At 40.3% G+C, this 576,716-nt stretch overlaps 6 protein-coding genes and 1 non-coding gene across 9 annotated transcripts in view; 3 read left to right on the top strand and 4 right to left on the bottom strand.

Moving 5' to 3' along the window:
* Positions 1–15,124: 15,124 nt before the first annotated feature.
* LOC144521101 (cadherin-4-like) lies at positions 15,125–277,802 on the bottom strand. Its single transcript, XM_078255406.1, has 17 exons — positions 277,184–277,802; positions 275,825–275,936; positions 158,740–158,763; positions 96,863–97,089; positions 87,016–87,213; positions 64,523–64,678; positions 57,863–58,007; positions 53,947–54,119; positions 50,188–50,325; positions 42,965–43,150; positions 38,376–38,632; positions 32,958–33,100; positions 27,080–27,319; positions 25,828–26,064; positions 21,882–22,021; positions 21,576–21,740; positions 15,125–19,323 (listed from the first exon to the last, which is right to left on the bottom strand). The coding sequence occupies exons 1-17, from the start codon at positions 277,238–277,240 to the stop codon at positions 19,117–19,119; spliced, it is 2,805 nt and encodes a 934-aa protein (XP_078111532.1). The 5' UTR covers positions 277,241–277,802; the 3' UTR covers positions 15,125–19,116.
* On the top strand, positions 32,435–32,626 carry LOC144521429 (U2 spliceosomal RNA). Its single transcript, XR_013502327.1, has one exon. It is a non-coding gene; the product is annotated as a U2 spliceosomal RNA (small nuclear RNA).
* Positions 277,803–511,340: 233,538 nt separating the features above from the next.
* kcnk15 (potassium channel, subfamily K, member 15) lies at positions 511,341–513,325 on the bottom strand. The gene is made up of 2 exons (XM_078254003.1): positions 512,877–513,325; positions 511,341–512,663 (listed from the first exon to the last, which is right to left on the bottom strand). The coding sequence occupies exons 1-2, from the start codon at positions 513,157–513,159 to the stop codon at positions 511,654–511,656; spliced, it is 1,293 nt and encodes a 430-aa protein (XP_078110129.1). The 5' UTR covers positions 513,160–513,325; the 3' UTR covers positions 511,341–511,653.
* Positions 513,326–526,116: 12,791 nt separating this feature from the next.
* On the top strand, positions 526,117–532,576 carry ogfr (opioid growth factor receptor). 2 transcript variants are annotated; one of them, XM_078255409.1, is made up of 7 exons: positions 526,117–526,218; positions 527,001–527,066; positions 527,149–527,230; positions 527,322–527,400; positions 528,556–528,622; positions 529,562–529,710; positions 529,802–532,499. In XM_078255409.1, exons 2-7 carry the CDS (start codon positions 527,022–527,024, stop codon positions 530,898–530,900), a joined length of 1,521 nt encoding a protein of 506 aa, XP_078111535.1. In that variant the 5' UTR covers positions 526,117–526,218; positions 527,001–527,021; the 3' UTR covers positions 530,901–532,499. The 2 variants fall into 2 exon arrangements, with proteins under 2 accessions (XP_078111535.1, XP_078111534.1); XM_078255408.1 differs by having other exon boundaries at positions 526,120–526,442; positions 529,802–532,576.
* Positions 532,577–533,686: 1,110 nt separating this feature from the next.
* On the top strand, positions 533,687–550,117 carry col9a3 (collagen, type IX, alpha 3). Its single transcript, XM_078255412.1, has 32 exons — positions 533,687–533,980; positions 534,834–534,902; positions 536,306–536,341; positions 536,970–537,041; positions 537,237–537,290; positions 539,232–539,267; positions 539,822–539,845; positions 540,059–540,112; positions 541,921–541,974; positions 542,140–542,181; positions 542,295–542,351; positions 542,519–542,572; positions 542,746–542,799; positions 542,968–543,021; positions 543,137–543,190; positions 543,324–543,377; positions 543,459–543,512; positions 543,600–543,653; positions 543,769–543,822; positions 543,924–543,968; positions 544,066–544,119; positions 544,252–544,305; positions 545,010–545,063; positions 545,220–545,291; positions 546,098–546,133; positions 546,399–546,443; positions 546,925–546,957; positions 547,618–547,764; positions 547,900–547,954; positions 548,056–548,238; positions 549,158–549,235; positions 549,717–550,117. Exons 1-32 carry the CDS (start codon positions 533,915–533,917, stop codon positions 549,899–549,901), a joined length of 2,037 nt encoding a protein of 678 aa, XP_078111538.1. The 5' UTR covers positions 533,687–533,914; the 3' UTR covers positions 549,902–550,117.
* Positions 550,118–550,555: 438 nt separating this feature from the next.
* On the bottom strand, positions 550,556–557,393 carry LOC144521106 (transcription factor-like 5 protein). Its single transcript, XM_078255413.1, has 6 exons — positions 554,449–557,393; positions 554,197–554,353; positions 553,933–554,092; positions 553,632–553,818; positions 552,171–552,312; positions 550,556–551,700 (listed from the first exon to the last, which is right to left on the bottom strand). The coding sequence occupies exons 1-6, from the start codon at positions 555,009–555,011 to the stop codon at positions 551,587–551,589; spliced, it is 1,323 nt and encodes a 440-aa protein (XP_078111539.1). The 5' UTR covers positions 555,012–557,393; the 3' UTR covers positions 550,556–551,586.
* A 73-nt stretch (positions 557,394–557,466) lies between these two features.
* Positions 557,467–576,716, bottom strand: part of LOC144521104 (uncharacterized) — a 34,251-nt gene continuing 15,001 nt past the window's right edge. For both annotated transcript variants that reach the window (XM_078255411.1, XM_078255410.1), the window contains 10 exons: positions 571,052–571,580; positions 569,371–569,530; positions 569,097–569,213; positions 568,871–568,972; positions 568,562–568,718; positions 567,835–568,456; positions 567,557–567,710; positions 567,366–567,455; positions 567,076–567,271; positions 557,467–566,036 (listed from right to left, as the gene is read on the bottom strand). In XM_078255411.1, the coding sequence (XP_078111537.1) occupies positions 557,956–566,036; positions 567,076–567,271; positions 567,366–567,455; positions 567,557–567,710; positions 567,835–568,456; positions 568,562–568,718; positions 568,871–568,972; positions 569,097–569,213; positions 569,371–569,530; positions 571,052–571,580 (10,208 nt within the window). In that variant the 3' untranslated portion in view covers positions 557,467–557,955. The remainder of the gene's footprint in view (positions 566,037–567,075; positions 567,272–567,365; positions 567,456–567,556; positions 567,711–567,834; positions 568,457–568,561; positions 568,719–568,870; positions 568,973–569,096; positions 569,214–569,370; positions 569,531–571,051; positions 571,581–576,716) is intronic.

Here is a 576,716-nt window from a genome sequence, read left to right on the forward strand (position 1 = left end):
TTCAGTAAAAATGACAGTGTCGTCGGCGTAAAGCTGGACATCAACATATAAACAGTATTCAGGTAAATCATTACTATATAATAATAATAATAATAAAATAGGCCCCAGTATGGATCCTTGGGGGACTCCTACTGGACAACCTATGTAAGCAGAACCAACACCGTCCCCCACAGTGCATTGTTCTCTGTGAGACAAGTATGAGTGAAACCAGTTAAAAGTTTGAGCAGAAAAATTGAAACGTGACAATTTAGATAGCAGCACCTTGTGATTAATGGTGTCGAAAGCTCTTTTTAAATCTAGGAATATGGCACCAACACATCCATTTTTATCTAGCTGACATTTGATTTTTTTCCATGAAAATGACCAATGCAGTCTCGGTTGAGTGGTGTGGCCAAAACCCAAACTGCATGGGATGTAAAGATGTTTGGCTATTGCTGAGGAATTCAATGATTTGTTTAGTAACCCATTTTTCAATAATTTTGGAAGTTAAAGGTAGAATGCTGATTGGTCTATAGTTATTCATGTCAGATTTGTCTCCGGCTTTGAATACTGGGGTGACTGAGACCAATTTCCATGCCTTAGGAACAATTTAATTTTTTAAAGATAAATTAACCAAGTGCATGATTGGGGGCACTAAAGCCTCCTTATGTGATTTTATAAAGCTAGTGTCGAGCCCATAAATATCCTTGGCTTTAGAGTTGTTCAAAGCCGTAATGATATCAATAACTTCTGGTTCTGTGATTTCTTGGATATAAAATTTGGGATGAGCATTGTCAGGTAGAGTAAGAACCTGCTGATCAGAACACTCAAAAGAAAATCTTCTATATTATAGTATGTTGAAAAAAGTCATAGTATAGTATGTCGAAAAAAGTCATAAAAAGTCATAGTATAGTATCTTGAAAAAGTCACAGTATAGTATGTCGATAAAAGTCATCATATATTATGTCAAAAAAAGTCAGGTTATGGTATGTCAAAAAAAGTCATAGCATAGTATGTTGAAAAAAGTCATAAAACGTCATAGTATAGTATGTCCGAAAAAGACATAGAATAGTAAGTCGAAAAAAGTCATAAAAGGTCATAGTATAGGATATCGAAAAAAGTCATAGTATAGTATATAAATCAAGTCAAGTATAGGATAGCTATGACTTTATATTGATTACAAGATCAACCCGTACTCTCAGGTCTTCCACTTCCATACACCTCACTCAACCCTCCGCCCGTTTGACCACCTTTGGGCTTAGAGCATTTAGTCGCTCAGCCCCCTGCATCTGGAACTCCCTTCCACCGTTTTTTTGTTTTGCTTTGTAAATATGCCCTGCACATTTTATGAACGATTGTTATATTGTAACTTAGTATATTGTTTTTTTCATGTAAGGTGACTTTGAGTGCTTTGAAAGGCGCCTATAAAGAAAAAAAAATTATTATTATTATTATTATATCAAAAATTTCATAGTATAGTATGTAGAAAAAAAGGTCATAGTATAGTATGTAGAAAAAAGTCATGGTATAGTATGTTAAAAAAGTTGTGTATAGTATGTTAAAAAAAAGTAATAGTATAGTATGTCGAAAAAAGCCATTGTATAGTATGTCAAAAAAACTCATGAAAAAGTCATAGTATAGTATGTTAAAAAAAATGATAAAAAAGTAGTTGTATAGTATGTCAAAAAAATTCATAGTATAGTATGCCGAAAAAAGCCAAAGTATAGTATATCGAAAAGAGTCAAGAAAAATTCATAGTATAGTATGTCGAAGAAAGTCATAAAAAGTCATAGAATAGTATGTCGAAAAAAAGTCATAATATAGTATGTCAAAAAAATAAATAAAAAAGTCATAGTATAGTATCTCAAAAAAAGTCATATTATAGTATGTCGAAAAAAGCCATAGTATAGAATGCCGAAAAAAAAGCCAGAGTAGAGTATGCCGACAAACGTCATAAAAAAAGTCATAGTATAGTATGTAAAAAAAAGTCATAGTATAGCATGTCGAAAATAGTTACAAAAAAGTTAGTATAGTACGTCGAAAAAAGTCATAGTATAGTATGTTAAAAAAGTCATAGTATAGTATGTGGAAAAAAGTCATAGGACAGTATGTTGAAAAAGCCATTGTATAGTATGTCAAAAAAATTATTAAAAAAGTCATAGTATAGTATGTCGACAAAAGTTATAAAAAAGTCATTGTATAGTATGACGAAAAAAGTCATAAAAGGTCATAGTATAGTAAAAAAATAAAAACACGTTAAAAAGTCATAGTATAGTGTGTAAAAAAAAGTCATTAAAAAGTCATAGTATAATGTCAAAATGAAGTCATAAAAAAGTCATGGTATAGAATGTCAAAAACACTCTTAGTACAGTATGTCGAAAAAGGTCATAATGTAGTATGTTAAAAAAGTCATAGTATAGTATGTCGAAAAAAGTCATAAAAAAGTCATAGTATAGAATGTCGAAAAAAGCCAAAGTATAGTATGTCGACAAAAGTAATAGTATAGTATGTTAAAAAAGTCGTAGTATAGTATGACGAAAAAAAATATGAAAAAGTCATAGTATAGTACGTCGAAAAAGTCATAGTATATAAACGTCATAAAATAGCAATGCTATAGTATTTCGAAAAAAATCGTAGTAGTATGTCAAAAAAGTCATAAAATAGTCATAGTATAGTATTTCATAAGAAGTCATAAAAAAGTCATATTATGGTATGTCGAAAAAGTCATAGTATAGAATGCCGAAAAAAACCAGAGTATAGTATGTCGAAAAAAGTCACAAAAAAGTCATATTATAGTATGTCGAAAAAAGTCATAGTATAGTATGTCGACAAAAGTAATAGTATAGTTTGTTCAAAAAGTCGTAGTATAGTATGACGAAAAAAATTAAAAAAAAAGTCATAGTATAGTACGTCGAAAACAGTCATAAAAAAGTCATAGTATAGAATGTCGAAAAAAGCTGAAGTATATTATGTCGACAAAAGTAATAGTATAGTATGTCAAAAAAAGTCGTAGTATAGTATGATGAAATTTTTTTTTAAAAAGTCATAGTATAGTACGTCGAAAAAAGTCATAGTATATAAACGTCATAAAATAATAATGTTATAGTATTTCGAAAAATTCATTGTATGTCAAAAAAGTCATAAAAAGCCATAGTATTGTATTTCGAAAAAAATTTAGTAGTATAGTATGCTGAAAAAAGCCAAAGTATAGTCTGTCGAAAAGAGTCAAGAAAGATTCATAGTATAGTATGTCGAAAAAAGTTATAAAAAAGTCATATTAAGGTATGTCGAAAAAGTCATACTATAGAATGCCGAAAAAAACCAGAGTATAGTATGTCGACAAAAGTCATGAAAAAGTCATTTTATAGTATGTCGAAAAAGTCATAGTATAGTATGTCAAAAAAGTCGTAGTGTAGTATTTTGAAAAAATTCATAAAATAGTCATATTATAATATGTCGAAAAAAGGCACAGTATAGAATGACGAAAAAAGCCAATGTATAGTATGTCGACAAAAGTAATAGTATAGTATGTTAAAAAAGTCGTAGTATAGTATGATGAAAAAAATATAAAAAATTCATAGTATAGTACGTCGAAAAAAGTCATAGTACATAAACGTCATAAAATAGTAATAGTATAGTATGTTGAAAAAATTCATAAAAAAGTCATATTATAGTAAGTCTAAAAAAGTCATAGTATAGTATGTCGAAAAAAGTCATAAAAAAGTCATATTATGGTATGTCGAAAAAGTCATAGTATAGAATGTCGAAAAAAGTCATAGCATAGTGTATAAAAAAAAAGTTATTAAAAAGTCATAGTATAATGTCAAAATGAAGTCATTAAAAAATCTTGTTATATAATGTCAAAAAAACTCATAGTATAGTATGTTTAAATAGGTCATATTATATTATGTTAAAAAAGTCATAGTATAGTATGTCAAAAAAAGTCATAGTATAGTATGTCGAAAAAAGTCATAGTATAGTATGTGGAAAAAAGTCATAGGACAGTATGTCAAAAAAAGCATTAACAAAGTCATAGTATAGTATGTGGAAAAAAGCCAGAGTATAGTATGTCGACAAAAGTCATGAAAAAGTCATTTTATAGTATGTTGAAAAAGTCATAGTATAGTATGTGGAAAAAAGTCATAATATATTATGTCGAAAAAAGCGTTAGTACAGTATGTGGAAAAAAGTCATAGGACAGTATGTTGAAAAAGCCATTGTATATTATGTCAAAAAAATTATTAAAAAAGTCATAGTATAGTATGTCGAAAAAAGTCATAAAAAAGTCATAGTATATTATGTCGAAAAAAGTCATAAAAAAGTCATAGTATCGTATGCCGACAAACGTCATAAAAAAGTAATAGTATAGTATTTCGAAAAAAGTCATAGTATAGTATGTCGAAAAAAGTCATAGTATATAAACGTTATAAAATAGTAATGTCATAGTATTTCGAAAAAAATCATAGTAGTATGTCAAAAAAGTTATAAAATAGTCATAGTATAGTATTTCGAAAAATGTCATAAAAAAGTCATATTATGGTATGTCGAAAAAGTCATAGTATAGAATGCCGAAAAAAACCAGATATAGTATGTCAACAAAAGTCATGAAAAAGTCATTTTATAGTATGTTGAAAAAGTCATAGTATATTATGTGGAAAAAAGTCATAATATATTATGTCGAAAAAAGCCTTAGTACAGTATGTGGAAAAAAGTCATAGGACAGTATGTTGAAAAAGCCATTGTATAGTATGTCAAAAAAATTATTTAAAAAGTCATAGTATAGTATGTCGAAAAAAGTCATAAAAGGTCATAGTATAATATATAAACAAAAACACGTTAAAAAGTCATAGTGTAGTATGTCTAAAAAAGTCATAGTATAGTATGTTAAAAAAAGTAATATTATAGTATTTCGAAAAAGTCATTGTATAGAATGCTGACAAACGTCATAAAAAAGTCATAGTATAGTATGTCGAAAAAAGTCATGGTATAGGATGTCGAAAAAAGGTCATAAAAAAGTCATAGTATAGTATGTAAAAAAGAAGTCATTAAAAAGTCATAGTATAATGTCAAAATAAAGTCATTAAAAAGTCATGGTATGGAATGTCAAAAAAACTCATAGTACAGTATGTCGAAAAAGGTCATAATATAGTATGTTAAAAAAGTCAAAGTGTAGTATGTTGAAAAAATTCATAAAATAGTCATATTATAATATGTCGAAAAAAGTCATAGTATAGAATGTCGAAAAAAGCCAAAGTATAGCATGTCGACAAAAGTAATAGTATAGTATGTTAAAAAAGTCGTAGTATAGTATGATGAAAAAATATATAAAAAAAGAAATAGTAAAGCACGTCGAAAAAAGTCATAGTATATAAACATCATAAAATAGTAATGTTATAGTATTTTAACAAAAATCATAGTAGTATGTCAAAAAAGTCATAAAAAAGTCATATTATGGTATGTCGAAAAAGTCATAGTATAGAAAGCCGAAAAAAACCAGAGTATAGTATGTCGACAAAAGTCATGAAAAAGTTATTTTATGGTATGTCAAAAAAGTCATAGTATAGTATGTCAACAAAGTGGTATAGTATGTCAAAAAAAGTCATGAAATAGTCATAGTATAGTATGTGGAAAAAAGTCATAATGTATTATGTCGAAGAAAGCCATAGTATAGTATGTGGAAAAAAGTCATAGGACAGTATGTTGAAAAAGCCATTGTATAGTATTTAAAAAAAATTATTAAAAAAGTCATAGTATAGAATGTCGAAAAAAAGTCATAGTATAGTTCGTCGAAAAAAGTCATAGAATATGAACGTCATAAAATAGTAATGTTATAGTATATTGAAAAAAATCGTAGTATGTCAAAAAAGTCATAAAAAAGTCATAGTATAGGATGTTGAAAAAAGTAATAAAAAAAAGTCATATTATGGTATGTCGAAAAAGTCATAGTATAGAATGCCGAAAAAAACCAGAGTATAGTATGTCGACAAAAGTTATAAAAAAGTCATTGTATAGTATGTCGAAAAAAGTCATAAAAAGTCATAGTATTGTATTTCGAAAAAAGTCATAGTATAGTATGCCGAAAAAATCCAAAGTATAGTCTGTCGAAAAGAGTCAAGAAAGATTCATAGTCTAGTATGTCGAAAAAAGTCATAAAAAAGTCATATTAAGGTACGTCGAAAAAGTCATAGTATAGAATGCCGAAAAAAACCAGAGTATAGTATGTCGACAAAAGTCATGAAAAAGTCATTTTATAGTATGTCGAAAAAGTCATAGTATAGTATTTCGACAAAAGTAATAGTATAGTATGGTAAAAAAGTCGTAGTATAGTATGACGAAAAAAGTCATGAAATAGTCATAGTATAGTATGTGTAAAAAAGTCATAATATATTATGTCGAAGAAAGCCATAGTATAGTATGTGGAAAAAAGTCATAGGACAGTATGTTGAAAAAGCCATTGTATAGTATTTCAAAAAAATTATTAAAAAAGTCATAGTCTAGGATATCGAAAAAAGTCATAAAAGGTCATAGTATAGTATATAAATAAAAACACGTTAAAAAGTCATAGTATAGTATGTCAATAAACGTTATAAAAAAGTAATAGTGTAGTATGTCGAAAAAAGTCATAGTATAGTATGCCGAAAAAAGCCAAAGTATAGTATGTCGAAAAGAGTCAAGAAAAATTCATAGTATAGTATTTCGAAAAAAGTCATGTTATAGTATGTCAAAAAAAGTAATATTATAGTATGTCGGAAAAAGTCATAGTTTAGAATGCCGAAAAAAGCCAGTGTATAGTATGCCGACAAACGTCATAAAAAAGTCATAGTATAGTATGTTGAAAAAAGTCATGGTATAGGATGTCGAAAAAAGGTCATAAAAAAGTCATAGTATAGTGTGTAAAAAAAGAAGTCATTAAAAAGTCATAGTATAATGTCAAAATGAAGTCATAAAGAAGTCATAGTATAGTATGTCGAAAAAAGTCATAGTATAGAATGTCGAAAAAATCCAAAGTATAGTATGTCGACAAAAGTAATAGTATAGTGAGTTAAAAAAGTTGTAGTATAGTATGACGAAAAAAATTAAAAAAAAAGTCATAGTATAGTACGTCGAAAACAGTCATAAAAAAGTCATAGTATAGTATGTTGAAAAAAGTCATAGTATATTATGTCCAAAAAAGTGATAGTATAGTATGTCAAAAAAAGTCATAGTCATAGTAAATGTCGAAAAAAAGTCATAGTATAGTATGTCGAAAAAAAGTCATAGTATAGTATGTTAAAAAAAGTCATAGTATAGTATGATGAAATAAAAAGTAATAAAAAAAGTCATAGTATAGTATGTCGAAAAAAAAGTCATAGTATATAAACGTCATAAAATAGTCATAGTATAGTATGTCGAAAAAAAAGTCATTGTATAGTCAAAAAAAAGTCATGAAAAAAGTCATAGTATAGTATGTCGAAAAAAAGTCATAGTATAGTATGTCGAAAAAAAAGTCATAGTATAGTACGTCGAAAACAGTCATAAAAAAGTCATAGTATAGTATGTTGAAAAAAGTCATAGTATATTATGTCGAAAAAAAAGTCATAGTATAGTATGTCGAAAAAAAAGTCATAAAAAAAAAGTCATAGTATAGTATGTCAAGAGAAAAAGATCATAGTATAGTATGTCGAAAAAAAGTCTATGAAAAAGTCATAGTATAGTATGTCGAAAAAAGTCATAGTATAGTATGTCGAAGAAAAAAGTCATAGTATAGTATGTCGAAAAAAGTCATAGTATAGTATGTCGAAAAAAAGTCATAGTATAGTATGTCAAAAAAATAGTAGTATGAAAAAAGTCATAGTATAGTATGTCGAAAAAAGTCATAAAAAGTCATAGTATAGTATATAAAAAAAAGTCACGTAAAAAAGTCATAGTATAGTATGTCGAAAAAAAGTCATAAAAAAGTCATAGTATAGTATGTCGAAAAAAAAGTCATAGTATAGTATGTCGAAAAAAGTCATAGTATAGTATGTTAAAAAGTCATAGTATAGTATGTTGAAAAAAAGTCATAAAAAAGTCATAGTATAGTATGTCGAAAAAAGTCATAGTATAGTATGTCGAAAAAAGTCATAGTATAGTATGTCGAAAAAAGTCATAGTATAGTATGTTAAAAAAGTCATAGTATAGTATGAAACATTTGTTTTTATTTAAAAAGTCATAGTATAGTATGTCGATAAAAAAGTCATAGTATAAACGTCATAAAATAGTAATGTTATATTATAGTAAAAAGTCATAAAAAGTCATGTTATGGTATGTCGAAAAAAAGTCATAGTATAGAATGTCGAAAAAAAAGCCATAGTATAGTATGTCGACAAAAAAGTCATGAAAAAAAGTCATAGTATAGTATGTCGAAAAAAAGTCATAGTATAGTATGTCGAAAAAAATAAAAAGTCATAGTACAGTATGTTGAAAAAGTCATAGTATAGTATGTCAAAAAAGTCATAAAAAAGTCATAGTATAGTATGTCGAAAAAAAGTCATAGTATAGTATGTCGAAAAAAAAGTCATGAGTATAGTATGTCGAAAAAATCAAAAGTCATATTATAGTATGTCGAAAAAAAGTCATAGTATAGTATGTCGAAAAAAAGTCATAGATAGTATGTGATAAAGTCATAAAAAAGTCATAGTATAGTATGTCGAAAAAAAGTCATAGTATAGTATGTCGAAAAAAGTCATAAAAAAGTCATAGTATAGTATGTCGAAAAAAAAGTCATAGTATAGTATGTCAAAAAAAAAGTCATAGTATAGTATGTCGAAAAAAAAGTCATAGTATAGTATGTCGAAAAAAAGTCATAAAAAAGTCATAGTATAGTATGTCGAAAAAAAGTCATAGTATAGTATGTCGAAAAAAGTCAAATAGTATAGTATGTCAAAAAAAGTCATAGTATAGTATGTCGAAAAAAAGTCATAGTATAGTATGTCGAAATAAAAGTCATAAAAAGTCATAGTATAGTATGTAAAAAAAAGTCATAAAAAGTCATAGTATAGTATGTCAAAATGAAAGTCATAAAAAGTCATAGTATAGTATGTCGAAAAAATGTCATAAAATAGTCATATTATAGTATGTCAGAAAAAAGTCATAGTATAGAATGTCGAAAAAAAGCCAGTAGTATAGTACGTCGAAAACAGTCATAAAAAAGTCATAGTATAGTATGTTGAAAAAAGTCATGGTATAGGATGTCGAAAAAAGGTCATAAAAAAGTCATAGTATAGTGTGTAAAAAAAGAAGTCATTAAAAAGTCATAGTATAATGTCAAAATGAAGTCATAAAGAAGTCATAGTATAGTATGTCGAAAAAAGTCATAGTATAGAATGTCGAAAAAATCCAAAGTATAGTATGTCGACAAAAGTAATAGTATAGTGAGTTAAAAAAGTTGTAGTATAGTATGACGAAAAAAATTAAAAAAAAAGTCATAGTATAGTACGTCGAAAACAGTCATAAAAAAGTCATAGTATAGTATGTTGAAAAAAGTCATAGTATATTATGTCCAAAAAAGTGATAGTATAGTATGTCAAAAAAAAGTCATAGTATAGAATGTCGAAAAAAGCTGAAGTATATTATGTCGACAAAAGTAATAGTATAGTATGTTAAAAAAGTCGTAGTATAGTATGATGAAATTTAAAAAAAAAAAAGTTATAGTATAGTACATCGAAAAAAGTCATAGTATATAAACGTCATAAAATAATAATGTTATAGTATTTCGAAAAATTCATTGTATGTCAAAAAAGTCATGAAAAAGTCATAGTATAGTATTTCGAAAAAAAGTCATAGTATAGCATGTCGAAAAAAAAGTCCACAGTATAGTATGTCGAAAAAAGTCATAAAAAAGTCATATTAAGGTACGTTGAAAAAGTCATAGTATCGAATGCCGAAAAAAACCAGAGTATAGTATGTCGACAAAAGTCATGAAAAAGTCATTTTATAGTATGTCGAAAAAGTCATAGTATAGTATGTCGACAAAAGTTTTGAAATAGTCATAGTATAGTATGTGGAAAAAAGTCATAATATATTATGTCGAAGAAAGCCATAGTATAGTATGTGGAAAAAAGTCATAGGACAGTATGTTGAAAAAGCCATTGTATAGTATTTCAAAAAAATTATTGAAAAAGTCATAGTCTAGGATATCGAAAAAAGTCATAAAAGGCCATAGTATAGTATATAAATAAAAACACGTTAAAAAGTCATAGTATAGTATGTCAAAATAAGTTATAAAAAAGTCATAGTGTAGTATGTCGAAAAAAGTCATAGTATAGTATGTAGAAAAAAGTCATAGTATAGTATGTTAAAAAAGTCGAAGTGTAGTATGTTGAAAAAATTCATAAAAGTCATATTATATGTCGAAAAAAGTCATAGTATAGAATGCCGAAAAAAGCCAAAGTATAGCATGTCGACAAAAGTATTAGTATATTATATTAAAAAAGTAGTAGTATAGTATGACACATTTTTTTTTTTTTAAAAGTCATAGTATAGTACGTCGATAAAAGTCATAGTATATAAACGTCATAAAATAGTAATGTTATATTATTTCGAAAAAAGTCATAAAAAAGTCATGTTATGGTATGTCGAAAAAGTCATAGAATAGAATGCCGAAAAAAACCAGAGTATAGTATGTCGACAAAAGCCATGAAAAAGTCATTGTATATCATGTGAAAAAAGTCATAGTATAGTATGTGGAAAAAAGTCATAGGACAGTATGTTGAAAAAGCCATTGTATAGTATGTAAAAAAAATTATTAAAAAAGTCATAGTATAGTATGTCGAAAAAAGTCATAGTATAGAATGTCGAAAAAAGCCAAAGTATAGTATGTCGACAAAAGTAATATTATAGTATGTCGAAAAAAGTCATAGTATAGAATGCTGAAAAAAGCCAGAGTATAGCATGCTGACAAACGTCATAAAAAAGTAATAGTATAGTATGTCGAAAAAAGTCATGGTATAGGATGTCGAAAAAAGGTCATAAAAAAGTCATAGTATAATGTGTCGAAAAAAGTCATGGTATATAAACGTCATAAAATAGTAATGTCATAGCATTTCGAAAAAAATCTTAGTAGTATGTCAAAAAAGTAATAAAATAGTCAAATTATAGTATGTCGAAAACAGTCATAGTATAGTATGTCGAAAAAAGTCAAATTATAGTATGTCAAAAAAAGTCATAGTATAGTATGTCGAAAAAAGTCATGGTATAGGATGTCGAATCAAGGTCATAAAAAAGTCATAGTATAGTGTGTAAAAAAAAAGTCATTAAAAAGTCATAGTATAATTTTAAAATGAAGTCATTAAAAAGTCGTAGTGTAATAAATTGAAAAAATTTATAAAATAGTCATATTATAATATGTCGAAAAAGTCATAGTATAGAATACCGAAAAAAACCAGAGTATAGTATGTCGACATAAGTCATGAAAAAGTCATTTTATAGTATGTTGAAAAAGTCATAGTATAGTATGTCAAAAAAGTATTAAAAAAGTCATAGTACAGTATGTTGAAAACAGTTATAAAAAAGTCATTGTATAGTATGTCGAAAAAAGTCATCGTATAGGATGTTGAAAAAAGGTCATAAAAAAGTCATAGTATAATGTGTAAAAATAAGTCATTAAAAAGTCATAGTATAATGTCAAAATGAAGTCATTAAAACGTCATGGTATAGAATGTCAAAAAAAGTCATAGTACAGTATGTCAAAAAAGGTCATAATATAGTATGTTAAAAAAGTCATAGTATAGTATGCCGAAAAAAGCCAAAGTATAGTTTGTTGAAAAGAGTCAAGAAAAATTCATAGTATAGTATGTCGGAAAAAGTCATATTATAGTATGTCAAAAAAAGTAATATTATAGCATGTCGAAAAAAGTCATAGTATAGAATGCCGAAAAAACTCATGGTATAGGATGTTGAAAAAAGGTCATAAAAAAGTCATAGTACAGTGTTTCGAAAAAAGTCATAAAAAAGTCATAGTATATTATGTCTAAAAAAGTCATAGTATAGTATGTCAAAAAAAGTCATAGTATAGAATGTCGAAAAAAGCCAAAGTATAGTATGTCGACAAAAGTAATAATATAGTATGTTAAAAAAAGTCATAGTATAGCATAAAAAAATAAATATAAAAAAGTCATAGTATAGTACATCAAAAAAAGTAATAGTATATAAACGGCATAAAATAGTAAAGTTATAGTATTTCGAAAAAAGTATTATGTCAAAAAGTCATAAAATAGTCATAGTATAGTATGTCAAAAAAGTCATAGGACAGTATGTTGAAAAAGCTATTGTATTGTATGTCAAAAAAGTATTAAAAAAGTCATAGTACAGTATGTCGAAAACAGTTATAAAAAAGTCATCAGTATGTCGAAGAAAGTCATAAAAGGTCATAATATAGTATATAAATAAAAGCACGTTAAAAAGTCATAGTATAGTATGTCTAAAAAAGTTATAAAAAAGTCATAGTGTAGTATGTCTAAAAAAGTAATTGTATAGTATGCCGAAAAAAGCCAAAGTATAGAATGTCGAACAGAGTCAAGAAAGATTCATAGTATAGAATGCTGAAAAAAGCCAGAGTATAGTATGTTGAAAAAAAGTCATAGTATAGTATGTTGAAAAATAGTCATAGTATAATATGTCATACAAGTCATGTTGGAAAAAGTCATATTATAGTATGTCAAAAAAAGTAATATTATAGTATGTCTAAAAAAGTCATAGTATAGAATGCCAAAAAAAGTCATGGTATAGGATGTCGAAAAAAGGTCATAAAAAAGTCATAGTATAGTGATACAAAAAAAGTCATAAACAAGTCATAGTATAGTATGTTGAAAAAAGTCATAGTATAGAATGTCGAAAAAAGCCAAAGTATAGTATGTCGACAACAGTAATAGCATAGTATGTTAAAAAAGTCGTAGTATACCATAAAAAAATAAATATAAAAAAGCCAACGTATAGTATGTCGACAACAGTAATAGTATAGTATGTTAAAATAGTCGTAGTATAGTATGACGAAAAAAAATATAAAAAAAGTCATAGTATAGTATGTCGAAAAAAGTAATAGTATATAAACGTCATAAAATAGTAATGTTATAGTATTTCGAAAAAAATCATAGTAGTATGTCAACAAAAGTCATGAAATAGTCATCGTATAGTATGTGGAAAAAAGTTATAATATATTATTTAAAAAAAAAGCCATAGTATAGTATGTGAAAAAAAAGTCATAATATATTATGTAGAAAAAAGCCATAGTATAGTATGTGGAAAAAAGTCATAGGACAGTATGTTGAAAAAAGTCATAAAAGGTCATAGCATAGTATATAAAAAAAACACGTTAAAAAGTCATAGTATAGTATGTTAAAAAAGTCGTAGTATAGTATTACGAAAAAATATATAAAAAAAGTCATAGTATAGTACGTCGAAAAAAGTCATAGTATATAAACGTCATAAAATAGTAATGTTATAGTATTTCGAAAAAAATCATAGTAGTATGTCAAAAAAGTCATAAAATAGTCATAGTATAGTATTTAGAAAAAAGTCATAGTATAGTATGTTGAAAAAAGTCATGGCATAGTATGTCGAAAAATTGGGATTAAAAAGTCATAGTATAGTTTGTTTAACATAGTGATAAAAAAAGTCAAAGTATAGTTAAGCCGAAAAAAGTGATAAAAAAGTCACAGCATAGTATTTAGAAAGAATTCATAACATTCATAGTATAGTATGTCGAAAAAAGTAAAAAAAAAAGTCAAAGTAATGCACGTCGAAAAAAGTAAAAAAAAGTCAGTTGAAAAAGGTGATTAACAAGTCATTGTATGTCATGTTAAAAAAAAGTGATAAAAATAGTATAGTATGTCGAAAAAAGTAAAAAAGAAGTTTATTCATAGTTCATAGTTTATAGTATGTCGAATAAGGTCATAAAAAAGTCAAGTATGTTAAAAAAAACTCAATAAAAAGTCATAGTATATTATGTCGAAAAAAGTGATAAAAAAAGTTGTGGTATAGTATGTCGGGAAAAAGACATAAAAACATTTTTCATGACAATGTCATAAAACGTCATAGTATTGCATATCATAACAATGTCATAAAACATGTCATAGTATTGCTTAACATAGAAATGTCATAAATCATGTCACTGTATTGTATGTCATAAAAATGTCATAAAACATGTCATTGTATAGTATGTCATAAAAATGATAAAAAAGGAAATGTGCATCTTTGTATTTTCACTTGGAGTTCTTCTGTCACAGCATTCCATCTGCTTCAGCTGGGAAAGACCTCATTATTCCACCTTGGAAGACGGCCCTGACATGCACAGTTGACAAATGAACAGCCTTACAGTAATTGTTTTGATCGTTTTAGCTTATGTTTGTTCATGGCTGGCACTAAAACTAATTTGGAATTCGAAACTCAATCATCCACATACTATACCAGCACAAACACAAGCAAATTATTCCAACATCATGAAAATGTTTCCTGGTTTTCATTATTGTGTCTTCTTATGCAGAACTAAATCACAATTTACATGTGAGGAAAATGTTCAATTATTCAATAAGTACACTGTCCAAAGGACATGCAATGTCAATAAAGGCATTTTTCTTAATGAGATGTATGCCACGCAGGATATATGCCGCTCTTTGAGTGCATATACCTTTGTACTGTAAATAGTATTTTGGTGTATTGTTTACTGTGAAAATACAAACTTGGAAAAATGGCTCATATGTGTTTCCTCACATGAGCACAGGTATGTATTTTCATCCTTTTCTCCTAAGAAGAAACAGTCTGGTTCTCAGCTGATGTGTTTTTACAGTAATCCTGTTAACATGCAGTTTGTATGTTCACTTTATAAAGGCAAGTGTTGCTCTATAGTGCCTTCCATACTCTATATACTGCATGGTTAAGGTGGGATTCAGACTAGGCAGAGCAACACACTGGACATTTGTTAGGACTACTGTATGATTAATTAAAATTAAAGTAATATTGTTTTTATTTTTAAGTAATGTTTTATCTTCTTTCTATAATGTATCAAAACTTCAACAACAATCTCAAAATAACCACTTTAAAAGTAACAAGGGGTTAGAAAAGCATGGCTTGCAGAAATCAGCGGGTGACAAAGAAAAGACAGGAGGCAGTGTTCTTATAAGGAGGGGACATTTTATTTATAACACATGGTGCTGACAGGGAGTCTCCAGCTAGGCATCTATATTACAAGGTTGATCTGCAAGGCTGCGCATTTACTGTACGGTATTTGGAAACCAAGATTGCAGTGGCACTATAAACACACGCTTGAAACAAGAGATTCTTTCCGTTTTTTTTGTTTTTTCTTCATTTTCTTACAAAATGGTACAAACAACAATACAAAATATTTGTGCTGTTGACAATTTACAAAAAAAGTCTTTTGACTCGATAACTGTGCAATACTTTTTTCAGGTTTTTTTCTCTCCTCTATTTGAAACTAAGTGAGTATGGTACAGCAGAATCCCTTCTGGACTGCAACCTCAGTCATGCTGGCTGCGACATATTTTAACATGTTGTATGGTTACTGTAATAGAACTCATCTGTCCATTATAAAAAGACACATGCAAAAAGCTCCAATTGTACAGGTACAGTTTGCCTAACTTGGTCTGTTTAGCTTCAAGCAAATACTACATTATGTACACTTGGACTTGAGCAGTATTGGGTATTGTATGAAACATTGTTGCCTGTCTGTCTTTGTAGTTCTGGCCATAGCAGAGGAAAAGTCTGACTTCTGCTGGAGCCTCCCGTCATGTGTGTCCATGGGAAGGCAGTGTCCCAAGAGAGACCAAGTGTCCTTTAACTAACACCAGTCAGAGAGGCAGAAGAGCCATTGTTGACACAGCCAGTGGACAGTGGTGGACTACAGCAGTTCAATAGTGCTTCCTTCATTCTATCATTTGCTAAATCCCCCCTTATTTAAGTAAGAGAACATCAATAAGACAAGTGGACAAGTAATTTTCAATCTTCCTTCATTTCCCCTCACTAATTGCATTTAAAAGGAGAGTTAAGACCGACTCCACTGATGATTTGCTGCCATATGTCAATGCAAGTCATTGATAACATTCAGTATTATAATGGCATTGTGTCAAGTATGTATGTATGTATAAAGGTCAGTTACCTTGTGTGAAGTGTGTGTATGTGTGGGCCTCCTGCTATGTTTGGCCCTGAACCCAGTCTGAACATCTGATTAGAGAACACAAGCATTTTCTGAAGCACGCCTTTATTCTGTGAACACTGCATGGCCTTCAGTAATGTTGGAGCTCTGCAGCTGAATTAGAACAGTGCTGGAAGGGCTCATACAGTATAATATAGAACACTCACATATATACAGTAAGGCCTAGAGGAGTGAGTGTGTGCTAGTATAGACTGTACAAGTTGGTTTGAAATGAAACCTTTTCACCACGATGAAGCTAAACTTGAACAGCGATGCAAGTATGGCTGTAAGCTCATATAGAATCATACAGATTCTCTTAAATGCACATGGCTTTTTGTGGTGAAATATACCTTGCCAAGTATTCATTAAAACAAAACTGGAGTGAAAGAAAATCCAAAGACCACACAGAAATTATGTTACCAAATGTATAAAAATGTTCTGTATATACAACATTTATAGGTCAGAAACAATAACAAATAGCAGAAAGTAACAGCTGTGTTTATTTTGTGAAGATATTCTGTAGGCTGAGGAGCAATCGGATAGATAAACAGCTTATCTAGCAGCAAGCTGTGGAAATGACTCAGTTTCTCATGTCTACTCTGTTTTCGCTCTAAGCTGACAGCCATCCTGAACATAGCCGCTGTCAGTTTCTACATAGCAAGGTGCAATATTCGCCCATTTATGTATTCATCCATATCAAGAGATTCCTACCCTGTTGACCTTATTAATTATACTATGACTTGTCTTCCCTTGTTTATAGTCAAATCAAACTTTCATCATTTTATTGTTTCATTGCATAAACATGACATTTTTCAATGTATATCTTGTCAGAAGTTAATTCTTTTCTATCCAGCCTGAAGTATAGTTACAATTTATATTACCCTTTGTGAAAACTAAAGATTGTTGTTATCTACAGCTTATCTCATAAAATTCATATGAACCATGAACAGGTGAGGAACAGTTGAAAAGCAGCCAGAAAAAAATGAGAGGTGGAGGATCTGAAGAACATTGTTGTCACTGAGATTTCCTTCAAGCATTCATCATATTCATTGTCAATTAATAGAAGATCTGTTCAATCCTCATCAAGCTGAAACTGGCTACAACCGAGGAGTGTTTCATTGGGCTCTCAGAAGATAAGGAATGATTAAACCTTTCTATTATTCACCCTTGTCCTTTTTTTAAAATGTTTTGCATATTTAAATAATTTAATAACAAGACTAAAGCTCTCTTTTCAGTTCTCTATATGCAGTTCTGGGGGTCTGAAATGTAATAAGAAAAGCCCATGAATTCAAAATGTTTGTCTTTTAAAGCGCTATTACTGAAGCTTTAGTTTTGCAAGTCTGCATTGATAAAGTACAGAACTTCACAAGAGACTTTCCCTTACTCTAACTTCTTTTCAAAACCTATTGAATTTGCGGCCAACCATTTCAGGAGAAAATTTCAGATGAATAAAATGCTGCCTGAAGAGAGACAGATTGTGAAGGCGCTAAATCCCTGGCTGAGGCTCAGTTCCCCTAGTTTCTGTGACAGGGACCAGCACCAAAGTTTGTATATTAAAAGTTTGCTGAAAAACAACAATGAATCAACAAAAGAAAAAAATATACAAAAGAGAGAAAGGGATCTCATAATGGGGCTTGTACAAGCTCACAACTTTGTATGTAATGCTGTCAGAGCTATTTAAAGTCATCTAGTATGTTCTTTCCCCTCGTGTTTGTACAGCTTATATAGTTTTCTTTGACACATTTACCACAAAATAACTGGTGCCATGTTAATTACCTTTGGGTGAAGGGATAAACATGCACACCTTAAATGATCTTAAAGGCAAAGTCTCCTTAATTAACCCTCATGCCTACTTCATATACAATAACACGTATGACTTTTCAATCTTCAAAATTTCGTAACACGCCTCATCAAGTTTTGTGCAAATACTGAGAGCTCAAAACAAACACAGCCACTATTGAAGCCACAAATAACAAAAACACGCAATGCATTTCATCTCTAAGACAGCCCCATCATGTTTTTTTTGTGATTTCAGTAATCACATTCAAGTTGGCTGTGATCTAGGAGCACGTATTCGCCTGACTTGAAAAGTTAATGATTTGTCCATAACTTACATACACACTGTAGGCCTATGTACAGTATGTCTACATAAAGCGCCCACGTAAGCCAGTCAATGCTCCTCTGAAACCGACACTGACATCTCCTGCAGCTACCACAGCCCTGCAGGACGGTAGAAATGACAAGGGGAGGTCTGAGTTAAAGGGTCAGGGGTCATATGGAGGCATGTAAGCCCAGAAAATGGCAACCAATCCTGAGTTAGCGGGAGTCGGCTAAAATACGCACCACTGAAGGCACTTTTTAAACAACAGTGCTTCTGTTCTAAGTAATTAAAGTTCAAGAAAGAATAAACCAGGGCCCTCTGTGTAGGAAGGACTTTCATATCTGTGTTCTTCTTTTCTTTTCCCCTCAAACAAAGCAAGCAGCTCAACCTAAAGCTTCTGCAGAGAGGCAGGCGGGGCTGACAGCGAGGGAAAAGTGAAAACCCTCAGGAATAGGGAACGGCTCGAATCAAAGGGGAGTGTGGACAAAAAAAAAGCTACACAAACTAAAGGAAAAACAAAACCTGACAACTAAAAACTAAAACCTACATCTAGCATAAAACCAAAAACAAAACAAAAAACAAGCGTTTAAAAATACAAACTATTTGAAGCCTGCAAATTCAGAGCTTCCGTTTCAGTCTTAGAGCAGGAGACGGTTGAGAAGAGCACCCGGAACTGACTCACAACACCGGTTCTCTGTGGTGGGTAATTTAATTGGTTGGTTGGTCAGTCAGTTGGTCAGTGTGAACATGTCATTGGTAACTTGTGTTCAATAAGGGTTTAATAGCCCCATGTGTTAGAGGGACAGAACATGGCAGGCCAGCTGACGGAACGAAGGTGTGTGGGTGTGTGTGTATGTTTGACTGGGCAGATTTAATCATCATCCCCTCCTCCGTACATGTCGGCCAGCTTCTTGAAGCGGGGGCCCCAGTCGTTGAGGTAGTCATAGTCCTGGTCCCCCGTGCTGGATGAGTTGAGGGAGCTGACGGAGCCGGCGGTAGAGCCACTGCCCTCATAGTCAAACACCAGCAGAGAGTCATACGGAGGAGCTGTGGGGTCATTGTCTGCTGCTCGCAGACCCTAAACAGGACAGAGAGGTAGAAAGGTAGTGGTAAGTAATCACATGCATGCAGTGGAGAATATACAGTGGGGCAAAAAAGTATTTAGTCAGCCACCAATTGTGCAAGTTCTCCCACTTAAAAAGATTAGAGAGGCCTGTAATTTTCACCATAGGTACACTTCAACTATGAGAGACAAAATGAGAAAAACAAATCCAGAAAATCACATTGTACAATTTTGTTTCTGGTGTCCTTTGAAAGCTCTTTGGTCTTGTTGTTTGAGGTTGTGGACAGGTGTCTTTTATACTGATAACAAGTTCAAACAGGTGCCATTAATGCAGGTAACGAGAGGACAGAGGAGCCTCTTAAAGAAGAAGTTACAGGTCTGTGAGAGCCAGAAATCTTGCTTGTTTGTAGGTGACCAAATACTTATTTTCCCGAGGAATTTGCAAATAAATTCATTAAAAATCCTACAATGTGATTTTCTGGATTTGTTTTTCTCATTTTGTCTCTCACAGTTGAAGTGTACCTATGATGAAAATTACAGGCCTCTCTCATCTTTTTAAGTGGGAGAACTTGCACAATTGGTGGCTGACTAAATACTTTTTTGCCCCACTGTATCTTTAAATAAAAAGGCAGGTTGATGAAAAAGCAACAAGATGTTTTAAGTCAACTCCAGTGATGTAGTAGTGCATTCACATAAGAGTCATCAAAAAAAGGAAAAATTGAAGCAGCAGGGGCTGAGATATCCTGACAAAAGTCCCCAGTATGGGTCAAGCTCTGAAAATACTCAGTCCTATATTTCCCATGATGCAACCAAAAGCATCTTTTCTTTATACTTAAACTCAGCTTCCCCACTTTGTAACCAACACTTTTTGTTACAAATTTGTAATCTACAAGCCCCTGATGACATCATCAGGGTTATTTTCTAGAGCCACAGAGGACGTACCTGCATTTACAGGCTGAGCAGTACTTTCCATGACTGTTAAACAGCCCTTTATGTGTAAATTGGTATTCATTGTAAAGAATAGAGAAGAATAGTGTTATATCATATGATATAATTGAACTATTAGCAGCATTTTGCTGCAGCTGGTCAAGATGGGTTTCACTTTTCTTTCCTTTGTATACTGGTAGGTGGTTTAATCTATAACAATGAATAATATTTTATAAACTGATATTTGTACTATCTCAGTATTCTACTTCTAGTAACTATAACTAAATGTAGTGGTGTAAAAAGTACGAAATTAGTAGATAGTAGAGGTATAAAGTACCATAAAGCAGAACGTGTACTTCAGAAATGTACTTTCTGCTCCTGGCACTTCATCAATTCTATCCTGTAACTGTATGCAGTTAAATAAAGGATACATGGCATTGTCCATGGAAAGCTATTGGAAATACATAATATTGTTAAGTATCTTTTCATTGTCTCAGTACTTGTACAATAGTTGTACAAAAGTTGAATCTAATCTAATAACAGCATATAGTTTTTGTCATCATACTAGAAGAATGTTGTAATGCAATAGTAAAGTATGTGGTAAAAGCTCAGTAGGCCTAAATTATTACAACCTTTATTTACTCAGGTTGTCTCAACATTGAGATCAGGATCTCTTTGACCTGAAGGTTTGGGCAGGTGAAGATAATTGACTTCATCCACTTCACTGAAACACAGAGAGATGCTACGGATAGAAACCTAAAAAGCCTCAACCCCCAGGGGTACAGTGCATGGCAGGAACACCATGTGTTTGCTGTGTTTGTGTATTACCAGACTGCTGGAGCGAGATCAGGTGAGTACGTGTGAGCGGGGGAGAGAGAGGGAGGGAGGGAGAAAGAGGGGGAGAGAGAGAGAGAGGGAGAGCGACAAGGCTGGATGGCTCAAAGCTGAACAGCTGCCAACACCTTTCGAGTGTGAACGTGTTGTCATGAGTCTGTCAATCAGCATTTTCTCGCATCAGTGTGCCAACACTAAAGTTGTGTGTGTGACGTGTAATGTGTGTGTGTGTGTGTGTGTGTGTGTGTGTGTGTGTGTGTGTGTGTGTGTGTGTGTGTGTGTGTGAATAGAGCAGGTTCAGTGAGAGCAGCTGTAAAGTAAAACAAAACTCTATGATGTTCCCATCTCCATACTGGAGTTAACATATTGAACAGCATTCAGAAATGAGTAATCACATTAAATGTCAGATCGATGGAAAGTGGAAGTGAGAGGCCAGCTTGCTGTTGGAGAAACAATCTAATGACGGTTGAGCTGTGTCTCCGTTTTGTGAGTGAGTGTGGATTCACCTCATGGATGAAGTCCCCGATGTCTCCAGGGTGGGGCACGACAGGCCTGATTGGGTACTGGGACTCAGGTATGATGGGACGTTCATCCACCCTGCGGACACCAGGCGGCTTGCTGATGATGTGCTCCAAGGAGTCAGGCTGCTGCAGCTGGCTTAGGTCGTAGTCCTGCACATTCACACGGGCATACACATGTAAGATGGCCCAGGAGGTCAACATAGAAAGCATGTGTGTGTGTGAGTGTGTGTGTGTGTGTGTGTGTGTGTGTGTGTGTGTGTGTGTGTGTGTGTGTGTCTCTGAGGATCTCACCTGGTCCTCCTCTCCTCCTCCCTCTTCATCGTATTTGAGGATGTTGTCTCTGACATCGTCTTCAGGGTCAATAAGCAGCTGCTTGGTGTGTCTCTCCTTCTCTCTGCGCTTGATCCACACCACAAACAATAGCACCATGCCTGCATCGACAGACACACACACACACACACACACACACACACACACACACACACACACACGCGAGAAACCTTTAGGGTACACTGCAAAAATCTGCATCAAAAAACAAAACAGACAATAAGAAAATACTTTACCCAGACTCACGGTGTTGTTTTCTTTTAAACCTGAACATGATCTTTCCCTAACTTAACTAAGTAGTTTTTATTCCTAAGGGACTCAGGAGGAGTTTTGGGACCTTTAGTCAAAATAGACCTGACCCTCCCTTCACCAGCAATACATTTTGGATGACCCTCCTAAATAATATGGAAAAAAGGGATGACTCTCCTCAACAATTTATTGATGCCTTCTGTACTGGTTTGCTCTTGGCAAAGACATACAGATAGCCACTGTTTTTTTTACAGCTATGACATACTTGACTAAACCTCTGCATTCTCATCTTACGCATCACACTCCTCTGTTATGGTGTGGTGGCCATTTCAGTAGATTTACTCACTAACATTGTTGTGGAAATACAATAAGCATGGAAACTAAATGCACACTTCCTGCATTACTTCAAATACTAAGTTACTCATCTAGTAAACTAGTATTCACATGAAATAAAACAATAAAACATTGAGACCATTCAGCAAAACCCACTGGGTAATTCGACACTGGTTGCTATGGACTCGTCACTAGGCTTCCTCAGACATTGTATATTTTAGCATATAGGTAAAGCTGCCAAAGGTGAACATTATCCAAAACCCCATTTCTCAGACGAGCGTCAATTTGGGAGCTTGCATGTTACCACTCCTTCCTTCTGAAATGAAAAGGCTGTCGTTATATTTCTATATATATCTATATATCTATATATATATCGATATATATATATATATATATATATATATATATATATATATATATAATATCACCGGACCGAAAGGATATTTGAGTCGGGTATGGCTGCAGCCTGGAGACCTCCCGTCTCATGCCATCCCGGCTTGGTGCAGTCCACAAGCTTTGACTTTTCAAAATAAAAGCTTGCGTCTGGTCCGTTATGTTTTCGTACGGTGTTTTGGATTTTTTTTAACTAAACAGTACAGCAATCATGCTAATGAATACAATTATTTTTTCATCAGATGTCTTAGTTACAACACGATGGAGCTAGCAAAGCAGTTTTGTGTTTATATGTGCGAGCGGGATTTATTCAGTTTGGGAAATCCCACGGTCTCTAAAGCTACAGTTAAAATTGTCTGGTTGACTAAATAGGGAGGGACCCATCTGCTAGCGATAGGGGCCGAGGCTGAGATAGCTACATGGAGCTACATGGATAAATATGCACCAAACAAGACACTTTGAAATGTTGCTGTTCAGAGATGTTCACAAGTCATTTTTTGGAAGCCCAAGTCGAGTCTCAAGTCTTTGAGCTCAAGTCCAAGTCAAGTCTCAAGTCTTTGAGGGGCAAGTTCAAGTCAAGTCTCAAGTCTCTGGCCATCTGATCTGTCCCTAACACTGTATTGTTAAATCTTATGAATTCAAAGCATGTCCTGTAGCTACCATCCAGACAGTACAGTATCAAAATCAGTTGTGGGATAACTTTATGGGGTCTACTTAACACATCCCTCTAGCCCTCTGACCTGGTGAAATATTAACCTAAAGCTGTCACATCATATGGATACAACTATAAAGATACAATGTGCCTGTTCCCAGCATTAGCACAACACTTTGCGATGGTTAGCTTGTTACCTGTGGTGATATATGCTAAATGTAACGTCTCTTTCACTCAAAAAAATCTAGTGTCGAAGTGGAAATCAAGAGAATAGTGGCAGCGCCACACCAGTTACAGAACAACATGCATCTCAGTATCAGTCCAAATTACGCACAATAAGCAGTTTGAACTCACTGATCTAATGCAATTTATTTATTTATTTTCACAGTTAGTTAGTATGCTACTGAGTCCACCTGAGTCCAGCGCGAGGGAGACCCGACTCAGAGGAGGAGAGGTTAGTGAGGCCAGCGTCTTCACGGCAGGTGACAGTGTGCACGGATCCGCTGCGCCACGCATGGATGAAATAATGAAATAGTAAATAGGACTACAGTAACAGAAATATGTGCAGAATTAAGACAGTCAAGACCGCCCAGTGTTTGGTGGACTGGGTACACCTTGTTCACTTAATAGCCTACAAATCATCCAAGGGATCATTTACGCATCACATGAGTTTGCCCATCCGGCACAGCGTTTGTTCCTGGGGAGATGGATCCGTGCATCCCGCCTCCTGTGCGCCATGGATGTCTGAGCCTCAGCAACTACTAACTATAAAGATACAATGTGCCTGTTCCCAGCATTAGCACAACACCTTGCAATGGTTAGCTTGTTACCTGTGACGATATATGCTAAATGTAACGTTTCACTTTCTTAGAGTGTGTGACTGACCTATTTGGGTGCGTTTTGAGATGCCTGATGAAGTTCGACGTTGTTGATCCGGCATCATTTATCTTGGTGCCACACACCTTGCATGTAGCTGTTGGCTTACTGCCTCTGTTTACCAAGTTATTGACAGTAAAACTAATGACAAAAGGCACAACTCCGGGAGGACTTGGTGTTGCCATCATCAATGTATTTTTATGTGTGAGTGCGCGCACATAAGGCATAACACATGCGTTACGTTGCACATTATGGCAAAGGGCAGGGGACATGCAGCTCATCATATGTTTCCCCAACGTATATGCGCCAATAAAAGAAAATAGAAATACATGAATACATTTAGATTTAAAAAGCAACAATTGCAAGAAAACATGTTGTTGACGAGTCTCGAAGCCCGAGTCTGAAGTCTTTTGGGTCGAGTCGCAAGTCAAGTCTGAAGTCTTTTGGGTCGAGTCCGAGTCAAGTCTGAAGTCAGCTGTTTGTGCGACTTAAGTGCGACTCGAGTCCGAGTCTCAGACTCGAGTCCCCATCTCTGTTGCTGTTCTCACAAATACAAAAGTTGGGTGACCCTCCCCCCTAGACTAAAAAACATTGGATGACCCTCCCCTCAACAAGGAATAAAAATACATGACTCTCCCCTATTTTCCTCCGGTGGTCCATTCCATAAATACCGAATGGTCCCTAAACCTAAGCAAACCTTAACCATAGCAGTGGCAGATCCAACTTTAACGTTACTGTATATGTAACGGTTTTATAACGACTTATTCCTCCTGTCTTCCCTTTCATTTTAGCATTGTTTTATTTATTAGTATAAAATAACTTCCTTGTGTGTTGTTTGTCTTCCTTGGGAGATAAATCTAAAAAAAACTCAATGGGATCTACTTGGTCAAATAAGCATCAAAATACATGTGAATCATTTCCAAAACTTGTATTGATGGTAGTAGTAATAATGAAAAGAATGGATCATTCACACAGAAGATAGCATCCAACATTTTACAATATGCTGGAGAAACCCTACAGCGGCGGTTGAATTTTTCTGTAAGACTTGTCTATATGTATGAACAATGCGACCCACAGCAACAAAGTAAGCCAGCGGCATGAATCACTAGCAGCAGATATTTACCCTACCAGGAAAAGACGACAGAAACCTTCTTGTCAAGAGATGCCGGAGAGGGTTCCAAAGGTCCAGACATTAATCCATTATACAAACTATTCTTCATGTTGTTGTATTGCAGCCTGGTGAATGTTAAATGACTGTGTCCTGAACTACACATTTTTTGGCAGAAAGGCAAATCCAAGCAGACAGCTTTAACTTTTTGATATATATTATATACAGTAACAGTCAAAAGTTTGACTGGGTCTGTATATATTAGGTGTGTGAATGCGATATGAACAGCTGATACTCACTGAGCAGAATGATGATGCAGATGAGGATGGAGATGATGGCTCCGGTTCCCAGGCCAGCAGCCGCAACGGCCCCGAGAGTGGTGCAGTCTCCGTGTTCATCGCAGGGACACACCTTGACTTTGATGACCGACCTGTTGGACAACGGAGGGTTCCCCGAGTCCGACACAATTACAGGGACCTCATACACCCCCGGCTCTAAATATATCTGGTACCGCAGCCCTAGACGGGCGTAATCACCTGTGTAGAGGGAAGAGGGAAGCGACAAGTTACCAGATGTAACTAATCATCAAATTGTTTTAATATAAAACTCTAAAATGACTTTTAGTTACTTTCTAGTCTCGCTGTGCCAGACCTTCCTCCACAGTGCTGCGGAGGTGGGTCTGGCTAGTCCACACAGCACTACGAGATGGGAGAAAAATGCGCTCTGGTTTATTGGGATTTCTTTAAACAAATCACAATCGTCACAGAGCCGCTGCAAAATAGCCTCGGGAAGGAACTTGTTTTGGTGGAACGTGTACGTTAAAAAGTTGTTTTAGTCGTGCAAGAGAAAACTCAGATTGGACAGATAGTCTATCTAGCTGTCTGGATTTACCCTGCAGAGATCTGAGGAGCAGTTAACCATAGTCCTCATGAATCAACCAGAGTTCAAAATTCCAACACAAAGAAAGCGTAAGGAAATGGACATCGGCGAAAAGACATGCATCCGGCGGAATTTCCTGCGGCACCAAGCAATCCTGGAAGTGTAACATCGTGGATATAGACTACTTTCTGACCAAAATCTTGAAAATTGCTTCTACATAGGGCCAGGCAATATGGTTAAAATCAATATCATTGTATTAATTAAAATGTTTTTTTTCATTATCAATATACATGATATGGCACAAATGTATACAAAATCACAGAAAAAAGTAAAATTGTTTTATATATATATGTATATAAAATTCAAAAGATTTTACTCACGTAAAACAAAAACTACACTTTTGTTGGTTTTAAATTACAATTTGTGTAACAACAATAACAACATTAGTATCACAGCAAAATTACAACAGTATTTTGTAAATTGATTTTGGTCAGTCAGCATATAAAAAAATTGATAAAGATTGGTAATATGTGGTTGGACTAATTCTACACTATGTTTTGCTACACATACATATACATACGTATGTATATGTATGTGTGTACAGTGGCACTGATCAGAAATTAATTTTCATATGTTCTCTAGTGCTGTTGTTCTACTCTGACACCTCCTCACCACTGATCCGAGAAATTGTCCAGTTGCGTCGGATGCTGGTGGGAAAGTTGGGCAGCTCAAAGACAAAGGGTCCAGCGTTGGGGTCTGTGTCAGCATCAGCGGCAGTGATGTTAACACCGTGGACGTTCTTGTTCACCCGCTCACAGATCTGAGACTCCCTGGGTATGAGCGCTGGAGGGTTGTCATTAATATCTATCAGATAAATCTGCAGCGTGCCTGTGCCACTGGCTGCAGGAGAGCCTGGGAGCAGAGAGACGGAAGAGAAAATTAGTATCATGACGAGAGGAAAAGATGACAAGAGAAGACGTGTGCAGTGAAAGGGACGATTGAGAAGGAAGAGAGACAGGAGTTGAAGGCTGACAAAGGGAAGGCAAATAATGGAAGAGAACAAAAAGAGAGATAAAAAAAGGAAAGAGAAGAGCTGAAAGGAACTCTGTCTATTCGCAATGCTGATGTTAGAGGTAGGGATGCTATAGTAGGACCTTGACAGAAATACTTTTGACAGTTGCGCTTTCCAGCTCCTCTTTTAGCCTCGGAGCCAAATTAAGACCATCAGAGTCGATCCAGAGGCAGACAGAGCCCATCCAATCACATATAGATGACTTAGGTACAATAATGATGACTGTAACACAATCAAACAAGTCCTTGTCTGTGTGTATTTACACAAAACTAGAAGAGCCATCTATGATTCTGCAGATAAACGCACATCTGTCTGCAATATTAACAATGGATTTCTGAAAGGTGAACAGGGCATTCTAACTGTGGTGCACATCTTGTATGCCCATGTGTTCATGTGTTAAGAGTATATCTGTATGCTCACATACAAAATTATTCTTTTGATATGATTTACTCAGCATGGAAGCAGTTGCTACTTTCCCACATTGCCAACTATAGCAGCCTATCACACAGTGTATTTTATTTATTATATTATTTAACAGAGATAATATACCTTCATTATTTTCATTATTCTGTGATTTTGTGAGTGTCAGATTAAGCCAATATACATATTTTGTCTGCTCTCTTCTGGGTAGTTTGAAGTAAGTGGAGCCACTGTGTTAATCCTGCAGTCTTCAATTGTAACTAAATGTGATCAATTGTCCTATGTGTGTAAATTACTTTAGGAGTCTGTTAAACACAGATTCTATACCACTGGATTGGCATTTTATATCCGCATACAATTTTAGCAACAATCGTATTGTACATACAGATGTTGCTAATTTGGCAGCTATTAAAGATGTGATATTCTCTTTGATGAATCCCCATAGACTTTACACCAATGTTGCTCAGTCCATGTTGTACGTTTGTGGAAATTATTATTGCAATTGGAGAAATTGGCTCTGATGCTACTGTGGGCAGCTACTGCAGGTGCTGCTTCACTACAATATTGTCAGCCTTGGATGTAATAACATGCACTGATGCACACACAAACACAGACAGACAGACAGACAGACAGACAAACACACACACACACACACACACACACACACACACACACACAGGTTTGTGGCACTATCTTTGTGGGGACCCGCCCCTTACCCTAACCTTAACCTAATTCTATCCCTAATCCTAAAACCAAGTCTTGCCCCTCAAACAGCCCTTTAACCTTGTGGGGTCCAGCATTTTGGCCTCACAAAGCTGTCGGGACCCCACAAGTATACTGGACTCCCGGTTTTTGGACCCCACGAATATAGTTAAACAAGCCCACACACACGCACACGCACACGCACACACACACACACACACACACACCTCATCTCATCTGCAGACACAATCCTGAAGCCTTTTGCATTGATTGAACAGAGCAACAGACCATCAGCAATTGGGAGTAAAGAATAGACACTTTAAAGAATCAGAGAATGAGGTAGTAGAATGCTTGAATGTGTACTGTATATGCGGTATGAAAATGTGGCACAGAGAAATCTGAGGAAAAAAAAAGAGCGCTTAACAGTATAAAGCTCAGAGCTGTTTATTGAGTGTGTCAGGGGGTGACTACCCTTAGCTGCCTCCAATTACGAGTCATTTCCCTGCCATGCTCCACTGGCTGAGCCATTGGATGGAATCAAGCGACCCCAGGGCCCATCTCCGGGATGAGATAAGGGTGATGTAATTTACAAAGATTTATGCAAAGCTGACAAATCTGCCAATTAAACCTGGCAACAGAGCAAGACATTTGCCACAAGAATAGTGAGACACAGTCAGGGACGGGCTGTAAGTGAGTCCATAGACAGTTTGAGTTCTGTCTGACTGGTAATACTATGATAAACATTGTAGATCACTAGATAAATTTAAACTGATTGAAGGCTTAACAAGTGATCAGTGATGGATGTGGCACTGGAGCTTTAGTACGACACAAACATAACTAAAAATGAGTCTACATATTTTTTAAAGCCTGTGTTTAGACCAGCCAGGTTAAAGGTTTAATAGTCTAGAGATGCCTCAAATAGACACGTTATAGATTTACTTATTTCTCCTAATAATAGACTATTCACATAAAAATAGCTACCAAGTTCTGTATAGCAGCAGCACTTTTAACCAGGTTAAATAATGTTACTTTTTTAAAATATTATCCAAAGGTTTAAATACATTTACAAGCTATTTAAAGCAACATTTTATTTGATTGTCAATATTTCAACATTATCCAACAATTATGTCAAAAGTGGTTTCTAGGACACATTATATGCATATACATACTTAATGTACAGTACAGTATTAAATGCCATGTATTAAACTTAAAACATGTTCATACTGAACCATACGTGTGGTTCATAAACACACACACACACACACACACACACACACACACACACACACACACACACACACACAGACGCTTTCCCATTCTGCAGCTTTGTTAATCCCAGCCATGTATGGGGGACATGTGGAAGCAGCTTGCCACAGCTGATAGAAGAATTATGTGGGTTTTAACCAGCTAAATAAATAATTATGTTTGTGTAAATTCCTCAAAAGGATTTGTATTAACTCCTTTTTTGATGGTGGCTTAGAGTTGTGAGGCATGGTGAAAAGACTTGTGGCAAGCTAACCACACGTTCTTCGAAGAGCACATGAACACATAAACAATACCACAGGTGTTGGAAAATGAAGACTATGTGTCAGAAGGGTCTGAGGCAGTCAGTTTGTGTCGGGGGCCAACATAAAAATACGGTAGTAGTAATACAAGTGTACTTCTCACCATGCTGTCACCACCTCTCCATGTCCTGTCCTACTATCCTTACTGTCTCTTAGTAGTTCTTACCATAATCCCTCTCACGTTATGATGGCTGGCACTCCAGCAACACCCACATAGTCAGACTGATGTACAGACAAACACAAACACACACACACACACACACACACACACACACACACACACACACACACACGCACACGCATCACTTTAACTCCTGGCTTCTCAGGTTTTGGACTTCCCACAGTTCCAATATCAGCCAAACACTGCAGTAACACAAGGCTCTAAACTGTGCACTTTACAGAGGTCAGGTAGAGGAAAAACGCCTTCTTCAAGGAAAATAGGAAATGTATTGAAATAAAAAGAAGCCCAGGAAATAACAGGGAAGGAAATTAGATGTTTGTGACGTTCAAACAACAGGAGCGAGTCAACTGCTAATCCTGTTGCCTCTTCCTTTCCCATCAGCACAGCAGATTACACTTCATGGTGTCTGACATTGTCAATCATCACCAAAATGAAAAAAAGGTACAGAAACACACATACGTATGCTGGCATCACTGCGTTTCAAATAAGAGCATTCTTCACACATGCTCATGCCTATAAATACACCAATGTTTCAAAGCCTGCTTAACTTAAGGTAAACACACCAGAGAGCTGCACGTCACCGATAAGGCAATTTGGGGAGGGGAAAAAAAAGCATTCCCTTTTTACTTGAGAAAAAGCACTCACTTCCACTTGAGAAAAAGGGAACTTATTTGTCTGCTGTGATTGAGTTTGTGCTCAGTTAAACTTGAGTTTTCAACTTTGTGGGAGAACAAATATATGTATGCCACATTGTGAGAGAGGGAAGCAGAGAAGGCAGTCATGGACAGAAGATAAGAAGGAGGAAAAGAGAGGATCAAGAGTGTGACCAGGTTGTGTGAATCCAGGATTTTCTCTAACTCTACCCCAGCTGCACTGCACTTGAGTGCCGCAACTTCCATGTCCTTATATTCCTCTAAATCCACACAAATTATTATAATTTTCATCAAACAATAAGCAACATTTCTGACATTTTTCACTCTTACATGTATTTACTATCAAGCTATCAACTCCAGCTCCACTGGCAACAACAGTGAGTGCCTTGCTCAAGGACACTTGACCATGTTTGAGGGGTTGCAATAATAATAATAATAACAAACAAGATTTACTTATCCCAACCACATGTCAGGGTTTTCTTTCAGGGTATAATTCATAATTTATGTTTTTTTAAACTAAACAATGAGGTACAACGATATATAAATTAGGTTTATTGTCCATGACTTTGAAAAAAGCATTTAAAAAAGTGACAAAAACATTTAAAAATGCCTATAAAAAAGCAACAAAAACTATGGGAAAAGTTCATGGTCGACTCGAAGACAACACAAGGGTTAAGGGAGGACCCCTAAACCACCGCCAAATACGTGCACCTAAGTCTTCCACAAACCTAGGGAAAACACTACATGTCTGCAGCTGGTTTTGGGGCTTCAACGGGTGACCTTCCAGAGTGCTTTCTAGGATGTTACTTACTCTGTCTTCTTATGTGCGTATTATTATACTATCATACCAGGCAATGGTCTAATCGAATCAGAATGTTTTTGAGGATTACAAAGAATTTGTCAGTCCAGTGATCCAGTACCATTTATTAAGAACCAGATTTTAAAAACTAAAACCTTAGACCAGAGAAGGTAGCTTGATAGTATATCCATAATCAAAATCAGTAATGGCTCAAATGTACAATGTGTTTATTATATAATGTGTTTTTTAGTAAATGCACTTACTATTATTACATCAACAGAGCTTTAAATTGACAACTGCCAACCTGCCAAATGCGGGTAAAAATTAACTTTGGCAGGTAACATTTTAAAGCTACTAGCCAGTTTGGCCTGTGACGATAAGGAAGATAACTCTGCGTCTGTTGTTATCAGCAGCTAAGAAACAGGACACAGAGGGAACATTGCCATTTGGCTGAACCTTGTCCAATTTTGAAAACCAAACAAGCTGTCTTTAACCAGCCTTAGGTGCTTCACCATGGAGCGCTTGGGCGGGGGGTGCTAAGTAGCAGCTATTGTTATGCCCAATTAAAAGTACTGGACCATGACAAGTGCGAACCGTCCGGGGAGGTTGCGTCGGACAGCAAACAGGTGGTGCTCATCGCTTCTCGGCCTTTTGGCTAAGATCAAGTGTAGTATCTGTTCTTATCAGTTTAATATCTGATATGTCCTCTATCAGGGGACAACGTATTAAATGGATTTTTAGCAATGGAAGTTGAAAAAGGGGCTTTGCTCCATTCACTCCACGCATCGACCTGGTATTGCAGCGCCGCCGGGAACGGTGCACCCTTCTTCTGTCTTGTGGAAAACCAAATAATGCACAATGAGCTGCCCGTCGTTCAATTTGATACTGGACCATAAAGAGACATGCGTCGCAGTGGCTGGTGGACTTCATGGCCCGGAGTTGTGGCAAGAACTGCTCGGTGTTTTTTTTATGTATGTTTAGTTTGGGAACGTTATCTTTATCCAACAACACTGCTTGTAGTATATATATATAAAAGCATGAGTGGGAATGAGGATATACATAGAAAGAATAAAGAATGGCACATGGGAAGCAGCAACCTTGATCACTCTGATATTAAATAAAAAATGCTCACTGATAAACATTAAAAGAGGCTCTTACCATTGTCTGTTGCCAGGAATGTGGCTTCATATATATTGTTTTTGACATATATAGACTCCCGGTCGAGCATTGCAGTGGTTACAATCTGACCATTGGTTCTGTTGATGGACAACCAGTCTGCAGGATCATTCAGCTTTGAATACCTAAAGACACACAAGTACAAATCGATGGAGAAGTTAGCACTAGCGTTTACCGTGTTTACAAGCAATTCAAAATGTTCTCTTGCGTCTGTGCATACAAAGATTGCCTGCACACACACTCACAAAATCACAAAGCCTGACCTTGCACAGTTTAATTCTTCATTGACTTCTCCTCCAGAGCCTGCAGCCTACAGTCAATTTCACCTAATTTTTCACTCCTGTGTACCAGGCATTGAAGTCAATTACCTTCCTAGTTAAGCACTGCTGCAACTGCCTGTATGTTGCTATGAATATTCCATGAAGTGTTTGCTTATGCTGGGGAGGGCTGAACTGCTTGTCAGGGTTATACACATGCATGTTTTAGTGTAGTGCTTGTATGTTTGCAAATGTCATGGTGTGTGTATGGAGAAGCTGTGCATAGGGTGGAGACAGGATGATAGGATCTTGGTGTTGATCGTCAAACAGGAAAGTGGATGAGCAGGTGGTGACATCCCCTGGGATATATGGCAGGGAAGGAACAGAGGATCATCTCCAGGATTGAATCCCAATCTCACTCTGATCTAACTGTTCTTGTGTCTCGGGCATTTGTCGCTTCCAGCTCGTTCCACACTTTCAATTCTATCAGATCTCTCTCAGCCCAAGCCGCCTCACCTCATCTTGCTGTGCTTTTGTATTCATACATTTTCTTATCCCTGTCTGTATCTTCTCATCCTCGTCTCATTCCCTCTGTGATGCAGAGTTCATCAACTGCCACCTCCTCGCTTGGCTGCAATCTCGCTTGTGTGTGTGAAACACTGTCTGTGGACATGTGACACCTTGGCCTCACACAACAAGGTTGATACATCAATTCGATTTAATTTAATGAATGTCTTTGTTTGAGCAATAAGGCCATGTTATATGACAAACACTTCTAGCTTTTAAATCCATTCAAATTGAAAATGGAATTGACCTTAACCTTGCTTTAATATTTATTCAATTGTAGTGTATTTATTGTCAGTCTATAGCCCACTTATTTATTTGTGTTCGGTTAAATACTGCAAGTGCATTTCTACTTACATGGAGGAGAGGGAAAGCTTGGAGGGGTAGGTGGTGGTAAGAAGGGGGTGGGGGGGGGGGGTTGTTGGACAGAGAGTATAATCTCTCTCCTGCAGTTAGGGAGGTGGGATTTTCCCAGCAGGCAGTGGGCATGATCCCAGGCGTAGCGCAGTGCGGGGAAGGGGATCACAGAGATGACATTCCCACACTCTAGACGGTTTCACACAGGCTAGCCAAGCCCACCGCCACTAACTGGCAGACTGTGAAATCACCACCAGGACTACAGTGAGTCCATCACAGTGGGAGGGTGGGATAAAAGAGTGAGTAATATGATCAGTAATGGATGGGAGGGGAAAAGAGACAGGGAGAGGTAACATTCAGAAGTAGCAGCATGGCTGTATGATCTGGTTTTAATATTCTCATTAGGACTGATTGATACTTACTGCTATTTTGTGTCTAACTGCATCTCTATTGGCTTTGCCATGCCAAACTGAGTCTCTCCATCTGGGCTGAGAGAACTTTTATTTTTATTTTTGTCTTTCCAGTGGAGGGCAGAAAAACGAGGGCCATTTTTACTGAGCAGACAGAAATTAAAGGGTATTTAAACATGGAAAAAAACATGCTATAAATGTATTAAATGAATAGTGTGAAATTTTGGGAAATACGCTTTCTTTTCAACTGTTAGATAAAAAGATTGATAGCACATTCATCTATATATGCTAAATATGAAGCTAGAGTCAGCAGATGATTAGCTTAGCATTAAGATGAGGAGCAGGGGGAAACAGCAGAGCATGGCTCTGTCCAAAGTTAAAATAAGATTCACTGATTAACATAACATACTGTATCTTGTGTGTCTTATCCGTTCACAAACAGCAGCCTGGAGTCCTGGAGTCTGCTAATGGCCTGGCAACCTCACAGTGACAAGTCACTGGTCTCGGCCAAGAAATAGCCCGGCACAAGTCCCCTAAAACCACAACTTGCTGTCCTTGCACTTCGGTTTGTGTACAAAAAAACAATAACAAAAAACTACATATAATGTGTTAATTAGCTTTACAGGTGTCAGCTTTCTTTAACCTCTTGACAGACCCAGGCTAGCTGTTTCCCCTTGCGTCTATTCTTTATGCTAAGCTAATTATTTGCTGGCTCCGGCTTCATATTTAGCATATAGACATGAGAGTGGTATCTATTTACTCATCTAACTTTCAGCAAAAAAAATGCATAACTGCATTTCCCACTATTTCTTTAAATATGAGCAACACAAGATTAATTCCATTTACCTCCGCTGTGTTGGGGTGGAAGCAAAAAAAAACATTTGGTGGGTATCGCAAAACCTGGAAATAAAACCAAAATTATCTGTATGGCTATAACACTATAACCACACTTTGGCCATTTGGATTAACCTACCCTTTAAAATAAATAACAGAGACAAATGGGGGAAACGGAGAATGTAGAATATAGTGTGTGAGAGCAAAAAAGTTTTTTTTCCTCCATAATGGGCTATAAAATACCACAGAACCTATTCTTTCCTGTGTGGCTGCATGCTCTCTGATGATAAAAGCCTAAACAAAAAGGTTTGTTCTGTCGACCGCCACACTTTAATTAAGTCTCCTAAACAGCCCTCAGTGCAGATGTAATAAACTTTATATGAAGCAAATAAAGCCCTGAATGAACAGTCTTTATAGCCAAGCTAATTTCCGACACACTGAATAGACAAGCCACTGCATTATTAGCTCTATTCTTAAGGTAAACTCCAGAAAAGTTAAGGTCAGCATGCAGTTGGCTTTCAGTCACTTTCACTTCACTTTTTCTGATAGCGCTCAGTAAACAATAGGGCTACTCTGGCCATTAGAATGATTGTAAAAACTGTTTTTTCTTTACAAATCCCAACTGTCCACAACATTATTGTGGACAATTGGCAGTCCCCATCTCTAACTTTTTAATGAAGTGCTCTGCCAGTTTTTTGTTTACTTGGAAAGGTAAACAGTCCTTGTTTACTCTAGTGCTTACTCTGGAATTAAAAATAATCTGGCTTGAATGTTATATTTTGCGTGAAAGTAATTATATCTTCCTGTGGCTTATTTTAAATGCTTTCCCGTGCTCCTCTACCTGAAGGTTTCTCTCATATGGTTCAGTTGGTTGGTGTGTGAGTATAGCTGGATGTATGATTAGGCCTGGCAGGCCAGTGATATTAGCAAGCAGCAGGGAGGGGTATGACATTTATTTTTCAAACCCCCGACCCTGAAGATGAAAAATACATGTCTCAAGCTTAGCCAAGGAGGTTTGGGTAATCATTTATGCCAGTGTCTCCAGTCCCATGTCTCGACCTTACTGGTCAGGTGTCTGACAGGTGATGCATGATGCCTCTGCTCCTGTTCACATTGCCTCCTCCCCAATCCCAACAGGACACTGTCAGTCTGTCCCTCCTTTGATAAGCACCTCTCAAATTCAAACCTTGACCTGGTGTCAGCTCACCATCCTCAGCTTCTTTCCGCCTCCCTCCACAATCCCTTAGGTCTTTTTTCACCTTACTTTCGACTTTTACGGCTCCCTCTAAATCTTCTACTTGTCTCTCCACCATCCATTTACAAAGACATACAGCTCTTTGTCATATGCAAAGACATAAGCCATACATTATGCATAACACAAACTGTGGTGTCATATCTAAATGTACCCCCCATGCAAAGATATGTCAGAGAACTATTGGATTGATGGGGTTTTGAGATATGCACACTGAGATCAGTTCTTTGTAATACAAGTATGAAAATGAAATTGTAATAGGGTGATGCGAACACTGTACAGGGCTTTAGCTGATTGGCAAGAATGAGCCTCTGAATTTCTTTTTCTTCAGAATAATGAGAATTCCAGAGACAGAGGGAACAGTTGTGATTAGTGCCCTTGCATAACTCTAGAGTAGATACCTTTTATGGGACTGGTGTAAAGCAGGGGGCTTGATAGTGATCCTATCCAGATGGATCCTAATGAAGGAGATGGTGGATTTGCCATGTCTGCAGTCCTGCTTCCTCGCATGGTCAGAGCAGGGGAAGGAGATTTGGTTTGTGTTTGTGTTAAGGAGATCGTGACAGATCACAGCGTGCTTGTAATAGGCTAACCTATTTCTAAGAAGTAAAGTACTGCAGTCTTGCAGGGGTCTTGGAAAAACAGGGAGGAAACCAAACAGGTCAAAGTAGAGAGAGAGAGAGAGAGAGAGAGAGCCCAGCTGGTGACTTTTGGTGTCTTCCTAAATTATAATGTACACCCAATTTACTCTCATTTGCTGGGAAATTTGTTTAGATCTTTTCCTCAGAGAAAATGGGAAGGAAGGGGCTGTTGGAGTGTAAGGGGTTGGAAGGAGGTGGTATTAATGCCACTGCCGTGTTATTAACTCAATTGCTGCACTATACTGTGCCAGTTATAAATTACACCAGTACACTCACTGTAATCTATAAGGACATTCTTCATGTGTCCATGAGTGGAAACACACATAAGCTAAAGCTTTCTCTTTGCAATATCAATACATAGCAAAGTGTACTTAATAGATTACCTCTAAGTTTGAAAGGCCATAATGCAGTCACTGCTACTGTCAAGTTGACAGCAGGACTGACGAAAGGCCTTCTGGTCATTTAAAGGTTGGTTTACATTTAAAATCCAGGGAGGCTTAGCGCAGAGAAAGAACACTGCAGGTGGACATAATGCTGTGTCAGGCATTTGGGCTCGAGCCAGCTGTTCTTTTTATTCTCTGCCCCTCCCTCCATCCTGTTCTCTTTCTCTCTCGCTGCTTGTGCATGTGCACCTGCATGTATGTGCTCATGAAATCTACAGAATGCACAGTCTTCTGATTACCCCAGAGGCTGTTGCTCCCTATTAACCTTACCCTCCTTACTAAGAGTTCTCCAGTGTCTCATAAACTTCGCACAGTAAGACTTTGAGAGATAGGTGATGCCAAAATATAGTCCCCTTATTGAACTTTGACCCCTAACTACTGACATGGAACCTATCCAAGATTCTTTTAAGCATGCTGTAAGTGCATATGGAGGGATTTCTGCCAGGCTTTAACTTACAATGCAGCTAGCCAGACTTCAATTAAGCATTACTTTCTTGGGTCTAGAGACTTTTCATATGTAATAGAACTTAATTAATATGATCTAAATGATTTAGCACCAGAATAAATTTAAACTAATTGCATGCTATTAAAATGTTAGAATTAGCCCATTCTGTAGTCAGATTTATTGTAGTAACTAAATACCTGATTGTCTGCTGCATCTGTAGTCGGTCGGGATCGGAGGCTGAGAAGGTGGTCAGGCTGGTGCCAGCAGGGACGCCCTCCTCAAAGCGGATGTGTTTTGGGTTCGTGGGGAAGTAAGGGGGTTCGTTGACATCCTGGACAGATATGGTGACCCCAGCTGTGGACTCGAGAGAGGACTGGATGCCACTGGCTAGGTGGGCCTGGTTGGACACCACCACCGTCAGCATGAAGGCACGGTTCATCTCAAAATCTACTGGCTGAAGTAAGGAAGGAAGATAATGACAGTGTGTGAGAAGAGAAAGTTTAACAGAATTCAAGCTGATTCGTTTTTGTAAACAGCCAATGCTGGATTTCAGCATTGGCTGGAAACAGCAAGAATACGAACAAGTTCATTTAACCTACTACTTAAATTTATAAGTGATTTTTTCTCATACAACAGGCTTAAAGTTTTTTGTCATACCTTGACAGTTTTGACTGCTGACTCTGCAGTCATCTTCAGAAGCGTCATGTGATGTTGCTGTGACGTCTACTGTGGGGGATCGTTGGACGGCGGGGAGGCACAGCGTCATTCCATCACACAGGTGGAATGACACAAACTAAATATATCACACCCACAGTAGACGTCACAGCAACATCACATGACACTTCTGAAGATGACTGCAGAGTCAGCAGTTAAAACTGTCAAGGTATGACAAAAAACTTCAAGCCTGTCGTATAAGAAAAAAATCACTTATAAATGGAAACAACAATGTTTCACCAATAACCTTTATATTTTAACACTACAATATGTACATTTGTAGCCTAGAAATCTAGACGCACCCTAGCAGCAGCCAGCGTCAGTCTAGCAACTACATCAATCTATCCTATTGTTAAACCAGCTACATTAAATCCAGTGCAATACTTATTTCAGGGATATACGTCTCCAAGACATTGTCTGTGTGTATGTTTATGTCATTTTCTGTTGTTATACATGTTTTCTTTGTTTTTCCTACTTGGAAGTTTATGTCATTTGAGGTAATGTTTCTTGTATGTCTGTTTGTTATTATTAATCTCATGTATGTTTGCATGTATGTGTATGTCCTCTTTTTTCTATACGAGCTACCCAGGGATGCACAAAAAATTTCAGCCTTGGCTGACAATAAAGTTGTATCGTATCGTATCGTAACTCTCCGTTGGCTTGCGAGCTGGAAAAAACAAACTCTGGTCAGGCCAATCACATCATGTATAGAGTTGGTGGGCGGGCTTAACATAAGGACAGCAGAGTTGCGACGGTTCCGCGTCAATTCCCTGCTACTTGAAAACAAAGAAGATGGCTGCTGCTGCTGCTGGCGAACAGCGGTCTTTCGAATCGCCTTTGGCCGCAACTCTGGAAGACTTAGAGTTAAGCACTGAAGTCATTCTTAAAAAAGGAAGATATGTTCGGAGTTTTACCGACCGGATACCGACAAAAGTTTAATCTATTAACTAGCGTTGCTCTGGTTGGCTATGAGTGCAGAGGGAATTTGAAAGACAACCGTTTATCCCGCCCCTCGGATTGAGCCCTGCCATGGTGAGTTCCCAGACCCAACATCTTGATGTGGGTCTGGCTTGTCAGTCGTAGTACATTTGTGCTTCTTTGTTAGAATTTCACTTGGTCAGTTTCACATATTTTGTTACAAGATTCTCCAAATGGAAAAAATCTGCATATACTATAATTATATTCCATCTCCTATTGAAGCCTCACAAAATATCACAGAATGAAAAACCACGTCTGTGACACAGTCTGAACAGAAATTGGACATTTAAACTTTATATCTTTAAATGGTTAGTTATCATTGTTCTGGACTGTATTTATCATGCCCTCCTGTGTATATCCTGTGTATTACTTTTTCAGTTTAAAATAGATTCATCTTTATGTCAAAATAAATATTCTTTACTTGAAGCTACAGTCTTAATTATTAATTTACAGGTAAAAAATAGAGCCTTTTCTCATCTTACAGTCAGTGATTATTACTAGTAGTAGTATTATCATTATTTTTTATGAGCAAACCATGTCAAGTATTGAAGCATATATTACGCTGAATATAATGTGAAAACTCCTGTCAACATTTTTCTTTTGTGGCTGGGGAATATGCGTTGAACCTTGTTGATGATAAAGGACATAATAAATGAACAGATGCCGTGTCTAGTGTTCCCCTGATGAATTGGACCCATATTGTCTCTAAACACACGCACACACACACACACACACACACACACACACACACACACACACACACACACACACACACACACACACAGAGAGAAGAAGCAGCAGGGCTTAGACTATTCATAGGGTACTGTCATGGCTCTGCCTTTTGAGTGTGTGTGTGTGTGTGTGTGTGTGTGTGTGTGTGTGTGTGTGTGTGTGTGTGTGTGTGTGTGTGTGTGTGTATACTACAGGGGTTTTTACCAGCTGAGCCAAAACCAGAGTGACAGTTCCGTGCTCTCCTAATGAAGACTACACGATCAGGTTCAAATGACAACAACAACAAGCAGGGAAATAAAAAAAGAGAACAAATACAGTGTTGGTAGGTCCTGCTGGCACATTTCTAAATAGGCGGGTGATGATTACTGCCGAAGGCTAGTGTCTGTGGTGTTTGATGGTGATGTTAATGATTTTGAGCACATCTGTATGTTGCATTGCCGGAGTGTTATCAGTGGACAGTGTGGCAGCACAGCTCTGCTGATATAAAAAAAAATCATTCTTAATCAGGCAGCATGGTTGACAAGGGCACTAGAGTGTGTGTTTGTGTGTGTGTTAGTTGGTGTTACAGTTTGTATGTGTTTGCAGTATGCACGTAGATACAAGTAAATACAAGCACATAAGTGTGTATTGGTGTCTGACCCCATTGGTGCACTGGGAAACCATTTACAGGCAAACCACGCTCAAGGCTCTTTGATCAACAGCCAGTGGTATTCAGAGCACAGGGGGGTCGAGAGTGTAGCTGTAGGCTGGCTAAAACACACATACACACTCAGACACACACCCTGAGGGAAGCCAGAGGGGTAAGAGGTCAACAACACGGCTTCCATCTTTTGCCCATGAGCCATCAAATCTTACATCTCCTCTGTATCGCTTCACTCGTTCCTCTCTTTCCCTCTTACTTAATTTGTACTGCCGGACTCTAACTTCCCACCCCCTCGTCTTCTCTGAGTCTGCAACTTCCAATCCTCGGAAATCTGTCCTTGTATCACTTCCCTCCTCCTCTCCACTTCCCTTGTCATCTTTCCTGTTTATCATAAGCTGTGATTTACATATTGTAATGACTCATTCGAACCAAGCGGCTGTGTTTGTGTATTTTCATGCATGCTTGTTTGTTTACTGGCTCTACATATGAGAATGTGTCATTAACTCCCCAGAGAGCAGCATAAATGTGTGACATGTTCTGGTTAAGAACTCAGCCCTTGTTTACTGAGGAGCCCAGGTCCCTTGTGAGAGATTGCCAAATAACTGGGTGTCAGTGTGATCCGATGTGTCTGTACTACCAGCCGCAGATGCCTTGGTAAAAATAGGAACGCCAAGGTAGCGCCTTCTTATGGCTTCTTGACTTTACCTATATTGAGTCTGATGTGAACCATTCCGGCTCCCTTTTCCCGGAGCAAGCTAAAGCCCCTCTGTTTACTTGTTGAGACGGTCTCTTTCTTGTTTCTTCCCAGGGGGTGTCCTGTCTCTTATTTTATGATTTCCTGATAACCTCCCACGGGTCTCTATAAAAGCTCAGTACCTGCGTGACTGCTGAATTTTACACCAGGGAGTGAGAGGAAGGGATTATAAAAGGCAGTCATCTAGAGATAATGAAGAGAAGCAAAATGCCAATGCTCATTGCTCAGGATGCTGTGGGAATTACGGGGTGATGTTATTGCTATTTTATAAACATTATTGTAGGATGTGAGATGTGATTTGGAGGAGTCAGATGCACGAGGAGAATACCTTTGGGTCCTCAGGGTCGCACGAATAAATAAGTTATTTCTACATGCGACATGATAAGCACATTTATAGTGAGCCACTCATGGATGAACACAGAAATCCAAATGCTAAAGGGCATTCCACAAGACACACATCTACACACTTTACACACAGAATATGAGCTGAATATCATACTACAGAGTTTTATTCTGTTGTCTATTACCTGTATTTTTTTCTGCAAATGGGTTAAAAACCTCTCGACAACCTCCATCTTAGAGGTTGAACACAAACACACCCGGTTGTTACAAGACATAGTTTTGTTGATGTAGTTTACCACAACAGCTAGAACATTATGAGTGTATAAAAACCATTGCCTTTGTAATTGAGAAATCAATACCTAATTTGCTACAGTGGCCAGCCAGTGTTTAAGTCTCTGTGTGAGTGTATGAGCTGTTTCTAAAGGGCGTAGCGGCCTCCAATCTCTCATTTGGACATAAGGGGGCATATGAAAGGCAAAAAACATGATGTCCATCATTTCCCCATTTAACCCTGTAGTCTATTATTATTGCTTGTGCTTAAATCTAGAGGGGATAGGACAGTCAGCACAGAAAAGGAGATGACAGTTTTAAGATGACCATGTTCTGATAGGCTGTCGTCTTACCTTCACCACAGTGACCATGCCATCGTTGGTGACAGGGTCAGTGCGGATAGTGAAGTGCCCAGATGGGTCTCCACTGATGATCCTGTAGATGGTGTTCCAGTTTGGCGAGTGCGGCTGGTCAGCATCTATCACCGTCAGATTAGCCACCACAAGATCCACTCGGTTCTCTGGGACCTCACCGGAAAACTGCAGAAAGTAAAACATTACTTTGTGATCTGTTGCTTCAGTATATCTTTATTGGGACTGTAGCTGAGGTCTTTTGGGATCCATTGAGCCGTTTGAATGTGGCAATGTCTACAAAAAAGTGCCTATCTCTCATTTCCATTTTTGTCTTTACAGAGCCAGTTCTCCTTTCAGGTTTTAAGGTAGAGTATGTTTAATGATCTCACTTTTACCACAGCTGAGTAGTAAACAAGCAGTAAAGCAGTTTAAAGTTTCACACCAGCAAACACATGCACACAGGGGTGTTGTTCCAGTTCCAGTGCTTTTTATGCATTCCCAGCACCCATCCTTAACAAGCAAAAATATTTTATTCATTTGAAAGCCAGAGTGACAAAGGAGAAAATAATGGATGAACAGAAAGGAGCCAGAAGTGGGCAGGGTTAAAATAGCTGTTTGAGTGTATATGACTGGCTTTTAGTTGTCCCCTTGCTGTACAAACACATGTGCATTGTCCTGATAAGCCTGATGAGGAGTGATCCACTGTCTGTCATATGTCTGTTATGGTGGGGATTGATCAAAGCTCTACAGGCTCAGGGGATGAAGCCCACAAAGACGAACCAACAATAGCAACGACTGCACCGCTACGCTGTAAAACACAATTCGACCGCAGCCCCACCTACACGGCCAACCCATCAACTCGTAACCAATGACGTGGAGTCAGAAGGTGAGCATGTTGCCGTGTCTTCACCTCATCTGGAGGCAACAGGCATGTAGCATCATACGGTTACTGTGTCACCATGGGTAACAGGCGTGGAAGAGCCACTGAGCCGCTTATGTGAGTGTAGGATATCAAAGAGCAAAGCCCCAGACCAAACACTCAAACAGACCATAATACCCTGCCTGGCAACCCTCGCATCACCCAGCAAACCGCCGACAGCAGCGGGCAGATTAGGGGGCTGCGTCTAGAGAGCTGTTCAGAGACTCAATGACATTCTTAAGACAACAGACAAGTCCGGGTGGTCCTGATGCACTGCCTGCATTGGATAAGTACGTTTGTGTCAGACTAAGTGTGTGTATGTGTGTGCTTAAACGGTTTATTACTGTGGTTTGGTTCAGGGACTCCCTGATGCCAATTCAATAAAATCAAACTTCAGAGATGGCTTTTGAGCTCCTAAGGGCCCTTGAGCATCTTCTTTCGCAGCAACAGCAGCAGCACAGTAACAAGTAAGGACAAGGGTTAACCAGACATGATGGAAGACTTTGATGGGTCCACCACAACTCTTATTATCAATACCCCAGTTTAAGATTTCTTCTCTCATTAGCTCTTTATAGGGTGGGTGGGGTTACTTGCGGCATCCAGAGCTTGAGTAATAAAAGTCTTGTTTATTTTTCCCATTGGAAATCTTACATGGCATGGCAGTTTTTTTTCATTCGCTACGCATAAAAGTATATCATCAGTACAATCACTTAGCTAATTAATTTTTAGACAGTTCACTGCAAGTAATGGCGAAACTTACAAGATGTGCAAATACCAACTTCAGGAGGCACAGGAAGTCAACTATGAGTCCTATAGAATTTAGCAGTAAATACCCTCCAATCACTGAAATTAAATCATCTGTGCTTTCAAAATGCAATGGCGAAGTGTTCAGAACATGCTTGAACTCTAATCTTTTGAATATCTGATCTGATTTAGATACTTTAGTATTAAATGCCGTTCAACATACAAAAATAAAGCAAATAAGGTTGTGGACTGCAGTGGATGTAAGCATTTAGGACAAAATAGCATTTCTCTGCTGAGTATTTAGGTTGCATTAAAGAGTTAAATGTTCAGTAGGTAACCCCTATAAAAAAAACGTGTTGTCATATTTGCTGAAACTGTCACTATATCCTGACAGTACAACATGAGAAAGATAATCTGTAGAAGGAAAAAAATGGCATTACTCTGCCTCCTCCTAGTGCTCCGTATGGCATTTGCAAGTTTCTAAAGATACTATGTCACCTAAAGATACTGTAAACAACCAATCATGTCATCTGGTCCTGAACTGCGATCAAACTGTCAAACTTGGCAGCGATTTGTAGTTTGACTCATTTGATCAAAGTTCACTAGCAGTCATGAACAGGGGCAGGGCTAAAAGGGGGGCAAGGGGTGGCACCCCATGGTGCCATCCCCCCACCAATCCATTGGGCTGGAGTGCTATCAATCTGACAATTGTGATTTCCATTGGATCAAAGCACTGCCTGTTCTGCCAATCTTCCTAGCCCTTGTCACATGACCAATTAATATTTCCATGATGACTATCCAAAATTCTGATACCATGGAACTAGCACTGGAATGTTTTTTTTTTTTAAAGGGAGACAGAGCCTAAAATGTGTAATGTATTCAGATATACAATTTTTTCAAAATGAAATCAAATTAAATTAATAATGAATATTATGTGTTTTATTTAGCAGAATTACATTCTGTTGTTCTATCCTATCCAATATTTCCTATATTTCTAAGCAGATTTTCAATGCTGTATTCTGATGAAATGCAAAATGAATTTTTTTCACAGATTATCTGTCTCATTCGCTACTGTCAGGATATAGCAACAGTTTTAGCAAATATGACAAAATGTTACCAACTGAACCCTTAACTTTCAAATAAGAATTTAAAGTGAATTTTCGTTTCTTCCTTCTGTGGTGTCTTTCAGCAGAAATTTACTTTGATCAGGTTTTTCTTTCTAAGATACTGTATACTGTCCCCAACTCCTGGACTAAAGGAAAGGAGGTGTAAACAATTTGATTGTGATTGGCACAGAGTGCAGTTGGCTTTCTCCCAGCACTTGACAAAACACCTCTTGCCAACACTCTCACCTTTCTGTCATTATTTTGGCAGTGAGAAAAGACTAAAGGAGGCAAAAAGAGGTGAGAGGAGAAGTGACAGGGAACTTCATCATAGGAACTTTGTGAGGATGGTAAAGGAAGTAGACCATGGGTGTAGGTCTCTCTACACGTAACTACAGAACAACCTATTCCATGTGAGATACAGTTGTCGTTGCAGTACTGTATGCGGAAACAAAAAAGAGATAAATAACTTTTTTAAATTTTATCTCATCTATCTGCATCACAGAAATAATGCAAAGGATGTACGCAACATCGAATAAGCACCCAAAGCCTTCACAACTGTACACATGCACCACCCTTTGCTGCCTTGAAAAATAGGGCAGCCTCTGATAGGCGTGATGAAATTTTAATAATCAAAGATTCCCCAAACTTTATATCAAACTTTATATTTCTGGGACACGTTGAAAGATCTATGGGGTTTATTGCAAATACTAAATATTTGCATAATGGCCCGCATTCTCAACAAAATGGCTTTTATGTTATCCCACCACTAAAATGGTTGATTTATGAAGGTATTGGGTAAAAGTGTTCTGCTCATCGTGGCTCCAAAACCTCCACTAAAGTTTGTCATCAATACCCATGATAGTATTAACTTCCCTCTGTGGCGATGATGGAAATGCACTTAAACATGGTGGAATACAGTTAGAGAATATCAATTTATTACTGGCCACTATCATCAATACGCCGCCATAGAGAATCCTAAATCAGAGGAGGATGCCGAGTCAGGAAAGGCCTTTGATTTACAACGAGGCATGCCTATGCTTTATCACTGCCGCTGTAGAAAATAGCTCCTGTGACCAAATAATCCTTCATTTTTTCTCCTCTCCCCATCATTCTCTCATCACCTTTTCCATTTTTTCATCTTGGACTTTACATGGTGGTCCACTCATCAACTCCTCCTACCTCTTTGTTCTCTTTTTGCTCACCATCTCCTTTGTGTGTATCTTTTTTCTTCCTTCTGCCCCCTCTCTGTACATTTCCTGCTGTGTGTGATGTAGCAGCTCTCTGATGATCTCTATAGCTGACACATGCTTACCGCCAGCGCTAACTCATTATCATAAGGGTCTTAATACCCCCCAGGGCAAATGCTAATGCTAACTCTTTTGCTACCACCTCAAAGAGCTGAGTCTGTACTGTAGTGCTGATACCGCCTCAGCCGCTTTGCCTGCAGTTGCAGAGCTAAGCACCTTATCTACCCAATAGGCCCGTGCTCTCATCACTGCTGATAGCAAAGTACACATACTGAATAATTCTGACACCTGAAGCCAAACTGACACCTCGAAAGAATTTTCATCATAACATGCAACTGGAATGCAGTCACACCAACTCCACTTTTGACCATCTTTACCTCTAAACAAATACATGTCTCTTCCACATCAAATAAAACTGTGACTCTGCGAATGTAATTAAAAACCATCCAAATAATAGCTCAGAATTATTTTTCACTTTCCATCAGCCGGTGAGAAATACCGCTGCCACCTCAGCCGTTCCACCTGCATATTTAAACATTTAACAGCACTGAGAGAAACGACTAGAGTAAAGTTAAATTAAGTCAAGAGAGAGTGGGATAAATTGAAGTAACTTATTCACTTATTATTACAGTAACTTAGTGATGATGTTGCTGAATTACGCTACATTGATACATTACATTCAGCACATTACTTTGGACTTTTCATTTTTACCTCGCTCTCAATAATGTTCTTCTGTAATGTAATCATCATTTTAAATATCACTATTACGACAACAACCATTAACGATTTGCTGTCTTTAGATTTCTTGCTGATGAAAGTCATATATAAAATAATATTGACTATTTGTTCCTTGTGTGTGTGTGTGTGTGTGTGTGTGTGTGTGTGCATGCTTTACAAAGTAAGTACCCTTTGCACTTCATAGCCCTCCTTCATTGTCCTTGTGTAAATCTCCCTTTGTAAGGACATAACAGTGTTGTAGTCATTTCCTTCCTCCTTTCCTTATTCCATCCCTCCCTCCTTTTTCATTCTCTTTTCCATATCCTCCTCTTTCCCTCTCTTCTTTAATATCTGTCACTGTCTAGCCTTTTCTATTTCTTTTACTCCAACATACAGTCATGTGAACAAATTAGGACACCCATGCTAAAGTTGACTAAAAAGAGGAATACAAAAATCATCTTTAGGAAAGTGATCTTAAAGCCTTAATTCAAAAAATGAGGAAAAATCCAATCTTTAAGGACACCAATTTTCTTTGTGAATGAATAATGTAGCGTAAATAAATAAATGTTCTTCCTTAAAATACAGGGGGCATAAGTAAGTACAGCCCTATGTTAAATTCCCATAGAGGCAGGCAAAGTTTTATTTTTAAAGGCCAGTTATTTCATGGATCCAGGATACTATGCATCCTGATAAAGTTCCCTTGGCCTTTGGAATTAAAATAGACCCACATCATCACATACCCTTCACCATACCTAGAGATTGGCATGGTTTTATTTCAGTTAGTCTAATAGCTGGTTTGATTTGCATTGAGAGATGATTTTATGGAAAGTACCCCATGCCAATCTCTAGGTATGGTGAAGGGTATGTGATGATGTGGGGCTATTTTAATTCCAAAGGCCAAGGGAACTTTATCAGGATGCATAGTATCCTCCATCCATCCATCTTCATCCGCTTATCCGGGGTCGGGTCGCGGGGGTAGCAGCTCCAGCAGGGGACCCCAAACTTCCCTTTCCCGGGCCACATTAACCAGCTCCGACTGGGGGATCCCGAGGCGTTCCCAGGCCAGGTTAGAGATATAATCCCTCCACCTAGTCCTGGGTCTCCCCCGAGGCCTCCTCCCAGCTGGACGTGCCTGGAACACCTCCCTAGGGAGGCGCCCAGGGGGCATCCTTACCAGATGCCCGAACCACCTCAACTGGCTCCTTTCGACGCAAAGGAGCAGCGGCTCTACTCCGAGCTCCTCACGGATAACTGAGCTTCTCACCCTATCTCTAAGGGAGACGCCAGCTACCCTCCTGAGGAAACCCATTTCGGCCGCTTGTACCCTGGATCTTGTTCTTTCGGTCATGACCCAGCCTTCATGACCATAGGTGAGGGTAGGAACAAAAACTGACCGGTAGATTGAGAGCTTTGCCTTCTGGCTCAGCTCTCTTTTCGTCTAACGGTGCGATAAATTGAATGTAATACCGCACCTGCTGTGCCGATTCTCCGACCAATCTCCCGCTCCATTGTCCCCTCACTCGCGAACAAGACCCCAAGGTACTTGAACTCCTTCACTTGGGGGTAAGGACTCATTCCCTACCTGGAGAAGGCACTCCATCGGTTTCCTGCTGAGAACCATGGCCTCCGATTTAGAGGTGCTGATCCTCATCCCAGCCGCTTCACACTCGGCTGCGAACCGATCCAGTGAGTGCTGAAGGTCACAGGCCGATGATGCCATCAGGACCACATCATCTGCAAAAAGCAGCGATGAGATCCCCAGCCCACCGAACTGCAACCCCTCTCCACCCCGACTACGCCTCGATATCCTGTCCATAAATACTACAAACAGGATTGGTGACAAAGCGCAGCCCTGGCGGAGGCCAACTCTCACCTGAAACACAGCTCTCGCTTTGGTCGTACAGAGATTGGATGGCCCTGAGAAGGGACCCCCTCACCCCGTACTCCCGCAGCACCTCCCACAGTATCTCCCGGGGCACCCGGTCATACGCCTTCTCCAGATCCACAAAACACATGTAGACTGGTTGGGCATACTCCCAGGCTCCCTCCAGGATCCTTGCGATAGTGAAGATCTGGTCCGTTGTTCCACGACCAGGACGGAATCCGCATTGTTCCTCATTGTCCATGAAATAACTGGCCTTTAAAAATAAAAATCTGCCTGCCTCTATGGAAATTTAACATAGGGGTGTACTTACTTATGCCCCCTGTGTTTTAAGGAAGCACATTTATTTATTTACGCTACATTATTCATTCACAAAGAAAATTGGTGTCCTTAAAGATTGGATTTTTCCTCATTTTTTGAATTAAGGCTTTAAGATCACTTTCCTAAAGATGATTTTTGTATTCCTCTTTTTAGTCAACTTTAGCATGGGTGTCCTAATTTGTTCACATGACTGTACTAATCATATCCACCCTCTTCTTTGAACCCAGAAGCCTGTCCACCTCCAAATTGTTACCCTTTCCACACCCCTCTTATTTGTAGCAACTCACAGTTCTGGATGTCAGCATGGGAGGGTTGTCGTTGATGTCGGTGACAGTGATTATGGCAGTGGCTGTGTTGGAAAGCCCAAAGTTCAGGTTGCCCTCCATGTCCGTGGCCTGCACGATGATTGTATACTGGGACACTTTCTGTAAAAAGTCAGAAAAAAACAGATTGTGCAGTTATTTATCTGCAAAAAGCTTTCTCTTCCTCCAGTCTACAGCAAAAGCCACGGAGTTGGCTCCCAGAGGAAAGAAAAAGCTGAGCTTGTGTTCTTTTCTATAGGAGCTGTCCATGGTCGTATTTGAAACACAGAATCACAAGGCTGAAGTCTTTCATTCGACTGAGTTGAAACCTCCTCAGCAGAACGTTTCCAGACTTCACACCGTCTGAAGGCTGCACTGTGAAGCCTCCCCATGGGTATGTCATCAAAGATGTTATTCAGTGCCATCGATGGACATATGTGAAGACAATGATCCAACTGACAGAGATTAATAGACTATCTATGGAGCAATAACATGAGAGAATGGTAAATGCCATTTAATCTTTTGAAATGACAGTGTCACTTCACTGGAAGCTGAAATATGGTTCTCTCATTTGTTTTTGTTGTACTTCACTCCCTCTCTTTGCCAGCATCCTCTGTCTCTTCTTCTGTCCCACGGTGCAGTTAATGGGCTGCAGGAAGTATGGAGCCCGGGAGCCGAATGTCTGTGTAATGTGTCCCGTCAGTGAGATTCCCAATTACATTCCCAGTGTCTCTCTCACCTGCTAATTACCGAGTAAATATCCCAATTAGGCCAGGACTCCACATCAGGAGGATTAGACAGCTCCTCTCAGTTCCTCTCATCTTGATGCTAGATGAGATGCTGAACTCCAACCTTGTACACACACTCTCATTAACACCTGTATGTACACACAAAGACACACACACACACACACACACACACACACACACACAAACACACACACACACACACACACACACACCACGTCTCTTTCTCCATATATTGTTCAGAGGCAGTGCTTGCCTGGCTGTTCCATCAGCCAGTGTACAGCGTGTACACAACACTCACTAATTAGACAAGGGAGTAATTATGTAGAGCTTCCCTGAACCTCTCAGCATTGCAACAACACTGCAGCATACCCAGCTTCCTCTAGAGGACTGAGGTCTGTTACTGTCAACAAGCTGTTGAAAGTCCACTGCAGACCAGTGGAAACCTTTAAAAGAGAATCAGTGTGGGAGTTTATAAAGGAGAGGAAGAAAACATTTCAAAAGTAAAGAACAGAGGAGAGGATAAGAGACAGCGGGGGATGCAGCCAAGGCCCAAGGGAGGACTACCAAAAATAGATGCTTGTGTTTTTTGTAGCACCTAATACCTCCAACACCCCAGCCCAAGAAAGGAAGGTTAGATACAGAAACTTTCAAAGTTTCAAAGGGCCAAAGTGCTGACTAAAAGTGGACCATGGAAGCACCACAGTGTGCTGTGTAGCATCTTTCTGTGAAGTTTATGAACAATACATCAGCTGCAATTTTTTTCCTGCAAGGTTTGAGACTTCTTATCTGCTTTATAACACAATGTGGAGAAATATATCCATGTACTTGTCTGTGCACACATGGTGTGTATGAGTGTATTATGCTCTTTTACATCTGTCTTTGTGTGGACCAATTTAAGATTTAGACCTTGAGAGTGAAGGCATTTTTGGAAAGTGAAGACATCTTAGCTGGTCCTCACTTCTTCAAAGGGCTGTTTGATTGCTAAGACCTGGTCTTAAAGTTAGAATTAGCGTTAGGCTAAGATTAGCTTCCGGGTTGGGGTTAGGCATGTAGTCGTGATGGTTAGACAAAGTTAGAGTAGCAGATGTATAACCACTCTTCCACTTTCCCAACCCCATTTACACAATGCAATGTGGATATGTTATCTGGATGTGTCATGGGACCACGGACCTTTGCATTTACACCCAGTATTAAACAAAAAACATGCTCATTATCTCGATTCTCCGCCTCATTGTGATCAGTTAATATCAAATTATATAGACAGAGCTTGCGGATTTATCAACAAACATGGCGCGTCCCAGGTCAAGGGAAGCAATGTTGCTGGGCTCGACTTATTGTTCCTTTGCTGAAGTAAATGGTAAATGGACTGCACTTGTATAGCGCTTTTCTTCCTTAATGGACATCACTTTAGCCTTGCATTCACCCATTCACTCACACACATACCGCTGGCGATGGAGCTGCCACGCAAGACACTGGCCTGCTCAAGTTCACTTCGACATGTGGACAGGAAGAGGCCATCACATGTTCTCGAAGCCTAGGCGACATCTTCAAATTACTTGTTTTGTCTGAGCAACAGTCCAAAACCCAAAGATATTCCATGTGTAATGATATACTGTAAAACAGCGAAAAGCAAATAATCCTCACATATTTTTCTGTTGATCAATGAATTAACTAATTGTTTTAAAAACTACTTACAGTACAATTTAGTTCTCCTTATCCAGATAACATATCCTGATATAGATTGCATATTAAGGCCAAGTGTGAACAGGATCTTTATTTGGCTGGTGAAAGTGAAAGGGCAATGCTTGCCCCTCTCTCAATATCCCCAGTGAGGTGCCTTTGAGTAAAGCCCTTAACCCAAATCTGGAGATGCTCAGTGGCCAACAGATCACATTGACATTGGACTTCTTCCAGGTGTGAGTGTGTGTAACGCAGTGACGGTGAGCAGGGTGTTCCTGAAAAAGAGAGCTCTTAGTGTAGTATCACTTAGAGCCCTCGGGTAAATATAGGTCTATATATCAATATATGGTCAATATATGTCTGTATTGCTCTTCACAAGTATAGTTGTACAAACATGTTTGTGTGCGTATAGTGAGGGTATGAGTTTAATCCTACATTAGACTGGCTGGATTAGCAGTAACAGAAGAAAACAGGGTAAAAATAAGCAGCAGTTCAGCTGAGACATTTTGACTCCATGTTCTACTCATACCTCTCTCCCACTCCCTTTGGCACCCTCATGTCTCATCCTGCTTCTCTGTCTCCATCATCCTATTTCATTGCCAAATTCATACTCACTTCCTCCCAACTTATTGTAATACCCCATCTGCCCAGCTCTGTTTTTGTTCAATTGCTCCCTTCAGTGTTTCCTCCCCCCCCCCCCCTCAATTGCCTGTGTTTTATCGAGTGTAGATGTGATTATATGGGCTTTTGTGTTTGTCTGACAGGTGTCAAGGGCATTCTATCTCAGATATTTCCACTTTATATTTATCACCCATACACACAGACACACACACACACAACACAACGTGAGCAGCCCACTGCAGCGTGATGTGTTGTTAATAGGTCTGTCACTGGTGACAGTTTGGGAGGATGATCTGTCGGAGATTTCTTTGCAGAGTTGTCACTGGCACATCCATGTCGCGAGAATAAACACATTTGGATCTTGTCACAACTTTATAGCTCCATAAACAAGGTGACCGCAGAAGAAGGCAATTTACTGTAAAAATGCAAGATCTGTGTGTGTGTGTGTGTGTGTGTGTGTGATGACAAATGGCCAAACAACATTTGAAAGTCGCATCTCAGAGTGTCATCACAGTAAACAATGCTGTTAGATAGAAACTGTGGTCCATAAACAAAAATAAAGGTGTATCATCTTGCCAGCTATATTTCATTCAGACTGTGTGGATACTTCTCAATTGTTCACAGATTTGCATGATTTTATCTCTGTAAAACATTAAATGTGAATTGTGAATGCTTTGGGACAGAGAAGACCAACCTCTCGATCGAGACCAGGTGCCACAGTCACAATATCTCCAGTCTCACTGTTGATGGTGAACATGTTCGGGATGGGGGTGTGCGGCATCTGGGACAGGATTCGATAGCGCACCATTCCATTAGCTGTGGTGTTGTCGTCACCGTCGAACGCTGACACGTGCATCACATACGTTCCTGATGGAGAATAATATTTGTCAATATATACGTCCAAGCAGCCAAAAGCAAGCAAGACTAGGTGGCTTTTGAAAAATGAAATAACACAATCCCTCTTTTAGAAAAGAAAAGTGGGGTGGCAGTAGCTCAGTCAGTAGGGAGCTGGGTTGGGAACCGGAGGGTTGCAGGTTCAAGTCCCCATATGGACCATGGCCAGTTAAAGCATGGATACCCGGTCCCGACGGGCCGGGTTCAGTTTGGGTCAGGCTCGGTCACATCAGCGCAATAAGGCATTTGTTGTAAAATGGTGCTGCGGCTCCTTTAAGAGAGCTCATTTCGTGTGTAAAGTGGGCAGAAGAGAGATAGAGAAGGAGGAAGCAGACGTGTAGATGCGACCGGAGCAGAGTTGGTGGAATAAGTTTAAGATTTGTACACAGTATGTGCGGTGTCTGAGATAAACCCCAGGCTGAAAGCCAAATTCATTCATCTGCTCACCAGAAATGGGATTTTAACCCCAACGTTATTCATTTTATAACATCGGCCCTGGAGGTAACGACTCTCCCCTAGTTTTCTGATCACGGTCGGAATCGAAGCAAGCAGGAAAGATTAACACATTGAACATTTTAAATTAAACAGCTTATCAACGGGCGCTTGTTCCCCTGTGTACGCTGATGCGCTCATCTGTTGACATTTCCGAATGCCTTCCTATAGTTGCTTAATAAAAGCGGGCTTTCCACACAAACAAACCTACATGTGTCATTAGTATGAGAAAAAAAATGAGATTTTAACTGTGTCGGGCTCGGACATAAATATCTCAATGCCTGTTGGGCTCGGGCCGGGTTCGGTCACGGCTCTGTTGGACGCGGCCGGGTTCGGATGGAAAAATTCAGCCCGATCAGACCTCTAGTGCCAGTTCACCTCCTGGGCTCTGCCAAGGTGCTCTTGAGCAAGGCACCGAACCCCCAACTGCTCTTTCCATGGGCAGCTCCCTCACTCTGACATCTCTCCATTAGTGCATGTATAGGTACTGAGCATGTGTGTGTAATTCAGACCTGTGTAATAACAACAGAGTGAAAACATTCTAATTTTGCCTTGCGGGATTAATAAAGTATACATTATTATTATTAAAACACATCCTTACTCAATTCTGAGGGGTATCACTGCTGCAGTTGCTTATGGTGGCTAATGTTAGCTACCTGACCTAACATTAGATATTATTGTGTACCTCACCTTTACTCTTGTTACTGCTACAGTATGTTTCAACATAGTCACAGTCACAGATAAACATTGCGATCGTTTTATCACACAAAGGTAAAACAAGTAACTGAAGAGTGCCTCTTGTGGTGGTCACAGTGGCTGCAGTTCAGCAAAAGTTGCATGGTATCAGTTTAATTTTTATAAATATATAATTGTTCCCCCAAAATCATTGACTCACTTTGTAACATTGATGAAGTTGTGCTATTATGTCTTTTATTGGATAGTTTAGAGTGAAACAAAAAGTGGTAGAAGCTAGAAAATGCTCTGTGCACAATACACTACTCTGCTTAATCAACCACCCTGCAAACAGATGTTGATGACAGAATCAGTAGAATAGAATACATTTTATTGTCCCTGAGGTGAATTTGTCTTAGGCATAGTGCTACAAAGTGTTGCTTCACAACACAAACACGTAACAGAAAAAACATTCTACAATCAACATAAAATCAACATAAAAACATAAACATAAGATCAACCAAGCATCTTAGGACATTAAAGAAGGACACATATGACTGTACAGACAATACGACGTCTTAAATAGTAACAGTAATAACTAAAGTGCGAAGTGCAAAAAGTGCTGGTGTATTTATTGCACTTATGCTCTAAGATTTACATTGGTAATAATCACACTGAATTATTTTGTATTGGTAATAATCACACTGATATATGGCTAATAAACAACCTGGATGTTCCATAACGTTATGTTAATTGATCTTTACAGAAATGTTGCACACCTGTTCTGTAAATAATGAAGACTCCAACTACAAGCACTGATAAGTGCCGATATAATTGTGATCACATTTTATGGCCACATAACATATTTTTCATTTACTGGATACATTGAACAGGCTGCAAATACTGTATAATGTCTACTATTTCTTCTTAACTGACCAAAATGGAAGGCTCTTGTACGTCCTACAAGTAGATTTTGATGACAGGTATTGCTAATCGCATTGTTCTCATACTGATTACTATACACATAAAAATAAGATAATAAACTGTCACATTGATTAAAACCTGCTCTTTAAATAATAATCACTCCAACTACGAGCACAAGTTAGCAAAGACATACTATAGTATACGCAGACTCAGTTTTGTTGGATAGAAGAAGCCACTATTCTTCCATGAATGCACCACTTGTTTGCTGCCTCCTCACACTCTGTGTGATCACTGCCTGTCACCCAATCTCTCCATCTTTCTCTCTCCCTCTTGCTCTCCTTCTCTCGTAGCCGATTCTAATTGCCAGAGATAGTGATATCATGCCAGTGACAGCCCCTGTCCGAGGATAATTGTAACCGCAGCTCCCATTTCAAACTTCATTACATCTCAAAGCAACATTTGTCAATGACTCGGCCACAGGGAGCACTCTAAAGGCCTCTCAGCGAGATGAGGGGAAAAGTCAGCAGGAACAGAGGGAGGGAGTGGAAAAGAGAAATAGAGGACACCATGTTTGGTTTGATTCCAAGTGGAGGGACTCTCAGTCCTCCACCCATTGCCTTTTTAGAGATAGAGGGATAGAGAGAAGGAGATGAAGAATCACAATGTGTCACACATTGCCGGGGTAATTTCATTAAGCTGCACTCTTAGGGGGTTTAATGTGGACCCTTTGTACGGGCGTCCTAAGTTGTGCCTGACAGGATTAGGTCCCCATAATGACGCTTTAATTTGCAAACTAATTCAAGTCTGTAATTGGCCTTCCATTGTAACCACTGGAGCTCTAAACTCTAAAACTCTCCTTTTTTATGACTATTGTTCAGCTGAATGTCATGCATGCCACAGAGACTTGTCTGCTGTGTGGGGCGAGGCTGAGGGGAAGGGAGAAAAAAAAAAGAAAGAAGAAATTCAGAAAGAAAAGGAAATGAGAACCTGGACACCTCTTGAGCTCACCTCTGGTGCAATAAACTTTGGCTCATCAGGCTCACACACACACACACACACACACACACACACACATACACACACACACACACACACACACACACACACACACACACACACACACACACACACACACACACACACACACACACACACACACACACACACACACACACACACACACACACATGCACACAGAGAGCTCATTGTCTTGATTCTTCCGCTCTGAGGTTAGACATAAAATGACCCACTGGTGCTACAGCGTGGTACATTTAATCCTCAATCTCCTCTCCAGCCTGAGCACCCTCTTTGGTTTATGGCCGCTGCTGCAGCTGGCTAAATGAAAAGCCACTGTAGGAGACAGCTTCTTTGTCGGTCTGCTAAATCAAGGGGAATGGAAAATTCTCTGTTGCATCAAAGATTCACTGGTGTGGTCATACTTTTAACGACACCAATCTCTCCTGATAAACTCATTGCTCTTCCTCCGCCCACCCATATCCAAACACTTCACCCCTCCAAACATTTCTTTAATCTTTTTAAATAAACACTTGTCTCCTGTAATTACTCCTGCTTCATACTTTACTTCTTGTTTTGTCCATCCATCAATCTATCCATCCATGCTTCATTACCTGGTTTAGAGCCTTCATCCACAGAGCCATTGTAGACCTGGTTTTTGAACTCAGGTCTGTTGTCATTCATGTCGATGACAAAGATGTACAGATCGATGGGGTTCTCAACCTGGTTCCCATTCATGTCCACCGCATGGGCTCGCAGCTGGGAGACACAAAAACACAAGAAATGAGGTCAGATTATAACCATTATGGGAGCAGGAAGTAGTGAACTGATAAATAATGAACGATGAGTATGTGATGAGTGCTTGTATTGATTTTATAAGGAAAATTATTCAGGGTAAACATTTGGTATTTGACAGATAAAAAAAAAAGGATGAGCTCCTGTCTTACTTTTCAAAATCCTATTTTTGTCTTTGCAACTTTTACAGTTGTAGTTTGTCAGGCATGACATACAAATACTGCAGCAGAGAGGAAGAAATGCTTGTAGGAAAGAAAAAATCATGAATGAACATTTTGATTAACAGGTAAAAGGTATGCAATTTTATTATTCTAATAAAAAGACACTGCAGTTCACAGACATCAGTGTCACAAGTATTGATTTCTGGTGACTAAAACTTTATTCAGTCTAGTTTGATGAATTGCATTTATATAGCGCCTTTCTACCTTACAAATCGCTTTACGATCATCCAGCTTGTGGTTAAAGGACCACCCTTAAGTTAAGTTAAGTGAAAGTCTTTGCACGCTTTATTTTAATTTTTATGCGTGGTTAGAGATATATTTTTATGTGTGTGGTTAGAGATGCAACTACTCAAACAGCATATTTTAATAGTTGTTGGCATGTTTGAATACCACTTCTATGAATCACTCCCTCAGTGTATTCCCAACTGTCTCCACTCACAGGAATAGACAAAAGAAAGGGAGAAGCAACACAAATGAAACACCAACAAACTGAAAGTTTTTTTTTTGCTTCAAGGTGACTACTTTCACAGAACCTCTAAAGCCAAAAAAAGCACACCTTTCTGAATTTGTCATTCCACTCTGCTCATGAATACACAGGCTGATACAATCTGCATTATTGAATTATACAGTATAACAGTTTCAAAAAGCTTTCCGAACCCTACACAACAGAATATGAGGTCAGAAGTGAAATTCTGAATATTTGTCTTGCAGAGAAATTGCCTTTTGCGATCATGTACTTTCTCCAGACTTCTTATCTCTTTTACACTTAGTCCTCAGAATTTATTTTTTTTTTTTTTTTATCTCAGTAGAAACCAAAACAAGAATCTTATTTTATTGGTAGTTGGCTCTGTTGTAAAAGAAATGTGTCTGTTTTAGGATCCCTGTGTTGGATCCCAGGCCAACATTCTGTCTGGTTTTGTTTGAAGGAGAGTTCTGAAATCTCTTCACTTCCCTCTAACTCCACAAACACAGTCAGCTCTCTCTCTTAAATTCAACTCAGCTGTGCTTAGATCAAGTGAATCACCAACAAGGATTTCTCACAAACGTTGGACATGGGAGTTATTATTGAATCAATACATGCTGTAAAATGTGTCTTGACTGCTTTCTCTCTTTTGAAGTCTGGAGGAGAAAATAAAGAACTGAATGAATGAAAATGAGGGCAGAGAAAACAACTGAATTATCAGGGAAATGTTGAGTTTAAATAAATACTTGAGGTTTGTCTTTTTAACTCCATACTTGAAGGTCAAAGACTGAAAAGGCATTTCAAAAATAAACTCCTTGGTTCTCACTAAAGCTGTGTCGATTCATTTCACCTTACCTGGGAATGTTTATATCCCAGAACATGACTTATTCAGCGATATTCCTGTGAGCTGAAAGCACTGGGGATATTTAGTTTATATCATACAAGGGGGGGATAAGAAAAAAATCACCTTTCGCCTGCTCCTAACACAGGCTGGTAAATATGTATTCAGTCAAAATGTCAGCAATCCATTTTAGGCCCCTCATCCTTTTGATGTTTGTTTGGGATATTAATCTAAAGGACAGATAAAGGAAGAGGAACGCTAAAGTGGCAGAATTGGAAGCGGCTGAAGGAAAAAATGAAAACATGTTAGAAACAGATGGAGGACAAAAAGATTAACATGTTACAGATAGTAACATGAGCAGATTCATTTTTTCTGTCATGTATGGAGAATTGAGGTAAAGGTACTCTTTACATCTGAGCATGCCTGATGGGAAAACTGCTACCTGGCCACTGCAAGAGCACGAGAGCCAGATAAATAAAATAGCCTCCAGGCTTGTTGTGGCAGGAAATAGAATAAATAGCTCCTTCTCCTCAGAGAGGTGAAGATCCTCTCCACTGATGGCCGTCATTTCCTCTCAACCGTCTGTTTCCACTTTGCACCTCCTCCAAAAATCGCATCTTCAGGTCTCCCTGAGGTTAATTCGACTTTTTCCACTGCATTGTCTGATCTGTCCTGCACCCAATATCTGCGTGCTGCCATCGCACATAGCATCGTGCTGTGCAGTAACAGGCTAAGAGCCAGGCCCTTTATCTCTACCCACCCTCATCCCTCCATACCGCATGCACCCACACCCTAATTCTAGAGATGCACCGATTACAACTTTCTAGGCCGATTTTCTTTGCGTTAGGCCAGTCGATACCGATTTTAGCCGATTCCGATTTCATTTTTTTGAACTACTTTACAGCACACACAAATGTGATATGTATCTTTTCTTTAATAGAAAATGTTACATTTTGCATAGAACATTTTTTAAATAGATAATTGATCGCTATAAAATACAACAATTTAAATGACTCCTGGTGTGGGAAATTAACACACATTTAAAGTGCAATGTTATGGAAGAACCATTTCCTTCTTTTCACATCCAATATCCAACTAAAAAAAACTAAACTTCTGTATGTATGAAAACATGGAAAACAGATAATGGCAATAAAATAATATATAAATAACAAATAAATATAGCCTTAATGCAGTATAAAGATATTTCTCAAAACACACACACAGGCCTGTTTGAACGTCAACAGTAATGTTACCTGAAAACAGCGTGTAGGCCTAGTTCCTTTTTTAGCAAGTTTGCTTTATGTGTCATTGTGCATAAATGTGAACACTACCGTTGCTGTCAACAGGCTTATCTGCTAACGTAAGTTACCGATGGTTACCTCGGAACAATCCAGCAAATAGACGGTAGGCTACCCTAGAGTGCCGTTACCTGAAACAGATGATTTAACGTCACCGCTCATTTTACAGTTTAACAACAAAACTAAACTCTTCATATATTACTACGTTTTTAATGTTGGTTTTGAGCGGTATGCACCCCCACTAACCCGGAAAGCGTTTTAAACAGTAACGTTAATACAGCGTGTCGGAGGAATACAGCGTCTCTTTTTTGTTGTTTTTTTTAGTTTACAGCGTCTCAGGTCAGTGTGCCCAACGCTATTTTCCGATAAACTGTAGTTGTCATATTTCACGGGACCCGCGTGAGTGCGGTTTTCATGTTCCAGTTTTTCAGCCTCAGAGGGGAGAGAGAAAGCGGCTGACTGTTCGAGCCGTGTATAATTACGACTTTATGACATTTCATAAACAGCTGATGGAGCGGCAGTGCGCCGCTGCTACATGCATACAGCGAAAACCCTGCATGTGCAAGTGTGATGTTGCTGTTGCGTGATGTAAGTCATATGGCGCCCGAGTGCATTTGACCGGAATAAAATTGGCATATGTCAGACTGACCGGCAGGTCGCCGGTCATGGCCGATGACGTGAAAATCGGCCAATTCCCGTCACCAGCCGGTCAATCGGTGCATCTCTACCTAATTCAATAACAGCAAGAGTCAGAGATTAGGTTACCGCCATGTTTAAAGAAGGCAAAATGTAATTCTGGGTCCACATTAAAATAATTATCTTGAAAGGCAGGGGGAGAAAACAGACCGTACCAGGCAGCGCTTGGCATTTAGAAAAGAGGCAGAGAAATCAAAGCCTTGGGACTCTCTTTCCACAGCAGCAGTAAGACTAGCGGAAAGATTAGCTTAGGCAGCAATACGACAAGTTAGTAGCCTGACAAGCCAGACCCACATCAAGATGTTGAGACTGGTAACTCACCATTGACAGGGCTCAATCCGAGGGGCGGGATAAACGGTTGTCTTTCAAATTCCCTCTGCACGCAATAGGATAATGCTACAACCAGGCAGAGCAACGAAGAAAGTAGCGAAGCTAGTTGATAGTAACTTGTGCCGTATCCGGTCAGCAAAACTCCGAACACATCTTCCTTTTTTAAGAAGGATTTCAGTGCCGTTCTTTGTTCTTTTCTCAAAGAAAAGCTTAACTCCAAGTCTTCCAGAAGACCGCTGTTCCCAACAGCAGCAGCCATAAGCCCGCCCACCGACTCTATACACGATGTGATTGGCCTGACTAGAGTTTGGTTTTTCCATTTCGCAAGCCAACGGAAAGTGCCTAGACCCTCCTCGCTGCAAATTATATTTGCTGCCGCTAGGGTGCGTCTAGATTTCTAGGCTAACAAGTTAGTACTTTTCTAAACTTTAAATGCACTTTGCTCAACTGTTTGACATTTCCATGCCTTGACCCGCATGCAAAGCACAAAGGTGAGAGGACAGGTGTTGTGAGTTTGGCCATGCATGCTGCACTGGGTCATTTTTACTTTAGTGAACTTTAAGGATGTACTGTATTTGTAATCTTAGGAAAGAGGCAGTGTAGTAGTTCAGTTTGTATGCTATTCCAGCTCTCCAACTATAGTCCTCGAATGCTACCCGCAAAGGTGTAGCAGATCAGTTGCTTCTCTGCTTTACAGGAAAAGGAATATTTAAACATTTCGGGAATTCTGCTTTCTTGCTTTATATCTGAGAATCAGATGAAAAGATCGACACCACTCATGACTGTGCGTTAAATATAAAGCTAGAGCCAGTAGGTGATAAACTTAGCTTAGCATAATGATTGGAAGCAGGGGGAAACAGCAACAGCTAGCCTGCCTCTGCCCTCTGTGTACCAGCACCCCTAATTCAATCTTGGTTGGGTGCACTGACTTCCTGTCAATGCAGTTTTTGTTAGTTGCCTTGCAACCTCATCGTGTCAACAGGAATCCAGCACCTCCTAATAACTCACCCAACTTGTTGTTTTAACATTTTTGTTTGTATGTGGAAGATTTTGAGGTACTTGTGGACAGAATTTTGAAACCAGGCTAGATGTTTTCTCCTGCTTCCAATCATACACTGTATATGAAGATGGACGCGTCTTCACTTCCTCCTCGTTTCCTTCTCCTCGCATGATTTTCTCGCGTCTCTCCCATGCTTCCTCAGAAGGGAGGCAAGTGGAGGAGTGCAATTTAAGAACCTGGGATGCACCCTATGCATCAACCCTTGCTTCCAGTCTTTACGCTAAACTAGATTCCGCTGGGTGTACGGTAGCTTCATATTTAGTGTAAATACAAGAGAGTGATATCAATGTTATCATTTGTCTCTTGGCAAGAAAGCAAATAGGAACATCTCCTAAAAAGTTGAACTATTTCTTTAGCGCACAGACATGAGAATGACATTGATCTTTTCATCTCATTCTCAGAAAAAAGTAAAATAAGAGTATATCCCAACATTTCACATCTTGCCACTCACTAAGTCATTTTTTTCTCTCTGTTACTGGCACCACAGTTTAAAAGCTACAGTATGACAAAGGTAATGTGACGGGCAGAGAGCTTAATTATTAATTAACGCACCCTCTGACTTATACTTCACTGCATCCAGATGCTTTGAACATAGCGCTGCCTTACCAATATGAGTGAAAACGTGCAAATTGGTAATTGCATCATCATTGTGCACTAAACATTTCATTGTTCTTCACAGTGACCAAAGTACAAGAACACACAAACACAAGTCTTCAAGGAAATGTTTGTAGTTGCTGTGTTGCAGTGTATTTGAGGCTTAATGTAATAATTCATTGCAATATTCTTATGTAATGTTTATTGAATGGAGTGAATTCAATTATTTCCAAAGCTGATTTTTTTTTTCATAATTTGCTATGTTGAGCAAATATATGTTAGAATAATGAAAGAATAGATCAAATCTAAAACAACTGTCTGCTATCACATGCATATTTTCAAGTTAGGGTAAGTAAATACTGCAAGATACTGCAATACTACTACATGAGAGGGCTTTTATAGATACGTTTTATTGTTTTTTTATTAGTTTTTACACTGTTCACACAGAACGGCACAAACATACAGTATATTAATAGAACTGACTGAATTTCATTATATATATATATATATATATATATATATATATATATATATTGATATTTCTATAGCTTATATATTTATTTATCTTCTGTGAGCTTTACTGTATGTATTCCTCTCATTTTTATTATATATATATATATATATATATATATATATATATATATATATATATATATATATATATATATATATATATATACACACATTCCTTATTTTCTTGCAATTACCGGTCAGTCAGTTGTATTATATTATTCATTCTATCATAAGAGAGGGCCTTTTTATAACGTAGAACTACACTGATTTTGTATCAGACCTGTTTATGTTGATGTTGTATAGAGGCATATGTGTTGAAGGGTTAACTTTATGTATGTGTGTGTGTGTGTGTGTGTGTGTGTGTGTGTGTGTGTGTGTGTGTGTGTGTGTGTGTGTATGTGTGTGTGTGTGTGCGTGCGTGCGTAAGAGAGAGAGAGAGAGAGAAAAAGTGAGACACACTCACATGGTAAGAAGAGCGATGTTCTCGATCAAGAGGTTTGGTGACGAACATCTTTCCAAGCACGGGGTCGATATTGAACACCTCATTGGGTGGCTGATCTGCCCCCACCCCAGTGATGCTGTATCGGATCGAGATGTCCTTGTCCTGGTCTGAACGAATCTGCATCACAACAAACAGAGAGGAACAATCAATCAATCAATCAAGTGTTCATTCAAAGTCTCATACTGTGTTTCATCAAGACTTTATTCCTCTCTTGCAATGAGGAAACTAAACTTAAACGCAGTTATCCCAGTCGACCTACACCTATTGGTGCAATTTGTGCTGTGGGGCGTTCATTATTCATGGACCGGTTTGGGATATACAGCCCTTGAGTTTAATAATTTTGTCCTTTCACAACCTCAGAAATCTGATATTGCATATTATTCACTGGAAACATGCACAGGCACACAAACGCACACATGCACAGGGCATGCACCCTTGCACACACACACAAACATACATTCATCACAGTTTGGCATTTCTAGATACCACACACTCAAAGATTCCATTAGTGCTGCCGCAGGGAGCGCAATGCATTCTGTTTGGCAGAATTGGACTGCTTCAAAAGAGAAATTTAAATTCAATATTTCGGGGAGGGAAAGATGAAATCAACATATATTTACTGTTAACTGACAGTCAGGTAGTGATTTATTAAGGTTTGCGGGAGCCAACAAAAAGACAATTACATAGGAAAGTGAGGCTGTAATTGTTGTGTAATTAGGGAAGCAACAACATGCAAAATAACAAACTAATGTAGAGGAGGCAAAAATGGGCCAAAAGAAAATAATAGTCTCAAATCCAGGGGTGCACACAAGAAGAGAATTATTGAATAACTGTGTAGGAAGCAGAATGTTCTTTAAGAAATCGGTCTGCTTACGTTGGTTCATCTTTTCTTTCCAGATAGACAGCTAATAGGTGCATTAAGTGCACTGCTAGGCATGTGATTTGGACTGAAATGCTGTCTAATTGGGACTCATTTGGAGGAATTTTTCAATTTAGTGCCCAAACCTACAAGCATCCCATTTCTGTCCATTAACTACATGACAACCCATGAACATCAGCGGGTGTATCAAAATGACTCAATCATACACTTACTCCAGTATGCGGGTACACACCGTATACACCGTACACACCACACACACACACACACACACACACACACACACACACACATGGACAAACCAACCTTTTTCTTCTAATCAATGACTATTTCAGTTGAGAGCCTGAGTGCATCACAAGAGTAAGACTGTCCAAGGTTGTCTCCATCTTTCACCACTCGGGGAACCAATTTAGCCACACTTTTGACACACTAGGAATTCTGCCCTGCTGAGAAAATAGCTGGAGCAACTAACAAGGACAGGAAACGGACATACAGTATAAGACAGGTGTCATCCTGACTCTTCCTACTGGTGGAATAAAAACCTGTCACCCTCACCGACAATGCCATTATCTCTATTTTCCTCCACTTCATCAGCCTCAACATTATCATCCATTAGAAAAATATGGTTGAGGTGTGTCTTTCTAATCAAACAAATGTGATCAGTTATAGACACATTCCCTGTAAGAATGCAAGATGAGGTATCATAACATCCCACTAATGCTATTTGTACATGTCTGTATGTATGTATGTTTTCTTTGGGGAATAGGGGGAGGAGAAGTAGAGTGCTCTGTGCATATCTCAGCGAATTACTGCTGACAGAAATGATAAACTGCAGGCATCAACTGCAATTACTACAAAGAAACTCTACTCGTTAAACACCAACAAACTAACAAATATCCACCCAGCAGCTCAGTAAAACTCTCAATGTACCTCCATTACCCTCCTCTATAGGAAAAGCAAAGAGACTGCAGCACACTGACTCTATCTACCTTTCCTGTCACATTAGAAAATACAAGCAATTATTACACATCCCGCTGCCAAACTGTCTGCCCCTCTCATTCATCCCCTTTTCTCCTCCCCTCTCCTTGTCTCTCTCCTTTTCTCTGCCCTCCCTTCTCCTTTTCTCTCATCTCCACTCCTCCCCTTCCCTCTCATCTCTCCCCTCCGCTGGTCTCTCATCACTCTCTCTCTTTCTTTCTGTGCTTCAGGTCTCCATGGGGACAGAAGCCATGCATGAAAAATGAAATTACTTCAATCCGTTGGCCTTGGCAGTGGAGTATAAATCCTCACCAGTTAGGAAGTGATAGCTCTCCATAATTCCATTTGGTTTTTCCCCGCCCCCCTGATTTCCCACCCGTTTTCCAAGTCATCCTGCTTGGGGGGGGGGAAGAGATTCGGCTGCACAGCCATTCTAGCCAATTAGCTCACCCTCCCACAACGTTCATGTAAAACTGTTGAGGGATGGTGCCAGAATCCTTTTCCTCATCTGTTCTACCAAACATTTGTGCGTGGGTATATATATATGCACATTAAAGCGTGAAAATTCGTGTTTTTTCTGACTCATAATTAATAATGTATGTAATAAATCCCATGCACATATACATGGTTATACATTAACAGATCCAATAATGGATTTTAGCTAGCTGTCGTTGCATGTTATCAGTCTCCTCCTTTTATCACTGAATGTTGCGTCAGGCAGGATGTAATTTCAATGGTGAGCAGCTTTTGCCATTTTATCTTCAGAAACGGAGGGATTATGTTGAAAAAGCCAAGCATGAGATGAGCAAAAAAAGCTTCTCATAACTGCATGACTGTAGTACTTTTTCTTTCCTTTAATGAAAAGAGGGAATCTCTCTCTCTACACCCTACACTGCTATCTAGCACCTCCTACAATACCACACAGTCACACTCACACATGCACATGCAATCTCTCCATTGGGTCATAAATAACAAATTCATTTTCAAGAGTGCCAATTACAATAAAAATCAGTTTTTCAGTTTTTTCTTTCGTTGGATTTTTTTTTGTTCCTTCTAATTTTTCTACTATTGTCTTGATAGTGTGTATGTGTGTATATAAAGAGAGTGGAGAAGAAGCGCTCAACTGAGAGAGATTGATAGTGAGAGTGAGAGAGAGAGGCAGCAAAAGAGAGAGAGCCATGACTGTATCATCCGGCATCAGAAACCAGACACTGTCTAAATGACCTATTTGTCGACGGATCAAAGCAATTCCCTTCATTACTGACAACTTGTCTGGTTCTTAAGGATATCTTATCAGTGAGCTTAGCTCCCTTCTGCCAGGCAAAACTGAATCAAATGAGAAATTATCATGGCACCGGGTCTTCAGGGAAAACAGAGAAGAGGAGATGAAGAGAGGAGAATGAATAACACAGAAGCGCTGTTCTACCACCACCGTTACTGGGGAGGAGAGGAATTCATTCTCACTTAAAAATGCATGTTAACTAACACTTTAAAATGTATCAAACTACTACTACTTAGATATATGACTGGACTGCTGTTTGTAGATATACATATTTTAATAATATGATGATATATCTTCAAATGAAATGAATCCAAATTGCAGGTATTGAGTGTGACGGAGTGTAATGCAATATAATAAAAGTAGATGCTTCAAATATTTAATCTACCCCCATAATGTTACATGGGGGTAGAAACAATACTTATAAACATAAGGCTATCCAATGAAGCACCAGCATAATCTACAGTACAGCCTCGAAATGATCAGAGATGAAGAACATTCTAATAGAGTAAACTGAAACACAGGGAATTATCACTCGCATTTGCAGTTTTCCTCAGCTTCACGGAGCTTTTAAGACAGTTTCGGCTCATTGTTTTGGTTTTCAGACCGCAACTTTACTGTTTTGGTTCACTTTTAGTACCCTACTGGCACAATTTTTGGCAGCAGCAGGCAGCTGTTTCAAGTGAAAAAGTTCTACAATCCCACTGTACACTACTTGTCCAGGACCAAATGACAGACACATATGATGACCAGCTGGTGAACATAGCGGAGCATTTAGCAGCTAAAAATACAGATATTTCTGTCAGGAGTTGGTGGAGACCAAAAACAGGGCTTTAAGGAGACTGAATATTTGGCTTTCACTAACTGCCTTCAGTCACATTTCAAAAAAGGGAGGCAGCAGAGGAGAAGCAGGTTTAATCACGGCATTCTGCTGTAAATAAGCATGACCTCTTTTAAGGCACAATTTGCTTTATGCTTTGCTTTATAGTTTCTAATTTTTGGGGGAGTAAATAAAAAAGCATCCTTAAAAAAATCTAAAACCCCGTACCTACCTGCTCGGTCCCTAGCATAACCTGAGATACTCAAGTTATTCTGGCTTGTTTTGGCTGGCTCTATTTTTTAAGGTGTTTCAAGTTTAGACTCGGGCAATGATGGGCCTTTCTGCTTTGTGTGAAACCAGAGTGTTCCTTAGCATATTACCATTGCACTTGTTTGCCTTTCAGCCCACGCAACTCACCATGGCAGATTAGGAGAGAAAGCGCTATATGTAAACAAAGGGGAGGAACATGGAAAGGCTTAGGGCTCCAGTATGCTCCATTCGAAAGAATTTTCTGTTTTTCCCCCTCACTGTCTATGCCAGCATACTCACTGTGTTTGCAGGTCTTTGACGATACGGAAAAAATAATATTTTTTCAAAGTTAGAACTAACCTGGTACTGTTTCAACAGAAACACTGAAGGAGATGGTATGTTTGTAATCTAAACCAAGCAAGGAGATATAATGGAGAGATTATTTTATTAGTGATGGAAGAGGAGGCAAATGTGTGCTAGCCAGATTGATTATCTCACAAAACTTTGATTTAAAACCCATTCATCAATCAATCATGTTAAAAAACAGCCCATCTCACTGACAAAACAGTAGTCATGAAACCATTAGCTCTGTGTCAAAACCAGTCCATGAGAAAAGTATTTCAAACATGATGTATTGGTGTATTCTGTATTTTGCTTTGGTCCACAATTCAAAGATGATAACTGCTTTGCTCTATGCAACATTTCTATATTCTACATTTGATTAACAGTACCTTAATCTGCAGGCTACCTGACAGATGCATACATGCATATGATCAGGTGTTTTCTTTTTCTTTAGTGAGCCGGTGCATAGGTACAGCCATAACGTATATACCAGGTTAGTATTATAATTGATCTTTCCTATTCTTGGATGCTTTTGAAGTACAGGTACGCATAATTGAAGATAATCTGCAGTTTAGCATGTAGAGAGAACTGCAATTAGAATATGCATTGCTGTAATGTTCTTGGGGCATTGGGTGGGTGAAAAGCAATTACTATAGAAATGATTCAAAAGTCTTGTGCATTCAGAAAGTTTGTTCAGAGGTTGACGGAGGTTGTCCACAATTTCCTCAAGAAAGAAAGGGATAAAAGGGAAATATTTTATGTTTATATTTGGAATGATGACCTCAGCTAAGCTTTCTTGAACAGCCTTGATTCTCATGACTATTTTGTTTTTACATAGTCCATTTAAGACAGCCCATATTCAATTGCAAACACATTAAAAGGAAGGTGTCCTTTCACCTTGAATCACCCTAGAGCTTTTTGCATCTTCCAGAGAGCTTTAGATGATTGGTAGACTGCCTCTGTAAAGCTCTGTTTGAAAGTAAGACACCTCCAGTTTTAGATGAATGAATGACTCAATTTTACTATAAGGTTTTCAAGCCATGAAAAACATATCACAATGGAAGATATATACTGTATCTTGCTAGGCTACATTATGACCATATATATTCAGCATATATATATATATATATATATATATATATATATATATATATATATATATATATATATATATATATATATATATAAAGCGGGAGTTTTACGAGGAGCAATGCTCTCTTTTACAGGACACCCTGATCACATTCACACAGTTACACCTTCTCACCTGGAAGCTGTCCAGTACAACCACAGTCTAATCTGTTGACCACTGGGCAGCTCCAATGGAGCACTCAGGTTTATTAGCCTTGCTCAAGGGCAACTCACTGGTGGTAATGAGTGAGGGCTGCTTTTCACTTTCCTCACCCACATTTAGCCTGCCAATAGCGGGGATTGAACCTTCCGGCCACAAGCTCACATCTTTAACCTTTAGGTCATCACTGCCTAATATAAATGTACAGTATATATGAATGTGACAAATGCATATTGTGAAAACAAAACAAATTCACACAAAAAACAGTGCTATGAGATTGAGCAAAAAGTATCCCTATCTGGCTTATGCATGTCATACACAAACATAAAAAGAAACACACACACACACACACACACACACACACACACACACACACACACACACACACACACACACACACAAACAAACACAAGGCCTGTCATGAGAGTGCCAATTAAGTGCGCTGTAGTGTGCTGCTGGTACAGAGAACGAAACTGGTTCAGTGAGCAGTAGGACAGCAGAAACAGTCACTTGCAGACAGCAAAGTCACAGCCAACCCCTAAAGAGCTGAAAGCCAGGGCCTTTTACAGCTCTAAAGCCCAAGAAACAGGGATAGCGACTCCAAACACAAATGCAGACAGGAACAAACAGAAATATGTTCTGTCAACAGTAGAGTAAAGCCTAAAAGACATGCAAGAAATACAGGTATTGGCCAACAGGTCACAAACAAACTGGTTAATTCTAAAGAGAAAGAGCCTCTCCAAGAGAAAGGTTTTTAGGTGGCATTGCATATCACATGCACACCCCATCTGTCAAATGCACTCTGGTGCACGCACAAAGATAAAGACACCCTGTATGTTTTGCTGTGAGTCAGCAAAGTGTCTGCATTAAAAGCTTTCCTGTGGCCTTTTCAAAACACAGACTTTTGCTCAGGCTTCGATGTTGAGCATTGTATCTCTTCAAAAGGTAGCACAGGATTGATGTTGAATATCTAAGTCTGAAGTTGGGTTTTTCAAAAATGCTTACCAACTTAAACATAAAACAGAAACTGCATAACATCTTGTATTCATTAGCTGGCGAGGATTGCATGGACCCTGCGTGAACAGACACACCTGCGGCTATGTGTTTAAGGAGGAGAGTGCACATCAAGCCTATTAGATTTGTGAGAACGATGTACATCCACCCTAATATTCTATGAGTGGTGTGGCTCTAGGCATGGCAATATCAGTCTGTTGGTGGTCGGTCCACCACTTTGATCCAGACTGAAATATCTCAGAAATTATTGAATGGTTTGCTATGAAGTTTTGTACATTTGTGGTCCCTATCCCCTGGGCCACCATGAGGTTGTTATGCTTTTGATTGAAATGTCTGAACAAGTATTGGATTGATTACAATGAAATCGGTTACACTTTACTTGAAGGTATCTACATAAGAGTGACATGACACTGTCATGAACATGTCATAAACATTACAAACAAGTCATAAACGTTTATGACATTACGTTTCTTTTAGTAAGTGTCATTCGGTTTTTGTCATGACAAGTTATGGTTATGGTTAGGGTTAGATTAGGGTTAGGGTTAGGTTCATGTGTTCATGACAGTGTCATGTCACTCTTATGTAGATACCTTCAAGTAAAGTGTTACCATATTTTGTTACTAACAGTCATGTCCCTTAGTTGTAAGTGGTGATCTCTAATTTTTCATTCAGTGCTATTGTCAGGTAAGTATTTTGATTTGTCGTCTTTTGTGTTCATTGCTAATTAGCGAATTCTGGTATGCTAATATGCTAAACTAAGTTGGTGAACATGGTAAACGGTATTCCTGCTAAACATCGGCACGTAGGTTGCTCTGCTTAGCCGGTCCGACCGTGTGTGAATTCTAGTGCCTTGTATGTTGGTATTAGATGCCGAGGGCCGTGACAAAGCGTTGGTATTTGAAGAGTTGGGAATGGTCTGTTAGAGCCATGTGTAGGCAATCTCAGCCCACTCGTTTCCAGTTTCGAGTACAGCACCTTTAACTCTACTGCCACACAGCTCCCTGATATGTATGGACAGGCTTATGTCATTGCTTTTGAAATGCTCAGTTTTACCGATCTGCAGTAAAACGAATGCCATTTTCAGAATTACAGAGGGGACAGAGAGGACGGAGGGTCAAACAGATGCATTTTCAGATTCATCTGGCTTATTGGTCCATGTGATAGTGTAACAGAACGAAATGGAGAGATAGTGAGCTTTTGTGTCATTTGAATAATAGTCAGAACTGACACAGGTGAGATTATTAAAATACCTTCCTCCACATTAGTGAAAATAACATTGGGTAATGGAAGTTAAGCAGTAAATTACTTTTCCAATTATTGCAGTGTGAAAGGAGTCTGGCTTAATAGTGCAGGCTTATGGCAAATTAGAGGTGCTATTCTCCCTGGAGGTAACAATGGAATGACTCGCCCTGTTCACTCTCCTCTTCCAGGCAGGGAGAATGAAAATAAGGCAGCCATTGTAGTGGCAGACAAAGAGCATCGCACCCCTTAGCTTTGGCTTAGCAGGGTTAGAGTGTGAGGGCTACCATCCCACGATTACTCCCCTCTCTCTCTCTCTCTCTCTCTCTCTCTCTCTCTCTCTCTCTCTCTCATGGAATTGATTAAATTGTGAAATCGGGAGTGTGATAGATGCACAAATGACTTCCCCAGTCGCTCCCTGAGGCTTTGACAAGGACAATATCAAGGACCCCCTGTTACTCCATTTTCCTCCCTCATGCCTTCATCCCGAGGAAACCCAATCTGGGTAATTAGAGGAAAGGGTGTTGGAGACTTGTAAGAGAGAGAGGGGTGACAGTGGCATGGAATCTGCTGCTATTGCACTTTCCCAAGCCATTTACCCCCCCCCCCCCACAAACACACACACACACACACACACACACACACACACACACACACACACACACTTTATACTGTCCACCTTTCAAACACCACTATCTCCCTCTCCTCCCCATCCCCTTCCTTCTTTGTCTTCTTCTCACTTTCTAAATCCATCAAGCAGCAGTGAAGGGGAGAAATGCAGACTAGAGGGAAAATGGAGAGAAGAAAGAGTGACGAGAGTGCAAGGGGGAAAAATTAAACTGTGAATTGAATGCATCAGCAAAACTCTGGCAGAGCATGAGCCCCTTTTAGCTGGAAACGGGAAGTTTAGGGGAAGTTGCCAGGACTTGTTTGACACGACAGCCGTTTGGCAGGATGGATCTATACTGTGAGAAAGAGGAGTTTTCCCCCCTAAACAAGACATGGGTGACCCTATGCTGCTGGGGAAAAATTGTCTCACACTGTCTTTTTCAATTTAGTCAGTTACATCATTGCTTGGACACATTTCCAGTGGAAACAGGCAGCTGAAGGGCTGTTTGAATAGAAAAGCATACAGAGCATTCCTTTCAACCAACAGGGGCAGACATTTCGAGGTATCATGAGGTAAACAGATGTATAAGAACCCAGATGTATGTAAAAGGAAAAAGCAAAGGCGGAAAGGTGTTCAGGTAGAGGTGGGAGCAGTGTGTGCCCGTTTGATGCCGACTGGAAGCCTGACAAAATGGGCTGCTCCCTGCCAAGTATGCCTCTGCCAAGCACAGGCAGAAACTGAAGAGGGGCTGGACCTTGCCATGCTGCTGCTGGGTGTTTTGAAAAGTTGCACATTCACGTGTACATGCATGCAAACACAAAGACAAACTCACTCGTGTGTACACACACACGCACGCACGCACACATGCACGCACGCACACACACACACACACACACACACACACACACACACACACACACACACACACACGGCTGCAGCCTCTAAGTGTGTTTCAGAATGTTTCCAAGGATGTTCTGGCTCCCACTATCCAAGTGAGGGATTCTGCTTGGCAAACTCCACCTCAGCAAGAGTCCAGCTGTCATGTTGACAAATGAACCTTAGAAGAGTGAAGAGGTGTGTGTGTGTGTGTGTGTGTGTGTGTGTGTGTGTGTGTGTGTGTGTGTGTGTTTATGTTCGTGGAGCCATGCATCTGTGACTGTGTGGATTCACAACTGTGTATTTTTGCTCAAGCACAAGCGTGTGAATCATAAGGATAACACACATATGGTTTTTGTTTTATACAAAAGCAGCTGGCCTGTCATTCCTTGATTGATACAGATCAAAAAATGGACCAGAGCCAGCTGAGGTCAGTTTCTGTGAACCTCTCTCTATTCCCGGAAGTCATCATGAAGACATTGCTGAAAATCTGGAAATTAACCAGCCACCCCAGCCACTTGACTTGACGCTGAGTCCTCTTTAAAAACTGACACCGACTACATAGCAACCAGAACAAATCACCCTATATAAAGAAGCGTTTTGCACAGCCTCAGATGAACCATAATGTTTTCCACTGTATGCCGGAAAGCCAGGCGCTGTGCAAAGAGTGATGCATCACTCTGGTTTCATGAGCAAAGTGGGATGCTAAAGCTTTTATAGAGCGTTAGGAGGAAATGTTCTTTTCTCCTGAAAATGAAGAGCAAATAAAAATGTGTAAAGCAGCATCAGGGAGTATTGGCCAGAAATACTCATAAGCAAGAAGCAATGAGAAACCTGCAGAGTAAAATGTCAAGTTATAAAATACCAGCAACTTTTTATGTAGTGCTAAACTGTTTATCTTAAGAGCTGTTTCATCTTGAGATGCTATGAAGAATTTCAATGCAGTGAGGAATTTTATTACATACGTGCACTGTGGTGATGTGTCCATGTACCAGGGGTCCATTTCAGAAAGCAGGTTTAGTGAAAACTCTGAGTTTGTTAACCCTGAGATGAAGGAAAAGGTTTTCTGTTTCAGAAAGAGAGGTAACTTAACCTCAGAGTCAGTTACTATGGTAACTGAGTCTGTGAACCTAACCTGGTCGGGAGCAGGTTTTCTTCAAGAAACCTCGAGTTTCTCTCAGTCTCCCCCCTCTGACACCAGCCCAGCCTGCTGACACAGCCCTCTTTCATTTCCTCATTCATTCATTCAGTCTGTATCAGGCGCATTTTAGCGCAGTTTGTTTCTGTATCTGTATGAATAAAAACAGGGTTGGTTTATTAACCATGTTACTATAAAACGACTAATAAGACTAAGACTATAAAACGTTTTTTTTTCCTCAAAACATGGCATTTCCATTTGTCGACGATCCCGTTGATGAAGAAGCTGTATTATTTCGCAGGGAGTTAAACATATGTCGGGAGATGATATTGAGGCCCTGACGCATTTTCATTTCCAGATAACTACCTATTTGAGCGGTTTCGTTTTTCTTCCCAGTCTATCAGTTATGTATCCTACATAACCTTATCCGTCCTCATATCACTAACGTCACCCATCGTGGACATGCTCTTACATCCCAGCCGATTATTTGTCACATTACATTTTTTTGCAAATGGCAGTTATCTATACAAAATTGGTGATGTGGAGCATTTTAGTAAAGCCACTGAATGGTAAAGCGCCGTCGCTCTGAAACGTGTTTTAAACGTTTTTGTAGTGTTCCCTGGCCACAAACCAGTAAGAGCCATTAAAAAGGAGTTCCACAGTATTACAGGTGAATGATATAAACCCTTTGAAATAAAAGATTATGAATTATAATTCTCTTTATGATGGTGCTGCAGCCTCAGAATGGGATTAGTAGTATAGACCTAGGACTTTTTCGCCCGCAGGATTGCACCTAAATGAAATAGATTATAGGTTCAATACCATTTCACCAGTAATATTATACTTATGATTAAATATGATATACACTATATTGGAATATGCACATTTACTCTAGCAGCAATTTTCTCCCACGCAAATTATCTCTTTTGCAGCAGCCGCTGTGTTGCTTTTTTAACGAAATACATGTTCAAACTCGCTGTTTGTGCGCATGAGTATTTCCGCCGACCCGTTTGTTTGTGGTTGTTGCCATGGTGAATCGTAGTATCATGGCTCCATTCATGCTGCCTTTTTATTGTGGTGGTGCACGTGCGTGAACATACTCTGAGTTGATTGAACCAACTCATATCAACTGTTCTGAAACCAAAAACTCAGAGTTTCCCATCTCAGGGTAAATCAACTCAGACATCAGGGTTAGACTCAGAGTTTGTTAAACCTCCTTCCTGAAACGGACCCCTGGATCTTCATGTGTGTGTGTGTGTATGTAAAACAAAAACATGATCACCCCATGACAGTATCCATTATACTTGCATGAAAAGATTCTGACTGAGGCATTTCATTTTAAATGACAAAGTAAATAGGATCAGATTATTCTGGTGCAGGCCTCGATTTTGATTTTACCTCCAGGAAAGAAAGAGCCAAAGAGAGGAAAATGGAAAAAATACAAGCACATTAAGTGAGATTAGAATTTTACATTACAGGACTTGCATCCAAAAGCGCTTCAATTCAATTCAATCTCATGCTCAAGTACTTTTCCTGTTGGCAATTATTCTTTTCTTTCATTTGCTCTAAATGCTGTTGCTTTGTGTTGAATCAGATTTGATTCTGTTTGGTCCGTCTCTCAGGCAAACATTACTGAAGAGTGGTAGGAGGAAAGTATTACCTGATGGGAAAAATGCCATGCCTACATCTCTTTCTTCTTTTCTGTCTGTCTGTCTGTCTGTCTGTCTGTCTGTCTGTTTGATATTCCTGCATTATGTTCTCTGTATCTACTTCTTTGCTCTACAGTAATTCTGTCCCTCCGTCTGTCTGACTGCCAACCCGTCTGTCGACCTGTCCTTTCTATTTGACCGACCTTGTTTCATATCAACGGCAATCACTGCCACCCTCAAGCCCTCCCATTTCATCATTGGTCCCCACCTCCCTGAGTCCCCCTCCGAATATCTTTTTTTCCAATTTCACTGCACATTATTTTTTCATGTCTTCAGAGGAAAAGAGATTCTTGGCTCTCCTTCATCCTGATCCACAGGGTCGCCGAGGCCAACCTCCAGGGGACCAGACAGGGGCTGTTTGTTAAGCTGTTATTTATCTCCTACATAAAGTCCTCCTCATCTTCTATTAAAGAGCCCAGAACTGTTGCCCTTGACTCACACATAACTCTTGTGTCTTTTGGTGATATGACTTACTGTTTAATTTAACACCAACTGAACCCAGGGGGGAGCCCGCCTGGTGCTGCCTGATGTCATATCAGAGAGAAATGTTTTGGCGGGGGGGAGAGATCTGTGAACATGTGTGCACTTATCTCTGTGTGTGTGTGTGTGTGTGCTGTCTGTGCCTGTATGAGTGAGTGGGTGGCTGAGGCAGATTTGTTGTTCTTTGTTTTGTTACTGTAAAGCCTTAGTGGTAGCAGCAACGGCTGGAAATCTTTCTGTTATAACGAATAGCTGAAAAACGATAGCTGAGTATGCCTGATGAACATGTTAATCGGGACTTCATGCCACTCATTTTAAAATAATGAGATATTAAACAGTGAAAATTACATTTCAGTCTCACTTCCCTGAACCCAACAGGGAACCATGAGCAAATGCTCCTGACAAATATATGAATGTAGTAACAATTAGTTTTTCTCGTCAATACCAGGAGATTGTAGGAGACTCCATTTCCTGGGGCTGATACATGTAATTACATTGATCTCACTAATTTCATTAGAGGAAAGGAAATGAAGTCCATGAGGTATTTGTTATATGCCAAGACCAGACTACGGTATAAAAAGTGGGTGGTGTGGCTCTTAGTGGAAAAAAGTGGATTGTTGATTCAGAACTAAGCATACAGAAACTGAGCTGTCCAAGAATCCATGAAGCTATCCCCTTCCTATTTCATGATTGCCCTCGATCACCTTCTTGCGTGAGATACTCAGGTCCTCACCTCTTCTCTCTTAGTCTCACGCTATGCAGAAGATGGTCGCTTTTATGTTCAAATGTTTGATTAATGATCTGACTTCTCAAAAAAGACAGGAGAGAGCTTGTTCCTCCATCACAAAGACTCCATTAGCAAAACTAACAATGTAAAGCACTCACAACTTTTTCTGGCGTTTTACTCCTACCATCAGAAGTCAGGCCTGACTATCCTGCTTCACCATAGCTGTCACAAAAGAAGACTTTTTTTCTTTTCTTTTTTGAACTTGTGCATAAATAGAACAGGTAATATCTTTTTTTGAGATAAATGTGTTATTTGATTGTGAACAAGACTAAGATTCTACAGCTGTATAAGGCTGCACTGAAGCACAGAGGTGCATTGAGCTTAATACAACAAATCTCAGTTTAGCGGTTACTATGAATAATATGTCATTATTTTTTGCAGGTATTCAGTCATAAACCAAGTTACTGAATACATTTAATTGTAGATCTAATGGTGGTGCACCTGTAAATGTTAAGGTTCTAGTTAAGTTATTACAAGACATCCTAAGCTGTTGAGATATTGTCTGGACCAAAATAGTGGCTCTACTGACTAACATTGCCACCCATAGAGCAGAGGCGCTAGCATGGCTTAGAAAAAAGAGGATCAGTATGTATATTAGCCAAACGATTAGCAATGTCTACAAACAGGGGCTGTTTGTGCTGGAAGGAAACTCGCAGCTGGGGTTTAGAAAGGAAATACCTGAATTCTTCAAGAGGGGAAATCAAAGAAAAAGCCAACTAGCCAAGATGTGTTATGAGATGCTGACCCGACTGTTTGCGCTCTTCCCCCAGAATGGACCAAGGTCTCTCCTTCCTTCTTCCCTCCCTCTTCATACTCTAAAGGAGGTCCAGCCATATCTGAAAGAAGTTTATTGTTTCTTTCTGTTCTTACCCGGCTTAATAGAGTTTATGTAGTGTGTGTGTGTGTGTGTGTGTGTGCATGCGAAGTCAGCGTATGTGTGTTGAAGTTGTACGCCTGCCAAGAAAAGGACCTTAGCAGTGCACAAGAACATTGAAAGAATACAAGACAAAACATAGCCCCGAACGAAATATGCTTGAATACATATACAGCAGAGCACATCCTGTACAGCTCATGTGTTTGATAGACTTAGTGTAACCACACATTTCAGTGTTTTCACAGCCTGAATTTATTCAGCCCAGAAAATGTTCTGTGCAGTTCAACATTAGTAAATTCCATATGGGCAGCAATGTGGTTTCCTAGTGACTGAGCTCTGGATCGGACTGTGATCCTTAAATACTCGTATCCCTGTGTTTCACCATCCTGCGGTTTCTCTGGTGGACTAGGTTAAAAAAAAAAAAAGAAAAAAAAAAAAGATGAAATCCTGTTTTTCTGGCTTAGCTTTTGCTTCTCTTTGTTCAGGGATAAAGCAGAAATGCGACCAAACAAAACCCCAAACAATGAGCATATACAAAGAAAACAACGTGGCACATGAGATTTACTGATCCTTTGTTTGCCGCCTGTGTATGACAAGTAAGTTCTCCCTGCTTGTGTATGCATGTGTGAGTTTGTTTGTGATTGAGTGTGTGTGTGTGTGTGTGTGTGTGTGTGTGTGTGTGTGTGTGTGTGTGTGTGTGTGTGTGTGTGTTTGTGAGTGTACATCTCAGCAGGAGGGAGTGGAAAAGGAAGAAGTGGGCAGGCTAGATCAGTGCAGTGCTGTTGTTGGCCGGGTGGTGGCTGACTCAAGGAAAGAGGCCGTGAACAGCAGTTCTCCGGGAAGTCTATCAGACCTAAACACAGACGTGCCTCTATTCTAATCTTGGTATATCTAATCCTGGTCCAGCCCGGCATGCCATCTCTCGTTCCTTTTCCTTTCTTTCTGTTGCTTTCTCGTGTTCTCTATCACACCCGCTCCCGTCTTTGTCCCCAGTGAAATTCTCCAATGCAATCAGCTCCAGCTCACTTGTACAGTATGGTGCTTTGTGTTCCTCCTTCCCTTTCAGATTGTCTTTTTTGTATGTCTTTCTGGTGTTTTTGTTGTTGCCGTGTCTGTCAGTGAAGCGGAGCAGTCATTAATCACTGGTAAATGTACTCAGAGGAGAAATCAGACACCTCAGGGAAGGTTCTCTCATTCTGCTCATAAAACGCTTTTCTCAACGCGATCCACGGAGAGAGATGAAGAAACTGGAGCACAGGTGCTGCAGCGAGTACAGTAAACACAACCAGATGCACTGCAACACACATCGAATCAGATACAAATGTCCATATTTTGCGTACTGTTTAAAATGCACGCTCCTTTTTCTTAGACATATTTTCTAAAACCACTACCAAGAAATACATGCCTACAACAAATTACTGATACAAATAAACCTCTTTCTCTTCATATCATTCAATAAAGGGCTTTAGATAAATACCCATTTATTTGGCTTATTGCTCCTGCAGCTGCTGTTTCTCTCTATGGTATTGCTGTCAATATAATGTCCTGTGATTATTCAGGGATGCAGTCACACTTTATCGGAATATCTGGCTTCTCTGTCTAAAGGACAGCCGGCAGACAAAGAAGACAGACATGACAAAACAACAAAAATGTTCTTCCAAAGAAATATTACCCAATAAAACGTTTTCAAATCCCTTGTTCCGGCTTTTAAAATGGATGTCTTCTCTCTCAAAATAATATCTCTGTTAGACAAACATTAAACTATTACCCAGAGCAGAGTAAGTTTAGAAGTGAATCAACAACAGGTTTCAGAAGAGAAGAGAGGCTGAAAAGAAGAGGACAAGGACAAAAATTATGCAACTGGTGAACAATTGAATGAAAAGAGGCTAATGCTGTGAGAAATGTACCAGCCAGTCCCATGTGAGGGAAAGTATCTGGGGTCAGCCCTATGTTCCCACATTTCTAAGAATTTTTTTTTCACTGAAAATTAGGGTTAGGGGGTTATGGTTAGGTTTAGGCTATGGGAACATAGGGCCTAATTTTCAGTGAAAAAAGAATTCTTAGAAATGTGGGAACATAGGGCTGTGGGAACATAAGCACGTTCCCAGCTATCTAAGTAGCAATGCTTCAAGTCACATTTTATGCTTCTTAGCCTAAAAGGAATTGTTTGACATTTTAGGAAATATGCTTATACACTGTCTTGTCGAGAGCTGAATGAGAAAATTAATATCACTGTTATATCTGCCCATTAAATATGAAGCTACAGCCAAGAGACGGCTAGCCTAGCTTAGCATGAAGACAACATAACAGAGGGAAAACAGCTAGCTTGGCTCTGCTCAAAGGTAACACAATCTGCCTACCAGTCTTACTATAGCATGCAGACATCAGTGTTTCCCACACATAGACTAATTTGTGGCAGTGCGCCACACAATCAACACCGGCCGCCACGTATTGCGTTTTGTTATTACATATTTTTTTAACGCTATTTAAAACACGCAGTGTATTCGTTCAGCTGCATTTCCTTTCCCTGCTCTCCTCTGTCTCTCGGTCACTCGCGTCTCCCTCACACACACACACACACACACACACACACACACACACACACACACACACACACACACACACAGCCTCTCCCCTCCGTCTGTCTCCATGAAAACGAGCGAAGACGGTTCGCGAAAGGTTGGTATCTTGTGAACACCTTTACACAATCACACATTAAAAAGTGCAATAAAAATATTTTATATTCTAAATACAATGTTGTCAGTGTGTTAATCTTGGAGTCCCGACCCGACCCTTAGCAAACATGCGATTGCGCCTGCTTTAGAAAGTTAACTAGTCGCCAGTTTGCGGTAAAATGCAGTTGGGTTGTCAAGGTCAAAACACTATATGTAGCAGCTGTGAATCAAATAAACTTGTTATAAATAATGTTATGTCATTTTTATACTCTTACACTGAATATTTGCTGCTTCAATCCAGATGAGTATTGAAAAGTATTTCCCGCGACTGAAAAAGAACGTGTTGAGGATGAGGACCAGCCTGAACCGGAGGTATCAGTCTGAAACAGAGCTGAACAGTCCGACCAGTGTAATTAGTTACGTTATTAATTTGTGTACAATATTTTCAGGCTTCAACCAGTGCTGCTCAAGCAGAAAGACAGGGTCAGGGAGAGAAAGAGATAGATTCATTAGACATTGAAGAAAGAGTAGGAGAGGAGGACAGCATCCAACAGCGTGTCCTCCTCAGTTTTTGATACTTGATTGTTACGAAAATAAGTAACCGGTCTGACACGGGCGAAACACTGAGACATAATGAACACAATATATTATATTTGTTTAACTACATGGTACTTAAATCCCTGTTTTCAGTCTTTATGCCAAGCTAGGCCAGTCGTCTTTGGCTGTAGCTTCATATTTTATGGACAGATATGACAGTGGCAACAATTTTCTCTTCTAACTCTCAGTAAAAAAGCAAATACGCACATTTCCCAAAACTATTCCATTAAATGTTTAATGCTTACCAATTCACGTACGTCTCTGTTACACGTTATGTGTGTTAATAGTCACACACAGTGGTGCTATGACCTCACCTGCACCAAAAACTTTATTTTTGTTAAAGATTATTTTTTGGGCTTCTCCGCCTTTAATTTTTGACAGGACAGCTAGGTGAGAAAGAAGACATGCAGGAAATTGTCACAGGTTGGATTTGAACCCTGGACCTCGAGGCATAAACCTCTCAGTATATGTGCACCTGCTCTACCCACTGAGCCAACCCGGCCACCTGCACTAACAACTGACCAAAACAACTGTCTCTCTCTTTTTCTTTTTCTCTCTCTCTGTTATTATCTCACAAACGAGAGTCAGCGAACAGTACAATAAAAAAGGCATTTTACTGGACCAACATTTATTCATACCCTGTCTAGCTCCCTGGCTAAATTGTTGTTTCATCAGGGTTTTGTTCATTTTTCTGCTGACGGCTGTTCTAATAGAGGGTTAAGGGTGTTGGGTGGTGGTGGTGGTGGTGGTGGGGGGGTGGTTACGTTGAGTCTTTATTTACCCGAGCAGAAGAAATCAATGCCTCTCTGCCGTAGGAGAAGTGTGTGGATCAATGGAAGGTTTCAAAAAGCCTCTGTGAAAAATCAATGTCCCTTACATGCTATTGATGGCTGTTTGGCTGCAGAAGAAAGAGAACGACAAAGAACACCTGTTTATTGTGAAAAATTACTCCCCCCATTCTTTGTTTTAGTCCTTCTGGATCTTTTTGTCTCTTTGTTTTCTTTAGAACAGTCTCGTGTTTGTTTCCTTAACATGGCTTTCTTTGAAATACTTTCGTTTTTGCCTTTTTGTTAAGTTATGTACCACTCATACCTATCTATTGTATGCAGTGCACTTAAGGAACTAAATTGTACTTGCTGGAGTAGTTTTAATGCAGCATACGTTTCACTCTTACATCAGTAGAGTTTTAGAGGAAAAACATATTTTATTACTTTACTCATTACTTTTACTTTGTTACATTTGGATACATTCATCGTGTTACTTTGATTTGTTCAGTGTTTAATGGATTTATGCCCATCACATTAGGAGGATGGTGGTCTGCTGATGCCAGGTCTGCTGGCACTTTTACCCTACCGCAGCCGTTAACCATTTAACTAGTCGTATTGTCCATGTGTGTTTCTTGCAGAATATCTAATGAGGAGATTATGGTGTGACATTTCATCACAAACTGACAGCTTTACCTTCACCAGAGGAAGACCATCTGTGGTTGAAATTATGTCATATCCACATAAAATAAAATAAATTTTAAGTAGCGCGTCTGTATTTTTTTTCTTCTTTTTCTTTGACTTACTAAGTTACTCGCTACTTAAATTGTTTGTTCAGTAGATACTTATGTACTTTAACTCAAGCAGGTATTTTGATGATTGAGTACAGTTTTCGGCTACTGTACCCCCCCTCTGGTTGTAAGGAAGCACAGCACTGCTGTTCATCATCTGGGAGGGCAAAAAAGAGGGGATCTGTGATGCTAATACCAACTCAATCAACTCTGTCACACCAGAGGCTTCTTAAGGTCTAATATTAAGCCACAGAGTTACACCATGCGCACTACACTACTTGATGTACAGTGGGAGAGTATGAAGTGCTGAAGCAATTATTTCAGCGCTGCTATTAATAAAAAGCAGTCAATAACATCCCATTGAGCTCTGACACCGTTTTGACTTTAGAGAGCAATGGGAGTACAGTTCTGCCAAGACTTTACCTAAACAGTCAACATTTCCCTCGAGCCATGTCAGGCTGCGAGCTCAGAGGCCAGTCAGTAGGGCCTCTGTCCTGACACCTGCCTGATCCTGTGCTGGCTTGATCAAAGTGACAGTGCTGCAGACCTGCAGAGATACAGGTGAGGGCTGCTGTCACCCCGCCTGTCCAACTGATGGCAACTTGGTCAGGGCAGGGAAAAAAGCGGCGGGATGGTGGGGAAGGCCGCTACCTGCATGTCACTCAGTGCTGCGCAGGATGACAGAACAGCCCATTAGGAAAGGGACTGACTTCACAGGCCATTAGGAGAGTCATCACACAGCCACAGCACTCAGAGCACTGAGTAATGTCACAGTTGGAGAGAGACAGGAGAGGAGATGAGAGACAGAAAGACCGTAAGCTCTGTTGCAACATCTTCCACATAAGACTTGACTGAGGTTCTGACCTCATAGAGTGTTTATAAAGATGGACAATGCGTTTCCACTTCCTCTCGCTGTACAAAAAACTAATAAAAACCAAACCTTTCAGAAAATAAACACTTGAACAAACATCAGGATGATAACAACTACCCAAAGTGACATAAACCATCTTTGGGAAAAATTTACTGTATGTGACATGTACTTAAGATTTTTTTAGTTTGGCCCATGTCACATCTGCTAACATGGAGGGGGCGGGGCTTACGAGCTATACTGCAACCAGCCACCATGGGGCGATCCAGATGTGTTGGCTTCACTTATACAGTCTTTGCATCAACCCCTGACTGAGGGTAATGAAACATGCAAAACATCCCTAATTCTCAACAGAGGACTAAAGAGGTCATAAAAATAGACTAAACGCAAGTATGGCAAAATCATTCCCATGTCATCCACTCCCTAAAGCTGTCTCCTTGTTAAAATCTCTAGTTCTCAGTATGGCCCTGCCTGCCCTCCAGTCATCATTAAAGAGAAAGACGGGAGCCTGAGAGCCCAACAGAGGCATCAACACGCATCACTTCTCCTCTGCTCTAGTGGATTGCTGAGAGTGGAGTGTCCAGAGTCTGAATCCACCAGCCCCTGACGGATTTATTTACTGCACAAAGTGGATTGTGTTTGGCTGCAAACTATACTTCCAAATGTTCCTTTGATACCCTTTCCCTTTCGCCCTGCCCCATCTCCTCTGTCTCTCTCTGCTCCTGACCAGCTCATGCAAACAGCAGAACTGTCTGACCATTTCATGGCTGGTGTAGCACTACTGAAGGGCTCAGTGGGTTTGGGTGAGAGTGCCACACTGTGCCAGGCTGATGGGACACACTCCAGCTAAAGAAGCACTCCAACTCCAAAACAAAGACTTACAAACTCTCCCCTCGTTGACTTGATAGTTTTTGTTTCACTATGAAAAAAGGGAGCATAAAAGAAAGTTTCCTTCAAGCAGCTCCTCAGGCTTTTCCCTGGGGACTGGATAAAACCTGGTAGAAAAACAAAGAACAGATACAAAGAAAAAATGCTTCTTTCGCACAATTTAAGACCCAAAAGAGATAAACTGTTAGAGTTTTGTAAACAGCGAGGAAAATCTGATGGCTAGATATCCCAGATAAAGAGAGAAGGAAAGTGGGTGCAGGGAATGAAGCAGCAGTCTACTGGAATGATGTTTTTTGATGAATTACCGCGCACACCACAAGCTTAGAGTCTAGCGCTTTGCTATGAGAGAGACGAACTGCGCATTCTGTTGTGACAGAATCTCAGAATTTTAAGCACTCTGCAGCTCGAGCCTTTGCACAACAACACATTTACACAAACGTTTATTCATTCATTGTTTTGTTTTTCTCCGACAGGCTTGTACAGGCTTGACCTCCAACCCTCACCATGTTGTGTTTAAATTTTGTACTCACGAAAACTAGCAGTTTTGCAGACATCTAATTTGCAGTGACGGGAGTCAGTTGTTTTTGCCACATTCAAATCTTGAATGCTAAATGAGGGAAGGTGTATTGAATAATGATTAGGTACAAACAGCTGAGGTGTCACTATTTGTATATTCCGGTTCTTAACATAGATGCAGTTTATTGTTCATGTTATTACCTCTGATTCATCTAAATTTAAAACATCATGCCGACATTGGGGCATAGGGGATGAACTACTGTCCTGCTCTTTTGGGCCTGGGAATATCAGCTTTTGATACTCTCTTCTTATATCTCACAGTAGGCCCAGAGTTATGGCTTCGGTAAAGATTCTATGACAAATTGTATTGTTATAAATGAGCTATTTAAATAGTACTGAACTTCAGGCAACCTTTCTGAAATGGTGTGATAAAGGGGAAAAAAGGAGGAGAAATAATCATCTGTTTCACTGTAAACCCAATGGACTTCACACTGTAGGAGAGTTTAGCTGCTTAGCTGTTTTGGAGCCTGCCCTGTGTCTGAAGGGAAAATGTCTCAGGGCCAATCAGGGCTGTTTAAATACCTTACACGTTTGTGGCTATAATTACACCAGGGGAACACAGCATAATCATCTGTGAGAATATGGAGGACAAACTGGTTGTGCTAATGTATTTCTGTTCTGTATCACCGTCGATAACACACCCCCAATCAGCGTTAGCCGTGAAGTGCCCTCAAGAAATTCCAGCTGTAAATTCAGAACAAATCAGTGATGCAGCCCATCAAAGCTGTCACTTACGCTGACGAGCATCTGAGGGAATGGTCCTCGAGAATTTTCTGCCACGTTGATTGGTGGGATCACCCAGTCCCTCTTCTGCCTCCGTAGACCCTTGGAGCTGTTCAGACCGGACCCTGAGAACATGATGACCGGAGGTGGTGCTTGGGACTCCTCCTTCCTTTCTTTTCTCTCAGCGACTTTCCCCTCTTCCTTTGTGACCTTTAAGACAACACAAGGCTTTGTTTAGGAGGCTGGATGAGCTGTTAATGATAAGAGCAACAGTTCAGTATTGTTAATCAGGTTAAAATCTTTGTGACCTGTTCATTCCAGTGAATTCTTTTGTCATTATGTTAGTGAATACGTTTTTCCAGACAGTAAGTGTAGCCAACTAATATACATAAACGCAGGATAATCAATGGTTGCCTTGGTGGTAGCTCAGATGGCAGAGGCAAATACAAATTCCATCTCCTTGCTGTCTGAAAGTATTACTATATATACAAAAGCAAATGTGTTATAACAACAACTGCAGTGAAGAGAGTTTTGAAAGGCAGCTCTCTGGCTCCTCAGTCTCCCTCATAAAAAGGCAGTCTTCCTTTTGTCATTGTGGTGCTACGTGTGCAACACACACGCATTCATCTATTATTTGTTTCTGTAACATACAGTTATTCTGTCATTACTATAGCTGAAGAGAATGCATGATGTTGCTCCAGTATGGAAGCAAAGTGCTGTGGATCCTCTGCACACTAATTCACTCTATATCGTTCATTCACTCACAAGATTACTCAATTGCTGACTCAATAACGCTCTCGTTGGCTAGCAGTTAGTCCTTCTGCACCTAAATGATGACTAGGAAGCTTGGCAACCAGAACAAGGATCATTCACACACCTCCATGCTCTTTTCACCTGTTTAAACTCCCACTCAGTCTCACAATTGCAACTTATCCAGAACTCAGCAGCCAGATTATTAACTAAGTCTAGGAGGTTCTGTCATATCACTCCAATCTAAGCATCACTGCACTGGTTGCCCATTAAGTTTAGAATACATTTTAAAATTGTATTAATTTCATACAAAGCGGCCCATGGTCTGGCTCCAGATTACATTAAAGAGCTTTTAAACCCTTATAGCCCAGCCAGGCCCCTACGATCAGCTGATCAAAATCTTTTAGCTATTCCGCCAACCAGACTGAAAACTTAGGGTGATCGTACGTTTTTCGGTTACAGCCCCTCGGCTTGGGAACAGCCTTCCTCTCAGTGTGAGATCGGCTGACTCCACTGCAGCTTTTAAACGCCTCCTTAAAACTTATTTTTACAAGATGGCCTACACTTAACTATATTTTCTCTTACATTCTCGCAACACCGCATATTTCCTCTTATTGCTACTTTTTTATGGTTTTATTTGAATTGAATTGAATTATGCTTTGTATTATCATTTCAGTGTTTTTAGATGCATTTCCATACATATTTCTGTTATTGATATTCTATCTTACACCTTAACTGTTTTATAAAGTGCTGCTTGTTCTAATTTTTGTACATCCTGGGGGGGAGGGTAGGGCTTACATGGGTTTCTGATTCCTAAATCATATACTGTAAATATTTTAATCTGGAAAGCACTTTGTGCTTAATGCTTGAAAAGTGCTATATAAATAACATTATTATTATTACTACTATTATACTGCTCCTGTATGTAGAGTACTTTCCAATGACAACACTTCATAGCATACTCGTATCAGAGCAAAATGTGGCAGGTGCATGAAGTGTGAACATACTTTAAAGTTTGAGAAATACAAATACAATGCTTTGTGACCTTTATACAGGAAAATGCACTGGAATCATCACATGGCTGAAGTCTTTGACAGACCAAATGTAAATACAATTTGTCCACTGCTGCACTAAGCTACATTGGTGTATTATATTCCTAAGGGAAAAAATAAGATTTTGCATCTTATAGGATGAGGATTTTACTGAATTATTTTCCTTTATCCATATTTTGGGCTCTCATAAAGTCTGATGATAAACTCCTAATAAATCCATGTTAATTACATCAATGTGATGTAACCACAACTTTGTAAGAAAAAGAAAAAAAAGGATGCTGCAACAAAGGCAGATTTTAAATGAATGCATGTATTAAATAGACTATTGTGTGCAATGCCGCTGAATAGGAGATTTTCTAAATAGACCAAGAGCTGAAAAAAAGGCATATACTTGATCTTTTAATAATTTTACCATTTAAAACTACACAGCAATTAGGAAATTCATTACAGTGAGAAAATATGAACACAATACAATTGACAAGCTTGCTCTCTAAGCAAACTAGACATAAACAAATCATCTGTTTTAATATCTAAAAAAATCCCCATCCTATTTACCACTGTTTGCCTATATGTGGTGATAAGTAGTTAACTGATATTTCCAAAAGCATAAAATCTATTGTCTGCAGTGTGCCATATAAGCAACAAAAACAATGTATTAAATGATGTCTGTTTATCATCGTATCTAGTTCATTTGTGTCATCATGCATCAGGTCTGTGCAGGACTGAGCTGTAAAATGTGAGCACACACATGTACTGTCTCTGTGAATCCTTTGGGTTTGTATGTGCATGTGTATATGTGCATATGTGGAAGAGACCATAAACTATGGACTATGGACACCGGATATAAAAAGCCTATTAACTCATTCAGTATTCTCCCATCATACATCTCCCTTGCAGGCAGAGAGAAATGGCCACCACAAACCTGTCTTTTTGAAAGATGCTCAAATAAAGAACTTGAAAGGAGCCCATTTTCAGTCTCCTCATGATCATTAACTCACCCAAGAGTCAGAAGAGCTACATCAAATGATGAAGCTATCAGACATATCTAAATGAATGTCCCAATGTGGCAATACTACAAAACACATGAAGGTGAACTGCAGAGATTATCCTTCATTACAGATGCATCCAAAGTAGGTAGAAGCATACGCAAATCATTGACGATACAGTAAGAGACCTTTAGTTCTGCACCCCAGGTCTAGGCACCTGAGTGCAGATAATCAGATATGTTGCGGTTGCTTCTTACAAATATCGACACATCTATGGCAAGGTTTCATAGCCTCCATCACCAGCTCAAGGCTTACTTTTTAACTATGACATGCTTAATGTCCAAGGGTCTGCTGTACATACGTGATCTGAAGGTATGTTAAATCGGCAATCTGGAGAGTTGTTCTACGGATAGTTTACCAACCTATCTCAGGATTAGTGAAAACATGTCAAGAATTCAGTCACGAACATCATTGCTGAAGCTATGCATCAGTTGCACTGTGTCTCAATCATGTTCCCCTGAGCTATCCCTCGCTCCCGTGCTCCCCCCTGCCCTTCTCTTGCAGTGTTATTGTTTTTCTCCGTCTCTCCTCCGAGTCAGTGGGTCTTGACAGCTTGTCTCAATAACAGTGATTCCTCCAGCACTGAGCTGTGTTAGGCTGATGGTGCACCCAATGTGAAACAACAGCACAGAGCTTTACCTACCAAAGACTCCTCCCAGCAGGCCCCAATAAATGTCTTTCATTCATTCATTCACTCTCTCACTCACTCACTCATTCAACCTTTATTTAAACAGGGTGGTCCAATGATAGCAGCAGTTCACCCTCTCCTGCATGGGTGGTCTATGTACACAGGACTATAAAAGCAAAAGTCAAACATAAAAAGTATCAAACTGCATATGAAATTTGAGGATAAAATTGAGAAAAGGGCATCGAACCAACCTTAAAATAAGTTTACTTCAAAAATCTAAAATACATATTTTCACCCTTATCTGTAGTGCTATTTATCAAAAGTAATTGAATAGATTGTTTTGATACGAGTTGCCCAGTGTTGGAGATATCGGTCTTAAAGATGTCTTCCTTCTCTCGAATAAAATGGAACTAGATGGCACTTGACTTGTGGTGCTCAAAGCGCCAAAAAAAATAAATTGGAAAAAACTCAACAGCAATGTCTCTTTCCAGAAGTCATGACGTGGTTGCTCAAGATAATCTAGAGACCTGGTTGTGAGTAGTTTCATGTAGAGGCTACTGCTCGTTACAGTGTGAGAGGAAACCGCTCACAACAAAGTCTATGGATTATCTTGAGTAACTGGGTCATGATTTCTGGAAAGAGACATTGTAGGGTTTTTTTGGCACTTTGAGCACAAGCTGAGTGCCATCTAGTTATATTATATTTGAAAAAAGGCAGACATCCCCAAAACTGGGCAACTCACACCAGAACAATCTAGATTAATAAATAGTAAGTAAGAGGGAAATATGTCATTTTGATTTTGGGGTGAATAGTTGGGTTCTCACAGGTAAGAAAAGTGTGTAAAAGGTAAAAATATTAACAGATTTTAACTTATGGGTAATACATTGGATGCAGTCGAACCACAGTTCAGCTGCTTACATCTTTTTATTTTCATCTTTACTAGTAAAACTTTAGTAATCACAAATATTGTGAATATACATCTGTTTAGCCTTAAGGCTTCTTTTCTTGTTGGCCAAGGGAGTAGCCAATGTATTCGATTTTGTGTCTGGTTTTAATGAAATGATGGATAAGGGTAGCGCTCAAACTGAAGACACTAGTAGCCCTGGTGTTACTGTGCACCCTAACAGTACTGTGTTACCTAAAGAGAATAGGTGATGACGCAAGACAGGGTGTGGGGGAAAACTAAAACAATTGGAAACCACTCACCAGAGATGATAGAGAAAACTGTTCAAAGTCATTATAGTAAAGAAAACAGGGCAGGCAGAAAGTGAGGGATATATGTGCTTGCTCTGTGTGTGGGTGGGAGGTTGTTCATGTCAGAGCATCTGACAAAGAAAAATTCTGGGCTTGTGAATTCGGGAGCATAAGAGAAAGAGGTTCAATCACCATACATTTACATAATAAGAGGCTAGTGTTTTTAATACCACCTCCAATTTTTCATTTTATATTACTTCTGTGCAATATGTAGCCCTGCAGCTCCTCCCCAGCAGTTGACATTTGAGAATAAAAATAAAATACAACACAGGAGCAGGCTACAGTGTAAGAAGATGGCAGTGACTTCTGGCACATATTGAAAGTTTAGGGGTCCTGTACAATGCAGTCTATAAAAAGTATTTTCTCTATATCTCTTTTTGTTTTGTTCTTGCCTGGTCAACATCCCTTGGAGGATTGGCTTGTAACTGCCAGCGGAAACAATGCTTTTAAGGCAGACTTCATTAGATGGACGCCCAGGAGAAAAGCTTTTAAGGCTTCTTAAAAGGAAATGTGTCAAACAACCTGACATACGGTATGTATGTGTGTGTGTGTGTGTGTGGGTGTGTGTGTGAATGTGTGTGTGTGTGTGTGTGTGTGTGTGTGTGTGTGTGTGTGAGAGAGTGTGAGTGTGTGTGTGCGTGCGTGCGTGCGTGCGTGCGTGCGTGCGTGCGTGGAGGGGCGTGGAGGGGCATGGGCTAAGGTGTCATGTTTCAGGTTTCATCAACCAGGCGTTACATTTCAGATATCACGTACTGTGCATCTCAGGACACTTTCAGTAACATTGGAGAAGGAGAAATGGTTACACAGGTTAACGGCATGTGGTATTAAGCTGAAAGAAAGACTTTTGCTGCTCTGTATGGGGGATTGGGGTAACTGTCCCTTTAGTTGCTAAATGCTCCAGTATGTTCAACCAGTTAGTCAATAACTATGTCTGTATTCTTTTTGGTTCCGGCAAGTAGCGTACATTGGGTTTACAGAAGATTCTTTGCTAGAAACAGCTGCCTGCATCTGGAAACAATGATTATAAGGGCGGTGAGACTGAACCAAAACACTACAGTTGCGAGCTGTATAACCAAAACTATTAGTTATAAAATGCCACAGAGCCGAGTAATAATTCTCTATGGGTATGTCACTACGAGAGCAACCTTTTACATACAATTACTGTGGATTTCCACTGGATGCGGAACGTCTGCGGACTGGCTCCACTGCGGAACGACTGTGTGCTCCGCCGTCCGTCAATACCCACTAGGTCCGGATTTGTTGCGGTACGGCTGCGGCCATGACTGACAGCTGTAGTCACGAGGACCCACAATATCTCGTGAATTCACGTAGAATAGAACCACAAAACCAACAACAGTTTGTTTCCATCCAGAGGAGTAGAGGGGAAACAACTCTGTGCTGTGTTTTCAAGGTTTAGTGCAGGGAAATATGATCCTCCATGAGCACGGTGTATTTTACTTTGAAAATGAACCAGATTTTTATTTTGTTTCTGTGCTCGACTTCCTGTCCCGCGCTATCTGCCGTGTGCTGAATTGCTGCGGAGCTCTCCGGCGTCCGGCAAAAATAGAAGCTCTGCGTATCTGCTCCGAAGGGCTGCAGACCGCCGGAGCTGGAACGGAGTAGGGATGCAGACGTTCCAGGGCGGAATATAAAAATATTGATAATAGCAGCTTTAAATATATTCACTGTAAGAAAGTAGAGTATGAAACGTTTTGTCAACTACTATTTCCAACATCAAGAATGAACTTTTAATCTCACCTTTTAGCCTAACACAGTCAGGAAGCCTTTAAAGTGCTTAAATGATGTATTGATGTAAACAAAACATCATCAGTGCAGTAATATAAGCATAACATTCAATACAATATGTTTTATTAGTTAACTACAGTATGAACCTATGATAAAAATGTGGCATTACCACTTAAATAAAGCATGTTCAAATTATTTCTGTCTCTAATTAATTAGTTGAGCAGCAGGTCTTCTTTTGGCCACTGATGGAGCTAAAGCCACTGAAACAGACCAAAACATGATCATACGCATTATGCTCTCGTGCTTACGGCCCAAAAAGGCACCAATACCCTATTGCCTTCCTCTTGTACTGTGTTGGCAGTCTGTATAGGAGACAGACTAGCTGTCCAAACACGCATGTTGCCAAATTACATGTTCGCTGTACTGTGTGACAAGTTCACTGAAACATGCACACGATCCTTTGCATTCAGTCGATATTCAGGAGACCAACCACTGCCAAGTGCAACATGCCTGTATGCACAAACAGGGTTTGTCAGTAGAGCGGCATGAGACAGATGTGAGCTGGGTCTGGACAAATATATTTTTATTCTTCAGAGAGAGGAAGACTTAGTTGGGGTTACTGCAGAGGATGGTTGCCCCATATCCCACCAGTGCGATGTGGGGAGGCAGAGGTGGGGCGAGACGTTTGGGATGGAATAAGGGGGATGAGGAGAAGGGTTGTCAGAAGCAGATGTGCCCCCCCCCCCTTTCCTAAATAAGTCATGCTCCAAATCCTTTTATCTACGCATGCTAACAGGTACTAGTGAGTTCCCCGAGGAGAGATGTAAAGAGAAAAAGATGGAGAGAAAAAGAGAGAAAGAGCTGTGCCTATCACTGCTGCAAAAGGCTTAAGTGGGCTTTTCTCTAGCCAAGGTGTAATTTTGATCAAACCCTGCAGCTCTGATTCACTCTTTCTTATTCACACTCACACAGAAAGAGAGAAAGTACAGGAAGGTGATGAAATTGATTAAAAAACAGGTTAAGCGGAGATGTCTGTGCACTTATTCAAACTATTATGAAAGATGAAGGATAAGGAGCAGAAGCAAACTGGAGTCAGATTTCAGAGGTTTTAACGACAGCTTCACAGATTGCAGGGATATAAAGGGTGTGTTATTTTCCTCGATCCAACACAAAGGCCTGCATAAACTCTTTGACATGCAACCCTGCACCCCAGTTCCGATAAAACCTATATAGTTTAATCATAAGACACTTTATGCCCTAAACAAAGACACAACCACACATAGACCATACACAGCAATTAAAATTTTACGCACAATTTGCATAAATCACACTTGATCCGACATAATCTCTCACGAAAAAAAAGAAAAATAACATTCTCGCACACATACCTGACACACACGCTTTCGCACACTAACGCTATGTGAACAGGAGTCACTGAGTGTGAAATGGATGGACCCCCCAGCCCTGGTGCCATCAGCCTTAGCCAGCTGGCGGTGGTCCCAGCTCTTCCCCTCCATGCCACTGCCTCCCCAAAACCCTGCACGCTTTGATATCAGCCAGCCCCTGGCTACCCAGACATCTGGAAGTTATTATTCAACAGAGCACGCCACAAAGCGCCATTTCCATAATGAAACATCACATTTTGTTTTAGCGCCCTGCTTCCTGCTCGCGCTGCATACATGTTCATATGTGTGGCGTATTTCTGACCTCTGGCACTGTCTCGCTTTCTAATTGTTCATCTGTCTGTTCATGGCTCCTCAGGTTCTTTATATTAGTTGACTCACTGGAAATTAAAGTAGAATAGCCAGTAAACTTACCTTTGCCATATTGTTGTTTAATACTGTAGCTCACACCATACTAGCCAGTGAATCATTTGAAGCAGCCTAAGCTACAACAGTGTGAGAATGAAGGCCAACCTATTCAGAGCCAGAGCAACATACTCAGCTTTCCACCCACTCCCACTGATAGATCCTTTGTAGACCAATGTCCCACTCCGCCTCCCTATTTGTCTTGATGATTCTCTTACTGACTTTGTGCCATTTCCTCTTTTTCAAAATCTAAATACTCAAAAAAGTTAAACTTTCAGAACAATGAGACACATTCAATCATTAAAACTAACCTTGCTGGCAGAGGTTTTACAATGGTTTTTATTTCCATATGTTGCTTACATACATCTAAAGTTCAGTTTATTATGGGTTATGATTAACTCAAGACTCAAAGTGATGGCAATATAGTTTAAAATGGCTTCTGAAGTTCGTCTAAAATATTGTCAAGTGTATTTGCCTGTGTATCTGGTTTAGCACTGCAATAAAGTGACAACCTATGAAGGTGTTTTGCTGCCTTCTGGCCAAGTGTAAATGAGATGCAGCCACCCATCAGCCTGAATTGAAGTAGGTAATGCAAATTAAAGTTTATTTGCATTTTTAACTTCAGTCATGAATTTTCTTTAATGATACACTAACTAGTAACATTGGAGGAACATTTTTATTTCTGAAATGACAGGGGCAGCGAAAACAAGGTATAAACACAACATTGACATATTGTCTATCGTTTGGAGTCGTGTTTATGGCCACCTGGTATGTAATTGTAAGCCCAAAATTCATTCTGAAAAATATCTGTCTCTTCAGCTGCTAAATGAAGTTCCACAGTTAGTCTGAATGCTGGGGCTGGCCAGGTAGTGTATAATGGGTTTTTAGAGATTCTTCACAGAAAACAACTGCCGGTAATGACATGAGCTAAAAAAAAGCTATAATGCTCTGTAGAGTTAATAAGAACTGCTGAGTCGGGTGATACTATAATTCTGTGAGCTTGTCAATAAAAGCAACCCCTTTCACATTACAGTCATTTTATCCATCGCTATATATATATATATATATATATATACATGAGATGTCTAGAACATGGCCCCTCATCATGTGTGTTGTCGTTACCTAATCTGATTAACACTTTTGCTGATATTGACAATCAGATCTTGCCTTGTGGTACTGTAGTCATGGGGGATGGCTGAGCGCAGGCTGTTCAGTCCTCGCCTGACCTCTGACAGCTTTTAAATAGAGGAGAGAGGAGTCAAGGACCCCTGGGGTATCCAAGGCACAGGATGTTTTCCAATAACAGCTTATGTCTGAGGGGAATCATACTCTCCCCCTGTGGCAGTGTGATTCTATCACTTTCAGCCATGTGCTACTTCTTTTTGCTCCAGTCTCTCTCTCCCTCCCTCCATCTCTCTCTAAAACCCAAAGGAGTTTTGACCTGATTCTTGGCTCTTGCTGTCACCAGACCACTGGAGGAAATTTGATAGGAAGAAGAAACTCTGGGATGATAATTGAAATTTGAAGCATGATATTTGCATGTCTGTGCTTGATCTCAGTAAGAGTAAAACTCACCTCGTTTTCATTTTGTTGAGGTGATGGTGAGTCAATTAGGGCCAGTTGGACAACGGTCTCCCAGACATGTGTGTGTGGACCACTTGCTGTCAGTTTAAACTGGACAGGTTCGTCCAGGCTGGCTCCCTCTCCCTGGGCAAAGATGGACCCATCTGTCTGCACGCTGAAGAAAGGGTCACTGCTCTGGAAAACCACAGCTTCATTCCCCATGCAGTCATTGAACTTCACTGTAGACAAGAGAATTGAGAAGATTTAATATACTATTCGTTAGAGCATGTATTGTCTTGTCATGTAGCAGTTGAAACTGCTGCTCTCACTCACAGACATGCACACACACACACACACACACACACACACACACACACACACACACACAGAGTACACCTGTAGATAGTAGAGTGACAGCTTAGAGAGATTGTATCATTGTGCTTGGTTTGACACTGGTGAATAACCCTATTAGGCTCCATTAATTATAGGTCAAAACATCACACGATTAAGACTCTTGAGGATTGTTCTGTCCAGCTTCATGTGCAAAAAAACTGCCACGTGATGATATGGTTTGCTGTTACTGCAGAGGGGGTGAAACATTGATCTTAACAGAGCTTCGTTTGTAGGTGGAGCAAGCAGGATGTCAAGTAATTAACTGCTACAATTACAGACAAGAAGACCTGGTCATAATAAAAACTATGAAACTAAATGATATACTATCTTCTGAAACATACCAATCAAATGTTTAGCTTCTTTTGCATAAGCAGTAAATATAATCCATAAATACAAACGATAGAAATTGTACAGTTTTTTCAGGAAATATTGATTCCACTAGTGTTGTGGCATAAAAACACTATGTTTTTTTCCCCGAGTGACAAAAACTATGCTTTAAGCTTTTAATCTGAAGGCCAAATCGCTTTCTCCAGTTATCTCTGGCAGCTCGACTCAGCTCTCAGCCATGAGGTCATCTGCCTTCAACATGATTGCCGCCCAGGCCGTTTCATCCTCTTCTTTTTTACACTTTGTGTTTACAGGGATATGACTTATATGAAAACCGCGAGCATTCTGCAGGACTTATCACAACACAGCACCATCACGCTGAATGGCTTAAAGGCATATTATGCAAGATTTTCCTAAACAACTAAGTATAGACTTATACAAAAAGTACTTATGAACCACTAGAAGTGTGTGGCGGTGTCTGTATCTGCAGAGACCCTGCCCTCTGCGTGTATTTTCTTCCTATTTTGCTGTATTCGGGACATTTCTGGACATCAAGCACGCAGTTTTTGCCTGCCATGTCTGGCCATAATTAATTCCCAACAAAGACAGACACAGACACAGACACACACACCACATACTGTACAGAACCATAAAAACAGGGCTCTGATTGCATTGAGAGGAATAATAGTGTTACTCAAACAGAAAATGAAATTACCCCAAATAGCAATTTGTATGAGCAGGGACATCAGAGCCTCCTTGCACTATACACAAACTATTCATTGGAAACTGTGGCTAATATGTAGCAAATTAGCTTGAGATATAAAAAATGTCTATCTACCTCCTTCCAAACTGAACATTACGAACAATACAATAAGTAGGAGATATGATACTCCAGAAACAAAACCATACAAAGACAGAGAAGTAATCAGAGGGAGGTCAAGACAGGAAAAAAAAAAATCCCTCAAGTTTTGTGCTCTCCAGTGTAGACATTAAATACTTTTCTTCTATCACATTAAGATGGAACTGTTTCCATCAGCTCAGTATGGAGCTTTCATCGTTGCCAGTGCACTCTTGTTTTTGATCTCATTTGAGACTCTCACACAGTTCATGATAAGATGAGAAGGTCAGTCACATACAACTGTAGCCCATATTGGTCTCCCATCCTCATCTCCGTCCTCCCTCACGGCACCTCCTCTCGGGGATTACAATGTCTAGACGCCGGAATATTGTAGGAAACCCTGAGATGAAGGCCGTAACTCACTGCTGTATCTTCTCTTCCTCTCTTCCCACGTCTCTAAAACAGCTGAAACAAGGCTTCCATTACAGAAAGTAAACTGTGAGTAAATCCGGCTTTTTGTCCTGTCTGGCCCTAAATATGCCTGTGATCATGCCAGTACCCTTCTAAGGCCAGATGTCCAGACAGCCACTCAGAGCTGAGTCAGAGGGGGCAGCACTGCCACAACACTGAGTGTAACAGGTGCTGCACAAGTGTCTTGGTCTAGACAGGAGGAAACAGGACATAAGAGATGGATCACATCAACCCAAGAGGCAGAAATCCTCTGCTGTTTATTAACTGTTTCTCTCTTTGTGTAGCTGAACATTTCTGCCGTAAACAAACCCCTAAAAAAAGCCTGCTTGCTGTTTTCTATTTACATTCTCTTTCCTTTTTGTCTAATTATTTTACCATCATTTTTTTCTCAAAGATTAGATTTGGGAGGTGGTGAGTGACAATAACAAACACCAGTTGGCAAACGTGTCTGTGCAAATAGGCTGCCTGATTATAATAACAATAAGAAAGTCAAAAATCAAAGCATGCTTTATTTCTAAGTCCTCATATCTGTGAAAACTGTCAAACAGTGAAAAAAAAACACAAGCAGCAGGTGGTCTGTTGTCTCTTCTCTCACTGTCTCACAATTATTATGTTGTCTCTCTCTGAGCTAGGCACGCAGCCACCAGTGCAGCAGTGCTGCAGTCATGGCTGGGAGAGGCCTATGGGCTAAGCTTTACGCTGAGGGGAAGGCTAATCGAGGGGGATATATTCAACCATATTAAAGAAAGCATGTGCGTCTGGGTCTTAATTACAATACTACATACATCGGAGTGAAAATAAGATTTTTTTAAACACAATTTTCAGCACAGACATTCTGTACTTGAATTTCAAAGGTGGCTGCAGTGGTTAGGACCTCATGGCAGAAAGGTGCTGGGTAACGTGTGTGTGAATGGTTGTGTGTCTATGTGTAACAGCCCCATGATGGACTGGCGACCTGCCCAGGGTGCCGTTTTACATCTCACCTTGTTTGTCAAAGACAATACAATAAGGTCTGTATCCCATTTTATTTCTTAATTTATTACTTTTTTCTGCTTAGAGGCATTAATGGTGCAGGCCAGAAAATAGGGTCGCCATAATCTCTTTTGTGGTAATTTAATATGCTGCTCGCTATTTTTTTGATGAAAAAAAGTTATTCTGTGAAAATCTGCAAAAGCCAAAATTGATGAGCCAATAAACAAGTAAGTAGGAGTAGTATATGTAGTAGTATGGCGCATAATCCATCCCTCTGTGTGTGTGTGTGTGTGTGTGTGTGTGTGTGTGTGTGTGTGTAGGCATTTATTGATTGCCTGCATGTCTCAGCAATGACGAGCTGAACTAACTGCACCAATACCCACACATAAATGGAGTGACAGGCTGCACAAAGAGTACCCAGAGGGTCTTGTTCATGCACCAATTAAAGAAAAAGTTTTTTGACAGTGCCAATGTTACCCCTCCATCAACACACACACACACGCACACACACACACACACACACACACACACACACACACACACACACACACACACACACACACAATAGCTCCTCCTTCACCCAGTTGGGTCAATACTGCTATAAGAGAGATTATAAAATCGGCCAACAACAGAGCAATGAAGCCCAACGGCACAGTACTGCACATTAACAAGTCGTATAAAACAGTGGGCCCAGGTTGTGCATTGATCTGGCAAATAACACAGACACCCCAGTGTGCCAAGCAGCCAGCCCAGCACTTCTGCACTATGTGGTCAATGTGAGCAGTCACACCCTAGAAATGTTACAAAAGCTATGTGCGTTCCCACACAGGGAGGAAATATATTCCATGATATCACCATTGCTTGGAAGGCAATTAAATGGTGCTTTGTGTGTTGCTTGGATGATATCACACCCAAAATCACATCTTCACATGTATCCACTATCCACACTTTTCTAATTAAAGTTCCCTTCTCCCTCCAACAAGACAAGGACAAGGAGGAGAGCAACGCTGAAAAGAGTTGTGACCTTCTTGTGGTGTTCTCTGGACAGCCTGACAGGAAGTAGGTGACAAGTGTTGAAAGGGAAGTGAGAAAGGGATACAGTCAGGGGAGAGAAAGCTGAGGAGTGACACAGAGAAGATGAGAGGAGAGGGGGGATAAGGGAAGGGCATGAGAGAAGAGAGAGAGAGAGATTGATGAAAGGATGGAGATCGTGCGGAGGTGGCAATCAGAGAGAAGGGAAATTAATAAAAGACCATTAAAAAGGAGAAAGGGAAGAGGCGAAAAAGCTCATAGGCAGATAACAGTTGCTAGAGTCGAGATCTCCAGAGGCAGCAGAGTTTATAGCTGCAGCCATTTGAATTGTTCAAAGTATGGTGCATTGAATGCAACAGATGTCACCCTGCCCAAAAAAAAAACAGTAAATAAACCACTCTAACTAGCCCTGGTCTTTGCTACAATCAGACCCATTAAGGACAAGACAGGAGGAAGTAGAAAGTGTAGAATGAAGATGATGAGGAGGAGCAGAGAGGAATGGGAGGTGAGGTGGAGGAGGCTGGGTAGGACAGTGGATGGGGGCCTGGCACTGGGATCCTGGCTCAGACAACTGGCTCTCTCTCACACAGCCACATTGGAATGGAGGGGATGCTCAGATGGCTGTTTAAACAGGTTAATTGGGCTGGCCTCCCGAGAGATAGGGACAGATGGATAGATGGATAGAACGAAAGAGGAGAGAAAGAAAGAGCAAAAGAGCGACAAAGAGAGAGCGATGGAGCTCAGAGAGATGGAAACAGAGGGCTGGTTGAAGAGAGGGATGGTGGGAGACGTGTACGACTGCTGATCAGAAGCACCATGGGGAGTGTGCAGTCTAATCAGAGTGGAGCGGAGCTCTACAGTGGGCTGGGCCTAGCTAAACAGAGCCAGGTCCACCGTCTACTAATGATAGACTATGAAGGGAGACGAACGTGTGATGGAAGGGTGCAATGTTAGAATCCTATCAGGGAGCTGGTTTATTAAAGCCAATCATAGAGACTGGCTCATCCCTCCATCCTTTCCATAAACATACAAATGCATGGTGGCAGAGACAAAACATAAAACCAAATATGCATTTTCCAGTATCCTTTTTATGAAAAGAACCAGAGATCATACATATACGGTGGTCCTGAAGTGCAAATCACAACAGCAAATAGAAAAACGCAACAGCAAATCATAAAACACAACGGCAAATATGAAAACACAACGGCAAATAGGAAACCACGACAGCAAATATGAAAACACTTCAACAAATCATAAAACACAACGGCAAATATGAAAACACAACGGCAAATAGGAAAACACAACAGCAAATATGAAAACACGACAGCAAACAGGAAAACACGACAGCAAACAGGAAAACACGACAGCAAACAGGAAAACACGACAGCAGTTTGCTGTCGTGTTTTCCTATTTGCCGATGTGTTTTATGATTTGCTGTTGCGTTTTTCTATTTGCTGTTGTGATTTGCACTTCAGGGCCACCGCATACATATAATACAAAGTACAAATGTATTAAGTATAAAAGCTACTCATCAGCCAAATATGCATGAAAGCAAACCTCTTAGTTTAACTTTCTAACCTGCTTGTATTGATTTAATTATCGGTTTTCTGTTAGTGCATTTTATGTCCATATGCACATGGAAAATTCAAAGAATGATCTGCTGTCATGTTAGACTACAAAGTCACAACAAATTAAAAACAAAATCATTTTAATGAGGTGAGAGTTTTTGAGTCTTACCCACTGACAGAAAAATGTGATGGCTAATGTTAATCACAGCTTCACAACTTTGCTGTTTCACTGTTCGGCTGTGAGAGAGACTGAAAGAGGCTTTGTTTGGTTATGAGGAAATAGAGAACTTGCAAGGGGAAAAAGATCGTTTGTAGCCATAAGCTGAATGTTCATCGTGAATGGGAGTGAAAAAAAAGTGTATCTCATTAGCTTTTAAAAATAATGCTTTCATTCTGGGCATTCTTTCATTCTTGTTTTGCATTTTGGTCATGTAACAACTTTGTTTTTTCCCTGTTTCTTTTCCTCTAAACTTTCCCAGCCTTGCTTATACAGCAACACTGTTCTACTGCAGCGGACTGTGTACCATAAAGTGAATGTAGAGTTGTGTGTGTCCTGGATATGGATGGCCTGTGGTGTCTTATGTAAATTTAAGCAGCTGTTTTTGTTTGGTTGAACACCAGTACACTTTACTTCACTGTTCTGCTTTCTCTGGGTGAAAATCCAAAATGGCAGGCTGCAGATAGAGCGTGGCAACTTTTTACCCCAAAACACCTCTGTTGGTTTCCTAGAAATCCTATCTGCTATTTCTGGTGTACCGCATTAAATTTTAACCAAATTAATGAGAGAAGCGCTCAGAAACAAGAAAGAGCTTACGGCAAACACAAAGCTACTTATAGCAGAATGCATGCGCACTGTTTTGTAAATCTGTGGCCACTCCTGCAAGTGTGGAGGTCATACGCCTCCTCAAAACATCTGGGTTTATTTTCAACCTCTCTCTCAGCAACAGTTAAACAGCAATTAAAAATATGCTGTGCTTGGACGGCATGGTGCTGTTTATATATATAGTTCCCCTGACTTGTTTTTAATATGGATTAAGTAGAATATCTATAAATTCCAGTGCAAAGTCAAATCCATTTAATTTAAAGTCACTTGAAATGGTATTAGGCATGTTTAATTAGTATGGAATTAGTACTATCACTTGTTAGCCAGCTTTTCTAATGATTCTGATTAAAAGATCCACACTAAACATTTTATGTTAAATTAATTATTAGCCTACCTGTGCATCTAGATTGTAGAGGCACTGTTGGATGGCTAATCAAGGGGCTGCTGCAACTGTGGCTGAATAGCCTTGGAAGGGGGTCGACTAGTGCTAACATGCTGGCTGATCTCAGAGCTGCTGGAGACTTGGCATGCACACTGTTGGCTAGTAACAGACTTAATTATTTGTGTCTGTACACATACTTTGAGTTCAGCTGACCGATTTGTGTGTCCCTTGTCCAAACTTTCGACTCCGTAAAACTGACCAATCAACATCTGTACTCAGTTTAGGGAAGCAGTTAGGCTTAAAAGGATGCATTTTAAAAAAAGAAATTGTTTTTTTTTCCATTTCCTAGGCTGCAAGAAGGTGATAGACACTGTAGGTGGAAGTTTTCCTAATCTTCACTACAGAAGGAAGGAAGGAAATGTCCCACTTTAACATGGACTCCAGGATACTCTGCAACATCTACAGTTGCACCGTTGAAAGTATCCTGACAGGCTGCATCAGCCGCACAGCCCTCAACCCTAAGGCTCCATAGAGGGTGGTAAAAACTGCTTAACACATCACAAGGACAGTGCTTGCATCCATGGAGGACCTCTACACCCTGCGGTGCAGGAAGAGGGCCAACAGGATTATCAGGGACCCCAATCACCTCCACCACAAACTGTTGTGCCTGTTGCAGTCCAGCATCACCAGGCTCAGAGACAGCTTCATCCCGCAGGCCCTAAGATTTTGAACTCTTGAGCTCATCACTATTGTCACTTAACAATTAAACACTTTTACTTACTGTTTTATAACCAGTTTACATCTATAGTTAGTTAGTTAGGTAGTTTTATTTTATTTCTGTGTCATGCCAAAGATTTGGCCCATTTCACGTGGGATTACAATACACCACTATTTAACAGACATCTTCTGGTCTCGCATATACAACTCATGTGGAGAAATACATAAATGACAGAAAACATCAATAAAAGAAAAATAACAGTACATACAAACAAATAGCTACAGATCATCTCGGTATATATATAACTACTTCTTATTTCGTGCATATACATTTACTACATTCCTGTTTACATTGCAGTTTCCAATTAACGTCTAGCATAAATATATTTCAATTAATTTTATATTTTATGTTTTTTATATAATATGGATATATTTTATCACTATTTTATGTCTTTGATTTCTTTTTTTACTTGCATGTTTTTCTTTTCATACATATTTAAAGTGGCTTTATGTAACTTTCAGTAGTGTTGATTCTAGCGGCCACTTTGGACAAAAGTGGTAGTGTTTTTACCATACCTGCTGTCATAAAGATCTTTATGGTGCTTTATTACCCACTGTAGATTACCAGTGATGGTAATAACGGCATTACTTTTTTCAGTAACTTCCCATCTTAATAACGCTGTTACCGCCAAAAAATACATATAATATAATAATAATCAATAAAATTGAAGCTGTTTTTTTCATCAGACCAACTAGATCTCTGAATCTGAGCCGAGACTTTTTTTACTGTTCTTCCTTGGTTAGTGGGCAGCGCACGACGCATAAATGCTGACGATTGGCTGAGGTTGAGTAAAATGTCATGTTGAGCCAATCAGAGGTAGAGTTGTGCGGGTGTTCGAAAGCACGCATGGTCAGACACACAAGACATGTTGCAAGAACAACACAAGCGAGTCAGTCAACGAGAGAGACAGGTATGGCGTTATGAAATCAAGGAGAGGGTTAACTTTTCCTGCTACAGATTTCCCACCGCAGTCAGAAAGAACAGGGGAGACACTTTGTTTCTCTCACTATATGACTCTAGAGTCGGTACTCGCTCCAAAGCTAATCGCCGTCACTCTCTCACTTTCTCCCTCGCTCTATCACCTACTCCCCACACACACACACACACACACACACACACACACACACACACACATGCAGGCTCAACGCACACACCAGCGCAAGTATAAACATCAGGCCACTTACGTTAGTTGCACTACAAAAAGTGTATATATTTGTTATTTATTTTTGGTATAGTGCTTAACAAGCATAATTTAATTTTGCCCAGTTGTGGCCTGTTGAGGTGTTGTGTTATTTGTATCGATCCACTATATAAACATAATATCTACATACATGGTATTTGATTGGAGGCTAGTCTCACTTTTCCCACAGCAACATTAAAATAGTTTAGATTTGTGTACATTGTTTTTGTTAATAATGTATTATATTAAGTGTCCATTTATTATAATATTCAGATTTATCATAAATAATTGAACATGTATTTTAAGTTCCATTAAAGAGGGGTGGAGGTGGGGTCACATTTGAGCATTTAAAAATGTACTTGAAAGTAACGCAATAGTTGCTTTCTGAAGTAACTAGTTACTTTCATAATTTGTAACTGAATAACTAATTTAATTACGTTTGGAAGAAGTAACTAGTAACTGTAACTAATTACTTTTTAAAAGTAAGTTGCCCAACACTGTAGATTACTGAGTTAGTATTACCGGGAGGTCATATTTGAATATTTTGCTCAAATCATTCATTTACAATAAGAGAATATGTTACAGATGCATCGCTGCATTTGCATACGGTAACTTAGCCTACTTTGGAAGTATCGTGAGCTAAACCGGGTATCACTGTCACTGTGTCACAAGCCAAAGCATTAAGAGATTGTTGTAGCAACCAACATAACAATAACTTATATAGCGCATTTCATGAAACCCACGGACTAAAAGGAATAAAACGGCCACGCTAAATGGAAGGGGGACTTTAATTAAATCTAGGCTACCGACGTACAACCACATTGCGCATTGTGAAGTTATTTTATGAATGAAATAGACATATTACATACCTGATGGTCAATTCTGGGACGTTTTTGAATCATTTACAATCCCGTAATTAAAACCTGTTGAAAGCCTGACCAATATTGCCCGACCGAGTTTTGCCCTTTGTCTTTCACTTTCCCTTTAAGCTTTTAGTTGTTCTTCGTTTAACTTCTTCTTCTTCTTCTTCTTCTTCTTTTTCTTCTTCTTCTTCTTCTTCTTCTCTGTGATTGCCCTGCCCTAGTAGGCTATGAGCCACAACTACAGCAAATAACTAAAATTAAATTAAAATACAATTAGGCCTATATAAAGAAATCTCCTGCTACCTTTTACCTGCATACTCACTAACACAGGCTTTTCCGGTGTTACACCAAAATCTGTGACCCTTCAGAATGTGTGCTCTGTAGCGCTGTCTACCTGCCAACCTGGGCAGAGGCATTAATAAAAACTGTATAAAAATAGCGTTCTTTTCACCGTTAGTCTCGTTTGCTGTTACAGATCATTTATGATCATCGGATGGAACATTACACAGTTTCAGAAATGTATAAAAGTTACATATAGTCACTTTAAATGAGCATTATTGGAGGGAGCCTGAGATCAGATTCCCATTGCCAATGACTGCTTCTCTGCAATTGTTATGTAGATGACAATAAAGAACTTGAACTAAATCATAGTCAAGTAAGGAGGCTGACTGTAGGGGGAATATACAATAATTCATAATTGTGCCAAGAATCTATGTTGAAGGCCCTCGTGTATTTGTGGTATGTATTGCAGTATGCAAGTACAGTACGCCAGAGTGCATGCATACACACAAATGTTTAAGCTCATAAATCAATAATGCACAAGGACACATGCACATTCATACGCATTCACAGAGACCAATCACAAAGACCACATTGTTGTTGACTAATCAGCATGTCTCTAATGCCTGATTAGTATTTCTCTAAACAAGCACAGAAGTGCTTGATTGGCCTTCATCAATTCTCAGCCATCTCTCCCAGCAAGGGGAACTGAACTGTTGCCTGAGCTGATATTCAGAACTCCAAACAATCACAGTGTGTTACTATCTGTATGACTCAGGAAAAAAGATGGCAAAAACCACATGAACACAAAATGCCTAAAATGCCTGTAACCATGACAAAAATAATATTTTCATGAAAAAAGATACATCAAACCAACACAAAAAACTGCCAACTATAGGAAGTGTTGATGCATGAACCATCGCAATAGGTACAAGATTTCTATAGCTATCATGATGTAGCTACACCTCCAACTTAATCAATCCACTCATATTTGCTTCAATATGTATTGTTTTTATTAAAACGTAATTTACCACTTCTTCTTGTCTGCACTGTGTCTGTGGTGAGATATGAAAAATGGAAGACAAATGGAAAGAGAGAATGAGAAAAGGAGAGAAAATCATGTCTTTTGGCAATTAGGGCTGGCTTTAGTGGTGATTAGGAGAGAGAAGGCAGTGAAAGATAGAGAGGGATCAGGTAGAATAAAGCCTCTGCCAGGAAAAGAAAAGCCCCTTTTGTAGAAAAAAAGATGAAATAACAGCAGTATGAAAGTAAGCACAAACTTCCCCAACTTTCTTCACAATAGTGGTCTATGCTGTGCAGCAACACACACACACACACACACACACACACAAAAGGTATTTAGACAGCAAACCACAGCTCATATCCCTATATTCCTCTCATTCCTTCACAGCAGTCATTTGGCCTTTTCTCTGCCTTTCTGTGGTTATAGGTGGAAAGAAGTAAGCTGTAAAATGCTGGTGGTTGCGGTTCAATGAGTTTTTTGGATCGATAGCCTACAAATTCAAAGACGGATTTGGAGGTGGTGTTGATATAAGCTGGAGTAAGACTGAGAAGGGGTGATGGCCATCTTGTCTTTGAGAGTGTACAGTTTACTCTGAGAAGGACTGCTGCCATCTGCAATTTGCATCAAGTCAGGCTCTGCAGGATTTGGGTTTGCTTTCATGAATTCTAATTTTGCTAACCTTATTCCACCCCTTTTGTCTGCTCAGTCTACACTCAAGAACCGCCAAGATTCAGGTGCCACTTGTCTAGGACAGCGATCTCAATGTCAGCGCCTCTACGTGTGTGTTTGTGTGTGTGTGTGTGTGTGTGTGTGTGTGTGTGTGTGTGTGTGTGTGTGTGTCCTTTCCTCTCGAACCGTTATATCAAGCCACCTCTTCTGGAACAGTTCCCAGTCACCACCCAGTCACCCTACTACTGCATTGCTTTATATTCTCTGTCACACAGGAAGAGATACACTAGTATAAAAAAGGCAGCTTATTACAGGCCATAAAAAACAAAGGCTTCAACTTTGCCTTTATTTCAGTGTTTGCCTGCAAGCATCAAATATGCTTGTAAAGAAAAATAAATCATTTTCATATTGTTTTCTCAAGCTTCCCCAAGGATGCAAAGAGCACAAAATTGCTTCCCCAACTGCTGGAGGAAATACAGGCTGTATTTCTCAAATCCAATCAACATCTCTCCATCAAAACTTAAAATTTTCCAATTGTAGGGGTCAGAGCGTAAACCAGAGAATTCTCTCTAACCTTTAAACCGTGGAAAAACATACATGTAATTACACAATCTGTGTAGAGGATAAGGAACATGTTTTTTCAGTAGTAAGATGTTATATAGCTTCTTTTTTTTCCTTGAAAGATAGCCATCAGGCTGTGATCCTTGAAATCCCAAGGCTGATGGTGGACTACGATGGCTGAACCATGCAATTAGTGGGTCTGAAGTTTCACTGAGATAGGAACTGAGCTGAAAGTTCAACAAACGGCCAAATCAGTGACATGACTCCAAGAACGAGTAGGAACACCAGAAATAGAGCATTAATCAAGGATAGTGATTGTTGAACTATAACACTATGAAGTAAATAATGTATAGACCTTTTAACACATTACAATTGTGTATTTAAACTTGCATTACTGTGTATCGATTTCCCAGTTTTGACGGTTAGAACTGGATGAAACATTACATTTTGAAAAAAGATTACTCCTGTATCAACCACTTAAACTTAGTGATGGTTCGGAGTAATTTCACCCTAGGCTGCTTTGCACCTTGACCTCGAGCCAAACAACCCCCCATAAGTTTTTTCCTTTTCCTTGTTATAACGTTGGTCGAGTTAGCGTTATCAGCTGGTTAGCTTAGTGCAGGCGCTAATGGATCCACGTTTATATCTCGTAAATTACCCCACTAATAATGCCCGGAATGATACCACACTTCTACAGTAGTACAAATAGTTGTACAAATAGTCTATACTTATAAAAGGAGGCATTAGAATGTTTGTAACTACACCAGAAGAATATTTAAATATCACTTGTCTGATGGATACTCTCGATCAGCTGCTACCGCGCTATCGCGCAGTACTTACATACTACTACTACATACTTCTGGTGTAGTTACAAACTTCCTAATGCCTCCTTTTATAAGTACAGAAACTATTTGTACTACTGTAGAAGTTTGGTATCATTCCGGGCATTATTAGTGGGGTAATTTACGAGATACAAACGTGGATCCACTAAGCAGCTGGACTAAGCTAACCAGCTGATAAAGCTAACTCGACCAACGTTATAACAAGGGACGAAAGCTTATGGGGGGGGGGTTGTTTGCCTCGAGGTCAAGGTGCAAAGCAGCCTAGGGTGAAATTACTCCGAACCATCACTTTAATAAAAAATAACATAAATAATAACTTATAAAGCTTATAAACTCATTAAAAATGAGCCATTGAGTGTCATTGCTAATGTAGCTGAAATGGCTGTTAAATAAACTTTCTTTAGTTGGAACTGTGCCCATATTAGATGATTTTGCAACTCACGGTTGTTCCATCCAATGCCAACAGTTCGATGTCAATGCTGAAACAATCTTTCCCTAACCTCGATTCCTAGTGTTTTGTGTTACCTACCCCTAACCATATTTGCACACTTGCTCAAAGTCAACATTCTTGTCTGGTGAATGGGGTTGAAATGAAAGAGTACTTCACTGATTTAGCATTGCACTCCATTGTTTGACTCACTATGGAAAGTTTATTTTTTGTTTTTAACAATCAAAATTGATGCAGCAGAAATACTGTTATTTTCAGGTGTTTTAAGCTAGGAGCGGGTAATGTAGCTTTGAGACCCTAGCCTCAAGGGGGGTACAGTATATGTCTGGTAAGCTCACCTCTTTCTAACTTTCTTTTTTCATTTCAAACTTCAGTCTTCAGCCCCAATCGATACTGACTCAGACACATCACTTGAGGCAGTTTATCAGATTTCAGGCAACTCTTTTGAGCCACAAAAGGATTTATACAACTGTTTCCACATATGCAGTAGCACTCAAGACCCTGTAAACAAGATGTGTAAAATCAGTGGAGTTGACTTATGAATTCATACCTCTAATTGTGGTAAGATACTATGATTAAACAAATGACAAAGTTAACCTGAGGGTGTGTGGGTACATCCGTGAGTACATACAGGATTGCATTTGTGTGTGTATAAACCTGTAAGCTAGAGCAGTGGTTCCCAACCTTTTCTTCCTTGGCGCCCCCCCTACTTATGTCTAAAAAAAGCTGAGCCCCCGAAACCGAAGTTGAGGTAACTCTCAAGATAGAGCCCTACTTTCTTTGTTGATACAGAGGAGTTATCAGCACTTTTATGTTTCTCCGCTATGTTTCATTCATGAAATAGTGACGCCGTGGCGACAGGAAAAATGAGGACGATAGCAGCTAGCAGCTGACCTGATGACAGCAAGGGCCACAGGTTAAGAGGTCCCGGAGGTTTGGCCTACTACGTAGCCTGCCTACAATTTTAAGCGAGAACAAAAATATATAGTTTTTATACAGACTTTTGTATACATTATATATTCTAGTGTATTATCATAATTTGTTTAACATGTGCACATTTTTTTTTTTTTACCTCAACCTCAAACCAGATAAAGACATGCACACCCTCTGTGATCTTTGCCGCCCCCCTGAGGGGTCCCCGGACCCCAGGTTGGGAATCACTGAGCTACAGTATAGTGTCATCGAGCAAGCTAAAGGAAAAAACATTAGTCACTGATGATTATTAATATCATCTTCCTGAGGGCATCTGTTTCATTATGTGTGTGAGTACATGTTTTTCTATTATGTAGCAGCTCTCAACCTTCTTGTGGAGCTGAATGAGCAGCCTTTACAGAGAAGTGACAGATGGGTCGTAAAACTGTCAGCTAAATGTGTCTTAGGGCTTATAGACAATAACAGTGAATAGCCCAAAGAATGACAGAGCTGAGTGTGTCCACATGGATGTGTGTGTGTGTGTGTGTGTGTGTGTGTGTGTGTGTGTGTGTGTGAGAGAGAGAGTGTGAGTGTGTGTGTGTGTGTGTGTGTCTCCACATGAATGTGTATGTGTGTGTCAAACACACACAGGTTGAACGGTCCAAATATCTCTCCTGTGGGTAAAAGTGTGAAATACAAACGCTTTACTGCAACTGTTGATAAGGTGCACACACTGATATGACGAGTCTGTCAGGTAACACCTATACACTGGCAAACACCCTTAAAGCCTCTCTCAAACGCACGCACGCACACACACACGCACGCACGCACGCACACACACACACACACACACACACACACACTGACACAGAGCATGGGGAGAGAATCACAGAAGCTGGGGGCTGAAGGAGGCTGGCAGAGAAAGGCTCCCAGAGGTGCACACACAGACAGCAGCACAACAGCCCACCCTCTCCCCTACCTCCCAAAAACAAATCCTCCAGTACACACAAACAAACACATATGCTAATGCATGTATATCATTTGTCAGACTGTCAGAGACGGCACTAACCGTCATTGCAGCTAATTGTTGTGCAATTTAGCAGGAGAAGGCCCTGGAGTGCTATTGGAAAGGCTATGCAGTGTGTGTCTACGTGTGAGCTTTTATGAGATGAGAGCAAATGAGTGTGTCTCTGTTTGTGTGAGGGATATACAGTACAGTACACATATGCATCAATGTGGGTTTAGTGTGTGTGTGTGTGTGTGTGTGTGTGTGTGTGTGTGTGTGTGTGTGTGTGTGTGTGTGTGTGTGTGTGTGTGTGTGTGGTCTGCTTATGGTATTTTTTGTGTGTACAAGGGAAATAAATTAGCAGTGCTAGCAGGTTGCTCTGACAAGTCCTGATAATGAGAACATCCTCCAGAGCCTTTTGAACCGGGGAGAGAAACCAGAGGCCGTGATCATCTGTTAAGCCTGGAAGATGGCCTGGAGGGAGGGAGGTTGCAGAATGGCAAAAAGCCTGCACAATTAGACCATACCATCTGCAGGTGAGGTGCTATGTGTAGTTGGAACTATGAGCAGAGGAAAAAGGAAGTGGAAAAAGGAGGAGGAAAAATAACTTTACTGTAGAAGAAGAAGACCCAGAGGAAATGAAATAAGGTTTTACGTAACTATGCATTCATAATATTAAAAAAGCATATGACACTTGGAAGTCAGAAAGCCCCTAGGCAAGCATGCTGGAGTGATGTACAGCATTGTGGCAATGGCAAACATTGCCAAAGGCAGGCTGTCCCCATAGGATGTGTGATAGCTCGATTTGACTGAGTGAAACAGAGTCAAACATGTTATTACAAAGCTGTAATGTTGTATTAAAAGTCTGGGATGTAGAAGAGTACAATACTTTGAACATTAGTCTGTCAAACTGCCAGGCAATATATGTGCTGTGTGTATGTACTGTGTGTAAGTGTATCGTATACTTGCAGCAATATGTCTAAGCGTATCTGTGTGTACTGCACTGTATATGATTTTTAGAGATGTGTGCGAGGTCAGACATGTGTGCACAAAGTAGGGCTGAACAATTAATCAATATGTTATCGAAATCACAATATGAACTAGTCACTGTTTGGTACAGATCCTAGCAAAAAATGATATATCTTTCAATAAAATGAGAATAATGATGATATTTTTTCGTTTAGCCCTAACACACACACACACACACACACACACACACACACACACACACACACACAGCATGGGGAGAGAATCACAGAAGCTGCGGACTGAAGGTGGCTGACAGAGGGCTGCCAATTTGGCCAGAGTTGACTCACCTGCACCTGACTTAGTGAGACAAAGCCAACTGGTTCCTCATGAGTTTGTCAAATTACAAACCAAGTAGAGGGGTTTAGAAATGTATGAGGTGCTTCGCTGTGTAGCATTACCATGATTCATCTTCACAAAACCGCAAAAGCTTGTGATAATCGCTTTAGCTAATCCTTGCACTCTTCAGGCAAACAAGCATGGAGAGAGTGAAGGGGTGGTTCTTTAACCCTGGAGGGGAGGACTGAACTGGGTGTTGGTGCCAGTGTGGGTGAAACATGGTCAGGGTAGGTGTGTTTTTTTATGTACTGTGTGTATGTGTGTTTGTGTCATAATGTAGCATGCCACCTATAGTCCTCACAAGTACATCCAATCAATGAAACATGCATTCAAGATGTGAACTGGAAGAAATCAAATGAAGGTTTTTGCCCCAGATGCTTCGGATTGGTGCAACCAGTTTGTATGCAGGCAACCTACTGTATATGTCTGTGTTTGCATAGCTTCATTGTCTTGGCTCAATCTCTACAGGCTAGCATCTCTATCCAGGCACATCCATCATTATCTATCATTTCTTTGACACAAACAGTGCCTCTCATTCTGAGCTCTGCATGTTGCAAAGCCTCACCTGTGCTGCTTCTATTCCTAGACTTTGGATGCCTCCAGTAGAGCGAAAGCACAAAGGTTTACACCCAGACTGACACTTCTCTGGGATATGGCCTATAGACATGGCCACAGGATCACCTCATTAGCATCAGAAGGTGCTCTGCTCCCTGACAAGTAAGACTTCACTGCACTGCTCTCACAAAATAATGAGCAAATATAACCTCTAATGGCTAAATATAGGTAACCGTGGTCTCAAGAGACTTGGAGCAGAAACCATACACTGCGAGATGTGTCTTGGGCCTTCCGAAGTTTCATTGCAGTGTGGGCGTGAGGAGTGCACAAAGTAAACAAAAGACTTTAAGAGGAGGAAGTGATAGTTGAAAAGTGTTTGATGAGCGCTCTTAGCCTGTAGCTATAGTGCATTAGGCACAGATGAGCCACAGCCAGCTCCCACACTGTTAATGTGGAACACATTACAACTGCACAATGAGTTATGATTGCCATTAAAGAGCAAATGATTCAGACTTCACCACTAGATTTAAAAGGCTGCGCCTGCTGTGCCCTGTCCTTTCTCATTCCTGCCCACGCTTACTCCTGTGACACGCCGGTGACAATCACTGCACTAGATTGCTAAATGTGTCCACTTGCATTTGGCAAGAGTTTCCACTTGCACACAAAGTTGAGTTTTTTTGATGTTTCTGTCTATTAACCTATTTGTGTCACTCTGTGTGGAAGGAACCTTGAGCTGTGAAGTGCATGAATGCACTGACTGTGTGAAACATAGTAAACAGCTAACACAGAGCATTTGTTTGAAAAGTAGTCCATCACACTGACTCCAACAGTCTCTCTTTTGACTTAGCTACTAGCTGAGCTTAACCTGAAACTTTGAAACATCCCAATTCATTATCCCTCTCTGCTTCTTTCTGTGCTAGCAGGAGTCCTCCAAATGGCATCATGCAATTCGGTAAACCATGAGGGAGCAGTAGATGGGGATGATTGCGGAGAGAGAAGGTAAAATAAGAAGTGGGAAAGGGTAGAATCACAGACGAAGAGACTTCCCTTTCAATGGGACTCTCTTTCTCGCCCACATGATCTATCTCTCCCTCTGGGGCTGCGAGGCTAGCTGTGAAATGAATGAGAGGCAGAGCGTGGGCAGACGCTAAGGCTAAGATAATGATGCCGGTTTGTCAGCCCTGGCCTAAAGCGCCATCTCTTGGCACATGGAAGAGGAGGGAGATTACATGACAGTATGATGGAAGAGAAGCTATTTCGTTGTAAGCTAACAGTACTGAGCGTGTTTCTCAAGTCTCCAGGCGTCCACCATAGACAGGACAGAAGAGCATTTGATACAGTCATTTCATTTCTACAAACAGCTAATAGGCTAACAGAGCTTTCACGCTGTCAAGAGTGTCAGTGGTCAGAAACCTCAACCGCTTCTCTCCATCTACACCGCAGCTAGGCAAAGCTGTGAGCAATTATGGCAAAGAGAAAAGTTTCCATCCAAGAACATGTAATGAGAAGTAGGAGGCAATTCTTACAATCTGTCTTTAATATGTGGACCCCAGTGAGTTGGCCTTGACCACTGTGGAAAAAATAAAGAGAAGAAACCTGCATTTGGTTATTAGGCTGCGATTCGGACTGTGAAAAGTTAACCAAATGAAACCATCAAAGCAAGGATTGGTACTAATTATCACTGCTGTTTAACATCAGACAAACAAACAAACAAACACACTGCAAGTACTAAATGTGTTCTCCACGGGTTAGATTGAGCCTCATTTATTTTAAGTCCTGCTGGAACTTGATTTGTGGCTGCGAATGCCCATGCTGTGCATCAGATACACGGCAGATGCTTAGTTACGACTAAACTCGTAAAGACAACACTTAATGGTACAGTCACACAACCGGGAGGAGTGGGTTACCAGAAAAACAATAAGCTGGGAGAAAAATCATAAAGTGCAAAGCTTTGAAAACAGATAATTAGATCTGTGACAACAGAGCACAATAACTCTGTCAGCGGGGATGGAAATGCCTGCATTGCATGAGGCACCAGCACAATGCGCCTGTCTGAACAATTCTAATATATATCATATTCAATGACTGAGTCATATTTTGCATCACACAAGCTGCTAATATGAGTAACGATGCCGAGATGAAGAAAACTTTATCGTTCAATAAATCAGTTTTTGGCAAGTCTCTCCCTGAGTCATTGGGTCTTCTCCCTGTGTCACCGCCGATCATTGACTGAACAACAGCACAGTAAGAGACAAAAGTCCTGTCAGTGCCTCATTAGGCTGCTCATTAGGAAGCTGGCTGTATATTCAAACATTCTCCACAAGTGACCATTTGAGTCAAGGCTAAATCATCTCTCTTGCGCTCGCCTGCGAGGCTGAAAGCTCGAGGTCAGAAGGATCCGTCATTATTAGTTCCGTTACATTTTCTCGGACTGGTTTGGATCTAACGACCCGATCCTGGGGTCAGACAGCCTCAGGCCCTGTCTGCCTGCCTAACCTCCCCTCCTCATACACACAAATTTGCATGGTCTTGATGCAGTGAAACACTTCCTTTCATTTGGTTACATGACCCTTGCCTGCAGGCTCCTGACAGTATAATTTGAACTAAACCATGCACACGATCATTCAACTGTCAGCACCCTGTACAGTACATGGCTACACAATTTATTAAGATTTATTGAACTGCAGTAAAAAACAAAACTTAAGCATTTGTATGCCTCTATGAATTAAGAGAAAATCAGACATTATTACTGAATACATACACTTAAAAACATAAAGAAAACTGCCAATCACATGTGCATCAGGTCTGACAGCGTGAGACAGTGTTTATGTCTGGTGGGTTGAGTCCCAGATGCTGCGTACTCCAGTATTGGCTGCGGTCAGGGAAGGACATGTGGAGGAGGTGGCACTGTCTGCTTCTGCCAGAACAAGTTTTGTGCCCAAGTGTTTGGCACCTGCCTGCCTGGCAGCCGAGCTACTGAGTCTGCACACAAGCTTCCCTCCACATCTCTCTCTAAATAATCCATATTGCTCTGGAGAGTTTTGTACACAAAACCCCCAGTCATTATTCATGTTGCCTCTTGTTCCAACCATAACTTCATTCATTTCTTCACTCACCCTTTGCATCTTTTTTTTGGCAGATTTTTAAAGTGTGCTGCCTTAAAGCTATAGTAAGTGATGTTAATCCAATACACGTTTTGTCAAATTCAGTGAGTATCTCCTCACTGTCACCTAGCTCTATATTTTTTGTGCGCACTGAAAAAAAAATCCAGTGTTAATACACAGCCCTGGCTGTGTAAATGGAAAACAAACAGAAAGGAGTGCACGAGCCACAAAACACTATTCAAGCCAATCGTCAAGAGGCAGTGACTGTTGATGGTAGGGGCGGGAGGGGGGAAGGCAGCATTTGAATGTGCCGGCCAGTAGTTATCTGTCCGTGAATCTGGGGGGGCGGAGCTTTTCAAGAGGGGGTTGTATATGTTTGGCAGTTAAGTTCAAATATCAACAATCTTTGTGCAGAATCACTTTCTGCACCTTTAAAACGGAGCTGCAACATTGTCTTTTTCAAACATTTATGTGAGTATGTTTTCTTGTCGGCCCACGACAATATATCAGAACAGCTTTAGTGGTCCTGACAGACCTCGTACACCTTATATTAAATCTCCTATAAGTGAAGGCTGCAAAATATGATTCACATAATTTTCATAGTCATCAAAGCATTCAATTACCCCTGTAACCTGACGCGCCAGATGGTTTGTTAACACAGAACCATCTAAGAAACTATCATTGGAAACTGTTTGGGAAAGGGCAGGCACTTTAAAAAAAATCCTACAATTCTCGAGTGATCTTGTGTTATCGCGAGGATCCAGCTACCGTTCAAGGTCACTGCATGGAAGTATTTACATTCATTATGCTTCTCCAGTCAGTAATTCTGGGTTTCCCTTCAATTTGTCACCTTTCTGTTTGCAGAGAAAGAAAGACATACACTGAAACAAATTATTTTCAAATCAGTATCGATTGGACCTTTGGAAAAGCAAAGCACCTAATGAGGTGAATAGAAAGCATGGCAGGTAGGTTTAAATCTAAATTTGAACATCACATCGAGGGAGGAAAACTTCCTGAACAGTGATGTTGTTTGGAAAAGTGAGCATGGACAAAATAGAAAACAGGACAGGCAGAAAAACAGAACATAAAACTAACAAATCATCAACTTGATTGATATCATCGCGTACAGGTCCAGTGGACACTTTGGCCATGTCGGGGAAGCATTTGAAGAGGAAGGTGATGAAAAAAGGCAGGAGTGAAATAGGAGGTGCATATTCAATTAAAAGGCAGGTTCAGAGGTGAGGAAGGACTGTGGGTGATTAATGCCCCAAACACTACAGACAACCACGCACACACACTCTCTTGTATTTCAAAGTTCTTGTGTCGCAGTACATTTAACTAAAGAGTGAGGCTTCTATTTAAGCTGAGTAAAGAAAAATGGACAATTTTTTAAACATATACATTTTCAACTGTGGAAACTATTCAGTTCTGGCCTGTGGCTTCAAACCTCTCTGGGAGGTTACTACAATAGCGATATAAGTTGAAAAGCCCTTTCCTACCACAGTCCATTATAAATCAAATTCCCAAACCAAGTCCCCACACTGAATTGGGTTTTCACACTTAAATGGTAATACTGAATAACAGATTAAAGGACTATAGAAGCCTAGTTTGTGTACTCATTTGTTTTTGTCTATTCTGCTTGCTTAGTCTGCTTTTTTCCTTTACAGTTTGAGCAGTAGCACACACTTAAGAGATATAATGAGTGTATCTTTGCACCATAATTACTTGGTGCAAAACAAGCTGTCGATACACTTGAAAGGGTGAGATTCCACACAACATATAAAGACATGGACACACACACACACACACACACACACACACACACGGAGCAAAAAGTATAAGCTTCACAGCCGGACAGCAGATGAAAACACATGTTATAATATGTAAATGTAAAACAGATTACAAAAGAATTTAAAAGTATTTAATAAGCAACATACAGGAAATGACAGTGACAGTTAAAATACTTTCCAACCCAGTATCAGTGCTATCATCCACACAAAATGTAATGTCATGGTTGAGCCAACAGAAACTGTTTCCCAATTAATGTTGCTTAGCAGCACTCCAATCTTAAGTACCAATTACTACTGGCAAAACTTGAAGATGGTCCCAGCGGAGCGTTTCTCCTCGAGTGAAAACACACCTATTCCCACAAACACACAGTGTGCACGGAACAATAGCTACAAGTGGAAGGAACTACCATTAGGACTACTATTAGTCAGTTGTCATTGCCCTCGTGGAATAGGGATGGGATTTTGGCATGGCTGCTGTTGGGAGGAAGACAATCCAGCTCTTTTGGATTCGCTTTGAGGGCTCGGGAACACTTTGTAATTCAGAATAGAGCGGCACTGACAAACCTGCAGGACACTGCTGCACACAGGGAATAGAATCTAAACCCCTACCTCTTCCTCATACAAATAGTGACTGATAAATTAGGAATGAGCCTAGACAAAGGCTCAAAAAAGCCATGTCTTGTAAAACTTGTCTGCAGAAAAGGGCGGGATGAGGGTGTAAGAGCTGGGATGGGGTTGGTTGCACTGCTGGGGAAAACAGGGACAATGTGCAATATCCAGCTGTTTCTGTGAGGACTGTGTACAGTGAATGTCCTGGTGATAATACAGGCTTTTCTTCTGCATTCTCTTATTCCTATTATGCCACATGCTGAAAAGGAAAGGAAAGGCAAGGGAGCTTTATTTAATCTGTATTTATTATGGAAAGTGTCTCTCTGAAATGAAAACAAGCAAGAAAGTAAGAGGCAGAGAGAAAAAAAATAAACATGGAATAAGTAGATTGCTGCAGTGGAGGGGGAGATGTGTGGTCTGTCAGTGGGTCACTGTGTGGGGAGTGTAATCAGAGGGAGGGAGTGATGCATCATTATTCAAAGTGTGAAGGCGGCGGAGAGACGCTGAGAGGTAAACCAGATGATGGAGGAGCCTATGAGTCCCCTACTCCCCTCTATAACTGCCCCCAAGTGCACCCCTGTTAAACCCTGAATCTGGAGCTGAGAAACGTGGAGTGCGCAGCAGCAGGCGCAGTGCTATCCATCACTATCGCAACGGGGAACATGATGCCGCATTTACTCTTAAATCAGAACATGGCAGGGGGTCGAGTGAGCTCATTGGCTTGTGTGTGTGTGTGTGTGTGTGTGTGTGTGTGTGTGTGTGTGTGAATGCATGCATGCATGCATGTATAGAATAGGAAATATCTATCTATGATTCTTTTCGTTTGATTGCGTTTTCAATTAAGTGATTAATCATGTTGCCTATAAAATGTCAGAAAATATTATAAAAGTGCTAATTGGAAGTTCCAAGAGCCCAAGGTGCTGTGCTCAAATTGCTTGTTTTTGTCAGATCAAACCTCAAAGAAATACAATTTCAGATTACATAAAACAGAGAAATGCAGCATATTTGATGAGCTGGAATCTTTGGCATGTTTGCATAATAAACGGGTAACTGGTCATCAACACATTTGTTCAACCTTATATCTAGCTACCATTTCATTATCATTTTTATAAAGGCTAAAACACACAAATACATATATATATATATATATATATATATATATATATATATATATATATATATATATATATATATATATATATACACACACATTAGGGCTGTCAATCGATTAAAACATTTAATCTAATTAATTACATACTCTGTGATTAATTAATCGAAATTAATCGCATACATAATTAACGGTGCCTGAACCGATACTTTTTAAGAAAGTAAAAAAAGAAGAAAAAAAAAAGGGTACTAAACAACAGTCAGTGACATTAAAGAACGGCTTGTTTATTGCTAAGGCCATATGGTCAAAATTAAATGATTTAATAATAATAATGTATAACAATAACAATAACTTATTTCACTAGTAAATTGCTGTTGAACGACAAAAACAACCACCAGATGGTAAAGGACATTTACAATAACTTCAAATGCACCACGACACTGTAGTTTACCAGTTTCATTGAACTTGTCTGTGTTGTTTGTGTTGTTGTTGTTTGTGTTGTGTTGTTTGTGTTGTCTGTGTTGTTTCTCCGACGACAGCTGCAGATTGTTACATACCAGTGTTGAATCCTCTACAGTAAAACACAGTCACACTTTACACCATTTAGCGTTAGCTGTCAGCATTTTAACCGTGTTTAATCCAGCTACTAGCTAGTGGTAGGCTAACGTTAGCTGCTGTCGAGTATAGTGTTAACTAGCGTCATGTGCAGCAGTGTTTGTGTTTCAGAGTATCAGAGAGAAGCGCAGACATATCAGTGGCACCAGATTTCGGTAGCCAGGGTTGGCAGGAAGAAGATTTTTACAAGTAAATGTTCCAGTTAATAATCCAGGCAGAACATTCTCGTCTCCCTCCTTCATTTCACAGTCCAATGGTGGCTAGAATGGCTCCGGGTCAAACGTCAATATGGAATGGATTAATCTGCGTTATTTTTTTTAACGCGTTATTTTTTCTCAGATTAATTAATCAAAATGAACGCGTTATTTTGACAGCCCTAATATATATATATATATATATACACACACAGGTGCTGGTCATATAATTAGAATATCATGAAAAAGTTGATTTATTTCAGTAATCCCATTCAAAAAGTGAAACTTGTATAATGTATACATTCATTCCACACAGACTGATATATTTCAAGTGTTTATTTCTTTTACTTTTGATGATTAGAACTGACAACTAATGAAAACCCCAAATTCAGTATCTCAGAAAATTAGAATATTGTGACAAGGTTCAATATTGAAGACACCTGGTGCCACACTCTAATCAGCTAATTAACTCAAAACACCTGCAAAGGCCTTTAAATGGTCTCTCTGTCTAGTTCTGTAGGCTACACAATCATGGGGAAGACTGCTGACTTGACAGCTGTCCAAAAGATGACCACTGACACCTTGCACAAGGAGGGCAAGACACAAAAGGTCATTGCTAAAGAGGCTGGCTGTTCACAGAGCTCTGTGTCCCAAACACATTAATAGAGAGGCGAAGGGAAGGAAAAGATGTGGTAGAAAAAGGTGTACAAGCAATAACCGCACCCTGGAGAGGATTGTGAAACAAAACCCATTCAAAAATGTGGGGGAGATTCACAAAGAGTGGACTGCAGCTGGAGTCAGTGCTTCAAGAACCACCACACACAGACGTATGCAAGACATGGGTTTCAGCTGTCGCATTCCTTGTGTCAAGCCACTCCTGAACAAGACACAGCGTTAGCAACGTCTCGCCTGGGCTAAAGACAAAGGACTGGACTGCTGCTGAGTGGTCCAAAGTTATGCTGATGAAAGTAAATTTTGCATTTCCTGGAGTCTGGAGGAAGAGAGGAGAGGCACAGAATCCACGTTGCTTGAAGTCCGGTGTAAAGTTTCCACAGTCAGTGATGGTTTGGGGTGCCATGTCATCTGCTGGTGTTGGTCCACTATGTTTTCTGAGGTCCAGGGTCAACGCAGCCGTCTACCAGGAAGTTTTAGAGCACTTCATGCTTCCTGCTGCTGACCAACTTTATGGAGATGGCACCTGCACACAGTGCCAAAGCTACCAGTACCTGGTTTAAGAACCATGGTATCCCTGTTCTTAATTGGCCAGCAAACTCGCCTGACCTTAACCCTATAGAAAATCTATGGGATATTGTGAAGAGGATGATGCGATGCACCAGACCCAACAATGCAGAAGAGCTGAAGGCCACTATCAGAGCAACCTGGGCTCTCATAACACTTGAGCAGTGCCACAGACTGATCGACCCCATGCCACGCTGCATTGCTGCAGTAATTCAGGCAAAAGGAGCCCCAACTAAGTATTGAGTGCTGTACATGCTCATACTTTTCAGTTGGCCAACATTTCTAAAAATGCATTTTTTGTATTGGTCTTAAGTAATCTAATTTTCTGAGATACTGAATTTGGGGTTTTCATTAGTTGTCAGTTCTAATAATCAAAAGTAAAAGAAATAAACACTTGAAATATATCAGTCTGTGTGGAATAAATGTATACATTATACAAGTTTCACTTTTTGAATGGAATTACTGACTAATTATATGACCTGTGTGTGTGTGTGTGTGTTTTGTATCTTAACTACACGATAAATCTACTTTATATCTTGAAACATATCTGCTAAATATAGTTAAAGATGTGAAACAGATGTATCTGCTTTGCATCTTCAAAAAGATACAAACAGCTTTATATCTTGAAATAGATAAATCAAGTGTTTTTTTTATCTTTAAAGATAGGTAAGCAGATGGGTGTTAAGTGAAACGGTCTGTTCTCTTCCATCTATGTGATGTGAATAGAGATTAATTGAAGAGATGACGCTCTCATTCATACTTGCATTGTCCTTGCAACAGATCTCAGGAGCCAAAAGAATTACAGACTACACCAGAACAATTAAGTCTCCCTCCTGTCCAGATGCAAACAGAGATGCACACAGTAAACAGGAGCAGATAGGACCAGGCCCTGAACTGAAATGAACCACAGTCTAAGTCAGACATGTCTCTCTCTCTCTCTCTCTCTAACACAGATACAAAACACCACAGCTTCTGCCTCATGCTTACATTCAGCCAAAGAACTTAATCTGTCCATTTTCAATTGACTACATGTTTCTAAAATGGAAAGATCTCCAGGAGATATAAACATGAGCTTGGCAGCCACTGTGTGTAAGGTGAGGACTGTATGTGTCAGCAGGTATGTGATTTTCTGGTGTGTGTGCGTACATGCCTGTGTGTGTTTGCATGTGAAAAAAAAAAGGAGAGGGAAATTGTTGGGCAAGTGTGCCTGAAAATCTGTTCCCATCAGTGTGGGTCCTCCTGTCAGTGTGTGCCTGTGTATATGTGAGCTTTTACAGTGTACACAAGCTATACAAAGTACAAAAGGGGGAGATAGAGATGACACGTGCCGACAGACAGAGCTGAGATAGGCTTTGTCAGCCTAGAGGTGGCTATCTGCTGCCTCACAAGTCCTCTCAGCTCTTCCCTGCAGATTAACTGTCTGGCATGCTCAGCGCAGCTCTGAAACTGACAAATGTCACTCTAAATAGTATTTCTGACTTGGGAATGATTTGTGAGAGCCCATCTAGCCCACCGAAAAAGACACCAAAAAGCAATAACATCAACAATTCTTTTGCTTTTAAAGGTTTTATGGCCAGCTTATAACATACTCAGCAGTTTGAAGTACAGTAGCTTCCTTGAGTTAGAAATTCTAGCTAAAAGAGAGCAAGGTTAAATAATACAGCAACATGCTGAAGAGGAGACAGAACAGACATGATATTATATATATATATATATATATGGAAATTCTGCCAACTTGTTTTTTGAGGGTATAAAACAGAATGTCCTTCCTAATACATGCATAATGGGTTGAGGTAATGATGGGGACTTGATAAGCTTTTATTTTAAGTCTTTATTTCTTGTCTCTTCAAACCTGTCTGTATGTAGTGTATGTGTATGTGTATGTGGTTGGTTTGTATGGCTAGCTGAAGGACTAGCTTGTTGCTGTGCAGAAAACAATATATATTACAAATACAATACAATACAATACAAATTCCCCATTTAAAAAATGTTTTTAGAGTAAGATTAAATGCAAATTTACAGAATTGCAATGTGAGAGCATGAAGGCAAAACATTTGAAAGAGCAGCTCACATTTTCCCCACAGACATTGGCAAAGTGAACAGTTTGCACCACATCATATAATATTGTCCCTGACATCAGCGGCATTCACACCACCGCTTCATGAATAGAGTATAATGTTTTATCACTGTTGTGAAGAGGCACTCTGTGTGCTACATGATGCTGCTGCCTACAGTTGTACAGGAAACAGGATGCAGTTGTAGACCTGTGAACTCTGTCATCCTTTATTGAAGATGACATGTACTTTTAGCACACATCGCTCCCAGGCTTTCTCCCCTGCGCTGTCGGTTTTCAACACACTACTGGGAGCACTCACTGAAAAACAGAGCGCACTACAGACACAGATAAAACACATAGGAGCTCATAGTGTTTGATTCTGGAACATAAAACACACTTGGTTACAGATACTTACTGTACAAACACACACACACACACACACACACACACACACACACACACACACTGATTTAAGTGTCTCCTGGGTCGTCCTTTTCTGTACAATAATCCTTGTTAGAGATGCAGGGGCGTTGTAATGACAGCCATAACCATTCTAAAGCAGTTACTCTTAGTACCACCTCAACCTCCAAGTCTGCTGCAAAGGCTACTTCACACACTCTTTTATTGCCTTCATGGCAATTAGTATCTCCATTTTATTGCTGTCATCGTCACCATTTACCTGACAAATGCAGCCTCAGCAGGATTTCTCCTCTCTCCGTTTCTCCATCTCTCATACGCATGCACGCACGCACGCACGCACGCTAGAGTGTGAATCTTCACTGATCTCCCAATTCGATTACGGTTATCATGTCAGCGATACACGCACACACACGCACACACACACGGACAGACACACAGTCTCTTGTATTTCAAAGTTCTTGTGCAGTAAAGTTGCAGTACATTTAACTAAAGAGTGAGGCTTCTATTTAAGCTGAGTAAAGAAAAATGCACCATTCTTTAAACATATTAATTTTCAACTGTGGAAACTATTCAGTTCTGGCCTGTGGCTTCAAACCTCTCTGGGAAGTTGAAAAGCGCTTTCCTACCACAGTTCATTATAAATCAAATTACAATAGTAAACCAAGTCCCACACACCCACACCCACACCCTCACACACACACACACACACACACACACACACGTTCACTTGAAGCTTATTCATTAAATTATTACCGTCATTGTAGTAGTAAGTGCAAGTTAAGTTCATTTGTACACCACATTTAAACACAGCTTAAGATGACCAAGTGCAATTAAAAAGTACAACACACAAAAATATATTTGTCAAACAATAACTGATATGGGACAAAGCACAGAATATATACAGTCAGGTCCATAAATATTGGGACATCGACACAATTCTAATCTTTTTGGCCCTATACACCACCACAATGGAGTTGAAATGAAACGAACAAGATGTGCTTTAACTGCAGACTTTCAGCTTTAATTTGAGGGTATTTACATCCAAATCAGGTGAACGGTGTAGGAATTACAACAGTTTGTATATGTGCCTCCCACTTTCTAAGGGACCAAAAGTAATGGGACAATTGGCTGCTCAGCTGTTCCATGGCCACGTGTGTGTTATTCCCTCATTATCCCATTTACAAGGAGCAGATAAAAGGTCCAGAGTTCATTTCAAGTGTGCTATTTGCATTTGGAATCTGTTGCTGTCAACTCTCAATATGAGATCCAAAGAGCTGTCACTATCAGTGAAGCACCATCATTAGGCTGAAAAATCTAAACAAACCCATCAGAGAGATAGCAAAAACATTAGGTGTGGCCAAATCAACAGTTTGGAACATTCTTAAAAAGAAAGAACACACCGGTGAGCTCAGCAACACCAAAAGACCCGGAAGACCACGGAAAACAACTGTGGTGGATGACCGAAGAATACTTTCCCTGGTGAAGAAAACACCCTTCACAACAGTTGGCCAGATCAAGAACACTCTCCAGGAGGTAGGTGTATGTGTGTCAAAGTCAACAATCAATCAAGACTTCACCAGAGTGAATGCAGAGGGTTCACTACAAGATGTAAACCATTGGTGAGCCTCAAAAACAGGAAGGCCAGATTAGAGTTTGCCAAACAACATCTAAAAAAGCCTTCACATTTCTGGAACAACATCCTATGGACAGATGAGACAAAGATCAACTTGTACCAGAGTGATGGGAAGAGAAGAGTATGGAGAAGGAAAGGAACTGCTCATGATCCAAAGCATACCACCTCATCAGTGAAGTATGGTGGTGGTAGTGTCATGGCGTGGGCATGTATGGCTGCCAATGGAACTGGTTCTCTTGTATTTATTGATGATGTGACTGCTGACAAAAGCAGCAAGATGAATTCTGAAGTGTTTCGGGCAATATTATCTGCTCATATTCAGCCAAATGCTTCAGAACTCATTGGACGGCGCTCACAGTGCAGATGGACAATGACCCGAAGCATACTGCGAAAGCAACCAAAGAGTTTTTTAAGGGAAAGAAGTGGAATGTTATGCAATGGCCAAGTCAATCACCTGACCTGAATCCGATTGACCATGCATTTCACTTGCTGAAGACAAAACTGAAGGGAAAATGCCCCAAGGACAAGCAGGAACTGAAGACAGTTGCAGTAGAGGCCTGGCAGAGCATCACCAGGGATGAAACCCAGCGTCTGGTGATGTCTATGCGTTCCAGACTTCAGGCTGTAATTGAATGCAAAGGATTTGCAACCAAGTATTAAAAAGTGAAAGTTTGATTTATGATTGTTAATCTGTCCCATTACTTTTGGTCCCTTAAAAAGTGGGAGGCACATATACAAACTGTTGTAATTCCTACACCGTTCACCTGATTTGGATGTAAATACCCTCAAATTAAAGCTGAAAGTCTGCAGTTAAAGCACATCTTGTTCGTTTCATTTCAACTCCATTGTGGTGGTGTATAGAGCCAAAAAGATTAGAATTGTGTCGATGTCCCAATATTTATGGACCTGACTGTACATGACAATAGATTGAAAAATGAATGGGCCAAAAAAGGCGAGTGAATAAAAACGTGTCTTTAGTCTTGCAAATTATACCACCCCTGCTTTACTACTGTTATTAACGAGCTAACGCTAGCTTGTCATGCTTGTCAAGCTGGATAACAAGTAAACACCACACCAGCACCAGAAGAGCTACTGGAGGGACGTTACATTCCTCACTTCAAAACGGAACAAAAGTAGGATTCTGTAGTGACTTTACCCTGCTGTTGAACTCCCGTCCTCCTCATCAAGGACTCCAACATGTTTACATTTTAGGTGCTGAATCACCGTGGTGCGCCTGTGCCATGCCATGTCGCTTTTGCTTATCTTGCAATTAACACGTTTTTGATTTATTTAGTGTGAAATGCTCCAACACCTTGGATGACTTAGGTCGTACTGATTTCTCTGCCTCCGCCATGTGTTTCAGAACAACGTTACGGGTCTCTCCGGTCTCTCCGTATTTCCTCTACCCCCGCTGTACTCTTTTTTCTTTTCTTTCGCTCCGCACTGCGCTCAACTCAATTTATTTTTGTTTATCTCTGTGACTGTGACTGTGGCATATTGATACAACGAATCGATAATGAAATTCGTTGCCAACTTTTTTAATAATCGAATTTTATCGATTTTATCGATTCGTTGTTGCAGCCCTACATTCCTCATTTGGTATGAAAACAAAAATCACCAACAGATTAATGCTATTTTGATTCATATTTGGATCAAAGACATCTTGTGATCGTGGGGGTTAGGTGCTTTTTTCCATGCCCAATGTTTTGATTAATGCTGAAATAGTCTGGCTCAATAGACGTACATTGCTGGGATAATGCCTGACATACGGCGCAAGTCCCTCCCCTCTCGCTATCTCTGTTATCAGTGAGGAGGGAGTCACATTTAAAAGGGCCGCCTTGATGTCAGAATGGCTGTGATTGGTGTGCGTTTGATAGGAATGATAATTTAATTAACGGGCGTCCTGCATTAATGTTAAACGTACAATGTGTAACTTTCTGCCGCTAGGGGTCTCTCAACCAAAACAATGGATGGTAAACACAGACGTTTGATGACGTTGAGAAGTTGCGTGGAATTATAGGAGTTTTTATTGCTAAACACTATTGTTGATTAAAATGCATCTCTCCATGGACAAGTTTACGTTAGTTTGTTACGTTTAGTAACGTTTATTCATGTCATGCTAATAAAATAGCTGCAGTTTCCCCAGCATAATTATGTTTTTCTTGATTCAATCTGTATTGGTAGCTAGCTGACCAGTTAGCTAGTGAGCCAGCAAGCTAACATTAGTGGCTAACGTTAGCAGGTTTTACCACACTATCACAGTATATTTCACATGCCAATGTCACCTTTTGGATTTTACCGGGTGGATGGGGTTTGTTGTAACGCTAGCTAGCTACTCAACGAGGCTGAGAGACAGGTGTGGGTGGGGATTGCAGGGGGAATCTGCATGAGAACATGTCCCAGCTGCCAGATATCCCACTTCACTTTTCTGTTATCTTAACTATTTGTTTTGGTGCTTAACCCACCTGTTGGGTTAATTTAGCTAGCTAACTGTAAAGACAGCTAAACGCGAAGGGGGGAGAAATTCGGCAGGGAGGAGATTTACGGTACAAACACCGATAGCTAACATTATGGATGGCCGATGTTGTGACTAGGATGCCTGGGTCTGCTATTCTCTGTTTCACGACGTTTTTTTAAACTGCCGTTAGCGCCGTTAGCACCCGGCACCCGGCTGGTAACTAGCTATTGCTACATGTCCCGGCTGTGTTGTCAGCTATCATCCCGAATGTAGTCTCTCTTGTGCCGGGGGAGTGAGGCAGGCAGAGCGGGGTGTGCTAGCTGGTTAAATTAGCATTAAATTAATCGTCTATCTATACAGCTAACGTTACTAGTGAACTTATTCGTGGGTTAGCGCATTGCTGCTTTCATCCATGGTCAAAACAATCATACTACTAATAACTTCATGAGCGTGATGAACGATGTTGTAACCCTATAATGTTATCCAGCAAGCATTAGCTAGCATTAACGTTAGCTACTTGTCAAACAGCACATACATTGTAGTAACATTAAACTGGATTAATATTGATATGTATCAATAAATAAGGTTTCTGCTGTATTACTGTGTTGCAAAGTGGCATGTAATTAATCACAAAATAATGCATTTTGGCAGAAAAAGAAGTGTTACCAGTATTTATTTCTGTGACATTGTATGATTTACAATTACTCTCGAACGTAGCATCTGGGTGCTCGTGTTTTGACGGAAGTTACGAGTAACTAGATTGTGAAAGGTTATATGACGCCACTGACGGGCGACTAAATGAAACGTGACGTGTCTGAAAATAAAAAACAGATTTATCTGGGTTTGCCATTTGGTGGAAACATTTGGGATAGTGTAACTACACAATTCAAAAAAATATATAACATAGGTATGGTAATTTTTAGGCATTTTAATGCAGAAAAGTTACATATTGTACCTTTAAGCTTAATTAAAAAAAAGAATATTAGGTTACACTTTACTTGAAGGTATCTACATAAGAGTGACATGACACTGTCATGAATGTGTCATAAACATTATAAACAAGTCTTAAACGTATATGACATAATGCTTCTGTCATTAAGTGTCATTCGGTTTTTGTCATGACAAGTTAGGGTTAGGGTTCATGTGTCATGACAGTGTTCATGACAGTGTCATGTCACTCTTATGTAGATACTGTACCTTCAAGTAAAGTGTTACCGAATATTATTATTTTCAGAGTAACATAATTATTTGTTGTAAGTAATTGAACACTGGAAACAAACAGTATGCATGGGGTGATAGCACTGGTGTATTCATTCTCCACAGCTGCAATTAATCTTAAACATCTGAATTTGTACGTTTTAATATACAACACTGGAACTATGTAATACAAAGCTCTGAAAACAACCGTGCACATACATTTATAATATATAATCTAGTGCTGCAGCATGCTCTTTTTTATTACCATTGCAAGCATCTTTCTCACATTACTCTCACATCCCCCAGTTTCTGTTATATTTTTCATCCCCAACAACTGCTCTTGCAACTCAACATCACAGGTCTGCCACCTGTCTAAAACACTCTTCACAGTTATTTTGTTTGTGTTTGTGTAATGTTTCTTTTTCTTCATGTATGCATGGTTAAGTGTATGGTTGTATTTGTTTATGTGTATGTAGGAGTATAAATGTGGGAGTGTGTGTGTATATAGATAAATGTACGTGTTATATATTTTCATAATGTACAATCATGTATAAATATAGATATATTCCTGTTGTTATTAACGTACATTCTGCTTCTATTCAGTTACTGTGAGCATGAATGCTAATAAACCCAAACAATAATTTCCTCATGGTATGAATTCTCTTATTTTTCACACCAATCTGTTCCTCATCAGTCACTGTATTATACAAGTTTGCACCACATAAAATCAAAAGTTGAAGCCAAATAATTTATACAAAACAAAACTTACAGTACAAATTAAGCTCCCTTATGAACAGAAGTGAGCTCAGAAAAGCTCACTTAAGGAAGCTTAACCTAAATTAAAGTAAGAGAAAGAAATTTCAATTAGAAAACCAAATTTGAAAAGAATGATTGAAAATTATAATGTATATTTAATTTTAAATTGTGCCTTTAAGATTCAATCATGATATACATTCCTGAAGCAGATCCTCTTTTATTAAATTGCTGAAAGCATGAATGTGATATATTTAAATGTCTGCAATTGAAAACAAGCCTCTGCAAGCACAGTTCTTATAGCACAGCAGTTTAGACAGGGGAAAACACTCATTTCCTGTGCAGCGCCGCTCAGCAAATAGTTGGACAATGGGCAGATTGAGCACAGAACCATGGACAAGATTTTCTTATCTGTGCTGAACCATTGTTGATAAAAACTGTCAAGTCTGAAGGAAGAGGTAAAATTAAGCTAACACAACTCTCTTCTCCTCATCCTATTCCTGCCATGTCTTTGAAGAGAATGTTTTCTTCAGCCGTGTTATTACATTATTAGCTGACAGACAATTTGTTAGACAGTGCTCCTAGAGAGAACTGTGATGTGGAGACACATCGCCTCGTTCCCTTTTTCCTGGTTTCAATTAACTGTTTTCTGCTCTCCAAAACAGTCAGTGCACTTTTTTTGTTTTCATCTATCTTTTCAGTGAGTCAAGGACAGGCTATTAGGAATCCACCGAGGCAGCAAGTTTACTCTCACGTTAATTGCTTGAAAGAGAATAAAGTTAGAAATGTAAGACAGGGTAAACAGATTTTTTTGGGCTTTTGCCTTTATGTGATAGTACAGCTGAATATTGACAGGAAAGCGGTGTGAGAGAGAGAGGGGATGACATGCAGCAAAGGCAGTTGCGGGTCAGAGTCGAACCTGGGCCGCTGCGGTAAGGACTCAGCCTATACCAGGTGCAGCTACCGGGGCGCCCCAGGGTGAGCAGCTTTCAACAATACAGTATGTTGGAAGAAACGTTGACACACAAAGCTTTAAAGATAACACCCCTCTCACTAATATCACATTTTGTCAATTTGGTGACAAGAGACAGCAATCTCTGCACACAAACACTGTGTTGGCATTGCTGCTGTCTTTAACCATCACATTATACTGTTTTTTTAGTGGATACTGTATCGCACATCGTCAAAGTTAATATGCAGCAGAAAGTAGGAAGATGTCAGTGGAGTAAACTAAGCATGTTTCATTGGGTCTGGCTGTGGCAGTGTGTTTATGTGGAAATGCAGCATGCTACATGTGATTTTGAAATGTTGTTCGACCATGTGACTTCTAATTAAAGCTTAGAGAATGTCAGATGTCATAGTTGACCTCTTCCCTCTCACACTGTCACAGTAGCAAGAAGCCATCCATTATAGATATTTCAAATGACAGGTGTGTCAGGAGAATGTCAGAGAAAGACATGTCCAGCATTACTTCTCTTCCCATGGCTTCTCCTCAAATGGAGAAGTGCTATTTCTTTTTGACATGAAAATCTTGCGGAAGTGCTAGAAGACATGTAGCTGTACTTCATTATGATTCTTCACTGAATAAAAACCGCTGTGTTCAAGACTTCATGGTCAGGTCTCGTCAATGTTTTTTAGGTGCAAGTACTGAAACACACACATACAGAGATACACAAGCATACAAACAGTGGCTGCACACTCTGAATGACAGAGTTATACAGGCTTTGCATAAGAATACAGATAATGCATTCAGATGGCAAGGGAAAGCGATGTCAAACAGACAGGCCTTCAAACAAGGCGCTGAGCCTCCCTCTCCCTCTCAGTGAACTGACAGCCTCTGGCCTGAGATTCAAGCAGTGTCAGGATGTCAAACTCTACTATGTTTTGACATATTTTCTTGCTGTCCTCAGCAGAAAGAAAGAGGCAAAACAGCAGTGAAGGCTTTTGTAAAGACAAAATTCACAGTCCATTTGTGTTTTAGTTCCTACTGAATGCACAAACAGACTTCGCAGTGAGGCACATACACACACACACACACACACACACACACACACACACACACACACACACAAAACCCACACACACTTGAGAGGAAGAAGCAATACACAAGTCAGACATTCACAGTAATCTGAACATACTTGACAGTTTAATATGTTGGCATTATGTTTATGACTGAGTTTTCTGAAAATGGTGCTCAAGCATTCTGTGTACTTGTTTCGGTAACATTTTCTACATGGCTCAGGTATGAAGACAAGCAGTCACATGGCCAGCGCAACATTATGATGTAGAACGTTTTGCACACAGCTTGTGAACCAGTCACGGCGGGCGAGGAAAATGATGCTGTGCTACTTCTTGATCACAGAGATTGTTTGGAAATGGCAGATTGAACTCTGAAGAGAGGTTTTGCTGGCTACACAAACTACACTACTTGAGTAAAAAAAATTTTGGAAAATGTTTCCCCTCAGTGCTAAGGATTAGATAGCAAGGCAGCTTAGCACCACGCTGCAGTAAACAATGTCTCACCTAAAACATAGAGCAGAGTCAACATGTAACTTTTCCATAACGGGCAGCTATATGAGAAGTACATTCTTTAACAGACAAATGAACCACAGCAATGTTACAGACTCCATGACTGAAAGCAGCTGGATAAAAAGAAGTAGAGAGTGGGGTAGAGAAAGATATAAAGAGGGAGAGCGACTGAGAGCAAATCTTTTACTGATAGTGATTTGTTGCTTGCTGGAGAGGATGGGGAACAGAGGGGTCCATTCATGGGGCTCTTGTCCCAATAGAAGAGATAAGAGAGTGGTGGAGCTCAACTAACTCTGTAATTACACTGCACACAAGTCTGCAGAGAGTTTTTTTTTATCATGGTGCTGTGAGCTCCATACAAAACACTCCAACAGATACTGCAAGAGTTAAAGGCATTTGAGTCTTAAGTAATCCCAAATATAATGTATCACCTCTGTCATCTGCAACTCTTGTCAGGATATAATTTGTGTGTCCAGGAGGATTGGTATGCATGTTTCCACCACACGGCATATCTGTCCTTTGGCCTCAGTGGTCTATGTGAATATTTTGTTTCCACTAGCTTCCTAGAATGGTCTCCGTGCAACCCTTTCTCCCCGTCTACTGTCATAGGAGCACTGACAGAAAGCAATTTTCTGATGTTATTTGGGTGATTTTATTTGCTCAGTAGGGCACAATGCCCCCAACCACCACTGACACAATTCTAGTTCTTCACCGTCTCCCCAGTGCAAAGCCCACCTGAGACATGGTAAAATCAGAGTAATGAAGTACGCAGCACACTCAAAATGACATCAATCAGATGACAGCAGGAGGACAGACAACAAAGGAAAAGAGAGGGGGAGTAGCATCACAGAAAAAGAGAATGGGAAACTCTGCTAAGGGAAGCAACATGGGATGAAGAAACTTGTGTGCAGCTATGAAATATTACACAGCCATACATTAAGGGAATGTAACAGAGAGAAAGGGAATGTGAATGGGTCTGGAAAAGAAGAACGAGGCCAATCATTTGAGACCGCATATACCCTTTATGGCAGTGTCTGGTTGGGTTCCCCTCTCTGACAGCTTATTAAAGTTTCATGCTAAAATGAGTCAATATTAGATATGACATTTTCAGGGTGAAGTAGTCTGGGGCAGATATGGGAATAGGGTAAGGTTCACGTTGCCATGGTGGCCAAATGACCAGTCCTGGCCAGAGGGGACCCAGACAGGAAAAGGTGCTTCTATGTCAGCAAAATGATCTTGCCTCAACTAAAAAAAGACTGCCTATCCATCTATCAATCTAACAATCTATCTATCTATGGCAATTTAGTAATATTCAGTATCTCAAATTGGGCCATTTTCAGGCATTTTCCCTCCATTTGTGTTACTGCTCTTACAAAAAGAAATACTCCAGACTTTCTCACTGCTGCTTTCTGGCTAACACACACACACACACACACACACACACACACACACACACACACACACACACACACACACACACACACACACACACAAACGGATGAAAAAGGCTTAACACACCTTTTGAAATACAAAGCTTTGTATGTTGTATCCTAACACTATTGTCTTATTCCTTATATTCTTAACCTCTGGTTGCCATATCTGTGCCACATTACTTCCTTTTTGTGTTATTCTCAGTTTTTAAGATGTCATGATCATAGGCAGCACAAAGACACAAAGTGACTGGGATCATTCTGTTCTTTGCAAACCCCCAATGTGAAGGAAAATCAGTAGTGAAGATCGTTGTAGAAAAGATCCCTGGGTATTTCCTTTCCTTTGAGAAGTGGGGAAGAAAGTGAAGACTACATTTAAAGATGAAAACTGTTTGAAACACACACTCAGTCAGATACATACTTATAATTTGTTACATTGTTTGAAGATGTGAAAAGGGAAAAACATGCTGTCAAGAGACAGGGCATGACATAGAAAACAGTAAAATGTGGAAAAATGACGATGCTTAACTTTTGTGAGACAAATTTCATCCTCTGCTCTTCCATCCGTGTCTCCTGCTCTTCCTGTCGAACCTTTAAAGAGGTCATTTGACAGGCCTAAAGCAGGCCACACTGGAACCGAGCCGCTAACAATCACAGTGCCTAACCTTTCATTTCCTGGCTTCAAGTAGGAAATCAAAGGCATCGAACAAATGATTTAGGGAGGAGGGGTGAGTGATAGAGACAAGGAGCTTTAAAAGGCAGAAATAAGGGGAGTTAAAAGGGGAAGGAGAGAATAGTGAGAGTGATTGACAGTAAAGGACTGACAGACTCAGCGAGAGCGCTCTTAGTTCACTGAGAGTAAAAGGGCGTGTGCTAGAACAGCAGAGAAGCAGTGGGAAGTCAGAAGAATCGGCAGACCAATTAGATGGAACGGTTTAAAGTTCAAAATCCTTCCCTATTCACACGCTCGGCCTTCATGAGCTTTCTGCTCTCATGAAAGAGCACAGACACACGCACATACCACCAAGCATTCCACACCAATGCACACACAGGCTCAGGGACTCTTGTTAAGTTGATATACAATTCAATATGGGTTGAATAGAGTGATTTGCCATAATTACTAGAATTAACTTATTTACATGCTGCTTCTTTCATGTGGAATTAGGACTAAACACAAACTAAACAAGCCACATGCAAATTAATGCAAATTGTGACAGGAGGTGCGATCTCATTGGAGCCGTTGGCAAATATGTACGCACTGAGCAAGCACATCTTATTCCACTCTTCACATACTATCCACTTAGCATGCTTTGATCTGCCAATATCAATCTACCTGGCTGCCCACGAGCACAGGTCCGTAGACTGAATCAAACTTACATGCTTCTTTTTCATCTCGTTCAATCAGTATATATTTGGGGAAGCTTCTGAAAACAGCTAATGACAGTAAGGTGAGTGAGACAGTACTCCACTGCATTAGCTGCTGCCCTGATTGTAAACTGGAGAGGAGGAGATAGTGTTAGGTTGTAATTTCACCAAAACACCTTAACTTGCATTCCCAGTTTTTACTCTCACTGCAGCTGAGGAGCGAATACAGAGAGAAATGTTTCATTTTGTTTCTGAGGAATTGGCAAATTGGACAGAAAATTTTAATCTTACCAAAGGAGGGGGAGGGGGGGATGTGTGTTTGAGTGTGTGTGTGTGTGTGCTTGTATGAGGGGATGTGTAACTACACTGTATACAGTTTGTGTGTCTGCAAGGGGAACTGAGATGTTGGGACTTGGCATCTCTCCTCTTTAATGAGTATCTCTGGAGATGGCAGGTGCATGTTCAGCCATTCTTTTACAAGCTCAGCAACAAACAGGCCAGTCCTCTCTCTCCCACTGCAATTACCACTGTCATTAGTAGGATCACATTATCAACAACACCAAAACAAGCGATATTGCTATTAAACCCACACAAAACACTTCTAAAGTACTGGCATCAGCATACACACCTTGATCTATCGCAGCAATTTAAAAAAAAAAAATACACAAATGAAAAATACTGTATGTTGTCAAAGACATCTCCTGATGTGTTTAAATCAAGAGATTATTGAGTCTTTGCCAACAGCGAGTTTCTGGTTTTGGAATGACTTCCTAATGAGTTCAGGCTCCATCAGTATCATCTTTTAAAGCCCATTTTTAAAAACAACAAACATTTACGTAATTATCTTTACTTAATAGTCCTTGAAGTGCCTTTTCATGTTTTGTTTAATGATAACTACTTTAGTAACTATTAAGATGACACCTCTTTTTTTTTTAATTATTCCTGTTAATTTAGTCACTTATGTGCTTTGAAAATGGCTATGACCATAATGATAATGCTGATGATGAATGGTAGTTGAAGAAGTTGTAGTAGTAGTAGTAGTAGTAGTAGTAGTAGTAGTAGTAGTAATGTTTTTCTTAGCAGTGGTGTGTTGGGATGTTTGGAGCTGTGCATCCCATAGTAATATTGAGTGTGACTGGGCCCCCAAAACCCCAGACATCAATAGGTAAGCACTATTTTTATGTTTAGGCTATTCTTTAAAGCCTGAGTAGTACCAGGGGAAATCATCTATTCTTCTCTTTCACTGCCAATTTCTCTCTCTGGCTCAACTGTGTTCCTTATATAGATAACAAACACCTCCTGTAAGCTGCTGGGAGGCCTTTAGAAAACAAATAATGAACACATTTGGAATTTAAAAGTCCAAAGGGGGACAAATCTGTGGTGTCATGCCTGGACCTTCATCAACTATTTTAAATTTCAAGCCACAGGGTGGGATAATTACTTGCTGTGCATCCTGAGGTGTGCGCGTGTGAGGATAGCAGGCGTGTCTGTCTGCATAGCTAAATGGTAATCAGCCAGGGGCAGCAGGTGAGAGATGGAGATAAAAAGTCACCTGTCACTTTTGGTAGATTGATCTCTGATTAGGTTTAAGTCTTGTTATGTTAGCATTCACCCAGGCAACCAGTTTCAGCCTGAAAAACAAAAGTCCAGCATCCGCTTCACTGAGTTAAGACATTAAAAGCTATGGGAATGAAGTGAGAGTGAAACCGAAACAAGTTTGTCATGCCATAGATGTGTGTAGGTTGGTTAACCTGCTCACACAGCAGGAGATGCAAAATGCACTGGGGCCATTAGCCTCACTGGGTGGTCACTTCTAGATGGAAGATCACACACTCCACACAAACACACACAACCACTACCCACTCCCTCTACTGGGTTCTGTGATTCAGCCGAGCAGGAGTGGAAGGGAGGGGAAGGTTAGTGGGTGTTCAATCCTTTGAATTCCAGGAGAGGCTGGAGTTGAAGTCTGTTCTGTGTTCTCCCTCGTCATAGCTTGCCTGGGGATGCTGGGACCTTTATTTACTGGAGCTGACATGCCAGGGGTAGCAGAGAGCCCTAATTGCTTCATGGCCTCGTTGAGCTGCGTGATGCGTTCACTCTGAACATGGATGTCTCACAGAGAGAAATGAAGGGGCAGTGGCAGGGAACGTTGCCCACGTCTACTTTTGAAGACAACCCTGATGCACGCATGCACAGAGCAATACACCAATACACAAACAAAGACTGCTCTATGAGGTGCTAGCAGAGAGGTCTTTAATAGCCTGAGTGGACCAGAATGAGTACCAGGGAGAGCTTTAGCATGCTACACAACACTAACACTCAAACAGTAAGCGGTAACACTTTACTTGAAGGTATCAACATAATCGTGACATGACACTGTCATAACTATGACATGACACTGTCATGAATGTGTCATAAACGTTATAAACAAGTCATAAACGTTTATGACATCTGTCATTAAGTATCATTCGGTTTTTGTCATGACAAGTTGACATTGTTTGGGTTGCCTTGATTATGACAATTTGACATTAAACAAAGTGACATTACCAGAAGTTGTCTTGGTCATGACAAGTTGACATTAAATTAGTTCGGGATGTCTTTGTAATGACAACTTGACATTAACCAGGATGACATTACCAGAGGATGTCTTTGTCATGACAACTTGACATAACGTCATCCTGTTTAATGTCAAATTGTCTTAATAAGGACACTCCAAAGACATTTAATGTCAAGTTGTCATGACAAAGACAACTTCTGGTAATGTCACTTTGATTAATATCAAGTTGTCATAATCAAGACAACCCAAACAATGTCAACTTGTCATGACAAAAACCAAATGACACTTAATGACAGAAGTCATAAACATTTAGGACTTGTTTATAACGTTTGTGACACGACAGTTCATGACAGTGTCATGTCATAGTTATGGCAGTGTCATGTCACGGTTATGTCGATACCTTCAAGTAAAGTGTTACCCAGTAAGCACAACTCAGCAAAGACTCTGAATGCTTCATATTATAATTAGGGACCCATTTCTAAAATATCCTCTTTGTTGCACATTGCGATGATGTACAATGAAATTGAAAGACAGCTCGGCACATTATGCCGATGCACTCACACTGCTCAGATACTGCATAAACCCTGGTTTAATCAAGTCTAATTGTTGAGATTATGAGGACTTGTGTATGTTAATGCCTCAACAAACACCAGAACTGGAACATGTATTGTCCCCTAGGAGGGTTTACATATTTCCCCTGCTATTGGTACATGTTAAGCTGTGAGTCAGCTGAAGACAAATATGATATTAGCTAGTGAATTAAAATAAGCACTTCCTCATAAAAAGTCATCTGGCTTCATTCATGACTGCCAACATAAAATTCTGGGTAAAAGTTAGGACTCATGACCGTGTTATAAATAAATGAATAATTAAGACACGTTGACCTGTTATGAGCTAATTGGTGCTTCATTTTTGAGTCAAGTAATAAATTCAGCACTCTCTGGTCTGCGCTATTAAAGACACGTTGACATGTTGACAATTACCTATCCACTTGCAATTTGCACTGTAGCTAAAACTTTATACTGCAGCCACATCCCTTTTGAGAACTCTCATCCAAACATAAGAACAGCATCTGACAGGCTAATTAATAATGAAAGCTTTCCTCCACCCTGGAATTCTAATCCCCCCAATAGGATTTCTATTAATGTTGACTGACCCTGGCTCAGTCAGTCCCACTCTGGCACAGCTCCATGTTACCCCTGTGCCTTCTTAGGTGCCAGTTCAGGTTAGCTGATACATGAATAATTCCCAGTGGACATTAACACTAAGAAGTAGGGCAGAGGATTCAGTGGTGTGCTCCTCTTCCCACCCTGGCTCTCAATCCCCTCATCAGCAGGCTGTTAATATTTAATTATACAAGCTTCATTTCACACTCTCCAGCTGAAACCGTGAGGGGGAGATGGAGGTGCAGGGGACCACTATGAGAAGAGTGATGAAATAGAATACTGGGGGTTGTGCGGGTTGATCAAGCATACAAGAAAGAAAAGAGGTAACGAGTAAAGAGAGTGTGTAGGAGTGAGATGCAAGTGCCATTATGCCTGCAAGTTTAACCAGGCAAGTCAATAGGCGACGGCCTATTAATGGAAACCTGAATCCCAACCGAAAGCATCAGATGCCATCACACAACTCATATTATGCTTTCCATCAACATAACTTTTTCTGCAAAATGTTAAGTTTTAACATTTTTCATTGTTTCTATTTTCCATGTGATATAGGGCATATTTTATTCTCCTAAATGTTAACTGGCTGATGTCAGTCCAGCGCAATAATCCGTCCTCCCTCCTCAAGCTAATGCAATACATACTACGGTGTTGTCACAAATGGCCACAAAGATCTCTGTTATGCTTATCCTGTATCTATTTATTTAATCTTCCCTTCCCTGGCTATATGAAGGCATTTCAGACAGCTGGTCCTTCTGTTGCCCGCTAAATGTACTTAAAAACTTTTTGTTAAGTTCAAACTATAAGCTACAGATAACTCTGTGTCAGAGCAGAACGTTTCTAATCTTTGAACCATAATTAACTCTAATAACAGGGGATAACTGGATCTGCAGCTTCCTAAAACGTTTCTGTGTTCATATTTGCCTTTTTTTTTTAGCAGATAAGTGCAAGGACTTTTCACATCATATACTCTCTGACAGAGGAGAGGACCTTAATGATACAAACAGACAAATTAGGCTGCTGTGTACATAAGGATTCCTCTATGTCTTCCTCCGGACTCTGTTTACATTTTATACATGACCAGTTTGGAGACTGGAGAACTTCTGACAGGTTCCACAAGCTAATAATGAGTAGGTTAAGGGCACCGCTAAAACTTTCAAGCAATGTGGCGGTGACGTGTACAGTTTTAACAGAATTATTCAAGAAATATGGAACTCGCATGTAGAGTATTTAATGTTGAAAATTCATCCTAATATTAGACCTTTGGGCTATTTCCTTTTTAACAAATCTTGTAGGAGTGAGATCTTGCAGATGAAGTGGTAGAGCATTAATAATTTATGTCTGAGCCTTTTTATAGAGCACAGCCCTTGAGATTCATAATGCTATTCACATTAGGTCTCAGAAAAAAAGTTTAAGTTTTAATAAATAGGTATTAAAACTTTAACTGATATTAATAGCACCAATTAAAGGGCATACTGTGGAGTTATGCATCATTTCTGTACTAGTAGAGTGGAAAACCCACTCGGCAAAACCTCCCTTGCCTGCTCTGTGTCTTTAACTCACTTTATCTTTATCTTTTTAATTCTCTCTCACACACACACACACACACACACACACACACACACACATCCTTTATCTCCCTTTATCACTGTCTCCTTTCCAAATAAGAGATAATACACAAAATTGACATTCCATTGCAGGGATTGTACAGAAACATTAACATCTGTGCAAACCTTTTATGGGCATCATAAATAAAAAAAATCACAAAAAATAGTTCCGTCTGCAATAAATGCGTGAGACACAGCATTTTACTCCACCTCATCATTCCATAATCAATTCACTGAACATTACTACTACAAGATGAGAGCGCCTGACCATCCGTGGTCGTGATTGATGAGCAATTTTCCTTGTCTCCCACATCATCGTTACCTCCAGTGTGCCAGGTCAAATGGTGTGTGTTAGTCAGCCAGTAGTCATTCATTTCAGTTTATGAAGTGGAACCTGTGCTGAATGGTCATGCCATTAAAGACATTAGCATGCACGTGCTACAGGCTACAGGTACCAAGTGCATGCATGTCGGGCTGTTTTAACCAAAGCTCTATTTAACAGGTGACTGAAAGCGCCTGCATCATGTTAGGGCTGTTTGTCTCAACTGAATCTCCAGTACAAGTGTAGCAGGCCTTTCGCCATGGCCAGATTTAGTAGCACTAGAGAGGCAATCTCTGTGAGATTTTTCTCTCTTTCTCTTTTTTGTTTGCTCTGATGCACTACTGTGCCCGTGGAGATATGATGGAAGGGAGAAAAGAGAGTGTGTTTCCTTTATTCTCCAGTTCTAAACATGGGACTATAATTTTCTTGCTGGAGCCAAGAGAAGGGGTTGACTTACATAATGGCTTGTGTTCTAATTTGTGTAGGGATTTATCCTGCTGCTTGGCTAGTGTAATGCTAAAGAGTCTTGTGAGCTGATTAGCACGAGCAGTCAAAGAGGAATGAGATAGCAGAGTGGGCAAATGACAACAGAGAAAAAGAATGAGAGGGGAAGAAAGAGAGAAGCTCAAAGAGAGAGAGAGGTTTTGCTTCTTTGCTCCGGTGATTCCCGATGAAATTGATTCTCATAGCTCCAGAGATCTCCCACTGTCCCCATTCTCCCCTCCGTCCCGCCTCTATTACATACCTGTCCGGAGAATGAATGATCTACACATTACCCATGAGTACCGCTGACCGATACACGCATCAGTGACTTCCAGTGCTTAGGGACTTCACAGACACGTTGAAGAGACAGAACAGGAAAGACATGGGAGAGGAGATGGCAAAGGATGGGTAGAGGAAAGAGAAATGATCAAAGCTGCTGATGGAAATGTGCATGGGAAAGAGAAAGTCAAAGTGAGTCAGGGGGAAACCACCAAAGTGACAGCGGTGAAAAAAGAGCGGAGGTGTGATTAGGGCAGCAGATGGAGATGTGCAGGTGAAGGTGAAAGAGATAATAGATGAGATGAGTTAGTGTATTAAGAGGAAGGTAGGGGAATGAATGAGTGAAGTTAAAAAAAGATTAGGGATTCCCACTGAAAGAAATGAAGATCAGGTGGAGAATGAGGCTCAGGGAGCTGGTGTGTAGAGGGGGTCCAAATAGCTTGGAGGGAGGCAATCAGGGCTCAACCGTGTAGTTCACTGCTGCTCTCCCGGGGGATAGGTGTCACTTGTGTGGAGAAAGAGAGCAGCCACTTTAATGAATGGAGGTCTTTATCTGAGCCTGAGCGGCAAGTTATGACCTACTGAGTAGACATTATGGAGTGGGCTCTTTTTCCACGGTTCTGATCCCCAGGGCAGGGGGGAGAGCAGGAGGGGAAGGGGAGGGACTGGTGGAGAAGGGAAGAGGAAGTTCATATTTGGTGCCTTATTTTGTAACAGGGTATGACATCTCTGGCCTCCATGCTATAACAAAGCCCCGAAGCATGGTCGAGCATTACTGACGAGAGGAGCATTAGTGTGGAAGGCTGCAGGAAAACCACACAATAATAACACCCACTGGGAAGGCCTCAAACTGAGTTGAATCCCTGCTAGTAGATGGGATTGTTTTAAAGGTATTCAAGGAAGCATCTTCATAGCATAGAACATGTATTTTTTTTTTGTCCAAGATTTTGTCCATCTAATGAAATAAAGCCATATGAAAAGGAGAGTTTGGATTTCCCAAAGTAGTAAGTCATTTCACTCTTATGAACACTGGGAGCAAGTTAAATCTGAGTTAATTCTCTATTGGATTAAAACTTAAAACTTCATAACAGAGAAATGTACTTATTATGTTGTACTTATTGTTATTATCTTTTTTGAAAAAAGTGAAATACATTTTAAACAGGTAGAATGTATGTGGTATGAATTACCCATAAAGCCTATGGGAAATGTCACCAAACCCCCCAAAGCCCAAAGGCTTTGACGTCGGAGACTCTAAGCTGCCCTTAAGAATAAGTATGAGCGATAACTTGTCTACATTTGTTAACCCCGTGTTAGACTGACCTAAGCTTTTGCTAGTGTATGTAACCCAGCCTCTTGTTGACTGTGAAGACAATGATCATAATGGTTATCATAATAATAGTTATGAATAAAAGAGCATTGATGCAAATAAATGCAACACAATGTGCGGAGGCTATGAAAACTAAAACACAAATGCAAAAAGTGTAAGCAATGAATTTATGAACATTCCTGTATCATTTAGTAGTATACCTGTAATTGTCCCAGAATCTCCCTATACTACCGCCTGATGGAGGAGGATGGAGCCAGTCTAAACCCTCTGTTCTCAAGCTCTGCAGGCTCTGAGAGGAGTTTGGTTCCCCCAACGCTCGCTGATGGCTTTATTTGGTCTCCTCTGGCTAGGAGCAGAGCACAGGAATCCCTACCTACTAATGGAGTGAGCTGCAACAAGACACTGGAGTGTGTCCATACTGTACATGTTCACTCGCACAGACACACACAGGCAGGTATGTGCACGCTCACCTGTATACACACACACACACACACACACACACACACACACACACACACACACACACACACACACACACACACACACACACACACCACGCACACTGTTACACACATGTACAAAGTAAGCATGTAATCCACCCGGGAACCCCGCCAACTCTTTCGATCTCCCTCCTCACTGCATTCAGACATAAATCCATATGCCTGAAAACCTGCCATAAAAATCTGATCCTATGTAAATATACTTTTCCCTCACATGTGATGTTGGAAAAAAGAGTTGCTCCCTCCAGGAACTGGCTGTTTGATTTCTACCTGTTAGTCCCTGAACACTAACCTTCTATTTCCCAGATCCAAGGTGAGGTTAAAGGAAAGGAATGAGTGCCACACAATTTGAAAGCTAGAAAGACACTATTGCAGCTTTCTCTGTTTTTTGCTTGTAGCTGTGGCAGTTCTCAGATTCAAACTCCACATGGAATCCCATCTGGTGGACTGATAAGCTATGCTTCAAAAGATGTGGGGAGGAGAAAAAATAAAATATGTAGAAAGAGAGTATCATACAAGAGCTAATGTCAAATTCTTGTTATCACTGATAACTTGAATACTGTGTATGGTGTCTATAAATCATATATCAGAAATATTAAGTTGCAAAGTAAAAAAAAAAAAATAATAGAAGAAGAAAAACTGTTTTCCACTGTTGTCTCTCTGGGGAACGATTATAGATGCTATTATTCTCCCGGACAGATGCTGTTTGTACTGAGTACACCATCTCCAGAGCATTGCAAGATGAGAGGAAGAGAGAAATATACAGACGGACTGTAACACCACTGGTCAAAGTACAGCACATGAACCTCCTCTTTATCTAATGAGCATTAGACAGACAGAGAACACTCCCTATCTTGTATTGCTCAGGTGGGAATTACGGTGCTGAGGTGGGGAATTGCTAAAAGCAACACAAACACACCCAGCAACTCCCCTCAGCCTCAATACCACAAACAGACCTTGAAAACGTACATGAGAGACCAACAAGGACAAATTGGCTGAGGGTAAAAGAGAGGGGGAGTCAATGTGCAAATGACATTGAAATGAAAGAAGAGTAAGAATGAACTATACAGTTGGAGCACCATTTCTTTATCATTTAAACTATGTGCATTTACTGACTAAACAAGAGCGCATGTCTCCCATGTGTCTGAAGTTCACAGAAACAAAGCTGACAGCAAAGATCAATCCACAAAACTCAACACATCCCAGCGCCAGCTGTCACTCTAATTGCCTCCCTCTACTGTCATCTTTAGCATCAATCCCATGCTAATGCTGCACCAGGTTATATTGGTTATGGGTCTGCAAAGATTCAACTTCTTCTAATGAGCATTGGATTTCCATATAGAGCAAAATCTTTTTTTCTGCAGTGGCTACAGACCTCTGTATATGCAGTTATGTTGTGTACAGTATTTGTGCCATTATAGATTGTGCCAATCTGGATTCTTAATGGGTTAAGTAGTGTTTACGTTTCAAAGACTTCCACATGAATAATTGATGGCTGTGAGCTGATTTGTGCTCGGAATTAGCCTAGAATAATCCATCTGGGCCTATCTTGCATCCTAGGTGCCATGTCGCTCTCCAGGGTAAACAGGCTGACTGCAAACTTACATAGCTTAGCAAAGTAATTTGTCCTGATTCCTGCTGAGAGTAAAATGGTTACTTAAAGTGGCAAAAACACCTTTAGCTTTAAAGGACAGGCCCTGTGAGCACAACAGGAAGGTGACCATGGGGCTTGAGTTGTGTTGCTGGAACCACAAGACATGCATGGATGTCAAATGAATAAATTAACAAATAGTTTATACAGTAGACTAATCACTTTGCAAATCTTTTTCATTATTTGCCAATGGGTAATTCCTGATCCCATCAGGGCACCAGAGGAGCATAGCAACATTCCCAAAGAGACCTGGTGATCATCCTCTCCTCTCACCCTTATCCCTTTGTTAACTCATTATAATGTCATTTAATGAGCAATTCTTCTTTTTCATCTTTCTAAATCCTTAACTGTCTTTTTCTTCTGGTCATGACATACCTGCAATGGTCTCCAAATGAGAATGCCTCCGGAGTTTTTCTTTGTTTGCTTTCAAAGCAAGGAGGGAATCCTGGGAATTCTACAATGTTGGTAGAAGGGGGAATATGGGGCCTGAATACGTGATGCATCAAATACACCTCACAATGTAATACTTTATCATCCCCTCTTTTGCGCATCGCTCTTGCTCTCTAATAAAACAAAATAATATTACATGAGCCCAAAGGGAAGACAGTAGTAGCATAATGATTTGCTGTAAATGTGTCCGTGCATTGGCTTGTACTGTAAAACATATACTCAACAGAATGTCAGAACAGCCTTTTTCCATCTTCGTAACATTACCAAAATCAGGAAAATCCTATCCCAAAACGATGCTGAAAAACTAGTCCATGTATTCGTTACCTCCAGGCTGGACTACTGTAATTCCTTACTATCAGGTTTCCCAAATAAATCCCTTAAGACTCTCCAGATGATCCAGAATGCTGCAGCACGTGTTCTGACAAGAACTAAGAAAAGAGACCATATTTCTCCTGTACTAGCTTCTCTGCATTGGCTTCCTGTAAAATCCAGGATTGATTTTAAAATCCTTCTCCTGATCTACAAAGCTCTAAATGGTCAAGCACCATCATATCTAGAAGGGCTCTTAGTACCTTATTGTCCCACTAGAACACTGCGCTCCCAGAACTCAGAGCTACTAGTGGTTCCTAGAGTCTCTAAGAGTAGAATGGGAGCCAGAGCCTTCAGCTACCAGGCTCCACTCCTGAGGAACCAGCTCCCAATCTGGGTTCGGGGGGCAGACACCGTCACCACATTTAAGAATAAACTGAAAACCCTCCTCTTTGATAAAGCTTATAGTTAGGGAGTGAGGAGTTGCAGCGTATGCCTAGACCGGCGGGGCAGGGTGTATAGCTATAGACACAGCACCTCTGCTTCTCTGCTTCTCTTCATAGTCATCAGATCTACATATCATATAATCAATAACATAGTGAGAGTAGAGGGAGGCAGGCCAGTACAGCCCGTTCCGGCAGGGGAGAGTTCAAGCCCGATCCGGCACCTCTCTTTAGCCTGCCTCTCTTAGTTATGCTATTATAATTCTAGACTGCTGGGGAAGTTCCTTCCTTCCTATGACACAATGAGCTGCTCTCTCATCTCTCTTTTCATTTGTTTCCTTTTGTGTGCATCCTTGTCCCAGAAATGCTTGTTACTTACCTAGCTCTGGGGAGTTTACTTCCCGGAGTCCTTATGTTTCTTCTTCACCTAGAATATCGCCTTGGATTAAGGTGGCACCAAGACCTGGGTCATGGGTGCAGCTGTTGCTGTGGACCTGCTACACCCTGCTACGCTCTGCGATTCTACTGCGTTCACCTATGCTCTGCTGTGCCACATTACACCCCGTAACGCCCTGCTGTGCCCTACTATGACATGAACTACTATGACTGCCATTGTAGTCACTGTTCCATTATCTTTATTATGACTATTATTGCCACTGTTCACCACACCCCCAACCGGCATTTTCCTCACCACTGTCACAATAGCTACTACTAATGCTTGCTCTTGAGGGAATTACTGTTATTGTTGGGGCTCTGTAAATTATAGAGTGTGGTCTAGACCCACTCTATCTGTAAAGTGTCTCGAGATAACTCTTGTTATGATTTGATACTATAAATAAAATTGAATTGAAAATTGAATTGAACAGAATGCACTCTGAATGGGAAAAAAAAATGTAATAGTTATCAGATGAAGTCTGAACAATGCTGGAGGAGAGCTGAATGAAGATAGACTTCTACACTTGAGAATTCCTTCCCACTGCGCTTCTGTGAGTGATGCCAATTTGTCCAGACCCCGATTCCTTTTCTTGGCCCTCTTTGGTGTCAGAAAACAAATAGGCTTTGCATCTGAAGTTTGGTAATAAACTCTTGGATTAGATCCATCCCTCGAACAGAAATGAACCAGCCTAAGCAAAGAACAAAGATGAGTTTTCTCAGCAGTCTGTCAGAGGCAACTGGCTCTGCATTCTTTCCTTTTTGTGTGTTTTCAACTATTAAACTTACTTATAATTTTTTGCCATGAGAGTACCAATCTGCCATTACTGTGTTGACATGCTTTTGAGCAGTGGATGAGGTTTAAGAGCACAGCACTGTAGAAGGAAAAAGTCTGCTTAATTAGTGTGACTGTGGCGTAAGGAGATGTGTTTATCTCATTATGGGCATCTGAATGAATTCACACGCCTCGCTGAAAAGTTTATAGCTGTAGTTAAATGTTAAGAGAAGAAGTCAAAAAGTGTAAAAAAGGGCTGACCTCTTACAAAAGATATGTGGAATTGAATGTGTTGCTGATTACTGTGGCTTGGGGTTTATAGCAAATGGCAGAAGTGAGGGTAAATTTCATGTTTCATGGTGTGAATTGTGCACCAGTGTATGAACAAGACTCACCAGGATTCTCAGCAGCTTTTCTCAGGTTTCTCATGTGTCCATGTACTGAGCAGAGATTGACGTACTCTATCCTCCACTATCTGTCGTTCCCTCCCTGTCGGTATCCCTCTGTTTCACCCTGCTGAGCTAATCCAAGCCGGCCAAATCCCTCTGCCGAGCAGGCCCACATACAGTAGGAGCTCTCCTGCTGGGTGCAATATGCCACCCGCTTCCCTGGCAATGCAAGCCCTGTAGGGCATCAAGCCCAACTGTGGTGTCTTGTCAGTAAACAGACAAAGATGTATGAATCATCTAAGTGACTCGGAGCAGGTAGTCCTATGACAATAGCATGTTGTTGAATCATGACAAAGTTATTTGCTTAATGGGATTACTGCAGCTCTGTCCCTGGGTGACACCACACTGCAACACAAGCATCTCTGGGCTTGCAACCACAATCTAATCTTCCAGATACCTGCCACACACCATCAGATACAGAGCTGATGTACCTTTTAAATAGAACCGCTCTACCAAAGAGAGAACAGTTATGATAAGCTGCGGTCTATCTCTACATAGTCATTTACACTTAGGCTGTGTACAACTCCATCCACCAGTGCAATCAGGGTTGCACCCTGCTGAGAAAACCACAGAATATCAAATTAAGTCCATTCGTCAAGGGAACAGGCTGTTCTCATAACTAATTGGCAGTTGAGGCTTAAGAACAGGATTCTATAAGAGTGGTGATACGTTTACTTCCATCTCATTTCTTTTTGTTATACCTGTCTCTGCTTTTATCTGCCCTGCCTTTGCCTGAGAAGTGTTTCAATGCCCAGACAGCCTAAATGAGTCTAAGATGTGGGTCTGCTGAACTTCTCTTTGTGTGGTTATGTCTTTATCTTTAGCCCTGGCCAACACTCAATTGGACATGTTACATGGTTTAGACTGGCAAACAAAGCACATATCAGCCTCTTGTGAGCAATAACGAAGAGCCTTTCACATTGTTAGAGAAAAAAATACTTTCTGCTTCATGAACAGGTGACACCATTTTACAACCTATGTGTTTTTTTTCACCAATCTTGTCACAGAGATTTTAATTATGCTCGTTTGGGGCGTCCGCTGTGAACCTACAGTGTCTTTTGTTGGCATTTGAATCCTATATACCGCAGACCTTATTAATTTGCCTGAGGGAGTCAATAGACAAGATCAGGTCTATGACAACCCTTCTCTCCTGCAGAGTACACACAGCTGAATAAAAAAAATAAAGGTCAAAATAATCATAGTTCTCATTGCAGGGATCCAGAGTGGCAGGACGCAGCAGAAAACAAACCATGCATGTTCGCACATACTCATTCAGTCTTTACTGCTACTAGGAAGCCCGGAAGCAACTCCCGTTACTGCAGTACACACAGAGATTTGAGCAATTTAACAGCATCCAAGAAAAATGTGGGAGTAGGTTGATGGTAGTTCAAATACATTCAATTATATTAAAATTGTAGTGTTTTCCTTGCGTGTGCAGCCTTGAACAGCCAAAGCATAATTTTGAGCAGGAATGAAAATGAAAATTTAAACTAGCTTGGTTATACAAATGATGGTTGCAACTTGCAAGAGTAGATTGTCATTCAAATTAATCTTGCAGAGACAGAAGGCTTGTGCCATTAGACGTACTACTACTGTATTGTAGTGACCTGGAATAAGAGGTGGCAGACTGACGACAAGACTAAGAGTGTACGGCAACGCTATCTGCTCTGTGAAGCAGTACTTAGGCACAGCAGTGCTTTGAGCTAAATGCTAACACCTGCATGCTAACATGCTCACAATGACTTTGCTAACATGCTGATGTTTAGTATGTATAATGTTTATCATGTTCACCATCTTAGTTTAGCATGTAAGCATGCTAAATGTATCTAATTAGCACTTAACACACAGTAGATCAGATCAGCTGAGGCTGGTGGGAATGCCATAAGTTATACAAGTTTTTGGTCATTAACCAAAGTATTGAGACAAAACAAAATTGATGGTGCGAGATAAACAGTCAGGGGAATACCAAAGTTATTATAATTCATCCCGAGGGAGACATGAATGTGCAAACCAATGTTTATGGCAATTCATCCAACAGTTGTCAAGTTATTTCACTTTAAACAACAAAATGTCAACCTGCTGGTTGGGCTAAAAAGTTAGGGGGACACTAAAGTCATTCAGATACATTGCCTAGGAACAATAAATGGTCCACAATTTTGTACTAATCCATCCAGTAGATGTTGAGCTATTTCACTGACTGACTGAAACCTTTGGCTTGCTCGTGACGGTAGATTAAAAATCGTGGGATTACCAACGTTATAAGGAATCAACCTCTGGGCACCATGGATATCTGTATCAAATTTCATGGCAATCCATCTAGGTTGTTGAGACCTTTTCCTAAAAGATCAATAAATAATAATTTTAGGGGTTCAAAAACCCTGGAGTAGTGTGCACGATAGGCTTCAATACGGCAAAACTTCTGAGTTTTAAAATTAAATTGTATTGTGTCAGTAGGCACGCCGCAAGCCTGGCGAAAAATCATAAAGTGAACTATGTATAAAAGTGTTAGGAATAAGAAACATACGATCTGTGACTACTTTCAACCTGTGGGAAAACACATATTGTGTTCCTTTTCAAAACAACACATTAATGACAATGTATTCTAACACAGGGGTTTTCAAACTTTTTGTGTGTGTGGACCACTTTTTGTGATCAAGAATTTTCACGGACCACCTCATAATACACATAATAAAATATGTCTACACACAGTCCTACCTGAATTAATCCACACCTCTTAATAGGACTACTAGAACTAAAACTATAACTGGTCATTGCATCAGTACAACAGACATGTTAAAAGAAAGTTTACTGCACACATCGGCTGCCACATATTTAATTTATTTACTCAAGCGCCCGAGGGCATAATCAGGTTCATTTGAACAATAGGCTTATTTCCATAGCAATGGAGTATTACATCTATACAGTAATATGAACACTTGGATATAGTCAACATTTCAAAACCTTTGGCGATTTTAGGAGATTATTAATCTTCAGAGTTTGGACTTGAACGTCACGGCCGAGCGCCACTAGCCTATTTTAGTAATCACACAATAACTTGACAATTTAATTTCAGTTTTATATCAATATACATATTCTTAATTTTTACTGGAATTTCCTGGTAAAATGAAGGTTAAAAAAGGGGGCTGTCAGCGATGCGATTAAGGGCCGAGCATAATCGCATTAATTGCATGCTGCCATTTATTAATTTATTTTACACTTCACTCAGCTTCGTGTCATGCCTAACAACGCCCCTTAGCTGTTCTAAAATCACTAGAATCTAGCTAGGCTACTATTTTGACCCTTTGCCACACCTTTACTTATCATCAAGCTGCCATACTTCCTCATAACATATCCTGCTGCTGCAGGCTTGATGGAGAGAGACTGCAGCAACGCAATTCTGAATGGCGCTTTTTATTTTCCAAAACTCCCGGACGGCTCAGTAGACAAGTCGAAAGCAGTATGCACATTGTGTAAAGCCGAATTAAAATATCACGAAGCACGTCAAGCTTGAGCTACCACCTACGAGCTTAGCGTAGTAGTACAGTTAACGTGACTCAGGTTGATGCTAGCGGGCTCAGGCAAAGCACTATTTTGGAGAGTGCTACTTGCCGACCTGTGGATGAAACCAAATCCAAAAAAATGACTACCGCTCTTGCAAAATGGGTGGCAATTAACTGCAGACCTGTCAGCATCGTAGAAGACTGACGTCTTAAAGACGTACTATGGTTGGCATGTTCTGAGTTGTGCAATAATGACAGATTCACACATTTTTCTTTTGTTTACAGTAAATAAATAATAAACAAATACAAATCTTAAAGTCAAGTTTATAAAGCAACTTTCTTTGCATTCATTTGATTCCCAATCAAGATACACTGGTAAGAATTGCTTTCCATTGTTAATATGTACTTAAAAACAGTTCTGAAATGCAAAATAATATCATTTTAATCATGTGATAAAACATGCGATTAATCGTGATTAACTATAGAAATTCAGCGATTAATCGCGATTAAGAACAAATGTATCATTTGATACAAATACTGTTAACCAATTAAGTCAACAAACACATGAATGAAACATCATTAACATATACAAAATAGATGTATACCTGAAGGTTAAGGTAGTTATCTATCATCAAATACAAATAAAAAATCCCACCTATATATAAATACATATATTTATATTGTTAGGGACAAATGGAGTGATGAATTCAATTATGAAAAAACCTTTGGACCTGCTATGCTCCTTTCAGCCAAGCTCTGGCTTTAACTGGGGCTGTGTCAGTGACAATTTAACCAAATTAAACCAGCTAAATTAGATTAAAAATCTCAACGTCTGTATAAATAAAACATAAAACAAAAAAACTTCAGTGGTTAAGAGGTTGGTTTTGCGATGGCAGCATTCAGGTAATGCCCACAACGTCCTGAGCACTGAACACTTTAACATAAAAAGGTGGTCAGGACAGGATCATGGGAGCATGATGATTGCATTAGCTTTTTAATTAGCCCAGACAAGGTCTCTCACACATCATTATTTACAGCTTAGTTAGTAGTGAACTTAATATTTATTGTTGTGTCTGAACAACGCTGTAAACTCATCACACTCTGGTGTCAGAGGCTTTTTGGAGCTGGATTTATGAGGCTGTAAATCGCCAGGAAAATCAAATAAAAGGATTATTGCATTGTGATTAGCAGTTACCAATTTTGAGAATTAAGCTGTAGGCATTTGTTAGTTGCTATGTTAAACATGGATGTGCTCTTTTAGAGTGCCGAAAAAAACTAGTAGCTTAGTTTTTGCACTCCGATTTCTGTATTTTGTATTAAGGTTAAAGACATCCTTAATTCTTATTTGGATGTGTTCTTTGTAAGTCTGTGCTGTACTGTCATATGTAGCCTTTAGCTAATTGTTAAATTAGCAAACCCTCACAAGAGGAGGGAAGAAATGTTGAAGGTAAATTATTAATAGACTTACAGTAAATATTCTCAGCAGCTTCAGGCATAAGATAACATGGTAAATGGACTGCACTTATATAGCGTTTGTTTACCTTATCGGACAAAGCACTTTAGAAATTGGCCTCTCATTTACCCATTCACACACACACACACACACACACACACACACACACACACACACACACACACACACACACACACACACACACACACTCACACTCACATGCCATATGCCATATGCAAATGCTGGCCTGCCCATTCAGTGTTCTGCCCAAGGACACTTGGACATGTGGACAAGAGGAGCCAGCAACCCCCATATTCCTTAATAATGAACAATTACGCTTACATCAACCATTAGAACCCATGCAATCTTTAGACTCAATCCTTGTAAATCTATATTCTCAAGTAGTTTCCCCAAGTACTTTTAAGAAGGCTTTGCAAACCAAAGTCCCTTTCACACATGCAATGCAAACCTGAAATTATCTGACATTACCCGATAGTGCTGTATGTGAGAACACAAATGTCTGAATCAGTCGGATCAGATATCAAACGGTGTTCACCCTGCCAGCTCCCTAGTACAAAGTCTATGTAATCTCCGATTGAGCCCAAAATGTGAGAATTCACATGAAGTGAGTGGGCGTGTTGATGACGTTTCATGTGGCTCATGTAAAACCCGAAGAAAACTAAATGCAGAAATCGTTAGACAAATTCAAGAACGGCAAGGGACTTGATTGTTTATGACTAAATTACGAATGGCTCCATGGTGCGGTGTAATTCTTGTTATGACCTGTCTGCTGCAGGCTCTGCCCAGCGCCACCCCTAGTCCAAACCAAAGAGACTAGTTCAAGTGAAAATGCATCTGATACAGACAATCTCCTGCTGTGTGCTATATGTGTAAAAGGAAAACTGCGGACTACGTCACAACCTGATTCCTCGGACATTGTCCGGAGTTCATATCTGAAAACGGCTTTACTAACAGCACAACCACACATTATGATGCCATGTGTGTGCACCAGAGAAGGATACCTTCTATCCAACAGGATTTGGAATCAAAGATGAATCCTGAAATGTTCAAAAAGGTTTAGAGATATTGGCCTTTTGATTGATCTTCTATCATGCTTTTTTTAGCAGAGATGAGAAGCAGTCAAAAGTCATGAATCCCAGCATGCATCTTGAATAGAGTGTGTGGAGTTGTTTACAATCTGCTCATCAAGGCGAGGGGTAAATCTCTTGCTTGCAGCTTACTTTTTTCTCCACCTTACTCCACATGACAGGAATCAATAGCCAGATTGCTTGTTCTCTGAATCTCTGTCATTCGCTTTTTTCTTCCAATCACTTTGCGGTGTATATGCTTGATGCCATGTTTGAGTCATAAATCTATGCCCTTGCAAAGTGGGAGGAGTGGGTGCATGTGTTTATGCACACGCAAGTGTGTGTATGTACTATATGTGCCTGCACCATGTGTACGTGCACATGCATAAATGTTTGTGGCTCTGCGTAAGAGAGACCCCAGTTGGGTATTACCACATATCAGTGTGCCTGTCTTCTCTGAGCGGGTGTCTGAATGTTTCATCTAATCATTAAATGCTGACAGGCTTCACAGAGTAGCACCACTGATCCCCGTCTGAGGAATACGGTGCCTGACTTCATTAGCCCTGTTAGTACTAAGCTGCTTTACCCTCACTCACGCCTGGCTTAACCTGCACAGTGATAAATGCTGAGAGGAGAAAAAAGATAGGAAGAGGAAAAGAAGGGTAAAACAAAAAGAAAGCAGGGACAAAGGCATTTAAATAGAGAGGCAAAGGTTTCAAAGTCAGGTACAGAGGATGAATAAGTGAAAGATGGGAGGGGAATGGGAGGGCACAGAGCGTGTGAACCTGGAGTTTTCAGAGGCAGGGGAGAGGATAAATCTCAAAGTGGTGTTTGAACTGAGAGGGATTTACAAATGCAAAAAGAGTAAAACAATCAATTAACTTGTGTTGCAATTAATCAATTATTACACTGGCACATTGACAGCCAAAGTGCAACTGCACCGTGAGGCTCCAATGTGTTGAGGAATTAGCATTGACCTCTGTGCACACATATGCATCCACACTCATGCACAAGCTAATTCATGCTTGTGCATGTGCATCTAAGCAGATAAAGATATGCACACACATCTTTGTTCTCAGCGTATATCTCCAGTACATTCATCTGGTTTCCCTCCTACCAGGACCCCCCTCCCCTCTCCACACTCTTTTTCTCCTGCCAGCAGAGATTTTTGGCTGTCTTAAGTACGCCCACAGGCCCCTGAGGGACAGCCCATGACGGATGGCACTGTGTGTGACTCCGATTCGATTCAGCCCATTTGATAAATTTATTGCTGGCATTTTGAAAATGAAATTAGAGGGACGTCTCCTGGAGACTGTTTTTCCAGCACAGGTGCCATAAATATACTTCATTTGGCAGAGGAGAGGGAGGAGGAGTGTAAGGGGGTGAAGAGGTGTTCGTTAAGGATGTCATTGTGGGGGGCATGTTCCATAGAAGTAGAGAACTAAAGAATAAGGTCAAATTATAATGAGGTCCTGTATTAATCATGATATTGGTGAGGAACAATAGTAAAGGTTATACAACGACAGCATGAAAACTACCTGGACCTAAATACTATGTGCTGCCCTTCAGTCTACCACATGTACTGTAGCATTGTACTCATTTAACAGATGGGAGACCCACATCTCTCATGTTGAATATTAACAGATTGAGACTGTGGGGAGTTGTCATTGCCAATGCGCACAAATGTCCTGCTTTCTCCATCTTTCATGCTCAGGCACACACACAAACAAACACACACACACACACACACACACACACACACACACACACACACTTCTATGCAGGTCTTTAAAGAGATGTATACACACAAACACATGCTTTATGTACACTATCTTTGCCTCAAGGCCTCATGGCTCTTCGGCACCGATGGCACTGTCATAGCTGCATAGCCATCTATAACTCACAGTGTATGAATGAATACGGCAGGCTGTTTTTCTCCATGGCAATCTCAATGTGTGGAACCAAGAGACAGTGAATGTTTTTTTTGATGCCTCAGACTAACCTGAATTGAATTGGACATAATAGATGTGCAAGAAAAGTGAGACATACAAACACAAAAAAAGTCAGACACAGACATGGAAACGTACAGGCTTACAAAAGTTAGCATTCTTTCACTGTCAGGGTTGCGTGGCCTTCTTTATCGCCCTCTCATTTAGAAATGTATGCGAGTGCTGTGTAGGGATGATGTACACCACGCCAACCTCTGCTCCCCTTCAACATTTATCAGAGAGTGAGGCTCAGGCAACCCACATCACTTACCTTTATAGGCCCATCTGACAGCATCGTACACCTCATTGTCATCACATACATAAGCCTCACAATTGTGTGTGTGTGTGTGTGTGTGTGTGTGTGTGTGTGTGTGTGTGTGTGTGTGTCTGAGGGCACACTAAGTGTAACCTGTCACTCAGATGTACTATATCAATGCCTCTTGCACTGTATCTACAATCAGCTTCAACAGATCTGACACTTTGTAAGGTGAAAAGACACACTCCTGCTGGTTTTTCAAATATAAATGTTGTGCACATTATATCAGATCAAGGGGACAATGAAAATATTTTCACGCGCGTCTTGTTCTGTGCTGGTAAGAGCTCGTACAAAACAAAGTTTTTATGAGCACAGCAGGGAATCAAAGAAATTTTCAACAAAATCAGCAGGGAGTTCTCCTGAGTGATTGACTGCTCCTGCTTTGCAATCACAGAGTGTGACACACCCGCTGCTATTACTGTATCTCCACTATGAAAAGCAGAGGGCTGGGACTGCTCGGTGCATACACCTGCAGGCTGCCATTTAGAACAAGACCCCTGCAGCTGTTTAGACAGTTTGACTGTGTGGTCCCATCATCTAACAAAATCAAAACAGCCTACAGGTACATTCCTACAAACATTCCCCCCTCCTCCATCTCCCGTCTCTCCCCGAAGAGCCACTATGCAAAACAATCACCTCCCCCAACCTCACATTAACATACACATGAAAGTGTGGAGGAGTCTAAACAGAACTGTGATTAGTCTTAGCATAAGACTTACAGAAAGCAATGCAAAACACAAGGCTGTGGGCCGTCTATCATTGCGGGATAGCGGTATAATTTAGTCTAGGTGTCAGTGGGTGTGAGTGATTGACTTTGTAATCAAACAGATTGTTCTGTAGCAGAAGATCTGAATGACTCAATTTCAAATCAACATCAACAACACCATGAAATGTTTTTCATCTCGTTAGCAAAAATTGAGAATACACACGGACGCACAGAGCAACACACCCGCATGCCACCCATCTGAGAATGCATGGGGATCCACTGGTGACTGATTGAGTGCTGTCTTACCTTTTTGTGATGACACCGTGGTATCTGTAGATAAAAGAGAGGAGAAACACAGAGGAATGTGTTAGGAGCTGACAGGCTGCTGTACGGCAGACACACAAAATGCAACAAATGACAGCCATGGCGGTGATTTGCTGGGAGGGAAAAGCACCACCCAAGAAGATAAACAGTGCACAACATCAGGGGGTCTCTTATCTCAGACCTGCAAAGAAGATCCACTTTACCACATGCATGCACGCTTAGTTGTGTCTGATCATGCCACATAAGGACATGTAAAGTAGACGTGTGTCGGAGTAATACACACAGCAGCTTTTTTCCACTCCACAAGAACAAACCAAGTGGAGGAAAAAAGCATCTGAGCAAACATATCAAGGGGAGGCCTCAAGTAGAAAGATGAGAGTCTCCAGACCCCTGGAAAACCCTTGATTTCTTACACAATTTACCCTGAGTGGGCTTTATAATAAGGACAAAATAATGCCTTTAAGGTGCAGCGAGACAGAGCAAATCAAATCCTTTCAGTAAGCATTTTAGGTTTTTGCTCAGAGCCCACCAGAGACACTCCTGGCCCACAAGGCTTGGGTCAAAACATGGGCTGCTTGTATGTACTGCAACACATTTTTTATACAACACTGAACTAGTGCTGCCGCAATTAGTCGACTTAGTCAACGTAATCAACCATCAAAATAAGTCGACGGCAATTTTTTTAGTAGACATCGTCGTCGTCGTTTTACTATTGACTGCCTATTTACCAGGCCGCCGGATGGTGTTGTAAGAACTTGCAATGTATAACTATTATCAGACCGGCCCTCGAAACACTACCGGCCCACTGGGAAAAGTCCAGATCCACCTCTGAACGTAAGTATTACTGAATTATTACTGAATTATTAATGAATTAATGAAACGACGAGCAAGTCTGTACTGTTTATTAATTCTTGACAAGTACAATGACTGTCTTTGGATGTTAAACAGGCTACTTAGACTTTGGCAGTAATGTTTTAAAACCCGCCACGCACGCAAGTGTAAACGCAAGCAGCTACAGGATTTTTCTGTCTTTTTACACCAGTGTTTGACGCGGCGCTGCTGCTGCTAGCCTTGTCTGTACACATGGATGGTTTCCATTTGATTTACTACACTCAAGCAGTAGTATACTTCATGTTAAACATAAATATATACTGATTTGATTACAGCAAAGACAACGTCGTCAGCATTGACGGCAAAATAGGCTACAGAATATATTTTTTCTGTATTGACAGGTGCAATATTTGAAAATTGATTTTATTTTTTTTTTTTTTAAACTACATTTATATCTGCATTTATGTCATTTTTTTATTTGGTAACATTTAAGTCATTTATATTGTTTATGGCACGGGTAACATTTTATGTTTTGGTCCTTCAGTTGAGTTCAAAATAAAATGGACGAAATAACAAACATTTGATTTTTTTTCACTTGATTTATTTTTTTTTTTTATCGTTATGATTAGTCGACTAATCGAAAAATTTGTCGAAAGATTAATCGTTAGAAAATTAGTCGTTGGTGGCAGCACTACACTGAACATGTACAACAAAAAGCAACTGAAGGAGGTGTGTTTGTGAAGGAGAAAAATACAGTAAATTCCACTTATTGTTCTCATAAAATATTTACTGGGGGAGTGTTTGTAAGCTCACAAGGTTTCATTTTTATTTAATAGACTTGTCAAACTTGCAGGGATGCAAGAATAAATAAAAGACAAAGAAAAGCTCTTTTTTATATAACTTTGTACTTTCAGCAGTTGAAATCCTTTAGAACATTTCTCTACTGGCCATGTGCCCAATAGCCCAAATGGCCACAGACATGGGAGGGGAATAATTGAATCCAGATGGATTTGTGGTGTGCTGGGCTGAGGAAGTGATAATCCAAAACCCTGCCTAATTGCCAGAGTAAAGATGGCGCCCATTGTGGGGGTGGCTTCGGTGTTTATCAAGGCAGTGTGGCGTGGGATTGGACTGAGCATTAGGGGTTTACACACTTTTGTTTTGTGAGGTGTTACAGTGGATTTGAGAAAATATTGGCCCTCTGGTTATTACATGGTCTGATTGTCTGCTATGCGACTGTCCATAAACTCTGCATGTCTACCCTAATCTGAGAGAAGGCTTCAAATAATTAGTTAGTGAAGCACTCTCACAGCCCAGCGCAGTCAACCTTATCACCAAAAGAAAATCCTTGGTCCATTTCCTTCTTACCCCAAAGGCTTACAAGCTCTCACCATTTTAAAACCTCCGGGGTAGCCGCATAGACGATAAAATATTACACAGCATGTCACAATCACTGGCCCATTTCCTTCTCTTTTTGTTGTTTGTCATGTAAAAGAAAGACTACAGTATGTCAAACACAAATGTCCTGGCAAATGCTAGTAAGGCAAGTAGACTGACTAAAGCTATCTACTCAAAGTAGATGATAGGTTTTCCAAAAATTATGAAAAGTTTTCAGAGAAACACATGCAAAAGGAGGGGGGGAAGAGGAGATAGATATTCACTACAGTAGCTGTTTTCTCTGTAGTGATTAACATACCTGATTCTTACATTCAAAACTTCTATTTGTTTCCAACATCAGATAAGATAATGAAAACATCACATACATGAGGGAACACAAGACTCCAAGGAGAATTTCAAATATTATTTAGTGCTTTAAGCATTTAACATTACTGTAACTCATGTAAAATAAAATATGGGTCTTTGGAGAACTGACTTAACTATCTTAAACAAGCAGTGTCTTTGTGCTAAACATTCAAATATAACAGTATAGATTATCTGTAGCTCATCAGTTGACAAATATAGTCCATACAGTATGTTCATCAACAGAGTCCGTGCCAGGCACAATCGGAGAATTTACACATTGTTTCATGTCTGTGAATTAAAAACAATCAAAACTATTATGTAGCGCTATTGCAAAACCCACTGGATCCGTCAATGTAGTAAAAGATAAGGAGCTTATAAAGAGCTTACAGGAATTATGATGGAAGCCAAAACCACAAGTCTTACAAGTCTCAGCGACTAAGACAGCAACAGTGACAGGTAACAGATTTTTGCACCACATTAGATCTGCAAAAATCTGCTGCCATAGAAACCCTGTTAGAAATAGCTATTTAAACTCTACTGTTTAGTATCAGTTCAACTTATTTTAAGTAAAACACAGTCCAGTGGATACCCAGTACATAACAATGAGTGCAGTAGATGAAGATTTCTGGAAAAGCTGGAGACAACACAACTTAACCATGATTTAATTCAAACAAGACGTAATCCTAATTATGGATTAATTAATTGCCCCTACGCACAGAAAACAACAGGGTGCTACATCGCATGTCACTTTCTCTCTGTGCATAATGATATAATATATTAAGGAGGGGAAAAATGCGGTAACATGCTCTCTATGAACACTGTTTTGATAACAATAAATAAGCACCACACACCAGCTTAGTTATAATAAATAATCAAAAGTAAGCACTTCTTCTCTCGGTTTAATCAGAGCGGAGAGTCCATGCCGATTGGTGTCAGCAGACATAAATAACTGCTGTTTAGGGAGGTAAAGGAAACCTCCGTCATTGATTACTGCATTTCTTCCCAGCTTTCAGTGGCTTAAATGGATTTGGACACTAATTTGCAGTGACTATGTGAGTAGTGTTTTGATATGTCCATGCACCCACAGCAGTACTCCTGTGGGTTTGAGTATTATGTAAAGTAGGCTGTATGTCAATACAGGTTTCCAACTGTGAAGTACAGTATGTATGGAAGCCTAGTAAAAGTTAAGACTGCCCAAAAGCATGCCCGAGGACACTAAAAGCTACATTTTGAAGACACGTTTACAAGATAAGGAAATAAACATCTCCCAACTGTGCTGATTTACCTTTCAGAAATTTAGCCTCTTACTGTCAAAAATGGTCAAAGAAAAAGGTAGCGAATACACAAGTGATGGAGAGGAAGACTGACATACAGAAAAAAACCTGTTTTCCTTTGGGTAAACATGTACCCTCTTATTGTTAGACTTTAATGTAATATGATGTCTATAGTTTGAATGGAAAACAAAAAACAGACCAAAGCACATTTTAGAGATCTTAATAGCTAATCAGGCATGGTTACAGGATATTCATGTTGACGTTTATAACATTCATTATCCATTAAAATTACATCTATTTACCCTGTGACTACTTTTTTTTTATCCAATACATAGAAAATAAATTAACATAAACAAAGTAAAACACTGAGACATGAAGACTGTCAACTTGAAATTGCACCAAATGACAGTTTCTGTGCTTGAATTAGGTAATGCTGAAAGTAAGTACGGCCTATAATGCCAGTGACTGACATCCAGAGAAAATGGGTTTACAACAAAACTCTGGATCTAAAGAAGGATCATAAATAAAAGAAAGAATTGATTGTTGCACATGGCGGGCAGTTACTACTTATTCTGCCACATGTGACATGACGCTTTGACACTGCCCCTATGGCGCACATCAATTGGAGACAAGCGGCACCAAGGTGGTTTATGTTGGCACATTAACAGTGTTATTTAATCAGACATGTAACTAATAAAATAAACACTGTTCTTTGGCCCGTACAAAGAACACAGCTTCTGTTGCTTCAGACCTTGTTTTTTAATACGTTTGTTAAAGCGTAACTCTCACCAAAAGGCATCCTAGGGTCTTTTTGTGAATGTACCCAAGTCAAACATTCGTTTAAAAAAAAACCCAATTAGGACGGAAGCGCCACTTTTAACCGTAATTGACCGTATTTTCATTTTTGGTCAAATGGCCTTTTGAATGGGAGTGCTAGGGGCACTACTATGATCGCATCAAATTCGCTATTTTTAAAACACTAAGAAGGCTCGACACAAATTGAAACTTTGCTCGAAGTATCACCAGGGGCTCTACACATGAACTTGAGCATTGACAACATTGTTTGTGTACACAGAGTTTACTAAAAAAGAAAGGTTTTGAACAATTCACTTTAGTAGTTGGTTTTTCCGCTCACCGCCATCTTGTCTAAAAGTGTCGATCTCTGAATCTCTGGATGAACGCATCCATTGATTTTAAAACTTAGTTCCATATAAATGCACAGATAATTCGTCGTTTTGTCGTTAGTGAAAAACAATATTGACCTTGTAGTTGAAAAAGGAGCCTCATATAAGAAACAATACTAAAATCAATAGATGCGTTCATTTGCATTCAGAGATCGACACTTTTTGACTGGCAAGATGGCGGCGAGCGGAAAAACCAACTGCTAAAGTGAGTTGTTCAAAACCTTTCTTTTTTGTAAACTGTGTACACAGCAATGTTCTCAATGCTCGAGTTCATGTGTAGAGCCCCTAGTGACACTATTGTGTCGAGCCTTCTTAGTGTTTTAAAAATAGAGATTTTGATGCGATCATAGTAGTGCCCCTAGCACTCCCATTCAAAAGGCCATTTGACCGAAAATACGGTCAATCTTAAAAGTGGCGCTTCCATCCTAATTATGCTTTTAAATGAAAGTCTGACTCGGTACATTCACAAAAAGACCCTAGGTTGCATTTTGGCGAGAGTTACGCTTTAACTGGTGAAGATGTGTCATATAATTCAGGATACTTACGCACTACTACAATTAACCCATTGTTTTTCTGAGTGTGGTTCCTGTGGTTGCCATGCATGCTAAGTGGCAAGCTAGAAAATTTGAACCTGTACCAAAGTGCCAATCATCCTCTTTTTGCTTGCCATTATGGTCTGCCACAGCAGGAGGAAGTTTGTAATTGAAACACTGGAGGCAGCAGTCGTAACTACCTGCTAGTTCAAGGAACCATTACAGCTTTCACATCATCATCATCTCATGTCACTCTACGGCATTAGAGTCGTTCTTTGTCTGCAGTCATTTTGAGGAGACCCACACACTTTTTAGAGAAAAAAAGAACAACGATTCTCTATCAAGTCACATTTTTATACTCTAATGCTCTCACATAACAAAAAAAGTTGCCAAACTGCAGAAAGTGCTGTGCTGTAAAAGTTGACAAGCACATTGTGCCATGGATGATTGTCAGCGTCAGTTTGTTGTCAGCACTTTTCTGCACAGATTGGCACATTTTGTGCCATCTGCCACTTGTGTGCATCAAAACATAGAACTGTATATGCAAGGAAAGCTTCAACTTGATTGAGAATGCGTCCTCTCTTTTGTGACCAATGAGCTGCTTTCTTCTACCCTTACTGCATGTCGAAATGAAGGATTGGCACTCCCGCACAAGACTAGATTGAAGCCATAAATATTGTGTAATGGATATAACTTTAGTTAATGATGATAGTGAGAAAAAATGTCTCTCAGCTGAAAGTACGTATTTCTTAGATTTTGCCCTCTTCACCCCTTTTTTTTTAACGAGTCAGTCAGTCGGGTCTTTCAGCCTTGCGTACTGTCACAGACCCTGTGTTACATTTCTGCAGTGTGACCCTTGATGTGAGGACAGCTTGATCATTTTGACACACATATGCTGTAGAGCAGCTCTTTCTATGGGGTAGAGTGTATTGTTAATACTGTCATCAAAATTCTCTGTATGGAAATTAAGGGAATCACAGTTCATTTTCTAAAGTTCATACAGCTGGATTTCACAGATCCTCGTATGCTCTTGGGTCATTAAACTCAACACAGAAAATAATGTTTTTTTTTATAATAATAAGCATTTAAAAAGTCACACTAAAACCACAATTTTAGCAATCACTGACATCCTGTAATGCAGATGGTCCATTACAGATAATGAGTAGCCAGGCCCAGAGGTGAGATGCATGCTGGCTCTGTTGTACTACAAATGTATGCTCAGTGTATGTGAGTGTTAAGGAATCACCCCCTGATCCTTAACATACACTATACTATCCCAGACTGATTGAATTAGACTGCTATTGGAAACCTGTCTTCTATTGACCTCTTAAAGTTGTGGCCTTCTAGCAGTCCGCTTGGGGAATAGTTTTAATTACAGACAGAAATTGGGTTCGATTTTATCCCCATCATGAAGTGAGGAATCCTTACAGCTAATCATCGCTTCATCAAGACAAATTAAAACCTTGTCATCACTGAAAGGTGCAGCAAGTATGCATGTATACATATATAATCAATGTGTGAGTATGACTGCATATGTGCATGCACACAAATGTAAGTACATTCACACATGTACTGTAGCTGCATGTGAGCTGTGTATAGAACATAGTGTGCTGAAAAGTGTGCAGACTGCAGGGGAAACAAATGTGTCTGTCTTTAGATGATTAACCACTATTGATATATCATCTCTATAATGTAATTAGGATAAATTCCAACACTGTAGCTGTTCGTCTCTTTATCACACTCACTGGTGGACAGTGACAGCTCATCAGTTAAAGTTTCAAACTAAAGCAGCTACTTTGTGATGGATGGTGACAGTGTGACCTGTTGTGACCATTGACCTGAATGTTAAGGAATAAGTGATGGTTAATACATTATATGAAATCATCTACAGTATGATATATAGACAGAATTCATGTTTTCTACTTAAATACCCTCAACCAAATGTTGTTCCAACAACAATACACGTGGGTTGTGTTCAGTGTCTGTGGCTTCCTGGCACTGTTGAGTGGCCTACTTCCTCTTCCGGTGATATAACATCTTAAATGTCCATAGTGGATGATTTTTCTCTTGAAAGAAAGTCAGAACCACAGTTAATCTACCAGTGACAACAGGTGATTGGAGGAAACGATGTCAGCAAGAAGCTCCAAATTACAGTCCAGTTGAGAAGTCACTGACAGGCAAAGACCATCATCCAGACTCTCGGCGGACTTCAATCATTATATATAAACTTTGGTGTGTTAGACCACTGATGGAAGAAGGTCTTCTCTCATTGATTGATGACTGATGGACAAGAAAGACCGGTTGACAAAAATAGTCTAGAAATTTGCTTCAACTTGTATTCAAAAATATAAAACACATGCAATTGCGTTTGCAATTTGCAATAGCAGGTTGTTGCTATACAGACCTACATTAATGTACTGTACTGACTTTGAGTACAGTATTTCTATTGTCTTTCAACTGAAACACTTACATACAGAGATTCATTAAAGTTAATGTTTTAAAAGCACTTGTCTGTGCTCTTTTCACAGAAGAAAACAAGAAGACAAAACACAAACCCAGGTTTTAATTAGCTGAGTGTAGCGCATGCTCATCTGCTACGTACTGCTGAGGGAGAGCGGGGAGTGCTGCCTTCTTGCTCATTATGTACTAATGAGTTGTCTATTAATGAAAATGGAAAGCATTTATTTTGTGAGCACAAAGGGTTCAGCTGGATTAATTACTGCACTACAGCAACAAAATGAAAACAGAAAGTGCAGCATCACTCTTGTGCGGCACATTACCCATTAACCAACTGTTATCAAGGCCTGGCGAATGGTGCTGCACGACACACAGTCGGAGCAGAAACTGTTTGCACAGGCCATTAAAACTTCATGTGAGCGGCACTTTTGTCACCTTCTATATATGTTCTATGATGCATTCAAGCCTATTCTTATGCATGTCTACTCATAAAGACATCATGTGACTGTAACATAAACACTTTGCCAGATCATCATGACAGCAATTTGCCACTAGGCATGATATCTTGGGGGAAACAATAAAACAATTCCACGCTAATTGCATTATTGTGTGCCCATGTGTTCGCATCGATGGGGGATAAAAAATACGATGTTTTAATAAGATGTTTTTTTTCAATGAAAAAATATCTTGTCAACACAAACTGCTTTTTTTGGGGGCGGGGGGTAAGATTGAAGATTTAAAAAGCTAAGTGAGAAAGGGTAACACATAACCAGAAGGAAGGGAGTGGGAATGACTGAAAATCAATATACAGTAGCAGCAAAAGACCTGTGTGAAGCTGGTCCCCCATGTCATCCAAAAATTATTAAAAACACTGCTATTTGTTTGTGCTACGATTGTGCCGTAAACAACGTTTGTGCTGTTAAGGGCTTTAAGTAATTCAACTTTACATTTTCTGGCCAGTGACGTCACCCAGCCCCCCCCATTAATGTCCAAATCTCCCCTCAGTTGTGCTAAGTTTGTGCTGATTTGTGCTGTTGAAAAAAAAACATTTGTGCTACTATGTTTTTTAAGTTATAACGCTTTATAGATTACATGCGTGACGTCACCCAGCCCCCCATTAATGTCCAAATCTCCCCAAAATGGTCTCAATCGTTTGTGCTACGTTTGTGCTGATTTGTGCCATTAAAAGAAACATTTGTGCTACTTTGGTTTTTACGTTATCAGGCTTTATTTGTTACACGGCTACTATCTGTGCTGCAAAGGCTTCTGACACCAGCCATCACTGAGACATTCTAAAACGCTTAACGTGGTTGATTGTTGTTTAGGTACATGAAACCATGTTAAGCTTTTTCACGTTAAGCTTTTTCCTTACAATAGCCTTAATGAAGCAGAAACGCTTAATGTCAGATAACGTCCATAATAATTTGACTTTGGGTCCGTGTAACAAATAAAGCCTGATAACGTAAAAACCGAAGTAACACAAATGTTTTTTTTAACAGCACAAATCAGCACAAACGTAGCACAAACGATTGAGACCATTTTGGGGAGATTTGGACATTAATAGGAGGCTGGGTGACGTCACTGGCCAGAAAATGTAAAGTTTAGGGACTGTTCGTTATTTATTTAAGGGGCCACCGGAAGAGTTTTGGGACCTTTAGGCTAAAAAGACTTCGCCAGTAATAATTTTTCTATGACCCTCCAAAATGATTTGAAAAAGAGGCATGACCCTCCCCTTATGTGCTAGTTTACGCTTAGCAAAGACGTACAGATGTCATTTGATTTTTTACAGCCATGATATACATGAGTTCACCTCTGCATTCTCATCTGACGCATCACACTACTCTGTTATGGTGTGGTGGCCATTTCAGTAGATTTCTTCACTAACATTGTTGTGGAAACACAATAAGCATGGAAACTAAATGCACACTTTCTGCATTACTGCATTACTTCAAATACTAAGTTACTCCTCTAGTAAACTAGTATTCACATGAAATAAAAAAATAAAACATTGAGACCATTCAGCAAAGGACACTGGGAAATAACAAATGCAACACTGGTTGCTATGGACTCGTCACTAAGCTGCCGAAGCTGAACATTATATTCCAAAACATATATGTTTATTTTTAAAACAGATTTTAAATTACATTGTAACAATTAAAAAATTCGCACTTATGAAATCCAATCGCGGCACGGCTGTCTTAGGACACAATAGACAGGCGGAATGACCCGACACTTAAATTCAACTAAAATGTAACAGTGAACCATCAGTGTTGGACCTACAGTCTGTTGAGATGCCTCTCCAAACGCAGAAACGAAGCGCAGTCACAACATAAAACGTTAAGACACGTTGAGAAAAAAGATCCGTATTTTGCCGTAATCCAATGACACGGGAAAAACAAGTAATCCACAGCGATCAGTAGATCCAGAAAAAGGGTCACGGTGTATCCAGCAAGGCCTATACTAGCGTCACATTCACCAGCCAGCTCCAAACAGGTGAACGAGGCCTCTCCACTTCACCGTTTAAACAAAGTGGAATAAACGTATAAAAGTCCAAATCTACACAAAACCCGCAATCAATTAGTAAGCTGACCTCACTGATATATACATGGCATTTAGGAAACCTTTATTGCAAGGTTGGCAGGGCAAGATGTCCAGATTAGTGCAACAGTAATTTTCGTTTTTTGCGTCCTGCTGCTCCCATCGTCAGCCAGGTTTTTTTTACTAAAGCAGTATATGAAATCTGATGTATTACCTACCACCATTTAGTTGTTTTGTGTTATTTAAGATATTTATCCTTATCTTTATATTATATCTGGTCATGCCAGATGCAATTATTCCACTCATTTTTTAAACAATGCAATTACCCGGCTGAAACGGCCAGCAAACTCATGGGTCAGACCCGTCTGGTAGCGAAGGAGGGCCGAGACTAAGGAGCTACATGAAAAAAATATGCACCAAACAAGCTACTTTGAAATGTAGCTGTTTTCATGAATACAAAAGTTGGGTGACCCCCACCCCCCAGACTAAAAAATGTTAGGTGACCCTCCCCTCAACAAAGAATAAAAAGACATGACCCTCCCCTATTTTCCTCCGGTGGTCCATTCCATAAATACCGAACGGTCCCTTATTTACTTAAAACTCTAAACAACACAAATGATCATTTTTACGGCACAAATGTAGCACAAACAAATAGCAGTGTTTTTAATAATTTTTTGGATGACATGGGGCCAGCTTCACACAGGTCAGTAAAAGTGTCATCTCTGTGATGATTGTGTTGTGCTGCATTGCTTTTCAAATGGTGATCAGAAGCATTCCAATTGTCCACTAATAGCTTGATTTCCCATTGGGCTCTCCTTGGAGAGGTCTGGGCTATGGGGGGCGTGTGTGCTCTGGCAGCCTCAGCAGATGGTTCTTGATCAGATATTAAAGTCTGGGCAGCGAGGTCGTCTGGCCACGAGAACGCTGCCCTGCCTGGGGGATAACAGCCCCATCTGAACGTCCGGCTCCAGTTCTGGTTCCAGCGCCAGACGAATAGCTCTGTGTCCCAGCCAGACTGCAGGGGGACATTGGAGCAGTGATAGACTGCTGTCTTTAAGCCTTGTGACAAACTGACCAAACTAAACTCAGAAACATGCTGTAGTTTATTTCCCTCCAGGAATTTGTTTCACCCTATTTGGGCTGTACATGATCAGATGACAAACGGTTATGTAATTGCTACCGCTGTCTGTTCTCTTTTGTAAAAAAAAAAAAAATAGTAATAATCACACTCCAAAATCCTACTAGCTAGTCATGAAGAAAAGCTGTCCTTTCATTTCCATCACACACCATCCCTATTGTATGAATGTCTGGAGGAAATACAATTCATTATTAAATAACAGGGATGCATTTTAAAAATCTGCGATTTGAAGCATCAATTGTGTTGTATTAAACGATGGGAGACAGAACAACAAGGAGGATCAAGTCTTTTATTAAATTGAATATTAATCTGAGGATGTAAGTGTGTGAATGTCTTTTGTAAAAAATAAGTACGATGAGATAAATCCTACTTAGACAACTCTGAATCATCTATTGACATTCCTATCTTTAATTTTCTTGCTCCTTCCCATCTGTCTGTCTCTTCCTCCTCCATCGACAAAGCCACAGAGGAAGCGAGGTGAATAAACACGACAATCTGAGCTTTATTTATCCTTTCCCCTGCGACAGTGGCAGTCTAAATGGGAGGGTTTTAGATATGACCTTCAGTTTGAGTGGTTCTCCATCAGTCATCACTGCCACCCACGGATCAGACAGTGGATGACAAGTAGTGGGACCATGCGTCCTCCTCCCCATCTACTCTCCCTTTTTAACCTCCCCCACAGCTGTCCACAAGAGAGTTCTCTCGTTTTTTTCCTTTCTGTCCCCACATTTTATTTTCCTTCTCTCCTGATCTTACCCTTGACCTATCTTCTTGATACCTTTCTCTTCATCACCTCTCCCCATCGTTTCCTCTCTGCATGGAGGTACTGTCTTGGCAGGTATCTAGCATAAGTGCTAGATTCTTAAAATCAAAAATAATGCACTTCCAACGCAAATTATGTATCTTGGAGTGAGGAAAATGAAAGAGGGGACAGAGGGCATGGGGAGCACATGGTTACAAGAATAAAAGGAAACACTACATGTAGTGACTGCGGCGTCCTCACGTCAACCCATTTTGTTAACGCCACTAACAGAAGGTCCAGTTATGTAAAACACAACCTTGTCATTTTCCACGATTTGTGTTGTTGGGTCTTCTTTATCTCTGTGAATTAGCCATGATGAAGCAACTAAGCTTTGGCTAGTTTGATTAGAGTATTCAAAAAGACACAATAGTGACAGGTTTGCATCGAAGCAAAGACAGCAGCAACAAAATGTTTTCATTTACTTTTGTTTTTGTACCAAATAAGCATTAGCCTAAGATGTTGCCTTCTTATTATTATAACCTTGCTGTTTTAACAAGATTTATCAAGGTATTTTTCAAAACAAAATCGCATGTGCTTAACATCATTTCATTAAGATGAAAGGTAAAACTGGATGCTACTACAGCAATAGATGGTCTTGAGTTAGTTAGCCATGCATACGGTATGCTGGAGTGAAAGGATGACAGTCTCAAACCAAGCACATTTTAGAATTTCGTAATCATTTTAAGAGTTCATGCTGCAATCAATTAACTATCAATATCAAAATAATATCCAATGCAATAATCTGTGTCTGAAGCATGTACCACAAAATAGCTTTCAGAAACACACACACACACACACACACACACACACACACACACACACACACACACACAAACATTCTTATTTTCACCCTCGGTGCACCTTTCTATAAAACCTTACTAATAATAAAGAAAAGGTTTGAGCATGAGACAGATAATTATATGGGCCTCAGGCAAGATTGTGCATCTCCAACCTATTCATTCAGTCAGAGCACACAGTGTATAGCTGCAGCACATCATTGTGTGGAGCACTTTGGAATTAAATGTAGCGTTTATGTTAAGCATAAATAGTGTCTTATTCTTGTTTTTGTTAACATCTGACAAAAAGCTACATAGACTACATGCTAGTAAAGGTCAATGCTTTTAGTCTGTCGTAATAAAAGGCAGTATGAACCCATGTAAATATGTCCAGGAACAGTCATTGTGGATGCATATTAAAAAACAGCAAATGCACTGAAGTAAAATGAATTAAGTAAAGAGTTAACAGCAGAATGCATCATCGCTAATTGTCCTGCAATAATCCATTAAAACAGCCCTTTAAGATTTGCAAATCTCAAATCAGCTTTGTTATTTAATTTATTAATTTTTTTGACTTTTAACATTTAAGTGCCACTGCATAGTAAAGTGGTTGTTTGCTTCTGCCAATCTCTTTCTCTCTGTAGCTATTCAACTCTGCCCCTCTCATACAGTGTAAACCAAATACTGTACAGAAAGCTGCAATACTATGGCTGCTACCAACCTATTTATATGGAAATTGCATTAAGTAGTCTACAACCAGAACAGATAATAATTGAGTGTTTAAAATATCATATTGAATATAAATTGAATGAACTAAAAAACTATGAAAGAAAACCAATTTAAATCCAACCTATTGTCTTTTGTTTAAAAAAATCTCTGGTGTGCTAAAAGTAGCTTGTCCTTACTCTCAAGGTCTTTCCATTGTAAAGGTAACAATTTATGTCTATTTTGGTTTTCCAGTATGTTAGATGTTAGGATGCAGCAGGTGAAGCCAATATTTTGGAACTGTGTGTGCCAAACTACCACACACCTACATGTGTGTGAAAAGACTGAGTCATGCTTCCCTGAGCTAAATGTAGTTCACGCCCATTGGATGCAATTCACATGCAATTTAGTGAAGTGGAAAAGTCAAATCAGACTTACAGGTTCTAGTCAGGTCAAGTCAACTTTTAAGCTTTCAGTGCATACTGCACATTACCAAATATGGATAATTTAAAACTCAAGATGTTACTGATAAATGTTTGTATTTTATTATTAACTAGAAGGGCAGTCGGAGAGCACAGACCTCTGCTAAGGCCATGCACTAACAAAACTGAAAAATAATTTGTGGTTCCGCCAAATGATTTAGATCCACTCCAACATTTAATGGGATTTTTGTTGGCCCATGCTACACCCTTCCACCAAGTTTTATAAAATAAAAAATCAGGCCTTCAAATCAGATTTGTCAAAATCCTGCAGACAAAAACAAACCAAACCAAAAACATAACCACCTTGGCATAGGTAATAAAAATGAATAAAGTCAAATGTACCTGTATTCTTACAAAAGTATGGTTGGTTCATGTAAAATCATTCAGACTGGAGAAATCAACTGTGATGAATAGTGCAGCTTTCTATAGCTCCAACATCACCCATTCCCATAGGGATGACCACTAAAAAATCCTCAGCCTGTGGATACCAGAGAATTTCTTTTTACCCACAAAGCTGCAACATTGGTGTTTTTGATTTTTTGTTATATGCAGAGTCAATGAGAGCAAATAGAAAAGTGTCTAGACAAGCTTCTTTCAAGTCCAAAAATGGTAGATAGCAACAGATTGTCTGTCAATGTGAAGTCCAGTGAGACATTTCCACAATCCGTCTATCAAAATGTGACACACACAAAGTGCAGTTAATACTTCTAGCGAGTTTTCAGAGTTTCTATACCACTTGTGGATGCGCTGTTGAAGAACATGAAAAAAAGAACAACAGCCTCAGGGCCAGCAAAACAGCGAAAGTGTCTGTTATCTGAATGTCTAATTCAGAGCCAAGGACAGCTCCCCAGGCTTGATGAGGGTGAGGAGGCTAAAGAAGATACTATCCCTCTGAGTGCTGAAGCATATTGGCTGTTAAAGCCACATTTATTCTTTAAGGCCCACCATAGCGGCATCTGTTGTAATTTATTTGTAGTTGAGCATAGGTGCATATAACATGATAGTGGTAATATCACCAGTTGCTTCCTTTATGACAGCTTGAATTTATAGTACGAGCATTTTGCTGGATATAAGAGTGAGAATAAAAATGTTGTGAATATATAAAACTCACTGCAAACAGCTTTGCAAGATCATAAAAAACACATGTGTCTACTGATACTAAAACTTGTGTGTATGTGGTATCTTTGTAGCATAATTGTGTTATTTTTGTCTTATTGAAGATCGGATGAACGTCTCGGTGAACCTCCTGGTGTTTTTCTGGCTCTGGCAATCTAATGTTTCTCTTCTCACCAAATCCTCTAAACGATTCCAAATGATTCCAATAAAGAAACGATTCCGATGGAATCGTAATTGTTGAAACGATTCCAAGTAGGAATCGATTCTCGATGCCCAACCCTAGTCCTATCACAGCTGTTCTTTGAGGACTATTTGCTCTCTCTGCTGTCCTCTGGAGGGAGAACTGTAGCACTCTCATGATGACAAGGATTGAGGGAGGAAGAAGGATTAGACTGAAATGGTGGGGTGGCTAATAACGATAAAACACATTGAGGACAGCAAAAAGACAGGAAGTTAAAGGAGAACTCCGGCCGATTTTTACCTGAATCTTGATCGCTAGATGTCTACGAGTACTGTCGATAGGAAGAAAAAAAGACCAAAATCGGTGCCTCTTAACAGACACAAAACACAATTAAAATTCCTGTGCATCAAGTTGGCCTTATTAAAGTCTCCTGCGATTATGTGAACACCGTCACGGTGGGCCCGCTGCTGTTCGTTTATGGTGTTCAGCAGGAGAGAGAGCACCGTGTTTACATTGGCGTCGGGTGGAATATACACAGCCGTGACGATCACTACTGTGAGCTCTCTCGGTAGAAAAAAAGGCCGGCATCTTACAGACATGTACTCGAGGTCAGGGGAACAGTGTTTATCTATAATTGTCCCGCTATTACACCAGTTCTCATGCACGTACATACAGAGCCCCCCTCCTCTGCTCTTACCAGAGTCTCAGTCCTGTTCCAGCGGAGCAGAGTGCGACCTGCTAGCTGCATGCTAGCATCGGGTAACCCCGGGTGAAGCCAGGTTTCAGTGATAATCAAAACACAGCAGTCACGAACATAGCGATTTCCAGCAAGTTGTAATTCCAAGTCGTCCTTTTTATGCACCAGGGATCTGGCGTTGGAGAGATACAGGCTCGGTAGAGGTGGCTTATGTGGTTGTTTTCTTAGCCTTAGCATAAACACCGGACCTGCGGCCTTGCTTCTGCTTCCTCTCCCTCCTCCGTATGCGGCGCCTCCTAGACCCGACAACAATCCACGGAGTGCCCAGCGTCTCACTATGTCGTCTGAGATGTTGTGTGTAGACAGGAAGTCTGTGATCCAGCTGCAGGTGGAGTCAGGCACATGCAGCTGGGTCAGCTTGTCCCGTAGCAGAGCCGGGTGGATGGTGTTGAAGGCAGAGCTGAAGTCCACAAACAGGATCCTGGCGTATGATCCTGAGAAGTCCAGGTGCCGGAGGATGAAATTAAGAGCCGTGTTGACTGCGTCGTCTATAGGCAAACTGCATGGGGTCCAGGAGCGGGTTGGTGATGGTTTTAAAGTGAGCCAGAACAACACGCTCAAAAGACTTCATAACCACAGAGGTCAGGGCAACGGGTCACTTGTCATTTAATCATGTGATCCCTGTTTTCTTGGGGACCGGGAGGATGGTGGGGGACTTGAAGCAGGCTGGTACGTGGCATGTTTCCAGTGAGGTGTTAAAGATGTCTGTGAACACCGGAGACAGCTGATCAGCGCAGTGCTTCAAGGTGGCTTTTAGCAAAATACTTATTACTTATACTATAATTAATTCCCTCTGATAAACAGTATGCAGCGTAGGTTCTAGGTCTAGGGCTTTTAACAAAAGATTGTCTCTGGCAAATACTGTCAAGGTTGAAAGTCTATGGTTCAGACAGCAGCCTCCATGTTGTTGTAAAATAAGACCTTTAAGCAGGATAAGAAAACCTTTAATTGTACTCAGTCAGTTATTGGTTTAAAAAACAATGAAGGAGCATTCTCTGAGATAGGCATGTTAATGCCATCTTTATTTAATATATTTGTTGCAGCTGTATTTTTTCAAACAGGGAAGAAAACTGAACATTTAGCCCACTTCGTAGAAAATACCAAATACATATCCAGCCCAAAAAAACCAAGATATGATTTTAGTCCATATTGCCCAGCCCTACTGCAAATAAAATAATGCAATGTCCATGTTAGATTACTTTTAATTATGTTTTAATATGAGCTGATGGACATAAACTGTGGAAACACTCGGCAAAAATGCAGTGTAGCACTGTTTAATCAACTATTACAATCAACAATACTTTTTTTATATTGCAGTTCATGGTTAAGCTTTTTATATTCCGAAAAAGTCACAAGATTTCTTCAGGAATAAAGTAAATCAAACTGTGAATAAATAAACAGACCTGCTCTAAAGGACCTTTGGTATTTTGTTTTCGGTTTTTCCATTGACAAACAAAATGCACCAAAGCCAAAAGACACGTGACAAATTTGCCCCTATGGAGTCTTCTGGAAACTCATTTTATTCACAGCATTAAACCTGTTATCACATGCACATATTAAACCAGCTTGTCCAGAAGTACAGAGGCAAAGCTTTTAAGCAAATGGCAGTTGTGTAAACTAAAATGGCAATGTTGAAAGTCAATTCAATAATAGCTGAAAGCCATTACAATATTGTCATTAACAAGGTTGCTGGAAATGCAATTAGCCCCCTCACACTGCTCACGGCGACAAGCAGAGAGACGTTTCAATAAAAAAAAATAAAAAAAAGACCACAGAAAAATTACAGAGGGACCTGAAAGGATGTTTCACTCCCTGAAAATACAAAACAGACAAAATAGATAGAGAAGCTTAACATATTTTAGGGGGACATATGGATTAAATCCAAATTGACTACTGAGATATGACAGAGGAGAGAGAGCATCTATAGTAGGCTGCATTTTTTTTTCTCAATATTTAATTTATTTTACTCAGGTGCTGCTTAAGCTAAATCCCCTTGCCCCCAAACCTGAACAAAGAAGCACAACAAACTCTGTGATAAGCCCCAACAACAAAACATCATCCATGTCCTGAGCTGCAATAATCAATTTTAAACACACTGCTGACACAAACAATTAGACAGACAGATACTTTCTTAGAATGACTTCCGTTTTCATTATTCATGGGCTACTAATATTATTTGACTTTCACAAAAGCACAATTTCTGCTGTTCATACATTTAGGGCACTCAAGGCCATTTTCTCCTTCTAAGACTGCATTTGTTGAGTTAGTGAAGGAGGATGAGGTCATAGTTAAATGAATGATAGGCATCACTGTCGCCCAGCAGACTTCCAGCAGGTCTCCTTAGAGATAAGTACCAGCTGTCTATCCCCAATACATTGTTGTCAAGGTCACTCCTCTGCTTATTATGGAAAAGCCACCGCTCCTCAAAGCCAATTCTGAATCACAAAACTCTTGTTCCTTAAGCAGCGTAAGAACTAATGACTTTCTTTTTGTGGCATCAAGATATCTTTGATGACCTAACACCTTACGTTTTTTAAAAAGCTGTAATAATGTAAGGAACCATGGCTGTTTCCTTTAAACATCACAAGACATTTTTACATTAGCAATAACAAAAAAGATCTCATGGGTGTAGTGATTAACACAATTCAGCACCATTTACACAGTATTTCTGCTTAGATGTATCAAGGGAATTCTATTAACACAGTAAAGCTTTCTGAAATGGCACCAGTTCATAAGGAGCTTTTATAGTGTATAGTATTTGAAGGTGTGTTGTTCTTGTATGAGGGAGGGAAGGTGCAGTTGGCTGCCATTGGTTTCCCAGCGCAGCACTACGGTAGCAGACGGGAGGGTAATGAGGAGGCAAATATGATTAAAACCATCTCCTCATGCTGCCTTGGACCTGCCATTAAACCAGCGGACACTCCTCATGCCTAATCCATCACAATGCTTAGCTCCCACAGAGAGCAAGGAAAAAGACAACTGTTTGTTACAACACCCTCAAATCTCCAAACTCTCCTCCCTAAAACCTAACTAACACTCCAGGAGGCTCACTCTTTATTAAATATCTGCCACTGAAGTCCCTGGGCAGAGGTCTGGGGACATTCTGGGTGAAAACTGTGAAATCCAGTGTACAAATCTACATGGGGAGTAAAAGCCTGTCTCAAACGACTTTACAAGACTAAGCTGCTATAGAGCTAACTATTAATCCAGAACCGTAACGTAGCCACAAAGTAATAGACTCAAGACAGAGTTGTGTAAAAATGACAGCCCCGTGTAAAATACAGTAGTACCCATAGACTGAAAAAAATAATGGATGAACACACAGGTACATCAGCATACTGTATTACTTTAATCAATTGACCTGTCTCTCGACTATAAACAAAGCTGATAGGGTGAAAGAGACTTGCACTCTGCCTGCTTCCGTCTAATGTTGATCTAGTTTTCTCAAGTAAATGTACAATAGACTATTTTGGCTATTGGGGATAATGCAGATGTAGATGTAGGCAATCTCATCTACTCTTGTCCACAGCCCTGTTTTAATGCATCCTCTACACCAGCAATTCCTGCAGTCAGATAGTGAAACACCACCATACAATCCCCTAAAGACACAAGAATCACGGATTACAGCTGGAGAGAATCCACAGGCGGCTCATTGTTGAGCAGAACATGTTGGATTGTTGTGCAAAGCCTGGAAGATAATTATCAGCAGGAAGCATAGCCTGTGGAGAAATAAGGCACTGTGTGCCCTAGGCCCTTTAAATGAGCCCCGCAGACCAGCTGAAAGATGCTGATGCCTCTCTTTATTGAGGAAATGAGAGGCAGTTCCATTAAATGAATGAGGACTCCAGGTTTGCACAATTTGAGTGCAACACTAGGTGCTAGAGTGCTGCATGAATATGACTGCAAATGGAAGCAGCCATAACGGATAATGCTTGGCTTGTGTGATTGGGCAACACCTTAAAGAGGATATACTGTATATGATACGGGGTTCAACAGATCACCTACAGTATCTTACAGCATCAATAAGAGATACATTAATATGTGTAGAATGGTGAGTATTGATATATAGAGCTTAATAATGCCCAATGAATACTGAATGCATTTGCAGCTTTTTGTACATGCAGCACAGTGGACAACAACTTTACAAATTATCAGAATCTAAGGAGAGCACATCTCTTTATGCTCTTCTGTTATGTCTTGTGCTGAAATATATCTTGCTATGTAAAAGGATCAGCACATTGATGCATATTACCATTTGTGATGGATGAAATAAGTACTGCAGCAAATGTATGTGGTACTACTAATTAAAGGGCACTAGATATATGTTTAGATTTTAAGCATCAATACTTTTGCTGTAATTAAAACACTACTACTCAGTGTGGTTGTGACAAGATGCGGGAGCACGGCCATTTAGTTTTTTCAAATTATAACAGACCTGCTTGTAAAATACAGTTTGACTTGTTAGTGTATCCTTAACATCCCTAAACAAATACAAAATCAACATGTGGTCTCTTCCTCTGTGCTGGAATATGTCTATATCCCCACTCATACAAGTGAATAAATGTCTCCTCACACCACTCTGTGACCTGATTTGTTGTCTCTGCTTTGTGCCTAAATTAACATTAAGACCGTTATCCATGCTTTTATCACCTCTCGGCTTAATTACTGTAATTACCTGTATATGGGGTTGAAACATTCCACCCTTTCTCGACTCCAAATGGTTCAAAATGCAGCTGCTAGACTTTAAACTGGAACAAAGAGAAGACAACACAGCACTCCTGCTCTGGCTTACCCACATTAGCTTCCAGTGAAATACAGAATTTATTTCAAAATCTTACTATTTTGATTTTAGTTCCACGATATATCACTGAGCTGCTAACTTCATATTCTGGCTCCAGGTCACTCAGGTCATCCTCACAATATACTCTTAGTCCCTCACTTATGTCTCAAAACCAAAGTTGACTGAGCTTTTTTGGTTGCTGCTCCCAGCTCTGCAATAGCCTCCCGTCCCACATTAAGTCCTGTTCCACCATTGACAATTTAAAAAAACTAATTTTTTTTTAGCTTACTTTTAGTTAAGTCTGGGGCTGCCTCATGGCATTTGTCAAGTCCCCTCTTAACTTATTTCTAATGTCCCCCTCTGTTGTTGCTTTATTCCATTTCTCCTAAATTTCTATTTTATTACTTCAACTTTGATTTTATCATGTTGTTGTCTTTGTTGATTTTTCTTTACTTATTACATGTTAGTGGTTTTAGGTTAAAATTTTTAGTCTCACCTGTTCTCTATCATTGTGTTATTGTATTACATGATGTCCTCATGTCGTGATAACCCTAACCCTAACCCTGAAAACTTTAAAGGGGCATGAGTGTGGTGGCACAAAAGAACCAGCAGCTATTCCCAATACATAGCAAAGCCATACTGTAGCCTTGTTTGAAGGACATCTAATCATGAAACATATGATGGTTAACATATTTAAATGTCCACAAACCCAAACAATAGTAATATCTACTGTGAACACTGGTAAGTTTATCTTGTGAGAGCTACTTTTACCAACCAGAATAAGAATTTGGGTACTTTGACTATTGTGAAAATGTTTGCTTTTCCATTCAGTCTTTTTCTACTTTCCTCACAAACATTTAAGTCATTTGGCGATCCAACAGGAATTAACCTCGCCCAGTGTTAAATAAAAAGCCCAGAGTCCAGAGTCAAAGGGCCTGATCTATGCGGAGGCTTTTTCAGTCATTGCTTATGAAAAATATTGCAATTACAGCACAGCACAGTACAGTCCGTCTGCTGACAGCATAAAATGCCAAGACCAGCGGTTCCATTACCATCTCTCTGCCTTCATGGGCATTAAACAAAGAAGGACGATGGAGGAGCTGATGAAGAAGATTGACCGCTCTGTTTACGTAGCTACAGGAAATGGGATTTACACACTGTATTGGAAAGTTCTCAGAACAAGACACATGAAATCTAAACTTGGATCAGTGTTTGATGGGAAATTGAGGATTTGTTTGTTTTACAGATACTACTGGAACAAGAGCCATAGGTTTAATCTGGTCCTAATATCCTTCCTCCATGTAAGGAGTTCATAATTCAATTCTTACTGCCTAATGATGACAAGCCAAGTATGTCACCTTTGTCAGAGTGGATCTTTTGCCAACTCCGCAAAGTTTTCCACCGAAAACATTTAGCGGGTTGAGCATGTGTTTTGAATTAGGGCTCTCCCAGGGGCAAGTCAGTTTAGCTGGGACACAGAGAGAGATGAGAGCCAGATAAGTACATGACCTTAATGTTTTATGACACCCAAGGATGCTTTCATCTTCTCTGCACTGACACACAAAATCAACACTCACACATGGAATGCAGAAACATATGCACTCACACACACCCACACCAAAACACACACACACACACACACACACACACACGCACGCACGCACGCACGCACGCACACGCACACACACACACACACACACACACACACACACACACACACAACTCAGCTGCCAGATACAATTTAATCATTTCAGTCAAGCATTGCATTGCTTGTCCAACCAAGCATATCTTTTCATCTCTTTTTCTATTTCTTTTCTTCACTTGGAAGAGATTTCAATTGTATGTGTGCTCACCACTACTCTGTCTACTTTGGGGCAGCACTGTCTGTACTTCCTGATTCTGTTTCCATAGTGACTGCGACAGAACATTTCCTCTGCAGTGATGGATTCTAAACTAACGTAGCAGCCATGATGACACACCGATCAACTCTGCTGACAGCAGTGATAACTTTCTCCTCCTGAGCCTCTAACTCCCTCTCCCTGCACCCATTTTCTCATTCCACACTTCCATTCATTTACATGTAAACACTTCTAGCACTGATGGATCTGCATCGTACATACTGAACTGCAGTGCATGTCAGCCAGTGGTAAAATATCTAGTTACAGGCAAGAGTATAATCATCAGGCTTTCTGGTGTGCCATCAAAACTGCAGATGACAGGAAAATGGAGTCTACTCATGAGTCAAAAAATGGAACATGCACAGAAATAAATAATTCTAATCCGTAGGTTTTGCAAGAGAAGCAATAAATCCCAAAAAGGATTTTTTCACACACCTGTTCTGCTGGAATAGATTTAGAGCTCAATAAAGTGAACGCTACTGTATAAGACATATTGACATTTACATGCGGCACCTTTCTTCACCTACACTAACGGACCCCTGGATGACCTATGTGCTATTTGTTGACAGCCTAATGAATTTGCCAGTATTAATTATTTCTTGAGAGAGGAAACAGGTACAGTACAACGGCATGCTGCAGGGCACTAATGGGTAGACTCCACTCCGATTCCCCGTGCCTGTTCCTTTTGAAGTGGTAATGGGCTTAAGGTGCGTGTAATTTCCTGCCGATAGCGGATGGGGGAGAGGGCCACACCTGGGCGCGCAGGATAAGGAAGTGGGACTCTGGGCTCTCCCAGCGGCGCTGCTCACCATCACTGCTATCGTGCGGCTGATAAAGGAGCAGGTGTGGCACTGAAGTAGGATACTGATAATACTAGCAGAAGGGTTGTCCTTTAAACCATGACGATGATGAACTGCCCGAACACTGAAACTGGGATATGTTGAGTTAAGAGTCGCTGGGTTGATTAGAGCAACTGGTGACTGGAGTTGAATGGGGGACCAGACTAGAATCTTATGAGGTTATGTGTGCTGTTTAGAGGCGAAGTGTAAAAGCATGTTGTATATAGCAAACTCATGAATTTCATTCAATGCATACAGCATGGGAATGATACCTTCGATAGTGTGCACTGCAGGGTAAACCTGTGCTTTATAATAACATTTAAGGCAGACAGTGATGCATTGCTTTGACCCATCTGACACACAAAATCAAAGATTAATTTAGAAATTTACCACAAAGGTAATATACTGCTTCATGATTACATTACTTAGTTTTTTTTCAGAAAATCAACTGGAACAAATATTGAATGTATTCTATGGTACACCGTGATGCTACAGTTTATTGGTTAAGAACCAAGGTACTTCATAAAGCTACACCAGGCACAGTAGAACTGCCATTATGCGCTATAGAGTGTGCAGGGAAGGTTTAGGGGTATGTAGGTGGCTAGGAGGATGGATGGCAGCCTCTGTGTCCTCTAAAGTCTCCTGTTGTAGGCCAGAGCTGAGTTCACCTTCATCTATCAGCAGCATCGCTGTGACCACTATAACTCATCCTCACCTACACAACAAGATATGGAGTGTGAATATGGAGGTGGGGAGAGATAACAGAAAGTGGAAAAAAGAAAGGTAGAGATAGTAGAGAGGAGGATCTTTGGTGCCCTTGCTTGGATACTATCAATGGTGTTTTTTTGTATTAAGCAGATGTGCACATTTTCACCGTTTCTCATAGAGACATAAAAAAGGAAAATAAAAACAGACAGACACAGCTAGTACACACACACACACACACACACACACACACACACACACACACACACACTGGCAGACTAGCTCTATTGGATTACCTGAGGACACACTGTCTGTCTTTATTGCAGAGGTCCTTGTCGATTAAAGTTGCTGATAAATTGATTATGCCTCAAGGCCACCTGCTGGGCGCCGTCTGGCAACAACCAGGCTCAATAGCAAATCAATATTGCATAAACTGGTTATCATAGCCCATATTGACCTTATCAAAGTATGTGAAGATAAAGATCAGAGCTCAAAATATGGTGAACAAAAGGACAGGGTTAATCACATCTGATATGTCTCTTTGTATAAATGCCTACATGAACAACAAAAGTAACCCAAAGGCTTTGCCTTCAACGACGATTCTCTATGTCTTTTGGCTTTGAGTGTCAAATTTAGGGTAGGGTGTGTGTGTGTGTGTGTGTGTGTGTGTGTGTGTGTGTGTGTGTGTGTCTTTTTGTCCAAACAGGTGCTCCCCATCTCCAGAGGAGTGTTCTACATACAGTCACCTTGGGCTGTGTCTGTCCTGGTACTGCACACAGAGCACTGGGACGACCCGACTGGCTAACTGGGGGATTCCTGCTTATTCTCAGCAACGAGGATGCAGACAGTAGTAGTGAGAGAGAAATACAGGCATAGGGAGAAAGAGTGAGAGAGAAAGACAGCTAGTGAAAGTGGCAGAGACAGACAAGTACAGAAAAGTAAAGCAGAATAGGATTTTAGAGGAAGACAGAGGGGTGATAACCTGCAGAGAGAGGGCAAACACACCAAATACCTTACCTCCAGGTTGCCAGACAGGAGTAGGGGATGTTATATCTTAAACAATGCTGACTACCTGTCAATATGGTGATGAAGTATGGCACATTTGTACCTATGTCTAATGGCAGCCGTGCTATTTTATCAACCCGTGGAGACAAAAAATAAAGCGAACAAAACAGAACAAAAAAAGAATAAGGAGGGCAGAGTGGACAGACAGATAGATTGAAGGGTCTCTGTCAGTGTCTCCAACTTTCACCCTCCTCAGCAGATACTGTCAGAGGAGAGCAGGGAGCAGTGCTGTGAGTGAAAGTGGTTAGTGGAGCAGAAAGATGAACAGAGGAAGTGAGAGAGAGGGAATGCACTGCAAAAAAATGTCCACCTTAACGGCTCATTTAGTCTTGCATACACTTTTAAACCTGTCGTAAATCCTATTTCAATTACAAGGAGAAACACATTCCTGGCAAATGGACTGTGATAATTCCACCTGCTTTCAATACAGTTTCACTTGATTTCAGATTGTTTTACAAAACAAGTGTAAATATCCCAAAGCAAACCTAAATAAATATTAGATCTAATTACAAAAAAACTCAAGTCTAGATTAAATAACATATATTTTACAGTGTGGAACAAGCTCTGAAATCAAAATACGGGGACCAATAGAAAAGGAAACAGATAGATTGGGACCATGGGGCTAAAAGAAACAGAAGAAAAGAGCAAAGCATAGCAGAGCAGAGGGGAATCGGGGAAGAGAAGGGGGTCCATTTTCATGCTGTGTGGAGATCAGGGGCATGACACCAATCCAAACAAAGCTAAAGACTAGAAAAGGGAGGTGATGGAGGTAATTGAGCACAAACAGAAAGGCGAGTCACACACACACACACACACACACACACACACACACACACACACACACACACACACACACACATCAGCCACTTGGAGAGACTCACAATAGTTGCTTTTGGTCAGGAGAATGAGGGAAGAAAAGGGAAGAAGGGAAAAAGGAAGGTTGAAGGAAAGGTCAAGCATGGAAGGAAATCAGAAATCTGAGATTAATAAAGATAAATTAGACATTTTTGGATGAAAGATCATGGAGGGAGGCTGGTTGAAGCCCACTGGTGCCGTGCGTGTGTAAATACCCTAAAGCATGCAACAACAGTCTCCTTCCCCTTATGTCTTCGAAATGTGATTGGGTTTTTGAATCTGCGATGATGAGTGATGAAACGATAAGGTTGACCCCCTGAGATATCCTCTCTTAAAGAGAAGGGTGTTTCTGAAGATGCAGAGATACAGCAGTCGTCCAAAGAGAGAGCGGAGATGTGTGTGTGGAGATAACGGGTGAACAGAGAAGCTCGCCCCCTTATCGTGTTTCAGAAGGGTGAGAGATGAGAGCCTGTGTCTCTGTGATGGGACATATCTGCTCAATAGTATCTACTGTTTGAAGACTGACACACCTAACCAGCATCGTCCTCTCTATTCTTGATCTTTTACTTCCAAGTGTCTCTGTAGTGTTCTTCGCTGTCTATGCAAGAAAGGACATGGGACCACGACCGATCTCACTGCTTAGACAACCAATAGTGTCATCTTACAGGCACTATGTGGTGTTTTAAAAATGCCATAAATTCAACAGGATGGCCTGTACAAGTGGATTGGTCTGCCAAAGCAGACTCTTTACTGTATTTGTGTGTTCCATTTATGCAACACTTTAACCTCTCTCCCCATTTCTACATAATTTAGTTCACCTCAGAAAAACAGTCTAACTTTGCTTTCCACTCTGAGATGACAGCTATAAAAGCAATGTCCTTTGCCTTGGGTGGAATTGAATGCTACATACCATACGAGCCACTAGTAAATGCCCGAGATGTGCCATCTAGCAGAAACACCTTCGCTGGAATGTGTTTTTGAGAAAACGTGCTGTTTGTTATTCCATTCCCATTTCCATTAAAACTGACATTTCATCTAAACTGAACCCTCCAGGGGAAACTAAGAGCTAGGGAGGAGATGAAGCAATAAACATCTGTGTGTGGGTCTGTGTGTGTCCGTGTAGATTTGTGTGTCTGTGTTCTGCACGCATGCCAGTGTGTATTTAGCCTGTATCTGGGCTAGATGGAAGAAGAACCTGAATGTGTATGTAGGCAAATGTTGGCATCATGAGCTACAGTAGAGTCTAAGCGCATTTTAGAGCCTGTGTGCGTGCCCTCGGGCCTCACAATCCATCCTGTTCTTCCCCTGGATCAAGAGAAATATCATTATTTATAGCCATCAGTGAGAAATCAATGCAATTATGTTTTGAGTCTCCACTCTACTCTTGCCCATAATGCATAATTTGCAAAGTCATAAACGGCATTAACACATGCTCCCTCCAGAGCCCCCCTCTATTAACCCTTGATGGTGTCATCTCCTTTGATACTAAATGAATTATTCTGTTTGCTGTGGAGGCTCGTGAGCTTGTTCTGGTTTCGCCAAAGTGATGGAGACTAAGGATCTGACACTATGATAGCAATGGCCTAGGACAGAGGCTTTTGCACTTTTTATTCTACCACGGGAGAATGAGTGACAGGGGTGGAAATGCAACAAATATACACTCGACCTCATACTCAGACATGCACGTACATTCATGTGGAGATGGGGATGAGCTCAGTGGCATTGTAACACAACAAGACATACTTCTGTTAGCTTCAAGCAAGCACAGTTCAATCTGTAGTTAATCCTCAAAAACACCATGGAGTTTGTTGGGGGCTACTGTTTAGACACACGATAGAGACATGCCTCCTCTACAGTATATAGCTGATTATGGGATCAGTCGAAGCTCCTGTTAAAAAATAATGGAAAGATTTAAATAAAGCTAATATGACAGTGGACAAGCTCTGACTTAACCCTTGTGTTGTCCTTCAGGTCCCCGGGACCCGTTCAGTTTTTTTGACGTTTTTGCATTGGCCTGGCGTTGAGCTTTGGGTCCCCCGGTGACCGTGTACTATGTGATGTAATTTCATGTGAACTGGCACGGGGGGTCCCAGAGACCCGTGCTGCGATCGAACGCGTTTGGACAGGCTAATACAAAATGTAAATAAACTAACCAAGTCCCCATGACACAAAGGACAATACAAGGGTTAAACTAATTAATCATGAAAAACAATCAACTAGTTGTACGTATCAATCATTGCTTAATTTAAATATGTCCTTGTCTCCTTATCCCACCTACTCATTAATATAATTTGTAAATTCATACTGTGTAAATAGTATGAATAATGAACTGCATAGGATTCATAAAGTAGTAGAAATATGTTTAAAATGTAATGTAATTACACTGCCCATCATTGCTTTTGCTATATATGTCTATAAAACTAAATCCCATTTAGATCATGACTATAGTAAAATGTTTAGCTTTATCTGACGATTCTGAAGTGAAATGTGGACTGAAATGGGTTTTTGTTTGTTTAACTGTAACCTGTGAAAGCTGTGGTGACACAGTTAGTATGATATTGAAGCTGTACAATTTGACAGAAACCCCAGACAGAAGAATAATCAATAATTGAGGAAACTGAGGCCTGTCACAGTGCAACACAGCCATGCCTATAAGACCTTTTGTTTTTTTCAAGAGAATGAAGATGTATTGTGGAAAAGAGTTTTTACAACACCACCTATACTTATATCCTCCATGACTAATACTGAATATGGGGTGTAAAACATTTTTGCAGAATTACGCATAACACCCCATTAGAAAAAAACTGATGCAGTGCTCAGTTAAAAAAAAGTATGCTGACCAAGTAAAGTCAACACAAATTGCGTGCCTTTATAAGTATGCGGGATACAACATAGCAATAGGAATCAAGAACAAGAATCCCTCCAAACATTTCCGCTAATGATGCTGAAACAAACAACCTCAGAAGCTTTATCCACATAGAAATGCAATGTAAGGAAATATAATCATTTGAGACAGTGACAACAAGCACACATACATTTAAAGATCCACAATTAACCTGTCTCTTTATGAAAGCCAACTTATCCTATTGGCTCTCAATTCTCACTAAAGGACTAGTCTATATCCTCGATGTTTCACTTCCGGAATCGCTCTGTTGCCGACGAAGTTCACTCATTTAGGCCAGATATCCGTTGCCTTGGGCTTCCTTGGTGTTGGCATTTTAAACTCTGGTCGATTTATGAGGACTATGGTTAACCTTTTCTCAGATCTCTGCAGGGTAAATCCAGACAGCTAGATAGACTATCTGTCCAATCTGAGTTTTCTCTTGCACGACTAAAACAACTTTTGAATGTACACGTTCCACCAAAACAAGTTCCTTCCCGAGGCTATTTTGCAGTGGCACCGCAGCTTTTCCCGTTGTGCTTAGCCCCGCCCAAGACGATTGTGATTGGTTTAAACAAAATGCCAATAAACCAGAGCAAGTTTTTCTCCCATCCCGGAATGCTGCGTGGACCAGTCAGACCCTCCTCCGCAGCAGTGCGGTGGAGGAAGGTCTGGCAATGGGAGACTACTGAAGGACTAACAAGTCAGTAGGTCGATATGTCCTTGTACCCACCAAAGGCAACAATGTTTTTGCTAAATTCATGAGGAAACATCCCACCTGCTCTCTCAAAATTCAACTGTAGCGTCATACACAGTTTGTGATTGCTTGGATCAGTATTTATTTGCTATCCCTATCAGAAGCATGACATGTCCTTTTTCGAAACTTCGTTTAACACATACGTAATGTGATTATACCTTGAGACTAAGTCTAAGTCAAAATCAGATGCCAAAATGAACGCTGCAGGTGCAGAAAATTGGGTTAGTAAGCATGCTGATTAGTAAGTAGTTATCCTATGGGTAGAGTGAACCACAGTAAGCATCTGAAATGGTCAATTGTCGTGTCTCAAGTTCTCTTGTAGACCAGCAAATAACATGGCTTGTAAAGTGAAAGTTAAAAACAACAGTATTGCCTCTGCTCCTAGTCCTCAAAGAGGCAACTACCCTGCAATTAATGTCTGTCTTTTGTATGGGGAGACCACAGAGCAAGGGCAAAGCCTGTTCCTCTAATTTAGGATGGGACAACTGGTCAAATTCAGATTAACAGGAGACAGCGAGGATGAGTCTTCAATAGGACTCTATCACCGGTGAGGTGTGGGCTGTGGGAGGCACAGCAAAGTGTCCCTTAACACATATAATAGAAAGGGGGGCTGACCTGCCCCTTCTGCAGAGAGTCTCTTTTCTTAAGCAACAGTCGGGACGAATACAGAACAGCTGGACAACCAGCAGTGGGTGATGTCCAACCAGGGCTCTTGCTTCCTCCAGCCACTGGAACATTTGAGCTGCAACTGAGACGGCTCCAAAGAAGCATCACAACACAGCTGTCTTTGTGCTTCAGGACAATCATTTTAAGCCACACTGCATTGATTCTCATAGCAGACAGGGCCATGGTATGACACTTCATTGAAGCAACAGCTCTGGTGGGAATGTTTGCCTGTCTCACCATATGGGTTGCAAAATCAAGATTATGAAATTAAATCAATGTTTTGTCTCTAAGCAGCTGTGACTTCATAGAGGAATATATTCCCCAGCAAGCAGCAACAATGCCTTCACATACAGAACATGGAGATGGCATCCAGAAGGCCATTCTGCCACCACCCCTTTGTAAGTTACCCTCCATAAGAAATGTTAGGTATCGTATCACAGGGGAACCAAGGTGGGAACTGCAAATTGAGGTAGAAAGGGGTTGGCAAGTGCGCTTGCTGCCTGACAGAAGACAGATGAGATGCTGCATCTGTCAACAGCAATAGGTACGCAGAAAATATATGTTACTCCTACATTTGACATATCTTGCTACATGATAAAGTTTATGTTGCAACCAATATAATAGAAATGTTTTTGGAGAAAGCTCAACATTCAATGTTCCAAATCAATGTCTCCCTACATGAATAAAGCAATACTTGCCTTTTCAAAAAGCATTATTTAAAAACATCCTTTTTGGTTATGCTCACATTTCTGACACATTTCAAACAGCTCCATAGCTGGCACAGACAATAATCTTAAACTGCACTCCTTCTCTCATTCAGATGGTGTTGGTGAGATACATTTTGTCTCTTGGTGGAAGCTCTTATCCACAAATGCAACACTGTAAAAGCTTTCTTCAAGTTGAGCTGGAGGAAGAGGCTGGACAAAGGTACATATAGATCCCCAGGCAATAAGTGATAAAAGGTAGACACACACAGTGTAAAATCCACCATAGGTTTGCAGGTCCTCGCTGCTGTAAAGACATAGTTTATATAGAATATCAATACATTGATTAGCCAATCGACAGAAAATCAAGGACAATCTTGACAACATAGTAATGGCTTGATGGACTTATCAAATAAAAACATTAAATATTTGAGCGCTACCTCTTCTCATTTGTGAGAACCTGTCACTTTTTTATCGTATTGTAAATTGAATGAAAGTACAGTGCAGTTCATGAGCATGTTTGTTGTAAGTTGGCTACCGACTACAACAGCAACTGAGGGCAGGTGGTGTTCAGGATCAGCCGGTTGTTAGATTCACTAAAGCCCAGTGACAGCCATCTCATTTATTCATGTATATACAAATCCTTTATAATTCATAACCACCTGCTCTCTTATTAAATCAAAATGAGAGTATTTTGGGCATGTAGGTGTACAGTGCTACAGTGTACAGTGTTACAGGCTTGATCAACTATATAATAAAGATCTAAAACAATCTGGGATCTTCAAATCTAGATGTTAAACCATTTCATTCTCTCTACATCATTTTGTTCTCTCTACATCTTATTGCTGTTGGGATTTCACAAGAGTCTCAATAATGTGACAAAGGGGTAGACAGTGTAGGTTTGGTATGTGTGGTTCAGGCATAGCTAGCTTAGTAGTAGTTCAATTAAGTGTATGGAGCTCAGCACTTTGCCAATGGGGTCTTTTTGGCATATTAAGGCAATCTACTATGGCATTTTTATCTACATAGGATCCTGCTAATACAGTTTCTCTTCCTTCTGAGAGACAGCAGATCCAACCCTCTTGAAGCTTGGTTAAGTTTGGTGGAATTCATTGTACAGTAACAAAAAGCAAAAAAAAAACATTCTCTATAAGGAAAAACACTACAAACAGCTATTTTTCAAACCTATGGTGGGGGTGGAATGTTTGATATTTATATACTGTAAATATAGATACTTGGTTGGAGTTTCAATTTACTTTATTGGTGCATTTCTCTTTAAATTGTAGTATTCAGTGTCAGTAAACTTCAGCGGCTATGATGTTTTCATAGTAACGATGTATGAAATGACAATGTGAAGACAGTGTGACAATGTGAAAGAAGTCGATCGTAGTAATGAACCTGCAGAGAATTGTGACCCAAACCTGCAGCTCCCCTCGGCTTTACAGAGCTTTGTAGCGAGTTTCAGCTCACTGTTTAGCTGTCCATTCTGCAACTTTGCTGTTTCAGTTCCCTCTCCTTTCTGATTTCCCTACCATCTCACATGAAATCTGTTGTTTTACTCAAATATTAACCTTCTACTACTGATTTTAAGATTAGTCCATTGCCATCACAAACTAACTGTTGTCATTAAGTCTACACTATAAATTACTATTGCTCATTAACATTTTTTTTTAAATTCTTACTGATAATCACAAGATTATCAACTGAAATTAACATGAGCCACTTATCATCCAATTGAAAAAGTTGTATTGTTTCTGCTTCCTGATGATGCAATAGCTAATATTCACTTTGTTTTTCAATCTAGAATCAAAAAGCAAAATGGTAGACGGAAGAAGATGAAGAAGAGAGAGGTAAAAGCTGCAGACTGACAGAGAACAGGATGTAGAAGAGAAGTATGCACAGGCTGTGACGACTGCTGAGTGTTAGTGAAGGTCAGAGTTCAGGTTGTTCGATGAACCCTTAATGGAGGGTAAATTAGTGGACTGAGGGGTCAGCTATTTAATGGTGGCTCAGACTAGTATGATTCTACCATAATAATTCAACCTCTTTTGTAAATTATTCATTAAAAAAACCTGCATGCAGCCAGTCCCCTTTAGCGAGGGCATAGCGTGCGCGCGCAAAAACCCACCAACCCACCCACCCACCCACACACACACACACACACACACACACACACACACACACACATACACACACACACACACACACACACTTTATTAGAAAATAGAAAATAAACCAACATACAGTGTCTCTTATCTAGATCAATGATATGTTTTCTAATTCCTGAAGGTAATTCAGTTGAAAATAAGTAATAAGATTATGAGTGTTTACATCTTGTGTATCGTAAAGTGAAGTCCTCGACCTTCCCGCTTCAAAAGCAAGTAATTTGCAAAGACCAAGATATGTACTAAAAGAAACTTTATGAAATAGCCCTTTTATGTTCCTGTCACATTTTTATGTAAACATTGTGTGGACAAATAGAAACAGCTAAAAGAAGATGAAATCGACCCTGTTAACCTCTGTTTATGTTCATAATCCATTTCTTGTGATTTTCTTTTTTTTTAAAGATTCTTGTTTCTTGTATTGTATATCAAAATCGAGACTTTCAAACATCAACATGTCATTTATTAATATGTATTTGTGTCTAAATGACATATAAACATCGTTACCTATTCTATTTTGCCTGGAAACGCTTCCAACACGCTTGCGTGTCACGTGAAAAATAGGCGTCGGTCCTATTTCTAGCATGCACGCGTTTTCGGCCTGAGACGTGCGTGTCACGCAGGCAGTGTGTAAGCTCTAACCTGTTAACATGGGAGCCGAAATATAAACGGACACGCCACGCAGCTGACACGCTCACACGACACAGCCAGTGTGTAACCGGCCTTGGGCTAAGAAAGACTGGCTAAGATAGACTTAGATTGCGCCACCATGTGGCCATTTAGAGGGGACTTTGCTTGTAATGTCTTTACTGCCACATTTTGATTTATTTTTGCAAAACACAAGACTCCTCACCAAACATACTCGGATTGTGCAAAAAATGTTAGATTATTTTTCAACTGTAGTACCTATCACTAAGTGTTTTTGATGCAACTCTGGCTCCAAATGCAGTGTATACACTTTTAAGCATTTTTTTTTAAATTATTATGTATAATTGTATGCCCTCTGAGTGCTGTCTAGTTTGATCAGTGAAACTTGCTGCGGATGTTACTCAACCAATAAGAGGTGCCTAACGCACACTATTCAGAGAAAGAAAGTGCTTTAACCAACCTCTGTTCCTCTTTGAGTTTTTACTCCCTTGCCCATGTGTTCTAGCTTATTTCCAAAACAAACACGCGTGATGGTGATAAGTATAAAATTGCTCTTTCATCACAAACAACCTCTGCACAACATTGGATAGATACCTCAAACGTGTTAAAGAGAATCATGAACTAGTGCAAACTACTATAAATCCTACCCTCACTGCACATGGAACATATTAAAGCATCAGATTCTGTAGCTTCACCTTTATTTGACTGGCAAAGCAAAAGCCCCCACATCTCCACTCACATTCATTTCCTCCTTCTCATTTTCCACGGCAGGCAGCTTCAGATAAGTAATGTAATCTTGGAAAAGGTTACGTCTCTAAAACAAGGCAATCATATTAAAAGCTAATGGATACATAAAATCAAGAGCTCATAGGTGATGATTAATCAACTGCTGAAATGCACTGCGTCTAAATCAGTTTAGACTGAATTAATCCCCAACCAGCCACTGTTCCTGTCCTCTGGGCAATTTAGTAAGAAAATACAATTATGGCCTATGAGTTACACCTCACTGGTTCATCTCACCTCTATGTTCCTCCGGTGTGCCAAACCACGCCTGTATGACTCAGTATGTGGCTGCCACAGCCACAGCTCAGTAGTGACATGATTAAAAAAGGCAAGAAATAAGTATATTTATAAAATCCTGTAACAGAACCTTTGAAGCAATGCATGCACAGTAAAGTGAGGTGAGTGTCTCAATTCAATATATTAAACCCAATTTTAAATAATTTTTCTGACTGTTGGAAGCATGATAAATAAAATGCTGGTTCTATTTTATAGTGCTTTGGGCTCTGTTCTTGTCTCTCTTTTTGAGCATATACTGCTTAGTTTAAGGGCCAGGGATATTCTCAGAGTTCTTCCTTCCTAATCTGACTTGAACAAACTCTCGCAACATAAAGCCACACATTTTATCCTCAGTTTCTCATTACCCACTCAGCCAGTGCACCAGAGATGTGCTCCTCTAGGCCTTGCTGCAGAGTGGGTCAACATGCAGAGCTCTGCCCCAGGACAAGCTTGGTATATCTTTGATCCCACATATTTTGTGGCCATATGTGTGTGCGTGTGTGTGTGTGTGTGTGTGTGTGTATATATATATATATATATATATATATATATATATATATATATATATATATATACACACACACACACACACACACACACATACACACAGTATTTGTACATGTTTACTACAAAGTTATAGGGCTGTAGTAGTGCATTGAGTTGCCCAGGGAGAAGAGGCATTTCTACATAAATCCTTTAACTATAAATTCTCAGAGCAGCCTCAAACTGCAGCAGATACCTACATAAGTACTCCAGTGGCTGTTATAAATGATGTGTCAGAAGTGTTGTAAATTCATTCCGCAAGAGTCAATCTTTTCATCAACAGCAGTCTTTGAGCCATCCTTGAGAGCCGGAATCATGAGACCATTCAGTCAGTCAGAGCGCTCTCTAACTTTGCCATTGCTGCAAATCCCTTAAAATTGTTACTTACTAAACTCACTTTAATCTGAACCTTGATTCAGATATGCCTGAAAATACACATAGAGCTTTTCTTTGGAGAATACCTGATTTCTGGTTATATTAGCTTGTCCATAAATGAACAGTGTAAAATGAGCACAGCCATTACAGTGTACAGTAAGGGCCATTTAAATGTCTCACGTAGCTGTACCACCACTATAGGCAAAATGCCATCAAATGTTGCATGTGTCATTTATATTAGCATATATATTTGTTATCCAAATATGCTACCAAAGTTTATAAAGATTGGATTTAATTATATCACTCCCAGATCTGGCTCTAAAGAAACATTGATAGTAGTCTTGAGACATGGAGAGCGGACTTAAAAGAGGACATTTCAGAAAACGTTTGGAAGAAAACTTGTGACGCAGCTCAAAAACAGCAAACTTTGATACTGTCATATCATTTTCTTTTTGATTGTTGTAGTACCGCAGAGGTTGAGAAAGAAATTTAGTTGTGGGTTGTTGAAAATTGTATTTGCAATGTAAAATTTATAAAAACATTGTTAAAAAGAATTACATCACTCCCCATGGTTAGTAATTCATGGACAGTAATTATACAACTGAAAGTGATTAGGAAATTTTGCTGCTTTCGTGTTGCATTGTACGAGTAGTAAAAAGTAAATTTTCTACAAAGCTAGATTTTTTATTCACATCTGAGCCAAAACAACGTCTGGAAATGAATGTGAGTATTACTTACTTCCTCTTGAAGTCGTGGATGGTTTTAATGTTTTCCAGGTGATGAATTGTTAAAGAATAAATGGCAGCCAGACGGAGAGTCTGGCATTCACACTAGAGCTTAAATCGGGCCCAAAAAATCAAGCCCGACCCTACCCGAGCCCGTGGACATTATGTCCGAGCCCAGCCCGGCCCGACACATTAACTGTAATTATGAGCCCGAGCCCAATTTAAACCCGACAATTTTGTAATACGTGGGCCGTTATAACTGACGTTCTCAACTACAATTCCGAGTTGTTTGAACTACAGAAATCTGTTTAGAATTATCTTAATAAATACCGGTAATGCAACAAGGATGAAGGATGCAAACTGCACTGCTTGTTTATTCAGAATGGAATGGATCGCAAATGGATCCAAATAAAGAAATGTAAAAAAAAAAAAAAACTTGACCCTAGCTCCCTCAGCCGAATAGTGTGGGTAACAGATCAAGGCAGCAACATAATCAAAGCCCTGGAACCATATAGGAGACTTTCTTGTCTCGATCACCTAATTAATAATGTCCTTCGCCACGGTCTGCATGCTGACGCACTGGCCGACAACGGTGCTGCAGATGGGGGAGACACGATGTAGCACCGTTTACCTCACACTCAAGTCAGTGCAGGACATAGCCTACACCCAGAGCTACGGGAGAAGCTGGAGAGGCAGAGCTTGCTCCCCACCGAATAAGGCTAACAAAGTAATGATTAAAAAAACACAAATGCTTGATCAAGGGCCCGGCCCGGCCCGATCATAGTGGCGTAAAATATCGTCCGGTTCGGGCTTGGGCAGAGAATCTAAACTCTAATTCCCACACTCCACAAAGTATCACAAATCCTTAAAATTCAAAAATGTAAATGAAGGTCTCTACTTCAATAAGTCACATCTGCGCTCCTTCTCCGCATTTTTTTGTACGTCTTTCTCAAGCACACTCCTTTTATCATGTTAAAAAACTACAGGACGTCATGCTTGTTCTCATCTCCTCAAGAATTTTAAAGCTGAATAGGGCAGTGCTGGACTCCAGTAATATGACTTTGTGTTTGTTTGCGTGCACATGTTTGCGTGTGTAAGTTGGTTGCTACTTGTCTGTAAATGTGTGCTTGAGTGTGTACTCATTCTGTCATTCTCGTTTCCGTTCTCTCAGATGCCCAATGAGAGAAGCAAATCCACTTAGAGAAACAAATAGTCCCCCTGTTGTGAGTGTAAAGTGGCCATAAAAAGAGAGGGCCGAGTGAGAAACAAAGGAGAGAGAAAGAGAGAACAGGTACAACGTATTCTCTCTCTCTCTCTCTCTCTCTCTCCTTGACTTTCTAGTTTTCACCTGAACAGTCTCTCCCTTTTGCCTTTACCTCCTGCACTCATTTGCATGCCCACGTTTGACAGTGGAAATGATTTTCTGTATCGTTGACTATACTTATAACAGTGACTTCTACAGCAGTTTGCTGAGGAAGGATCTTGCTTTGGAATCCATTTATCCTTATGAAAACCCTATAACTCAGCTCCAGCATGCTTTGAAACACACAGATAATAGCACGCAATGTTGCATTCCGGGGTTTCTGCTTTGGCTTACAGTTTAGCCCCGTTGCTGTTATTACTGCGGTCAGTCCCTTTGTACTGGGATCCATATTCAAATATTGGGGATTTATGGGTATTGATGTTTTTAACCTCATTCTGCTGACATGTTAGAATTCAAAATGGCATTCCTGGGTAATGGCAAAGCAGTGATGCGGAGGCATAGTTTATGGATACTGTTTGAATGTCAAACTGAGAAAACCACTAGCACAGCACAAGAAACAAAAGCGTAGCTAGGGAGAGAGGGAGAGAAGCCGGAGTAAAACACTGAGAAAGGGAGGCAGTGAGAAAAAAAAATAAAGACACAGAGACAGACAGACAAAGAAAGATAGATTGAGCAGATTAAGGGTGCATTGCTTTGTCTGAGCTTCATAGGCATATAAGCTTGATTCATGCAAATCAATGTTGTTGTCAGCGTCAAAGACATGGCCACAATGGCCCCTTTATGCTGGCTAAAGCTCAGCACGCTTCTTGATCGCTACAGGGCAATAATTATTGAGCATATCCAACCAATACGCCATGTCTATGGTTACAGAAACTGTCAACCCCACATTTAAATGACAGCGGCTCGATAATACTGGAATATCATATGGAAATGTAGCTTTGCATCATCCTGCATATGTGCACACACACACACACACACACACACACACACACACACACACACACACACTACCTCCTCTCTTATTGACTCCTATTTTGAATTCCATTCCGTCAGCTGTCTGAGCATGGCTAAACACCAGCAAATGAATTCAGTAGGTGGTGATGTGTGTCGGGTACTGCATGTTATAATCCATATTAGAATTCCATAATTGGAATCTAATTAGAGAGGTAATAAAGTCTACTTAAAACTTGAATGCAGTCGTCTCTGAGCAAAGTAAGCAGAAGTCTAACTTTGCTCCCATGAGATACTTGACAGTAGAAGAGAAGGTGCTTTCACTCGCTGCCATGGCATCAACAGCTCAGCTCTTAGATCAAGTTTTACTTTGAATGTTTCGGTGCTAGAGGTGAGTGCTCAGTTTTAAGAAGACTTCCAGCTTTGTTCTGTATCGTGAAGAGAGACCGTAGCCATCAAGAGACCGAGCGATGACTGATGTAGAATGACCCTAGACAGCAGCGATCTGTCTATCTGCCATCACTTCAGTGCTCCAATGACAAGTAAACTAAACTACAAAATAAAATAAAGATTCATGACAGATATATTTTATTTAAATGTGTCATAATCAGTCATGAAAGCTAAGGATGATCACAGGCCATCCAGGTGTATGCAAGAAATTGTTTTCTTTGCCTTTTAAATGCATCATTAGCACGAGGCATCACAGTAACACCCTGCACACAGGTGCCACATTCTTGTGAAAAGATACATTTTCCTTCCAAAATAAATGTGAAACTAATGGAGTGACGCTGTCAGTGTTTTTGGCCGTGTACAGACTGCACACCTCATATACTACTCAGCACTGTTTCATTCTGTCAGCAGTAAAATGCTAACACCTTCTGCACCATGTCCCAGATTTGGACCATTTGCATAAACTGCCATCTTAAATTATTCACAGCTGCTGTCTTTGCTTTTCTGACTAATTATATATTGAGCTCCTGTGTTTTCTTTCCACCATTTGGACAAGGAGAGCGTCCCAACGCAAACCTCCCCAATGCACGTGGCATATACATGCATGTGATGTACATCATGTATGTTCAGCACCACAAAGACCAGCAATTGGTCATTTGACCTGTGTTAACTTGTGTTTGATATTATATTTTTTATGAGCATTTTTCCTTACCCTAAAACAGTTCCTCCATTGCCTCCCACTTGATTTTGGATTTTTTCTCTTATTTAGTGGATTATTCAACAGGTCAAATCCCAAACCTTATTATTAAATCAGCTCATTATCTATTGGATTTTTTATTGCTGCATTGATTTTCTTGAAGGACAACCACAAACACATGTTTTGGTCCAACAAATTCAAAGTATTGAAGAACCACCAAAAACACCCCATTGGGTTGAAGTTCCATAATTCTGGAAGGCCTCAACCTCTGCAAAACCTTGAAAGTATGCAAAACTTTGGAATATATATATATATATATATATATATATATATATATATATATATATATATATATTTTTTAACGGATAGGGTATCTCTAAACACATGAGTTGGTGTGTCAGAGACTGAACATTCGACAGACTTCGAGGTTTCAGACTCAATTTATTAGATTTTGTCATGATAACAGCATTTAGTAACAGCTGTTTCCTCCCAAATACCCTTCTCTCTAATGAAAAGAAGAGCATGACTGCAGTTTCAAACTGATTTGTGTCTTCTACCAATATGTAAAGCTCACTAGCAGAGAACCTGCACTTTCTCTTCTGTAAATAGTTTAGCACCAGGTCTTAATTAGCAATAGTGCATTTTAAGTAACTCTTCTGTGGCTGTGTCCATTTGCATCTTCAGTGTCGTAAACACCCCACTAAATTGAAAACATGCAGCTACGCATATGTTTGTGACTCTTAAGGTAATTTGCAGTACGCTTAGTAAATCAGCCCGGAAGGCTGGGTGAATACAAACACAGACGCACAGTTCATGCCTGTAATACCTTGCATAAACAAAAAAGCAAACTGGTACAAATGCACATGCCTTTACGGTTGCACACTTAACATGGCTGGTAAACATTTATTCCACTTGACAGAATATGTGGCGATCAACCAAACCAGCCTACTGCTACAGTAGCTGAATATCTGCATTAGGTATTAGGTATCTTCCTTCCCTCCTTCCTTCCATTTTCTTACTTCTTTCCTGTCCTACGTGTGTGTGTTGTACATTTTGTATATTATATTCTATAATATGCATATAGTGATGTGTCAGCGACAAATGTACCGCTGAAGGGCATTCGTCATCATCTCCTGGAAGCCACAGATAAATGCTGCCAAGAAGATAATCACAGTGTTGTTTCAGAGGCAACACACACACACACACTCACACACACACAAACACTTAATCACACATACTACAAATATGGTAGCACGTATGCCTGTTGGAAGTTTTTTTTTTCTTTTTTCGCAGCACCGGAAAGCCCTTAATCTAATCCGGGGTGAGTTCATCCAATAAATAACTGGAATTGTGAATTTGTTCACAACCGGAGATAGCAGCTCTTAATATTTTTCCACTTACTGCATATTTCCACTTTTCCCCCCTGCGTTCTCTTCACACTCACACACTGATGCCAGTGATTCTTTATGAGAAGCTATCCTGGGATTTCTCACACAACTCTCATGTCTGACTCTCACAATAGCAGCTTACATACCAAGGATTCCTTCTTCTGTTATTTTGAGCACAGACTACATAAAAGTCGAGAAAAAATTGGGAGAAAATACAACTTGTAGAAACAAATAAATGAAAATGTTCTGTTATTCTGGCTTGGTGAGCGAGCCCCCTCATTCTCCCATTTCCCTTCCGTCACTCTGTCTCTCTCTAGTCATCGTTACCTAGGGAGCTGTTTTGGGGAATAACTATTTCCACATTAATATATTCTATTGCCTTCTTACCTGCTTTGTTATGCAGGAGCCAAGCACTGGTATTAAATATTAAACTTAAGTGCCAAGGAGAGAAGTTCTAACTATAGATACGGCTGTAAAATAATATTTACATGAGCAGTATTTTATGCATCTCCAATCTATATAAACATCAGAACAGAATAAAGTGCAGTTAGAGGAGATGTGAGGGAAGGCAGAGCATGAAATCACCTTCATAAATCATACTGTTTACCATTGAATGACATATCTCATTCATCAGTCTGAACCATCAGTTGATGTACAATATGTCTGGGCCTGATGATGAAGCTGCTGAGGTCTGAGGAACAATAACCTTGTGTGACTGAGTATGAGTGAGTGTGTAATGTGTTTGGACAGGGCTGTGGTCCCTGATGGTTACAGTTGATGGGAGGTAGGCTATTCCTTTCAAAATTGCATCTTGGTTTGGGACAAAATGTATGTTTCTTCTAAAGATACTAACTGACACTGATATGATACCAAATAATATGACACTTTTCTTTATAAGGCCTTTCTACAAAACGTGTACAATTTATTGATTTTGCAGGGATGCTCCGTTTTCCTTTCAATGATGCTTTGCAAAGCCTTGTTGCCTTGAGGTTTGACTAGCAGAATATTCTATCAAATTAGGACTCTGTGGGCATACTGTCACTTTGTCAGCTGTAGCGGAGGTTATACAGTAATCATTATTTCACTTCACAGTTTGTTGCCATCTCCTCCAGCCCCTCTGTTGTCCTTGTGTCGCAGCATTGGTGAGAAAAATTCTGGATTTGTGGATGGCTCAGGACATCTGCTGTGACTGTATCACTAGCAGTCGGATGAGTAGTGTAGCACCAAACAAACCGTGATGCCTTCTGTAAAGTCACAAGATCATAATACTTAATAATCATACTCAATTTATCTACCAAAAGATCCTGGGTTACCCTCACTGGCACACAGTTCTATGACTATCTTTGGTCTTCCTCACTTGTGACTGACTGACTGACAGCTTGGCAAAACAGCTGATGTTACGCTTTGTCATTGTTTACTTTGAGTGTTGACCTGAGCAAAACCCTTGGGACTGCCGGGTATCTCTCTTGAGCACACACACGCGCAAACATCGGTGAATCAAGGAGAGAGGGGCTTTCTGGTCACATATGAAACATGACAGCAGGACATCACAGTCTCCGTGTAGGAAAACTGAGAGGGAAGACTTGGGATTTAAAAACACAAAATTATTTAATTTTCATCCACCTTATTTTCCCTGTGCAAATCACATGGTGTACACACTCACAGGGTCATCAAGCACATCCCTTAATGGCCTGCTCAAGCTTTTAACAACCTTTGTTTTGTATGCGTGTACCTCAATGCAGGGGCGATTCTAGGATCTGACCTTTGGGGGGGCTCAGCTCCTAATGAGCAGTTGATAGCAGTTAAGCTAGGGGGGTCCGGGGGCATGCCCCCGTACAATTAATTTTTTTAACCGATTAAATCATGACTTCTGGTGAGTTTTGGGGAAAGAAATAGACAGATTGAGACATGCAATTATGACGAACTATCAACAGATACAAGGCATCTGCTGTGAAAAAAGATGGCAACAAAGCATGATTATTGCAGCACGTACCCAGGGATGTCGGACTGGGGGGAAAAAGGGGACTGAGTACCCAGGGCCCTCATGTGAGGAGGGCCCAAAAAGATGCTAGAATGAATAGCTGTGGATGCGGGGAGGGGCCCATAAAAAATGCCTTTCTACAGGGCCCAGAATTTTGAGCTACGCCCCTGCACATACCTTGAACTGGTAAAATAAGCCTTAACATATTTTTAGCAGGATTATTCATGTTTTTTTCTGCTGTTAATTTTCAACTTTTTCATTTACATCATTGATAGAAACTGATATGGTTATACAGCTAAATGATGAATAATCTAATCTAATAATGCTTCTGAACCAGATGGGGAAAATCCAACATCTCTTTTTCTTAAGAGCCTGGGCCTGATAATAAAAGCATTTACTCTAATACAACAACTACATTATATGATAAGTAGGACATCAATAAATCTGAGAAGACCAACTTTAATGATGAGCCACAAAACAATATTATGCAATACAGGAATAGGATGTATATAGCAAAAAAAAAAACACTTAAAGAGGGAAGAAAACTAGTCCTCCATGAAATGCATATGTAATTATAATGTGAATGGAATATTTTAAGTGTTTTAAGTGTTTTTGCCCATACAATATATGTCCACTTTCTCACCTGGTTCTTCCAGGTCCCTCTCTTTGTCCTCTCTCTCTCCATCCTGCTCTCTCTCTCTCCATCCTGCTCTCTCTCTCTCCATCCTGCTCTCTCCCTCTATCCCACTCCCTCCGTTGTATCAAAAGAGATAAAAGAAAAGAGAAAACACAGTAGTCCTACTATATGTCTTATAGGCTACCTAGCCATTTTCTCATTGCTCTCTGCCCTTCTCCCTCTCTATTCTCCTCACTCCTTGTGCTGTCAACCAGAAGGCAAATGTAATCAACTAAACAACAGAGAATGTATCCTGTGGCTACCAAAGGTTATACATTCACCTATAACATAGGTGAATACGGGGTTGCTGTTCAGTGTAGTGGGATAATGTTAAAGGCTTATCTTATACTTTATCATCTGAACCAGGCTGTTTTCTTTAAAAAAAAAAGAAACGTATATCCTATGGGGAAACAGACTGTGAGTCAGGGTTTGTTGTTCCAGTGTTGCAGTTCTGATATGAATGAGTCTGATGATCCGTCAGGTCGAATTATTTATTTTTCATTGGCATTGACAGTTAAAAATAAGAAAGTGTCTGGTAGGCAGGTAACTGCAGCGGCGGTGCTAGGCTATTTTTAGCAGTGCTCAAGCCCTTACGGCAGGCTATTAATAGCACACTTTAAAAACTCGTAGGCTACTCCTAAGCTACATTTGCCTACAGTTAGCAATTTTGTCTAATGTTGCACAACAAAAGTGGACTCCGTGGTGAATAAGCTAGGCTAATTCAGATATGATTGCCATCATTGTGATCAGGGAATTACAGCTTGGTTCCACAAATACTACACCTGTAGCCTTTGTTCATTCGATTAGATTTAGATTTAGATTTTCACTCCATTAGCCATACCTTTTCAGTGGTTGAAAGTAGCCATACTCTGATGACCGAATTCCCCAAAGTTATCTGTGCAGACTGAACAGTAGGCTGAGGCGCCCTCGTTCAGGGAATCGCAGATAGGCTGTTAACTTTAGGCTACAACTGAGCTGAGCCTGTCGTCATTTATCCTATTTCATCGCTCAAATGAGGTTTGCAAAAGTAATAAGGTTTGAGCACTAAACGATTTCACAAAATCACAATGATAAGGACTTTATTTTTCAGGGGTGCTGAGATGATTTTTAGGGGTGCTTCAGCACCCCTAAAAATAGCCTAGCGCCACCTATGCCTCACTGCAAACGTTAAATAACGCAATATTACTCAAGCTCATACCGTTAATAATTTGGGATGTATACATTCTCTTAAATTGAATAATACATTTAAAATGATTCCCCAGAGAATTCCACAGTGAAATACACATCTGCTTTAATGTCAGTGTAATGATCGTCAGCCTGAATGCCTAATTTGTTAAGTTCACTTCCTATTTCCAATTTCTCGTGTATCAGTCTCTTCACGACTTCAATCATGATATTTCTCTCACAATTTTCAGGCACAGAGTAGAAGATCCTCAGGTTCTTCATGCGGGCTCGGCTTTCAAGATGTTCATGTTTTACTTTCAATTGATTATACTGATAATCATTTTATGATCTTCATTTTTTGCAAGCCTTGATTCTACTGCATCCATTCGTTCTCAATTCCCTAACCTCTTTGCATGGCTCATTTGTATACACTCTTGAGCGCTTGAATTTTACTGAAGTTTCCATTCAGAATTCACTGATCTCTTCCAATTTTTTAACAATTGCCCAAATGCCTTCCATATTGTCATCAGGTTGATTGTTTTCTTCAGTTTGACTGTTTATTTTGCAGACGTTCTTTGCCTCTGTCTTGACATTCTTTTTCTTTTTACCCCCACCACTAACTCAAGTTTCTCTCAGTTGAGTTGTTGACTTAGGTAGCACTTCAGTCTGATAACTAATATTTTAGTTTGGGGCATGATGTGTCACAATCCCCGGCAGACCAGCAGCCATCTCTAATACTGTAACACATGTCAAATCAAAGCATGTAAAAGGTATTGTTGGCTTTATAATGTACTAATCATTCATTCTATAAATAAATGTGGTGGTCATGGTTGACTTTTAGCATCAATATGGCATAAATTGCTGGCCTAAATACTGCGTAACTGACTCTTCAGCAATGCTTTTCATGTTGATTATACAGTGCAGTGTTGCCCCATGCAGAAGATGGAGAGAATGTAATATAATGAGAACAGGGAAATGAAAATCAAATGTACATTGTAATGCCCCTAGTCCCCAAGCTAATGACTATGCTGAATGTGGTTGCTCCAGGGAGTCTTTCTAACCTTTACTCCTCCCTAAATAATAGCTCTAACGCCATCTAATTCGCACGCTGTAATCTAAAAATAATTGGAGGGGGAGCAGCACCTCTTTAGCAGGGAATAAGAGTCTTTAGAGCTAGTATCTTCAAATTAAACGCTCTGCATATCTGATCAGTATCGCCTCAAATGCAACTTATGCTCACGAGGCTGTGATAGCATGTGTGGGATCGGTTAGGCATTATACTTTCCCCTGCACTAATATGCATCTTGGTTTAGCAGGATTACATTTGCTGATAATAAATTGCATCAGTACTGGAGACGACAAACTGAGGTTTCTCTTTCCCTCACAAAATGTGATTGATTGGTGCATCAGTTTACCTCATAACACAAACTTCCTGCCACCATTTGTTTTGTGTGCATCTGATTCCATGATTGGATCTTCATTAGAAAGGTTATATACATACCTGCTGTATGTGTATTCAGATACATGCGGCCGCTACTTGTTAATGAAATACACTACGAGCATATTCGTATCACTTCTTGTTTAACTTCAGTTGGAAGTGTTTTTGGATAATAGGATGATTTGATTTGAAGCTTTTTGCTTTCCTCACTATACAACATCCTGACATTTCAGCATCCTAAATAAATAACCCCATAGCGCCAAAGCTATAACCATGAGAAAGCACTGGGTGTGTGAATTGCTCCGTGACTCGTATTAACCCTCCTGTTGTCCTTGGGTCAAATTTGACCCTTTTAAAAATGTCTATAATAGAAATATGGGTTTCTTTTTAACCAAATTACCACAAAAAAGGATGGAGTCCATACAACGCTCTTTGCAAATTACAATTGATCACTTTCATTGAATTTCGGGTGAACTTTTAAATTGTTTCAAATGAGTACCCTGACTAAACTCATCCACTCAACATACGTTCCTCTGATCTTAACTATTAGTCAAAATAATTCATAATTTCTGCTTTTTTAACTCAAATATTAGGTATAATTCTATATAAATAAGGTTTATTGACCATGAATTCCAAAAAGTAGTGTAAAACTAGTGGGAGTAAGTTGGTGTTAGTGAAAACTAAAAGAAAGAAAGAAAAATGATGAAAATGTCAAATGTTGAAAAAAGGTAAAAAGTGTTAATCTTTTGACCAGGGAGGACAACACAAGGGTTAAGCAGGTGATAAGATCTTCCTGCAGTGAGGAGTGGTTTGTTGGAGCTCTAGATAAAAGCGATGGAAATGTGATGGGTGAATACCAAATAGTTTTGTAAATGCAAGCTGAGGGTATGGCTCTATGGCTCACACCGATAAAAGACCTTCTACATCATAACAGTGTACCTGCTGCTGCTGCCATTTCACGATATGAGAGTCATTTGCTGTGAGACACACACACACACACACACACACACACACACACACACCATCTGTATGTAGACGGACGACGACACGCATTTTACGCACAAGGAGTTACTTGTGATTACACTCTGATTACACTCTGAGTATTTTCATGAAATAAATCCATCCCTCATTTCTTCATTGCAGGTAATAATGCACATAGATACAGTATGGGGCCTACCAAAGCAAACCACATCCATGTACCTAACCACCAAAAACTATGATTTCCTTCAACCACTTCTCTCCTCCGTCCAAAACGAATGGCTGTCATGACTGTACACTGCTGTTAGCATTGACATTTGTTGGCACTTACTTCCTTTGCCATTTCCTCTGGGGAGCTTAATGACGCAGACGACAGAAAGATCGAAGGAAGGAGAAGAGAGAGATAGCCAAGGAGGATAGGAGATGAGGCTAATCATTTGAAATAATCATTTTATTCTTACCTGTTTTCCAAGATGCCAGCAAGGTGGGAGAAAGCCATGTAAAAGAAAGAAGTTTTCTGTTAGGAATACATATATAAATACAGATTACATGAACAAAAAAAATACAAGTATGCATCCATTTGAATTCAATAATAAATATAGGTATGCCTCGATTTTGTTATATTTATTTTCTCTACTGAAAGTTGCATTGGCAGCGGAATGTTGGCAGCATCAATACTCCAAGAGATCAAGACCTGTCTTCACTTTTCTCTTTTTTCTCTTGTTGCTCCCTCTCTCTCACTTTCTTTCTCTAAATACAGAGATACTTGCACACACACACAGACGTAACTGGGAATGGTCTCACACCTCTCCAATATTCTCAAACAGATTCAGAAACAGAACACTCCACAGAGGCTCTCCTCCAACAAAATATCTCCATGTCCCCTGGCACAAACAGCCCTGAACCAAAACAGCATAAAGTACTGGTGTGAATAATTTATAATCTGTGATTGTAAAACTCTAGCATAGCGTATGTATTGTTACTTTCTATCATGACAGGTTTTTGGGTTGCCCCATTAGCTGGCAGTGGACAGATTGTGATTTACATTGTGCAGCCATGCAGCACTATTCTCAAGCCTGGACAGAGGGCTAATGGAGGCACACACGCAGCTTTTATTAGCTGTGAAATCCAATGGCATCAAATATTAAACACTTCATTATGGAGCACTGCTTGTCTTGTTCCACAGAACAGCCACTTAAAGCCACAACAGCCAGGAGAAAATAAAGAGAAGGGGGAATATGCGATGACAGCAGTAATCACTGGAAATCTTTTTTATTAGATGTGTTTGTCATGGGAAATTGCAGTGTATGTGTGTTTGTGTATGTATATGTGTGGCACGTGTGTGCATGCCACTTTGTGTGCTTGTACTCATCAGTGTGTCAGCCTGCAACAAGCGTAACGTTGTTTGTTAATAATTAATCCCTAAATATCAAAACAACAATAGTTTTCTGAGTGGACAGAGGGTATGTTTAATAAAATGAAATGTTCCCATTACATCTGACATCATAGCCTGTTAAAGCCTGACTTAGCACTTTATGCAAAGCACAGTGGGCAGTGTTGGTGAGGGGTGACCAGACAGAGAGAAAGGTCTAAAACAAGAGGAGAGAGACAGAGACTGAAAAAGACGCAGAGAGTGAGAAAGAAGGTAATGCAGAGAGAAAAGAATGGACAGACAGCGAGAGGCCGAGACAGGGAAATGGAGGAGAATCTGACAAACAGTCATCAGACAGTGTGATTGACAGCTTCAACGACGACCTCTGAATGATTTATCTCTGGACACGCTTGTGTCTATCAGAGCATCACAGGCCATTAACATCAGAGAACGCAGTGCGTGGGGACAGAGTGAAGCCTTGGCTCATCTCGTCATTACTTAAAAGTTGACCCTCAGGATGGAGGGACGAAATGCTCCCTCTCTACCAACGCCTTCCTGTCCTCTTATATGCAGACATTCCTTCCAGGAAAGGTTACTGACTGTTAAAGGTCTCCCCATTTTTATTTTATATTGTCATACAAATGATCAAACCTTTGTGGCATATAACTTGAATCACTTGTAATCTGGCCCACCTTGACCATTGTATCAGAGCCTTTTTTTTCAGAGGATTCTGACTCCCCAGTGTGATGGATATTTTGCAGGTTTCTTTCAAGCAGCTCTTATTTGTCTGCTTGAGCAGGGGCTAAAGCTTTTGAAAAAAAAAAAGCTGAAAAGAAGTACAAAGAGTTTCAACTTGTGCACACGGAGGGGGAGCTGTTCGTTCAATTACTGTGGTTGTTTTATTCATAAATGTACTTTATTCTATTGAAAATTATTTGACTTCAGTAAGCGCTTCGGCCTTGAGGCCCAGCAAACTGCAGAAAGCGGTGCCAAGATTGAGATCGCAACCCCAACAGCTTTGAAGCAGACCGCTAAAGCCCAATTTTCTGCATATGTACAAAAGAAGAAAAACGAGAAAAACAGCACAGAGTGAAAGTTGTGCTGACATCTGTTTATGCCGGTCTCTGCTTTGAGAGAGAAACGCACTCGCACACGCAACAGTTATGCTCATACATTTTCATCAACCAAATTCAGTGCTAACGGACCATTAAAACAGTAATAGGATAACGGCAATTAAGCCCTGGGCCATGGGAGAGACGGAACCACTAGTGATAAAAGTGATGAGAGGAGGACAGAGGAGAGGTACAGACGGGGGGAAAAAATAGAGATAAATAAATGGGGAGCCCGAGAAAACAAAGTAATAACAAAGTCTAAAGCAGGGGTCTTCGATGTTTTTTTAAGCCAAGGACCCCTTAACTGAAAGAGAGACGGAGCCGGGACCCCTCACTACATATATTGTATAAAATGAAGTTGCATGCAACTGGTCCTAAAATAACAAGTAGGGCGGCCTAAAGCCTTTATACATAGTCTTTTGCATAGAATACTAAGCTATTAAAATAGCCTAATACTGTAATTGTTGGCATGATTTTATAAATCATGTTTTAATGTTAAAACATACCTGTGGAACAGTGGATTATGAATTAATTAACTATAAACTATAAACTCTAAAGCATAATGTCAGAGCCATCTAACCCATCCAGCAGATGCAGTGAAGGCGGGAGATTCAGGGGCGGTGAAAATGAAAGACAGGGATAAGCAGGAGGAAGAAGTGTTTGGGATTTAATTAGCCTTGCTACTCCTGGTTAGAGTTGGCCATGGCTGACAACTGGAGGGGACGGCAGGGAGGCTGACAGGCACATGCATCCTCTCTCTACTGTGGCAGGTGACATCTCAGCCACTTGCAGCATCATCAAGTGGGAGATTGTAGAAAATATCTACAGAGGCTTGTTTACAACTATCAGCATCACTGATTGAATTACTCTGTCGAAATGAATGCACCTCTCTGCGTCAGAATACAAGCGCTGACAGATCTGAAACATATCACATCAACAGGCGCAGTCACATAAAAGTTATCTCACTGAACAGCATGTCAAATTATTTGTGCCCAACTTCTCGCCCTTGAATCATAAGATCAACTTAAAATGTCAGATCTCAAAAGTTCTTTTTCCTCCAAAGCCAATAGAATCAAAATGTTACATTCATGCTTTAGAGAGTTGAAACTTTTATCTCTTGAGCTTGACCTTAATCATTGATGCCAAAAGTAGGCCAAAAGACACTGCCAGAGTGTGAACAGTTTGCAGTTAATGGTAATGTGAACTATGGACAATTAGACCTGACCTAAGGAGGCAGTGGATTATGATGCTGCACCTCAATGAATAATTTGGACAGAGCCGATGATGAAGTAATAAACAGTATCCGTTGCCTGCCCTCAAATCAGTTAGGAGCAAGCACAGATGGGAACCATTGATTTTCTTCATGGCCCTGGATGTTCTGTGCATCTTGTCTGCAGACTGCCAACTGTGTGCATCAATACAGACGTGCCTTGCTTAGCCGATGGCACCCTTCAGAAGGCGGGAGGGTGAGGAGGGAGCCTGTTTGTGTCCAGGGGTCATCTTAGAAGATGTTACTTGAATCGGTTTGGAGTCGATGAGAAACTCATGTGTCTTCAAGCTGATAAGGACAAGTGTGCGCGCGTGTGTATTTGAGAAAAGCGAGAAAGATTGACAGCGAACATTTTCAAAAGCCAATGTGAGACTTGAAAGAGAACATTTTTGCCTGTGTTGAACCAACGATAAAAAAAATTATCTCGCCTACTGTGGCGAAGTAAACAAAAACACATTTTATAGATCCAGAGGTTTCCAACTAACACAATCCACAAAATAGTGGCCGCATTTTAGAGTCATTTAGCTTATCATTTTTTACCTCAATATAAACCATTTACAAAATGATTACTGATGGTTCACAGTTGTCATGGTATTATTCAAAAGGAAATCAAAAATGCCTTCATTAGATTTCCATTAGTGGTTATTGAGCCTGATCTGCATATTACAATTTTTCTTGTCAATATTGCTCTGTTAATAATGTGTATGACACAGCCTAAAGCCATCTACACACACACACCTGCCTCTAGTGACTCCAGCTGTGCCAATGAGAGACAGGACATCTTCCATTAGATCTCCTGATAGAGCTCAACTAGGTAAGCGTTTGTAGCCTAATCAACCCTGTCACTACACACATCACCACCACTGTTTGTTTTCAATTAGGCTTTTCACTGGCCCAACACTGTGTGCGTTTGTGTGTGTGTCTGAACCAATCACTTGTACAGGTTGCTGTGCACGGCACTCAGTGGGTAATTACGGGACTGCCAGTGACGTGCCATCTCTGATGGGCAGCCCCCATCAATATTTATGATGCTCTGAATCAGCCCCACACTGAGCACTGTGACAGCAATCACCCCCATTTTTTAATATCCCCATCCAGATCAATTCTGATTAGCATTTCAAGCGCTTGGTGGAGCCACGCAGTCTACTGAACTTTGCCTTGTTCTCAGAAATGAAGAGCGACAGAGAGAACGACACAAAAGAGCAAAACACAGCTGACACCAAGTTAAACCAGGAATGAAATGTTTGCCATCCAACAACCAAAGTGAAGAGAAACTGATGTCTTAAATGAAGAAATAGAGGTGACAGTGCTGGGATTTTGAATATGAATAAAGAACTCCAGCAAACAATAAGAAATTATTCAGCCAGTGGAGCAGTCACATGCCAGCAACACCCAGATGTAAAACCTCGGCTAAATCACCTGGGTAGGAATTTGCATGTCTTTATCGTTGATATGGAAGTGACATTTTCTGGCCTTAAGAGGTATAGGCTTTGGAGGCTCCTGTGAGCTCGGTCTCTTTTCTACCACCGTGGTGGTGCCATTTTAAAAACCTTTGTGTGGACTGAGCTCCTTTTGTCTTCCCTGAAAGACAATTCAATCTGCTTATCTCAAAATCCAGAGGGAGCGAAGGCGTTTGTTTCTGCAGATCGAAATAATGCGCAGGAGAGGATAGTAACCTTCTGAACAACTGAATCAGTGGGAGGAGGAATATTGTGTGTCAATGTGTGCGTCTCTGGATGTGTGTTATCGAATGTGTTTATGTGTAAGAGAAAGCCTCTGCTGGCCTCAAGGCACCCCCACAGATGTTTATTTGTAGTGACAGCAAGGTTTGTTCTCTCTGTGTTCCTATTTATCACACTGAGCTGATTGTATAGCTGCAGCCAGATCCAACAGAGAGGACACAATCACCACCACGACAGATATGCATGAGTAAGCAATACAGCTCTATGAATTCAAAGACATAATCTAACAGCTTGGATCAGCAGTCTTCACTGAGAAAAATGAATATAGGCAAAGAGGGGTAGCAGACAATGTACTGAAAATGGAATGTTAATGTGGTCCTTTTTACAATGCATTATTTATGATAAATACACTGAAAGATTTGAGGTAAATCTTAAAAGATCATTGACATTCCCTGAGGTCCAAGTGCGGAAAAGTCATCTGAAAAACAAATGATAGACACTAGCTGGCATTCTGGAAGAAAGGAATGGAGAAGAACAGGCAGGGTAGAGTGGGTAGGAGTGACTCCTTTGGGGAACAAAACGCTCTTTGTGGCTTTAGTGAAAATAATGACTCACCAAATGGAGCACTTTAAGGAAATTCACACTCAACTCTCTTGGCTCTCTCCCTTTTCCATTCTCCCTCTTCTCTGCTTCCCTCTCGCTTCTCTGTTACATTGTCTTTTTGCCTCCCATGAGGAATATCACAAGGCTCCCAAAAAGCACATAGAGGCACTGTCATCGCTTCCACTCATGTCTTAACGCACACACACACACACACACACACACACACACACACACACACACACACACACACACAGATAGGTGGCATACACCTGCAAATCCCCAGTGTGAATCTTGACCTTTTCACATGAGTCATGTTTCCCATAAATATCTCCTTTTGTGTGTTTGCTTTTCAATCGGGCTATGTGTGCTTGTCTCTGTCTGTATCGTGTGTGTGTGTGTGTGTGTGTGTGTGTGTGTGTGTGTGTGTGTATCTCTGTGTTTCACTGCAGAGTTGACCTTTCCATCCCTGCTTTGTCCCAGATTAGAACTGACACCGCCCTCTGCTACAGACCAAACTGATACACATACTGACACCAAAACACAGACACACACACACAGACACACACACACACACACACACAGCCCCAAAAGTTACTACCAAGTTATCGGAGTCAACTGGACTTGCTCACCCACGAGGATGAGGATCTATGTAGTGTTGGTGGTGGACCTGGCTTTGGCTCTGTCTCCGTGGGAGAGAGACGAGAGAATAAAGCTCAGACTGAGCTGAGCAACACTCCATTTCACTGATCGCTGAGCAGCGTCTCAGCCCCTGCCGTAGAGGGATAGGCTCACTTACCTATCCCCAAAGTGTGGTTCTGTGTGTACGTATGTGAATATGCGCGTATCTATCGCTATCCATCCATCTCTGATTGAGTGTGTGATACTATTTTCTATATTTTCATCTGTGAATATGAATATATAAACGTCAAAACCTCTGGATCACACGAGGTTCATGGCACAGCCCGGCCTGCGTGTCCGTGTGCTTTTTTTTATGTGCTCTTCGTCAAAACATGCACAGACAGAGAATAATGATAAAGAGGCAATTCTGAGAGAATTCTGCTTGCACAAACACACCTGTGTCCCTTTTCATCTCAGACACATGAGCTAGCCATTTTACTACTGACCTTGTCTGCATGCTTCAAAAAGGTCTGGGTTTTTCAGTTTCTCTGTTCATATAAAAGGTTTCTATGGAGACGCATAAGGAGGAAATATCAAAATAATTCAATACCCAGTGTATATACAGTATGAATTGATGGATCTGCTGTGTATATTCTTTTTTTCTACAAAGTGGGACATTTTACAGCTACAGTAAGATACAAACTTGTTGGTCCTCTTTGTGGGTCAAACTATGTGATGGAGGCATTGTTTATGAATAACCATAAATGTATTTTTGCATTACTGTAATGCAATTTCTTGTTTTTCTTGTCATATACACATATTCTGATGCAACAACCGAATATCAGTTGACATATTGGCCCTGTCCATTTATTGTTCTAGCTCTAAGCTTATTCCTATTCAGAAGCCTACATGCTAGCAAGGACTGGATGAAAAGCAAGGGAACACCATGAAGAGATTACCAGTCTATCGAAGAGACAAACATATTTACAGTCAGACTGACACCTGATGATTAAATTTAGAGTTTCCACTTTACTTAAACCTACATTGTGTAATTTTTTGAGTTGATTCTTTGCAAAAAACCTTTGTTCTTTCACAAATATGTGCTCATTCATGTGTAATTACTTCCACCAACTAATCAAAGTATTCTCGTAAGCGTAGAATCTGCCATTTAGAACCATTCAGAATACATACAAGCGACTTGCTTGAATGACGGCCGGCATGTTGTGCCTCCAGCTTTAAAATGCAGTAGCCAAAGAGGGACATACCTCCGCATTTCGCCTTTTTACACTCAGTGGCACCCCGCACCATGACAAATGCCAGGGGGAGATTACTCGCCAGGGAAGCGAAAGAGAGAATTAAAACAACGCGACAGGCAAAGCAACAAGACCAAAGTTAATATTGGAATGGCTAGAACAGCTGCGTGTAAACAATGGGGATACTAAGAACTAATTTCGGGTTCGGCCACCGTAGCAGTTAAAATGCGATCGGAATGGGAGGGGCTAGAAAGAAATATTCAGTTGGTTGTCATGTACAATTTCACCGCTAGATGGGAGACATTTTTACACAATGTAGCTTTAAGCTGAATGTCTTAGTAAAAGGTAGACACTGACGCAACCACGGGGAAAGCTTGAAAACCTTACACATAAAAAGACCAGCACGGGGATTCGACCCCAGGACCTTCGTATTGTAAGGTGACATCATTATTTTAATGAACTGGAATCCCACACGCGATCCCAAACACACACAAGCTCAAACGAACAGTAGCACAAAAATATTTCACACGTATCCATGCACACATGAAATTGCAGATGCCATTGGCTATGTCATAAAGCCATTTCCTGCAGAGAGAAAAGAGCAACTGTAGAGCCAAGAGAGGAAATGGATAAGAACAGAGAGTGTGTAATATATTTGAAAATGAGACAAACAGAAAAGGATCACAATAGATATGGAGAGTGTCTTGGAAAAAAGATAGAGAGAGACCAGAGGGCAGCGTAGTGAGAGAACAGAAGAGTCAACATTTTGTGAACTCTTATTGTCACCATGTGAGCAGATGCTAAGAATTAACTGGGCCTTTGTGCACATCTTACGAAAGATTCATATGGGAGGAATATTAAAACACAGCCTCCAGTGCCTGGTGCAAAAGAGACAAAAGAAAGAGGGGATGAAAAACTGACAAACAGTCCATATGTGCCTTTAGAAGAGGTTAAGAACTGAGGCTGAATAAATCCGAAAGTCCAGATGGTTTACTGAACAGTGATCTGAGACCAGTATAGGGACTTTAGCTGGTTATTACTTCAACATTGCTATGTGCAGACTGTGCCTCTATTTCTTATTTTAGAATCAAAAGTATGACATCACTTCAACTCAAATCCCCCTGACAATATATTGAGTTCAGCTAATGACTGTTTAGTATCACTGTGTCAGGACACCATGAAGACAGAAAGCAAAGATTAAAAAGAATGGAAGGAATAAAATGGTGTGACTGATGAGGAGCTCTTAAAAACATGCTGATTCATTCATCTGCAAGCGTAGTGAAGCACTTCCTTTGGGAAAGAGGGGTCAAACACATTAGCTCCCTGCACTGAGTGAGTGCAGTGCTTTTAGAGAGCTGCTAGTGCTAGCCTGTCAGTGATGCGCAACCTCAGCCTCCTCCCCAGCGTCTTTCAGGACAAAGTGACAGAACTCCAGGGTGTATGCTTAGAAAAAATGCAAATTGACCTCTTAGTTTACTTCACCTTGATTACATTTTTTTATTTTTTTATTTTTTTATTTTTTTATTCCATGCATGTATTCGGGCGTCACAGGGCATCTATGCGCCACCACACCACATGTGCTATAAGAAGTAAACAAAGAATGTAGGAAATAATAACAAAGGCTTGTAAAATAAAGCAGTGTGTTCCACAGGGATGTAAAAAGTGTTTTTTTAATTATCACTGTGTGCATGTGCACTTGGAACTGTGATATTTAGAGTTAATAAACTTTTCATATTACTTTTATGTTTCATGCATTTTTCAGAAATCCCTACAGCCCTCTATCAAAGGCCTGGAGGGCTTACTAATCAAGAGCCCAGCTTTTTTATGAACACATCAATATTAATACAAAAACAGAGGCATAGATTAACACAATTTTAATGCCTGCTGATACAAGTGATTCTGTGGTCTGGTATAATTATTGGAAAGGATTGTAGTTTATATTGCATGTTAACATTTCCCTTAGGAGTTGGTATGAGTCACAGAGTCAATGGAGAGTTCCTAGGACTAGTAATATGCTGTAATTAAGTCTAAACACTTGGACACACACTCCAAATAAAATGTTAGACTTCTCCCACATTTCTACGTACTGAAACAAGATGCAAGGCACGCCTGTGTGCAATGGCAAATAACAACTCAAACTATCATACATAAGAAGGATGTAAGGACGCTGCAAAAGACTTTTACTCTACAGCTGATCCAAAAAATATATTATCTCAAAATAGCAACATAAAATGTTATCAGATAACATTAATGTTATCATCGGAGTGAGTAAAGCTAAATTCTCATATGAACTATACTCTGCCTGATCACAAAAAGCGTTGTGATGTGACTTTATAAAGCATCTGAAAGACCTGAGATTAAGTGAATGACACTACATCCATAAAACACAAACCTCTATCTGCTCTAGTGTTCTCCTTGAGTTGTCCCCAAGCTTGGAAAAAGAGAGATTGTGTTTTTTTGGCCATATCACCTAGCCTTCAGTCAAAGTGGTGTGGAACACTCCCAGGGTAATTGAATATTTCTTATAATTCTTCTTTACTGGAGGAAAACTATCCCCACAACCCATATTTCCCTGCCAGTCAAACATGCCCTCAGCCAGCCAGGCACTTGAATCAGAGGAATCATTGCGTGAAATGCACACTTCAGCACCATGCCTCAGCTCTGAGGCCCCGAGTAGGAAAGTGTGACATTGGTGAAAACCACCCCTTTGCCACGGCCAAGAGAGACGAGGTCCTCCGAGTAAATATAGATCTTATTTATTATATCTTATTAAAATGTATCATTATGCCCAATGGGCAACTGTAGCTGTACTATCTGTTGCTGGAAGTAGAACATAAATTCACCGGCTAGATTGGATATTGCTTTCAGAATGGCTCTCTGGAGTGGAGTTGAGGCCATTCTTAGTGCAGAGGATTGATTGGAATTGCACATCTGTTTTCTCTTCTTTTTTTCAGTTACATGAGCAACTAAGTGTAAGTCTCTCTCTCTCTCTATGTGTGTGTGTGTGTGTGTGTGTGTGTGTGTGTGTGTGTGTGTGTGTGTGTTTGAATGTTGACAATGGGTGAAGGGTGGGGGGGACACACTATTAGAAGAATGTGGAATAATTATTATTTTAATCACAGCATCTGTGAGCTCCTTCAAAACCTGACAGGCTCAGATGATGATGTCGCAGTGCTAAACGCCATGTCACTTCCCATTTTGTGTGTAACAGATCTGTGGGCAATGTTATCATTAGGCTTTCAGAGCTCCAATGGCCTTGTACAATCAGCTGGCGCAAAAGGATTTTGGAAATGGCCTTTTATTATTAGAAAGACTGAATTACAGTGGGGCAAAAAAGCATTTAGTCAGCCACCAATTGTGCAAGTTCTCCCACTTAAAAAGATGAGAGAGCCCTGTAATTCATCATAGGTACACTTCAACTATGACAGACAAAATGAGAAAAAAAAATCCAGAAAATCACATTGTAGGATTTTTAATGAATTTATTTGCAAATTATGGTGGAAAATAAGTATTTGGTCAATAACAAAAGTTCATCTCAATACTTTGTTATATACCCTTTGTTGGCAATGACAGAGGTCAAACGTTTTCTGTAAGTCTTCACAAGGTTTTCACACACTGTTGCTGGTATTTTGGCCCATTTCTCCATGCAGCTCTACTCTAGAGCAGTGATGTTTTGGGGCTGTCGCTGGGCAACACGGACTTTCAACTCCCTCCAAAGATTTTCTATTGGGTTCAGGTCTGGAGACTGGCTAGGCCCCTCCAGGACCCTGAAATGCTTCTTACGAAGCCACTCCTTCGTTGGCCGGGCGGTGTGTTTGGGATCATTGTCATGCTGAAAGACCCAGCCACGTTTCATCTTCAATGCCCTTGCTGATGGAAGGAGGTTTTCACTCAAACTCTCACGATACATGGCCCCATTCATTCTTTCCTTTACACGGATCAGTCGTCCTGGTCCCTTTGCAGAAAAACAGCCCCAAAGCATGATGTTTCCACCCCCATGCTTCACAGTAGGTATGGTGTTCTTTGGATGCAACTCAGCATTCTTTCCCCTCCAAACACGACGAGTTGAGTTTTTACCAAAAAGTTCTATTTTGGTTTCATCTGACCATATGACATTCTCCCAATCTTCTCCTGGATCATCCAAATGCTCTCTAGCAAACTCCAGACGGGCCTGGACATGTACTGGCTTAAGCAGGGGGTCACGTCTGGCACTGCAGGATTTGAGTCCCTGGCGGCGTAGTGTGTTACTGATGGTAGCCTTTGTTACTTTGGTCCCAGCTCTCTGCAGGTCATTCACTAGGTCCCCCCGTGTGGTTCTGGGATTTTTGCTCACTGTTCTTGTGATCATTTTGACCCCACGGGGTGAGATCTTGCGTGGAGCCCCGGATCGAGGGAGATTATTAGTGGTCTTGTATGTCTTCCATTTTCTTATAATTTCTCCCACAGTTGATTTCTTCACACCAAGCTGCTTACCTATTGCAGATTCAGTCTTCCCAGCCTGGTGCAGGTCTACAATTTTGTTTCTGGTGTCCTTTGACAGCTCTTTGGTCTTGGCCATAGTGGAGTTTGGAGTGTGACTGTTTGAGGTTGTGGACAGGTGTCTTTTATACTGATAACAAGTTCAAATAGGTGCCATTAATACAGGTAACGAGTGGAGGACAGAGGAGCCTCTTAAAGAAGAAGTTACAGGTCTGTGAGAGCCAGAAATCTTGCTTGTTTGTAGGTGACCAAATACTCATTTTCCCGAGGAATTTGCAAATAAATTCATTAAAAATCCTACAATGTGATTTTCTGGATTTGTTTTTCTCATTTTGTCTCCCATAGTTGAAGTGTACCTATGATGAAAATACAGATACACAATACAGGGCTCTCTCATCTTTTTAAGTGGGAGAACTTGCACAATTGGTGGCTGACTTAATACCTTTTTTGCCCCACTGTACATCCTGATACATTAACTACACTGTAATTAGGGCTGCAATAGAAATAAATATTGTAAGCTTATTGCGATATCCTTATGAATTTTATTATAGCATGCACATTTATGCACATTTGTGTACTGTATTCTAATTGTCAAATAAAATCTGTATGATGGGTGCTAACGTTTCCCCGTCCTCCCCCTCTTCTGGTTGGCATCCTCCCAATCCCACTCTGAACCACCGCCTCCAAAAAATAGCGTGCGTGCAAAATTTATTGGATGCGTTGACACCCCGTGCTTTGACTGGGTGGGTGGCTAAATGAAAAGGTGTGAAATCAAACAAATTAATTCTGTTCTTTGACTGGCTGACAGACTCGGCGCCTGTCACTGCTGCTTAGAGTGATGCTAAAGGGGGAGATGAGGATGGGAGAGGCCTGTGGTGGAGGAGCCAAGCCTGGGCGTCAGCTGTCAGGCTTGGACACAACGCTCAGCAGGCCTAAGGGATACCAGCAGTGCAACGACAGTTGAAGAAGGGAAATAGACAAGGAAGGAGAGGAGCACAGCAAAGCGAGAAAGAAAGACTGAGACGGCTGAAGACAGAATGAGAAACAAAGGGAATGAGAGAAAGAGAGTCTATAGCTAGAGGTAACTGAAAAATAAGAGGGAGAAGGAATGGTGGGGATGGCAGTGGTAGGGGGGCGCCTTCAAAGTGTTGAATCAGTTGAAATTTATTGCAAATAACTGCTCCTGATGCTCCGCCGTTTCAATTTCACACAACACAATTCCACAGCTCTGGAGCAAATGTGTCCCCGTCAGCATCACTTAGGCTTCCGCTGCTCTCTCTCTCCTCCTTCTCTCTCTCTCCTCTCTCTCTCCTTCTCTCTCTCTCTCTCTCCTTCTCTCTCTCTCTCTCTCTCTCTCTCTCTATCTCAGTTTAATGTTCTTTGTAAATGGTTCGGCCACTGCAGACACATAGAGATAGAGAGAGGTGAGAAATGGGCAGTGAATGAGCGAGGGGAAAAACAATAGAAAAAGAAAGAGGGGACAGGAAGATGGGAGAGAAAGAAAGACCGAGGGGGGAGTTAAGGATGTGCGGAAAAAGTTAACTTGCCAGTGGCGGCAGCGGGGGGGTTGCATCTTGATTGTGCTAGCCAATAATCAAACCCCTGTTAAACCACAAATGAGATGTGCGGCAACCAGGGGAAGCCTATTAAAGCTTTGGTAATAAAAGACTCACTGTTTATTAGTGGGCTGACACCAAACTGTCCTTTCCTGTATTTAAGGTTCTGGCAGAGGAATCTCACTGCAGTCAACTTCCTAAACCCTCACCACAGCGGGTGAGGCATGTTTGAGGGATGGAGAGATAAAGGGATGCACAGGGGTTAAAACGAATATTATTCATTTGGGCCATGTTGTGAAAAATGTATCTCTAGGATGAGGAGCAGCTCTGGATCCATAATGAGGCAGAGGCCACTGTTTGGATGACTTTCATCTTCCACAGTCTAAAGACCCATTATTGCATTTAAATCACCAAATAAAAGCTTCAGTGTAACTGTAACTGTCTTTTCTATACATACCACATGCACCCACACTTATACAGTAGAGAACCCACAGCACAACTAAGCAACCGGGGTGAGAATTAGCTGCATTTGCTGGTGCACCACAGCTGGATTTGCACTGTATGCTTCAGCAGCAGCAGCATCATGAGCACTGGCAGCAGCATCTGAGTGGCAGGAAGAATCAGTTAGGGAATCAGCCTGAGAGAGGAGTGCTGAGGCAGAGAGAGGAGCAGCAAAGACAAGCAGGCAGAGAAGCAAGAAAGAGCAAAAGAGAGCTCCATTCAGTCTGCAGTGGCTTGATAAGAGTTATTATTTAATTATCTCTCCCTGGGCCTAGTCCTGAGCTGGCATACACAGGCACATGCACATGTACAAGCACACACACATATACATACATACAGATACACATATACACACAGAAAAAAAGAGAGGGGGGAGAAGCAAAGAAGGAGAGAATGCAGATTAAGGAAATTTTAATGAGAGGGATAAGGAAAACAGGCCACAGAGCACTTATTACAAGTTAGCACTGAAACTGCAAGGGAACAGTTGTTCCACCTTTCACTACTAGCCCATTTATTTGGCCATATTTCATTAGTGTCACACACACGAAATGTGTCTGCAGTCCTCACACGGGTGGTGGTTGCATCTGCCTTGATGGCATAAAAGTGGCATTTTTTGCTTGCCCAAGCGATCTCTCCAGAACAGCTCAGTTTGGTCCTGGGCCAAGGATCAACTTTTGAAGTAAAATTTGTATTATTTATTAATGATGTTCCTTTAATGTGGACATGATGGACTGATCAGGTGTCACAATTACAGAATTCTGACTTTAATAACATTAAATGCTACAGTACTATGTTACAAGGACATTTTTAATCTTTGAAAAAGAAGATGTTTGGTTATACAGCAGTTGATACCCATCAGAGTCAACACTGCAAGCTAATTTCATTTTTCACTTCTGTCATCAGCTTAGTCGACCAGTTTTGGAAAACCTGGATTCAATTCAAAGTGTGGTGGGCTGTTTGATGTTTGTACCATACCATCAGTGGGATGTTTGTCCCTATTAGCGATTTATTTGTCCCGCTGTCTGGCATGGAGCCAAGCCAAAGATGCAGGCTTCTTTTCTTAAAGCTCCAAACCACCATCACTGTCAAGCCTGGAATGCACACCATATTCACTTCCACAAAAATGCAAAAATTGAATGGCTGGCGTTCAAACAATACAAAACACATTGGGGTTTGATAAGTGCAGTTTATGTTTCATACCCACCTTTAACCCCACATTAATATATTTTATTTTTAGAATTCTGTCGTTGAATATAAATATGACTATATACTGGAATGGATTTTGTTGTTTTCAAATGGGAAAGTCAGGGGTCAAAAAAGGGACACATCAAGACCATGCTAGTCATCGACAGCTGACAGACCAGTGTCAGGAGAGCACCACCCTCCTGACATGTTCGGGGCATGTCAAAACAAAGCCATGACAACAGATGTGGATTCACTGGTGCATATTAAGAATATGCACCGACAGGTTTGTACTGTAGTGCAACACGGAAACAACAAAACACACGCACACTCAAGTGCACACACAAATATGCATACACACCTGAAAGTTTTAAATGCAAATGCCTGTAGCTGTAGTTCTCCTTACTGGACGACTCATCATACAGCTGACAAATGCACAGTGAATACACATCCTGTTTCTTTTCTATGTATCTGTTCTCACGTCTACTTTCTCTACTTCCTTCTTCCACTTGCACGGAAGGGATGTGAGTCGGACTCCAAGTAACGTGTTGTGAAATGAGACATACTTTCTGCTCAAGCTTCCTCTGAAACCTTGTCAGTGACTGATGACGATGGATCAGCTGTCAGTGGGTTTGTATATGCACACATAAATGTGGTGTACTATCAAAACAGTGAGAGTGCACAGTTAGCACTATTATCTTCTCAGTCATGTCCTGCCACATGAAAAGAGGAAGCCCTCCCAAAACTACTGGTGTGGACCAGAGGAGTGTGAAAATTGTTGTTATGGTTCAGGTCATTCACAGCTTATTTTAAGTGAACAAATTACAACATACACCGAAATTGATGCTGTTATTTGGCCTGTTCTGGTTTGCCCCACTCCATTAGCTGCTGTACGAAGAGCAGATATTCACGGACAGAGAGTGTCCATGTCCACGTATCCTATTTTTATGCATAAGGCTCTTCTGGAAAGCTTCCTTGCCTCTTGTTGAAATTTCCTTAATAATGGTGGACCTGATTCATTTCTGAATGATACAAGAGTAGTGGATGGAGCAAATATGAAGCAGCCACAGATGATGTGCTGTCAGCTAAATAAGCTCACTTCCTGCTTAAGTGGTGAGCCTACATTAATAGAGCAGAAAGGGGTTAGACAAGGTGGTAGGCAGGGTGGAGGCTGGCGTCTTACAAAACAATGGTGCTTGAAAGACAAGGTGGTATTGTGGTCATGCCAAACACATGGGTGGACTTGAGTGCGGGCACGAGTGTGTGGGCTCTTATGAAGACAGGCATGTTTTAACAGCAGTTTTAAGAGCACAGCTGAGAGCAGGTTCTGCGAGTGATATTGTAATAGGTTTGACATTTTTGCAATGCCATTTTTAAGTAGCTCTACAAAGTGCCAGGTACACAGGGGTGAAATGTTGAGAAGAGAGCGGGATAAACTTTAAATGCTCCCCTTGGATAAAAACTGCAGTGTAATTACAATAAAATGCTGAAGATGAAGACTAATGTAAAAATAGCTTTTGCTCTTTTTAATTCAGCATGAGCTTTACAATCCTTTCTCTCTAAAGTGACCCACCTCTCTGTCCCTGTCCCTGGGGCAGGTGGAGCTCAGGGAAGGGGGGCCTGCTGGTGCTTGGCAGGAATCATGCGGTCAGGCTCAGCCCTTCATACTTCATTAGTGTTGCTCCCTAACCTTTTTTTCTCCATCCCCTCCCATTCAGCCGCCATCCCAACCTCATTTATTGCCAGTCTCCGGGGGAATTAGCTCTCCCTCCGGATGTCCAACACAGAAAAAGGTGTTTGTGTGTAAGTGGAAAGGTGTGTGTGTGCGCGTGTGTGCGTTTACACCATGCACCTGAGCAATACAGCAGTACTGCAGATTGTTGAAGTCCATACATTTGGTGTTTTCAAGGCCCCCTCGATCATGCCTCATGCTTCCAACTCTCATGTGCCGTACACTTTAAGTCAGATGTATGAAAGGTATGAAGCAAGCGATGCTTTGACCTGCTCACGCAACCACTCCAACCATAATAAAATGGATAGAAAGGACATTGAACTGTTTGCCGTGGTCATTTGATTAGTAAAAAACAAAATGGCAATTGTTGATAGTTGTGATGGTGACAACACTCATGGGGGAGGAGAGCGGGCCGACCAGCTCAGGGGCCTTTCTTCAAAGACGTTCTTCGAAGCAGTCAGCTTCCCGGCTAGCAGGCCTTTAGGCCCAACCCGCTGTTTGGCTTATTTTCTGTAACGAATGCAGCATGGAAACAGCGGAACCAGCAAGCCAGCTAGACAACAGCGGATGGCTGGCTAGCTAGCTAGCTGGCTAACTCCCTTGTGCCCCCACGCCATACCGGTGACAGGAAACAAGCTGAACAAAGCTGTCACTCGTCAATGTACTTTTTGTGGATGAAGTATAAAGTTGTGTAAATTTGACTAATTTAGCAGCTTGCCTCGTAACGTTATTACTCCACTGCTCGTTTGTCCGTTACTTCAAAACGTCACCTCGGCGACTTGCCCCATGTCGGTTTATACAGAAATACGTTACCATGGCAACAGTACACTTAAAATGGCTGTTCGCTCAGACCATTCCGCTACGTTGATTTGAATGGGAATGGCCTTCCTATCCATTTTATTTCTATGACTTCAACCCCTTACAAAGAAGGTGAAGCCATCACTCCTATACTTTGGGTTTGATCTGCTGTATAAAATAATGTAAAGTATTTTAAAGCATTCATACACATGCACAAATGAACACATACATGCACACATCACATGAGGATAAGCATATATCTGCATATGCACCTGCAAAAGTTCTCTTCGATGGGGATACGAGTCCACCTCTGCCCTGACAAAAGCAGCAGGTGCGCACACACACACACACACACACACACACACACACACACACACACACACACACACACACACCTATATATAAACCAGGAGTAAAATGAATTAGTGGTTGTAAATCGCAGACCAGCCACTGTGACCCTTTTAGCACCCTTCCACTCCCACAGTTTCTCATTCTTTCTATCCAAAAACTTTATCCCTCACTCCGGCTTCACAGAAAGCCCTTGACTAACCAGCAGTGTTTGTGTGTGTGTGTGTGTGTGTGTGTGTGTGTGTGTGTGTGTGTGTGTGTGTGTGTCAAACACCACTGGATTCAAGCTGCAGTCAAAGAGAAGAGAAAGAGTACCTAAGCAGTCCCTCCAGGATTTCGTGGCCTTTTTTTAAGATTGTTGCGGCCCAAAATGCCTGAGTTCGCGGGAGCTTTTGTAAAAAATTGCGATAAAAGATGTGGTCTTTTGTATGTTTGTTGCAATGAAGTTGCGGGAGACAGTGAAAGTTGCAAAAAAGTTGCTATTTTTTTTTTTTTTTTGTATAGTTCTTTAAAAATAAAAAGGAAACATGTTTTGGGGAGAATAAAATTACTCTGGCCTGAGTTTTCCTAGTAACCTTACCAAAAAGGCTCAGGATGCTGTAAATGTTGGTATAATATGAAAATGGCTGGTGGATTTAAAACAAAAAAATAATAATTTATTGAATGAATCAAATTTGAACATATGTGTCAGTGGCTTGTTGATCTTTACATTGTTAGTTATTTTCCTATGCTGGCCTGGCCTGGGACACACATTCATACGGTTTGATAATACTGACTTTAACTTATCATTGCACTTACAATAACGAGCGTAGCTGTCATCAATTTAGGTCATTGTGTCGTCTCATCTCCTTTTTCTCCTGCATCCACCGTGTGTGTTGTTTGTGTGGGTGTGTCTGTGTGTGTGTATGTTTGTGTGTGTGCAAGCGTCAGTCGCGGGGGGTATGGAGCAGTAGCCCCACCCGCTGCAGAGAGCCGACAGCCAGGATTGAAACGGCAGCAACTTCAGCGACTTTTAAATCGTTACAGTCTACATTGATGTTAAAATGTATCGGACGGTCTGAAATGTTTTGCACGGTCTTTCGCTGTACGTTTTGTTGGTAAATGAGTCATACACACGTCTCGTCTTCATATCAAAAACAAGGAAATGATCAACCCGTTCTCACTCCCGCTTGGTCATTGGCTCTCAGAGTGCACGTGGGACTGCTGTGATTGGTTGAAGTTGCGGGAAACTTCAGGTTATTGGTCAAATGTGCGGAAAAGTTGCGGTGATTGGTTCAAATTGCGAGTCGCACCAGATTCGGGATTGGAATTTGCGTGAATTGGCGCGATCGCGACATCGCGAAATCCTGGAGGGACTGCCTGAGGTGATGCAGTAGCAGCTTATTACGGGGTCACGAGATTGCATAGGTAATGGAAACGCACTACTACATTTAAGAGAATGTGAAGAAAAATAAGTCATACTAAGGTCCGACAAATAATGTATGTTTTAATATCAGAAAGTAATTAAATGACAATTTTCTTTATAAATTGCTGGTAGTCTTGACCTGCTAAAATTTCTATTCCACACTTAATTTACAAACAGGATAAACATGTCCACAAGGAGTATTATGTATCTATGTATGGAAATCCAATTTAGACTAGCAAATGGGTAGAAATCCACCTGCTATCTCACAGTGATTGAATCTGATGTAATGGTTTTCTTGACCTAACTGAGCTTGAAGGCTAATAATTGAATGAATTTACAGACTTCCGCAAGAGACAGAGGGATGTATTTATTTTTACAAAGATAGATAATCCGTGTCGTTCCCACAGTTGAAGCATTTGCTGTAAATACAAGACATGTCCCAATATCCACTCTTACTGTTAGTGCTTTATTCCTAAACATAGCTAGAGCCAAAACCACATTTCATTGTGCTGAAATGAGAATGCTTCAAGTGGTTTGTACCCACAACTTTCCCAGTGCTTCTAACCCTGGGAAGAGGCTAAAGACACTAACATTTAACGAGAAGAAAAAAATCCCACCACTTGTCCCTGTGTCCCAGAAGAAAGTGGTCATGTTGACCCATCCACGTGGTGCGAAACATTTCCCATGGTCCCTCCAGGAAAACTGAACAACCCACAATGTAATTACAATAGGATGAAGGCATGTTAAAAAAACAATAGATTACTTGCCATTTTAGGTGACCGTCACCAGGGATGCATTATGCTGGCCGGGGCTATGAAACACAACAAATGTATTCAATACATTAGGTTGCTTTCAACAGCTAGTACCTACACTGTGGGACACAAGCCAAGGCCTTGTCATTGAGATAGATGTGGGATTACTGTATAAAGCAGACCAAGGAGGCTTTGCCCACGAGAAACAAAAGCAGAAACGGAGGAAAGATCAAGGATTAGACCAATAATGGAGAGGGGAGAGAGAGCTAAGAGGGAGGGACAAACGCGAAGCCGAACAGATTGAAAGTGTCAGCACCCCACTTTACAGCAGATGGGGATTTCACGATGCACAGCTCTCCTCTCGTTCTCTATTTACTATTCTCCCACTTAGGCTTAGCAAGAAGCAACTCTTAGTGAGACTGTCATGGCTGTTGTCTAAACGCATTAATATTCTGCTGCACAAACAAGTGCAACACAATTTAGTGCAGTGATATGAATTTGTGAGCAGCAATATACGGTTACTTCTATAAGAACACATAACAGCAAGCAGCACAAAGGCGCAAAATATTCTCTTCAAGCTAAAGAAACCAGAGGCATTACAGTGTAATTGGTTTAAAACACACACACACACACACACACACACACACACACACAGAGCGCCGTCTCCATCCTCAAGGACTGCTGTGGGTTCAGGCGTAGAGCACCCAGCTTAGTAATGAGAGAGAAAACTAATATTTGGAGTGCATTAATATTGTTGATCTGAGGTGGCGCTGAGACTAAGCACACCAGCCAACACTTGTTTGTGAAATATGCTGCTGTTTGTGTATTCGTAGTGCAGTGGCGGCCAAGCAGAGAGCATCACTCAGCCATACGCTGGGCAGCTGAACCCTGCAGATCCACATGTACGCACTCAACAGCAATCCATCCTCAACCCTCAATTACTCATACTCTATGTGCACAGATGCAAGTAGTGTCGCACAGGCAGACATACATTCACAAAATTGGACCAATTTACATGTGTGTTTATACACTATTGTCATGCCTTTACGTCTGCTTCTTCTATCTTTCTTTTTGACAGTGATGAAATGAACCCTCACAATCACACTATATAATCGTTCTGGGATTTGTCACATATATTTTCAGTCAATTTCAGCATAAAACAAACCAAACCTGTTAGTATTATTGTTTTACCAGGGAATTCTAGAGAAACCCTGTGATTAAAAATATATATTTAACAGTCAGAGATATAGCAACAAACATGACTACTCTAGCACCTTCCCTATCCCTACACAGTGTATTATTGTTATCATGTTTTGAATCACATTGATATGAAACTTGGGTTAGCATTTCATAGCTTTTCTGTGGTCTTTTAAACAACAGAGTGGATTTTAGAGTGCTTTTAAGTACAGTTGTTTCCCTGCTGTGAAAAGCAACAGAGCAGTGGAGGTGCTGATACTCTATAGGGAATTTGGCCTGAGGTCACACAGAAGGCTACATGGGGTGTCACTCCCATTTATTCCTGGCTCCAACAGTCTGGTTTATAGTGTTATGGTGAATCTGCTGAGCAGAGGGTGGGAAGGAAAAAGGACGGGAGGTAGAGGGAGAGATACTGTATTTGAAATGTTGAGCCACAGCTATTACTCCCTTGCCCGAAGAAGTGAATGTGTGTGACTCAATTGTGACACAATTTCTAATGATCCAACACAATTTGTAATAATGATGCCTTCTCTTCTAGGAGCCCACAGGTGGCCTACTGATCCCATTGTCTCGCCGTCTCAATCACTGGTGTGTCACTGAGGCCAGAGCCAGGTCACGCACACACACATTTGTCTTGTGCCTCTGCCAAAGCAAAGGTGACAGGGATGACACCATAACAAGGATGACTCACCCTTTCAAGCTGGGCATAAAAACATAGGCCATTTGCATTTGCCAGCCCAAGGTTAATCCGTTTTGACTGGAGAAATAAAAAAAAATAAAAAAAAGTTGTGGAAAAATCATAATTGCCTCTGGTTGTTGTTTTTTTTTTTTTACCCTTCCTGCTGTAGGACATCCAGATCCTGGTGGACAGTGTGTGTCTCTATTAATGACTGTTATTTTAGCTCCCTTACCTCACTGGACTGCCTGATTAAAAATGAAATGAAAACTCTAATGAAGCTGATATCTCTGGCCACTAAAATTTCCCCAGCGTGCTAACAAGGCCAAATGTGGCCCAGTCCCTAACCTCCTTTAAACCCCCATCTAACAACACACACACACACACACACACACACACACACACACACACACACAATGCCAGAGTCCAATACATAATCTCACAGAGCCATTCTGGCAACCACATCTTCCATACAGATTGCATCTCCAGCATGGTAGTGTCAGGCTGCATCAAGTCCTGGTGCAGGCATTAGCACATGTGGCTAACCAGGGAGGCTGCAGATTGAATTACTACTGTGCCTCATGTGGGCAGAATGAGCAGAAACACATGTGTCGCTGTCGCTGATTTAATGAGCACATTAAGCACATCAGCACACTCACCATAAAGCGTCTGCACAGACATCTGTATGTTGTCGGGATAAGGAACCATCTTACTTGATGCAAGTTTTTTTCTCTGTGAGGAGATCAGCACCAGGCCGTTGTTTTGGAAAAACTATTTCCTGGTGTGCACTAAAAGGCATGCCCATTTTTTTCAGATGGACAGCAGTTTAGTTACATTTTTCGATTTAAAAAAAAAATTGCCTATATGGAGGTAAGGTAAATTTATTTTAATTTAGCCAGCTTACTGGCAACAAACACGTCCAAAACGCTAGCTATTTTTTCTTTTAGTCCTGTGCATAGGGAGATGGTGTAGTAAGCTATATAACAATATAAGATAGGTGTATGAACATGCTACACCAGCCACCATTATCAATATTTCCAAACAAACTCAAACTGAACTTTGTGTAAGGTCTAGCATGCACAAACAAAGCAGGTGTGACACACACACAACAGGGACAAGAGACAAAGGGAGCTGTTAGCACAATAGCATTTCAGCTAGCAAGCTTCAGTTGACCCAAATCAATAGTTATTTACTCCCTCCAACTGGCTGGGGACAAAAAAAAGGGAAAGAAAGAGAGAGAGGGAATATGTGTGTGAGTGAGAGAAAGATGCTGAGTAACAAGCCAATCAATTTCAGTTGTAAAAAAAGAACCTAAGTCCAATACTGTTAGGAAATGAGAAAACATCTGAACTAAAAAGCAACTAATAAATGTCAAACCATGTGTTCTTTTTTAATCACTCCATCCATCTTACTCCGCATGCTGCATATGCTGTATGGTATGTGTGAGAGCTGCCTGGTGGAAACCAATCGGGTAAAACCTGGTCTCTGGACCTGGGTGGATGCTGCCTGGTCATAGGCTGCTTTAAAGAAGAAATGTGTAATTCCCCACCCACAGCAAAGAGTGGGAGGATGAATGAATGAGGAAGAGACATCATCTAAAAAGGTGTGTGGGTATGAATATGTGTGTGTGATTCCATGTGCATGTGCATGTGTGCATGTGTGTGTGTGTGTGTGTGTGTGTGTGTGTGTGTGTGTGTGTGTGTGTGTATCAGTGAACGTATTCAAAAACCTGTGTGGAGAAAAGTGTGTTGGAGAGGTGAAGAGCTGTACAAATGGGGGACTGTATTGGCAAGCCTGGACTAAGAGAGACTGAGGGTGGAGATAAGAGAACCACAGCAAACAGCAAGTCAGACCAAGTAATGGAAAAAGGAGGGGTTGGAGGGAGAGAGAGAGAGAGAGAGAGAGAGAGAGAGAGAGAGGCGGGTTGGGCATGAATACCTGGGAAACTCTTGAGAGGAAAAGCAGGCTGTCTTGGCCTGACATACAAATCTAACATTGTAAAGCTTGAACCAGTGTTTCTCTGTCGTGCTTGGCTGTAAAGGCTCAGACAGAGACAGCGTGAACATTAGAGGTCACATCCCATCCTACAACACCAGCCCTGTAATTGAATCTAAATTAAAGCCAGTGCTCAAATAATCCATCCCACAGATGATTGCTGAGTATGTTAAAACCAAAGCCATAGTTCTGTGCTGTACAGTACATTAAAACCCTTCATTACCATGAATAAATCGTCGAACAAGATATGAAGTGCCACTCCACATTGGATTCTCCTCTATACAAGGAGAGCCCAGTGTACCCTGGGATATGGAGGGAGAGGGAGTAAAGGCGGGAGGGAGGGAAAGTGAGAGAAAGAGAGAGAAGCGAGATAGTCCAATCACTGTCAGTGACTATGAATTATACATGAGTCGTAGTTTTAATACTCACTCCCCCGCTTTGTCACTATTAAATATTCACACCAACATCTTTGTAGGCCATTGTTAATTACTCATCACAACAACAAAAGGTCTCAACCGGAAATTGCCAATGCCAACCTCCATTAGGATGTGTATGAAGCTTACAGATAGCACTATCAGATCAGATGGGTGGTGGCACTTCTTCGTCTTCTTTCACAGAAGCTGTCTGGGATTTGTTTTACAAAGTATGTCACTGGTACACATGGTACCTTGGGCAAATCTACTAAACATTTCATAGTTCATGTGAATTGAAAGTAGCACTCAAACTGGCAAAGATAGACAGTTTTTTATGCACACCCTTCTGGTTGACCCAGAATACAGAACAAACTAACAGTGAGCACATTGCTAAACTGGTGTGTTTGGCATGTGTGGATTTACTTTTGGCAGGCAAACATTCAAAAAGGTTTTGGATGAACAGGAACAAAGTTTGTGAGATGCTGAAGAGTCAAATAGCATTGTTCATATTTACTACTGGATCTCAGCAAAGTTGGCAAACTGGCAAGATGCAGCACGGGTGTTTGGATTGAAGGATCAGTTCACCTACATAAATCACAAAAAAAATCATCAAAACATTTTCTCACTTACCCCTAGTGCTGATAGTTTTGGTTTCACCTACCACTGTTTTGAGATATCAGCTTCAAAAAATGTCTGCTGGTGGCCGGGTTGGTTCAGTGGTAGAGCAGGCGCACATACATTGAGAGGTTTATGCCTCAACGCAGAGGTCCAGGGTTCGATTCTGACCTGTGACAATTTCCTGCATGTCTTCCCCTTCTCTCTCCCCTTTCTCACCTAGCGGTCCTGTCAAAAATTAAAGGCAGAAAAAGCCCCAAAAAAATAATCTGCTGCCAACCCAATACAATAGAATTTAGTTGATAACTAACTGATATACATTGATGAATAAATATGTGGTCAGCAAGGCACTTGAGAGCTATGATTGGTCTTGCTGTCAATACCTTTTCCAAAATGATAAATGCATAAACTTAGTTGTTGTTTTTTTTTTTACAATGTACTTAAATATATTTACTTTAGGCTCTGATTATGATGTACGTTTACAATCAGAACTTGCATTTCCCATCAGACCTTCCTCATACTGATATTATCTCAAACTTTCTTTTGCATAGGGGTATGAATATCCACGCAGAACTGTAGATGTAATAATGCACCCTTGCATGTCTGTATACTGTAAACATAAACGTGAAACGAGAGCATAGACCTTCAAGATCTACACCTACTACTCTTCAACACATTCTCACTCCCATCTCGTAAAATACGGCCGTTTGGTCAGGTGCCTTTGTTGTTGTTATTGATGCTAAAAGGTCTCCTTTTGCGTCATATAACGCGCTTCATCTAAACGCCCTTGGTCGGGACTACTGGCGTACCTTTTGACGCAGTTATGTTAAGGAAAAGCTTGTGGGTGGGCTTATGTTTCCGTGACTCGCAGGAACGGGACGGTTGAGTTTAGGAAAAGGTTGTGGATGGGCTTACGTTTCTGTGACACATGGGAATAATTTGACAGTTGGGTTTAGGAAAAGGTCGTGGGTGGGCTTACTCTTCCGTGACACGCGGGAATAACTGGACGGTTAAAGAAGAAAGCGGCTTCCGTGACACGCGGGAATAACAAGACACGCGGGACACGAACCCCGGTTTCCTGGATGAAAGTCCTGTGTTTGACCCATCCACCACCCTGACCAACCTCCCTACGCGGAATTTCCCCCTTACATACTACTCGCTAAACCCCGTGTAGGTGCTGCTCTCCCTGGTACGTTCTACAAACACGCTGAAGGGTGCTTTTTTTGACGCTTCAGACGCTGACAGCCACAGCCCAAACTGTCTATCCGTTCGGAGTGAGAACGGGTTGAAATCTTACACTGGCGGACTAGTTACTGTAGGTCAGGTAACTTGCTGTATGTCACGTAGAGACAGAATCTCTTCCTACCTGGCAGCATCAGATGTGAGACATAGAAAAACACCAGAGTACTGACACCCTTTGAAAAATATGTTTTTTTTGCCAACGGAGAGAACAAAGTGAGCAGGCAGCAAGAGTTTTGCCCCCAGAAGCTGAAATTTACACACTTTAATCCTGAGCTAAGCGCCAACACACAGGAACCTTGAGCTGTGTGGCTTTACTCTACCGGTCTGGCTAACAAGGCTGCAGGGACATGATGGAAAGTCACAAGCCAGAAAGTGCAGAAATTCCTTTTAATAATACAATCTGTATTTTGTCACACTGAGTGCTGCACGTGTAAATTTGGATTCGCACGAATACATGATAATGTTTAATAGTGCACGGCCTGGTTCCATTTCTGCAGTCAGCCGCTGACCAAAGTGAAGGAATGTGCGAGTGTGCATGGATGTGTTGAGGGTGGGTGGCAGTGTGGGGGGGTGGGGGGAGTGGATGGTGTAAACACGCCAGCCTACATGGATTGGGCTAATATCCAGTTTGTTCCCTCTCGCCTCAGCTCCACAGTGGCTGCAACGCAATTTCTTCCAATTGACCTCCCTGCCACCGGCACAATCACTCTCCACTGGAGACACAACGGCCCCGGAATACGGAGCAGCCAGCAACACGAGCCTGAAGCTGGAGGAGCCAGCACTGAAAGGAGGTGGGGATTGAACCAACCACGAGGCGGAAATGAGATGAATTAGAGAGCGAGGAGGAGGCACAGTGAGGTAAAAGAGTAAATTTATTCTGTGGTGTAGTGGCAGTGACAAAGCACAAACATTTAGAGATCAGCTAAGGAGGAAATTGGAAGCATTATAGCCAGCCCTGGTTGTTTCCCAGCTTTCACTCTGTCTGACTTTTAGTTGTTTCAGTCTGAAAGGCATTAATGAAACTGTAGAACTGTAAGGCAACTGATACAGGGGAAAAAAAACACATAAAAGGCTGACCTCAGCAGAAAACTTGTAAGTGAATGATACGAGCGTTATGACAATCATAAAAGAGCTGGATTCTGTCAGTATACAAATGTCTATAAGTAATATTGAAATAATACAAACATGAGGGAATTGCCCAAAGGCCAGGAACTAGATTTACGAGAGCAATAGCCCAGCCAAAGGCTAAAAGGCTTTATAACAGCAAAGGATTTCCAATAAAAGTGAGGTTGGAGCCCTCTAAGAGCAGCACTCTCGAGTAATAGGATTAGTAGAAGTCAAGAGGACAGCCATCTTAACTCTTTATGTTGCAGAAAACGCTGAGAAACATCTCTGCCACAGCCAATACAGCTGTGCTGATGGTGCAAGAAGAGTCCTGAACTTGCTCCATGACGCTGGGACCTCGGCCTCGAACACACACACACGTTGTCTGGCATGTTGATGAAGTCCTTCATTCCGTCTGCTATCAGACTTTTAAACCTTGACAATAGTCTCTTGGAATGAACATCTTATTTTACTATCCTGAGGTGTGAACCGATTGTGTTCCATTTGTCTGGGAACCTTATTTATTCATTCTATCTATCTATCTATCTATCTATCTATCTATCTATCTATCATTAACTTAAATTGATTGAACTGAGTACACTCATTGCCCAGCCTTCTGACATTCTCTTGTCTGTTGTTTGTGTTTATGTGTAAATGTTTTTTTTGGGTCTGTAGACTGTTAAAAACTGAATTGCCCGTTTGGATGAATGAAGTTGTTTGAACTTGAACTTTTTGAACCCTGAACAGCAGGAAATACACGTTCAGTGTGATTTGTAACACTCCTCTGGATCACGCCCATGTTCAGCTAGGGAGAGACCAAGGAAGAACCGATGGACTGGAGTTCAAGAAATGCAAAGGCATAGTTGAAAAAGAGTAATATGTGGAGTAATGAATTGATGGCTCCCGACTTATCTCTCATTCTCACTCCATTCAACACAAACTGCTGACTGCACCATGTTTCGCCCAGCTCCTCTCCCTCCCTGAATCCCCCCCCTTTCCAGCTCGCCGGTGGCAACTCTCAGGAACCTGTTCTTCTCATTTCTTTAAATGTTAAATGAAATTAGCGCAATGCATCAGTGAGTTCATTTTTCCCACTGAAAATCACTTGGTAATCTGCTCTGCACATGAAAGGAAGGCGCCAGGGCACCTGAAGGTCGGCCATATCTCTGCGCTCACCATTCACTTCCCTTTTTCAAACATAGGAGTAAAACCATTGATTTTTTTTGTCCACCTCCCTCTCTGTATCCCCTCTCCTCTGCAGATTTATTCCTGTCTCCCTCGGTCTCCCTCTGATTTGTAAAAGGCGGTGTGTAAACTCATTAAACTCAGTGAGCCAGCAGATGAGCAGAGCATCCTCACTCTGCCAGTGTTTATGCGAATGTGTGTGGATGCATGTTAGTGTATGTGCATGTATTTGTGTATGCGCACATAGGTTTGTACACGTGTGTTTGCACACACATGTACGACATGTACACATGAGGCATGCTGCTGTTTTCCTCTCTGTCCTGTGAGTATACTTAAGTGCAGTCCACTTCTTTACCCACAATGTGTAGGCTAATTTCTGCAACTTCCCATACTCCCTAATGGCTTGATGGGTCTTCCAGGTCCTATATCTGGCTGTCCAAATCTCCACGCCAGAGTCCCTGTGTACCAGTGGAAAAAGAGCACACCCTTAGCTTTCTGGGAGCATTCACAATGCTCACGGCTCTCTCCTTTTTTTCCCATACAGAGACAAACTCTGCTGCGGAAATGGTAACCACCGCTGGGAATTGAGCTGCAGGAGGATAAAGCAGTGGAGAGAAATGAGTGGTGGAAGATTTAATTCACCTCTGAGGAGATGGCAGCTTAATGTATATAAATGCACTGGGAGAGGAGAGGGGAGAAAGGCAGATGCTGCATGGGGGTATCATCATGGCTATTTCAAAGCTAAAGAGTAGAGACATAATACAATATAATTCAATATATTACTACCCTATTATAAATGTACAGGCCCAAAGCTTGATATGGCATGCCCTGGCTATTTGTTTGCTGCTGCTGCTGTGGGGGTCATAAAGAGCTGATTTCTTGTGACAGAAAGAGATAAGCAGATGAAAATAAAACGATTCCTTATTCCCTGTGTAACGGCTATTGTTTAGAAAGTCAAAACAAATAGCTGTACTGAACACATGGCATCTGTTGTACAAGCTTAGGGCAAGACCTACACAGAACATACTCCTTTGACCTTTATGGCTCAATCAACCAAAAATAAAATAGCTTTGTATTGTCGATCATAAACATCTTAAATTATTATCTTTTTTCAGGTCTGGGCATCATTTACTTTGTGTGTATGTGTGATAGATCAGCAGTGATGACATTCAGTCAGGGGAAGGGGGCTCTGTGGCTCTCTGTCCATCTGCCCAGTCAGTTTGCCATGTGATGCCCGGACAGTGCTCATCGCCAACAGGCTAAGTCTACCCTAACCACCTACTGCTCTCACATCTCCAGTGGCGTACTCCTCGCTCCGCATGAGGCCTACGTCTACAGAGTTTGGTTTTGTCCATACCATGCAGACAGCTAGCCACTGTCCCCAACTATGGGCTCCAGAGTGTCAGATCTGGGGCATGCTATGACACTCGCGGCTGGCTTTCATTCCACCCTCACACACTGATACTTTGTTCACCGTCACACTCCGCCAGGACGTGCTTAGAAAACAAAACTATGACTGTTTAGTCACTGCTTACCTAATGTGCAAACAGACACAAATATGTAGGCCCAACTATATACACTCTCAGACATGCAGATGCAAACAAACACACACACACACACACACACACACACACACACACACACACACCTCCTGTAAACTACTCAGCTGGACGAATACCGTGTCAGCTATTGCACGCTGTGAAAGTGAAGCAAAAAGATAGATGGACACAGAAAGTGAAAAAACAAGCTCTGATAAAGGATTGAATATGTAGGAGAGAATTCATGAGGAAGGCAGCATGAAAGATGCACTGCGACATGGACGAATATAAAGAACAAGAATAGAGTGAGAGCTCGGAAATAGACAGAGACGGAGTGACAGACAAGGGGAAAAGAAGAAAGGGAAAGACGGACAAAAAAGCAGAGAATCAGTCTTTGCGTTTGGCATTCTTCTTGCTGTTCTGTCTGTGTCTTGTCCAGCTACTCAACTGTGCAGCCTAGCTATTTAAAAGCCTCTCACATAGCACTCTCTCTCACATTGGGTTCCAACATTTTCTTCCACTTCCTCCCACTTCATCTTACTCTCCCTGTCTCACTATCTCTAAACCCCTACTGTCATCTCAGCTCCTTAATGTGTGACTGTCCAACAGCACCTTTGGCAGAGGGAAGAGTGTCTGCATGGGATTGAAGGAACACCTCATTGCGCCTCTTTTTCCTCACCTGTAAACCTTAGTAACGAAGGGTCTACACCTCTAAAAAGGTGGGATACAAGGATGAACACTCTGGAATATACTGCAATAAATGCAAAAATGTCTAATACTAGTGACTTTCCTAAATAATAATCATGCAGAACCCGCAATTTCCACCCACTGCGGAACGGCTGCGGATTTGTTGCGGAATGGCTGTGGCCATGACTGACAGCTGAAGTCACAAGGACCCACAAGATCTCGCAAATTCACGTATGATCGCCCGATATAACAGGATGTAGTTTCTATAAACAGAACCACAACAGATTGTTTCCATCCAGAGGAGTAGAGGGGAAACAACTCTGTGCTGACTGACTTCAGGCCTGTCTCTGCCCATTATGACATTTTCAAGGTGTAGCGCAGGGAAATATGATCAGCCGTGAGCACGGTGTATTTTATTTAGAAAATTAACCGGATGTTTTATTTTGTCTCTGTGCTCGACCTCCTGTCCAGCGCTATCTACCCTGTGCTGAATTGCTGCAGAGCTCTCCTGGCATCCTTCAAAAATAGAAGCTCTGCGTATCTGCTCCCGAGGGCTGCGCACCGCCGGAGCTGGGACGGAGTCGGAACGCAGCCACTCCGCAGTCAGTGAAAATACACACATTGACTTTAATGGAAACCTAATGACTCCGCCGCCATTCCGGAGCGGATCCGCAGCCGTTCCGCAGTTGGTTGAAATTGGGGGTAAACATACAGTCAGTCCCTCCAGAAAAATTTAATTATGTGATCGCATAATTCAATGCATAATCAGCCAAAGTCCACATATTTATTATGCATTTTTTCAAATACCCCACACTTTCGCCGCATAAATTGCCGATTTCCGCGCAAAATATTCGGGGCTTGCATGATTTCATAATCCTCGCATTTTCGCTGCAAAAAAGTCACATATATCTTAGCAGGAAGTTAAAAAATGTTGCGTTTACTTCACACAAGAGCAGCCATTTTCCCCTGTTGCCATGGGAACATTATGAAGTGACGTAATTACGTGACGTAAACATCATCAAAAAGCTGCAAACCCCGCGATGAAGCCATGATGAAACCACAGTTTTCGCAAGTTCCCGCAATTTCATCGCATAAAACTGCACAAATATCCCCCATATTCCATCGCATTTTTTAAGAAAACGTGCCGCATAATCAGGGATTTTTGCCCGCAACAATCACAAAACAACTCTGCATTTTTCTGGAAGGACTGTACAGTCCTGTCCACCCATTATCCTTCAATCCCACTATAAGAACACAGTCCTGCTTTATAAAAGGCATGGGGTGAGTTTAATTAAACAATGCTAATGAGCAAGTAATTAAAAGCTTTCCGATCAAAACAAGCCAGTAATTAGCTGGAGCAGAGATGGATAATGAGCACACTACAATCACTGGCAGACAAGCAAACCCATGGAGACCTGAGTAGATCAATTCCCTTAGTATTAATGACCACTCTCTACTCTCTGTCTTCCTCTCCTTCATGTCTTTCTGTACTCCAACTCTTTCAATATGTCAGACCGCAGAGCGCATGAGCAAGGGCTGACATGAAGCCTGGAAAGGAGCTCTCGAGGAAATACCGTAGCTTGAGTGTTGACAGAAACATCAAACATGCTTCTTGTGCCAATGTCTCTCTCTCTCTCTCTCTCTCTCTCTCTCTCTCTCTCTCTCTCGCTCACACGCACTTCTTCTATATATCGATTCAAAATCATTGAGTACGTTTACATGCACACCAATATTCCACTATTATTCAGAATATGACCATAAGCCTGTTTACGGCTTATGGTCAGCTCTGTGCGTTACTATAGACACAAATCAACCAGCCAACAGTTTGCAAGGCTGGAGACCCGATAAGAAGGAGAAACACAGCTACTTTTAAACATTATCAAAGACTTGGATTTCAACAGGTTTTTGGATATGCGCACACATCGCTACGCCGACATTGTCAAGAAGCTGAAGGAATGAAAGAGGGACGCTGTGTTCGCACGGTCCAACAAGTCCACCACCGCTGGTAAACTTTGAAAAAAATCGTATTTTGCACGGCTACATGCAAACGGGAATATTAGTGGAATATTCACTTTCATTAGCCATGTAAACAGCTTAGTCAGAATATTGTCTTTTTCAGAATAAGGGCAAAACCCGGAATATTATGTGCATGTAAACATAGTCATTGTCTCTAGTGGTTTCACTGGTCTCACATTTTCCCTTTGAATGGCAATTACCTGTGTGGAGGTAATCACTCTGGACTGATTATCTACAGTGACACAATGGTCTTCACTTTCTGGCCCCATTGACAGGTAGGTGTCCATGACTGGCTTCCCTTTCTGGCGCTCAGGAAAAACCATGAATTGGCTGACAGGGTCAGTGCCACAGAGACTGGAGGAATCGCCACATCTAAACCGCTCTGAAGCAATGGGATATAGCCATGGCATACCCAATGCTGTATCCATCCAGGCCAGTATAAAAGAAAGAAAGTAGGAATGGCAGGTGAGAGGAGGGAGGGAATTTATGATTGGGTTTAATATGAGTGTGAAAGTCTACTGATGGATAAAGAAACCCAGAGGCTTGTTAGATAAGACAGAAAGACAAAAGCTGGAGAAGAAAAGAAGAAAGGAGCAAGATGGGAAGACAAAAGAGCAGGAAAGCGATCATAATGTGGTCGGGCATATGATGAACGGCCAGTAAGAATAAGGTAGGACATGGGGGATATGCAGAGATAAATCAAGTGATGGGGAAGAAAGGGAGATAAATAGATGGATAGATAGCAATACCCTCTCGGCATTTTTCTTCCTTTTGATCCTCTCCTCGGAACTACAAAGATGATCAGTTTCTCAGAAACGCCTCAGTCAACAAGGAACAGTAAGCATAATCTGTTCCCTCTTGTCTCTTTTTTTTCCCTCAAGCAACTCAACGGAAAGCTTTTGAATGTATTGGTGTAAATATATATACACAGCTATTATGTGAGGACAGAGGTGTATTAACAATTATTTACATGTTGTTTACAGTGATAAGAATATATGTATATATATATATATATATATATAGATAGAGGGTGTGCGATATGACTATGTTAGATCATGAGCACATAAAATGTCTCCAGGATCTGCCTATACAGAGAGATCTCTATATCGTGCTACAGTGCACATATCAGCAGTGTTTCCCCTGCATACGCCGCAGCGCCGCTGCTAAGTGATTAGCGCCGCGTCAAATTATTAGCGCCACTGCTATATACAAATCTCCCCAAACAACAATCGGGGATGGCCCGGGATTATTGATCGAACACCCCACGACATTGCCACTGTTTAGCAGTCTGTTATTGTTTGTTTAAAAGCTTGTGTTTCACCAAGTGCAGGACACAGAGCAAGTGGAGGAAAGACAGACAGGTGAGGTGAAGAAAATGTTGTCGGTAGCCTACCGGTTACAAACAGGCTTGGTAGTAAACAACGTGCTAACATGCTGACAGATTTGGTGTTTTGTTTTTAGCTGAGCTAGACCAGAGGATATTCAGTTAAAACAGATTGTGATGCTGTTTTTCCCTTATTGTTCTCTGTAGAGTTTGCTGTAAGTTATGTAACGTAACCCCAGCGCGCTGAGTGAGCTTTGCGCCAGTGTTCACTGGACTCCATTTAAAAAATAGCCTTTAAAAATGCTACATTATTATTTACCTTGTATGGCTATATTTTTTAAATAGGGAAACGTGTTTGTACTCTTTAGTAACTTGCTAAATAGTCTAACTAACATAAAAAGGTATATTGTAGATTGTGGATTGTGATCCTGCCTGAAAAAAATCATGGTATAATCTTTTTGCCATAAAAAAAAATCTTTAAAAAAAACAGTCCATCTTCTGCACATCAAATTAAAGTGTTGACTCTTGTACATATGAAATAAAAATGTAGTACATATAAAGCCACCACTATTTTTGGAATGATTGATGTATTTTATGCAGTTAGCCATGACCTATACACTGCAGCAATACACTCATACAGAGCTTTTTGGAGTTTATTGCTCCATCATCCTTGCACTTGTCACCCTGGTTGTCTGAACCATTTAACCAGATGGGCAGATCAAAACAGCACCTGCTGTGGGCTATAACTGCAGCTCAGCCAATACACATTATACATCCTTTCTACAGTACTGAAATATTAACGGATGCAAATGAATAAAAAGCATTAGATAAAGAAAGCAAGGTCTGTGCAAGGTCCATCTTTTATTTAAAAAGTTATATTAAAGTCGAGATTAAATGAAAAATGTATTTTTGCCCTTTTTAGATCGCATCACACAGTGTGCACCTTTTTAACATTATATGTCAAAAATTTACATAAATTCATTTCTTTGTATTTTTATATTAAAATCCAATCATGTTTTCTTCCTGTAAAACAAAACCAATATTATCATGACATCCACCTGTCAATCCATCTACAACAGTTAGCAGCACAGAGCTATGAGCTAGCAACAACAGTGCCAGTGGTTGTGACGGAATGCACGCACGCATGCACGTGTAAAGGGGCATGGTCACTTTCAGCCTTCCACTTTGAATGTCACTGCTAATCTTTTTAATTTTTTGGCTCTTGTCAAACCAGTTATACTTACCTGAGTGGGCAGGTACTGAGAACTGTATTATTACAGTACAACACAGGTCTCTGGGTTTGTGAACTTTAACAAAGCCCAAGCCTCTTTATGGACAGGCATGTACATGGACAACGGATTAGCGTCCGTCCATTTACAAAGCAAGAATGTGAGCCCATCAACTGCCTGCAGTACATGTGGTTTTCACCAGTCATACTGTTGCAATGTCTTTGTTAGAGCTTTAAAGCAAAACAGGCAAATGATTTACTCTGAGCTTGTCACATAGTGGGTCAGAGAGCACACGCTCACTCAAACACACTCCACACAGATTTAAATTAAGCAAAGATGCTTCCCCAAACCATCCCTTCCAAATAGATGCATAAACAAGGTAAGAACATAGACTGCAAAAGTAATGGATGTAGCAGCAGTGACTTCACCCATTGGTAGGTGGACTACAGTTTTGAAGCCTCCAGTTTGGCAAATTTGGCAGTCGCCATCTTGGTTTTGGAGAGAGTGGAGCTTGGGAGGATGATGCGTCACAGTCAGTAATGTCTTCGGTTGGAATGGCTCTGCATTAAGCTAAACACTAAAGAGGTAAATTGCAAGCTAGCTAGCTTTGTTGTCAAAGTGCTACAGGACACTGAACAAGACATTTTATGCCATCAAAATGTTTTTTTTTTTTTTTTTTTTCAACCAGTAGAGTTGCCCCCTGCTGGAAATCAGATAGAATGCAGCTTTAAGGCACTTCCACATTGGCTTCACTTTTCAGACCCGGAAGATCTGTCCATTCATTTTTACAATTGAGCAACAAGCTGCAACAGATGATCACTTGAGCTGCTGTGTAGGCAGCTAGTTTTTTTTTGTTTTTGTTTCCACTGTTATATATTTTAGCAAGACAAACTTGTAGCTACACATTTTAGCATACTACTTTATATACATGTAAACAGACATGCACACACATATAAAGAATTAATGAACAGTTATACTGTAAAAATGGGGGCATTGTAAATATAAATCGCATCATGCCATTTATTTTTTGACCATTGTGAGGAGACATTACAATATCTCATCCCATCATTTTCTTTTCTTCTATTCACCCCTTGGCAGGTAAATAATACTTCATTATTTGTAATAGGATGTGATGGAGATTTGGTGTACGTCTCTGTGTTTGATATATTGATTAACTGGATTTGTGCTTGCAGTTTAAAGAGGTTTCCAGTGTGGGGCTGAAGCTTCCGCCTCTGCAGGACAAAAGCAGCACACTCTGGCAGACAACTACCTTAGATCACACAACATGTATCTACTTCCTCTCTCGACTACTCTCATCTCCTGTCCTCTCTTTTCCACTTTTCTCCTCTTCTGTGAGGAGAAAAGACAGATAAGGCTGCTTCCTCGGAAATTACCTATCACAGCTTGGAAATGTGTTCAGCATTGCTGTCTGAGAAATGCTGAATTTGTCAATCCAGCTCGACTGAAAGGAATATGTGAGCTTAATTTTAGCTGTCATTTTCAAATAAGTCAAGTACTATAGGTGTATGGATATCAGAGTTCATGCTGCATAGATGTAATAGGAAACAAATATGCTCTGCAGCTTTTATTCACATTTGTTTATACCGAGATTAAGCCAGAGTGAAGGCCTTCTCAACATATACGAGGACATTCATCACCAGCAGCAAGGAAAGATCGCTCTCTGGGGCTGTATAGCAGTCTCCCTCAGCTACACACTACAGTAAATATATAACTACAGTAGTTCTCTGCAGTGCCATGGGAGCCTATCATAAATTATAATAAAACAGCATGGCAAGACCCAGCACACTGTTATTACCAAATCTGCAGTTATAAAGCACAGAAGTAATTGTGGGTAATGTGTATTTATTACTTAGAGACTGCAGGGGGATGCATATTCATTATCTCACGGCAAGAGAGCTAGGTTTCTGTGGGAGTTGTACAGATCCTCCTCTTGAATCACAGACCAGCGTCAGCGAGCACTACTCCTTTAACCTCAAATATAGATGATGAACAGCTCTATCTCAGTATACATCCAATATTTTTTCAAGTGGATCTTGGGCCTTTAGGGGGATCTCGTTCACAAAGGCAATTTCCATGATGTTCACATGCTGTAGTCACTCTCCTATCCAGCGTAGCCCTTACTTTGGTTGACTAATAAGAAACTTCTGCCTGCTCTACTCTATCTCTATGTATGCCTGGGAGAGATGTAGCGCTGCTGTGTTGCGTTGATGTTTTATTATGGGATTATTTTTGTGACTTTAATTGCAAGCAAAACTTCTCAAGTATCAAACAAAAAACACTAACTCAAGCAAAAAAATTGTCACCTCAAAGGCAAGGCAAGGCAGCTTTATTTGTATAGCACATTTCAGCAACAGGGCAATTCAAAGTGCTTTACATGAAAACAGATTAAAAAATTAAAAACAGATTTACATGAAAACAGATTAAAAAATAAAAAAACAGATAAAATACGAGAAAAAAAAAGTTACAGTGCAGTATAAGAAATTAAACATTGAAGAGCAGTTAAAACAGTTAAATATATAAAAGCAGATAAAATAACTTTCCTGGACTCAGTGATCCAGTTTTTGGAAAGCCAAAGCTTTTTGACCAATATGACAGTTATTTCAAGCAGTCCGGTCCATACTTTCTAACCATCTCACCCACTATGGGTCCAGATGCGTCGCACGGCTTTGAGGTTTCATTCCCCATAGTTACAGAAGCTTTTCCTTTAGTATACTCTTATCATTTTCGATGTGGTCGTCACCGCAAAGCTTAGTTCTTTTCTTCGGCAAACCTTGCAAAGCCCGGTACAGCCCTGCAGAGCCCTTCAAAGGTAAAACTTGCAAACAAAACTTGCAAACAAAACATTTGTGTAGTCGTAAACTATCGGTCTTTTATTTGTTTGATATTATGTCCTTTTGTTTACAGTTCACTCTGCTTCTTTCTCAATGATCAGTCTTTTGCTCTCTCCAGCACGTTTGCAGTTTTGCTCCCAGCTTTCTCCTTTGCGCTTCCCAAATCTTAGTTTGCGCTTCCCAAATCTTAGTTTGCGCTTCTGACACCAAGCTATCGCGTGGGCGGGTCTTACAGGGGTGCGACCCCATTGGCTAATTAGTTTCCAGTTAGTTTGAGTGACAGCTCAGTGCCTGCCGGCCCCCTGACGTTTCAGTGCAGCTAACGTCAGAGATTCTGGAGGACACACAAACTCTACACACTCTACAGCGGATTCCTACAAGATTAATAAAGTGTAATTATTGATCATATATATTGTCTGTGATCGACGTTGCAAGCATTGTTACTAGACGTTTGTTGTTTCGTTATGTTAAGTTACTAGCTAGCTAGTAAAGCTGTTTAACTTAGCATTTAACGTTAGCTAACGTTATCTAAAACGTGTAGCTATGTTAGGCTACTGAGCTAATTTGCCATGGGAATCATGAAGTCTTAGTGCCTTACTCAAGGAGCTGTAGCCTATTCATTATTGTCTTCTCTCTGTAGAACAATGAAACATTGTGGGACGTGCAAGACCCCGAGCAGAGCTACGATGTTGTCCCAGGTAACGTTAGCTAGGTCAGTAACGTAGCTATATCTGATAATACACAATGCTGGGGTATTGGTTAAGTTGTACAAGCAATGTAGAAGCTGTGCATATAATGTATTGTATCTAAGATTGACACATACATTAGATAATGTTCCATCTGTACACACTGTTTCTTCTTGTATTGCACTGCTGCAAGATGGCAGATAACTGACATATTGTTTGTATATTTTAACGCTGTAAATTTCAACAATATTTAGAATTAATGCATATTGTTACTACTGTCCAAACAATGTACTTTAACTAACACACTTTGCTAAGTGATCATTATTGTTTTTTAGTGATGTGCATGGCTGATGAAGCACAGGTCCTGGTGGCTGCCCTGGACCACCTTGGCAGATTACCCAAAGGAAAAGCAGATGGATAATTTGAGTAAATTCAACATGAAACCATATTGTACTTTACACATGTTGTCAACATGGAGGTAGGAATCTAGAAAGTGTGATCAATAATATTCCAGAAATAAGTGTTCCAGTAGTGATTATGAAAGCTAGAAAAATGTTCCTAGAGTGCAAAGGCTTTATTAAAATGATTTATTATTGAGCTAAATTCAAACACATTTTATCATCTAATAAGGTACTTCAAGCTTTACAATAAGAAGTCAAGGAAGTGAAAGACTACAGCCACATCCCATCATCCCTTCAAAGAGCTGTCCTGCAGAAAAGGCTGTCGTCCAGACTGGAGCGGTCGGCCATCAGTGAGCTCAGGAGACCAGATGATCCCAGGCGTCTAGGAGTTGTGTGTGATATTCCTGCACCACACTCAGAAGTGTTGTTGCAGACACAAGTCAGCAGAGAAATACAGCCTGCCTTAAGTGAAACTGAATATGTGAAATATATACATAACACAATTACTCAGTATGTTTGTGTATTGTTGGTGATGAAAAACTGACCCTGACCTGTGATGTACTGCAAATAATGACTGACACCGAGTTCCAGCTTCTTCTACCACCGGTGCTCCCCAGCAAAATACATTCAAATATCCATTATGTATGTGAAGTTTTATATTGGAATAAAAATAAAGCATTATAATAGTCTCAACCTTATTTCCTGTATTATATAAAGAACCAAACAACAGACAAGGGTGGATGTAAAAAAGTGTTTTAATATATTATGTGCATTTTAAAATATAATTACAGTAAAACTATGTAAACACAAATTAAATTACAGGACAGTATACTGTAGTAGGATATACTGACATACAATGGACTTAGAAACTATAAGTTTAAGTAAGTCACATACAAAGGTAAACTAAGAAAAAGGTTATTTTAAGTGTGTAAAATATGATTAATACATACTCTACTGGTCTATACCGCGGCTGTTTGAAGCCTTAGCACACGTAGCGTTTCCTCCACAGAGAGACTGAAGGCTCCTCTCCCTCTGCTGCTACCACGTCCTCCTGGTTGGACTGCCTGCTGCCTGATGTGAGCTGTGATAGAAAATTATAACAAAGTTCCTTACACAAATCAAATGGTAACAAAGTTCTTATTGATAACTGCGACTTCTAAGATTGGGTGATTTACAATTAAAGTAACTTGCTTTTAAGTAGCCATTAGCAACAGGCTTTAAAAACACTATGAACACTTTCATTATGCTGACCTGCTTGCAAATGCAACTGAATACATGTAATTAGAGTTAGGATAGCCAGTTTCGTCATAACTAGGAAAGTACAGATGAACATTCTGTCATTCTTGTTGTCTTGTAATGTCATCCTTTTGGTGTAAATGTAGCTATCATTACTGAGTTTGTTTTTATGCTATGCAATAATAATGCACATAACTATAAAGATGAACCAGTTAAGCAGAACTAACTGCATATGTACAGTATGTGTCAATCTTAGATAGAATACATTATATGCACAGCTTCTACGTTGTACAACTTAACCATGCTTGCAACGTAGATCACAGACAATATATATTATCAATACTTACACTTTATTAATATTGTAGGAATCCAGAATCTCTGACGTTAGCTGCACTGAAACGTCAGGGGGCCGGCAGGCACTGAGCTGTCACTCAAACTAACTGGAAACGAATTAGCCAATGGGGACGCACCCCTGGAAGACCCGCCCATGCAAGATTTCTGTGTCAGAAGCACAAACTAAGATTTGGGAAGCACAAAGGAGAAAGCTGGGAGCAAAACTGCAAACATGCCGGAGAGAGCAAAAGACTGATCATTGAGAAAGAAGCAGAGGGAACTGTAAATAAAAGGACATAATATCAAACAAATAAAAGACCGATAGTTTACGACTACACAAATGTTTTGTTTGCAAGTTTTAAGTTTTACCTTTGAGGTGACAATTTTTTTGCTTGAGTTAGTGTTTTTTGTTTGATACTTGAGAAGTTTTGCTTGGAATTAAAGTCACAAAAATAATCCCATATTTTATGCTCTTTCTGGGACGCATCTCTTAGTAACATGCCACAACCTAACTGGATCACAGATGAAGTGATATGATTGGAACAGATGGTTCTAGGTTCACTCGCTACCATTCAGGCTTCCTGTAAAGGCCTGATATAGAACAGAAAGTCTGAAAGGACAAAAATGCCAAAGGTGACAATTGCTTAGGTGTACATACATATGATGTACATATAGTACGTACATATACGTTTAAGGTGGCATATCTTCAAAGTTAACACTTCTCAGAACAGTGACACATCAATGTTATCTGAAGAGATGTTTGAAGCACAAGGTTTAGGCTAGTAGGAAGCAATCATTAATTATCTTCATCTTACTGATTACAACCTCCACTCGGATCAACAAGGCTGACTGGAAGTTTGATTCTCCTTTACTTCCCTTGTAACTTAAACAGGACATAAAAACTTAGATGTGCTGCTGTGGTGAACAGAGTGGACAGAGTGACTAAAGTAACATCTGGTACTACAAGACTGATTGTGACACCTGGGAAAAGGGCTATGCTGTACACATTGCCGCACTCCAATCAGGAAGAAATTCCTCTAATCACACAAGTGAAAGATGATTCTCTATTATTACCTGCCAGCATCCGAAATGTCATGCCTGATTTGTAAATGATATGCTACTCCTAATTATGCTGATATTTCCAAGAGCAAAACAAATCTCTCTTATTTTATTTCTATTTTTTATATTCAAAATGTTACTGCCTTTTTGGGGATAAGAGCAATCCCATTAGCATGGGGGACACTTAAATCTCACATTTAAGAACACTCCTGCAGCTGTCCTTTTACATCCTGGGATACTAATGTACTGAAAGTTACTGTAGAACAGCCGTCTATAAGAGAGTCACCCTCTCAAATCCTCAGATTTTCCCAGTCCCCAGTTAGTTTTATTTCCAGTCCCCAGTCAGTCTGGGGTAAAATTTAGGTGATGGAAATTAATGAGTAAAACACCACTGAACTGCTGTAATGGAGCTGCCAAATGTTCACCTATACTGTAGACATTACAACACAGCAGCAGCACAGGACACTGTCATCTGTTAAGTGCCTGAAGGTGTGCAGTCATCTCTCAATGCAACTTTTCCACAACGTGGATGAGTATATAGTACAAAAATTAATGCTGAACTTTTGTATTATGTTTAAATTTGTATTGCACTTTCCAGTTGTTACACTGTAATGGGTGTGTCAAAGCTTTGGCCACAGTATCCAATACCAAGTGTCAAAATGTCTGAGAGTATTCTGAGGATGTGCAATGATGATATGAGTTTACCACAGGGTTAAGGCAGCCTTTGAGCTACGTCAAATGAGTCTTCTGGCTCCAATAGGCAGCATTGGCCCTGAGGGTCAAAGAATAGGTCAGGCTAAGACATCTCACGGGAGATGAAAGATCGTTCCAACATCTTAACCCACTGGGTATTACTATCATCATTAGATATGTTTTTCACAACATAGCCTTGAGATAAAATAAATGAGCCTTTAGACAGAATAAATGACTGGTCTGAGGAGGGCCTTGCTTTACCACTGTAAGGGCAGAACTCCATGAGCCCCTGTCCTCCATTAGAGGAGACAATGAGATTCTCTTTTGTGGCCTCCCTGCGGCCCTCTCTCAGTGTGAGATGAGTTGACTCTTCAGCTGCAGCCACCAGAGAGACACGCAGACAGCCATACTGGCTTCAGCTACTACCATTCAGACGTGGAGACTGAATGAAAAAATGGGAATATTTCAAAGACACTGTGTCTGGAGGGAGAGCGCATTAGGGCTCCAGACGGTCTCGAAGAGGAGCGTGGGCTAGTCGGTCCTGATCTGAGAACCCCGACAAAGAGCCTGCAAGTGCAGGACAGACTCAGGCATCCCATTAGCCTTTGAGTCTAAATGTCAATGTCTCCACTGGCCTAGTTCAGCAGGCTATTCCCTTCTATCTCCCTGAGATCCACAGTGCGAAAATACAAACAGAAGAAGGAAAAAATACATCAAATGTCATGTGAGACTATTACAATGAAGTACAACCTCTGTCTTGCTTCCATGCAAATGTGTCATTTTTGAGACAATACTGGTACATTTGCAAAAGAATTGTCACCGGTAAGATGAACGTGGGAATAGATGAGAGAAAAAACAAGCTTTTTTCATAACCGCAACATTAATGTTATTTGTAACCTCTTCAAACTCAAACAAGCATTACTCGTGCTGAGCCGGAAGCTTTTAGTTAGACTTTATTACATCATATAGACTGTGACTAAGTCCTTGTACTCCTGAGTAATGTCATTATCTCTTTGTGTGTGTGTGTGTGTGTGTGTGTGTGTGTGTGTGTGTGTGTGTGTGTGTGTGTGTGTGTGTGTGTGTGTGGGTGTGCGTGTTTTAGTATTTGTGTTCATTCTGGTTGCTGCAGCCTGGGGCCCTGCCCTGAGAGTGGCCCTTGATGCCTGAGTGCTTTGTGTGACATTTCCTAGTAAAGGCCATTGTAGACAAAAGCATCTCCACAAGGAATAACAACACAAAATCTCTACCTTCATCAGTGAGATGATAACCTCATCATAATCTCTCCTTCACAGACCTATTTTTACAGCACAAGAAACTCTCTTCACTGTTCTGCCAATTTTCCAGACTAAAGGGCCGAGATGATTCTCAGTCTCCTATTACTTTTCCTGTAAACTCTATTTTCAGTACTATTAACTGGTGAAGGGCTGTCCAGGCGTTTTGCATACTTAAAGTTAAAAAGACTTCTTAAAGAGGGAAAAATCTTTTTACTTTAAGTTTTAAACCTCTAAGTAAACCTCTGCAAAGCCAGCTATTTAAGATAGCTGCCACGGTTGGCCTGTTATGGAGCCATAATGAAGGAAACAAATGGCCACTGACGAGGACAGTTTGTGAGCCAACATGACTGCAGACCAATTTATACGCTCTATGGCAACACAAGCTAACTGGTGCCGAAAGACAAGAACAGCACACGACTGGCATGCAAAGCACTTGCTCGCTTTCTCTGCACTAATTGCATGCGCGCTGTTTTAGCGGGCATGAGTATACTCTCGCCAATTTGTTGGACAATAGAATCACATTAACAACATCTGCATTAGACTCTCTGCCCCAATCCATGCCCTGATCCCTTTCATTGCAACACTCTCTCCTTTTCCATCATTACTTGTAGCACACATTGTTTACACTAGTGGTTTAAATTGGAATGGCCCAACTATCTTCTGTTTAGTATTTATTAGCTTAAAAACTCTCATCCTCTTCTCTCCTTATCTCTCTCATATATACATTGAAATATGACATACAATACCTACATAATGTGTTAGTAAAAGAAAAGGCAGGAGAAATTAATGACTCTTGTTGGGTTATGTTTTTGCCATGGCAACATATCGCTCGCTGGGTTTCCATCCACATTCAGAAAGGGCAAAAAAAGTTGGAGCCAACTTCCATCCAAGTGCTGACAGGCCATCCATCGCTTCCCATCTTATCTCATCCTATCCCAAATAGCAATTAGCTAACCCAAGCCACCACGGTCTTAATCACACCCAGCATCTTAGGCTTTGGTTCACCATCCTATTACACACATTCCAGGCAACTAACCTCCTTTTTTAGACACCCCCACCATCCCCGCTCCCCTCACCCTACACTCACACACTCCATTGAGGTTGCCTGGGTTTGAGGCTAACCTATTCTCCATCGAAGTGCAGTGTGAAGGGTAAAGAACAGCAAAGGGAGTATGGGATGGAGGACAACTGGCAATCTCCCATCAAGTTGCCAGTGTGGCCACAGTGGTTTTAGCTTCAGCAAAGATAATGGTAACAGTTCCTCTCCATTTAAGCAGCACTGGGACACAGCTACTGTACACACAGCCAACGGGAGACTGAGTCTGGCGTGGGATGCTATTTTTAAAGATATAAACAGACACAAAAATTGACTTCAAGTCTGCAAAAAAATATCACTTTAAATGTTTAAAATCCATTTTGGAAAAACACATTACAATGCCTTCTAGCTGTTGTTGTTTGGAAATTAGATTACAATGCTGTTAGCGACTTTTAATAGTCTGCATGATTCAAATTAAATACAGAAATACATACATGGAAATTAAATAACAACACTTTTAAGCTCAATTACCCCTGGAAGAACTCAATGGGATGTGGAAACAACCACCACACATACACAAAAACAAAAAGAGACAGTGGCAGAGAGAGAGAAAAAGAAACAAAAGGACAAACTGAGACACACAGACTGATGAAAATTCAGGAAGGTGGTTTAGCAGTGGCTGCGATGTCACCAGGGAATTCACACAATTGTTGACTTCCATGTAGAGAGAGACAATGAGTTCAGCTTCATTGACTTCTACAGAGGCAGTGAAGCACAGTAATTACCATGGCTCAGACAGAGGAGGCGCTACCACCACAAACACTCAGCGCTGGGGGGGGGGGGACGACAAAAAACACAAACACACACACACACACACACACACACACACACACACACACATATATAATAGGCTGACACAAATGTAAACCTTAACTACATTTTTAACTAATGCACACAGTCACACAAGCAAAATGTATAGCAACAAGGCAGAGATTATTCTTCAACCTTAAGAGGCAGAAGAAGAGTAGAAGTAGTTGCAAATGCGAGTGATAGAGGCAGACAAAGAATATCACAGGGTGTAGGAATGTGCTACAGAATAGGAAAACATAGACCTGGAAGTATGAAAAAATGAGGAATGAGAATCCCCAAACAATCTAATCTGTCCTTTAGTGCCCTCCTACTGCAGCATTGTTCTATCAGAGCCAGATAAGTTTGGAAGCGCTGCAGTGAGTGAACAGAGGAGAGAAAAGAGAAAATCAATGATAAGAGTCTCCACTTGCTACAGTAAAGGGCTGTGGTGTGTGTGTGTGTGTGTGTGTGTGTGTGTGTGTGGGGGGGGGGTGCACACAGGCTGAGTAGGGTGGAATTGGGGCAGACTAAAGGGGACGTAGCAAATAGGGGGAGGGGTGTAATGTTGAGAGTCCGACTTGCATTGATCCTGGTGTGGGTATGAGCATTTATTCATCCCTGCAACAACCATTAAATAATATCATAATGTGACTACACAAGGCCCAATGCTGTAAACACGTCTTACTTCTTTTGTGAATGGTCAAATGCGCATTTTAATTCCAGGGGTTTCTCTGTGGCCCAGTAATAGGTGACAAAGAGAAAATAAGCCCATTCCTCTAAGTCCAAGATAAGCAAATCCCTTTTTTTCCCCTGATGATGACATGAGAATACTTTATGCTTAATGTGCAGACGTCCCATCAGATAGGTGTAATATATACAACCTCTTTGTCTTCCACCTCAGGTCACCCATCCTGGGCCTGCTTAATTCATTAAACACCATCTTAAGTGGCTGAACTGATGGACTTCTATTATTCAAAAAGTTTCAGAGCAGGTCCTCCAGTACAATTACCTCTGTGCACTGGTATCTAAATTAAAGTTAAATATTTAGAAAATATCCCTAAAGCTGCTAGAGGGATGGAGCTAGATGTTTTATGTGTTCATGTCAAAGATAAATCTGACTGCAAACAGAGAGAAGAGAAGAAGAAAATCATTTGCCATGAGTCTGTTATGAATTTCCTGAGCAATGTCGTGTTCTCTGTCCAAAGATTCAGTGGTTAGGTAAGAAAGCTTGTACAAGTTACATATTCAAAAGCTGACACACACACACACACACACACACACACACACACACGCGCACAATGGTAGCTTTCTGACATAGACAGAGACTCTGGTCACTTCAGGAGAATATATGAAGGTGATCTAAGTATTTGGATGCAACAAGGACTGTTCCAAGAACAGTCACAATATCCCCAGTTGGTAAAAGAGCCCAACTAAACCCTCTAGTTACGGAGGTAGTGAAAAACAGATGCTGGCAAAACTACTGGAGAACCAAGCCCAATCAGTCATCTATTCATTCCTTCAATAATTCTAACTGCCATCCAGTTTCTTACTTTAGTCAGCGAGGCAGTTGATAGCCTCTCACACAGTGCGTCCACACATTTTAGCTTTGCTCATTGTGGCCTGACAAGGCTTGGACATTAGCATGCTTTAGGGTTGGTGTCAATGTGTAAACCAAAATTACTCTGTAGGCAATAAGGTCAGACTTTAATCCCAGCTACAGATGACTGACAAGTGTTCTCCACAGAAACATCAACATGACTACATCCAGCAGAAGCTGACTGGACAAATGCCCAACTTGCTGGTTGATAGTTTTGCATTGCCAGATCTTCCTCAACAGTGCAGCGGAGGAGGGTCTGGCTAGTTCACACAGCATTCCGGAATGGGAGAGGAACATGTTCTGGTTTATTGGCATGGCTTTAAAACCAATCACAATCGTCATGGGCGAGCCCCGGTGCCACTGCAAAATAGCCTCTGGAAGGAACTTGTTTTGGTGGAACATGTGTATGTTCAAAGGTTGTTTTACTCGTGCCAACAAAAAACTCAGATTGGACAGATGGCTGTCTGGATTTACCCTGCAGAGAACTGAGGAGCAGTTAACCACAGTCCTCATAAATCCACTGGAGTTTAAAATTCCAACACAAAGAAAGCGTAAGGTGACGGACATCCGGCCGAAAAGAAGGACATACGGTGGAATTTCCGGCGGCAACAGAGCAATCCCGGAAGTGGAAGGTCGTGGATATAGACTAGTCCTTGGGTAATGCTTGTCATTATCTAAGCCACTCCCCAAAGCTTGCTCATTGGCCTTGCTGCTGCTGCTGCTCCTCCAAACTATCAATTATTAGTGGACATTTTCCAGACTAATTTCTCATCTTAAAAAAACTCACAAGTCACAACTCTGATAATTTACAGATGTGTAAATATGACTTTGACATATGTATGTAGTCTGTGAATTAGCTTTCCAGACCAACATGTCAGTGTGTAGCATACAGTATGTGTCAGTACATGAAAATATGTAAAATGATTTCCCACAGTCCGGAGACAGGACTCCAAGGAGGGCAATGACGGTCTGTCGAACCAACTATTGGATGGACTGTCATTAAATGTTCATAATCCCAAGATATTTGGGAATGAAAATGTCTCTACAAGTATTGGATGGATGGCCAGGAAATATGCTGGAGACACGGTCCCCTCAGGGAAGTTGCTGAACTTTGGTGTTCCCTTCACTTTAATCCAGCACCATCATCAGGTCAAAATTCCAATTCGTTCAGTACTTTGGTATATGAACAAATACCTGCAAAACTAATGACATTTCCATCAGTCTCAGCCAGGCCTGGATTGGCTAATCAGGAAGACCGGAAGAATTCCCGGTGGGACGGTCTGTTTTTTTGTTCACGAGGGCAGGCGGTGTTCAGTCACGGTGCCGGGTTGAAATCATAGTCTAGTCGAAATATATCATGGATGCTGTCCCTAGGCTGCCTGCACTCACAACCCACTCTTTATTTACAGTATTCATTTTTTCTTGCAGCCCACTGTTCTCTACATTCATGCAGCCCACTACAGAGTGCAGTCCGGTTATAATGACGTATTTATGTTTTGACTCCTGTGACGGCGGCTCGTTGCTAAAACAAACAAACAAACCGACACCTCGTAACATTATACACTTCAGTCAGCGGTGCTTGATAGATCCGCGAGCAAAAAGAAACTATAAAAATAGATAATGCAAAACAGCACTATTTGATTCTGTATGTCTTTTTTCATATTTTGTCATTTCATTTTAAGCTTTGGATATCTGTGAAGACTTATTTGCTGAACATCATTGTGTTGTTGTAAAGATGTTAACTGTTCTAATACATATACGTTGGGAAGCAACACTTACCGTGTTTGCACTGAATTTAAAATTACATTTTACAAAAATGACACGGCTGTAGAGAACAGTGCACTATTAAAGACTCGTATACTAAGGTTTTAATTACATTCTTTTAACATAGTCAGTCGTGAAGTAAAGTGGACTGGTCTAAGGCATTAAACTCCACAACTGAAAATGAGTCCCACTCCGGCCCTGGTCTCAGCTGTGGTTTGTAACCATGATAAGATAGTGGTGGTATAATAGCCAAAATTATTCCTGCTAAACATCAGCATGTTAGCATTGTCCTTGTGAGCATGTTAGCATGTTGATATAAGCGCTTACAACAAAGACGGCATCGCTGTACCTAAGTACAGCCTCGCAGAGCCGCTAGTGTGGCTTAAGACTATTGTTTTAACTAAATATTTTAACTCAAATCTATCCATATAGCTATCCGTCTTGATTAATCTTTCTTAAACACACGCATGCACGTACACACACGCCCACACGCACACACACACACACACACACACGTTTTGTTAAGCGGAAGGAGTTTCTTTGTTTTTTGGCATAGATGAGTGTTTTAGCTGTGAGGTTAGGACAGCTCAATTTGTCAAGAGAGTGCACGAAGCTAATCACATCAAAGGAACTGCTACCCCGGCTAATATCAGCCCACGAGCAGGATGCCTCATTCATTAGTCTGCATCTGCAGGACAAATCACTTCTATGCTGACATACAAAAGCAACAAACGCAAGCGAGATCATGCCTGGTAAAACTTGCAGCGGGCTATTGACATGACATGACATACAACGCTGGAAATATTTGATTTGATAAATTCAATGTGACATCATTTAACTTTGTGAATTGTTCTCTGTACAACCTTGCTCCGTTTACCTCTACATGGTATAGCGGTGCTGCAGTGCACACTGCAGGAGTCATGTGTATGCAAATGTGTGTGCGCTTCAAAGAAAAATGCCTTTTTCTCTATGGCACAGGAACGCCTCAGCTTCTCCTGTGCTTGAGTGGAAACGTGGATCAAATGGATGAAAGATGTTTCCGCGTCTTCTCTATAAGAAGGAGCAGGGGTCTATGAAGAATATTTTACCTTCTTAGCTATAATAGAACAGAGTTGTGCCCTTCAATGCAGTATCATTTGTCTCTATTCTCTCTGTCCAGTGGGCATCACATCCAACTCAGCATTTTCTACACACCCTCCTCTGAGAAGACAAGCACCCCTTAAGGGCTTTTTCTGGCCATAGACGATATTGCAGTTAAGGTAGAAGACCACAGCTATTCAAACTTCTGGACCAAATTGTTGCCAGTAGAAACCAAACCACTAAAATGCTTTTTTACTTAACAGAGTCCTTATACTGCAGCATGTCAAACGCAAGTACTTTATAGTCAAAACACACAACATGCCAGCAAGAAGCTAATGAAAAATCTTTTAATTTAAGCAGCTCACACTTTAACCAGCCCTGTCAACTCAATGGTGGTCTTGATTTAAAAAGAAAATACCAACTATGCTTTTGCAGTGGCTGATATGAGTGTGTGTACAGTCGTTACATTGTTACATACCTAAAAAAGTGGTCATCAGTAATGAGGATGAGAATGTGTGAAGCTATATAAAACCTCTGTGACTGGCAGCTCATACATGTTGCCTGTCACATAGCTGAGATGGTGTTATTACACACTGCTTCTGTTCCGTAATTCCTTTTCATCATAGATACCGACAATGTGCAGTCAGGTGCTGTAGCATGATGAGGCCAAGTCTTTCATCACCGTCCCAATGAGTATCTTTATTCTGCTTTTCCATTTCCATTTGCTTCTGTTCATCTCATTCGGTGGAAGAGAAAAAAACTAACTTTCTCAAGTTCAATCCGGCACCTCCGATTTCACACACATGTGCACCTGCACCCATTTGCACACAGACATACGCACACACTGTGATGCGTAAAGAAACAAAGAACACATCCCTGATTCCAAACCTATTTTCTTAAAAACAAAACAGGAACTGTCAAATTGTTGTCGCTAAATTTGGATTTACCAAACTATGAATAACCTAAGTGAAGGGATAATGAGAAATGCCACGCTTCTGTGATAAGAGGAAATGGAACGCAGCAGTAGCCAATCAACTCATGAAGATTAGAAATAGAAACAACAATCTCACCTGACAAAAAAAAACTCGCAAGGATGAAAAACCTGACTTAGAGTCAATAAGCTTTCATGGATCTGGTATTTGACCAGCTGTAAATGAAGGGGCAGGGGCTTCTGTGCGGACATGGGGAGATGAGCTGCTAAAGATAAGATACACTGCCTCCTTAGCCATTTCTCCTAGCTGCAGGGTATTCTGTTTCTCTGCAGATTTGAAGCTCTAATTCCTCTGATCTGTCATCTATCTCTTGCCTCCCATGCTGTCCAGTGGTCTTCTGCTCATGAGCAGGACAATGTGACAGCACCATAGCCAAAACACAGTGGGAAAGGTGGCTGGGACTGTCTTTTGGAACAGGCAGACTATGCTAATGGTAATTCATTAAAAGATCTTGGTTCTGATGTGACATATTAGCTTGCTGCTGTGCATGGCTTGTAATTTTGTCCAGATTAGCCATTTTATGCATACCCATTTAAAAACAAATTAGCAAATAGGCTCCCAACTACTTTATCATGTGGAAGGCATTGGCCACAAGCTGAAGGATCAACACTGCTGTGAGTTCAGTGGATCCAGATTTAGTTACTTGGGTTTGGTTGGTAAACAGTGGTTCTGAAATGTACCCACATTTCTCCCCCACAGCCCGGGGGTGTCTGCCTAGGAGGCACGTCAGCGTGTATCTCCCTACGGTGTGTCTCTCTGCCACCATGGCAAATCAATTCTTAATAAACCATCTGAAGGCTTCCTCTGCTATACCTTTCATTTCCCCTCCTCAAAGCTGCAGGGCAAATTAGCCTGCCAAGAGGATGAGAGGGAGCAAGCGGCAGAAGAAAGCAAGAGAGAGGGGGATGAAAAAAAACGACCCAACAATTAAATTAACAAATCACTGTTCTTAATTAATCAGGGAATTACAAGCAGAATTGTGGGTTTGAGACGTGACTGACATGGCTAGCGCTCCCTACGTTTGCTTTTTGGTAGTGCTGCTGCGGTGGGGAAACAGAGGGAGGTAAAGGAGGAGAGGAAAGGCAGATGGAAGCTTAATATACTCTCTGCATAGCCCCCTGAGCAGAATAGTTAGGCTGTTACCTCTACTCCTCCCGTCTTTCTTTGGTTTCCTCTTCCTGCCACTCTCTTATATCCTCGTCAGTCCTCCCTTACTTGGTTTCTATCTCCTAGTACTCCAACTATCTCTATCCTTTCGCTGGTTCTGAAACCTATGTTTGCTAATGAGGTGTGATTGACAGCTGGATTACACCATCGCTTTGTAATCCTTTCATTTCTGTGTTTAGGATAATCACCCCCCAGACCAGGGCCTTGCCTCATGCCTTGAGGGACAGTCAACAATGTATGTGCGTGCTTGTGCGTGTATAATGCTATGCATAAATGCCTATGCATGTGCAATATTTAATTGTGTGTGACTAACCTCTCCCAAAGCCCAGTTCATAGGACAATAAAACATGAATTATCACAGTGCAGTGAGGCCAACAATATATCAATCATCATTCAAGACCACCAACACTCAGTAGTTCACAAACCATTGAAAGGTATAGAGTGAACCCATCTTTCTGTCCATCCAAGTCCTAGCTTAGAGCAGAGAAAATAGCCCTGCCTGCAAATCTATCTGCAGCCCCTCATCTCTTTCTACCCCAGAGATGAGCAAACACTGTCTTCTCTTCTGAGTTGGGCTGCTCCTCTAGCCCTCCTCCTCCTCCTCCTCCTCCTCCTCCGTCTCTCCCCTTCCCTTCTTTCCCCTCGCTCCCTCACAGGAGCTTGTTCCCTCGGCGGCCACAGGATTCACTTTGTTTTTGATCATTCTCAGATTCAGAGCTAGACAACTTATCTGCTTCTCTACATTCTCCCAGGCCCAGAGGAGGAAAGCGGGGCCTTTTATTACCCTCGCACTCTGCCTCTTCCTCTGATGTGCTGAAAAAGACAATAGACAGATAGGGAGAGGGAGAAGAAGGGAATTCTGGCCAGTGTGCTTTTGAAAGCGGATTGGTCCCGAGGCTTGAAATGGCTGGCTCGCGAGCCTACATTTAATCATGGAGTTTGACCAATAGTATTACAAGGCTGTGTTAGCTTTACAGCTACGAGACATGCTGCAGTGTCACATACCAATTTTCAGCATTCAGCTCCAGCTTCAGATGTGTATAGAAAAAACGGCAATAGTATAATTACAGTTCTCCACAGCAGTCACCCACTGTATTACGGAATTAAGTATGAAGCCTTGATATTAAATTGTTATGTTAAGAAGAATATCCATGCCTCTGATGCTTCAGGTTCTTATAAGAAGTAAGTCTTACAAACATTGAAGCTAGTAGTTTAATGCAACAGCAAATTCCTGTTTACACTCTGATTCCTGCTCATCAAGTTGGACTTTTTACAGCACAGTACTACATTTGAAATTACTAAACTTTGGTGGCCACTGCAGTGGAAATCCAAAACAGATTCAATACAGCACGTCATCAATGTATAAGTCAATGCATGCATTGCTCAAAGGAGTCTTTGACAATTTTTCATATCTTATTGTGAACGGGGCACCACTGAGTTTCACACTAAAAATATGTTATTTTTAGGGCTGTCAAAATAACGCGTTCATTTAGATTAATCTGAGAAAAAATAACGCGTTAAAAAAATAACGGATTAATCCATTCCATATTGACCTTTGACCCGGAGCCGTTCTAGCCACCATTCGACTGTAAAATTAAGGAGGGAGATGAGAATGCGCTGCCTGAATCATTGGATTGGAACATTTACTTATAAAAATCTTCTTCTTGAATAGGGTTGGGTACCGAAATCCGGTGCTAATACGGCACAGGTGCCTTAACGACCGGTATCTACCGGACCGAATAGCAATGCGGATTTCGGCGCCTCATTTCGGTGCCATTGATATGTCTGTGCTTATCACGGATTCTCTGAAACATACGTTACAGGCAACAGAAACATCGCTGCACGTGACGCTAGTTAACACTATACTCGACAGCAGCTAATGTTAGCCTACCGCTAGCTAGTAGCTGGATTAAACACGGTTAAAATGCTGACAGCTAACGCTAAACGGTGTAAAGTTTGTCTGTATTTCACTGTAGAGGATTCCAACACCAGGATGTAACAATCTGCAGCTGCCGTTGTCGGAAAAACACAGACGCTGCGTTCAATGAAACTGGTAACCTACAGCCTCGTGGTGCATTCAAAGTTATTGTTAAATGCCCTTTTCCCATGTGGTGGTTGTTTTTGTCGTTTTACTATTTACTAGTGAAATAATAAGTAAAGTAAGTAAAGTAATTGTTATAGTTATTACATTATTATTAAATCATTTAATTTTGACCATATGGCCTTAGCAATAAACAACCCGAAAATAATAATAAAGAGTTTTTTTTAATGTCACTAATGCTGATTACTCATTGATTCATTTGAATTGAAATATTTAAAATACTTTCACAGCAAAAATGATGTATGCAATTAATTTAGATTAAATAATCACAGAGTATGTAATTAATTAGATTACATTTTTTAATCGATTGACGGCCCTAGTTATTTTTTTTAACATCCCTGCTTCCTCCCATGAACAAAAACAAAGAATATGGCCCACCATCTACACTGTGATATCATGCATCATTAGACCATACAAACAGCAACAGTGATTTTAGGTTCTATTTCGTACAGGCTTCGCCCTCTAAGATCTGTCGCTATTGGGTTTATCCCTTTCGTGCATGCGCAGTCGTGAAGATTTTCTTTCCCACCCTTGCGTCCAGCACGGGCCTCAACTACATCCGCAGATACTGTATATAACATGAGCAGACCCGTTGTTCATCTCCCAGTTTTTCTTCAGTGCTAGCAGAATGAAGACTTCTACCTTCAGCGGTGTTCGCCTCTGCCCCGGCTGCCAGACCGGCTATATCCTGCCGGAGGATCGCCACCCCTGCTGCGAGTCCTGTCTTGGCTCCGATCACACCAAAGCGGCGCTCTCCTCTCCGGCCTCCTGCCCGCTTTGCGTCCGCCTGCCTTCTAAAGAGCTAAATCGGCGGGCAGACGCCACTCTGGCGCTTCAGGTCGTCAGTGAGGGGGGTGGCAGCTGGCCAGACCGGCAACATGACACCCTGGACACGTTTTCCCTCTTCCCCTCTGGGGAGAATGGCCCTCAAGACGGGGATCAACGCCCTCCCTCTGCGGCTCTCCCCGTCCCCGGAGCGGCCAGGGGCATCGCCTCGGCGATCTTCCCCTCTGCCACAGGCAGCTCCACTCTCCACCGCCAAAGCTCTGTTCTTGGACCTGCCGGACATCATCAAGAAAGCGGCAGTGTACACAGACGCGTGCCTTACCGGCTGGGGCGGAATGTGCGAGTCACAAGTAGTGGGGGGGAGATGGACAGCTTCCCCTCTCCCACACATAAATTGCCTGGAGCTATCCACGGTGCTGAAGGTATTGATGCACTTTGCCCCAGTGATAGCAATGCCGTCGTGCGGACGGACAACATTACAGCAGCAGCGTACATAAACCGCCAGGGGGTCGTGCGCTCGGATGTTGGAAATAGCCACAGTCACCTTTTGTCCCTCAGAGCAGTTTACATCCCTGGGGTCCTGAACAGGTCAGCGGACCTAATGTCGAGGGGAGGGCCCTCTCACAACGAGTGGAAACTGTGGTTCTCCTTGAGGACGCGAGGCGATCCACCCCTCTGGGTCGACGCCTTCTCTCACCAACCCTGGCCCAGAGCCCCCCTATACGCTTTTCCCCTGGTCCCTCTGATACCTCGCCTCTTGGAACGCATCCAGGAGGAGAGCCTGTCAGTCATTCTGGTGGCACCAGAGCGCACGAGCGCTTCCTGGTTCCCGACTCTGATTCAGCTACTGGCGGGGCCCGCTTGGCAACTGCCGTGGCGCGAGGACACACTGTCACAGCTGAACGGCGCGATATCCCACCCCCCGGTGATAAGCCAGCGGGATCGCCTGGAGAAATTAGGCTTGCCCCCTGCCGTTGTGCGCACTATCCCAAGGGGCCAGAGCCCCCTCTACTACGGCATGTTACGCAGGGCGGTGGTCTGCTTTCTAACGCTGGTGTGTGGAAAAAGGTGCAAAGCCCACATTGTGCCCCCTGCTCCTCGTGTTAACTTATCTCCAAACATTAGTGGATAATGATTTGGCTCCGTCTACAGTCAAAGCCTACGCAGCGACCATTTCATCCTGCCACGAAGGTTATGGAGAGAGGTCGGTTTTTGCGCACCCACTGGTGAAACGTTTTTTGAAGGGGGTCAGACGACAGAAGCCCGCTGTACGCTCTCTCACACCCCAGTGGGACCTAACCTTGGTGCTTCGAGCTCTGGGGAAACCCCCTTTCGAGCCTTTGGCACAAGCCTCTCTTAGGTTGTTGGCACTGAAAACGGCGCTTCTCCTTGCTCTGACGACAGCTAAGAGGGTGAGTGATTTATGCGTGTTTCACCGTCCTGCCTCTCTATTAGAGGGGACGGGAGCGCAGCCAACTTACAGCCAAACCCTTCATCCACGCCGAAAGTCTTAACAAGCTCTTTTCGGTCGAGGGTGTTTTCCCTCAAGGGTTTTTTTCCTCCACCTCATGGCAACGAGGTGGAGGACGCTTTTCACCGTACGTTTTATGCACGGTGGACTTCAGGCAAACACAGCAGCTGTTCGTGCACTACAGAGAGCACTACAGAGAGCACTCCCAAGGCGCGGCCCTTTCAAAACAGCGTCTGTCTCACTGGCTGTGCGAAGCTATCACCCAAGCTTACAGTACAGAAGGCCCCCTCAGGACATCCGAGCGCATTCTACGAGAGCGCTGTCAGCGTCTGCGGCCCTTTTTAAGGGCATGGCTGTAGCCGACATCTGCGCATCCCCATGCCAATTCATCTGTTTCTATCTGCGTGATATGTCCGTGTCCTCCATGACCCACTCGGTTCTATCCATACTCAATGACAGATGATACCTTGCTGCAGGTGTGTTTTGCCTGCTGTCTCCATCCCTCCTGCATTGGTGGCAGAGAGGAATGTGGGTACCCCATAATTATTAATCATGATAACAATTATCACCAATAATGCACTTCCATAATCATGAGTTGGGCCTCACAATTAAGTATTAGGCCAATTCATAATTATGACAGGGTTTTTATAAAAAAATTTAATAATATATTATTTGATACATTTACCTGTCAGTGCAATTAGGAGAGGAGTTGGTCTATGTCCCGCTTGTGGACCCTGTGTCGCAGGTGGCATTGACTACATCAGCTTCGCCCTAACCCAATAGCGACAGCTTTTAGAGGGCGAAGCCTATACGAAATAGAACGATAGTTAGGAATTGTAAACCCAGATTCTATGAGTATAGGCGTAGCCCTCTAAGATTTGGGGCACCTGCTCCACTAACATTGGCTAAAGAAAATGCTGATGTTGGGAGATGAACAACGGGTCCGCTCATGTTATATACAGTATCTGCGGACGTAGTTGAGGCCCGTGCTGGACGCAAGGGCGGGAAAGAAAATCTTCACAACTGCGCATGCGAGAAAGGGATAAAACCAATAGTGACAGCTCTTAGAGGGCTACGCCTATACTCATAGAATCTGGAGTTACAATTCGTAACTATCGATATAGTGTATTTTAGTTTAAAAGTGACTGCTTCACTGTAACCTTATATTAAAAAACCTAGATATTTACAGTATAGTTCTACAACATCAACAACCCTATATACATTCTGTTTTAAGAATATGTAGCCTTTGTTGTGCTACTTACTGTACCATGTACCAGCATGCCATACAATATTATACATAAAAACATGAAAATATATGGACGCACAAATGGAATCATGCTCGGACACACACGCTCATAGAGGTCTTATAATTATTCACATTACTATCTAACATTTCAAAGCATTGAATAATAGATTCAAGTTGAGCTATACATCAGAGATCATCAAAGATCAGAGCACAATGTTCTCTGATCTTCTGAACAGTTGCTCATTTCTCCACTGCCATAACACTTTCTATTAACACAGCGGTGGATAAACTACTTTAATCTGTATCACATTAATCAAATAACAACTTTTAACATGACATATAGTGTTGAAAAAACTAGTCAATTAATAAACTCATTTGTCAACAGAAAAGGAACAATTAGGATAATCAATCTTTTAAGTCAGATATCAAGCAAAATATTTACTGCGTCAAGCTTCTAAAGTGTGAAGACTTGATGCTGTTATATGTTTAAATATTTATATTTTTGGGGCTTTTTTTCACCTTTAATTTGACAGGACCGCTAGGTGAGAAAGGGGAGAGAGAGGGTGAAGACATGCAGGAAATCGTCACAGTTCAGATTCGAACCCTGGACATCTGCGTCGAGGCATAAACCTCTCAGTATATGTGCGCCTGCTCTACCACTGAGCCAACCCGGCCACTTTTTGGCTTATTTAAAGACATCAATTTGGGCTCCCAAAACTTGTGTAAGTAACTTATCATAACTTTCTGACATTTTATTATGATTGAATTAGTAGATTGGAAAAATAGCAGGCATATTTGTAGATGACAATTAGTGTTAGATGCAGCTCTGAAACAAAGTCTAGTGAATCAAAAAGCTATGACTTTGAATGTCTCCACTTAATTGCCCCTGCAACCAACTCTGCCGCCCACAATGTCCTTGAGCAACAATTCAACATTCAACCACAAGCTCAAGGGAGTGCCTAACTAGCCAGCTAACTCTGCCCCAAACTACAGGGAGATATAAGGATACCCCCTTTTGGGGAAACCAATAAAATCGGTCATAAAAAAGCAAACATATATCTTGACATAAATTCTCAGAAACTGTTTGCAAAGACCAGAGTTCCTCTTGAAGCGCCTTTGTGAACCCCTTATTAGCTTTTAGCCTGTTGAATAACGTAGGGCCAGACACCATGGGACTCATCATTGTCTTCTGATTAATTAACATTACTGGCACTCTGTTTGTCGACCCCCAAGTCCTTTATTCTTTTCTCCTTCTGTCCCCTAGGTCCCTGCATGGCTTCCTTGTTCAGAGGCGATGATTTGACTGCGTGCTGAACTTAAGAACTTAATGGGGAACATTCACAGGGAGTTCAAGACACAATTAGTGATTACCAGACAGCCATGTCTTCCGAGGGCTTCCATCCTTCGTTTCATCCTTCCTTAACAAAGACCAGGGATCTTCAAGCAAAAGGAATAGCATATGAGGCTGTAATGCTCTTGGATTTGTCCTGCCCACATTCTCAGAGAGATCATACAAGTCTGTTGGTTGATTAGAAAAGTGTGAGAAATGGACAGAAGATTCTTTAATTAACAATAACCATCTGATCTCAGTTTGGGGAAACTAGACAGGGAGGAGAGATAATTGAGGGCTGGGTTAGAGGTGAGAACACTGGACCATTTTTCATATTCCTTTTTTAAATTGCTGTTATGGAGAAGTTTTTATAACAATGCCTGGAAATGAGCTTTTTGTCCACTGCTCTTTAATTATGTTTTGTAACAAGAAACTGTTAGCTTAAAGAATTCTGAGGAGAAGTGGAGAATCATCCAAACTGAGCTCATACATTTTTAAATTGCTCAGTGCTAGTAACAGTAGAACTGTAGAAGAAATTGAAAGTTGAAATAAAAAAAGAAGGAATATTAATATTCAAAAGAATATTCAACTGCAAAATGGTGTCATCCATGTCTCTTCCACAACTACTGCCTGTCTTTATCACAGCACACCAACTAAAATGAAAAGTCATCCCTTTATTGGTTGCCTTCACAGTGGCCTCATTCCTAACGTAATCAATTAGGCTGTAATTAAAATGCTGCCATAGACAAACAGAGGCAGTGGAGGAGTGAGTGGGCAGGAAGAGGACACCACAGTGTTTGGGCCCAGGCCAAAGCTAAACTCGAGTAGTGGGCGGCCTGGGAGGGGAAATCTAGAGCTCATTTGTTTTAGAGTGCCATAATGGGTTTTTTTGTGTTTCTTTGTGTGTGTGTGTGTGTGTGTGTGTGTGTGTGTGTGTGTGTGTGTGTGTGTGTGTGTGTACATGTGCATTAACAGTGAGCAACACAATATATGATATTGATAGATTGGCTTTAGGGTACAGAGCCTTATCTTATACTTCATCCTGTACCCTGTTGAGAAGAAAGTGTATCTCTCCCTCCACTCCACCCTCTGTTTCACCCTCCCACAGAGCGTGGCCTAGCTGAAGGACATGGTCAGTGGGACTCTCGAGCAAAGAGAAAACAGCCTTGTAGGCTTATCGTTATCCTGCTGGTGTAATCCCTGTCCACCACATTCCAGCAAAAGAACAGCCCTGGGAGCGCCGCACATTGCTCTTGGTCCTCGTGACAAACTATTTTACCAAAGACATCAGTGACACCTTACAACAGTGGAGTCTTAATCTGACACCAACAACAAATAAACCCTGCTAACCTCAGACAAAATGTTCGTGTGTGTGTGTGTGTGTGTGTGTGTGTGTGTGTGTGTGTGTGTGTGTGTGTGTGTGTGTGTGTGTGTATATGTATGAGAGAGAGGGGGCGACAGAGAGAGCTAGTATGTGTCCTCTTGTCATCTCACAGCCCATGCAGACCATCTGTGCATTAAAGAGCTGGAGTCCAAGCAAAGTATTTAAATGGGTTTAATGTCTTCAGGAGGGCCATAACCTTGGTCCTGTAGGACCCCAGAAGGCCCATCATACCAAGGCAGGAGGTCTCTTAATGTACCAAGCAGATGACAAGGATGCAGAGTTCACACACACACACACACACACACACACACACACACACACACACACACACCGCAGAGTAACTCAATCTGCAGGAAGTCTCCCACATTGTTCATCCACTCTCCTCTTCCCTCCCTCCCTGTCTCCTTTGTCCCTCCTCTCAAAACAAAGGGAGAAGATGTCAAAAATCTCATTAAAAAATAATGGCCTCCACCTGCTTTCTTTCTTTTCTCATTCTCTCCTGCTTGCCTTTCTAATGATCAGCTTGGAAAAACCTGGCAAATGCCCACAATGCACAGAGCGTCGGACAACTACCTCAGTGCTCACAGCGCATTCAGCCACAGAATGCATACACCAAGCACAAAGAAGCACATGCCTGTTCCACAGCATGGGTTCCCAAGTCTGATAACATCAATCAAAAGGAACGCCTGCAGGTGTAACGCCTGCAGGTGTAACGCCTGCCCCCCCCCCCCCTTGCTTATCTCATAAACCACTCACGTCTAGACCTTAAAGCAACACCATGTAACTTTTAGCTGCAGCTGTAGTTCCAATGAGACAACCTGTAGGTGACCAAAGCTGGAAAAGTTACATAGCGTTGCTTTAACAGGCAGAAAAAAACGCTCAACATGTTGATAAATCATCTATATGAGCCTCTCTGGAAAATCCACACACAATTCTTGAAAACTATTGGACTCATACATCAGGCCTGAGGTTACACGTTAAGTGAATATGTGTCAACTGGCATTTTGTAACAGCTCCCTGAGGTCAGATTAGCCTTTGGCCTAAAGAGCATAAACCAGCACCTCAGTATGTCTGTTGTGTCTTCACCGCTTCACAAGACATCCAACAAATGTCAGCCTCATGCGACTCTGTTATTAATAACCATGGAAAACGGATGTGTCTGCACCTGTCTCTGTGACTGAATATCCTCACAAAAATTAGCCATAAACCATGTAATAGTTCAAACAGATGGCGGAGAGAGAAAAAGGATTTGTGTTGTGATTTTGCTTTACAACAGGAGACTAGATGGTTATATCGGAGGGGGTTGCAGAGACAAAACATGAATGATTCAGAACAACAAAAAGAAAGAATCAAAGACAGATATGACTTCGCAAAAGATTTGAATAAAGTAAGACGCCGAGATCTAGAAACTAATAATGAGAGGAAACAATGAGCGTGATTTAGGCCGAAACAGAAAGAAACAAAATTAGACTATATTCCAACAATGTCTAATCTCCATGAGGACGCCTGTCTACTATCGACGCAGATAACACTGCAGGCTGTGTATCATGAAATTTGGTGCGACAGGTAAACAGCAAATCAAAACAATTTAATTCTGTTTGAGGGTGAAGGGGAAGAGAAAATATATGTATTGTCCTTCCCTTTGGAGCGTGTGAAAAGAAATGGCATCTTTTATAGAGGCTCCTATGAGTCACTCCTTCGAAGCGGACTTCTGTCCCTACATCGCCGGCACTCTGAAACCACTGAAGAGTGTGTCAGCTCTGATTTTGGGTAGAGGGGATGGTAATTTTATTTCATACTTTAACATCTTGGGCAGAGGATCCTACTGTATAAGGTTATTTGTGATATTGAGCCATTTCTTCCTATGAAGAAAGTTATGTGCATTTAACCAGGGGTGAAATTGATGCCTACTGTATTTCAAATTCTGCGCTTCAAGTTGCAAAATGAGGTTCAGAATACAAAGCATATAGTGAAGTCATAGCCATGCTATTGGATTTTGAAAAAATCACCTAAAGCCTCAGAGGAAAGCTTCACCAACCAAGGCAATTGAGACTCATCACCCGGGGCCTTCTGGGTGCCCACTGGAAGAGATTTTTGGAAATATTATCCAGGAGAAAAGTATAGCTCTGAACAATTTGTTTTATTCAGAATGCAAAGCTCGCTCATCCATTTCTCCTGGTTTCTAGTTATCCTCCTAGTGGGCAACAGCTATGCTGTGAATATGATAAAAACAAGGTGGCAATGAAGGGAGAGAGAAGGGATCTGGTTCAAAGAGGCACGGCATAGATTTAAATGTAATCAGCTGAAATGTGAATCTCTACTGAATGGCAGCATATAAAGACACTGTGATAGACATGGAGTGTGTGCGTAAGAAGGTGAGAGAGTGTGTATATTTAAGGATAAGCGAGAGAGAGAGAGAGCGAAAGAGTGCTTACAGTGCATCAGAAAATGTATTTAGGAGTACAATAGCAATATTGAGCCTGGCCAGGAGGGTTAAGGACATGAAATGGTCACCTTAATACAGACATCCAGGCCATTTATTCTGGCTGATGAGTTACTGGAGGGGATCTAATTTTCAAAATGGAGCCAAGCATCAAAGGAGTTTCTAAAAACAAAGTGATGACTGTAGAGAAAATCTCCTATTCCCTCTGAGAAGCTGCACTGTGGACGTCAGCATTGTTATAGCTCAGGTACTGACATGTCCAAAAGAAGCACATACATGCATCAGAATTCACCAAGTCTGTCTTTTACACACACACACACACACACACACACACACCGCAGTCACATATACAGAAAGTGAGGTCTGCCCAAAACCACCAGAAACCCAAACAAAGTCCAAGGTCAGCAGAGTGGGCTCACTGAGCTGAAACCACCATCCCTGGCTTTCATTACCAGGAGCAGAATCAGCAGAGGGATAAGGGGACACATGGGATGAGGTTACGTTAGCTGGCTCTGTTTTTATCTGTGTGAGTCTGGCCAGGACCCATCTCCTACTTTCTGGCATGTGGGATGCAAAACACTCCAAACATCCTGACAGCATCTTTTGTTGATTCAAATGTTCTTAACAACCAAATTTGCTGTGTGTGTGTGTTAATTTAGTGTGTGACGTTAACCATGCCTGGCGGAGCTCTGCTCTAATGATGCCCAGAGTGTGTGCGTGGTAAGGAAGCGGTCATAGCTCTAATGAAAACCAGGCATAAATGACAGCGGGCGTCCTTAGCACTGAATGTGTCATACACACATTACATGAACGTACACACACACACACACACACACACACACATACACAAACACACACACACACACACTAAATGAGGCCTCTCACCCCTTAAACCCATTATCTCACCTCTTAAGCCCATGCTGTTTCTATATTGTTCATAAAAAGGCTAAAATGTTTACTAAAATTTAAATAAATTGGCGAGACCCCCTTCGAGCGCCACACATCTCAATCTCAACAATCATCTCCACCTCCAACACTGCCAAAAGACAATGAACACAATTCTGCACAAAATATGACAGTATAGGTTATGAGAACTTAAAATAAATATACACTATATACATAAATGTGCCAAAAATATATACAATCATAAAAAATGTAACAAGAGCAGAGAGCAAAAATAATATAAAATATTAAGAATAATAACCAAATAAAATATAAAAATATTCTAAATAGCACAAATCCTTAATCACACAAATGTGAAGACACACTAAAGAGAATCTAATTATTACACTATAGCACTAAGAACAGAAAACACAAACTAAAACTAAAACCTGACCTCTCTGGCCTTCCTTGACGCAAAATCATCAATGATGTCATCGACAGGGACGGACTGGGACCAAAAATCGGCCCTGGCATTTTGGCCCAGACCGGCCCACCACATAAGATCCCAAATACCACCCGTCCTTGCGCTCCCCTGAATATGTATAGCAACTCCTACTCCTTAAAACTAACGCCATGTAATGAGTAAGCAAGAATCAGTGAGAGCTGACACATTAAATACTTTTAAAAAAAAGTGCCATTTATTAATACAATAAAACGGTATACTCCTCATGAATCATAAAACAAGCTTAATAAATAAAAAAATTTTTTAGCATTTCAAGAGGCCCTGTGCTTTAATTTGAAGAGGTCTATCATGAGTTTTTGTCTGCCAATGCAGATAGAAAAGCTACCTATGCCGTACGTATGCCTACGTCTTTTATTGTTGTGTTATCATCAACAGTTTGTCCACCACTCAGTTTTGGGCTCTTTTTATCAAGGGGCTAAGTGTTTTAAGGGGAGTTGTGCTTACCACTCCCTCATCTCTGTTTCTCTCCTCCTGTCTCCTCCTCACTGTGCATGCCACTGCCGCTGACACCACCACCACCACCACCACTATCATCAGCCACGGGAGCTGATGAAGGTCCTGCTACTGCCGAAAATATGTCTTTTTTCTTTTTTCTTTTATTTGAGCCGCTTGGGTAACTTTGTTTCATTTTCGCGTTTAGACCATTGTCATAAAAGAAAGGTTTAGACTCGTCTTGCTCCGTCTCTGTGTACTTCCCAGTTCTCCTGTTACCGTGTGTTTATCTTTCGCGCCCGCACCGCTACGGACTAGTCCATTTCATTGTGAAAGTAGGGGGTGCCAGCAGGGCGCCTGCAGCTGCAGGAGGGGTCGCCGATTTGCCAATTCCCCACACAGTAAAACAATAGATAACAGAAAACCGCTTTGCGGCGCAGAGGACTTTTTTTTTTTTTTTTTAAGTTCTCGCGCCGCCCCCCATGTGACATGAAAAAATGCAGCCCCAGGCGGCTGCCCGGTTCGCCCGTGCCAAAAAACGCCACTGTACTTCAGAGTGACTCAAAGTGATATAATGTGAAATGTAACACCCTCCTCCTCTCTGCCGACCTCCTGTCGAGACCCACACATCCTCCCCATCATGGCCAAGGTCCTAGTTCTGTCCTTCCCATTATTCCCCCGATGGCTAACATGAGTATATATATATATATATATATATATATATATATATATATATATATATATATATACATGATATATGTTTGTGTGTGTTTGTATGTGTATGTGTGTGTGTGTTCGATGATAGGGTGTGTGCATGAGTGGGTGTCATTACTCCTTCGCCCATCTGACGGTTTTGGGTTAAACAATGTTATTATTAAAGCCTTTCCAGAGTAGCTTCCTGCCTCCCTCCAGTGACACCCTTACTAACTATAAATCAACTGGCTGAGCCCTGTAAATCAAGTGTGTGTGTGTGTGTGTGTGTGTGTGTGTGTGTGTGTGTGTGTGTGTGTGTGTGTGTGTGCGTGGTCACTGCAGCTGTGCTATTAGACGCACATGAAGATGATATTGCAGCTGTGAGTGTGTCACGACTGAGATGAGCACATGCTACTTTAGCAAGATCCTTTAAAAACAACACAGAGGAAATAATGTTAAATTAAAGCATATCCTTTTAATTTGATTCAAGGGAATGAACATTAATGAAAGGACATATGTACTATGGCTGAGTCTGACCCCGCACTATGACCCCTCTGGAAGGTGGGATTTCCTTGTGATGAAAAATAAACAAGGAATAAAAAAGTATGTTTTATGAGTGGAGACTGCCGTGGTTTATCTGGTCTGTTAACAGCAATGTTTGAAGTTGACTATTGTGTGGCTTACGGAAAAAAGTGTGCAGTAAAATTACACTAAACACAGCTTTTGTTAGTGGTAAATAAAATTCCAAATACTAAAAACAACCCTGTTAGACCTCTAAAGATTAGTTTATGTCTGAACACAAACACAGACACAATTTTTAAAAGTGTCAATTTTTAAATGTGTTTATTTTAATTATATTTGCCTTTTTAACTGTATTGTTGCTTGTTTTAACTGTAAGGTGTCCTTGAGTGCTATGAAATAAATAAAATGTATTATTATTATTATTATTATTATTATTATTGAGAAAATGTCATCGCTCTTAGACCAACCCAGATAAATAATGCTCTCTGAAATACAGTACATGGCTCCTGTGAAGCAGTGATGGCTCATTCTGTGATTGTTTGTGATTGTGTTGACACCCCCTGCTGGGCTGAAGACATCACTACCACACATAAGAAACAGACACAGAGAAAGATAATGCCGCGTTCTATTTACCTTGGAACTCGGAAGCCGGAGCTGGGAATGACGTCATACCCGAGTTGAATGTGTTCTATTTAAAAGTCGGATTTTCATTGTTTTCATTAGCTCTAGCCCGGTTAGCTATTGTTAGCAATACCAGTTGATAACAACGCATTACGCCGTTTTTTTGTGCATGCAAACAGCGTAACAACATGTCCACAGATAGAAGTTGAAGATGCCTGTGTGAACGACTGATTTAGTGACACAAATAAGACAGAAGTGTTTTTAACTTTATGTTACTGCAGCTTTTCACAACTGTTGATACAGGGGGCAGCCATGTTGGATTTTGAACTTGGGCTACTGCGAGGCTGTACGAGTTCCAAGCTCGTAAATCCGAGGTCAGGGGGCGTGTTTACGACTTTGACCTTGTTAAAACCAAGTTGCGAGGTAAATAGAACGCGGCATTACTACCAGCAACAATGTACCATATCCATTCTCACTTCCAGCCAGGCTACAATATACTCAAGTTAATGAAACACTAAAATCAAGCTGATACCTGCCTCCAGACATATCACTCCAGCAAGAGGACAAACACAAATATAGACAGATAAGAGAGAAAACAACCAAAAATAATAATATACTGAACCCTATTGTACAGCACATGTATATCCTTAGTCTAACGCGCCTGTGTGTGTCTATGTGCACACATGCACACACTCAAGAGAGAGAGTCTAGACAGCTGTGTTCCCCACCAGGTCTCTCACTACTAAGGAGAGTGAGAAATATATACCGTGCAGCTGCCGAAGACACCGTCGACCCACAAAAGAGCTATTGTGCGCCCACAGCAAAACAATACAGCTTAGCTGAGCTATGAGAAAAAAAAAACATTGGGATCAATAGAGAATTGCAATTAGCCCACATTGGCAGGAGCAGTGCCAGATTAGACACAGGATGTCAATTCCATTTCCTGCACTATCGGGCCCTCAAACTTGGTTGGCTCACTGTGTAATTGGAGCAACACGCATACAACTGGGTAACGACGTAGTGTGGGAAGCTTAACAGCACATAAGATTATAGTGATGGCGTGATAATAATAATAATAATAATAATAATAATAATAATAATAATAATAATAATGTTTAAGAGGTTGAGCAATGTCAAAAAACTCGAATAATTCAAGCATGTAACACACAAGCATTTGGAGCGTAATAAAAGCATGTATTGTATCTACGTACATTTTTACATTTACATTTTGAAAACATGTTTGTTTGGCTCTGTCTCAGTCACTACATCACAACTGTAATTCAAAGCTTACAGTTTACAGTATTTGATGTCATCCACAGCTTTAAACATGCATCAATTTTCAGAATTCAATCTTTTACTTTTTCTAAGCTTTCAATCAATTTCCCAGACACATAAATACTACATTCATTATTTAAAAATTACATGGCCTGGCATTAAAAGAGAACACATCACCACACAATTTTTTTTCACTGGCCTCATTGTAGAGAATTGGAGCTCTTTAACTCACGATGTAAACCGGCCTGACAAAACGTAAAGGAACTGCCTTGCCACTTAACGGTCTTACCTTTAAGTATGCCCTGGCTTTGCAGTACATCCCTTGAAATCAGCACAGAGTAGAAGCTTTGTGAGAAGCCAGGTCGGCAGGGATCTTTGGAAGCATGCTCCCCATTATTCCTCTGGAAGAAAGAGAATACAATGCAAGACATCGATAAACATGGATTCCATTGATTTCTTGCTTCTCTTTGGCCCTGAGGAGCCATGGAGAAAAGCAGCAGTTAGCAGAAATATATTCAACATGTTTATTAACTATATGCCCCTGGGTAGGCACATTGCCCATTGCTGTTCTGTGCAGCCCAGAATTAAATGAGGACACTTTTTAAATATTGTGCTCAGGGTTAAGTGAGACACGCAGCACACACACACACAAAAAGAAAACAGCATGAATGCAGCAGAATTTTCTCAACCTGACTGTGGGTCTTACACTAGCAGAAAAGAAGGAACTGTGTGTGTGTGTGTGTGTGTGTGTGTGTGTGTGTGTGTGTGTGTGTGTATACTACTCAAACGGTCTGCAGAAAACTTTGCACCCAACATTTAGTGCTCACTGTTAGTTAAATTGAACGATCTGACCCACTACACAAGTAAACGTGCATGCGCACAAACACACACCGGTGCCAAGGCTTGCTGGAGTCTAAATGAAGAGGAGGCATAATGCATTGGCTATAGGTTCTCTCCTATAGGGAAGAAATAACGCAGAAGTAAAATATATCTGTGCCATTTCCCTAAATTTACATGGCATTAGAGAAATGGTTTTAGTCACAAAAGCGACAGAGAGAAAGATTTAGCAGATATCCTTGCTGCGCCGTTAGGAGTAGCCCACCGGCGCCGACTTCATTCATCTTTTATAGATTAAATGACGAGAAAAGGTTTGAAAAGCACCTTACAACTTCAAAAGATCAATGTATTATGAGCGAATGCTTTTTGGTCATGGAAGGGAATGCTCTGCCAAATTAAGCGAGATGACTACATGACTTTGATAAAGCATTAGGTATCATCCTGGGTGATTAAACGGTGCTGTAATTTTAACTTGTGTCGGATATTGCAGCCCAGTAATGAACCCGCAGCGATCCAGGGACAATCTGACGATCAGAGCAGACAATACTGGATCGTTAACTCTTACTTTCTTTTTTCACGCAAACATTGAAATTCATTAGGGAACCAATTACTACTTGTAGGAAAATTACGACCACCGCTGCGCTGCAGCTGCAGCATCACACTGGACTGACCCTGGACTCCATCCGACTACATGACTTTATTCAAGCTTATAGCGCATTGCTTTGAAACCCTGCGCCTTCCGACGCTGCGTCTCGCATTCTCACAACTCCTCTACACAGAACAAGCTGTTCTAAATAATGAGAAATCTCACCCAGAATGTGTCAAGAAGAAGGGCTGCTGTCAGGACCAGAGCGAAGTCAGTTCTCATCGTGGCGACCGAGCGAGCCAGGATGCCTGGACGAGGAACCAAAAAGATGCTAGATTCGTAATTCTTCTCCAGTAAATGTGTAATTTCCCCCCTTCTTGCTCAGACTGTTCGTTACGTTCCTCCTTGTGCTCCGTGAGTGTGCTACAGCTCTGGCCCGAGTTCCCCCGGCTCTCTCATGTGCAGGTGAGCGCTCCGCTCAGCACCAAGGCGCAGCCAGCGTCACTCTCCAACCCCTCCTATCACCCGGTGCAGGAGAACTCCACACACGCACTTAAAGAAACACTCGTTGGAGCTTTGGAACAAACAACCACGCCACTGACGTCTTTCCGAGGTCTCCGGTATTTAAATCCCTCTCCTGTGGCGACCTAAACGGCTTCGCAGTTTTGTGGTTGCAAATGAAAGGGTCGGTTGACCATGATTCGAGTCTCTATTATCCAAATGTATGGCGAAGTCATTAGCCGTGAAAGTTCAAACACTGCTTTGCAAGCACGCTGCTTCAACATCTGATATGTGCATTATTGAATTTCGGCAGTTAACTCATCGGGCAGATGCGCGCAGCATTCACAACTTTAATCTCTGCTTGCCATTATTCTGATTAAAGAATCTTTCAAAGTTCAATTTGGACAAACTAAGCAGGAAGTCACGTGTGCAGCAGGTATCACATGACCTGCAGGTAATCAGCACAAATAAAAAAACAAAAAAAACACATAATTCCCACCCCTTCTCTATGCTCCATCTTGATCACTCTGAGACCAGTTAATTAATTCTGTAGGCTACACAAAAGAAATCATAAAAGCAATCAACAAATTGATGGGTTCTTAGGCTCGTCCCTGTATAACGCCATTAGTTTCTTGACACATACTTGTCAAGAGACTAATGGCGTTATTTAACATATTTAACATCTGTCCACTTTGAGAGAACACACCATTGTGTAACTTTTTAACACAAGATATACTGTACAGATAGCAAATTGTACTATGATGTGATTAATATGCCATGAGCCATCATTTCCATTGTTTTGATTCAAATCCACATTTCTTGCAGATTACTTTGAACGATGAAATGCCATTAGTTTGTATTTGTGGTATAGTAACAGATGCATTTTTTATTATTTGTTTTCCGTGTCAAGTAGTCTGATTTGAAGACTGCAGTATTCAACTGCCACAGTCCACAACAGTAACTAAAACTAGGAATCCTTTTGACAAAAAGGGAGCATGTGGGTGAAATTGAAATGGTTTAAATCAATACAGAACTAGTCTAGATCGACGACAATTCATTTTCTGGATAATCGCCACATCGAACATCTGTCGCCGCCGGATGTCCCTCGCCTGGCAAAACTCTGTTGGTTTCAGGAAACATCAACAAACTTCTAACTAGCAAGCTATTCGCTGAAAATGGATTTGGATCTTGCAACAAGGCCCGCTTGGTTCTGCTTGGCGCCCAAGACGATTGTGATTGGTTTAAAGAAATGCAAACAACCCAGGTTGTATTTTTTCTCCTATCCAGGATTGTATGTGTGGAGGGGCCAGACCTTCTTCCGTATCGCCGTGTGTACTTCGTCAACAGCAATCCCCGCCAATCGGTCCCAAAAGGCCCCAGTTTGATAGTAAATGTCGTAAACATATTCTTTGTAAATCGTTACAATCATTCACCGCAAGAACCAAGCAGACCTGCCTTGTTGCACGATCCAAATATACTTCAAAACTTGCCATTTTCAGCGTGTGGCTTGCTAGCTCAAGTTTGTTGTTGTTTTCTGAGGGTGAGGGACAGCTGGCGTGGAATGTCAGGCAATTATCCTGGAAATGTTCTTCCGTTGATCAAGACTAAATGAGATGTAGTTAATGTGTTGGATTTTGATTATCACACAGGCATACAATGGCTCTTACATGATGAACTCACTGAATACTCAGCATACCTTTTGCAACAAATTAACCAAATATAATTAACCAAATTAAACCCTGTCTCTGAGACTGAGACTATAAAAGGGAATATTCATCACAAGATCACTGATCTGCTGTAATGCTCTTTGCTCTTTATTTTGATTTATATCTTTATTTATTCTTTATTTTTAATTTAATACATACTGTGTACATATACTTATATTGTTTATACCTATACTTTTATTGTTTAATATTCCATCTAGAGAATGTGTGACGTGCACCAACAACACCAAAACAAATTCCTTGTATGTGTTAAAAAACGTACTTGGCAATAAAACCCTTTCTGATTCTGATTCTGATTCTGATTCTGAAAACAAGTTGAACATAGGTAAATTCAAATGGTTTTCAATGTGAATCCAAATGTCTCATAAACAAACTGAACATAGCTCTCTTTGAACTGAATAACTCTTGAATTCTGAATAAAAAGGGTTGACAAGGCCATGTTAAAGTGTTACCTTGCATCTGTGTGCATGCAGTTCAGCCTTGTGGCTACGTAATACCTTTCCCTGAACAAAAAACAGTATAACATGGAGGTTGGGTTGTCTGTCTGGCCTTTTGAGCAACTAATGACCCGTATATTCTGCTCTCTCTGATTGGCAGACTGGTCTATATACTATATGCTTAGTGAGCCAATAGCCTCTAATCCCTTAAAAAAGACTTTGACTCTGCCTTAGTGGGCGGCTGCTCAACCAATTTCCTCTGTGTGACATCCAGGCATTTTACCACCTCTCTCATCCCAATTCCTCTGTCCCAAGGCTGAGCTTCAATACTTCTATGCAGTCCTTTTTATTGCTGATGGGCTCTGTGACATGGTTATGATTTTTGTCCTGTTAAATGCTGTGATTGGCAGGTCTCCCTCTGTGTGTGTGTGTGTGTGTGTGTGTGTGTGTGTGTGTGTGTGTCCCAAAGTCGGATTCAATATGTGGTAATGTCAGAACAACGCTTTCACCAGTCAGAACATTAATACTAGACGATCCCAAAACCCCAAATTACATTATTGATTTATTCAAATGATTCATTCCTGCAATATCTGTGCATGACAATTCCTGTACAGTGTGGTTAGCTAAGGTTCAACAACTAAAACTTGGTTAAGGCTTAAAAAAATGTTTTGGTAATGGCAAATATGGTTAATGTATGTTTTTTACTTTGATACTATTACAGTATTTCAATGGAAGCACGCTGAGCTACAGACTGTAAGGGTTGTAGCTTCTGTGGTAGTGGGCCAATCACACTTCACATAAAATAAAAGAGCACTTGCTGTGATTAACTGCGAGCAAAACCTTAATACTAAAAACTAAAGTTTTATTTATTACTGGATTTGGGTACAAAAAGGATCAAATGCAGGTATTGCTTGACTGAATAAATGTCAATACTACTTGGTATTGGATTATTGTGGTCGGTACCTTAAAGGTATTGAGTACCGATACCTACTGTTCAGTAGCCCTAGTAAATAGTGATATAAAGCTGACATCTGAAAGTACTAAGAGGACTGAAACCTAAGTCCAAACCACAGATTATCAGTTATAGTTTAGAATAGGACTTAGAGCTGAACACAGAGAGACTTTTAAACAGTGCCTTCTCTCTAGTCATCAGCATGGCCACACATTCATTGAGCCAATCAGCTGTGTAAATATCTAATGGTGGCAAAAGAACATTATTCAAATATAACTTTTCATCAATCCATATGATGTTCGCTACACTAACAAACAAGGACGCGCCCACTTAGGAGACAGGAAGTGTGTACCATTTCATACGCAGCGTGCAATGCGCTATCTTTAGTTAAAGAAAACTTTTGGTATTACCTCTTCAGAAAAATGTTTTATTCCTCTTTGAGAAGTTTAAATGGCAGTAGCTTTTCAAAGTAGAGCTTAGATCGGGCCCAACAAATCAAGCCCGACCCTACCCAAGCCCGTGCACGTTGTGTCCGAGCCCGGCCAATCTGTTCCGAGTTGTTTGAACTGCAGAAATCTCAAAAGAGGACATTGAAGGACGACTATCATCTTTTCTGCCATGGCAAGCCTGCTTCATGTGTCTGTTCATCGTCCCCATTTTTTTTTGCTGTCATAGGCGAGCAGAGTGCCGCACTTAATGCACTCAACAAAGCCAACACATATGTTGTCATATGTTTAAAATGGTTCCATACCTCCGACTTTTCTCCAAACTTGCTCAAAGGTAGGCTAATTCTCTCGTTTTATTTTTTTCTTCACACCTTCAAGCTCCATGTTGCACTTAAGCTACACCATACAGCACAGCAGGCTCGGTGTGATGCGTGCGAGTGGAGGAGACGCTGCGCATGATTATGGCATAGCTTTCTCCCCACCCAATTAGGCTAATAAAGTAATATTTAAAAAAACACAAATGCTTGATCAAGAGCCCGCCCCGGCCCGGCCCGAGGATAGTGGTGGGAAATGTTGGCCGGTCGGTCCAGTTTGGGCTCAGGCAGAGAATCTAACCTCTATTTCAAAGTCACATTTTAATTGATGTCCAATGGCGCATGTACTGTATTGCATCATTTCCTGTAAGCAGAAAATGATGTGTTGATGTTGTGTTGATTTCTTCTGTACTATCTGCAATAACAATATAGTTCAAAGATAAGTACATCATCAGTATTTAATATGGAATTGGGACACAGAAGGATTTACTCTGAATACAGTAGGTCTTTGTAAACACGGCAACGTTTTTTTGCTGCAAAATTCACGGACTCTCTGCCAGTGATGTCAAGTAGTGGCCATTTTTCAGCGTGTCTTTGGCAGAGTTTCAGAGACAAAGGGAAAATTGCTCATTGTTAAGGCTACCAATGGAGCGTTAGCCAAACTATTATACATTCATAATGCTGAAAATCTTAGTGTTTTTTTAAACAGGACATTTCTTTTTTATAGCAGTTCAACAACAACTGAGAAAAAAACTGGTATGTTAAGATTTATTTTTTGGCATTTTCACATTTATTTAACAAAGGACAGTGTAGAAATAGGGGAGAAAAAGAGGGGTATGCCTAGTAACAAAGGTCCCAAGGCTGGAACCGAACCCAGGACATTGCTATTATATGGCATGCACTGTAACCACTCAGATATCAAGGCACTCCAGCTCTGGGTACCTTTGAATTGTTCAGGGTGCAAAATCTGGACTCCATTTGACAGTGATGACAGAGAATCTAAATTGGAATTTATATTTCAAGATACATTTGTCAGCTTAAAGATTTATGAAGGCAGTGCAATTGCTGCTCAGTTACTGAGTCACTTAATGAATCCCATTTTACAGTATACAGATACCACATAAGATCGAACTGAACTGATCATTCACACACAGAACACATCTCTTGAGTAGCCATTTTTTAAAGCAGGAACTGCCCAACACAAACACATGGACTGCAGTTATCAAAATCTGTCAGCAGAAGTTAAAGGAGCTACGAGCAATGGGAGCCTGGGAACAGCATCTATCTGCCAAACTCCCATCGAGGCTTGCAACTGTACTGTGTACAAGGTGCTTCATTATGTCATCTTATATTACTATATTCAAAATACTCAAATCAACTCAAGCCCAGGGAGTAGTAAACAGCCAGACAGCCTGGGTCTAATGGCAGGTAAAGAAAGTAGGGGAGACAGGCGGCATCGCTTTAAGCTGTCTGTAAGTATATTCTTAGGCGCCCAGTCATCTTGCTCTCCTGATAATGATGCTTTCATTAGCCACTGGGATGCCAGGCATGTCCCATACACTAACATTATTAGGGATCTCTGTGTTTGTCTGTCTGTCTCTCTTTGAGTGAACTGATTTGGTCGCAGTTTGGGTTTTACATTTGTATTCCTGTCTCCACTTCTCTCTGAGAACATTAATGCAAATTTTATTAACAAAAAGAAAGAGTAAAAGTGCAAAGGGGGGAAAAATATACACACTGAGTGTGGTACTAATCTCTATAAAACTATTACATTATTCTGTCTTTATGTGCCACCAGGGATCTCCCTCTGTGTCTGAATAGTCACTCAAGACATACAGATTCTCTTGTCACCCGCTGGACTAGCTTGTCAGAAAATACGTTTTTGGAAATTGGATTCTTACGTGGGACAAGGATATGATCCCATCCATTCCTTCTGGATTATGTGACTGCTGGGGTTTCCTCGTCCTGGCCCCTATATCCTGTGGTATTGCCCATGGTTGACTCAGGAGGCAAGGCCCTCAAAGGTTGATGATGGATTCAAAGACTCGTTGACAGCTCTGGAACAATGACCCAGGCAGGGATCGGAAAAATTGTGGGCTTGGACCAATACAGAATACTATTGTTTGATTTCCCATCTTTGATGGAGACACAGTGGAAAGAAAAATGCAGCTGCATATCCCCAGTGACATAGCAGTGGCATGACGCCCTATGATATTCAGGCACCACAAAGCCAGCTGCAAAGTGGTCAGCTGAACAACGTGGAGCAGCGGGTCTCACAGCCTGTGAAATTCACATGGCAAGTGAATAAAAAAGGGGAATGTGCTTTCATGTGCAGCTGTCTATCAAATGTCTACCTTTAATAGAGCTGGACTATGAGAACAGGCCAGTCCACCAACTGCAAATCATTTCCAATTATCTTTCATTAACCAAAAGCTCTATCATATATAGTTGCCAGTGTGGGCACCTTGGAAACCCTGGAAACATATACAGGTGCTTGCATCTGCAGCTGGCATGATGCATGTGCTGTTGCCTATTAATGGACAAATATGTTAGGGCTATGAGGGGAGAGGTGCTAAAATGATTCCGAGGCAGGGAGAATTTTTAGCAGCTCAGTGGAGATGCCCCAAAGGCTGATAGGACGCTTTGATCAGAGATGGAGAGACACGCCTGTTAAAAATCAGCAGCCGCCCGTTCCCCTTATATCTCTTTGTATTCCTCTCTTTTGCTATCCCTCTTTCTCCCTCTCCGTCATCTTTCTATCTCCTCTCTTTCTATCTCATTTCCCCTACCTTCTCTTTACCTCTTCTGTCTTTGCTACGCCAGCTCTCTCTTTCCAACTTTCTGTCTCTCTCTTATGCAAACATACACATACCAAAGGGTCAGAGCAGCCGCCTTGTTTCCACCATGCTCCCACTCAATCCAGCTCCCCAGGTGGCGGCTCAGTCATGCCCACAGGAGGACATAGCACTGGACAGATGGCCCATAGAGCTCCCTTCATACCCAAAAGACAGGCAGCGTTAATAAGCAAGTAGCACACAAAGTTATGCACATACAATGACAATATACATACACTAATAAATCATACAAATCCAATCCAGGTACAATGAATGCACAAAAGCAAAGAGAAATACTCAGCTGCAGCTATAGACTGATTGCAACCAGATTTCGGTGCTGTTCAATATGATTTTTCAATTGCTTTGATTTCACGGCAGCATGTTCGTTTCTGAAAACACTTTCTCTGTGATTTGGTTTAGTGGTTCACTTTATGTCTTTTCCAGGGTTGGTGCAGTGTGGGGATTCTCTGACACTGAGCAACAGTAGTGAGTAAATTATTCCATTCAATTATCTGAGCATTTGCTCAATATAAATACCATCTGGGTGCTTGAAATAGATTAGTTTAAGGCCACACTAAATTATTAAACTATTCCCAGTGAACGAGTCCCCATTCCTCTTTAAATGAGGCAGACTTATAGGGGTTCATACCAAGCCTCTGGTTGTCTGACGCACTCTGCACTTAAATCGTGTCTGCCTGGAACACTGCAACAGGATTCCCAAAAGGAACATAAAAACAGGGTCCACCACCAATTGACCCTCACTTCTTTTTTACTGCCCAAACAGTTTCCCAGACTAACAGGCCTGGCCTAACTATCTCGAGGATAGAAATAGAGAAAAGTATGCTTGGGCTATCTCAGGCTGATATGAGCTATTAGCTATTTGATTTCAGTATATTACGGTAGACCATAATGCATTTGGCAGGGAGAGTTCTCCACCACATTACATACTTCAACATGACCTCAATCACTCCTTTCTCTCTCACACATGGATTCAGCTCTGTCAGTCAACAGACCTATAGCAAAGTACATTTAATTTTTTTGTGCACACTCCCTTCGGAGGTCCAAATCAAAATGTGAACATATGGCTGCGCTGCCATGTGCAGAAACTACTACCGCTTGAACGCCACACAGCAACACACAGACAGTCCACTTGACATCCCAGATGCTTTCAGCTCCGAGTTAAAGGAGTTCAAATCATTGTATGACCTGTAAAACATTAATTAAATGTCCTTGTTTAACCATTTAAACAGATTTCTCAGAGAGCTTAATATATATAAGCCTTCATTCGAGAATATATGTCTTCAAAGAAACACTCAAAGAAAGAATTCAAAAGATGTCTTACAGTAAAATGACTTTTTTTAATGTGATAATATTAAAGATTTTGTGTCTACTTCTACTAGACGAACAGTAAAATAAATGTTTCAACAAAGCTTTAATTTAAAAACACTGGATTTTTTGTTGAAACTACAGTTACCTGGATGCATAAATGAATCTCCATAGACCGTAAAATAAATGCTTCTTTACCTTTCCAAACAACTATCTGAAAACTCAAGTGATGAAATCAGCATGAAATGTTTCATTGGTATGCATTGTAATTATAAAACATATAATCTCATTTCTTTTTTTGTGTTAATTTACTTTTCAGGTACAGTGATCGTCAGTGACACCTCTTGTCAATCCAAGATTTTAAGACTTGCTTACACTTACATGTAGGATTTTCAACCAGACACTATATTTGTCAGAACACTGATTTACCTTAAATTAGAGATGACATGTGTGTTTGTCTATGGGGAATTTGACTAATCAATGTCAACCCCCTCTAATTCCCTGAAAGTACTTTGGTAAAATCAAACATTTTCTTTACTGCACACAAATAAGATCTACTGTAAGTGATGAGTGTTTCCCTTGTGTGGGTTATAGTGGGAATAGTAGCTGGTGCTTAGATCAAGATGCATGTTGTCAGATGCTTTTTCAAATATGGAATCTGACAGGACAAGGAACTTAATATAATAAATCAATTATGTGCAACTGCAAAGTGTATTCAGTAGCCACAATAGCTTGTTTTACATGCTTTCAATAGAGAAAGTTGCAAAAGTAAATAGCGTCACTCAGTCAAAGCACATAACATTTTTAAATGCTGATCCAAATTGTTAGCTGGTACCTTGAACGTGCATCCAGGTGCTTTATTTTTCACTTTGCTGTACAAAAGGCTTGTCAGTATAAGCACAGTCTCTTCATTGCACTTCTTTTGCAGATCATGAGGCTCAGGTGTTGAGCAAGGCCTCTTCACAAAAAGATCCTTCAGTCATCACTTTCACCTAGCATGGAATTGAAACACAAAAATAAAGCAGTGTTACCAGCATTTTGGAAACAAGGGCTCAAACACTCCATCAAGCAGCACATCATCAAAACACACTTTGAAAGAAAAATAACGTCTTCTATCTTCGATCATGAGAGCCATTTTTCAAAGACCAAGTATAATGAAGATTATGAAAAGGCAATTTCACCCTTGGGTAGAAGTGGGGCAATCATGTGCAATGCTGGCATTGTGCTTTATAATGTTGGGTTGTAAACACTGAAATACAGGCGTTCAAGTTGTTGACACATCTTCTTGGTGCATGGTAACGTTAGTAATAGCACCAAAATGTCCACAGTTCAGAGAACAGAATAAAGGAGACAGTAGTATTAAGTTGACTCTATCTTTGTCCTCCACTCTTTTGTCTTCACTAATTTTAAACCAAGTGAGACTCATTTTTTATTGATTGATTGCGCTATTCTATTTTTGTCAAAGCATTGTAGACAAGCCATCACATTAGATGGTTTGAAAGGAGGAGGGTATCTTGACGCAGCTCAGTTACTGTTGGAAATAGGTGAAGCACAAAACAATGATTTGTGGCACTTGCACACCATTGTTGTTTCTGTTTTTATCACTACTGTATGAACACCAGCACCATAAAAATGGTGCCCTGTATTATTTGCTGGAATTCAATCTTTGTGTCTTTGCAGAAATGTCTGCAACTCAGAAACTGTAATTCTTAGAGCAACCGTGTTTGACCATAACTCTGTGACATCCTGTGAGTATATCATGGTCTAAAGCAACATCACAAACAATTTTCACAAAATAAGGTAAAACACCATGGAGCCCCTTAAGTCCCGAAAGGGGATCTTTATTTTTATTTTTATTTTTATCTTATGCACACAAACACAGGACTTTCAGTAATTACTGTACGTGCGCACAAAATTGAAGTAACGTAACGAACGTACTGTTTATAACCCAAACCACAATCTTTTACTAAACTTAACTAAGAAGTGTTGTTGCCTAAACCTAAACAACACTTCACAACATGTTTAAAACCGTGAATGTTACGTTTAGGTATGAGGACGGAAAACGCTCCTGTGGGTCGTATTTCCTGCCCCCGCTAGTGGCACTAATTATGAAACGCTCCTACTGTATGGGTCGTATTAGAGGGGAGGCACAATCGACCTACATGTATGTGGTCGTATGATTTGAAGGACTATTTACATTTTGGTGTAAAAAAATAAATAAAAATCAGGGCAAAGGGGAGTAAGGGCAGCTTCAAGTGGGCTTGTATAACATGTTCAAACAAGAGGCCATTTGAACAGCTCACTATTGTGGTATTCACAATTATAGAGAGCTCTAAAAATCTTTCCTGTCTAACACATAACTTGTGTTAGCTGAGACTTCTGCTACAACCCCAATACAATATTGGTGAATGGCCGGTGCTTTATGGCGCTCTGAAGTGCTCTATTCTACAGAGATAATGTTGTGATTGGATGATAATATCATGCACAGTCAGTGTTCTGACCTGTATTTCAATGAAAAGATAAAGAGTTTTTGTTTCAGCTTTTTACATGTGTGGATATTACCATTATAACATTATTATTACAACACAACTTGGCAAACAGCACGTTTAAATATTGATGACAAAGTATATTTTGTAATTTCTGTAGTTCTCATGTCTGTATAGTGAACTGTACTGGCTGACTGAAACTTGGGCAGTAACATCACAGCGTGCATCTAATTTCATTTTCCCAGTTCTCCAACTCAAACTTAACATGCTTCAACTTAATGCTTTTATCCCCGTATCTCCTACTGGGGCTGTTGGATTTGTTTATCAGCTGAGCCATCAAAGTCGACGGTACTGAGACTGGTGTAGCATTTATGTCAATCCATGTTCCACAGTAGGAATGTACTGAAGCATTATAGACGTATTTTATTTTACAAAATCTCTGCAAATGGAAAAAGAAACCTACTAACATACCTGAAGTAGTGCTGCTTATGGCACTTACAGACAATTTATTGACTCCGCATCCTGCACGTCTTCAGTGGAAACCACAGCAAACCTGTGCAAACAGAGAATACACAACATTTTTGAAGATTCACTCAAATCACTATCCTTCTCATCAATTAGTACTAACAACTATTTTTAGGGGATTTTTTGAAAAGGCTTTCTCAGAGTTATTTTTACAACACAGTAGGCAGTCATTGTTAAGCAATCAAGATGCATTATAGTCTGTAAATGGGCCTAATTAAATAAAAAATTAGGCAATCATAAACCAGATAATTAAGAGTGTAACGTAACAAGGACATAAAGTTTTGAGAAAAAACTAAAAAGCTGCATGAATTCTTTTGAATTCTAAAATGTCCTTTTCGGACATGTAAAAAAATATATATAAAAAAGAAGAAAAAAAAAAGTGTGTAATATGATTATTTTCTGTATGACCTGTTGTGTTTTCTTTTACACGTTCAAAATAAATTTCAATCAATCAATCAATCAATCAATCAATCAAAATATACATCTGCACCAAAGTATTAATCTTCTTCCTTTTTGTTTTTATTTCACCCCTCGGACCTTGCATAAAACTTAAATACATAAATAATACTAACATAAATAGTGACATTTAACAGATTTCAAATAATACCACTAACACTGACAACCACTATCTAGTACATTAGTACTATACTATACAAAAATATGTATTAGATAAAAAAAAGGTGGTTTATTTTTTTCTTCTCAAATTCTGGAGGGAGGTCTTATTTCCACCCAATAAAAGTTGAATTATAATTTTTTTCTGCAGTATTGCCACGTTATGGTGAGAATCTAACCTTTGGGCCGATAACACACTAGTCTGGAATGAAAGACAAACTTCACCCCAGCCCTGGGTTGGATTATATATATCCTACATAAGCTCCCTCTACTCATCTCCGTGTGTGTATATGTGTGTAGGAATGTTTTTACACATATTGCAGATCCATTCCTATGAATTATGTATACGGTTGGGCTGTTTAAGGCACTGTCAGTGATGCTGCACTTTATGGGATAGCTGAGAGAAGTTAAGCATCTGGACCTATCTGGTTTTCCTGTCAACTCTGTCTCCCACTTCTGCATCTAAATATAAGAATTATATATATTTTTAAATAGCAGAGATGCATTATACTACAGGGTGCTGAGCATAAGTTAAACTCTCACAAACTTGGCTGACCTATGGTCTTTACATACATATATATCAATTCAAGGACTTATTGATACACTCTTCCTGTAGAAGAATCTCCTCTGGTGCTGAATATATATATATATATATATATATATATATATATATATATATATATATATATATATGTCACCATTATGCATTAGCAGTTATGCAGTAATTAACAAAGTAATTAAGATAATGAATGCATCAATTAGCAGACACCTCTATATAAACACTGTTGTTGAATTTGTGTTCTAACAATATCTAGGAAATATTAATATGAACTATAGGCTTAAAATACTGTATCTTATAAAGTCGTTTCAAGGAAATTAGTTTTCCTCCATTAATATGCAAAAAGCTGCTGCAAAGATTTCTGAAATCTAGACAGATCATTAACACCAATCAGATGTGTGAAAATGAGATGTACGCTTTATAATAATGTCCCCACACACAGCCAGATACAAACCGAGATGACACCATGACGTATTTGGTGAGAGGGACATAAAATGTATTCATGGCAACTCTAGAAGTTCTCACATGCTTACAACAAGCTTAGCTCAGGTTTATTGTCACTGACGTTTGTAATGCAGTGAAAGCAGACAGGCCAGGTGTGCATAAGGTCAATAATATGTCTCTTTGTTGTGCTTGTGGTGTGATTAACCTGTCTGGCACCTGTAACTCTGGCTGAACTCAGGTCAGTGACACTTTGGCAGGGATTGTTAACCCAGCTGGTGTCTGTGACTCCAGCTACTTAATTTCTGAACTTGGATTGGTTAGACTTATTAGTGCATGGCGGCCCACCTGGGAAGTTGAACTTAGGTCAGTTGGATAGTTAACAGAGGAATAACACCCATTTCCCTCTGTGTGCTGTCATGTAGCCCTGACAGTTAGTTTGACCCCCATACAGTGAGTTATGAATAGTGTTTAATGCACACGGCACCTTTTGAGACCAGGGGACAGGCTGGACTCATGTTGAACCTCCACTGCAATGTACACATACACACACTGTAACTTTACAAATGAACTCAGAGGATGTAGAGTTGTGGGAAGAAACTGGCAAGGTGAATGAATATATAAAGCATACATATATGAACTCCTATGTGTACACATTGGCTCTGTATGTGTTTGTGTATAAATCAATAAATATCAATTCAAGGACTTATTGATACACTCTTCCTGAAGAAGAATCTCCTCTGGTGCTGAACGTGCTTTAATAATAAGGGCATACATGTTAAGTAGCATATCAAATATAGCACTGATATTTGCTTATTGCTTTTTTAATATGTGGTTACCTTGTGAATAAAACATGAGTCAACCATAGAACAATGTTGCTTCATAATGACATCTTTATATATTCATGCATATTGTAATAGCCACACTAAAGCAGTGCACTATAACAAGGACACACAGTGTTATAGATGCAAAGCATCGTTCGTAGATACTGTGGCATCTTCCTGCAGTGGTTGTGTGACTTTGGTGTGAAGACAAGAGCAAAACAGATCATATCTTATGTTTGTAAATTACCTCTAATTAACTGTTTTTGACAACTACGTGTCCATCATATCACGTGTTAATATTTTCTAAAAGCATTGGATGTGGTTGTGGTTTTGAGCTCATTGTTTGAAAAATGAGATTTACCAACATTAAACCCGGTACCACCATTTCCAGCTGACAAACAACTGTACACTTCTGTACCTGGTGGTACAGCACATAATGGTGCAGGACTGATGAAAGAAAGAGGTTAATGAAGAAAGTGGAGCACCAAACCTTGCAAAACTGTAAATGACATTAAAACTACAATTACAGTCTGTTTGATGCATATATTGTGTTTTGGGGCATTATTATTATTATTAAAGGTTTATTTAGATAGGGACAGATACAAAAAACATAGATAAGCTTAAACAGTCATCTGATGTGTGTATCATAGTGCTTTTAGCTGAAGCTAATTCACGACACTCGTCCCTAGTAGGGCTTTTGTTTAAAAATAAAAATACAGATTAACATTATTAAAAATAAGATAGAGATGAAATACAATGGATGTTTTGTATGTTTAGTGTCACCTCTAACAATTGCTGCAGAAGCCTCAGTACATTTGGCTGCGAGTGCAGTAATAAACAACACAAGCCCATATGCACAAATAAAGATGCTGGCGTAATTTACTTAGCAGTGCAGGGACAGGACACAAATTACAAATAGATGCAGGAGTGGGATACTACTTTTGATAAGACTTGGAGGTTATTCCAGTGAGCATTTCTGGGGCTAATGAAAAAGGTATTAGATAGTCTTGCTTTGCCAGACCAGCCACACGCTGCGGAGTGGAGGAGGGTCTGGCTAGTCCACAGAGCATTCCAGGATGGGAGAAAAACATGCTCTGCTCTGTTTATTGGCATTTATTGGCATTTCTTTAAACCAGTCTTGGGCGGTGCTAAGCTCCGCACGGAGCCGCTGTAAAATAGTTGTGCGAGAGAAAACTCAGATTGGACAGATAGTTTAGCTAGCTTTTCTCCATTTACCCTGCACAGATCTGAGGAGCAGTTAACCATAGTCCTCATAAATCCACCAGAGTTTAAATTCCAACACAAAGAAAGCGGAAGGAAGCGGAAAAGACATCCGACAGAATTTCCTGCAGCACCGGAGCAATCCCGGAAGTGGAACGTCAAGGAAATAAACTAGGTATTTAGAAGACCCTCTTAAAGTAAAGTAAAAGCTAAACTCACAACCAGTAAATCATTTATATTCCCTGCTTCCTTCCTACTACTGTAGTTGCCTGACTAGAAAAGAAATCACAGAAACATATATATAATATATAATATATATATTATTGGATGTAATCGGCAGTCCTCTTTACATTTTTAACTGTGTAACGCCTGTTTACTTTTTAACTGCACAAATTCAGGTTTTTTTTAAGTCAAAAGTAAAATTTAACAGTGCATTTATCTAAATTGATGTATTTCATGGAAGAATGAATGTGTGAGAATAAGAGAATAATGAAAAAACTTGACAAAAGCCATTGGATTTATATGTTTGGTAGATATTATGTATATATATATATAAAAATATATGGATATCTGAATTTATTCATGGTTAGTATTTATATATAGCTATGTATAAATACTCAACAATAAATTATACAATAACAATAGTTATTTTATTATATAAAATATAAGTTATATTTTATTAAAGAAATTTCAAGATTATTACTTTCCACTTGAATTCAATTTGTACAGTATGAACGTTTTCATGGTTTATTAAAGGCCTATATTAAATCAGGCAATTTTCGTGAAAAAGGCGCTCAATGGTGTTTTAAGCCCCCAAGGTCTCCTTCCAGGCAGCGCTGCGATCGTTGACTTCAAGGCACCAAACCCTAACCTTAACTCTAACCCTGACCATAACCATTGCCAAATCCTAGTGCCTAGAGACATTGGGGGCTTAAAACACTGATAAACGGTAAAGGCAGACCTCTCAGGGTCTTCCCCAGCACATATAAGAATAAAGCCTCCTGTTAGAGTTAGAGACTTCTGAGTTGACACGAAGTAGATGAAAACTGTATTAAGATAAGCGTGTTATGTAACGGTGAGTCACATTATGTCAAGTAAGAGTCACAAACTCTGTCTAAACACTGATAGGACGTATGAAAACCTTGACCTATTTACTGTCTACCCCCGGCCAGGCACACACCACCACCACTAGCTTTAGCAACATCGTAATCCAGGCTGGCACCAATGATGTATGGATGAAGCAGTCATAGATCACTAAATAAAGTCTGGCCAGGACGTTTGAGTTAGACTTACACATTTCTAAATGGGCATGCCCCTTCTTGCCTGTGTTATCTCCTTAAACATTTAATTCCATCCTTTGCTCTCCGCTCTCAGAATACAGGGCTCCTGTCTGTCCCCAGAGTTAAAAAGAAGTCAGCCGACTGCAGGGACTTATCCTATCGTGCCCCATTCCTCTGGAATAACCTCCCTGCTGATATCAGACTTTGAATCTAAAATTAAAACCCATCTTTTCGCCTAAACTTTCAGTTAGTTGCAGATTATTTGATTACTTCAGGGGTCCGTTTCAGGAAGGAGGTTTAACAAACTCTGAGTCTAACCCTGATGTCTGAGTTGATTTACCCTGAGATGGGAAACTGAGTTTTCGGTTTCAGAACAGCTGATATGAGTTGGTTCAATCAACTCAGAGTATGTTCGCGCACGTGCACCACCACAATAAAAAGGCAGCATGAATGGAGCCATGATACTACGAGTCACCATGGCAACAACCACAAACAAACGGGTCGGCGGAAATACTCATGCGCACATACAGCGAGTTTGAACATGTATTTTGTTAAAAAAGCAACACAGCGGCTGCTGCAAAAGAGAGAATTTGCGTGGGAGAAAATTGCTGCTAGAGTAAATGCGTATATTCCAATAACATATTTAATCATAAGTATAGCCTAATATTACTGGTGAAATGGTATTGAACCTATAATCTATTTCATTTAGGTGCAATCCTGCGGGCGAAAAAGTCCTAGGTCTATACTACTAATCCCATTCTGAGGCTGCAGCACCATCATAAAGAGAATTATAATTCATAATCTTTTATTTCAAAGGGTTTACATCATTCACCTGTAATACTGTGGAACTCCTTTTTAATGGCTCTTACTGGTTTGTGTCCAGGGAACACTACAAAAACATTTAAAACACGTTTCAGAGCGAGTCACTCTCTTCTGACGACCCTGCATACAATCCATCCATCCATCTTCGTCCGCTTATCCGGTCGAAACTCAAAATATCAGAACACCCTCACTGAAACGTCCAGCAACCCCAAAGCACCAGCAAAAGAACATCTCTGGCGCCGCCACTGCCCGGACCACGTTCCTGATCAAAAGACCAAATTTTGGTCCGATAAAAAGAGGTGGTCTCGGTCCGGACCTAACTGAACCATGGTCCGGTTCATTTATAGTGTGAAAGCATTTTTTGGATTGTTTGGACCAAATACAAGAAGCTCTGGCGGGCTCTCCTTGTGTTACAAGACCGGGGAAGCTCCTTTAAGGAATAGCTCGGTGCTTAGTGTGTAGGCTACATGAGTGTGTGACGGTGAATGCGCTCAGACCAGACTGCTGTCGGCTAACAGAGCTGAGAATACATCAGCAGTTTACTTGTTAAGTGGTAGTAAATGTACAGTGTAGGTCTTGCTTCTCAACATCACAACAAAACAAAAGGAGCCGTGGCAGTAGGGGAGAGCAGCAGTCAGCTGAAAAAACTCTGACACAGAGAGAGGATACGAGAAGACGGGGAAGCCCGTCTACAAACCAATCAATTATAAGTATCTGGAGACGCAGCTCACGTATGTGACTCACGTAGTTTTGTCACGTATAGATCTTTAGTGCGCTTGCATAACTGCAGTGTGAAACCAAAACTTACTGGATCAAATGTATACAATGTAACAAAAACATGAACCTTGGTCCGGACCTTGGTTCGGACTTTCATGTGTGAAAACGCCCTAAGGCTTCTCTGTGCTAGACCGTCGGCCGTCCTAGGACGTCTGTCTCTCGCCCCTAACTCTCGGTGCCTCAACTCATTCTAGATGTTTTGGATCTAGATCTTCGTCCTCTAGGACAGTGGTTCTCAAACTTTTTTCAATAATGTACCCCTTTTGAATTGTTTCTTTAAGCCAAGTACCCCCTGACCAGCGTGAATCATTTTTGGTAGAAAGAAAAGTCTATATGAAGAGGAACAATACAGCGCTGTCAGCGATAGATTTACTAAACAACAGCCTTGTACCTGGAAAACATTTAAATGCTGATGAGAAAAGGAAACAAAAACTGTAAAAAAAACTGTAAAAAAAACAAACAAAAAAACGACAAAACCTTGGAAAAAAGATGGTAGAAAGAAGGAAGGAAGTAAGGCAAGAATAGGTCGAAAATAGTATCAAAAACTTCAAAAACAGTGACATAACTTCGAAAAAAGTGAGAAACTTGTAAAAAGTAGAAAGAAGGCAAGAATAGGGCCAAAGAAGGCGATCCAAATGTCACTTTTTTGGTAGGAAAAAAAAGTCTACATAAAGAGAAACTATGTTTTGGACAACAGCCTTGTAACTATTAAACAATGTGTTAAATATCTCACGTACCCCCTGCAGTCCTCCAAAGTACCCCTAGGGGTACACGTACCCCCATTTGAGAACCATTGCTCTAGGAGACTCTAGTTTTGTCTCTCTCCCTTGTGTGCATGTTGTACTTGTTTCTCTTCCGCTGTGTACTTGTTCCTCTCTCCTATATGAGTGAATAGTGGGCCTGAGCGTTGCCTTTTTGTGTTTGTCTAGTCTGTAGAAGAGGTTGTGTGGCTCAGGTCCTATCTGTTTGGTGGCACCACAAAGTTCCTCGACCCCCTCCCGGATCCATATATTCTTCATACAGTATATATTTACAGTCTATCTAGAATTTTGTCATCCTGATGATCAATACTGTAATTTTTACTTGATCTATTCTGTCCACATCTATTGTCTGTCCGTCCTGGGAGAGGAATCCCTCCTTTGTTCCATTTCTTTTCATTACATTACATGTCATTTAGCTGACGCTTTTATCTAAAGCAGCTTCCAATTAAGTGTTTCAACCCTGAAGGTCCAAACTCCAGACAACAAGTAGTAAGTGCAAGTGCATTAGCTTTAAATAAGCAAAACTACAAAGAGCCATATAAAAGTGCAGCTTTTAGTATATATATATATATATATATATATATATATATATATATATATATATATATATATATATATATATATATATATACACGTTCACCTCTGCTCCCTGTGACCTAAACCAAATACAGTGTCACACCTGAGGCACAGGGACCATAAAGAGCACTAATCGACAGATGCCAGGGTATTCTGCACAAAGTGCTCTTGTGTGACAGTCCGTTCCCCTTGTAATTACTGCATCTTGGTTGGGATCATTAAATATTCATCCTCCATCGGCTGGGAGCCACTCCAACTCTGCTGCTCCAGTGTCAGCTCTTTTAACATAGAGATTGGAAATGCACCCCTTTCTTTTGTATTCAACTGTTCTCTTATTCACATCTGAACTTTTTACTTTGCACAAGAGTTTCACAACTTTCACTTCATGTTATTTTTTTCACCTTTCTAGATGTTCCCTTTTGGCAATTCTTTGTCCAATTCTTGAAGTTCATTAGAATTTCTTCAAGTTAAAAAAAAACACACAGTGGAACAACATGATCTTTTTCAGGAAACTTAAATCATAATTAATATAATCAGTTATATTCAGAGTCTGTAGAGCGGAGAAACAGATGCCATTTCAATGTTGCAGACAGACATAAAGAGGAGACAAAAGGGAAGATATGAACTCTAACAAAACATTAAGGCAGCGCTCCTGCATGAATCACACAGCAACCAAACGTGAGAGGGAGCTAAAAATCACCACTATCCCACTGGATTAAGTCTGAGTATTACTAAAGCATGGATACCATTTGGGTTAAATCTGTATGAGGGAGGTGCATTTAATATGAGAGATGGGTCAATTCAATACACTCAGCTTTATTACTCCTATGTGTTTTTAAAAACAGACCAAATGCCTACAGTATAAGCCAGGGGACAACTGGAAGTTAAAGGTCAAAATGTATTTGCTCATTCTAAAACAATTCAAGTTCTAACCTACAACACTGTATCCAACACTCAGAAAACCATTAATATCTAACAGTGTATGTGGCACAGAAAATATTTTACTTTCGCCTTTATGAACCAACTAATGATACTGTAGTTGCAAAATATAGTGTGGGTACTTCAATTTTCTTCTTTTATTTGTTTATTAAGAGCTATTAGGTGTTTTGAATAAACACTGCATATACTGTATTTTTTATGAGCAATTATGGTGATTGTATACATCTGTACAGCAGATATAAATGCTGTAAAGATGTGCGTTAAAGAAAAACAGTGATAAGACAATATTGTCTACCACTAGCTGTTAATTACTTTGTGGTTGAGACAAAAGTGTGATGACATTGAACACTAATTAGAGCCCTTACAAAGTCATGTTTATTTATAAAGCCCATTATCACAAACAAGTACCGGTCAAGCCTACATAAGTAATCAATGACTCACAAATCAAAATTATGCAACAGAGAATGTTTACGTGTAAAAATGTTAGTCTGAGAAAAACATTTTTACACTCATAACCTGATAACAAAATCATTTTGAAAAATGTTTTGTACAGTTTAAATTTACATACAATACCAAGCTGTGACTATGGTACTTGAAGTCCACTCAAACTTTGACACGTTACCTTATGACGACATTGTCACAAAGACTACAAAGTCTGGGATACTCAAATTGCCATAATGCAACAGTCCTTGAAACATAAGATATTTTGTGACCCTTTCCCTTTCCAATGAATTACCTCCTAATATTCTGTGTTTAGTTCTATGAATCTGTCACAGACAGAAAGTCACAAGCGTTTAGGTCTTGATGGCATGGTAGCTGAATAACACTAATGCAATACAACAAAATAAAAAGTATTGTTTATCGGCTTACTTAAAGACCTTGGCATACTAGGTTTATTCAAATGCATCAAACCACTCTGTTAATAAGAACACAAGTGCAACAGCAGCCTGCATCTAATCACAACAACCAAAATACAGCTGCACTGACAAAGGTTTAAAAGGTCAAAACAAGCACATGCCATGACTGCTGACACAACACAAACAGAACAACATAATGCAAAAAGAATGACTTGTATGGTGTGTATGTTTACTGAAACATAAAGCCCATACTCTTACAGTCTACAGTCTTGGCCTTTAGGTTTTACCCGTTTCTAAAACTGGCCAGAGCTGAAAGTTGGCCATGACAGGTCCTACTATATGTTGTTATCTATTTTAAAGGCTAAGGCTGGTATCATATTACTGTAACTTATTATTATGACCAACAATTCCCGTGAAATAAACCAGAACTAGAAATGAATTTATCCTGCTAAAGTGTTGTCTGTGTACAGCTTGATATTGCTTAGCTTGGTGCAGGGGATGGAGGTGTGAGGAGAGCAGGACTTCTGAAGTGCTGCTGCGTGCGACACTGGGGCTAACGTAATGCTAGTCTCGCATTGCCAGACCTATCTCCACAGCACAGCGGAGGAAGGTCTAGCCCTACGACACAACATTCCTTCATAGCAGAAAATGTGCTCTGGTTTATTGACATTTCTTTAAACCAATCACAATCGTCTTGAGTGGTGCTAAGCGTCGGACGCAGCGAGCATGGCTCTTCATAATGGTCTCGGGAAGGAACTTGTTTAGGTGGGACATTTTCACTCCACAAAAGAAAGCTGTTTAAATTAGCTGGATACACGGTTAAACTTAATTTGCTTATTTTGTCCATAGAAAATCCACACCAATCTGTCCCGAAACGTCCCAGTTAGAGAGTAAATGCCGTAAATATATTGTTTTTAAATCTTTACGATCAGTCCCCGCACAAACCAAGCAGGCCTGCCTTGTTGCACAATCCAAATTTTCTTCGAAACTTGCCATTTTCAGCCTGTAACGTTGCTCAGAGATTCCGGTTAATGTTTTTCGATCCCATAACTCAATCCGACCATCTTAATGTGTTGACTTCGGGTCACATTGACCCGTTTTTAATTTTTGTTTTATATCAGAAAAAATGGGACGTAGAAATAAGCGCTGAAAATGTGTAGAAGAAAGATTTTACAATTTAAAACGTTGGAAAAAGCAAAAACAAACAGTCGTCAAAAACATAAAAATGTTTTTTCAAGGTTGACAGGAAGACAACACAAGGGTTACGATATGGATAGTTTGAATATGGATTACCTTACCTTAGTTTCATTTGTGTAATTCAGTTGTTGGACACATATATTCTTTTAATAAAATCTACATTAATGATGACAGTGTTCTAACATTTGTCATTTGTAGGTGGATTTGTACAATAGAATTCCCTTTAGCTTGTATGCAAAACACTGTACACTCTTGATTGTCAGTTTTCGGTCCTGGTTATGCCTTGTAAGATGTCAGATGACATGAAAGCTCAAAAGCGTATAATTTGCTAAATTAATAGAATTATAAATCACTCAGTGTTGCCTTTAGTGACAGATTCAATCTAACTTTAAACTAACATTTTGCTCTGCATCTAACATCACACACAGGATTCACACCTGGGCTCATTATTTAAATCCCTCCTGCTCCTATTTTCATACATTTCCACAGTAAAGGACAGCTGTGGTCCGCCCTAAACCCACGGTGGAGTTTGTCCATAGGTATACCAAACTTTTCTGTAATTGAGGGCCTTATTTAAAATCACTAAAAGACAGTTTGAACTCTAAGACAGACTATAATGAATCAACTTTATTTGCCTCGCATTTTCACACAAATTTGGGAATAGAGAGACATATAGCTAAAGAAAAATAACAGGCTAAGCTAATATAAGAAAACTTAAACATGTAGCTATTATATACAGGCAATAGATGGACAACAAACTATTTATATACAGGTACAATTTGTACTACTGTACAGAGTTGTGGTGCAGGTAGTGCAATAGTATATGGTATTGACTGATGTGTATTTTAAAGTAGCTGGACAGTATGATTTTAGGGTACAGTATATATTGTATTCTATTGACTTATGCGTTGTATGCATTCATGCCCTGGTCATTTTAAATACCTTGCAGAAGGTAAAATGTAAAGCTCTTAGTATTACCTCCTTAGCAGTTTCTTTACCTTAGTAGTTTCTTGTTTAAAGTTAGCTTTGACTGAAAGACAAGAGTTAACTCTCTTTTTTTGTACTTATAAGAAAAAACACTGCCTGTTCCATTTTCTCACCATACCCAAGGTAAAACATGGTGCCAATGCAAAAAACAAATTTTACTCATTTCTATTTGATTAATACAGTTGGCAACTAAATAAACATGAATTAAAAGAATCCTCAGTGTATAGCGATGATAGCAGTATCCCATTGGCTGTTGGGAAATGAGCAAAAAGCAAGAGACTGCAGCAGCATTCAGTGAGGAGCTCTCTCCCGAGGAAGCACTGCTCTGCCAGCTGTAATAAATTGGCCGTTTACTACGGGAAATCAAACTGTGGCCCAGGAAAGGCTGCACGTTCAATTTAAACTCCAGAAAAGAGAAAGAGGTTTAAAGGACCAATAAAGTCACTCCAAAATTCCTCCAAAGGAAGAAGGAGTGAGATGCCTCAGAAAAAGGCTTTGTCTGGCTGATTGCCTTTGATCCTTCTTACTTCTTTTAATGTCAAATTTGCTCTCTTATCTTAATCCTCATTAAAATTGTTCCTCTGCTCAAGTCTGATCTCCGCTAATGGCTTAAAGAAGCTAACTGTAACACTTAGACTCACCGTCGAGCTTACCATTCATCACTACCTTTGAGAACTACATGGCAAGGAGAACAAACAATGGTAACTCAAACTTTACAGCACCCGCGATACTGCTGTTATAGCAGAATTACATTTACATTTGTCAAGCACACAAATAAAAATGATGACACGTATTATATCACAATTTTTAATTATGAGCACACTGTGAGTACTGCACACAAACAGGAATTAAATGTGTATATCTTGATTTAAGGTAAATGAGAATTTGTGTCACAAGTGAATGCCTTATTGTTGAAATGGAGGAGAGGGAAAGAGAGACAGTAAGTGGTCACAGGAGGCACTGCATGTGCATTATTGACTGTCGTAAATACCCCCAACTGCCCCCTCCTACTCCTCAGATTTCTCACGAATAAGCCTTTGGAGAAAAAACAGAAGCGGGTTTAAAGAAACAGTCTCAACACTTAGGGAAAAAAAAGATGGATGTTTATCAAAAGGAGGAGCAGTAAAATATGTTGTCACATTTATTTGTTTCCATGTCAGTGTGAGAAAAATCAGTTTGCCTGTCCTTGCTGGAATCACAAATAGGCAGAGAAACAGAGGGAAGACAGGAGAGACTACGAGTCAACACGAGACAAAAGCAGGCGGCTGGATATTGTCACATCAACACTGTCCAGATCCAAAGATGTTTTGGTGATCGACTGCCACAGACAGGCTCCTATTACTGTAAGCTTGTGTCTGCTTTATCAGCCACTGAGTAGTTCGGACTACGAACAGAGTGGACGAGGCTGTTCAGTAAACCGAGAGAGAAAGAGAGAGAGAGTGTGTGTGTGTGTGTGTGTGTGTGTGTGTGTGTGTGTATTAGTGAGTGTTCAGGTGAGGGAGAGGAGGTTATGTCTGACTAACCAAACAATAGAAACAATGCTGCACAGAGCTTCGCAATTTGGAGACTCATGGACATGCCATGGACACACTCACACACATAGGTAGACACATAGTCCAGTTATTTTACTTTTAGGCCCACTAGCCATGCTTTTTTGACATAAAACCTTGCTTGATATTATCATAAATTATTTGCAGTTTGTTCCTTAAATAAACACATTTGTACTGCTGATGCAGATTAAGTTGTTTACCTCGTATAATCACACAGGGAAATAAGTAGTTGTGTTTCAGTGTGCTGTACTAATCATTCTAAGTGCAGTGCTTTAGCAGGCAACACAGCACAGCGTTTTTGCATAACATTATTCAAGCCCCTCTTGCACACACTCCAACGTTTTTACAGATGTCCAGGATGTAATAAATAGACCAAACTGGAATGTAAGTAAGTAACCAGCGAAGGACTAATCATTGAGTGAGCATTTCAGATGGCAGATTGGCTGGCATTTCTGTAGTGCAGTGGCTAGAAATAAACATACAGTCTGTTAGTGGCCTAATCTCAGTTTTAAGTGTCATTTTGTGGTTATGTGACCACACAGTTCACTGCTAAACAGAAAATAATTAATGGTATTTGGCTAATAGAATATAGAGATGGCCCGATAACATTTTTTGCTTCCCGATTTTTTACTGATACCTGAACTTGCGTATCGGCCGATACCAAGTACTGATCCGATACCAGTGTGTCATATATTTTATTATGTTATAACATAATAATATGTATAGTATACTACTATCCCTGTATGGATGTGATATGATTTCTATCTTTGTTGTCGGTCTGGCTCAGGTTAAACTCTCTGTGAAACATGAACAAACACAAACAATGAATGCCACAGAACTTTCTTTTATTATCCAGTTTGACAGTCAGTTATAATGGAAAAAGAACACAAATAAACTACTTAACGTAGATTTTCTTTAGGGCTTTATTACGTGGTATCGGATCGGTGCATAAACTCCAGCACTTCCCGATACTGATACTAGCGTTTTAGGCAGTATCGGAACATCTTTAATAGAATACTATATTGTTGGATTGTGCCGCAGACATTTCCTTATTGGTCATATGGGTTTCCGCAATTTTCACTTTAAAATAGCGAAAAGCAGAGGAATTACATATTACTTCCTGCAGCACTAAGCTATGTATGGTACAGTAGTGGCAGTCAGCTAGCAATGATAATGTGAGAGTTGCCCAAGATTAAATTAAAACTATAACTTAAAGTGCTCATATTATGCTCATTTTCAGTTTCATACTTGTATTTAGAGGTTGTACCAGAATAGGTTTATGTGGTTTAAAGCGATAATTGAGAAACCGGAATAAACGGCTTTATACACAAGTGAGTCGAAGAGTCTGTTGCGATAACTTCACCTACCCTCTCCGGCGGACTAACCACAGCTGAATGATGAAAAGCGCATTACTAAGGCCTAGTCCACACGTAGCTTTTTCTATGAGTTTTGGCCTTTTGTCCATATGCAAACAGCGTTTAAGGTCACTGTGAACAGAGCTTTTGGAAAACTCTGGCCAAGATGAAGAATTCTAGAAACACTGTTTGTGTGTTGTCATGGAGCAGAGATCTTCAACAGGGGGTCCTCAGAGTCATTGCAGGAGGGGTTCCAAATTATTGTTCATTTTTGAAAGTTTTTTCAAAAATGAAAATGTCTTAACATGAATCCAACATATTATTAGCAAATATAAATCCCCACTGATGACAGTCTTACTGGCCTATAAGGTAGTCACTAAGATAGCCATTCACAGATACATTATATCCTAAGGATTCACTGTGTATGTTTAACATTAAAAGATGATTTATAAAATCATGCCAAAAATTAGTATTTTAATAGATTAGTATTCTATGCAAAAAGTTTATGTATGTTTGTATGTATAAAGGCTTTAGGCTGCCCTATACATTATTGTAGGCCCAGTTTAATATGCAACTTCATTATATACAATATGTAGTAGGGGGTCCCTGCTCCGTCTCTCTTTCAGTTAAGGGGTCCTTGGTTTAAAAAACGTTGAAAACCTCTGGTGTAGACGGAGAAAAACAGTTTTTGGCTCAAGTCAGCGTGCAAAGTTATCTGAGGTGACGTTTCTTGCAATGACAGACGTGGCCAAAATAGTACTAGTAACAGGCTTGCTAGCAGGACTTTTTACATGTTTACACAAAAATGTGCAGTTAGTCTTCTAATGTATAGAACGGAGGCATCAGAATGCGCTACGGAGGTCAGTGCTACATGTTCCAACACTGCCACGACACAGACCCCGCCGCCACTGTTGCCGGTCTTGGAAGAGACAGTCAGACTTCTAGTTGGTGGGTGGTCTTCCGGTAACAGCTTTTTTTTTTTCAGGCTTCTGATTGGCCAACATCATCTTCTTCTTTGCGCGACTTGGGTTATATCGCAGCCTGTTGGCTTGGCATGATCTTGACAGCTCTTCAGTTGTGCTTTTGCTTTTTCATGTAATTGGGAGATTTTTCTAAACAGTGCATGTGTGGGCAGGACTTTTTTGGGAGCGAACAAAGGAAAAAGCCTGTTTTTAAAAATACCCGGGTACATGTAGACTGTGCTCCACTTGTGATTCTTGCCACTTGACACCCAGCTCGTAATACTGTAAATGCAAAGGCTTTCATCAGAGGGCCACAGGCTCAATCACCATTATGCTACCTCATTCGGCGATAGAGACTGAACATATATTTATTTAAATTAAAGTCTTCGAGACTAATATTCTCTCCAGTTTTGTGCATTTTTCAATTTCACATCTCTCTTTTCACCCTCCATCCTCTTCTGCTATGCTGACAAAATGATCTACAGAAGGGATCCTCATCTACACTATTACACAGGTGAAAAAGGCAGGTTAATTCATTACCGTGCTCTCCTATGGACAAAAGCTAAAATAATAATGATGATGATTTTGCTATTTTTTTTTTTTGAAAGAATAACAAGAAAGCCAATCACTATTAATGTGTCTTTTAGGGTGGTTGTAGAATGGGCTGTACATGCAGAGCCTCAGTGGAGGACCAAAGAACATAGAATTGAAAAGCTGGTCGTGAAAAAATATGACACCACATTTTTCCTTCTTATCTTGGCTGCCCAGAGAGAGGTGGAAAAGGAAGCTCACTGATTACTGCAAATGCTGCTGACTCTCTGACAGCAGATGTCTTGTTGATGATAGGGCACATAACTGCATGAAGGCAACATACAAATCTGTTGAGAGTTAGCATACAACCTTATACTGTAGCACTGTGGTTATAGTGCAAACCGGCCATCTAGGCCTATGATTCTTCTTAAATACAGTCATATTGTTAAGCATCTCATTGAATACCTTATATACCTTCTCTGGATTATGTAAAGCTGCGTGTGTATTTGCAGTCTGTATATTTTTGAGTGTTGCTTGGAATGGTAGCGCATTCTGTACTCATAAGAGTACATGTTATTATGCACCACTGGGTGCTTTCTTGCTGAATTTCAATTAACATATCAATCAACATATCAGCTCAAAAAGCAAAAACAACAGACTGATTTAAAATCAGCCACCTTACTAAACAATGCATCAAGATAATACTCTGTGCATCTGCCCATTGCTATGATGATCTCCTGCTGTGTCCGCGAGGCTTAATCTAACTAACCGTACTTTGTGGAATTGAACGAATAAAAAACAGAGGAAAAGAAAAATGATGCAAGTAGACACATGGAGATAGGCTGCCACCACTGGGTGAATTGTTTGAACTAATAATAGTGTTTAATGCTCAGTCAGGTCATTTTTCTGGAGGGGGGTGGTGGTGGTGGGGGGGGGGGGGGTGGTGGTGTAAAATAAGCCCTGTCGCACTTTGCAGTGTTCCTCTGAGGGCTATTCTCAGCACACCATAATGCTCATCAGCTCCTTCTATCTCTGCACACCCTCAAAAACACACACAGGAACTCCCACACACCCAGCTCATGCATTCAATCGCTTTGTTTATGTTGCCCTTTTTTTCTCTCCCCAATCTCTCCCAGGTGATTGAACAAAAGATTACAGATTGCTGTCTTTAGCCGGGAGGAGCAAAGGGAGAGCTATGCAGCAGTCACCACAGCTGAAATAGACTGTGGTCCAATAGTCAGTGCAGACTGGAAATGGTAGTACTTTACGGTGCAGAAAAATCAGTCAAGGTAAGTAATGTTAGCTTGAATGTATACTTGCTAGCGATCATGTAGACAACCAAAGTAAGGTGTAGCGTATGCTAGTGGCTTTCACCTTTGAGTGATGTTAAGCAATTGGATAACATACAGTCTGGAGCAGGGACTGCATGAATACCAAGCACATGAGCTGACATCTCACTTAAATCAGTGTCTTTCTGATTGACACACCTGGATGGTGAGGCGCATCATGCTCGTATATTTTTACCGACTGTACCGCAGAAGCATGTCACAGTGATTGACCTCATCTGCAAAAAATCTCCCGTTTTCCTGGAGATCATAAATAAAAAGGGGAGTGTGTATTTTAACCCTTGTCTCAGCTGATGACCAAGCTCGTACTCTTGTCACCACTCCTGAAGAGTGGTGGCTCTCTCCCGTGGCCCCACTCACAATCTCGTACTCCTGCCTCTGATCTGTAGTGCACTCCAGGAGGCTGCTGATGATAATCTGAACACTCTGAACAATCTTTATTCTTGATCGTCTAGCTGAGCCTCCGACTTTGAACGAAGTCTGTCTCCACTGACAGTAAGGAGATGAAGGGATGCAAAAAAAGAAATCAGTCAAGATGGCCATCTTTAGATTTACCAAGATGCTCGAGGAAAAGATGACAGCATTCCGTGACTGATCTTGTTTGCAGGTGTTAAAGTGTTACTGGTCTTTCTTGTAAAAGTATATAAGATAATAAGATAGATTTTTATTGATCCCAAAAAAATGGGACTGCAGGACATTTTAAGATATACTGTATTGTCTGAAAATAGATTTTTTTTGTTGAGAAATTGCAGTGACCTACTTCTCCATGGTTTTAAATCTGCATTAATTGGGCGCCTGGATAGCTCAGTTGGTAGAGCGGGCGTCCATGTATAGGGGTTTACTCCTCGACGCAGCGGGCCCGGGTTAGAATCCAACCTGCGGCCCTTTGCTGCATGTCATCCCCCCTCTCTCTCCCCTTTCATTTCTTCAGCTATCCTGTCAATAAAGGCCTAAAAATGCCCAAAAAATTATCTTTAAATCTGCATTAATTGATTTATTTATTTTGTTGGCCACTTGGGGGGGAGCACAACCAGCTTTAAACATATCATTGACATATTATCACTTGATTCAGCTTAGAAGCAACAATTCCTTCCGCTTCTTCAAATTCTCATCTCAACCTGGAATGTAAATCTATAAATCAGTGCTCCTAATCCTTGATCTCAAAGCCAATGTAGAGAGCAGGTATGCTTTATCTCTGATCCGAGCAGGCAAACTCAAAGGATAGTCTTAATCATTAGCCGCTGTGGAGTATTACCATCCTGAAACTCAGATGAGAGTGAGAGGATGGTTCCCCTAATGAGGCATCCATCTAAGTGCACCTGTTATATCTGTTTTATCCATTTTATGTGTGGACAGGAAGAGAAGAGAACAAAAAGAGAAGAAGTACTCTCTCGTGTCTCCTGTGAACATGCCAGGTAAGACTCGGTGGATATGTGTCTCTGCCTCATTAATGGGCACTCTCCCAATTAGGGAAACTGAGGCTAATCAAAAGCTAGATATAGGACTGTACCGTAGTTCATTTCCTCTCATGCTTCCCTTTTCTTTCTTTTTTTGAAAACCTGGTATCCTTCTTGTAGACAAAGCACAAACCAGCAACATCTTTTTAAAAGGCCACACTTGTATCAAAGTGTCTTTTCAGTGTATTGTCGAGAGTCAGCGCTATTAGGATTTGGCTGAGCACCCTGAGGCTAATGCCATCACTGTGGAGAACTCTGTCACTGTGCACTTCTGGATCAGATACACTTGGCTGGATGGGTCCCCTTAAGATTGAGAGTAAAAACAATTGTATTCACAATTGGTGTCATTTCTCTTACTGTCTTATGTACTCTAGAACATAATTATTTAGAGCTTCTCTCACGGGAACATGCAATATAAAATACTACATATACCCTAATGGACACTTAAACAATAAAATGATGAATGGGAGTTGGCTGTCTGTATTTGATGTTTTCAGATGTAGTGATGACAAATAACCAGACTTTTCAAAGCACACATCACTGGGTGCTCCTTTGACCTCAGCAATCACTTCCGCCTTCAATCACTTTAATTATTGGTTTTGGTATTTTAGTGGCTTTTCAAAATATGGAGTTGCGGTTTCTGTTTCTGTAATGATGCCATTTTTGTATTCTATTGTTTTAAAAGAGCATTTAGTTATTTATGACTCTTTTGACTTAATTAGCTAATGTGGAATGATATCAATATTGTCCAGGCTCTAGTGGAGTGAGTGGTTGATCACAGCAACTGGCAGGGTAATTGGGTAAGTAATTTGTATTGAGCAGCCATTGGTTATCTTGTGCAAATGTACACTATAAATGTAACATTTCAAACAACAAGAAATGTACAGAATATAATGAATTGGATGCTATGTACCACTGACATTATGTTGTCCACTAATGACTTTTAAATGCCATATTGCTCACACTAATAATTCTCTGTCACAATTTTGGAAAAGCTAACTGACTTTTGTAAAAGTGGTTCTAGCTTTGTACCACCTGTTACAGACAATTCCCAGTGAGAGCGTTTAGAAGTGCTTATGACGTCCGTCACTTGTGCATCTTACGGAACAGATGCGCTTCTATTTTATTAAATGTATCAATCCACAGACTCTGTGAGACTCATGCTGACCGCTGTGTTTTTTCGTGCTTCAAGTCTATTTTTGTTGCTTTTAGTTAAGCGTAATGTGCATAGACAGCTGTTTAACTCACACAAATACCCCGCTTTATGTGTTTTGAACTTCCTTGTGTTGACTTCGGGTCACATTGACCTGTTTTAAATTATTGTTTTATATCAGAAAACATGGGACATAGAAATAAGCGCTGAAAATGTGTAGAACAAAAATTTTAAACGTTGGAAAAAGCAAAAACTAATTGTGAACAAAAGGCATAAAAAATGTCAGAAAAAATGAGTTTTTTTCAAGGTTGAAGGGAAGACAACACAAGGATTAAGCGTATCTATATTGATTGATCAGGGCTCCCAGTCCTCATACTCGCTACAGTGGGCAGGGAAATAAAATCAATGAATCAAAAGATAAAAACACTGCTGATTTACTCCCATGTAGCCGACATGAAAACTATTTTGGTTCAATACATTCCTGCTGTCAGTTAGCCTGGTGAAGGCAGGTTAGAGGTCCACTCAGCTTCCCAAGAGCTGCTGCTGACAGATGGGCAGACATTAATGTTGATGTCGTTGTGGATGGAATGATGGAATAACAGAACGCTAGCTCGCCGCTCACATTCGCTCACGTCTTGCTTCAAGTGGGGATTTCCAGTTAGACTCAACCATACACAACTCATCAACATTCTAGCCCCTTTCACACATGCACTGCAAACCTGAAATTATCTAGACATTATCCGGAGAAGCTGTATGTGAGAATGCAAATGTTCGAGTCGGTTGGGACATTAAACCAGACATCAAACGGTGTTTACACTGCCAGTTCTCTAGAACTAAGTCTGTGTAATGTTCGATTGAGCCCATATGTAAATGGAGCAGGTCATTGTCCAAAGAATTCACAGAGAGTGGTTAGGAGTGTTGATGACGTTTCTATCATGCAGCTTGTCCGAAACTGAAAAAACAAATGAGGGTAAAGAAGATAGCTCATATACGCAACAAAAATGTCTAACTGAAGGAACAATGAGATGCTGGAACTTCTGTCTGTAATGGCCAATGGCGAAATCGAAAAAAAGAAGAGCACAAAACAGTCGGTAACATTAAAGAACGGCTTGTTTATTGCTAAGGTGATTTGGTCAAATTTAAACAATTTAATTAAAATGTAATACCAATAACTTATTTCACCAGTTAATAACTGTTAAACAACAAAAAGAACAACCACTAGATGGCAAAAGGGTACTTTACAAGAACAGCTTGAGTTTCTCGAGGTGCACTTGAATCCACTATGAGCTTACGAGTTTCAATTGAATGCACCATTAAGTCCCGTCGGTGTTCTTTCTCCTACAACTCTGACTTCAGCAGGGGCCATAGTGCCTAGCAAAGTGCAGCTAGTCTACACTGTGTCTATAGCTGCAGACTGTTGCACGTACCGGTGTTGGAATCCGTTCCAGTAAAATACAGCCACATGTTACACCGTTGAGCTTTTAGCATTTTAACCGTGTTTAAGTCAGCTTACGGTAGGCTAACGTTACTGTGTAATGTCAACAAGCGTCACATGCAGTGATGCTTCTGCTGCCTGTTAGGGCTGTGCAATTAATTGAATATCAATTTCGGCTCCCAGCGATCACCAAAATAGTATAATCGAGGAAAAAAGATTATTTTGCCATGTTCTGTTTTGCAAGAACACTCTTATTTTGTCTTGTGTTCTGAATAACACGCGCATGTGCACATCCGCACAAGCACATTCGCCCCAAAGCCATAAACTCTCTCAGCCTATACAGTCAGGGAGGCAAGTCGTGTGTATATCATCCGCTGGAATTTAAAAACTCAGCGTGAGTAAAGATGGCAGAAGGAGGGCAGCCACAGCAGCGTTTGGTGAGCAAAAAAGGCACTGGGAACAGTTAACGTTAGCTAACCTGTGGTCCCTCTGCCTTAGCTTCTCCCCGCTGTAGTAGACGTTGTATTCCCCCGACACGCTATATTCACTTACTGTTTAAAACTTTTTTCAGCTTAGTGGGGGTGCATACCGCTTAAAACCAACATGAAAAAACATAGTAATGTTCTCTCAGCATTTTGTTTTGTTGTTAAACTGCATGTAAAATGAGCAGGGACGTTAAATCACCTGTTTCACGTAACGCTATTCTAAGGTACCGTCTATGTGCTAGATTTTTCCTTAGGTTAGCTAGCAAATAAGGCCACTGACGGCGACATTATTGTTCATATTTTGGCACAATGTTTAGTAATGACAGTAGTACTGGTCATAGTGAGTGAAAATGTGATGTGAGATGCACATTGTGTTATGTATCTGGAATTGTTCATTAGCTGTGTAACATTATGTGTGATATCTGTAAAGCTGAACCGACTCACAGTAGTAAAACAGATTTTATTCCGATCCAAAGACTCTTCTGTGAGATAAAGGACACTAACGTTATACCCTGGACACTATCCATTATATCCAAAGGTTAATGAGTAATCATGTTAAATAATCGTGATTTCAATATTGACCAAAATATTATTATTTTTTCCATAATCGAGCAGCCCTATTGCCTGTATGTTTCGGAGCACCAGAAAGCAGGGCAGGCATTTAAGTGGCACTTAAATGAGGCCCCGAAATCTGAGTTGTCATTTGTTCCGGTAGATACCGGCCATTTAGGAACTAGTACAATAGACACCGGGTTTCGGTACCCAACACTACTACCCAGGCACCAATCCTCGCTTAAACAGCGTATTTCCAGTAAGTGAGAACGCTTCTGACAGGGACAAAAATGTCCTGTTGTGTGCTACATGTGTAAAAGGGCAACTTTGGATACTGTCCGGACCTGATTCGTCAGAAATTGTCAGGAGTTCATATGCACTACCTTTTCCCTTTGACTAATCTTTGTCTTGACCTTGACTGTGCACTTCTAAAAAACTTGCAATTTGGACATGAATGTCCCCCAGTGCACGGTTTTATTTACCAGTTCCTCTCAGTTTGGCAGCCACTCCTAATGTCACTACAGAGAAGAAGAAAAGAGAGAGGAAACAGGACGGGAGACTTTACTGTTTAAGCTCTGTGCTGCTGTCACCCTCACAAAAAATCCCCAGTGACAAGGCCAGCTCATAGTGGGCGTGAGAGGCCTAGCCCATCCAAAAACTTCAGACACCCCTAATCATTTATTGACTTCGTTGTTTAGTAGCGGTTTCATTCCTTGCTCTTGTCTCAATTGGACAGAATTGGGGAGATGGAGTAAGATATGCTGTCTCAGAGAAACTGGATATGATTTGTACTGAGCTGAAGCCATCGGCAGTGTCTGGGAAAAGGGGATGAGATTACAAAGTGCTGTGTGACTTGAACAACTCTTGTCCTAAGGCTTGTTCAAACTGATTTGTATTGCACAAAGCTCTAGAGAGATTGGGCTAGAGACACTTTTTGTCCGGTCAAAAGTCTGTGTCATCCATATCAAAACAGAGAGCAAAGATGATGAAAATGTGTAAGAGGGAGGATTTGATACACCTGAAGCAAACAAATGGCCATTAGATAGTAATAGATATTGGAGGAAAAACAACAGAAAAAGATTGTAGGTATACATGGTTTGAGTGTAGGAGAGACTCCGTAAGTAGTTTTTCAGCCAGGGAAGATGCTGTCGTTGTGTGTAAAGTATGTTAATGAAAATAAATCAGTATAATCAGGGATAAAGAGAGGATCTTATCGAAGCCCACTGAGAGGCTTATCAATATCCCTGCTTCAAAGGAGAGGGCTAACGTCATGGGCCTGAGAAATATCTCCAAATTACTGCAGTTGTATCAAGGAATCAAGGAATAGCCCCCCTAATGAAGGAGCAAAGCATAATTATAGGGTAAATAATAAAACTGGCTGACATCAAATGGATTTTCCACCCCTGTCATGATTTTTGGCTTTTTTTTCCTACTTCAGAATATGCTTTGCAATGCTTGACTTACAAATGTGTTTGGCCTTGTCAATATTATCAACTGATTTTCTTGAGTGAGCTGAGAGAGGAATAAAGCCGTTTTAAACAAATAAAATATAGTGTATTGCGTATGCTCGCACCAGATTCCTCTGACTGCTCACACAATCACTCTGACAGTCATATAGAGATCTGAGGATAGCTTAATTGAGCATACTTGAGCATTCCGCAACATACTTGAGCTCCAATTATTCCCCTTTTTGTTCTGTCAGCTTCAAATGTTAATAGCTCAAGCTTATTGTCCATTATAAGCACAGGTTCAGCTTTCATTGGAATGCTGTTAAAAGCAGATTTTAACTTCTCATATAACTGCATAAGTAAATTCACTTTGAAGCCTAACTCCTATCTTTTTAGCAAGTAATCTTTTTGACTTCCACACATATTTGGTGGAGCTTGCAAGATGAAAGGTAAGGTAGCTGCTTGTCAAAAACTATTAATGTGGGAGTAAAAGTAATGATATTGGCATCTCTTTGAAAATCAGACACATTGTCATGAAGTGTATCCAGTCAATGCAGTTGTCTGTTTTTACATGTAGGCTGCTGCATTAGGTTGAAAAGTTAATAAACAGGCCAAGCAATAAGCATGAAAAAGAGAGTGAGAAGAAGGTTAAATAACTGTGATTTGACTACAGGAAATATGATAAGAGTGGGTTAATGTAATAGTTTCCATTTCACATGAATATAGTTGAACTTACATTATGGAAAACAAGAGAGCCATACTGAATGTCCAGTTAATTATCTTTCCTCACGGCACATCACGGAGCAAACGGCAAAATCAGGTCAGGCAGTGACAAAAACAGGCATCCAATCAATATTTATTGGTCATTCTAAATAAATGAGTTTGTGTGTGCACTTGTGTTTCTAGTAAATCTACGTTATATCTCCAAGTAACCATTTCTTCAGCTCATTGCCATTACATGTCTTCTTACTACCCCTACATTTTAAGTATGCTCGCCACATTTTTATGCAGTTTTTCATCTTCAAAAAGTTGTCTTTTTATGTTTTACATTAGATTATTAAAGTCATGCAATACAAATGAATAGGTAATATTCAGACCCCAACTGTACAATTGGGCTCTAAATATTTTGGGAAGCCACTTTTCTGTGGGCCATCTACAGTCTACTCAGTGGTTAGATTAAATTGGTTTAAACTGTGATTTGCCTGTCCATAGTATGTTAAGCTAATATTCATTAACCTATTCCAATAGTGCTAACCCTAGACTCACCTTCTATTTCTTTTGTGAAGTTTGAAGAAAAGCTTCGCTAAAGCAACACGCCTGTTAATTCCAGCTTGTTATAGGCATTAGTGTGCACTTGACACCGAAACTGTTCCAATTTTAAATCTGCACACATTTTGATGCTAGGCTTCCAGTTTCCTTTACCAATGATTTCTTATTTTCTTATTTGACTGTTGCTCAGAGGTATCTTTGTCTCTTTCTGACCTTTCAATTTTTGTTCTCCATGTACAAAACATGACTTTTTTGGCAAACCCTTCATACAAAAAAGCAAGTATTTCTAAAGAGGACTTTCTACAACCTAAAAGCATGAAAGACTATTCAGCCAGAAAATGGTTAGCTTAGGTTGGCTTAAAGACTGGAAATAGGGGGAAACAGCTAGCCTGGCTCCAACCATTTACTATCACATTATATTTAATTTGTTTATTAAGTGCAAAAAACCGAACGTGTAAATACAACACATTATGGTTTTCACAAGGGGAGGTGGACAGTTTCTTGGCAGGGAGTAGTGACGGAGACTGCAGGAAATCTCTGTTTGGTGGTTTCATATTTAACAGACAGATATGAGAGTAGTGTTGATCTTCTTATTTAAGTCTAAGCAATAGAGCAAAATAGGCATAGTTTCCAAAAAAATTAACTATTATTTAAGTGTTGAAAATTAAAGATTAAAAGTGTAATCTATTGAGACAATTATGTAACACCCTTAAAGTGCATTGATCCGTTGGGCTAAAAACTCTAACATGGTCACTGACCATTATGGAGACATGTTAGTGGGGATACACATGCACACAGAGGAGCAGCTGTCTGATTGGCTACTATCACCATGACATCAAGAATTTCCAGTGGACAAGACTGCTGTCAAGTTGATTCTGTCCAAGTTGACATTGTTCAGTGAGGGACGTCTGCTGCGAAACAAGGATCGCCGGCTGAGGCCCAAAGAAATAATACTGTTTAAGGTTTGTTTTTCATTCTATGATCATGGAGCGTGTCTCCTCTGATATTCCCTTCACTCATTCACTGATGTGTTCATTTATTTATGGATCTGGCTAAGCAACCAACAGAGAATTCACATCAGTCTTCCTCTTGAGGAGTCCTGTCACATCTACATATTTTTAACAGCTCATAACTCAAACCGTCCTGGCTTGACATGCCCCATCAAAAAGATGCAACACTTCGTCTGACATCCAACTTTCTCCCTAAAACCTTTGGATGTGTGTCTTATTAACCCTTTACTTCCTCCTGTCCACATGTGTCACCTCAATGTACATTATAATGACCTGCAATCAAAATAAATAGCCTGCTATCGCTTTTGATGTACAATCTATACAGCGGTCTGTTAAAATTTGGTGTGATAGAATTCATAAAAAAAATACTGGATTTCTCTGATTGTTTCCCCGTCATTATTGATCAATTGCACACACTGGCTTGGCTTAGATAAAAATGCCAAATGCCGTTAATGTAAAGCTCTAGTAGGCAGAGTGTACTGTACAGTATGTCCATATCTATCCCACCATAGCTGGCCGGTTGCCATATACTTATACTCCTTCTCCTATGGCCTGGAGGACAAAACAGTTTTAACAGCCAAATGAATCAGGGATGCAACAGCTTCCTGCCAGCTTTCATTTCAAGTCAATATTTACACCCAAGATTAAGGGAAGTGAAAAGCAGCAGCAGCTATTAAACAGAGGATTTAGCATCGGCACTTAAGACACACTTGCTTCTTCAAAAATATAGGGGTGACAACGAAAAAGCTGAATATGCAAAAAGTCACACACCCAAAATGTAAACAAGTTATATAAATCATAGTGAAGGTAGTGAACAAAAGAACAGAAACATCTGTCCAACAGTCCTACATTTGTCCTACATAGTCTGACGCATGTAGACTGTTGGGATTTATTTTCTATTGTATCCATTTATTGTGCAAGGGCAGAAAAAAAGGCTGCTGTATCCGGAGCTTAGCGCCACCCAAGTCGATTGTTTATGGTTTAAAAAAATACAAACAAGCCAGCTAATCAGGACAAAGGACAAAAAGCATTCCTCCCAAGATAAACCATTACATTTTAGGATTACGACTTGGTTTTTGGTTAAAGGTGGCGGCTCAAGTTCTAATCCTTAAGATTTTTATGACATCTAACCCCATTTTGTATATTAATTATGGTCTGCATTTTTTTCTGCAATAGCTATTCAGTGTATTTACATTGAGTAATCATCTCTCTCTAGATAGTGTGTTTTTTATTGGTGGTGTCAGAGTCTGCCATTCCCATGCTGGACGTAGATTGCCTATCGAAGCACAAGGGATTCACAGGAAAACAATGCGTGCACGTATCAAGCAAAATCTTATTCCATTGATATCACCCTTACATTTACAGTTTACTATTTTTTTATACCGTATCAGAGCTGGATTAAGTTACTGCTGATGCAAAAAGACCATCCTGCTGCTGTACATTAAAATCATTCAAATGGGTGGCTTTTATTGTGAAGCAGTAAACAGCCACAGGAAACGCAATGTGTTTGTCGACACACTGATCATAATCGCTCCTTAACAATGCATCTACAGAAGACAGCAAGGTAACAACCTTGCCTGTGAAGCTTTAGTAAAAATTCAAATTACTTTTCTCGCACATTTTGATTTTATTTCTGTTCTTTCCTCCTGTTTTTCCGCTTTCCCACACTGTCAAAGTTCCTACAGTACAGAATTCTGATGTCACCATATCTGACCAATATCTTAGTTCGCCCCAGTCAATTTTTGTAAGCTCTTCTTTAAATATCACGGCAATTCTGTCTTTAAGACCTACTGCTTACCTCCCCATTATTACCTCCAGGATGTTCAGGGAGATTCAACTGAGTTTCCATTAACCACCTGCTGTCTTCACTGCCCACCACCAGCATCTTGACTCCAGGGGATCCTGTCCTATCTCTTATCTTCAGATTAACAAAAAAGCTTCAGATGGATGGGTCTAATCGCCAACGTTTTTCTCCACATTTAAATGTAAGTTAATACCATGTCCTCATAAATTACAGGAAATTCTGGGACGGGGGGTTGATAAAAGTTATAATTGCAATGAAAAATGAATTAAATTAGTTTTTTTTTAAATGGGTGAGTGTGTGTGCGTGTAGTATTATAGCATGTACCAAGAGAGTGAGTTAAAAATGATTAATCAAAGATCAAGACCAGGGGAGACTGTGTTGTACAGTATAGACGTAGTAAGTTTGGCCAAACAGTCTTCTGGACTGCCTTCTTATGGAACTCAGAGAAAGCACCAGCTATATCATTTAAAACCACACTCAAGAGATGGATTAAAAACAATCAAAACTGCAATCATCAATAGGTTAATAGGTTTACCTCATCCTAGGTACTGCCCTTCTTTGTATTGTACTTATTTTTTATTTATTTTATTTGTCCCTTTCTCTTTTCTCTTCTTTTTTCTTAATTTGCTTTCTATCTTTCTTGCATTCTTTTTTTATTAATGTAATATGATGATGTGTTGACCTGCCAAGGGACTACAGATGAAAATTTGCTTTTTTGCTAACTCTGGGACATTTACATTTTGAGTGCGAACAAAAAATGTCAATTGAGGTGCATTGTCCCTTTATAAATAAACAAACAAATAAACAAATAAATAAATAAATAAGAAGATTTCTGGTAAACTACCACACTCAGGCTAAAAACTACTGAGCCGGTTTTGCTGTGAAAGCATACAGTATATTACAGTAAAATAACTATTGATTTAAGATTAGTTAACTACCAATTTGCCATTTATTAGTGATGGCTATTATAAATGGTTACCCAATCAAGTTACCCAGAACTTGTTCATCAGTTCCTTTTTTTCCCCAGCTGAAGGTGGAGAGAAGCACAAGTTACTGTACGCAGCAGCAATAGATTGTGGAATGACTCAGAAAACATACGTTTGCCAATATACTTGTTAGAACCATCCAGTAGTGGGTTAAACATTATCTTTTTCAAGCAAAAGGTTTTCAGCCAACATGTGCTCAGAGACAAAGATGTCAGGGGCCTACATGTATATTCCACAGCCTTGTCACCAAACTCCCACAGGTCACCCCAAGGGAAAAGGATCACAAAATGGTAAAATGGCAAATAATTGCTGGTTGAACACAGGTAGTGCTCAAACTAAGAAAACTTCCTTTTGTTTCTTTAAAGAATCAGATAGATTAACCAAGTTAAGATCTGTATTTTAAAGGGAATACCACTAATGAGACTATTTCACAGTTCAATATTGGCCCCTGAAGTTTCAGGGTGGTGCCCCGTTTTGATTGTTTGTCGATCTGATAAAGTTATTAATAACCATATTCATAACTTTATTAATATTGACAAAACATCTTTGATAATTTGCCAATAATTAGATCTGTACACCTACGAGTACCCAACATACTGTACACATTCTTAATTGTAGTATGTTGAGCAGGAGTTGGTTTCTAAACACAGCCCGGGTGTAGTGTTGGCCTAACATACTGTCAATGCCTCCGTACTATATTTAGCCCGGGCCTGGGTTTGGGAATTGATAATGTAGTCACAAGAGTTCTTTTTAGGTGTAGAAAAAAAAATGTGAGTGTGTCTGCACAGTACTATACTGTAATTAATGGTGTCCGCAGAGGACATTGAAATAACTATGATTTCATTAGCCAGTGTACCTGAGAGAGGATCATCTATCAAACACTATATGGACAAAGCCAGTCAAGTTCTATAACACTACCCCGCGAAGTGTAGAATAACACACCAGATTAATACACTGTGTCACAGTTATTAGGCTAAATGAAACAGGACATTCATTTGAACTATTATTGAACAGCAAACAAACATTCCTTGTCACACAGAAAGCTGTTTCAACATGGCGCCTCACGTTGTGCTTTCATGACAGTGCAAACACTTTATCCTGTTTTACTCAAAGTGCCGCCTTATGCAAGTCTGACAGGATTGAGTTATGAGATGTTATGACTTTAATTTATTGCAACCAAATAAACAGTGGCTGACGTTAATTTCTAAGCTTATAATGCTTGCTGCAGCAAGGTATTAGAGTTGGATCCTGGTCTTGTTCTTTTGGCTCCCTCATTTTCTCTCTCTCCCTCTCTTTCTGTCTCTTTAATCTATTACCTATCATTTGTCTTGCAGAGGGTAGACAGGTAAATGGAAGCATGCTGGGGGGTGGGTGTGTTTGTCTGCATGATTACTGGAATTGTGCACAGACCTCTAACCTGTTTCACACAGCGCTTTGTGTTTTTTTCTGGCACTCTGAAGTATGAAGTCAATGTTATCTGAACCTTACATACAGACGCTGGTCCATACACCATTCAGTCAGTTAAACGTATTCACCAGATAAACTGATAAACCTTCTGAATGCATAGATGAAAAGTCTGTTATTTTCTATGAGACTTTCCCAAAAAGTATAACCATCAGGTGGCCATCTGCTGTTGTTTAACTCAGACAAGACAGCAAATATACCATAACAGAAAGGAAAATCAAGTTAAACTGGACCCTTTTTCCGAATTTCTTCACCACATAAAATGAGATGGTGCACAAGAGAGGAAATTGGCTACAACTGACAGGCATAATAATGATTTGACAAACAAATGGAAAAAATTTAAATCTGCAAGACTCACACCTGGTATTTCACAAGCAAACTGTGCATTGGGATGCCAGTTATGTCCTTAATTGCATTAAAAACCTAAAATGATGCTGTTAGAAATCACACCAGAGGAACAATAATGTACAACAAATTTGACAAATAGCCAGCCATTAGCAGAGATTTAAACCATGTGGGAAATTATTTGACGGTGACAATATAAGCTTAATCAAGTATTTTTGAAGTGTTCTAGTCTACTTTACAGAGATACAATATATGTTGTGAATGTCAGCTGCAGTTGAATTAGTGCCTGATATTTGCTGTTCTCGTGCTAAAAGCCCAGCTAAATGTCAGGGAAACCATCACTTGAAGTTTGCTTGCATGAACATGTTGGTCAGGATGACTTGTCAAAAGCACCTACTTATTTTTCTCCTGACACTGTGGAGCATGATTGAAGTTGTTGTTGTTGTTAGTCATTCCAACTGTGTTTGTAAGATTTGGTTGCAAGTGTGTCTTTGTCATCAGGACATACCTATCTAGCATAGACATGAAGGATAGTGAAGCAAAAGATAAGTCAGAATATTAAATATTTGCATGAATATCAAAATTAGTAACCAAAATGGTATGTTGATGTGATAAAAGCTTCACACAGAATGTACATGCAATTAAAACAGCACTTGGCTTTTTATCCATCACAGAAGAAGAGTGCAAAAATCAACAAATCTTTGGCAGTAAATACAGATTCCTGTTGATAACAAAGTATCATAGTCATGTACATGTCATGGGTGCTGAGTTAATTATTTGGTTACACTCTCAAAACAAACTCAGGGAGTACATTGGAAGAAAAAAGCCTATCCTGTTACAAGTAGTTTCTATGTTTACACCATAACGGGTGTTTTTCAGTAGCCACTAATTTATCCTTTGATTCTTATCTGAAACAACATTATTGCATTTTTTCAACCCAGAATTACTTACAGCAGAAGGTGTAATACAGTGACTGTAGTTTCAGTTACTATTCAAATACAGTATGTGATAAATCAGTGTATATTTCAGTTTATTATCTGCTTTTTCCCCCTCTTTTTTAATCGTCAGCAAGAGTAAGCGCATTAGTAGTGAAGGTTTAAACCTGCAGTGACCTGTGGCACTCTAGCAATTTGGATATTCCCTGTGCCACTAAGTGCAAAGACTGAAAATTCATTCTGTTCTCTGAGAAAGGAACATCAATGTGATGTTAATCATTGAAGTCATTTATTTCCCTTAAGCTATGGAGCCAGCTGGAGGCTGCAGCAATAACAGCACTCTGATACCCCTCTCCATAGCCACTCAATTTAGGATATTAATTGCCCAGCTATGTCCTCCTGTTATCAATCTCTACCAATCACACTTTATTAAATAAAGATACAATTGCCTTCTGGCGCACACACACACACACACACACACACACACACACACACACACACACACACACACACACACACACACACACACACACAACAGCAAGCTTTATCATTATGTATCTACAGTCGACAACTCTGCAGCTTTGGACACATAAAGATGATCAGCTCAAGACTGATGCACCACTATCAACACTAAACACACAGTCCAGGCTTTCCAATTAAAATCCCCTTTGGGCACTTCTTTCCACTCACATTGGTGTGTTTAAGTGTGTGTTTATACACATATGGTATGATAAGCATGATAACGCTGTAGGTTGAAGCTAACACATGCCGAAATTACTGTTTAATACTTAATGCTGTAAGGAGCAGTTGCTTACCTCTTCTGATGTACCCCACTATGTGTTGTTTGTCCCTCCCACATGGAATGACTCAGTGGCTTGTGGGCTGCCATTGAGACTGTTTTAGGATGGAATTATGATCATTTTAGTTGATCTGATCTGCTTTACAACCCACGTAAAAATGTGTCAAATACTTCAGAAAACCTGGCTCCTTCAGTTTTGTTACATAATATGGGGAAAACAACCTTGGTTGAAAGCTGATTGTCAATTTAATAAATTTTGAAATTGTGGAAAATGTTTTAGTTTCAGTCTGCTAATTAAAAAAGTGCTCCAAAGTCCTTAGTGCAAAGAGAATATTTAATTATTTTGGGAAGGAGTAATATACCGCATAATCTTAAGAGAACATTTTGTAGAAGGCAACCAAACAGACCTACTGTAGCTGACTCACTGTTGTCACAGTTTAATTGTGTTTATTTTTTTTCTGACTTTTTTCACTTCAACCACAACCCGACACTATGAGCATCACAGTGGCTACAGAAAGCAATGCAACAAACAACAAAAGGAGTAATATCAAAAGTTAACTGACGCCTCAGTCTCCTTTGGGTCTCACACAAATCATACAGGGGATTCCTTGGATGCAAGTACAAACTGTACATCCAGATGGCTTCATCTGTGTTTCGCATCAGGGCTCATGCAAATGCTAGTATGTAGAGCACTGTAGGCTTGGAAACAATATAAATACAAAAAGTTTTTGCTCAGTTTGTCAACTATTCTGACTAAAGGCTAAAAGAAAGTGGGACAGAAACGGTGAAACGGCAGAAAAAGGTGAGAATGTTCACATCATTATCAGTTAAATGATTTCACTCGATGTTTCACATAGCCTTTGAGCACAGACTAAATTGAATGCTGGGTTCAAATTAATTGCCTTTGTGCTGTTCTCATCCTCCCACAGAATGGCTTTTATCAAAATCATTATCTAATGGCAAAAAATTCAGATTAAAGCTCGCGCAGCTAGCAACAACTCACTCAAATTCTGTTTCATGGAAGCCTAAATGACCCACATCTATTTTCCTCCCACACCCTCGCCTTCCTCACTGACATTACAGTTAACATAATGCTGCACCACATTACCAAACAGATCCATGGCTGCAGAAAGAGAAAAAGAAGCAGATTTGTACCTAATAGCAATGTCAAGGTTCATTCGCCATTATACTGACCCTCCCTCTCACCTTGTATCCATGGATGACCCCATGTCAATCACTGACAAGGTACATTATTACCCACTGCAGCCAATCACAACCCTGCTTTTAAAATCACTCCCAGGCTGTCCTGCCTTTGAACTGAGCAATAAGGTCATTTAATAGATAATACATTACTGAAATATGAATAAATGTAATGCCCTTATCTTTCAAAGTACCATCATTAAAGTGTTGGTAGTCTGACTCAAATATTTTTGGTGGGTATACAGTGCACCTTTTCAGTGCTGTAAAATCATTTACAAAATGTATTTTAAAAGAATGTATACAGTTAAATCATCCATTCTTTTTTTAAATGACATGGGCACTGACACTACAAATACTATGTCTGCAGTAGACAATAGAGTGAAAGGGCAAGAGCAGCACTCTGTGGGTTGTGATTGCAGGTTAGCTGTATTGTTATTATTAAGCAAGTGTTAGTGCAGGCAGCTTGCAGAGACCACAGGTCATTTATGACTGTGATGCAGCTGAATTGATGTGTCGTAAAAACATAAAATGAGAGTCGTATAGATATAAGGTTGCTGATTGCTGTTCTGGAAGGCTTTCTGAACGTTGTGTAATGCAGTTTGTGAAGCACATTCAGGTCGAGGAAATAATACAGTACACAGTCCATTAAGCTTTTTGACACAGTGGAGGACAGTTGTCATATTCAATTGCACTCACAAGTGTATCTGCGAGTAGGTGTTGACACACTTCTAACACAGAAAGTGATCTCAGTAACTGACCCTTTGCTAAGCCCCATCCCACTTAGTTTATGTGGCTACATTACTGTGTTCCAATCTAGCTCTGAATGTATGCAGCTTATAATGATAAAACATAGCACTCAAAATTTGTTTGAGTGCTATGCTATGTTTTTTTCAACAAGTCCATGACTTCAGGCTTCTCATTTTTAGCAACTGTCAATTTTGCTGGCTGGTAGCAGACTTTATCAGCTAGCTAGCTATTTAACAATAACTTGTTGACCTGTAGTTGGTTGAAAACTCCAACTTCGGGCTTCCGGTTCCGCCACCACCAAGATGGCAGTGTGAAAAACGGTCTCATCCGACAGAATACTATAACGCCCCGCTAATCAGAGAATAAACCCAAGAAATACCAAAAACAATTGGATAGCAGGGCAACAATGGAGACGAGGGAGAAAAGTAAGAAAAGCACAGCGGAGTTTAACGAGAATGACAAGGAATTGCGAGCTACAGAGGCGAATGCTAATGGCAAAGATGGCGGATGGCAGAGAGACTACGAAAAACCAAAGGTGAACATGGAGCGGATTCTGCAGGAAATCCAAGCGTTCAGAAGCGAGAACAGCCAACACTTAGATGACATAAAAGACGAGATTAATAAAACAAACCAGAGGATTAAAGAAGCAGAGGACCGCATTGACGATGTCGAAACTAGGATGCTAACAGTGGAACAGGTGATGAGAAGCATGCATAAAGCTCAATGCCAACACAAGGAGAAGCAAGAGGGAAGAGCAAGGAGGGACAATATCAGACTGTACAACGTACTGGAAAACGAGGAGGGAAACTCGATGGTAACTTTAATTGAAACACTCCTCAGAGAAAAACTGGACTTTCCTCCGACAACTGAACTACTCATTGAAAGAGCGCACAGAGCGCTAGCTGCAAAACCTACAGCCACAGGCAAACCCCGGTTGATAGTGATTAAATTTCACAGATATAAAACAAAAGAAGAACTTCTGCTTAGGGCCTGGGAAAAGAAGGAAATCCTCCTCAACGAGCAGAGAATATATTTTGATCACGACTACCCTACCGCCGTCCTGACCAAGCGGAAGGAATATAACGAGGTGAAGCGAATACTAAAGGAGAAGAGGATCCGCTTCCAGACTCCATATCCAGCCAGGCTACGGGTCTTTTACGAGGAGGGGACACGACTCTACCACACGATCAACGAGGCCACGAGAGACATGGAGGACAGAGATCTCCCGGTTAAAGTGGTGCTCCCACCGGAGGACCCATTCGAGAAGCTGAACCGGAACCCCTGGCATACAGCGAGAGGAGGACGAGTGGCACGCGGCGGAGACTCACCTCGGAGAGCGAAATCAGAGAAAAACTTCAGACAAACGTCTGCTTAAAAAGTGATGAGAATGTTTCAAATAAGATTCTATAAGCACGAGGTAACACACTCAGCTCTACTCAGCTTACAGTTTAAAACAGAACTCATCACCAGACAAGAGAAATAGATACGTCATAAGTCATAATGCATAACCCAGGTAGTGACTTTTTTTTTTTTTCTCCCAAATCTCCTTGAAATAAGAGGTGTTAAAATAAGTTGGAGGCTGAAAACACTGAACACTTAATGGGATGGACATTTAATGGACTAAGCTGCTATGGAGGGCCCTTCACCCACAGGTGTCTAAGGAGGCTTTCCCTCTAAAGCCAGAGATACTCTGGCTGTTTAAGGGTTAATTTCACAGAAACCTTACCCTTGGAAGCTACTGTTCGGTTTGTGTTTAGTTTGTTCAATGTTAATACCTGTATTCGTCCATGTTCCTATTTCAATGTCTTACCAGAGGGAGGGTCTGTAGCACACATTGATGGCAATTTAAGTTTACTTAAACAAAAGGAATGGCTAATCAAAAACTCAGGATTGTCTCTTTCAATGTGAATGGAATATTAAACCCAGTAAAACGTAGTAAGATACTCTCAAGTTGGCACAAGTTGTTTACCTACAAGAAATACACTTAAATGATGTGGAGCATGAAAAATTAAGAAAAACGGGCTTCACAAATATATTCCTTTCATCATACAAATCCAAGCATAAGAGAGATGTTGCTGTTTTACTCTCTAACAAAATAACTTTCGAACAGATGTGTTCAGAAAGATAAGGAGGGCAGATTTATCCTGGTTAGAGGAATATTAGAAGGGACAGAGATCACCTTATTGAACATATACACTCCTCCTGGAAGTAACATCTCATTCTTTAAGAAGATCTTTGATATGATAGTGAGTATTGATATGTGGGGGCATCTAAATCTGCACTTACAACCAAAACTAGATGTATCACACCCATCACATACTTCTAAGGCAGTAAGTAAAACATTTAAAGAATTGATGAATGACATAGGCTTAATAGATATATAGAGAGAAATGTTCCCTGATGCAAGACAATATACACATTATTCCAGTGTCCACTCGGTATACACTAGAATTGATTACTTCGTTGTTTTCAGCAGAGACAGGTCGAGGTTCATAGACTCGGAGATTGGTACAATAGATCTAAGCGATCACGTCCCGATATACCTTACTCTCAATTTGGAAGGTTACCGAAGAAATACTACATGGCGGTTTAATACTAGCCTTCTCAATGACTCATCCTTCAAGAAACAAATGACTATGTATTACAGATATACTATTCAGATGTACATAAAAGAAAATGTTAACGGAGAGACCTCGGCACCCATGATATGGGATGCGGCAAAAGCCGTTTTACAGGGTAAGATCATAGCTGTGTCCTCACTCAAAAAAAAGCTACAGCAAAGAAAACTGCTCGGTTTACAAAACCAGCTAAAGCAATTGGAAGGTTCTCACGCACAGAATCAGAACGCAAGGACACTGCAACAAATAAAAAAAACTAGAAATGAAATTAATCTAATGTATACTCAAGAAGTTGAGAAAAAAATGTTATTTACTAGACAAAGATATTATGAAAACGGCTCTAAATTTACAAAATGATTGGCTAGGAAACTGAAAAAGCAATATGCAAATAGTACAATACATAAAATATGGGACCCTGTAAAAAACATTATTGAAAGCAAACAAGAACAGATTCAAGAGACTTTTGAGTCATTCTATAAACGACTGTATTCCAGGACAGTAGAAGTCCAAGATGACCAAATTGATACATTTTTGGAAACCCTAAATTTACCAGCCATGGACCCAGGAACAGAACAAAGCTCTAAGCAAAGAAATAACACCAGAAGAATTAACTGAGGCAATAAACAGACTAAAAACTAACAAATTACCAGGAAGTGATGGTTTTACAACCGAATGGTACAAGGCATTTAGAGTGGAGCTTCTGCCCATACTGCTGACTACATGTAATTGGGCACTGAAAAAAGAGCAGAGATCCCACCCTCCTGGAAAGAGGCTATCATTACTCTTATACATAAAGAGGGGAAAGACAAGACTGAATGCGGGTCATACAGGCCGATTTTGATACTTAATGTTGATTACCGTATATATTAGGGCTGTAATCTCCCAGTCGACTAGTCGATTTATTGGTCGATACGTTTTGGCTCGACCAAAATTCTGATTGGTCGATTTTTTGCCGTGGAAAAATTTCAGGTGGAAAGCACTAATTGCTAACGGGGGTGTTTTCAGAGCACCCCCCTTGTTTTAACTTTTTGGATCAGCCCAACCCACTGGAGACAGAATGAAGAAAGTACTAGAAGGCCTTGGTCTGGTGGTTTGCTGAATATTTATTTAATCGTGAGCGTTTCATTTATAACCGGTCCTCCTCTACCATGTCAAAGACATCGGCAGTGTGGCAGCATTTTACAAAAATAGATAATGGAAAAAAAGTCGAATGCAAAGTTTGCAAGCAACAGCTCAACTACAAACATGGCATATCACCTAAAAAGATGATATAAAATCAAAGAGGATCTTATAAGGTGGAATCTCATACCCTTCCTGAGTCTAAGCTCGAGAATTGAAACAATTAAAATCACCCGAGATTCCTATATCTATTTCAAACGCTCCCAGTTATGATTACTCAAAACCAATTTGCTGAATGGGACAAAATGATTTCAAGGTTCATATGGCAAGGGAAAAAACCTTGAATCCGATATAAAACGCAACAACTATCGAAACAGAAAGGCGGCTGGGGTCTCCCATCTCTGAGGAATTATTACATCTCAGCACAGATGAGAGCGTTACTCTGCTGGTGTAATCCTACTTACAAAGCACAATGGAAGGATATTGAATGCAGTGTGATACCTGATTTTCATATACAAGCTGCATTACCGGATAAAAACTTACAACAATGCATAGATAGACTAGAGAATCCGTGGATAAAATCCTCTCTTGCATTACACAGAAGGAGGCCATTGTAAGTTTTTAAACTTTATTGGACAATTTCTCACTACAAAAACAAGATTTTTATAGATACCTTCAACTCCGACATTACTACAATCATAGTAAACCTTTTGTCCAGCTATTTATTGATGCATATAAATCAAACACTAAAAGAGGGGTTATTTCCCAATTGTATAAGAGTCTGAAAAATTTAGAAACTTCCTCAACAAAATACATACAGGGTAAATGGGAACGGGAAGGAGGTCTAACAATAATGGACAATGAATGGGAGGATATCTGTGTATTACACTGGAAAACTACAAAATCCCATGCATGGAAGGAATTCTGCTGGAAAAATGTAGCTCGATATTTCATCACTCCACTCATGAAGGTACATCAAAGTAATGGTAATTCCCAGTGCTGGCAGAACTGTGGTTGTCAGGCTGCAGGTCACTACCATGTGTTCTGGGACTGTCCAAACATACAAAGTTACTGGAAAGATATACATAAAGTAATACAAGATGTTTTTAACACACATATACCATTTGATTTCAAAATCATGTACTTAGGGTATATCCCCCCAGAACTGAGTGGTATTGACAAATATTTAATGGGTGCATTATTGGCAGCAGGAAAAAAGGCCATAACTAAAAGATGGATGCTACAGATTGGACCTACAATAAATAATTGGATAGATGTGACAATAGATATATATACTATGGAGAAGATTACTTTTTCTCTCAACCTGAAGTTAGACGTATTCATGAAACACTGGGAAAAATGGGTACAATTCATCAGACCTTTAAGACCAGATTTCGTCAAGGTAACGAGCTGAAGGAACGTCTTTTTTTTGGGGTTTCCCAATGTACCTCAGTGATGTGAACACAACTAAACGATATATATATATTTATACATACATATTATCGAAAGCGAATGGACATTGGACATCTGGAGCAAGAAACTATTGATACAAAACCTTTGGTTCTGTACATTTGATGTTAACAACTGTAATTCCATTTGTACTTCTCATTTGATGTGAAATTTCCTAATAAAAAGATTTTAAAAAAAAAGAAGAAAACTCCAACTTCGCTCGCTTTTTAATGTCTCCAGCTGACTCGTATAAAAATCCAAACACTGCAAAACGATCTTTAATATGCATTTAATGGCCACACAGCGCTCGGTCCGTCTTTCAGATTATTATCTTTACAAATAAAGTACTTCAAAACACACACATTTCTCTCAGCATGCAAGTCTCTGTTTCAGTCCACAATGGTAACCAAAATGCATAAAATATCCATAAGTCCAGTTGTTTTACACTTTATCACAAAATACATTCATAGCTGTCAATATCTCACATTTACAGTGTACTTCTTTCACTAATCCACTTCAAGCTACAGTGATTCAGGGCACCTACAATGATACAGTGCGATTTACAACAATACTCAACTGTAAGCAAGCTTCTTTTGAAATACAAGGCAGTTACCAGTATAATTGTTTCTATGAAGCTATAGTGTGTTTAGGAGCCAAAATAATAATACAGTGCAAAGTAAATAAACCTAGCGACCTGCCTGCAAGACCATGCTCAGATAATATAAACCCACATACCCACTGTGTGGCACCTGCCCACCCAGCAGCGTCTGAATTTGCCGACTTGCATAATTTTGGGTTGTAACATGTTACACACACTACTTCAGCACGAGAAGAAATCAAGTTTGACAGGCCTGCCGTGCCTAGTTACGGTCGCTATAGTATGATTGGGCAGTCTGAGGGAGGGTATAACAAACGGTCAATTGTGAAAATGTACAGTTAGTTAGTTAGTTATGTTTTATTTCTGTGTCATGCCAAACATTTTGGCCCATCCCACATGGGATTACAAGACACCACAAATTTACTTATTTAACAAACATCTTCCTGTCGCATATACAAATCATTCGGAGAAATACATAAATACAAATATATACATATACACACATATACACATACATATATGTATATACACGTACACACATACAATATTTCTGAAACACTACAGAAGTTATTTTATCATAATGATAAATTATATTCTTAAGATTATACTTACTGTTTGATATGAGGGGCTGTTTTGAAGTGGACCAGACAGAATTAGGATAAATGACTGGCGAGAATATGCACTGCTATTCAGTGGACTCATTTCTCACTTAAAATCATGACCAGTGGGACCTCATTTAAGGCTGAATAAAGGTTCATAGTCAGAATCTGAACTTCAAGCTATTATTATTGTAATGGCCAAAAAACCAGAGCCCTGCTTTCAAAAGCCACCAGAAATGAGAGCTTAAAAGCAGCTTCCTAAAAAAATGACATCCCACAGGAATATGCCAATTGAAAAAAGGAGACGAGGAAGAGAGAGAAAGAGAGAAAAACGGATGAGTTAGGTGTGGATTTTTACGTTAACCTGAGCTGTCTCTGACTGCTACAGACAATGGGACGTTAGGCATGCTTCTGCCGGTGTCATAAGAAGACTAATGAGATGGCACCAGGCCCATGAATGGCTCATTGGCCTGATGCACATTACTGTCTGTAAGTGTTTCTTCATCCCGTTATGGCCGGCCATGCAGCAGATCTTCTACCTGCATGGCAGATTGTGATGAATAACAAAAATGCACAGCATGATGGCCAACAGTATACCATCATTTTAACCAAATGTTAAGGCCTGAAAGCCATTCTTCTGACACCCACCTGGTGTATTTAATTGCAACCATTTGCTATTCCAGGAACACTGATTTAAATATTTCCCACGTTGGTCACAGGAAGGGGTGATGTTAAAACTCACTGCTACAAGCAGTAATTCATTGAAAGAAAAGAATGAATTAACAAAGCAGGCTACTGATCGATCTTCCCTTCAGTTTTAGATATTATCTGGATGTGACCACATAAATGTTTAGATGGATAGGTATGAGTGAGTCAATCTGCAGGCCCATACACATGCAACTTGGACTTTCAAATGCATAGAATTAAACTGTCATAATTTGTATGTTGTGCATGTATTATTTAGTGGATCTCAGCCTAACTGACCATATCATTTAGTTCCATATATGTTGAAATGAAGTGGAAAAATATGCCGTAAAACACACTAGTTGCTAATTCACCCTCAGTGAAACTTAACATGGGTGTTTGCAGACGTTACTGCATAAATGAACATCAAACCATTGAAACTTACTCATTTGTGTCAAATCTTCTTTGCTGCATTTCCATTCAGGGAGATGTTGGCCAATAGACTGCCACTAAAGAAACATGTTGCTTGCAAGAATGAAAAGTAAAAACAAACATTCATGCTTGTAGTAGTTTAATATAGTAATTTGTGTTAGCATAGATAGATAGATAGATAGACTTTTATCGATCCCAAAAAAATGGGAAATTCCAGTGTTGCAGCAGCAAAATATCAGACACACAGCACACATACAGAATATACATGAAATAATAGGATACAATATACATGAGATAATAATAGGATAGAATATAAGAACAAATAATTTAAAATATATACAAGTTGGGAATAAAACTATTTAACTAGTATTGATAAAGCTGTAGATAAACATATTGTGCAAGGTGCACTTAGTGCAGTTGTGATGTCAATGAGTCTTATCTAACACTCAGTGATGAAGTGTCATAAAGTGTAATTGCCTGTGGTAGGAATGATATATATTTTAAGGCAAAATTAATGCGACAACGAGTTAACACAAATTCTTCTTATCAGCACTAATTATTTGACGCGTGATTAGCACATGCAAGTTCTGTAATTTTGGCCTCGGGCCGCTACGTAGTTTGGGAAATCAGGAAGCAATGCAGCAGTAACCAGGGGTTCACGTGGGCCGGAACAATCCGGAACGGTGTTTCTGCACCTTCGATTAATAAGTATATAAATCTGATTGGCAGTTTCAGACATCAGGTTTTCCCGCTTATTTAAAATAACGTCAAATATCCATTCCAATGTTTCCCCTATTTACTCTCAGCAGCGCACCGCCGTGAGTCTATGCACAAGGCAAGTGTCTGTGGTGAGTTCCCATGCCTGTAAAAACAGCAGGAGAGTCACGTACTATCTGGTAAAGTCAGTTGAACAGGTCAGTAGCCTACCAGTTACAAACAGGCTAGGTAGTGAACAACACGATAACATGCTGCAGATCCGGTGTTTTTAGCTGAGCTAAACAGAGCATACTTGGTTTAAATAGATTGATGATGCTGTTTTCCCCTCATTGTTTACTGTGAAGTTAGCTGGATGTGAATGTAGCCCCAGTGTGTTTTATGTGGAGTGACTGCGTCAGACTCTCTTAATATAGACAGTCTACAGTCTATGGTCGTAAAGAAAATAGCCTTTTTAAATGTTTGGCAGCAACTGCTCATATGGCATACTATGTGTAATCTGATTAATCTGGCATGTAGTTAACACACCAGTTACCATTTTGTTTTAATGAAAACTCAACTGCTGGCTGTTGGAAGAAGGAAATAACGAGAGTAACAGGTGAACTAGGTTTATGAGTGCTGTGGATAGAGACTTTAAAGTAGTAAGACAATTTATTTATTTAAGTGTTAAATTTGCACATTTAGAACAGATTCATTTGCGATTTATAGCGAGTGATTAATCACGATTAAATATTTTAATTGATTGACAGCCCTAATATATATATAAAAATTGGATACGGTAATATACATCATCCACAATACTCCAAAACGGGAGTTGCCCAGTCTCTGAGGCTCATCTCCAGGCTAGATATGCTCTTTGGCATGGAAAGGAGGGCAATGAGAGAGCAGAGTGAAGCAAAAAATTAGAACACAGCATTTGGGTGGTATTTCGGCATGGGGCGCCCAGTCAGACTTCAGGGAGGTAATTAATTAACAACAACAACAAAAATGTCCAAGCTGAAACCTCCAGGGCCACCCTATGCTTCCCTTAGATCTCTGTCCAGAAAATGAAAGGCTGGGCTGGGGTAGGGTTTATGTGTAGCGGGGATCCGTCCAGAAAGAATAATGCTTGAGATATCAAAAATGCATCCAGGTCTATAGGGGTGGATTAGCAATATCTGTCACTTTCTTAGCCTATATAATTACTTCATTAAAGACATGAAAGTTGGGCCTTTCGAATGTGTCATAATTAATAGAAATGTGTGCGTTAATGACTCTACATCTCATTTGGATATGTTGCCATACGTCATCATTAGGACACAACCTCTCCTTCATTCTACATAAAATGTGTTTTATCAGTGGAGGACCTTTCTCTAAATATCTTGATTTGATATTTCAATATATTACTTATGACGAATGTTTCTAAAAACAAAAAAATACAAATAAAAAAATCTAGCATTTTTGTTTATTTACTGTAAATATGAGTTGTAGTTGTATTTGTATTTACCTACTACTTTAACATTTAACAATTTACATTTTCAAGATTCAAGATTTATTTCTGGTGTGTAGCATGTTTCCCACTGTCTGGCTTACAGAATTTTATAATATGAAAGCATAATAACTTATATGTAGAATGAAGTGTATGAATTGACTGAGATTTTACTACTTCAAAAAATAAATTATCAAAATAGAGGGATTGACTTTGAGCATAGATTAACAATAATTGAACATTAAGGGGGGCAACCTCTGGTATAGTAGAGTGTGCGCCCCATGGAGGCTCATTCCTTGGCAGCGGGTCGAATCCGACCCGCTGCCCTTTGCTGCATGTCGCTCCCCCTCTTACTCCCCTTTCCTGTCTTAAAGCTATCCTATCAATTAAAGAGCCCAAAAAAATTATCTTAGAAAAGAAACAATACATTGAGCACAATCTCAGTCTCTGTCTGAAGTGCCAAAACTGACATCAGTCTGTCTTATAAAATACGCTTGTCGCAAATAAAATGGAGAGCGAAAGCCTGATGAGGTCAGACACAAAAGGAGACAGAGCGCAATCACTGATAAAGGCGTAGCTATTGGCGGCCTTTGATGCCTGACCAGCTCTGCAAAACAGCAAATCTCTTCAGTCTCAGGCTGCACACGGGAACCTGACAACTACAATGTATCTGCTGGACTCTATTAACACATTTGAAAAATGTAGGGTTAGGGGTTTCTCATTGATAAACACAAATGATTGAAATAATAGCAAGAACATTAGTGAGAGCGGTAAGACAATGTTAAAACAGCATGTCCCTTCTCAGATATGTATGATTTGAACAACACTTTTAATACTAGGTAACCTTGAGTTGATCACTTAAAACAAGTTTAAAAAATATTGAGAGCCAAATGGGCAGTAGAGTCCTGACAGAGATTTTGTCTACATAATCATGAAACAAGAATGATTTCATTGTCTCTGACCATATCCAGCCTCCAATTTACTAACAGCAACTCAAGGCCAAGAGTTACAATTAATGACCAGGAGTCACAGCAATTATTTAGCATGTTTTCCCATCATGCATGCATTGTATGCTAAGAGGACAGTGTTGTAAGAGGGTGCTATGGCTGTTTTATTAGCTCCCTCAAACTCAATTTCCATTTAATTTGAGAGCTGGCTCCCTGAGTCTGCGCCTGGCAGCTAAAGGTATAAATCTGGCCTTATCTGGCCCCGGCATGCACAGTTCATATCCACACACCCTGTGCCAACAACAGATCTATAATTCATCGCCAAGCACACCCACGTTATTGGCTGCCAATGTATTAGAAAATACAACACAGGAAAAGAAATTCAATGTAGTGTCATCCAAACAGTTCAGAATGAGGGTATGTTTTCACTCCCCAGGGACAAACCATGTGACACAAACTTCTCTATAGTGCTATTACACATAAAAGACCGGAATGTACTGCATCAAACTTTTAACATTTATATTCTGCTGAATGGCTTCTTGAGTCATTATGCCAAGGTGAGGGTTAACATCTATGTGACCCCACAGGTGAAAGAGTACTGTGTTTGACAGATGGGGAATTATTCCTCCAATTAAGCTAATTGGATGAGACAGGTTAGGGAATATAAGCTGTTGAATGAAGTTGAATAAACAGTAGGGATGGTGGCAAATTATCTTGAGGAATAGCTCTGGAAGGACCAAATCAGGCGACCATTTCTATGAAAATCTATTTTTTGGGGGGGGAAATATTGCTGCAACAACAGTGGCTGGCCTTGTGAACAGTTGTCTGCTTTTGATGAGTTCTGCTAAGAGCTCCGTCCGTGGATCATTATCCAATCATGCTCACCAGCTCGTCTATGTCTGTCTCATATTGCTTGCCTGCCGAACTTCAAAACTGCCAACATCAAAAGTAAAAAGTACTAACAAAGTTTTAATCTTTTGTCAAAGAACTGACTGACTCATCAGTCATGAACACATCCAGTTTTTCATTAATCAGAGTAGAAATGTGAAAGTAGTGGACATCAAATCTCCAAATTGAGGGAAGATAATTACTTTGTCAAAGTGCAAAAATCACTTTAACTTACATGGGAAGGCAACAGGCATCCCTGCAGCACATGTTAAACCCCAGCAGGAAGTGAGGTAGTGTCAGTCAGTGTCTCACACTCCCCTTAAAGCCCCTAACACACCAACCCGACTTCCAGCTGACAGCGGCTGCTGTGAGTATTACTGGCCGCCGGTAAGCAAGCGATCCCGGCCACCGCCAGCTGGCTGTCACCTAAGACTGGAGCTTCCAAGTCCGACAACATATCGGAGAAAATGTGCACTTGGCCATCCATTTTTGTAAAACTGCCCATATCCAAACTGTACACAGTTAATTTCTCGCATAAAACAGTCTCAGAAATGAATTTAGTTGTGAAATAGCAGACGAAAAAAGCAATCAATTCTAGAATCTCCCGGCTCAGCTGCCGCTCATAGAGATTCGGCGTGTCCCCTTTTTTTCATCTAGCCGTCACACATCCAGGTAGCGATGTGGCCCGGGCAGGAGGAAGCCGGTTCAGCCTGCTGGTGAAGCCGCTGCAGCGCGTAGCAGCCTGTCTCCTTCCCTTGCCCGGGGCTGGGGCACATCGCTACGCGCTGTAGCGGAAATGAGTGGTGAAATAGCAGACGGAAATTGTAAAAGGTTTTCAGTTGTTGCCTAACTGTGTACAGTTTGAATATGGGCAGTTTTACAAAAATGGATGCCCAAGTGCACATTTGCTCCGATATGTTGTCGGACTTGGAAGCTCCAGTCTTAGGTGACAGCCAGCTGGCGGTGGCCGGGATCGCTTGCTTACCGGCGGCCAGTAATACTCACAGCAGCCGCTGTCAGCTGGAAGTGGTTTCAGACCCCCCCACCAGCCGTTGGGCCACGCCTCCTCATTTAAATTGACACCTGTCACTTCTAAATGAAAAGTTTAATGTTAAATCGAAATCTAAAAGGTGAATCTTAAAATGTCAGTGTCAAATGTAAAACATAAAATTCAAAAGATAAAATGTCAAATTGAAAATTATAAAGGGGAAAGGCTAAAATAAAATGATTTCTTTTTTTCTATTTGAGATTTTAATTTAAGTATTTCTATTTAAGCTTTTACATTTCACATTTAATTATGGCATGATTTTTCCTAGTAGTGTAGTAAAATAATACTATTTTTAATTTGATCTTGCTTCGTTTTCTCTTTGGACTTGAATAAATATTCCCTCCATAAAGAAGCGCCTCGGAACGCACCAAAGCGACGCCGTCTTGAGCGTACGTTTTGCGCGTTTAGTTTAAATTAAAACCGGAAATGACGAACGCGTCACGTGGGTCTGGCTTCTCCAGCCGATAGTAATGGCGGCTTGTTCGAAATACGATCTCTTATATTACAAAAATAGTTCACTGAAACGTGTTTCTGAAAGCATTTTAAGCGAGAAAGAGGCCATACCGTTGCTGAACCTGTCTTCATTTCAGATCGACAAAGGTCAGTTTAAAAGATTTTCATGAGATTTTGAGAGGCGTTTGTCACTGATCCCGCTCGTTATTTCCGGGTTAGCACTCCGTGAGAGTCCGACTGCCAGCCCTCCTATCCAGCAAGTCAGGTCGGCCAAAATGAAGGCCGACGGCCCCTCAGACGGATGATGGCACGGAACACACCAAACAGACTCGAGTCACCGACCTCGCCAGACTGTCCGACGGCCGATTATCGGGTTAGCTGCAGCTGTAGTTCCAATGAGACAACCTGTAAGGGGACTGAAGCGGCAGGTAGCGCGAGCTGTAGTTCCAATGAGACCGCAGCGGGACAAGTTACATAGTGTTGCTTTAAGAGCAGGGGGTTTAGGGCTGTAGTGTGTGGGCAGGTGTTGCTGGAGGGAATTTGTGGAACTTTCAGCTGGCAACTCCTCGCCGGGTCGTGTGAAATTGAGAGGGGAAATGTAGGGCAGAAGATAAGGATTGAGGGCCAGTCCCTCAGGTGTCCTCTTTAATGAGCATTACCGTGCCAGCAAAAGAGGAGGAAGGCTTCAGCACAGCAGCATGGCATCATGGTCAGCCCAGTGCTATGATAACTACCTCAGCCCATCGAGGGCCTACCGTAGCTTGGAACAGACAGCGAGATGAGAGAGACATCAGACACTAGGTAATTAGGACCACTCGAGAAAAGAGGTGGAGAAGGATACCACAGCTAAACACCTTATCCTCTCTTATTCTTTTTTCCCCCTGATTCCTTGGGGTCATGCTTGTTTTCGCCTTGATATCTCTGTTAATGAATGAGCGCAGCATCTATTGCCCAGAGGGGACCGATGTTTGTGTCTGAAAAGGGAGGCAGGGAGGGAGGCGGCTCACACAGCTTCTTGTTTGTGTTGTTCTGGAGCAGCTGCAGGCAATGACGGGGAACACAATAAAAAATTTTATGTAGTGAGTGAATGCATAAGCACCCACTCATCACAAAATCATAGGCATGCAAACAACTGTATACGAATACCTGCTGTGATGTACAGCATATGAAAAAACTCATCATCAATACTTTACAGCAGGTTGTGTAAGTTTTGTCAAGTTTGGTTCAAACAACTTGAGAATGTAAGTGTAAACAAAACCAAAAAGTGCAGATAAAAGAAGGGCCTTGCTAGACTACTGTAAATAATTACATTAATTGAAATTCAATTATAAAGTGGATCAGGTATTAACCAAACATCACAGATCAACATTAAACACAGTTTTGTGTTCTGCCCTCGTCCCTCCATTTACGTGCGTAAAATGTACCACTGATACATTTTGCTTCACCAGGGGTGGAAAGTAACACTAGCAATGCCAGGCATATAGCGGTACTATAACCGCCAAGTCTGACGCCCAAGAGCATCTGTATCCTTTTATCGCTGATGGGCCATTAACACATCACTATAGCGCTGCGTTTATCTATATATGGTCTACATATAGCAGCAAGAACACACGCAGCCCCAACACACTATTTATTAGCCAGATAGCTTTTTCTCAGGTCATTTTGAAACTTTAAGCAACTTGAGTTAAATAAAACACTACCAGTTCAACATGGCATCATGACTTTGCGTAAACATACACGCCACTTTCCTGAAGCCAAATGGCGTGTTATCTGTACGCATTTTGAGCTATCCACGTGTATGTCTAAGCTGTATACAGCGTATGTAAACATACATACATACATTCGTGTTATCGCGAGAATGTGCTGTGCTATCGCGAGAACGTCACACGTGTTTTAAAAAAAAAAAAAAACACGCTTAGGAAAACAAACGGTTGGGTTTAGGAAAAAAACATTGAGGAAGGCTTTATTTAAAAAAAAAAAAAAAAAAACAGTTGACAAGCACCACACGTGGGACGCAATCCCAGCTCTCCCGGGTGAAAGTCCTGTGTTTTACCAACCAACCAACCTCCCTCTACCAGACCTCCATCATTTCGTACTACAGTGATAATTCACATGTAATGTAAAAAGCAATTATGCGTCTTGATAACACGCAAAAACGGCATAAGAATTGGCGTGTCATACATACGGCACCTTGTGAGATCAGTCTGACCAGTTACAAAGCTACTAAATTGTTTTGGTTATTTATTTATTTATTTTTTTGGGGGGGGGCAACGCAGTTTAAGTGGTTTGGTGAGAGATGTACTTTAGAAACATACAAGTCTAGTACAAACCTTAACATCAACCATACCAAGTGTACATCAGTCTCCCCCTGTCCTATTTATTCACTTCTCCCAAGCCCTCCATCAAACTGTCCAGATGTTCCATGTACCTGCTGAAATATTCACACCTGGTGTCCTCTTGCTTGGAGCCACCAAGTCCCCTCCACAGATGTGTCCTGTCAATCTACATAAAGAGGAACACGGACAACTAATCACCATGCTGCTGTGTTATAGAATGCCATTGCTTGGACACTTTTTTACAGCAACATTATATAAATATGTTCCTCCATGACCTCCCTTCACCAGCATTAGGATATGTCTCAATGAAGTCTGTCCAGTCGGCTTCAAACTTGCAAAATACCCGAGTATGTAATGGCATCATAAAATGTGTTTATAGGTTTAATGTTTGTGGAGATCATTTGAAATGGGAAAGCTGTTATACTGTTAAGCAGATTGCGCTATAAACACTTTAGTGTTGGAGTCAAGGGGAAAAGAAGGGGAGGGTTTGAAGAGTGCCTGTGGGGACAATAATGTGTTGTACAGTATCATCATTATACTGTAGTTGGCTAAGCACTGCAAACAGTATGATTAATATTTCATGTTCATGTTTCACGTTCCTTTAATGGATATTAGACTATATACAGGCAGGGAAATGAGTGTTTAAACTGAGTCATCACGGTAGATTTATTGGCAGGTCAGTTAGCTGGAGATGTTATCTGCTCAGTTATCTGGAGATTATTACATTTCTAACTGGACTAACACACACAGGGTTTCTTCATATCACGAAGGACAAGAAAATTAAATTCAATGGACCTACAAAAAAGATATCTCGAGGATATAAAAGGATTGATTCTATCCAGTCCATCTTCTACCATTTGAAACCTTCTGAATGGACAGAAAGATGATGGCTATCTCACCTCAAAGAAAAGATGTGTTCGGTCCATTGTCCTCTGAAACGGGTTTTTAGGAGCTCTCTGGGAGCTCTGCAGGGCTTACCTTTACTTTGGCTGCTGAGAAATGGCTAACTGTTCACAGCCAATACACGATTCACAGGTCACCGTAGTGTCTCCTTCAACCACATAAGACAATTTAAAGCTCGAGCACGGCACTAAAGTACGAGTGGGGAGTGAGTGGAACAATGACCATATGTTGAGCTTGGTACAGCCGCAGGGGGATCGATTGGTGAATATTTCATAACAGCTCGAGCTAAATTCTTTCCAAATGAAAACATACATATTTCCCTGAAGGTGGGGCTCTACCATATGTGCATGTTTATTTATTAACAGCCCTGCTCTTTGGACGTAGGATGATCGATATAGGTAATGACTTTTTTTCTGATCCCACAACGTGACATCATGACTTCGCGTAAACATACACACCACTTTCTAAAGCCAAGTGGAGTGTTATCTGTACACATTTTGAGCTATCCGCATGTATGTGTATGCCATATTGACAATGATGACATACGTCATGGTAGCTTGCTGTCACATTGGAGGTGTCTGAGCCCGCTCACCATTTTGGGATCCTACGCTATCGGTTGCCAGGGGAAACAGTGTAAGAGCGACACAGAGACGGAGCAGGAAAGACGGCTCGAGGAATTAGCATCACAGCGGTTGGGTTTAGGAAACGTGACACGCGGGTTGGGTTTAGGAAAAAAAGAACGTGACACGCGGGACACGAAGGAAATGTGCGACGCGGGACACGATCCCAGGTGAAAGTCCTGTGTTTTACCCATACACCACCCCGACGAACCTCCCTACACAGATTTTCGCCCTTTCATACTACTCGCTACGGCGTAAATTCACACGCAATCGCAAGGTAATGTAAGTCAATGGAGGCCAAACAGAGTTGATAAACACGCTAAAAACTTAAAATGGCATACGAATTGGCGTGTCATACATATGCCGAATCAGTCTGGATCGCACCACCTGCTGTTACTACAGCAGGTTAATTGTGGCAAACTAAAGTCAAGTTTATTAATTTTACACTACTGTGAAGTTTGTATAGTCCGTCTATTTTGTTGTTGTTTGTTATGGAAGCAGAAAGTTGCACAGTGAAAAAATTGTTTTTTACAACAAAAATTCCAGAAGCTTGGTGACATAGGGACTACTTGCAGGGCTAGTTGTTGAACTGCTTTTTCCAACAAACTAATTGCTAACACACTAGTCAGTTAAGATAGCTTTCTGAGCTTCTTTTTATTTTCTATCTGTACCCGGCCCTTAATCTACTCCCCATTAGCATGTTTGCGCTCAGGATTGTAGATCATTTCATTCATTAAAGAGTTGTTAAAGAAGGAGTTAGAAAATTCAGTAGCTTTGCCCAGTCACTAACAACAATTTATTCAAAAGCCATATGTGTACCAGAGACTCTGGTTTCATAACTGTCTGCAAAGCATTGCTCTTTTGTGGAGCAGTTTATATTTAGACAGAAGGATAAATAGAAGTGGATGGCGAAACAGCTAACTGTAAAAAGCTTTGACTGCTTCTTCCATTTTGGACTCTTTGACTCCCTGTTCCCTCAAAGGTCAGCACAGTTTGCTATTGATCAATAGCACAAAATTTAAATGTCAAGGTTGAACTCAATGCTAAAAATGTGTGTGGACTTACTTCAACTCGGCAATTCCATGGACTCACCACAAAACATGTTGCTGTTTTAAACGCTGGTATGACCTGGTATCAAGTCTCATTTAATGATTACATGTTTAATATTATATTTTTAGCTGGTTAGATACATATAAATAAGAAGCACTAACTGCTACAGTATGCATATGAAATGTGTTGAAGATGTGCAGAAGAAATGGCAGGTGCTGCATTGTTGTTGTCATGTCAGGAGGGGTTTATTGTAGATTTGTCGTGACACATTTCTCTTATGTGACAAGGGACAATTAATACGTTCCAGTCCTCATCTTCTGCTACAGTGGAATAAGAGGAGAAGGAAGCAGAGGGAGGCAAAAGGGTATTAAACCCCAATCAAAGCTCTTTATCTTTGTTTTTTACCTACTCGTCTCTCTACCTGTCTCTCCTATCTGTCCTCTATAGTCTCCTTTTCTGAATCTTTATCTTGACTTTATCTGTCTCTCAGCTCTGCAATATCTTTCCTCTTCTGTTTCTGTCATTAGCTCCCTGTCTTTGCTTTGTTTCCACCTTATTTCCACCTTCCACTCTCTACAAACTGTTGCCCTCCCTCTTCATGTTCTCTTTCTATGTCTCGCACTCCATCTCCTCCTCTCAAAGTACAACTTCATCCATCTACATTAGGGATTGTGTAATTAGATGTTGTAAAAACACAGGCTGAGCTTTAAAGAATCTACAATGCTACTTCAGCTGCACACACCCTGTAATCATTTACAGTATACAAATTACTTTGTAGTTTTCCCTGGTAACACATCTAATGTCGTGATCTAGAGCCATTGTATTATTACTTTTTTTTCTTTGATCAAGTACGGCAAGTTTTTATTTCAGTGGTGAGAATTCATATTTACATTTTAATATAGCACAGACAATGCAGTTTTTTTATGCTCACACTGAATAGAATATGAACTGCTTTGTCGCAGCCTTTTGAAATATTGAGCTTTTTAATATCATTCAAACATCTAATTGTGTTCTTATTATTCCGAAGAATCAACTTCTGTAAGTCAAATGAAAGGCACCTCTAGCTATCTGATTTGAATAAAGACCCTGTAACTCATCCTATCTGCATGTCATGACAGGGACAATGACACATTTGCAGGTATTACAGCTGCTGAGCAGCAGGAATAGTGCATGTACATTAAGCTAGTTAAGCCTGTAACTATATTTTTCAAGCACGTAAAGTACAGTGACCTCTCCTCTCTGACATCGCCTGCACAGGGAGGAGAGATGAGTCTATTTGACATTCATGCCCACTTAAGACAAATTATACATTATGCATAGCATACATGCACTATGGCCCTAAAAAAATGAATAATAATGTGGCATTATTTCCTTCCTATGAAATTGTCCCGTAGATGGTTCCTTTTAGGAGAAAGAAAAAAGAAGTCTTTCAATATATTCCCCTTGTACTGATGGAGTATCTCCCCACTATTTCACTTCCTTCTCTTTCTTGTTTGAATTTTAAAGGCTAGACCCTCTATCTTAACATAAATCTTTAATTTCCTTATATTCTATCCTTCCCCTTACACCTTGATTTTTCCCCATTGCCTTTTTATGAGCTAATTATGATGCCCTTACACACCTAGCCACCCAAGGCAAAAGTTTACTTCCAGAAACACATCAAAGCCCTTCTGACATTATTAGCAATTAATTACATAAATATGAATGTATATTGACAGCAGTTATGCCAATACATTACAGTAAAACAGGAAAGTGTGAAAAAATGAGTGGCATCTGAATCATACACCTTTAATTCAAGTAGTAACCTTTCATTTTCCTCAATGGCAAAGGGAGCCAGCCTTTATTAGGCTTATATTAGAGACAGGCTTCCCAATTAGTCCAAACCCAAAACTGTTTTAGCAACCAGCTTTTAATGTTCGCGCTGACCACGGCCCAGCTTTTATTTAAGACACTACCATTATTTAAATACTGGCTTTTATGTAAGATTATGATTAAGATTATGGAATATATTTTTCTATAACTGTATTATATCCTTGGCAGAAGCCATCAACTTTAGCATGTAAACACAGAGAAATGCAGAGCTATTCAAATGGGCCCGTCTGTGTTGAGTGAAAAAATAGCATCTGTTTTGCACATCACAGGGGCTTAAGCTGTTTATTTGTAAGTCAGTTTGCTGAGATAGCAGTGTGCATGTGTCTGCGTGCGTATGCGTGGTTGCTGACGGGTAAGAGGAAAGCAGTTTTAATCACCACTAACCCTCATACCCTGCTGACAGCGTCAGAGAAGAACAGTCTCACCCTCCTTCCTATGATCAGCCTCATCAGCTGTCTGCTTAGCCCTCTATTCATCTCTTTTATTATTTATTTACCTCCACTTTGTACATACATATTCCCCAGGGAGCACATCTTTTGAGCATTTAAGCAGGGCCCCTGCTAAAGTACCTCAGCAGAGGAACTTTTCCACTCTATTTGTGTTTCACATGAAAACCAAGTTAGCTTTGAGTTTAACTATGACGTGCTTTTTTCCATTTGACAGATTTTCTTTTAAAAGGGATGGAGAAGCCTTGCTGAAAGTAATGTTTGGAGTTGGCATGATTGATTTTATCTTGACATATCTCCTAAACTAAAAACAGAGAGCTCATTTATAATAACGTAATCACACTAATGGTAGGCCAATTAGAGGCACCAAATGACAGCGGATTTGTTCACGCCGGTATTGATTTTGTATACACCAAATCAAATTAACACAGTCAATAGTCAGTCTTGCTCTTGTCTTTGCCTGTATAGCAACAACAGATCAAGCCAGTCTTTGGTACTTTTTTGGACTTGACTCATTGCCCATCTAGCCCCCAAAACTGCAGATTTTGTTAGATTCATAAGATGAGGTCATACTTTGTGGGCACCAAGGTCAGTTTATATTCCTTGGTTTCTGGCAGGGATCCTCAAAGTCTGCTGTTGACCGTGTCATGTGAAACCACCTCTGGGCAGGAAACCAGAGAGTCCCTCCAGACTGCATCATTGCAGAAGTGAGTGAAAAAGAGAGGGCATGTTTGGAAAGGTTACTTACTATCACAAAATACTTTCAAAAGGTAAATTATGAAGCATAGTTGGGAAGCAACCGTTTTCTACAGTTTCAAGATTGAAATTTGACTCTGATCTGATGTGTAAAGCAATGTTTTTTTTGTCTTTATGTCCTGATAAAATGTATTTGTTTCTTTGTGTTTCTTAGTACACCGGTAAGAAATTATCTATAATTCATTCATGTTTATAAGTACCTGAAACTGTGTTAATCGCAATACTATTAAATGCAATTGACTCGCTCATCTGCTCTCTGCTAATGGGACTGGTATGAGAAAGTATTAGGGAAAGTGAAATGTTATCGTATATTGTACCATATTGTATATCCAGGTGCAATAACATGACCTCAGACCAACTACTTAAATTCTCTCATGGAAAGAAGATATGAAGGCTTCTGGATGTTATGGTCAGGATGGTTCGGGGCCATTACACAGTCCATGGAAACATCAAGGTTATTCTGGTAATATTTCTCACCCTTTGTACTATGGTTGTGTTCTCAAAAAAAAATATCAGCTGACATAAACAAAGGCGGATGAAGAACAAGGACATGTATCAAAACATTAGAAGAAAAAAAAACACCCATGACTTTTACCATTAAAAATTCACAGCGGGGAAGTAGTAACACTGAACACACATTCATTTCATCACATTAAGCCCCAACTCTTATCTTCCTTGCAAGGCAGTGCCAGGAAACTGGGACCAAGCAAGTTTCACCACACAATTAGTCTCGCAAGGTCAGACCTTGATTTACCTCTGCCGTGACATCATTTGAGGGGATTCGGCTGGAAAATGGCATCGCAATGTTGTGTTGGGTAAAATATCAAGGCAGGTAGAACTACTGTACTGTGGGAGCATTACACAGAGGAAGTCAAAATGAGAAAGGTCAATATATGAGCACTTGGAATCTCACAAGATAAGAGCCATAACAACCACTGCAGACGTTGAAGAGTATTTTGGCTTTGGATCACTAGAGAGACAACCTACTCCAACAAAACATAGCCCTCTTTTACAGCTAACTGGTAGGGTCCTGATTGGACAGTGAGAAAACACAAGTGTTGTTCTAACATCATCCAAGACACACTGTAGCTTTGTTGTATTTGGCCGAATTATCAACAAAACAACCAAAGCAGCAGGTAAGAACTTGGATACTAATGTATGAGAAATATCCATGATGCTTGCGAATGGACAACAAAGAAAAGAAGATCCTTATGGTTTATTAAGCTAATTACTATATCAAACTAAGTGCACTAAGACAAAGACACAAATATTTTTACACATCATAAAAAATGTTTTTAAAAATAAACATGCAATTCTCCAAAACAAGGGAAAGAGAAAGTGTATTTCACTGTACTATATTGAATGAAAGTTTGCAGGATAAGTCTGGTTATATTCTATATTTTATTTATTGTCTACGAATCCTATGAAAAAAAAACAATGAACTGATACTACTAACAAGTATTGACTGTGTACCCTAAGCCTGATATTCCTCTGTGCCATAGAGCTCCATTGTTGCCCAACAGATTTGAAAAACATAAATGAGCCTCCCTTACCATTGCACTGGCTGACATCCAGTACTTGACTTTATTACAATGAACATGGGCACTGTAGTTTATTTTAAGTGGATCTCACATACATCGTCCTAGAGCCTTAAATACTCACCAATGGAGATAATGTGCAAATAGTAAAAAAAAAAAAACAGTTTGAGTAACATTTCCTCAAAACTATACTACACACAATGGTTTCAGGAAATTTAGCCTTAATAAAAAAATAATTAAAAGCCAAGTAAAAGTACATATTCATGACCATTTTGTTTCTATTTCTATCAGTAAATAAAATATAAATAGGCTTGGGGTTGAGAGCCACAGACAGGGTAAGGAGGTAGGTAAGTATTGAGAGACGGATCAACACAATGTCACGTTTAGTCTTTTCATGGGTTTTGTCGACAATTAAAAAAAATATATAGAATATCATCATATCGTCTTATCCTTTAATAGTTAGTTAGTAAACTCCAGGTGTTGACACAATCAAGATGATGTCAGATATAATTACTACTACTATAGTTTGATGCTAAAATAAATAAATAAATAACACAACCAGTAAGTATAGGTTACAACTATATGTTCAACATTCAAGCTTGACATATATGTATGCCACATGATGGAAATGCTTTATTTAAATCAAAATAGCAACATATTGTCACACAGTAAGGCAGTAGATCACTCACTCGATCAATACACAGGGACAGGGGACCTCTTTGAATCTGCAACACGCAACAGTTCTTTACAAGTCAATGCATGTGACCATATTGATTAAACTAAGGAAGCGCAGACAAAGCCCACAGTTCACCAATGAGCAGAAAGACACGAGTTACTGTTGATGAAGACAAACAGACCCCCAGACACTTGCACCACTGACTGCGAGTCTCAGTGGTCAATGGAACATGGATCCAGGAAGATGAGGCACCATGCTTCAGATCACTCATGAATAAGTGTAATGACATCGTCTGAGGCCCTGTACAGAGGTTAGGGCAGCATCAATAAGCAAGACACTCTAATAGTTCAAATCAAACAGCATGCAGTTTTGATTGATGGTGTGCAGCACACATACCATTTTTCCTGGCCTTGGGTCTGGCTAAACCACATGCAGTCACGCTTCAAATGAGCTCCCCCAGTTATCTGAAGGGATTCAGATGTTGTTCAATCAATCAGAGAGCCTATCAAACCAGTGTCTTACTGTCTGACAGATCAATGGATTTTTTCCAGGAGAAAATGTTTTAATGAGCAAAGTCACAAAATGTACATACTCAACATATTTGCAAATTGTTTACTGACATTGAATACACTAAAGCATGATTCAAGTTTTTATGGTTAGGTTAAGGCCTAGGTTAATTTGCGTTAATTTGCTTTCTTGCCAGGAGTTAGATGAAAAGATCTGTCCAAAGGTAAAAAAAAGCACCTATCAGCACCTCTAAAGCTCAATATGTCGCATCTTGTGCGTTTAATCCATACAAATACTAAGAGTGTAAAAATGACAAGCTGTCGACAACTTTGACAGTTTTTTTGGCCGGGAATCCAGGAGATTTATTATGCTAAGCTAAGCTAACTGAATGCAGGTTTATATATAGTTACCGGACAGATGTGAGAGTGATATTGATCTTCTCATCTAACTCTGAGCAAGAAAGCCAATATATAGGCTATATTTCCCAAAATGTCAAACTATTCCTTTAAAGTTAGGTAAAGATCTGGTGGTCCAAGTTAAATAATAAAGTGACACGAGATAGGACGTGTGTACTTTTTTTATATTTAACCAAAACTATCATATAAACCTAACCCAATAATGAACCCAGGACCTGAGCCTCAATCTCAGAATCAGCTTTATTTGCCAGGTATGAGGACACAGAATTTTGCTTTGGATTATACGTTGCTCACAATGTGCTTACTCATACAAAACAAACAACAAAAACAAACAATATATACACACTATAAACAGAAACAATATAGACAGGTTGAGGCAGTAGTGCAATGAAGAGTGCAAAGTGTGCAGGAGTAAATTATTTTTGTGAAAAATTATTATTATTTTAATTATGGAGCATAGTGCAAAGGATGCTGGAATAAATAAGTATTAGGTTATCTCCGGTGCCCACTGGCCATCTCATCAAACTCTCTTCAACTCTTGTACAAAGACTGTACTGGGAAAAACAGCGTTTCATTTCAAATGAAATAGTATATTTAAGTAATTTTTAGATGGAATTGCATAAAGTGATGTAATAATGCCCTGATTGTATTAATACCTATAATACATAAAATATTCAAATAAAACTCAATTTGTGGTTAAAACATACAGTAAGTGTAATTGTTTTGCCTCAACAACCATTTTATAGCATGTATTCATCATATAATCAGAATTTGTATGCTGTGTAATTCAATATGTCACTGTAGAATAAAGACTGATAAGCGGATAAACAGCAGTTGTGACTGTAGAGAGCATTGTGAAAGGTGCATGCATCACACAGGCTGACTCTCTTGATTGATAGAATCCTACACGCCAAATAATCTCCCCCAGTGCTGTTTATGCCTAACAAATGTTATATTTGCACCACTAATCGGGGGGAACTGTGAAACCACAACATTGTATACGGTGCAGTAATCCATTATGAAATTCCATCAATGTTATTCAGCTCCAATCTCATTACCTCTATTCAACATTTAAGTACGTCGAAGATGAAGACTGTCACTGCTGTACAATCAGAAAAGCGTTTCAAATGCGCAAGACATTGCATTGCATTTTAAAGCTTGCTTATCCCATCACACAGTGGTATCTCTCTGATGTATGAATAATACAGTAATCAGAGACATCGCCGAGGCATTTCATAGTCATAACAACAATGTATGTAAGCACCTTTGGATTTCATGCATCTAAAATTACACATTCCCAAGGTTTTTTTTCTCTCCACATAGCCAATGAAATTCGTTCACTGAATGTTTCATCATGTCTCTGTCAACGATGTTATTGAGAAAATACAGTGCAGGCATTGAGTCAGGAAGCACTATGACAGTGGCCCAAGTGGAATCCAGGGGAGATGTATTATTATGATATTTTCTTGGAGGAATCTGGAATTGAATTCTGATTCAGTAGAATATGATTTTAAAGCGAGGTTATGCTATCCCCTGATGGATGATACACAGGCAACAGTCACGCTACACAGAGCATCGCAATAGATACACTGGCCATACAGAGCTGGCCATGCACAGCACCAGCGGGCTGCATACAGATGAGCTCCGAAGGAATCGGATCACTGGGGCATAAACACAACAAAGGATGTAATGGAGGGTTTACCACCCAAACTCTGTTAATCCACTTTGTTATCTTTGAAATACTAGTTTCCCAAAATTTTCAAATGGCTAGAAATGTTTATAGTAGGAAATTATTCCATGCATTTTAGAATCTGGCTGATGGAAGGAAGTTCATAAAAAGTTCTGAAAACATAATATAAGAAGCTTTTGGATTTTTAGTTTAAAACATTACCATTCACACACATCAAAAACAGAAACATTACTACATTTTTGTATGAAGCATCTCACTGGTGTGTATCGGAGTTTCTCACATTTGTAAGCGAATGTCTCACTAAAAAAAGCCCAAAAAGAAAAGGGCAGTGTGACCCGAGCAGCCATTGTTGCAAAGCAGGATTGCTTTAATTGCTTTAAAATAAAAGTAAAAAAAACTGTTTCACTTTAAAAAAATAGAGAGCAGAACCAGGATACAAAATAAATGTACTAGAATACTTTGTGAAGTTTCTCTCAGGCAACTGGAGCTGTACAATCATTACGAAAATTGTAGTGCATTGTGGTCGATGGATTTCTAAATGGAAGAGTGCAGTCTGGGCAGGTAATTCTAAGGATAAAAAATATGTCCAGCTACAACATTGGATCCATGCTGTGTTAGTGGTTGCACCATGGGATCACATCAGTCCTCCAGGGCCAGATTTAGCGCTGATAAATGACTCTACAGAGTTGAGATAGCACTGAAAGACTCCTTGCTTCCCTTTTCTTCATACAAACACATCTAATCTAATCGGGTATACTTCTTTATCCCTTACAAACATAGACTACTCCATCCAGGTTCTTCAAAAATGCAGTGTATTGATAGCACGCTACTGTTATGATAAGTCAGATGTTGTAAAGTAACCTGAAGCAGTTCTATATTCAATAATAATGGGCTCAGCGCATCTGCAAAGCTTTAGGTTACAGAAGCCTAAGAATAGTGGTTGATGGAGGATTTCATCAGGTTAAAAAGGTGCTATTTATGGCACACCTGTACAGTACATCATGACCAGTGATTCACTTGGTGGTGAATGAGAGGAGAGCTGCAGGTGATGAATCTGTGCTCTGTATCCTGGGAGGTCATTCACATGACATAAAGAGCGATTAGGGGCCTTTTCCCCAATCTATCAGGGGACAATCATTGTATTTCATTATCGCATCTACCCTCTTTTTTTTCTTACTCCCTCCCCCATGGGAATCCACTCATCAGAAACACGGCCATTGAAGTGTATGGTCATAGACAAGGTCACAGCCCAATTGTATGTATACACTTTCTGTGTGTATTTTTACCTGTCGATGTATACACCACAAAGACAAAGGGAGACAAGGAGCAGCTCAGCCATCTCTTGTCCCTGAGGAGTCATCCATCAGAACTGGATCTGACCCTGGAGGACGGATGTGGTCCTGTGGTGCACGCACTAACCCTGGATGGATCCAAGGCTCTAGTGCTGGGCTCAGGCAGCAAGAGGAGTGGTTGGACTCATTGCAAGTGTCATCTAGCCTTCCCTTGAGGGACTCTGTGGTTCTGTCCTTTAGTTTTGAACAGGCATCAGTCTTTGTGACTGCCTTTGTGTCTTGTGGCCTTTCTGACTGTTTGTGTGACTCAACTGATGATAAATTTCAGTCAACAGCAGAACTTTTCTGATTTTCCAATGACCGGACCTATGAAGAACGGAGGTTGCTTCAGTAGCTTGCCACTGGAGTGAATAGAAGAACAGCAACTGTGTGTCATGCAGCACAAATTACTGGGGAGAAAATAAATGTGACCCCATTTTAGGTAATCAAATATTGATTACACGTTATCACAAATTGATTTGGATGGAATGGCGTTAGTAGAGTTGACATAAAAATAATTGGGAGAAAGCTATCTGACCACCATTTGCCTTGTAAAATACAAACAATCCATCTACTTTTCCTGAAAATGATAGAGCAGGCTAAATCATAACTATAACAAAAGACGATTAAAATGTGACTGTTTTATTAGACTAAACAAAAATATAAAATAATGACATCCTTGCTGAGAGAGTATCTGAACCTTGTTCTGAAAAAGTTGATTTAGCCAATTTTCGGCTTGATTGGCCATGAATCCCCAGAGGACCCACGATACGATATCATCACGATACAATATTATTGCGATTTTTTTTTTTTAAACATAGTGCGATATTCTGCAATAGACTGTAATTTATAACCTTTTTTTCAAACTTTAAATAATGTCCTCAAAGACAATGTCACGCTGATGGTCACCCCTACTGACCTCAACAACAACAAAAAACTAAAATGCACCATCTAGTGGAAAAGCAATTGATTTATTTATTATTGTAGTACCAAAAAGTTAAATTCTCATGTGCAATTTATATAATAAAAGATTGATACTTGGCGTATGTGTACCGATACAGTATTGCCACGGAAAATATTGCGATACTATGCTGTATCGGGCTGTTCTGTGCTGATCAAATTTACTCGCATGATTGCGTGCACAGCAGCAAAAAAAACACACACACACACACACACACACACAGCAGTTCCAGTACCAGGGAAAATGCGAGAAATATATTTAAATATATCATAGTGTAATTCATTCCCATGCATGCGGCTCAAGAGTAATCGCGGTGGCTGTTCTGCCAACAGAGCGGGGTCTCCCCCTCTCGTCTTGTGCAGAGCCTGTGAGGTGTTGGGCAGGCAGGAGGACGCCGCCCGCCAGGGAGTGGGAGTTAATATAATGCACACACCTTTACATTCTTATAAATAGATACGGATTCAAAAAATGTTTTGTATTCATAATAATAATAATAATAATAATAATAATAATAATAGATACATAAACTCATAGTTTTAGATAGATTATAAATAGTTGACTCTCTATAGTAGGCCTACATGCACCTGTTTTTCTTTTTTTTGTTACATAGTGGGATATGCTCATTAATTTTCTTTTTATTTGGGAATTTGTTTGATTAAGAGTGAAAGAAGGTTCTGTAATCAGGTGCCGTTTTGGAGAAAATGTTAGTTATTTAATAGCCAATATTTATTTAGAACATACAATTGCATTTTTTATTTAAGAAAAGTGACAGACTTTGAATGGTCAGACTTTTAAAAAGTAGGAAATCAGAATTCCCAACGCGAGTTCAGAGACTGCTGTGTCTTTGTTTTTGTGGAAATATGGCTGAACAACAGTGTACCGGACTCCGCTTTCCAGCTAACAGGCCTGCTAGCCTTCAGAGCAGATGCTGCTCTGTCGGGTAAGACTCGTGGAGGTCATGGACACGGTGTGTTAACACGGACTGGTGCAGAAATGGGGTGCTTTTATCCAACTACTGCTAACCGCTGGTGGAGTTTGTGACTGTTAAATGCCGACCATTCTACATCACAGCAAATTCACAGCTGTGTTTATACTCGGTATTTACATCACACCAAGCGCTAATGCTACCAATGTGTTAGCTGAACTTATATAAGTTATAATGTGCGTGCACTAAATGTAGCCTGTTTCGTATGTCGTTTTTATATAATGTCATTTTTATATATTTTGAATGTGTAACACCACTTGAGCCACGGTGAAACATTGTTTGTGTAGAATAGTTGAAATGACAATAAAACACACTTGAGTTGACTTGACTGCCTCTGTCTATGTCTGTAACCGGTAGGCGTGGCTTGGGAGTAGACTCGTAGGGAAGCGAAGCAAGTGCATTCTGGGAGTTGTTGTCTTTCATCCACATGAGCCAAAAATTTATTTTCTGGCTTTTCTCTGTCTAGAAGGCACCAACTTCTAAAAAAAACTTCACATTTCTACTACATAAATGACCCATTTTAAAACATATCCATCTTTCCAGCGGACTGTTACTAGAGCTCAACAGTCCCGCCCCTCCTCTGAGAGACCTTGGGTTCCGGAAGTAAATTTCCCATTCATTTCTCCCATTGACGTCTGGAAAAATCCGTATATAAAGAGTTTTTAGACCATGCCTTAGGCTAACCAGGTGGTACGTGACTCATAAGCATACAACATATCATTTCGAGTAAAAAAACGAACAGAAAATCCCCAAAAAAGTCAAAGGTACAAGACTGTGTACATATCGTCATCTCAGAGCGAAGGAACTACTCCTCCCATAAACCACCGCGCACCACTGAACAAAGGAAGCTAACGTTAGTTTAGCTAACAGCTAGCTGAGACAGCATGTAATAACTTTAAAAGACCCTCAAATTAAACCTGAAAATAACCGTTAACATATATAACGGCTGTTACGTCAGCTGTAGACGGCTTTACCCAGTGTTAAGTTTGAGTTAACGTTATTTTAGACTGAATCAAGCTGTCAGCTAGTGGTTAGCCGAATTAGCTGTTAGCTAAACTGACGTTAGCTTCCCGGCAGAGGCTAACGTCAGAAGCGTGGAACAGATCGTGATTCGTGCAGTGTCGTAAATCCTCGTGACGGATCGTGCAGGCAGCAGAGATCGGGTACTGACACCCCCCCCTCCTCACCAGCATGAGTTCCACCAATCAGAGGCATCACTGTGGGATTGTGGGATTGTTCAGGATTGTGGGTAATGAAGTACTTATCCAAGACATCGCGAATAAAAGACATTTATCTCAAAACAAGGGTAGTGCCCCATGATTTGTGGTGTGAGCATATACAATCGCTGAGTCATGTCGGCATGCTGGTTTTAAGTCTACCATCGACGGTTACGATTTTATAGCTTATACTCCAATTTGTCAATGGAGAAATTGCATTGTATTTTTACTTCCGGAACTGTTGAGCTCTATATGCCTTTCATCTATATACCCAGCCTGTTGTTGTTGTTGGAAAGAACAAAAACACAAACACGTTTGTATCATGGATAAAATGGCTTTTCTTGTGCGATCCTTTTCATGAGAAACACTCTTGAGGTTGTAAACAGCATGACCTGACCGCTCTGCTTCTATGTCCTTTGTGTTTCTTTCTGAGGCTCTACGAACACAGCTCATGGCTATCGAAACCGTTGACCAGCAGAGAAAAATAAAAACTTCAACAGGCTATACATTTTCTAATTCTGCTAGGTCCCTTTCTTTTTGCTCCTAACTGTTCTTTCTCTCTCTTTTTATTCCGTAACAACTGAATGCTATTCTGCCTGTGTTTCTCTCGCTACATGAATCTCTCTCTCTCTCTCTCTCTCTCTCTCTCTCTCTCTCTCTCTCTCTCTCTCCTCGGCTTCACAGTATCCATCCCTGAGGGCCAATCGATAGACTACAACAGCCTTTCAATGAAATCTCCCGTGCTACTGGAGAAAAGAAACGTTCAATCGAACCGATAACTCTCTCCCTCTGTTCCTTTTGATCGCTTCCTCTCTTCGCTTGTATATATACACAATCTCCCTTCCTCTCTGTTTTGTGCTTGGTGCGAGGATGATAGGGAGGCAGCATAGGTAGCGGTCAGAGGCGCAGCTGGAGGCTTGTTTGGTGATCAGTGGGGACAGATACTAAAGGAACCTTCACGCCACAGGCATTCAATTATATATATATATATACATATATATATATATATATATATATATATATATATATATATATATCAATTACCTTGTGGAATGTAAAGGAGATAAAGCAGACAGCGGGTGGGGGGGGCACTAACAATATCACAAGCCTTCATATGATCTAAACTCAAGCCTGACACAGCTGCAACATGTGTATGTGTCTGTATGCGTATGACTGTGTGCCTGCACGACTGACAAGCATACAGCATATGAACAGGTTGGTGATATTTGTAGGTGTGAAGCATTACTGCAAACGTCAGCATGTTTATTTCCAGAAGTTCAGAGTCAACATCCTAAATTCACATTGGGACCTATGAGCTACAGCAGCTCATAAAATCAGCTTTAATTTCAGGTAAGTGGGCAGCTGTGATATCCAACTGTAAAACATATGTATTGTCCACAGTAGGCCCAGTGCAACCCTGGTTTGTCAATCACGTCTAATTGTGATGAATCAGCGAAGGAAGAGGCTAAACTATTTGTTGATCAAATTAGAGTCACTTGTTTTCTTGTAAATTGCAAGCTTAGTAGTTAGGATGACATGAATTAAGGGGGAAGGTAACATTCTTCTTGTGAACTCTTCATTCACCTTACCCCCAATTTCCACCAACTGCGGAACGGCTGCGGATCCGCTCCGCAACGGCGGCGGAGTCATTAGGTTTCCATTAAAGTCAATGTGTGTATTTTCACTGACTGCGGAACGGCTGCGTTCCGACTCCGTCCCCTCCAGCGATCCGCAGCCCTCCGGAGCAGATACACAGAGCTTCTATTTTTGCCGGACGCCGGAGAGCTCCGCAGCAATTCAGCACACGGCAGATAGCGCTGGACAGGAGGTCGAGCACAGAAGCAAAATAAAACATCCGGTTAATTTTCTAAATAAAATACACCGTGCTCACGGGTGATCATATTTCCCTGCACTAAACCTTGAAAACGTCATAATGGGCGGACAGGCCTGAAGTCGGAATGGAAACAAACTGTTGTTGGTTTTGTGGTTCTGTTTATAGAAACTACATCCTGTTATATTGCGCGATAATATGTGAATTTGCTAAATCTCGTAGGTCCTAGTGACTTCAGCTGTCAGTCATGGCCGCAGCCGTTCCGCAACAAATACGTACCTGGTGGGTATTGAAGGACGGCGGAGCACGGAGCCGACACGCAGCGGAGTCAATCCGCAGACGTTCCGCAGTTGGTTACCCTGTGTGTGTGTGTGTGTGTGTGTGTGTGTGTGAGAAACCGTCAGTCTGAAAATATGTGCATTAATAAAACCAAATACAATCTGTTGCTATCATAGTGTAGCTTACTGCCTAATTGAATTGTCAAGTGGCATTGTGTTAATTATTGTTAAGCAATGTTGAGGTATTTTTCCCCAAGCAACACTTTATATAAGAGAAGACATCTCCAACCAAAAACAGCTAGACAACCACAGCTCAAATCAATAATAGCAAGTTAAAATGCCTTGAGCTGATCCAATGACAATAAATATGACACTGAGGATTCGATTTTCTTTCGCAGTGGTGAACGGTGAGCCTGTGAACCATCAAAGAGGCGCTGTCATAAGTCTTCCTCAGGTTTATTCCCAATTGTGCAAGCTTGGAATTTGGGTGACCTATCATGAACTGGGTGGACAGGCACTGTAGGGGATGTTTCAGTAACAATAACAACTCAGTAGCCAGCATAGTATAATTGTGGTGTCAAGAATCACAGAATTTACACTAATGTATTTGCCACTGGCAGCCTGCCAGAGGCACAGTTTGGAAAGGAAAAGCCTAAATGTTTCAGGGGGCCCAGAGCTTGACAGAGGCCCTGTAACACGCAGGGTTTCCCGCAGCACTTTGCAGTTCAGGCGGCCACCTTAAAAACACGCGCCTGCCGCCTTAACTAAGTCTTCAAAAACTCTTTCCTGTCGCATCAACACAGTCTGTAGGAAACAAGGTAACGGAAAGTTGTCAAGATATCACCAATCACAACGGAAAGAGCATTTGCTGGCGGTGTCCTTTATTCACATTTAAAAGGGATAAATCGCCATTTCACCATCGCGTGCACGTCGGAGTTTGTCAACAGCTGGGACATGCCCAGGTGAGTGGACTTACCGGAGCGTTGGCATATGGCAGGCAGAGAGCATTTATATATGTATCTCTGTCCTGTTCTTCACATCAGTGAGGCTTTCTTCTCTTGTTTCAACGAAGTGAATACATGACGAAGTGACTGGAAATATCCATCACCTCATCACCTTTTTTTAATCACTACACGCGGTTCACAACACACGGTTAGTTAGCGTAGTTAACACTAAACACGGTGAAATTACGTGTCCTTTTTTATTTCACGCATACTATCTGCTTTGAGTGAGTGAAGCTATGGGCTGAGCTCTGTTATCTCAGAGCAGAGTGGAAGAGAGCGTGTCACGGAGGATAATGGGAGCAATGAGAGTAAAACTGTTATAGCACCTTTTTTTTTAAATAGTTTAATGAGCTTAAAATTGCACATTGCAACGGTTATTTTGAAAAGCTGGTTATTTATTAATTAAATTTTTAGTGTAGTATGTAGTACAGAGTCTGTAGTCTATCTACCCCCCCCCCCCCGGGTCAGATGGCAACCCTAACACCTTAACTAACACATTTTCTGCGGGAAACCCTGATACGCCTGGGATTACAGATAGTTGCTGTAGCTGTTGAGTTGTTGTCAGGGAGCCCAAACTTTCAAGCGCTGCCCCTGCAAGGCTCAGCCATGATATATATGATACATGCTAATGTTCTGTCTCTCATAAGAGCAAGTCACTGAACTTAAATTCAATTCATACAGTAAAGCTTTATTATTTTGAGGCTTTTTTTTTTTTTTACATCAAGATGTATAAAAAAGCCTTCAGCTCTATTCAGCTCTAGTATGTGTTTGGCAAAAAAAGCGCCAACCACATGATAGAATATCAAAAGGTTTCACAAACACAATCTGACAGTGTTTTCAAACAACTACAGTGGCCACTGACCAATGAACTGCTTCTCTTTTAGCAATCCTCATGAGGTATAACCGAGAGGACAGAATCGGTCTACATCATTTTTAGAGGCCACAAGACAAACTACATTTTTAAATTTGCTTGATTTAAGGTTTAAGTGTTCAACCTAAAATCCTATCTTTGCTTCTTTCTCTTTCAGGAATCATAGCTTATCTCCTCCCCTAGGTGGCATTTCCATTACATCTCCACCCATACATCTGAAAGAGCTGACATCATGTTTGTGTCTGGCTACTGAAGATCATTATTTTGTAATTGCAATTTTATGTTCACTTATGATGATCTTTAACTCCCTGTTGCTTCTACTATAATATCCACTTTATTATATAAAAAAGGAACACATATTGTGCATCACACGTAATGGTGCCATCAGGACACATTTCCTTTCTGTGTGTGGAGGAGCGAGGCCTGGTTTTATCACTGCACTGCAATTCATACAGTATACAGTATATATAATTAAGGCCTAAAGACCTAAACTCAGTGGGGAGGGTGTTAATGGTGGAGATTTGTTTGATTGAGAGTAAAAGAAAGTGTAGTTTTAAAGAAAATGTCATACTGTTATGTAATAGCCAATTATAATAATTGTAATAGCCGATTATGTATCATCGGCCAATATCGGAATTGACAGGTCAGACTTTTAAAAAGTCGGAAATTGGAATCAGCCAAGAAAATTGCAAATCAATGTTTCTCTAATGAAGCAATAAGGTGCTGTGCAGAGGCTAATTTGCATGCTAAAAAAACATGGAGAGTAAACCTGGACACACCAGAAAGAGGCAAAGTGAAATTCATCAGCATGTCTTTGTGAAATGTGACACTCTAGAAGCTTGGTGATGTAGGGACTACTTATAGGGCTACTGCTGTGGCTTGTAAGATAAGTGTGGCCCATTAGCCAGACAGGCTAGCACTAGTCAGTTACAACAGCGTGCAATTTATATAACAAAAGATCGGCACATGGTGTCCGTCTATCAATACAGTATTGATATACTATACTATGCTGGATCATTTTTTCCCCCCAACCCTAGTTGCCATTGATTGTGCCGTTTGTATCAGATGTGGTTTGGATGTGCTTTATATGCACTGTATCCTGCAAATAGTTTCTGGTCATTTCTGGTTTTGTTTTCAAATTCTATGTTTTACTTATTGGAATATTGTTTATTTATTTAGGGTTTCCTAATCTGTGATTTTTTTTTGATCCTTCCCACCTCCACACAAATTGTGATTCAGCATGTTCATGATGGGTCACCGCCCAATTATTGAGTGTGAACTCTTCTTCGTCTGCTGTAGAACCAGATATACAAGTCAGTAGGTGTCAGGAAGCTTTGCTTGCCTTAAGGGGCTCTCATAATGCATGAGCAGAACTCTCAGCGCCTGATCAGCAGAACGATGACATTGATGCTCAGGCTTGCCATCCCTGCTACCCCGGCTCCTCCTGCATTATTACATGTCCAGATACCATCTTTAATTCTACTTCCTTTAAACAAGGTTGATGCGAGGGTCATTAAACCTCCATTCATGAGTTAATTACCTGATAAGGTTTGCTGAGGTAAGATGGACAGAGAGGCTTTCAGCAGAGAAGATGTGAATAAAGCTCATGATTTTTTTATTTTTTTTTTTTTATAGTGGGCAGCCATACAAATGATTAAATTATATTGTCAGGAGAATGAAGGGAGCTTCACATTGATTATATGGAAATAATATATAGCTGTAACTTGACAAATATGTAATGTAGCTTTTATAAATAAAAGAAATTCATATGAGAATTTTTTCAGGACCACATCTGCTTGTCAAGAAGTCTCACATGGCCAGACTTATCGCCACAGTGCTGTGGAGTATTGTCTGGCTACACCACAGATACATTCTGGGATAGGAGAAAAAAAAAAGCTTTGGGTTGTTTGCATTTCTCTAAACAAGTTACAATCATCTGGGGCGGGGCTAAGCTCCGGATGCAGCTACGATGGCTCTGCAAAATAGTCTCAAAAGGAGCTTGTTTTGGTGGAACATTTGCACGCCGAAAAAAAAAACGCCAAATACAAATGAAGTCAGCTGTTCACACGATACAGTAATGTGAGCTAATTAAATTAGCTGGATACGTGGTTAAACGTAATTTGCTCCTAGCAGGGTATTGCCGCGTGTACTTCGTCCATAGCCTTCCCCATCGTACAGCGTGCTGAGAGACACAGGCAGAGTAGAGTGAAGTCTCTGAGAGAAGAGCAGACGTAGCAACGTCACTTGTGAAGCAATGTCTGGAAAATATTTGAATGAAATGTTTAAAGGTTCCATTCACTGCATTAAGTTAATTGTGAATATTAATACATATGAAAACATTTAAAAAAAAAAATTAAAAGAATAAAAAAGAAAACATGTTAAAAAACTAATGAAACGCATCCATTACTTTGCATGAAAGTAATCAGTTGAATATCCAAATAGTTGCATCGTCTCATCGTTTCAGCTCTAAACTTAACACTGCTCCGATACTACTGTCTAGAGCTATTGGTGAACAGGGAAGCTTCTAGCAATGAGATAAGCATAAAAGAAACAAAGGCAATATAAGACAATATAAGAAGACACAAATAAAATCTAAAGAGTCAAATAAAATGGAAGATAAAAATACGCTAAAATAGAATAAGATAGAGAATAAGAAATCCTGTGCAGCTACAGTGCAGTGCAACATATGACTAAATAGTCCCAAAGTTAAAATTTAATAGAAAGCCATTGGCAGTCTTAAGCCCTGATTTCAATTAAGGGAGTTTGAGCAAACCTCATGTTTTCTGGGAGTTTGTTCCCGATACGTGGTGCATAAAAACTGAATGCTGCTTCTCCATGTTTCTGAGAACTAGAGTGATGCGAACCATGTTCGTGGTCTAAGTGAGGACTCCAGCAGCTGCTTTCTGAATAAGCTGCAGCTGTCTGATCAACTTTTTAGAGAGACCTGTACAGACCCTTGACAAATTCTCAAGGTGACAGTAGGCTGATTTTGTATTTGTGATTGTTATATAAATCTCTAGAGAGGTAATTACAGAATGTCAATACATTTCGAATGGCTATAGCAGAACAAAATGCTGACCATAAATAGCATATAAATGGGGTTTGATTAAACGAAGACCTTCGAGTCACTATAGTGAAATATGTATTTCCTGTTGTCCCCTACTTTCACTATAACACCCAGAGGGTTGAGACACAGGGCTGCAGGAACCGTTAACGAAACATAAAGCTAATTCACTTTAAATTCTATCAACCCTTTTCCCCTGTCGCCGGTAAAGCTGCAGTACAGTGCCTGCATTAGACAGGCTTCCATCCATGTAAATAGTCAGCCATCTGCTCTGGCTACTGTAGCACACAAGGACCCAGCAGAGAATTTCACCCACATGAGACCTTATTTGGATGGACACGGTACAGACAAGATGGTCAGAAGCTCAGGGATGGTCAAATCATCTTTCCGCCCAGTCACCTGTGAGACAATCCCTCAACTTTATATCTAGAGAATGTATTGCTGTCTTTTCAGCTCTGACCTGAGTGTAACCTGGAGCTGACCTGGCTATGACCCAACTCTTTGGAGAGGGAAGCATCTTAAGAAGTAGGTTTCAGGGGAGTCTGCAATATATACTGCAGGCATTTCTGCTGTAACTATAGAGCCAAAACAATTATGGATTTGTTCTGATCCATTTATGGTAATTTTCCGAGACAATCAGACACAAATCCATCACACACGCCACAAATTCCATCAATTCTACAATGCCAACGACACAAAACCACACTCACTTTCTACTACTTCTCGCCATCATTTGTACACACACGCACACACACACACACACACACACACACACACACACACACAAACATAGTATGCAAGTTGAGTAGAATAGCAATAGCTCAGGTTGAAAAGGGGCTACAGTGCAATCAGTGGAAACGAAGGGGGAGATTCAATTAAATTTCTCTCTGCAGAGGAAATGCCATACACACAATACAACCATCTCTGTTCGGATTCCATTACGTTGTCACCAACCATGAATCAAAGTGAAAACAGCTTCACAACAGCTTCGATTTCCCAGAAATGTTGAGGATACATTATTTTTCTAACCCCTGGCTATGTTTTAATTATGTTAGCACTTGCTTTGAATCATCTGCCCACTGAGAATACATTTTATTTTGAGATGAAGAAATCGAAAGAAAATCAAACAAAATTTCAGGAATTTCAAATGAGTTTTAGCAAACATGTATTTCATGACTTAAAAGTTTCCTTATTGCAATTTACATATGTAAATCCCCAATAAAATGATCATCAACTTGATTTCCACCGGCACATTATTTCCACCTCAGGAGTCCAAGCCCTGTGCTTTTACTCGCACAATACTGTCACCAATTCCGAAAGAAGGTGTTTGTGTCGGAAGGTACACTGTTAAGTGAGGAGAGGATATGAGAAAAATATCTCAAACGCAGAGTGAAAAGTCCCTGAGGACCATCAGTCAGAAGACTGCGGCACTTAGGAACTAAAATAGAGCCAGGCAGAGAGCATAACTAGGCATTTTAAGTGCTTTACATAATACAGTCAGTCATAATGAAGGCCCTGTGGGATCCAGAGGCTGGGCGGCTATTGTCACTCCGCCGCGGGAGGAGCATTCATGAGACTGGAGAAAGAGATGGAGGGATAAGGGGAAATGGAGAGGTGGAAAGTAATAATACATTAAAAAAGCTATAGTTACAAAACATAAAAGTAAAATAGGGAAATTGAGTTAACTTAATTAGCATGCAACTCCATTCCCAGTCAAGAAAAGAGCCAAAATCAATTATTTACATTTCCAACTGCCTCCCCAGAGTGCACAGGTATGTCAACACTGTGCCATAACACTTCTCTCTCTCTCTCTCTCTCTCTCTCTCGCTCTCTCTCTCTCTCTCTCTCTCTGATGAGTGAACCACTTGATGTTGACAGCGGATTGATACAGGCTCTTAATAAATGATGTTTTATTAATGGTCCCATAATCAGATTACTTGCAGGCGGACAGTCTCCATCTATCTTTCTCCTTGGAAGTGTAACAATGAAGGAAGAATAACACATCTGGAGGCACAGAGACACTGGTGCACATTTAACTGTAATCAGCTACAGGAGCTCCACTTGTACTTACAGAAAACTGAATGCAGGAGACAAGCAAGTAATGCATGTTTGTAATAATCACAAGCAGGAACGCTGTTGTTACTGAATGATAAGGAGCTCCAAGAGCAAAGCTGCCTGGGGCTGTCTTTCTTGTTTGTGCATATGCATTGATTTTTTTTTTTTAAATATATGAAGGGCACTATTATTCAGCAGTGTGCATATAGCTAAGATAAACACAGAAGGTCACAGAGACTGTCCAGAAGTATGGTGGTCCCAAGAGCTCAATGCACTGCTAAACACAAAATGCATCAAATGAAAAAAATCTTCTTCAATTCCACCATGCATATGCAACATAACAAAAATGCACTGCAAATATAGAAAAGTATAGTATAATTAACTCCATGAGCCACAAACCATGGCAATAACCCACCTGCAGCATGCAGCGTTTCTGTATTTGTTGCATATTGTATGTGTTGATAAATTGGGGAAGACGTTTTCTTTATTTTAGGGCTGTCAATCGATTAAAAAATGTAATCTAATTAGATACATACTCTGTGATTAATTAATCAAAATTAATCGCATACATAATTAACGGTGCCTGGACATATAAGGCTTAAGAAAGTAAGATTAAGAAAGTAAAAAAAAACAAGAAAAAACAAGAAGGGTACTAAACAACAGTTGGCGACATTAAAGAAGGCTTGTTTATTGCTAGGCCATATGGTCAAAATGAAATGATTTAATAATAATGTATAACAATAACAATAACTTATTTCACTAATAAATTGCTGTTGAACGACAAAAACAACCACCAGATGGGAAAAGGACATTTAACAATAACTTCGAATGCACCACGTTTACTGAAGCGCGACAGTCTGTGTTGTTTCTCCGACAACGGCAGTTGCATTGTTACATGTTGGAATCCTCTACAGTAAAACACAGCTCACTTTTGCCAATCGCTTAGCGTTAGCTGTCAGCATTTTAACCGCTTTGGTCCAGCAACCAGCCAGCGGTAGGCTAACGTTAGTTGCCGTCGAGCATAGTGTTGACCCACGCCACGCAGCTGCGTTTGCGTTGCTCGTATCGCCTGTTTCAGCTACCGAGACGCTTACACATACAGTGGCACCGATTTCCGGTAGCCAGGGTTGGCAGGAAGAAGATTTTTACAAGCAATGTTCCACCACGATCCAGGCAGCATTCTCAGGTCCTCCTTCATTTTACAGTCGACGGTGGCTAGAACGGTTCCGGTCAAACGTCAATATGAATGGATTAATCGCGTTATTTTTATCACAAGAGTTTTTTTTACTCGCTACATTTTTTACCAAGGTATTTTTCTCAGACACTAACCGAATGTCCGCCATTTTGACAGCCCTACTTTATTTGATTGTGTTGTCTCTATTTGCATCCATTTTCTTTAGTTGCAGTGTGTTGAGATCTTAGGGCCACCGTACAGAAGAGCAGTGTTACTATCCTCTTTTCATGGGACGTGCTGCATGTGCTCTTACGACAACATTTCTACACAAGCTTCAAAGAAGATGTTGCAAAATACTTGGATTGAAGGCCAAGGGGTGTCGCCACCCACAATCGCAATATCAAATAGTCTCAAGAAGTATTCTTTTCATAAAGTGACTGTCTGGCTGCATGACACAGCAGCTTTCCTCATATGTTTCATCCCTCCAGAAAAATACAATTATGCGATCGCATAATTCAATGCATAATCAGCCAAAGGCCGCATTTTTTCAAATACGCCGCACTTTCACCGCATAAATTGACGATTTCTGCGTAAAACATGCGGGGCTTGCATGATTTCATAATCCCCGCATTTTCGTAGCAAAAAAGTCACATATATCTTAGCCTATAATATCTATATAACATATATATCCTCTCTATCTTCCCCTTTCATGTCTACTGTCCTATCCATTAAAGGCGTGAATGCCCAAAAAAATCTTTCAAAAAATCTTTCAAAAAAAAAAAAAAAAGTTGACATCCAAGGTGGAATTTGATAAGGAGCAATCGGGAAAAAGAACAGGCCGCTTACTTAATGTCATTAAACTTTGTACTCAACCACAAGAGAAGTGGTACCTGGAAGTAAGCCTACAGGAGTATGAAAAATGAGACAGTGTTCACTAAGTTCTCTCCTGCAGCAGTTTTCAGTAAGCATCCAGGGCAGGTGGGGGAAGTATCAGATGTGAACTTTTTAAGTGTGATTTATGGAGCTGCTATGATTGAGGTGTCAGGATTTATTGCCAGACCCGCTGACAGCAATTACTCCCCAAACACTAATGCAACTAAAAAAACTCCCCTTTGATAGATCTGGTTATTAATGCAAGTACACAGGTACGCAGCCACTGAGGGCTACCTGGAAAGGTTAGATTTATCATGGTGACATTTTACTTGTATTATGCACCCACATTCTCCCAATGTGGCCGAGGGACAGGTAAAGGAGGTGCACGGTGATACCCTCCAACAGCACACCAACCACACAAATAGTTAAGTACAAGAAAGTGCATTGCATTCCTAACCCGGACGTACAGATTTGTAATGGCAAGGTCACCTCCAAAACGAATCTCACTATCATTTTTACAGGGAAATAATTATCTAATATTGAGGTTACTGTCATGTTAGCTTAATGCAGATTTGCAAAGTAGTTTTCATCTGTCTCTAAAAAGAAGAAAAATGATAACAAACAAAGGTGTACTGAAAAAAAGTTGTTTGTCAAAAGACTGAAATAAGACGAAATGTTCTCATTTAGTCATTCTGAAGTGCTGCCAGGAAAAAGTCTGGATGAAATAATCATTTTTTGTAATATATTTAAATGCTGTTTGAAATGAAATCACACTAGTTTCCAACTCAGGACATCAGAGTGCTGTCATGTACTTACTTGTCATATTATTTATACGCACTGGAAAACACATTTGTGTGCACAACCATAGTGTGTGTTTGTGTGCGTGTGCGTGTGTGTGTGTGTGTGTGTGTGTGTGTGTGTGTTTCAATATCCAATTTTGTGTCTGTGGGTTTGGCATCATGTTCTTTGCAACCAGATAGAGGCCACACAACCACAATTTTAGGAAACATTAATGACAAGTTCAAAGAAGCTATTTATGTTTTCCAGCTAAAAAAGACTGACATAAAATAAAAATACATAAAATAAGTCATCTGAAGTCTGTTCAGAGGGCTTTAGATTACCTGATAGTGCCTAGTCTTTACAATCCCACTAAGATTTACTAAGAAACAGGTGCCAGGGAAAGCAGGTGCAAAGAAACCTGCCTCACTATTTTGTAACCTTAATGGATACATGCTTGAACCCATGTGGTGAGCCATGCCCAGTGGGGAGACAACTTCTCATTTTGTGTTTCCCGTTGCATCCAACACCTTGGGGTTGATGTTTTAATGGAGTGTGGGAGGCAGACTCCCGGGTGTTTCTGCATGATAATCCAGACTCTCCGTAGCTGCGAGTGACCTTGTGTGTTGACTGCTAATGCAAGTTAAAGAGGATGCGGCAGAATTCTAAAGTCTACCTAAGGTTCATTTGTTCACTCTTTCCGAAAGCTGAACTGACTTGAATATGCGGTGCACATTTTGGAAGTAACTGCTTTCCTGTGGCAAATAATCTGGCATGTAAACTCTTCTGGTGACTGAGATGTTTTGTTTTTTCACTGACTTCTACGAAACCTTACCTAAAAACAAGGTGATCTGCTATTTTATCTGAATATTATGTATTGACACACATGTCCAGTGTAGCTCAGGACAATTCATGGGGGAATAAAACAAAATCAGTAGGGATAATGCTAAAGAAAAATGTCAAAACTTAATAAGGAAACTCAGGATTTCTTTTAACTTTATGAGACTTTATGATAAGTCTTAACTGTCTGCAGATGATATGCTGAGATGGCTGCAGAGCCCACAGGGAGCGCTGCATGTCAATGTGTGAAGATGTGAAGATTCTCTAGAGAATGATCAGCCTTATTCCCCACAGGACTAGACACTATACACAGAGACATTCACACGCAGATACACACACACACACACACACACATAAACAAATGAGAAATGCAAGTAATGCATTTGCAATCATGTCACGTATGAGAGAAGGGAAAAAAATGGGAGAATGTTACAGTTAAAGTCACCATCCCCCAAAGTTGTCATTCTTCTGTGTATGCATTTATGCAGTTAAGGCAGAGGGGGAAAAAACACTTGTGAAAGGATCAGGCAGGCAGAAAAAAAAGAAGGCGGGGGTGGGGACACTGTTGCAGGTGAGAGCCAAAACATGCAATAAAGATTAGGTAGGCAAGATGAATTATAAGACTCCAAGGCTACAGCACAGAGGGACCTGACAGATCTACTGTTTCCCTGGCTGCAGGACCAGCTGCATTAAAACCTCAGGGATGAAGAGGGAGGGAGATTTCTCCACATCCTCACTCTCCCTCTCCACTCCAGCACTGTATTGACTGTTTGACAAGAAACAGGTTGAGCTAAGGAGGTGGTTGACCCTGCGAGCACATTTTCATTATTTAGAGGCGTTTGTGTGGCAGTGTCATCTTTTCAGAAAGGCCGAATGATGGAATGAAATGATGGAAATGAGTGTTTGAGTGGGAGAAATCTTGTGTTTGCATTCTGTCTGGTAAACACTACAAATACATTTGCTGTAGACTGTCATCAGCTGAATTGAGTGAAGGTTTTTGAAAAAGGGTACGGCCCCTGCTTCTCTCTCAGTAAAACAGTTTTCATGCGATTGTATATTTGCTGTGATGTTAGACACAGCTCTGTATATTCACATCACTTTCTGATTGAAAGCCTTTTCTCATTTCATCATTATGAAGCAATCAACAGCAAGGTCACCTAAACCAGTTTAATCCACTTTAAATTACTCCAGAGAATTAGAGACTCATTCAGGTAGAAAGCTTGATTGTTTGACAAGTTTTCACTTTTTACATCTAGTTTTTCATTTTCTGGTTATTTTTCTCTTTTGCCAGTTGTCTATCTGCCTCTTGGACAATCATATCTAACAACCAGAGAGCATTTGTGATCTAGGTCCATTTTATTTCTCTCTTCAGAAAAAATAAATTTACTAAATGACTCAACTAAAATATTTTCTTTCTTATTTACACAGTACCGCTCAAGGTGACTACATCATATCAGTTTCCAGCAAAACAGACAGGAAAGTAGAAAATGCAGAAAATACATGTTATGTACTTCTTTACAAATGAAATAAATGTCAGACTGGCTGACTGACATGTGATGTGCATTCTTCTTCTTCAAAAACAATTAGTTTTTAAAAAATGTCTCATGATATATATTGTCTCTAGAAGTGTAGTTTTTAACTTTTGTTTTTGTCAAAGAAGGAAAAGAAAATCTCAATACTCAATACTATCGAAATACTTCTAGAATCGCAATACAAATTGAATCGCCGCCCATGTATCGTGAAAGAATCAAATCGGGACAAAAGCCTATCATCCCAGCCCTACTAACAAAGGACTGCAAAAACCTGCCGACCCTTTTTAATTATCACATGGCCTTTGAGAAGACAAAATTCTGATTGGCTGAAAAGTGTGCGTGCATCATTTTCATATTAGAGAGCTTAGACTATTTTGCAGAGACCGCCCAAGACGACTGTGATTGGTTTAAAGGGGTGATAGAATGATTATATAGGGTATATTACACTGTTCCTTAAGGTCTCCTAATAGGGTATGTAACATTGGTTGGGCTGAAAATTGCCCGAATGCTATTTTATTAGGCCCTTAACTACCCTGTGAATATGGCTCTATTTGGAACAAGAGCTTTTCTTCCAAATATGGTATGCTCATGAATATTTAGATGAGCTGTGCGCTGATTGGTTTGAGCGAACCACATAGAAACACATTGGAGACGAGACAGCAGGTCTCATATTTCAGACACTGCAAAGTTATACATTGTTTGTCGGGCTATTTCGTTATTAAATTCACTTCTGAGACTTTTTTAAGCAAGAAATCAACTATATAAAGCTCAAATATGGGCCGTTTTACAAATATTTATGGCTAATTGCAAATTTGGTAAGACGTGTCGGACTTTAGCTAGGAGCTCCACACAGTCTGACGAGAAAGCGGCAACCTCCATACCCAGTGAAAGTCACCGTTTCCCTTACAGCAAGAAAAATATTTTTTGGCATTTATTGGTGAATATCTGTAAAAATCCAAAAATGATAACCCTTACACAACAAGAACAAGTTATGAAATACATCAAGGTAATTCAAATCACACCAAATATTCCTTTAAGAGCTCAGCAATTTAGGGTAATATATTCTAAGTCTATGAATTTAGAAAATGCAAGGTTTATAGCCAGCGCCAAAGGAAAACCACGAGCGCCAAAACGGCTGACTTTCAGCAGCCAGTCTCTCTCTCATCCACAGCTGCTATATTTTACACATGCGGCTGGCGCTTCATTGTTTGGACTGGACCTGAATGCTCTGCTGCGAAGCTAGTACTAATGGCATCTCCGTTTGCAGAGTCAGGCTGTACCGGAGTCTCCCGGTGACCATGCAGCGCAGCGAGAAGCCACTGCTGACGGGCGCAGAGCTGTTGTCTGATGGCATCGGTATTAAATTGAGACAGTTTCATAACCAGTTAAAAACATCTAGTAGTCGCGTTAAATAGTATTCCAGTTCCGTGTTTTCGTACAGTTGGTTTTAATACCTAATGCGAAGCATACGGAGGTACGCATGAAAAATCAGTTGTGACCGCTTTACTGGCACTGACCTAACTCCCTGATAAGCTGCAGAGGCGGCTTCAAATGCACGCCGAACCGTGGGGGTCCATTACACTACTGTATTTAATTCAACATCACTAATAATTTATTGATAAATTGAATGTAATTAAAAATAGAAAACATTACACCTCATAACGTGTTGTATTCATAAAATAAATAAAATTAAATATGCTACAACAGCAATAAAGTCCATGCAAGTCACACAACAAAAAAGGTGCTCCTTGGGGAAAACGTAACCATCAAGTAGGGTTGGGCGATATGGAGAAAATCAAATATCACGATATTGTTGACCAAATACCCCGATATCGATACCGCAACGATACTGTAGTGTTGACTACTGGTGCTTTCACAAAATATTTACACGAGATTTTAGATAAATAATCATCAGTAATGTGGATATAATGACTAAGTGAGTAAAGGCAAATAATAGAACAGTCTGGTAAGTTCAGAAAATGACATCACTTTACTGTAATGCAGCCTTTAAAACCATGAAAAGACAACACTTATGCCATATTACGATATTACGATATCCAAAATCTAAGACGATATCTAGTCTCATATCACGATATCGATATATTGCCCAGCTCTACCGTCAAGTCCTGTTCATATTAATGAAACAAACTGGACTTTGGGGTCAAGTGTAGTAGGCCTAGGTCCCGGATGGGAAAGCCTCCTGCATTACTGCCTTCCATTATATTTTGAATTGTTACCTGCCACCAGAATTTTGACATAAATAAAGACGTTTTCACCATAAATTGGTGCCTAAAAATCTAACAGAATGCAGGAAATGAAGTCTTTGACTCTTAAAAGTGTTATTGCAACATATGTCATAGACTGCTAGCATACTTCCACTGCTGTCCACTCCTCTCCTCCTTTTTTCCTCCGACTACGATTATTTATTATTTCCACAGGCATAGTAGACATGAACAGAGGACTGACCACAGACACACAGACAGAAAGAGAGAAAGAGAAAAGAACAGGCAGCATTGCTATACGCCTATAACAGGAAGAAAACTCAATTAGGCTTGATCCTCTGAGGGAATTGTTTAGAGAATCGGTGGTCTCACTTTTCAGAATTTGACACCTACAGGAAAATATTGTTATTTGTGGTTTATAATAGTTTTGCATATTTATAAAAACAAAATAAAGTATTTCATTCTTAAAAAATGGAACAACATATATTGAATAACGCATTTGGCTTTCCTGAGGGTTTCACAAGGTTTGCACAAAAACTTTACAGTGTTCACTGTGGTTACAAATATTTATGCAGAGGTATATTTGTGTGTTTTCATGGTTTATGGGAATTCTTTCAACATGCATTGTTGTTAGTAATAAGTTATTTACAAAAGACAAAGTCTTTGGTCATTTTCATAGGATAAAACCTTTAATATTTTAATATGTTAAGCTTATCAAATTAAACACTAAACAAAACTGACGTAAGCAGAGTTGATGTATATTGCAGTGGACTGTACGATTTACTTTCATCTTATTTAATTAAACTATGTTTTATCCTTGATGACCTTTACTTAAGTAAAAGTAGCAATGACACACTATAAAACAATTAAAAGTTTTATTTTGAAACATTTAAATCTGCAAAGAAACTAGGAACTGAAGCTGTCAGATAAATGTAGTAAGTAAAAAGTACAATACTTCCCTTTAAATTGTATTGAGTACAATTCTAAAACGCAATATCGATTTTGAGATTAGATTTCAGATTTTTTTTTGTTTGTTTACGTGCCAAAATATTTATGTAAGACAGTGGTTCACGTTTATGTTGCGTTTAAACCCCCTACCGCTAGATGGCTATGCTGAGACGCACCACTAGTGTCCTTGCCTAACAGTGCCTAACAGTGCCTGACTTTTTGCTAGAAGCTAACGATGTAGCTATGGCTGAACTTTGGCCTACTTTAGCATATAAAAATTAGCTCACTAAGAACCTGTGAACCACAATCCCAAACTGGCAGTTTGATTTTCTGTGTACTGAATTGTTTACCTAAAGTAAACTTCTTTGACTTTTATGCACATCATGTCTTTTTTTTAAATATTAGTTTTTCTAAAATTATACTTTAAAAAAAATCCAAATATATCGCCTTATGCACAGTATCGAAATATATTGCAATACAATGAATTGTGACCCATGTATCGTGATACGTATCGTGTCGCCAGATTCTTGCCAATACACAGCCCTAGTGTCGGAATGATCACACAGATGAGTTACATAAGCAGCTATGCCTGGGGTGTCTTTAAGTCCTGCACATTGGTCCTCTTAATTTCCATGTTTTATTAGGTTAATCAAAGCCAAACCAACAACAAACCAAACAGTAACAGTATCAATCACAACACAAATCAATAGTTTTATCCTCAAACCTACATGACAAGTGTGAGCTGAATTCACATAACTCACTCACACATGCCCAGATATTAAAGTTTCAGAGCCATGTGAATTAATGTTTAATCTGGAAGTGTTAGGCAGGGAGAGCAATATGTTCCTTCCTCCTCCCCCCCCTGCCCCCCAGGCTTGTTGGCAGCTATGAAGCTCAGTGTAGCTTGAGTCAAGGCCTGTTTGCTAGAGGGGGAGGAAGAGGAGGAAGAAATTACAACAACACAAATGTCAACGGTCTTCTACAATTATTTTTGTTACTTCGGAGGCGAATTACATCCTGGGAGAGCAGCTTTTTTTTTTTTTAAATGTGAGGAACATGTGATGCCTTTGAGTTCAAGTTCTTGGAAGTTACCTACAGTACACTTATGCAAGGTAGATCCATCCCAAATGTAACTTTAGAGAAGTACTCAAACTTCCTCTGAGCGTAAGAAGAACTGATGTTGGCTGAGTGTATATAGTATCCAGGGATCGCTCTCTCTCATTGTTGTCAAGATGAAATGCTCTACACTTGGTGAGGCTGATTGAAGCTGACACGCACAGACACAGATAAACTGTTAGAGACTGACAGAGATTGATGTCGACCACAATAAACTAGCAAAGACAGGTAGGGTGGACAGACGAAATGTGGGGGTCTAAGAAGTTAAATAGAGTTAATATTTTAAAACTACATTTTTTATTCCTTCATGTTTCCTTGATGTCTGATTATTTCCCAACTTTGATATAACAAATACTGGATGGAAAAACACAACAGCCTGAAGGGTTGACAGAAACTGTGTAGTATACTTAAACATAGCATTTGGTAAGTATGAACCAGACAACCTGTTAACTAGATATTATGTGTATATTCTAGTAAATTGCAACAGCTAATCAGCTGTAAGTATGTACAGTAGCCTAAGCTGTATTTTTAGAATCCAGCCTCGTTTATATCCATGTTTACAAGCTTGGAGTCTCTTTCTCCTTCCCTGTCTTTGTTGGCAGATTGTAGCATACCACTGGATGTTACCGCCACCTGACGATCAGTGGAATAGTGTGACACTCCCATACTTTTCTTTACTTTTAGTACATTTTATTTTTAACATAATGCATTTGATATCCTATGTATTGGCACGTACTAAATTGTATTCTATTTTGTTAAAAACGCCACTGGGCAACAACACTTACGTTACTAAACATAAGATCGACCCACACACACTCGAAGAAAAATAAATAAAAAACGTTGCGGTGTGACAGACAGTAGAATTCTCTTCATTCAAACACAATAAAGACAAAGAAAGTTCAACTTACGGTTGAGTTTTGGTCCTGGGGTGACGGCTTGGTGGTCGAAGAACAGGGGAGTAACTTAGCAGGCGGCAGATATCTTCGTCAGAGGCTTTTCTGGTGGTGCTATATCTGACCTTGCAGCATCTGAACAGTCCAACAAGAGTCTTCATCAGAGGACCTACGCAACGTTACTGGTCACTGCGGGGTCTATCTGACCTTGAATCTAGTCCAAGCTCACACTCCACAGTCCATAATTTACTTTTTTTTTTTATTAGTCACATAAGCTAACTTGAAGAAACTACTGCTACCCAATGCTGCCGATACACTTCATTTAGATAACGTTAGCAACCTAGCCAAACATTTAGCATTGTTACTTTACTACCGCTAGCTCAGCGGCTATCATTTAGCCAAACGTTAATTAACTGAAATTATGTAGGGAAACGTGTCTTGGCGTCTTAACCTGCTGTTACAATGTTTTCCTCCAAACTTTATCGATTTTGCCGACCTCACCCTTTTCTTTCATTTGCTAGCTCGTTACCACTCTGTTTGCATACTGCATGTCTGTCCCATAGACAGTATATAAGAATGGACCAACAGATCCCGTTGCTCTGGACGGAGACCAGTGAAGACCATTAGAAGCACTTTTCCGGTGAGCGCTGAGCGTTACTGCGCAGCCTCCAACTGAGAGAGACGACGTAAATGTGACGTGAGCAACCTGTCTGAAAGTTGGAAGTCTTCTGGTAGCTGTGCCAAGAGAAATCTCAATCATTCCCAATCTTGCAGAGACGGAGAGCGTAGGTATATGTAAGGAGATAACATGGACACAAGCTAATTATTGCTAACTAAAATGCTAGTTAACATTAGTAATTAAACGTTAACAGCCTAACTGCCTGCGAGCTTCTCCTGTACTATACGGTAATTTGTCTACTATGCGACAGACAATGGACAAATAAAGTCTTTAAACGCTTCAAATGTAAAGTTATTCGCTGTCAAAGTGACGTCAAAATGAATGGCAGTCAATGGAATGCTAACGGGAGGTGATCACTTTGTAGCATCAAAATGGCGCCATAGGAGGTTCGAGCTCTGAAGCGAAGCTTACCTTACCTTATCTCAGTTTCTCTTCCTCATCTACTACCAATCACAACAGGTATCACCAACTGCCCACTGATATTGACCAATACAAAGGAGTTCAAGCATAGGTGTATTCTGTGTTTCTTATTTTAGTTCACCTTAATCACTTCTGATTAACTCACTGTTTAGGTTCCTTAACTATTTACATCTCACTTTATTTAAAATCACTTTCATGTTCATTTCACTTTCCTACCTGAGCAAACATCAAGTGCTACAGCCAAGATGAATGAGTAAGAGAAAGCAGGCAAAGAACAGAGACTGAGCTCCTTTTCCTTCCAGGGAAGGGCTCTCCTACCCAAGACCTGACTATAACAATTGACAACTCTGTTGTAGCCCTCACCCAGACTGCTAGAAACCTGGGTGTGACACTTGACGACCAACCATCTTTCACTGCCAACATTGCTACAACTACCCGATCGTGTAGATACATGCTGCATAACATCAGAAGGATACGTCCCCTTCTAACGCAGAAGGCGGCTCAGGTTCTGGTTCAGGCTCTAGTCATCTCACGTCTAGACTACTGCAACTCCCTCCTGCTTGGCCTGCCTGCATGTGCCATCTGGCCCCTGCAGCTCATTCAGAACGCAGCAGCTCGACTTGTCTTCAACCTCCCCAAGTTCTCCCACACTACACCGCTCCTCTGCTCTCTTCACTGGTTACCAATTGCTGCCCGCATCCGCTTCAAGACACTAGTACTTGCATACAGGGCCATGAACAGTGGTGGAGGAAGTACTGAATCTCAGTACTTAACTAAAAGTACAAATAACCGGAGATATATTTACTTTAGTAAAAGTAAAAGTACAACAATGAAAACCCTACTTAAGTAAAAGTAAAAAGTACCTGATTTTAAATGTACTTTAAGTATTAAAAGTAAAAGTACTTGCATAACGATTTATTCTCTTAATGTCTATATTCTAATAATTAAAAAAAAAACAGTATGGGCTGTGGCATTTTAATTAAGTCAGTTTTGACTAACATTCTGACTTACAATTCTGGTTATCTATCAGGGTGATCTGCATGAAGCTCGTGACAGCAGCTCGTCTTGGCATGGCCATAGTGGGATTTGTAATATCGCGAGCGGCACCGGGAGCTGGACGGCCGCTGCAGAAGGCTTCCCTGTGAACTGCAAACTTGAGATGGTCAGGAAGACATTTTGGCACGGGGAAAAATCAGAAAATGTAACGAAAATGTAACAGAACGTTGTAGAAATGTAGTGGAGTAGAAAGTATAGATAATTGCTGCAAAATGTAACGAAGTAAAAGTCAAAAGTATGCACTATTGATTGTACTTAAGTAAAGTACAGATATGTGAAAAATTTACTTAAGTACAGTAACAAAGTATTTGTACTTTGTTTACGTTCCACCACTGGCCACGAACGGATCAGCCCCAGCAAACATCCAGGACATGGTCATACCCTATAGAGGGTTTTCACGACGCGTCATCAGACCAGAAGTCGCCATATTGGAGGTACTCTGCATCACAACAAAGCACAGGCACTGAAGTAGATCCCGAACGCCGTCAAGGAAAATGGTTAATTATTGCCGTGTTTTAGGTTGTACCAATAGGTCAGACCGAGAAAAACATTTGGAATATTATCGACTTCCAAAAGTTATTAAAAACCAGGGAGAGGAATGCCAGGAGTTATCAGAGGAAAGGAGGCGCTTATGGTTGGCAAAGCTCAACCAGGATCTACGAGGGAAAAATCTGTCTTGTTCGGTCTTTGAAATGAAAATAAACGATTGAGAGTCACTTGGCTACACCTTGAGTATCGCAATGATATCATACAGTTAAGGTTAGGTTGATTAAAGACATTATTGCATTACTTACTTTGGCCTTCACAACACAACGGTCATTGATGACTTGGTACTGTGTCTCCCTCACCCATCCACACACCATCTGGTTATAGAACTCCAAACTTTTGTAGGATTTAAGGTCTTCCGCTGTGCTGTGTAGAAGCCAGTTAGTTGACTATATTGGGATATGCAGCTGAAGGAAGAATCACCGGGTTGCCATGGATCCAAGAAGAGGGAGCCAACTTGTAGGGATCTGCACCGCCAGTAAACCGCAATTTCTCGTAATATCGCGCCTTTTCTTGTGGTCCAAGTCCTTCCCTATATGCCTTTGCATCTTGGACGCGTTTTCAGGAACTTTTCTGTTGTTTAGACATAAAGTATTAAAGTATCCAAAGCGCACAATACTCCATTACTCCATTCAGTTGTTTACACCGAGTGCCAACCTGCTTGCTGCCCCCTCACAGCGAGGGAGAACTAATCACTCGACGAAATCCCGACTGTTTTCTGTCCTGGCTCCTAAATTGTAAAATGACCAGGAAGGCCAAAAGCCATAAAAAAGAAAAAAAAAAATATATATATATATATATATATATACACTCACCTAAAGGATTATTAGGAACACCCTACTAATACTGTGTTTGACCCCCTTTTGCCTTCAGAACTGCCTTAATTCTTCGTGGCATTGATTCAACAAGGTGCCGAATTCTGACTCTACCGTCTGAATGGCTCAACAGAAATCGAGACTCATCAGACCAGGTAACATTTTTAGTCCAATTTTGGTGAGCTCGTGCAAATTGTAGCCTCATTTTTCTATTTTTAGTGGAGATGAGTGGTACCCGGTGGGGTCTTCTGCTGGTGTAGCCCATCCACCTCAAGGTTGTGCATGTTGTGGCTTCACAAATGCTTTCCTGCATACCTCAGTTGTAACGAGTCAAAGTTGTTCTTCTATCAGCTGGAATCAGTCGGCCCATTCTCCTCTGACCTTTAGCATCAACAAGACATTTTCGCCCACAGGACTGCCGCATACTGGATGTTTTCCTTTTTCAGACCATTCTTTGTAAACCCTAGAAATGGTTGTGTGTGAAAATCCCAGTAACTGAGCAGATTGTGAAATACTCAAACCAGCCTGTCTGGCACCAACAACCATGCCACGCTCAAAGTTGCTTAGATCACCTTTGTTTCCCATTCTGACATTCAGTTTGGAGTTCAGGAGATTGTCTTGACCTGGACGACACCCCTAAATGCATTGAAGCAGCTGCCATGTGATTGGTATTAGATAATTGCATTAACAAGAAATCTTACAGGTGTTCCTAATAATCCTTTAGGTGAGTGCATATATATATATATATATATATATATATATATATATATATATATATATATATATATATATATATATATGTATATATATATATATATGTATATATATATATATATATATATATATATATGCCTCCACTTGCCTTGTTGGTAGCTTGAGATTAAAGACAAAAAATAAACCAATGTGGGCACTCTGACCACTTGACGGACTGCAAAACCTTGGAATGGGTGTGTGTGCTGATCCATGTGTATAAGTGAGAATGCATGATGTGCAAAGTATGTGAATATGGGTCCAACAGAATTGCTTTCACCTGGTCTTTGTACTCCAGCTAGCCCATTTCTGTGACAGACGCTTTCAACCTCTCACAAACCTGTGTGTTTATCTGGTGCAGTCACTGTGCACAGCTCCTCACCTGCTAACACCTTTTTGTTGAGCTGGAGCTGGCAATGTGTGCACTCCCTCTGCATCAAAACAGAGGGATTCAGTGTTCAGCTAGAGTGCTCTTTGTATAAAAGACACCCCTCTGTGTTGCTGGAATGGTTCTTATTTTCAGTCCATCTCTCTTCTGTTTGCTACTCTTTTTTTGTCTGAATCTCATTGTTTCTCTGCAGCCAATTTTGGCCCTCAAAACAAAACATGAAAAACATTGGAATTGAAACGACATGATTGTTTTCCATTGAAATGTAATCAAGCTTTTGATGAGTTCTTGTTCTCTATTTTATTGCCATTTCCTCCTGTTTTGCCAATATCTGATGTTACAAATACCAGGTTCAAAAATAATTTAAACCGCTGAGGAGATTTTCTTAAGCTCCCAGTCCATTTGACCCACGACTGCTATTTAAAACACACAATGCTGATTCCTCCAGATAGAAAGAGATTTAGACTGAGAATTTTCCTGTTCAGATTAGTGCTTCACAAGTGATATTGAGAGCTTTAAGAGGATTATATCAATGATGCTCCATTTTCCATCTGCACGGTAAACCATTTAACATTAAAAGGCTACTCTACCAAATATAGTGCATAAAGACTGTTAGCCAGGGTTTTTGTCCTGATTCCCTCTGATGAAATTAAGGATAAAATCAGCGAGAGAAAAGTGTGTTCTTCTCCTTGCAGTGTGAAGAATGGGCGTGGAGATGAGATTTACAGACATGGCTGTCAGATTACTGGCTTTAGCTGTGGAGAAGGAGAAGCCATGCGTTGGCTGTGTTTTCTCTCGTAGCTCATTGCTGCACGCACAGTGTGGTGCTGTTTTCTGTCATACAGCAGGGTCGAGAGGGTCAGGACATGGGCTGCTTACCTTTCTGCTCACAAGCAAGAAAGCTATAGGACAGTCCAAAGCGTATGTCTTCTGACTCCCTCTTCTTGTTGTATCCCTCCTCCTCATCTGCCCATCTCAGCTCAATTAATCTAGGATGCCTAAGTGACCCTATGAGAAGCCACTGTGCATGACTGAAATTACTCCCCGCGCACTACACTACAAATTACACCCACAGATGACCCTTACACAGCTTTCTCCATTAACAGTATATATATCTCTGTCTCTCTCCCTCTCACGCTCTCTCTCTCTCTCTCTCTCTCTCTCTCTCTCTCTGTGTGCTGCTTTTCCTTTGTCATCTCAAGTTGGCCATCACGCTTCTCAGCAGGTCACGTACATGATTTAATTAGATTCCTTGTTGCCGTGTTCTTTACGGCTTTTGTCAAAGGCTGTTGTTGTCATTTTAACTGAAGCTGTAAATTAAATGTAGGGCATTCACATGCACATGCACCTGCATTCACTTACACACAGACACACACACATACATACACACACACAGGCGTGCACACACGAACAGATCATTCGACACACCCATGCATATTCAAGTAATTGTAAACAGTAACATTTTATTGGTACTTAGGTTACTGTTGTTTCTTGTGAGATAAACAATGTTATCTTAAGACCTTGACAAGCACAACAGCTTATACAGTTATTGTCAGCCGTAGTAGTTTATTGCTAAACAGTGAAGAGTGAGAGCAGAGTCACATTGCCATGTACGTCGGATCGGGCAAAATGAATGTTGTGTCTGGCCCAGGCAGTCAGAGTTCACCTGTCCAGTCTGCTCCTCCAGAGGGCCTGGCCACAGTCCTGACCCTGCACTGAGTCCCAGCAGCAGAGCATTTCCAGCTGGATCGCCTCAAATTACCAGCTATACAGTAAGGTCTCAGGAACAACCCTCCAGGGGTGGCAGAAAACCTTGGCATGGAAACCGTCATGGCTGATTTATTGCAGAGGAGCACTGTGGGAGAAAAAAAGAAGTGATGTTCAAATTAAAGATGTCACCATCTAGGCGCAAACAATGGACTCAACAAATGAGGACCTTATGGATCCTTGCATCGTTCTTTCAAATCTACTCGTTTGAACATTTTGAGAGATGGCCCTGAAAAATTAATGAGGTGTTTTATTATTTTCCAGCTTCAGCTGGTCTACCTCTAGAGTTAATAAAACTGTCAATATTAAAATTCCCTCTCACGTTGGATGGAATTTATTTCACTGTTTAGTTAGTGGTTATTTTTCACGTGTCTCCAGTTTGTTATACAGCAGTATAAGGATGCAGGCCAGCTATGGAGATGTCTGTGAAACAGTCATTGTGTAATACTTGAGTTATGTGTCTGGGGAACACAGGATGGCGGCCCCCCCATACCTACCCTCCCCACCATCTGTGCCACATCTTACTCCGGGTAATTCTGCATCCTTTCTGTCTCATTCGCTGTCTCTCTGTTTGTCCCCTCCTATCTCACGCTTCCTCTTTGTCTCTCATACTCACACACATGTTGATTCATTTTGTGGGACGGAGTCAGTCTATATTTGAACTACTTCTATGATTGGGATGATATTAAACTGCCCATGGCTAAACAAAGCATTCAGAACATGTCTATGTTTTTTCAATAAAGTAAAAATTGATCCATGGCTGTCAAAAGGTTCACGCTGCACTGTGTGTGTGTGTGTGTGTGTGTGTGTGTGTGTGTGTGTGTGTGTGTGTGTGTGTGTGTGTGTGTGTGTGTGGGATTGTTTAACTATATTCATGGGGTCCAAAAACCGGGAGTCCAGTATACTTGTGGGGTCCCGACGGCGACCCCACAAGTTGTGGGGCCAAAATGCTGGACCCCACAAGTTTAAAGGGCTGTTTGAGGGTTAAGACTTGGTTGTAGGATTAGGGATAGAATTAGGTTATGGTTAGGGTTAGGGTAAGGGTTAAGGTTAGACATTTAGTTGTGATGGTTAAGGTTAGGGTAAGGGGCTAGGGAATGCATTATGTCAATGACGGGTCCCCACAAAGATAGTGCCACAAACCTGTGTGTGTGTGTGTGTGTGTGTGTGTGTGTGTGTGTGTGTGTGTGTGTGTGTGTGTGTGTGTGTGTGTGTGTGTGTGTGTGTGTCTGAGAGCTTTGAAGGATATTTTTCTCGTCCTCAGACTACATTGTTGTTAAATGGGTTCTGGTGTTTGCTCAGAAGACATAATGGAAAGACTCACAATTGATGGATGTTACTGTCGAAAATGAATATGAATGCGTTAAATCAGCAATAATTCCTTTTCCAGTCATTATTAATTCTAGATTTGCTTTGGCAAATAGATTTGTTTTTTTATTGATGCCCAAGTACTGTGTCATGAAGCATTCATTATTCAAAAATGCAACTAAAACTAGGGCACTTCTGGTGGAAAATATGTGAGAGAAATAATGCTGAAAGGTTTTAGAAAGTCCTTTCATGTCCCATTTATGTTAAAGGTGGTTTTTATTTTATTTTTTTACTACTGCTGGAGTGCAAGAACGGATATTGTAGCGACTAATTTAATTGCCATGGATGTCAGAGTATATTTTGAGTGTGTCCCATTCAAAAGCCACATAAAAAGAGAAACGCTGTCATACTCAAAGATTCCCTTGGCAAGAAAATCAGTGATTCAACAGATGCTGTATATAAATTATGTACTAAAGTCATTAGAAAATAATTTCCTGAATGCTAAAATGCCAGAAAAAACAACATTTGTGTGATGTGGTGCATAATCAGAGAGCTCTTCTGAGCTGGGTGTTTTAAGCAGTGCATACACCTGATCAGTTCCACTACAATCGTTTTTTTTTTTACTTTTTGCATTTCATGCTTCTCGCCCCATGTCCCTCTGAGAAGGCAAAGTCTTTGGTGTGTGTTGATCCTAACATGCTCTGCATTTCCGATCATGTTTCAAAGGTGGTGATTGAAGTCATGATTTTCATCTTGACTGATGTCGTATAATTGGGCTGGGTATCTGTTGTTAGTGTCTGAAGATCTCCTCTCATCCACAGCTGGTCTGCTACCTTTGATGGCACTTATTTTAATCTTAATGACGCATTGCTAAAACTAATTTTATAGTTGAGATTTACTGACGAGGCAACACAAAGTTGGAAAAACAGTTGCTTCTCGAGGTGTTCTATTTTACAGTGCAATCATTTTGGTAAATGAAAGTATTAAATGTGAGTAAGGTGAGATAGCCTGAATGCAATAATTGCAATCATCATTCTTGTAAAAGTACAGGAGGAATACTTTGCTGTGGCTGAGAGATGAATGGTGATTTGTGTGTGCAGGTAACTCTGGAGAGGTCAAGTGAGTCTAAAAGCCTCTGAGAGCCAAGGATGTCATTTCTTCATTAAGACAGCTAGTGTCAGCATTCTGGCTACATGATGCAGACTAATAATTAAACCGAGGCCCAAGAAAGAAATGTCACTGGGACCGGCAGGTTACTTCCTGTGATGACCTTTTCTCATCCAGGTACCAAACAGAGTTCCATCAGAAGAGTAAAAAACTTTGGGCTTAATGAGGAAGAGTGCATAACTGTCCATCATGCCTGTCCATCACCAGTGAATTACAGCACACTCAACCTTTTTCTCTCTGAAGGTGCTGACACACTACAGGAGGCAGACGGGAAAAAAACTAGTGGGACAACAGCCGATCGTCTCTCTGGTGTGTCAGGGCCTTTATAATTGATAAGCATATCTACAGTGTAGTGATGTGAGTTGAGCTGGACAATAGTGAAAGCAACATTGCCATGTTGAAATGCTTCCCACATTTTTCAGCAATTCAAATACAGTAGGTCTGGTATTGTGATCATTGATGGTGATTTTTATTTCGTGAATTCGTTACAGGGATAGTCAGCGGCGCTGTCTATAATGTATATATAGATATTAAAGCTTTTTGATATTAATGAACGTCCATTACATTCAAGCCATTGCCAAATGAGTTGCTACAAAGATAATTAAGACTATCAGCACCACACAACTCTCTCTGTATTTCTCAGTATGGCCATGTTTAGAAACTGGTGTCGTCCGGTGACTTTCCTGCGCAGAAACTCAAGTGAAGATAATTAACTCTTCTGAAGAGTCTATCATGTTTTTTTGATCCTCCATGTCCTCCTTGGCTACTAGCAACTGTGTGGAGGAAGGGTGGGGTGTATCATGTGGACGCGTTGACAGTTTGCTGCAGCTCCTCTTTTCACTTGCTCCTTGTGTTGAGCTCTCTGTTTTAGGTACAGAGTGAGGCATCTCACTTCTGTACCATCTTTGTTGGGAGTCGCACATGAGCAGTAAGTACTGCTAGCTTGTCAGTTGCAGAGCATGAGGGAGTGCCATGTTATAATGCTCGCCCAGCTGCTAGCTAGGCGAGCATTATAATGTGTGTTACAAAGTGACGCACGTTCGTCACTGAAGTAAAGGCTGGACTACAATAGAGCTGTTTGGAGCAGTTTGTGAACAGTGTTTTCTGTTGGAGATGGTAAGTGTCTTTGGGGTGGACTTAAGGCTTTTTCACTTTGTAAACCTATAACATGCACAAAAAAGATATATAACACAATAAAGGAAAGGGAAAAAGCCAAAAAGCATAATATGAGCACTTTAAATGTTCATCTGTAGTGGTCCCAGTAATGTTTGTTTGTTGTGTACTGAAGTAGCACTTGATATATTTGACAAATAATTGAGGCAGGCGCGCGGGAACCTATGTTTGACCAGGGGTGCTGAATAACAAAATAATGGATGTCTGACGATTTCTCCCCCAAGGAAATGTTTCGGATTTTGACAGCTAAATACATCATTTTATCGCAGTGTATGGGTGAGAGTGAGAAGTTTTAGAAAAGTCCTGGGCAGCCACAAATTGCACTGTTTCACAATTATGCGACAGCACTCACCACTCCGACTCCACTGCGCGCACCCTAACATCACAGAAGTGCACTTTGACATCATTAGCCTGTTTCAGCTATAGCTAAGGTAAATGACTTTTCTGATCGTCAAAACCACAGTAGAGATGTTTGGCTTGAAAATATATGCTAATAATCAGGCTGCAATGACCTCGCCAACAATTTCCTAACTTGTGCCTTCTCCACAGCAAATGTGTGCTAACCACGTCACAGCGGTTTCTGTTCAAAAACATATGCAATGAAAACAATCGTACTTACAGGCATTGCCCTCACAGGGAACGGAATTATCTTTAAAGCAACTTATTCTTTTTGCAGAATAACCAAAGTTTCAGGAGACACTGAAGCAGCGTGTAAACCGTAGTTCTTTTCCACACGTGAACAGGAAGTAAGCTGAACATATTCCCGTATTTCAGGATAATTACCAATTGTGCCCAGTAGATGGCACTCTAACACAACAAATGACACAAGAAACGGCTTATCATTCATTCTCATCTCAGCTGAAAAGACCGTTAAAAGGTTTCTGTCCCGAACCTACTTCCAGGATAACTTAAGTTGCTTGGCTGACAGGGCTTTTTGAATCCTTCTGTAAAGTTATCGTTAGATGCTATGATGGTACTGCTAACGTTAGCCGAGTTGCTTGCTAACGTTATTTCAGACTCAGGCTCTTCAGCTGCCCCAACAGAGTTTGCCTCGGCGGTGGACGAGGAAAAATCAACTGTAACATCTACAGATGAAATCTTGCTAATTTTAGCCGCATTACTATGCCAGAAGAAAACATCTTGTATCCTTTTCTGTGACATATTCTTCTCTACAATTAACATTCCAGTCAACTAGCCTCAGCCTGCTCGCTTCTCAGCGAGTCACGTCACTTGACTCACTTTCACTTTGACCTCTATAGCAGCTACAACAGTTAATTTTTAGTAGGCTATATTCAAAACTATCCATAACCCTTTTCTTTCTCCATGCCTCATTATTTGATATACAAAAATATAAATAATGTCAGACAGCGAATTAATAATTATTTAAAAAATATAAAATCCAGGGGGTACTGCAGCACCCTCAGCACCCCCCTTCCCGCACCCTTGAATTGAGGACTGCTTTGTGATGTCATCATACTATTTTTTAAACAAGTTATTGTTCTGTATTACTCATCTAAAGTGGTGTAATTAATGTTACTTTGTTAGACAGACCAGACCTATGTTTCATGCATGCGTTTTCATGCTTCGTTTCCTTGTACTACTTTAAGATGGTTCTATTTTAAAGATAATTTTTCCTTTCTTCATAATGTGTAGGCCTACTCTTTTTTCTTATTTGATTAGTCTATCTTTTACTGCACACTGGCCACTGAAGCGCTATCCGCTTCCTTTCGGCGCCCATGTTAAGCAATTCAGCTATTCATACAGCAATCTTGCAAAAAAACAAACAATATAGAAAATATACTGTATTATATGTGATATCAATGATCTTTTTCCAATGATAAAATATGAATCACCTGCTTGCTTACCTTGATTTTCCTGGTCCTCTCCCCTTTTATGTTTGATCTAACTCACTTAATTTAAAAAAAAAAATATTGGCAGTGGACACATTGGAAAGTGTAAATTATAAGGTTTGTGTGATTAAAAACACAATCAGCTGATTTATGGGTGATAGCTGAGGAAAAGGCCTTTGTGTCTTATGTTAGGCCGGGCTAGTTTAGCGTTTCATTATTCTTCTAGCTTTATAGAATATTTCACTAAATGTACAAGTTGAATGATTCACCACCGTTTATACAGAATTATTTTAGGGACTCTTAATTCTTGTCAACAAATTTCTACCAAACCTAATCAGAATTACCTCTTTAAATGACAGCATGATGTTAGTGTACTTACATTGTACAAATATGTTGTGGAAACCCATTTTATGTTTTTATTTGCTTACTTTTGACATTGTGAGACACTTAAAAATAAAAATGAGTTCAATGAATGAGGATATTGTAAAAAAGAAAGCTGTATGGTTTTAAATACTTTTTTATTTCAGCATTTCGTTGGGTGAGCGCCCCTGCATCTGGACGAGGTTTGTTTAGGCATGTGTTGCATCTGACGCTGCTAGCCGCAGTTGTCATCTTCTTGTTAAATGATGCGTGAAAGTGAATATCCATCTTCTGTGATCAAAAGCGTTATGTGATGGTAGTACGATACATGCATTATAAACAACCTGGCTGCGAGTGGAAGAGAAAATACCACACTGGGCTCTGTACCTCAGAGAAAGATATGGACTCTTTCAGGCTTTCTTTTACGTGTAAAATGTGTGGCGAACATATTTTTATTCAACTCTGCCCTACAAACACCAATGTCTTTTCTTACAAAGAAACCTAAAGAAATTGACTATGTTGCAACCCCAGCTCTCACTTTAAAGACCCACACATACAATTAAAGTAAGCCAGGAAATGGAAAGTGAAAAATCTGTGAAACATTTGTTCACATTACCAGTTTGGTCCAAGAATCAATAGCCTGCTGCGTAAGGGTAGGGGAGCATTATGTAATGTAACAAGCTTATTTGCAAAAACACAAGTGCTGGAGTGAGGGAGAGTCGGAGGATGGGGTTGTAGCATTTAGGTGCACAGCAAAAAAATCACTCAGCCTGCTTGAAAAAGTCTCCAGGCGGCCAACTAAGCTGACTGGGGAGAAATAACACTGCCATTAAAGCCCCCTCAACACCTATGTGGATTTCTCAAATTGAAACAGTCCAAGTCTGGAGAGTGAAAGATCCGGGGGGGTATAAGGTGGTATGAAGGTATGAAGAAGAAGAGATGGACAGGGCAGCCAACAGGAAGTGAGAGCCAAACAGAGAAAGGCCCATTCCTGCTTCCTGTAATTACAGTGCTAGTATTTAAATGTCAGTGTACGTCTATCTGTGTGTCAGTCTCTAAAGGGTAAATTCATGTTAACACTGGACTTTGTGTTAATGTTGTCTTTATTTCCATTCATTTAAATCAGAGGGGAAAAAAACATCAGACTCCAAATGTTTAATCGCTTTTTCATTAATCTGTCCATTCAAGTACAACCTTACTCTGTGTGTGTGTGTGTGTGCGCGCGCGCGCGTGTGTGTTTTAGAGGGAGGGAGAGAGAGAAAGAACTCTCAACTCAGTCCCTCTGTTGATGCACACGGAACAAGGTTAATTACTTTTCTGACCTTCTCCAGCAGCTTAAAGAAATATTCCAATCATAGCCTGAATAGATAGCACACCCAGAGATGCTGAGTCAATGACCAAACAGTGAAAAATGAAACACTGCTAAATCTTTTTAAGTGTACCGTTATTTACCTTCACTATTACTTATCAGATGTTTCAATAAAACTGACTGCATCACTGATTTAATGTCACAGAGGAAAACAGATTGCTTTTCTTTCCACCTAAAGCTGCCTGCTTACTTTGATAAAATAGGCAATGTATGCAAAGCATCCAGGTTTTTTTACACATTACATTTATACAAATTCTTAACTTGATTCTTTTGGATGTCAAGCATCAGTCAGCAGGGTGCAATCACTCAAACAAAATACTTGCTTTATAAATATTGCACAGACTACAGTCTGTGTTTTGGAGATATCATTAAAATATTGTAATTTTCTTAACCCCAGTAGAGTTGAAGTCTTCCCCAGCCTAAGATCTTTTGATAAAAAGCACATAACATCAGCAACATTTTACATGTTCTCTACATTTTACAACTACTGTAGTCTTATGAATATGTATATTGGCCATAAATGCTGTAATTATGTAGTTCAGCGAGTTGTAGCATTTAAAGGCACAAGAGAGCCACCAGAGACTAAACCCATTAACCATGAGAGAACTACTCATGGTTACTCACTAAGTGTGAATGCAATTGTTTTTCCAGTTCACAAACAAGAGTGTAAGCAGAAATAAAAGCTTTGGTTAATTATGTGTACCAAGCAGTGTTTCCCAGCATTTCATACTTAAATTATAAAAAAAAAACACATTTTCTTACCCTTAGAAAAACGTCCTATACTTGAACAGAGTAAAACTTATTTGGATTCACATCCGGTTGAGTTGCAATATTTAAACTTGTTACCTGATTTTGAGACCAAAATAAAGTGATGGAATAATTTGACTTTGCCTGCAGGACATTTTGTCAACAAAGTAATGAATATTTGTGCTTTACTGTACATGAGAAAGCTGTTTCCAACTGGAATTTTTTAGCTGCATAATAGAGGATACAAAGTAAATGTGAATAAATCAGTTTTGGAAATAATGTAAATGTGAGCAGGTTCATAAATAGGATTTTGGAAATACTATACTGAGTGGAGCCCCAAACTGCCAATAATGAATCAGACTCGACACCACAAATACACCCCTGTATGTGAGCTACTTATATTAAAACTTGTAGGTATAGTGCTTTGGTTTAAAGATTTGATTCCTCTAGGCTGTCAGACAGCAGAGAATCATTCTGCAAGCAGTTCATTTCACTCTCCATTACAGAAATAACAGTTTCATAGCCAACAGCACTTTAGGCTATTAAATGTAATGTAAGGAAGATAGTGGCTTTGCTTGATGAGCAGCTGTTATCATTTCTGCATGTCTGAAACTTGTTTGAAAGCCCTTTTGAATAGGGCTATATTAGGTGCATGAATATGATTATTCTACCCATACATCCATTTTAAGTCAGTAATACTGTCAGCGTGTCTCACAGTGGCTTCCATGGTCAGACTATTTGATATGCATTCATCAGTCTTCCTGGCTGATCTGTGTTGGCAGCCACCCACAATCTCTCCAAGCTCAATTTGATCTCCAGGATAAACAAACCCGCAACAATTAAAAGAGATATGAGGGTTGACAAAATAATTAACATGGGGCCAGTGTGACTCTAGGGGGGGGGGTGCAGTCAACAAAAGATGAATAAACAAATAATCATTTGGGTGGTTGAGCAACGAACATATTAATTGTGTGTTCAGTGGAAAACCTTAGAGATAAATAATCTTCACAGAAATAAATGGCTACATTCTTCATGCCCCCTCCCCAAACGCACACATCTTGTTAAAAATAAACAGCGACATTCGACTCATTCACTTATTAACTTTATTTTTCTATAAAACGGAGAGCAAGATTGTTCAGTGGAAACTGAAGCTGATCTCAGTGGTCTGGGGTCTCATTTATAAAACTGTGTGCGTAGGATCCTTACTAAAAGTGTACGTACACCCAAAAGCCAAAAATGGCGTATGCTAAAAAACATTCAGATTTATAAAACCATGTGTACGCACACCTGTAAGCAATGTTCCCTTTAGAAATCACAGATTACCCACAAGTGTGCGTACGTGAATCAGCCTCTTATCCCGCCCTGTACACGCCCATTTTTAACCATAAATAGTCAATGCAAAGCACCTCATGAATACATAACACATACATACATACATACATACATAACATCAGTATGTTGATGACCCTGGCAGTTGTTCTTTCGTTATACCAAATCATGACGAGTGACGGGGGAAAAAGTGTACAGTGTAGGGAAACCTGATCTATAGACTACCTATATTAATAATATCTTCCAAAACGGCAGGCATTATGGCACTCAGGGATGGCTGCGATATACCAGACCTATAGGATAAGATTTAACAGAACTATATTTCATATCCAGACAAGCCTTAGTGATAAAGTTGAAGGTTATATATAATATTTACAGTATATAAAACACTTAGCTGTCTGTCATTTACCACTGGAAACAGCCAGTTGCCCCCAGAGTGGTGAGGATCTGTATTTGGACCGGGATGGCACGGTTCCGGCGCGTTGCCCTCTCCACTGGACCCACTTCAGTACATAGATCCAAGAGCGCAGCTTTACGGAATCTAAATCCGCATATTAGCGGTCATCGTCGTTGTCCCTGATGTCTCTTTCTCTCCTGATTCTTCCATTGGCGTAGTCCTCCTGCAGTGTCAGCAGTGCCATCATGCAGCGTTACACGTGGGGGTCACCGCAGCATTATATGTTTAGAACAATTTGTGATTGTTAACACCTTGCCAAAATCACAGCTTTTCTTCATGCAGGTTTTGTCACGAACAGTATTAAAGTTCGGACCGATAACAGGGACATTAAGAGTAACAATTGCGCAAGAGCTTAACGGCTGTATTTCCAGACTTTGACATTTGATTATATATGCACAGTATTAAAGACAGATATTTAGTTATTTACACTGTGTTCTGCCGTTATCTAATGGTAGAGTATTTGATGCTATCCTGTGTTCCATGCCGTCAGGCCATCTGTTCCTCCTGCGCTCCGTAGCGGACAATGTGACGATGAGACAGCGGCGATTAAATATTAAGATCAATGCTTGAAAATATTGCGAGTAATCGTTATTCCCACATGTACTTTCTGCAGTCTGACTTCAGTTCACCACCTCACCATCTGCGTTGCTGTTACGGCCTCCATTTAAAGGAACAAACCAAGGCTCAAAAGGGATTGGAGGATGCAACATATAAAAAGGATGCCAGACACAAGGTTAACAATTAACCAACAAGCTTTATATGCAAAACTATTCCCAAAAGTAGCAAACTAAGAGAAACAAAAGGGACTGGAGACCCGGGCCAAAAAGAACAAAAGATGGGAAGATGCTGGACCAACCTCACAGTGAGCCGTCACTCCCCGTGTCTTCCCGTGTCTCCCCGTGTCTCCCCCTAAATTACCTTAAAAAAAGTAAACTAATCCTAGAACAAACAAAAGAGACGAATAACTGTCTACCGGTAATCTCCAGCCCAAACTAACACAATAAACTAAAATCAACAAAACTCCAGCACCTAAATGTGCATGGAGGTTGGGAAAACAAACCTGCTTGTGGAGAAAAAAGGTAAGGAGGAAACTCCTTCCTAGTGTGCTGCTGGTGTGCTCTCCATGTGCCCCTGTCCCTTTCCTCTCTTGCTCTCTTGCGGACGCTTTGCTGCTTGCTCCTGCCTCTGCTTGCATATTTCTGCTGATAATCTTGTGACTGGAAACATGGTACTTAGCTAAAGCTAATTAGCAGCAAGATGCCTCCCTTCTCCGTGGATGACTACTACAAACTCCTTCAGAAGATTGCAGTTCTAGAAACCAAAAATCACCAGTTAGAAGTAAACGTGGACGTGAACGGACCATGTGTGAATGACACCACTCTACCATGGACCCAAAACAATGGACAAAAGCATGCTAACCCACGGCTAATTAGCACCAACAAGACTACAAAGAAACAAGGTCTGCGGAACGGGTAATAAATCAACAAGTGGCATTCCTCCCTGGAACTCTTTTGGTGCAAAGCCCAAGAGTAAATCATCTTCCTGGGAAATGAGAGGACGACTAACGGGTAGGGCACAGCGCCCTGAGATTTGTGATATGAACGGCTGGCCTGCATTATCATCCAAGCAGAGCGCCTCTTCAACCCCTGTACTCAGTAGGACACAGCCGTGGACAGCTGCAAAAGGGAAAATTAGCAACAAAATGCCTCCCCAACAACCGAGTGGGCAACTGTAAAACAGATTTGCTGCACTGCCGCAGGACCCTTTACCTTCATCTGATTACCTGGATTACGTCTCATCGTCACACAGCAGGGTAAGGACTGAGAGCAATTCAAAAAGTACGACTGGGCCTCAAACTCTGATTGTGGGTGACTCTGCTGTAAAAGATGTAAAAAGCAGTAAAATCACCAAAATACTCTGTTTTCCCAAAGACATGGTGATTCATTCAGCAGACTGTTGGCACTGAACATGTACCGTCCATTCTCTGAAGTTCATTGAAAATTTTAACATTTTCTGGGACCGCAGACATCTTTTTAAAGCAGATGGACTTTTCCTTAACAAGCCAGGAGTAAAGCTGTTCACCTCCAACCTACTTTACTTTCTGCGCCACACATCTGCTCCCTCAGTCAAGGACACGAGACAAGACAAATCTAAACAAGAGGAAGACATAACAAAGCACGGCAGTGATCTACCACAGCCCCCACCTGTGCAGAGATTTGACCATGGGAGATACGAGAAATCTCAACCCCCTCTCTTCACCTGTCCAACACTCTCCACTCACCCTTTCCCCTCCTTCCCCCATCCCCATGTTGAAGTTCAGTGGCAGGATGAGGCAGCTGGTGGATGCTGGAACCAAGTTTGCCCCCCTTCCTTCTCCCATCACTTGCCCCTGGCCAAAAGTGGAACCCCAGGCATCTCTGCCAGGATGGCAGCAAATTCCCTCTCCCCAGACTGATAAGGATGCTTGTGTACGAAATGCAACAAGCTTTAACTGATATATGCTGGGTCCAGGCTGCACGCCTAGCCTAGTGGCACTCATGATTCTTTCCAAGACAAGCCCGGGCCTTGTGTATTAAATTCTTCCTCAATTTATGTTGTGATAGGTAATAGAAAAAGAATGGTGAATCCGCTAATAAGAAGCACTTAACTGCAAACTTAGCAAATTTAGCATCCATTCCTCGTCAGCCGCAGCCTGTCCTAAAAAAATGAAACAGATCGTTCTTTTAACACGCTAACACTAGCCTTACTAAACGTCAGGTCTTTGGCAGGAAAATCATTTTTAATCAATGATTTTATTATTAAGCACAATCTTGATTTTATGTTTTTAACTGAAATCTGGTTGGACCACAATAATGGTGCTGCTGTTCTCATTGAGTCAGCGCCCCCTAACTTCAGTTTTATGAGTGAGAATAGAGTGAATAAGAAAAGAGGTGGAGTTGCCATTTTGTTTAATGACTCATTCCAATGTACACAAATATCTTATGGAAATTTTACTTCTTTTGAATATGTGGCTCTTCAGATAAGGTCCTCCCCTCGAGCTATATTTCTAAATATCTACAGGCCACCTAAATACTGTGCAACATTCTTTGATGATTTCACTGAACTGCTGTCTATAATCTGTATTAACTTTGACTGTGTAATTATTGCTGGTGATTTCAACATTCATGTTGACAACCCCCAGGACAGAGGGACCAAAGAACTGTGTTGTGTTTTTGAGAACTATGGACTGACTCAGTATGTGACGGAGCCCTCGCACCATAAGGTACACACTCTGGACTTGATTATCTCCAAGGGTCTAAACATTTCCAAGGTTTTGGTGACTGATGTTGCTCTCTCTGATCATTCCTCTGTTTTCTTTAAATGGCACTATCTCTGTGCACAAAGTGTTCAAACAAAGGTAATCAGAAAACGGTATATCACTGAAAACACCGATGAAACATTCATTCAGCTTTACTCATCCACCCCTGCCCTCTCTGGGGTCTCAGTCACTGAGCTTGTAGATCATTTCAATTGTAAAATTACAAATGTTATTGATACCATTGCTCCTACTAAGGTCAAAGCTGTCTCTGGTAAGAAAAGATCTCCATGGAGAAATGTCATACTGGTGAGAACAGAAAAAAGAGAATGTCGAAAAGCTGAACGCAGGTGGCGAAAAACTAATCTCCAGGTCCATTATGAAATCTATAAAGAGAGACTTCGCATTTATAATTTGGAACTAAGGAATGCAAGGCGGTCCTTCTCTGACATTATTGATAATAACAATAATAATTCACGTGCTTTGTTTGCTACTGTCGATAGGTTAACAAACCCTCCAGTACCAGTAGCATCTGAACTTTTATCCACCAAGGCCTGCAATGAATCTTCCTCCTTTTCAAAGACAGAAAATTCAGAAAATTAGACAAACAGTCAGTGCCTCCATATCAAGTACAGGATATGTGTTGTCACAGTGTCCAGGTAAAACCAATTCTAATATGACACAATTTCATATGATCAACAATAAAAACCTGGAGGACATTATACAACATCTGAAAACCTCCTCCTGTTGTCTTGATATTATACCAACGGGCGTTTTCAAAAATGTTTCAAATTGTTTGGCTTCAGATCTTCTAACGACTGTAAACACGTCTCTTCTCTCAGGTATCTTCCCATAGACACACAAATTTACATAACCTTGTAACCTTGTAAGACCAAGAAAGTGGATCACATCACTCCAGTTCTTAAGTCTTTACACTGGCTTCCAGTGCCTCAAAGAATTGATTTCAAAATACTTTTGCTGGTTTATAAATCACTAAACGGTTTAGGGCCAAAATACATTTCTGATCTGCTAATACATTACGAACCATCCAGACCTCTCAGATCGTCTGGGACAGGTCTGCTTTCTGTCCCCAGAGTTAGAACTAAACAGGGGGAAGCAGCTTTCAGTTTTTATGCTGCATATATCTGGAACAAACTCCCAGAAAACTGCAGGTCCGCTGCAACTCTCAGTTCTATCAAATCAAGGCTGAAGACCTTTCTTTTTGATGTTGCCTTTCTTTAAATCATTGTTAATTTATAAGTCCTCTGGGAGGCCCGAGTTGGACTCGGTTAACTTGTTAAGTCCTTTGGAAGGCTCAGTTTGGAACTGGTAAAGCCCTCTGGGAGGCCAGGTTGGGAACCTGAGTTGCAACAGAAAAAGAGTTAAAATATAAGTCCTCTGGGAGGCCCGAGTTGGACTTGGTTAACTTGTTAAGTCCTTCGTAAGGCCCAGTTTGGAGTGGTTAAGTCCTCTGGGAGGCCAGGTTTGGAACCTGAGTTGCAACAGAAAACATAAGTCCTCTGGGAGGCCCGAGTTGGACTCGGTTAACTTGTTCTTATACTGCACTGTAAATTTTATTCTCATAAATCGTTTTTAACTTCTCTTTAATGTTTTAATTTGTTTTAATCGTTTTTAACGGCTCTTTAATGTTTTATGTAAAGCACTTTGAATTGCCCTGTTGCTGAAATGTGCTATACAAATAAAGCTGCCTTGCCTTGCCTTCTTATCACCTCCCCCACTCTACCTGAGCAAAGATTACGCTCAGGTGTGCAACAGGCAGAGGGATGAGGGCAGAGAGAGAGAAAAAGACAGAGGGAGAAAACAAGACACACACACATCAGAGGACCATGTAACATCCCCACCCTAAAATAGTGAATGGGGGAGCGCCGCGGACATCATTCACGCATAATGGCCGATTAATAGCAGCGGGACAAGGTGTCAGACATTTTCTCGAACTTTAATGTGCCGGATCATGATATTAAAAGACTGTAGGAATAGTGGCCAATCCATTAGCCTCTGATTCGCATTATGCATTTGATTAATAAACACAAGAGGATTGTGGTCAGTGTAAATGATGATTGGCGCACTAGCAGAGCCGACATAAACCTCAAAGTGTTTGAGAGCCAAAACAAGCGCAAGCGCCTCCTTTTCAATAATGGAGTACACAAGTTGAAACTGGGTGCCCCACGCCATCATCTGCTTCATTCCTTGTGCATGTCGAGAATTTTCGGAACTACAATTTGAGTCACCACCCCCCAATCATCCTGTGCTGATGCAGGGGTATCCATTTACGCACAAGCACACCGTCCTTCAAAAAGTAACCAGTGGACATTTTCTCAACTTCACCCGCTGGAACAAACAAAACAAGAAGCTAATGACAAATCATGTTTTTGGTCAATAATCAGCTGCTCCTGTGACATGCACACTTTAGAGCTAGGTTCCTTAACAGGAGAGGAAACAGCTGACGCTACAGGAGTGACTACAGATAGAGATGGAGGGGGAGAAGAGACTGCTGGCAAGGAAGCCAGAAAGTCAGAATCAGCCATGAAACTGTCAGCCAATTCCACCTCAACCCAGTCAACAGGCAAACCTTGCTTCTGTCTCGTAGACATCGCACGAGTAACAGTGCAAACTGAAAACACCTCTGGGAACCTCTGCTCCAGGTCATCTGGGTGCCCAGAAAGGGGAACAGCAGTTACTTCAGGATTTAATAGCACTTTGCCCACAGCCAAATCGTTGCCCAAAATGAAAGACACCCCCCTCAATGGGAAATTGAGGACATACTCCTACCACTACATGCCCATTTACCAACTCAGAGTCAATTTGTAGTCTTTAATAGTAATGCTGTGATGCTGTATGAAGAGGAATCCGCTGACACTGATCTTGATTATACTACAAAGGTGAATAGCATGCAACGGCACGCCCACAAACTGCACACCAAAGCCTCAAACCAAAGCTTCAGAATTGACAGAAGATTTATCTGAAAATGGCAGCACACCTTCCAGAATGACTGACTGCGAGGCTGCACTATCCCTCAGGATGGTAACAGGGACTTTGGGGTCCTCCTCTGACAGCGACACAAAACCTTTCATGATAAATTGAGCATACACGTCAAGATCAGGTTTAACTGAAGTGTACTGTTTAGGCAAAGACTGTTGTTCTGGCAAAGCTTCTGTTTTCATCAGATTTACTGCCTTTGGAGACCTATTTCGTTTATTCAAGGCAAAACATTGATTTATGGTGTGGCCACGCTTTTTACAGTAAAAGCAGACTGGTCTGTCTTTAGTGTCCACAACTTCCAGCGTTGGACGGGCCCTCGCGCCTCTGCGCGCATCAGGGTTACTGTCGGACGCCGCTCCTTGCGACCGTGCATTTGCGCGGCACTCAGACACTGCAAATCGTCAACAATGAAAAGTGAACTCCCTGCTGAGTTCAATGATACCTCACACAAGGGTCTACCTTAAACGGTACAAATGTTATGAAAGGGGGCGTGACTTAAGCATAGTGGGTGGGCCAAACCATCACCAATAAAGAAGGAACTATCTGCTGAGTTCAATAGGGGCTTTCCGACCGGAGGGATTTTTGCAGTTCTTAGAACTAAACGTTCCCAGAACACTTTTGTCGTCGTGTTCCGACAGGAAAGATTTGGGGATTTTTGGCCTCAGCAGCGTACTTTTTTAGCTCCTACTTCAGAGCAGGGTCTTTTCCCTTTTCCCTTTTCCTAGGTGTACTTGATTGGTCGAACTTATAAGTCACGCCCATTGCCAACTCGGAAACTTGCAGACAGAGCAACAACCAATAATGGGACATTTTTAACAATTTTCACCATCTTATTCATCATTAAATTCACTTCTGACAACGTTTTAGGCGAGAAATTAACTGTTTAGATTTCGAATATAGGCAGTCTTGCGAAAATTGATGTCGAATTGACAATTTGCTTCAAAGTTTTCGGAGTTCAGAAGCTCCATCAAGTGAGGCGACAGCAGGCGACAGCCAGCAAGCGCCTGCCCCAGCCTCTAGCTCGTCGCTCGGCCAGTCTTGCTCAGACACCTCGCTGTGAGCTGGAGGTCTCTTGGACCGCTCTCGTAAATAAGAGGCTTTTATTTCGCCGTTGACGGTTCGTTTGTTTAAATATCACAACATGTCCATCATAAGATTAACGGGAACCTGTGGTTAACTGTTTTTTCGGAGTTAAACTCCACAAGCGTGTCCTGTGGCTCGCCGGCCGTCACACACACACACACACACACACACACACACACACACACACACACACGTCCACAGCGCAGCAGCAGGCAGAGGCGGGGTCTGTTCCGAGTATAATAAAGCCCCGTCTGTGTTGAGCAAAACATTACGTGAATTACTACGAGAATGGACGTGCATTTAATATAGGAAAAAAAAGTATTAGCATCATTTCTTGTTGTTGTATGTGGCACTAAGGTCTAGTGACGATGCTATAAAGACCGTTGCCGTGCTTGCGTCACTCCCTTACCCCTCCTACCAGTCCCTATGGCCACTTGGTCAGTGGGAATGCAAACGGAAAAAAAGATTTTGGGGGAGAGTAGTTCTTAGAACTGCTTAGAAGTGTACTTTTCCTCTAAAAAGTACAAGTACTATCCAGTCGGAAAGCACCTAATGACACCTCACACAAGACTCTACCTTAAACGGTTCAAATGTTATGAAAGGGGGCGTAGCCTGAGTGAGTGGGCGTAGTTAAAGTATAGGGGGCGGCTCATGTAGACCACACATTATAAGTTTCATGTAAATCGGATGATGTTTGTCATATAAGGCTGATTTCCTGTTGCCAGTGGGGGGCGCTATAACCAAAAGTCAATTTTGGCCTATAAATGTCCTCAGGCCTGGACCCTTGTCAATCGTGAGAAATTTCGGCCAAATTGGACAATGTACACTAAAGTTACAACAACTTCTTTGTTCATCGATAAATGCTCAAAATGGCTGCCACGCCACGCCCACACCGTCGGACAAAAAGTTTTGCTTTATGAATCCTGAAAGGTTTTGAGCCAATTGGACAATGTACACTCAAGTTACACCCACTTCCTGTTTCGATTGGGAAACGCACAAAATTCATCTTTAAGGTCTTAAGATGGCAGAGACCAAAGTTGATAGGAAGAAATCTCTAGGAGGAGTTTGTTAAAGTACGACGTGGAAATGGCAAAAATCGCACTAATTTCGAACTTTCAATTTAAAATGGCGGACTTCCTGTTGGGTTAAGGGTATGGCAATGAGTTGTTTTGTACGGCTTGACATGCTACATATGTCTACCAAGTTTCGTTACTCTACGTTGAACGTACTGCAGGGGCTGAATTTTTTTTTAACTTTGTAGTGGGCGTTAGTGAGCCATTTTTGTGTGACTATTCCCAAAACCATTAAAATACATACATTTTCACCAGACTTGATGCAACCGCCAATTTTGGTGAGTTTTTGAGTATGTTAAGCCCCTAAAAAAGGCAATTCATTTGCCGTAATAATAATAATAATTCCTTCAGTTTCAAAAGGGCCTTCGCCGCTGTCAGCGTTCGGGCCCTAATAACAAAACTCCAGCGCCTAAATGTGCATGGAGGTTGGGAAAACACAAACCTGTTTGTGGAGAAAAAAGGTAAGGAGGAAACTCCTTCCTAGTGTGCTGCTGGTGTGCTCTCCATGTGCCCCTGTCCCTTCACGCTCTGCCTTCTTATCACCTCCCCCACTTTACCTGAGCACTGATTACACTCAGGTGTGCAACAGGCAGAGGGATGAGGGCAGAGAGAGAGAAAAAGACAGAGGGAGAAAACAAGACACACACATCAGAGGACCATGTAACATCCCCACCCTAAAATAGTGAATGGGGGAGCGCCGCGGACATCATTCACACACACACACACACACACACACACACCAGAGGCACATGTAACAGTCACCAATTCCCATTGTCTCCAAAATGTGCGTACGCATGGGTCAGAGTTTGCGTGGAGGACCGCACACTCTCCCGTCAAGTTTGCTTTTTATAAATCACAACCTTTGCGTGGGAAGTGGCGTATGCACATTTTCAGCCCCGTTTTGTGCGTACACCACGTTTATAAATGAGACCCCTGGTCTTTGATTCAGGGAATTCAGGGGTTATCACTGAGGGTGTCTCTTGATTTAGAAGTCAAGCCCACAGTCACAGCCTCCTCAGGTGAACACGGCAGACATCAGCTTTGAAATGTCACTGGTTTGCCTCAAATTGCTTCAGGCTTTGAATAATTATGATAATCCTCACTAGTGGGTTTTTTAGCACACATTTTCAGTGATTAATTATAATGGTCATGAGTGTTGAAAAGCAGGTCAACATGACCCTTAAAATGCTAATGTTTCTCACTGTATGTCTAAATGGTGGAATATTATTTCACCCTCAAAAAAGAGATCATCTTGCACGATCGGTGTACTATTACATGGACACAGAAACACACACAGACATTCAGTTATTGCCTACTGAGACCAAAGCTGGATGTTTATCTGTGTTACCCAGAGGTGAGAGTCAATGGGGAGCAGCTTTTAGCAGCTACATGTGTAAGTGCCATGCTGTCCCTCGGCTGCATCTGGGTAAAAGCACTGAAGAGAAAGTGTAACCACTCTGGCTATTACGGAAGAGAAGTGCTACTGGTTACCATGATGAGGTCAAATAAATAACCCCAGACTCACAGACAGATTTTTATACACAAAATGGACCACTGTTTTCTGCAAAAACACAAATTTAGATATATAGATGAACATGCATTAGCAGCACTAATCTATATATTTTATATTAAAATTGATCAAAAGATGATATGTAATGCCTGACGTGACAATTGTGAGGATTACACAACGAATTAACGTCCAACTCTGCAGTTCCCCTCAGCTCTTTTTTTTGTGTCTTTGGTAGCGTCTTTCAGCTCATTGTTTCCGCTCCTATTAATCCTGTTTTCAACTACAGCAAGCAGGTGTATTTGGGCAAAAATCTATGATACCTGCTACTTGCCCATCACCACAGGGCAGGTAGGTTCAAGTTGAGATTTTTCTAAGGTGTTGGTGGAGATCAAAATGGAACTAAAAGGAGAGTGAATATATTGGACTGACATTCATCAGGTGGCCAGAGACACAACTCCAATTGGATGCTTATGTTGCTCCATATCTGCTGTATGTGTATACAGGCAATTATTTGCTAACATGTTTGCCCTAACAACTTTATTTGGTGATATGTCAAATGTGCATAGTACATAGTTAATCTGCTCCCTAGTTGCCAAAAACGTAGCTATATATATACACACACACACACACACACACACACACACACACACATATACATACACATATATATAGCTTTTATTTTATTTATTTAAGTGCAAGGGTGGACAAGATAACCAAAAAGATCACACAATTACTATACAGAAATGCTTGCAAATATTTGTAAGGTGACAAGGGCAATGTGACAAAACTCATGGCAATTTATGCAAGATGCAGGAAAATGTCTAAGAGTGATGTTGGAGAAAAGTAAACCCTCAATAATGATGGAAAGAAACTTTGTCTGTCAATACCTCAAACTTGGCCCTTAAAAATGGCCATTAGATGTAACCACCATCTCTGACAATCTCAACAAAAACCATCACGAGCTTCACTAAATTGATGTTTACTGCATAGCTATTTTTGTTATTTCTTTCACTGCCTGTAAGATGGCAAGTGAGGATACAGCTTATGAGAACATGCGGCTTGTTGTGTAACTCTCAGTACTCGGCTATCCACAGGAACTGCCTGGTTCTTGATAGTGTGGCAGTGATTAGTAGATTAGTCTCCCCTGTGTTACCACCAGGAGTTTAAGTATTGCATATGGAAGAAGTTCCTCTCAGCGTCCAGCCTGCTCCTCATCTGGATCCGTCCATGGCTCGGATTTTCCCCTCTAAGAGCTGCTGGCTGTGTTTGAACTTCACAACACAGAGACACACATAAAACACAAACATACACTCCGTCATTCACATACAGAGACCAACATGATAAAAACATAGCCCTCACTACTAGGACTGAAAAGCCTTCCTTGTGTTTATATAAAGATAAAACACAGGGCTGATTATGATTACCAGGGATTCTACTCTTTATAACCCCCCAGGCAGAGAGCACGAACATTCACATCATCATCAATAGCACAGCACATACCCCTAACACAAACTCCAAAGCACAGTGACCCCTGACGCTTTCTTAAAGTTTATAGCATAGCCTGTCTGCCTCTATACCTCTAGTTTGGGGTCTTTCAACAAGAATGAGACATCATTTTGCTTTGCTATCTCCATGTTAGCAATGCAGTCTGTGGGAACCACATTGCACATCTCGTTCATATATATATATATATATAAACAAGCCAGATACAATGCAGTCATTAGCTACCAGCAAGAGGCAGAAAACTAGCATCATAATGGGTCCAGTACTCCCACACACACACACACACACACACACACAGTTAAAATGGCCTCACTAACCTGAGCACTGTTCATTTATAATTCTGTGTTTCCATTAATAAAGAGGTCCTGTTCAATTGAGACTGTGTGACCTTGATTTTAATGCAAAACAAGTGTGTGGGTATCAATTTAAGTGCCCTGGGCATATTTGCATATTCACTTTTACGTAAGTGAACGTATGCATGTATGCATGTTCGTGTGCATGTGCGTGTGCGTGTGCGTGTGCATGTGTGTATCAGTAGTGGTGGTTTGTCACGTGTGCTTGTGTGTTTATAGGTCCTCGGGTCCTCTTGTCAAAGTCTGGAGCTTTTCACACATGTTGTTGTTGTCTTGGAGCAAAGTCGCCACTCCTTCTCTATCCTCAACCTCCCCTCTCATCCCCCGAGGATGTCAGCCCCAGCTGGAGAGCCACAGATCAGGTTGAGCTATGAGAAATGCCCCCTGAGGAGCTGTGAGGATGGACCAGGGTTCAGCTGGGGCAAACACTACTAAATGCCCTGGGATGGCTCAGATCCGACAGGTTGGGTCAGAGGAGGGATGAAGTGTGTGTGTGTGTGTGTGTGTGTGTGTGTGTGTGTGTGTGTGTGTGTGTGTGTGTGTGTGTGTGTGTGTAATGTAGGTCACTTATGACAGACCAGATGGAAGAAGATTGATGTGTAAATATGAGGGAAAAGCCTGTTAGCACTGTTATGTTCTTAATATAAATTCCACAGGGTTATGATTTCAAAATCTTAATTTAATATACAGTATTATATTCCTGCAAATTTACGAATAAATGTGTATGGCATTTCCCCCTACAGTTGATGACCTCTTTAAGGGTATTTCAATAGGTAACAGAACAGATAAGCATTCGGAGTAGTAGCACTGTGTAAGCAATCAATCAAGCCAGGGGTACATGTACCGTAATAAACCGGGGCATTTATTTACCTGAACTGCAGAAGGTAACAGGCTTTTACGTGAAGCAGGCTTTTGTTAGAGGCAGGCCTTTATTTCTAGTTCCATCTGTTTAAGTATAATTGATATTATACTTATATATATAACTTTTTTAAATTAAAAGCCATATACAACAACAGCCAGAAGGGCGACAAAGCAATTTGGGTCAGAATTAAACACCACCATTGTGTCAGTTTGAACCCTATAAATGTACCGGGTATTTATTTCAACTACAGGTACTACGGTATTGCTGGTAGATTACAATAAGAGCATACAGTAGTTTTGTAAAACACATTGTTAGTTTTCAGCACACCAGTGTCTGATTAACGTTACAGACGGTAGCTATTGGTTTCTAGCTCCAGGCTAACTTTTTTCCTCCCACCTCCAGCTAGCCGTGCTCTGCTCTTGTCGGCTAATCTTGTCAGCTCATCCTTCTGTTTCTTCCAGTATCGGATTATCCTGGGGTCAATGTCGAAATGTCTCGCAGCTTTTTCACCCGAGTTTTCCTCCGCATATTTTAAAACTCGTCTGGGTGCCATGCTCCTCAAGTTCGTTTTCAATAAGTTGTTGAAAAGTCCGTCACTACGAGCACAAAATGAGACCCGTGTTACATCCAATGTAGCTACTGCCATCTATTGGCACCTGTACGTTACTACAAACTGCACATGGCTGAGTAACACATACAGCCGAATTGACTAAAATACCGGTAGGACAATAATACTTTACATGAGTACCATAATCCAGAAAAAATAAGTGTGGAAAAAAGCACGAATATATTGTTGAATCTGTTAAATTAAATTGGTAGAATTGTACATTACGATGAACTTTAATTTTATTTTTACTTAATATTATATGAAAGGCACCTAGGAGATTATCCACACCTTAATTTAAGGTCGGCCTTTATTTGATCAGAGGCCCAGCGTTTAATTGACTACCGGTTTTTATTTGAGTATAAGAGCTGTCCGAAAAGATAACATAGTATATAAGTAGAAGTGAAAATGAGGCAAAGGGAGAGAAAGGACGGATGTGAGCAGCATGTTTCAAAATCTGCGTGTGCAGCAACAAAGCAGGGAATGAATTTGGCCAAAAGGAATTAAAATCTGATAATGAAAAAAATTTGAGTGTGAATATTTTCTTATCATCTCACTACCTTGAGGTAATGTGAGCACAGGGGGAAAATGCCATCAGTACAGATTTCAATTTGGCAAATTTACACTTTGATCTATAAACACGCTGCTCTCTCGAATGAGATGAAACTATTCAATTTCACACATTTTAACTTCTCAGTATTGACTTGCTCATGAAGAAACCTTATTTGTGGGAACAAGCCAACTTGAGCATGCTGTGTAATTGAAAACATGACAGGATTAATTTAAATCACTACATCAGTCGATATTTGTAAACAACATTTTGTTTTAGGCTACAATTATCAGTGAATACGTCTGATTCATCTTCTACAAAAGTAGCTCTTGTTTCTAAAAAACATCATGCAATCGTATGTGAATCCTACAGCTTGTACAGCTAACACTATATGGTATGTGATTACTTACTCAAAAGGTTTGAGCAGCAGAGATGTTCACAAGTAATTTTTTGGAAGTCCAAGTCGAGTCTCAAGTCTTTGAGGGGCAAGTTCAAGTCAAGTCTCAAGTCTCTGGCCATCTGATCTGTCCCTAACACTGTATTGTTAAATCTTATGAATTCAAAGCATGTCCTGTAGCTACCATCCAGACTAGATCCACACTTGCACACCTCTTGGCTGAATAAAGAATGACTCAATGCTGCTCTGTCCCTCTCCAATTGTACCTTTTTTAGCATTGGTGAATTCTGTAAACCTGTAGATGGACATGGGAAATTATTTTGCTTGCCACTAATACAATCTACATAAATATGACATATGTGTAGTGTTCTGTGGTGGAAATAGCTAAAGTAATACTAAACGTTTCTATCATTTTTTTTTTTTCTGAAATAAAATGTGGGCACTGCAGCCAAGAGTGGATATGAACTTGTGACGGGAAAATATCACGTATCCAGAACTTACATTGGGTCTCCAACTTAGGACATTGTATAGTCTAATCTTCTGCTACTTAACACATCCCTCTAACCCTCGGACCTGGTGAAATATTAACCTAAGTCTGTCACATCATATGGATACAACTATAAAGATACAATTTGCCTGTAACCAGTATTAGCACAACACTTTGCGATGGTTAGCTTGTTACCTGTGACGATATATGCTAAATGTAACGTCTCTTTGACATTAGCACGTGACTGACCTATCTGGGTGCATTTTAAGATGCCTGATGAAGTTTGACGTTGTTGATCCATTTATCTTGGTGCCACACATCTTGCATGTAGCTGTTCGCTTACTGCCACCGTTTACGAAGTTATTGAAAGCAAAACTAATGACAAAAGGCACAACTCTGGGAGGAGTTAATAGCATATTATTGTTGTTATTTGGTTTTATATTGGTTGAGATCATCTACCCTTCTTTATTCAGGCTGTAGCAGTTTTACAGCTGCTGAGCCACTGTTGCAGCTGTAGTTCAGGTAGTAAATTACATTGCTTTAAATTTGAGTGAAGCTGCACTAAATGGAGTCAAAGATACATAGCAGCCACCTGTGTGTGTCTGCCACATTGAGATGTGCGGGGCTGTGGAGGTTATTTATAAGGTGTTGTCATGTGGTGACAAATAAAGCTGTCCTACTCTGATGATTTTAACTTTTATAAACATGTATGGTTTTATTGCTTTGAAATGTGCAAATGTCCAATTTGTGTCAATACAAGTTCAAACTGCAGGAATAAAACGATTATAACAAATAAAGCTGCCAACAAACATCCATAAAATGAAGGTTTTTATCAGGAACCTCAAAGGGAGATTTGCACAGAGGTTTCTGTAGTCAGTAGGAACAACTGCAGCGTCTTTGTCAGTGTCTTGCCTCTATAAATCACTTGCTTACTTTTCATTTTCTGTACAGCACTATACAGAAAGGCAGACAAAGACTGACTGATTAAAACGTGCAGCAGGATTTCCACCCTCCTTGTGAATGTGACTGCGTGTTGGTGGAGAGCAGGTTAGGCAGAGCAAAACACAAAGCTTTTGACAATAACAATTTTTTTCTTTTTTTGCTATAATTGTGAATGCAATTATTTCAAAACAAGGTGAATCGCTTAGCACATATTATCTTCTGCAACAACAATATGCCACATCATTTTTGACATCTCTGTTTTACGTGTCTGATCTACTTTGTTCTTCTTTTGTCATTCAAAATCACGGCTTCACCATTTAACAGACGTTTTGACCTAGCAAACACTAAAATACAACAGGGACTAGATGAAAGCGATTTACACCTTACCTCAAGGCAGTCATTTAGCATAAACACTCAAATATATAACCGCAAAATCAATAGTACACAGAAGGGCTTTTCAACTGTTTTCTCAACAATGGACTCAATTTTGGACATGTGAGTGGTAAATATGTATTTGTGAGTTTTTGTCATTGCAACATAATGATTATGAAAACAACGATTCGTCTTATTTTTACAGCACATGAAAACTATTCAAAAACACAGCAACAATGCAAAATCAGTGCAACAGAACACAACAACACAAACCTTGTGTAAATGACAAAATTGAAGTCGGAGACGAGAATGAAATGAAATCATGTTACTTTTATTTTAAGTATGTGCCTACACAGACTCTTGTGCAACAACAAAATCAAGCACAAACACCATTCATTTGCCTTTAAATAATTTTTCATCAAATACCCCAGTGCACATTGGCACAAGGCACTGTCAGATGAAAGAGCAACGGACACAACCAATGTATTATGTGGAGGCATCTAACTATCTGACTATAAATCGATTACTTTCTGTGTGTGCATATGTGTGTGTGGGTCTTTCAAATGACCCCCATACGCAAAAGACGTCACACGCAGCACGCTGTTGTACGAGCCTCTGTACAGTCAAGTCAAGTCAAATAGTTTTGAGTCTAAAGTTTTGCGAGTCAAAAGTAGCTTGGATAAGAGTTTCTATTGTTTGAACCTTTATTTTCCAACCTCACTCAAACACTTTCTGTTCAACAGTATTTTCAAGCTACATTTAAGCACTGGTCTATGTGTGTCTAAGTTACATTTGACTTTGGTGCATGACGGTTAAATGTTACTAACTGTGGCTAACTTGGCTACCATTAGCTGGGCGTCTTGCTCCGAAGCTAATAAGCTAGTTAACATGCTAATAATGCTAACGTAAAATAAAATAATATATCACTCACTGAAAGAACTGGAGCGTAGACTTCTTGGAGGGTCTGTTAGCACAAATAAACATGTAGCAAGCCACATTATGTGTCAGATATCTTCATAAAAAAATTTCCGAAAAGCACAAACACCAAAGGGGTAAGCCTCTCCTCACAACGCATAGCTCCTATGGTGCCATTTTGATGCTCTCACCCGCTGTTAGCATTCCATTGACTGCCATTCATTTTGACATCACTTTGACAGCGAATAACTTTACATCTGAAGCGTTTAAAGACTATATTTGTCCATTGTTTATTTCTAAAGAAACACAACAATGTATAAAAGGCTCCATTACCTTGTATCTCACGTTATGGCTCCGTAGTAGACGTTTTTGTAAAAATAGGCTAACGATTGTGTCATAACCACGCGACTTACTGACGAGTAGAGGAATTACCGTATAGTACAGGAGAAGCTTACAGGCAGTTTCGACTTACATTAGCTGTTTAACTTGAATTACTAATGTTAACTAGCATTTTAGTTAGCAATAATTGGCCTGTGCCCATGTTATCTCCTTACATATACAGTATCTCACAAAAGTGAGTACACCCCTCACATTTTAGTAAATATTTCATTATATCTTTTAATTTAACACTGAAGAAATTACACTTTGCTACAATGTAAAGTATTAAGTGTACAGCTTGTATAACAGTGTAAATGTGCTGTCCCCTCAAAATAACTCAACACACAGCCATTAATGTCTAAACCGCTGGCAACAAAAGTGAGTACACCCCTATGTTAAATTCCCATAGAGGCAGGCAGATTTTTATTTTTAAAGGCCAGTTATTTCATGGATCCAGGATACTGTGCATCCTGATAAAGTTCCCTTGGCCTTTGGAATTAAAATAGCCCCACATCATCACATGCCCTTCACCATACCTAGAGATTGGCATGGGGTACTTTCCATAAAATCATCTCTCAATGCAAATCAAACCAGCTATTAGGCTAACCGACATAAAACCATGCCAATCTCTAGGTATGGTGAAGGGCATGTGATGATGTGGGGCTATTTTAATTAATTAATTAACTGTACCTACGCTCTCCGTCTCTGCAAGATTGGGAATGATTGCGATTTCTCTTGGCACAGCTACCAGAAGACTTATAACTTTCAGACAGGTTGCTCACGTCACATTTACGTCGTCTAGGAGGCTGCGCAGTAACGCTCAGCCCTCACCGGAAAAGTGCTTCTAATGGCTTTCACTGGTCTCTGTCCAGAGCAACGGGATCTGTTGGTCCATTATATACTATCTATGACAAACACGGCCGGGAGGTCAAATGTAGCTTTAGGTGAAGATACTGGACGCCATGTATGTATTGGCTGTAGCGCTTGGATGTGGGTGTGGCCAATGCCGTGTCAAACCCACCAATAGAAACTCTTATCTAAGCTATTTTTGACTTGCAAAACTTTAGACTCATAACTGTTTGACTTGCAAACAAAACATTTTCACTCAAAACTTTTTCACTTGCCAGCAAAACTTTTTCACTCACAAGCAAAACTTTTTGATTCAAAATCAAAACTTTTTGATTCAAAAGAAAAAAGAGAAACTTGGTTTTTGATTGCAGTGAGAGAAATATGCTCTCAAACATTGTTTTTTTGCGTGGGTTATAAAGAAACAAAAATAATTCCATAAGCAGCGAGCCTGTGGATGCGCTGTGTATTGGGCCAGTTTATGGCATGGCGGCTCCGCCACCATCAGTCTATGTAAATGGATGAATGAGAGGCAAATTGTAAAGCGCTTTGTCCGGTAAGGTAGAAAGGCGCTATATAAATGCAGTCCACTTACCATTTACCATTGGATCAGTGGTTCTCGTGAACGTTTCGAACGGGCACGCCACCCGACGATGCTGCAAGCAGCAATACTGGGAACCAAGCGTTTTATAACTGCATTTTGTGTCACATTTACACAATAAAGTGAGAGAAAAAAAATACTGGGAACCAAGCAATGGGCCCATTCGAACAGGCACACGCTCCAAACGGGCACTGCACTAGTTTAATAAAAATTGCAAAGACCATAAAATTCACTTCACAATCGATGGCTGGAAATGAAAAATATCAGTTGTTTAATGGCTGCAGGCACCAATGCACTGCAGAATTTCCAGCCTATCAGATCTGTGGCAACATCCTTCCTCCGCATAGTTGGGCAATTAGTTTGATTCTGTCTTTGTTTTTTTGGACTGCAGTAATGAGGGACGAGTTGGGGCTGTATCCACATTTTTGCATTCTGTCCTAATCAGATTCCAGGTAACAGACAAGCTGTGTCCACTCTTCTTTCACTGTGATCTTGTCTAGCCTTCGTGACATCAGACCAACATCAGAAGACTGATGCTTTCAAAGTTCAACCAGACCCTAACCTCCTCTTCCCACAGTGACACAGAACAGAGCACTAGCCTAGGGACGTGCAGCCTCGTAGCGCCCCGGCCGGCACCTCCGGGGGACAGTCCTTGGAAGGCAGGCAGACTTCTCTGACCTAACACCCCAGGATGCTCTCAGAGGCTTCAGACTCACAAGGCTGTTCCTCTCACAAGAACCTGTGACACTGCTAAAAGCCAGACCCTGACTGGAGGTCAGTGTGAATGGGAAGTCTGGAATAAAAAGTCTCAGTGGAGAGAAAAGCAGCCATGTTATTGCACGGTGGCTAAGATCTAACAGAAGAAGACACACTGGTTAAGATTTGTGAAACAGCTTACATTGATGCTAGGCCAACTGTTTTAGTTCATATTTGAATAGTTTATTACATAATGCTATATGTAATGCTATATATATCAACCACTTCAGAATTCTTTGCCTTTTCTCCACTTATTATATACTCAAACGAGACAGGAGGTTGTCCTATTCATAATTCAGAGTATGTGCTCTGTCAAAGTGTTTTATCGAAAAGTCTATTTGGTAAAAGAATTAAATAAAAAAACGAAATGCTGTTAATTAAATTTTGAAAGATAATCTCCTTGAATCCTTTATGGGGATTTTGGGGGATTTTGCCAGATATGGTTATATGGACCTTCTAAAAAAATGTTTTCTTAAATCTGGAGTCTGTATTTAAGCTTTTTTACTCATTCTTTCTATTACAAACACATAGGCCTACATGTACAGTACAACAAATGATCAATATAGAATACAATTAGCTGTTTTCTGCATGACACAAGGTTTCACATAGCACTGTTTCACCAAAATTTACTATTTCTAGTTCTGCTTTTTTTAGTTTTAAATGTAACATTTCAGTAGCTGTTGAAACATGGGAAAAGGCTGATGTTATTGGCAAAAATTAGGACTTCTGAGAACAAATCGAGACATTAGGTTTGAAACAGCTGAAATAGGGTTCCCTGCGTGTCTTTCAGCAGAACGCAACTGAATGTGATGCCTCTCAGCTCAAGGATACAGAATGTCCAAGGGACAAGAAAGGGCCTGCAGCACTGATTGATTTTGTCATGTTTCTTTTAATCTGTTACACATGATGGATGCATGATGGACGATCTCCCCCAATACATTTTAAAATCCTGCTCAACCAATTATCCAATGAGAGCTGCTTACCTGTTGTAGATTGAGACGTGTTTGCATTTTTGTCTTTGTCCATTATTACTTTGATGAAGACACAGTGGTGCTGAAAACTTAAGTCTGTTTGCACAATGAAAGGCTGCAAATCAATCAGTGTGCTCCATTCTCTTTCTTTTCCATTAAATGAATAGTTTATTGTATTGTGGTGGCAAGGCAGCTTAAATAAAGTAAATCTGAATTATTTCTCTATAACATTAAATATTCATGTCTAAATAAGCAACACTCAAAGTTAAAGTAAAGAAAAAACATTCAGAAGCATTACTTACTCAAAGTTTTACACTTAAAAACATGTTAATGTTATGTTAAAAGAAAACATGTTGAATGAAGAACGCCTTAAGGCTATAAAATAAAGCGCATTAATATGTCAATGTTTACACTACAACAACATGAATAAGGCCAATCTGATTTGCATGACTGTAATTATCTTAAAGCACTAGACTGTACAAATAAACCATACATCTGTGCAACTTTCTTTGTATCTTGAACCACTGATACGTTTATCTACTTATTTCAACCATAAGAAGAATGTCATGAAAAATATCAAAACCTATTGCAGGCAAAATGTAAAGGTTTCTCAGTAAAATTACTTCAGCCATTGAACAGCACAGATGATGTAGAAAGTCATCTGTGTTAAGATATTTGTCTGTTATCTCGTCATCCTTGCTGTTGTGATTCCATAACGGGAAGTGGTTAAGATGATAATGAAAACAGGCTGAATGTCCGACCACTATGAATATGAAAATGTTGGAAAATCTGCATGACAGTCGTATGACAGTGTGGTTGCTAAGGAGGCATTTATGTATATTAACCCTGTAAAGTAGCCTCTTTAAATTCATGAGAATCACCAAGTTTACCCTCCCTCCCCCAACATCCTCTGCACAACAAATCATTTTATCCTCCCTTCACCAGCTCTACAGGTTCACTTTCACTTCAGTGCTTCAAATTGAAAAGTTTCCCACTTCTCTGCCAACTTTCCATTTATGTGCCTGTATTATAGATAATGTGCCTTCGGAAAGACAGGAAATAACTCCTGTCATAAGTGGACATTTCACTATCTACAAGTGCTCCTGAAATGACCAAAATTTCGACAGATTTTCCATGTCATTTATCCTGCATTTCTACATTTCTGATGCTCTCCCCAGGGTCTCGTTTGTGCAGTTCTAACAATCCATCCTCCAGTTCTTGTTACCCACCGATGATACACAGTAATTCTGATAATGACTAATTGCCAACATATTTGTTTGTAGGCAAGCAATAATGAGATACAACAACAAAAAGCAAACCGACATATTGTTCTGGCTTCTTCAATGACTTTACACAGTGAGCACTGCCAAAGGCTGTGCCTCTCACTGCTAATTACAGTGGTGTGACATCCGTGTGGGCAGCGGGGTCACTAATGCTAAGAGACCTGTGGTGATGTTTTCTTTCCTAGCAGAGCAATGCGTTAATGATACACGCAAACAAACACGCAAACACAGGGCAACTTTTTATATATATGAATAATGCATGGCAGCCAACAATCAAGGCATTTGAAACATAACAGGATAAGTGGATACTGTGTTGGAGAGATCTGTGCATTTACGACAGCTGCATCTAATAAGAGGAAACCAAATCCCTGACAGAGAAGGAAAGAGGTTTTGTGTGTGTTTCTGTATGTACGTGTGTGTGTGTGTGTGTGTGTGTGTGTGTGTGTGTGTGTGTGTGTGTGTGTGCGTGTGCGTGTGTGTGCGTGTGCGTGTGTGTGTGTGAGATTCGGGTGACCTTCGGGGAACAGGTGTTGGTGTCAGCATTTACTCTGTCACGGCACATTGAGCAGCATTGTACAAACACACACAAGAGAGGGAAGGGAAAGGGGGAATGAGAGAGATACAGAGTGTGTGTGTGTGTGTGTGTGTGTGTGTGTGTGTGTGTGTGTGTGTGTGTGTGTGTGTGTGTGTGTGTGTGTGAGAGAGAGAGAGAGAGAGAGAGAGAGAGAGAGAGAGAGAGAGAGAGAGAGAGAGAGAGATAGAGAGTGAGAGGAAACACATGATAGTGTATCAAGAGGATTTATGGAGGAAGATTCATATTTGACGTAGAAGATGTGGACGGACACACAACACACACACACACACACACACACACACACACACACACAGTCTAAAGGCCAGTGAAGAAAGTTACACACATTAGAAGCAGTACTGAAGTATGAATATATTCATTTGATGCTATATTTCTACTCCACTAAATTTTAGAGCAAAATATTTTACTTTTATTGCACTATATTGATTTGACAGCTTTAGTTACTATTCAATTTTCAGATTCAAATTCTACATAACATCTTATAAAATACAACACTTTAGAGTTGGGCCTCCTTGTTATGTTGAGTTGACAGCACTGAGAGATTTTTTCTTCTAAAAATATAAAAAAATATTAAAATTGAAATAACTGTTCAAGGACAAAACAGGTAAAACTCCCCATATTTCACAAAAATTAAAACAGAAGTTCAACTACATGGTTTTTTCTTTCCTCTCCAATTAATCTTGTCACAAGCCCTCATCTTGTCACTCTCTGGACGGGCCCTGACCCCTAGGTTGGGAACCACTGACAACTACTACAGCTACAAGAGTGAATTACCTCTTACACATTGATGCATCTGTATTAATAGCTTCACATAGGGGGCAGATTTTATGCTGAATGAGCGCTTGACTTTTAATACTTTAAGTAAATTTAGCTCATAATTCTTCTGTACTTTAAGTTAAGTAGGATTTCTAATTCTTCTTTACTTCTTTCGCCACTGCACAATAATCAAATCAAATCTCATTTTCTTGTAAGTCTGTAGTTTCACTTACCAATGTTGTCAAATGTGACGTGAATGTAAATATCCTTAAAAAACACAGAAAATCTTTTCTTTCCAAGATGTAAAATATTTAAAATATGTTGAGGGTTTAAAGCCACAAAAAGTAGTATTATTAGTAGTAGCTATTTATTGCAAATTCAATGCATCATCTGTAAAAATGGGAACTACAATTGTGCCTTCATATCTATTCTCTTTAAAAGCATTTGTTTCTTTTCCCTGGAGTTTTTTTTTTAACATAATTTCAGGCAATATTAAAGCTAAAAGACCACTGAAATGTCAAGAGGAGGCACAGGGTAGACATGGATTCCCAATTACATGAGAACCCGTAAGAACCTGCTTTTGTCCTTTAAGGTGCTTCAAAAAAACCTCTCAGCAACAACACGGCACACAGCACAGCAGAAGTCCTTGAATGTAGATTAGCAGGTAATAGAATTCTCATTCATGTCCTCATTATTTATTGCGTTGGTTAGGAGGGATGTTTTACAGTCACTGCACAGGTGGTTTATGGGTAGAAGGAGCAGAGCATCTGTTTAACCTGCGACAAGAATCAGACACCATGTTGCGTCAGACTCAATTGCTTTCAATTTTCCCCTCAAACATTCGTCTGGACTATTGTAACAAGCAGATCAATATGAGTAAATAAAGACAGAATACCCTGTGATATCACTCCAGTCAGCCACCGATAATCAGTCACACAAGCAGAACCTGCTGTGTTTCCAGACTGCACCTGTTCAATATGTTTCTATCCATTCTAAACAAAGAAAAATAATTTAGTCTTTACTTAAATGCGTGCGTGCGTGCGTGCGTGCGTGCGTGCGTCCGTGCGGAAATGTGCACAACTAGACTTCATGTGCTTGTGCACTGATTCACACAACATAGCAGCCTCTGCATCAGTGTAATTAGATTTCTGGTCCCAATAATCGCTGCATTTTTTTCATCCCATTGTCAACAGAGGGAAACGCACTCACACAAATCTGTGTATACGAACAGATCAAAAGTGTCTGTAATCTCTAGCTTAAGATGCAGCTCTTGGGAAAAACTGGTGCTCTTATATAGTTAGTTAGTTAGTTAGTTAGTTAGTGCAGCTGCTAAGACAATGAAATGCCTGAAGCAAGAGAGCAACAGTGACTATGTTTACATGCACATAATATTCCGGGTTTTGCCCATACCCCACTAACACAGAACGTTTAGGGAACGTTTAGGGAACGTTGGGGAACGTTAGTTTCTGGTTTCCTAAGGGTTAGTTCGAACCAAACCAAAAACTAACGTTTAGGGAACGTTCCCTCATAGTTATAACGTTCCCTAAACGTTAAGGGAACCAATCAAATGAAACGTTCTCCTGTGGTTGCACTGTACCTCTACGCATCGTTCCCGTTTGGTTGTTTTTGGTTGTTTTTGGATGTTCTGAGTGCGGTTTTGAAAATGTTTATTTAAACCAGCTCCATTTAAGTTTTTGAAGTAGCATATAAAAGGTTTGCAGTAACTTGATTTAGATTCACTCAAAAATGATTGGTCTTATAAAATCTAAGTAAGTAATAAACAACATAGCAAGAGAATATATTTATTTTTAGGCTGATAACAATTTTGTTAAAAACAATACTTTTGTGCTTGATTTCGTTTTTTTAACTGTATTAGGCGAAAATACTTAAAACAAGAATCTATCAATAGAACGATTTTTCTTTCATTTCACTTGTAACTAACAAGTGGTTCAGTTCAGTGTACAAATCCAACTGTTACACCCCCACGCCATTAGGGGGAAGACAGTGCCTCTGCTTTCAGGTGACCGATTGAAGTCCTGTCCTGACTTCTGTATACAACACCGGTATACACCTGGCGAACAGGGCAAACAAAAGGTTTTAAGGTCCGTTCGTTTGGTACCAAATTCGAACTGAAATACTGCCATTGACTAAAACATATGCTGACTACACTTCACCGACAATGTTATAACGCAAGGTAGGACAAGATACCAAGAAAGACATTGTCGGCTGGCAACAGTAAAGACTTTCCGCCGCTCAAGACTACTAGCCCAAATGCTAACGCGGGAAACAAGTTACCGGTAGCTTTCCACAGCTAGCTATGCCGTGAGCGCTGCTAGCCCTATAAAGTTGGCTACAGAGACTGAGCCTTCCTTCGGACATGTTTTAGCCGCCATAAGTAACCTGGACAACAAGGTGGGAGATTTTGGTAAACAACTTAAAGAAAGCTCCGACATGGTTGCCAGCATTATACAGCGAGTCGAGCTGAACTCAGTCGAACTCACTGAATGCACGTCCAAATTGGAGGCTGTAATTCACCATGTGTTCTATTAATACATCCATGGTAATATCTTATGATACATCTGAGGGATGTATGGATGTATGCATGTATGCTGTAAAGCCTGTTACATAGATGTAACGTCATTAGCGATTCCCAAAACTGCCGGGGATATCGGCTCAAGCTAAATAAAGGAGCTAGTTAGCTAGGTAGCTAGCTAACATTAACGTAATATCTTATGTCTTACAATACACCCGAGGGCTGTATGCTGTAAAGCCTGTAACGTGGATGAGAGATAAAGCCATGGATGTATTAAGAGAAGTTCTGTTAACGAAACTGCAGGCTAACCTAGCACGACATAATGATTACACCTCCTTGGTTGTCTAAATACATCTATTGTTTATTTAGATAATGGTAATGGTACGACCTCTTAAGTACAGACTACTTTATTTACACAATTCAAATATTCTTTTTGCAATCAGTACAAATTGTATGGTCTTTTATTTCAAATGAATCCGTTCCACAAGCAAGAAAGCATTCCAGGACGGAGCGTGTGTCCAGAAGCCCTGTCCGTAAGTTAACATTTATGCATGCGTTTAAGAAACCAGAGTCATATTTCCTACCATGGAACTACTGACACTCTCAACCTGGTGCATATCACGTGACTGATGTATTTGTCTTCTCCTGCCTTTTTTTTAGCGATGTCTAATGTAACAGCATAGGTTCATCTTTTGCAATGGCATGTGCAAGAAACCTACCATAAATGAACTGACCAATATTCATATCTACTTTCTTTTTAGATGAGTCAACACCACACAGAAAACCAGCCGGTCGCCTAGAGCTGGATGGGTCTATTGTAATGCAAGCTCGGCCTTCCACTTCATCTTGGGACTTGGGAATTTCATGACAAGGAACTTGAGAGTAACTTAACTTTTTTGTTGTTGTAAACAGCAGAACTCATCACACAGGAGACGGACATGAGAGGTAAGAAGACTCACTTAAGTTGTTCACATATGCAAGTATATAATAATATAATGTATTACAACTAAAACTAACACCATTAATTTGTCCTTAGCCTTGATGAGAAGCTGGATGAGCTGCTCATGCTCTTAAGGAGCTCCCAGTCACCTCCCTCTGCTCCAGTTGATGACATGTTGCTGTTGCCCTGTTCGACAGTCACCGAACTGCATGAGTTCCAACAGAAGTCTCTGTCAACAAAATGGTAATTAAGTGGCCATAGTCCTGCCCTACCCTGCCCTAAGAATAACACTATATAATTGCATAAATTCAAATTTGTATTTCTATATGTTTTACAGCAACTTTTCCTGACAACCCTTGGAGGTTTGACCGGAGGTACTGCCATCCGTCGCATGCTACGGCGATGGCCAACCAATGACGTTCTAAAACCATATAGCCTGCGGGGCAGAAAGGCAAAGAAGGCCTTCCAGGACCTGCCAATCTGCAGGGTTATAACAGGCAGGTGTTACTTTATTGTTCACATCAAAACCTGGGCTGGATCCTACTATTTTGGCAAATTTTAGGTCTATCTCCAAATTGCCCTTCTTCTCTAAAATCTTAGAGAAGATTGTATATTCCCAGCTCATGGACTTTTTAAATGAACAAAATATTCTTGAAATTTTTTAATCTGGTTTTAAAACATTGCACAGCACAGAATCAGCGCTTTTAAGAGTTTTTAATGATATCTTTTTAGCTACTGACTCTGGTCACTGTGTTATCCTTGTACTTTTAGATTTGACTGCAGCATTTGATACAGTGGACCATGACATCCTCATTGCTTGTTTGGAACAGTGGGTGGGCGTCGGTGGCACAGCACTGGAATGGTTCAGGTCCTACCTGTCACATTGGACTCTCTGTGTCGGCCTTGATGACTCGGTGTCCTCCACTGCTCCTCTCTCATGTGGGGTCCCACATTTACTCTTATCTACTCCCACTTGGTTCCATTCTCAGGAAACATGGCATTTCTTTTCACTGCTATGCGGACGACAGCCAGATCTACCTCCCCCTCAAAAAGTCTGATTCCTACTCTGTTAACCAACTGCTACAGTGTTTACATGACAGTAAAGCTTGGATGTCTTCAAATTTTCTAAATTTTAATGAAGAATAGACAGAAGTCATGGTCTTTGGTGGCTCATCTGTGACCCCCCCCGCTAGTTGATCTAGGTTCTCTGGCACAGTATCGCAAGCCAATTGTGACAAATTTGGGGGTAAAAGTGGACTCAGACCTCAAATTTGACAGCCAGATTAAAGCTGTGGTGAAGTCTAGCTTTTTCCAGCTAAGGCAGCTGGCAAAAATCAAACCTTTTGTCTTTCGGAGACAACACTTTGAAACAGTAATCCACGCCTTTGTGACCACTCGGCTGGATTACTGTAATGCACTTTATATATGGGCTAGTGGGTCCTCCATTGCTCGTCTTCAACTGGTACAAAATGCTGCTGCACGTCTTTTAACTGGCACACGCAAGTACGAGCACATTTCACCTATTTTAGCTTCACTCCGCTGGTTGCCTGTCCATTTGAGGATTCATTTTAAAATTCTTTATTTGTTTTTAAAGCCTTGAAGGGCCTTGCCCCACCTTACCTCTCTGAGCTGCTGCACCCCTACACTCCCAGCCGATCTCTCAGGTCAGCTGACCAGCTGCTCCTGATGGTGCCTTAAGCTAGGCTCAAGCTCAGAGGGGACAGAGCGTTTTCCGTTGCAGCTCCAAAACTTTGGAATGGACTGCTTTTAACACCAGGTAGAGTGTTTATCTTATGTGTATACTTGCATATTTGTATTGTGTTTGTCATATTGTATTTTATTTATTCTACTTATTTCTGTTTTATCTTTTTTGTGCAGCACTTTGGAAACCTTGTGTTTGTTAAAATCGTGCTATATAAATAAAGTGGTTTGGATTGGATTATTATGCTTAGCTTGGCTGATAAGAGGTTTTAATTTGACTTGTAACTTTGCTTCATTTTGACTTATACTCTAGCGGCCTCCCAGAAAAACTTCCCCGCGCTGACTACAGCAGATGTGGAGGATGTGGAGCAGAACGTTCTGGGAACCAAATATTTTTACCTGGGTATTCCGAAAAAGACGACATTCTGACTAAGCTGTTTACATGGCTAATGAAAGTGAATATTCCACTAATATTCACGTTTACATGTAGCCATGCAAAATACGATTTTTTCAAAGTTTACCAGCGGTGGTGGACTTGTTGGACCGAGCGAACACAGCGTCCCTCTTTCATTCCTTCAACCAGCTTCTTGAAAAGGTCGGCGTAGCGATGTGTGCGCATATCCAAAAACCTCTTGATATCCAAGTCTTTGATGATGTTTAAAAATAGCTGTGTTTCCCCTTATCGGGTCTGCAGCCTTGCAAACTGTTGGCTGGTTGGTTTTTGTACAGCAACCATAGCAACGCACAGAGCTGACCATAAACCTGCAGTAAAAACCCAGATTGAGACGCATATTCTGAATGCGCTGTATAAATGTCCAAAGAATGCGTCTAAAACCCGAATAATACCGGAATATCACGCGTCTTAATTGTAAAATGCTATATTGGGAATAAGGCCTTATTCTGAATATCCAACCGGAATATGCTGTTTACATGACCTGTATCAAATTCGGAATATTGTCATATTCTGAATAATAGTGGAATATTGGTGTGCATGTAAACATAATGAAAGAAGAATTAGATGCAGGTCATTTGAGTAGAGCAACTTTAGGTAAAACAAAAAATACATATCTACCCCGATTAACTAAGGGACAACTGCATTGTTCCACCAGTATAAAGCATCTAAATCCTGCATGGAACAGGTCTCAATCTGTACAGTGGAGTCTCTATGTATTGGGACCATGACACATTTTTCTTTGTACTGGCTCTGTACTCCTGCACACTGGCTTTGGAATGACACAACGGTCATGAGGATAAAGTGCCAACTTTCAGCTTTAAGAGTTTGAAGGTGTTCACATCCCTACAAGTCCTCCAACTACTTTGTCCAGGTCCATTACAACAAAACAGTTTAGGTTTAGGGGGTTTAGGCAATGAGAAACCAACACCAGTCTTCTGTATTAAAGTTGGATTTTTTGAAGACCAACCCATCCACTTCGACCTTCTCCCCAAGCACACACTTGAATGCAAACATTATGTTGTTTTTGGGCACTTTCTGAAATGACTTATGCTCTTGTTTTTCCTGGGAGGATGTCTCATCCCCATTGGGTGAAGAGCGTTAGATTCACAACCCATTGTATACATAGTGCGCTTAAGTTTTTGGAAAATGCAATGGACAATTATCCTAAACATACAAACAAGGAGTTTGTCATGGCCAAACAGTGAATTAGACATCATGTGTTTCATGTGCCTCACTTGCTGAAGGCCAGACTAAACACAGAAATCGCCCAGAATGGGCAAGAAGTGCAGATGGCTGCAGTACTAGCTTCAACTAGGAAATAAACCAGCTGATATTTGCTGATATCAGTGAAGATTTGAAACATTTAAAGTCATTGTCATTAATACTCGACTGATCCTTTTTAAAGATCATTTTTTTGGGGCTTTTTTCCTTTTATTTCAGAGTGACAGTGGATAGACAGGAAAGGTGGGAGAGAGAGATGGGGTATGACACGCAGCAAAGGGCTGCAGGTCGGATTCAAACACGGGCCGCTGCAAAGGCCTCAGCCTACATGGGGCGCACGCTCTTACTGGGTGAGCTAGAGGTCTCCCCTCGACTGATCTTTAAGTCCGATTGCTAGACCTATCTCCACAGCGCTGGAGTATGGTCTGGCTACTGGGATAGGGGAAAAAAACACTCTGGTCTGTCTCTACCAATCACAACCGTCTTGGGCGCACTAAGCCGACGGTGAGCAATAGTGCACCTGCAAAACAAATAGCGTAAATAGTGCAAGGGGAGGGACATCAGGTGACTGTTTCAAGAGCAGAATTTATAAATCCAGGATAACTGATAAAGCGAGACTTGACCTAGTCTAATCTGTGCATCCTGGCTTGGTGCGTTTCACGAAGGCCAAGCCAGGCTGAGGAGGAGCGACTAGGTCGAGCCAGGATGAAGTCATTTGGATAGACGCGCATTCACGGCTTTCCTTAACGATCACAGATGTACTGATGCTAAAATGGAGAATACGCATTGTTCAAAGTTTATACAGAGTGAGCAGCAGCTTCTTGTGGAAGTATGATAACGTGAAACGCATCATTTGTATAAAGAAACACGGCCGCTGTAATGAAACAGTGAGAGAAAACGTGGCAGACGATCGCGGACCGACTGAATGCATAAGCAGCCTAAAAATATACATTTACTAACCACTGCTCTGAATTGAAACCGTCATAATCCATTCATTATCCATTCAATCCTTGAATACCATTCAAGGATTGGGCTACTAATCATTTGCACAAATTAACAGTTGTACTCTTTACCTTAAAAGTAAGCAGAAGATAATGTTATTCAGGACATTTAACATGAAGATCAATTTTCTACAATGCTAGAATATGATGCGTAAATATCTTTTTCATTCTGTTTCTCCCTCTCTCTCATGGGCTAAAATATCCTAAGTCATATTAACTTCCACTGCTTGCTTTTAATGCAAAGTGTACAACTGTTCGTTCATTGAATGGTTTCAGTTAAGAGTTGGTAAATGTATATTTTTAGACTATCATTCAGTCGGTCTGCTATTATCTGCCACGCTTTTTCTCAGATTTGTTTTTTATAGAGGCCGAGTTTCCTTCTTTACATATTATATGCTTTGCGCCCTCGTATATATGGACATAGAAAAGAAAGACACTGAAGAAACTGGACTCTAAAATCTAAAAACTATAAAGAGAATTAAGTGATAAATATAATGCACACTGTAAACATGACTAACAGAGTGATATTCATCAGTTATTTCCCCCCAGCAAAATATAAGGTCAAAAACCATTGCGGTGTCCTCTACCTGTTGTTACATTAATGTACATTAGTCTACACTATATAGTTATTGGTTCAGTGAACTAAGACTATAATTTGGGAGGATTGTACAATTAGGATATGTTCTAAAAATTGTTAAAGAATACAAAAAAAAACTAAAATAATTCAAGATATTCAATGTACAGCACATTAATATATTGCCCTTAGTAACTGACTTCATTTAAAACACATATGGCAACTGTATCAGCCTTTTCTAATTATCTCAACAACTGCCATATTATATTCATCAAACTTCTAACAACAATATGAACAGCAGTCTTCATACAACAATATAACAGTAACAATGTCACATGAATTATAAAAAAAATAATGGTCACAACTTTAAATAATAACAGTACTCGACTTAACAGCAATATCCACCTGTTGTTTTTAATGCAGGCTGATAACAATAGGGTAAAACCACTGCTGAGTGAACAGAAAAGGCAGCAGGATTAATAAATCCTGACTGTTAGCCTGGTCGGGACCAGTCTAGCTGTACAGAATAAATCTCCATGGTAACGTAGATGCCTCTGCTTTTGTGAAACCAAGTCAAGGCTAAATTGAGCCAGGATAACTGGAAAATCCCGGTTTAATCACTTATCTTGGTTTTGTGAAATAGCCGTCAGGGGAAGGATGTCAGGCTTTATTTCAGCACTGTACATCTGGTAAGCCAGAGTAACCAGAGTAACACAGTAACTTGTTCCAGTATTATCTATCCTTTAAAAGTGGGGGACTGCTGTATGTAAGAAAGGGTACGATTCCTGCACTTGTTTTCTGATGTAGATTCAAACACTCAGATTAAAGCTGAGAATCAGCACTTTTCACCTTATAGTTATGTTTTCATTTTACATAGTTGTGTATGTGCAGACGTCTTGTAGATCGCTGGAACGGATTCTGTTCAGTTTGATTTCCACGTCAGGGAAACCTGACGAATTACCTCATGAATCAACAATAGCTCAGTGAAGCGTTTCAAACGCAAGTGTTAAGGAATGAATATGTAGATCAGTTGTTAGTGCTGATTGCACATATATTAACTAGAGATTTGTTACTGTTCAAAGGATGGTTGAAAAAAAACCGCTAAGGGAACTGTTTGAATTAAATTTAGAATATTTTAACGAATCAGTTAACAATTAGATTGCACAGTACTTGTGTGAAAACGTTGGAGAATTAAGCCTTTCAATCATGAACGTGCGAGTAACACATTTTGGGAATCAATAGTTTCAGTGAATACATACATACTGTACATATGTATATATACACATATACATACACGTATAAAAACATAACAATCCAAATCCCTAAAAAAAAATCACACTGCATTTATTCATTGTTGAAATCACACTGCATTTTCTGGGTGCACAATGAATAGTAAAGGGAAGACTAAACAACAAGAGATGAAAGCAATGTCGAGTTTTTGAAAATGTTTCAGTTTTTCCTCTCCTCTCTTTTTTTCCTCTGCTGTATTTTTCCTGGGGAACATGAGATTCATAAAACAAATGCTGTAAGCAAACAAAGCAAACAAATGACGCAATCAGTCCTCATTGTACCTCAGTGGTGATGGATGATGTGCCCTAAAAACATTGTAAGAAACATTCTCTGTTGTAGAAGTGCTGTTCTTGCAAATAAGAATAATTGTTTGGAAACTATCTTCAAGACACTGACACTCAAAGCAAGCTGCAGACTATTTATTACATTTTAACGATAGGGTTACATTCCATGTTACATGCGCTTCATTATCTGGAAAGAAATTACTTGTCACACAGCAGTCAAATTAATAATGCAAATAGTCTTTTCTTCTCTATCTACAGGGGGAAGAGCATCTTGTGACGAATGTATTCAAAGTGTAGCCAGTGTATAGATAATTAGCTCCTACTTCGGACAGAAAATCCAATGAAGTGGATCTATAACCCCTGATCAATGGTTGTTTTTTTTAACAGCAAAAGATTCAACTATTGTGTGGCATGTGTCATTCAATATGGTCAAATCTGAATCTTATACATGTTGCATTTCAGAATCGAACAGCTATGAACAGCTGAATTATTTGCACTTGGAATTAAAAAAACGTCGGCATTCCCTCAATCATAAAATGCCCTGACAGTAACCTCACCCATATGCTTCTGCACTCGGAGCGCGCTGCCTCTGTTAGCATGTGTTTGGATAACCCTACAGTAAACGTCTGTGTCTCCTAAATGCCACTGTTTGTCGCCGCTGAAGTGTCTCAATTACCACTGATGCTATCAGAGCCTAAGTGGGTCCACGTGGCGTAGGTTGTGGGGCATTTGTTAAGTGGGCCTTTGTCGTTGAGTTTCAGGGCTAATGTGAAGTGTGAGCTAATCCACTGGCCACTCAATAGCTTTAACAGCGCATGAAATCTCTTTTGTTAGTAAACCCTGTGCTTCGGGCCATATCTGAAATTGATCACTGCTCCCGCTCCATTCCTCTCGTCATGGTGCTTTGGAGGAAGGAGTATCGACAGACATCCCTCGTGAAGAGAAATAGGGACTGATAGAGGCTGCTGAAGGCAGAATAGAGTGACAACACCACTGAGAGATGATTGTCTATCTATCTATTGTATGTATGTAAGCACTGCTTTTCTCAGTTTTATACTATATATATATAAAATTAAGAAATCTTTAGGTTTTGGTTTGTTGGTCAAACAAAACAAGCAATTTGAAGATGTCGCCTTGCAATGGCCTTTTGTCACCAGTTTCTGACATTTCATAGACTAATTGATTTATTGATTAACATGTTACCAATTTAATCATTTACTCCCATAAACTCTCAAGAGACAGATTAAAAAGGGAAATTGATGCAGCATGAATCATGACTTAGTCCCAACAATGGCTTAAGCTCCTGAACCACTGGATCCTACAATTCCCAACGTGCAACCCAACAGTGTCTTTCATTAGACCCTTCCTGATCTGCTAAATCCCCATGTCTTGGAAATAGAGTTTAGATTCTCTGCCCGAGCCCGAACCGGGCCGACATTTTATGCCGCTATGATCGGGCCGGGCCCTTAAACAAGCATTTGCGTTTTTTTAATCATTACTTTATTAGCCTTATTCGATGTGGAGCAAGCAATGCCTCTCCAGCTTTGGGTGTAGGCTATGTCCTGCACTGACTTGAGTGTGAGGTAAACTGTGCTACATCGCGTCTCCCCCCTCTCTGCAGCACTGTTGTCGGCCAATTAGGTGATCGAGACAAGAAAGTCTGCTATACGGTTCCAGGGCTTTGATTATTTTGCTGCCTTGATCTGTTTCCCACACTATTCAGCTGAGGGAGCTAGGGTTGAGGTTATTTTTCATAATTACAGTTAATGTGTCGGGCCGGACTCGGACACAACGTGCACGGGCTCGGGTAGGGTCGGGCTTGATTTTTTGGGCCCGATCTAAGCTCTACTTGGAAACTCCAAGCGCCCAAATGGTTTATAAAACTTTTTGGTAAAAAAAAATGTGTGGTCTCCAAGCCAAATCCCAGATACCCATATGACATCATCAAGGTAAGTTTCTAAAATGATGTACATTGTTACAGTAGTACTCTTATGACAATCAAACTGCCTGTTGATGGTGTGTCCCTTTAATTGCAAAAATATATGGAAAGACTTGAATCATAATTATTACTTGCAGTTCTTTATTTTATTATTAGTGTTTTGTATAATACTTGACAACAAAGTCTCATTGAGATTTTAATGGACTAACATACTGGAGGTTTAGGGTCGGGACTGTAGCCAACATAGCAATGACCGATATGGGTTTTTCAATGGCCAATTTAGAGAGCAGGGTGGCCAACGACCGATACATAACGCCAATATCATGTTGTTTTTGCATCTGATAAAATAAAACAATTTAATAACAAAATGAAACGCATGATTGCTTAACACTTATTGTCTGCATTGTCTTTGTCTAGCCTAGTGTTTAGTTGTAGGCTATAACTTTTGAAAATTGGACAAATGTTTAAAAAAACGTTCAGATGACGTTTGGATGACCCATGGTGCTTTTGTCTCGGGACTTGTGAACGCAGGTATCAACTGATGCCGATTATCTCAAAATGTGAAATATCTCATTAATAGGCCCGATTCATTGGCCAACTGAGAGTCTAATAACATGCACCCTGTGGTTGGGGCAAATATTGAGACAGATGTTAGTTTGACTGTTGCCCAGATATACAGTTTCAGTGCTGCTGACATATGAAGGTTTTGGCATTCAGAATGTCCAAAATGTCCATCAAAAATCCATGAGCACTCCAACCTAATGCTTTTACTGTAATTGCTTTATTGGACTAGTTTGGATTTAGCTAAAACAACACATTTTCCGACTTTATGTGTGTGTAAGCAAAGTGCAGCAGTAGCATGCACACAGATGTAATGCATTCCCTTCTTCTCTTGCTTAAATAAAACTAAGAGGTTTTATTCTAAAATGAGTAAACAGATGCAGGAAGGCCTGCTTGTTTGCAATAGTAAAGCAGCACAGATGCCAGGGTGAAGCAGAGAGAATTTTTTTATTGAATACTCAGTTTTACCCTCATAACTTTTAGACTCTGGAAGGATGTATTGTGAGCAGGGAATGAACAAATGGATGGAATTGAATATGCTTTACCTCCACTCAGTTAAACTCTTCAACTGGAAAATGTTGGACTAATAGTATTAAGGACCAAAATGACAAATGGAAAGTTGTATATTCACAATGCCCAGTGCAGCCTCACATTAATGACTCCGGTTGGGACATTTTCTGAGCTGAAATATGGATTTGTTTTTCAAGGGTATAGTGCTCCCATAAAGTCCAAAATAAATCATTGAAAAGTCACACTAAAATCTTTTAGTTTCTTGGAGTTTAAAATCTCCATTGTATTCAGCAAACATCAAACCCCTAAAACGTTTGTTTTTTGCTATGACAACACACTGTAATTCTTTTGCCCCTGTAAACCAACCATATACCCATTATAGTCCTGTCAGTCCATGTTTTTATTGTGCCCATGACAAACCTAAGAGACAAACCACTAAGTGCTTAGTCGTCAGTCCTCCATATTCAACCTATTAAGAGCTTGTATGTGTTATGTACATTGTTTTGATGCCTTATTTTTTCCCAGATCACAGCTTTTATTTTTTTCCCCCCTTCTCACTCGCTTCCTATTTGATATTTTGCCAGTGACCACAGAGGCAAATCCAACAGATGTTTCCGAAGCCACTGGAGTGAAACTAGCAAACACTCATTTGATTGTTTTGTGTGTTTTTTGGCAGCAATTCGTACTGTTCGTGCCCTCTGTTAAGAAGAGCACCATGAGAAAACTTTTCTCTCCTGTGATGGGAGGAATATAAAGTTCTGGTGCTGTGGTGCATGCTCCTGTTATGTGTGCACCCTCTCAAAAAAAAAAAATTCACAAAAAAAACATCAGCAATCTGTGAGCTTTGAGTGACTGACAGCTGATGGGTTTATGTCAAACTTTTAAAGATCAGTCTGTCTCCGAAGCATGTCTGTGTGTATGCGTCTCTCCTCTCATCTCCAATGGGCCATGTTTCTGACTATGATCAATCAGCATCAGTGTCTTTAGCTGGAGCCTTGCCTCCCCCCCTTACCAAATCTCTACATCGCTCCCCTCTACTACAGCATCTTCTGATCAGCGGCAGCCTCAGAGCGGGCTGCTGTACGTGGGGGGGGCAGCTGCATGGCTCTGTGACACATGACAAGTGCAAGTTCAGCTCTGATCCATTTTCTGTAAAGAATCATTAGCTGCAGAAAACGCAGCTGTGTCGCGCAGGTTCACAGCTCAATCGCTACAATCCATCTCCCTCGCTGGATTCTTCCTCAGAGCAGGAGGAGACAGAGACGTCTCCCTGCACTGTCTCCTCTCTCACACTTTCTATTACCAGTTTATTTATTTCATTCTTTAATGAGCTAACCTTAACGAGCGCTGACAGCGTGTCTGGCGTCTGGGCCTCCTCATCACTGTCACCGGAACGACCTCCTCCCAAGTGACAAACTCCTGTCTAAATGGGGATGTGAGAGGCTGCTGGGCTATGTTTAACTAGCAGGGCACCTACAGAGATAGCCTTATCTGAGAGGTTAGCTTCACATTTTCAATACCGCCCCTCAATTGTTCTTTTATGCTTCCTGGTGCTTGATTGTGGAGAGATTTGGGATGAGATGAAAACCTTGTTGTCAGGCTGTCTGTTTCTCTGCTTGACACACACTTGGAAGTTGAGTAGGTGCCATGGAGGGGGGGCTCTTGTGATGAGACAATTATACTGCTCTAGTTCCCTGTGTCATCTATCCTGCTGCTTATAAAGACAGTGTGACCTGCCTCCGCTTCCACCGAGAAACGTGGGACTTGATGTGTTAACTCCGCCTCTTACACAGACAACAAAAATGCAGAAACTAATAGAAAAATTATCTTGATATTCTAAACGGATAACAGAAAATCTTCAAATAGACGCTAAACACTCCAGCCTGTCATTGTTTGCCTCCTAAATCTTACTGTGTGGTAACCGATGAGGATGGTATGGCGGAGGACTAGTGATAGACTGTATCTGTCAGAGTTACCTTACTGCAGAGGAATAATGACGCCTCATGGTAGAATTAGACTGATGAATCCATTAATTCTGTAAACACAAATTGCACTGAACTTTTCAAATCCCCAACAAACTACGATAGCAAACACTAATGAACAAAATGTATCTCAATGAATTCATTTGTGATTCATTAGTCAGCACTGCAGTCAGTGTTTGGGTTTTGCATGTGCATTGTGTGAGTCTCTCCCCCGAGTACTTACAGAAACTACCCATATTTCCCCTCTCTGCTTTTATCAGCATTTCTGTTTGGTAAAATGTGAGTGCTGCTCAGCAAAGGCTTCGAATGACTAACAATGTCTGTGTTTATGTAATACAAATGTTTTGTTAGACTTTGCATTTGCGACCAAAGCATTTTTAATGTTTACAGCACAGATGTCATAAAAAAAGCTGCATACTGTGATCTCTATCTGGAATTTATAAAAAGATTTTAATTGAACTAAAGTGCTACAGGACCAGCCCAGTCTCATGGCAGTTCGTGAAATGGTCACGTTATTGAATCTATTGATTCGGGTACTGAACAAGTTAATGCATATTTCGTTATCACAGAAAGATTACGGTAGCGAGTAGTATTGTTGTCGCTGGCGTGTGGCGTTTCATTTCCCCGTTGTTGCGTCCCCAAGAGCAGCCCAGTGTCATGGCAGTTTGTGAAATGGTCACGTTCGAAAATTGTGACCTGTACACGAAATAAATGAGAAAATCGTGACCTGGGGTCCGTTTCAGAAAGCAGGTTTAGTGAAAACTCTGAGTTTGTTAACCCTGAAATGAGGGAAACTCTGGGTTTTCTGTTTCAGAAAGGGAGGTTAATCAAACCTGAGAGAGAGGGGTAACTCCAACCCGTTTCAGAAAGAGAGGTAACTTAACCTCAGAGTCAGTTACTATGGTAACTGAGTCTGTGAACCTAACCTGGTCGGGAGCAGGTTTTCTTCAAAAAACATTAAGTTTCTCTTAGTCTCCCCCCTCTGACATGGCGCACTTTCATTTCCTCATTCATTCATTCAGTCTGTATCAGACACATTTTAGCGCAGTTTGTTATCTGCATGAATAAAAAACAGTGTTGGTTTATTAACTGTGTTAGGCAGACTATAAAACGTTTTTGTTCCGAACATGGCATTTCCTTGTGTCGACGATCCAGTTGATGAAGAAGCTGGATTACGTCGCAGTTAAACAAGATGATATTGAGACCCAACTAGATGTATTTTCATTTCCAGAACTACCTAAGCGGTATCGTTTTTCTTCCCAGTCTATCAGTTATGTTTCCTACATAACCTTATCCGTCCTCATATCACTAACATCACCCATCGTGGACATGCTCTACATACCAGCACATTCTTTGTGTCGCATTATGTTTTTTTGCAAACAGCAGTTTTCTTTACAACATTGGTGATGTGGAGAATATTAGTAAAGCCACTGTATAGTAAAGCGCCGTCAGAAGAATGTGACTCGCTCTGAACCATGTTTCAAACGTTTGTGTAGAGTTCCCTGGACACAAACCAGAAGAAATAAATGATTGTAAATCATAATTCTGTTAATGATGGTGCTGCAACCTCAGAATGGGATTAGTAGTAATTTACGTTTTTGCCCGCAGGATTGCCCCTTGAGGCACCTAAGACCCTACAACCCACAGCTCCTCACCGCAACTTCAGCAATGGAAACTTTGAACATTGTCCACTCGGGTTCAATGCCCCCAGCCTCCACAGGGATGCACGAAAAGCTCCGCCGGAGGTGTGAGTTGAAAGTCTGTCGGACAGGGGCCTCCTCCAGACGTTCCCAATTTACCCGCACTACCCGTTTGGGCTTACCAGGTCTGTCCAGAGTCTTCCCCCACCCCCTGACCCAACTCACCACCAGATGGTGATCGGTTGACAGCCCCGCCCCTCTCTTCACCCGAGTGTCCAAAACATATGGCCTCAGATCAGATGAAACGATTATAAAATCGATGATTGACCTTTGGCCTAGGGGGCTCTGGTACCAAGTACACTTATGAGCATCCCTATGTTCGAACATGGTGTTCGCTATAGACAATCCATGACTAGCACAGAAGTCCAACAACAAACAACCACTCTGGTTTAGATCAGGGAGGCCGTTCCTCCCAATCACGCCTCTCCCAATCATGTGTCTCCATCATTACCCACGTGTGCGTTGAAGTCCCCCAGCAGAACTATGGAGTCCCCGACTGGAGCCCCATGCAGGACTCCACTCAAGGTCTCCAAGAAGGCCGAATACTCTGAACTCTTGTTTGGTGCATATGCACAAACAACAGTCAGAGTTTCCCCCCCCACAACCCGCAGGCGTAGGGAGGCGACCCTCTCGTCCCACCGGGTTAAACTCCAACGTAGCGGCGCTCAGCCGGGGGCTTGTGAGTATCCCCACACCCGCCCGGCGCCTCACACCCTGGGCAACTCCGGAGAAGAAAAGAGTCCAACCCCTATCCAGGAGTATGGTTCCAGAACCAAGACGTGTGTAGAGGTAAGCCCCACCAGATCTGACCGGTAGCGCTCCACCTCCCGCACAAGTTCCGGCTCCTTCCCCCACAGAGAGGTGACATTCCACGTCCCCAGAGCCAGCCTCTGCTGCCCGGGTCTGGTCCGTCGAGGCCCCTGACCTTCACTGCCACCCATGTGGCAGCGCACCCGACCCCAGCGGTTCCTCCCACAGGTGGTGGGCCCATGGGATGGAGGGATGTCCGCCACGTAGCTTTTTTTTGGCAAACCCGGCCACCAGACGCTCGCTGTCGAGCCCTCCATCTGGGCCTGGCTCCAGACGGGGGCCCCGGGCTTCCTCCGGGCAGGGTCACTTCATTCCTTCCTCGATTTTTCATAGGATTTTTGAACAAGGGGCGGTAACCCACGAACACCGTGGTGGACACCGGTGGTCAGGGAAGCCGTCCGACTGAAGAAGGAGTCTTTTCGGGATATGTTATCCCAGACGACTCCGGAGGCAGTTGCAAGGTACCGAAGGGCTGCAGCCTCTGCCGTGAAAGAGGCAAAGCAGCGTGTGTGGGAGAAGTTTGGAGAAGACATGGAGAAGGACTTTTGCACCAAGGTACTTCTGGAAAACTGTTCGCCACCTCAGGAGGGGGAAGCGGTGAACCATCCAAGCTGTGTACAGTAAGGATGGGACGCTGTTGACCTCAACTGAGGAGGTAATAGGGCGGTGGAAGGAGCACTTTGAGGAACTCCTAAATCTGACTAATATGCCCTCTATGGTAGAGGCAGAGCTGGAGGATGAGGGGGGATTGGCATTTCCCTGGTGGAGGTTGCTGAGGTAGTTAAACAACTCCACAGTGGCAAAGCCCCAGGAATTGATGAGATCCGTCCAGAAATGCTTAAAGCTCTGGGTGTGGAGGGGTTGTCTTGGTTGACACGCCTCTTCAACATTGCGTGGAAGTCTGGGACGGTGCCTAAGGAGTGGCAGACCGGGGTGGTGGTTCCCCTTTTTAAAAAGGGGGACCAGAGGGTGTGTGCCAATTACAGGGGTATCACACTTCTCAGCCTCCCCGGTAAAGTCTACTCCAAGGTGCTGGAAAGGAGGGTTCGGTCGATAGTCGAATCTCAGGTTGAAGAGGAACAATGCGGATTCCGTCCTGGTCGTGGAACAACGGACCAGATCTTTACTCTCGCAAGGATCCTGGAGGGAGCCTGGGAGTATGCCCAACCAGTCTATATGTGTTTTGTGGATCTGGAGAAGGCGTATGACCGGGTGCCCCGGGAGATACTGTGGGAGGTGCTGCGGGAGTACGGGGTGAGGGGGTCCCTTCTCAGGGCCATCCAATCTCTGTACGACCAAAGCGAGAGCTGTGTCCGGGTTCTCGGCAGTAAGTCGGACTCGTTTCAGGTGAGAGTTGGCCTCCGCCAGGGCTGTGCATTGTCACCAATCCTGTTTGTAGTATTTATGGACAGGATATCGAGGCGTAGTCGGGGTGGAGAGGGGTTGCAGTTCGGTGGGCTGGGGATCTCATCGCTGCTTTTTGCAGATGATGTGGTCCTGATGGCATCATCGGCCTGTGACCTTCAGCACTCACTTGATCGGTTCGCAGCCGAGTGTGAAGCGGCTGGGATGAGGATCAGCACCTCTAAATCGGAGGCAATGGTTCTCAGCAGGAAACCGATGGAGTGCCTTCTCCAGGTAGGGAATGAGTCCTTAACCCAAGTGAAGGAGTTCAAGTACCTTGGGGTCTTGTTCTCGAGTGAGGGGACAATGGAGCGGGAGATTGGTCGGAGAATCGGCACAGCAGGTGCGGTATTACATTCAATTTATCGCACCGTCGTGACGAAAAGAGGGCTGAGCCAGAAGGCAAAGCTCTCAATCTACCGGTCAGTTTTTGTTCCTACCCTCACCTATGGTCATGAAGGCTGGGTCATGACCGAAAGAACAAGATCCAGGGTACAAGTGGCCGAAATGGGTTTCCTCAGGAGGGTAGTTGGCGTCTCCCTTAGAGATAGGGTGAGAAGCTCAGTCGTCTGTGAGGAGCTTGGAGTAGAGCCGCTGCTCCTTTGCGTCGAAAGGAACAAGTTGAGGTGGTTCGGACATCTGGTAAGGATGCCCCCTGGGCGCCTCCCTAGGGAGGTGTTCCAGGCACGTCCAGCTAGGAGGAGGCCTCGGGGGAGACCCAGGACTAGGTGGAGGGATTATATCTCTAACCTGGCCTGGGAACGTCTCGGGATCCCCCAGTCGGAGCTGGTTAATGTGGCCCGGGAAAGGGAAGTTGGTGTTGGTGTCGGGTGTCGGTGTCGGGTCGCGGGGGGAGCAGCTCCAGCAGGGGACCCCAAACATCCCTTTCCCGAGCCACATTAACCAGCTCCGACTGGGGGGATCCCTGAGGCGTTCCCAGGCCAGGTTGGAGATATAATCCCTCCACCTAGTCCTGGGTCTTCCCCGAGGCCTCCTCCTCCCAGCTGGACGTGCCTGGAACACCTCCCTAGGGAGGCGCCCAGGGGGGCATCCTTACCAGATGCCCGAACCACCTCAACTGGCTCCTTTCGACGCGAAAGGAGCAGCGGCTCTACTCCGAGCTCCTCACGGATGACTGAGCTTCTCACCCTATCTCTAAAGGAGACGCCAGCTACCCTCCTGAGGAAACCCATTTCGGCCGCTTGTACCCTGGATCTTGTTCTTTCGGTCATGACCCAGCCTTCATGACCATAGGTGAGGGTAGGAACGAAAAACTGACCGGTAGATCGAGAGCTTTGCCTTCTGGCTCAGCTCTCTTTTCGTCACAACGGTGCGATAAATTGAATGTAATACCGCACCCTGCTGTGCCGATTCTCCGACCAATCTCCCGCTCCATTGTCCCCTCACTCGCGAACAAGACCCCAAGGTACTTTGAACTCCTTCACTTGGGGTAAGGACTCATTCCCTACCTGGAGAAGGCACTCCATCGGTTTCCTGCTGAGAACCATGGCCTCAGATTTAGAGGTGCTGATCCTCATCCCAGCTGCTTCACACTCGGCTGCGAACCCGATCCAGTGAGTGCTGAAGGTCACAGGCCGATGATGCCATCAGGACCACATCATCTGCAAAAAGCAGCGATGAGATCCCCAGCCCACCGAACTGCAACCCCTCTCCCACCCCGACTACGCCTCGATATCCTGTCCATAAATACTACAAACAGGATTGGTGACAAAGCGCAGCCCTGGCGGAGGCCAACCCTCACCTGAAACGAGTCCGACTTACTGCCGAGAACCCGGACACAGCTCTCGCTTTGATCGTACAGAGATTGGATGGCCCTGAGAAGGGACCCCCCTCACCCCATACTCCCGCAGCACCTCCCACAGTATCTCCCGGGGGCACCCGGTCATACGCCTTCTCCAAATCCACGAAAACACACGTAGACCGGTTGGGCATACTCCCAGGCTCCCTCCAGGATCCTTGCGAGAGTGAAAGATCTGGTCCGTTGTTCCACGACCAGGACGGAATCCACATTGTTCCTCTTCAATCTGAGGTTCGACTATCAGCCGAACCCTCCTTTCCAGCACCTTGGAGTAGACTTTACCAGGGGAGGCTGAGAAGTGTGATACCCCTGTAATTGGCACACACCCTCTGGTCCCCCCCCCCTTTTTTAAAAAGGGGAACCACCACCCCGGTCTGCCACTCCTTAGGCACTGTCCCAGACTTCCACGCAATGTTGAAGAGGCGTGTCAACCAAGACAGCCCCTCCACACCCAGAGCCTTGAGCATTTCTGGACGGATCTCATCAATCCTAGGGGCTTTGCCACTGTGGAGTTGTTTGACTACATCAGTGACTTCCGCCTGGGAAATTGACAACAATCCCCCATCATCCTCCAGCTCTGCCTCTAACAAAGAAGGCGTATTAATCGGATTCAGGAGTTCCTCAAAGTGCTCCTTCCACCGCCCTATTACCTCCTCAGTTGAGGTCAACAGTGTCCCATCCTACTGTACACAGCTTGGATGATTCCCGCTTCCCCCTCCTGAGGTGGCGAACAGTTTTCCAGAAGCACCTTGGTGCTGACCGAAAGTCCTTCTCCATGTCTTCTCCAAACTTCTCCCACACCCGCTGCTTTGCCTCTTTTATGGCAGAGGCTGCAGCCCTTCGGGCCCTTCGGTACCCTGCAACTGCCTCCGGAGTCGTCTGGGGTAACATATCCCAGAAAGACTCCTTCAGTTGGACGGCTTCCCTGACCACCGGTGTCCACCACGGTGTTCGTGGGTTACCGCCCCTTGAGGCACCTAAGACCCTAAGACCACAGCTCCTCACCGCAGCTTCAGCAATGGAAACTTTGAACATTGTCCACTCGGGTTCAATGCCCCCAGTCTCCACAGGGATGCACGAAAAGCTCCACCGGAGGTGTGACTTGAAAGTCTTTCGGACAGTGGCCTCCTCCAGACGTTCCCAATTTACCTGCACTACCCGTTTGGGCTTACCAGGTCTGGCCAGAGTCTTCCCCCACCCCCTGACCCAACTCACCACCAGATGGTGATCGGTTGACAGCTCCGCCCCTCTCTTCACCCGAGTGTCCAAAATATACAGCCTCAGATCAGATGAAACGATTATAAAATCGATCATTGACCTTTGGCCTAGGGTGCTCTGGTACCAAGTACACTTATGAGCATCCCTATGTTCGAACATCATGTTCGTTATAGACAATCCATGACTAGTACAGAAGTCCAACAACAAACAACCACTCTGGTTTAGATCAGGGAGGCCGTTCCTCCCAATCACGCCTCTCCATATGTCTCCATCATTGCCCACGTGCGCGTTGAAGTCCCCCAGCAGAACTATGGAGTCCCCCACTGGAGCCCCATGTAGGACTCCACTCAAGGTCTCCAAGAAGGCCGAATACTCCGAACTCTTGTTTGGTGCATATGCACAAACAACAGTCAGAGTTTTCCCCCCCACAACCCGCAGGCGTAGGGAGGAGACCCTCTCGTCCAACGGGGTAAACTCCAACGTAGCGGCGCTCAGGTTGGAGGTGGAGTAATTTGGATGCTGAAAGGAGGTTGGTTGCTGGCTGGTTATATTTTGTTCTCCCTGTTCTTTCTTTAATGTGAAATGCTGTTTGACTTTCCAAGATAGAAACGCAATCCTGCTCTTGCTCTGTTGTGCCGGTTCCGAATGGTTCCGACTCCATCTCTCTATCAGTGATCACGCAAATAGCTAATTTTTTTCATTTTCATATTGGGGCTTCTGGGAAATGCATGGAGTTGCCTTAATTTATTTAGAGAGTAAATAAACTCATTAAAACAGAGAAGTATCGTCATGTAATCCATTGATTTCAACAATGTAACTGTATTCTAAATACCAACTATTTAAATTGTAACTGTATACGTAACGCCAGTACATGTATTCCGTTACTCCCCAACACTGTATTCATGGTTCAGATTAAATGTATGGTCATGAACTGATGATTCACATTTAGTTTCCTACTAACTTGCCAATCTGGCAGTCCAGCTTTATTTTGCCTCCCTTTCTTCACACATAGTGAAAGTACAAAGATAACTGCTGCAGGTTTTAACCTAATAAAATATATTTAAGGGGCAGCAACAGAACGGAAGCTAAAAGCATTTTAATTTTAGTATATGTCTTCTTTCTGTTTTTTCCTTCAGCAGCTAACCCAACACCAAAGTACAGTACACACTAAGAGGACGACAAAGTCTTTCAGGTCACTGTCTTTTTATCGCCACCATCTGATCAGAACAGCAGAAGCCAGATCATACTGTTACTGTTTCTCTTTATCACATCTAGATATGAATGCACATGTGTGTATGCTGATGTTAACACACCATTCTGATTCAACAACTCTGGCTAACTACTGTATTCTACCCCCGTTTGCTTTCCCTCCAGTCTCTGTTGCCTTTTCAATAAGTTACAATGACAAAGTGGTCCATCTAGTGAATTAGCTACATGCTAATGATGGTAAACTTGAATGAGAATGTCTTAAAAAAAATCCAGTGGCAGTAAGGCCAAAAAAATTACAAATATGTAAGAAAACCTTCATAGCGCCCACCACTGGCAACAGGAAATCAGCCTTATATGACAAACCTCATCCGATTTACATTAAACTTATAATGTGTGGTCTACATCTGATACTGAATGAAATGAGAATAAAAAATACTTAAAAAAATTTAACTAGAACATGTCTGCAACAGCAGTTTAAGGTGGGCCAGTTTCATGGTAGCAATAATGAGGTTTGGAGGAAGCATCTTTGTTTCAGTATATATTGTATATATTTTTTGCGCCACAGACCGGTTTCATGTAAGACATATTTTCATGAACCGGTCTTCATGGTGTGGCGGATAAACACGACAAAATAAAATGATACAACCAGCATGAAAACAAATATCTAATAATATATACTGTACAATATGAAAACAAATGTAAAATGCATGAAAAACACAATTTATCTTAACGATGTATCAGTGGGAGCCCTGCGTTTGTTTCCATGCAAGCAAAAAATTCCAAAGGTTTGTCATTTAATGAGGGTTGCTTAGTCTCCATGTGGCTCCTCTTCTGTCTCCTCCTCCGCGGGCCTTGTCCCCTGAGCAAAAAAGCTCTGCAAAGACGTTTGTTTACTTATTTTTTAGCAAGTTTATGGGCTTCATTGAGCGGTAAATATCACGTGACATGTGGCAAGAGGAAGAGAGACAGGAGAGAATCCGGCCGTTTTTCAAAATAAAACATCTTTCAGACTCTGATAATCAATTAAACGGAAATAATGTTATTTATTTTTTTCTGTGCGGCCCGGTACCAAATGACCCATGGTTCTCCGGTTGGGGAACACTGATATATACGATTCTCTTCAGTATACTCTACAAACAGACTGGCGCACACAGACACAAAAGTACACAAAATCCTGGGATCCTGTGTGCATTTTGCCCAACAACCTCTATCAGATTTTGGCGAGAAATCACAAAAAGTACTGGCTCTTTTTCAAAGAGGGTCAGGCCTGCTCAGACCTATAGTATGAGCACAAATCGAGAACAAGTGTACATCACACCTGATATCTTCCTTGACATCAAAACAGCACTTCAGTTTTACTGGAACTGACTCGCAGTTTATAGCCAGACAACAAATTGTGGCGGAAAAACCTGTGTGCATTAATGTGGTCACAAAGTCTCCTTCATATGAAAATATAGTGGTTACACAAACACACACTCACATACAAGGGTAACTATTTACTGAGAAAATTGTGCATTGGTTGTTATTTAATACTCGTTTCCCTTCTTCCGTTTACAATAAAAAAAAAAAAAGATACCTATAATGCTGAGAGAACCAGTGCTTAAGAATAGCTTACTTTTTGTGTGAAACTACTGGTCTAAAAATCTACACAGATGAACCAGTCGCTGTGAACAAGCGCTGCTTTTATGTCTGAATTTATCAGCAAAGTTACTGTGTGGATTAGTTCTAATCCCCTGCCATTATGGCCACAATGGTGTCATTAAATAACCCGACATATTGTAGTAAAAATGTGTTTGTCATATAATGAAACCGCCGAGGATATGCCAGGAGGGTGCAGTGAAGAATACCCAAAATGAGAGACGAACATTCAGCGTGGCTTAGCCTAATAACACACTGAATGGACTTGTTATGGCACTAGATTATTATAGGAGGAGAAAGGGCTTTTTTTTCTGGATGGATTTTCTGGATGGATTTATTAAAGATGAATTAAAATTCAAACAAAAGGATATGCTTAAATGCAGACAATAAATATATAATAAATAATTAAAAAAATGTCTGGCACGCATAAGAGCATTAAAGCTTTGGTCTACACAGCGTTCTTTAAGATAATGCTGTAGAGCATTTTCCCAAGTCTTCTGTGTTCAACTGTCTTCAAACATGTCATGGCTGTTATCTGATAACACATTCATATATCATACTCTTTATCATACTCTTTATATCATATATCATACTCTTTAAAAGGTGCATACTGTAAGTTTAAAGACAAAATAGATGTTAAATGTTCTATCAGTTTCTATTGCAGTGGTAGCTAAAATTCACTTTCACTTCACTTTCATGTGAGCATAAAAGCATGAGTATTTTACATAGCATGAGAAGTGGAGATGTTTATTTTGATGAAAGGAGACTCTTCACTTACTGATCAACTTGCCTCTGCCTAAATTCATGCATCAAACAGTGGCCAAAGCTGAACATGTTGGCATTTTCTTTCCATCTCAAAGTTCGTTTGTAGATGCAAATCAATATGCTGCATTTAAATGTACAGGCTTAACATGTTATATAACAATAATTCATACATAGTAGTAAACAAAACGGGTAAATTTTTCATGTACTAATGTTGGGGCAAAGTGATACAGTGTCAAGAAATTTACATATGGCAGCACCAAGTCTGTCTGACTGTGTCACAGAGTCTTCCCTCTTTGATTCTGCATATTTTGTGACAGTGAAATTGGTAATTAAGGTACTAGTGATGGTACTTCGAAGGCATCGCTTGACTCATATTTCTTTCTTGTGGCACATTTATGCTACACTTGCAAAAATGTGCTGGGCTTGCGAGCACTTGCCAAAGTGGGAAGAGGCATACTGCTATTGTCATTTTCCAGCTGCTATGTAGCGCTCAGTGTGACACAGTTTCACAGTCTCTAAGAGTCATGTACAGAAGAATCTACCAAAAAACTCTAATTTAATCCAACACTACTTAGAATAAAAAAAAACAACTAGTATGTTAAATGGTGCTATGAGCTGCTTGCAGCATTAAAAGTATCTGTGGGGAGCTCATCCCTTAACGTCCTTTTCATAATGAATAGAATAACAGAAGCCGACAGGGACTAGCATCTCATGAGTTGGCAAATTGCAACAGTCAAATTGGCTTATCTTCAGACAGCTGAATGCTGCAACAATGTGGAGTAAAACTAGGCCTGAAGTTGGATGTAAGGCATCAAAGCAAATACTGGTGAAGACTTATGACACAACAGAGAAATATATTTACAGTGCTTCAACATAGCTATAGTTTTTTGCCACACCAAGACAGTATAGTTTGCAGCAGTAGTCGATTGTAACCAAGTACATTTATTTTATTTTATTTCTTGTGCTTAAGTACAAATTTGAGGTATTGTACTTTGAGTATTTCAATTGTATGCTACTTTACTCCAGGTCAACCTTAGATGCAAATATTGTACTTTTTACTCCACTACATTTGTCTGACAACTTTAATTACTTTTCAGATTACAGTTTTCCATACCTTTCCTGTCCAGTGAAAACCATGTATCTCCAGATTTGTTGATTTTGAATGTTTGTGATAAACTGAAGAATCAGATGTTCCTTTATGTGTTGAGGAAATTCTCCTATTTCTCCACCCCCCCCCCCGGATTAGCTCGAAAATGCATCGCCACAAGGCTGAAGGCAGGGCTGTTTATCTCATTAAAAGGTTGACTATCTAGAGATACACATTTCTCACAAGATATCAATGCTACAAACATGATGATCTTATAGAATATGATGAATTGCTGTAGATTAAACTACCCAACAGTATAAAAAAGAAGTTTAAACAAGCACAACCTTAAACATCTACAGCAGTAAAATGCTGCATTATGGAGCAGTAAAATGAATCCAAAAACATAAAATAGTAAAACTGACAACATTTTACATTTTACTGCAGAATTAGGACTTCTGATACTTTCATGTACTTTAAGTACATTTTGCTAATAATACTTTAACTGAAATGTCCAATACTGTAAAAAGTGATATTTCCATGTCTTTTTTTAGTAGAGTTCTTGAGAGTTCTAGTCTAGAACTCTCAAGAACTCTACTAAACGACAAAACATCTGACAGCTCAGCTGTACTCGTTGTGTTGCTATAGATGTAGAGGGAAATTACAGAGACACACATACACAAACACATACTCACAGTCTTGCAACTGTAATAATCAGGACAGCCATTCTTGCTTTATTACACCAGAGATTCTCAAACAGTTTAGCCTTAGGGCCACTCTTGGAAGCTGACAGAGGGCCAGGGGCCAGTTAATATAATTGTCTGTTTTGGCTGTCAACCTTTCAACATTTTACTGTAATAACTGCACTCAAAATGGCAGGTCATGTCATCTCCGGGTGTGATGCTGACAACAATCTAAGAAATCCTACACATATTCTTTCTGCCATTGCAGCAGTGTTTGATTAACTTATTTGCATTTCATCATGTAAGAGAACATGACATGTTAAAGAACAATATGAAGACAGGAAATGAAAAAGCTCTGAATTCAGTTCCCTGTCCTACTAAATTATGTGTAAGTAGAACAGGAATATTGAAAACCTCTAACAACACTTGTGCATTCAGACCAACATGGAGATGGTTGTGCAGCAGACAGTCTTCAATCAGTTCAACAACAACAACAACAACAACAACAACAACAACAGGTTGTTCTTCTAAGTCAGTCAGAAGAACAATAATAGTACTATATTAAGTCCAACTCCTGACCATGACAAGTCTCAATGTCACATTTTTCACATTTATAATCTTTGTTAAATAAACAATAAATTCTCAATTTTGGTCAGGACTGAAATATCTCAACAACTTCTGGATTCAAAGAGTGTGTGTTTGTATGGGTAAAAGGATAGCACCAGTAATCCATTTTATTTCCAGTTTGTTCCGATTTTAAAGACGGTGGGGGGCTATCTTGCACCCGGTGCAGCACAGCGCAAAGCCCGACACAAGTGTCTTTGCTAGTTTAAGACCAATGCAGTTGTCAATTTTCCGTCCTGCGCCCGCGTCGTTTAATTATCATATGAACCTGTGCCCATCTGTGCGCCCATGGGCGTGCTGGTCCTGCAGGGAGATCTGTTCAGGTGCATTCTTGGCGTATTGCTATCCTGAGGCAGCGGAAAGTGATCGCGCAATTGACCAACAAAAACCTGGTCTAAAGTCAATAACGCAGCATTTCATTGTTATTTTAACAGCGCATTAGTAAAATCTCTTACCTGGATACTCAATCAAGTAACATTAACGAAAAAATGTCGGGAAACGTCACCTCTGGCTATTCCGTTGGGTCGTATACGGCCTCACGGGGCTGCTACCATGGCTGTAGACTCTTAGCCTTGTTCATTTATAACCCAATATTCCTGACACACCATCTAACAGGACAGACACATGCCTATAAGGCCCAACTCGTGGAGTCTGCTAGAACTGATGCACAGCATAAAAATTACATTCAGTTATATAGAGAGAATCCAAGGTACGTACTTCTGTATATATCATCCTTGTTGAGATAAGGTGTTGTTCAAAGACATATTTTGGTATTGTCTTATCTATTCTCACTGTGATAAATAGTTAAAAAACAATATGGGCCACATTTAAACATCTTTTAGGACTTCTGACTTCATTTTGACACTATGCTTATCAAATGGTATTTTTTTTTTATGTTTCCAAATCTGAAAAAAAAAGTGAAGGCAGAAAAAGGAACAGCAAGTACTGTATCAGCCTTTTTCTGATGGTGGCATCTGGCCACCAAGCTGTGTGTAAGACATGGATGGACAGGTGCATGCTGGGAGACTCTATAGGCCTCCATTGTGAAGCATGCTGTGCGCTTTGTCCATGTGCAGGAAGTCATATTGTTTGCCCTTGATACAAAAAGATCAGTGTGAGACTGCAGGGATTATTGTTTGATAAAAAAGAAAAAATATATAGGCTATTGTATGAAATGTCTCAGACAAACTTCCATCCATCTTCGTCCGCTTATCCGGGGTCGGGTCGCGGGGGCAGCAGCTCCAGCAGGGGACCCCAAACTTTCCTTTCCTGAGCCACATTAACCAGCTCCGACTGGGGGATCCTGAGGTGTTCCCAGGCCAGGTTGAAGATATAATCCCTCCACACAGTCCTGGGTCTTCCCCGAGGCCTCCTCCCAGCTGGACGTGCATGGAACACCTCCCTAGGGAGGCGCCCAGGGGGCATCCTTACCAGATGCCCGAACCACCTCAACTGGCTCCTTTCGACGCAAACTTAGTCAGTAAGTCAGACAAACTTACACTTTTTTATTGCGTTTACAAATCGAGACATTTTGTGCATCAACACACAAATACGTCGGAACAGAATGGAAAAAATATATAAACACAAAGCTATTTTCAGTATATTCTTTGCCACAAAGCAACAAAGTCAACGAGTGAATGAGAGAGAAATTTCAAATTCACATTGGATTCCAATAAATATTCAGTGACATTAAGATTTGACAATTGAAGTGGTTGTGGAAACTATTTGATGTCATCTTGGCGTTCATAAAAAAAAAAAACACACTTAGATTGTTTGGCAGGATGTAATGATGGCATTATCAACAGTTGGTTGTGCAAAATAGCCTCATAATCCTTGGCTGTTATTGGACTGGTGTAATGATCAGATCTAATGACACCCAGGAGATTACTGCTCATATCATTACAGTTCGACCATAATTTGAAATAGCCAACAACAGATAAAGTGAGTTGAAAGCTCGTTTTGGCATCATCCAAAGGAGTCGAAGGATAAAAGATGACTCATTAGACTATATTACTTTGCTCCGTTGCTGCAGGGTTCAGGTTTTGTATTCCTAACACCCAGCTGTGTTTCACCTGCATTGATCTTAATAAATAATATAACCTTTATTTAACTAAGTCACATTGAGATTAAAACCTCTTTTGCCAAGACAGGGCCACATAGCAGCACATAACAGCAGGTCACAACAGCAACAATAGGTACATATAGTTTCTGAGTGGCAGCCCTCCACAGTGGACTTTTCTTGTAAACAAACACAAGTTATGTTCACATTCAGTGTTACTCACCCAAACACATTGTGTGTATCCTATACTCTGACTGAGCGCAACTGTTTTCAGTGCATTTCCTTCCTCATTAAACATTTGCCAGCCAATTTAGATTTTTTTTACTTGTACTTCCTGTACTGTTGACATCCATGTTTGGTAACTTACAGTCTTCTTCTTCCCTGTCTTTGCTGACATATTGGTGTGTTTCCTTTGCTCATTCAAAGCTAAGCTAACCGGCTGCTGGCTCTACCTTTATATTTAACGGACAGACATGAGAGTGGCATTCATGTTCTCATCTAACTCCCAGCATGGAAGCGAATAAAAGTGTTTTCCAAAATGTCGAACTGTTGCTTTACTAGCGTGTCGAAGAGGTGTTGAATCAACTCTGATGTATTTTTAGGGCCATGATATAGTCTCAATGTCTAGTTGTCAAATTCCTTTTCCATGTCAATGTTTTTTTGTAACCAATTCTCCTTTAATTTATGGAATAACTACTTGGCCTGTCAAGTCACTTAGAGTGCTTTTTCATGCAGTGTTTTCTAAAATGCATCCACCACTCTATAAAGACACACACTGAAACACACACACAAGTACACCAGCTTGCCCTTGAGTTAGCTACCCTCCTCCTTTCCAAATGAGAGCACTAACACCTCCAGTGAAAATAGTTGTATTGCACTGGACTCCCAGTCTAAAGTCTTACGAGTGTTTCATTTTGCAAACAGGGAAACTTTTCTCATGACTCTGCAGATTTTCACCAGACTATAGGCAACTATAGCTCTCAGTATCTTAAAACCAATAACCAAAACAATGGCATCAGCCAATGCAGCAGATTGTAGAGATCTTACCTTCTAACTTTACTACAGAAGTTGTTTGAGACATGCTTCTCACTTGAGTTTGAGCTTTCCTTTGCACTATGTGTCTAGCTTCCCTTACCGTCTGTTGCTCTGTGTATTGCCATTAACTCAGGCTGAACCTCCTGCTCTGTGGCCTACAGAGGGTAAGGATGAAAATCAAACTCATCTCTCCGCCCTGCCAACTGCACTCACATATCGAGCCTCAAAACCTGGAACACAATCCTTCTGAGTTCCCCAGCCTGTTAGCTTGACAATAGTGCAGTCACATCTCTCAGCACAAGAAACAAGCAGCCACTAACAAACCATGGTTTCATGAGACCTTCAGTTCACTGACTCTGGTTTCAAAAACATCAAGCTCTGCCCCAAAGCCTCAAAATATCAACCCTAAAGCCCCAAACTCATCACATGCAGGCAATCAGAGGTTTTACTCAGCACATATTGGCCCGAGATGTCAGCATGTCAACGAATGGGCCCCTGGCTCTTTATAAAACCCAGACAATGATCCAGAAAATGAGTGCACACACCAATACGACACAGATCCCAGATCCCTCTTTATTAGATTTCAAACCACTAATTGTTACCATACTGATGTCACTTTTACCCCAAATATCCTGACATGATGTGACCTCTGGGGTAAAATGACAAAACAGAAATTCTCTACAGGTATTTCTTTTTTCTACCAAATGGAAAAAGAATATTGGGTTGTGCCGAATGCAAATCAAGTCAATATTAATTTTGGCTCATAATTTAGTTTCCACAAAACGACTCCCTTGGCATATCAAAAGTAAACATTTGTTACAGAGTATACATGCTTTGTTAGTGTAAGTTGCAGGATCCATCTGGCAGTGCTGAAAGAATTAATCACAGACTTAAAAGAAGCGAACAGTGGAGAGGATGTAGACAACATGAAGGGCTTTTTAAAGGAGCAGTGCGACATTTTTGGGAAATGCTACATCCATCAGCTGGTTAGCTTAGCTTAACATAAAGACTGGAAACAGGGGCAGCTAAATCTGTCAGGTTAGTTGTTTCCCGGCAACCGGCTGATGGCTTGCAGCTTCGTATTTACAGTACAGACATCAGAGTGGTATGGATCTTTACATTTTTCCAGAGGGACTATTGAGAGTATCCTCAGCAGTGCCATCACAGCGTGGTTTGGTAACTGCACTGGATTGTGAGGACGGCTGAAAAGATCACTGGGGCCTCTCTTCCCTCCCTCTCTGACATCTACAACACCCACTGTCTGCGCAAAGCCATAACCATTGTTAAGGACACAACATACCCTTCCCATGCACTCTTCTCCTTACTGCCATCAGGTAGACGGTACAGCAGTATAACTGCCTGCACCTCCAGAATGGGGAAGAGCTTCTTCCCTCAAGCAGTGAGACTGTTGAACAACAAAACATGATGCAAATTTTTCACACTGAACTGAAATGCACTCCTGTGAACCTAACTTATAACAATCAGTGCTCTGTTACATGTCTACTTATGCCCTGTCTTTTGCTGTCTGTTGTTTGTCCTGTCCCTTGTCTGTCTTAAATGCTCTACTCCAAGTAGTAATTGCACTTTGTGTATATCTATGTGTGTGCACTAAATGTAGCTAGTCTTAAATGTCGTTTTTATATATTTTAAATGTAACAGGGTGCTCAGCATGTAACACCACTTGATCCATGGTGAAATGTTGTTTCGTCACTATATACAGTGTATATGGTTGAAATTACAATAAAACCCACTTGACTTGATATAACTCGTTAATAAAGTAAATAAGCCTATTTAATTTAAACTATTTCTTTAACTGACCTCAGAGATTTATCAAACGCAGTAATGCCTTGCCAAATGAGAAAATTGACAGAATAAGCAACAAGCACACTCAACTGGCTGCAATTTAATTTTTGCATGTGCATTATTAGGAAACACAACAGTCTTCATATCCGGTATTGGCGACTTTTACTCTTGGATGGAACCTACACCCTGTGGAAAAGGGAGGTGATTTATCACATGATTTTCACTTCACTTTTTTCAGTCTATAGTATAATAAAGAGGCAAATGTACAATCTTTGTACTCTACTGTAATCAAGGGCGCGGGAAGGGGGGTGCTGAGGGTGCTGCAGCACCCCCTGCTGGCAGGAGCTGGATGTTATATTTTTTTTATTTTTTAAATAATTACTAATTCGCTGTCTGACATTATTTATATTTTTGTATATCAAATAATGAGGCAAATAGCAAAAAAGGGTTATGGATAGGTTTGAATATAGCCTACTAAAAATCAACCATTATAGCTGCTATAGAGGTCAAAGTGAAAGTGAGTCAAGTGACGTGACTCGCTGAGAAGCGAGCAGGCTGAGGCTAGTTGACTGGAATGTTAGTTGTAGCATAGTAATGCGGCTAAAATTAGCAAGATTTCATCTGTAGATGTTACAGTTGATTTTTCCTCGTCGTGGAAAAGAACTACGGTTTATACGCTGCTTCAGTGTCTCCTGAAACTTTGGTTATTCTGCAAAAAGAATAAGTTGCTTTAAAGATAATTCCGTTCCCTGTGAGGGCAATGCCTGTAAGTATGATTGTTTTCATTGCATATGTTTTTGAACAGAAACCGCTGTGACGTGGTTAGGACACATTTGCTGTGGAGAAGGCACAAGTTAGGAAATTGTTGGCGAGGTCATTGCAGGCTGATTATTAGCATATATTTTCAAGCCAAACATCTCTAGTGTGGTTTTGACGATCAGAAAAGTCATTTACCTTAGCTATATACTGAAACAGGCTGATGATGTCAAGTGCGCTTCTGTGATGTTAGGGTGCGCGCAGTGGAGTCGGAGTGGTGAGTGCCGTCGCATAATTGTGGAACATTGCAATTTGTGGCTGCCCAGGACTTTTCTAAAACGTATCCCTCTCACCCATACACTGCGATAAAATGACGTATTTAGCTGTCAAAATCCAAAACATTTCCTGGGGGGAGATATCGTCAGACATCCATTATTTTGTTATTCAGCACCCCTGGTCAAAAATAGGTTCCCACGTGACTGTAATGAGCCATATCTGATAAACCTTTCTGTCCTCAAGAGTCTCCTTATTCACAGCTGCACACTTAAATCCCAACAACTCACTGCTTTTCCTCGCAGTTGAATTTTAAATGTAAAACTAAATAGGGGAAGGAGCCAACAGGCAGATGAGATGACAGAAACTGGAGACACTCCTTGGCATAGACATCACTTACAATCTGCCAGATATCAGTAATTAATTACCATGAGCAAGTGGCATGATTTTATCAGACATGAAGGGGAAAAAAACGGAATTAGGAGGGGTTTATCAGCTTCTATTAATGCATTGTCAGGAGCCTCTAATGGGCTGATGAATATAATTTATTATTCTGTGTGTACTGGGCAGCAGAGCTGAACACCAACTAAAAACATGTTAAACCAAAACCTTTGAGGATAAAATCATTCAGAGCCTGGCTAACAAACACAATTCTGATGTCTTTTGCTAAAGCAGGTACTGTTGGATGGAGAAAAAAATGCAAATAAGCACTCCATAAAAAGCGTAAATGTTATAACCTTTATAATTTTTTGTTACTCTTGAAGCATTAGAGATGACCTTAATGCTGCGCCTTGTTTTTTTATGAAATCCATTAGGTAATTAACATCAATTTTGAGCCACTGTTTGGGAAAAGGTACTAATTTATATCCAAATGTCTCTCTAATGTTCCTTCTATTTCTTGTGTTTGGTATCCTGAGAGTGTGTAAGCAAATATATTCTTAGAGTAAATCACAGAGAGGGAGTATAATAAACCACCAGGAGATTCAGGCTGCATATTTTATTGACTGATAATTATCATTGTAAAAACAACAGCAGATTAGAAAAATGCTAAATTCTGTTTGGGTCAGTGATGCTTAAGATAAAACTCCCCTAGATTAAATGCCAATGCTAAAGTCCAGGCTGTATTTCACATAAAGCTACGTGTAGAGGGCTTGGTTGCTCTAAAATACAGCCAAATGCTCTTTATGTGTACGGTTGGTGATGTGACATATTTTCACTTTGAGTTTACAAGGACTTTGAGTTTACAAGGACCACCTTAAAGTGCATTGGGATTTTTCCACGTGATATCAGAAATAGAAATTGCATTTCAGGCTGTCTTATGCCCAGACACACAGACCAGATGGTCGACCCTCAGCAAAAAAAGGCAGTTGGACTGATCAGTCTACCCGAGTTGGTCAAAACAGTGCCTCGGAACACACCAAAGCGACGAGATGTAATACGTCTCCTCTGTATTGTACATCTAATCTGTATTGTCCCCCAAAAATGAAAACCGGCAGCTGATTGGACAACCCTTCACGTGGGTCTGGTTTCTCCAGAAATTCAAAGACAGACTGTCATGGCGGCTTGTTCAGAATACAATCTCATATTGTACTAAAATAGTTCACCGAAACGTGTTTCCGAAAACATTTTAAGCAAGAAATAGGCCATGCAGTTGCTGAATCTGACTTCATTTCAGATCGACAAAGATTTTGAGAGACTCTAGTCACGCTCATTCTGGTCCCCTTTTCCGGGTTAGTACTCTACCAATCAGATGGGTCATTTGAGTCCAACTGCTGGCAGTGCCTGTCCCGCCGATTATACATGTAAAATCGGCCAAAATGAAGGCCGATGGCCCCTCGGACGGACGACGGCATGGAACACACCGAACAGACTCAAGTCACTGACCTCGCCAGACTGTCTGATGGCCGATTATCGGCTCGGTGTGTAGTAGGCTTTAAGTGCTGAACTGGATTTGTTTATTGGCTTCAGTTTATTCTTCAGAGTGCAAAGAGCCTACAACCTCCTATCTTTTGTCAAAGCAAATATTTCTCTTCTGGATGACTTGTATCGCCAATATGACTGTGTGAAAATAGGAAATACAAATAGGCCTCTCAGTGTATCTTCAAAGTGAATCCTTTAGCTCAAATCAAGATGGGATGCATATGGTGTGTTTGCATAGCTACTACCTTTGAGGTTTCGCTTGATAATAGTCATCCATTTTCGTCTATAGCAGACCACTGGAGTGGAGAAGCTCCCTCATACTGACGCATCTGCTGCACTTATCATTCAGGCTGATGTATGAAAAACAGAATCATTTAGAGGGAAATGAGAAATATTCTGACGGATTCATTTTATTGTGTTTGCCGTCGACGGTCAGCAATGTGTGGCAAAAAGCCTGTAAATATACGAGGCATTCTGCTCTTATGAGTCTGATTTATTCTCCGACAGAGCACCTTTCATCAAAATGTCAATGTCGAGAGACCCTGACAGTGCCAAGTATTCAGGCAGATTTATCACTCTCAAAAGTTTTCCAGCGTTTTCTCTTGTAACTTGAGATCATTTCAACCTCAAATGTGTCATATCTGTCATTTCAAGACTCTATGCGAGTGTAGCTCCACAAATATGGTGTCATCTTTCCAGGTACTGCATACAGGATGAACATTAAGTGGATTCACCACCAACACCAGTGCAATCTCACTTTTTTCTATATGCACATAAATGCCTCCACAGCACTTACTGTGACTGCAGTACATAGTTTCACTTTCTATAGTGGGTGTACAGTAAGTGCATTTCTTCTTGTAGTGGCATTGGGTCACCTTGCAGGTGCAGCTGAGGTATTAAGAGATTAGGGGCAGCAGCTCACCCTGTGGAAGGTTCCTGTCTGTGGTGTGCAGCCGCATGCCTGGGCCTTAATTGGCTCTGGTGGCAGTGAGTACCCTGCCGTTACTGAGCTGAACACTGGTCAGGGGTCAGCCCAAAACAGCCCCGTCCTGTCATCCTTCCCGTCAGCCTGAAGGTCAGTGCTGTAGACCAGCATAGCAGGAAGAGCGGGTCTCAGCCACTTACCACGGTGCATGGACAGGTGTACCACAGCGACCTGTGGACGAGACAGAAGGTTTCGAGGTGGAGGAGGAAAGATGTAGAGAGGAAGTGAAAAAAGTTTGGGTTTATTGTGGCTCACTGGTTTGAACCTCCCTTCCTTCCATCCATCCATGGTGTTCGACTCCAAGAAGCTTTACACCCTTAACTGAGGTGACCGATGTGTTCTTAGATTAGTATTGCAAACTTGTCACTGCCAGCTGTATGTATCAGAAAGTTGAGAAGGAGAGTTGGCAATGAAATGAGCTGCAGCACACTGATGAATGTGGACAGGAATGGGAACCAGGAGACTTAACAATTAAAACACCAGAAGAAAGATGTGACTTTAAATCCATGATAGAGTGTGTGCCTGGGGCTAGGACAGAAGAAGAAGAGGAAAAAGAGAAAAACACTGACAGATTTCAGATGATTTACAGTCCTGTGTGGCAAAGACCTCTGTGTGATAAGAGAGAAACAGAAAGAGAAAGAACAAGACGCACAGAGAAAGCGAGAGAGAGAGAGATCTTTGGGGAGAAGAAAGCTTTCCCATAAGGGCTACGCTTTACAAAGTGTTGCTGAATAAAATTGTGCATCTAATAAGGAAAAGTAATTTAATTTCCCTCCCTGACATCTTGTGTCACAGACAGAACTTATCTGGCTGTTCTCTACAGCAGACAAAGATAGGCAGTGGAGCTAGAGGGGGTTTGCCTGAATAGGTTTCATTCTGTTAAGATGAGGCCTTTTCAAGCTGCGTTGATTAAAATGTTGTATCAAATGCTGCGCTGGCATTCCCCGCATCTTATACAGCAACTCTCATTTGGAAGAAAGGACAAACATAGCTATTACAAATTAGCTTTTTTCCCCTATGTCATACCTTTGCTTTTAACTTTCTTGGCATCACTGAATATGCAATTGGTCTTTCCATTTTACTTTTGATTTGTTCTTGAAATTTGCACTTTTAATCCCAAAGAAATAATGTTTGTTTTTTGTTTTGTTTTATGGAGGACTCAATAATAGAAACCAGCATGGAACATCACATCAACGATTATATTGGATTTGTTTGAAACAATTTATCAAGATACTAGAGTGAATTACAAACAGTGCCAGACAGTGTGGAGCGTTTGGAGAAACAACGCATTTAATATTGATTTAATCCAGAGAAGGGGACAATAAGGATGTCCTGAGCCGATCCTAATGGTCGCGTGAGGGCCGATCCGGGATTTTTTTTGGAGGGGGGGGCTTTTCCGCCTTTAATGGACAGAACAGGTGAGAAAGAGGAGAGAGAGGGGAAAGACATGCAGCAAATCGTCACAGGTCAGAGTCGAACCTTGGACCTCTGCGTCGTAAACCTCTAAATATATGTGCGCCTGCTCTACCCAATGACCCAACCCGGCCACGATCCGGGTATATTTTAATAGATCGGTATTGGCTAAAATAAAGCGGGTAAAATCTGATCCTGTGTTTACTGACTTTAACAAATAAATTATTTGTCATCTCAGTCTGCTCGTGTTGCAGATGATGATGGCTGATGTCGGTTTGTTTACTCTCTGCAAGCCCGTGTCTGCAACCACGAGTGGACTGAGTGCTTTTTTAGTTCTAATAACTCCGTCAGTTTGAGGAGTCACAGTCTCTCAGTTAAACTTTGGTTAAACTTTCATCTAATTCATATAAATGATTTAAGCTTATCAACTTTTTGGACCAGGATTTGGATCAAGTAGCTAACCTTTTAGAAGGCTACACCTGTTATTTCAATGTATCTGGTACATGTTTAATTCACATTTAGTTAAATATGTATCAGATATACCGGACTGTGTATCAGCAGAAAATTAAGAGACTCTAACCAGGAACAAAAAACTTCATAGGGTCATCCCTACAGTACAAAAATAAAAACCATAGGAGATGTATGCATGTAAATGTATCAGGGTTCCAGCATTTCATTTTTAGCCTTACACTACACATAGTGAGCAATCATCATTCATAAGTGGCTCCCCGTATACAGGACATTTTAATGTATGCCACTTACCTAAGAGATAATGTCAATTTTTACACCCACACCAGGCAGAGTGCTGGATGAGGGTTTTTTCTGTCTTGCACACACTATGGCCCCACATTGCATGCATTAAGAACATAAAATCCTGGATGACATAGAATTTCCTGATCTTAAATTCAGATATAACTGAAGTTATTGTGCTGGGCCCTAATCACCTCCAAAGCTCATTATCTAAAGATATAGCTACTCTGGATGGCATTGCCATGGCCTCCAGCACTACTGTCAGAAATCTCTGAGTTATTTTTGATCAGGATGTATCCTTTAACGCCCACATAAAATAAATCTCAAAAACTGCCTTTTTTCAGCTGCGTAACATTGCCAAAATTAGGCATATCCTGTCTCAAAACGATGCAGAAAAACTATACATGCATTTGTTACTTCAAGGCTAGACTATTACAATTCCTTATCAGGTTGCTCAAACAAGTCTCTTAAGATTCTCCAGATGATCCAGAATGCTGCAGCGCATGTTCTGACAAGAACTAAGAAAACAGATCTTATTTCTCCTGTATTAGCTTCTCTGCATTGGCTTCCTGTAAAATCCAGGATTTAATTTCAAATCCTTCTGACCTACAAAGCTCTTAATGGTCAGGCACCATCATATCTTAAAGAGCTCATAGTACCCTATTGCCCCAGTAGAGCACTGCGCTCCCAGAATGCAGAGTTACTTGTGGTTGCCAGAGTCTCCAAAAGTAGAATGGGAGCCAGAGCCTTCAGCTATCAGGCTCCTCTCCTGTGGAACCAGCTCTCAGTCTGGGTTTGGGAGGCAGACACCGTCTCCACATTTAAGAGTAAGCTTAAAACTCTTCTCTTTGATAAAGCTAGGGAGTGAGGAGTGGCAGCGTTCATCTAGACCGCTTGTGGAGGGTGTGTTGCCACAGTTACGGCACGCCCCATCCCTATCTCTGCTTCTTTTCATAGTCAGATTCATCTACAAACCCTTTGTAAGGTCGTTCAGGTTTGCCTTGGACCAGCTCTTAGTTATTCTGCTATATTTTTAGAATGCCGGGGGACTTCCTTTGACACACTGAGCTCCTCTCTCTTTCCATCTGTGTGCATTCATGTCCCAGTAATGCTTGTTACTAACTTAGCTCAGGGGAGGTTATTCCCCGGAGTCCTTATGTTTTCTTGCCTCACAGTTTTCCTTGGATTGGGGTGGCACCTAAATCGCGGTTGCAGCTGCTGCCATGGTCCTGCTCGACGCCCTGCTACCACTGGATTGTGGTGGCACCTAAAACGCGGTTGTAGCTGCTGCCGTGGTCCTGCTTGATGCCCTGCTTCGCCCTGGATTGGGGTGGCACCTAAATCGTGGTTGCAGCTGCTGCCGTGGTCCTGCTCGACGCCCTACTATGCCCTGCACTACTACTACTACTCTTAGTTCTAGTCATACTTCTATTATCTTTATTGGTACTATAATTACCACTGTTCATCATACCAACTGCTATAATTATTATGAATCATACTTCTCCATATCTGTATATCTGTATCAGTGTCTCTGTGTCCCAACCGGCAGCAGCAGATGGCCGCCCACCAAGAGCCAGTGTCTGTCAGAGGTTTCTGCCTGTACAAAGGAAGTTATTCCTCGCCACTGTCACACCAAATGCTTGCTCTTGAGGGGGGAATTGTTGGGTCTTTGTAAATTATAGAGTGTGGTCTAGACCTACTCTATCTGTAAAGTGTCCTGAGATAACTCCTGTTGTGATTTGACACTATAAATGAAATTGTATTTAAAATTGAATTGAATTGTTCTGTTCCTGCATTTGACACTTGTATTGAGTGATAACAATTTGGAAATTCTGATTGAAGATCTGAAGATTTAGACGATTTTCAGAGATATAGAATGTCCCTGCCCTAAAAAGTTGGTAGAATCTTTACAAAACTTCCCTTTATCCTTTTAATCATAAAATCTCAGCCTATAGAGCTCCACTTCATGACGCACAGCCACTCAACTTGTGAAATAATGACACAGTTCTCTCGCTCTCTCTCCGAATCGCAGAGCTTCTGAGAACGCATTAGAGAAATTTTGAGGTTTTGGTAACTCTGTCAAATACACACACGCCTATCATATCACCCATCAACAGTTTAGGTGATGAATTAAACATTAAGGCGTTGAAACTTCTTGTTTTTGCTCAACAGATAAATGATTACAATTGCAGTTGGCACTGTGTACCTTCAACCCCGGTTGCACACAAACAAGTACACAAACACATACACTTGTGTTTTAAGGTAGAAATGCTGTCATAAATACTTAGAAATAGAATGTCAGTTTGTTTACATGTGCATGTTTTTAGGAATAGATATGCTGATATAAACAACCTGTGTTTACTACTGTATCATGAATATGAAATATGAGATTTAGACTGAAAAGCTTGGTTTATTTATGTGTGCAATCCTAAAATACCACCAGCTGACTAACTGGCAAGTGTTACAGCTAAAAATTAAAATTAGACTTATATTCTTGTAACCTGGAATAAACCTCTAACTCAAAAGTATGAAAATACAAGTATACCCAAATGCTGGGTTTATTTTCTTGTGAATGTCCATGTTAACAGTCAACGTTAACAGTTAAAATACTGGACACAATACAAATAATGCACATCTTACCACACCACTATCTGAATTATTAAAGAACCAGAAGAAAATATTCATTGTGTTGCTGACAAAACAAAGTTTTCCTTTTGTAAAGACTTAAGCCTACTACACACCGAGCCGATAATCGGCCGTCAGACAGTCTGGCGAGGTCAGTGACTCGAGTGTGTTTGGTGTGTTCCGTGCCGTTGTCCGTCCAAAGGGCCGTCGGCTTTCATTTTGGCCGATTTGACATGTATAATCGGCGGGGCAGGCACTGTTTGATTGGTAGAGTACTAACCCGGAAACGGGGAGCGGAATGAGCGTGACTAGAGTCTCTCAAAATCTGACGAAAATCTTTTAAACTGACCTTTGTCGATCTGAAATGAATGTTTTCAGAAACACGTTTCAGTGAACTATTTTAGTACAATATGAGATCGTATTCTGACAGTCTGTCTTTAAATTTTTGGAGAAACCAGACCCATTTGACACGTTCGTCCAATCAGTTTTTCATTTTTGGGGCGACAATACAGATTAGCGCCACCTGCTGTTATGGAGACGTATTACGTCTCATCGCTTTGGTGTGTTCCAAGGCACTTCTTTGACCAACTCGGGTAGACTGATCAGTCCAACTGCCTTATCTGCCGAGGGTCGGCCATCTGGTCTGTGTCTGGGCCTTAAGACCCCAGTAAATGAAGTCTGCTTTCTACACTAGCAAGAACCTGTTACATTTTGTTTCCCCTATCACTAATGTGATAGGGTCTTCACTTTTTAAGTACCTCATCTTGTCCTTCACTAACAGATTTTATGGTATTACACTTGTTTCTTCTCATGAGCTGCCAAGTTTAATTAATGTTTTGGAACAACTAAAAAATTGAGAACTGACCCTTCAACCCTCTAATCCACTCACTAAGTGGTTTCACATTTATCAGACCCAAAAGCATTTTCTCTAGGAGTTATGATTACACCTGATCCGCACATACATAGTTCCCTGCAATGATTTGAAGCAAAGAGTCAAAGGCTCTTCACTGATTATCTCTTTGCAACAACATCACTGTATTTTAAACCATATGCATATACGTCCTTAGACAGGGGTCTAAGGACGGCAATGTTGGTCTTCCAGTCAGTCCAAGATATCTCGACAACTAGATTGCCATGAAATTGTATACATGCATTCATTTTCCCCAGAGGATGAATTAACTTTCATCGCCTGACCTTTCACATAGTGCCATTGTAATGTGTCCAACACTTTGGTTATGACCAAATCAGTGCAAAACTAACAACAATCCCATAAGCCTCAGCTGTACTTTGAGTTTAGTGCTAATAAGCAAATGTTAGCATGCTAACACGCTAAACTAAGATAGTGAACATGGTAAACATTAAAGCTGCCAGCATGTTAGCATTGTTATTGTTAGCATTTAGCTCAAAGCACCACTGTGCATAAGTACAGTCTCACAGCACTGCTATGAGTGTAGACTATTGGCGTTTTTCCATTACGTGGTACCTGCTCGACTCACCTTGACTCTACTCGCCTTTTTTGGTTTTCCATTACAAAAAAAAGTCCCTGGTACCGCCTAACAGGTACTTTTTTTAGTATCACCTCTGTCGAGGTTCCAAGCGAGCTGAGGCGATACCAAAAGGTGACATGAAAACCTGCAGACTACTGATTGGTCAGAGAGAATCGTCACTAATCACTGCGTCATCATTGCTAGCCACAGACGGGGTTGTCCTGAAAAAACCCGCCATTTTTAAATAGTTTAGCCAGTGGTGTTTTTTTTGCCGCCTCCAGCTTTTTTTAAAACTACATTTTTCTTCTGGCTGTGGCAACAGCCACATGCCGAGAGTCAAAAACAACACACCTTCGACGTTCGTGTGTGTGTCGCGTTAGGTCACGGCAGTTTCCTGTGGCGTCGCTATGACGACCAGCCACGCTCGCCTCAGGCATGAGGCAGTACTAAATCTGCAATGGAAAATGGAGGACGGGGCACCGCGGCCGAGTCGAGTTCAGTAGAGTAGAGCTAGTACTAGTGTCATGGGGCGGAAGTAGATTTTATTTAAGCATGCTTTTACTTGGAGTGCTGTGTTTTTACTATTTGCTGTGTTCTTTTATATTGCATGCTTTTATTTTGAAACGTGTGGTGAGTGTTTTTAAATGTTTTACTTCCGCCAGTGAACATTTTAGTAATTAAGACTTAAGGACTTGCACCTGAGAGCCAGAGGTAGGTTGATTGGTTGTTAGACATAAAAAGGGCAGAACAGCAACAGAGAGCAGGGAAAAAGGAGCAAAGAGGGGGGGGAGAAGTACATGGAAAAAGGAGGACACTGAGAACATGAAGGAGGATAGTGAGAGTATGGGCAGCGCGGAGGGAGACGCAGCTGCGAGCACAACAGACGGGAACAGAACAGGCAGAGGAACAGAACAGGCAGAGGAATAGACGGAGAGACCCGGAGCCCAGTGAGAAGAGTATCGGCCCTGGTCGGAAGGAGACCGGAGAATACATCGAAAAAGCAACTGTCTAGCAGCAACAGTGGGAGAAGGTAAAACTTCTCCTTTCCGCGTAAGTCTCTTTTTAAGACCGGTGTTTGTTGTGAGTAGTATATAAAACTGTGGCACTTTTAAAAGGACGTTTGACTGGCTTAGAGTTCTCCTTCACAGGCTATGCCCGAGGGGAAGAGCCAAACAACAAAGAAGCTGGTTGCCAGTGGAAACCTGTGGACATTTTAATCTCCAACTCCTGTTGGTTTTTTTGGGTTTTTTTTAGCTTGATTTTAGTTGGTTGTGTTTTTCCTCTTTAAATTCTTTTAAAGAGGAATTTTATTATGTTATTCCTCAACTGGTTTTTACTCACTGTTTTAAATACACTAGTCTAACTGCTCTCCCCCAGTAATAAGGACCTGTTTTAATCTTTTATCTCAAATTGGAATCTTGTAGTTTTAAGAGGTCCTAGGCCTCAAGCCAAAAACCTAGGTGGCGTTGTCGGCCCCACTACACAATTTTAAATTCACATTCCCCCGGCCCTTCTGACACTAGCAGTGGGTAAGCGCCATATTTATCTTCCTGTTGGATCAACACACATACACCGAACACTGATGCCCATTATCTTTGAGAAGCTTTATTTTTAACTCTTATTTCCATAAATGCTGCATACACCACCTCACTGCTGGCATAGCTGACACCCCAGTCTCCTTTCCACTGTTAACAACACCTCTTCACAGAAATGAGGTGAGAAATGTAATTTGGAACTTCAAGTGCTTGAAAGAGACTGAGATATCACCTGGCTCGGTACCCCCCCACTGAAGTCGAATACATTAGCAAACAGATCAATGTATCACTCTACAGAATATCAAGTCAAGGTCTGTAACTCCTCCTTGGTTTTGTTTTTCATTTAACAATGTTAAAATGTAACAAGAGTAATGCTCATATCTAATTATGTCGACTCTATATACCAGTTGCACATAGATTAAATCACTTGTGGAATACTAAGTGGAACTATCCTCCCTCTGGCAAAGATGAATAAAAACATTTTTTAAGGAGAGACCCAGCCTGTACAGGATGGATTGGTTTTACCAATTTTACAGGAATTACCAATGAGCTTTCATCCAAGTTTCTCAGTCTGAATCGTTTTACTGAAGTTTTTAAGATTCAAAATGGCAATAAAAAGTTCAAAATGGTTGAAGTTATAAGCTTGAGTTGCACCGCTCAATTAATTTAGTTTTGCTTTAAAAATGTCATGAAAACAATGATGGGGCCCTACAGGAATACACTATTTTCTGCCACAGTTTGCAGTTTTTTGTTTTTACATGAAAGATTTCTGTATTTGTGTTTTTTGTTGGTGCTCCTTTCACTGGTTTGAGGTGGGCAGGGCTCAGATGGAAAGAGTGATGCCATGTATTTCTCTGCACCAATTAGAGTTTAGCAACATCTGATTCAAAATGTGATGAGCTGTTTGTTTATGCTCTCAGGCTACTGTCAATTAAATCTGATCAATACAAATATTGCATATAGACAATTTAAGAATTGCTTTATAAAATAATTACCAAATAACCATAAACCAAACATTCATGTATTATTTTGTAAGAAACTATTCTAACTTTGGTAGAAGAGTGTTCATATGCTAATTGAGTTCAGGGACTTGCTGGTAGTATTCAAGTAATCAGGCAGTTGATGTTGATGTTTTGTCAAGGCTGTGCTTATATTCATTCATTTGCAAAACTAATTAAAGTTTTACTGACAGTCCCACAAAGCTTATTGATCGTTTCAGAGTAGGAGAGAATAGACGATTCAAACTACGTAGAGGTTCTTTGTTAAATTAATAGTTTTGGTTCCATCGGAGCCATCTAATCTAAAAATTGATAAAACAACATGACATTCATTCCTCACACACTGAGTATTTGGCATGGTTATACTGTATACTGAGCAGCCTAAGTAATTGAGGAAAACGAAAAAAGTCAGGGATCAGTAAGTAAAGAACAAGCTTTAGCCTCTGTGGTGTTGGGTGTTTCCAGTCTCCATCTATCATCAGAATAATCTGCCGTTTCTGTGGATTTAACTGCAGTCGAGCACACGCACAGGTGCCGTTTTCACTTTTCAACCTCTAATGTAATTTTCTTAATTATCTAATTCATGGTTTATGCATTACAAGCCAATCTATTCATATATATTAATGAGAGATCCAAGTTTGATTTTGTTATCGTCTCTCACTGTGTCATAATATGATATTAATGAATGAAAGCTATTTGTCCTGCATTTTAAATCATTGCTAGACAGAGTGAAATGAATGTGTTCCCAAAGAAAATACACTTTCATAACATCATGATCTGGAATTCCACATTCAGCCTTGCAGCAGCTGCCGAAGGAGAGGACAACCCTCCCCTTTTGTATTTCATTTCAAGATTATGTTTGGGGTGCATAATTATGACACTCATTAAAAGCTCCTATGCTGAAACAGCGTCAAATGGGGGAAAATATCCTTGGCTGCTATCCAACTCATTAGAATCCCTGATGACGCTTTATGGGATCAGCTTTTTTTTTATTAGCAGCCACTATTTACTACAGCAGAATGGAAATATTACTGTAATAACTTATAATTATGTGTGAGTCCAACTGTTAATTTGAGTCGGTGAAGGAGAGGCAGATTGAGAAGTGTGGTTCGCCGTGCCAACAGTCAGAGGTGATCGGGAATTGTGACAGCTCCAGCCTCGTCTACATGGTCATCTGTTATTTTGGCCCAAACATCAGAGTGCTGACTATGGATGTAACAATACACATGGTTCACAGTTTGGCTGGAAACGCAGTACAGCAGAGTTTCTCAACTTTGGAGTCAGGGCCCCTGGTGGGGTTACAGATGGGGTCACAAAAGATTTCTAAGACTCATGTGTTTCATAGATTTTTCAATAAGAGCTTCACACATGCTTCTGAAAATAGAATAAAAATATGTGCCATATTTAAATTGACAACATGAAACCTGAACCTAAAAATAGGGTCATATTCCAACCCTCTATAGGAGTCATGGCTCAGTATCTTTCCATTCTAAAAAAAATCTAAGCTCATTCATTTAGCCACAGAAAGAAAATATAATCGGCAGGTTGCATGTGAGACAGCTGTCTGTCTTTTTAAATATATTCTAATATACAACTAAAACCAAATTAAGTTTGGTAAGACACTGACCATTAATATATAATGTATTTGCAAGCTGTTCGATTATATAGCTAGGCTATATGCTAGCGCCATATGCTATGTGCCTAATTTATGTTACTCACCCTTGTAATTGGGGACATAACTTGAAATGTCCCACTTCAAACCTTTCACCTGTTTGCTGATTGGTGCAAGTGAAAGTGCGTGGACAATTCTGTGCACATTGTTGACATATGTACTTATAATAAAGCATTGAACGGTGGGGTAAATAAACTCAGTTACAGAGTAGCCGTCCGCAATGGACGTTCTAAAGTAAAGCGAACGCACCCTCAATGGGGCAGGGATCAATTCATTGGTCAACACTACACCTGGCATTCTATTGGTTGGGGGATTTTGACAGGGTTGTAACACAAAAAATTCAAGAGCGCAGGAGAAACCCGAGAGGAGAGGATTCGCAAGTGCACAGAGGCAGCCTGAGTAGAAGAGAGGAGAAGGGCTGAAGTTGAGAGCAGGAAATCTGGCCAAGCAACAACATATCTGAGTCCAAGCATCAAGATTGAGCAGGAGCACAGCAAAACCAAGCGTGAGCAGTGGCTATTTGAGCGTGAGAGCAAGGTTTTGAGGGAAATTATTACAAAATCTGAATGTAAAATCAATGAGAAATGCTCTCAAATTGAAAGAATGCGCTCTTGAATAAAGATAGGAATAAAACTCCATAACAGACCTGCAATAGCCGTCATGTGTAGAGAATAGACCATCATAGTAAAATTACAGTATGGACAATTTGGATGACAAAATCATAGATTGTAAACATATGAAGAATAGAAACGGGAGGATGTCGAGAAACTTCCATGTGCTGCCAAACAGATAATTCCAGTCTTTACTAATTACTGTAGCAAAGCTAACCACCTCCAGGTAGCAATTATGTTCCAAACTATTTTGCAGAATAAATTGACTTTTTTTTTGTCAGTGTGTGGTAAATTGTTCTATGCAATGAGGACCAGCAATTATGTTTCCTCCACTGTTTTGCAGTCAGTATTGCAGACACAGAGGGTTTCCACATTATTGTGCCAAAGAAATAGAAATGGCGGAGGTTCACTATGACATCTGGTTTGGAGTCCTGCAAGTGAGTCCCACTGTGCAGCTTTTGACATTCTTCACTTAATATTCATTATGATTGCATTTACTCATTTTATCATCATAAATAATCAAAACAAGGCCTTTGTTTTGACAAGGAAGCCAAGGAAATATCAGGCACTTCAAACAGAAGGTCCTTGACAAGTTATTTGAAGACAGATCTCTAATGATTAAAGAAACCCTTCTCCTTTAAAGAGATTAACAACCACTCCACTCCTGAGAGACACAATACCAATTTTGATCATGAGTAAGTAAAGAGTAAGGTAAAAAGAAATTGAAGGTCGTTATCCACATAAGTACCATTTAATACCAGACAAAAGAGGAAGCCTGTGTCTAGATTATGTGCAGGTGGCTGCATGCCTCAAGTATTGTACCATCGTGATTATCCACCCCAAAACCTAGATGTTCTCTCCCCTTGTGCTGCTGAATTAAATCCTCTGCAGGTGAACTCTATTTCGCTCCTAATTAAAAGTGTGTCCATGTGTGGTATTGTTTTCCATTTCATAACCCCAATCCGCTTTAAATAGCAAGGAGACGAGGATTGCAGGGTGAAAATGTTTGCTTTGCTTGTGTGTATGTGTGTACATCCTAACCTAGCTTTAGCGGTTTGTAGATTTAAATGTGGTAAGTTTGCATTTGTTTGTACAGAACACTTAAACCATCCAATTGTCTGTTCTGTTTCACTGTGAATTCTTCTGTGTTTCTATCGGTGCTCACAGAGCTGCTTAGAGCTCAAAGATCCATGACCTGGGATCTTGCTGCAGTGTCAGTCTGGTGACCACGCAGGCGCCAAGTGTCAGCAAAAGCAAAACTGCATTCATAGTCTGCATCAATAAGTGCAGCAGGGATGAGGTTCTGACTTTGGTGTTTAGGTTTATCTTAGTCTGCATGTTGAAATATTGTTGGTTTACGGAATATAGTAAATATTCTCCAGTCATTGTTCTCCATTAAATGGAGAACAAAGACTAAAAAACATTTGTTGTCATCAACCTGTCTGTTTATCTGTAATTAACAAAAGCATGTACTATAAAAGGTAATGGCTAATGTCAATCTGTAATGCTTTAGCTACAGATGAAAATGGTTTAACCATCAATTGTCTCTGGAACCTGCACACAGAATTCTCACACACACACACACACACACACACTCACACACTCACACACACACATCTCCCTGGTGATGTGATTTTGAGCGTTGGGTGATAGACTGTGCTGGGATCGGGACTGGCAGCATCTCAAGATTGCTCTGAGGCTTCTCTCACTGCCATGCTTTATGGTTAAGAAGCCAGCAAATTGGGAAAGTGGCTTTATCTAATTAGAAAATACATTCCTTTAGCAAGCAGGCCCCCAAGCAGAATCATCATTATTTAAGCTGGCTGGCCTTGAGAGAAGCAGCAAGCGGCATTCAGATACATATCTAATGCTCACCATGGAAATGACAATGTGCAGCGGAAATGCTCATGGTACAATTACTGGATTTTTATTTTATTTTGCCTTTTTTCTAAATATGAAGAAAAAAAATGCTCATATTCTCAATCAACCCTCTTAGTCTCTTTGTCTCACAAATCTCCATTGTATATTAAAAGGCTAAGTAATAATTATCTTAGTGCCTTTTCAATAGACAATTTTCATGCTGTGGTGAAAATGGTCTTGCAGATTGTCTCAGTATGTTGTTACTCCACATTAAGGCATTAGAATTGGTGCAGTGGGTGCAGCAATCACCAGAGGAAAATTGATCTAAACCCCTCTGGGCTGTGCTGTCGTACATATACCAGCATAATAGACATGATATCTTGAACTGTAATTATGTGATATTTTCCACAACGTATTAATATAAAATGGTGGTTCACAGGAACAGAATTGCAGCTACGCTTTAATGTGGGCCATGGATGCCAAAGGCACAAAAGGATTAAAGAGACCTAATAGACAGATGCTGACTCATACTGAGGAGGACTATGCAGCATCGTCTTAAATTAACAGCAAGATGCACACCGTAATAAGCTTTGCCTTAAAACCCACAAGATCTATGTACACTGCACATGGCTGTATTTTGCACTACATTTCTTGATTCTGGTCTGTACATGTATGTGTGTGTTTCTGTGTGTGCACTCTGTGTGCAAGTGTGTCTGTGCACTTTGAAGCTTTTGTTTGTACAGTGAACAGTCTTTCAGTATCTTAGGCTACTGTGAGCCCTCCTATCGCCCAGCACTGTTAATGAGGCCTCTGGGAATGGACATAGAGGTGTGTGTCAACACATACATCCTTTAAAGTTCTGTGTGTGTGTGTGTGTGTGTGTGTGTGTGTGTGTGTGTGTGTGTGTGTGTGTGAGAAAGAGGAAAACATTTGGATTAGTGCCCCCCAATAATTATCATCATCCACATCTGCACTGTTGAATTTCGTCAAGTTGTGCAAACATACGTGCCTGCATTCATTCTCGCTTCATTTCCTTTTGCCAAATTCTACATCTATTATCTTTTTAAAAGACTGAAAGCATACAGCCATGATATCAGCCCAGTAAGGATGCAGTCCTCATTACACACCACAAAACAAAATTGTAAAATAGATGCATGATTGCATTCATAGTGATATCCATTGTTGTCATGGTTTACCCATAGAGAAGGATTTGGGCCAAGGCAGAGAAAAGTCATGTGAACGTGTGTGTGTGTGTGTGTGTGTGTGTGTGTGTGTGTGTGTGTGTGTGTGTGTGTGTGTGTGTGTGTGTGTGTGTGTGTGTGTGTCAGTATCTCAAGAAAGCAATTTGAAACAGAGCCTATGACAGAAAAATTCCAAAGATCAACATGCTATAGATCAGTAAATGTCTCCTGTGGATCAAATTGTCCTCACATTCTGCTATCGATCCTTTCATCCCCTTCCATGCTACTGTAAGCCTGGTTGTCATTCCTTAGTTTAAATCCCTACAGGAGCCATTTCATAGCAGCTTTAGAACTAACCAGTGTCTTTCTCTGACTAAGAAGAGTGGGTCACTGATATAATGTGAGGTTTTATGCATGTATATTTGCTATATCTCATCCAACATGAGCAAACGCAAAGGTCCTGAACAACTTACTTTCCAACACTGTTTGAAATGTCAGAAATGTGAATGTTGGTGTATACCTGTGGTTTTCAGACTGGGTCGAACAGATGTGAGGCAAAGACACTGCCTGATGTGAAAGGGACAGATGCAGTTGTCTTGATTTTGCATGAGGGGAGGCCAACAGTGTCACTGACTTGACAAAAGCCCTGGTGTATAAAAATGAATGTAAACATTATTAATTATAGAAGACTGCTCATCTCTGGATGCAATTAAAAAAGGTTATAGCCAAAGCTCTCCTAATGTTTTCTGTAAATATTCAGCAAAACCTGAGAACAGACAAATAAAATATAGAAATGGTGAGGCAGGGCAAAATGGATGAGATGGGTATTTAGCTACATACAGTATCTAACAATGGTATCAATGGACCTCTTCATGCTGTGGGTGACAATGTAAAATGGCCCCATGATGACAGACATTGCCTAGACTCAGATAGCTACTGTACAAGGAACTATATAATTTAATGCAAATGAACTGCTTGAAAGCCTATACTGCCTGAGATGGTCCTGAGTCACTCTTAAAAATCACTCTTCTTAAATCTAGATTTTCTGAAAAGAATTGATTAAAATCATTCTTGTCCATCCATAATAGAATTAACAGGCAAGGAAAATTAATTATGCATTGCCATGATTGAGTTTTTGCTTTTAATCACGACAATTTCAGGCTTGACGAAGTTTAGATTGGCCAATTTAAGAAGAGGTTAATGGGTTCTTATTATGGTTTAGATTTCTCATTGCACTGTGAGTGCCTGAACAACAAGCAGAGCCTGAGTGACCATCACTCTGACAGAAGGGATACAGTAAAACTTGGTTTTCATTGTAAATAACACCACATTATCTTCCTCAAAATACAAAAACAGGAAATTTGAGACTGTAACGGCTAATTGATAGTGTTTATTAAAAAAAAAAAATCTGCTTATCTCAGGGGAATCCCATTACACTCTGCTGCCGAATGTTGCTGTTATTCTCATAAACTCTTTCAGTGGTTCTGTTTTTCATGTAGAAATGGAGCTCAGCGCAAATTCCTTCAGGGAGACTTCAAATAACTTAAATCACTGCTCTCGCTTCCTAAATCAAATCAGCTTTCTAGAGGCGTTCAACTTTCAGTTAAACCAATCAGAATTGGCAATGAATGTCTTTTTTTGTGATCAAATGTTTTTATTCAACACACATCATAGACACAACCAGCAGCATGTTACAGGTAACAGAACATACATGTAACACCGCCCCCCCACACACACAAATAAAAATAAAATAATAAATACATAAATGAAATAAAATAAAAAATTACATTAATTAATTAAAATGAAATAAGAACTGTATACTCAAAACAATATCAACCCACCCTCCCCAGGACCCCGTGGGCTGGCATCTGTAATCGCAGTCGGCCTTTTAATGTCTCTGCTATTAAAAGCCACATCCATATTCACCTGTCTAGCACCACTGATGCGGGCTGTTGAAAGTTCCATATAAACTATGTCAAGAAAGGTCAGAAGCCATTGCTTATTGGTCAAAGTGTGTGGGGGCTTCCAGCGCACCCCACCATTTTCTTTGCGCTTCTTAGCACAGCACGGACTATCCTTTTCTGACATTTAGAAATTTGGAGTGAAGAGGTGTAATTCAGCAGCAAAACTGGTATTGTCGCGGGAACAGTGCCAGAGACGAATGTCGTCAGTTCTGAGGCAACATTTTGCCAGAACCATGCAACAGGGGGACACTCCCAAAACTATGAAGAAATGTGCCCATGGTCTTTAGCGAACACAGTGTGCATGTAGCATCACCAATAATTTTCATCAGATACAGCCTACGAGGGGTCAAATAAGTCCTATGGACAAAATCAGTGCTCAGAGGGGGGGTGGATCCGGCAACTCAAAACGGGGGTTGGAGGTAACGGAATAAAAAAAAAATGACACTGCCTACGTAGCTTCTCTAACTAAAAAAACCTAAACAACGCTGTGTGGATATTAGGGTGATGTTTATTTGCATCGGTGCAAAATCGGTGCAAAATGTAAAAAAAAAAAAATACACTGCAACAATCGTTTTCACAAGCAGCAATTATCCATCGGACTATTAAATTAAGCAAAAAAAACACCGTGGTCGCCACATTCTTGATCGGCAGAAACAGTTTCTGCTTGTTTGGGATCCGACTGGCCAGAATTTTTAAAAAAGTTAAGCAAACTTTGTTGTCTTTTTGACATTTTTCCCCTGAGTGAAATGAGACTATAACAGCAATCTCAACCAGCACAAGCGATTGTGTCACTTGAAGTGCAGCGCCGCACTGTTGAAGTGTCTCCCCTCCCTCCGTCCCTCTCCCCACTCCATCTTACCCTGAAAATTCACCTCTAAACGCATTGAAAATAAAAACATAAGATTTTTGTGGAACTTCAATGTGGAATAAAGACTAACAAGACAGATAACAACATTGAACACTACACAAACAGTAATTAATTTTTTTCACGAATTTTTCATGGTGACACAGGAGGTGCCGGATCCAACAAAAAAGGTTCCGGATCCAACATTGGAGGTGCCGGAACATGTTCCGGCGTGTTCCGGCTCAAATTAAGCCCTGGACAAAATTATAGTGGATCTGCAGGTGGTCAGGATTTCTAGAAGCCAATTTGACATTATTCCAGACACTGCTCCAGTCGAAATCCAGCTCTAGCCTTGGGAAATCCCTCCTCCATCAGAATTGGCCATGAATGTCAAGCCAATCACAACACTACAACCCTGCTTTAAATCTGTTTCTCTCCCTGCTGCTGTCAGCTGTCGTTTCAGGCAAAGCGTGTAAGTTTACTTCACCTTTCACGGCCCGTGTCTCGGTTGGTAGCAGCTGACGTCTATCCTAGAGGAAATCTCTCTCTCGCACTTGTTCCCGTCAAGCGGCCTTTTCCGCTGCACTGGCGGATACCAGTCCCTCCAGGATTTCGCGGCCTTTTTTTGAGATTTTTGAGGCCCAAAATGCCTGAGTTCGTGGGAGCTTTTGTAAAAAATTGCGATAAAAGTTGCAGTTTAAAAATAAAAAGGAAACTTGTTTTGGGGATAATAAAACTACTCACTTTTCACTTAAGTGAGTCTTCTTACCTCTCATTTCCGTCTCCTGTGTGATGAATTCTGCTGTTTACAACAACAAAAAAGTTAAGTTACTCTCAAGTTCCTTGTCATGAAATGAAATGAAAATGGAAAAATCAAAGCCACTGTACCTTCAACCGGGTCCCAAGATGAAGTGGCAGGCCGAGCTTGCATTACAATAGACCCATCCAGCTCTGGGCGACCGGCTGGTTTCCTGTGTGGTGTTGACTCATCTAAAAAGAAAGTAGATATGAATATTGGTCAGTTAATTTATGGTTCTTGCACATGCCATTACAAAAGATGAACCTATGCTGTAACATTAGACATCACTAAAAAAAAAACATTGCATGTAACATTTCTTACATGCAGGTGGTGGAGGCAGTGATGTCTGCTGACCTAAAAAAAGGCAGGAAGAGACAAACACATCAGAACAGTCACGTGATATGCACCAGGTTGAGTGTCAGTAGTTCCATGGTAGGAAATATAACTCTGGTTTCTTAAACGCATGCATAAATGTTAACTTCCGGACAGGGCTTCCGGACACACGCTCCGTCCTGGAATGCTTTCTTGCTTGTGGAACAGATTCATCTGAAATAAAAGACCATACAATTTGTACTGATTGCAAAAAGAATATTTGAATTGTGTAAATAAAGTAGTCTGTACTTAAGAGGTCGTACCATTACCATTATCTAAATAAACAATAGATGTATTTAGACAACCAAGGAGGTGTAATCATTATGTCGTGCTAGGTTAGCCTGCAGTTTCGTTAACAGAACTTCTCTTAATACATCTATGGCTTTATCTCTCATCCACGTTACAGGCTTTACAGCATACAGCCCTCGGATGTATCGTAAGACATAAGATATTACGTTAACATTAGCTAGCTACCTAGCTAACTAGCTCCATTATTTAGCTTGAGCTGATATCCCCGGCAGTTTTGGGAAACGCTAATGACGTTACAGCCATGTAACAGGCTTTACAGCATACATGCATACATCCATACATCCCTCAGATGTATCATAAGATAATACCATGGATGTATTAATAGAACACATAGTGAATTACAGCCTCCAATTTGAACGTGCATTCAGTGAGTCCGACTGAGTTCAGCTCGACTCGCGTATAATGCTGGCAACCATGTTGGAGCTTTCTTTAAGTTGTTTACCAAAATCTCCCACCTTGTTGTCCAGGTTCCTTATGGCGGCTAAAACATGTCCGAGGGAAGGCTCAGTCTCTGTCGCCAACTTTATTGTATCCATAGGGCTAGCAGCGCTCACGGCATAGCTAGCTGTGGAAAGCTAACTTGTTTCCCGCGTTAGCATTCGGGCTAGTAGTCTAGGTCTAAGTCTAAGTCTTTACTGTTGACAGCCGACAATGTCTTTCTTGGTATCTTGTCCTACCTTGCATTATAACACTGTCTGTGAAGTGTAGTCAGCATATGTTTTAGTCAATGGCAGTATTTCAGTTCGAATTTGGGACCAAACGAACGGATCTTAAAACCTTTTGTTTGCCCTGTTCGCCAGGTGTATACCGGTGGTGTATACGGAAGTCAGGACCGGACTTCAATCAGTCACCTGAAAGCAGAGGCACTGTCTTCCCCCTACTGGCGTGGGGGTTTAACAGTTGGATTTGTACACTGAACTGAACCACTTGATAGTTATAACTGAAATGAAAGAAAAATCGTTCTTCACCTAATACAGTTAAAAAAACGAAATCAAGCACAAAAGTATTGTTTTTAACAAAATTGTTATCAGCGTAAAAATAAATATATTCTCTTGCTATGTTGTTTATTTAGATTTTATATGACCAATCATTTTTGAGTGAATCTAAATCAAGTTACTGCAAACCTTTTATATGCTACTTCAAAAACTTAAATGGAGCTGGTTTAAATATCCATCCATCTTTGTCCGCTTATCCGGTATCGGGTCGCGGGGGTAGCAGCTCCAGCAGGGGACCCCAAACATCCCTTTCCCGGGCCACATTAACCAGCTCCGACTGAGGGTTCCCGAGGTGTTCCCAGGCCAGGTTAGAGATATAATCCCTCCACCTAGTCCTGGGTCTTCCCCGAGGCCTCCTCCCAGCTGGACGTGCCTGGAACACCTCCCTAGGGAGGCGTCCAGGGGGCATCCTTACCAGATGCCCGAACCACCTCAACTGGCTCCTTTCGACGCAAAGGAGCAGTGGCTCTACTCTGAGCTACTCACGGATGACTGAGCTTCTCACCCTATCTCTAAGGGAGACGCCAGCCACCCTCCTGAGGAAACCCATTTCGGCCGCTTGTACCCTGGATCTTGTGAAGGTAGGAACGAAAACTGACCGGTAGATTGAGAGTTTTGCCTTCTGGCTCAGCGCTCTTTTCGTCACAACGGTGCGATAAATTGAATGTAATAACGCACCCGCTGCGCAGATTCTCCGACCAATCTCCCGCTCCATTGTCCCCTCACTTGCGAACAAGACTCCAAGGTAGTTGAACTCCTTCACTTGGGTTAAGGACTCATTCCCTACCTGGAGAAGGCACTCCATCGGTTTCCTGCTGAGAACCATGGCCTCCGATTTAGAGGCGTTGATCCTCATCCCAGCCGCTTCACACTCGGCTGCGAACCGATCCAGTGAGTGCTGAAGGTCACAGGCCGATGATGCCATCAGGACCATATCCTCTGCAAAAAGCAGCGATGAGATTCCCAGCCCACCGAACTGCAACCCCTCTCCACCCCGACTACGCCTCGATATCCTGGTTTAAATAAACATTTTCAAAACCGCACTCAGAACATCCAAAAACAACCAAACAGGAATGTTGTGTGGAGGTACAGTGCAACCACAGGAGAACGTTTCATTTGGTTGGTTCCCTTAATGTTTAGGGAACATTATAACCATGAGGGAACGTTCCCTAAACGTTAGTTTTTGGTTTGGTTCGAACTAACCTTTAGGGAACCAGAAACTAACGTTCCCCAACGTTCCCTAAATGTTCTGTGTTAGTGGGGTGTGATGTACAGTGGAAAGTTAGCAAGCTAGCAAAATACAGATAAACTAGCAGCTTCACATCACAGGGTAAAACGGTTAACATTCAGTACTCATTGCAGACTGAAACAACTCAGGAATAACTTAATCTGCTGCAATAGCTAAATAGAAAGAGTACAAACTTACATCGTCTCTGACTTCTGAACGGGCAACCGTAATGAAAAGAAACACAACGCGATCTACGCTAATTACGTAATTAGCGTACGTAACCAACGTAGCCGTAACTACACACACTATAACCTACACAGTCTCCGTAGCGTGAGGAATTCACAACAGTAACAAGTAACGATGCAGCACATAACAAATGTATCGGAGTAAAAGTATTTCATTCATCAAAAATATGTACTCAAGTAAAAGTGGAAGTAGAAGAAAAAAATAATACTCCAGTAGTACAGATACAGCCTTTTAGTACTTAAGTAGAGTAGTGTAGTTCTACTTCGTTACTATACAGCTCTGCTTATATTTAGTGTGCTCAAGCATTTCAGCTTACGTTCTTAAATTCACGTGCGCATTTACAGTGGTAGGCCTATTTAAAGTTTGTCTTCGGGGCGGTCGCTATGATTATCAGTAGTTCATTACTGACGTCAGCAGCATGCATGAGGCATTTATATTCTGCATCTGCTAAATTAATATTAGGGCTGTCAATCGATTAAAAAATGTAATCTAATTAATTACATACTCTGTGATTAATTAATCGAAATGAATCGCATACATAATTAATGGTGCCTGAACCGATACTTTTTAAGAAAGTAAAAAAAGAAAAGAAAAAAAAAGCGTACTAAACAACAGTTGGTGACATTAAAGAACGGCTTGTTTATTGCTAAGGCCATATGGTCAAAATTAAATGATTTAATAATAATGTATAACAATAACTTATTTCACTAGTAAATTGCTGTTGAACGACAAAAACAACAACCAGACAGGAAAAGGACATTTACAATAACTTCAAATGCACCACGAGGCTGTAGTTTACCAGTTTCACTGAACGCACCGGCTGTGTTGTTTCTCCGACGGCAGCTGCAGATTGTTACATACCGGTGTTGAATCCTTTACAGTAAAACACAGTCACACTTTACACCGTTTAGCGTTAGCTGTCAGCATTTTAACCGTGTTTAATCCAGCTACTAGCTAGCGGTAGGCTAACGTTAGCTGCTGTTGAGTATAGTGTTAACTAGCGTCACATGCAGCTGTATTTGTGTTTCCTGTAACGTCTGTTTCAGAGCAGCAGAGAGAAGCGCAGACATATCAGTGGCACCAGATTTTTGTCTGTATGCAAACGTCAATATGGAATGGATTAATCTGCGTTCATTTTTTTATTATTATTATTTATTATTTTTATTTTTTTATTTTTTCTCAGATTAATTAATCGAAATTAACGCGTTATTTTGACATTCCTAATTAATATATATTCATCGTCGTCTGCTGCCTGCATACTATTGTTTTGTGCATTAAGCTCACTTAATTGGTGGGTTGCGCCATATTCATCGTATTTTATAAATGGTTATCAACGCAAAGTATTCTTGGCACATATCGGTTTATTTCGTACAATGGCGTCATATTGTTGTTGCCGGCTTATTGACAATTTTAATTGATATTTATTGTCTTCTTTAACAGGCCGCATTCGCTTCGCATCAGCTATCTACTTTCATCCTCATCTCATTATCTGTGGGGGTCTTCGGTGTGTTTTATGTTTATTCAAATTCTATTTGCGGCGGTTGGTCATGCATCAATAACGTGTGTTGACTCACTCATGGGCGCGCCAAACTCAGCATGGTGCATATGGGTCGTGTGACCTCTTATCTGTATTTGGTTGTCGCAACCTCTTATTCCTTCACTTTTGATCCTCCTCGCAGTATCCTATGTCTGATTTTCATTCATTTTTACCTAGATTCTGCCGATGCCCACTAAAGGTGAGTATTTTGTTGTATTTACCCGGACACATTCAAATCACTTATTAAGGATTACCTTCGGCCTATATTGGCACAATTCGTTTTCTGTTTGTGGTTGGTATTCACTTATGCTTTGCATGCTTGTACGTGCGGATTGCTTCTGTCTTAACGCGCTAGCATCAGGTTAGTATTGAGTATTACTGAGGCGCTATATTTATTAATACATGCGTGCACTTGTTTTTCTTTGCTAATTTTAGTTTGGGGGGAATCCCTATCCTAAGTATGGTGGCGGGGATCCATCTTACCGGGCAGGCAGCTATCGTTAATTGTTCATATAACAAATGTCAATGCAGCTAATTTTTTGCAGCAGGTCGAACAGGTTATTTCTGCATTACGTGTACAGAATTTTATCTTTGCAACAGGGATTCTCATATTTGCTGCACTGATATTTACTGTTTAACCTGTCCTTTTCTTGCCGCACCTTATTATTGGAGAGCATTAAGTGACATTATCACTAACATTGAACGCGGCTAAGTCATGGCTTCAGGCCTCATTCAATTTGTAGGCTACTGCTTACAACACTAACATTCTAACGCCAAGGCGCCGCTTCTGTTCGTTTGCCGCACAGACGCACTTTTCTGTTCTTTTAATCTTAGGTTAACTACTCATTGCTAAGGCTCATACTAGCTCCCTCTCACCTTATTACTTACTCCTTGGAGTTTTCCCTGTCTAAATTTAGGTTAGCGTTTTAAGCATTTTAAGCTAGTTCTCATCAAGCTAACGTTTCATCTTAGCATTATCGGGTCATACATTTAGATAGAGGCTGCTATTATTGCGGCAAATCAAGGTATCTCAGGTACGTCTCGACGATACTTGGTCGTGGGCCTTCCTCTGCCTACTCCTCTTGTATTTGCCCGACGTCCTCGCAAATCCGAGATTCCTTAAGCTGAATTCCTTGTAAGCATGCATATAACTGGTGGTGGTGTGCTTTCGTGGTCACTGTTTTTGTATTATCTACGGCGTGTTATATGTTATTTCTTCATTTATTTGCCAATACCGGACACTGTGCCGAGGATAATAAAAAATGTTTAGGATTTCATTTTGCTTTATGTTGCGGTCTGAGTTGCCATACCGGCGTGAGACGCTGAGATTTATTTTGCTTTATGTTTTGCAGGCCTGAGTTGCCATACCGGCGGAGATGCCGAGATTCATTTTGCCTTTATGTTTTGCCGGCCTGAGATGCCTCACCGGCCAAAATGTGGGAATTCTTTTGCTTCTCGTTTTGGGGGCTGAATCACTATACACCGGCCGTATATCTTTACGGATCCATCGCTGCCCGTTAAGGTAAGTATATTTTCGTTCATGTCTTCAAATCTCTAATTCTCGTCACATTTTTGGGGGAATATGTTTTGGCTTTTCTACCCCTATTTTATATTGATGGGGTCTAATGTCCAAAGACACCGTACATTTCATATTATGCTATGTACAATAAATCTTTGCATACCTGCAACGAAGTCTCTCCTGATTGAAATGGAGCTCAGCGCAAATTCCTTCAGGAAGACTTTATAAATCAAAAAATCAAATCAAATAAATCAAGACTTTTATCATTGCTCTCTCTTCCTAAATCAAATCAGCTGTTTAGAGGCGTTCAGCTTTCAGTTAAACCAATCAGAATTGGCCATGAAGTCAACACTACAACCCTGCTTTAAATCTGTTTCTCTCCCTGCTGCTGTCAGCTGTCGTTTCAGGCAAAGCGTGCAACCCTCCTCCTCCCCTTCCACCTCCAGTCATCGTCACCCACGGCACCCTGGGTCTTCCTCTTGCAGGACGCTCCGTGGACTCTTTCGGTTTGGTCTTCCGGCTCCTTCACCGCCACCAACAGTGTCTAGACTCCATCGGGGGAATGTGTTTTGGCTTCTCTACCCCTTTAAAAACTATTTTATATTGATGGAGTCTAATCTCCAAAGACTCCGTACATTTCATAGTACAGTCCCTCCAGAAAAACGTAATTATGCGATCGCATAATTCAATGCATAATCAGCCAAAGTCCGCATATTTATGCGGGGGCCGCATTTTTTCATATACGCCGCACTTTCGCCGCATAAATTGCCGATTTCTGCACAAAATATCCGGGGCTTGCATGGTTTCATAATCCCCGCATTTTCGTTGCAAAAAGGTCACATATATCTTAGCAGAAAGTTGAAAAATGTTGTGTTTAATTCACACAAGAGCAGCCATTTTCCCCTGTTGCCATGGGAACGTTATGAAGTGACGTAATTACGTGACGTAAACATCATCAAAAAGCTGCAAACCCCGCGATGAAGCCATGATGAAACCACAGTCTTTGCAAGTTCCCGCAATTTCATCGCATAAAATTGCACAAATATCCCCCATATTCCATCGCATTTTTTAAGAAAACGTGCCGCATAATCAAGGATTTTTGCCTGCAACAATCACAAAACTTCGCATTTTTCTGGAAGGACTGATATTATGCTATGTACACTAAATCTTTGCATATCTGCAACAAAGTCTCTCCTGATTGAAATGAATGTCAGAGCTGTACATTATGTTAACTCTTTTAGAAGGTAGAAGACTAGATGGACATCCATTAGACTTGACTAGGGCTGGGCATCGTTCAAAATCTAAATGACATTTTAGTGCAAACTGCATAATGACACAAACCTTTAACAATAAACTTAGTGACAACAAGCAATTTGTTGTATTTTATTAGAATACTAAAAGCAGCAGAAATGCAGATTTGAGTACATTGCGATATTCAACAACGTTAACGCATATTGCATATTTTCCTCATATTGTGCAGCCGGTGAGGATAATGAGAAGAATACTTTTACAGTGCATTCTGGATGCTGAATTTCACTACAATAATTTTGAAATCTAAGCAAACACTAAAATAGTCCCTGGACAGTTCACTTTGTACTGATTTAGGGGCCGGTCCGAGCAGGGCCCTGCAACCATTTTTTGAGACAGTGCGAGTACTTTTTACAGCTACTCGCACATGTGCGACCTGCAAATTTGACGACTTTTTATTTCTTTTAATTTCATGTTGAAAAACGAGGAGAGATCGAGTCTGCCAGAGTTCAATGTGTGTGCAGCATTCTTGCATCCGCACTTGGGGCTCATTATTCGATATGATTTATTGCTTTGGGGAATGACAAAATATGTACATTCCCCTGTAAACATTCCACGTGCCTGCAGTTAAAAGTTGTTGAAGGTTGCACTACTTTTACAACCCTAAATAACATGGGGATCAAAGGTGCATTTAATGACCCACAATTTTGTGCAACAAACTATTATTAAAGTTTATTTGACTTTAATAACATTTTAACAGACTTTCACCCAGGAAATGCATGTTCTTTGGGAGTGTTTTAATCCAAACCACAATCTGAGGGTCCCTTAAGTAGCATTCCCGGGACACCAACACGCGTTTCATGGGTGAAAGTTCTTTGTTTTCCCTGTGACATGAACTCTGCTCCCCTGCTTGAAAGCCCTGCGTTTTATGACCCACCCACACAACGACCTGCCAGAGCAGCAGTCAGTGTGGTGCATACAGCAATAAATACGTGGAATACATACAATTTACAATGCATTACTTTTCTTAACTATATGTACAAATGGTTCAGAACAGCCTGCTGAAGTATACAGACCGCATCCTCTCGATGCAAGTATAGCTCAGAGATGCTTCCTGAAAGGGAGCTGAAGAAGAAAAAGGTGAGAAAATGCAAAAGAGCCTCTCCTTGAAAAGGAGCATTTATGGTTTTCACATCACAAAAGGTTTTCATGCTGACTACAGAGAGCTCCGTGACAACTTTATAGAAACTGATAAAAAGGTAAGATGGCAGCTGTAAGCTTCATTTCAAGGTTAATTATTGTTGTTCAGACATGAACACATTAGCACTTTAAAACTTGTAGGTGCAGTCATGGTCTAATTGGCAGTAAAGTATTTTGATAATATTTATTTATTTGCTGACTTTTGTGGGGTCAGTGTAGCATAAAATTGCTGTGCAAATATATATTGTTGACTACATGGCAGATGTATCGTCTCCATAGCACCTGGTCTCCATTTTCTGTTGTTAAAGCAATTACCAGACAATAAGGTCAGGAGAAAACGTAGGATAAAAGAATCATGTTTAAATAAAAAGAAACCAAGTGGAAATGTGAAGAGAGAACGGGACAGAAAATTAATCTTTATAAAGAGAGAACGCAGTTAAAGGTAAGCGATCTAATACACTTTGTCAAATTCAGCGAATATCTCCTCACGGTCATCCAGTTCTCTCTTTTCTGTGTGTGCTGAAAAAAACAACGGTGTTCCTATACAGACCTGGCTGTGTAAATGCAAAAAAAACAGAAAGGTGTGCATGAGCCAAACAACACTATTCCAGCTAATCAGCACCAGGTGGCGCGTGCAAGCAAGTGATAGAGCGGGGGAGAGGGGAGAGGCAGCGGCAATGCCAGGAGTTATCAACAAGAAGGGTTGGCAGCAAAAGGACTATAGAATACAAATTAAAAAAGGAGGAAGACCCTTGGTAACATCGGTGAGGCGTTGCAGAAACCTCCGTGATTTCAAAGGAATGAAAACTGATGTGGGCTTTTGTTATTGAAGAGTAATAACGTTAGCTTTGCTGTTTCACCGTTTGCTGTTTCACCGTTTGCTGTTTTCAATAGGTCAATTTAACCTTGTGCGCAGTAACGGACTGGGATCAAAAAACGGCCCTGGCATTTGCAACACGCTGGCTCTATTTTTGTCAATAACCTAGCTTGGAAATGAGTAACTCTGCCTTCCGAGTAAATCTTTCCACGCACCTCGCCGCAGTACAATCTTGAGTATTTGTGGCTGCATGCGTAAAATAACTTAAATAAAATTAACCAAAGACAAATTATCATTAGTGGCCCATAGGTGTCCGTAGGGGGGGTGGCCCTTCTGGCATTTGCCCAAATTCTAGATGGCCAGTCTGTCACTGTGCGTTTGCTAATGTTTGTGATGGCTGCTCCCAATTGGTTGGCTTTACAGCAGTAGCCACAGTTTGCTAATCCACAACCTAGCGTAAGCCAATATCGACTGCCATAATTTCGTTTAGTCAGCAGAGACACTAACAGAAGTGGTTGCTATGGCAATGTGTGTCCATGAATCTGGGGGGGCATCGCTTACTGCATCTTTAATTTGTCTCACAAATATAGTCACATCCAGCCCATTCCACACACATAAACAAATATGCGCTATACTCACAAATACAGTACACAGAGGCAGAGTCAACACTGATCAGCGTGGTCTGCTTTAGACTGGTCAGCAAAGCAATAAAGTAATGGGCTGCTTGCATAACTTAAGCAACTAAATAACTGAGGTGATATTTCTGCTCCAGACATTTTTCCATTAACATTGACCAGTGTGGAACAGGTGTACCTATTTTATTTAATGATTGAGATTGTAAACACATTGATCTGAAATGCACAACCACACCAACGCTTTCCAAAAGACGGGGCTGCTGTTTACTGGTGATGGTTTCTTTTCTTTTTTTACTCATCACCAGTTTTTGAGGTCCCAGTCTTTAATTATGATCATATTCTGTATCAAAGAAAATGTTTTTCAAGCCATTTAATGTTTAGCCATGCCAGCTGTGTGGCTCTAGGCTCTTTAAGGTGTGTTCAGACTACTGTACACGCGTTAGCTGTAAGGTAGCTACAATCTGACACACTGACTGTGTGTATGTGTGTGCGTGTGTGTGTGTGTGTGTGTACATTTATGAAGGCAATCCATAAAGCCCCTGGGATGAGCGCAAATCAGGACCAGGGACATTGCAATTACATGGTATGCACCTTGGACCACCCTCATCATATTTCGAACTACTGTATCATCTGATTAGATTCTTTTTTCAGAGTCAAAAGGAATCACATTGGTCTGTTTTCTATCATACTTTGTCGAAACCTGTGTTGTATATTTTAAGATTTAAAAGGAACAAAAACTGAAACTGTAAAATGTCAGCCAATGCCAGGTGTATGAAAATGTAAAATTAATGTTTATCGGCACAAATAAGGGATAGGCATTTGTTATTGGTTTGGTTATTGGTGTGCATTTGTGAACATACTGAGAAGTTTGACTTAGATGATGAAACGGAAGGACTGCTGCTACTCTAAAAGGATCTCAGGCAGGTAACACGGCATGACGACATAATAGTCCTCTTTGTTATAGGACCTAGCAAAAAGGGAAAAACAAGTCAGTTACATTAAATAAAATCTGCAAAACCATGTGTTTCATCTTTTAGACAGTACATTGGCCAATGATGGGTTTGTGGAAATGTGGAATTTAACATTCACTTTTGATCTCCCAGAAGCAGCTTGCAAGTAGATGGTAAAAAGGAAATTGGTAATCCTATGACTTCCAGAAATGTAGCAGATATTAAACCCTCCTGATACACTTTCAGTTACATTGACACTATTTTTAAAATACACATTGCAAAAATTAGCCTTTGAAGTCAGTGAAGAAGTGTGCTTTTATATTTTTTCAGTTCTGTTTTCAAAGAGAATGCTGTTAGGAATTAGAGAAGTTTCTTAATATTTTTTCAATATTTATTGAAGCCTCATTTGAAAATTTGTGTGTGAAATAATATTGGAGTTTCATCCACTTCGAATGTTATCAGACGACTGAATGGGCTTAAAAGTTCTTTATCACTCCCATAGATATGAGGCGGTATGGCCATACTCTACTTCCTATTTGGCTCAGAAGGCTGTTTTCTATTGTAGGGGTGTCACGATTCTCCAAATCCACGATTAGATTTGACTTTCGATTTTAAGGTCACGATTCCATTCAAATTTCAACGGGATGGCAATGCTACAATAAGAGCCAGATGGCAGAAGGGTATTTTGCAACAACAGTTTTGAGTTTCTCTGTTTTTTTTAGTGGCGCAAATGAATGCACCATTAGTTTAACAACGTGTACCTGAAGGCACCACGGAGTTCCATCAGAGCCCACGTGCTTTACCTTTGTTGTTTGTTTACATAACTAACTCCCGGGGAACGCAAAATGTTGCCACACGGTGACTTCATGGTTACCAATAGTCAGCTGAATACGTTACTCAATCTGAGTAACGTATTCTGGATACTTGGATTACTTCCACATTGAATTGCATTTTATAAGTGTAGGAATGCGGCCATCACATACAGCTTACTAAACAGGCCTATTCTGGTGTGTTCTTCTGTTCAAACTGGCTGAATGTGTACATGAACAAGCAGATAGATTTTTGTATTTGTAGTCCCGAACTGCTTACTAACTAACCCTAACCCATACTACAAAAATCTAAGCTACCACGAGCTAATTTTAGCTAACGTTAGCTAGCATGTCAAACGGGGCTAGTCAGTCTTTCAACGGCTCTGGGGCTAGTAAATCAGCACGTAGGAGAATGTAAAGTCACACGTCAACTAGCTATAAAGGTGTAAGGTGACCAGTAAAACTATAGCAGACAACTACCCTTGGCTAATTAAAAAAAAAATAAAAAATTACTTTAAGATACTTCTTCAGGTTGGAGGTGGAGTAATTTGAACGCTAAAAGAAGGTTGGTTGCTGGCAAGCAGAGGTTGCACTGCACAGTTATATTTTGTTCTCCCTGTTCTTTCTTTAATGTGAAATGCTGTTTGAATTCCAAGATAGAAACGCATTCCTGCCCTTGCTCTGTTGTGCCAGTTCCGGCTCCATCTCTACCTCTATCAGTGAGCACGTAAATAGCTCATTTTTTGTTTTCATATTGGGGCTTCTGGGAAATGCATGGAGTTGCCTTAATTTATTCAGAGAGTGAATAAACTCGTGAAACAGAGAAGTATCGTCATGTAAGTCATTGATTTCAACAATGTAACTGTATTCTAAATACCAACTATTTAAATTGTAACGGAATACAGTTACTCATAATTTTTAATTTGTATTCTGAATACTTAATACCGCCAATACATGTATTCCGTTACTCCCCAATACTGACCTTTATTATACCTTTCTAAAATGCTTTTGATGAGAAATGTGTCCTTGCACACATATCCTTACAGTCTTTGCACATCCAGGGGGTTCCCTGCCTGCTGAGACTATTTAAACACAGAGGTCCCTTACTGTGAGATATTAAGGTCTACTTCATGTTTTGTAAATCATTTATAACCCTGAGCCTTGCCTTTTTCTGTTTGTCTTCGCTTAAGAAAGGCGAAAAATAAGTTTAATGCCAGTAAAAAAAAAGAAAAAAAACAGACAGACCAAGAAATGAAATAGTCAAGGAGTCCTGATGATGAAGACTGATCAGAGAAATGTATGTGCTCACAAGCCATTCATTTCCCAATCTCCCACCCTTCGTATCTGCTCAATCTTCCTCCATTACAGACCAGATGTGTTCCCCAGTGTGTGTAGCTCTGGTGTCATTTCCATCTGACACTTTGCTCTTACTTCTGGTCTGACTGGAAAATGACAAAAACTGGAACCACAGCAGAACTTTCTGTTCTACACACCACAGGCAGAAAATTGCCCTCTTTTCACTCTCCTGGCTCTATTTCATCCAGCCGTAGCAAGGCTTTAGTATATGCATGTTCATTTACTGAGATACATGTCAGACCTTGATAATTCTTTTCTGCACAATATCCATTATTCAGAATGTATAAGAGACATGGGAATAATGAGTTCTAATGGTTGCATTATAAAAATGTACATATATCAACTTGTCCTTGTCTGAATGACACGCAAGTTGTGTTTTTTTCTTTGAATCAAAATCATCTGTGGCAGAGAGGGATTAGAAATCATTTCCTGAATTTCCTTAAAATGTCTCTAATCCCACTTAATTCTGTACTGGCTCCTGCGCTGAGGCTGCTATACCTGTGTTGTTTGGGTCTACTTTATTCAGACATAGCACCTGCCATCCCATCACACCCACACAAATATGCCCAGAAACCACTTTCAGAAATACTTTTTCCTGCTATCTCTTTCATGCAAGTGCTACTATTTATGGGCTTTGTCTTTCTGGCTGGATGTGCATGTGTATGGGCCTGTGTGTGTGTGTATACTTCTGTGTCAGTGCACATCACTTCATGCCTGTTTCGTGTGTCATATATATATATATATATAGCTACCACGTGAGAGAGTATTACAACTTGGAGTGTTACCTTACTTGGAAATTTCAAATATACTCCAGCCTTTAAAAGAATGCAGTGAGTTTATAGAAAAACAAGTCAACATCCACTCAGTCTTAAACCCAATTTTAAAAGTAACATTATGCGTACAAATCATACAGCAAAAAGTCAGAATTACCATGATTTACTTTTATTCATCTTTGAGATAACAAATTTCTCGTTTTACGTGTATAGTGTGTTCTAGCAACACTATTTCCTAGAAATTACCATTATATATACATATATATATATATATATATATATATATATATATATATATATATATATAAATAAATACTAAAACTGAAGCATGATTAAAACAACAAGTCCCCCACATTAAACTACAAATACGTTGTTTGTCCCTGCCCTCTAGAATGACACATAGAAGCATTTTCTGATCTGACGCCCCTACCGACCGGTTGATGTCATTTGCATGTGCCTTTTAAAACCAATACAAATCACTTTTGGAAAATAATATGCTAGGTTGACCGCCGGGTCGAAACAGGAAACGTACAGCAATCTCCTGTCTCCAGGCCGATGTTATGTTGACCTACCCCATCCAACTCAACCTACTTTTTTCATGGGCTTTGCTGCTTTATCATAACATCCCCTTATTGTCTCATTTGCTCCTGTCACAAATGTTATGGTCTCTAGAGGGCTTGAACATCAAAATGTGCCCTGGATCCGACATCTTCCGATTGAATTTCTCCTCTCATTCTACTGATTGTTCAAGTCTTCAACCCTTTCAAACTCCTTCTGCAGCCCTCATCTTAAAGTGACTATATGTAACTTTTTAATGTTTCTAAAACTGTGTAATTTTTCATCTGATGATCATAAATGACCTGTAACAACGCCTGTGTTAGTGAGTATGCAGGAAAAGGTAACAGGAGAGTTCTTTTTATAGGCCTAACTGTATTCTTATTGTAAGTCTATTATTATTTTAGAAGTTATCTGTTGTGGTTATGTCGTATAGCCTACTGGGGCAGGGCCATCATAGAAAAGAAGGAAACTAAACGAAGAACAACTGAAAGCTAAAAGGGAAAGTGAAAGACAAAGGGCAAAATCCGTGTCACACTCAGTCGGGCTTTCAACAGATAGAGACAATTACGGGATTGTATATTATTCAAAAACGTCCCCGAATTGGCCCTCTGGTATAATATGTCTATTTCATTCATAAAATAACTTTACAATGTGCAATGTGGTTGTACGTTCCATTTAGCGTGGACGTTTTATTCCTTTTAGTCCGTGTTTGAGTTGGCCTACTATTTTCTTTTTCCTTTTCCCCCTGTACTTGTGTAAAGCGTTCTTGGGTTTCATGAAATGCGCTATATAAATCTAAGTTATTATTACATTAGTTGCTACAACAATCTGTTCATGCTTTAGCTCGTGACACAGTGACAGTGATACCCGGTTTAGCTCACGATACTTCCAAAGTAGGCTAAGTTACCGTATGCAAATGCAGCGATGCATCTGTAACATATTCTCTTATTGTAAATGAATGATTTTCTGTCTGACCAAAATATTCATTGCGACTATATGACCTCCTGGTAATACTAACTCAGTAATCTACAGTGGGTAATAAAGCACCGTAAGACCTTTATGACAGCAGGTATGATAAAAACACTACCACTTTTGTCCAAAGTGGCCACTATAATTAACACAACTGAAAGTTACATAAAGCCACTTTTAAGACGCCAACCTTTGCCTGAGAAGCTGGAAAATACGTTCTACCAAGTTGTAGAACACTTTTAGAAACCTGTTTGAGAGGTTCCAACTGACTCACACAAAAATCTTCACACGGTGTCATGAGCGACCTCCTGATGGATGAGTATGTCAGAGCTGTGTCCCCTTCCGACAGAGTCAGAAACAGGCCCAGGTCTTTAATCCTCTTCAGGCGGTAAAGGTTGTCTTGCAGAAGTCTCCAGTACATCCAGATCAGTGATGAGAACATGTAAATTCTCCCACATGACTGCGCTGGCTTTCTGTCTCCTTTCAGGACAGAATTCAAATCTGGTGTCTTGACTTTTTTGTGCATACACAGAAAAACCAGCCTTCCCTCATGAAACTTCGAACCCCACAAACTCCCCATGCACACCCATAGACAGTATATAAAATGGACCAACAGATCCCGTTGCTCTGGACGGAGACCAGTGAAGGATATTAGAAGCACTGAGCGTTACCGCGCAGCCTCCAACTGAGCTCGAAGACGTAAATGTGACGTGAGCAACCTGTCTGAAAGTTATAAGTCTTCTGGTAGCTGTGCCAAGAGAAATCTCAATCATTCCCAATCTTGCAGAGACGGAGAGCGTAGGTATATGTAAGGAGATAACATGGGCACAGGCTAATTATTGCTAACTAAAATGCTAGTTAACATTAGTAATTAAACTTAAACAGCTAATGTAAGTCGAAACTGCCTGAGAGCTTCTCCTGTACTATACGGCAATTCCTCTACTATGCGACAGTAAGTCCCGTGGTTATGACACAATCCTGTAGCTTCGCTCCAACTGTGCAATAAACTACTTGACCACCTGAGGGTGCCAAAGACGCTGGGCTCTACCCTAAAAATCTCTAGCTAACAACGCCATTTCCTGTGAATAAGGACCTAACCTGGGGACTTTCTGTTTGTTGGTTTTTATGTCTAGTCCTGCTTATTAATTTCCCTGCAGCTTAAAATTAAGAGAATCATAAGTTATTATTAGCAATAGAAGTATTGTCATCTTTTAGAGGATTATAAGGCAACCTTGTCTGTCAATTATGTTTTCAAACAACATATTGAGGAAACATTGTTGATAACGTTATCTGCCAAGGCACAAAATGTTGATAGACGTATCTGCAAAACATTTACTGACATTCTCATTTGTTTTGTCTACAATCTGCTCTTCCAATGCAATATCCGCTCAGAGCAACTAAAGCATGATACAAATTTAGTCATACATACGGTGTGGCTCAAAGAATGGCAATGTTAGTGCGTGGGCCAGTCCACCACTTAGGTTCAGTCTAAAATATCTCAACAACAATGAATAGAATGGCATGAAATTTGGTACTCCCACCAGGAGTATTGTTATAATGTTGGTGATCCCTTAATTTTTCATCATCAAGTCAAAGTTTTAATCTGTCCAATACTTTGGTTTATGACCAAATATCTGTAAAACTAATTCCAGTTAGCCTAAACTGTAAACTGTAGGCCACTTACATTTTTACTGCTAAAATTAGCAAATGTATGCATGCTAACACGCCAAACTAAGATGGTGAACATGGTAAAAAATAATACCTGCTAAACATCAGCATGTTAGCATGCTGACATTATCATTTAGCTTAAAGCCCTGCTGAGTCTAGCCTCGCAGAGCATCTAGCGTGGCTGCAGATTCTTAGTCATGTTCAGGCACTTGGTTAAGGTGAAAGAGAGAACACGGTCTGTTGTGAAAAAGTCAAAAGTGATTGAAACGCGAGGCTCTAGATGTAAACCCCGGTATTCAGTGTCCAAGTCCTTAGTTTTGTATGGTAACTATTTCACCTTAACCTCTTCCCTATGACTAGTGTGCCATAAAAAATGCACTCCCTACGCTAGAAAAAAACACTAGGAGTCAACATAATCCAAGCAGCAATTACGTTTCCCCTTAAAGCATACATGGCAAAACAAAAAAGTAGTATATAAGTGTAATTTCAAGGAGACAGCGTGTAAACGCGAGTATGTCACATTTGTGCAACTTCTGCTCAGCTATTTTTAACTGAAGTGTTGCCACCCTGTGATGATGTACATCTTGCTACTGGTGAGCTCACCTGAAGCTACGGGGTCTTATCTGCCTCTGCTCCGACAAAAGTGAGAGCTCAGAAGTGCCTCAGCAAAGCATGCAGTTTTGAGTTACGGCTAGGTCGGTAATGGAAACTCAGCCTCCGGGTTATATTGGACGCATTAAGTTTTCTCATCAAACCAGAGAGCATGGTAATATAGTCAGTACAGGCAAACCTGGATGGGTTGTGGTGGTTGTGAGGAATCATGGGGATGGTCACTGAGGTTACTTAAGGTTTCAGGTGATGATGTAAGAAGCGAGAGAAAACATTATGCTGCTGGATGAAGGCTGGTATTGCTGAGTCCTCGGTGCACAGTGGAAACTAAGAGAGGCATGAGGATTTCTCAGTGCTGTGTTGAATGTTGTGTTTTTGTTAGATTAGATGTTGTCCCGACCTGTGAGGATTTTCTAATTTCCTGTCGAAAGAATGGCGTCTTCTGAAATGTTCAGTGTGACATGTTCTGTAAATGCATGACATTCTTGCAAAATTAAATTCTCCCAGAGAAAAGACAAACAATTGTGTAGCAAAGTTTCTATCAAAGTAAAAAAAATATGGCAGTGGAGATAAGCTGAAATACATACACCGTAACAACAAAATGTGACAGTACTACTCACCTTGGTATTTGTCACAGCAGCATGACTAACGTTTCTGAGAGATGGTCATTTCTCACTTAAAATATAAAACATCTTGAACATTACTTTGAAAGTCTGTATCATTGGAGCCTATTTTCTCCTTTAACAAACAACATTCAGTCTAATGTGGCAAAGAGACCGTCTGAGTGATCTGAAAAAGGATTTCAGAGAAAAACGACTGCAGCCTCACCAAGTGTAACAGCCAGTCAAGCATTGATAGCCTTATCAGAACACTCCACAGAGAGCTCACAGCCAAACTTTTCACATCAGTGTGCTGCTTCTGTTGTTTTTATGTTCAGTGGAAAGACAGAAAGTGTGTATACTGTATGTCTGTGTGAAAGAGAGAGGTGGGAAGAGACAGACAGGCAGAGATAGATACTCTATAATGAGTTTCCATAAAGCACTCTCAGTGTGCTATCATTGTCACGATTTTATGAATTCATCATAAAAGAGTGAGTAAATGTCACAGCTGACGGTAATAGAACAGGATGCTGCATTCTAAATGAAAGGTAGAAGAGTAAGAGAATGAAGAGAAGGGGGAAAAAGGAAATTGTAGGGGCTCCTGTGATGCTTCAGCTGATAACAAAAGCCATGGCTGGTGTTGTTCATGTGTGCTGTCTTTACCCGGGGACTCTGGGAGATAGTGGGGGTTTACTGGGGGAGAACTGGCCATGTCTCTAAATAAAACACAACATTGATTTATGAGTGTGTGCACACACACACACACACACACACACACACACACACACCAGTTAAACCACTGAGTACACTCTTGCACTGTCCATCTCAGCAATTCCACTTTACTTCTACAGACAGAGCACAGCTTTGGGCGCTGCTCTTTTTTTTTTTTTTTTTTACTTTTTTTATTCCACAGCTGCCTTCCCCTTAAACTCTAAAATACTCTTCGGCCTGCATCCTCACAACGAAAACAAACTTCAAAGCTGAGAAATTATTTAATTACTGAAAACCAATCACGCCGCATTTCCATTTGAACATGAAAGTAATTGGTGTGTTTTTGTAAAACGATTGATATTGTGAAGTTTCTGTCCAACCACAGTGAAGTTTAAACACAAAAGTGGTGAGTAACTTTTTCGCTAGGCCAGCAGCAAATAAACAGTAAGGAAGTAATAAATTCTCCCTGGAAGTGCCCGTTTATGAAGTCACAGTTATGAGTTGTTGATGCTGTATTACTGTTATACCACTACTGTCATCTTGCTGTGCAGCTGGGTATTATGCCTTTGTCTCATTTATGTACCGTTTTAATGAAAACCAAGGGTGGAGGTGCTGGCTGGCAGCAGGTGAAAGACTGAAGGAAACAGAAACACACCAGTGAATGTACAGTAGGCTGCAGGTGAAAGACTGAGGCGACACTGTAGGTGAGTAGAAGCAGGAAAACTGGAGACACAACACTTTACAGGATTAACACGAAGGTTATCAAAAAAAAAACTTGCAGGTGATCAGAAAGATTCTGCTTGACAGCTGAGCATGGAAATGAAACTTGATGAGCTGACAAAGTGAGAGGGGACCAACGTAGAGTTCACATCTTAACATTCAGTTTGTAATTACGAGCAGCAGAGGGTAAAGAAAAATGCTCACGTCCGCCTCCAAGTTGCAATCCCGAGTCTGAGATATCAGAAATTCCAGAAAGCCACAAGATTTGCCATTTGTTGAAAAAAGCCACGGAAGTGTCAACAAACGAGCCCTTTTCGGACGGGACTCTTATTACCAATGGACCTCATGTGATTTAGAAATGACCTTCCCCCCATTTCCGTGTTTCTTGCGGCACATTCACACAAGATAAGTACAGCCTGTATTCTATTAAGTTTTACTGACATTATCCCCCGCATATGATGTCAAGGCTCTGTCAAAAGTTACATTCATAATTGCCAACGCAGCCAATACAACCCCAAATCACAGAGATGCTGATTCGCACAGGACTAAAATTGCCACATGATCTCTGTTTGCCGAAATATGGTAGGTAGTTTGCGGTGGAATTTTTACTTAAAAATTACAGACATTTGCACGGGATTAAGATTACAGATGACCTCTGTAATTATTACAAATTACTAGAGATCCTCAGGTAATACCAGTCTCGTGCAAATAAGGCTTCTGACAAACTTTCACTATTAAAAGGAATAGTTCAAGATTCTATAAATATGCTTTTTTGCTGCAAGCTAGATGAAAACATCCAACCCTCAACGATAAGTGCATTTCCCAAAATGTCGGACTGAATCGTTACAAGTTGCCTAGCAACAAAAGAAATTTAGTATGTTTAAACATTTTTAAATAGACTTGCACTGGGAGAAACCATCTTGGAATAACAGTAGATGTTCCTGTTGTTCCCATTCTGCTGACCTTGTGTGAATGCAGCATTAGGTTGAAATAAACTGAAGCAATTGGGAGCAGCTGAGGAGTAATCAGGACAATGAGAGGCAGCTGGGCAACGTTAGTCCAGGAGGATTCAGGACCTGTAATATAATGCAGAGGACTCAGTAATGACAAAAATGACACCATTTTTACTTTGTTTGACCGCTAGTCTGCTGGTAATGTGTGCATGAAGTCACCCTTGAGCAGAACCAAGTTAAAGAAAAACAACTCCTGTTAAGAAGTATTTTTAGATTAATGATGTATGATTACAGTCTGTAATTTTTATGCCCAGCAGTACTTTGAAAAGCTCACTCTGCGATCCATTAAATTAACCAAAGACCTTTTAAATGAGGCAAATCAAAGAGCGAGCGATCAATTAATACAGCTCTGAGAATAGCATCAGCTGAGCTGACACAAAATCCCAAGCTCAGTAAAGAGCAGTGGTCCAGATTAACATGAAAACTTTGGGGAAGCAAAAAGAACAGAATGGAAACTTTAGGATACTGGAAACGTTATATCTTCTCTGCTTATGAATCTGTGTAATGTTTGGACGTTATCCATGTTTGATAATGTCCAGTAGCTGTCTAGTGGGTCTATCTAGATACAATAGCTATAGTGTGTGTATTTTTAAGGAAGCGGTTTTTAATCTTATTTTTAAGTATTGTCTAAATGCGTTTTTATTCCAGCACTGGTTCTGTTGATGCTCAGGAATTTTCTGACTCTGCTCACACAAATACACACCAACATACACACAACAGTTCAAACAACATCTTGTTTTACAGCCATTGCATGTGCTGTCTGTGATTTTTGCTTGTTTCATCCTTCTGATCAGGCACAAATAATTCCAAAATGAATGTGAGGTGTTTGAATCTCCTGCTTAATGTTTAAAGAAACTGCTACCTTAGATAGGAGGGTAAAAAAAAAAAAAACTCAAGCAGCCCAAGTTTAGCAATTCTACAATCAGTGCAGACATTATGGAAAATGAGCAAGAGCAGAAAGAGGACAGAGCAAGGTGGATCTATTCTTTTCATGTTCTGAAAGCTGAAACAATAACTGTGCTTTCATTCTGATTGTGTTTCCCATTCTTGCAATTTTCTTTTTCCTTTTGGTAGAACGCTGAATGCATGCATTACCCCTTCAGTGTAGAGCGGATGTGTTTTAATGAGTATTATCTCTTCATGCAAGGTTTATCACATTTTATTCAAACAGCAACTGAACTTCTAAAATGGCATCCATTAATATGTGATATTTCAAAGCCACATCCAACAAAGGCTGCTATTATCCCGTCTCTTTTTCTTTCACTTTTTTTTTTTTTTAGATGGGAGAACTTTGTGCAATTTACAGCAGAAAACAATGGAACAATCGACTGAAAGGACAGACAAAGCGGATAAATTGGAAAAAGTCACCATCGTCACCTCTGTACCTGAGCCCAGTACTCCACTATTCAGTTTCATTAAAGCTGGGAAATGCTGTCCTTTTCTGTTTCCTTAAAGAAACATGGTGAGGATCATAAAGTGTATATTAAAAAAGGAGTCTACACGAGAAGTCACATCGGAAGCATGAAATGCTATTTTTTTTATTTTAGGCTAAATCACAAGTTGAGGACATTGGGCCTCATTCACCAATATCTTGTTTTTTCTTAAATTTGTGATTAAGAAAGTTCCTAAGAAAAGTCTGTCTGATTCATGACGTGTTCCTAAACAGAAGAATTATTCGCAGGTGTGTTCTTAGAATGATGAATCCTAATGCCTTCGTAACTTGAAAGCTTGTGCCCATTGCTCCTATTTAGCACTGATAAATGTCCCGTTAATTCCCATAAAAAGGCATGAGATGGCAGGGCCGTGTCATGTGCACACAAGAGAAATGTTGAAAAGACGTGGTAAAGACGGTGAAGGCCTCGACTCCAAAAGAAACAAAAACTTTAGTAATTCTGAAGTGGAACTGCTGCAAGAAGTTAGCGAAAAACAAGACCTCATATTTAGTAGTGTCAGCAGTGGGTACAAGCAGCAAATAAAACCGATGCATGGAATGAAATTACTCAGTGAATGCTGTATCCAGAGAATGGCGCAGAACTGATGAAGTAAAAAATAAATGGTTTGATCTGAAATCTGAGGCAAAAAAAACATTTCTAAACATAGAAGACAGATGCTGGCCACTGCAGCAGCAGTAAATACGCCATTGTGTGGTGTAGTCCTAATCTGCAGAAATTTGCATACTTTGGGCATATAAATAGCGTGATCAATCACCTATTATTGGATGGCAAGGTTCCCCGTTAACATTATCGATGAGAATTGAAGGCAAAGCAAAGCAGGTTTATTTACTGTATATAGGCCTAGCACTCTTCATTCACAATGGGAATTCAAAGTGCTTTACAAATTAGCAGAAGTGTAATTGTAGTGTGTATCTATGTGTAAAATAATGAAAATAATTAGTTACAAAATTATAAAGGCAATAAATATTCAATTTTAAATTAGAACTGTGGAAAATGGTTTTCCTACTTATTTTGCTCAAACATGTCAGCTCTAAATTGTGCTGTAAGAGTGCTCTTGAGTGTGCATAGATTCTGTTCTTACCTAAGAACAAATCCCAAATACGAAAACATTGGTGAATGCCAGAATCTTAGTGAAAACTGTGTAAGTGGGGTATAAGAACAGATTTCTTCATAAGAACGTTTGGTGAATGAGGCCCATTGATTTTTGGGTGTGAAAATATGTGCTTTAAGAAAGGGGTTAGTTTGTCTATGCCTGCTTTATTGCATTGAATCAGATGCCAATATCCATAGTACTATAGTTTGTAAGTTTATTTGATTAGGACAATGCACATTAATCAAGATCTCTGTAAATTCAGTGTTAGTCCTAGTATGCATGTCTTTATGGTCATAATCCTGTACGCACTTTGCGTATATTTTATTTTCTGTGAGACATTGCAACACATCTAACTTTGTATTTTCCCCCGGGTTGTCCACGTTTATAGAGCCTGCATGAAACTACGTGGTGAGAACAGACGGGGCGAAGTATCCAGATGTGCTTTCTGTAGTCCACCTTTGGAACAGTGTAGTTTTACCAGAGCAGACCCCGACAAAAACATTGCATTATTACGTAGCCCTGTGTGAGTGCAGTCGGATTCTCTAAGCACCACGGGTGTCTTGCCCCAATTATTTATGAATTCTCCTTCTAATCTATGCCTTGCCACTCTTAGCTTTATTTAGTCAAAACACTTTATGCGTATTTCGTGTGACTCGGGTTGAGCTTGAGGAGTAAAAAGTCATGTCATGTAGTTTTGCATGCATATTTACATTGTGGAAGCTGGTGAGGGATGTACTAATATGAATACATAAGAGAGAAACAGAAGGGTCTTGTACATTGTCAAAATGTGTGCTAAAGCGAGTGTGATGTTTAAAGTTTCATGAGAAGGGCTCGTGTCTATATCATATTGCTTGAATATTGGATCAGACAAGCAAAAGAAACAACCACTATGGGAAAAATTGAACAATCATAATGTATCAAAATCAACAAGCTCATCCTATAAACGTAATCACTTGGTTAGGGCTCTTATGGGGCACCGGTAAACACAGTATACCACTTAGAGACAATTGCAGCAGGCTCAGTGCGTTCTCAGAGTCAGGCTACAGCAGAACCAGTCATTTGAACACAATGCTTATCCACAGCGCTCTGCTGCCAACATTGCTCCGTCATGCAAAGTGGTGCCAACTTCCATGAAGTATTCAAAATCGGTTTGTAAACTCAGACTATACAGAACCTGTGAGGCTCAGTCAGGTAAAGACTTTTTCTAAATGGAAATGAACCGAGGGCTTAAAAAAAAAAAAAAAGTGCAAAATAATACAAACTACAATAAAACATGCATAAATCACCTGTGTCCTTTAGCTTATCAAAAGCTAATTTGTGAAAATGCATTTGCGTGTTTCGTTGCAAAATGAGGAGTCAAATATTATTTTTTAATAAACAAACAAGATCCATAATGTGCTTGAGCTGAGTGAGCACATTTAAAGTGAGCCAGGTTATGTATATAGCAGAATACATAGCAGTTTTTTTTATGTACCTATATATGCCACCAGCACCACCTCCTCTTTGCTTGTCTCCTTGTCTCCTTTGCACCTACTTGTATATGAACAGAGCTCTGAGGGTTCGCTGAAGATCACATCTGAAAGAGAAGCCACTGGTGCATACGCTATCGGGCTGCTCCATGTGTGTGGAGATGTGGCATTTGAAAAAAGACGAGCTTGCGTGTTAAAAAAAGACTAGGTTGAGGGGGAGGGGGCAGTCGAGCGACAAAAGTACGCCAGCGTACCGTGCGCCAACAAAGTGCCTTGCGCCTGCCTGCTGCCTGGTGCAGGGAGGGAGATGCGACCTGTCAGAGAGTGAGGGGGCTGGCTGAATGACTTCACATCACCCTTTCAGCTCCAGCAACTTCCCATTTATATTGTAATGCAAATCCATGGCCTGTCCCAGATGGTGCTTTTCCAGCACTGTGGGTGCATAGAAATATGATTATTTATCCCAAGCACTTCTAAAGTCTTTAATGCATCCTCCTCCGTCTGCTTCCATACCCTCCTTCCACTGGCAACAGTTTAAAGTCTGTGCAGTCTGATGTGTCTCTCCCTAATGGTAAAGGTGGTAAAGAAAAGACCAGAAATTTGGCGAGAAACAAGGGAGTACCTAAGAGATTAAAGAAAAGCAGAAGAGAAACAAACCTAGGTGCATAAGACAAGGAAAGAGGGATAGAAAAAAACTAGGTAGATCATTTTCTTGGCTGAGCTTTAGGCTAAAGGAGGCATAAGCAGTGATTCTCAGGACTCAAAAGTGCTTTTAATCACCTCTGCTGAGCACAATATAGTCCACAAGCACATATCAGTGCTGAACATCATGTCCTTGAAAGCACTGAATAAATTCTCCATCTGTGACCATGTGGAATACGGAGACGGCCTTTTTGTTTGCAGCATACATCAAACAGCTCAGAACACGTTTTAAGATGTTATACTATTGGACAGTATTTTGCAGCTGTTTTAAAGATGTGACTAAAGTATAACAATAGATAATAGAATTTCAAAGAACAATTATTTTACACCTAGCTGAGAGTTGTGAATATGCTTACGAGAGTTTCTCCTACGTACGAGTTAAACTTCAGTTTTGGCCATAAATAGTATCTTCTACGTGAAAAACTTTCACCTTGCCTTTCAGGGCTTCTGTTGAATCGTATGTGTATTCGGATTGTAAAGAAGTCTGCGTTGTTAAAAATTGTCTAGTCTGCTTTATTAACTGCATTAACTTGTTTTCTGCTGCCATTTATACTCCTTATACAAATATCAATAAGCTTACATGCCAACCAAATCATATATTTTAACCATGTACTTCAATTAATCAAACATCACAGAGCTGGACAAATTTCAAAGAGGAGCTAATTGGATTATGAGGTAACTGGAAGTAAATAAACTCACCTCAAACATGACACTCTGAAAATAATCATTCATCTAGGCCTACATCTGGAGCTAATACACTGTTACCTATAACCCAACTGTTTGCTAATTGTGATAAGCTGGAACTGAAAACATTTGAATACACTGAACATAATTCTCAAGACATTGAACATGATATCGACCCAGAAAATAATTTCTTCTTTAACATCAATGACCACTGCAGCTACTACACCATTGAGCAGTACAGCAAGACCATCAACACAGATTGGAAACTATCAATTATTCATTTTAACAGTAGAAGTCTGTATGCAAATTTTCTCAACATTAAGGAATATTTACTACAATTCACAAAACCGTTGCAATATCAAAAACATGGATTAATCCAGAAAAACTGGTATGAATACGGTATGAACTGAATTATAAGAACAGGGAGAACAAGACTGGAGGATGCGTGGCTGTGTATGTGGACAAAAACCTCAATTTTAAGGTGGTAGAGGGAATGACAACTGCAATAGGAAGTTTATTAGAATGTTTAACAGTTGAAATCTGCATCGAAAAGAAGAATAATGTCATTGTTAGCTGTATTTACAGAACACCAGATTACAATATTGAACTATTCAAGGGGTGGATGGAAGAAATGTTCACAATGTCAAATCAAAATGTCATGTTCATTTGTGGGGATTATAGATCTGCTTAATCCATATAACCACAAACCAACTGAAGACTTTATAAACACAATGTACAGCTTAAACCTCTATCCAAAAATCACTAGACCCAGCAGGATTACATCTCACTGTGATTGATAACATATTTACGAATATTACAGAAAATAATACAATAAATGGATTACTGATCAATTACATCAGCGACCATCTACCAGTGTTTACAGTTTTTGATAATGGACTATAAGAAGGAAAAGCAGGAGATTAAATTTGAGTACATACGAGTACGGACAGAAGTGGCAATAAACGCCTTAAGAAATGAATTATTAAATCAAAATTGGGAAAAGGTATATAATGAAGAAAGAATTGACAAAGCATATGATATATTCTTAGGGGTATTTAAAGTGTTGTATGATAAATCACTAGATTAATCGTTTAAAAAAATAATCATTTGGGACAAATTTATTAATAAACACAACATACTAAATGAGAGTCAATACCTTATTCAGACCAAACAGAGCTACATCTTTAGCAGTTATTGAGCTAATTGAAGACATTACAAATGCCTTAGACCAAAAAAAAATATGCAGCTGCGATATTTATTGATCTCAAGAAAGCATTCGATACAATAAATCTGGGGTTCTTTTTTCTCCAGAAATTCACAGCCAGACTGTCATGGTCGGCTTGTTCAGAATACGATCTCATATTATACTGAAATAGTTCATCGAAACGTGTTTCTGAAAACATTTTATGCGAGAAATAGGCCATGTAGTTGCTGAATCTGTCTTCATTTCAGATCAACAAAGGTCAGTTTAAAAAAATTTCGTCAGATTTTGAGAGACTCATCCGCTTGCCATTTCCGGGTGAGACGAAATTGTGGAATGGTTTGTGCACATAACTAAAGCAATGTCCAAACATAATCCAGTTAAAAAAAAAGGTACAAAGCAATGATTTTCAAAAAGTATATGAAAGAAGGAGGGCTTTAACAGCTGCAATATGTGTTCATTGTCGTATGTGTATGAATGTGTGTGTATGAGTGTATGAGTGTATGTATGTATGTATGTATGAGTGTATGTATGTATGTATGTATGTTTGTATGTATGTATGTAGATATATATATATATTAGGGCTGTCAAAATAACGCGTTAATTTCGATTAATTAATCTGAGAAAAAATAACGCGTTAAAAAAAATAACGCAGATTAATCTATTCCATATTGACGTTTGACCCGGAGCCATTCTAGCCACCATTGGACTGTAAAATGAAAAGGGAGAAAGAATGTGTCGAGAATGTTCTGCCTGGATCATTAATTGGAACATTTACTTGTAAAAATCTTCTTCCTGCCAACCTTGGCTACCGAAATCTGGTGCCACTGATATGTCTGCGCTTCTCTCTGATGCTCTGAAGACAATACAGGCGACACAAACACCGCTGCACGTTACGCTAGTTAACACTATACTCGACAGCAGCTAACGTTAGCCTACCGCTAGCTAGTAGCTGGATTAAACACGGTTAAAATGCTGACAGCTAACGCTAAACGGTGTAAAGTTTGACTGTGTTTTACTGTAGAGGATTCAACACCGGTATGTAACAATCTGCAGCTGCCGTCGGAGAAACAACACCGACGGTGCGTTCAGTGAAACTGGTAAACTACAGCGTCATGTTGCATTTGAAGTTATTGTAAATGTCCTTTTCCCATCTGGTGGTTGTTTTTGTCGTTCAACAGCAATTTACTAGTGAAATAAGTTATTGTTATACATTATTATTAAATCATTTAATTTTGTCACTGACTGTTGTTTAGTACCCTCTTTTTTTTCTTCTTTTCTTTTTTTACTTTCTTAAAAAGTATCGGTTCAGGCACCGTTAATTATGTATGCGATTAATTTCGATTAATTAATCACAGAGTATGTAATTAATTAGATTAAATGTTTTAATCGATTGACAGCCCTAATATATATATATATATATATATATATATATATATATATATATATATATATATATATATATATATATCCAGCCAACATGTTGACACCAGAGTTTAATAGTTTCTGTACATCTGCATGCAGCTGGCTTATTTCAAAATAACAATGCCTTCATTTCTCTCAAGCTTTAGAGCAAATTAGAGGCAATCTAACTTAGAGTAAATGTAAATAGCTTAATGGAGCCATCCTCTGTAATTGCTCCACTCAGTCAAGCATTCATTAAATGCTAGGGAGGTTGGCTACTCTGTACCGTTTCTACATTAAGCTCAACAGATTTTCTCCCCAAACAACTTTCACTTCACTTCAAATGCTCACTGTTTTATTTCATCATTCTGTGAGCCATACAACATACATACATTTACATACATCCTCTTTGAAGCCTTTTGCACCCGACACTCATTTTCACCACTGATCCGTCATTCATTATTTTGGCTTCCTCAGGTCAGCTGGGATGGTGAATAGTAACTATTCATGGTTCCATTGACCCTTGGTGGAGCTGCAATCATAGAGCAATCCAAACAGGGTTCAGATGCACTACAATATGTCTGAATGTTCCCAAAGAGAGAACAAAATGAATGAAATGAACAAAATGAAATTTCCTCACTTCTAAAAACACAAGCAATAAAATCCATTTCAGTCCCTTTTTACATACTTATACAACAATACAACTTGCAGAATAAAACACTCAGAACCGCTTCAGCTGAAAGCTCTCTTGCCGATTACGCCTTTGTTTTTGTCAGGTTTTTTTACTTTCTAAAAAAATTGCTTGTTTTCTGCAAGAGGCGAGACGAAAACAAACATCTTTATTCAATGAATCGGCCGTCAAGAGATTATTGTGTTTGTCCCGTCTGGCCTGTTGTCATTCCACATCACTACATTCCAAACAGTTTACCTGCCCACACAAAGAGCAGTAGTTGGCCATAAGCCTGGATGGTCCCCATAGTTTCATGTTGCTCACCATCTGTGCTCAAGGCAAAACCTCACTACGGCCATTATGGTGAAGGGCCAATGAAAGAGATAAGCCTGAGAGGTGACTGGGAGGTTAATGCAGCACCTACTCTGCACATTTAGAGAGCAGGACAGACAGAAAAATTATGTTTGTATAAAAGGACAATGGTAGTGGAGTGTGTTGACGTAGCAGTTGACCATTTGCTAAACCCCACCCACCTTAGTTACTGTTGCTATGCCTGTAAAGCTTTCTGTTCTGGCACCGCACGTATATCGTTTACAATTATATCATTGGCAGATTTACTACTCAGAAAATTTGCAAGATGGCTGTGTTTTCAACAATGTAGACACAAAGAGAGAAAGGCAATTCTGCTATGCACGGAAAGTTGAAAAAAAAAGATATGGACTGCAGATGGCTGAAGATGCAGACAGCAGCATCCTCACCAGCTGATGATCCATAAAAGACATGGAAATAAAAGGGACATTGGGGGAGAGCCCTTGTATTGTAGTACAATATTATAAATAAAAATGTAATTGAAATATCATTCATTCAAATATAACCCTTAGGTAGTTTGAAAGCTTAATGTAGAACATCAGTCTAGGACAAGCAACACAGTCGTAAGATTACATTTTTAATAACCGCTGTGTTTGGCAGACGTAATGCTATCCAACCTAAGTTTGGCTGAAGGTGCTGGAGTTAAAACTTCTTCAAACCAATAAAAGAGCAGGACAGAATTATTCACTAAACACTAAAACCTTGGTTGCCACACAGTGGATGTTTTTTTTTAAGTAACTTATAACTCCATAATGCAGTTAGCTACTGGCATGCCCCTTGACTTTGGAAATAGTATTGTACAGTAGGCCTGGCATGCTAATGTTAGCGGCTTACGTTGGAGCAGACAGATACCTGGTTTAATCCATCCTTCACACTTTTGCTATTGCATTTTTGGTTGTGGAAAGTCACTTAAAACCTGAATATTTGTCTAATTACAGCCCCATGTAAACAGCTTCAACATGTTGAAAAGTTCAAAGCTTGAAAGGCTATGCCTAATGACAGTTTCTAAGCTATGATTGGAAAATCACTGTTACAAAGAAATTATATTCTACCATCACACGCGGAAATAGTCTGAAAGAAACACTGTAAGAGATCAATGATGACAGATTGAGAGGCAGCCTGAGGCTGAAGACTTTAACAACTAAATAAATAAAGATACCATGGTAACATAATAATCCCCAAAAAACCAAACCGTAATCCATAGTGCACTAGATTGACACCTGCAGCTTTTGACCACAGTCGTTTCTTTGTTTTGGGAGGTTTAATCACCTAAAGTCCAAGCAAAGTGAGATTGTGTCCGCTCAACAACAAGAAGTGCAGCATCACCATCTATAGGCCAGATCTGCAACAACACTCTCCAGAGCCGGAACAACAGCTGCCTTTTACACAGTGCCTGCTCACCCTGTAGTCACACACAGTGCCTACAAACACCACTTTCAGAATCAATTACTCACACACCACAGGTCACAGAACAGTTCATTACTGTTCAATTACCAGTGAATGTTCAATAGCGAGCTCATTACAGGGGAAAAGTTTGAACCCCAGTGGCAAGACAACAGGAGAACAAGTATGACATTTTAATGATACTATTAAAGATGAGCAAGGGATGAGTACAAACAAATACATTAAAGCAGATTATGATGAGCTGTATGAGAGGGGGAAAAAAAACGCAAGTTTTGACATTAGTGTAACTAACGAAGCTGGCTTCTAATTGTATTGATCCATTGTATTCCATTACCCTGACTTGCCATTTATCTCACTGAGATCTATACAATCATTATGATCTCTGGTAATGCCATTTTACTAGCACAATATTTTAAAACTAAAGAATGAAGAAGAAACTGCACGTTATTCTGCACTGATTCATACAGGTAGTTCAGTTGTGCATTTCTGTCGATTGTGCTTCACAGTGTGAAGCGGAAAAAGTCTGCTCTTGCTAATTAGGTCACACTTGACACACCTTTTCACTTCTGGTAAATAACATTTACTCGACCACTTCTTCCACGTTTGGATTTAATATCTCTTCTCTCCACTTTCAGTAAATGTCTTTATTTATTTTCCCACTTCCCCAGATTCCACAGTTTGCCTCCCAAGTGGAAAACCACAGCACTTGCTTCAAGTTTCATCAGATGAAATTTGACTAGGTGGCAAGAACATGAAAGAAAGGACTGAAATGACAAAAAAAAAAACACTTCCGAACTAAACAATCATCCTGCCCTCATTGTTGATTAGGTAACATGCAAATGTTTTACAACATATAGACAGTATTTTTTACAGAAACACAGATCAGTCAATCACAAAATCAATTATTTTTTCATTTTGCCTCAACAAAGAATTCAAACAAAAAAGTCTCCTTTGCTTTTCTGAGATTTGTTTTTCATGTTTTTTCATGTTTTAGCAACATACTTTTTATTTTTATGTTTTGTCATTCAACACAACTACCCCTGGCTGTTTTTGTTTGTTTGTGTTTTTGAAGGAAAACACATTTTCTCTAAAAGGTTTATTTGTTTAATAAAACAGCATTCTATAGAGCCTGGGTATGAAAGGATATACAAGTAAGACTGTAAAAGAAAATAATAAAAAAATACTCCATTAGAAGAGAAAGTCCTGCATTTGAAATCCTACGAAACAAGTTCAGAAGTATTAGCAACAAATCTTTAAAAAAAGGCTACTTCTGCAGAAAGATAGCCACTGTAACTGATATATTATTATACATGACAAACTGGGTAACTAGCTAAATATATTGTAAACCCTTATCATACCCTAACCCTTTAACACTAAGGGTGAGGGGCAAAGTACTCCACAATTAAAATATAATAAGATGAATTGTCTAGAGAAGTTTAAATACAATGTGCCAACGTAACTGTGTGCATAACGAGGAATGCTTGCTGTGTGAAAGGTGTTAAGAAACGTGATTTGAGCCAAACTGTTGTACAGGGTGACAATTTCCTGTTTTACAATGTTGAGTCAATTACCACCCTGCTGTCTTAAAATTACCTACTAACACACCAAATGTGTATGAATCCATGGCTGAAAACTCCTGTTTGAGTAGCGTTTGCTAAACCATAGTGCCCAGCTATTTTAGGTAACTACTTAAAGATTCATATCTTCTGTAAGAACTATATATAAACACCAGCCTTATCTTTAAAGACAGACATATACCCAATCTGCAATTTGCCTCTGAAGCAATGCTGACTAATGATGAGTGGCTAAATGTTCTTTTATCTGTATGGATGTTTTGATGGAGCTAAATTATCACGTCTACATTAAAATGAGCGTTGTATTCTTCTGACAGATGCTATTAGCTGCTATTGTTGCAGTGAAGAGAAGGATGACAGATCAGGCTCATGATAACCCTGTTATCAGAGCGATTAATGCAGTCATTATGTTAAAATGATAATGGCTTTTATTTGTCATAGCAGAACATACTCAAAACAGGTTTATTTGTGAGACATTTTCTCATTAAGATTGAAATAATGTCCATTAAAAACATCGTATTTTAGAGAACTGCGGGGGGAAAAGAACACAGAAACATGAATATATTGTGAGTCTGAAAGCCATAAATCAAGCAGGAGAACATGAAAGTGTCAAAATGTTGAATTATTTCAGAGAACATTGCATGTTTGATCACGGTTTTGAATCTTCCATGAAAGCACATTCCCTTCTCCAAACGCTCCCTGCAGAGTATGGCCTCACAGTGAAAAATAAGAGAGAAAGAGCGACAAGAGAAAGTTGGCTGGCAAGTACCAGCTCCCCTGGCGTCTTTTCCAGCACACAGCCAAGATGGCCATATTGTGTCTCTAAACAAATCGAATGGTTGGCACTGTGACAAGCCAGCCTCTGTGGTGTTCAGATTCACTGAGTCAGCACGACTGAGCTCCTTCATTCCCAGGTCACCACATGCAGCAGCCAGTAGGGAGCCTCAGTCGTGTTTACTCAACTGCTGGATGGCGACTATGTCATTAGTCTTTTTGGCTACAAGTTAAAAAAAAAAAAAAAAAACAAGAAGCATTGATTACTTTGTGCTAAGTTTTTAAATGCAGTCCATCTCAGGTTCTTTCCAATTCATTAATTTATATTGTGACTAAAGGTTCCTGCTGGATTGAGACTGAGCCTTCTTTATATCGTTTAAAGAATGCATGTTTACCCACAAGCCCAAGGGTTTTACTAAACAGATCTCTCTGTAGCTTCACAGAAATGGCTTCTCTCTCTGGGGCAATGAATGTCTATTTTTTACGACAGAGCTGTAAAAGAAACATCTTTGTGACACACACCCACACAAATGGCATGCAGGCACCACATACATACCAAGACACATGCACACAGACAGCCTGAGTTGCACACATCCATTACCGACTTCCCAACAATAGCCCTTTACAGGCAAATAAAGGGTATTAGTGTAAGAGCTGTGAAACCTGTCACACCTCCAGTTATGTCCAGTCAAACTGAGGGAAAAGACAAAGAAACATGTCCAATGGAAGATAAAAGAATCAATAAAAGGAAAGAAAGAAAGTGAAAAGAGAGGGAGATTGGCCACTGCTGTGTATACAGTATACTCACTGGGATGCAAGCAGGCTAATTGCTCAGAGACCAACATGAGGCACTGTAATGGGAGCGTCAGCAGCTCTGATCGATTGTTAGAAGTTCTGCTGTTTGTTTGTTTGTTTGTGTGTGTGTGTGTGTGTGTGTGTGTGTGTGTGTGTGTGTGTGTGTGTGTGTGTGTGTGTGTGTGTGTGTGTGTGTGTGTGTGTGTCACATATACACAGTGGAAGGAGTATTATGATCCTTTTGATCCTAATAGTAGCAATGACCAGGGCGGGTTGGAAAGAGAATATTTACTCAAGCACAAAATAATATTACTTGTGTAAAGATGTACTTAGATGGGCGCCTGGTTTACTCACCTGGTAGAGCGCGCGCCCATATAAAGAGGCTTAGTTCTCGACGCAGCGGCCGCTGGTTAAACTCCGACCTGCAGCCCTTGCTTGCTGCATTCCCCCTCTCTCTCCCAATTCAAGTCTGAGTTGTCCTGTCGGAAATAAAGGCCTAAAATGCCCCAAAAATTACCTTAAAAAAATAAATAAAAATGATGTACTTCGATAAAAGTAAAAAAGTAAGTTTGTAGGGAAAGGGTGGACGGATTGTTTATGATGATGATGATCTTATATGATAGACCTATTAAATTAACACATTTATGCTACAAAAAACTGCATAAAACATCTCAATTTACATAACACACCACAGAGCCCTACATCCAAATCAACCATGTATTATTTCCTTATAGAAGGCACTTTGCAGCCTGTGCACACAATTGACAATTAGGTAGCCTCTACAACCGCCTTCCTCAGTGAAGCCTCACAAGAATTAACCAGAGACGAGACAATTAAATTAAATTGACCAACAATAAATAAAAAGAGATCTGGACACAACTGCGGTGCAACAAGCATTACTGAGCCACATAAATTAAATAATCTGGCAGTAGAGTCAACAGCAGAATAAAATATCACCAAAATGGACAACACAGAAATGTAAGCCTTGGCTATAAACTACACAGTGGCTGCAGCCACAAAACATATCAAAGCAAAAAAAAAAAAAGCTGCACAATGTTTGCACTAAGTGTAGCGCACACACAAGCAAACAACGTAGACCGTCTCCTCTGTACAGTCAGTTACAACAATACCTGTGTTGTTGTTGTGCTCTCACCTGTCTGAATGGCTTTGTGTGAGTCCCGCGCACTGCGAAGTCCTCCTCAATCAGCTCCAGGTTCAACTTACTCTGCACGTTCCTCATTAAAGCATATAACCAACCTCGAAGTTTTAAACAATTTTGAGCTGAATGATGCTCTGTAGTTACGTCAGGCATTATTGTCAAAAACAGCAGAAAGGCCTCGCTGAAGGTAAAAGTTTCTCAGTAGACGCAGAAGTCACCGCTGCACCGGTCTTTAACATAGACAGTTAAAGAAATGGACCAGGAGATGCCGTTGCTCTGGACGGAGACCAGTGAAGGCCATTAGAAGCACTTTTCCGGTGAGGGCTGAGCGTTACTGCGCAGCCTCCAACTGAGCTTGAAGACGTAGATGTGACGTGAGCAACCTGTCTGAAAGTTGTAACCGTGCGTTCATGGACATCAGAAAAACGTTTTTCCGAGTGAAAACGTCACCATTCACGTCACTTCCAGTGGGAATCAGAGGTGGGAAACTCGGGCTGGATTTTGCTAACCAAGTTTCCCAGTTGGTGACGTGTTGTTGACAACTGATGTTTGATGTAGGCGAATTTAGTTCACTGAACATATTTCAATGACAATAAATTTATTTATTGTGGACAAACGCCTCTGCTGAGAAACATACACAGACATAACATGTTTCAAATTATTCATAAATAGGCCTATGTATAAAAAAACAACACCTTATCCGTGTCCTTTCCCGTTCATTGTCCTGCAGATAACAAATAAATTATTGTGGCCTCCATGTTTTCACACACCTGATGCTCTAGACTACGCCTAACAGTTGGTGGCAGTCATGCAACTAGTTGTTATGCCAAACGCCAATATAACAGAAGAAGAAGAACACGCATCCCGACCATCCTAACCAAGTGAATGCTGGTAGTCGGAAAAACAACGTAATCACGGGGGCGGTCCCTGTTATTCCGAGGTGGCATAAACGGACCATAAGTCTTCTGGTAGCTGTGCCAAGAGAAATCTCAATCATTCCCAATCTTGCAGAGACGGAGAGCGTAGGTATATGTAAGGAGATAACATAGGCACAGGCTAATTATTGCTAACTAAAATGCTAGTTAACAAATGTAATTAACTTAAACAGCTAATGTAAGTCGACACTACCTGCGAGCTTCTCCTGTACTATACGGTAATTCCTCTACTATGTGACAGTAAGTCATGTGGTTATGACACAATCGTTAGCCTATTTTTACAAAAACGTCTGCTATGGAGCCATAACATAAGATACAAGGTAATGGAGCCTTTTATACAATGTTGTGTTTCTTTAAAAATAAACAATGGACAAATAAAGTCTTTAAACGCTTCAGATGTAAAGTTATTCGCTGTCAAAGTGACGTCAAAATGAATGGCAGTCAATGGAATGCTAACGGCGGGTGAGAGCTAGGTAGCATCAAAATGGCGCCATAGGAGGTACGCGTTGTGGAGAGAGGCTTACCCCCTTGGTCTTTAAGGTATTTTAGCATTCAGCATGTTTGCTAGCGTGCACATGTTGGTGACCCAATGTGGTGGGTGTGTTTGATTTTGATCACTAGCGTGCTCCCCGGGTGGTGCATTAAATCGGTGATTAATTAGATACAGATGCAGCCTCTGCTGTTTTACCTATAGGCTACCTGGGTTAATTAGCAACTACAGGCTACATTTTGTGGAATAAAACATACAATATCCCTCTGAAATGTCCAGGTAATGGAGTGGTAGGCTATAAAGTATGCACAACATGGAAATACTCAAGCAAAGTATTGCTGTACTTGAGTAAGTAATCCGTTACTTTCTTAGGTACTATTTTGTGATGAGAAAACTATGTACCAGTGATTATATAGATGATTATATCAGTTAATTGATTATGTGTCAATGGGAAGCAGAAAATGTGAGCCGTCAGTGTCGTTTGTTAACCAATGTGCAGTAGACAAAAAAAACATCATTTAAACTGCCACAATGAGCAATGAGTATTGGCTATAAAAGATTCCACTTGTCATCCTCAGCTACCTAATTCCATTTCACACACAGATCAGTTGTATCATGTGGCAGCTCGCCCTCATTTAAAACCATTAATGACTTTCCTGCAGAGATTTCTGCAGAATGGATGTGATTATTTTGTCCTCTTTGTGTGTGTGTGTGTGTGTGTGTGTGTGTGTGTGTGTGTGTGTGTGTGTGTGTGTGTGTGTGTGTGTGTGTGTGTGTCGGAGTGCTTGTGCGTGTGTGTGTGCGTGTGTATCGGTGTGCCGGTGTGTCAGTGTCGGTGTGTCGGTGTCCAATTTATTTGCTCACATTTCAGTTTGAAGTAAGTGTTTAATTATTGTGCTGTTTGAGCCGCACTGCAGCGATGCTCTGTCAACATTTGTATTGAAATGAACAATGAAAGATTTTGCATATAAAGATCTCATATTGATATTGGCCTCTTCTTTGGTATCCGTTCAGAGAGATCCTAATTGTTATTCATCATCGTTTACCTCCATCTTATACTCAGATCAGTGGAGGCAGTAGTAAAGAGGATGGGGAGGTGGGGAGTTGGTGGGTGTGATGATTGCAAACAAGTTAAACTAGGCAAACATATGAGGCACATTGTGCTAGCCATTTAGTGTGTCACTGCCTCCCAGTGGTGGCTATGAATGTTGCATGACTTATGCATCTTCCTTCAACCCTGAACTCATTTTAGGTACTCTGAGTCATGTGTACTTCTGTGACTTATAAGATGATTAAAGAGGAAGGGTAGTTTTTATAACCAGTGGAATTTGTCTGAGACCCAAAACCAAACTTCTGAGACTTAAACTGAGTCACATCTCCCTCTCCTTTGTCATGGCTACAGAGCCAATTCAGGACAGTGCAGAATAAGACAGATTAATCACACTACGCACTACTACTTACTGCAAAGTCTAGAAGGAAACTTTAAAGGCAATTTAAAGTAATCACATGATAAAGCACACGCAGAAATAGCCAATCAGCCCCCAAGTTTGAATTCTTTTTGCAAAAGTGTGTTCTTGGATGCCCCTGTGGTAGATGAAATATGGTAATGTGTACGGTGGCCCTGAAGTGCAAATCACAACAGCAAATAGAAAAACGCAACAGCAAATCATAAAACACAACGGCAAATATGAAAACACGACAGCAAATAGGAAAACACAACAGCAAATAGAAAAACACGACAGCAAATAGGAAAACACAACGGCAAATATGAAAACACGACAGCAAATAGGAAAACACGACAGCAAATAGGAAAACACGATGGCAAATATGAAAACACGACAGCAAATAGGAAAACACGATGGCAAATATGAAAACACGACAGCAAACATGAAAACACAACAGCAAATATGAAAACACGACAGCAAACATGAAAACACAACAGCAAATATGAAAACACGACAGCAAATATGAAAACACGACAGCAAATACGAAAACACAACGGCATTAACTTCTACCGGAAAAGGTAGGGCCTATCTAGCAGAGGATGGAGCCTCCTGAAAAGACAGATGGACTGTCTCTCTGTTAAAAGTAGGCGCTTTTCCGTGTTGAAGTGTTTTCATATTTGCTGTCGTGTTTTCATATTTGCTGTCGTGTTTTCATATTTGCTGTCGTGCAAATAGGAAAACACGACAGCAAATAGGAAAACACGACAGCAAATATGAAAACACGACAGCAAATATGAAAACACGACAGCAAATATGAAAACACTTCAGCAAATATGAAAACACAACGGCATTAACTTCTACCGGAAAAGGTAGGGCCTATCTAGTAGAGGATGGACCCTCCTGATTGGACAGACAAACTGTTTGTCTTTTAACAGGAAGGAGAGGTGAAAAACACGGAAAAGCGCCTACTTTTAACAGAGAGACAGTCCATCTGTCCTTTCAGGAGGCTCCATCCTCTGCTAGATAGGCCCTACCTTTTCCGGTAGAAGTTAATGCCGTTGTGTTTTCGTATTTGCTGTCGTGTTTTCATATTTGCTGTCGTGTTTTCATATTTGCTGTTGTGTTTTCATATTTGCTGTCGTGTTTTCATATTTGCTGTTGTGTTTTCATGTTTGCTGTCGTGTTTTCCTATTTACTGTCGTGTTTTCATATTTGCTGTCGTGTTTTCATATTTGCCATCGTGTTTTCCTATTTGCTGTCGTGTTTTCATATTTGCCGTTGTGTTTTCCTATTTGCTGTCGTGTTTTTCTATTTGCTGTTGTGTTTTCCTATTTGCTGTCGTGTTTTCCTATTTGCCGTTGTGTTTTATGATTTGCTGTTGCGTTTTTCTATTTGCTGTTGTGATTTGCACTTCAGGGCCACTGTACTCTAAGGTGCCCTTCCAGTGGGGAAAATGTGATGAAGATCTTAATTTAATGGATTAAGATCTTCATTTAATGGATCATCTGCATGCTTTCAGTTAAGATACATTTTAATGGATAACACTTCCATTGTTTAATGGAACATCTTTCACCTTAATGGAAAATGGATTAAAGTTTAAAGCCCCTTAAAATGTACACAATACCATTACAGGTACACCTTAATTTGTAACTGAAAGGACCTGAATTATTCAATTAAGATGCACATTTGAGGTTAATTAATGGATAAATTATTGGATGGGTGTACAAAAGAGGGTTTAATTGTTTATCTCCACAGTCAAATATTTTATATCAAATATATTATGTATTTTATTTTGAGCTGATCTTACCTTCACTCATAAGGATTTATTCATGGAGTATCTAAATGATATAAAAAGGAAATAATCCCATAAAATTGAAGCCATTACTCAACTTTCACCTTAATTTTAACGGGGTAAAAACTTCTTCAAATGTACAGGTCAACTTATTTTACTTTAACTTTCACTTTAGTCCACATTTGTACTGTTTGCAGTTTGATAAATAAATAAAGGCCCTGGGATGTATGCAGCACACGTTTACAATCATCAGTGTCTTATCTTACGATAAAGAAATCATACAGGAGCTTGTTGAACGATGGCAATAAAGACTTGGTTTTAAAGCTTTTGATGCATGCTTACTTGCAACCATCAACTGCTAAATGGCACAGAGTAGACACTTTAAAATTGATCCATTATCTGTGTCACACAAGATGTCTTTTGTCATCTCGAGACCTATGCTTTATACGTGTGTATGGGGGGAAATAAACACAATCACACTGAGAAAAGTGACAAAGACATCCCCTGCATGTGAAATACAAACTGTTTATTCACTTTTACAGAAAAAAAAAGTAATAAGAGGCGTGAGTTGAATAACAGGAGGCGTAATGTTACTTTACAGCAGACTACACTTTTATATTTCAAATTAATTTGTAGTAAACGTGAGATAAGTATAATTATTTCTCCATAGAGTACTAGCACCAGCTCCTATTTTAACAAGTCTCTACTTGGATAGCCCTTACAAGATCATTCATTATAGCATGAGATGTAGCACTTTACTTTTATCCATGTCATTGGGCACAAAAAAAAACCTCTCACAAAACCTAAAATAGTTTGGGCAGAAAGTACAAATGGCTGCATAAGATGAAGGGATTCTTCTGTCACCAGGGGGAATTTCCATGGGTCTGTGATATACGCATAATGAAAGAAAGATCACCTCTCTCTCTGTTTTAGTTCACTTCAACCAGCATGAATTCTACCTTTTTGGATACGATGGAAAATGCTGCAATGATAATAAACAGTTAATAAAATTGAATTAGCAGCAGGATTATGCTCTGATTTCATTGAAACTCATCCCTTTTAACCCAAACCTCTTATGCAAGGACATCCAAATGAGAATAACAAGTGGCCATCGAGCACACTATGCTGTGTAATTTTAAGCCTCTGTGTTGTAAAGGTTGGGGCATCTCTACTGTAATCCATCAATGTAAACTAATTGTGTCCTGGTTTTGTGCCAATACTTCGTACCACTCAGGCAGTTTGTTTGATAACCGGTTCCTGGAAAATTCATATTTGAATCGATTCATTTGATGTATTAGAAACAATGTAAGCTAATTTGTATTAGAAATGATAGCTACCGATGTTGATTTAACAGATATTGATTATCTAATGAAATTATGGAAACAAGGCCAGTCAATGAGAAAAGGCTCTGCGGATAATACAGTACAGAAGTGCACTCGGAGGAATCATCCAAACCCTGAGTTACATCTGTATTTTTCTTTAACTCGCTCTTTGACACAGTAATACCTGACAGGAGGATGCGCGTCCTTGACCACTGCCAATACGATGGTGTTTTAGACTCCATTACAGGATCCATTCTCAGAGAACGAGTTTATTTTAGTTTTCTTACTGCTAAGACTGGTCAGATCAAAATCTAAAATATCAATAGGCAGCTTTATTTGTAAAGCACATTTCAGCAACAAGGCAATTCAAAGTGCTTTACATAAAACATTAAAGAGCAGTTAAAAACCATTAAAAACATTTGTTATAAAAACAGCTAAAATCGAATAAGACAGGTATGAAAATACAAGAATAAAAGTTACAGTGCAGTGTAAGAAATGAACAATTACAAATAACACACAACAAAACTATTAAAAATAGCAGCATCAAAATGAAAAGTCTTCAGCCTTGATTTAAAAGAACCTGGAGTTGCAGCAGACCTGCAGTGTTCTGGGAGTTTGTTCCAGATATGTGGTGCATAAAAACCGAACGCTGCTTCTCCATGTTTAGTTCTAACCCTGGGGACAGAAAGCAGACCTTTCCCAGACGACCTGAATGGTTCTTAATGTAGCAGCAGATCAGACAGAAATGTATTTTGGCCCTAAACCGTTTAGTGCTTTATTAACCAAAAGTAGTATTTTGAAATCAATTCCTTGAGAGGCAGGATATTGCCGATACTAAGCCTTGTTTCTAGTATCAATACTAGTGCCATTATTGGATCACTTTCTGGGCACAGGAACACTCTAAGTGCATGCACACTCTGCTTCTCTGCTGCTGTTGAGCGTAGGCATGCACGGAGCAATCCTTAGTTCTGAGAGTTCACACAGTAATTTACATTTGTTATTTACCATTAAAAATGTTGTATGTTTTGACATGCATAAATACATGCACGATGGTAAAAAAAAAAAGTATGCATTCACCTTAGGAAATATGACTGAACCACTTTTAATAATAAAAAGTAACTTGTACCACTTTTAATAATAAAAAGTAACAGAATCAGAATTGTCCTTCATACAACCATCACAATAATTCTGCTACTTTCCATTCTATACACACAACATCTATTCCACATCTGTCTGTCCTGGTAGAGGGATTCCGCCTCGGCTCTTCCTGAGGTTTCTCCCATTTCTTGTTTCCTGTTAAAAGGATTTGTGGGGGAGTTTTTCATTATCTGAATCATGAGTCTAATGATAGAGGGTGATTTGTGGGCTATATCAATATAATTGACTTAGGATGTGTGAACTTGTTTGGTAATGACCACCATGGCAAAAATTTCCATAAAAATAATAACATACCAATTCCTATCCATGTTGCTATAATACTGTTCATTGTGTCTGAATTCAATCAAATTACATTTTTACAGATGAACACAAGGATGAACGTCAGCCAGTTTACTGCTGTTGCATGGATATACTGCCCTCTAGTGGCTAAATATTTTACCTAAGTATTTGGGACTTTCCTTTGCTCACATTTCCTCACAGTGTTATCACCTGTAGAGGGCCACCTTGTCAAAGTTATTGTATCTTACATTCTCTTCCTTTTTCTCTATCATGAGATCATTCAAAATGATAAAAAATCCTGTATATTTGAAACACTTTGTTAACCTGACATTGTTAACCTGACTTGTTGCACACAGTGAAGAATGGTTCAGAATTACCGCATGTGATGTGACAATGTAAGGAAGAGAGGAAACATTTCTATCCCCAAGCAGCCAGAGCAGCTGGCATTTCATAACCAATCACCATTTCAGATTCTATTGCCCTATCAGTTTTACATTTATATGTAAAGTAGCTTACTGTTCCAGCAGATGAACAGATGGCTTGAAATGTATGCTGGGGGGCACTTATGTATAGACTTCATGATTTCTGTTCCTCATTTCAAACCGAAAAACAGATTTTAAAAATAGCAATTGGAGGTAAAGTGCAGACGTTAAGACGCATGATGTGATTTTATCTTGTGACAGTAGAGAAGGTGTGATGTTTATTGACTTGAAATATTGATATTTTCTTCTTTTTGTTGTTTATGTACTTTTTATTATTTATTTCATAGCTCAAACAGACAAGAATACTTGGGAGAGTTAGAAGAGGTAAAACAACAAAGGTGCCTGGAGCCCAGGAGTACATGAATGAAGGAATTTATTCCAATGGTGCAGGACATATTCAGACCCTATATATATATATATATATATATATATATATATATATATATATATATATATATATATACACACATATACATACACACATAAATACACATATATACAAACATACATATATACACACATATAAATACATACATATATATATATATATATATATATACAAGCATATATACATATATATATATATATATATATATACCAACATATACATACATATATATATACATATATATGTATATGTATGTATATATGTATATCACATTCCTTCGGTTTAATAAAACAATACTGTAAGAGTCTCACATCAAATCTGACTACAAACCTAGTAAACATGGAAACAACACCTCCCCGGCTGGAAAGTAACAATTTTTCTAGGATTTGGGGTAAGTTTATTTGTAACCTGCTACATATCTGTTGTGTTGTTGTTACATTAGAATCAGTCATGTAACAATTATAATCTCTTTCTATTACAGTGCATTAATGCTGATCAATACACAGAAAAGTTTTATTTATTCTGACCCCACCCCCCCATGATAAATAATAAAAGGATGTATTAAATCCACAGCGCTAAGAAGCCACATATCTCATGTGGCACTATATCCAAAATACTGTAAAAATTGTAAATTAAAAGCCCAACTGTTTACATCTGTACATAGCACTCATGCATTCACATTGTGTGCTATACATTCACTTTAGCATGCACTGCACTTTCGCTTACATGCAAGGAACACAGCAGAATCACTAACATAAATAATGTCATGGTAAAAGAGGATAAGAAATATCATCCTTACTTAACTTAAATTCAAATCTTAAATAGGCACAACAGACAACGTATTCGTTTGACAGAATCAGTGTCTTCTGACATGCACAAGGTTTAACACAAAATACATGTGTCATTGAAAATACTGTGTACAGTCTGTGCAAACACTCTCTTTCACTAAAGTGCTCTTTAGACCGACTTTCTCCTTGAACGAGGGAATTCACGGAAGCTGTTCCCAGGTGAGAGCGTGCTTCCTGGGGAAGAGAGTCCAGTGTTGTCCCTGGAACCTGGCGAGCAGCCCTGGATCCTATAAGAGACTGAGTTGTAGTAAACAGAATTGACATGGCAGCCATGCTGTTCACTGCGAGACATAAGAGGACTTTCACAAATCCCCAAACGGTAGCAGACACATGAGCAGAGGGAGCTGAGGCTCGATTCTGGCCTGCGTCTGCCTGCCTTGATCTGAAACGGCAGCCTGTGTCTGCAGGGGCTTCTTTGTCTCAGCTGATCCTCCACTGGGGAAGCAATGAGGTTGGTGCGGCTGGTTCCTTCCTCCATTGGGAGCAAGAGTGTACTGTGGCTACGACTGTGCACCGCATTGCTCCTGTTCCTCTCTCTGTGGCTGCCTCTGCTCTGTTCCCCTACAACATGGAGACCCAGAGACCCATCCAGCAGGCCTCTGTCCCTCTTCAGCGATGCCCTCTCTTGAGCATCTCTCCGCTCATCCTCAGTGTTCATGGTGAGGAAGCGAAGCACCACCAAGTTCAGGAAGGCCCCAATAACAGTTAGCCCCACCAGGATGTACATGAAGCTGAACGCCACGTAGGGCGTTTTCTCCTGGAGGTCCTCCTTTTTCTGTAGGGCCACAAAGTCCCCAAAGCCAATAGTGGTGAGAGTGATGAAGCAGTAGTAGTAAGCATGGAAGAAGCTCCATCCCTCAAAGTGGGAGAAGGCTGCAGCCCCAACACACAGTGTTCCAATGCAGGACAGGAAGCCCACCAGGACCATGTTCTCCATAGACACCTCAGTGCATCGACATCCCAGGCACTGCTTCACCTTATGTAGGAGATAGCGGACAAACGTGTTCATCCTTTCTCCGAGACTCTGGAACATGACCAAAGTAAGAGGAATTCCCAGTACAGCGTAGAACATGCAGAAGACCTTTCCTGCGTCTGTGCCTGGTGCTGCATGTCCGTAACCTTAATGCAGAGAGATGGAAATGAGAGGAACACTGACACGCTTGTATGGATCAATTGTCTTTTTTTAATTTGTTTGGAATCAAAACAAGCCTTAAATGTTGCAATGATGTAGAATTTTTTTTTTTTATATAAATGCCCCACTGTACAATACAATAGCAACACAGTAAAACATTATCCCTCAGCTCTAAAGATAGAAGCATTACATCAACTTACCAATGGTGGTGATGACTGTAATGGCAAAGTAAAAAGAGCCAGCAAATTTCCACTGTCTCCCGGCGCGATGGGGCTCAGCTTGCAGCACCACTCGCTCGATTTCGCGGTAGTCGTCCTCGGAGAAGCGATACTTCTTCTTCATTTCGTTGCGCTTCTGCTCCAAGACGCGTCTGCGGGAGTTCTCAGACTCGGACTCCAGCGTGTCAAACACCGCGGCGCCCACCAGCAAGTAGGAGAACATGCAGAGGATGAGCGACAGGGTCCGGACGTTTTGCTTCTTCATCCTCGCTGTCGGCGTGAATGAAGTCGGGAGCAGATAGGCACAGTTACAGGTGGTAGGCTACTGTTCCTCAGGGAAGACTTTACATCGGTGTTGCAGCCTGTTGCGTGAAACGTGGTAGCAGGAGAGGCGTGTAGGGGAAAAAAACAAGAAATCTGTGTTACCAGGTTCAGATGTCTTGTTTATGTAAAAACGCGCATATCCTGCTGTGCGCATTGAGAGCGCTGTCATCTGTTTAAGAAAGTGGCCTCAGCTTGCCTCTTCGCATGCGCAAACCAGTCCAAAATAAAAATAAAAGCTGTGTGTAATGTAATGTATGAATAAGACACATAGTAGGCTAAGCTTTAGCACCAATGTCCAATGCCTTATCAACGCTGTGTGCAACAAGTAAACTCCCGACTCGACCCGGCAGATACCAATCTAACATTAGGAGGGGGGTTCAGCACCATGGACAGCAACCAGCGGGGTTTCACATTAGAACTGGCCTTAAAACTGTGCATCCAAGGTGGAGACATCCAGAGGCTGAGATACACGGACAACCGGTTTCAGGTAGTAGCACAAACCATTAGAAAGCTAACCTAAAATATGTAAATTCTCGTGTCTGGAGCTCAAGTAACCAATGCCCAAGTAACATGTTAAAAACTAAATAAAATGGATTTGTTAGTGTTTATTTGCACTAGTTACAAAACACCAAAACATCAATGGATCAGAAGGGATTGTGTTGGTCCTATGAAGACATCTAAAATAAGGGGGAAAAAACAATGAATACTAAATTACGAACAGCTTCAAAATAATAACAATAATAAAGTAGACTTATTGTCAAGTTATCAAGTGACAAAAGCAAGAAAAAGAAAAGCAAGTGAAGATGTTAAATGAAATAGGAAGAATAACATGAAGAAAAAAAAGACTAAAATAGAGATAAAATAAGATTACCAATATACTGTCCCAATATACAGTGGGGCAAAAAAGTATTTAGTCAGCCACCAATTGTGCAAGTTCTCCCACTCAAAAAGATGAGAGAGGCCTGTAATTTTCATCATAGGTACACTTCAACTATGAGAGACAAAATGAGAAAAAAAAATCCAGAAAATCACATTGTAGGATTTTTAATGAATTTATTTGCAAATTATGGTGGAAAATAAGCATTTGGTCAATAACAAAAGTTAATCTCAATACTTTGTTATATACCCTTTGTTGGCAATGACAGAGGTCAAACGTTTTCTTTAAGTCTTCACAAGGTTTTCACACACTGTTGCTGGTATTTCCATTTCCATTCCTCCATGCAGATCTCCTCTAGAGCAGTGATGTTTTGGGGCTGTCGCTGGGCAACACAGACTTTCAACTCCCTCCAAAGATTTTCTATGGGGTTGAGATCTGGAGACTGGCTAGGCCACTCCAGGACCTTGAAATGCTTCTTACGAAGCCACTCCTTCATTGGCCGGGCGGTGTGTTTGGGATCATTGTCATGCTGAAAGACCCAGCCACGTTTCATCTTCAATGCCCTTGCTGATGGAAGGAGGTTTTCACTCAAACTCTCACGATACATGGCCCCATTCATTCTTTCCTTTACACGGATCAGTCGTCCTGGTCCCTTTGCAGAAAAACAGCCCCAAAGCATGATGTTTCCACCCCCATGCTAGGTATGGTGTTTTTTGGATGCAACTCAGCATTCTTTCTCCTCCAAACACGACGAGTTGAGTTTTTACCAAAAAGTTCTATTTTGGTTTCATCTGACCATATGACATTCTCCCAATCCTCTTCTGGATCATCCAAATGCTCTCTAGCAAACTCCAGAGGGGCCTGGACATGTACTGGCTTAAGCAGGGGGACACGTCTGGCACTGCAGGATTTGAGTCCCTGGTGGCATAGTGTGTTACTGATGGTAGCCTTTGTTGCTTTGGTCCCAGCTCTCTGCAGGTCATTCACTAGGTCCCCCCGTGTGGTTCTGGGATTTTTGCTCACCGTTCTTGTGATCATTTTGACCCCACGGGGTGAGATCTTGCGTGGAGCCCCGGATCGAGGGAGATTATTAGTGGTCTTGTATGTCTTCCATTTTCTCATAATTGCTCCCACAGTTGATTTCTTCACACCAAGCTGCTTACCTATTGCAGCCTGGTGCAGGTCTACAATTTTGTTTCTGGTGTCCTTTGACAGCTCTTTGGTCTTGGCCATAGTGGAGTTTGGAGTGTGACTGTTTGAGGTTGTGGACAGGTGTCTTTTATACTGATAACAAGTTCAAACAGGTGCCATTACTACAGGTAACGAGTGGAGGACAGAGGAGCCTCTTAAAGAAGAAGTTGCAGGTCTGTGAGAGCCAGAAATCTTGCTTGTTTGTAGGTTGTTTGAAATTTTGTCTCTCATAGTTGAAATGTACCTATGATGAAAATTACAGGCCTCTCTCATCTTTTTAAGTGGGAGAACTAATAATGATCCGGGCCCTCTTTCTGTGAATTACGTTGTCACTGCATCACAACAAGTGTCATTATTCAGGCTGCATTTTTCTGGTCAAACATGGAAAGAAAAGAAACATCAAACAGTTGTATCAGATAAAACTAAATAGAAGCATCATCCTTATGTCACAGTAGGCATTAGAAGCACCAGCAGGGTACTGCAGGTGGATTACTCTTTGTTCCTTTGTTCCTCTTAAACAGAGCAACCTGCTCTCAGCAGACCTGTTTTTGTGTTAAGTGGCTAAATCAGCACACTTGCATCCCTGTTGTGATTCAAACCAGCTCTCCATAAATCAATTACATCTCAGTTGATAAGAGAGGAACCTAAAGCCCTAACAGCCACCTATCAATCCACACAGCTTGTATTCACATCCTTTTCAAAGCCCAAGGACCTGGAACAAAGTGAGGAGGAGGCCCATCAATCCCCATCAGGCCTGGAATAAAGGATAAGTATTTAGACTCAAAGAGATGCTTCATTGATTTTGTTTTCACTCTCTGTTCTCTGCTCTCTCAGTTACATTTCATTATCACACACACATATTATCATGTCATTTACAAGGAACAATTAAAACAACCGATTATGGAAATGCCATCCATTGGAGTTAAAATACAAAACAGTCTCTCGTGGACTGCTTATATTACAGATATTTCTTAAAGAGTGATGATAATGACAGGAATGGGTTGGACAAATTGCAAAGTTTTTATCTAAAGACATTCTTAAGGTGAGGTGAGGAGACTGCAGATTACATTAAACAAGGCAGTTACAGAATGGTCTTAAGGTGTGGGTTTTTAAAAGGAGTGAGTGCACTACATATTATATTGGGATGGCCCACAGTAATAGAGCATGTGAGCTTCTATTGAACTGATTTCACAAAATGAAAGTTGAATTGAATAAGTTTAATGAGCCAGTTTTTATTAATAAACAAAGAAATTATAAAAAGTATGTCAACCTAGTCTGGCTGTGTTTGTAGCAGATTTGACAGGAATTTTGTGAGTTTAGGACTAGTTTATTACTCTACCTCTCCCCTTGTAAGTATGATGAGCTTCCAGCTTCTTGTAGTTTATCCCTGCAGGATACCGGTGGAGTCGAGGGTCAGCTATTTGTAAAAGTCATCACTAGGTTTGTGTGTAAAGTCCTTCCAAAGTTGTTAGTGACTACTAGCTAGTTTCAATCGGATTTACTAAAGCAATGCTAGCTTAATATATAAATTGGTTCCTATGAAACATATGTAGTGCTGTCCAATTAGCAAGCAATCAACTATGTAAACAGTGCATCACAAGCTGTTACATACTGTAACTTCCCAAAAATAACAGTTTTATGTGGCCAGACCATACATTAAAATTAACTGCCATTTCTTTGTGAATGTAAGATTGACTTTGTTTTATTTCCATATTTCTTTTTTGTTGTTCTTATTATTCATCTAACACAAAGGAAATTAAGATTTAGAACTTGTATTTGAGCAACATTAGTCTTCGAGAAGAAAAAAAAAAACCTTCCAGTTGTATCGTAATTTCTCAAATCTTATCAAAGTGCAAGTTGTGTTTTGCTTCTGTTTGATTTGGTACATAACAGAGAAAATCTATATCAATAGTGTGCAATTTCTTTTGTTAGGCAATCAAATAAACTGCTAAAATGCTGTGAAAGTATTTGCTGATAAAGCAAACAGATGAAAGAAAACAAGGGTCTTTCCTGTTCAATAAATTGCAAGTACATAAAGTATAAGAAAATAAAAAGATTATTTGTTTGTGCTCATGTTTATTGATTATATGAAACATGTATACAGACAGGAACAAACTTCACAGGACATATATGACAAACATATCCCCCAAACTCTTACAGACTCAGATATTACCAGTCACCAAATAACTTGGTCTCCCTGGTATACAGTATAAAGTAGACAGGCCTCTGGGTGTTCAACCACAGCATCAACTATAACTCAGATCTGAGGGGATAATCCTCACTCTTGCTTGTCCAATGTCTTACCTGGTATGTAGATAAACTACTTTTCTGCCCTGACAGGTAAAATATTTTTAGTCATTGTCTTCAGTCATGCTTATTATAGTGCAAGTATTTCTGAAGATTCAATTTACATCCAGAAAACATGCAGTGTTTGTCCAACTTGTCACTAATTTTGTAAGCTGCAGTACTTGGGCATGAATGCAAATTCATCAACATATTTTTGATTGCTATTCTGTATTGGAATTTACTCAGTAATACTTGCAATACTTTCATACAAAAATACAAGTAACTGTGATTCTCTGTTTCTTGTATCGCAAACTATTATAAATATAAAAAATTGAAAGTTTGTTTTTGACATTGGTAACAGTTGTTGTTAAAACAATTGGCTTAAAGGTAAATTTTTGGCAATGTATTTACTTTACTGCTGGCACCATTTATATACTGTAGTATACTGTATCATGACACCAAAGCCTCCTCATTCCTGTTGTCAAAATGTCTGTTGCTTCTCTTCCTTTTATATATTGTAGCTCAGTATAATCTCCAGTCATCCTGCTCCTTTTGAAGTTATGTTCAATGTAGTCTAACACGAGATTCCACTTCCTGGATTGCTCCGTTGCCACCGGAAATTCCGCCGGATGTCTTTCATTTCGGCCGGATGCTCGTTACCTTCTGCTTTCTTTGTGTTGGAATTTTAAACTCTGGTTGATTTATGAGGACTATGGTTAACTGCTCTTCAGATCTCTGCAGGGTAAATCCAGACAGATAGCTAGACTATCTGTCCAATCTGAGTTTTCTGTTGCACGACTAAAACAACTTTTGAACGTACACATCCATCCATCCATCCATCCATCCATCTTTGTCCGCTTATCCAGGGTCAGGTCGCAGGGGCAGCAGCTCCAGCAGGGGACCCCAAACTTCCCTTTCCCGAGCCACATTAACCAGCTCCGACTGGGGGATCCCAAGGCGTTCCCAGGCCAGGTTGGAGATATAATCCCTCCACCTAGTCCTGGGTCTTCCCCGAGGCCTCCTCCCAGCTGGACGTGCCTGGAACACCTCCCTAGGGAGGCGCCCAGGGGGCATCCTTACCAGATGCCCAAACCACCTCAACTGGCTCCTTTTGACGCAAAGGAGTAGCGGCTCTACTCCGAGCTCCTCGTGAATGACTGAGCTTCTCACCCTCTCTCTAAGGGAGACGCCAGCCACCCTCCTGAGGAAACTGATTTCGGCCGCTTGTACCCTGGATCCCGTTCTTTCGGTTATAACCCAGCCTTCATGACCATAGGTGAGGGTAGGAACGAAAATTGACCGGTAGATCGAGAACTTTGCCTTCTGGCTCGGCTCTCTTTTCGTCACAACAGTGCGATAAATTGAATGTAATACCGTTCCCGCTGCGCCGATTCTCCAACCAATCTCCCATTCCATTGTCCCCTCACTCGCGAACAAGACCCCAAGGTACTTGAACTCCTTCACTTGGGGAAAAGACTTATTCCCTACCTGGAGTAGGCACTCCATCGGTTTCCTGCTGAGAACCATGGCCTCAGATTTAGAGGTGTTGTTCCTCATCCCAGCCACTTCACACTCAGCTGTGAACCAATCCAGTGAGTGCTGAAGGTTGCTGGCCGATGATGCCATCAGGACCACATCATCTGCAAAGAGCAGCGATGAGATCCCCAGCCCACAGAACTGCTACGCCTCGATATCCTGTCCATAAATATTACAAACAGGGTTGGTGATGAAGCGCAGCCCTGGCGGAGGCCAACCCTCACCTGAAACGAGTCCGACTTACTGCCGAGAACCCGGACACAGCTCTCACTTTGGTCATACAGACATTGGATGGCCCTGAGAAGGGACCCCCTCACCCCATACTCCCGCAGCACCTCCCACAGTATCTCCCGGGGGACCCGGTCATACGCCTTTTCCAGATCCACAAAACACATGTAGACCGGTTGGGCATACTCTCAGGCTCCCTCCAGGATCCTTGCGAGAGTAAAGAGCTGGTCCGTTGTTCCACGACCAGGACGGAATCCGCATTGCTCCTCTTCAACCCAAGGTTCGACTATCGGCCAAACCCTCCTTTCCAGCACCTTGGAATAGACTTTACCAGGGAGGCTGAGAAGTGTGATAACCCTGTAATTGGCACACACCCTCTGGTCCCCCTTTTTAAACAGGGGAACCACCACCACTGTCTGCCACTCCTTAGGTACTGTCCCAAACTTCCACGCAATGTTGAAGAGGCATGTCAACCAAGACAGCCCCTCCACACCCAGAGCTTTCAGCATTTCTGGACAGATCTCATCAATCCCTGGGGCTTTGCCACTGTGGAGTTGTTTGACTACCTCAGCGACTTCCACCAGGGAAATTGACAATAATCCCCCATCATCCTCCAGCTCTGCCTCTGACATAGAGGGCGTATTAGTTGGATTTAGGAGTTCCTCAAAGTGCTCCTTCCACCGCCCTATTACCTCCTCAGTTGAGGTCAACAGCGTCCCATCCTTACTGTACACAGCTTGGATGGTTCTCCGCGTCCCCCTCCTGAGGTGGCGAACGGTTTTCCAGAAGCACCTTGGTGCCGACCGAAAGTCCTTCTCCATGTCTTCTCCAAACTTCTCCTGCACCCGCTGCTTTGCCTCTTTCACGGCAGAGGCTGCAGCTCTTCGGGCCCTTCGGTACCCTGCAACTGCCTCTGGTGTCCTCCGGGATAACATATCCCGGAAAGACTCCTTCTTCAGTCGGACAGCTTCCCTGACTACCTGTGTCCACCACGGTGTTCGTGGGTTACCGCCCCTTGAGGCACCTAAGACCCTAAAACCACAGCTCCTTGCCGCAGCTTCAGCAATGGAAACTTTAAACATTGTCCACTCGGATTCAATGCCCCCAGCCTCCACAGGGATGCACGAAAAGCTCCGCCGGAGGTGTGAGTTGAAAGTCTGTTGGACAGGGGCCTCCTCCAGACGTTGGCAATTTACCCACACTACTCGTTTGGGCTTACCAGGTCTGTCCAGAGTCTTCCCCCACCCCCTGACCCAACTCACCAGATGGTGATCGGTTGACAGCTCTGCCCCTCTCTTCACCCGAGTGTCCAAAACATACGGCCTCAGATCAGATGAAACGATTATAAAATTGATCATTGACCTTTGGCCTAGGGTGCTCTGGTACCAAGTACCCTCTTGTCCACCGGCGCCTCACACCCTGTGCAACTCCAGAGAAGAAAAGAGTCCAACCCCTATCCAGGAGTATGGTTCCAGAACCAAGACTGTGCGTAGAGGTAAGCCCCACCAGATCTAATTGGTAGCACTCCACCTCCCGCACAAGTTCCGGCTCCTTCCCCCACAGAGAGGTGATGTTCCACGTCCCCAGAGCCAGCCTCTGCCGCCCGGGTCTGGTCCGTCAAGGCCCCTGACCGTCACTGCCACCCGTGTGGCAGCGCACCCGCCCCAGCGGTTCCTCCCACAAGTGGGGGGCCCATGGGTTGGAGAGGGAGGTGCCACGTTGCTTTTTCGGGCTGTGCCCGACGGGCTCCATGGCAAACCCGGCCACCAGGCGCTCGCTGACGAGCTTCCTCCGGGCAGGGTAACTTCACCTCTTCCTCGATGACTCATAGGGGAGTATGAACCATTCTTTGTCTGGCCCCTCACCTGAAACCACTTTGCCAAGGGAGACCCTACCAGGACCACAAGCTCCAGACAACACAGCCCTCAGGTTCATAGGGACACACAAACCTCTCCACCACGATAAGGTGATGGTTCCTGAATAGAGGGAATGTATGAACATACACATGTTACACATGTTACACCAAAACAAGTCCCTTACAGAGGCTATTTTGCAGCGGCTTGGCTCCATCCAGCGCTAAGCACCGCCCATGACGATTGTGAGTGGTTTAAAGAAATGCCAATAAACCAGAGCACATTTTTCTCCCATACCGGAATGCTGTGTGGACTAGTCAGACCCTCCTCCGCAGCACTGTGGAGGAAGGTCTGGCAATGTGAGACTATGTTCAATGAAGTCCAAGTTTATGTTGAGTATTAAATTAAATGTATCTAAATTATGACTGTATCAGTATCCTTCAATCATTTCTGCATACATGCTCATAATTTACATATATAATGGTACACATAAAGGAATGCCATGATTAACAGAAAAAAATGAAATAATCAGTAATTCACAGATTTCTATTCCTTTATAAGATTAGGATACAGCACATAAACCCACTCTCTCCAAAAATGCAGATTCAAATTCTGATATGTGTTCTAAATCATCCAATCCCTGAGTAAAAGGAAGCCAGCAGATCATTATCTCAATAAAAGCCCTTGCAGTTAGAATCACAATTGTCCATATGTTTGTCTTTAGGTCCTCGTCCTTTTTTCACTGACTGCTCTGACAACAGGTTTGTCTAAACACAAATCCCTTGTCTGTATCAAGCTGCTATCCTTTCCAAAGCACAGCTGCTGTTCACTGCCAAAGACCTCCTTTCAATTCTAAAAGTTTGGCTTTGGAGATTAATTTCTATAAGCCGTCCTCCAGGATTTTGCCAGATTTGCATTTTTTTCCCCTGCAGAATTGGCAGATGGGTTTTATTTAGTAGAGAAATGGGCCTTCAGGCACAAGGTCCCCTTTTCTCCGCATGATGCTATGCTTATCTTTGAAAACGTTTTTGTACCATCTGCATATTCTGAGCATCACCACAGACACTGAGATAAAAAAAATGGACAAATGCTTTTTGTGGACACCGTTTCCTGTGACAAAATAAAAAAGGGAATGATAGGATTATTTTCCAGATGAGATGTAAAGAGCACCAAGAAGCGGAAAAATATATTGTTTGGTTCTAAAAAAAAACACACCATATTTCTATATTACTGTTCAGAATCAAACCTGGGACGTTGTGGTTATATGGCATGCACCAGGGTCACCATGTGTCTTGCTCGTTCCCAGGACAAGATGATCTTCAAAGGCCCTGTTGGGCCCTGCCTTGACCCAGGGCCCAAGACATCTGTCCTGTTCCCCCCGTCGGCAACCCTGGCAAGTGCTGTAACCACTCCGCTACCAAGGCCCTCCTGTGATTAGATTTTTAAATAGCTCATTTGCTAATCTTCCAAGAGTCCACATTTAAAAAATTAAGCATCCAATAATTAATCCACAATTCAACACATCATTTTATAATTATATTATATATTTGTGTATCATATACACAAATGCAACATAGAACCTACATACATTCGCACATATACTACATACATATTGATCTACAGGTGCTCACATACAACACCAATACTCCACAAACCTACTGACAATGCAATACAGTTGTGAGATGATAACTACATTTGAATCTTAAGATCTTGCAAACAACAATCCAACTACCATACCATTCAGAATGAGTGAGTTCTGAAAATGAAAGTTTGCCTCCCATTACAGTTTTTTTTTATTTTTGGTAGTAGGCTAAATAATACTTTTTATCTCCTATTCTTATGTTAACTTGATGTTCATCGTGTACCAACAGTTTGTCCTTAACTAATTGTTCCATCTGTGTCTGTATCGGCATTGAACTCACTGAGAGCAAGGCAACGGGGAATCTTATTTTTTATAAAGCAGAGGCACTAAATAGTGACAGCAAATACTGGATGCCTGCAGAGCCCGCTGGTTTCCACAGTAACTAAGACCAAAAATAGAAACCCACATCAGCGGACATTCAACATTGAATCCCCCTGTGATAATCTAGATTCTATTTATATCTTCTAATGATGAAATACTCCCTTGTATAAATGCATCTGTCTAATTACTGTCAAAGGACATCTTGGTCAAATTATATGTTCGCACCCCTGAATCCTTCTTTGTGCTGCTGGCCCTTAGCAGTATAAAAACTTAATCCAAGTTATGATACATTAATGCTGAAGATATTACATGATACTTCTACCGAGAACCTTAGATTGGTTTAGACTGGATTAGTAGATATATTGGACTGTGTTTGGACTGTATAGTGTGTGTCAGAGAGAGAGGGAGAGACTCTCTACACAGAGGTTGCATAAGAAGTAAAATATATACTGTATATATAATTAATCAATCCTAATATTGTGTTCATTTTCATAGTCTTCTCTCTCTCTATATATATATATATATATATATATATATCACTACCGGTCAAAGGTTTGGGGTCACTTAGAAATTTCCATTCCACTCCATTACAGACAGAATACCAGCTGAGATCAGTTGCATTGTTTTTTTAACCAGGGCAGCAGTTTTCAGATTACATTATGTGCTTACATAATTGCAAAAGGGTTGTCGACTGTTGTAGAAAGAAGTGGCTGATCTTTAATGCAATGTCTACATTGCCCATTATCAGCAACCATTCATCCAATGTTCCAAAGGCACATTCTTTTTACTAATCTGATATCATTTCAAAAGGCTAACTGAGAAAACATTGGAGAACCCTTTTGCAATTATGTAAGCACAAAATGTAATCTGAAAACTGCTGCCCTGGTTAAAAAAACAATGCAACTGATCTCAGCTGGTATTCTGTCTGTAATGGAGTGGAATGGAAATTTCTAAGTGACCCCAAACTTTTGACCAGTAGTATATCTATATATATATATATATATATATATATATATATATATATATATATATATATATATATATATATATAGTCAAGATGTCTTATTAAGATGTCATAAAATGTAATGTATTTTATTATTGTTTTGTTTTTCCTTCATATTGCTTAATAACTTTTGTTTTCATATTTGTGTTTCATATTTGATATAAAAATGTATATAATGAATATAAATCCTCCTAATGTGTTAATGTTCATATTACTGTTTATTGTGTTTTGTCCGAATATTTGGACAAATTCTATGTTGAAGCTTTGGCAACATTGTTATTGAAACTTTCATGCCAATAAAGCCCCTTTGAATTTGAGAGAGAGAGAGAGAGAGAGAGAGAGAGAGAGAGAGAGAGAGAGAGAGAGAGAGTTTGTGTATGAATGGCTGCAGTGTTTCTAAAGGCCTTAACATAGAATTACTGTCTTATGTTAATGACATGAGGTCAGACGGTGAATGTGCTTTATACAACAGTCTTGTGTCACAGTGTTTACTTGTGGTACCACGTTCAAATTGTGCAGTATTGAGTAAAATGTGGCTCATAGTTGTCCCTCTGCTTTTTTGGACTCACTCAACAAAAATAACCAATATTTATTAATCTGGACATAAATTTGGGCTATTAATTTATATAGTTTGGGTATTTTAAATGTAACTTTCCCAGTGCATGTATTTTTCCAACTCTGCCATTCTTGATCACTGATAAATTAAATAAATCTAGCTGAAGTGATTGATGGATTAATCGACTCAACCCACAGCAAATGTATCAGCAGCTACAGTATTTTCTTAGGCTAATTAGTTGATTGGTTTGATAATTGTTGAAGTAATTTTTAAAGCAAATATACAAACATTCTCTTGTTTCAGCTTCTTCAATGAAATTATTTGCTGCTTTACTGTGTCTTATGTGATCATAAAATGACTAATTTTCGGTTTTGGTCCAACAAAACAAGAAATTGGAAGACATCACCTTGGGCCTCAGAAAATATGAAGGGCATTTTTCATTATTTTATAATATTTGATAGGCAAAACTATCAATTGATTAATCAAATGATAATTCAAAGAATTGTAAGTTGCAGTACTGATAACAACTTTGATTAATCATGAACCCCAGACAAATAGTAGCCTGTCTCCCTGAGGAGAGAAGGGCAGCAAACTGTTTCTTCCCTTGGATCTCTTTAAAATATCACTTGTAAACATTTGTTTTTAGGTGATTATTTTGTTGTTTTGTTGTCTTCACTTATCTAATTGTGTTTTAATTGTATTACTACAACATGGCTTTTGCATATGTACAAAATAAGTAAAGTATCATAGATGCCAAAATATGACTACAGCTATGTAACTACAACGACTACAATGAATTTCTGACTTTTCTGTAATATTTAGATAGACAGACAGCCAATTTATTTATCGCCAGGGGGAAATTTGCTTTATGCATTATTATTATTAGTTAGTTTATACGTTTTCAATACATCTATCATAGCATTACTGTTGTTTTCGTTATATAACAGTCAAGTGAAAGAACCTAAGATAGGCTGCCTGACTCATATCAGCTGGTTGGCAGTTTTTATTACCAACAACCAACACAGTGCTGCCTTCGTTATGTGTCGGAAAATAGATGTTTATTAGAAAGCACATAAACAACCTCATTAAATACCAACTAACGCCGCTATGGAGTGAAACGTATATGATAACAGTTGCCATGAGATCATGTTTTAGCCAAAAAAATGAAATAAATAGCTTCCTGAGGTCAACTGATGATGAACTCCATCAGCATTAAAAACGCGTTTACCTTCCTTTTCTTCCTTATCTTAAACTGTAACGTTAGCTACATGGTGATCCCATGAGGCAGCAGCTCAACATTACTGTTGTACGGTGTGTTTTTTACTCTTTAACATACAAAACGTATGTTTTTAAAGGCTAACTTCGTTTCCGATTAAGGTCATTTCAACGGCAATTCCTATTTAGAGTGGGAGCACTTAAAGGCAACATCAGTACTGCAGCTACCAACTGTGCTGCTGTCTGACTGGAAAGACGGATGGTCAGGGCCGTCCCCGTCTAACCTGAACATGCAAGTGTAACTTGATTCATGCCCGTTTATAGTGCTAAACCAGGTTACACGTTTATTTAGCCTTAGCTAGTCAAGTAACGTTTCCTTTAATCATGGAGGACGACTGTGTTTGTGAGTACGACTCGACCTGGGACACAGAGAGTGATGGAGACGACCCGGCCGGAGAGAGCCAAACCCGTCGGTCATGTCAAGACAAAAACAAATCTAGCTGGACTCTGTCAACTGTACGCGCTTTAATTATTATTCAGCCAAACCATAACGTAATCTAAATAATGTCATGGCGTTGAATATGTTGACTTGTAACTCATTGATAATATTGCCATGGCTGAAAGCTAATGATAGCTAGCTTTAACGTTAACGTTACGCCTCTGCTGCAGGCTTGCTAACTAGCCCAGCTAGCCGCTTACGTTAGCCTACTTTGAGGGGTTATGTCGCTGTCGTTACGTTTAAATATGTATATTGGGCTGCTTACAGTGATTACTATGCAGTGTGTGTGTGTTTAATTTACGGTTAAATGATCATTTTTAATTTAGTGGTTAAGCCCTATTGCAGAGTGGGAAATGGATTAGTTTGGCCTTACATATGTCAACTTGTAACGTTACTGTGACGTTATAGCGTTATGCCAGCTTTTTACTGTCATTAGAAAGATAACAGGGTACAGGGATTACGTAGTTGTTTGAAATACGGATGCATCAACTCTGAATAATAATCTTTACCGCCACACAGTTTATATAATGGTTAGACAAGATGCAGGTTAATTTCACTTTCACTTGTATTTGCAGTGGCATCATACGCCCAGAAACATGAGGGCAGCAAAGGACATGCAGAACTACAGAAGAGGATATCCAGTAAGTAACAGCAAAGTAGGATAACCAAATGCATCTCTTAAGCACAACTAAGAGACATCAAAGTATTTTTTTCTTTTGACAGAATCTTACAGATGACGAATGCTCAGAAGACAAAATGAACAATTTGCAGTTTTATCTCAATAAATTTCCCTCTGCTCCTGATGGTAACATTTTTAGATATTCTTACAATATATTTTCAGTGTTTGGGAAGGTCTGTGTGCAGTGACTCAATGTTTTCTTTATCATTTGGCACAGATGTTTACATTGAATCATTTCTTAAGGAATGGAAAAATGACTACAAAAGACTGGAGAGAGTTCACTCATACATTCAGTGGTATGTATTGTTTACGCCTTGTGGGGTACGTTTTTTCGGGTGTTCAGTCTGAGGTTACAAAGCTAATATCATCTTGTTCTGGTGACCTTGCAGTCGGAAGCATGTTACACTATCAAGGAGTGTGCTACTAAAACAAAAAGCAATGCAAGGTCTGCTTGTCATGATTAGCAAAACGCATGTTCCCAAAAGTTCTATAATGCTAATGTCTGCTGCAACATTGCCTGTTACAGGTAGGGTGGGGTAAATGAAAAGCACTGCAAAACAAGCACCAGTAAGAAACGTCAGTAGCTTCCTACCTGCTTTTAAAGCACTTTTAGTGATAGATTAGTACACCTTCATGCATTGTTTAAGTATCCCACTCAAACTCTTTGTTCCAAATGAAAAGATCAAGATAAAAACTACCATTTTAATGCAGTGGCTTCTGGTTTGATAGATTTATGAAGGATCTCTCTTCTTGTCTCAGATGCCGTAGGTACGTACGCAGGTACACTCCCCAGAAATTTAACTACACTTCACGGCGACACAGACCACAACAACTGTGATTAGTCCGCTTGGCCGTGGTTTAGCGCTGCATTTCCTTACGGGTTCTCCTTCTCCGTGAACATAAAATCAAGGAGAGGGTTAACCTTTCCTGCTACAGCTTTCCGACCGTGGTCAGAAAGCACATGGAAGACACTTTGTTTCTGTCTCCACCAACGGAGTCGGTACTCGCTCCAGAGCTAATCCCTGTCACTCTCACTCGCTCTACCACACACTCCTCAGCATACACACATACCGGCCCTGCTATTCTCTTAAGAGATACGCTAGAACACAGACACACCAGCGCACATGTATAAAGCCTCACAATGGCATAGGCCACTTAAGTAGGCTACGGCGTAGGCTCTGCGTAGAGCATACGTACTTCTATAAATCAGCCTTAAGTTGACATTAAATTCCAGTTGTACTCAGAATAATGTCATGTTGACAGTGTCAAGCTTAGCTTTCTGATCCAAGACTGTTTATTAAGACGGCACAAAGAGTATATTTTATGGTGGAGTTATGAACAGTTGTATGAACAGCTGACGTCATCTTCACTGATTAAGAGTATGGTTCCAACAATAACATTGTTAATTGGTTTTGGGTTGTTTTTTCTCTTGAATCTTTTGTCACTGTAAGGCTGTTTCCTCTGCGAGAGCCGGGGGTTAATTACATGGCTTCAGAACTCACCAAGAAGGAAATTGAGGTAAGTGTGTCATACAAAAACAAGTCTTTAGATTAACACTATACCAAACCAAAAGTTAATTGGGCATTATTTGGTTGTCAACAGTGACTTACAGTTTCTGGCACAACATAAAGCAACACAACAAATGAATTTGACCATTTACAATTATGCCTGATTAGTGCAAAGCCAGAATCGAGACTCATCCATGAGGTAAATGTGTATTTTAGATGCTTTGGCTAGAGATTCATTATGTTAGAAAAGGCTTCAAATGGCGTGTGAATCACACAATAAATGTAAACAGCTGCCATAGTTTTTCTCACCTCAATCATTGCTTGAGTGATGCATTATTTCTAAAATAAGTAATAGAAGGTAAAAGCATTGGTGTTGTGGTAGTCTAGGAGTTGAAGACACTTGCCCCATTGTTGCATGTCATTTCTCTTCTGTCCTCATTTTCTGTCACCTCTCTGGTCTACTGTACATTATCAAAATGAAGGCAAAATGCCCCAAAATACTACTTAAACAGGTTGAAAGCTGCATTATGTAAAAGACTTCAGTGACCCCACCAGTCTGACCTACTCTTCATGACTTGTTATCAGCCTTTCCAGCCTTTTTTTTTATGTATTGCAAGACATGAGTTAGGACATTGGTTGTCAAGCAAACACTAAAATTATTAACGTTCTTCTATAGAGAAAATATTTTAATGTTTAGGAAACTTGTCTTCCAAAGCATTCAGCTCTTTTCATATGGAAAAAGAGATGAAGGCACATCAAGATAAATACTTATTTTCCTGTTTCACCCTGTACCAAAAGCTAAGCAGCTAGACATGCCTAGAAAACCTGTTGGAAACTCTTAACATGTTGAATATCATGTACTTCTTTACAGTTTGACCCATGTTGTGTTTTTTGTGTGGTCATAAACGTTTTTTTTTTTTTTTTTTCCTCCACTGCATATGATCACCAGGCCTTCAAGAAGAATGAGGATGCCAAAAAGAGACTAGTCGAGTCCTATGAACTCATGTTGGGCTTCTATGGAATGCGTTTGGTCAGCAAAGAGACAGGAGAAGTGAAACGAGCAGATAATTGGAAGGAGCGATTTGGAAACCTGGAGCGGTGAATATAACAAAGAATATCATATAAGCAACATCGGTGATATGTACTATTCTGTGTATAATTTCAGCTTCAACTGTCTCGTCTCTCACAGGAATATGCACAACAACTTGCGCATCACTCGCATCCTGAAGAGCCTCGGAGAGCTGGGCTTTGAGCACTACCAGGCGCCACTTGTGCGCTTCTTTCTGGAAGAGACTCTAGTCAGGAAGACCCTTAGCAGTGTTAAACGCAGCGTTCTTGACTACTTCCTGTTTGCTGTCCTAGACAAGCAGAAACGTCAGGAGCTTGTGCGCTTTGCCTACCTTCACTTTGAGCCAAAGGATAAGTTTGTGTGGTGTCCCAGAAAGATTCAGAAACAACTCAGGAAGACAGAGAAAAGATCAGATTCTGTTGGGAATGGAGATGGAAAAGATGAATCGTATTCACGGAGTAAAAGCAAAGATGGAGAAGCAGTTGTGCCACAGAAAGATGATGGACTGGATAATGTTGCAAAGGCTCAGAAAGGAACTGATAAAACGGCAAGTAAAGACAAAAACAAACTCTCAGAGCCATCCCCAGGGCCAAAACCAGAAGCAGAGACTGTAGGAAATGGAAACGCAGAGGCTGAGTCTAATAATAAAACTTTGGGGAATGGAAATGACTCTACAGATGGTGTTGATGAAATGGATCAGTCGCCCAGTCCTGACTCTGTGACGGCAAAAGCCACGCCCTGTGCTGACAGTGAGAACACATTTACCAACAACTCGAAGGACACCACCCAGGAACAAGACATTATGCAAACAGATGGGGACGTAGAAACTGAAAAACCACCGAAGAAGAAAAGAGAAGATAAAGTGCTGCCAAGCAACGGCTCTGCTGGGGACTTCGCCAGTGGGCCGATGGAGGAGAGAGCTGGTGCTAATAAAGCCACTGGTCAAACGAGCCCATCGGCGCAAACCCCCGCTAAGACTTCAAAACACTCACCCTCTCTTTCTTCTGGAAGAGAGGAAAAAATCCCAAGGACTGATTTTAATCAAGTGCCAGATAAAAAGGAAGAGGAAGAAACATCGCACGCAAATGTGTCGGCAACAAATGGGTCAGCGACGAGCACCGACAAAGTTGTGGACGAACAGACAAATGGGAAGGAGTTGGAGGATATTGACATGGAATCAAACCCCGCAAGCTCAGACCAAAATGTGGGGAGTTCATGAATAAACTGGATGATGGGAGAAAATACATTAATTTGAGCTTAAATGAAATGTAATATAGGGACAGAGTATGACCTAACATGACTTCCTGGGCCTTATTTCTACCTTATTTGATGTTTAGATATTGTTTCTTTTCCCCCTTGAAAGGAGTATATGATTTCATTAACTTGCTAAATGTGGGACTGGATGTGACTCAGTTGCCACATGGCCATAGGAAAATATTAAAAGGAAAAGGCTGGTGATATTCTATATTTTTGTTATTGTCAACAAGTCCCAAGAAAACGTCATAACCAACAACACACCGCAGACAGTAAACATGCTAGCATTATTAGCTTGCTAGTGGTAGTGCCAGCCCGGCTTCCCTCTTGCCATGCTAGTCATAACCGTCCTTCAAGTCTCTCCCCAAAACCAACATTGTGTTAGTTCAATACTTTCTGACTTCCCTTCCCTGTCTGTGACTCTTAGCTCCAAGCACCTTGGTTTTTATTGAAGTCAGGAATCCTTAAAAATCTTTAAAAAAAACAAACAATTGAAATCCTTGAGATTTTTTTTTTTTTTATAAAGGCTAAATAATTTCACAGCAGGTGACTAGTACGGGAGTAAATAGTGTTTTTGTTGGGGACTATTTTCAGCTGGGGTTTTGGGAGTATTTACAGCAGCTGGACGGTGCATGTGAGATTGACTGAAAAATGAACTACAGTGTTGGTGTTATTGTAATGAAGGAACATGTCATCCAGTCCATCACTGTGGCTCATTAATGTGTAGTTTTTGGACAATAGGACAATGTGGTATGGAGGAATACGCTACTGTATATGAGGCTTTGAATACACAGACAATTCTTGTGAGTGGGATAGATTCATGGTTTGTTTTGGTCTTCTTTGTGGGATTTGTCAACAATAAGAAAAATATAGAATATTACCAGACTTTTTAGGTAGTAATGACTAAGGCTGATATGTAATATCTCTACAGAATACATAAAGCACTATTATTAAAGTATATAAATTAAATGGTTTCAGCATTTGTAACACCTTAATACTTTCACAATTGAAAAGTTGTTTTGCACTGAATAATTATTGATTGGAAGAGCTTTGTTTTCTCTCTGGGCTGTTTTTGTGTGAGTAAAAATAATCTGTACTGGTTAATGTTTCTGCTGGACCCCGCTGTTCGAATAGATTTAAGACTGAATGTCACTTAACTTATATTTCTGTTGCACAATCTGTATGTTTTCATGCAGATTTGGGAAACAGACCTTTTGAACAACTGAAAGCCTTGCCAAAAATGTGATAAGACTGGTTGATTGTACAATATGTATGTCTTCTCTGCAGAACTGATAAAGCTTTGGCTATAATTTAAAAAGACCACTGTATGTTAATTTGACATGATTGAAGTCCATGAAAATGTACAAACCAGGGTTAGTATATTGATGCATCCTTTTTGTATTGCACTTCATGTTCACTTTTCATTATTGAAGTTTTGATATTATTTACATAATGAAAGGTAATAACTTTACAAAAGTGCTGAAGTGTTTATATATGACTCCCCCCCCCCCAAACTAAATCCCTGACTGTTGACAAAGCAGAATAAAGTTATACTATTTTTGAAGCTTTTATGAAATTAATCTGTGTTAAGCCAAAATCTGAGTCCCGTTATAATTTATTAAAGTGCAATTCTCAGGATAACACTGTGGTAGATGTCAGTTTATGCTTCTATTCCTGAGACTGTTTTCCCAGTGCAGCAGATGTATAGACAGAAATATTTTTTCTTGCAGCAAACAGACCGAGCCTCAGTGAAGTTACATGACTCACAACAGGGAAGAAGAAAGATGTTGAATTTAGAGATATTGATGCAACACAATTTGTTCAGGCCTCAGGATCAGTGTGGAGTCGAGGGGGTGAGTAAGGACGGTTAAAAAGATATACTGCTAGGGGTTTGAGCTTGCAGTTTGTTGCATTGTCCATGCCAGCCTATATTTATTGCTCTACCCATTCCCTATTTGGAATATCATAAATAAACGTTTAAAACTCTGTTGATTTATTTTATAGTTAGATTAAGATTAGTGCTTAGAATATGTGTCCTTTATGACACAGGAAGGAGATTTATGCTTTTTGAGGCATTTCAAAGTATGATGATGTGCTTTGTCTGGGGTAGAGTTGAAGCAATTTTGTTGATAGCAAAGTTGATAGAAAATGCCACTATTTTGTTTTTTAAGCACAAACATTCACTAAATTGTGAGGATTTGATGGTTATTTTGCCTTATGTGACAGTAAACTGACTCTCTTTGGGTTTGGACTGTTTATCAGACATCACCTTGGGCTTTAGGAAATTGTAATTGTGTGAAATTGTGATTTTTCAGTATTTTCTGACATTTAATAGACCAAACTGTCCATTAATGAGGGAAATAATCTACAGGGGTTGTCTAATGAAGACTTGATGGGTTGCATTATGGGAAAAAAAGGATCCAGTACTTTTGGAGTTTGACAAATTCAGCTCAGGATGTCTTGGCCTCCATTACTTCAATTTACAGTCTCTTGAGAGTCCCCAAACTTCATGGAAGTGTAGGCCTAATAGCCTACTAAATTGCCGAAGTGTCCTTTAAGTCATCGCACTTCTACACAGTAATAACTCAAACATTATTTGTATTTACCTTGCAGACATTAAGGATTTGTGTTTTAGGTCACTTTCTAATTGGTCAAAGCACGAACCCCCGCATATGTTCTATGTTTTTAGCTCAGCCCACTTTCTTGGTGTCCGAAACTGTTTTGCCTCTGCTTGCTTGCTGCCTCCCTCACTCCTCGTCACCCCCCTCACCCCTGAGTGTAGTGCGCCACATTGAGTTCAGCCCCATTCGGCTGGAGGCTCGGGTTTATCTGGAACCTGAGGAGGCCACTCAGGAGCTGCGCGCCGTGTGGTAAAGGAAGGCTCCGTTGCGGACGCTGGGGGGAGTGAGAGAGGACCAGGAACCGGGGATTTGACCTTTTCCGCATAAACTCTGGTTTGTGAGGGCGAGCGAAGGAGCCATGGCGGTGTTCTCTGCGCTTTGGGTGCTCTTACTGTGCCAGCTTTTGACATCATCCTCAGCCCAGGTAAGAGTGATCAAGTGCTGCATCCCTCCTTTCATTTAGCAGTCTGCATCTTACCTTAATGCGATGTGGGTTTTGCTGGTTTTCATGTATTAACATAGCTATTGCAAAAAGTCAATGTAACCTGCGGGTCCACCTATTGACAATAAAGGCTATGTCTTGTGTTGACAAGTGCTCTTTATTCTTCTCGTACAGTTATCAGCGACTGAATGTTTGTGGTATTGTGTCTGGTTCTGTAGGCCTTTTTTACTCTCCCATATCTGCCTAATCGTGTGCAGGTGGCTGTGCCTTTCGCAGTGTTTGGTTAAATTGGGGTTATGTTATCCCCTGAACCTGTGGAATGCACGGATTGGAGAGCAGCGCCACAGCGCACAATGCCACCTCTGTTCACTCAGGCTCCCCGGAGCAGTAACTCATTTTAAAAGTCCTCAGTGAAATAAGTTTATTTTGTTTAGATGAACTGTGAATTACTGATTTATTTGTGTTTTCATAGAAATTTAGTTTAGCCTTCCTCTTCTGCGTAAAGTAAGATTTAAAGCGTCTTTACGCACGATGAAAACCCATGATGCACTATAGTTGCATCTTGGTTTTCATTAGGTTGCAGTTGAATTGAATTTATGTAGTTAATATCTTTAGAATTATTGATTTCGTTAATTTTGTCCAGAGTAAAATTTTACTGATATTGAATACTGTTGAGGCAAAAATACACCAAACATTTGTCACCGCTTTCTGTTTTAGTCACTTCATGTCAAACCACAACCTACTCATGTATACAGTATTAGTGGTGTTAAAGAAACAGAGGATGCATTATATTACTCATGGAGAAATGCTTGATTTTGATACATTTGTATTGCAGAGGCCAGGCCCCAGAGGAGCTTCTGGGCCACCAGGACCCTTAGGTGCACCAGGAAAGGATGGCACTGATGTGAGTTGACCAGACTCCAACAGCTTCCTTTGACTTTAAAGCTAATGCGCCTTATAATTTTGGCCTATTTAAGATTTAACTAACTCCAGTTAGTAGATAATAAAAAAAAAAAAGATGTTAGCACCTCATTTGATTATGGGTTTTCTTTCTGTGAGTAATTAATTGATTTATTTTCCTCATCTTTTAAGAAAAATGGGGTGTCAAGTTACAGATCAAGATCACCAAAAATTTGAATAATTTGTGCCACAGTCTCTATAGTGATAGTTAGTTCAGTGGACAGCTCAGTGGCTTCATCTCTTTTTCATGTTATATTTCAAAAATTGAAATTCCTACTCAGTTACCTTTGGTAGAAAGTGTTTTCTTTGTGCATAAATGCGGCAGAAATGTTTCTAGATGTTAGTTTTTAATCACACTGACTCCTCCCAAAGCCCCTCCTACGAGTATGAAATCATTATCGTGGATGTCAGGTAGGCAGGGTTTAAACATGTGTCTACTAAATCGAGTTCTGTGGGTAAAAAAATATTGTAGAATTGGCTGGTTAATTATCCTTTCCTATTAACCCTTCCAAGCTTAGATTATATTCATACTGTGAATAGCTCAGCTTCTTTTTTGGTCATAAAAACTCATACAGTGTAATGTCAGTCAGCCTAATATGTGTGGATTTCCATTATTGTATCTCATCAATGTGGACAATACAAGAACAATCTAATGAAATTTAGGCGGACACACTCCTTACCCTTTAAGGGGTTTTGCTGGTGTGTAGGATATGATGTTATGGTAAACAAGTATGACGTAAAAATGATGTGATTTAATTGCGCAAATTAAAAAGGAAATTGGATTACAGGGAAGCCAAGTAAACAGAAAAAACTTTGGTAACAAAGTTAAACCCCTTGTATATCCTTTATATTTATGTCTCTGATTTTTGTCAAACTCTTGTGTTAAATAAAAAAAAACATTGTAAATGTTGTCAATCCATGTCAGGAAACCTTTAGTTGTGATTATTTTTGGGACTCCAGTAAAGTTTAGGCACACAGAGGGCCCATTCATACATTCCCCAACCTTGTGAGACCATCTAGAGTTTCACCTCACACCTCCTCCCCGCACCTTCAGCCCCCCTGTACAAACCAAGCTGAAGCTTTTATCAAGTAACCAGTCAGCATCAGGTCAGTTTAGTAGTGTTTGTTCTTCCCCCAGTCTCTGCAGAAGCTACACAGCATGTCCTATGTACTGAAGCAGATCAGAGACTCACTGCTTTAGCCACTTTAATGCATTGTTGGTATTACATTAAGTTATTGAAGGATTTGAATCAAGATCTCCGTCTCTATAATCAAACACTGTGGTCTCTGGAAGTGCGGAAACGTTTTGTCTGGCTATATTACTCACCTTTTCTTTCTCATTAACAGGGCAAACCTGGACCTGCTGGGCTGCCAGGGAAATCTGTAAGTTTTACAACACGTCTGGTCAGTTTTACTTAGGTACTGTATGAAACTTATTGAGGTGGTGATGAATATTTAAGGCCCTCCACAGTGTTAAATTGGTACAACTTGTTTAACCGTGTATCCCAATTTAAACCTTAAAATATTACTGGAACTTCTAAGTGTACACGTTAATAAAATCCTCATACAGAAACAGAACTGTTGTCTTCTCAAAGTAGTCTTTTTTTGATGCAAATATTTCTTTTAACTATATTTCAAAGAAAGCCTGAAATAAAATGTAAAAAAAAGACCCTCCACTGCTCTTCCAAAAAAGTCAGACTATCCTGCTTTCAGCCATAAGTAAAATTGCAATACCCTCTCTCTTTTCTGACCCCGTTTTCCACCTTAATGATTTTTGCACAGTCCCTGATATGACCCAAAATTCCAGTTTGTCTTAAAGGGCTTTACATCTGTACAGCATGATACTCTCTATCCTTAAACCCTTGATTCGGATAAGGAAGAAGATTTTTTCTTTCATTTGGCTGATGATGTTCAGATAAAAGAAGTAGAAATTAGAATTGATATTAGAATTGTTTTCTTGGGTAGATAAATGATTTATTGTGCACTACTTCATAAATCTCTGTCTGTGTAGGGTCCCAAAGGGAAACCAGGGATACCAGGGACAGCAGGAAAACCAGGCCTGCCAGGACTTCCAGGAGTGGACGTAAGTGTCCAATAAACACACACACAGACTATTCTCATACCAACATCAACACACAATCTTTTGTCTGTGTCAAAGGATGTCAGAAAACAATGCCTAAACAGAGTGTAGTATATGAAAGTGAAATGATTATTGATTGATGTTTAAAATAACAGCAGAGCACGAGCCAATGACGTATAACATATGCTTCCTCTTCAGGGTTTGACAGGTCCTGATGGTCCTGCTGGGAAAGATGGACCCTCAGGGGAAGCAGTAAGTGTGTCTTAGTCTTTTGATCTTGCTGGGATGCTTATGTTAGGCTTAAAGATGCAGCCAATTTAAGTTAATGAGCTTATCTACTACAAACTCCCCCCTAGTAAGACACATATGTATGCAGAAGCACTGCATGTTGATTGGCTGCTGTTATATAAAGCTATTTAGGGGGGGGTCTAACAGGGACAAGGCCCGTGTTTCCTCTGTCAGCATGGATTTGTCTAGCCGGCTCACCCTCTTGGTGGGAATATTTTTAATGAGGGATCAGAATCGGATTTATTTCTTGCTGCTTCCCTAATCCGGCCCGGAATGCACACAGTTTCCCACCAACCTGTGAGACTGTAGGGGATGATGATCTGTTGCCCTGACGCTGAGGGAAACGGGTATTATCCTCTGAGAGACACAAGAGAAGACCGAATCACAACACATACATCTGCACTGCTACATCTTATGATTTCACTGGAAGGCACATTACATGTAAGATATGAAAGAATAAAGATTGAGGGACCTCCGCTGTAAGGCTGCAAATTCACCGTCAAGACAGATAACACCCCCCCCAGCAATTCAACTAATTAGCCAACCTAATGAGGAAGCTTGCGTCAGCCAGTGTCCCTAATTACTTCGATTACTACACTGTCATGGCTGGTTCATAGTGCTGAAGAGTCATGCAAAGACAAACAGGATCAAACTGGTGGAGTCTGAGACGGAGAATAAGCTGGTGTGCACCAATAATCTGCGAACAGTAATGATGACTGTTCCATTTTCTCAACACAATACAGATTTAGTATTGTATTTACAAGTTGATTTTTCACGCTACCTCACATTTGTTTGTTTCGGATTTGTGTACCAGTATACTTCGTTGTCTAGTTTGCACACAGGAATGCAGTGAATAAGTAACATCACTGCGTTAGGCCTGTTTTTTGCCCTCTCAGGCAACACAAATACAGCTGTGAGGGAGGTAAACAAAGAGTTCTAGGAGGAGAAAGGATCATGGGGGTTAGAAAGAAGAAGGAGGGGCGCAACACAGGTTACTGACAGGAATAATACTGTAGATGGAACATGTAAACAAACTGAAGTCAGTGGACTAAAGACGTTTTGTAAGTATCTTAGATCAAAAATACTTGTTATTGTGTCCTCTACAGCTAACAATACTAAGTAAATGAATTGTTTTGGGATTTTACAACCAAAATACATATGCAATCAAATTCATTGATTTTGAGAGGAAATAAATAGAAATTATTTTAATTGATCGCAATAATCACCAAGATGCAGACATTTTCTCCTCTCAGTAACTAACAATTAAGTATTTGTGATCTACTTTCTCATGACGTACAGCAGAAGAAGTCTTGTCCAAATGACATATCAGCTTCCTTTTCTTTTGAGTAATTTTTTTTGAATAATGGATTTGCCAATAACGTATTTGATAACGTATTTTCAACACTGATTGCCATACAATGAGAATATTTATAGAATAGGTATTTAGGTATTTATAGAATATAAGATATAGCATATATAGCAACAAAACTCCTTTTTCCGTATTGTGTCTAGCTAGAATGTGACTAGCAATGGTGTCAAGCACAACACACACAATACACAAAGCCTTATAGTAACCACCCTTACAAGAACTAAAAAGAGCTGTTGAATGGCAGCCCCCATTCGTAGGCTAAAACCATGCAGAACATTAACAAACTTTCTCAGACAAATTTGAATCTGTTAATATAGTTTGAATTGTACACAGTAAACAATTTATCCATGTACTATAATAAAAAGGGACAGATATGGTCAATGTGCATATGTTATTTAACAAGCCCAAATTTCAGCTAACTATAAAGCGAAACCACACATTGATAAGCATAGTGTTCAAACGGTTCATACGAAAAACTCTTTTGTTTGATTATGTCGGAGAGACTGATTGTGGTATTTTTGCCTCGCTCTCTACAGGGTGACCCTGGACCTCCTGGGCCACCTGGACCTCCTGTAAGTACCCCCACATACTATGCAACACCTAAGAAATATCACAGAGGTACACAACAGTCGGTTCTTCCAGTCCTCTGACGGGTCTTCGTTATTACATTGACCATATTCGCCTGAAACACTTCTCATTCTTTGATGCTTTACCATGTATACCACCTTAACCCTACACAAAAGCAGAGCAAAAGCAGTTACTCCTTTTCAGACTGCACTGGATCATTTTAAGTTTAGAGAATCAAGTTCTGTAATTGTGCACGTGTGAAATCAGATCTGTTAACACAGCTCTAATCAGACTAGGTAGCCCCCAGCTGACATAAAGGTAATGAGGACACTTTTGAAAGTGACAGTGTCACATATTGTCACATTAACATTCAAGATTATAGTTTGCTCTGATTTAACTTGACTGCAAAAGTACATATTCACCTGACAGCAACAACCTGGTACAAACTTTCAAAGCAGATTTAATGCAGTTATACATCACGCGGTGGATATTGATGTGAGCAAATCGAATCATTCCCTTGGTGTTTGTGACTTAATTTGCCTTCTTGTGTCTTCCGTAGGGCAGAGGGAGACCAGGAGCTGCAGTGAGTACACAGCACTGTCTTTTTATAGCATTCTTATGTGCAGACAGGAGATTGTGATGTATTTGTATCATCCTTACATATATCACTATAACTTGTTTATCAACCTGAGACAGCATGCTTGTACAAATTAGACAGTGTTGTAGCCTTGATTGTGCACTAGATCTACACATGTACTCTGATGTCTTGCACACACCCAGTGTCTTTTGTTTCCAGGGACTACCTGGAACCAACGGGTTGCCAGGCGGAGTCGGACCCCAGGGTCCAGCGGTAAGTATCTGATCTCTCCAATTAGACTTCCTGTCATCCTCATGAAGCCACATCCTCTGATTCAATGAGATAGTCAAATAATTCCAGTTATCTATTACATCTTTGATTTAATACCCAATTGGCCACAGACAATTTAATGTATTAGGTGAATAGGCAATGTGAGAAAAATCCATACACAAGCCTCTGCAGCTGAAACACTGAATCTGATACTGATTGAGATCCAGCTGTTTTTTTAACTCACCGCTCTGCTGGAATCAGCCAGCACAACATTGCCCTAAATGTCTATACAACGTAGCAGGACCAGTAGGATAAGAATAACCACTGGAGAGGAAGGACTGGCCTAGTCTCTACTGGGTCACACTTTATTTGGATTATCCAATGCTCATGCTCAGTTTATGTGTAATTAAAAGCTTGCTCAGTTTCACAAGACCCTAAGCTATTATTAGCAGCAGTGTGAAGGTATTTTTTTGTCTGGGTCAGAATTCATCTTATGGTTAAATATGCATATTTTGAACTTGACATGATGTCAATTAGATTATCATTGTCTGATCAGGGAGTATAAAGTTGACTGGACCATAGAGCTTCAAGCTGGTGTGCACATTAAACACAAGGATCCAAGAGCATTGAACTATTCATTGAGTAAGGGGAATGGATGAATAGATGGATGGATGAATGATTTTCAAAACAAATCCATATATTGCCATGCATACCATAACTAAGAATAAACAAAAAGTACATATCTTGCATTATTAATGCATAGACCTTCATCAGGATGCTACTTATAGCAAACATAAGTACATACAGGGTAACAGAATATACAACCACTTTTTCCTCCAAATGTAAACTGTAAAATGTAAAGGATGCGTAGCATGTAGACATAAGTCATCTCAAACAAAATGGCAGAATCATTTCAAACAAACTTACTGGTGTTGCAGCATGATCTCAGACAAAGGATTGGAACAGAACACACCCATATAACCTCCCCTTCTCTAAACTCCTCCCCTGTGCATTGACAGGTGAATCTCTCCACCCACTCCTGGTCTCACAGAATTAACATTCAAGCTTAAGATTTTTGAACAATTAGGATTGTTGTCAGGGTTACCATAGTATACAGATCTTTAGCTCTACCTTTAGTTGAGTTAGTTAAAGATCCCCTCCACACATTTTAAGATGATAGCCTACAAATACTCTTATAATACTCTAATAATAATTTGTGTCTAATATCGTTTTCCAGAAAAAAAAAGGTCATTACCTTGTTAAAAATTCTTAGAATTACATCTACTCCATCTCCCTTGTTGAGGAATATCTCCTACTTCACTGGAAAGTCCATTCTCTGTGTATGTGTGCTGGAGGTTTCCAGTTTCCACATCACACTTTGCAACCTGTAAGTTGCATGTTGGACCACGATTGGCTGCCAAACTAGTTGCGATGTCACTAAAGCATGCTCGTAGGTACAGATATAAGGTGAGCGCAGAGAAACCTTCCCCCTTCAACAGATGAATTTGAAAACCGCTGTCCAGTGTCAAACTACGCAAACATCATTCTACACAATAAATGGTCAAACATCCAAGTTAAGTGGCAATTAGCAAAACTGTCAGTTTTTCTGAGTGGAGGGGGACTTTAGGTGTTACTCTTCCCTAAGGGACGACCACAGCTGATTGTGATAACTGTGACCAGATGACTTCACTTAGCTGAGATGTTGCAGATTGACTCTAACTTTGATACAATCATGAAAAACTCTCTTCACCGATTTTAAACTAAGGTGCTGAAGATGCTACTAATCTTGGTGCTATCTATCCGTTTCTCAGGGTTTGGAGGGTCTTCCAGGACTTCCTGGACCTTCTGGCCCTGATGGACCACCAGTAAGTGCAGTTACTATTATTATTATTATCATTTGATAACTGGTGCTGCCAGTACAATATAGTCAAAGACTGTATTCTTCCACCGCCACCCAGTGGATCTGTTCTTGCAGGTCTGTGGATTCACAGATCTCTCTTAATGTGTGTTGTCATTCCTCCTTCTGTCAGGGACTTCCTGGTACTCTTCATGATCTTAGCGGTGACCTTCTGGTAAGTTTTCAATCGTGCACCTGTGAGAGCCACATAATGACAGTGAACTGAACATGCGTCCCCTGCATACAGTGAGTTTAGAGTCCTTAGTGTGTCGTCTCTGTCCTCTGCAGTGTCCCGCCATCTGCCCCCCTGGTCCCTCTGGTGCTTCTGGGATGCCAGGATTCAAGGTAAATATAGCTTATCATGGTTGTTGTTAGATTTGTTTTGATTTACATGCTGCTCAATAGATCCGTGGGAATATACTCAACTCATGTCACCCCACAACCTCACAATACGTTTCCTCATGCACACTCATCGTGTCTATATTCAAGTCTGTGTATTTCTCCTCATGTAGGGTCACACGGGGCATAAAGGAGACAAGGGAGAGCTTGGCAAAAATGGAGAGAAGGTGAGTTTATTATCTAACAGATATTTTGACCACTGTCAGTGATATAATGTGGCTAACGGGGTTAAATAATAATGTAATCAGCCTAGTATGTGCAAAATATTGGTTTTATTGTTTTATTACTTTATGTAATTTGGTGTTTTGTTGCCGTCCTAAGTGTCCTGTTCTTTTTCTAGGGTGACACTGGTCTACCTGGCCCACCAGGTATTCCTGGGACTGTGGGTCTGCAGGTGAGTTACATAAACATGATTCAGAACTGGTGTTACTTTTCACTTGTTACCTGCACATAGGTTTTGTCCGTTAGCATATTTAGTACAGCTTATCCAGGCAATTTTTTTAAAAAGTGTTTTTTCTTATGTTTTAAAGTGCCTTCACAATGCTCTTATGCTGTGTTTCAGGGCCCGCGTGGTCTCAGAGGTTTACAAGGCCCAATGGGATCTGTAGGAGACAGAGTAAGCAACTTTTAGAACATGGCCACTACTTCCTTGTTCAGCTTCTTATCACTCACAAAGCAGACAGAATTTGTGTACTTACAGTACGTTTCCTTTGACCTTCCTTTGTCTCTAGGGCCTGCCTGGTTTCAGAGGCAAACCTGGCATCGCTGGCATCATTGGAAAGACAGTGAGTCTCTCCTTGTTTGTAACACATTTGAAATAAATATAATATAAATATGTGTTTGGTAGTAGTTTACAGCCAGAATAGACAGCTGGTCCCATCAATGAATAGCTCTGTGTGTTTCATCTGATGTCTCCAGGGTGACGCCGGAGAAAAGGGACCACAGGGTTTCAGAGGACCCAAAGGAGAAATTGTAAGTAAACAACTTTAATTTGTGACTATTAGTTTCATAAATAAGGATGTATGAATGACACTCTAATGTGTCTTTCAACAGGGTAAAATTGGTCCCAAAGGAGGTCCTGGAGGAGCCGGACCTAAAGGGGAGCCTGTAAGTGCATATCTGATTACAAATTATGCATTTTTAATATACATCACCTCTTAGAACCATGAGGATTATATGTGCTGTCTTCTACAGGGTATTCCTGGCAGAGATGGCAAAGATGGTACACCAGGGTTAGATGGCGAGAAGGTAAGTCGCACCTTTTCTTTATGCAAGCGTTGGGCTTGAATTAGTTGTGAGTCCACATAAAGTGATTGTGTGAGTAAAGCTGATGTCACAGTCACTGTGGTGTCTGTGTTGATAGGGTGATGCTGGACGCCATGGGGTAGTTGGAGAGAAAGGACCAAATGGACTTCCTGTGAGTATTTTGAAACAGATTTAGGCGTCTCCTGTCTAATTGACAATAAAGGGTGTTATTTAAATCAATGATTGTAACACCCACTTTCTTTTCTGTTCCAGGGTCTACAAGGAAAGGCTGGTGCAAAGGGGTCCAAAGGAGGAGTTGTGAGTATTACATGTAAATAGAAACAGACTTTAACCTTAAAACTGAGATCAGGACCATGGAGGACAACTTTTATCTTCTCCCTTTCTTTTACACCAGGGTGATCCAGGGAAGGCTGGGGAGACAGGACCTTCTGGAGAGCCAGGTATTCCTGTATGTATCTGATGGGCTTTTTTGGGAGGGGAGGGTAACAGCCTCACTGACATGTCACTTAACCCCACAATGTTGCATCTGGACTCTAAACTTTCCTGACTTGTCCACACCATCTTTTGTCTCCTCCCTCAGGGTGACATCGGCATCCCAGGAGAGAGGGGGATAGCAGGACCCAGAGGAGTGGCAGTAAGTGCATGCTTACACCAGAAACTAAGGCTATGTCGAGCTGTTGTCAAATTGATAGAAAAGCTTCAGAAGCATATATTACAAAGCATTTAAAAAATAATCTTTGCCCCATTTAGAAGCCAAATTATTAGACTCTCTGCTACACAGAGGGTCTGTAAATTTAATCAACTTACAGAATTTAGACTCAGTTTTCAACACTTTAAAGTGCACTGTTCTAGCAACTAGTGTGGCTATCTGAATGCACCATGACTGGAAAAGAAATGCAATGAATGTAAAGCACCCATCTTAAAGACCGCAATGCATATCAGCATGCAGCATAAGATAAAACTGGAATAGCAGAATAATAAACTACTGCCCTTCGAAGTTAATGATAGTCTACAGTACTGCGGCTGATTCAGTAGCCTTGCTAAGGTGGAGTTAGTAATGAAGGGCCAGTGATGAGAGCCAGGTATTCATAAAGGAGGAATTCATAAACAGAGAGGTCTTTGTTTTTCACATCAGACCCTGCGCCAAAGAAAAAAAAGAGATAGAACAGCATAGGGATTACTTCTCTCGCACATTGCACTGCATAATGAATCATACTTCACACAACCATTGTGCTTATTTTTTATGTTCTGCATCTCTGAATTCCTGTTAATATCCAGTTTGTTTTACTACTGTGAGCTCTTCCTATAGGATTACATGACAATGTCTGTTTCCAACAGGGAGGTATTGGACCAGTGGGCAACCCTGGGCCTCAGGGAGTGAAAGGCTTCCAGGTCAGTTGCATTACATCACCAACCATTATCTTTTTTGTTTTTAATTTTTTGGTTAACTCACACCACAAACTGTGTGTGTGTGTGTGTGTGTGTGTGTGTGTGTGTGTGTGTGTGTGTGTGTGTGTGTGTGTGTGTGTGTGTGTGTGTTGTACACAGGGGGTAAATGGAGCCTTGGGGGATCCAGGTCTTCCAGGTCCAACAGGACTCCGTGGAGAGTTTGGTGAAAGGGTGAGTTTGACGTGTGTGACAATATGTCCCAGGGTTCAACGTCACTCACTGTAATCCATCATACAGTATAGGGCTCTAACTTTCTTATAATAATAACAAATATATTCTCCCCATTATAATTGATTCATCTACCAGTTAGTTTCTCAATTAATCTATTAGTCATTCGGCCCATGAACTGTCAGAAAATAGCAAATCCTTTACTCTTTCATAGAAGAATTAGAAAACAGCATAAGAGACTGGAACCAGAATATTTGGGCATTTTTTCTTACAAAAATGACTCAAAACGATGATCAAAAAGTTGCCGAATAGTCAATTTTCTGTCGATTGACTAATCAATGAATTGAATCAATCCAGCTCTAATACACTATGTAAAACAATAAAAACAAAAACAGGTAAAGCTCCCAAAACACAAAAAACCCTTCATTAAGGGTCACGCTTTCAAATTCAAACATGAAACGTTATCAAATGTCTCTGCACACCAGCATTTCTACACACAAACACAGCCAAAGATAATGTAACTATCCAGGTACTGTACGTCAATAAGCAGGTCATCCCACCTCAGTCTCAGTGGTATGAACTCAAACTGCAGCCGGGAGAGAGCTCAAACACAAAAAGGCCTCCTGTTCAGAATCTGAGGACAGAACAATGGCGGTCTTTATATCGCTCCTGGTTCCCCTCAACCAGCCCACCTCGCTTCCCTTCATCCCCCTACTTTCTGCCGCAGCTGCCCTTCCACAAATATCTCTACATGGCTCTTATTTATTCTCTCTCTCTCTCTCTCTCTCTCCCCGTTTCCAATCCTATAGGGTCCAGTTGGAGCATCTGGAGCTAAAGGAGACATGGTAAATATTTAAGTCACAGTTCAAGCTGGTCAACAGATCATACAGTATGATCTCCACTGAATGCCCCGTGATAATCCTCAACCTGCTTTTTAAAGTTTGTAACAGAATAGAATAAAAAATAAAAAAATTCTCAATTATGATGCTGAAACTCTTTAATCAGCCCAAGAGATCAATGAATGGTACTAACGAAGAGAAAAGGCATACAAACAAAAACTGGAGTTGTGAGATTGAATGAAATAATTCAGATATTCTGTTGTCTCTATAGGGTGTGGCAGGAAGTGATGGTTTACCAGGAGAGAATGGCGAACCTGTGAGTATTTCCTTACATTTCACTGTCCGATCAGAATCCAAACACACACAGTATTAGTGCTCTCGAGACCCATTACTTCAGTCAGCAGTGATTAGTTTTACAATTGGTATGCTGTCGGTTTTCGAATCGATACATATTTTTACTTGCACCAGCCTATTTGGCCCCTCAGATTCTCTGGCACAAGTATTTTCAATACTTCCTGTGAGGCAACTTTCAGTTTTTCTGCTGCCCAAGAGAGCAGCTGAAAGTGTTGATATCTTTAAACGTATAAAGTGTACAATCTATCTGTTTAGCCTGGTGGCTTTTAATTAGAATGTTTTATGGCCATTATTTAAATTAATTTATTGTGTTGTGTCTTTGGATGGCTCTAAACTGTATACAAGGTGCTATACAAATAAAGTGTATGTGCTGTGTAACATTTCGTAATGTCACGTCATTTCACTTATTTCAAACTTAACACACAGTATGTCCTGATTTTCAGGGTCCTTTTGGCCCAGTTGGACAAAAAGGAGAGGTGAGTTACATCAGTGTTTTCATTTACTGTTACTTATGTGTCCTCTGACACTTATGCAGTGTTTCATAACTCCACTTAGACCTGCTTCCTCCAAACCAGTTCTCTAGACACAGTAGATGTCCTATTAGCACAAAAATAGTTGGATCAGATGTTGGGTGTGGGTGTAATTAGCAGCACAAGTTTGTGTCAGCTCCCTCACTAAACATAAAAAATGGAGTCTAGCTCTGAGCTGTTGCCCACTCGTCAAACTCATTGCACATGATTCTGCTTCACATTCCAGGTTTAATAGGATTAATTAGAGATGGGTATTGCTGCTTTAGTCCTATTGGCCTGTTCGCTGCTAGTGCCACAAGGGAGAGACGAGTCCCATTAAGCCGCAGCAAAATGTATGTAATTAGAGACACCGTACTGATGAGCCTCACTTTCATAGTTCCATTTACTGTTTGCTGTGCTCGTTGGAGTAATTATCAAGCAACAGGACGCCATATGAATCCGCCACCGCATTGTCTCAACAGACCCAGTTTACACCTTGGTTGGTGTTTAGTCAGCGATCAAATCAAAGGCTTATGGATGTTTTTAGCTCCAGTTTGGAAGAAATTGATTTCTTCATTTTTGCTAAATGTAATGAGTTATTTAATGGATAATTCTTGTTGATTATAGGCTGGAAAGCAGGGTGAACTGGGACCTAAGGGCGTGACAGGCCCACAAGGAGAGCTCGGGGCTAGAGGGCCTCCAGGAAAACAGGGAATTATGGGCTTCCAAGGGGAGCAGGGTCTGCCTGGAATTGCAGGAAAGACAGGTGTACCCGTGAGTGTTTTTATTTTTTAATCTGTTAAAAGCTTGTGATTGATTGATGCATATTAAATAGTTAAGTTGATGTTTTCTAATGAACTGCCTGAATGAGCCTAGACCTTAAAAATGTCTTATCAACTTGTGTTTCAGGGTAAACTGGCGAGTGAGCAGCACATCAGAGAGCTGTGTGGCTCAATGATCGATGGTGTGACATCTTAACTAATTCAGCTTTTTTCTGTAATTCCCCCTAGTGTTGAAGAAAAGTTAAGCTGGATAATTGACCCTCTGGTGTTTTCTATCACGCAGACCAGATTGCACAGCTGGCGGCTAACCTTCGAAGACCCCTGGCCCCTGGAATGGTGGGCCGCCCCGGCCCTGCAGGGCTTCCAGGAAAGCCTGGAGTTGTTGGCTCTATTGGGCATCCAGGTTCCCGTGGACCACCAGGGTACAGAGGCCTGCCAGGAGAACTTGGAGACCCAGGTCCCAGAGGTAGGACAATTAAAATCAGTATGGACCTTTTATCTATTGGTAGGAGCACAACAATCACTTAATCAGCGCCTCTTCAGTTGTACAATGACATGATCTAACTAGGAGGGACCTCGGCTAAGGCCATGCCCTATCTCGCAGTGTTAACAAAAGTGAAACATAATTAGTGTATCCACCCCGTGATTTGGACCTGCTCCTAGGCGGAGGTTATAATAATAACTAAATCAATGGTTTAAGGTCTTGTACTCAAAATCCTTCCTAAGTGAAAGTGCAGTATTAGCATTAGTATTATTAGCAATATGTAAGTATCAAAAGTAAAAGTACTCGTTCTGCAGAAAATGTCCCCTGTGACTGACATATATATGACATTATGAGATTAATAGTGATGCATCAGTGTAGTACATTGCTAGTCTAAAATGTTTTACATACAGTCAGGTTTAGTCCAGTGAGTCTCAACTTAGGGGCCGGGCCCCTCCAAAGGATCACAATATTAATCTGAGGGGTCGTGAGAAGTTGATGATTCTACCTGTTTGGGCCTTGAACAGCTATTTAAATGAAACCATCTGATAAGTTTAGAGGGGGAATCATCCTTTGGTGGAATTGCTATCTACTCATAGGCATCTTGAACAAGGGGCCCAAACTAAACACTACACATTTGTTACGAGTCACAAGCCAATAGGTTTGGGAACCGCCAGTTTAATCTTAAACAGTGTTCTGTATTTTGTAAATTTATCATTTTTGTTAGGTTAAATCTTAATCGAAAAGTAAGAACTATTTTTGTCAAATAAATGAAGTAAAAATAAAAAGTACATATCTCCTTCTGAAATGCAATAGAGTAAACGCATAGATGAAAGTACAGTACTTGAGTAAATGCATTTAGTTTATTTCCACCACTGATTAAAATGTTCTGCTTTCACAACAGGTGATGTTGGTGAGCAAGGTGATAAGGGATCTATTGGCAAAGCCATCGATGGGCCCACTGGAGACCAAGGATACCAAGGTATGTGGTTTATACAGTACACGCTAATTAGAGCTTGAGCTAATTGGAGCTACAACGTTGTCACTATCAGATTTAAAGTCACTTTACTAAACATAAAGACCTCACTCATGGCAGACATTTTGACTTGTCAAACACAGATGTACCTGATAAAAATAAGAATGGCTGCATTCCATTATGGTGTGCCAGTTCCAGGCCACACACACTTGAATGGTTTACTGGCTTACTTGGATTACTTGTTACTTGTTATTAGTTACACGTTTTCCTGCTATGACAAGTCAAAATGTGGCAATGTGAGAAAAGTCTATTGTGGTATAATTCGTACTTTTTCATTGACATCAAACAAGACACGCAACAAGGTATAATATTTGATGCAAAACTGTAGGATATATTTTCTCATCTTAAAATACAAGAGTCTGTTACAAAACCGTTAAAAGAACTGCAGCACTTTGCCTTTGGCTCATTACCTGTACGCTGTCAACAGGTCTTCCAGGGGTACCTGGAATTGTTAAAGATGGCCGTGATGGATCTCCAGGAGATCCAGGTGAGCCTGGAGAGCCAGGCAGGGTAGGTAGGACTGGGCACCAGGGAACTCCTGGAATCTGTGATACATCAGCCTGCCAGGGAGCATCGGTTGCTGGAAAATCCTCCAACCCCAAAAACCATTAAACATGACTTCCTGCAACCTGATGCCATCCACCCCAATGCGGAAGGGTGATAAGTGAGGGAAGGAAGGAATGAAAGAAGAAAGTGATCACAAAAAAATTTCCTCTTTATTTAAATACATGCATCACAAGATGGCAAGAGTAACATCAAACAAATGTGATATTTTGAGAGGAATAGAGGAACATCCCAGGAGTGACATGAATACCAGAGTAACTGAAAGACAAAAACATCAAGATGACATTCAGAAATAAAGTGGACAGAGGCACGGAAGAGTCCAAGAGAACAACTGCATTGCTCCAAATACTACAGTATAACAAGACTTGACCTGCAAACAACTGGAAAATGATTGATGAGTCCTTTTGTGTATAAAACTTTGTACATGTTTCCATGCCACCGTTACCTTGGTTAACATCCTTCTGGCAGATGACACTAAAAACAACAGTGATTGACTGAAGTGAATGTGCATGTATCATGGCCCATTAACAGGTGTTACCTCAACATACAAGCTTACAGTGTAAAATATGGAAATAGGTGACAGAGTTGAAAACCCTCTGTCAAGGAGCTGTGTATGTATTATAAAAGGAATAAAAAACAGAAAAATACCCAGGTGCCCAAAAATGTGTAGATTAATGCAAAAACCTTTAAACTTTGGATAGGTTTTTACAGCTTCTTTGTTTTTTATATTGCATGTAAAGTTGATTCTCTGTATTTGAGAATCAAAAACAAAATGAAACTTGTGGATGCATAAATCAGACATTGTAAAATAAATTTCAAAATCTTAGAAGCAAAGTAATTTTTTCTTTCTTTTTAAAAAAAAAAAATCTACAATGACCACATCCACTATGTACTACCAGTGCTTAAATACTATTTATTATTTGTGGGTGACTGTTGTATGTACAGTAAGATGCTACAGCGACATGTTGTAAGAAAGAACAAATAAAGCCACTTTTCAGTAAAACATTACTCTTCTCTACATATCAACATATCAAATGAACAGTCTGTATGTCAGAGTAATACCGTATGTTGACACCATGAAAGTCAAGTAATCCCATTAATTTACAAGGTAGCAAGACATGCAAAATTCAAGTATTTAAGTCAATTTACACTTACAGATATGATTAAAGAATAAATGTTTGTGGACAAGAAAACTGAACTGAACATACTGTACGAATATTTGTTTTCGCTTAAAAACGTGAAAATAAACAAAATTTGAATTAAGCATATAAAAGCTGCACATATTAAAATTAGCTAAATGTGTGATGAAATCTTATCATTATGGCACTATCTCAGCTGTTTTCAAAGGGAAACAGTGCCATCTGTGTATGACTATAACAAATGTTACCCATTTTTACAAATGTTAGCTCTCGGGGGGAATGAATATATCAGCTTTAGAATAAATGACATGGCGCTTCCAACACTAGCCTGATGCTGTGTGGTTTTGAGATGCAGCTGGAGAAAACTGGTCATTTTGCATCACATGGTCGGTGACTAGAATCCTTCCACTTTCTAAATCTTAGTAATGTATTCAGAAGCAGAGTTCCTCTCGAAAGGGCACTTTTTGTCATTTAAAAAGTTACAACAAATTGACCTAACCCATAGCCAGACCTCATGGGACAACCCAAGCTTGAATTTTGAATTAAAATGTACTTAAATGTCTGGCTGATGTATTGGATGAAGTAGTAAGAGGGTCATTGCTCTACCCCAAGAGGAACGCTCAGTGTCTCGTCCATCTCCCGGTGGATTGGGTCCTGGCTGGATTTTAGAAAGTGTCCTTTCCCATCAGTGAATGCCTTCTGAAACTCCTGTAAAGGGGGAGAATAGCAAATGATTGTGGTCAACAATAGATAGTACCAATACTATATTATTTTAATGATGTGCCCATCTAGACTGCCCCTCTCTTTTACTCCAGGTGGTGGTGGTGTTGCACACAGTCAACATAATGTGGTGGATTGTTTTAATTTGCTACCATGTATATTTTAGTATGCCTATGTAAATCAATTTCCACAGACTGTGGCACTGGATAATACGTCACAGTAAAATATAAAGTTGATATGATTGTATACTGTAAAAGTAAGAAGAACTTGATTTTAACTCTCTTAAAAACAGAAGCCATATAAAGTCAGCTGCATTACCTATACTCAGGCAGCAGGAGGCAATGTAATTAAGCTCTTATCTTACAGCCCCAGGTTTCAAGTCTCAAATAATTCAGTTGCAGGATGATCACGCCAAACTGCTTTACAATAATCAATGTTTTAACTCAACACAAACGTACCTCTCTGAAGGTGTCTCCATACGTTTTATCGATGTATCTGAGGAAGGCAGTGGTCCACTGCAGGGTGGTGACTTTATCTGTATCCGACTCACAGAATGGCACTAGCATGTTCAGCTCATCACAGTACAAACGAATCCTCTTCCTATGAAGAAGCAAAGACAAAACAAATGTTTATAGTCTATAGTATAGTTTAGTGTCTCTCAAACTTTACTGACCCTGCAACCCTGTTCTTTAGACCCTAAAGTCTCATGTCTCAGTGGCTTACAATAGACATCATGACATCTATCTGGGGCTGCAATAGATTATTACTTTCATCATCAATTAATCTGCAGGAGTAGTTCCTTGAATAATCAATTAATCGTTTGGTCTATGAAGCATCAGAAAACTGCACAACACAATATCCTAGAGCACAAGGTAACATCATCAAATGTCTCCAATACCCAAAAATATTCAATTTACTATAATGTAAGACCAAGAAAAGTTGGGAATTCTCACAATTGAGAAACTGGAGCCAGCAAATGTTTGGCATTTGTGCTTAAAGCTATCTCCCCCATGAGGAATTTTAAGTAATGGCAACAATTCTGTCGTTGCATCCACATGACACAAGCCTTCTGTGACCCCACACCACCCCCACACAGTTGCTACTTAGCTAAGGAGGACAGGAGGATTAAAAAAAACATGCTGGACTCTTCAGAAGAGGTAATTATCTTCCCTCGAGTTTCTGCGTGCGAAAGTCGCCAGACGACACAATCTTCTGAACACAGCCATACTGAGAAATACAGACAGACTTCTGTGGAACTGATTTGGCAATGGCTTGAATGTAAGGGACGTTTATTAATAAAAAAACGTTACGCACTAAAGCTTTAAAAAATGACTTAAGCAAATTAATCAATTATCAAAATAGTTGCCAATTTTCTCTTGATCAACTAAACGATGAATCAACTAATTATTGCAGCTCTATACCTATCTTACCCTATTTCATTTATTTTAACAATATCTGCACAATATCTGCGTATTAAGCAACTACACATTACACACACATTAGGTCACAACCCCAAAGATGATACATTCTGTTTAAAGAAGTACAGATGGGCTTTTCTTTTGTGTTTTATAGTCACAGTATAGAGAGACAGGCAGCATGGGCAGAGAGAAGGGGGGTTTATTATGTAAGGAACAGTGACCAGTGAGTGAATGAGGAGTCATTTTGGACACAGTCTGTAGTGACGGCTGACAGACTGTTTGTCAGGCACACACACTTTCAAATGTTTAACTAACATTATATCACATCCCAATATAATATATTTGAATGTGACTATGGCCCAGAATGAACACATCAAATTGTGATTAAAGTACATTAATATTAATAATTTAATTTAATTAATAATAGAGTATTTCAGAACACCACGTAGCAAATTATGGAGGGTGTAGAGACAACTTCAGCTGTTGGTAATGGCTGCTCACCTGCGTTCCCTCTCCTTACAGTTGTGTCTCTCCCTGCGCTGGATAAGTGACATATGAGATCGAACTCTTTTCCTGGTGCTGCTCCCTGATTCTCCAGCGGAGTCTGGGGCAGCCAAAGCAGCCTTGATGGATTGAGAGCTGTGGGTGCTACCATGCTTTCTGAAAGCAGCGACTGTCACTGCATCATCTATGAAAAACACAAGTGTATAAATTAGACACAAACTTGTGTATACGTGTAGTATAGCCGTTAACAACAACCCTTTTTTTAAATAAGATTAGGTTTAAGGGTACTGATTATTACTTTCTATGTTCATCAACTGCTGCTCCTCTGTTGAGTTGCTGTCACTTGTATAGTGAGCTTTAACATCCCTCTCTGGGCAGAAATTAAATGAAAAACTCTTGGGGATGATTAATCCCTGGTGCTTGTTAGGTTCAACCATGTGAGGAATATGGCCAATCACCTGAAGTTAAAACAGGAAGAAAAAAAGGATGGAACAATGAATTCTGCCTGTGCCATCTATAAAGCTGGAAGAAAGTGCATTCTGATATTTTTTTTCCGTCATACTTGTTCACACATGTTGGTGACTGGGTTAAATACACCTCCTACAAACGGGCTGGAAATCTCAAAAGAGTTTGCTCTGTCAGCTTTCATCCACTTATGCATCTGAGGGTGTATAACGGCCTCTTGAGCCTCTGCAGACTGCTGAAGTATCGTCAAAAAACTGAAACACAACAGAGATTTTGCACATTCCATAAAAATGAGCATTATGGGGATATTTACCAACAAATAGCAATGCACTGTATCAGTGACACGTACTTGCTGAGAACTGCAGACTGAATATCTTGCTGTCTAGGGGTGTCAGCAGACATGGAGTTAAACCTTTTCTCCAAGCAAACTCTAGCAGCCGATCGCTTCTGTGAAGATGTGCTGCAGTTGGTGTGTGGTTCAGTTGGGCTGTTTTCACCTCTGATTCTGGCTAGCACGAAACCCGGGACCTCTCCGTAAGAAGCTGGAGTCTTTTCTCCTGGCATCACCAGACAGTGATCATCAGTTGAAGTTGATAGGTCAATAGCTTGAGTGGTCGTGAAGGGTGAAACCACTGTGGATCCAGTGGCATCTTTAACCATCACTGGAGCAGGGTGAGATCTGGCATCTGGCAAATCTGGAGGGGCAATGTGTGCCTCCATATGTGCCTGGATAAGGTGCTGAAGGTGTGTATATTCAAACTCTGACATCTCCATTAGACCCAGCTCAGGTACCAACATCTGTCCATGATCATGTGTCAAACACCCACCTTGGCTCAAAATCACCCCAACAGGGTCACAGTGTTCTTTGGACGAAGGTGATACAAGGGTTTTACAAGATAAAAATGATGCCATTCTCCACTCTAGAGATGTGATGGAGATCAGGAAAAATATTACTTGTCTTATATTTACACCAGAACAGACTAACGTTATATAGCGTTAGCTAGCTAGCTAACTAACTAGCTACAGTAACGTTACATTAACCGACTTCTAACTGTGGTGTGCCCTGGATGCTGACTTGTCCAAACTATTAACGTTGACGTTAATAAAATGAACTAACGTGTTGTACTTGAAGTTAGCCTAAACAAACTAACACTGTAGCTAGCTAAATACTGACATTAAACAACTTAGTCACAACTCCAAGCTGTCAGTCGTGGACAAATGGTCCGTAGGTAATTAATACAAAAGCTAGCTCGTGACTTGAAGTTAACGTTAGCGAACGAGGAACTTTTAAGCTAACGTTAATATATTTGAAAATACGTCGGCATACGCTAACATCTAGCTAGATAAATAAATACAAACATTTTCAATAGTCAATTAATAAGTCGTCGGTTTATACGGGTTGGACTCAAAATAAGCTGCAGCTCTCTCGGTGGGCCTGCTCTCGAGTCTTCAACTTACTTTAATGTCAACGCCTTGACCAATGGCCGCGGGTAGTAATTTACGTTGGTGTCAAACTCGACGTAGTTACGCTTTTTGACTGTCAACTTGATAACGTTAGCCTTTTAGTATTTTTCACTTCCATTAGATGCTACTACTCCACTACATTTAAGAGGGCACTTTTACTCCTTATACAATATTATGCATAATTGTAAATTACACTATCCAACATAATGTAGCATAGTTTTGCGCAGCTATACTACACATTAATGCTTTAGTATAATAACCTAGTTAGCTAGCATGTGACTCACTTTTTTTCCTGACCTGTAGTAGTTTGTTGTAGTTGTACTTTTTTATTTGCTTTGTAACGTTATGTTTATGCTTATGTAAAGCACTTTGAATTGCCTTTGAGTCTGACTTGTGCTAAATAAAGTACCCTGCCTTAATTAGTTCCGTTAAAATGCATTTGGCAAACTTGGCAAATATCCCAACAACCATAAGCTTCTGAACATGATAACTGATTTTTTTTTTTTTTTTTTTACAGGAGCTAAAATAATCTTAAAAAAGTGCTTTTCTACAAAATACTTAGTCTCATGTCCAGTGGTGGACATAAGTACATTTACTAAAGTACTGTACATAAGTATAATTTTGAGATGCTTGTACTAATACTTGTAGGCTATTTTATACTTCTACTCCGCTACATTTCAGAGGGAAATATTGCACTCTTTTACTCAACTTCATTTATTTGACAACTATGGTTACTTGTTACTTTGCAGATGTAGATTAATAATACAAAATATAAATCAACTGAAAAATAAATGATACATTATTATAGTCAAGCTGCCCAGCAGTAGCCTATATAGCTTTAACATTAACATCATAACTGTAACATCATAAAGTAATTTATGATTCTGCATTGGGCTATTCTGCATATGAGTACTTTTACTTTGGGTAGCCTACTTACCTACTTTTGTACTTGTACTTCAGTAAGATTTTGAATGCAGGCATTTTACTTGTAACTACACTGTAGTATTACTTCTTTTACGTAAGTAAAATATCTGAATACTTCTTCCACCACTGCCCATGACACCATACTTGTTATTGCTATGACAATGAGGATGGATAAGCACAGATAGAGAAAATGAACTGCTCTCTGTGATTCCTACATGTTGAATGCCACAGTAGATTATAGGACACTGCATTTTTATGAATGAATTATGTAGAATGTGTTGTATTTCATTACGTCCTTATTTCTAAAGTTAGTAACTATAGCTATCAGATAAATGTAGTGAAGTCAAAAGTACATTATGTTCCTATGAAACGGAGTAGAAGTTTAAAGTAATATAATATTATAAAGTACCTCGCAATTGTACTTAAGTACAGTACTTAAATGTGAATCTACCTAGTTACACTCCACCACTGCAATTACCAAAGATAGATCAATATTAACTCCTTGATGGATGCCGAGGATCTAACTGAATGCTGTCACCCCCCTTTGGTAAGACTTGAGCTTTGCAGGTGGCTGTGAAGTGTTATACAATATTGCTCCAGGCAGATTCAATCCTCTATTGGCATAGATTTTTTTTCCAAGGACTTTTTCTCCCTTCCCTCTCTCTTGCTTACCCATTGTCTATCCTTACCTGCTTGTCACTGCAGAGTGCTTAAGAAACCTGAAAACTAATTAAAAGGTGTTTGTTGTGTTTTGAAAACTGGAACTACTAAAATGTGTCATCAACCTCTATAAAAGGAGACTTTTTAACCTAACTTTTGACCTCTAAAAATATAAATCAGTGTTTGCTTGCACAAACAGAACAGTGCTGGCAATGTGCATTAATATGGGATTTGTTTTTTCCAGTAACAGATTTGGGCATGGCTCACGTAGCAACCAATCAATTACAAATATTGATGACAAAATTAGACTAAATACAAGTTTAAAAAAAAAGGTATATCATTTATTGACTTCTTACATTCTAAAAGAACAACGCAGAAGAACATTAAAGCCAGATCAAGGCTACTGTACTGACACTATAACAATGTTAAAAAACAAAAAAACGTACATTTTTGTACAAAGCATGTTTTACTATTTCCAACTTAAAATGCACATTGAGTTGAATTTACAAGTGATTGATTAAATTTAAGAGGCATTTAGTCAATCAAATAACAAAAATAAATGCAACACAAACAAGAACATAATAAACTAAAATACCTACGATGTCTGATCTTTCGCATGGCTTTCCCTGTAAGTCTTGTTGAAATTTCAGTAAGACAAGGACAACCACTTTCTATGAGAAAAGTACATTCAATGTGTTTTATGCTGTAGTATCTCTGATCAATTTGATTATACTAAGCCTTTTCGCAGGTCTAGTTCGACAGCCTTACTGTCTTAAGGGGTCCATGTGTTATGACTTTTGGTCTGTGTCTAACTTGGCTGAGCATTGCTTTTATTTTCATCACTGTCCATAATTTGTTTGTTTTTAGTTTCTACACACGCACCCTGTTTATCAGTTTCATTGCCCACTTCCTTTTTTCCTTCTCCACCCCCTGTACTTGCATCTACAGGGGTGCTTATTTTACCAGCAGGACTTTTCTCCTGCTCCTGTCTTTGCCCTTTGACCAACTCTCTTTCTCGACTCACTGGTCTACCTCTACTCCACTCCCTGTCAGTTGGGTGACCTATTTGTTTTCGTTTCAGGCTGAGGACATCAGGATTGTTGATCATACGATTTGGGAATCGTATGAGACCTTCTGTTGGAGTGGGAAGTAAGGCAGCTCTGTGTCTATGGAGCTTTACTGCTTGCTGATTTTGTAGATTGTCAAAACCGGGGCATGAGTTTCCTCCACTGTTTTGAGCTGGACCTAGGGGTCCATTGCATGGTGCAGAATTTGGATCACTAGGGCCTTGGCATCTGGTAACTTGATGAGTAATATTGAAATGAGGTGATGCTGTCATGTTTGGCCCTCTGCCATCACACCCTGGGCCCCTTATATCTGACCCTTCCATGTCATGCTCATATCCCCTTGAGTCTAACCCTCGGCCCATCATATCTGGACCTCTTCTATCAGACCCAGGGCCCTCCATGTTTGTATCCCACCTCCCAGGCCCATGTCTTAGATCTGAACTTTCAGGTGCTGGCCCCCTAATATCCGTTTTACCAGGCCCTAGCCTTCTTATGTCTGGGCCTCTACTTCTCCTCCTAAAATCATGCTCAAATCCTTGTCTACCTGTTCCAGGGCTTTCCATGTCTACACCTTGCCTTTCAGATCCTAGTCCCCCACAATTTGAAAACCTCCCATCAGTCCCTGGACCTTCAATGTTTGAATTTCTGTTTTCAGGCCCTTGGTGTCTGAAATCTGGTCCTCTGGGGACTCTTCTATCAAGACCCTCCATTTCAAATCCTCTCCCATTAGGGCAATTCATCGAGTCTGGAGCTCCACTACGAGCCCCAGGTCCTTCCATGTTTGTCCCTCTCATATTACCCCTGATGTCTGGCTGCCTCCAGTCATTCCCCATATCTGGACCCCCTCTCATATCTGATACTGGTTCTCTCATGCCTAGACCTCTTCTATCACGACCCTGACCTCTATTGTCTGGATCTCTTTCTCCACTAAAAATTGGTCCAGGCCCCCTTCTGTTTGGCCCAGTATCCCCTCTATCAGGCTCATTCCATCCATTTCCAGGTCTTCCCCTACCAGGCCCTGGGCATACCATATATGGGTCACCATGAACAGGCCCTGGACCCCTGACACCAGGACCACTACAATCATCTGCTGGAGTTCTCAAAGGCCCTATAAATGGCATAGTTGGTCTTTCCTGTATGGGCCTTGGCCCCCTACTTTCAGGGCCTCTCCATTCTCTACGAGGACCTTGCCTACTATGTTCTTGAACCTGCTGACCTGGACCTTCTTGGATGGGGCCTGGACCCCTGTTGCCATGTATTTTCCAATCATCTCCTGAACATTCTCTTTCATTTCCTAAAGCCTCCATATTGGGCCCTGCTCCTTCTGACCATTGCTCCTCTGTGCCTGTGCCTCTCCTATCAGGTGCAGAGCCCCTGAAGTTTGGCCCTGATCCTCTAATGTTTCCCCTAGTAGGCCTTGGACCCCTCAAGTTTCGACCTGTTCTATCAGGTCCTTGGCCCTCTATAACTGGGCTCTCTTGGATAGGTTCTGACTCTCCAAAGTCAGCCCCTTCCCAGTCATCTCTTCTATGTCTTAGACCTTCTGTATTTGGAGCTTTCTGCCTGCTGCCTGGGCCTCTAAAGTCTGGACCACCTGATCTTCTCCAATCTGGTTCTGGGCCCTCCATATATGGACCTCTCCTCTCAGGCCCAGGCTCCCTACAGCCTGAACTTCCTGGTTCTTGTCTGCCAGGCCATGGACCCTCAATGTCTGGACCTCTGCTTAGACAACCTGGTCCTCTAAAATCTGGACCTCTTGGATGTTTCCTATCTGGCCCTGGGCCCTCCATAACAGTTATTTCAGGCCTCACTTCTCTAAAATGTGGACCTCTCCTATCAGACTCTGGGCCCTCCCTATCTGTAGGTCTTCTTTCTGTCTCAGGACCCCTGAACAGTGGGCCTCCTGGAAAGCTCCTGCTGTTTCCTGTTCCCTCCATCTCTGGAGTTCTCCTGTCAGGCCCTGGGCCCTCTCTGTTTGGACCTGAATGGTGAAGCTTTGGTCTCCTAATGTCTGGACCTCCTGGCACTCTCCTGTTGGGCCCTGGACCCTGCATACTGGAACCTGGTCTTTCTGGCCTCGGTCCCCTGATGTCTCGACCTCCCGTGTCAGGCCCCAGGCCCTGAATATTTGTTTGTCCACTTTTTGGCCCAGGACCCCTGAAGTGTGGTCTTCCCTGTTCTCTACTGTGATGCCCTGGACCTTCTATACCTGAACCAGTTCTTTCATGCCCCAGTCCTGTGAAGTCAGGCCCAGGACCCATTAAATAAGTGTTTTGATCTCCTGGACCTCTCCTGTCAGGCACTTGACCCTTCATATGGGGACCTCGCCTTTCACACCCAGGCCCTCTAAAGTCTGGACCATCTGGTGCTCTATTGTCAGGCTCTTGACTGTTCATAGTGTGACCTCCCCTTTCAGACCCTGGTCCCTGGAAATCTAGAACTTCGATTTCTCTCCTGTCAGGCCCTGAACCACCCATAGCAGAACCTCTCCTATGAGGTCCTGGTCCACTGAAATCTGGACCTCCTGGTCCTCTTCTGTCAGGTCCTGGAGCTTCCATAGCTGGGCCTCTTCTTTCAGGTCCTGTTTCTCTGAAATCTGGACTTCTAGATCGTCTACTGTCAGGTCCATGACGCTTCAAAGATAAGCTTCTCCCCTCAGGTCCTGGTCCTCTAAAATCTGGACCTCCAGGTCCTCTCCTGTCAGGCCCAGAACCCTCAATGGATAGGCCTCTGCTTTCAGGCCCTGGTCCTCTGAAATCTGGACCTCCAGGTCCTCTCCTGTCAGGCCCAGGACCCTGCATAGATAAGCCTCTGCTTTCAGGCCCTGGTCCCCTGAAATCTGGACATCCAGGTTTTCTCCTGTCAGGCCCAGGACCCTCAATGGCTAGGCCTCTCCTTTCAGGCCCTGGTCCTCTGAAATCTGGAACTCCGGCTCTTCTCCTGTCAGGCCCAGGACCCTCCATTACTGGACCTCTCCTTTCAGGCCCTGGTGGTGCGAAATCTGGACCTCCAGGTCCTCTCCTGACAGGCCCAGGACCCTCCATTACTGGACCTCTCCTTTCAGGCCCTGGTGGTGCGAAATCTGGACCTCCAGGTCCTCTCCTGTCAGGCCCAAGACCCTCCATGGATAAACCTCTCCTTTCAGGCCCTGGTTCACTGAAACCTGGATCTCCAGGTCCTCTTCTGGCAGGCCCAGGACTCTCCACAGATAAACTTCTCCTTTTAGACGCTGGTTCACTTAAATGTGGACCTCCAGGTCCTCTCCTGTCAGGCCCAGGACCCTCCATACCTGGACATCTCCTTTCAGGTTCTAGTCCCCTGAAATCCGGACCTGCAGGTCCTCTTCTGACATGCCCAGGACTCTCCATGGATAAACCTCTCCTTTCAGGCCCTGGTTCACTGAAATATGGACCTCCAAGTCCTTGCATGTCAGTTGCAGGGCCTTCCATAGCTGGAACTCTCCATTCAAGCCCTGGTCCCCTGAAATCTGGACCTCCAGGTCCTCTCCTTTCAGGCCATGGCAGCTTGAAATCTGGACCTGCCGGTCCTCTCATGTCAGGTCCTTGACCCTCCATAGCTGGGCCTTTCCTCTCAGGTCCTGGTCCTCTGAAATGTGGATCCCCAGGTCCTCTACTGTTGGGCCCCGGGCCCTCTAGAGCTAGACCTCGCCTTTCAAGTCCTGGTCCCACAAAATCTGGACCCCCTGGTCCTTGCATGCCAGGTCCTAGATTGCCCATAGTTGGACTGCTCCATTCAGGCTCTGGTCTCATTAAATCTGGACCTCTTGGTCCTCTCCTGTCATGCATTGGGACCTCCATATCAGGTCCCCTCGTTACAGGTCCTGGTGTCATGAAATCCGGACCCCCTGGTCTTCTACTGTCATGCCTAAGGTCTTCCATGTTTGGACCGCTCATTTCAGACCCTGGTTCACCTCTTGTGTTATGCCCCTGGCTCTCTATGTTTGGATCACTCTTATCAGGCTGATGAACTCTCCATTCATCTTGTATAAATGGCCCTCCTCTGACTGGACCTGATCCTTTCATATCTGACCCTCTCCAAACATCTCTTATTTCTGATCCTAGGCCTCTCCAATCTGGACCCCTCAAATGTGGGCCCAGGCCTTTATTTTGACTCCTCTGACCCCTCATATCAGGACCAACAAAACTTGGTCCTGGACCTCTCCAATCTGGATTTGTAATGTTTAGCATGCCATCACCCCTTGTATCTGAGCCACACATACTATCCATATCTTGACCAGGCTCCATATAACTTTCTGTCAAATCTGGATTCCTTAAATTATGCATCGTTTCTGCTTCTGTCATGTCAGAGCCATGGACCATCCTTTCAGTCCTTATATTGGGCAGTGGCTCATTAAAATGTTCTCTAGGCCCACTACTGGAAACTGGACTGCCATCATGCTTTGATTGCATTTGAACTCTCCCTGAGCCCCTAAACGATGGACCTGGACTTGGATCTCTTACACCTCCACCCCTCATAGCAGATCTCATACCCCCAGTATGTGGACTTTCACTTCTATCTTTTTGGCCTCTTCCTATAATATCTGGAGCCCTACCTTCAGTCTGTGGACCCCCGAAAGATTGATCTCTCCTTATTTCCATCACACCTGGCCTGACATCTGCGTTTTCTGGACTTGGATGATACATAGCTGATAAAGGACCCCTTGAGCCCCTTATGTCAGGCCCAGGTCTATATGACGGAGGGCCCTTCATGATTGGATCTCCCCTCTGATTCTGTACGCCTGATCCTCCCATATGTGAATTTGCAACAGCTGTTACAAGCATTTTTCCTCTCACTTCTAGTTCGCTGTGTCTCATATCAGGGCCTGGACCTCTTACTTCTTGGTTCACACCTTGCATACCAGAACTCTGCATATTTTGCACTGGACTCCTCATCCCAGAACCTCTTATTACTGGCGATGAACCAATTATATCACTATTGTGTTGAATAACTGGTTCTCTCACATTTGCCTCTGAACCCTGCATCCCTGTCCCTGGGTCCCTCACATGTTTCCCTTGACCACTTATAGCTAGGTCTAGTGTGTCTGATCCAGGACAAATGCTGGGACTTATGCCTTGCATGCCTGGACCTCTCATATCAGGCCCTGGGAATCTAATTCCTGTTTCTCTAAGATCTACCTGTGGTCCCCTATGTACAAGTTCTTTCATATGTGATCCTGCATTCCTAATACCTGGATCACTTATACCAGGTCCTGGACGCTTTGTCACAGGGTCTATTTTAGGTTCTGAGCCCTGAATATCTGGGTCTGTAGCTGGATCTGAATGTCCTCCCCCATGACCCAGTATTTTTTTATGCTTTAAGCCTGGACTTCCCCCTTCTATCCATTTGTCTCCCTCTATCATACCTGTATCACTGACACCTGAGCTCTGTAGATTTAGGGTTCTAAAATCCATATTTCTAACATTTGATATTGGACCTCCAACAGTTGGCCACAGTATATTGGACATTGTTGCTTGACCACAAATAGGCAGACAATTATTTTCAACTTTAACATGTGGCATTGAGACACTAGTATGCATCTCGGGAAGTCTGATTTCCTCAATCTTAACAGAGTCAATTCCTATGCTGCTAGGATTCACAAACTGTGGCTCTGGATCAGGGCTCTGAGGAGAATCTCGAATGGGAGGATCAATTACTCTTAGAGGAACAGTATTTTCAAACTTGTCTGAAAACAGAGTTTCCCGTTGAGAGGGTTTATCAACCTGTGTAGAAGAACCACTACATGTGTCGTCATGGTCGCTGGCTGACGTTGTTTTAAGCTCCTGGGATTTTGGTGGTTCTGAAGTCTCAAGCTTCACATTGTGAAGAAGTCCATGTGAACGTGGAGAAAAGCCTTTATCAGTGCTCTCATCAAGATTACTTTTTAGCTGATTCCCATCAGGGTTATTTTTAATAGTAACTGAGGTAAATAATGATGTGTTACTCTCTACAAATTGTCCAACAACAGAGTCTGGAGCATTACACAGAACACTTGAAGGCTTTGATTTCTCAAGGACTTGAGGGGAAGGTTCTCTATGCTGTTTTGGTGAAAGGGACCCAGAATCTTTTTTTCCAAGAGATGATGGGGATCTTCTACGTCCATGAGAATGTCGGTGTGTAGAATGCTCTTTACTGTGGTGACCTTGCCGTTCAGACTGGTCTCTAGCTCTATGCCTTGACCTGTCCCTTTCACTTCTTCTGTGTCTATCCCTTTCTCTACGTCTCCGGGAATGTGAAGGAGAACGCCGCTGTGATCTTCTTGAAGGGCTTCTATGGTGGTCCCTTTCACGATGACTCCGCTTCTTTGGTGATAGTCTTCGCTTTCTGCTGTGGTATGCATTCAGAGTGCCCTTCCGGCTGGCACTATGCCCTGTTCTAGACAAAGATGAATCACGAGTCTTTATACTGCCTCCTTGAAATACATCATCTTGAATTTCATTAAAAAGTGATTCGTCCTCAGGATCATAAGCTACATCAGAATCTTCAATCTCTCCGGCAGAGGATTCCTTAACATTTTCCTGTGTTTCATCTTGCTCTGTAACATTATCTGCATCATTTTCTAAATTAGGGATGGCAGTTGTGTCTTCTAGCTTAACAGTTTGTGATTCTACATTTGAACTGTCTACAGTCTCTGTAAGGTTGCTGGTCTTGTCTGTTGATTCTGACAGTTGACTGACTGGCAAAGATTTTTGTGGGGGAGACATCAGGGAATCAGAAACAGAAAAGTGAGCCATGAACATGCCCACAGCCTCTCTCTGTTGACGTAGTGCCTCTTCCTGCTCCTTCAACTGTCGTTTTTGCTCTTCAATCTGCTTATTGAGCTCCTCGAGCATCCGCTGTTGTTCAGTTAGTGTTGCAGCTGAGACAACCACTGTGCCTGTAGGAATGTTCTGCCTTACTCCTGCTGGGGTAGAGGTTAGCGCTGGAGTAGAGGTAGGAGCTGGCGTTACAATCTGGATAGAAATTGGGGCTGGGCATGATGGAGAACTTGATGTTTGAGTTGGAACCGGGGGCTTTGTCACAACAATATCACTTTGAATATCTGCAAAGATGGTCTCGTCCTCTGGATCATAGGCCACACCATCATCTACAAAGCCTGATACTGCAGGGCCATCTGCCTTAATTTTTTCTATGCTCTGAGGAGCAACCATTCCATATGCCATTGCTGGATCATACTCCTCTTCTGGGTCATACGGTCGGTCAAAGTCATTTTCTTCTTCTTCTATTTTTTTTACTTTGGATTTCTGTCCATACTGTTCGACAATTGGATCCACCATTGATCTGGTCTGAGAAAACATTGGGACTTTCTTAACACTAACTGTTGTTGTTGTTGTAGAACTTCCTTCAGAAGACACCACAGAGTCAGTTTGTTTATTGCCGAACAAACTATTCAAGATGGTCTGCAGCGGTGTCTTATCACTGGATGCTGTTGTGGGATTCTTGTCGGAGATGCTATTAGAGGTTGACTGAGTGGCTGAGGTAGGAACAGGAGGGTTTGTTCTAAAGGAAGTAAAAGGAGATGGTATGGTAACTGATCCAGAAGAGGAAGAGTCTGAAGGTGAGCCAGGGCAAGGTGGTGAGCCAGGAGGGGTGGTGCTAGCAGGAGTCTCTGGATCGTAGGGTTGGAATATCTCCAATTTGTCAGAACCATAGAGGACTGGGGGTTTTGGGATCCACATAGGGTCTTTGGACATATGAACTTTGGGTCTCTTCTCTTCAATTTCCTGAGGCAAACTTCCAGGACGTTTTGCCTTCTGGATGACTGCCAGACCCAGAAGAAGATTGGGCCTGTTTCTTTCAAGCCCTGTGAAATAAAGAAAAGTGAAATAAATTATTTTTATTATTAATTAATTATTAGATTAGTCTAAATTACTGACAATTGGCTCCCCATTGTTCAATTTTTTCTAAATGCTTGATTGACAATATTTGTCAGAAAGGTTAGATTTTAGAACTATTCATATTCACAAAATGTATAGGTGTTGGTACAAGAATTTTTCATTAGGGCTGGGACCACTAATTGATTCATCAATAATTACCGACAACTCAGAAATACTTAGAATTAAAATGACAAACCAAAAATTAAATGCAAGATGAAATCAAAACCACTATTGAACCATAAAACTCATAATTGACTAATTTACAAAAAGGAACTGTTTCCTGGTAAACACCTCTGCCAGCTGGTGTCTGTATTGTCAGCTGTTTCCTAGAGTAAAAATCTGATGCATTTTGGCAATATTTTGTAAATAAATAATAATCTTTATTTTAATATATCAACTTGCTTGAAAGCATCGACTGCACATTACATATTTAGATTTAATTTAACGTCTCAAGTTTTCCTTTAAATTTGTTAAAAACCTTCAGAGCTTTACAGCCAACATGTTTTACATTTTTTTTAACTTCGGTTATCTTTTCTGTGATCCACTTGACCAACAGAGAGTGCAAATTTCATCACTACAGCTCTCAGTTCTCAAGATCTTATAGTGGTTTAGACTCCTGTGCTCAAACCTATGTAGCCCAGGATTGTGCCTAATCTGCAGAACATAGGTCCACAAAATACTGGTAACATATTGGCATAATAATCCCATTTTGTAGAAGGAAGTGGGTTACTTTATCTTACGTTATCATAAGAGATGAAAGTGCGCAATGGTGTTTTACTAGGGATAATATTTCTTCCTTATTCTGACCCCTTTAACTATTAAAACAGGAGAAAATTAATTTGGTGAGATATTACAACCTGAATACTGAGCCTGTTATTCTTGGGCCCTAAAAGTGTTGATTTAGGTGCTCGCCCAAATCCAATATTGCATACGTTCATCATAAAAGGCTATAAGCAGTATTCACACCTGGTCCGTTGAGAGGTTGTAGTATGGATGGGATTGATTCCTTTGCACTGAGTGGGACAAGGTACACATCCTTGATGGAACGGCTGCCATTGGCGACCACACCAAAACGACCTCTGCTGCTGAAATAGGAAAACAGGGAGACATAGGCCACCTCTTCCTCCTCTGTTGCAGGGTGAAACCGGATCACACATAACTCCTAATTAGCAAAAAAAAAAAAAAAGATGTAAAATATTAATAGATTTCCAATATTATTGTACAAAACAGAAAAAATAAGTAAATCTACTGCTTGCCTTTGTAACAGAGCTCTTTAGTTTTTCAACATAGTCCCACACTGTTTGAGGCAGGATTCGTCCTCCGATTTGTATAGTATCAGGTAGATCCTATGCACAAGAAATAAAATGTGTTCAATAGCTTTGTTAATTCAACTGATGACAATGACAGATCTTTTATGATAAAAGTTAAATATTATGCAGTACTATACCACTTTGAGATTTTCAGCAGATCCTGAAACCAGATATCCCTTGGTGACAAACTTGGCTACAGTGAGCATGTTTAGGAAGCCTTTCCACACTATATCTTGCTTAGCCAAGAACTGAGAAGTCTCGCCATCAGCTGGGGATTCAGAGATCACGGTTCTGAGACACAAAACACAACAGCACAATGACAAACATATCCACACATTATGCTGATTTTGCTCAAATGTATACCACCTAAAACAGAATCAAATAGAGTTATTCTATTTTACAGTTCTTTAAATACCTCGAGGATGTGCCATAGAGTCTGGGATCCACAGAGGAAGATGGCTTCATTAAGATAGATTTAGGTAAAGGTTTCGTTGGTTGTTGTGAGGAGGCAGGTGCTGAGGGCAATGCAGAGATACTCTCTTTAAGAGGAGCATAAGGGACTGATGGGTTATGGGTTGTGTTACTGGGGCCAGTGGTGACACTAGACAAAGCAGAGAACCTGCTTGCTGCAGTGCGGGGGTCACGCCTTGTGATGGTGACTGTGGATACAGCAGGGATCACAACTGGTGTGTATGCTCTCTTTCGTGTAGTAGTTTTAGGAGTGTCTGGTGTTGGGGATGCAGGAGACTCCATGACAGGGGAAGCTGGAGACTCTAAAGTAGGGGAGGCTGGAGAGTCCATTATAGGGGAAGCAGGGGATTCTACTATAGTCAATTCTGGAGCGTCAATGATAAGGCGGGATGAAGGATCCATTAGGGATGATGTTGGAGAATCCATGTCAGGTGAATCAGATGGCGCCCGCAGAGGGGAGTCATCTCCTGCAGACTTTCTCCAAGAGGGTTCCTGTTTATCTCTTGTTTCAGAAACCTTGGGTTTTTTCTTTGCGGGTTCCTCCTCTTCCCCAAGTAGTATTTGGCCTTTGGGAAGAAATAAGAATATTTTAAAAAAGTAACAATGAGTAGTCATTGGATATTAATCTACTAGATATTGCACAGCTATTGTAAAACATCTTTTTAATTCACCTGTGCATATCTTGCATTTCAGGTCAAAGAGGTGAGCCTTGTGCTCAGATGTTGTGTCCTTCAGCATACATGCGAGAATATCTGGGACAGCCCTGCCCTGGCTTATTCTGGTCTTGAGAGCAGGAGCAGGAAAGCTTTTTTGTTCCTGGGAAGCAACCTATACAGACACAAACAATCAGACTTAACCCACAAAAATATCATAACATCAATTGCTTTTCATGAGAAATGTTTATATGTAGAAGGAGAAACAATATAATGACCAAATAAATACATTTCCACCAATTGAATGCAAATGAGGCGAGTACACACCATGTTTCTATCAGGTCTTGCGGGATTCAAACTGGGCAAATCAACCTTCACTGCTTCAGGCTTCTGCAACAAACTTATCGCTTTAGCAGCTGCATCCTTAACCTAGATACAAACAAATGATGGAAGAAAATAATCACCTCTGACACAAACACTGCTTGGTCATTCAAGTTCAAGCATAACACCTGATTTTGTCTTGTTTGTTGTGTTTATATTTATTACACTTTACCTCTGTTGTTTCTTTTGCACTTGGCTCTGATGCTTTGGTAGCCTGCATATCCTTCTGGCTCATCCTGGCCAGTCTGAAGGGACTGATCTCTCCACGTACAACCCGACACAACAAGCCCTAGAGTGAACCCATACTGAACTGTCAGTTTGCTAAAAACATAAATAACTATGAGATGATCTACTCACTTGAAATTCTGTAATATTGTTAGTATTAAAATGTATGGTAAGAAAAGAGATCGCAAAACAGAAATGGGTTTCATCAACTTTAAACAAACCTTGTTCCTTGGGTCTTTCAGGTTGAACATTATAGTTCTGTACTTGTTCATGTATTTGCTGTCTGTGTTGCGAAAAATGTCAAACATCTCCATCTCAATGCTTGCGACAACCTTTGCAACTTCACTCTCGGACATCTCCAAATCCTCACAATCACACACCCTTGACAAATGAAAAGGCAGTTAGTCGTCAAATTTGTTGTGCATCACTGCTCTAACAGATTGAGATGCAGTTTTTACACTTTAATTGTTGCAAAAGTGCAAAAGCTACATATGTTCCTGGAGTCTATCATGGCATGAAAAGAATCTGTTTTGAGAAAGATACCTGTGAGTTACCTATAATATTTGTTTGTCTGATCGCCATAGGCGAAGGATTTATTTAATTATGTGATGTACCGTATTTTCCGGACTATAAGTCACACCTTTTTTCATACTTTGGCTGGTCCTGCGACTTATAGTCAGGTGCGACTTATATATCAAAATACATATAATTTAACATGATTTAAATGTTATTTCATGCTGAAAACATTACCGTCTACAGCCACGAGAGGCGCTCTAGGCTTGTGACAACTATATGCTGCTCCTAAAGACAACTGAGAAAGAAAAGAAACTGCAGGCGACTGCAGGTAGTAAAATACGCAGCCGAAAACGGTAATTGAGCAGCAGAATGAAAGTTTGGAGTGAGTGAGAAACTTGTGAGGGACTGGCGAAAAGGTGACTCTTACTGCAATGAAGAAAACAAAGAAAGACAGTCGCGCGCTGAAATCCAGATGGCCAGAGCTGGAGGAACGAGCCCACAGATGGGTGATTGAACAACGTGCTGCTGGGAGAGGCTCGTCAACAGTGCAGTTACGTTACGTTAACATACCGGACACCTACCGTATTCAGCCCCTTGTTCTGCGTGCTATTGTGTAGTTTAATAACTTGCCTTTCCAGATTAAATGTCTGTTCTTGGTCTTGGATTTTGTGAAATAAATGTCTAAATAAATGCGACTTACAGTCGAGTGTGACTTATATATGTTTTTTCCCTCTTCATGACGCATTTTTTGACTGATGCGACTTATACTCCGGAGCGACTTATAGTCCGAAAAATACGGTATGTGTTTTTTGTTTTATTAAATTGGAAAGTAATTGTAGTTGTTGTAAACAAGACAATGATGTGTAATGTGATTTTATCTAATGCATATGTATTTATATTTGTATGTAACGTCATGCTCATGTTAGGATGCCTATCATTGTTTTTAAGGGAGCCTATTGTAACATCTGGCCAGGGACTGCAGATGAAAACTAGCCTTTTGGCTAATTCTGGCATATTTACAGAAATTTGTATTACTATGCACTGTCCCTGACAAATAGATTAAATTAAATGAATATGTGGATCATACTACTTCCAATAATACTACTTCCAGTAATGCTACTGAAATATGTTGACTGAAAGATATGTAACATGGTCAGTAAAAACACACTGTAATAAAAACCTGGTACTGAAATGAATGTTGGTGAATATATGGTTATCTTCTCCTAGATGATGTAGGTTAAAGTATGTTATTGCACCCTTATCAAATCATGTTGAAACTATTGACATTCACTATTTTGGCTCCTACCACCATCACTTTAACTTTTCATAGGGCTCAAGTCAGATTTATCAAGAGACTTTCATACAAGCCTGTAAAACAGTTCTCACCTTTTAAACAGGATGCTGCTGAGGGAGCGCTGGATGCTCTGTCTGACCTGGTTATTGGGCTGAGAGGGTCTGGAGGAGGGAGCACTGGGTGCAGGTGGCACCAGCAGATTTCTGGTTTCATTCAGCAGCGTGGGGGCTGAAGAAGACTTCTGACCTGATGCTGAGGCTGACACGTGGCTGGACGGAGGCTGGGGTCCAGGCTGCTTCTTTGGTATGACGTATGTGGTCTTAGTGACCATAAGAGCCCCTGTTTCATGGTGTCTGGGAGCTGAGGTGGATGGGGATGGTGCAGCTGGAGACAGACTAATTTCTGCTTGGGTGGGTGGTATAGAGGGATCTGATTCTGCAGATTGCTGCTTAGGCACACCACTGTTGACTGGCTCCTTTGCCTTTTGTGGAGAGTAGCTCTGTGGTGGGGCTGGCTCAGTGGCAGGCTGGGAGGAGGGAGCCACATCTGTCACGGTGTCCTCAGGAGGTTGTTTTGAAGGAGTTACAGCCTCATTGTCAGCCTGTTTACAATCCTTTATAGCTGTTAGAAAAAAAGAACAGGGCATTTCATAAATATGAATTACTATTAACTGTGATATAAACCAACATGTGCAAATCAGTTTAAGGTTAAAAAATGTATTAATCAAACCTGTTTTCCATAAATAATAACAAAAACAATTACACCTACAGCACTTTTTGGAGTCAATTATTAAATTTAACCTGCATGTCTTTGGATTGTGGGAGGAAGCCTGAGAAAACACAGGGAGAACATGCAAACTTCACACAGAAGGGCCCAAGTCGGCCAGTGGGTTTGAACACAGAACTCTCGACAGTGCTAACCACAACCGCACTACATGACAACTAAATACAAATGTTTTTTGTTGCTGTTAAATATGTTTATATCAGAGATGTTGAGTAATGTTGCCCTGTATTTGGAATTATCATCAGTTGAGAAATACACAAAATGCTAATTTTCCATCTGCAAAAAAATATCTGAACAAACATGTAGTTGATATGATTAGAAAAGTACAAATAGGGCCTTTAAGGCATGGTAATTTCATGATTGTAAAATTATAAGATGAAACTAGAGTCAAAAACTGATTGATTTACCAGTTTACATAAATAACTGTTGTACCAATTCATGCCTATGTATTTTCTATTATCACACTCCTCCATTACAATGACCAATGGAAACATAACTGTCCCTTTTCTTGCTAATTTTCACATTTTATTCCGATTCATTAAACGGTGCAACTGGCATCAAGCGGGACATTAATAGTCTGTTTATAATGTACTTGTAATGTTACAACACAATTTTTAACATTGCAATTAATACTGGTGTGCCTTCATATTCTTTATTAAATAATTCAAAGACTACCTCTGAAATATTTTCAAATGAGTAAATGTGGCCAAGTGCCTTTATTCAGTTTACACATTAAAGATATTTTCAGAATGTCCATTCATAAATATAGTGTCCTTGTAATCTGCTGGATTAAAGACACTCTAAATGTTACCAAACAAGTGTTGTACTTTGAGGACACAATGCTTCATCTTAGGGAAGTGTTTGGATCATTTAAATTCTTGAATATCCATGACACATACTTGTTTTTTACAAGAACAAATATGGACAATATTTGTTACATGCTGTACTATTACTAGATGACCTGCATTGAAGACTTAACACACAGGATCTACAAAAGACAAATATTTCTGTTAATCTGCTTTGCATCTTAATTTATAAAATTCTTTTTTTGCAGTTATGTTTCTTTATTAAAGGAAAAACAACTGACCTCAAGTTAATACATAGTGAAGCAAAGTTTCCTGCTCACTAAATCCTTAGATGCGCATATTTGCTATTGAGATATTGATGAAAAAGTTTTTAGTTTTTGTACTGATATTTATACATAGATACTGGGATGTCCAGACAAGTTTTTGTGACTGCTACATTGAGGAAAATTACTACACTTGATATGACCTTTAAAACATCTTTTACATCACTTTTGATAACACTTGTCATTAAATAGGCTTGATTGAAACGAAAAGAATATAATGTGTTGTAGATGCTTTCTCAATCAATTAATGTTTACTTGGCTCAAATGCTAAGGAAGCTCGAGGTGATATTTGAAAGACCATCACTCAGTAAAAAGTTTCAGGTGTAGCATATAAAATCATTATCCCCATATGCAAAAATCTCAGAGAGCAAGACATCCACAGTGAAGGCACAAATGTGTGTTTTGGGAAAGCACACCAGGTCCTGGTCTCCTCCAGTGACCTTCAGTTTTGAGACCACCACTAAAGTTTATCTTCTCGCAGAGTTCTCTAGGAGGGTGTGACAACATTTGCTTGCTCGGTAATATCCTTCTACACTCTGTTGCCATTATGTAAGACTTTTTTCTTCAGAGCCATTTTGGAGGATATGAATGATGAGCATTTAATATGGGATTGCTGAGGCAGAGCCAATATGTTAAGTCCTGTGAATTCACTGCGCTTTTTGATAAATATGGCAGTAGTTGATCATTTGCATTTGTATGAGGAAGATCAGACAAACATTAAAAAATAGATGTGATCTACGGTCTGTTTAAGGGAAGATGAGAACTGGTGTGAGGCTGCAAATCCAAACCAAGAAGAAGATGCCTCGACTTCCTGTACTTGAAATACTGTAGTTTACAAACTTTTTCATGTCAACAGATAATCGATAACTACTAGCTCTTGATAAATCATGTCTCCTGGTAATTTCTATATATCTATGTGTAAATAGCAGGGACAATACTGTTATTTCTAGTGCCATCCATCTTAACAAGAAAAATATCAACAAATTAGTTTTCTGCTGTTGGATTTTCTTTTCAGTCCTGAGAAGGTCTAACCCAAACCTGGAACTTGTTTGGCATTTCCCTGAATCTGTTTAAAGTTTGTATCTCTAAATACAGGAAAGAAAGTGGTGATAACAAATTTGATTTACATATATTATGTGCGTGTAAAATATGATACAGCACAGATTTTAAATTTTCCTTTACATATCTATGAATGTAAACGCTGTATATATTGGTTGTCCAACACAAAGGTCCCACTAAAGATAGAGACAAAGATCATGTAAAACCTAATGTACATCATAATGTAGCACTGCTAGCCGTTTCTGCAATATGAGCCATCACTGGACAATATTCTGCACTATGCATATTTATTTATTTCTCACTCTGTTACCTCCAACTGTGCAATATTTCATTTATATTCATCTGTATATCTGTGTTTATATACTGTCTGTTTATATGAGGGTGTTTGTGTAAATATGTTTATTACTATTATTACTAATTCTATTTTTCTTTATGTAGATTTTTTTCTCCTATGTCTACTTAATGTGTATTTGTGTTATTCTGATGTGTGTAAATTTTTTTCTTTTGAGCTGCTGTAGCACAGGGATTTCCCCAGTGTGGGATTAATAAAGTCTATCTTATCTTAATGTTTTCATAATGCAAAATGTAGCATTATGCCTTATATAGATTTGTTTCAAGTCCTGCCTAATCAACCAACACGTGACACAGAACATCCAATTAAAGGGTCATTTTGGGTTTTTTCAACCTGGAACATATTTTCCCATGCATTGATGTCTAAGTGACTAATGTGAACAAAAATCTTTGAAACTGGTCCAATATTGAGTGAGAACGCTGTAACCAGCAGCCGCTAATGGCTGCAATGTAATCATATAGGGCAAATGTGCATCGTCAATTTCAGCCACTGAAAGTGTTGTCTTTGCCAATCACGGGGTCAGATTATTATGCTATGTATCCGACAACATTATGGAAATTATCCCTACAGACATAACTTTTTGTTGAAGAGTAAAATCCTTATTTGTTTAACCAGAAACAGCTCAGAAATCGCTATCGCAAAACCAACCAGACTCTATTTAAATAAACAATACTTTTAGCGTGTATAGAGCGAGCATATTTCCACATGTAAAATAAGGTAAAATAAGGGTTTATTTCGACCAAACCAGAGTAGTGATAGTTGGAACAGTTGAAAGACAAACCAAGATAGCTTTTGATCGTTTTATTTTTGTTTCTGCTGACTTTGAATGAAGTGTATTTTATGATGATAAAATTACTTTTTATTTTAATGGAGTCTGGTGGGTTTGGCGATAGCGAGTTCGGGGATGTTTCATGTTAAACAAAAAAAAGGATCATACTCTTTAACAAAAAGAACGACCTCTGTAAGGATCCTTTCCATAATGTTGTCAGACACTTAGACCAATAATCTGAGCATGTCAGTTGTAAAACAACCACTTTTAGTGGACGGAAATTGAAGGTGCGCAATTGCCAAATTACTTACATTGTAGCTCGTTTCGCAACACTGGACCAATTTCAGAGATTGTTGTTCCCATCAGTCAGTCAGAGACAAAAACATAGGAAAATAGGTTGGAAAAAAATTGGCTCAGTGGTAGAGCAGGCACACATATACTGAGAGGTATATCTGACGCAGAGATCCAGGGTTCGAATCCGACCTGTGACCATTTCCAGCATGTCTTTCCCCTCTCTCTCTCCCCCCTTTCTCACCTAGCTGTCCTGTCAAATTAAAGCCGGAGAAGCCCAAAAAAATAATCTTAAATAAAAATAAAAGTGCTGAGTGTTGAAGTGCTGCGAGTCAACCTCCTCTAACTTAGCTACAGCCAGTCAAAAGATAGCATGGCAACTGCAGATGCAGGAGACCCATCAACAGAACTTGAACCCCCTCCTCTTTCACTGAAGTCGCCGGTGTGGAAGTACTTTGAGTTATGTTGACAACGTTTGTTGTTGACAAAAAAGCCACAGTTTGCAAGCTCTGCTATGTGCGTGTATACACTTAATTGTTCAGAGAAGACTATGGACATGGCTGTTTTATTGTTTTTGTTTGTTTTGTTGTGAACTTGAATGTTATCTTCTGTGAAGAAGACGGCAGTTACAAAAGAGAAACTAGATGGCAGGTTATTTTGCTCAAGTTTCCAACTGACTGAAGATATAAGTTATTGCTACATGATGTTGTTAATAAATGTTTAAATTTGACAATGTAGTGTGGTACATTGTGAACAAAGTGGCATAGCAACCTGTGCTTTAAAAAAAAAAAATGTAAAAATTGAGAATCGAACCGTGACCTTAGAATCGAAAATGTAATCGAATCGAGGATTTGGAGAATTGTGACACCCCTAGATGACACAGTAAATAAGAAACTCAGATACTTTGAATTACTAGCCAATCATAAGCAGTGCAGCTGTACGACCACAGTAAGCCCTGCAGAAGTTGTGTGGTATGGATCAGCAGCATCATCCATCACAAGTGTTTGAGGATTTATGGTCAGGAAGAGATTGAAGGCTGCTTAAGAAAAAGCCAGCATGGTGAAGATGAACATGGCAGGGTGAGATGTCCTGGGTTTAGATTAGGCCTACATATAGAGAAGATGAGTCATACTTTATTAATCCTAAGAAATTCATCCTCTGCATTTGATCCATCAGAACTATTTAGGAGACGTAAGCACTGACAGTGCAGCACCTGGACAGCAAGATAATGTGTAGTGTTACTAAAAAATAACATGCATGTCCAGGAGGCAATCAAAACACCTGCCAAAAAAAAGGTGCTCGCTTATGATATGGCATAAGGTTGAGCCTAAAGGAGATGCAGTGGGCAAAGTGGCAAGTGACATTAGTGGTGTG

The sequence above is a fragment of the Sander vitreus genome, chromosome 7, assembly GCF_031162955.1.
Source record: "Sander vitreus isolate 19-12246 chromosome 7, sanVit1, whole genome shotgun sequence".
Lineage (NCBI taxonomy): Eukaryota > Metazoa > Chordata > Actinopteri > Perciformes > Percidae > Sander > Sander vitreus.

Coding starts and splice junctions, on each gene's coding strand:
- kcnk15 (XM_078254003.1), bottom strand. CDS start 513,159: ATGAAGAAGCAAAACGTCCGGACCCTGTCGCTCATCCTCTGCATGTTC. Junction 512,664..512,876: donor TACAGTCATCACCACCATTG/GTAAGTTGATGT, acceptor CTCTGCATTAAG/GTTACGGACATGCAGCACCA.
- ogfr (XM_078255408.1), top strand. CDS start 526,311: ATGGAGGACGACTGTGTTTGTGAGTACGACTCGACCTGGGACACAGAG. Junction 526,443..527,000: donor CTAGCTGGACTCTGTCAACT/GTACGCGCTTTA, acceptor TTGTATTTGCAG/TGGCATCATACGCCCAGAAA. Junction 527,067..527,148: donor ACTACAGAAGAGGATATCCA/GTAAGTAACAGC, acceptor TTCTTTTGACAG/AATCTTACAGATGACGAATG.
- col9a3 (XM_078255412.1), top strand. CDS start 533,915: ATGGCGGTGTTCTCTGCGCTTTGGGTGCTCTTACTGTGCCAGCTTTTG. Junction 544,306..545,009: donor CAGGACCCAGAGGAGTGGCA/GTAAGTGCATGC, acceptor TGTTTCCAACAG/GGAGGTATTGGACCAGTGGG. Junction 547,765..547,899: donor CAGGAAAGACAGGTGTACCC/GTGAGTGTTTTT, acceptor CTTGTGTTTCAG/GGTAAACTGGCGAGTGAGCA.
- LOC144521106 (XM_078255413.1), bottom strand. CDS start 555,011: ATGGCATCATTTTTATCTTGTAAAACCCTTGTATCACCTTCGTCCAAA. Junction 554,093..554,196: donor TCACCAACATGTGTGAACAA/GTATGACGGAAA, acceptor TTTTAACTTCAG/GTGATTGGCCATATTCCTCA. Junction 552,313..553,631: donor TGTAAGGAGAGGGAACGCAG/GTGAGCAGCCAT, acceptor GCTTCTTCATAG/GAAGAGGATTCGTTTGTACT.
- LOC144521101 (XM_078255406.1), bottom strand. CDS start 277,240: ATGAGAACTGACTTCGCTCTGGTCCTGACAGCAGCCCTTCTTCTTGAC. Junction 50,326..53,946: donor CACCTGGTCTCGATCGAGAG/GTTGGTCTTCTC, acceptor GACTTTTTACAG/AAAGTGTCCCAGTATACAAT. Junction 26,065..27,079: donor GACAATTTCTCGGATCAGTG/GTGAGGAGGTGT, acceptor CCCTCTACACAG/GTGATTACGCCCGTCTAGGG.